The sequence below is a fragment of the Lissotriton helveticus genome, chromosome 2_2 (assembly GCF_964261635.1).
Source record: "Lissotriton helveticus chromosome 2_2, aLisHel1.1, whole genome shotgun sequence".
In the NCBI taxonomy this organism is placed as follows: domain Eukaryota; kingdom Metazoa; phylum Chordata; class Amphibia; order Caudata; family Salamandridae; genus Lissotriton; species Lissotriton helveticus.
Window position 1 is genome coordinate 29,941,819 of NC_136060.1, and position 576,716 is coordinate 30,518,534.

General features: G+C 45.5%; 1 protein-coding gene and 1 long non-coding RNA gene across 3 annotated transcripts; one reads left to right on the plus strand and one right to left on the minus strand.

Annotated features, from left to right (window-relative positions):
• Nucleotides 1–3,030: 3,030 nt before the first annotated feature.
• On the minus strand, nt 3,031–460,637 carry CENPU (centromere protein U). Of its 2 annotated transcripts, XM_078678017.1 has the most exons (15): nt 460,306–460,637; nt 437,884–437,977; nt 429,476–429,542; nt 387,336–387,492; nt 348,086–348,206; nt 329,350–329,446; nt 306,115–306,390; nt 272,686–272,961; nt 229,050–229,143; nt 199,487–199,607; nt 155,497–155,575; nt 86,200–86,247; nt 48,456–48,517; nt 42,720–42,876; nt 3,031–3,291 (listed from the first exon to the last, which is right to left on the minus strand). In XM_078678017.1, the coding sequence occupies exons 2-15, from the start codon at nt 437,922–437,924 to the stop codon at nt 3,160–3,162; spliced, it is 1,728 nt and encodes a 575-aa protein (XP_078534143.1). In that variant the 5' UTR covers nt 437,925–437,977; nt 460,306–460,637; the 3' UTR covers nt 3,031–3,159. The 2 variants fall into 2 exon arrangements, with proteins under 2 accessions (XP_078534143.1, XP_078534144.1); XM_078678018.1 differs by lacking the exon at nt 437,884–437,977 and having other exon boundaries at nt 460,306–460,432.
• On the plus strand, nt 63,115–74,901 carry LOC144821246 (uncharacterized). The gene is made up of 3 exons (XR_013608314.1): nt 63,115–64,602; nt 64,754–64,845; nt 66,284–74,901. It is a non-coding gene; the product is annotated as an uncharacterized LOC144821246 (long non-coding RNA).
• Nucleotides 460,638–576,716: the final 116,079 nt, after the last annotated feature.

Below are 576,716 nucleotides of genomic sequence, written 5' to 3' on the forward strand. Positions count from 1 at the left end.
CCTTGCAAGAGCAACTGGACATGCAATGGCGCCAGGCGCAAGGCTCTTTCGAAGACAACATCAAAGTCACTCCTCTTATGAGAAAGGCGGCAGCTTGGTGGGTTGTCCAGGAAAATATCTCCAGAGGCCTTTCGTTCAGGATGCTTCCATCCCCGCTGATTCTAACCACGGATGCCTCAATGGAAGGCTGGGGCGCAGTCCTACAAGATCTTCAGGTCAGCAATATCTGGAATGCGGAAGACCGTTGTCTCCATATAAATATATTGGAACTCAGAGCAATTCGCCTAGCCTTGCAGGCGTTCAAACCGAGAATTCAAAATACAACTGTGCTGGTCAGGACGGACAACACCACGACCATGCATTACGTAAACAAACAGGGAGGTACAAGGTCCCTTCTCCTCTCAAAAGAGGCCCAGGAAATATGGGAATGGGCGATTCTACACAGGGTAGTGCTCACAGCGGAGCACTTACCAGGCACTCTCAACACTACAGCAGACACCCTGAGTCGTCTAAAATCTGCCTGTCACGAGTGGGAGTTGGAACAACGCACGTTGGAGAAGGTGTTTCAATGTTGAGGTACTCCAACAATAGACTTGTTCGCCACTCCAGAAAACAGGAAATGCAAATTCTATGCAAGCAGGCATCACCATCGAGGATCGCTGGGGAATGCGCAATCTGTTATGCCTTTCCTCCAATTCCCCTGATTCCACGGCTTCTCAGGAAGATGAAAATGGAACCTTGCAGAATGATCTTAATAGCACCGGCGTGGCCTCGCCAGTTCTGGTTCACGGAACTCCTACTACTGTCCCAGGATTATGCATGTCACCTTCCTCTCATTCCATCTCTGTTGATGATGTCACAGGGACAGGTGATACATCCAGATCCAGGATCTCTTCATTTGAAAGCCTGGCTCCTGAGCACAGAGAATTCCACACTCTAGATATTCCTCAGGAGTGTAGAGAAATGTTGGCTCAAGCTCGCGCACCAAGTACTAATAAAACTTACCACGCTAAATGGAAGCGTTTCTGCCTATGATGTCATAAGGAGCACATCCATACCTCATCAGATACTGCCCTTCATTCTATCGTTGGCAAAATCAGGCCTGTATCATTCTTCCATCAAAGTGCATCAAGGTTCAGAAGGTCGACGGCAGGTCCGTCTCTTTGGTCCGCGAGAGTTATCAAACAATTCTTGAAAGGTCTTTTCAGAGTCTTCCCACCAGTACGGCCGCCACCTCCGTCCTGGAATCTAAATCTGGTTCTGGCTCACCTGATGAGGCCTCCGTTCAAACCAATTCACAGGGCGGATTTAAAATTCTTGTCATGGAAGTTAGCCCTCCTTCTGTCTCTAACCTCTGCTAGAAGAGTAGGAGAATTGCAAGCTCTCTCCATCCAAGAACCTTTTCTACAGTTCAGGAAGGATTCTATGTTTCTGAGAACCAATCCAAAATGTATCCCAAAGGTTCCGTCGGAATTCCATTTGAATGAACCAGTAGTTCTGAAATCATTTTTTCCTCGACCTACGACACTAGCGGAACGTTCTCTTCATTCTTTGGATGTCCAAAGATGTCTCAAACTTGAGAGGACAAAGGATTTTTAAAAATCTTCTCAGCTTTTTGTGGCTTTTAATGTTCCACGGAAAGGACTTCCTCTCTCAAAGCAGGGGATTTCACGATGGATTACAAGTGCTATTGGTTACTGTCACAGGATGGCAGGAAAGCCATTGGAGAGACAGGTTCGAGCTCATTCCACAAGATTTGTCTCATCTTCGGCGGCGCTCTTCTCTGGAGTCCCTATAAAGGAAATATGTAGAGCAGCAACATGGAGCAGCGCCCATACCTTCACAAAACATTACTGCTTGGACTCTTTCATGAAGAGAGATGCGGCAGTAGGACAAGCTGTACTGAGGAATCTGTTCCAATGAGAGGTGAGCTTTCCCTTCTATACCTCCTTGCTATAATTGCACATTTTGTATCGCATAAGCTTTCTGCGTCTATTGTTACAAGGTATATATGCTTACATAATGATTTCTATGTGGAAATGTATAATACGCTGATGGCAAAATGTGCATGGTTATTTTTTACTGCTAGCTACTCTGACACAAAGCATGAGAATCTATGAAAGTTCCAATACTGGGGTAAGAAAACAAGTTACTTACCTGTAACTTTGGTTCCCCAGTATTGGTAACTTTCATAGATTCCCATGCGCCCCACCCTCCTCCCCGGGGAAAGCTCAGCCTTCAGCAAAAGCGGTTACTGTTACACAACGGCTGCGAAAATCTGAGGCTCTGAGGCTCTCTCCTGAGGGTTCTATGGGGTGAGGCTGATCTGATTGGTTGTTGCAAACCTTTGGTCTCTTTTACACAAAGAGGTAGATAGGCTACAAAATGAGATGAGGCCTATGCCTTACTTTCTCTTTTGTACATACTGTTATGGTATTTATTGTTTACCAAGGCTGACGAAGGGGAATGATACAAAGCATGGGAATCTATGAAAGTTACCAATACTGGGGAACCAAAGTTACAGGTAAGTAACTTGTTTTCTTATATTTTATTACTGTGTGTATTCATTTGTAGGGTTTGTTACCTTACTCTGCCCATATTGATATTTACTATATCGGTTATGAGGGCCAGATGTTGACTTCTCTTATCAGATTCCTTTTCGGCCATTCTGCTAACTGCACTGTCCCTTCTCACAATGCAGTCTGTAGCCATCTGTTGAGGCACACTTGCTTAAAGAGGAACACCGCCTGTTCCTAAAACTCATGGTGACACCTTTATTCAGCATAGCATTTCCTGTCACCGAAACCTGGAACATCTATGAATCTATAGTCCTGTCACCCTCATAAAGATATCCCTGATGGGTAGTACTCAATTGTTAAGTAACAGAACAACTCCTTCTGAGTGCTCTTCAAACACTGAATTGTGTATTTAATGTTCAAGGTTTCATTGCTAATTTGCAACATATCCTAAATTCTCTTCATATGAATGAATAGCTACAAAGGGAAAAATGTGTAAAAATCAAGAGACATACACTATGGAAAATATTTTATTGCAAAAATTATCACAATGGACCCTAAACAAAGAAATCAAAGGAATGTTTTGTAAAGGTATAGGTTTTGCTTAAAACAGTCTGTACAATCCATTTTTATACGTTCCTTGTCACTGTGTTTCTTGCGGTCTTTCCTCGTCCAGAAACGTCTGTAGTTTGGAGCCGATACCCTGCAAATGTTTTTCAGCAGATAGAATACTCCGTGATTCCAGCAGAAGAGCCGGTAGGCTTGATACTCCATACTGTGGTAAGAAACAAAATTATATTTTAGACATTCACAAACACACCATGTAGTCACCATTTGCCTCTAAATAACTTTTGTTCAAGATATTTTAATTCTGATATCTTAGGTCTTGTTAATTAAGAAACGTACATCCACCGGTGATGGATTCCATATACCTTTTTGTCTATCCTAAAAAAAAGTTTCCAACCTTGCCTACCCATCACACACTTTACCAATGGTGATATAGCAAACACAATTCTGATACCATCTGACAAATTAACAAATCAGAAGCACATTTTTTCTCATCCTTCTCCCTTTCTCTGGCATGCACCACAGCCTTGATTTCTTCTACAAACATATAAGCCTTAAAATAATATCAGTGTGTACTATTATCATGGGTGCTGGTTCGCATGGACAGGTATTTAAAAAAAATATATATTGTGTTTCGTAGGCACACATTCAAGAAAATATTAAAGGGTGGCAAAATTGAAACAATCAGCTTAAATACATGTGTGTATATATATATATATATATATATATATATATATATATATATATATATATATATATATATATATATATATATATATATATATATATATTATTTTTAAGCGCAAAAGGAGCTGCACACCCAGGATATTTTCAAAGGCTTTTTATTAGAGCTTCACCCCACCAACGCGTTTCAGCCTCAACAGGCTTTGCTCACGGTCAGTTAGTCCTTCCACTCTTTCGCTATTTATACTAGCCCATGTTAGCCTGTTATGTGGCATTATGGGATACGTAGTTTTTTACACAGTTTCAAAAATAATTTAAAAGAAAGACTGGTGTAAATCACATTTTGTGTTTTGGTAAACAAGCGCTACATATTCAATTCATATGGGCGAGTCTTATTCTCAGAATTCATTGATGCGACTGCTTCATTGTTATTTTTCAAGGTATGTCGGGTGTAGTACCCCTTTGTACTTGAAAAAGTCTAGGTAGGTGCTGGTAACAGTCACTCTAGGTGTACGTGCAGGTCCTCACCAAAGTTCATTCCTCTCGGTGCCTTGGTCCGCAGACGGATAATTAGACGGGACTCCATTTGTCTCAGTTTACGAACTGTGTCACCGCCTCTTTCCGTTTTTGTGAGCATTTTAAGTCCATAGAACCTCATTGATTTCCAATCACCATTCTGGCATGCATTGACATGTTTTGATGTTGCATAGAGCATATTTTTGTTCTTGACTGCTCTGATGTGCTCCAAGATTCTCTTTTTCAACAAGCAAGTTGTACTGCCAATGTATTTGCTGCCACATTTACATTCGATGACATAGACTACATTTTTGGATGTGCATGTGATCTGTTGGTCAATGTACATCATTTTGCCATTGGGTTCCTCGATACTTTTCTTGGTTGTTCCAATTTTGCAGGCCTTGCAGTTGAAGCAAGGTTTGAATCCTTTTCGCTGATTAGTCAACCAATCTGTTCGTGTTTTGATTTGAAAGTGGCTGCTTACCAGCTGATCTTGAAGAGACTTGTTCTTTTTGTAGGTTATTTGCGGTTGCCTTCCCACTAGCTGACCTATGTCCGGATCCCCGGATATGAGATGCCAGTATTTCTTTATTTTGTTGGCAATCATCCAACTTTCTTTGTTATATGTGGTAATGAATCTTGGCAGGTCTTTTTCCAATATTTTTTTTTGGTTTCTCCATCAGCAATTCAGTTCTTGTTTTTCGGTCGACCTTCCTTTTGCAGTTCTTTAAATCTCTTTCTTCATATCCTCTAGATTTGAATCTCATCTTACTTTCATTTATTTTCCTTTCCGCATCATCAGTTTTAGAACAATTTCTTTTCAATCTGATATATTCTCCATATGGAATGCTTTTTAACAGTGCTTTTGGGTGAAAGCTGGATCCGTGTAGCACACTATTAGTGGCTGTCTTTTTGCGGTACAGTGTCGACTCGAGTTTGCCATCCGAGATATATATTTCAGTATCAAGAAAAGCGATTCTTTTGGTACTTGTGGCACAGGTGAATTGTAGGCCCACAGAGTTTTCATTCAGTTTTGAGAAGTAGCTACGAAACTCAGAGTCTGATCCATGCCAAATTATAAAAAGATCGTCTATGTACCGGACCCACAAAATGATCCGATTCAATTCCGTTTCATTGTTGATATCCCAGGCAATTGTTTTTTCCCACCATCCCATGGTGATATTGGCGTAATTGGGAGAAAACGAAATGCCCATGGCCGTGCCACACTCTTGTTTGTACAGCTCTTGATTAAATAAAAAGACATTGTTTGATAAGCAGATGTTAATCATTTCAAGGAGCATATTTGTATGTGCCAGGGTTGAGATGCTACGTTGTCTTAAGAAATACTTGCACGCATTTAGACCTACATCATGTCTAATTGAGGTATAAAGAGAGACAACGTCTATTGTCACTAGCAGGTATTGTTCGTTCCATATTATGTCTTGTACTGTTCGTAAGAACTGACCCGTGTCCTTGATGTAGGAAGGCATACTTTGTGCGATGGGGGCCAAGAAGGTATCCACATATTTGGATAAGTTTTCGTATATGGAGCTGCAAGAAGAAACAATTGGTCTCCCTGGAGGGTCTATTAGTGTCTTATGTATTTTCGGTAGAAAATATATACAGGGCATTGTAGGAAAGTCAGTATCTAGGAATCTCTTCTCTTCATTACTCCGTAGCCCTTTCTGGTGCCACTCAGTCAGGTTGTCTTTGAATTCTTTCAGCATTCTAGTGCTTGGATTCGTTGTGACCTTTGAGTAATTTTTCAGTTCATCCAATTGCCTCATGGCTTCCCTCATATAGTTAGATGTTTCCATTATTACAATATTTCCCCCTTTGTCTGCGGGTTTAATTGTAATTTTATCATTGTCCATGAGTGATTTAAGTGCTTTCCTTTCTCCAGTTGTGAGGTTTTCCCTGTTGCTGTTTCTTATTTTCTGCAGTTTATCCAGCTCCTCATTGACCGCATCCGCGAATAGGTCTATTTTGTTTCCAGGAGACAGGATAGGATAGAATCGTGACTTTCTTTTTAGTCCAGTATCTGGTCTTTCATTCGTTCTTATGTCCATTTGCTCCAATATTTGAGTATCTGAGAAGTCTTGGTTTTCCTGATCAAACATTCTTTCAAAGGTTTCTCTTATCTCAGGTAGTTGTTCTATTGTAGTAGTTGTTTCCGTTTCCTCACTAGTGATCTGCATATTCTCATCGTTTTGAATTGGGGGTTTGTTGACATGTATTTTAGCCAGTTTTAATTTCCGCACAAATTTATAGAAATCAATTTTGGTTTGTGTGTAGTCAAAGTGAGTTTCAGGACAAAATGATAGGCCTTTATTAAGTAATTTCCTTTCGTTCTCGGATAGCTGGTATTTAGACAGATTGACAATCAGATTCACATTTTCCTGTTGCGGAGGGGATATTGCCTTCTTGCGTTGCTTTGATCTGCGGGTTTTTCTGGTACTGGTGCTGATGTTTGTTGTGCCTGTGCCGGTCTTCCCCGACCTCTTCCTTGGAATGGTCTTCTTCACCTTCCTCCGCCGCGTGACATGCTTTTTTCCAGATTCACCAGCGTTACTTCCTCTAAAACAGACAAGTTTTTTGTCTGGGGTGTTTGGCGTGATGTTCCATCTTCACTCACATCTGACTCACTTGCACTTGATGGTACTTTATATGCTGGATAGTTCTTTTTTAAGTTATCATATCGTCTGGCAAACGTCAGGATTCTACCACACTGGTAGTCTTGTTCATCTCGTTTGAACTTACGTTCTTTTCTTTCCTCGACCTCCTTTTCATACATGTCAAGTCTTTTCTCCATTTCTTGTCTGAGCTTAGTGACATCCTCTTGATTTGTTTCACTTTGTAATTTGTCCTCTGCTTCTTTAATCTTGATAGTTACTTCATCAAGATCCATTTTAGCATGTTTGATTAGGATTCTCATCATATTGAGTGAACAAATGGTGTTATTTTCCATCCATTCCAATATTAGTTCTTTTTTCGTATCTGGGTGTGTCGGCATGGTGAAAATTCGTAACCCTCTTGGAATACGTTTGACTTCCACGTAGTTTTCGAGCGCTATTATTTCCCAGCTTTTGTTAATTTCTTTTTTGTACAATCGCTCTAACATATTAATCTGTTGTTTGAGCGTTGTGTTACTTATATCAGGTGTTGCATTACTTTCATTGCCTGCGTTTATTGATATCCCAGACTTGAACATTGTGGTCGCTTTAGAGGCGCGTTTTGCTGCGCGCGCTTCCATCGTTATCACAGTTTGTTTACACCATTAACCTTAAGGGTGAATAGATTTCTGCTCCGTGTTCGCGCTTTTGTATCCTGGTTCGGTTGGCAGCTGTCAGCCGTCTGTTCTGTTAACTCGCGGCGCCTTTAAACAAATGCCCAACTCGAACGCTTCGATTCTCGCTATATGTACTGACATGCATTCAGTTCACTGACCTCATGATGAGTTCTGTATATCCCGAACAGCTCCACAGCCGACCAGCCGTTCTGCTGCGCGGTTCCTTTACTCATCCAGTCGAGGGCGTGTCAATCAATCAGGAAGTAATCTCCACAGGTCGCAAGAAGAATCGGGCGCTGCTCTCTGCAAAATGTTTCAACACAAAGTGATCCAGGCAGATAAAGAGAGCGCTCGTCAGCGTGTGCATCACTCAGGGGTCGGATCCAGACCCATAATCATTTTTAAGCGCAAAAGGAGCTGCACACCCAGGATATTTTCAAAGGCTTTTTATTAGAGCTTCACCCCACCAACGCGTTTCAGCCTCAAGCCTCTCGTTTGAACGTAAGTTCAAACGAGATGAACAAGACTACCAGTGTGGTAGAATCCTGACGTTTGCCAGACGATATGATAACTTAAAAAAGAACTATCCAGCATATAAAGTACCATCAAGTGCAAGTGAGTCAGATGTGAGTGAAGATGGAACATCACGCCAAACACCCCAGACAAAAAACTTGTCTGTTTTAGAGGAAGTAACGCTGGTGAATCTGGAAAAAAGCATGTCACGCGGCGGAGGAAGGGGAAGGAGACCATTCCAAGGAAGAGGTCGGGGAAGACCGGCACAGGCACAACAAACATCAGCACCAGTACCAGAAAAACCCGCAGATCAAAGCAACGCAAGAAGGCAATATCCCCTCCGCAACAGGAAAATGTGAATCTGATTGTCAATCTGTCTAAATACCAGCTATCCGAGAACGAAAGGAAATTACTTAATAAAGGCCTATCATTTTGTCCTGAAACTCACTTTGACTACACACAAACCAAAATTGATTTCTATAAATTTGTGCGGAAATTAAAACTGGCTAAAATACATGTCAACAAACCCCCAATTCAAAACGATGAGAATATGCAGATCACTAGTGAGGAAACGGAAACAACTACTACAATAGAACAACTACCTGAGATAAGAGAAACCTTTGAAAGAATGTTTGATCAGGAAAACCAAGACTTCTCAGATACTCAAATATTGGAGCAAATGGACATAAGAACGAATGAAAGACCAGATACTGGACTAAAAAGAAAGTCACGATTCTATCCTATCCTGTCTCCTGGAAACAAAATAGACCTATTCGCGGATGCGGTCAATGAGGAGCTGGATAAACTGCAGAAAATAAGAAACAGCAACAGGGAAAACCTCACAACTGGAGAAAGGAAAGCACTTAAATCACTTATGGACAATGATAAAATTACAATTAAACCCGCAGACAAAGGGGGAAATATTGTAATAATGAAAACATCTAACTATATGAGGGAAGCCATGAGGCAATTGGATGAACTGAAAAATTACTCAAAGGTCACAACGAATCCAAGCACTAGAATGCTGAAAGAATTCAAAGACAACCTGACTGAGTGGCACCAGAAAGGGCTACTGAGTAATGAAGAGAAGAGATTCCTAGATACTGACTTTCCTACAATGCCCTGTATATATTTTCTACCGAAAATACATAAGACACTAATAGACCCTCCAGGGAGACCAATTGTTTCTTCTTGCAGCTCCATATACGAAAACTTATCCAAATATGTGGATACCTTCTTGGCCCCCATCGCACAAAGTATGCCTTCCTACATCAAGGACACGGGTCAGTTCTTACGAACAGTACAAGACATAATATGGAACGAACAATACCTGCTAGTGACAATAGACGTTGTCTCTCTTTATACCTCAATTAGACATGATGTAGGTCTAAATGCGTGCAAGTATTTCTTAAGACAACGTAGCATCTCAACCCTGGAACATACAAATATGCTCCTTGAAATGATTAACATCTGCTTATCAAACAATGTCTTTTTATTTAATCAAGAGCTGTACAAACAAGAGTGTGGCACGGCCATGGGCATTTCGTTTTCTCCCAATTACGCCAATATCACCATGGGATGGTGGGAAAAAACAATTGCCTGGGATATCAACAATGAAACGGAATTGAATCGGATCATTTTGTGGGTCCGGTACATAGACGATCTTTTTATAATTTGGCATGGATCAGACTCTGAGTTTCGTAGCTACTTCTCAAAACTGAATGAAAACTCTGTGGGCCTACAATTCACCTGTGCCTCAAGTACCAAAAGAATCGCTTTTCTTGATACTGAAATATATATCTCGGATGGCAAACTCGAGTCGACACTGTACCGCAAAAAGACAGCCACTAATAGTGTGCTACACGGATCCAGCTTTCACCCAAAAGCACTGTTAAAAAGCATTCCATATGGAGAATATATCAGATTGAAAAGAAATTGTTCCAAAACTGATGATGCGGAAAGGAAAATAAATGAAAGTAAGATGAGATTCAAATCTAGAGGATATGAAGAAAGAGATTTAAAGAACTGCAAAAGGAAGGTCGACCGAAAAACAAGAACTGAATTGCTGATGGAGAAACAAAAAAAAATATTGGAAAAAGACCTGCCAAGATTCATTACCACATATAACAAAGAAAGTTGGATGATTGCCAACAAAATAAAGAAATACTGGCATCTCATATCCGGGGATCCGGACATAGGTCAGCTAGTGGGAAGGCAACCGCAAATAACCTACAAAAAGAACAAGTCTCTTCAAGATCAGCTGGTAAGCAGCCACTTTCAAATCAAAACACGAACAGATTGGTTGACTAATCAGCGAAAAGGATTCAAACCTTGCTTCAACTGCAAGGCCTGCAAAATTGGAACAACCAAGAAAAGTATCGAGGAACCCAATGGCAAAATGATGTACATTGACCAACAGATCACATGCACATCCAAAAATGTAGTCTATGTCATCGAATGTAAATGTGGCAGCAAATACATTGGCAGTACAACTTGCTTGTTGAAAAAGAGAATCTTGGAGCACATCAGAGCAGTCAAGAACAAAAATATGCTCTATGCAACATCAAAACATGTCAATGCATGCCAGAATGGTGATTGGAAATCAATGAGGTTCTATGGACTTAAAATGCTCACAAAAACGGAAAGAGGCGGTGACACAGTTCGTAAACTGAGACAAATGGAGTCCCGTCTAATTATCCGTCTGCGGACCAAGGCACCGAGAGGAATGAACTTTGGTGAGGACCTGCACGTACACCTAGAGTGACTGTTACCAGCACCTACCTAGACTTTTTCAAGTACAAAGGGGTACTACACCCGACATACCTTGAAAAATAACAATGAAGCAGTCGCATCAATGAATTCTGAGAATAAGACTCGCCCATATGAATTGAATATGTAGCGCTTGTTTACCAAAACACAAGTGATTTACACCAGTCTTTCTTTTATAATTATTTTTGAAACTGTGTAAAAAACTACGTATCCCATAATGCCACATAACAGGCTAACATGGGCTAGTATAAATAGCGAAAGAGTGGAAGGACTAACGGACCGTGAGCAAAGCCTGTTGAGGCTGAAACGCGTTGGTGGGGTGAAGCTCTAATAAAAAGCCTTTGAAAATATCCTGGGTGTGCAGCTCCTTTTGCGCTTAAAAATGATTATGGGTCTGGATCCGACCCCTGAGTGATGCACACGCTGACGAGCGCTCTCTTTATCTGCCTGGATCACTTTGTGTTGAAATATATATATTCACTGAAAAAACCATAGGTTTCAGGGGCGTTATAGTTAGTTGGACATTTCACTCATACAAAACCATAGAAATTCCCCCGTTATAGTTAGTTCAGCTAACTAGAACGCGCGCCCCCGCAATGCACTGCTGATGACGTCAGAATAATGCAAGTTCAGGACTAATTCAATAGATTATTTAGGTCATAATATCACGTGTAATGGTGTAAAACCTAAGGCTGATCTAATTAATACCATTCAAGAGATGAGCTCTCCTTCAAATAAATCAGAGTTGAAGTTTTTGAGGGTAGTAGAATATAATGCAAAGTTTGTAAAGAAGTTTGCGGAAGGTGCAGTAAATATGAGGTATCTACTAAAAAAGGGTACAAAATTTGTATGGTCTGATGCTTGTGAGAGAGAATTTGCAGAGATCAAAGAAAAACTGAAGTCTGCTCCGTCCTTGAAGAGTTTTAATCCAAAGCTAAAACCCATTTTACTCACGGATGCAAGTGAAAAGGGGTTGGGAGCGGTGTTGCAACAACAAGGTCAAGAGGGTTTGCAAACTATAATGTTTCTGTCCCGGAGTCTCAAGGAACCCGAGAGCAGGTACTCTGTTTTAGAAAGAGAATCCTTAGCTGTGTTTTGGGCGGTGAAGAAGTTGAAGAAATTCCTTTGGGGAGTTGATTTTGAAATAAGAACTGATCATAAGCCTTTGGTTGAGATTTTCACAAAGAAAGGCTTAGATTCAATTTCCAGCAGAATTACTAAGTGGGTAATAGGGTTGCGGGAATATAATTTTTCAGTGAGGTATATTCCAGGCATTGAAAATACAGTGGCTGATGCATTGTCTAGACTCACTCCTAAATCTTCTATGATTGAAGATGATGAAGAGGAATGCCTTTGTGAGATTGATGAGGTGATGATATCTGAAAAACAGTGGAATGATGAAATGTGTAATGATTCTGTATTAATGGAGGTCATTGATTTGATCAAGAAAGGCTGGAATAGCAATAAAATGGGCTCTGATGATTCGAAGAAGTATTGGGCTATAAGAAATCAATTGTCAACTGTTAATGGATTGTTGTTCCATGGAACTAGATTAGTTCCTCACACCAAACTCAGGAAAGTGTTAATAGACTTGGTTCATTCCGGCCATTCTGGAATTTCCAAATGTAAGGAAAGACTACGATCTTCATATTGGTGGCGAGGAATGGACAAAGAGGATGAGAGATCTATACGTGACTGCATCCCTTGCAATTTGAGTGATAAATCAAAATGTGTGCGCACTCAACCCATGGTTCTGAGAAAACGTCCTTCAGGTCTTTGGCAAGAAATAGCATTAGATATCCTTGGTCCTGTGCATCATGGTGGATCACAAACTTTTGTATTGGTGGTGATTGATATGTTCTCAAGGTGGCCGGAGATATTTTTTCATAAGGGCATTGACTCAAAAAACATCATAGCTTGTTTGGAGGAGTTATTCTCTAGAGAAGGCATTCCGGAATCTATATTGACATATAATGGTGTGCAACTTGTTTCAGCAGAAATGCAAAAATGTCTTTCTTCAAAAGGGATTGTACACAAGACATGTGCTCTCTCTCATCCCGAGGCAAATGGAATGATAGAGAGGTTTAACAGGGTGATCAAGGAGACCATCTCTGTGGCTAAAGGTCAGTCCTTGAATTGGAAAGGTGACGTTTTAAAAAAATAGAGTAGTACAGGTTAACTCCGCATTGTACAACGGGGAAAACTCCTTTCTTATTATTCAGGGGTGAATACCTAATACGGTGGTTGAACCGACATGGGTCAATAAATATGAATTGGACAAAGGAAAGGGAAAAAAATGTGTGAGTTAACATATACTAGAGAGAGAGGATGAAATGGCTAAACGAAGAAAACAATATTTTGATGCAGGGAAAAAAGTAAGGAAAACAGTTGTAAAGGTGGGGGATTTAGTGATGATTAAACGCCCCAGTTTGATGGGAAGTTCTGTGTCTAAATTTATGAAACCTAATAAGGTAATCAAGGTGTTCAAAAACGCTGTGAAGACGCATGACCATCGTATCTGGAACATGAATAGAGTTGTAGTGGTAAAAGGAAAGATTACAGAGAAAACATTGGATGGCACTTCCCCTTTGCAAGATGTGAGTAAGAATGGTGAAAACAAGAAAAGGTTGTCATCAAGAGTGTGCAAACGTCCATCATATCTTGCTGATTATGTGAAATGAGGCGTCTGTACGCTCTTTATATTTTGCTTATGTTTAAGTTTATCTTTATTTTATTTTAGTTAAGGAAGGGAGGTGTGTAGTATATTCCTCTTACTTCTTTATTGGCTTAGGTAGCTGTAGAATGTATTATGTCATGGACAGAATACTGAACATGTAATGTGGGATTTCAAGAGATTCTAGTTGGGAGATTCATAGGAAAACAGAGGCAGTATGAAGATAAACTGTTGATGTATGCTGACTGATCTTGGATGGGATTTCTTATGGAAAAAACTTATGAAGATTCAATCTTACAGAGTCATCACTTCTTTAAAGGAATCTTACATGGCCTGTTTCAGTTTCTTCCGGTTCTGTTGAGTGTGTTTTACTGTGTACTAATAACACGCATCACGCATGAGTAATACCTCATTCCCGGATGGACGGAACACGAGGCCTTGTCTTGAAAGAAAAGGGCGTGTACCGCAGAGTAAGATAATCAATGTTTTTGTTGAAACGTATTAATTTTCTTGTTGAAACGTGTCAAGCACTGCATGAGATTTAACTGGTTTTAATATATCTTGCTTGTATTAAAGGATGTGCAAAAATAAATTTGGCTAGAGAGGATCATGTGACCAGATTACTGACTGCCTTTTACATGACAGGGCACGGGCTGTGCCCGAGGCATTGTAATATTTGCGACAATTGGACTGCTTAGTACCTGCCTTGATATTATTCATCATCATTATAATTGTGTGGCCACTATATAGTTATATTTTTATAAAATCTTTTTCTATATGTTAGTTCAGTGTATGTCCTACAAATGTTATAAACGTGTTGATTCCGTAACAAATTCTGTTATTAGCCATCAACAATAGTTTTAAGTTTGCTTTTTCGTTCTGATGTAGACCCCAAAAATATGGAAGGCCGTAAGGACTTTCTTCATTTCAGTTAATATCCCTGTTCAAATCAATAAACTCTGCTTAATCAACTTAATAAATAAACCACATTCTGCACAGCCTTTTCTCATGAACAATACCCGTCCTTGTTTGTGACATCTCTGATAACAGCAGCTTACCTAGTCAGAATGCTTGGTTCCAGGGGTCTGGATAATTATGTCTGGTGCTATGGCATGTACCATTATTTAATCATTTGACCAGGGTGGATTTTATAAATCTAGCCCAAGTGGGGCGTTAAATTGGTCATGTGCAAATTTCCTCTTTTATTATTCATCGAGGTTTTGTTTTGTTTGTCTGATAAATAGGTCACAGGGACTTGCAATTATATTCGGCCAATATCCCTTCAAGGACCCTCACAAAGGAATGAGATAAGATAGTACTGATCATCAAGAACTAAGCCAAATAGGCATGATCAGCTAGTCCACTAATCAAACTTCAAGTTAACAGTGCTTGAGATGTTGAGTTCAGAGACTTTCCAAAGGCAACAGCTGTATACAACCAGGTTTAGGCAGCAGCATGCTTTCTTTTTTCACTTTCTCGTTTTGTTTGTGATGTTTGCTTGCAATGAAAGTAAAAAAAGAACATTCGAGCAGCATTTAAAGGTATGACATATTGGCTTTGGTAATGCTTGTCTGAACTAAGTTTGCATTTGGTGTGGAATTCTTATCTACATTATATAAAGTGGTCTGGTTTCCTGAGGCACTGTATTTGCTAGATGGTGAAAATGTCTCTGAATATTGCAGAAAATTCATTTGACCCACATATATGTAAGAGATACTTTAGTCCTTGGAGAACAAGCCGTTTCCGGCATAAAAGATTAAATGAAGTTACTCCCAAAAAAAAAACCACACAGTTTTTGACTGATAAACACATAATGCAATGTGAAAAATAACAGCTGCTGTTTACATAAAATTGTATCTGCTGCTGTACATTTATTAAGCAGAGTTGTATAGCCGGTAGGCACATTAAGAAGAGAGGCACGTCAACACTGTAGTTCTTTAGCAGCCCTCTGTACACTTTACCAAGATGATGACCGGCAGTGTGCCCACCAGGCTGGGTGTTCGCGTACACTCTGCCGGGAGCGCGCGGGGGCGGCTGAAGCCGCAAATAGCCATCTTACTCTCCCCTCGCCCTCCATCCCATTGTGTATGATGTCTCCTGGCTGTCGGCTCTGAGTCGCTGTCACCTGCCCGTTGATTGGCCAATCATGCGCTCCCCTTCTCTGCCTGCCACTCAGATTGGCCGCCTCTCCGGAGGGCTCTTGTGGTCCTCAATCCTCACAATGGCGGTGCCCACCGACCTGCACCCCCCCCACGCGGCCCCTGGGAGGGGCAGAGGGTCGGAGAGGAGCGGGGTAGAGGTGAAGGGGACAGAAGGGAGGATGACAGGGGGACCTGGGGAGGGGGATCCCAGGGGGCAGATGATGCGGGGGGAGGACGGAGGCAGCGGTGCACTGAACTTCAGGGGGAGCCCTTCACTACAGGCTGGGGCTGGGGACAGGAAAGGACGAAAGCAAGCCCCAGTGTCGGTGAAACAAACAGGGGCAGCAGCCATGAGAACACTATGGCGCACTGCGGGCAGGTGATTCCCCTCTGTGATTGCGCCAGCTGCTGTCTCCTCCTCCTGGGTCACTTTCACTCATGGTCGTAGCAGTGGGAGAGGTGTGCTGAATTCCCAACACAACAGACAGAAGCAGGAGTCGGTTGTGGCTGTTGTATAAATATAATCCCATGTAGTGAATATTTCCTTTGTGTAAGAAGATACTGAACCAGTGGTGCGTGCGCACCACAGAGGAGCGGGGGGAGGGAGCACGGCAGCGAGGTGAACACTCCCTGCCTGCTGCGCGTGCTAGACACGGACGGGAATGGGCGTTGCAAAGGGGGGACATGCACCCGCCATTGCCCAATCCCGTGTCTTTTTTTTACAAAAAAAACACGCTAAAGCCAATGACGGGTGGCGAAAGCCTGCTCACACGCTCGAGCGTGTGAGGAGCTTTCAGAACCCCTTTACAAGAAGTCTCGATCTGCACGAGCAGTGCCGCGCACTGCAACGCTAGGCGTGGGACCTAAAAATCAAGACTGCTGACAAAAACAGGGACCCTCGTTCCGCAATTGACGTTTTAATTAACAAAACGTTTCCATGCTATGACATAGTGCAAGGTACGATAGCACCGGATAAAACAAGAAAAATTATTCCCTTTAGTCGAAGAGTTTACTTTTCCATGTCATTTATGTAAAAATACTGCTAATGAGGCCGTCATTGATCCCTCAGGGCGCAAGAGGGAGCCTCGACCCAGCTTGCTCCTCTCAACACTTTCCAAGCCTATCAAATACCATGTACTGTTGACAGGGCCACGAACCGTCCATCTTAGAGAAGACCACAGAGAAACATGTTATTTTGTAAGAGTACTAAAAGATGTGGCCGTAATTGGAAGTCATCTTTGATAATATTGAACCCTTTCAAACTGGAACCTGATCATTACCGCGCTAGCGCTTTGGGTGATAACACTGTAACTATTGCTGCAAGTGCTTTTAAAACCACGTCCTCTTTTTAAAATTGTTGTTTGCTACTGTCAATTCGTGCGCTGACTCCCCGTTCCACCGCAGCGATTAATGCTGTTTGTTGTGGGGGGAGAACAGAGCGCTTTCACTTCCTGGTGGTACCATTAGCGGGCGGCCATCTTAGCAGGGTGACGCTCCAGTCTTTCCTCGAGCCCTGACTACTTAAGACCATAGCGCCGACGCGCACGATCAAACTGGAACCTGATCATTAACGCGCTAGCGCTTTGGGTGATAACACTGTAACTATTGCTGCAAGTGCTTTTAAAACCACGTCCTCTTTTTAAAATTGTTGTTTGCTACTGTCAATTCGTGCGCTGACTCCCCGTTCCACCGCAGCGATTTATGCTGTTTGTTGTGGAGGGAGAACAGAGCGCTTTCACTTCCTGGTGGTGCCATTAGCGGGCGGCCATCTTAGCAGGGTGACGCTCCAGTCTTTCCTCGAGCCCTGACTACTTAAGACCATAGCGCCGAAGTGCATGATCAAACTGGAACCTGATCATTACCGCGCTAGCGCTTTAGGTGATAGTTGCTGCAAGTGCTTTTAAAACCACGTCCTCTTTTTAAAATTGCTGTTTGCTACTGTCAATTTGTGCGCTAAGTCCCCGTTCCACCGCAGCGATTTATGCTGTTTGTTGTGGAGGGAGAACAGAGCACTTTCACTTCCTGGTGGTGCCATTAGCGGGCGGCCATCTTAGCAGGGTGACGCTCCAGTCTTTTCCCGAGCCCTGACTACTTAAGACCATAGCGCCGACGCGCACGATCAAACTGGAACCTGATCATTACCGCGCTAGCGCTTTGGGTGATAACACTGTAACTATTGCTGCAAGTGCTTTTAAAACTACGTCCTCTTTTTAAAATTGTTGTTTGCTACTGTCAACGTACGCTGACTCCCCGTTCCACCGCAGCGATTTATGCTGTTTGTTGTGGAGGGAGAACAGAGCGCTTTCACTTCCTGGTGGTGCCATTAGCGGGCGGCCATCTTAGCAGGGTGACGCTCCAGTCTTTCCACGACCCCAATCTACTTAAACCTCCTGCCTTTACCGCGCAGCGGTTACGTGCAGCGGGAGCGCCGTAGACGCGCCGAAGAGGCGCCTAAGAGAAGCCAGTCTGCGCCAGTTCGCGTCCATCCGCTCCCAGATCCCTAGACCCCTGGCATTATGGTGGGTAATTTAATCACCAATGACTCCTCTTCTTTGCATAAATTAAGACCAACTATTAACCCTCAATGTTTGCATTCGGTGCGCCCTGTAGGCAGCAGGGCCCGCTGCAATGCTTGCAAATGGAAATTACCTCTTAAACCTATAGGGAGATATGCTACCGATCGCAGTTGGAAGATGCTTCTTCTCAATTGCAGATCGATGCCTAAACATTACACAGAGCTGGCCCTGCTAATAGAAGAGTATAAGCCTGATGTTCTCTTTTTAACAGAGACTTGGCTCCAGCTGGAAGTCGATCCCACTATAGTATGGGCTACCCCACAGGGCTATACCATAAAGAGATTGGATCGCAAGACGGGCAGAGGAGGAGGGCTAGCCATCATCTATAGAGAACAATATAAATGCTGCATCACCCCCTCCACTACGCCAGTCTGTGAGAGCCTACTCTTTACACTAGAGCTATCCCCTACCAACACTTTCACAGGCCTCTTGGTCTATTGACCGCCTGGAACACCTGGTCAATTTGTCGCAAACATGACTGACCTAGTCGCCAACCTAGTGCTCACCTCGGCAAATTTTACTGTGTTAGGTGACCTAAATTTGCATTTAGATGACCCGCTTGATCCAGCAGCCAACAGTCTTCGACTGAACTTTCAAGCAATTGACCTGACCCAAAAAGGTTTCCTCTCTACACATACTAAAGGTCATCTTCTAGACCATATCTATAGTAATCTTGATAGTCTAAACGTCGAGTCGCCTGTGCCACTGCCCTGGACCGACCACTACTTAATACCCTTCACACGGACTACTAGAAATTCCCCTATTACACAAGATCCTAAAAAACACTGGGGTAGGAAATGGGCCTCACTTCCCTCCTCCAAATGGGAAACGGTGCTTGCCGAACTTAAACCCTCGAAGGCTACAAATCCCAATATAGCCAGTACCAACTTTGATAACTGGATCATCAACTCCCTTAACCTAGTCCTCCCGAAGGAACCTCTGCATTCGATAAAAAGGCAAAAAGTAGCCCCTTGGTATTCTCCCACTTTAAGAAACCTGAAACAATCGTGTTGTAAATTGGAAAGAGCCTGGAGGCAGGACCGTTCACAGCCTAAGAAAGCAGATTATAGAGCCGCAATCAGGTTATTTAACCCCTTCGACGCTCATGACGAGCTGGGCTCGTCATGAGGTAGCCTCCTCGCACGCTCATGACGAGCCCAGCTCGTCATGAAACATGCGGTTTTAAAAATCTCAGCACCCGAGCAGAATTCCGCTAGCGCGCATGCGGATAAAAAGGAAATTAAGTCAGCCCAAGCCCAATTCTACGAATCAAAAATCAACCTGGCTGCAAACGCTCCTAAAGAAATCTTTAAAATAGCTAAATCATTGATCTCCCCTCCCCCCGAACGTATGGCACCAGATGGGGCATCAGCTCGCTGCAACAATCTAGCAACTTTCTTCTCTCAGAAGATCCAGACTATCTATTCTTCTTTTGCCACGGATAGAATTGATGCGGATGTTGCCACCATAGCAAGCCCTAATATTTCAGCCCCTTGTATGCTGGACAAATTCACTCTCTTAGATTCCTCCTCCTTAGATAAAATAATTCCTAAAGTCATCTCAGGATCCCCTAGTGACCCAGCACCCCCTCAGTTTCTTAACGTGGTCATTGATGCTATCCGCCCAGTTATCCCCGACGTTCTTAACTCCTCTATCATCTCGAGCAATGTCCCGACCTCATGGAAATGTGCAATGGTAAAGGCCCTTTTTAAAAAAAAAACACTCTAGACCAAAATAATCTAGCTAACTTCCGTCCCATCTCCTTATTACCCTGGATGAGTAAACTGCTAGAAAAGCACATTAATAATATCTTAGTAGATTATTTAGAATCTAATAATCTGCTGTGCACCTCACAGACGGGATTCCGCCCCCAACACGGAACTGAAACAGCCTTGCTAGCAGTGACCGAAGAAACAAGAACTATGCTAGACCCGGGAGGGAAAGCAGCCATCATATTATTAGACCTCAGCGCCGCGTTCAACACGGTTAACCATGCCACCCTATTACATCGATTGAAGGGCATGGGAGTGTCGGGCGCGGCCCTGGCTTGGCTAACTTCCTTCCTGGACGAGCGCTTCTTCCAGGTGTTTGAGGGGTAGGTAGTATCCACCAAGCAGCCACTCAGCTGTGGGGTCCCTCAGGGCTCTGCCCTGAGCCCCACACTTTTTAATGCTTACATGATGCCTTTAGCGGAGATAGTCCATCCCTTTGGCGTTCGTATTGTCACCTATGCAGACGACACTCAGCTGGTGGTCTCACTGGACCACACTGAGGGGTCGTCTAGCACACTGGGCCCCTGTTTAGAGGCAGTGGCTAAATGGGTGGAATCCTCCTGCCTCAGACTAAATGGGGAGAAGACAGAAATTATGCTACTGGGCAATCCCTCACCGACTACGTTGGCTTCCATTTGGCCCACGTGTCTAGGGTCCCCTCCCCCCCCCCCAAACCTCAGATAAAGAGCCTGGGAGTTTGGCTCGACAAATCACTGGACTTCACCTTCCAGGCCACTAAAATTGCATCTTCCTGTTTTGGGCTAATGAGAATGCTCCGGAAAGTGCTCCCTCTGCTCCCGTTCCAGGCGAGGAGAGTCATGGTTCAGGCCCTGATACTCTCCTGCCTGGATTACGGTAATGCTCTCTATCTAGGAGCCCCGGTGGCATCGATCAACAAACTCCAGGTCACCCAAAACTGCGCGGCCCGACTGCTCTTTAATATTCCACGCTGGCAGTCGGCCAAACATGCTCTATAGAAGCTACATTGGCTTCCTGTGGCTGCTAGGGTACAATTTAAAGCCATGTGCCTTGTTCAAAAAGCCAGTCATAGAACAGGCCCAGCCATAATGTACCCTCTAGCTACTCCCTACCTCCCCCTCAGAGCCCTTCGCTCCAGTTCGTTGCATCTAGCCACCACGACTAAAATAAACAAAACTCGCTGGGGCGGTCGCTCATTCTCACACAACGCTGCGAGAATATGGAATTCTCTCCCACTTGACCTTAGAGAGAACAACAACTGGTCTTTAAAAACTCACTTGTTCGGAAGAGCCTGTTAATTTCCCCAGCCTACCGCCTTGGAATTCAGTTAAAGCGCTGCGAGGCCTCCGGGTAGTCTATGCGCTATACAAATATAATTTTTCATTTCATTTCTTTCCAAGCCTATCAAATACCAAGTACTGTTGACAGAGCCACGTGGCGTCCATCTTAGAGAATACCACAGAGAAACATGTTATTTTGTAGGAGTACTAAAAGACGTGGCCGTAATTGGAAGTCATCTTTGATAATATTGAAACTGAGTGTAAGTGGACCCCTTCTTTAATTGATACCCATGCTTTTGTCAGATCAAGAATTGTCAATAGGTAGCAATGTTAAATAATGCTGAAAATAGGCACTTTAAATTTAGCTAGATCAGTAAAGTTTTTCTTTAAAAAAAAAAGTCCAAACTTTTACTAAAACAAACCGATTTCTGGACTCTAAATCCAGCCATTGTGTTTTCCGAAAAGGACTACGTAAATGCCCAAAAAACCTTTCTGCATCTATGGAAGCTTTACTACACTCAGCAGTCGGACTGGTCTAAGGCTTCAAAAAGCGTGAACATTTAACTCCAAAACTAGGAGGTTCGATATATTTGAATGCTGTTAAATAATCAACACTTTAGCAATCCGTATTTGGTTGTGGGCTTGCAACCTGTACAGAAATATGTTTTTGTAATAGTGAATACATTAGTAAAGCTATTTAAAAAAAAATCAAACATTAGGACACCGTTCTTTGGCTACTGCTGAAAATAAGATTTAAATTCTGCTCACTTGCCTCACCTTCAAAGCCCTCAGACATTAATAACTAATATATCTTCACTCTACCTTATACATACCAGTAGGCACTCAGAAGGGAGACAACCATCTCAACGCATGCGTTTACATCACATGCCGTCACAACGCAAGCGACGTTACAACACATGCGTTCACTTCGCACGCCATTACATCGCATGCGCTTTGACAATGCATGTTTTAGAGCGCATGGGATGTAATGGATGGATTGTGCGCCGGGACAGGCTCCGGGAAGGTTGTGCACCGGGACACAGACGACGGGGAGACAGCCCTGGAACCACAACGAGAGACAGGTAAGGATGCCGCTGGACTCGTAGTGTTTTAGGGTTTAGGGTAGTTGATGGGGAGAGTAGTGGAGGGTGGCGTTTTAGGCTTTAGGGATTAGGGCTTAGGGTTGAGGGAGTAGTATATGGTAGTGTTTTAGGCTTTAGGGCTTAGGGTTAATAGTAGTGCAGGGTACTGTTTTTGGGTTTAGGCGCTAGGGCTTAGGGTTAATATTAGTATAGGGTACTGTTTTTGGAGTTAGGGCTTAGGGTTAATAGTAGTGTAGGGTACTGTTTTTAGCTTTCGGGCTTAGGGTTGAGGTCGTAGTGAAGGGTTGTTTTATAGGCTTTAGTGTTTAGGGCTTAGGGTAGAGGGTAGTGTCAGGGGGTTTGGTAGGTTGCTATATTAGTGTTTTGGGGGCCATTAGGGAGAATTTTGCAATGTAATAGAATATGTGGTATTTGTGTGCGTTGGGAAGGTATTTTGCATGCATGTGACGGGGAAATGCGATGTAATGGTTTGTGTGGTGAATGCATGCGATGTAAACAATGCGATGTAATGGCATGCGTTGTTTTGGTTTGCGCTGTATGAACATACATCCCACTCTGAAGCAATGAAGTTCTGCGACTGGAATGAAAAAGATCGCTGTGACATAATTTTTTTCTGAGGTTGCCCTCAGTAGATAACTCACTCCTAGAGGATCTGTGATACCAGAAAAAGTGTCCGCCCAATCCGCATAAAACTTTAAAGGCTACTATTCCATTGATTACATTAGCACATATATAGACGGGACCTCTGTCCCTCTGGGCCGGTCACCCCCACGCACCGCGCACACTCCTCGTGAGTGAGCCCAGGATGCCCCCCGTTCCCGCCAAGTGCCGCCGCTGCCCGCAGCTGTGACCCTGGTCCACCGCTGTTACTGCTCTTGCCCCGCCTGCGCTGCGTTTGTATTTTCGATTCCGATTGTATTTCCCCAGTGTTATTGCTCCTTGTTTAATTTCTGTTTCTCTCCCTGTGCCCCGTGTTGTTTTATTTTGTGATTGTTTTCCTCTCGTCGCAACCAGCCCCTGCCGCGCTTCCGGCCACCTCCCCGCCGCTGCCCCCTGCGGACCCGCCCCTTCCCTCTGCAGCCCTTCCCATTCGCCGCCCCGCTCCCGCCTCCCAGCTGCTCCTCCCTCCCACTGGGACATATATGACAAAGTGCTCACGGTGGTGAGCAGTGACCTCTGTCCCTCTGGGCCGGTCACCCCCACGCACCGCGCACACTCCTCGTGAGTGAGCCCAGGCTGCCCCCCGTTCCCGCCAAGTGCCGCCGTGACCCTGGTCCACCGCTGTTACTGCTCTTGCCCCGCCTGCGCTGCGGTTGTATTTTCGATTCCGATTGTATTTCCCCTGTGTTATTGCTCCTTGTTTAATTTCTGTTTCTCTCCCTATGCCCCGTGTTGTTTTATTTTGTGATTGTTTTCCTCTCGTCGCACCCAGCCCCTGCCGCGCTTCCCGCCACCTCCCCGCCGCTGCCCCATGCGGCCCCGCCCCCTTCCCTCTGCAGCCCTTCCCATTCGCCGCCCCGCTCCCGCCTCCCAGCTGCTCCTCCCTCGCTCCGCCCCCCCCACTCTCCACATATGGCAGAGTGGCAAACGCGCAGCGGGCGCGCCAAAGGTAAGCCCGTCAGCGCCCGTCCGCGCCTGGACCGCGCCCAGCGCCAGAACCCCTGGCCCGCGCAGACACCAGCCCTCCCGCCGGACGTACGACGCCACCGAACTCAACGCACTCAACGCCGACCGGATCCCGGGATGCTACCGAGCCACCCCGAGACGCACCCACGGACCCTTCAGCTGCCACTCCTGCAAGTTCACCTGCATCTGGACCTGCACTGCACCCGCACCCACCGAGCACCAGCAGCAACCAACTGAAGTGCATCCTACTCAACACCCGCTCCGTCCACAAACACGCCGTTGAGCTCTGGAACCTGCTCGATACAACATCACCAGACGTCGCCTTCCTCACGGAAACCTGGATGAACGCCTGCTCAGCGCCAGACATCGCCATCGCCATCCCGGACGGATACAAGATCACCCGAAGGGACCGCGGCAACCAGACCGGAGGAGGCATCGCCATCATCCACAGGAACACCATCCGCATCACAACCAACACCGACGACACCCTCACAACCGCCGAACACCTGCACTTCCAGATACACACCGACCCCAGGACCACCCTCAGAGGCACCCTCATCTACAGACCCCCGGGACCACGCACACAATTCAGCGAAGACATCGCCGACTTCATCAGCCCGCTCGCCCTCCCCTCCGCTGACTACATCCTCCTCGGGGACTTCAACTTCCACCTGGAGAACAACAACGACCGCAACACCACCACCCTGCTGGACAACCTCGCCAACCTCGGTCTCAAGCAGCTGGTGACCACCCCCACCCACTATGCCGGACACACGCTCGACCCCGTCTTCTCATCCAGCAAGGACATCGCCTTTAGCCACGCCACCGGACTCCACTGGACGGACCACAGCTGCATCCACTTCAGCTTCAGAAAGAACACGACCCACCACCACCAGCAACAGGTTGCACGCAGAAGCTGGAACAAGATCACAGCCGACCAGCTCGCCGCATCCCTGAGCCAGGACCCCCCCGCCAGCTCAGCAAACCCCAGCCAGGCCGCAAACAACCTCACGAAGTGGATCAGCAACTGCGCAGACAACCTCGCCCCTCTGAGGACTCCGCCCAGCAGACCCGGCAGCAAGAAAGCCCCATGGTTCACCGACGAACTCAAGATCTCCAAGAAGAACTGCCGAGCCCTCGAGAAAGCCTGGTGCAGAAACCCAACACCAGACAACATGACCACCCCCAAGCTCGCCACCCGAAAACACCACCAACTGATCCACACCACCAAGAAAACAGCATTCAAGGAACGACTGGACAACAACGCACACAACAGCAAGGAACTCTTCAACATCGTCAAAGAGCTCTCCAACCCCAACGCCGGAATCAACGACATCACAAGACCTCTGCAACTCCCTCGCCGCCTACTTCCACAACAAGATTTCAGACATACACAACAGCTTCAAGACACAACCGACGCACCCCACGGACGCACCAACGCCCGCCACCACCACCCTCCGCGCCTGGACCCCGATCAACACCGAGGAGACCATACGCACGATGAACTCCATCCAATCCGGATCTCCTACCGACCCCTGCCCCCACCACGTCTTCAACAAGGCCGACGCTGTCATCGCACCCCATCTACGGGACATCATCAACACTTCCTTCGACACCGCTACCTTCCCGGAGAGCTGGAAGCACGCCGAACTCAGCGCTCTGCTGAAGAAACCATCAGCGGACCCCACCGAACTCAAAAACTACCGCCCCATCTCGCTCCTCCCGTTTCCGGCCAAAGTCATCGAGAAGACCGTCAACAAGCAGCTGGCCGCCTTCCTCGAGACGAACGGATCCCTCCACCTCTCGCAGTCTGGCTTCCGGGCCAACCACAGCACCGAGACCGCCCTCATCGCAGCCACCGATGACATCCGAGCCCTGCTCGACAACGGAGAAACAGCGGCCCTCATCCTCCTGGACCTCTCCGCAGCATTCGACACTGTCTGCCACCGCACCCTAGTGCAGCGCCTCAGCGACGTCGGAATCCAGGAGAAGGCACTAGAATGGATCATCTCCTTCCTCGCCGGAAGGACACAGAGTCGCCTCCCCCCGTTCAGATCAGAAGCCACCGAAGTCATCTGCGGCGTTCCTCAAGGCTCCTCGCTCAGCGCCACCCTCTTCAATGTCTACATGAGCCCCCTTGCGGTCATCGCACGCCAACACAACCTCAACATCATCTCCTACGCCGACGACACCCAGCTGATCCTCTCCCTCACCAACGACCCCGCCACCGCCAGAACCAACCTACACGAAGGGATGAAAGATGTAGCCGAGTGGATGATGACCAGCCGCCTGAAACTGAACTCAGATAAGACGGAAATCCTCATCCTGGGATCATCACCCTCCGCCTGGGACGACTCCTGGTGGCCCCCCGCCCTGGGCAGCGCACCCAAACCAACAGACCACGCACGCAACCTGGGCTTCGTCCTGGACTCCTCCCTCTCCATGACCAGACAAGTCAACGCCGTCTCCTCGTCGTGCTTCAACATCCTACGCATGCTACGTAAGATTTTCCGGTGGATCCCCACCGAGACCAGGAAAACGGTCACCCAGGCCCTCGTCACCAGACGACTGGACTACGGCAATGCCCTCTACGCCGGAACCACCGCCAAGCTCCAGAAGAGACTCCAGCGGATCCAGAACGCCTCAGCAAGACTCATCCTCGACATCCCCCGACACAGCCACATCTCCGGACACCTGAGAGACCTGCAATGGCTCCCGGTCAACAAGAGAATCACCTTCCGCCTCCTCACCCACGCACACAAAGCCTTACACAACCAAGGCCCAAGATACCTCAACAGCCGCCTCAACTTCTACACTCCCACAGGCCAGCTTCGATCGACCAGCCACGCCCTCGCCGCCGTCCCCCGCATCCGAAGAGCCACCACAGGAGGAAGGTCCTTCTCCTACCTGGCCGCCAAGACTTGGAACTCCCTCCCGACCCACCTCCGCCTGACCCAAGACCACCTCGCCTTAAGGAAGCAGCTCAAGACCTGGCTATTCGAGCAGTAGCGGACCCCCCCCCCCCCCCCAAGCGCCTTGAGACCCTCCGGGTGAGTAGTGCGCTATATAAATGCTATGATTGATTGATTGATTGACTGAATTCCTGCTCATTATATGTATTTTTATCTTTACTGATCTAATCCAATCTGGTAAATGTACAACAGAATAACATGTTTGTAGCATGTGTGGCTGTAAATACACATCCTCTGCATACTCCTGTCATCTAGTGTTGGGCTTGGATGATTGCATCTTGTTTTTCTTTGAAGATGTCTTTTGAATCACGAGGTCTTGGTGACTCCTCCTCTTGTCATGGATGCACATGGGTATCAACTCTATTCTTAGATTGCTTTTGGGTTTGGCTGTAAATCAGCGTTGCTCCCGGTCTCAATGAGTTTGTCAGTTCCTGCCATGGCCTCAGAGTCTGTTGCCTTCCATCCCATGACAAGAAGACTCTTCAAAGCAATTCTTCCTTCTTACATGGCTTGGTCTGCTCTTCGAGACCACTGTGGCGAGCAACCGGTCCTTCTGACTACCATGTGCTCCAGACTAACTTTGGAGAATGTAGACTCACTTGTGATGATGGAATGAATGCCCTTAAGAAGATGCCAACAGTGCTATTCCAAATACCCTGGGGAAAATCTCCATGCCATCTGCTATCTCTGTCTATTGCCAGAGCACAACAAGACCGGTGCGACTCCTGCTCAATGTTCCGCAGCAAAAATAACTGTTAGCGACAAGCTAGATGGTGGGCCCACAGCAGAATGTCTAAGTTCTCTTTGGATTAAGTTCTCCTTGGATACACGAGACATCATCGGCGAGGGTAAATCGCTGGGAGCGGAAGAGGAATTGGAAGAGTCACCAGATCTTCCAGCATACCAACAAAGTCTCGAGATCATTGACTCCAAAGTCTTGGAGCTGGAGGAGAAAGATCTAGAAGAAGAAGAGGCCCCACGAGGACACTTCATCCAACTCAGTGAGCTCTGGTCCTCATTTGAAAATCATGCCTCGAGTGAGTATTAATAATACCCAAGTCTCTCTCAGAGCCCAGAAACAGTTACATGTCAGAGCCGAGAACTTGTCTTCCGGGTGACGAGTGTCGAGCCCTGTGCCTAAGCCACCACCACCTTCATGTGCGCCACTGCCCTCGAGAACTGCTTGATACTAAAGTAAGGCTTTGGAGCGGAGGAAAGATCTTTCGAGAAGCCTCAGCAAGCCTAGAGCCTGAGGATGCCCATACGCACCAAAACCTTGAAGCCAATCCCACCATTGGCACCGAAGCAGCTTCGGTCGATATCAAAACCACTGTCCGCTACAAAGTCCTCTACTCACTAGATCGAGGAAAATCAGATCCTCGAGACTGTAGCTAGAAGCTGGATGAAAGACAAAGGAGGAACATCATCCACCTGGGCACAGGCAAGATCCCTGCCTCATAAAAGACACTGCCAAAGAAGCATAGGCTAGCTTTTGATGAAGTTCCGGTAGAGGACAATTCTGAACTTCTCTTGCCCTCAAACAGGCCTATGGAGAAAGCATCTGCACCTCATCCACCACCATCTCCGTCCTCACCTCCAGTGACTTTCCCTCAGGGGTTACCGAAGTCATACTCTGACATGGACAGTCCCAGACCCTATTCCTGGGCTGAAGACTTTGCCCCAGCCTACCGTGGCTCCTAGGACGATCCTTTGAAGGAATATGATGTGGACCTTCAGATAGACTCAGATCTAGATCATGTCCCAGTCATGGCCTACCCGCCGGATGACACCATTGCATACCATAGCATTATTCAAAACGTAGCCGTCTACCATAAGGTGAACCTGAACGTCACCTGTGAGTATGATGACTATTTAGCAGAGATGCCTTCAAAGGCGGAGTGTTCCATTACATACCACTCCATGCTCAAAGGATGATACAATTCGCATCTTTGTGGTTTTTAACGACCCGGTCAAATCCTGGCTAGTCAAACCTCGTATAGAGAAAAAATATATGCCGGCGCTTTCCAACCCGTTCTACGTCAGGGTTCATGTTCCACCAGACTCCCTGATTGTCACCACTGCTAGTAAAATGGCATCAGCCTTGGCCTTGGGCGACACTCCGCCTCCTGACAAGTACAGCAAGCAAATTGATGCTGCAAGGAAGAGAGTAGCGGTGGATGCGGCCACACATAGCCAGTTCCGTAGGCCTCCTCTCCCACTATGAAAGAGCCCACTGGAACAAGATCGACTTGCTTCCAAAGCATCTTCCTGACCAATATAGTAAAAGGAGGGAAGGAACCTGTTGAAGAAGGGAAAGCCATCACCAGTGCTTCTTTCAGGTGCGCCTTGGATTTAGTAGATACAACAGCTAGAGGAGGGAACACCTTAATCATCCTCCGGCACCACTCCTGCTTACGTGTGTCCCGGTTCAAGCTAGAGGTGCAACAGCACCTTATTACCTGCCGTTCGACAGGAAGCACATGTTGGGATCTGAGGTTGACATCCTGCTTCAAAAAATTAAGGTGGACATGGAGACCGCTACGGCGATGGGTGCTCTCCAGGTCCTTTCTGGCAGAGTCTCCTTTCAGAAGCTCCATCACTGACAGTGATGGCTGCCCGCATTGTTGTCTGCTTTATTGGAGTACTGAATCCCTGTGGCGGGCTGCCTTTTGGTAAAGCCTGTCCTGCCGAATACGATCCCTAACTCTGCACTCATTGTTGCCAGTTCCCTGTTCATTTGGAGGCCACGTTTCCCGAGAGAGTACATAACTTCCCTATTGCACTAGGGTGCATATGTGTGTTTTGTCATCGGCGCTCATAAGTATTTGCAGTTATTAATTTCCATCCCCTATTAATTAAGGTCTGTCAGATGTCCCCCTATTCCTTTAGTCCTGATGAGACCGTTGTATCCCAATTAAGGGTTGAAATGTCATTGTCACAGAAGAATAACCAATAATAAAGGAACTGCTAATTTTGCCACATGTACTAAATATTTCTAAAAGGTAGTTTGTTACAAACACATCAGCCTCTCTCTATAATTTTACTGTTGTATGTGGTTTTGCTGTGGTTGTTACATTAGGAACATATTGCACTGTGTTTCTGGTTTTTCTTTTATGGACTTTCTGTTTGAATGTTATATTTGAAGATATAAACTTCTCTGTTTGCTCACTTATGATTGTGGTGGTCTTACCTAACTTATCATTACAATGTCATTTATTGCATGAGGTTATTTAGCCTTCTAATTCAATATCCTTTATCAAAATACACCAATCAGAACCATTGTTGCATAAAGACTGTTCTCATTTTGGAAGCAACAGGAGAGGTGGGTCCAAGGCCACTTCCCCAGAACCAACCCAGACCTACCATCGGCAACTCCAAGGTTATCACCAACAGGTTGACAGAGCATTCTCACAGGGCTCTTTTAGAGGGAATAGCTCCAAAGGCAAAGGCACACTAAGTAAGACAGCCTCCACCTCCACAAACTGACTTGCCCCGTATTCCCTGTGATCACACAACACCTGATGGGGGAGACTACAGGAATTTCTTCCCCGCTGGGAGGAAATTACACAGACTGATGAGTTCTTTGAATTATTGAGCACAGTTACTTTACTGCTTCAAGCTCATCTTAACCCCACCAAACACCCCCCTTGCACCCATGCCCTCATCCCAGAACATTTCTTATTACTGCAATAACAGGTTTAGGCACGCTTACTCAAAGGAGCCATAGAGCCAGTGCACCATCAAGACCAGGGAAAAGGCGTATATTCCCTGAGATATCCATTCATTCTTCCAGAAGAATGGATATCTCTGACCAATTTTGTACATCCACCTTCACAACAAATAGACCCTGTCAGAACACTTCCACATTATCACCCTAAAGAATGTCATGCCCATTGCAGCTAGGCAACTTCATGGCCACCTTGGACCTGGAGGATGTCTATTTTCACATCCCAATCCATCCAGCGCCTCTGTGCTACATCTGCTTCAAGGTAAGTGGTCAACAATCCCAGCTCAAGGTACTGCCCTTGGCGTCACCACAGCACCAAGCCTGCTCACCTCAGGAGGTCTAGTCTTTTCCTACCTAGACCACTGGCTGATCAAGAGTGCAAGCAAACTAGAATGCCTAGCCCATACCCAGGCCGTAATCTCCCTCCTGCACACCCTAGGGTTCACAGTAAATGCCACAAAATCAAACTTGGAGCCACTCCAAGTCCAACCCTTTCTAGGCAAAGATTTCCCCAATGCCCAGAGATGCAGACTTTTCAATAGCATCTACATCTTTTTTAGCCACTCCCTCCACTTCCAGAGCGCACAATAATGCCCCTTCCAGGGTTGATGGCCTCATGCATTGCCATGGTGCTCACACCAGACTGCATATGCTCCCACTTCAGGAGTGCCTGTCAACCCAATAGTCACAAACACAGTGTAAGTTAGAGCATCTTGTGTTGGTAGAGGCCAGCACCTATCAATCTCTGCAGTGGTGAAACAGCAACCTATTGCAGGACAGACTCGGTTCTGCAAGTAACCATCACCACGGACGCATCTCTAGTCGGGTGGGGGGGCTCACCTCAATGACATTACAGTCCAGGGTCTGCGGTCTCCACATCAACCACCTGGACCAGTTAGCCCTTCACCTAGCCTTCAAAGCCTTTATTAAAAAGATTCAAGGCCAGATAGTCCTTGTGTGCACAGACAGCATGACGCTCCATCTTAAATCTAAAAAACGAGGAGGCACACACTCCCTTCAGCTGTCAGCCTTTGCGCAGCAAACCATCCATCACCAAGTTCATCTTCTTGCAAACTATTTCCGAGGGTGGACAACACCTTGCAGATGTGCTCAGCAGGACACATCGACAAGTTCACAAATGGTAACTTCACCAACAAATTATGCTCCCTTACTTCTAGAATTGGGGCAACCCAGACATAGACCTTTTTTGCCATGCAAAAAAATGCAAAATCCCCACACTTCATCACCAGGTTTCCAGACCTACAGTTCATGGGCAATGCTCTTTGGATGAACTGGTCAGGGATCTTTGTGTATGCTATTTTGCCGCAACTACTGATACCATACATGGTCAGGAAGCTGAGGGAAAGATAACCCTCATCCTTGTGGTTCTAATATGGGACAGACAGCCATGGTTCTCACCCCTTCTGGAGAAGTTTAATGCCCCTCATGAGAAGCTTCTCAACAGGTCAAACCTTCTCACTCAGAATCATGGCAAAGTTAGACACATAGACCACTCAACCTCGTGATTTGGCTACAGAGGTTATAGAGTTTGTTTACTTTGGTCTACTGCAAGAGTGTAGGGACATACTCAGAGAAGCCTCCTGGCCCACTACACGCACCTTCTGTGTGGAAGCGTTTTGTCTATTATTGTACATCTAAACACATAAACCCTCTAACACCTACGGAGCAAGACAAGACATTATCTTTTACCTCCTTTTACATACAGAACAGGAAACACTCTTCCCTTTTTAAAAGACAAGTAATTAAAGGTGTTATGAAGGACCTTAAACATATCATCCCATCAACAGTACTTCCAGCACCAGCTTGGAATCTCAATATTGTTCTTACCAGATTTATGGAGCTTCCTTTCGAGCCACTACATTCATGCCCTTTGCAGTTTCTCTCATGGAAGGTTATCTTCCTGGTAGCCATCACATCTTTTAGACAGATCAGTGAACTAAATGCCCTCACACTACAGGAACCATTTCTACAAGTTGACAACATCAGAGTTGTTCTTACACCCAACCCCAAATTCTTACCTAAGGTGGTCATCTCTTTCCACCTTAATTAAACTATTGAACTCCCAGTCTTTTTCCCACTGCCCGACTCGGTAGCTGAAAGAGCACCCCACACTCTGACTGTCAAGCGTGCTCTTATGTATTATATAGACAGGACCAAATTGTTCTGAAAAGCGCACCACCTCTTGTAGCCTTTTCGCAGCCTCACAAAGGTCATGCCGTTTCTAGGGCAGGAATCGCCAGGTGGCTTATTGAATGCATCCAAACCAGTTACACAAAAGCTAAAAGAACCCTACCTTCCCGCCCCAGACCACACACCACCCCAAACAGGGTGCCACTATGACTTTTCTAGGTAACATACTCGCAGCGGATATTTGAAAAACCGCTGCATGGTCCACTCTACACACCTTTACAAAGCATTAATGTATGTATATTCATGCAAGTCAGCAAGAATTGGTACAATTGTCCTCAGGGTCCTATTTCAGACCGCCGCACCATCCAGTGGCTAGCCACCACAAGCGCCCACCCTCCTTCCCGGAAGCCAATGTTTGTTACATATATCTTTCACTTTATACGACTCTCTCCCTTAATGTATGGTCACTATTTTTATACTCACTTCTCCATACCTACACTCACCCATTGGGCTAAAAAAAATAACAATGAAGTCGGTGCCCATGAGCATCCACAAACAGAAAACGAGCTACCGAGACTTCATGACTCAAGAGACTTCTTTGAAGAAAAACAAGTTGCAGTCGTCCGAGCCCAAAACCAGATGGCAGGAGTATGCAGAGCATGTGAATCTATTGAATTACTTGCACCGAAAAGATGCTTACAGGGTAACTAAATCAGTCCAGCTCACATACTTATTGTTCAGTATCCAGAGAGGGAAATGGAACCATGTTAGTAAGCGTTTGTAATGGCTAAGTGTGACACAGCACATGATAATATGAATAATGAACAAAGAACGTCTCATTGTTTATACTGTGTCTTTCTCACAGGGTTCTTCAGAAATAAGTAGGCAGCACTAATCCCTACTTTCTTACAGCGATATCTCAATAGGCATGTGTAATTCATAAGTATGTGGATACAAAATGTTTTTTCTCCCAAAGAAACTGCAAAGCTATTAAGCAGTGATGAAACACTCCAATTAGTTACTTACTTTTTCTAGTCAATACTATATCTTCTAGCAGACTCCTCACCATAGCAATATGCTCCAGGAAACTTAATCTCCATCGATTGTTCTGCAACATCAGCAGATTGTGCCGTGAACCATTGGTTGCAACTTCACTTACTCAGGTTGTGGAATTAGGATACATAAGGTGTTGAAGTGGCGCACCGACGTTGGTTCCAGATACTTTTTCAGTGCCTCATAGAAGCGTGCGGAAAGGAACTGAGAGAGCATTATTGACACAGACAATCATATTAGATGATAGTTTGCATACCGTGGGATATTATTATCACAAATGACACTAACTCTTCACTGGAGGAAGGAGGGTAGAGACAAACCTGTGAGAAGATAAAGTATCCACCTAAAGCAAAGTAACTTTTTCTTCTGATATTTCCTCTTGCAGATTCCTCTCCTAATGAATGAGCCCCAAAGCAATATCCCTAAGAGGTGAGATTGACGAGTGCTAATTAACCAAGGAAGTCACTCGACACAGCCCTGGCAAAGCATCCATCACTGGCAAGCTTAGCTATAAGGCAATATTTAATAAATGTATGCAAGTATAACTATGTGGTCAAAAGGTAAATAACAGCCATAGGACAACCCCTGGTGAGAGCAGAAGGAACTGTCATGGTCCTTGTGGAGCGGGTACAAATGCCAGCCAGATGATCTTACTTTCTTAATGCAAAGGGAATCCAATGTGAGAATGGGCGATCAGTTACCCTTCAAAGCCCAGAGAGCGCTCATCATCCAATCTGCCCTGTTGTGTGCGGTGGATATAACAAGAAACTGCATGCCCAGTGTCCGGTTTATGCAGTCCCTTCTACTTTTTCGGTGAGGAGGAAGAGTAATGGTTTGGCTCATGTGGAAGGCTGACACGATGTTTGGAAGAAATGCAAGGTAAGTGCGAAGCGTCAGTCTTTCCAAGTAGAACACCGTGAAATGTGGCTTGATCAAAAGTGCCTGCAGCTCGCCACCCCTAAGGGCTGGTTATTGCCACCAAGAATGTTTCAGGAACCATAGAACCCAAAGCCATATTGCTTCCCAACATATGGTGCAAGACTCCACACTGCCCTGTCCGTTGCTATATAGTACAGTACTTGGTTTATGCTACAGAATTTGACTGGGCCTCCCTGAGATGGAAGGGAGGCTATCTGAAGCATCAGCAGATCTGTGTGTAGGCACTGCCCCAATATAACATCGGCCCATCACCGTGATGTCGTCCAGATGAGCACCACCGGTCAAAGAAGAGGCATCTGTAACTATTGTTGCATGCGACCGCAGAGGACTGAAGAGACGACCCACAAACAGACTGGAGAGGCTTATCCATCAGTGCAGATCTGGAAGAACAGAGATGTAACTCTAAACCTGATGCGAGAGACTCCCTTCATGGTGCAGCCACTGTTTTCTCAAGTAATACCGAAGGGACCTCATTTGCCACCTGGAGTCCGTCACCAACAGAATGCATGAGGCTATTAGGCCTTGCATGCATAAGACTTGCAGTGGATTTAGTGTCTTAGAAGAAACATCAGAATCCTACCTGAATATCTGCAAACCTCTCAAAAGGAAAAGCCTTCATGCATTCAAGGTCAACCTCTGTGTAGGGATGAGGTTAGACTTCTGGGTGTTGATGGTAAAGCCCAAGTAATGAAGACGGGTCATGGTACACTTAAGAAGTTCTGTGACTAGTGCAGGGGACCCCACCTCACCAGCCATCATCCATGTACACAAATACGTGGACTTTCGACCTCCTTAGTAAAGGCACCACCACCGCCAGCTCCTGGGTGAATACTTGTGATGCAGTTGTAAGACTAAATGGTAGAACCGCAAACTAACAGTGTGGCGGCAGGTAGCACCTGTGAGCAGAGAAGAAAAGTGAAAGTAAGTGTCCAGGAGCTCTGGGAACAGCCTGCATCGAGGGCTAACAGAACCAGACCCATGAACAGCATTTTGAAATTGCCTGATGAATGAGCAGATTCAAGAGTCCAGTGTGGCCCTTGTTCACCATGGGGACCATGAAGTAACATCCCATGCTTCCCCTTCCCCCAGGTCACCACCTCTATGGCCCTTTTGTTCAGTAAGGCAAGCAACTCCACCTTCAAGATCGAGGCATGTAAAGGGGAGCACATACTGGTGGAAAGAGGAAAGTCTGGAGGATCAGACAGGAAAGGAAGGGGATAGCCATTGCAGATAATCTGGATCAAACAGTGATTTGCTGTGATTGTCTCCCAGCTGGTGGAAGAATGGCAAAATAACCAAATTGTTTGTTGTCTGGTTCTGTAGGTATGCCGACAAGTTTCTGTGAGCCTTATATTTTTTTCACTCCTCGCCACACTGTAAGAGCAGGCTGACAGATTTTGTCATGAGCACATCACTTCCTAATGAACTTGATCTACTATAGGGAATCATTTGATCGATTTATAAGAACTGTCTCTGAAATCGAATTGAAAGTAAGGTTTTTCCATAACTGGGAGTGTCAGCTCAAATTTAGGAGAGGTAGTGGAATTTCCTGATATCATCCGTTGTAGAGTTCTATGAGCTGGATCCAGTGCTGCACAGATATCCCACTCAACTTGCAAGGGGTAGGAAAGGTCAGTGAAGGGGAACATTTGGATGCAGATGAAGAAAACATGCATTCAATGTGATTCTTCATCACTAGAAATGTGTATATTACCTGCATCCCTCTTACAGCAATGGGATCCTCCAATATCTCTACAGATGGCAATAAAGGTCTCTTTAACGAAGACCCTGGGTGAGGAGAAGGCATGAAGCCCAGTGAAGCGTAATCTAAACACTAAAGGTTTTGAGTAATTGTGATTGACTAGAGTGCTTGTTGGCGAACAGTTAACAATGTTTACAGAGAAGTAGTTGATGTGGCAGTGGCAGCTGAAGTTATAGGTGTTGACAATGCAGGATTCTTGGAAGACTGTGTTGGTAGGGAGATAGTTAATAATAGCTTCACACTCGGTTTAAAAGTTTTTTTTCTGCAGATGTAGGCACTGATGAGGTGGCAGACGGTGATGCTGTCAGCTTTCAGAAGTGTGTAGGAAGGAAAGAAATTAGAGCCATTTTCGGAAGCAATTACAGTAACAAACCAGAAGTCTGCAATTTTTGGCGGGATTCTCATATCTGATTTTGTCTTCAATCAGGGAGGATTCTAACAGTTTTGCCAAAGTGTGTAGCAATTGTAGGCACGTCTGCTTTTTTGAAGAGGGAAATGCTTTTCTGTAGCAAGACTCCTTCTCCCAAGATGTAAGTTTCCAGGCAGAGCTTTTTGTCTTTTGAAGGTGTATCAGGTAGGGCATAAGTAATTTTACTTTGACCAAGCAGACACAAACAAGGAAAAGGGATACAATAAAGGGCCACAAGTACAAAACCCCCAATTTGCGATTTCCTTTTAACAAATCTTTGCGATTCGCTATTAGGAAATCCCAAACAGCTATGTACTACACAGTGTGTTTAACACAGTTTGAGATTCCCAGTGGGTCGCAATTGACCTACCTCATTAATTTTTATGAGGTAGGTCGCAATTGGAGATCCATTGGGAAGTTCTAAAAAATACAGGGATGGTGGCATGCTGTGGACAGCAGACCACAATGTCTCTGATTGCTTTTAAAGAAAGTAAAGTTTTATTTAAAGGCAACCTGTTTTCCTTAAAGAAAAACGGGATGCACTTATAAAAGAAAATGAAAAGCTTTCTTTTCATTTTTTAAGGGTAGGCAGTGGTCCATGGACCGCTGCCTACTCTTAAAAAGCGTTTTCACAACTGTTCACAAAAGGAAGGGGTCCCTTCCTATATAGGAAGGAGTTACCACCAGTATTCTAATGGTGGTGAAATGCTAATGTTTTGCGACCACATTTCGGTTGCAAAACATTTGTACATTCAACTGCGAGTCGCTATTAGGAAGAGACGCCCTTAACACGCCCCCTTCCAAATACCAAATCACCAACCCATTTTGCAATTCGGTGATAGGTTACCAAATCGCAAAATAGGGTTTGTACATAAGAAAATGCTTTTTTGGGTTGCAAATGACCAGATTCTGGGAATTGGGGTTTTTGCGACCCAAAAAATAGAAGCTACGTACATGTGACCCTAGGTCTCGTTGTGACCATGGGGATGGAGCTCTTGAACCAAGGACTGAAATAAGAAACAAAAATAGGAAAGTGTTACCCAAATCAAGTCTTTGGTAATCATCAGAGCAAGGATCCAGATGATCCCCTCCTTTAACTTATATGCAGTAGAAAACTGGAAGTTATGGACGCCTCTGAGTGGAAATCAAAACTTCTTAACCTCATTGGCCAGAAATTGGGTCCCATAATGTCCTCAATAGAGCATAAACAATATGATTAAATAAGTGTTTAATGTCACAGCTAGGCACCATTGCTACCTACTGAGGATTCTCAAACTAATGACCATTAATAATTCGTGCATCTGAGTCATTAACATTTCAAAGGTGGAGAAACTAGTAAATCTACTTCCAAGTGGTGAAAAGTGTAAATAAGTCACAGGTTTGCTGGGGTGATATTACTGTTGGCCAAACGACATGTCATCTTATTCTGGAAGAGCAACAAGGTCCTGTACTATGATGCTGGAATGCAGCCATGGTCAAAAAGGTGTACATCTGCCTACAGACTATCCTGTGGGTACAGGGGAGATCCAAAGGAACTTAAGCCATAGCTAGAAGAAACTGGAGAATGCTGGTGGAGAAACTACTAATAAAACTTGCCCACCACGAAGAAAGTGGATCTGTATACAAATGTCTCTCACAAGAGTTGTATGATTAGTAGTGGCCCATCACTGTGATTCATCAACCAACTTTTATATTGCCACAGTCTTATTATATTGGGCGAAAAATAATAAAATATGCATATGAAAGAATATTGTTGATTCAGTTCAACGAGTGTTCCTTAGGCAGATGCTTTCATCCAGTGTCCACAGCCACACTTCCAGTAGAAATCTGCTCAGCTTTTCAAGTGAAAGCCCAGTTAGTTTACAAAAAACATTACTGTGATGTTGATGGTATAAATCAACACCGCTTCAGTTGTATTGATGGATAGTAGGCTTTCAAAATCTTTAACTTTCAAGTTCTGTCCTCTGTGGACCACAGACTGTAGGCTTTCAGCATGTTGGTAGCGACAATCCAGCTATAATCAAAAGAATTCTATCCTAAAATAACATTCAAGGGAAGACATATTGTAAAGCTCTTCACAGAGGACTGCTGAATAAATGAATAAACAATCTATTTCTGAAAAACTTGTATCCAGTATAATTTGCCCAGTATCTCTTGAAGGCCCTTCTGCCATGGCATGTCAAATGAAATTACTTCTCGTACAGTCTTAGTTTTATTTAATAATGTAGGAGGCTGGCTTAGTATATGGTGCCCCCTTAATTAGGCGAAGCCCCTTGAACTAATCCAGGTAACCCTTATGGGAATTTTAGTGGTCTTGGATAACCATAGAAAGCTCTCAAAGTCGCAGCTGTGTAGGGCAGCCTTCGGGTTTATCCTTAAGGGGTGTTAAGCAGCTTGTTTTTACCAGTTTAATCATGTAGTGTAGGTTAAATGAAAAAAAAACACACAATGTATATATACAAATATGTCAATTTATTACATAACAATCACTAACACATTGGTATATCTCCTACCCGGAGATATCTACACAAATACACAACATCACTTCAATTGCATTCAGGTAAGTAGCGCAAAATACAGCGGTCTCCAGGGGGTGGCCAAACCATATACTAAAAAAACGCAATGCGAACTGAGACCGAAGTCAGGACCTGGACTCAGAGGAGCTGGAGACAAACGGAACCACCCAAGGTAAGTACCCAGGAACCCCTTTCGAGTGGAAACACAACTGCGTGTCCAATAGAAGTCAACGGGAAAGTTGCGGTTTTTAAGAAGAATGACCCTTCCCAGTGGACCCCAAAGAAAACCCTGTGAAGCCAGAAGGTTGGAGAGTCACCCCACCTGCGGCTACCTCAGGAACCAGGATACCTACACCAGGGAAGCCGGGTGCATAAGTGCGAAGGGACATCGGAAACCGCTGTAGACCCTAATGGAGGACTTTCAAGAAGATGCTGCTGGAAATAACTGTGCAAGAGTCCGGTGGAATCGAAGGGTGGATTCTTGCAGTGGAGAACCTGTACGCAGAGGAGATAGAGTCTATGCCACTCAGAGGTGAACTAGAGGCAGGAAAGACTAATGCCCACCATTGTCTGACGGTTTAGAAGTGTAGACGGTGACCTTGTCGCTGCAGCAGTGACGACCAGGCGATGCTGAGGAAGACACGAGCTGTCCCACATCGGAAGTCAAGAACCAGGGGGTTAGTGTCCAGCGGGAGCACAAACAAGCCTTGGCAACTACAACTGGTCTGGGGAGTGAAGAAGGAGCAACTTTGTGACCAGCAAGGTCCAAGGGACTCACCACAAGCAGAAGAGTCAAAGTAAGCCAGAGCAAACAGGAGAGCCCACTGAAGAAGGAGAAGATCCTCAGGAGGACCCATAAGCCAAAGGTAGAGGAGTCGCAAGAGGACCTCCAGCAGCTCACCAAGAAGGAAGGCAGAGGATGCAGGGAGGACGTTGTACTTGGCAGGAAGAGATGCTGAGGCTGAAGCTTCTTATAGCCCGAAGATCTCTGGAGTGCAGAGCCAACAAGCCTTGGCAACAGCAGGTCGGCGCAGTGCACAGGGGTTTGGTCACAGCGATTCAGACGAGGGATACTGGCCTCAAAATTGTAAAAATGACAGGTCAGGCCTCAAACCACCACCTGTGTTGTTGAGCCTTTCAAAGACGATAGGACGTCAGGAACAGCAGACCGGTCAGCTTTGTTGCAGTGCCTGCAGATACAGGGGAGTGACTCCTCCACTCCAAGGGAGATTGCTTCAGGTGTCCTTGATGCCCACAGGTCTGTTGAAGATTCTGGAAGAAGCACAGACACAGATGATGAAGAAGACTTGCAGAACAGCGTAACCAGGAGCAGGAGGAGTCTTCCTTGATGCATTGTTGGTTCCAGGCGAAGTCCAGTGAAGTGATTTCAGGCTTGAGTCTTGTTCCATGACGAATCTGAAGAGCCACCCACAAGTAAGCCCTAAAATACCCTAGGGAAAGGGTTGGAACAACTCTGGGGTCCCTTCCAGAGGAGGGGTTGGACAGAGGCGAGGATACTCTCATGTCCTTTGTCCAGTTTTGTGCCAGAGCGGGAGCCAAGGGCTCTCTGAACTGGCTCATACTGGAATATGCAAGGAGGGCACCAAATGGGCCCTTCAAAACAGTCTGGTGGCCCTGGCAAGCATCCCCAGCCCAATGCACTAAGTCCTGTCTGGTAGGTGGTCACACCTTCCTGTGACAGGAAACCTATTGTTCTACCTTCCCCTGCTTGAGCTTGGCTCAGCAGCAGGAGGGCAGAATTGTGTCTGTGGTCGGCAGAAGCATTAGATGTCTGTTAGACCCTGCTGTTAGTACAGCAGGGTACCCCAAGAAAGCCCTTCAGTACATGGGATCATACTTCCAACACTAGAGTCGGTGTTGGGGTATGATTCCAACATGTTTGTAACCAAACATGAAGGGATATGGTGCAGCAACTATATAGTTAGACATCTCGTAATGACTGATGTCCACTATATGTATTAAAATGGCTGCCCGTACTTACAAAGCCTAGAGAATCGACTCCGGGGTTTGTAGGGGTGTCCTGCTTATGCAGGGGCACCATCACACTGATAACGAAGCACCATGCCTTCAGGATTGAAATTCCTGCCAGAGGGGTGACTTATAGTGTATCAAGTGTAGTGACCCCAGATATAAGGAAAGTTACATCTGTCTGACATTTCAAAGAACTATAAATAATAGGTGTTACTATTACACAATTGTAATAATACTTACATTAAAAATCTTTCAAAGGTGGAAGGCTGGGTTTACATTGCCAATATCCGACTTGTGCCCATCAGATCTGTCTAGCACCTTTCAATTTACCAAGCTATGGTGGCCAAAGCCTTGAAGTGGTTGTCTTCTTTCCTGTAAGTAACCTAGTATTATGTACAGGGGACTGGTGGGAAAGAAAACTTTCTAAATACTGGTGTCAATGCCAGATGAACAAAATTCTCTTGACATGAATCAGAGATTATTTTGCTGAATTCACGGACACTCAGGCTGAGGCAAGATTGGCAGAGAGGCAACATTTTGAGCCATGCTTGGTGGGAAACAATTGTAGAGGTGTTTCTATGTTTGCCATTTAAAATAAGCCTAGGGGGCATGCAACTTAATGGTCCTTGGAGACAACTATAAGAAGGGTAAATGTACTAAATAATATTCACCATGAGGCCAATTTGTACAACTGAATGTTTGAACCATACATTGGCTGCAGTTGCAGCTCCTCGTGGGAGTGCTGTAGGGCGGTGGGCGGAGCGGGGCAGGGTGGGGGGTAGTAAGGCCGAACGGAATTCAGTTAATAAATAAATAAATGAAACAAATTTCACTGTGAGCGATGCAATGCAGCACGCGCAAAGACATTATTTTTATTTATTTATTAACTGAACTCCGTTCGGCCTTATGCTGGAGTTTACTATCCCCCACCCTGCCCCTCCCCTCCCCGCCCCGCCCCACAGCACTCTCACGAGGAGCCGCCACTGATTGGCAGTGGTACAACAGGGAACAATGCTGAAGGGATGTGGGGAGGATTTTGAGATTTAAGACTGATATTGTATAGTTCTCCAAAATTGGATCTTTTATATATTTCCATACTTGAATCATCCCCTGTTGTCAGATCTAGATAGAGCTATTATCAAGTAGAAGACTAACAAAGGAATTGATGGTTTGAGGCAAATAGGCTTACTCACCTCCTCTTTTTCTTTTGGGGCTTTCTTCCTGTATTGCATATATTCTTTTTGCAGTTCTTCTAAATCCGTTAAAAACTGTGTTGCAATCTTGAGTGAGGATTGTTTTTCCTCGAGTTGGGCATATTCTTTTTGCAGTTGCTTTAATTGATGCCGAGTCCTGCAAAAGGATCAATGGGATTATGAGTCACTCAACTTGCTGGTCAGCGACAAAACTGTACATATTTCATCCTATTCATATCAACAGGTGTCTCAGAGAAACAATATTAAATTATGTTCTTTTTATCTTTTTAACACTCCTTCCATAACCCTTCATTTGTGTTTTTTTCTTCGTATAAAAAATTTACTTTTTGCGTCACTACAGGATCCTCAAGGATTAAAAAAAAAAGAAAATCACAAAAAATTGTGGATTTTGGTATGAAGCTATCAGACTTTAGTGCATTGCTATGAAAATATATTACATTACTATTCATTTAAAGGTCCAATTAAGATTACCTAGACCTAAACTCAAAGATATTGTGAAACCTGCCTTTTCAAGCGAGCACTTCCATATTAAGTGTGAGGGGGCTTTCAATAAAGTGCGATCAACCAAGGAAGAGCCCTTACCCAACTCCCTATGACATCACATATCAATATATGGGTGAACCATTTATTAATTCACAAATCAGGTATATCACCATTGTGCTCATGCACAACCAGTCCTTATCACAGTTACAATTCAAGGTGGCCTACTGCCATCCCAATTTCTAGGAAAAGTCACCAACTGTTTATCCCAAGCTAAAGCCGTCAGCAGGCCCCTCGCACCTCTTTGTCCTCTCTAGCTCTTCCAATTTCAACACTCTGCTCATCCAGTGATTGACAGCCAGTGCCCCAGCCGAACTTCAAGACAATGCAAAACGCCTTAGGCTCAGGAGTCTGCTGCTTGCTTTCCCCCACCAGCTGCACAGCATTAAACCTAATAACCACGTTTCAGAGGCTAATATTCCAGTCCTTCTCTTTACTTCAACAGGAACACCACAGACCCTCTCCCAGAATCCCATGTGTTCCGACAGGGTCATACCATGTGGTAGAACCCAATCTCAGTGACCTCACAGCTAGGGCAGGGAGCAGACGCAGCAGGATGTACTTCGCGAAGCCTATTATAGGCTAAGGAAGCAACTAACATCTTGCATTCCTAGATACTTTAGAGGTATAACTTAGCATTAACTTTCTGTCACCCTTACTCAGTTGTCTGTAATAATCTGTAAACCATTTCTTTCCACAGTTCTTCCAGGATTCATTGGGTCAATAAGTGCCTGGATCGCTGTGTGACCCACTCGTTTCCCATCCCCCAGCGTCAATAAAAGATGTAGCACTTCATGTTTGGGCGATTCTAAACCTTTCTCCGCCCATACCTTCTGTACCTCCCTAATGATCTTTTCATATGTAAAGAACTGTACGACTGGTCATTGAGCCCCAGTGATCTGAGCAAATAGTCTTAGCACACCAGCCTAGTAGAGCTCCCATATTGCCCCACCACCCGCTCCCACCCAGAGCGCCAACTGCTGATACCAGCAACCCAGGTAAATAAACCTCTGTTCCAGCTCTAATGGGCCATTTTAAATAACACTGTTGAGTCTTGCGGCCTGAAAAACAAGGTGACCAGTTACCGTAAGGAGTTCACCAAGCTGGACTAGTGTCAAGCCAGGGAAAAGGCCAATTCAGGTAAAACCTAGAGATTCAACACGTACAGTGAGCTATTCAATGAAAAAGTCAATTTCTTTTGGGAAATTGGTTGCTTGTAAAAGCAAGGCCCCTGCTGCAGTAATTTAAGTAGAAGCCTGAAAAGATACATTTCCCTCCGTGTGTTACCTTTGTAGCTCAGACGTTATTATTGAACCAACTATTAAGGATGCAAGTACAGGTTAGGTCTTTGGCTTTATCTGAAGCAATAACTAGCCCTCACGTGCAACAAGGCAGATAAAGTACCCGGGTGTGATTGCGTTCCAGCTCAACAGAGGGCCGTGGTCCTATTATAGTTGACTTAGTACTTTCAGCCCCAATTCGTCTTCAAGCAGTCACTACTATCAAGCAGGCAAATACCTGACAGAGACAGCTCCATTATAGGACTGCCATCTTCATGGGTTAATGCTGCACTATACTGTATAAAAAAGGCATATTTCTTGACCCGGTGCGCTCCAAGCGGTTTTTAGGGCACTAACAGAGAGGAAGGCGTTTATCTAGGTCATATCAAGAAAAGGTGACGGTGACAGTTTCATCCAGAATAATACTGAAATTATTATTTTAATTCAAACTTCCTCCCAAGCAAAGACAATTTTCCATCCGCAGATTTAAGAGGTGTACATTTACCAGTGAGTAAATATTTCATAGTAAGAATAATAATTACTAATTCTTAAATGGAGCTTCATACCCCACTGTACGCATTTCTAAGCACTTACCCAATTTAATGGTTTTAACTGACGCACAGTCAAATGTTTTCAAGCATTACCTACATTCCAGAGCATCCTCGCCCAGCAACGCAGACTCCACATCCATCAGCGACTGTAAAGCTATGTTTTATGAATACTAAATGTGATTTTATACTCCTAACAAATTACAATTACGCAACTAAATTCAAATTAGTTGAGCAAAAGGATTTGTAAATTATGCCCGCTGGTTAATGATCCTTCACAACACAACAGAACGTCGACTTTTGAAATGTCATATATTCTCACAGGCTTTATTGCCGGCTGCGCAAATCTACCAACCCCGATAAGAGTCCAATTCTGATCCATCCAAGTATTGTACAATAGAATTACATTAAACTAACCAAGAAACGTTTTCGAGTCAGGACCTACCTTCTTCTGGGGTAAACTTCACCCATTTCAAATAACAATGGGCAGAATTAAACCTTTGACCCGCACCCTCTTTACTGCGTCTTACTGTTAATAGGCATTGGCATGAGACACAAGATAGCTTACTGCATGGACAACTTAGGTTATTCATGAATCTTCGCTCTACCTTTCATCGAGTGTTCCTCCCGCTTGGTCCATTTTTCATCTGTCTTGGAGTCCTAGCACCACCTCATACAATGAGTCCTGATTATTAGTTTGGCATTATTTATCGCTTTCAGTCGTTTTGGGTTCTGTGAGAGGATAGTTAGATCTGTGGAGTTCTGTGTAAATGGGAATTACAAAATGTTACTGCTCCACAGATTGTAATGCTTACCTCGACCACTACTCCCTTTCTGTCTAGGATACAAACCCTGAGATATGGATTAAATAAAGGTATACTCATTCCACATCCACAAAAGAGCGCAAAATCTGATATTATCCTAATACACATTTTAGTGACGTACTCCTCTAAATCTGACCAACTTTAAAGATGTTTAAGGAGACTTCTTTAAAAAACATTGGAAGCCTTCCAAGTTATTATTTCCGATCATATTTCTATGGGGAGAAATAGCTTTTTTGTGGGGTAAGGAGTTCCTCCCTACTGCCTGGCCTCTCCATGGTGATGGTTTATCTTTCCTTAGCATCACATATTCAAACAAGTATCTCATAAAGTGTGTTCTTGTTACTTACCACATGAGTAGGGCACACGCTGCCATTATTCCGCAGCACCTTTTAGAAGGTCGGGTGTGACTTTTGAAACCCTTTCTTTCGCAGTCCGACGTTTGATTCGGTTTTCTGCAGATGTGTGCTTGTCAGGGGAAGTTTGTCAGTTTGAATGCCTTTTTGGTGGGTCAAACTAGCGAGCCGAGCAAAATTGCTTAAGTATTTCTTAAGTTACTTGAAGTGCCCAGTGCAATGTGTATTAAGTGGCTGACAGTAGCAAATGCTGAGTGATGCAGTCGAATTATTAACTCACTGTGCTATCCCACACTGTTTGAAAGCAGTGCTCTGCAGACTACACACAGGGATATCCAATAGGTTTATTGATCTCCTAGGATATCACACTGAATATTCAATCTGCAACATTCAATGCATGGCTATATTTCAAGTAGGTTTCTTTAGATATATATATCTACATAAGTATACAATATTGTACTTACAAGACATAATCATTAAGCAAGTCAAAGAGGGTCGGTGCTGTGGAGTCCCATAGGGGCATAACATATATGGGCACTTCTCTACTCCTCCATTTTGTCTTTCCTCTATCCCCAGCTTCAGGACTCGCCACATCTACGGGTATGGCAACCAGCATCCCCATACCTTATAAAATTTACAGGGGCAGCCTCTAGCCTCATGTATCACTCTTTCTGCCCCCATATATAGGTCCATTCCACTCTGCCATTGGCATTTTATTGGGACCAGCAGGGACCCCCACATATTTACTAAATCTCGCTTAGCGACAATTAGCCCCAAAATGCGAAATATTAGTTTTTTTCTCAGTAAGCCTATATTATTTGGGATTCCTAGAACAACATACCGGGAAGACTTGGGGACTAATAGTTCAAGGTCCAGCCCAGCTCTTGTGTTATAGTTCTCCGGCATGCCTCTATCCTGCTACTGCCTTATATTGTATGTAGAAATGTGGCCCGCGCTCCATTATATTTTAAATTCATGGGTGCTGGGTCTTGAGCCATTCAAAGAAATCTATTCCTATTATAAGATAACCAATGGAGAACTGTCATCTGGATGAGGCGTAGTCTTGCCGTCAGCGACCTCACGCGGATACCTCCTTCCCAAGCTAGATCCTCCAACGCACCCAAATCTTCCTCCCACCTCGTCCTCAGGTGAACGAGGTCTCTTTACATTAATGTTCTTTCCTCACCCTGTATCTCCTTTCAATCTGTGTCTTCTTTCAGCTCGCTAATCCTCTTATTTTTGCTGAAATCTCCCCTCTCATCTATTATTTTGTGTTCCACTAGTCTAGTTCTCTCCCCTGTGCTATAAATTATCCTTCTCCTTTGATCTTTAAACATTGTGCGTCTTCTGCTGTTGCCTTTGTGTTGTTTTATCTTCTCTCGCATTTTCGGTCCTCATTTCTTAACTCTGTATTTTACTATGCTTTTCTATATTTTCATCTGTTGCTTGCTCCCACCATTTTCTATGTCTTTGTTACTTGTTTGCTCTGTGTTCTTTCATAATCATTTGTTGATAGTGAAGTGGAGAAGTATGATCTCCAACGAAGAAACTGATTTTGTGAGCCTAAAGCTCACGTGTCGCGATAGTCCAACAGAGGTCTGAGGCAGCCCAAAAATGCCTTGTCCAGTCTACAATCTGCTTGAGCCTCTTATCTGCTCATCCCAGAGTAACAGCTCCAGACATGGTCAAGGCTCTCTCCCTGATACTCCGAGGCGCTGTGAGCTGGTGGCACCAACCTCCTTGCATTTACAAGGAGGTCCTGAAGAGACAGGCTGCCCTAAGTTTGATCAGTGATTCTCTCACACAAGACATGCTATAAACATGAGCTTTAATGGCCTCGACAGGTTGTTGGATTTGGTGCACATCCATCGGATTCTTTGTTATTCAGAGTTAGAAAATTGGGATGACGAAGAGTCACTGCGGAAGTAAATGATCCTGTTAATATTTCCAAATATTACAGGGATTCCCGGTCGAATGCGGGGCATGGGTCAAGCATGCAAAACCATACAACATCCAGTGCTGGAAAAGAGTTCTCACGCGCTGGGCATTGGGATTCCTGTACACCGAGAGCACTGACCTATGAAATTCGTGTTAGTCTGTACATATAAACATCTGCATCGTTTTGCAAATTGTGTGTATATAACTGCTTAGTGAAGAGTTAAACACTTACACAATGAGTTCATCATTCACTGTCAGCAAACGTTTCCTTTTCTTATTAATCTCAGCGCCGATCTAGAAAATGCAAGAAAATTATGAGATAGGTAGAAAATGTAAGTATACTTAAGTATATTTTACATGCTTCTTTTGTGGCTTATAAGCATTCGGGTTAGGTCATTTCTATTTTTCATGACAAATTATATACCTTTTGTGCTTTAAATCCGCGGAATGAACATATCAGTGAAAATCAATCACCACCATACAAAGTACCAATGCTGTTTTTCTTAACTACATACAAACAAAGTGCGGAGTATAAAAAATGCTCCAAATGTTCACCCACACTAAGGCCTCGTGCCGCAACCCGGCGACCCACAGAAGGGGCAGCAGAGGCACGTGTATGATAGGGTGTGGGAAGAAGATGGAAAGTAGAGAGTTACAGGAATTCAACAGTAATCTGGAAGCATATATAGAAAATATAGTGTTTGTATACCTTGGACACTCACCCTACACTAGAAACACCCCTAGACACCAACATAACCCTACCCCTTGGTCTTAGTTTTCCACTTCAGGTTTCATTTAATAGCGCACTGAAGCCACAATTCGAAAGCAGTCAACTGCTTCAACTCCAGCAAACCTCTACTAAAAGTGTTGCAACTCCAGTCAGGGTAGATCACCAATCCTCACCATTTTCATCAGTGGCTACCATGACCCTTTTGCTTCATGTTGTATGTGTTAGCACCACCACTATTATTAACATGCTGCCCGAAGCAGTGTCCTTTCTTAAGTACCTTGGAGACAGTCAGCAGGATTTCTGTACCAACTGTTACCTAGAGATATTCTGCAGTTCCTTCAAATCTCCAAGCACCTTTTCCATCTCAGTGTGATTCCATGCGAACCACAGACCGGATTCTAAACACTATGTTAAGCTGTAAAGTGAAAGAGGTTTACCACATCATTATTCATTCAAAAGACTCGTGGTGCTGCGAAAGTAAAGACAAGTAGAAGTGAAAATGAGGTGAGCTAGTAGTCATTATGTGAGGAGGAAGCTATCTAGCTCTTGCTAGCTATCTAGCTAGCAAGAGGGGAAAAAGAGCTCTCTTGCTTAATCTGCCTACAAAAGATGCAGTAAACTTCCAGAAGGAAGCTAGTAGAAGGCAACTTCTTCAAGGGTGCATGTGGGCATATCCTTTTAGGCTTAAACTGACAAAAAGCACCACGGCGAACAAAAAAAAAAGTTTCTTGCAAGGAATGTGAAATGGAATGCAGGTCACCGCTAAGAACCAGATGCTGGACACCTCTGGGACTGGGAGCCCCAGTAGAACGGAAAAGGATCTGACAACAATCTAGAGCTGAAGATGTATTGACACCTTGGAGAAAAAACAATGAACCCAACTGGATGAAAACAATAGGGACAATAATATACATTGTTGGCCAACGAACAGGCTAAAAATGCTGCTCAACTGTGCTGCTACGCAATTAATAACTGCCCAAATCATTTCTATAGAGTAGAAATAGGACATTGTTCTACAGGAAGGGAAAACACATCATAGGAAGTAATTTAGCCATCTTGGATGGGACTTCCTTTGGTCTGAACACTGGAATGACATCCATCTTGGATTGGGTGGTCAGTGCCGTGCCAGGAGTACAGTGCTCCACCCTCTCTTTCTCTGGAGAGTGGCAGACACACAAAGATGGCTACTGATGAAGCTACTCTCCAATGCCCATACCACTCCCAGCACCGATCCCAATCATCGAAGGGCAGGACTCCCAACATGCATCTGGGACCAAAAGGGCATGCCCAGACGTGGGTTCCATGCTCACTGTGCCATTGGATTCAAGCCAGCCTGTCTGATGAGGGGTGATACACCGAAACCGGTCCCAGGATGCTTGTTTCCAGTCGAGGGAGGACCTGGCCTGGCAGTTGTGGCTGGACTGTTTCCATAAGGAGCAGGGTCAAGACTGATTTGCATATGGCTGGGTCCAAACTGCGATGGCAGGGTGAGCAGAAAACAAGAATTAAACCCAGATCTGTGACTGGGGGTGAATGTCTGCATTGTTCAGCATTCCATCCATCATCTGATTATTTGCTTTTGCACCAAGCAATATAAGGGACAAACTACATCTAACATCAAGAAACACTTAGGGTATGAAATGAAGAATAATATAAAATCACAGGAATCGGCACATATCCCTCGTCGTTCATGAATCACAAAACATCCACATTATTGAACACACTGAAAAGCAGGTTAGGGACAAGCAAATGAATTACAATATACTGTGCAAGTAATGTAAGATTATTTTTTAATAAAAGGTAGATGAATTACTAAATGTCACTATAGACGCAAAGTGTGCAATGTCCCTGAACTTCTATTAGGTATTCTGTGGTAGTTAGGCTTACATCGTAGATCACAGGATCACCTGTACACCTACTTCAATCATTGCAGTAATTATCCCCCAGTGGCCCGGTCTGGAGCGGGGAGCCTCCGTTGATGACCTACCCCACAAGGCCACTGCTGAATAAGGTCCAGTGCCCTCCCTGGCATGGTACCAGATAAGGGGGGAGTGGGCACACCCTTCTATAAGTTGGTGCAGGGAGACCCCGGCTGTCCGTGAGCCTAGGGAATCTCTCACTGGCTGGGAAGCGTGCCTGGCAGAGACACAGCTAGAGGCTCGGCGCGAATCTTGTGTGCAGCATGATGCCAGTGACACTGGTTGTTCAGGGATGGCTGGGCAAAGTGGTCCTGGCAGTGCACCCCGATGGCAAGAGGAGGCTCATGACTCTGCCCACACACTGGTGTGTGTCACTTTCATGACGTGCAGTGCCAGGAGTACAGTGCTGCACTCACCACTCACCAGTTTTGAAAGAGGTGGGTGGCACTGATAAGCACTTCCCACGTGCTTGGAGAAAGAGTAGCGCTCACAACATGCTTCGTGACGAGTAAGAAGTGGCACTATTAAGCGCTCCCGGTGTGCTAGTTTGGGGCAGAAAACAGCGCCAACCCTGCACTGGGGCCCCTTGGAGAACACTTGGGCACAAAGCAGGGCGGGCAGCAGGCCAGCACAAGAGTCCTTCTTTCAGGATGGCAGTCTCTTCAGCATCCTAACAGGCGGGCAGGCCAGCTCATGCAAGGCAAGAGGTTGAAATGGTTGTTGCTCCTGGTAGTACCTCTGCACCCGATGAAACCAAAGTCAAGGAGCAGCTAGCGGAAGGGCAACAAACAGAAAAGCAATCCAGTGAGTCTTTTAGGCTACCCAGCTTAGTAGCAGGCAGCAGGGTAACAGCAGAAGAGCAGTCCAGATGAGTCCTTTCGACAGCGCAGCAATCCCTCTGACAGAGGTTCAGTCACAGTTCCAAAAGTGCTTTAAAATCATGGGGTCAGAGCCTCTGTAGCTATACTCAAAATGTCTTTGATATAGAGGTGACTTCAAAAGAAACTTTAGAAGTGCACAACACCCCCTTTTAACTCAAGCTTGGCTCCAGACGTACAGTAGAAGGTAACTGGAGGCAAACATGGTTGCAGACTGTTGAGCAGTTCACTTTACCCACAGCCAAAAATACTGCCTATATTCCACTTACTGCCCATTGTTCTTTCCAGAGGGTTACTGGGAATACAGTAGGCATCTTATAGGTATGCCAATCGGGGTCGGGACTCAGATGCTTCACAAGCCAAGAGCACTAGTTTATCTCAATTCCACAGGCATAGTGGGAAAGCAATGAGTGACAGGGGAATTCTATGATATTGGCTACTTTCCCTGGGGTCTCAGGTGCCATAAACTGCACCTCTTGGCATTTTATCCACCCCGCCAGAGAGAACACCATTTCTGGAACAGACACCAGTGGCACTTGATCAACATATAAACTGTCTGAATGCTATAGGCTGCTTTCCTGATATGTATGCTGCCTTTCCTGGGGCCGCACACAGCAGCACTATTTTCTGACAGTTTGCTCTTACAAGTCAATACATGTACTCTTATCGTAATTATTACAACTAAATTCAACTCCACTATGTGGGCAGAGAACTCCATAGCAGAGGCAGAGCTTTCACCCAGCTGCAACAATCTTACATACAGGACCAGAAAGTAGGCCATTCTTGATTCATCCAAGGACCACCAGACAATATTTCTCAATCCAAACCCCCACAAATGGTTGAGGATACAGTTCCTTCCAAGAGGAACTGGAGGGTGTCTGGAAGAGGGTCTTCCAAAAATACCCTCATATGTATGGGGTCCCGAAATCTAGCTGAGAAATGCAGGATGGTTTAATAAATATTTAATAAAAATCTGGTAAGACATGTCTGTACATGTGTAGACATTGCTTTTCAAGTGATGTTCACACCCGAAAAGCCAGGGAAGGCCCCAAGCAACATGAGCATTGGGCAAGAATAAAGGTACAGATGCGCTTAGCATGTCCTCCCAGCCCAACCTCCGTACCCAAGGCTTTCTCAACTGCACTCTATGATCATCGAAACAGCTTGGCTGGACCTCCACTCTCATGTGGAGGCGCACGAGCAGCAGCAAGGTGGTAAGTAATATCATATACAAAGTATTATTTTATCTGTGAACAGAAAGTGTTGTAGTGTCAGTTCTCATGTTTAATGTGTCTTCTTACGTCCATTGTTACATGCCCCCCCAAAAAGTGTAGATGAATGAATGTCATTAAAGTAAACATTTAAAAAAAAAAAAATTTTATTAAACATTTTTTATGTTGTATCATATGAAAAGAACCATAAAATGACAGATCTTAAATGGGTGATAATAGAAAAAATGAAAGAACTGAAGAGAGGAGGTAATAGCACGCACAAAAGAAAACAGCAGGAACAAAGGTATATGGTCAAATTTAATACTGTAATAAATGGTCTTAATAGTAGGGAGAAGCCGCCGAACCTCCGTTTGTCGGCCATTGGGCTGTGTACGATTGATAAGTAGGATCACAGAAACGCAAATGTCACGGCCGGCCTGGATGGTTGTAGGCTTGTAATAATGTATGCTTTAATTTGTCAAATAAAGGTCTTAAAAAAAAAATAGTAGGGAGAAATGGGAGAAGATCATCTCCATGTAGTGTTAGGTTAGTACTCCCTTTCAAGTGTGTAGGACTAGGGGTTTACCGTTACTTCCTACTAGATTGTAGAAAAAATGCAGGACATATGTTTTTTAACAACGATCCAGAGTAGGGAAAATTGCTGTTTGAGATCAGGCATGATATAATTCTCATTAATAGGTAACCATAGCGGTAGGTTGATATTAAAAATAAAATCTTTATTTTGAATTCACCAGAGGCACAGTATGTAACAACAGCGTACGACCATCTGGGCGAGTTCTGCAGAGCGTGACCTCGACCATGGCACTAGACGAATCAATACTATTTTAGAGACCTAGTCAATTTAGTTCTCTATAGGTAAACTTTTTTTGACTTATAATTACTGTGCTCGAGCATGGACTGCGGTATAACATCCTGACAGTAGGGTAGAAGGTATTCCCTCAAGATGGCCGCCAGTCATGCGCACTAAGGTGGAAAGGAATGCTGGGAAAACGCCGTCACCGTCCTACACGCGTAATCTTTGGGCTTAAAAAAGGCACAAGGGTCCGTGTTAGTCCTATACACAACCCTGATCCGTGAAGACGTACGGCTGCGTTCAAATGTGAGAACTCTAACAAACCCGGGTAGTAATTTGAACGGGACAAGGGCATGTAAATGGGAGACCCCTGACGATGGCCGGCTAGTGGCTACGTAGATTAACCTTCTCCCGTCTGCAATACTATTTAAATGGATGTGGCCGGTTTGCCAAAAATACATAAAGAGAAACGTCCACCACCCGGGAGACCCATAATTTCGGGAATTAGTTCAATACTTGAACCTCTGTCAACATTCGTGGATTTTTTCGAAAGACCTATTGCGCCATCTAATAAAGATCCGTTTGATAGAAACCAATATTTCTTGGTCTCTTTCGACGTAGAGTCTCTATATACGTTCTTACCACATCAAGAGACTCTGGTAACCATACAACACATGCTGGAAAAACGGCTCACAGATAATATAACACCAGTACAATTCATTATGTCCTGTGCCAGCAAGGTTATGAAAGAAAACTCCTTCAAATTTGAAGACACCTTGTACTTACAAGTATTGGGTACGTCAATGGGCAGTGTTTGTGCCCCCAGTTTGGCAAACCTATACGTCCATCAGTTTGAGCAAACATTGGTAATGCAAGAAAGTAACCCCATCTATAGACACATTAGTGTCTGGAAAAGATATATAGATGATATCTTTGTCATGTGGAGAGGGGACCACGAAACAATAAAGGCTTTTCATGCTTGGCTGAATAAGAGGAATGAATATTTAAGATTTACTCTGGAGTACTCCAAAGAAAGCCTCTCTTTTTTGGACGTCAGGATCTTTCTAAAAGATGATGGACTGGGTACAGAGCTATATAAGAAGCCAATGGCCCATAACTCTTTGCTACCATATCAGAGTTACCACCCGAAATCTCTCCATGGGAACTTGCCATTTGGGCAATTTCTCAGGATAAGGCGGAATTGTTCAACAATTGAAAAGTACAACGAACATGCAGAAACTCTGGCCATTTACCTTAGGGTGAAGAACTATCCAGCACCCATAATACGCAGGTCACGCAAAAGAGCAACCAGCAATAACAGGGAAGCGCTGTTAGAGATCCTACCAGCAAAGGTAAAGAATTCAAGACTTACCTTTGTCAATACTTTCTCAGGCTACTCCAATCAAATAAAGAAAAGCATTATTCATCATTGGAGCATCCTCAATACAGGAAACAACAAACTTCCAGTCCCAATGTTTGCTTACAAAAGAAGCACTAACATTAGAGACAAATTGGTCCATAGCCGCCCGAAAGAAAGTAAGACTAAAGAAGGGCAAACATCGTTGTGGAATCTACCGCCTGTGACGGGCCACTTCCCTTGTGGAATGTGCACGGTGTGCCCACAAACAGAGAAGACAACACAAATTGACATAGGAACAGAGAGACTATGGAGACTCATGAAAGATACAAATTGTAACGGCAAGAAATCGATCTATCTGATTTGGTGCCCATGTAAGCTCCGATATGTCGGGATGACTTCAAGAGAAGTAAAAACAAGAATCTCAGAACATAAGAGCACTACAGCAGAAACTGACTTGCGCTAGGTTGTCTTGATCTGCTACCATAGAAACAGACAGAGGACATTACCTTGGTAGTTTTTTGTTGCATGGAAAGAGTAATAGGACTAATCCACAGATCCCACAGAGCATGCCCATTGTCTTCATGACCTAACACTCTAACCCTCATATCGAATGATATTATTTCTCTCTGCCTCGCCCCCGTTTTGGCCACACATGTTGGAACTGCAGACGCAGCCTGCTCTCGGGGCACTAGCCGATCCCCCGGGAAGCTGCTGACTGCCTCGCCCCTCTGCATGGCACTATCGGCGATCACACTGTATGCAGCAGTGGGGTTTTGGAGGCTCCGAAGCGAGAGGCATGAGAACCGGAGCCTGTTTTTGCAGTTGTTGAGCTGTAGCAGAACTGCTTTGTTGCCCCAGCCATTTTGTACAAAAATCTACCCTCACACTATCTTTCAGACCTTCTTCCTTCCCAAATGGCAGCTCCTGTTAGTGTCCACAGAAAGAGGACTGCTCATTAAAAACAAACAAGGACCGTTAACTGGACTCCAACCAGGCTTGTCCTCAGTCAGTTGTAACAGAAAGAGGACTGCACAAACACTACAAACTAGGGTGGCCATCTTGAAGTGGCACTGATCTAGCTGTTTCTTAGGAACTAACCCACAACCCGGCCATTCCGTTATTTCCTATAAAGTTCCACCATCTTAATGACTATGGTCATAATAACTGCTGATTACTGATCCAGGTCTCCCCGAGTGTGCCCAACCTTAGCCAACATGGTTGGTCCTGGTCTGACTGCCTCTGGGACAAACTCTTACACCCTAGTCTACCCCCCTAAACTCTCAAAAACTGCTACAAAAGCCTTCAAACACCTCACCCTGAAAAACCATCCCGAGTCACTGATCTCTGACCTAAGTTTCTGTGCGGACAAAGGCACTGCCATCAACGACCTCGTTTTCTATTCCAGAGAATCCCCTCCTGGCGCAATACCTTTTCGCTACTCCTCAATGTACGCTCTTCCAGGAACATTCTGTATGGCACTAAGCTCACAATAGTGCCCTCAGCAACCCTGCGAGCTGACCTCACCATCACCGTCTACAAAAGCGGCATTGTATTGATCCAAGCTTCAACAAAAAACCTTGATAAATTTGCAGATCTCTGTACCATTCTCCGAAACCATGTGCATGACACTGGGAAGACGAAAAACACCCGGCCTGACTTTAATCTGACCCCCCTGCCCAACATGACTAACTTCTCCTAGAGTCTCCAACACAGTTCCTCCTAACCTCCCCCAACTCATCTACTGGCCTGGTCGCTGGGAAGACGACCAACACCCATCCTGACGTTCCTCCGACCCTCTTGCCCAACATGACTAACTTCCCACAAGTCAACCCTCTAAGAGCCTCCAACGCAGTCCTACCCAACCCCACCTGCTCATCTACCGGCCTGGCTAACACTTCCACCACGAGACTGCGGGTCTCCTCCCCTCTATCTACCCCCACTGTCCCCACTGTTTCCAACACAGTACACCCTAATCCCCTCAGTCCACACAGTACACCCTAATCGCCTCAGTCCTCCTACCAGTCTCCACAACGCAATTGACCCGAGACCCTTGATCCCCTCCCTACATGCCCCTCACTCGGAATCCAACGTTTCCAACACAGCACACCCCAACCCCATCAGTCCTCCTACTATCCCCCCGAACAAAATCGCCCGGGGCCCTTGGTCTCTTCCCTTCATGCTCCCCACTCGGACTCTAAGACCAGTATGTCTTCAACGACTTTTGCTGACGCAGGTCAAGCTAGCCCCGCTAACACCCAATCCACCCCTTCTTTGACCCCTAATACAGTCCACCCTAATCCTCCCACACCCCCTCCACAGATATCCACACTCTGCACTTCAGAGCCACCTAAATAATTCATAGCATCCACTCCTCTGTCCTGTATCTAACGAACGTTCTTCACCCCGCCAAACTCTCCTTCGTTAGCCTCATGCCTCAACTGAATTCCTCTTCCCTCCCATCCCAGAGCTCATAAACGCCCACCACCGACAACCTTGGGGCATTTTCGCCCTCGTAAGCACCCTAGCTGCTTATCGGAGGAGGAAACCCTTGACCTCTCCCTCTCCTACAACCTTTCCCTCGTTACAACAAATCCGCTAGACCTCACTGAAAAGGAAATCCATTACATTCTCCAGGACCATAATGCAGTCCCTATCACTCCTTGTCTATCAGACGTGAGTGCTGCACACCCCATCTGCACGGTCGCTATCAACCCCTGCAGATCAACTCCTCTCTGTAACAGAAGGGTGATCAGAAGCAATCTAGCGCCTGTACACCTGTCTGCCCCAGCTCCCGACACCACCTCCCTCCCTTCTCTGACTGGTCTATTAATAAACTGCAGATCGGCAGTAAAACATGCCGCCAATGCCGCAGCTCTCATTCTGAACAATAACACCAACTTAGCTATTCTAACAAAATCATGGCTTAATGATTCCTCATCCCCATGCCTTGACCTCTTAATACCCCCAACTTCAACATTACTAGGCTAGACAGACCACATAACTAGAAAGGTGGCGGCATCGCCTGCATCCATCGCTCTAACCTCCTTGTCACAGAGCTTCTGGCGGATACTACCGATTCCTGCAAATATCTAGCCCTCTCAATCTGCAGTAACACCACACAACTATGTAACCTGCACATCTTTTACCACCCCCCAGGCATGAACGACCCCTTCACTGACTACCGTATGGAAATTATCACAGCTAACAGCTCCCCCAACACCAAAGACATTTTCCTCGGAGGTTTCAACCTGCACTGGAACGATCTTAGGGATCCTCATGTCAACGCCATTAAAGACCTTCTGGCCGATGAAGCCCTGACCCAAGTTTGCTCACTCCCAAACCATTCGAAAGAGGCCACTCTTGACTGGATCATCTCTAAGGAGGCAACCGTCAAGCTTATCTCAATAGACCCCTGTGACTGGTCTGACCACCACGCCATCGTCTTCCTTCTACCTGGCACCCGCAAGACAAGGACACCACAACCGGTGCTTCCTAAACGTTGGGTCAGAGACACCAAAAACCTAGACCACAATGAACTTGAGATCCGCTGCAAATCCGACCCCCCCCCCACATATCACATCGGTCAGTGACCTCAATGATCACTACTCTGCAACGATGTCGAACATTCTGGATGACCTAGCCCCTCTTAAACTAAAAAAGATAGAAACCCATGGTTCACTGGTTCCCTCAACGACGAGAGGCGATCCCTCCGACAAGCTGAAAGAATTTGGAGACAGCACCCCTCGGCCGATCACCTAAAACTTCTCAGTCAGGCCAGAAATACATACAACAAGAACATCCTCAACTCAAAAAAAGAGTTTTTCAGAGCGGAACTAGGAAATGTCCAGAACAGACCACGCAAACCATTAAGCTGGTCAAACACCCATCAAACAAATTGTCCAAAACAGCGAAAGAAAACCCCAAGTCTACTGAACCCTGACTTTCCGCCTCCTCCCCCCCTGCCTCCACAGTCCGCACCTAAAAAAGTAGCAAACTGAACCGATTTCTCACTCTACGATGAAGACTGTCGCCAAAATCCTTTCCACCTTAAACTCAAAACAACCATTTCAACGACCCGCTCCCTTCAAACTGTCTTGCGACCGCTGCCCAATCCATTATTCCCAGCTGGACTGCGATAATCAACGCCTCTCTCTGGCAGGGATCAATCCCGGACTCTCTGAAAGTGGGCCAAGTCCTCCCCATTCTGAAAAAGCCGTCGCTGGACCCAGCCTCCCCAGACAATTTTAGACCAATTTCCAATATTCCTCTCTTGGCTAAAGTGCTGGAGAAGTGTGTGCAACTACAGCTAAGTCACCACATCAACAACTTCCATCTACTCGATGACTGCCAATCTGGCTTCCGACCTGGACACAGCACTGAAACCACCATGTTCCACATCGTCGATGATGCTCTACAAGCCCTTGACCAAGACAAAACCTGTCTCCTAATCCTCCTAGATCTATCCTCGACCTTCGACGCGGTCAACCATGAGATGCTAATTGAACGCCTCACACTTAAGATGGGATTAGATGGCACAGTCCTCGACTGGTTTAGTGCCTACCTCCAAAACCGATCTCAGAGATTCCTAATCACCGGCAACCTGTCCGCTCCCTCCTTGGTCACGGTGGGAGTCCCTCAAGGATCAACGTTGTCCCCCACCCTCTTCAACCTCTACTTAGAACCCCTTGCCGAAGTCCTTCGCACTGCAAATATCTCCTACCATATGTACGCCAACGACACTCAGATCTACATAAAAATCTCAGCTCTTGAGGAGATCATCACCTTGAATGAGGCCCTGAAGCTGACCGTCAAATGGCTCTCCTCAAACCAACTCAAACTCAATGCTAGGAAAACTGAGTTCCTCCTAATCTCTCCCCCAAAAGCAACTCTGAGATCCAGACATGGATTAAAGCCATCACAGCCTTAAACTGTCCCCCGACCATTGTGGACTCGGCCAAATCTCTGGGAATTACCTTGGATTATAACCTAAACATGCGAGACCACATCAACCCAATGGCCAAATCTGCCAGATTCCACCTGAGCTACCTATGAAAACTGAAACCCTTTCTTGACGCTCCCGACCAAAAACTTGCAGTCCAATCATTAGTTATTTCTAGGCTGGAATATGGTTGCTTCACCCTCTCTGGTTTACCCCTTAAAAGCCTGCCTCAATGCAGCCGCCAGATTACTTACCGGCACAAGGAAATTTGATCACATAACTCCTCATCTGAAAGCGTTGAACTGGCTTCTTCTCGAGGCTAGGATTCCTCTCAAACTGGCATGCATCACGCACAAGGCCCTACACTCAAACTCCCCTGCGTATCGGGCACAGAAACTTGTGATATCCGGAGGAAGCAGAAATTCACATCCCCTCTCTAGCACGCTTCAAAAGGAGGCTAAATCCTTCCTCATGGGGAAATTCCTTGGCTAAACCCGTTCAACAACCACCTCAGAGACTACTGCCCTCATCCTGCGACCTCGCCCCACCAAGAAACCGGGGGTCTGTCTTCAGTAATTGTATTTGTAATGTTATCCTTGTATTCCTCCATCCCTCTAGTACCCAGCACCCCCTCCCCCCTAATGTTCAATACTCTTGTGATATCCTGCCTATTGTATGACTCTCTGACTCTGTAAAGCGCTCTGATACCCTAACGGGTCAAGTTCGCGCTCTATAAAACACTAAATAAATAAATAAATAACTGCACAGCTTCTGCCCCGTGTATGGTGATTGACAGTCTGTTTGTTTGCTTATAATACTAGTTTTCTTAAAATACTAATTAAAATACTAGTTCTTCTAGATGACCATTGGTCTTAGCTTAGTTTACCGCTTGCATAACCTTCAGACCTCAGCCTTGTACATCATGCTGAGTAGAGTTTTGAGGCACTAATACTAGATGTCTGTGCACAGCTAAGATGTGCAGACTATTGACATGGCACAATTAGAGGGCACCATTAGTGGGATAACTCCAAAGCCTATAGAGAGCGGAATCCCTACTGTATAATTCCTTCCTCTATTGGGGTGGTCACAGCGTTTTGTTTTCGAACACACTAAAGCATTTTCAAGTAATGTCAACCTAAATAAAGTGTTGGGTATGACTTACAGTTTTATTCCCGGCCGAGCGGGGCCTCCTTCCCTGAGCTGCCTGCCAGGTCGAGGTGAGGCATTATATCCTACTATTGCGGGTAAGTGAGACAATATAACTGTTGATATATATGGCTATTGACAATATAATGATAAGGACTATGTCAACAGCAGAGCACTTTAACTGATTTTGTGTGTTCTATGTTGTTCTTCTCTCTCTTGTATTTCCAGATATTCCAAGTATTACCTGACATCACGTCGCAGGAATACTGGTGTTGTATCTTTTTTCTTTTAACACTTCATATCATATTTGCAGCAGCAATAGTAACATCCTATTTCTGGTCCTGAAGAAAGCCACTGATACAGATTCCTGATCAACAGGCTGAAACATGTCGACCCATTTTTGAGAGTAGTTGTAAATCCATACTACTCTTTGCACTGCTTTTTAATCCTGCCAGTGCGAGCACGCCAATAAAACTAGTTTTGTGCATCTACCTAGGCAGTTTTAACATTCATTTATATCTCACATTTTTCCTAACACATCTCTCCTTCTGCGCTGCACTCTCACTACACTGTAAGCCTCACATATGGGATTTTAGCATCCTGACTCCATGACTCTATGACAACATCTCTGAGCTCTGGTATTAATATTGTCCAGGATGTCAATAAAATTGCTGAAACTAATTTCTTTGCAGTAGCGAAAGATTGTCGAAAACTCATGTGATCATGGTCTTCATTACCTTTGTCCATCTTGGGAAGGGTAAATCTTATAAAGATGTCCATTTTACAAAAAATCACTTTTTTGTTTAATACTATTCCTCTTTATTTCGAACCTTCACTTTTATCTAAGTTACAGAGTGATATTGATTCATTTATTTGGGCTCAGCATATACCCATGATTGCCTGGAAAAAACGAAGGCGCCGAAGAGAAAAGGGAGGACTAGCAGCCCCGGATCTTCAATTGTATGCATGGGCATTCCAACTCACCCACTACCGCATGCTATTGAAGATGCCCACTAACATCGGGATCGGCTGTATGTTCAGGGCCATGCTTAGTGGGGCAAGTTTAGCACAGGAGGGGTTTCTGTTTAAATTTGGGGACCCCAAATTCTTTAAAAAAATAAAACTAAAGGTCTTACAGGGCATGACTAGAATGTGGGCCAAAGTGTGTAGTTCTGTAAGCCTAGGGTATTTCTCTAGTAAGGCACCTCTGAGGGACTCACCTGGGGGTCCGGGTTGGCTTAAGGACAGTCTTGCTTTGCCCTTGAGAGAGGCAGGGTTGGAAGTTTGGGGGCGATTTGTTTGTAGGAGTTCTTGTATCATGGGAATCCCTTAGTGATCGAGTCGGTTCAAACCATTCTAGGTTTAAATACCTTCAGATTGCTAGCTGGGCTCAGTCACAGTCTATCATTAAGAGTAGATTCCCAGCCGGGGGAGGTAACCATCTTGAGTTCCAACTTCTTAATAAAATCCCGTCTAAAAAGGAAATCTCTTTCTGGTACCATGCAATTCTAGAGGAGATTAACGGTGAATTTCAACTGGCCGACAAGCTCTGGGGGAGCTCCTTTTTGGACCAAGATGTGGGGAGCCTCGGCTTAATTCATTAAGCTACTGTGGGATATAGTCAAACCAGCATGGCTCCGAAGGAATCACCTCTTCACCCTCCATAGGGCCTATTATTCAACACAGAGGCTCTCAAAATTCTCAAAAGACTCACCAGTATCTTGCATGAGGTGTGGGGCAATAGCTGCCTCGGATTTACATATGTTTTTCGATTGCCCATCTTTGTCTCCCTTTTGGGACTCTATTAGTAGGCTACTGTCGACCTCTCTCGGCCGCCAAATTATGATAAATCCCGTACTTGCAATATTTGGTGTGATGGATGGTGTTATGGGTCCTGCCAAACATCTTCTTTTCCATACCATCCTCCTGGCCAGGAGAGAAATCTGCAAAAAGTGGAAGGACTCTATACCATCCTCCTTTCTTTACTGGCGTACGTCAGTATTGCAGGTTTCGAGGCTAGACCTAATGAGATCGGGCAACCAAAATAAAAGAGCCTTTTGGTACCTTTTGAAGTGGTCCCCACAGTGAGATGTCGGATGGTCCCCCTCCCCCCCCCCCCTGTCCAATGATTATGCTGCCCTTGCTTTCTTTTTCTCTTCTGGCATATCCAGACATATCAGGTTGTGCCCTGATCGATGATACACATGCTCAGCAAAGTGGCTCCCCTATGGTCTCTGTACAAAGGTCTTGGAGGCTTCGACATCACTGATTGGCGGAGGCTACCTTTACAACAAGCCTTGCTATCCAGTTTTTTGAGGCAGTGTGTCACTCTCTTCAGACTTTAACGGAACGACCAGGGTAGAAAATGAGGTCAAAAAGAAAAAAGAAAAAAAACATCTCTGAGCTCCTTCCTCACAGTAAGGAAGTTGTAGCCCCCAGTAGGACTATCTACTGGTAAGGAGGAACCCATATGATGAAGCATGTCACCCTCGGGTGAGTGAGAGTTCTAGTCCTTAAGGGATAACTCCCCCCCTTTTCTTTAGATTTCACTACATTTTTGAGAGAGTTAGGACATTGATCACACATTTTTGCCAAGTTAAGGCTTTTGTGCTGATCCTAGACCCGAGGTGATAGTGTGTGGCTGATTATGTTTAGGGGAAGTTTCTCCTCGCAGGTCTATAAATCAGATTCCCTGGGACCCTAACTCCACCAATTTTGTTGTTACGGTTTTGGAAAGGCCTTACAGCCAAAGAGCTAAAAGTAACAGCTCAGTGTTATACAATATTGTCGCCGCTCGAGAGAGATGACGGGGATCTAAATGAGTAGTATCAGGAGATGTTAGATCCAGTTCTCCACGAGTGTATGGTTCTCCATGTCCCAGTACAGGGAGAAGCCCTGGAATGATAGTTGGGTCCTGCCTGTAATCGGGTTCCGCGCAACTAAAACCATGGCTGTTATAGCAAGGCAGACCCGTTTTTAAATAGGATGGCACATTTTCTAAATGTATGGGTCTGCATTTGTTTTGTAGCACACGCTTGTATCGGACCTCGACGAGGCGGACAAATTGTTTGACAGGAAGGTTTACTATGATAGGATCTCCTGGTGAATACGCTTCATGTGGCAGCGGGTCTTACAAAGACCATAAAAAGGTGAGGTTTGACCATTGCGGATTTGCCTATTGTGTGACTGATAGAGAAGTTTGTTTTAAGACATATACCAGCCATCCAAATGATAGGGTCAGTTCTAATACCCCCCCTTTTCTTTGCCTTTATATGAAATGTCCGTGAGCACATCTATCCGGCAGCCAATATACATTTAAAAGGCGACGGAACATAGGTGAAGGTGACACCGTCTGGCCTGGTGCCCTCTATATAAGCCACAGGTAATGAGACTTTGGATATAGATATCTGCTTGACTAAGATAAATACCAGATTAAAATAAGATGATAAAAATAGTGGTATTAGATCATAATAATGTGATGAGATTAGTTGTTAATAGTGGAGTGGACAATGTTCCCTGTTTCTCCTTTATAGAGTGGGAATAAAGGAGTCCTGATTTAAACCAGTATCAAGCTAACACAAGAATAATATCGGAGAAGACATTTGTGGATTGTAAAGAGAAAGTGGTGAGTGTTACACGTGATTTGGGGTAGAATTATCAGAATGAGAGTGTATAGGAGCATTGTCTTTTCTGTGCGGATTTCCATGGGGAAAGTTTTTAACGATAGATTAAGATGCAGCGCACTGAAAGTGTTGTACATACATGTATGAAAAACAGACTCTGTAACACATAGCAGAAAAAATGTGAAACTATGTGAAAAAAATATACCAAGTCACATTGGAAAGTACTCCCGTTTTGTTTTTTAACTGTGGTTGTCCAATCATGAATTTTTGAGGGGTAACTTTAATGGGGATGGATTTTCGATGATGTACTGTGAATGGTTATCAGAATGAGGAACTTGCAAATCATGAGATTGTTTAGTTTTTATCAATGTAATAATGTTAAGGTAAGCTAGTCACTAAAGTCCATTAGATTCCATGCAATTGTATCTTTTTTTAGATGGAGGAGTAAAATCCAATATTTGTTGAGTCCTGATGGTGGTCGGTTATCCTTTGTGTCACCACCGAAATGAGTTGACATTTTTTTTTTTTTAATTACAAGAAATCCAACAAGGGAGGAACCCCAAGGATAAGAGCAAGGCTCATACCAAGTTCCCCCATACATTAGAGTGTTGGATCCATTCAGACAACAGACCTTATATCTGTGTCTATAGGGTCTCCTCGTGCAGATTGGTTTTAATTTGTGTTTGTTTTTCATGCAATACCTTGTACATGTTAGTCTAGAAAATAGCAGGAAGAAGAGTACTGTACACTTGTAATGTATTTTGAACCATTGTGTGTTAAGGTCAAGATTGGTGCCATATTCTTGGACACTGAGATTGATCCTTTTTGTGCTTTTTAAAATTGACAATGATCCAGCTGTTTTAATGAAAGTCTATATTTGTAAGCGCTACATCTGAATCTTAGGTTCTTCTATTGGGGGGCTCTGGTTGTAAATTGTTTTTCTTACCTCTGTTTTCGAAATATAACTTGCTTCAATGCTCCTATGGTGTGATGAGTAAATGCCAGTGAGAAGTTTTTATATGTATGCATGAGAAGCAGCAGATGTGTGTTACGTTCTAGGGGAGTCCCTTGGTTTTCCACTGTATCATATGGTGGCACACAAAGGATTTTGGAAATGAAAATTCATGTGACTTTTTATGAATGTTCAGGTTAACAGCGTCATACATTGTTAAATACCTACATCTCATGCACTAATGTGACATTTCTGTAGGTAGCTCATAGACAAATTATATTTGAGGGGTAAGTGGTAAAAAGTGGCATGTGGGGAACCCAGTCATAAAAGAGGCAGATGAGATCCGTAACCTTAGATGGCAAAAAGGCGTGAAGTGTACGACAATGTAACTAACTCACATTTACCAATGTAATGATAGAAGATGTGCTTGTAAGTACATGAACTAGTGGACAAATGCACTTATGTTTTTTCCCACCTTTCCTTTTCAGCAGGCAGCCAAGGCTGAACTTGGGGAAGAAAGGGACCAGTAGTGATAGAGAGGAAGGATTCAGCCACTAGGCTGCCACGGGATGACACCAACACACACCACATAGGACTCTTTCTTTGGATATTAATTTTGGTTTGGAACTTTGATTTTGACTTCTCTTTGGACAATATGCATTTTTCTTTTATTAGCTTCATTGGACGATGTGAACACACTTGTCCCTTGAAGTTCACAGCATATCTTTTTCCATAGTACCCCTTCGCCCCACCCCTACAAGTTCAGGATTCTTCCTTCAGCTCAGGCACTATTTGTGTCCGTTTTTGCTGTTTGCACGTGGCGTGCACATCATCCTGGTCAAGCTGTTATCCTGAGGGAATCTGGGCAGCAGCAAATGCACTTGTGACTCCATCATCATCGGAGAGAGCCACTTCAGGTGATCTTGCCTCGGCTGGGGGCTCTAAGTCCCACAACCCCTCTGCTCTAGTCCACCTGAGCCTTATCAGCACCATTAAAGGTGCGTTGCATTCCTTCCAACACATTTCACACAATGAATTTATGGACCTGGTCAAAGCAAGCAGGCCTGCCGGCACCACTTCTGACCCATGCCCACTGCAAACCTTCAAGACAGTTCTTCTATCAACCTCTGCTTTCCCTCCAGTAAGAAGAATCATCAACAAGTCCTTAACTACCAGAATTATTTCCGGAAGAACGCAAAAAGTCGTACATATGGGCATTACTGAAGAAAACAAACTTGGACCCGCTGTACCCTGACAATTACAGACTGATTACAAATGGATCTTTCTTGGGCAAACTGATGTACGAGCAGTATTCGCTGAGATGTCACATTTCACAATAATGCCATGCTTTCAGACTTCCACACATGATTTGTTCCAGGAAGAGGCACAGAATCTGCCCTCCTTGCCATCTGGGAGGACCTGAAGAACACAGTTGACCGCAACGGATTGCAGCGTTACTTCTCTTGGACCTCCCTGCTGCCTTTAAAACGGATGACCACGACACTCTGATACAAAGATTCTACGATGCCGGCACAGAGGGGACTGCTCTAGACTGGATAACATCCTACCTTTGCAACAGAACTAATGTCATCCTTACACCCCCTTTCTCATTCAAGCCATCCTTAACAAAAGCAGGGGTCCCTCAAGGCTCTATCATCTCACCCATGCTTTTCAACATCACCTCACGTGCTATAACTATGCAGATCACACGCAAATCCTCTTCAACTGGAATGTCTTAAAGACATTGAAAGCCGCCAATTTTCAGCTGTCTCAGAGCCGTGGATCAATGGATGACGAGGAGCTATCTCAAATTGAAAACTTCCACAATGGAAATACTCACATGTGGCGATTGGAAACATTATGAACCGCTCGCTTCGTGGCCTAATGGTCTGGGAACACCACCTACAGTATCAAAGGCAGTAAGAAACCTTGGAATGGCAATGAACTCCAAACTATCAATGAATGTCCAAGCGGACAAACTAGCAAGATCAAGCTTTGTTACTATAAAAAGTCTGCAACAAATCTTCCCCATTTGGGATTTCCAAACAAGGTCCAGGCTACCATCTCCTTTGTTCTGTCCAAACTCGATAACGCCAATAGCCTCTACCACGAATCTCCTTTAAAAACCATGAAAAGACCACAATGGATTCAGAACTTGGCTGCTAGACTACTCTTACATATTAAACACAATACCGCATCTCCCCCTCCCTTGAAAGGCCTGCATTGGTTACTGGTTGCCAGAATATCCACATTCAAGCTGCTCTGTATCACCCACATAGCGAAACATGGAACAGAACCACTCTTCATCAGTAATGAAATTAAACAAATTAAACAAAGCAACCTCTGCTCTAGAGTGACATCTGGCCTCACAATCCCAACGTAGAAGAAAAAAACACGGGTGGCATATCCTTCTCTGTTCAAGCAGCCAAACTATGGAACTCTTTACTCCCCAACATAAGATTCACGAATAACCACCTTATCTTCAGAAAACTACTCAAGAATTGGCTCTTCCTCACATAACCACCATATGCAAATAAATACATATCTCTCTCTATATATAAGCATTTATTTGTACAATAGATATGTTCAAATATATGTGTATTGCTTTGTATAAACATGTAGAATTGTTTTAAAAAAATATGGATATCCATTAGCTCTACTTAACAAATGTACATTATACTGTTAGCTACATTATTCTATGTTTTTAACATGCATATAAGTGAGTGTATACAGAAGTATTTTCTTTATCATAACTATCTACAATTGCTTCACTATTGAATTACAAATATAAATATATACTAGCAGCCCGTCCCGACGTTGTTCGGGTATGAAATAGAATGTGTGTAATGTGTGTATTTGGCAAGGGCAATTTATTTTTAAATCTCGCGGTAGACAACATTTTTTGAATCGGGACGGAAAAGGTCCAGCTGCAGCCCTGGTTGATGTTAGCAGGCGCGTGTAATTGGTGTAGTGATCCGCCACTTGAGCCCGGCTACAGCCCTGGTTGATGTTAGCAGGCGCGTGTAATTTCGTTGAATGGGAGAGTTATCAGCCGCGGGTAAATCCGTTTAATGAGAGAGTTGAGTGACAGCGAGTAGGAGGCTGCAGTAATTGTCCCCGCAGACACGCTCATTTCCGTGTTCCCCCGCTTGAGGCCCAGATGCAGGCCTGTTTGATGTTAGCAGGCTCGTGTTCCCCGCTTGAGGCCCAGCTGCAGCCCTGGTTCATGTTATCAGGCACGTGTAATTAGTGAACTGATCCGCCGCCTGAGCCCGGCTAGAGCCCTGGTTGATGGTAGCAGGCGAGTTCAGTAACAGCGCGCAGGAGAAGCTGCAGTAACGTTACTTACCAGGCCTCCAGCTGAACGCGTTTGTCACGCCCCCAGCACACGGCCACAGCAGACGATCTTCTGAATAATGTACGACCCACATAGCATAAAGGGCGGAACGTAGCACACGCCCGCAGCGTTTCTCACGCCCCCAGCGTGCCCTTTGATGGGGAGCAATTGCGTTCACATGGCATGAAAGCCGGACACACGCCCCCAGCGTTTCTCACACCCCCAGCGTGCCCCTTGATGCTGCGCAGCAACGTAATTGGCGCTTGTATGTACAACTCACATGGCATGAAGGGCGGACACACGCCCCCAGCGTTTGTCACGCCCCCAGCACACGCCCACAGCCCACGATATGATGGCCGTACCACACGACCCCAGCATTAGTCATGCCCCCAGCCCAAGCCCACAGCACAACGCAGACACGCTCACAAGGGACTACTTTGCTGGCACGGTTCTTTTACCTTTTAAATGTATATGGTGGCCGTCTGCATAGCCTATGTCCTTCTGCTGCAACTGCCCTTTCCAACGCTGTATTGGGTGTTGTGATTGGTGCTGTGGTTACTGAGATTACCCGCCTCAAAGGTTTGGCTCTCTCTTTAGAATATTAGTATGGATATATATAAATAAATAAAATTAATTTAAAGTACAACAACAGGTGAAAGCTGGAGTTTAATTAATCTTTAATCTACAAATACTACCTTCCTTTATGCATCTATGTCCATGTACTTTATTACTTTTCTTCTAATTCAGCAGATCCAATGCACTACCCTATTTCTCACCCTATACCGCTCTCAATATATCCTCTTACTCAACTTTCTGACTCATCTCAAACTTCTTTCTACAACTCTTTCCAATGCACTACCCTATTTCTCACCCTATACCTCTATCAATATATACTCTACCTCAACTCTTTCATTTATCGCAAACCCCATACCACTATGATCCCCAAAATAACCTTTCTAGACTCTTCCCTACTCTTCCCCTTCTTGCATCATCTCATACCTCTTGTACTATTCCGATCCCCCAAAACAAGCCTTTCTAAACCCTTTCCTCTGACTCTTCCCCATCTACCTCCCTTATACTCATCCCAAGCCTCTTCCTACTGCTGAGATCCTAAAAAAAAAACGATTTCTAAATCCTTCCCTCTTCTATCCCTCCACTATCCTTTTCAATCCAAATAACAGACGAGCATGCTCACCACTCAAATTAATTAATATTTCACTATACTAATTCACCACTAACCCTGTATGGGTACCGGAGTAGCACGCTACTCGCCTAAAAAGCACTTCAACACCCCATCAGGGGTAGCAAGCGCTATATAAATGCAAATACAATACAACGCCCCTGGTTCTAAAAAAAGGCAAAGATTACGCAACTTTAATTGACGGAGGTACGTCTAGGGACAGTCCTTCTTATAACAACCCTGCTAGGCATGGGTCTGTCCCTTTGGAACTGGTTATAGTTTGCTCCAATAAGTCTGCAGTATTTAACGACCCCCAGCAGAATGTTACCACTGAAGGGTTGATTGAGAGGGAAGTCTGTGCAGAGGGGCAGGATTCTGGAGACAGGCTGGAAGCAAGTGTATTGGATGGTTTGCATGAGGGGATAGAAGCGGGCATGTAGCCCTTACCGAGGCACTGAGGGGGATTTGGACAAGGGTGGCAGGAGACTCCATATGGTCTACCTGATCAATGCCCCAAAGCTTGCAGAAAGGGCAAACGAGGATGAGGACTCCTTGATTAACAAGTGCATTCATTATATAAGACACACTAGCAGCTGTTAACCGCTTCGCTGCAGCCGGAATTCTCCCGCGGTGCGGAGGAATTCCACATGTGCGTGGTACGGACGGCCCCCGGCTGTCCTCCGCACACGCCCACCGTGACGTCAGACGGCCCCCGGCCTACCGACGCATGGAAGTGGTTATTCTGTTATCAGGTCACATATTACCCATTACAAAATATCTCAGGACCCAAACTTATTAGGGGTCCATCTAGACTGTATTGAGCTAAAATTAAAGAAAAGTGGATTTAGCTGAGGGGTTGGTAGGTTTGGAGCTGAGGAAAATCTCATGAAGAGTAGGCTCATACAGTTCAATTTCTGCATCCCACAAGCCTTAACCTTAGTGAACGATTTGGGCGTTACACTATCTGATAATATATCAGGGCTGTCACTGGTTGACTGACATAAGGACAGCAGACACACTCCCCCCCCCTCCTTCAAGCAAATAGTGCTAAGGACTCTCCACTGGATCTAGCCTGTGTCCACTATACAGCTGCTTTTGATTAGGACAAAGCCAATCTTGTAAATATTTCTTGAGGGGTTGATGGATCTCCAAACAAACCCCAGTCTAGATCTATACCTAATCTAAGTATCCTATCATGAAATACTGCAGGGCTGACTTCCAAGCTGGGTGATAAAGATTGGGAGGTGTTTATAGATCAATTTGATATCTATATGCTATAGGAGACCTGGAGTCTGAATCTTATTCATAGACATGCTACATTAACTTTTATTTATGTACCAGCAACCTCCAGTGGGAAGGAATGCCAATCTGGAGAGTGTTGGTGATATGAATTTTTATCTCCCTGAATGCAACATTGTGCTCTGTATATGTTCCATCTCTAGATGTACAGTGCATTAAAATAACGGGGTTGAATACCCCAGAGGTTTATCTGTATTACGTCTATAACCGGGGGGTGGCGGGTGGTGATCATAATAGGGGATTTTAACAGCACCTTTGAGCCCATGGAGGGTGATGGTTATTTGCATACTGAGGAAGAGGAATTGGGAAGGGGTATCCCACCTCCTAATTCTTTGCCGGTAAAGAGGTGGTCTGAAGTTGCATACAAATTGCTCTCCCTCACACTATCCTATGGGATAAGGGCATACAATAGACAAACTAGATTAGATTCCCAGCAGCCCACACAATCAAATAAACCGCCGTAGTAGGATTGATTACATTCTCTTTGCCCTACCTCTACGGAAATTTGTGGATGATCGCGTGATTTCCAGCAGGAATGACAGTGATCACAATGCCATTATATGTACAATGAAACATTTCATTGGGCACCAATAACAGGTCATTCTCAGTTCCCATCAATAGGATTCCGACTAATGGTAGGCGTAGACTTAGATGCAATACAATTGCATCTTGGCCAGAGGTTGGGGTAGCTATGGATAAAGCTCTCAACAAGGCTACTGTTAATTTAGAATCCCTATCAACAGGCAAGGGCAATTACAGGAGCTTGAGATGATTTACGAGAACCTGTTTTACTTCTTGGGGGGATGCTTTGTTCAGAGATGCCCTCAATCAAATTTACAAGCAATCCCTTCGGCTATCTGGTTCACGAAGGAATGCAGGGTAGCCAAGCTAAAGTTGACCTTGGCCTAAAACCATCACATATCAGGTAACGGAGAACAGTATACAAACAGATTCAGTTCAAAGCTCGGGTTAACAGGGAAAGCCAGAAATGAGAGGAGCTCTATGAGGCTGGGGTCTCGAAGCCTACAGATAGTAAGCGCTTTTTGATAGCAAATAGAGGTAAATGTAACAGATGCTCCCTGATAAATTCGATCCATTCTGAAACATGGTATAAGCACTTCTCAGGCGAATTTGATCTTCCCTTAGATTCAACTTCAGAGGGCTGTGCTCCCAAAGACCTGGGATTAAAGGAGCATTCTAAGTCACTAAGCAAAGACAGAGGAGAAACTTTTTCTGATATTTGCTCTGTCACTGTGAGGATGGTGGCAGGGCCGGATCGGGTCCTGGGTGATCTTTTTCGCCAGAATCCCTGAGATGTGGGCTACTTAAAATAACATTCTGTCCAATACGATCCGTCAGGGGGCTGAGATCCCTGATAGCTGGAAGGTCTGTTACTTTGATTGACGTATTACAGAAAATCTTTTGCAGGCAGATTCTGGATAAACTCAAGGGCTGGATGGGCAAGACTGAAGCCTTATCTAATCTGCAAGCGGGATTTCGAGCACAAATGAGTAGTATCGACCAGGTCTCATATTCATGACCATTTATTAGAAAATTATCATTCTGCAACAATCTCATCGTTAAGTGGTCTTTGTGGATCGAAAGTCGTGTTTGATTCGGTATGGCACCACAAACTTTGGAAAGTGTTAAAAAATAATATGGTACCAGAGGCTATACTAAGTATTTTGATGAGGCTGCACCACAATACCTATGCCCATGTTCATTAGGGTCCTCTAGGGGAATGAGCTAAAAGAATAACAACCTCAAGAGGTGTAAGGCTGGGCTGCGTCCTCGCCCCTACCTTGTTTTTTTCCTCTTTCTGAATGATGTGGTGAGGAACCTGGTGTATGGAGAAACTGATTTTCCGAATAATCACAGAGCAAAAAATCCCACTCCTCCTATTTGTAGATGACACTCTATTGGTGTGCAAAATCCCCATGGGTTTGCAGAAACTGATTAATAAGTATGAGGCTTTCTTCACAGAGAGGGGTTTGGTTATAAACAATTCGAAAACGAAGTTTGTGGCCCTAAATCCGCATAAGACCTTTAGAGGGACCGTTAAGCTTGAGGGGAAAGACCTAGATAGAGTAAACGGACTTGACTACTTGGACATTAGTCTCTCTAGTAGTATGCACTGGTCCTTGCAGAGCAAGAAGAGTAGTCTGAATTTGTGTCACCATGCATCGCGGATACAGAGAATGTATCAAGCATCTTGGAGACTATAACGTTAAGGCTGGAGGCCCTATGCTTTATGGTGCAGAACTGCGCGGTTTGGGAGACTTAAAATGCTTGGGGAAAACTGAACATAATTTTCTACGTTCTTGGGTAGGCCTTCCCAAGAGTACTGTTGTATTTCTATCTAGGACCCTAATTCAATATTCCTAATTTATGCCCTTGTATGGCTATAACAAACAATATCCTTATAAAGGCATAAGAATCATATCCATATTTAGTAATAGCCCATGCAGTTCCAATACGGCAAGGCTACTCCCCTAGACTCCTAGAAAGTACAAAGCGTTCTTTAAACAAGCCAAGCCTCCAGCAGCCCGGGAAATCCCCCTGCTTTTGTTTTGATTTGAACAAGAACTCCTGGAGTCCAGAAAGAACTGTTAGTTCTTAGTGACGTCTTATGTCCAACCTTACGTCAAACCCGGCACCTTTCAGGTATAAATATACCAACGTTGCCTTAAGCAACGGTGGTTTGGAGCAGAGCGGCTATCTACTTGCCCGAGAGCCCAGCTGATGCGACAGCCCACGGATGCCGCCCCTCCCTTTTGACGCACTGAGAGAGACGCTGTCTTTTTCTCCAGCCGAGAAAATCCAGCTCCGGTGTTTCGAGCCGCCCTTGCGGGTTGCTGGGATATCGAGTCCTGAGAAAGAGATACCAGACCTCCTGCTTTCTATTACCCAGGTACGGACCTGACTAAACCCTTAAAGAGAATTCTTGATTCAGATCCTTGGCAAAACCAACTTAACTTAAACTGCTACTTACTCACTCCTTCCCACGTATTAGGCTTAGGTCAGGTACACCGGGGTAGGCGTATTTAGAAGCACCAGTTGAGTACGTTAGTCAATGTATATATGTATGTATATATTTTATCCATTTTAAAGTATCATATGGCTAAGAAACCATATCAATGCTTTTACAGTACTATTTCATAATACTACTTTTACTGTACGCACTTTACTTCATGTTAAGTATTGCAATTGTGGCAATTCACTTCTCTTGCATGAGAAAGAAGACTGCTCAATAAATAACACCTTTTATTGAAAACGCCCGTCTCTCTATTCTCTGCACTCTGGTGAAACTAAGTATGCACGATTGACTAAGTAAAATAGCTGTCTATTGTTTTCACACGACTCTAGAGATACACTCTTATTCTGAGAGAGCAAAGTTGTCATGTTTTATGGTTGTCAGAAGCTAATCCCTTCTTGTCTATCCAGGGAAGTTAAACTCCTCCTTGTTTATTTGAGAAAGTTTCTAGTGACCTCTGAGCTAGCTGGCAAAACTAATTAAGTCTAATATAGTCAGTAAAGACCTAGTCGACCTCAGTCCTACGTCTACACTGCTGTTTATATTATTCCAATGCGCAGAGCCTATTGGGAATATAGGAACTACACTACAGTACACCCCTGATACTCTTGTGGTGGGACTTGGTAGTGACACCAATAGCTCAGAAAGCCCAACAAAGGACCACATAAATCAAGCTATTTTCCGTTTGCAAATGGGCCAATTTACAGAATCGGCCCGTTTGAGACCGGAAAAAGGCCTTTTCTGATGCATGAAAGGCTTTGAATTTGCAAAGTAGGTAATCACAATTTTATGAGATTCCCTAATTTGTGAATGCATTTAGGGAATCGCAATTTGCGATTCTCTAATTGCGATGCATCCAGTCTTTCCTAATTGAAAACTGTGCATTTAGGACATGGTAATTACCATCAGTATGCAGTTGATGTGCGCATGCTTTGAAAAAAAATCAAAGACATGTGCAGCGCACACATGCCCTTAGGGCATGTATGTGCTGCACATGTGCATACTTACCTTTTTTGGGGGGTGTATCAGGCGAGCCTTAGGCCCCCTGGCACCCTTGGAATTGCATTCCCAATTTGGTAATCGCAATTTAAGAATGCATTCCTATTTATTCCTATGGCCTATTGGTCCATAGGAATGTGTGGAGTGACATTACCTAATAGCGATTTGCAATTTGCGAATCGCTATTAGGTAATGTTTGGGAATCACAATTTATTTTGCGATTCCTACATGCATAAGGAATTGCGATTCCTAAATAGTGATTCATTAAAAATCGCTATTTAGGAATCACAATTCCTTCTGTTGATGCATGTGGCAAGTCGTCTACTGTTGTGGAGGAGGCGGATGAGCAGACTAGCCCTTGAATCATACAATGAAATAATAGAGCTAGATAAAAATGTTAAGATCGGCTGGATCAAGTCTCTTAGGGCCACTCAGTGGCATATTGGTTTGGATGATTATTGGATATTTCAAGATCTCCCCCTGAATCTTACAAGCAAGACAATCAAGGAGTCAAACTGGGAGCGCATGAGGGCCGATGAGGTGGGAAGAAGTAGAGCTGGCTCTCTGGCTATTGCCTTTTTTGATTTAGAATTGCATAGCAGGTTTGAGCTTTTTCATGATTACATAATTACCTCAGCATTTATGTTACTTTACCTTACATTTAGGCATTGCACACTACGCTTGAAATCTTTGTGGAAATTTGAAATCGATAAGATCTGCCCAGTGTGCCAAAAGGATTATGAGAATCTGCAGCATTTCTTTCTTCTTTGCCCAAGGTATAACAAACCTAGGTCAAGATGGATCCTTCCCATATGTAGAAAGTTTGGGGTTAGGCAGTGTATAATGGCCTTGAGGATGCTGAGAGCTGAGCCCAAAGAATCAATTGTTTGTGCAGTTGCTAAGTATTTCCATTCTATTTGGATCATTAGATATGTTGCACTGAGACTGCATAGTAGCAACCTAGAAACTACACGAGGAGACACTAACTCAGACATTTGGTATAATCCTGAGCATTAGATCAAATTGACTCCTTAGGCTTTGATGTTCCCCCTTTCATAGGGCCACATTTTTGATCCATGCTAGTGATGGGAAAATCTCAAAATATTCTATCTACTTGTACTAAGACTGTCTGTACTCTTTTTAATAGCATTTCAGCGTATAGCATGGTGGCATTCCTTCTCTAGGCAAATATATTGTTTTTATTTTTGGATTTTAACCCATTGTCATTTAATTGGTTTTATGCATTTTGGGTGCTGTGTTTTAACGGCTGCTGTATACGAATATTTTGATAGAAATTGTACTTCGTTATCCCATCCTGTTTTGCTTGTTTGCACTTTTTACTTTTCTGTACAGTTTTAAGTAGTTACCTATGTGTTTTGTGTATTTTATGGTCTAAAGTGACCAAATGAAACAATATTGGTGATGGTGATAAAAAAAAAATATTAAACAAATATGTTGAGTGTCTTGCTCTAAGAGAAAATGTAAAAGGATACAGATGATAGCACAATACATTACATAATTCTCATACACCTTAATGGACAGGCACACATGAAATGGCAGAGCTAATTGCATGATGGGTGGTTACAAAGATTGTGGTGGGCTGTGTGAGGATGCTGGCAGTGAGTTGTGAGTAAGTTCTTTATGGAGGTGGCTGTTGACAATGCTCATGCAGAGAGGGAGGTGGGTGGAAGGTTGGGGGGAGGCCATGTGCCAGAATACACAATACTGATCTCACACTGGACTGAGGAACTGGTTGTGGAGTGGAAATATGTGGATGTGGATGTGTGAGGATACAGCTGGGTTGTTCGATTCTGTGGGAGAGGTGCGGCTTGCAGGATACTTCTGATCCCCAGTTTACTGAGGCACATGACTAGGCTCTGTAGATTGAGAACAGCCCCTGTGTGACAGGGCAACAGGGTACTTGCTAAGCAAACATGTGTCAAATTCTCCACGTAATTTGCAGAAAAAGTTAAAAATAATGAACTTAACGCCCATCAAAAAAAAAAACTACTTTGTGGTCCTCATACAAAGAAATCACACCCATGGAAACTCAAAACACTATTGTGTGGAAATGATTCTCCTTTTACTTCCTTGACAAAGGATATAAGTGCCAGTTAATCCTTTCAGGGGGAACATTATCTACTCTTCTCTGGCACGGGGGCAAGCATCGGACTGTGTAGAGCAGTCCGCCACCTAAAAAATGAAGAAACCAGAGACATACCCTGATAATCTAAACAACTACTGTCCGGTGTTTAATGTCCCATTTATGTCAAAAGGACTCAAAAGCTGTGTTTAAACTCTACTAGAGCTGACGACCTAGGTTCGAATCTGGGCCCCAGAGCTTAACCCCACATTGTGTGGTTTTGGACAAACCACTTAACCTCCCTGTGCGTAAAAAGATGTGAAATGTAATGTATGATATGTATTTGTGTAATCTCCACTTGGTGTACATGATCTTGCAGATATCCCCTATCCCCCAAGTAATGTACAGTGCTCAGCTGTTTCCTCTCTAGGTTTTTGCTACATGAATACCAGCACATACATACAGAATGATAAACACTGAGTTACTTGTTTCATTTTTTTCTCAGTACATTCTGTTTTCCTAATGCAGTATCATCAAGTAATTAAGGCAGATAACTTAAGGTGTACACTGGGCTCCAAAACGTTTAGAAAGCCAACAGAGGGCATCAGAGAACCTCAGGTCAACTCCACCATCCAAAGCAATGGCGATGGTGGCACTAGAAGTGACATCGTCTATCAATAAAGAAGATGCCAACTTACACTTCTTTCAACTTAATTCTGTGTGCCACAGAGAACCTATGAATAGATGATTAAAAAAACTTGGAATGAGATATTCAGAGGGAAAATGTTAGTAACTGAGAAATCTAAACAAAAGGCAGGTAACCCATTTTAAAGGATGCTTTTCATTCACTGATTCATCATCTAATGAAGAACTCAAATACTGGTAACATTTACTAGATTTCTGAAGGGACATGAGAAACACCTTGCCAGAATCAATAATAAGGTGTAGTGGTATCAGCCCAAACCAGGGTTCGTTTAATCACAAAATAAAGAGACAGTAATGTTTGATGAATTTATTTTTAGAAATGCCTTCAACTAGGATGGGTCTGTGCAGAGCAAGGTTAGTGCTCGACCTCTGGTAAAGCAGGCTGTAATCTATTTTAGGCCTCTATTATTTTGCAGCAGATTTTGTTTTTTAATAACCAACATTATTGAGAGTTTTACAGCAAAGCACAGTGTCACACATTACAAAATGTTCTCATAATACGTGTATGACATAGCAACAGGCCCAAACTTCAGAAATGTGCCACATTACGATGCCAAATCGACAACTCATAGTAGCTGCACCATTTTCCCCATATATGCTTATTTTTCGTAGGGCAACCAAGAGCTTCAAAAATTGGCTCCTTTTGGTGGGTGCACCAATCCACTCCTGCACACCACCCCCTAACAGTAAGCGGCCTCCGTTGTTTCCATGCACGGGACACATCCCACTTAGCAACCAGGCAAGCCATCCCCAAAAACATATGCTCAGCTCTGGGCCCCCCCCCCACCTCATCCAGCAGCCCAAGCAGGGTGATATATGGCATTAACTCCAATGGGCGGACTAAAACAGCTGAGAGTATGCAACACACCACCCCCCAGAAGGGTCTCAGAGCCAGACAATCCCAGGCTACATAATAGAATTCAGCTGCAGGCAAAGCCCATTGCGCGCATGCCGCTTTCGCATTAGGAAGCGGATGGTGTAAGACCGTCTGAGTGAGATACGTTCATGTAAGTAATTGAACTGTATCATATGGAGCCTCGAGATCGTCAGCTCCCTCTGCGCCATACAAGCCTCCCTCAAATCATCCTCTTCCAGGTCCCCATCCAGGACGCCCAACGCTGTCAGGCCTGCTCAAGGCCATTCGAGGCATGGATCACCAGCATCATAGAAATCGCTGATGTGGCCCCTCTATCTAGCTTCCCCATGAAAATCTTTGCCTCCAGCAGACTGTACTCAGGCAAGGGGCTCTCCGGTAAGTCGTGGGCAAGCAAGGCGTGGCGCAATTGGAGATACCGAAAAAATTGCGAGTTAGTCAAGAAGTATTTGACCTTCAACTCCTGGAATGACATGATGTCCCCCCTTATAGTCGTCTAAAAGGTAGGAGATCCCCAGACGATCCCATTGCACGAACCCCTCCAGGGCCGATAGCTGACCGAGCCCTGTTCCTCGTCATAGGGGGTCATCTCTGTTAGGTGGCTGTTCCAACCACGGAAACAAAGGGCTGCCCTTCAACAGCTTAGAGGCACGCGTGTACAAGAAGGCAAAGTACGGAGTAAGCGTGTTCAATCTGTCCCCAGTGAGTGTATTTCCAGGCAGTATGCCAGGTCATCCCACCCCGTGTTTGCAGCAGGTTTTAATGCTCATGGGTATCCATCGGAAAAAGATGCATTTATAGAGTATATGTCCATTTCAGGATCTAGGCTATCCTTTTCCCTACGAACCAGAGAAGCTATGTGCTCTTTTACAGTCTCGCCTTTGGAACATCTCTTCAATTTTGAAAGTAGATGAGTGTGGAAAAACACTAGCAGATTTATTGTGCGAGCCAAGCAGAATTATCAGCGCGTTTTGGAAACAAAAGAAAGTTACCATCAAAGTGGCATGATTGTAGAGTAATAGTGGAAAAAACAAGTATCACTAATTCCGTGAGCAATTTTAATGGTCATTAAGAAGATTACCTGCTTGGTAAGAGAGTTGAGTGCATGAGGATGCATGGGATCAAAGAGTGCAGCCCCCAGGAAGTTCAGTCCCAAAATTAAGATCGACTGAGAAAACAAATGTATTTAGTAAAACCAATTTACCACTCACCTCAGAAATTGCATCGACATATGTATAAAAAAGAAGGATCCTGTTCAAGAGCCCTCTTAAAAACAACTGGTCATAAAGTAACCCTTGGGAGTGCCAAACTCTTAAGCTAATGGAGGCATACACTGTAGAAATATGGGCGGTGGGGCTGAATACCAGGTAGATGCCCCTAAAACAAGCACCAAAACACTCTTTGGTTGAGGGCCAAAGACCATCAGAGAGATCAGATTTCTGGAATTTAGGTACAGAGATTCAGTTGCTCTGAGTGGGGCGCACAATTCATTCACCGCCCTCTTTAAAAAAGGGCACCTTGCCTACGAGGTAGAGTACACAACCGGTAGAAGGGAGGGATCCAAATGGTTCAAATATGATATTCTTGTTTATTTTCTGTGGATCCTGTTTTCCTTATCATAATGAATGGAATATGGAAAACAATATTGAAAAGCTTGTCTTTATCATGCTCTTGACAAGAGACTAAACAAAAAACATCAAAAGCCCACAAGAAATGGAGACCTGACATAGCTTTTACTGAGAAAGTACGAACTACCCAGGGCTGTCTACAAGAACATGGATCTTTTTTAAAAGGTGGGATGCAGTGGGTTTCAAGACTTCTGTGCACGAGGGGAGCTTCTTTTCCAGATGTGTTGTAGTGATTATGTCTGATAAAAACTGAACAACCAAATGCAATAACATCCGAAATGAAGGCGCTGATCTCTAATAAAATTATTTGAGGCCTGTTCTACCGCTAGTTGAAATGTACTTTGCACTTCCCCACAGCTTGGTCACCTGGGAGGTCTGGGGACAATGTGGCCTGAATGACACACCTTGGAGCAGATTTTTCTCTTTCCTATACAGAGATTGTGGGTATCCTGCTTTTTCCTTTGCCAATCTAAGGGAGTATCTATTGGTGACATGTATCCAATCCTATAGAAATAGGAGTTGGGAAGACCAACAGTACACTCTTATACTGGGACGTGCAATGCCTCCAGTATTGCACACTGTTGCATATAGCACTGTGAGCACAATTTGCAGCGACACACTACCTGGCAAATGAAATGCAAAACTCCTAATCTTAAAAAAAAATCCAGTTTTTTTTTTTATAGGTGGTATTCTGTAGTACAAACAGCAACTTAAAGAAAGGTATTTTGAAAGCAGTTGCCATCCCATTAAAGAAAAGTGGCATTTTGCGTCAATGTTTTACATCTTTTACAAAGATAATTCAAACTACTTCTATACTACAGTCTATGAAGACTACTTTGTTTCTTGTTTTTTTTAATTCTTAAAATTTTTAATCCATCTACCATTGTTTTATACCTGGCATGTTCAGGTCTTTTACATTCCAATCATTTATTTATAGGATAAAGAAATTAGGGTCACATGTACGTAGGTTTCAGTTTGGAAGTTACTAACAGCGATTTATTGCAATTTGCTTGAAACACCTATGTACAAATGTGTCCATGACATTTAGCGTTTCCTAATGGGGGTCGCAATCGACCTACCTCATTAATATTCATGAGGTAGGTCACAATTTGCGACGCCTTGGGAATCACTAAAAAAAGGGATGGTGGCCTGCAGGGGACAGCAGACCACCATTGTCTGTGTTTGCTTTTAAATAAAGCAACCTTTTTAGGTCACGCAAGCGCTGCTTAGGAGACAACCTCTTGGAATAGGTCTGTACTTTTTGGAAGGAGCACTCGTGCATGTACGGCATCCCCATTGCCGGAGTGAGCAGCAGCGGCATCTGTTTCCAATTATCGCCCCCACACTTGTTTACATTTGCCTGTCTCACAGTCACGTTAATTGGAAACAGATGGCGGTCGCGTTCACTTTTGCGGCCGCGCGTTTCTTTTAGCTCCGCAGTCTCCACAAGCACTTTGAAGCATGTCTAGGGTGCATCTGCAATTTACAAAACGTATGCATAAATGAATACATTTATTCTACCGAATCAACAAAAACTAATTAAATAATGTATTGATTCTACTTCTCTCAATGTTGCCTAAGTTTCATTATTTGGCAAAGTACTCTTGTCAATTTAGTGATATGGTAAAAATCCTGTTCACGAGTTTACCTTGCTCCCTTACCCATCACTCATCAAAGGCGATGATACATGCTGTTCAGCGTGACATGCAGTGCTCGATTAAACACCTCCACTGCGCATACAGGCGAATTAAAGCTGAGAGACAAATGGCGCGATGGCGGGAACCAGCGTTAGTAGAAAGCAAAGTGAACACATTGACGTACTGTTAAAGCAGGTGTTGGCTGATGTGAGGTCTGCCTGCCATTCCCTGAACAAATGCATGATTACATACGATGAACAATAGCAGAATGGATGTACCTCGCCACCCGGCATGCTGAAGGCATTATTTCTACGACTGAAATATCCCCTTCATCCTTTCCTCCACAGGGCGATGCAGCCCCGCCACGCAGCATCAACCACGCACGCCTTTCGAGGCAGACGTGGAGCGGACAGCTTGCGCCCTTTCCTCCAGGTTGGGAACGAGGCAATTTGTGATGCACTATTAAGTGACAAATGGGTTTGCCTTGTCTCCATAAATCTCTGCCACCTGGGCAGATTTCGTGAATGGTACTCGTGCAAAAGTACAAATCTTCCTCACCTCTCAACTTTCACAGATTTATACTTCTGTATTGACATAGGAAACCCACTGGCTCATGAATTTTGAAACTCCAAGACACCTTTTGTTCGACTTATATTTTGGCTTCTGGTTTGCCTAATGCTGGAAAATTATGCATTTTGTGGAAGTCATTCCCTCCTCAGTAAATTGGGCTTGCAATGTGCATTGCTTTCTCTAAACCCATCCCTCTCTTTTTAGCATCAAACATGTAAAATAAATCAATTAACCTATGAAAGGGTGCTCTGTATTTGAGAAAACAATTAAGAATTAAAAATTATCATCATAACAACTGTGAGCCTGCCTCAAAGTGGTGTTAATTTTTTGAACCAACGCACAGTGTAAGAATTTTCGTAGGTAGGGCGCTACACAAAACAAGAATTGCCATAGCCAATAGGCATCGTTTTGGGACCTTATAAGTATTTAGTTATGCAGCACAATACCCTTTGTGCAACAACATCAACTGTTGCATGGCTAAACACTTATAAGGTCTCAAAGGCGAGACCTATTGGATATGCCAATGCTTGTTTTAAAATTCAGCCCGTTTACCTTAAAGGGAAACAGGATGTGTTTTAAAAACAAAAATTAAACGTTTCAGTTTAATTTTTTAAAGATAGGCAGAGGTCCCTGGACCACTACCTGCTCCTAAAAACAGTTTTCGCATTCACATCACAAACGGCCAGATTTTGCGAATCGGGTCATTTGCAACAACAAAAAAGTTACGTACATGTGGCCCTTAGTCCAACTAACAAAGTAATCAGTGTTCTGACCATTGTTTTGAAAAATTGCAGTAATTTTGTTGTTGTCTGAAGGGAGGCAACAACATACAGGATGATGTCATCCAGCTACAGTGAGATTTTCTCTTCTGTTTTGTGCTCTTGTTTTAATGCCCTGAACGTCTGTCACTCATCAAATCCAGTTTGCCAATAGTTGAATTGATCACGCAAATGGGAATGTGGAAAGGGTGCAATCCTGCCTCTCCCCAATTTAAAGATATAAAAGGGTCCCCCTCAATTTCACCCCCACTATGGATGCAGCATATACCATGCCAACCTAAGCCCAAAAGGCCAAACTTATACCACATCTATGTACAGCATTTGTAAACAACTGCAGAATTACTACCAACATAGTGCAATCATACCTCACCATGTAAATTCAGATGAAATTCTTCACTGTTAAAAAGTTATTTTTCAGTGACAGTGTTCCAAGAAAAAAGATATATTCCGAACCTCCCCTCAATTAATGGTAGTCTGTTAAGTAACAAATACCAAAAATATACCTGCCTTAAAATGGCTCATGGGGATGAACTCTTCAAAACAAACTCATCTCCACTCACGTGAAAATATTTTTTTCTCTAGAAGTTAAAGATTAAACTATTTTCTTCGATTTCTGACAAATTATTTTATAAAGTGGCAGATAGCACATTTTATATTATTGCAATGTATTAAAAAAAATGTATTTGTTCTAAAGCAAGGGTAGAATTTGTATGTGAGTTTATTCTAACCCGATTCAAGAGGCATGTTCAAAGAACAATACCTCTACTGAGAGTTACTATAGTGGGCATATAAAGATCGAACAAAATATGGTTATAGAGCAGTAATTACACTACCATAGTACTCAAGAAATGTTCAAATACAACCTTATAAAACATGCCTTCACTTAACCTCCTGATATTCTAACATAGCATTAAAGTCTAGTGCCAATAGCGATACTTGTCTTTAGCCCTTTTCTCTGAATTTGGCTGCTAACGAGGAGACGACCTGTGACAACTAGTTTAGCCCTAGGTAGAAGGACTGTTATTGGAATATTACACCCACTAAGGGTAAACTGTTCTAAATTAAACAGCTAAAATAGATAAAGCAACAACAAAGAAGGCAGTAACAGCTCTCTTAGACATGATGCCCATAGTATTATCTATATTTTTATATAAAATAATGTGAAATCTTTGTACAAAGGAAATGGGTTGGGCACATTTATGGAAGACATTTATTTTTAGTAAATATGAATTTGAAACCTATATTTTTCTAATGATTGAAATGAATGTACAATGAATAAACAAACAAAGTATGTGATAGTTCAGTCCATTGGAAAAGGTGTGTAACTTAGCCTTATGATTACATTTACTGGAACCATGTAAGATGTATTAATGTTTTATTGTATATAATAATTGTTTTAAATTTAAATAGACTGTATGTATGTCTTTTTAAAGCCCTGATGAAGTCCTTTTGTAAGGACAAAATGCATTGGCTGGCTGAACATTTATTTTGAAAGCTGTAAGAATAAAGTTGAATATAAAATATACCAGCTTCCTTGAATCAATAAACTGAATGTAGAAGAAACATATGTGTGGACTTCGAATATAATAATTTTGATATTACATTCATTAATTGAAGTGTGTCTTTGACTACCTTTTGAGTGCTCCCCATTGCTGTATTTACTTACAGATAAAAAAAAAGAAGAGAAACATTGGAATATTGTAGGTGTAAACCAGCCAATATTTTCCTAATTCCATTTTACTGCTATTAATATAGGCCGGAACTTTCTAAAGTTCTAATGAGGTTTGTGAGCCTACTTGTGTTGTCTGACCTATGCAAGTGCATTGCAATGCATTTACAGTAAAAAAAAAAAGAATTACATTTATGTGAATAAACCTGCTCTTACTTTAGTGTTCTTTTGAAATGTATAGAACAATGTTACAATGGTTTCTGAGTTTATCGCAGGTACCATTTCAGGGGGATGGTGAAGTTCTGCAACAATCTGACACGACTGAAAACTGTTAGGCAGCTCTTGATTCAGCAATAAGTAGTCAAGCAAGTAGGTTATCAGAAGAGTAATCTTCAGAGCCTTTTGATTTATGAGTCAAGAATCAAAGTTCATTTACACAACATTTAAGGAATGTACGTCTCATTTAAAGCATTCAATATAAAACTCCTCGTACAAAACAAACACATCAATTTTAAGATATAAGCTACATTTTTTAATGGATATCATTAATACATCAATAAAAATTGCATTCGCATAGGACATGTTCACATAAGTTATACGGGCAACGTACCTTTGTGTTTTTTCTTTGTATAACTTTCAGTTTCTGGACCTCTTCTATCTAAGTACAAAATAAAACAAATTGCTGGTTATCTGCAGGGTAAAGCATGCACAAACGTTGAGCACAAAGGCCCATGAATAAACACTGAACTCCTATGGACAAACACAAATAATAAAAATGCCCCAACACAGGGCCCAACTGAGCACTGAGGGACATTTTCAGTTCTTTATTTTATTCCTTAGTGGTCTATTATATTGAAAGAAACTGAACCATATATATTAACATTCATTGAGCCTTAACTGAAATCATTTACATAGTGAGTGGCTACCCTAAAAATCTTTAATGAATTCATTCCTTCAGGACCTATGCTGATCACCTCTAACTTAATCCAAGCTGTAAAGTACCCAAACCACCGCCACTTAACTGTAATGCATTCTGTTCCTTAACAATTGCCATATTCTGCATTTCAAGATAACCTTTAGCTTAACACTAACTTTTAGCCTAACCCTTACACTAGATTAAACTACAATTGCTCAAATATTATAATCTTCACCGGGTCATTACAAACTTTGCAGACAATGCTCTCCGATGGAAAGCCCCCCCTGACAATACTTGGCCAGGCTGCAATGTTTAAAATTATTACATTGTCCCGTTGCTTGTATGCCCTACAAAATGAATACTTTCCTCTTCCTAGGCAGACGTTTAGGGTGATAGACGCGGAAGGGTGCTCCTCCCTGTTGTGGGTAGGAAAGCAACCGAGGATAGCCCTGAGCACATTACAGAGAAACCAGTATAATGGAGGGAACTCTTTGCCAGACATTGAGGCATACTACTGGGCAGAGCATTTGGCGCCAGTGAATGATTGGCTACATGCACCAGATTATCACCCCACCTACAGGCTGGAGAGGGACACCATGGCACGCCGCACCTGTCTGTTTTATTTATACGGGGGCACGGGTAGGAGAAGACTACTCCCGGCCACGCAAATAACCATGAACGTATGGGATAGGGCGACAAAGATATTGGGATGGAAACATAAGCCGACAAGGCTGTCACGAATATGGAACTGTACCTGGTTAAGAGAGCTCCACAAACTCAGAGGCTTTTGAAGGTGGGAGGATATTGGAATCTCCAAGTTGGGGGTTCTGGTGGTGAAGGGGGACCTTAAACCCTTTAAGACCCTGGCGGCGGAATATGGGCTGCACCCCACCCAGTTTGTTAAGTACGCGTAACTGCGACATGCATGGAGGGCTGAGAGTTTGCTCTCTTCTCCCCTACCAGAATATGCCCCATTAGAGTGTCGCCTATTGCAGGAACAGGTATCCAACAAGATAGTATCCTTTACGTATAAGACCCTGAACAATAATTTGCCAGATATACTGGGGAAACGGAGAGAAATTTGGGAGCAGAACCTGGTTACGATGGATACAATAGATTGGGAGGCTGCCCTGATGCACCATAGGGAGGTCGCAATCAAATCCCGCCTCTGACTCATCCAATACAAGATACTACACAAAGTATATTTTGATAGGGTTCAATTACACCGTATGGGCCGGGCCGGTGACTCCAGTTGTCTCCGTTGTAGACATCCGCAAGGGGACTTCTATCATACTATCTGGGACTGCCCCATTATCCATTCTTACTGGACACAAGTATTGGGAGAGATGAGTAAGGTACTGGAAGCCCCACTTCCTATAGAACTTAAATTTGTACTACTGGGGATAACCAATGATATAGACCTGAGCCGCCCGCACCTGGTCTTTGCATTGTCGGCCCTGGTGGTGGCGAAGAGGGACGTGGCATGGGCATGAGGGACACAGTCTCCCCCTCAATTGGGAGAATGGAGGAGGGGAATGGATATGTATATGGCGGCAGAGAGGGTTACCTACAAAACAAGATGCCCCCGGAAATTTTGCAGAGTATGGGGAAATGGAGAAGGTACCATGGCCTAGATGGGGGGTTGGGTTCTGATTTACACGATGTGGGTCTTGTCGAGTATGGCTGTACTTTGTAAAGGGATGTGGCTGGATATGGGCCCTAGCCCAAGGGGGAGCCTTTGGAGGGGTAAGGGAGGACTGCCAACAGTATTATTTACGATTGAGCCGGAATTCGATAGATTGATTGACATGGAAATGGGGTGGTGGACCGTGGGTGGGGGGTTTCGGGCACGTGGATGACTATTTGTGACATGCCAGTTGTTTTTGTATTGGTTAAAAATGCAAATATTCATTTGTTGAGAAAAAAAATATCCTATACTCGGTCTGCGCTCTCCCTATACACACCTTCCTCTTCACTGGTGTTTAAATCTAATCCACATTCAAAAATATGTAGGAGGAACCATTTAATCAATAAAACAAACATTTTATACTTCTTAATTGGGTAGTCTCTAAGTAGTTCATGTGTTAGAGAAATGGAGTCTTGGATAAAGTCCTTCTCATGTACATGGTAATACAGCCACACTTAAAAATACCAGTGAGACAACATTTTATTGTGTCTTATTATATCCAGTCTATATGTAAAGGGAAATGATTATATGCAGTTTATTCATTAAAAAAAAAGGTAATGGAAACATATTATATTAGTATGAGTGTGTGCGGTGAGAATGCAATATTTTTGCACTGATTTAAAGCTGTATACTGTATCATGTTCACTGACAACTTAAGTTAGGCGATGGTAGGCCCAGGTGCCATTATGTCTTGTGAAGCACATTGCACATTTTAGCAATTGCAACCTTGTTTTCAAACATGGCAAGAGAAGCAAGGTTTTGTAAGAAGAAAAGTAAGTATTTGTGGATATAAAGGCTATCTTCCTTTCGAAGTCGTTTAAGTGCCTACGCAGAGGAAGGGCTGAAACAACTGCATGTTAGACACTTTTTCTGCTGAAACTATTGTCACATGATTTCCTCACATGTACTTGTATTTGGCAAATCTATATATTTACTAGTTCTGATCAAAATGTGCATGTTTTAACACTTTGCTCCAGCTGACCATTTTTCTAGCAAGAGCCCCTATGCTGATATGACAGTTGTCTTTGATATTTTGCTTTGCTGCCTGCTATTTTGCTTCATGGACTTGGGGTTCCCACGTGTTGTGTTTACTTTTGTCATAGAAGGTGCACTGTGGTGTTGGAAACTGTCCCACCAAGGGAGACAGAAGGGTGCGGGACCCGACTCCATACAAGGAACCTAGGCGGGGGAACTGAGGTGGAGAGCGGCCTGGCTCCTAACATGGTAATTGGCAGAAACACTGAGTGCGGATCGAACCAAATTTAGGCAAAAGTCTAACAGCGAGTATCGTTTGTTCACAGCTTCAGTGCATTGTTTGTTGCTAGTGTATTGTCAAAACTAAAATAGATTCCATCAGAATAGGAGGATATGATGGGGAAAAAATAAAACTGGTAGGGCAGGTAGGAATGGAAGGACCTAGAAGGAAAGAGAGCACAAGTGCCTAGATACCCTCATTGGTGACAAGCAAATGCTATACAAATCCATCTCACATTACAAGTGTGATGCCATGATATACAGCAAGATGGCTCTAGAAAAGTGCAGCAATGGGGAAGATAGGCAAGAGACAGGTCCGAAAGCACTTGAAGGATGAAAGTGCAAGAGAAAGAGACCCACTGTTCTAGCCACCTCTGCCCCTTCATCAGCCTTGCTGGACAAGACTAAACTCAAAGGAACTCTGGTTACGAGTGCATGATACAGTTACCCCCCTCCATGAAATCAGCTGGAAGAAATAACTGGGGAGAACCCTAAACCCCACAGTACAATTCCTTCCCTCCATTCCTTCACCGGATGGGGTGCGGGCACAAGGTCTGCATACCTTTTTCCTTTATTCAAGAGTGTGAAAGGCGGTAGGCAATCGCAATGGGGGCACAGCGATCTAAATGCAGCGAGCGCCCATCAAAGGGACCCCTGCCCACATTATGTACCAACAGTAAGATATGCCCACCTACAAGTTCTTAAAAAAGTGTGTGAGAGTCACTAATGAAGACTCAAAGAAGTCCTTTCCGGAACATAGTGCCTTCGACATAGAAAGATTAACTTATTCACAAAAAAGACTGACAGACCCCAAAAATAAAATAAATGCTGAAGTGAGGTCACTTTGTCTTGATCGGCATGAGGAGGCACACAGGTGAAAGCATGAATCCCATGTTCAGCGCATGAAAGATGCATAGAAAAAGTTAGAGTACCAAATCTACCACCTGTATTTATTTTATCTTGCAATCTCAATAAAACCAGATCTACAAGAAAACAAAAAAGGGTAAGAACTGACTTGCCTTCTCCCTACCTATTTCCCCAGAACACTGATCAGGAATAGAAGGAAGCAACAAGAATCAAGGGAAGAGGCTTTATGGACTATATTCCCCATGCTGGCTGATGGATGGGGGGGATGGTTGCAGGTAGAGTAGCATTCAGAAACAGAGCAGATCCTTAGGACCGCCGGAAAACAGAATGCGTGGAAGTAGTTCAGTGTGAAGTCAGAGAGGTTGATGGAAAAGGCGTCATGGCCAAGAACAGACCGAAGGAATGATGAGGAGTTGAGTGCTGCTAAGGATGTATTACTGAATGATATCCTTTGCCTTCTTAACTGTACAGTGTTCTGTACTCCAGATGTAGTGTTCCTAAATATACCACAAGAACAAGAAAATTAGGCGCTTGCTTTGTTGCGTAAGAGTTTATACTGTCGTGTAAATACGGACCCCGCTATTGTATCACCAGACTTACCTGCATTGCTTTTGCAGTTACCTGCCACTCTGTGGTCTACTGGAGCTAATGGTGTGGGGTTCATTTCTTCAATGGAAGTGAAGGAAGATCCACAAAAGAAGGTACTCAGAATACTGGAGTACCCTTTGAAGCCTGAGACGGAAGAAGGGATCTGCCGGGTGATAGCTGATTTAATCAAGTAAGAGGTTCCAGTTCCCATTAGCAGATGTAATACCCCGAGGACCAACATATGTAGGTTTGTACAGGGCATTAAGGTGATTAATATTGGGGCTATATCCAGCTTTGCAGTGGCACCTAAACCTGCCACTATCCTCTACTACATACCAGTCAGTGCTCAGTGGTTTACTGTGGTTGACCTCTGCTCCGCTTTCTTTCTGAACCCCATTCAAGAAGAGAATCAATGTCTCTTCTCGTTCACATGCTGATAATCTCAGCTTTCGTAGACTCATCTCCCACACTGAAATACAAAATCTCCCTCAATTTTATATCAGGTACTAAAAAAGGATTTAGACATGATGGTCATGCCCAACCTCCCAACCGGAACACCCTATTTCAATATGTCAGTTACCTGTTATAAGCCTCTGTTATGCTAGGCCAGTGCAAGGCACACTTGGTCTCTCTCTTTACTGAATTGGCTAAGAAATGGCATAACGTATGTAAGATAAATTGCAGTTTTGCCTTTCCCAAGTCAAATACCTTGCACCTGAAATATAGGCAGGGGAACGTCACTTACCTCCAGAAAGACTTGAAGCCATCCATAAACTGCCCCGTCCTGTGACTGTCTCTCAAGCGTGCACCTTTTTAAGAATGGTTAAGTATTGCTGAGAATGGGTTCTAGGTTATGCTAAGCTAGTCAAACCCTTACTAGATTTTGTAAGGAATGACATACCAGAGCCCTTGCAGTGAACTGAAGAGACTACCTTATCTTTGTTTTCACATAGGATGATCATAAAGCTGGTATCATCTTTTGTTCTCCACAATCTTGAGACTGCTGCAAGATGGATTCATACTGATAAGCATTTCAGCCCACTTTTGGCCAGTTCTAGCAAGTAGGGAAGCATTAGATGGGGCTGCATAACAATTAGGTTAAAACCCCTGTATTTGCACAATGTACAGAAATACTTCCATTATAGGGTATTTTCTGATGAGATTGATTGTGCCATAACATTTCTGCAGTCAACTGGAATGCCCACATGGCACAAATCTAGATGGTCAGGTACCAGGCAGTCAGACTCAGTCACTAGAGATCATGGGGAAGGATCTTTTCATTGTGTCTGGAGAGTAGCCTGGGATGTGTCTGGGTGCACAGATCTCTTCAAGTCGCTGTACCAATACTAGCAATGCCATGTCGGGACAATGAGTATCAAGGAACAGTGAACTGCATTCATCTTCCTCAGCAATCTGGTGATCAGGAGAAATGGAGAATAAGTGTATGCAGACATTGGACCATGTTATTGAACAGACATTGCTTGTGGACTCTGATTGCCTGCACCTTCTGACATTGTACTGGAATTTCTTGTTTTGGTAAGTGGCAAAAGGATCTAGCATGGGCAGCTCCACTCATGGAAAATTCAATCTAGTCAGTCATGGCACAGTCAGAGAGTGTGGTAATAGCATCTGCCCGAATATTTTGGCATCCTGGGAAGAGTTCAACTCTGATATCCACCATGTTGGAGATGGCCCAGTTCAATAGAAACTGCCTCATCTGACAGAGATTAGACCCTAGTTTCTACTAACTTTGCGATGTTAACAAATCAAGGTCATATAGTCAGTTGTGGTTAGAATGGTGTGTTAGGCTAGCCTCGAACATCTGTAGATCCAGCCTTTTTAATCGAAGCTCCAGGATACTGGTATGGAGTTTCATCTCCATATCCGTACAGAGGCCCCTGGTGGTTAGTTTTTGAATGTGAGCTCTCCAGCCTTCCGTGGATGCATACATGGTCATCTTTACTCTGCTTGCTGAGGATTGGAATGGTTGGCTTGTCGTGATATTTGATAGAAACCTTAAACAAGGTAGTACCTGTTTAAGTCTTCAGCAGTGGATTGCGGGCGCGCAAGTTATAGTTAGCAGAACTAACTATAACGGAGGAATTTCAATTGTTTTGTACGAGTGAAATGTCCAGCTAACTATAACACCCATAAATCCTATGTTTTTTTCAGTGAATTTCTACGTTTTTTTAAATGCTAATTCCTAACTATAACCTTTTCCGAAACCTATGTTTTTTTCAGTGAATTTCAAAGGTTTTTAAAATGCTAATTCCCAACTATAACATGTCTGAAATCTATGTTTTTTTTCAGTGAATTTCAAAGGTTTTGTAAATGACAATTTTTAAATGTATTGCTATATTTATTTTTTTGATACTGATTTACTACTTTTTTAAACTATTTATTTTCAGATATTTTATTTTTTAAATTACATTATAATTACATTATACATTACATTACAAAATATACTTTCTCAGAATGAATTACTTTAGTTTAAATACTTTGCAAATAGGCAATAGACTTTTAAGTACAGCAGTTACAGTTGTTGCAATGGGCAACACAATTTCAAACACAATGCAACATTGAGCTCAATGGGAATTTCTAGTTAAATGCAATTAGTTACTTTATGGATTACTTTTCTAACCACAGGACTCGTTCCTAGATTCAGTGCTGGGACATCTCCTGTAAACAGTTGAGTAAAAGCGTTTTGGTTACAATAGTGATTTTTAAGGACTATTATTGTATTTTAAAAGTTGACACAAAAACTTTTTCACATAGAATAACCAATGTTATCCTATGGGAGGAAAATCACTTAGCAGGTAAGTAGTGTTATTGTCACTTTTTCTTACTCAGTGTTGGATCCTGGATCCAGCACTGATGCATCTCCTGTAAACAGTTGAAAGAATGCGTTTAAGTCAATTTTTAAGGAATATTTGTAGTTTGTGAAAATCGACACTTAGAAACTTTTCTGGTGAAAACCAGACAATGGATTCCTATGGAAAGAAATACAAGTTACTGGTAAGTATGCTTAGAATTACTTTTTAGGGTCAGTGCTGGGCTAACAGATGCAGCACTGGATTCTCTCCTGATAACAGGTGAATAAATCGGAATTCGTTGTTCGGATGATTTTAGGTGAATATTTTAAAGTTCCAAAACTCCACACTTAAAAGAATTTTCAAGTGAAAGCAGTCAATGTTAGCCTATGGAAGGAAATTCAAGTTACTGGTAAGTACGGTTAGAATTACTTTTCAGGATCAGTACTGGGCTCAAAGATGCAGCACTGATGTCTCTTCTGATAATAGGCGAGTAAATTGGAATTCGTTGTTCGGATGATTTTACTTTGGTCCACTATATATAGAGCCACTTTCCTACACCATCCCCTCGCTTCACCACTGTGTAAACGCGCCGTGTCCATGTTAATTTGATTAAGTCCCCTTGAATCCTCAACATGCTGCTCCCCCTGTAGAAAAGCAATCTGCTTTGCTATTTGAAAGAGAGAGCAGGTTTTCTGGTCTCTCTTCCAAATAGCAAAGTAGTTTGCAATGACAGGGTGGGAGCTGCGAGGCTCCCGCCCTTTCATTACAAACGGCAGTGTCCCAGGGGTGGGCACCCCGGGACACTGCAGGAGCCGGCCCTGGGGGGTGGCGGTCCCCAGGGCCTCGACCAGGCTCCAGGAAGGGGGCCTGCCCGCCCCCTCCCACATTTTACGAAGCCCCGGGGGGTGGTGGTCCCTGGGGCTGGGGGGTCTGTCACGGACCCCCCAATTTGAATATATTTTTTTTTTTTTTTTTTTCAGAACAAGATTTTATTTTCAAGTACTGACATTACACAGAGCATAAGGACATCGTCCCGCATCACAACGCAGGACCAATGAGCATAAGCATATAGAAAAAAGGATATGCATTCAGTGCAAGCATGATTGCATTAAACACCCAACCCCCCAACTCCCTAACTCCCTTGACCCAACCCCGCCCCCCACCCAGTGTCTGCTAATCTCAAGGCCTAGAATATAATAATAGCCAGTGTGCGTACTCCCTGTCGCCCAGGGTACAGTAGTTAAAGGTCTTCCCCAGTGTCCTGGGCCATCGGTGGTTCCAGCCACAGTCCCCTGTAGTCCGCCCATCTCTTCCATATCTTAAAATGTTTCCGGGGGCAACCCCTGGCCTCAAAGATCGGGCGTTCAAGTCCCATGCAAAAGTCCAATCCTCGTCTCCAAACCTCCAACAAAGGGGCCCTGGGGTCCTTCCAGGCCCTGGCTATGTCCCGCTTAGCTACAGTAAGGCCCAGGACCAGTAAATGACGCTTGTAAATGTTGCCCCCCACCTGTTCCATAACATGAAGCAAGCCAAGTTGCGGTGATCGGGGAAGGTCCCAGCCCAGAACCTCAGCCAAACAGTCCCAGACCCCCACCCAGTACCTGGCCAAGTTTGCACACGACCACACAGTATGGACAAACGTTCCAACCGCCCGGCCACATCTCAAGCATTCGGGGGAGGCAATCAAACCTGCTTTCCACAACCGCTCTCTGGTAAAGTAGGCCCTATGTAAGTATTTAAACTGAATAAAGCGGAGGCGCATCGCAATGGCCGCCCCCTTGGGGGCCTCCAGGGCCTCTCTCCAGTCCTCTTCTTCGAACGCACCAAGATCTCTTTCCCATGCAGAACGTAATCCATCAAGAGAGGAGGAACAGTGCGTGACCAGAGTTTGGTATATATTGGAGATCTTTTTCTCCTCCAGTTCCCCCATGAACACCTTGGCCTCCAGGGGGCTAAACTCGGGCAGAGAGTCCAAGCCCACCAGGGAGGGAGACAGTGCATGACGTAGTTGCAAATATTTAAAGAATTGAGTTTTGGGCATGTCATATTCCTCCCTCAACATCTGGAAAGGCTTAAGGGTGGTGCCCCTCATGACGCTGCCGAGCGTGGAGATACCGATATCATCCCAGCTCCTGAATCCCTGTAGGGACGCCAGCTCCGGGAGACGGCCGTTCTGCCACAGCGGGGTCTCCCTCGTCAATCTGTTCCACCATCCCATACGGCGCAAGGCAGCGCGCCACATCCGGAAGACCACCTGAGTGACCATGGGGAGTCGTTTCCTGATAGCTGCCGAATAAAGAATGGTGTGGACCGTGTCTGGGTCCATCAGGTGCCGCTCCAGGGCATAAGTCGGGTCGCCCCGATCCCCATACCACCAGTCGTTAAGCACCAGCAGGTGCGCCGCCTGATAGTATGATAAGATGTCCGAGGTGGCCAGGCCCCCGCAGTACGTAGAAAGGAAGCAGGTGCGGAGAGCCACTCTCGCCACTCCCCCAGCCCAAAGGAACTGACTGAGAGCGGTGTTCACTTGGCGAAACCACTGCGGTGCAATGGGGTATGGGTGGTTCTGCAATTGGTATAGAAGGCGCGGCAGGGCCACCATTTTAAAGATCGCCGACCGGCCATATATGTTCAGTGGCATTCTGGACCAGATTTTTATGTCCGACCGCACCCTGTCCCACACAGGCACCACATTGCGCTCCCATGCCAAGTCCGGAACATCTGTAAGAAAGATACCCAGGTATTTGAGGCCCCCCACCGCGCTCTGCAGTGTCAAGGCCCAATCACCCGGCCTGTCTCCGCCGCCCAGAGCCCACAGCTTGGACTTCTGCACGTTCAGATGCAATCCTGAAATCTCCCCGAAAACTTTCATTATCTCCAGGACCCTGGGTCCGGACCGATTGAGGTCCGTGAGGAAGAACAGGACATCGTCGGCGTAGAGCGCAATACGGTCGGAGGGGCCCATGTCCCATTCCAGTCCCCGGAGTTGCGCATCCATCCTCACCCACGCCGCCAGAGGCTCCATGGCCAGGGCGAATAGGTAGGGGGAGAGAGGGCATCCCTGCCTGGTGCCCCGTCCGATGGGGAAGGACTCGGACGTCGCTCCCGCCACCCGCACCGACGCGGTCAGGTCCGTATAGAGCAAGCTCAAGTATGAGAGGAAAGCCGGCCCGAGATTAAGGCGGGACAGCAGTGCCCTAAGGTACACCCAGCTGAGAGAGTCAAAGGCTCGGTCGATATCTGCCAGGAGGAGCGCCGTTGGGATCCCGGCGGCCCGGGCCGTCTCCACCACCACCTGCGCCCGGCGAATGTTGTGCCGAGTTGCTCTATGGGGCATGAACCCCGCCTGGTCAGGGTGTACTAAGTCAGTGATGTACGGGAGAAGGCGGTTGGCCAAGGCCTTGGCTAATATTTTCGCCTCGAAATTTAAGAGGGAGATCGGTCTGTACGAAGAGTGCTGTTCCGGGGGCCTCCCTGGCTTACAGAAAACAACAATTTCTGCGTGTCGCCAATCCGCTGGTAGGTGTCCACTCTCCCTGGCCGCCTCCAGTGCCAACCGGTAGCGCCCCTCCAGCTGGATGTGAAAGGTCTTCATAAACTCGCACGGAAATCCGTTCGGTCCCGGGGCTTTGCCGGTGTTCAATTCCCCAAGTGCCGTGCCCAGTTCCTCCAAAGAAAGGGGAAGGTCTAGCCGATCCCTGGCCTCCTCTGGGAGGGCGCGCGGCGGGATATCTGCCAAAAATGTGTCTATATCTTCCGCTGAGAGGACCTCACGGGGGGCATAAAGATCGGCATAATACCTCGCGAAGCTGGCAGCTATGGCCTCAGGGGCCGTCAACTGGACACCTTGGTCATCCCAAATGCCCGGCAGAGCCTGGGGCCGGAAGGTGTGTTGGCAAAGTCTATATAGCATGGTACTGGATTTATCCCCCCATTGATAGATCCTGCTCTGAGTGGCCAGCCAAAGCTGGCGCGCCTCATTGTGTAGCAGGGAGGAGTACAACTGCTGTGCCTGCAGGAGCGGCCCCACCGCCTCGCCCGTGTCACTCGCGGTACAGTCCCTCTCCAGGTCCCGAACCCGCCCCGCCGCCTCTTCCACCTCGCGCAGATGGGTCCTTCGGGCCTCCACACACCAGGCAATGTCCACTCCCCTGAGCACCGACTTCATCGCCTCCCACTGGGTGACGGCGTCGACCTCCGGCCCGCCATTCTCTGTCCAAAAATCGGAGATAGACTCGCGCAAACGTGTGCGGTATCCATCCTGCTGTAGGTGCCACGCTGATTGGCGCCAGCGGAAGGGCTGTCGCCTCCTGTCCAGCAGCAGGTCAAGGGACACGGGGGAGTGGTCCGAGACGCCACGGGGGAGTACGGCCGTGGTAGCGACCCTCGACAGCCAAGGAGTCGGTACGAACATGTAGTCTAGCCTAGAGAAGGACTTGTGCACAGCCGACACATAGGAGTATTCTCGGCGCAAGGCATGCTGGTAGCGCCATGTATCGGTCCAACCCATACCCCGTGCCAGGCCATGAAGCCTCGTCGGCGCCGCTGTCTGGGGTTCCCTACCGGGCCTGTAGCGATCCATCCGCCCATCCATCACATCATTCCAGTCTCCTCCCACAATCGCCAAAACATCCGGGATACCGCTCCACACTTCGAACAACTTCTCAATAAGGGCATCCTGCAGCGGGGGCGGGGCATACACACTACCAAAGACCATCGGCTCATTCCCAATCATTCCTTTAACAAACACGTATCTGCCATGTGCATCTACCCAATGAGTTTCGTGTACATATGAGAGCCTTCGGTGTATCAGGACCGCCACCCCCCGGGACCCCCTTGCAAACCCGGCATGAAACACCTGGTGATAGCCATACCTCTGTAAACTAAGGGTCTTGGTGCCCTGAAGGTGCGTCTCCTGGAGGAGGAGGACATCCGCCCCTCCCTCTTCCCCAGCTGCAGCACCGCCCCTCGCTTAATTTTATCCAGCATCCCCCGGACATTCCAGCTCACCACTCGCAATTTTGCCCTTGGTAGGCCTGACCGTTGGTGATCAACCATAGTCAATGGGGAGGAGATGTAAGGACCCGGGCTCTCGGAGCCACACACACACACAAGAAAGTAGCCTAAGTAATGCAGACACTGTGCCACCCTCCCCCACCCCCCCAACTACCCCAACCCCAACCTGTCCCCCAACCCAGCTCCCCAACTTCCCCCCTCCCCCCCCCTATACCTCACCAAACATTGAAGTACCTGTCGCGATATGGGCGGCTTCGGGCCCAAAACAGAGCGCCCAAAGCCTACCATACCAATGGATCCCGAACACCCACTGACTCTAAAGCTTCCCCCCTCCCCCTAACCACTCCCAACTATGCAGGAGGCTAGCAGCCCCTGTATCAGAGCACCCCGAACCCGTCCCAGAGTCTGAACCTGTTGTGGGACAGTTAGTAAACGTAACAGTTAGCACATTGAAGGACTTAGAGCGCATGTTACAACACACATAATGCAGTCGTCAGGTATGCAAGTCACCAGTGGAACCACTGCCATCACTGGAGCGGCTGGTATCCGTAGGCGGTCAGGACCACCCATTGCACCTCATCCAGAGCCCCCCGAAGCGTCCGGATCAGCTGGCTCAGCGGTACTGCGCCCAGTGTTGGAGGCGTTGCGGCGCCTGGACCTGGACTTTCTACTCTTCCGGCTACGGGCCTGGTGGTCACTCTGGGTTTGCGAGGAATCACTCGTGTGGCCTGGATCAAGGCCCGGTTGAGGATGCGGCCTGACCCTCACCGTCTCATCTGTCCACCTGAAAACATCTTCCGGCGACTCAAAGAAGTGAGTTTTAGACTGGAAGACCACCCGCAAGCGGGCCGGATAGAGTAAGGAGTACTGTATCTTTAGGCCCCGGAGTTTAGCCTTGGCGTCCAGGAAGGAGCGTCTCTGTTGTTGCACCATCTTGGTGTAGTCGGGGAAGACCATGATCTTGTGGGATTCAAATGAAAGAGAGTCCTTGGCCCTCGCCTCTCGCAAGATAACGTCTCGATCGTGAAAGTTCAGAATCCTGGCGATCACCGGCCTGGGTCGTTCACCTGTCGGCGGTTTCTGCGTCAGGGCCCGGTGCGCGCGTTCGACTACGAAGCATCTGGACAGGGTATCCGGAGGGAGCCAGCTCTCCAGCCATCGAGAGAGGAAGCGTCCCATGTCCCCCTTCTCACAATCCTCCGGAAAACCTACAAAGCGAAGGTTGTTCCTGCGCGCCCGCCCTTCGGCGTCCTCCACCCTAAGTGCTAGACCCTTCTGGATATTCTCCATCGCCGCCATTTTCCTCTTCAGGGTCCCGACATCGTCTTCCACAACTGAGACCCTGGACTCCGCTTCAGTTATGCGCTCCACTGCATTGCGCAGGTCCTGCCTTAGAAGTGTCACATCGGCCCCAACAGCCCCAATCTTAGCATCCAGCATGTCTCTCGACTGGGTGATGGCTGCCATCAGTGCCGCGTTGTCCGGCCCCGGTCCCTGGCCGCCCTGTGCTCCGGGCCCGCCATGCGGTTCCGTGAATTTGTCGATGGGCCCCTGCTTAGCGGGCCCTCCACCCCCCCTGGTCATGGCGAAGGCTGAGTCCGGCCGAGTTGTCCCCAAACGCGCCGGCGGCTGCTGACGGCGAGGCAACCCTCACTCCAATAGCTATCAAGAGCAGGACACCCTCACCAGCGATGGCCTCCTCACGCCCCCGACTGTCGTACACTTCAGGTGCTAAGGGGGGGGGTGTTCCCCAGACGCGACTCCGCCGACCCCCGCAGGCCAGGTCCCAGCGCGTGCAAGCCTCTCCCGGGGCACCCTCCGCTCTATGCCAGCTGGCTACGGTGTACCCCGCGTGTCCCAGTGGCTGCCAGGGGATCCCCCAGGTCCGGCAGTCTGGGCCAGGCCCCCAGTGACCCCCCCGGGCACAGCGTCCCTCAACAGTCACAACAGCACCATGTGTGTGTGTGGGGGGGGGGGGGGGGAGGGCCAACACTCACTGTCCGTCGGATCACGCTGAGGGTCGGCACCAGGTCCACGCCGGGCACCCCCAATGCCGCACGGGCCGCTGCAGTCCAGGCCTCCGGGCCCCACAGCTCCGGCAATCCCCGGATGGGGAGAGACAGCAGACCAGACAGGGCTCGCCCCTGGCCCCTCGGTCCCCGGGGCTCCCAGGCGCCTGCACCTCCGGGCCCAGGATCTGTGTATGCGAATTCGGGCAGGGGTCGCCAAACTCGAGGCCCCGGCTCCTCCAAGGCCAGGTAGGCCGCAGCGTCGCCGAGGCGCCCCTCAGCGCTAGTTCTCCTGGCTTGCTCCGCGTGGAAGGGCAGGGGGGCCCGTGATAGTCCGCCCGCTGCAGGCTGCGCCGGATCGTGGCAGGGAAGCAACGCCGCGGACCTCAGGACAGGCTCTCCGATCCGGGTGCGCCAAAATCGAGGCCCCGGCTCGTCCGACTGGCTCTAGGCCGCCCGCCGCTCCAGCTCACTGCACCACCAGGGAGGGTCACGGCTCGCCAGTCCCGGCACCGGAATGCACCCTGAGTCGTCCGCTACCTGTGCCCCAACTCCGATATGCTTTGCGGGTCCGGGGGCCAGGAGAATTGGTAGGATAATCACCGGGCCGGCGGGAGCTCTAAGAAGCCACGTCCGCCATGATCGCCCGCTAAGCCACGCCCCCCCCAATTTAATATTTAGTGCCCCGGGAGGTGGCGGTCCACCACACAGGGTATTTAAAAAAAAAATAAAGCCCCAGAGTTGGCGGTCCCCGGGGCCCTGGGGGGCCATGAGCCCTCCTCCATTCATTTTTTTAAGCCCCGGGGGGTGGCGGTTCCCGGGGCTAGTGGGGCCTAAGAGCCCCCCCCCCAACAAATTAACAGACGCCCGGGGGTGGCGGTCCCCAGGAGCCCCCTACCGAATTTTAGGAAGCCCTGGGAGGTGGCGGTCCCCGGGGCTGGGGGGCCTGAGAGCCCCCCCCACCCGATTTAAAGAAGCCCCGGGGGTGGCCGTGAGCCCCCCGCCTATATTAAGTTAAAGCCCCGGGGGTGGCGGTCCCCGGGGCAGTGTGGGGGGGGGGGATTTTTTTTCATCATGCCCCCGGGATTTGCTCCCCCGGGAGCTAATTAGCATTGAAGCGCGGGAGCCCGCACTTTTGCTGATTTGTTTTAGAAAAAAGCCTTGAGGGTCCTTGTGGGGGGTCAGGGTGTTTCTACCCTGCTCCCTTTTCGCGTATTGCGCGTTTTTTTAATAGGTTTCTTGTGCCTCGGTTCTACCAAGGCACAAGATAACTGCCAACACTTCCTGATTTGGAGTGTTGACAGCCAATTAGAATACAGCTCGTGCATGGCAGGGTGCGGTTAGGATGCGTAGATCCTGCGGGGCCATAGATATATATGTACTTTTAAATGTGATTTTCTCAGGAACTACTGAACGGATTTACACCATTTAAGCAAAAGGCACAAGTCTGAACTATGGACTACCTCTTTTTTGGTGTAATTCCGTTCAGCAGTTCGGGCTGTAGCTGCGATGAACTGTTACTATGGAAAATTGAATGGGGAAAACACGTTTTGGGACCCCCTTTTTTTCTCGGCCCCCGCTTGACGAATCAACGCAAGACTTTCAAGATAGGAGCGGACTGGAGCTAGCCATTAGTTTTGAAAATTTCGCGAAGATTCATCAACCGGCGCCAACGTTATTCCAAATAGAATGTTGCGCATTTCCTATGGAAAATAGGTCCTAACTCTAACTATCTACTGTCTTCTGGCCCCGGGGACCCCATCCCCCGGGGCCTGGCCCTCCTCGTTGGGGGCCGTGGGGGGTCCCTAAGCCCCCCACGGTCCTTGCCGGCTCCCCGCATCCTGCGGGAGCCGGCATTGCTTTTCTGTATGGGGAGCAGCTAACATGGTGCACCCCATACAGAAAAGCAATCGGCTTTGATTTTTGAAAGAGAGCAGGTTTCCTGCTCTCTTTTCAAAAATGTCTCTTTTCAAAAATCAAAGCAGTTTGCTGTGGTAGGGCGGGAGCCGCGAGGCTCCAGCCCTACCACAGCAAACAGCAGTGTCCCGGGGGAGGACACTGCAGGAGCCGGCCCTGGGGGGGTGGCGGTCCCCAAGGCCATCAAGGGCTCCAGGAGGGGGGCTGCGTGGCGCCCCTCCAACCATCAACAAATCCCCGGGGGGTGGTGGTCCCCGGCGCTGGGGGGTCCGCCACAGACCCCCTATTTGCATATTAGTGCCCCGGGGAGGTGGCGGTCCCCGGGCGTGTTTTTTTGATGAAAAATAAAGCCCCGGGGGGGTGGCGGTCCCCGGGGCGCCTTAAAGGCCCCCCATCATTACTGTCTTTGCCCCGGGGGGTGGCGGTCCCCAGGGCTGCGGGGGGGCCATGTGCCCCCCCTCTACCATAATCAGGGTGTATCTACCCTGCCCCCTTTCTGTGTTTTCCGCATTTGTTTTCAGCTTTCTTGTGCCTCGGTTCTACCAAGGCACAAGATAGCTGCCAACACTTCCTGGTTTGCAGTGTTGACAGCCAATTAGCATAAAGCTTGTGCTCGGGAAGGTATGCGTACGGTACAACTACGCATATATAGTTATGATTTTACTTTTGATTTTCTCAGGAACTACTGAACGGATTTACACCATTTAACAAAAAGCACAATCTGTGAACCGAACTCTACCTTTTTGCCAAATTTGTTGTAATTCCATTCAGCCGTTCGGGCTGTAGCCCTGGCTAAAGGTCCTATGGAAAATTGCATGGGGAAAACATGTTTTGGAACCGCCCTTTTTTCCCGGCCCTCACTTGACAAATCACTCCCAAACTTTCAGGGAAGGAGCGGAGCAAAGCAGGCCATTTTCTTGGAGAAAATTGCGAAGATTCGTCCACCGGCGCCAAAATTATTCCAAATAGAATGTTGCGGATTTCCTATGGAAACTAGGTTTTAACTATAACTACCTACTGGCGACCGCCAGTAGGTAATATATATATATATATAGTAACATGGGGAGCAATACAACATATATTTCAGTGAGCGAGAACGCATCAAAATCTACTGACACTGATTGGTTTTCAAGAAATATGTTAATTCAAGGTTCTAAACTATTATAGTAAGCCTTATGAAATGACCTGTTATATTTAAGTTGTTATCTCCTGACATATAAATGTTGTTTGTTTTTTATTTTTAATGCACACAGCACTTTACTAAATGGCCTTTTAAGTAATTTTGTATTCTACAAAACATGTAAGATGGCTGCGACATTTAGCCTATGTTGAGGTCCTTCTTTGATATCAATGTAGTTCTCGTGAGGCTTCACGTGTAAAAATGGCCATTTGTTATGCACAGCCAAACGACACGGACGAAGTCGTGAGGCGAAATGCGTCTGTAATAAAGCACTTTTTGCAAGGATACCAGCGTGCTATCTACTTTCAGAGGAGACTGTGCTGATAGTGTTGGAATATATTTATATATATATATATTACCTACTGGCGGTCGCCAGTAGATAGTTATAGTTAGGACCTAGTTTCCATAGGAAATCCGCAACCTTCTATTGGGAATAACGTTGGCGCCGGTTGATGAATCTTTGCGAATTTCTCAAAGAAGATGGCCCGCTCTGCTCCGCTCCTTCCCTGAAAGTTTTGGGGGATTCGTCAAGTGGGGGCTGAGAAAAAAGGGGGGTCCCAAAATGTGTTTTCCCCATGTTATTTTCCATAGGACGATTAGACACGGCTACAGCCCGAACTGTTGAATGAGTACATGTATTCCCATAGTAATCATTTTACTGAATTGCAAGGGATACTGTCATTTGTCTAAGATCACACTGTGAGTCAGTATTCATTTCAGAAAATTGTGGCAGAATAATTTGCTTAGTTGATGTGTTTAAAAATATGGAAATACATGTACTCATGAAGTGAGTCAGGCTTTAGGACATGCAGTGCTTTATAGTCCTAGCCCTTGCATGATACCATACACTGCCCAAACACAACTGCATTGCTCTAAACTCAGATATATCAGTCCCACTTTGACCCCCTACACTGCCTGAACACCACTGCACTGTCCTAAACCCTGAAACACCATCCCTAGCAAAACATGCTAAACTCTTTCAACACTACTGCACTGCTCTAAACCCTGAAACAGCACTCCCAGCAAGACCCCCTTTCACTGTAGTAATCATTTTACTGAATTTCAAGGGATACTGTCATGTGTCTAAGATCACACTGTGAGTTAGTATTCATTTCAGAAAATTGTGTCAGAATAATATGCTTAGTTGATTTGTTTAAAAATATGGGAATACATGTACTCATGGAGTGAGTCAGGCTTTAGGACATGTGGTGCTAGAAAGTCCTATGCAGCATGTGTGTAAGGCCTCTTAATTCCCAAATAGTCTTCATGCTGTGTAATAAAGATCCTGGGTGTACTGTAGAAATGCCATAGCAACTCTCTCTGTAGCATGTAGTAATCATTTCAGTGAATATTCATGTCTACATTCTCAGTCCCACCTTGACCCCCTACACTGCCTGAACAGCACTGCACTGTCCTAAACCCTGAAACGCCATCCCTAGCAAAACATGCTAAACTCTTTCAACACTACTGCACTGCTTTAAATCCAGAATCACCATCCTCAGCGAATGCCCCTATAATGTTGAAACACCACTGCACTGCCCTAAACCCTGAAACAGCACTCAATGCATGATCTCCTACACTGCCCGCACACTGCTGCTGTGCCTTAAAGTCTGAAAGAACACCTCGTGCTGTTGTGAATGTATCTAGGACCCTAATTAAATATTCCCGATTCATGCCCTTATGTGGTTATAACAAAACATATCCTTATAAAGGCATAATAATCATGTCCCTATTTAGTCATAGCCATTGCAGTCCAAATACGGCAAGGCTACTCCCATAGACCCCTAGAAAGTACAACGCATTCTTTAAACAAACCAAGCCTCCAGCAGCCCGGGAAATTCCCCTACTTTTGTTTTGATTTGTGCAAGAACTCCTGGAGTCCAGAAAGAACTGTAAGTTCTTAGTGACGTCTTATGTCCAACCTTACGTCAAACCCGGCACCTTCCAGGTATAAATATACCAACGTTGCCTTAAGCAAACACACGGTGGTTTCGGAGCGGAGCGGCTATCTACTTGCCCGACGCCCAGCTGATGCGAGTGCCGAAGGAAGCCGACCCTCCCATTTGACGCACTGAGAGAGACACTGTCTTTTCTCTTGCCGAGAAATCCAGCTCTGGTGTTTCCAGTCACCCATGCGGGTTGCTGGGAGATCGAGTCCTGAGAGAGATACAAGACCTCCTTCATTCTAAAACCAAGGTACGGAGCTGATTAAAACCTTAAGAGAATTCTTGATTCAGATTCTTGGCAAAAACCTAACTTAACTTAAACTGCAACTTACTTACGCCTTCCCACGAATTAGGCTTAGGTCAGGTACACAGGGGTAGGCGTATCTTAGAAGCACCAGTTGAGTACGTTTAGTCAATGATTTTATGTATGTATATATTTTATCAGTTTTAAAGTATCGTATGGCTCAGAAACCAGATCAATGCTTTTACAGTATTATTTCATAATACTACTTTTACTGTACGCACTTTACTTCATGATAAGTATTGCAATTGTGGCAACTCACTTCTCTTGCATGAGAAAGAGGACTGCTCAATAAATAACAACTTTTATTGAAAACGCCTGTCTCTCTGTTTCTCTGCACTCTGGTGAAACCAAGTATGCACGATTGACTGAGTGAAATAGCTGTCTATTGTTTTCACACGACTCTAGAGATATACTCTTTATTCTGAGGGAGCAAAGTTGTCATGTTTATGCGGTTGTCAGAAACTAATCCCTTCTTGTCTAATTGGGAACGTTAACTCCTTCCTGAACATTCGAGAAAGTTTCTAGTGACCTCTGAGCTAGCTGGCAAACCTAATTAAGTCTAACATAGTCAGTAGAGACCTAGATGACCTCAGTCCTACGTCTAAACGGCTGTTTATGTTATTCCAATGCGCAGAGCCTATTGGGAATATAGGAAGTACACTACATGGCGCCCAACGTTTGGTAAGGCGATAATCTAACGCAAGATACTAGAGTAACTAAGTCGTCATTTTTCACACAGACCCCTTTTCCCGTAAAAATTCCAAAAGATGTCTGGAGTGGGTAAAAGGTTAATATCCGCCGGAACTAAGTAGGATGAGAATCCTATGTATTAGTTTTTGGTTTAGTCAACGTTGAAGGATACAGTGTTCCAAAATATTGTGCACCTAATCTTTGTTTCCTTGAAACTTGATCTGCAACAAAAAACTTTCTTTCAGTAAAATGGGAGAAAGTGAAGACGAAAGAGAGAGAGCTAGAATAGCAGCTCAACTTTTAGCGGATGACACAAGTCTCCGAGATGAAGACCCGAATGCTATAATCATTCAGGTAAACGTAAGTAGAACTATAACTCTTAAACTTATAGAAAATGGACTATCACCAAGAGGTGGTACAGTCATATTTGTGGTACAGTCATATTTGTGGTAGAGGCCCATGAATATCGGCAGATAGAGGTATTCTATTCATGGATACATTTTCCAGCAGCAAACGCTGTGACACAAAATTTACACTATTACAAAATAGAGGAACCTCTAGAGGAATACGCTCCTTTCGAGGACGTTGAAATTCCACTAACATACCAAGAGCACCTGCTCTAGTTTAATGGCGCCCTAAATCATCAAAATCACATCACCAGGCTCGATCCACTAGGTAGAGCAGGAGCCACATGGCCGGTTCAAGCCAGCTACACACCACATCCCGACATTAAGAAAATGTCAAGCGAAGAACTCTTAGTTAAACTAAAAGAATTAACAAAGGCATATAGAGAATTAGTTCAATTGGCAACTGACGATATAAAATACAGCCAGAAATTGAAAGAAACAGATATAGCAGAACAACCTTTTGAACTTGCCAGAATCACAGAAAAATCACATGAAGAACTAGGTAGAGATAGTTTGGGTGGGAAACCACTAAAACCACAACTAACTGAAAGACCGGAAAAAACATTTATTAAAAATAATCTGAACACTCCAAAAAAGAGTTGGGAGGGTAATAAACAATCCACTCCCAGAGAAAAACGGTTTAAGTCCAGAGGAAGGTCTCCTCAAAGGAGAGATAGATCTCCAGAAAGAGGAGGCAAGTCTCCCCAGAGGGAGCCCACTGAGAAAAGATACAACCTTAGAGATAGGGATAAATTGAGAAAACCTGACAGATATCAAGATATTGATACACGTCCCTCTCGATCTTTTCAGACTTCCTCACAGAAATCGGAAAGAAGAACACAAGGAAGAGCACGTCAAGTCCAAAGACAAGGAACCTGCTCATCAAAGTAAAAAATTACAATTTCCAAGAAAGAAGGTAGCTAGGATTAAAATAAAACATGCTGAGGATTCTGAGGACACAACTGAAAAACGGAGAGTGGGCCCAGACAATGCTAGACAGCGCAGCATAAGTGGCCATAGCTCGCAAGATCCTGATGAATCTTCTGGAGACAGTGGACACAAATGAATACATTCAAGTGTACATCAGAGTTAGCAAACCCCATAAATTATATGAAATAACATTACGTATAGAGGACAAGCCTAGGAAAGTAAGGGGTCTCTTTTGGGATAACCTTTCGAAAGGCTATGATATCCTTCTAGCATAAAAAGACTGACCACCAGAGTTTGTCAGGGTGTGCCCTCATGGCGAAGAAATGATTATGCCTGCCTTCTCAAATCACATTCCAGCGCTGGGACGCCCCAGGGTAGCTACGCGCTTTAGAAATCTAAAAAATAAAAAATAAAAATAAACAATTCATAAAAAAATACACATTAGCAAGAAAATGGGCAGTAGCCGAAGCTCCTGCATTATATAAAAATCATGTAGGATGGGATGAGGATTCTCCTCACCATAAAATCCAGTTAAAAAATCAACCCACTGCACAAAGGCAGTACCCAGTTAAACAAGAAGCTAAAAAGCAAGTCAGGGAGATCTTAGATCAACTTGAATATCAGGGGGTGATTGAAACATGCACCTCACAAATGAACAATCCTTTGTTTCCTGTCTCCAAGACAGACGATTCATATCGTCTAGTTTTGGACTACAGACACCTAAATTCCTGCTGCAAAACATTTGCCTTACAAAACTCACACAGTGCAGCACAAATGAATAACATCGTGCGCAAGAAATATAAAACAACATTAGATATCTCAAATGGTTTCTTTTGTCAAAACACTGTACCTGAAAGCAGGTATTTGACCGCTTTCTCAACAATGGGAGCGCAAAAACAATTCTGTCGACTCCCACAGGGATTCAAGAATAGCCCAGGATTATTCTCAGCAAGGGTAAGAGAGTTACTACAAATGTATGATGATGAGGCATTATCTTATGTCGATGACATCTATCTTACAGACGACGACCTGGAGACACACTTGAAAAGAGTGAACACCATAATACTTGGGTTTGCAGCTGAAGGGTACAAATTCAACTTTAAAAAGTCACGAATTGCTCACCTATCTGTCCTGTTTTTAGGATATGAATTATCAAGTGAAGGCAAAAGCCTAGCAGACAACTTCTTAGAGAAGTGTGCAGTACTCCAAGCACCAAAAACGCTGAAGAACTTACAATCAATACTAGGTTTCCTGAATTTCGGAAGAACATACATTCTAAATTATGCAGAGAGGGTTAAACCTCTATATGAATTAATAAAACCTGATTTAAAACAAATTAATTGGACTCAGAAACACACAGAAATTTTAAGATAATTACAAACAGACATGTTAACTTAAACAAAACTGCAAACACGCGCAAATGAACGCAACCTTGTAATCCGAGTCATCCTAGAAAGATGCGGATTCACGTACCTGACCTCTAATGAGGGAGAAACGGTACCAATAGCTTATGAATCACACTTGTACACACAAGCTGAAATGAAATTCAGTTCTACTGAAAAAATTCTAACTGCGGTTCAAACTGCTATAGCAAAAGAAAGAGCCCTAGCCCAAGGCAAGAGCATATCTGTTTTAACAGCAGTATCAGCCCTTGAGGCAGTGACAAGACCACACATTCCAAATGCTGTGGCATTAGATCCAAAATGGATACAATGGGAAAATTCTCTTGCTGCAGAAGACGTGAAACACGCTTTTGACCCAAAAATGAAAAGACTAGAAGATCTAGAATATGAGAATGAATATCCTCCGCCAATCGAAATTCTGCCTCTAGAACAATACACCTGTGTAATGTACACGGACAGATTTGCACAACACTACGTTGCGAAAAAACAACTTTACAATGCTGCGTGCGCAATTGTTAAAGGTCGCTGGCGCTTAGGTAAATTCAGACCGATGGTAACCAAAACTGAATCAATCAGAAACTGTACAGCTCACCGAGCTTAAATAAGATCTTTAAAGATGGCGCTTGAAAATGCCGATCGCGAATTCCCCACACTAATAGTGTGCGATTCGCATTATTGCGTCCAGTCTTACAATAATGACATGCAGACATGGACAAAAACGGTTACATAGATGAGACTGGTGCCACAAGAAAGCATAAAAAACTTTGGGAACAGGTAGTTCTTTTGCAGAAAAAGACTCACGTGATACCTACACTGAGTCATCAACGTGATGGCGTTCACGATGCAGGGAATTCATTGGCTAACAGAGCCACAGCGGCAGCGGTCAAACCGGCTTCCGTAGCTACAAAAAAGCGTACTAAAAACAAATAGACGGTGAAACGCTACTAGCAGTAAGAGCCTCAATGAAAGGCAACTATGCGGCGTTACCTCTAAATTATCCACTCGGAAATAAATGCATAATTGATGCGAACTCCGTTCCTTTTGCTCAAATTCCTGGAGTGGGGGATAGAGTAATTCCAAACACGAACCGGAGGGCTTACTTGATTCAAGAAGCACATATGGGACAGGGTCTGAGGCACCACGATATCTTGAAATCTGTAATAGAAATACAATCACAATACTGGTGGCCGGGGTTGAACGTGCAAATTTACAACTTTGCATCGAATTGTCAGAACTGCAATAGAGATTGCAGTAGTGAATCAGATGAGACACCAGCCCAGATTCCTTTATTAGAAAGCATTACGCGATCTATACGCAAAAATCCAGAAGGAAAAAGGCGATCCCATAATTATTAGGACAGGATTCATTTAGATGTAGGCCCCAGTGCTCGGCTGACGCCAGAACTGTTATAAAAGATTCTTTATCGGCACATACGCAATTGGCATGCTACATTCTGACCAGGGTCCTGCGTTTAGCTCTCGAGCTTACAAGGAGGCCATGGCCGGCATGGGCATTGCATTGTGGTACTCTAGTCCATTCCATCCTGAGGGTAATGCGGTAGTGGAAAGAAAAAACCGTGACATAAAGCAATCTATAACGGCGAGGGTATTAGGTTCGGGTGATGGGTGGGTCAAACATCTAACAAGTGTCCAACGTAGTCTTAACAATCTGCCAAGAAATTCTCTAAAGGTTATCACTCCTTACGAACTATTGTTCGGCACTAGAATGAAAATCCAGGACTTAGATTGTCAGACTTCAGTGGTGAAAGAAAAAGCCTTTGATATCAAAGATCGTTTGGCTGTTTTACAGGACTTAAATGAAACAAGAAGAAGTCTAAGTAACATAAAGTTAAAGCCAACAGCCACTGAAGAGAAACCACCTGTCCCAGCAAGAGCTGTCTGGATTCCAAAGATTGGGGATCTAGTCAGAGAAAAGATCGCGGTGAAGAAGGAATTTGGGCGTTCTTACAGAAAAGCAGTACCTGTCTTAGCTGTCAGCGGAACAAGATCAGTAGTACTACCGCCCCTTGCTGGTAAAAAGGAGAACAGAGTTGTATCCATCGACCTGGTAAAACCACTATCATGTGGCCAATAATAAGTAGTAGGCCCAGTGGACTCCCAAGAAATAGCAGAAGACCAAATCTTGCTACAATCCAAGAGGTTCAAACTGAGAGACTAATCACTTTTGATAAACCTGCAGTGAACAAAAAAGGACTATGCAACAAAGCCATGGAACTTGTGCCTCTTGAAACCCAAATTGCAACAGTTCGTCAAGAAACACCTGTCTACAATGATGTAGCATCGGACTATACTAATGTACCAAAGAAAGATCTAAAGACTAAAGAAAATCTGGAAGCAATTCCAACAATTGACAGAACTGCATCTGGCTACTTCATCAATTCCGATTACTTTTCTGATGATCCAAGTGAACATGAAGAAACGCCAGCAACAAAAACTTTCAAAGAAAAAGTGACTAAACTCTTTCATCAACTAAAAGAAACATATCTGATTTCACCATGGATTGAATTTGGGATTGTGTTAGGTGTACTTTTCCTCCTGCTTTGGCTCATCATGGTTTTATGTTTGGGTAGATTTATTGATGGAAAATATAGTACAATGGACACAGCAAGTCAGAACATCAACTTGGTCCTAAAGCCTCACAGATCCTCTCACATCGAGAAAAGAGAACTGTCATCAGTGAACATCACAGCCAATCCAATACCCGGTGGGGTAGCATGGGACAAAACGGATTATTAAATCTATGGCCCGATTGAGCTCTTGAAATATCCACATCAATTCAAGGTTTCCTTAAGTGACTTTGTGACACCAAGTACTTTCTCTGATGATTGGGACTTTGAAAATATTAATAATATGATGTCAGATTTAGTAATGTCAGCTAAATTCACAGAACATGATTATTTGCAGGGTTCATCAAATTATGAAGAAATGTACTGTTATAATCATTATGGTCATCACTATTTTCATAAATCTGCTCAACCTAGAAATGTTTTTACTTATAACCAATGGGAACATTGTCCAACACCGCCAAAAGGCAGCTCGAAAACATTTTATGAGAAATTCGCATACTTCTCAGGGTTCAACACAAGTGATCCAGAAACGTTTTATTTTAAAATGTTAAATAAGACAGGAATTAAAACAATGTTGACAAATACTAAATTGATTTATTCTGAAATTTTTTATGATAAAAGGACTACATTTGGTTTTGAATTTTGGAAAAACAACATTGAAACAAAAACCATCTGGGGTGCAAAAGACTGGCAGGTACAAGGTCTAGAAGCATTATTTAGAGCCTGCATAATCCCAGAACAGATAATATTCCTGAATGACACCATTCAACAAACAACCTGTCTTGGTTTAGCCAAAATAAAATACTTAAACAAACCATCTATTCCGAAGCCCATACCTGATAGTAATAGCACTACAGATGTGGAGATAGACGTATCCCATATTTTTCACCAAAACAGAACAAATCCCGATTGGAAAAAATGGTTGATCTGGCCCACAGACACAAATAACTGTCAAGATAGATTCCTGAACAAAACACAGGGGTTCAAACAGACCAGGCCAGACCCAAGATATTCCCAGAGACAACATCCAGGGATAGTTACAACATACAGTGTAGGGAAACTATGCCTTGAGTGGCTACAAAAATCCACACTGGCTGAAATTAAGCAATGCTTGACTTTACTTAAAGACGGTACTGACTTGCGAGATTTCATACTGGAACCTCGCAAACAGCGTCAAAAACGTTTCATATACGCCGGTATATACGCTGCTTACAACAAAGCTTGGAAAGTGACACAAATTGAAACTGCTGAAAAAATACGAGAAATTGATCGTATAAATTCGGAAAAATCACTTTCTGCAGTGGACAATGGGTTAACGACTCTGTCCTCCAGAATTTATTCACTGGACAGCATTGTATCATCTGCAATTGATATAATAGAGCAGGACTTGCTAATGTTACAACATGGTCAGTCCCAATTACGTTCTATTGTACAGCTAGGCTGGACCTTGCAAAATCTGCGTTCAGGCTATGTGCCATGACGTCTAATCAACATAACGTCATTATTTTCTATCTTTAACCTTACTGATAAACAAATAAGTTTGGCACAAAAAGGAGCAGACTATACGATTCTGAGCATTGAAAAACTTGAGAGATTACCATTGACAATGTCAGAGAGACCTGTCATTGAATGGATAATACATGGAATAATTACAATTCCGATAAAAACTTTTCAGTTTCAGTATTGCCAAAAGTATATACCAGCAGGCCTGTATGAAAGGTTGGGTAAAGGATACATCAAATCGACCTGGAATTTACCTTACACACATAAATGTTATAGTGAAGGGAAAAAAGAAGTATTTCTCAGTGGTAACAATTGTAAAAAATCACTAAGCGGTACACTTCTGTGTCAAGGTATTAAGGCTTGCATGGAGCCTGAGAAGCTTCATCAAACAACCTTTCATGTCACCTGCACGGCACTCCTGCAACACAGATAGAGCCTTTTTTCAGACAGCTTTCCAACGGCAGCTATGTTCTAAAAAGTGACCACAGCTGTTGTGGGATGGTGCCAGGAAAAGCCTATCTCGTAACCGTTACTTCCAGGGTCATTTGCTGTATGCAAGTATTGTATCCAAACAGCAATCAAGACATGGAGGCGGCAATATGGCCTTCTTTGAATATCTCTTCTATTCGAATTGATACTTTCAGCAGAATGAAGTCTATTCTTTTACAGACAACTGTGCCTTTAACCTCGTCCAAAGAGACGTATGATCTGCAAGTTGCAAGGACAGCGGCAGAGATACATACCCTATGATCAACAAATTGCCCCGTGCATTTCGTAGAAATGTTAGGTCAAATCTTAAACATGTCTGATACCAGTTGCATCGCACATGTATTTAAGACAATTTTTTGGGGACTGTTAGCACCCTTTGAAACAGTTCTGGGCATTTTCCCGAATTTTGTGCATTCGTTATTCGGCGGCCTGCCTCTTCTTTTGGGACTCGTAGCAAGAATTTTATTTTTGATCCTTCTGCTCTGATATGGCAAGCCAAGCCACAGACAAAACTCCAGCTACGATGGAAGAAACGATCCTAGCAATACGCGATGGAGACCGAATCACTAAAGTCCTCAGATTAGCCCGGCTAAGAGATCTGAATACAACTTAGTTTCTTTCATTCAGACCAATCTGGCAAGATTGCATCTTACCTGTGCTTCGATGTCTGCTATGCGGAGAAGAATGCGTGTTGGACGTCTGTCTTACACTACCATCAGCAGTACCAACGGATATCGATACTTTGCTTGGTTCGGTAACGGCTCATGCATCGTGTTGTCCCCAGCGGCTACCTATTCTGATGACGGCATTCGTTGAGACTTCACCATTACGATTAGGTGGCGGTGAAGTGCGAGATGAAAGCAGCACCACACAGGTACAACCTTCTGTTAGCATTGCTGATCCCGACATCGATGATGGCAATGATTCTCACATATGCACTATTGCAGCTTTTTCGAACTTGGTCGAACTCTCACCTACTGTTGTAGACCAATTTTTCGCAACCCTGTCTGATATGATGTTCTCTCCTAACAACGAGAATAACTTTTAAAACAACAAGCACACAGCGTTTCCTGAACTCTGAATTCGGCCTTCAGTTTTTGATAAAACGAAACTACTGAAAACAATTGGAACTATTTTTCCCCTGAAAGCGAAATTATTTTTTCCACTTCCAAAATATTTACTTTTTTTGGCACATGATACTCTGCTTAAAGTAGAACTATTCTTAGAGAACAGAACTTCTATTTTTAGAGACACTAGAGACACTATTTTACCTCAGCCTCTAGCACATGTACAGTATTTTGTAAATATGTGATGAAATGGTCTCGACCTTCTTTTCTGTATTAAAAGCCATTTCATAAATGTGATTTTCGCAAATCATTCAGCCAATATTCATATATGCATTTTCTGAATGATACCACTGCTTGAAAAACGTACAGTATAAATACTCATTTTCGTGTATATACCATACACCATTTCAAATGCAATTTATGTATTTTGGGGTGGGTTGGAAAACACACATGCATCGTTATATGTTTAGTATTGCTTAGCATTTAGTACTGATGGACATTATACATGGAGTGGGTGTTGTGAATGTATCTAGGACCCTAATTAAATATTCCTGATTCATGCCCTTATGTGGTTATAACAAAATATATCCTTATAAAGGCATTAGAATCATGTCCATATTTAGTCATAGCCATTGCAGTCCAAATACGGCAAGGCTACTCCCATAGACTCCTAGAAAGTACAACGCGTTCTTTAAACAAACCAAGCCTCCGGCAGCCCGGGAAATCCCCCTGCTTTTGTTTTGATTTGTGCAAGAACTCCTGGAGTCCAGAAAGAACTGTAAGTTCTTAGTGACGTCTTATGTCCAACCTTACGTCAAACCCGGCACCATCCAGGTATAAATATACCAACGTTGCCTAAAGCAAACACACGGTGGTTTGGAGCAGAGCGGCTATCTACTTGCCCGACACCCAGCTGATGCGAGTGCCGAAGGAAGCCGACCCTCCCATTTGACGCACTGAGAGAGACGCTGTCTTTTCTCTTGCCGAGAAATCCTGCTCCAGTGTTTCCAGTCACCCTTGCGGGTTGCTGGGAGATCGAGTCCTGAGAGAGAGATACAAGACCTCCTTCATTCTAAAACCAAGGTACGGAGCTGAATAAAACCTTAAGAGAATTCTTGATTCAGATTCTTGGCAAAAACCTAACTTAACTTAAACTGCAACTTACTTACTCCTTCCCACGTATTAGGCTTAGGTCAGGTACACCGGGGTAGGCGTATCTTAGAAGCACCAGTTGAGTACGTTTAGTCAGTGATTTTATGTATGTATATATTTTATCCGTTTTAAAGTCACATATGGCTCAGAAACCATATCAATGCTTTTACAGTATTATTTCATAATACTACTTTTACTGTACGCACTTTACTTCATGATAAGTATTGCAATTGTGGCAACTCACTTCTCTTGCATGAGAAAGAGGACTGCTCAATAAATAACAACTTTTATTGAAAACGCCCGTCTCTCTATTTCTCTGCACTCTGGTGAAACTAAGCATGCACGATTGACTGAGTGAAATAGCAGTCTATTGTTTTCACACGACTCTAGAGATATACTCTTTATTCTGAGGGAGCAAAGTTGTCATGTTTATGCGGTTGTCAGAAACTAATACTAATCCCTTCTTGTCTAATTGGGAAACTTAAGTCCTTCCTGAACATTCGAGAAAGTTTCTAGTGACCTCTGAGCTAGTTGGCAAACCTAATTAAGTCTAACATAGTCAGTAGAGACCTAGATGACCTCAGTCCTACGTCTAAACTGCTGTTTATGTTATTCCAATGCGCAGAGCCTATTGGAATATAGGAACTACACTACACTGCTTTACCCCCTACACTGGGTGAATACTAGTGTAGTTTTCTAAACCCTGAAACAGCACTCCCAGCAAGACCCCCTTTCACTGTAGTAATCATTTTACTGAATTGCAAGGGATACTGTCATTTGTCTAAGATCACACTGTGAGTCAGTATTCATTTCAGAAAATTGTGGCAGAATAATCTGCTTATTTGATATGTTTAGAAATATGGAAATATATGTTTTCATGGAGTGAGTCAGGCTTAATACTCTGTCTGTTTCAGGGTTTAGGGCAGTGCAGTAGTATTAAAAGAGTTTAGCAGGTTTTGCTAGGGATGGTGTTTCAGGCTTTAGGACAGTGCAGTGGTGTTCAGGCAGTGTAGGGGGTCAAGGTGGGACTGATATTTCTGAGTTTAGAGCAATGCAGTTGTGATTTCAGGGTTTAGGACAGTGCAGTGGTGTTCAGGCAGTGTAGGGGGTCAAAATGGGACTGATATTTCTGAGTTTATAGCAATGCAGTTCTGTTTGGGCAGTGTATAGTATCATGCAAGGGCTAGGACTATAAAGCACTGCATGTCCTAAAGCCTGACTCACTCCATGAGTACATGTATTCCCATTGTAATCATTTTACCGAATTGCAAGGGATACTGTCATTTGTCTAAGATCACACTGTGAGTCAGTATTCATTTCTTTTTTTTTTGTCCTCATCTTGCGATTTCTGTATGTGTACGGAGTATCAGGTGTCTGCCTCTTTGCTCTTTTCCGACACTGCCCCTTGATCTCTCTTGGCTGGGGAGTTTTGACCTCTTGTTGGTTTGAGGAGTTTCCTTTACTCGTAACATATCAATGCTTCTGGCTTGGATCGGGGGGAGCTAGCCAACTTGGCTACTCGGCAAGTACCATACTTGTCCACCAGAAGATGTATCGCTTTAATCATAGGACTTAAGTATGATATTTATTTGGGGTTTAAGAAGGTTTCAAAACTATCCCAAAACTTAAATCTTTTACTTACATTTCTGAGCTTATCAAGTTTGTTAATTTTTATTGCCGAGTTCAGCCATTCTGCATGAGTTGGGCAAGAGGATCCTATCCATTTGATACAAATTTCTCTCCTAGCCAGAACTATTAGTACAAAGAGGAGATTCTCCTGCTCCTTAGTAAGCCCCCCTTCATTACCTGAGTCTAATATTCCAAAAAGAATAAGAGTAATACTCACAGTTAGTTGTTTGGACAGGATAGTGCTCAGGGTCTTACCGACTTGATCCCAAAACTCTTTCAATTGAGGGCAGTTTTTAAACATGTGGATGTCATCTGATTTTTCCTCTCCACATTTGGGGCATTTCTTTATTCCAGCATTTTTAAATTTGGAGAGTTTTTTTGGTGTCCAGTACGCCCTATGGATTGTATACAGATGGTTTCTCTTCAAAGCCGCGGATTTCAAGTTGGACCAGCATTTATCTACTGATTTTTCCCAAATTTGGTCCAAGTCCATAGTTACAATGTCTTTCCCCCATATTTGGGTTTCCATATTGACGTTGGTATCATTGGCCATTATCAGAGCCCAGTACCACTTTGCTACTTCTTTTGGTAGTCGTGTTGTTTTGATCATGTCATCTTCCAATTTTTCATTACCGTTTATACTGGGCAAAGTTCTAGACCAGCTTAACATTTGATAATATTTTAATTTAGATAGAGAATTGTTTGTCATCTCTTGTAGTTCTAACCATGTTTTTAAGTTTGGGCCATTTAGTATTTGTCCCCAATATTTGATATCGGCTCTTTTTAATGCCAGTGCGAGAGTGTCTTTTAAGCATTCTGGGGTTCCAGAAGATTCCCAGATAGGAGCCCACTTGCTATAGTATGATATTTTTAGAATGCCTCTAATTTGTGTCCACATCTTTGCTGCCTCCCTTAATACCTTGAGCTTTATTTTTTTTGAAGTATTTGGGGTGTCCAAACTTAAACAACGCATGATCCTCTGATTTTGTGATTGCTTTAAAGTAGGCAGGATAGTATTCGTGGTTTTTTAGTAATACTCTAATATTTTTGAACTGGAAAGCTCTGCAATACTCCACCAAGTCTGGACTTGCCAATCCACCATCTTTCTTGCTCCTCCTGATCTTTTTCCATGCAATCCTTGATCCTTTTGCTGCCCATATAAAGCTTGTTATGTTTCTCTGTGCTCGAGCTATTTCCGTCTTTCCAAATTCCATTGGTATCGCGTTAAATAAAAAGGTAAACTTTGGCAGGACGGTCATCTTGTTTATATTCGATCTCCCAATCAAACTCAACGGTAAAGAGGCCCATGTCTCAAGTAGTTTTCTTACATCTCCGGCAACTTTATTTAGGTTTCTGTTTGCAATCTTCGCTATATCATGATTTATTAGAATTCCTAAGTACCTTATTTCGTTTTTTATAAAGTTGCTTTGAAAGGTCGTATTCCATGTCATGATCTCCGTCTTTGTTTGATTCACCAGATATCCTGAGATTTTTCCGAATGTCTTTAAAGTTTTCTCGATACTTGCTTTGGCTTTTGAGTAGTCTTCAGTAAAAATCATTAAGTCGTCCGCGTAAAGAGAGATTTTTTTCTCCCATGTACCATATTTGAATGGAGTGATTTTGCTGTTATTTCTTAGCTTGTTTGCCAGTGGTTCAATATATAAATTGAATAATAAAGGGGAGAGTGGACAACCCTGTCTCGCTTTATTTTTTCTGTTAGGCTACCATTTATTAGGACCTTTGATCTTGGATCTTTATAGATCTGGCTTACCATATTGATAAAGTGAGGTTCAAAATTGTTCCTGACCATAACCTTCTCAAGAAAGGCCCAATTAACTCTATCAAAAGCCTTTGCGGCATCAATAGCGAGTGTGGTAAGTGGAATTTTCTCACTTGTTGCGATATCTATTGCGATTAGGAGCTCTTGTGTTACTTCATGTAGATATCTTCCTTTAATGAAACCTTTTTGGTCCTGGTGTAGTAATTTTGATAGTACTTTCCCTAGTCGAGCTGCCATTATTTTAGTAAATATTTTATAGTCTGTGTTTAGTAAAGATATTGGACGATATGACTCACATTTAAGAGGGTTCTTACCGGGTTTCAGAATGATTGGGATTATGGCATCATTCCATGAGTCTGGTATGGTTTTCCGTTGTGTTAAGATTAGATTAATTAGTTTGGTTATGTGAGGAAGTATAGAATTTTTCAGTTTCATGTACAATTCATTTGGTAAGGCATCCGGCCCTGCGGCTTTTCCCTTTTTCAGACTTTTAATGGCGTCTGCCACTTCTTCTTCTTGAACTTCTTTATCCAGAGCTTCTTTTTCATTCTCTTCAAGTTTTAGAAGTGCTGCATCTTTCAAGTAAGAGTTAATCATTTGATCCGAGGGATTTACATCTTCCGTGTATAGATCTTTAAAAAATTTCCAGAATTCATGCTTGATTGTGTTTTCATCCGAGGTAGGAGTTGTTTGATCATCCGGGATAATACTTTCCACTTTGTTTTTAGCTAGATCTGATTTAAGCTTCCATGCCAACCATTTTCCGCAGCCTTCACCAAACTCATGTTTCGCCAGTTTACTAGAATCCCATTTTTTCTGTAACCTCTCTTCCAAAATTTGATCAATTTTATCTTTTTGTGTCTGTCTTTTTTTAAGTAGATCTTGTTTCTTTTCCTCCTCTTGTTCTGTGGATATAGCGATATCTAAGGAGCTGATCATTGATTCCAAGTCTGAGATCTCTTGTTTTACTTGTTTGTTTTTATGTGCCCCTAGATTCAGGAGTTTACCCCTTATGACAGCTTTATAAGTATCCCACGTTATCTGTTCTGTGGTACCTGACGCATTTAACTCAAAGAAGATATTTGTTTCATTTTCCAGCTCCTTTATAATTTCTTCGTCTTCCAACAAAGCTCTTTCAACTGTGAATCTCCTTTCAGTTATGTTTTCTATGATTTGTAATTCTAGTTGTACTGCTGAGTGATCTGAGAGGTGAGCTGGTAGGTGACATACTCTTTTCACTTTCTTTGATAGTTCATTACTAACCAAAAAGAAGTCGATCCTGGATTTGTGTCCCAGTTTTTTGTTGTATAGAGTGAACGGGTGTGATTTTTCTCCTTTGTTTTTCCAGATGTCTACCAGATTAAGATCCCTTTTATAAGTCACAATCCATTGTCTCATTTTCTTTAAGTTGGTGTGTCTACCCGGTGGTGATCTGTCTAGTTTTAAGTCCATTACTAAGTTAAAATCACCTCCCAATATTATGGGAGAGGTAGCTAGTAGAAGTTGTGAGTACAATTTTCTCAGCGGATCAGCATCATCCAAATTCGGACCATAGTACCCTGCGATAGTAATGGGAGAATTTCCTATTCTAACATTAGCTATGGCCCATCTTCCTTTACTATCTACTTCTGAGCTGGTTATAGTGGCTTTTAGGGACTTTTTAAAAATTATCGCTATTCCCTTAATATTACATTGTTGTGTTGTGCATATTAAGGAGTCTACCCACCATAGGTTCTTAATTATTTGATCCCATTCTTCTTTTAACAGATGAGTTTCTTGTAATATTATTATCTCGCTATTTCCAGTTCTGATATACTCAAGGATTTTATTCCTTCTACTTTTTGTTCTCAGCCCATTCACATTCCAGGATCGAATTTTTACATCCCTACATGCACTCCCCATTTATCCTGTTCAATTGTTGAAAATTATGCTTTACTCCAGTTGTTTTAGTTTCCTGAATGTACGCAGATGAGGAAATTTTTTGGTTTTTTCCCCCTATTTTGCTCCCCACCCTTTTTCGTGTAATTTTATACTTTCTAAGTCGTGCTTTAAAGTTACCCTCCCCGGGGAAGCCTCCATCTTCTTCTCCTTCGGTTATCTTTATAACCCTTTTGGCTTCCCGGTCTCACCCCCGTGATTTTTGTCTATTTACAGTTAAAAAAATGAAATTTGTAGGTTGGTTTATAGGTTCTACATGTTTATTCTATATTTTGGCCTTAAATGTAGTTTAAATCTGTTTCTCCTTATACTCTTGTTATATATATATATTTTTTTTTCTTTAAAATTTATACAAGATTATATGAGTTACCAGTTGTCAAGTTATCTATATGATTGTATGTGGACATTTAACTCAGAGGTTCTTCTGCTCGTATTTGATCTCTAATTTGCTCTATCAGATTTTCACCTCTTCAGGCTCTCTTAAGTTGCGCATTTTATTTCTCCACATAATCCGTAATGAGGGTGGAAATTTCATTTGCACCGTGGCACCTAGTTGTTGCAGTTCAGACATTAGATTTCCTAATTCCCATTGTCTGGTCTGAGAGGCTTTTGACATATCTGATTTAAAATTCCAGCTCTCTTTGTTGTACGTCCCTTTTTTCAATGCCTCTCCCAAGATCCTATCCTTCAGCATATATGTTTTGAAATTGACTAGGATCTTTCTAGGGTTTTTCCTTTCTTTACTCTTTCCATAAGGATCTCTGTGTACTCTCTGTATATCCTCATCTAGAGTTCCTTTGTCTGCCCATGGGAAATGTTCCATCAAAAGTGCCACTACAAATGCTTTTATATCCTTACCTTCTTGATTCTCCGGTACATTTAGGATCCTTATGTTATTTTTCCTCGCTTGATTTTCTAAGGATTCCAGTTTTTCATTCATGGTTTTATTTTCCAATCTCAGGGAGTTTATTTCCTTTCTATTTTTCTCCACCCTTTTGTCCAAACTGGAGACTTCATTTTCTATTGCTGTTACTCTGTCACCTAGTGCATTCAGCTTGCTATCCAATTTCTCGCAAACCTCCTGTATTTTATTTTGTTTCGATTCAGAGATGGAGAATTTTTCTTTCATTTCTACCCATATTTTTTCAAGAAGTTCATCTGTATGGGTTTTTGTCATATCCTTGTTAAATTCTACAGACCTTGAGTCATCATCTTCCTTATCTTCAGCCTCTTCAGTTATATTTGCAGTTGTATTTGCTGCTGCAGCAGCCGAAGAATCAGCGCCCCCCTCCGCCATATGAGTTCCCGCTCTCTCTTCTGAACTGCTTTCTTTAATTTTCCAGATTTCTTCCAAATTTATGGTTTCTACCAAGTTTTTTTTCTTAGTTCGAAGTTTTCTCCCTTTTTTTACGCTGCCTGTACTCGGTTTTCCAGCAAGTTTTTCAGCTAGACTAAGAGGTGCTCGCTGTCTCTCTTTTCTCAAGGAGTGAGTATCTGGTTGTTTGGTTGTAAGTTTGGTTGTTATATCCTCTTTTTCACTTCCCAAAACTTCCGATGTTCTTTGTGTTTCTAAGGAGCTGAAAGATTCCGAGTTCAGTTCTCGCTGCTGCTGGATTTTAAAATAAGACCTAAGAGAGGGAGTAACTTTTATTTTTACTTTGGATTTCTGGATAGACTCCAAGTTGTTTTCTCCTTTCTCTAAATTATTCTTTAGGTAGCCTCTGAGTGAGGTTTTTTGTTTTTTTCTGCTCACTCTTGGAGTAATGCCTTTCGGAAACTGCTCCTGACTCAAAAATGTTCTATTCCGCAGACTGTAGAAAGATTTCGCTGTGCTGGGCTGACTTTCTGACTGCAGGGGTTCTACTTCGAGTTTGGACTTAGCTTGATTTTTTGGAAGATTTTTTGAATCTTGAGGCGTTTTCCCCTCTATTTCCTCCTGTGTTGATTCTGTTATTTTACTCATATGCTGATTGTTTGTAGAGATCTTCTCTATTATGTTTATATTTGTAACTTGGCAAGGCTGAGAATTTTTATATGTCTGACAAAGCAGGAGATATTGATAAAGCTGGCTATTAACGTCGTTAAAGTTATAGCCTGTATTGAAACATAAGTTTGTTTGTTTATTTTTGCAGTGCAGGTTTTCTAATATCCAGACACTCTCTGCTCTGGAAAAACTGTTTGTTTCTTTTCCCTTGAATTTGCACTTTAAACTTTCCAATCCTGCCTTCTTGCACTCTTTTGAGAGTCTTAAGAGTTTTATCGTGTTACTACAATCACTCTCTTCCCCTGTCGTGTTTCCCGCTGTGTCTCTCAGTCTACTCACTATCGAGACTGTGACAGAGCTTCCTTTGTTGTTTTTTTCGAACTGCCGCCTTTGCTCGCTGACTCTGTCACTCATGCCCCGGAGCTGAAATCTCAGTCTTCCGGAGGCATGGCGGCAGCGCGACCTCGCTCTCCTCGCGGCGCTCCATTTCTCCGTACCTGTCTCCGCTGTCTCCGCTATGAAGCAAGCTCCAGGACCCTTCGCCACCGCCTCACCCGCTCCGCTGTTCACTCCGAGGCTCCCATCCGCTCCGACTCCAACTCTCTCAACTCTCACGGAAACAGGGTCCAGGTCCCGATCAAAAACTACACCGACCGCCTCCAAGGCACCGCGAGTGGAACACCAAGCCTCACCCTTCTCTCCGCCGCCGCTCAAAGGGAGAGGGGGAAGTCCAAAGAAAAGCACCATACCAGGCACAGCTCGCAGGTAGGAAACACGTAGGAAGCACCGACTTAGACACTGCAAAGTATTCCGTGCATTTAATTTTCACTGCTGCATGCTTTACGCTTTTTTTCCCCAACCGCTATTGTGGTAAATCACGGGTGTACCGGGAGCCCTCCGACCGAGCTTCCTACTCGGCCGCCATCTTCCCCCTCCTTAATGCACCGATAAACTGCACCGAGTCAGTATTCATTTCAGAAAATTGTGGCAGAATAATTTGCTTAGTTGATGTGTTTAAAAATATTGGAATACATGTACTCATGGAGTGAGTCAGGCTTTAGGACATGCAGTGCTTTATAGTCCTAGCCCTTGCATGATACCATACACTGCCCAAACACAACTGCATTGTTCTAAACTCAGAAATATCAGTCCCACTTTGACCCCCTACACTGCCTGAACACCACTGCACTGTCCTAAACCCTGAAACACCATCCCTAGTAAAACATGATAAACTCTTTCAACAGTACTGCACTGCTCTAAACCCTGAAACAGCACTCCCAGCAAGACCCTCTTTCACTGTAGTAATCATTTTACTGAATTGCAAGGGATACTGTCATGTGTCTAAGATCACACTGAGTTAGTATTCATTTCAGAAAATTGTGGCAGAATAATTTGCTTAGTTGATGTGTTCAAAAATATGAGAATACATGTACTCATGAAGTGAGTGAGGCTTTAGGACTTGTAGTGCTAGAAAGTCCTATACAGCATGTGTGTCAGGCCTCTTAATTCCCAAATAGTCTTCATGCTGTGTAATAAAGATCCTGGGTGTGCTGTAGAAATTCCATAGCAACTCTCTCTGTAGCATGTAGTAATCATTTCAGTGAATTTTCATTTCTACATTCTCAGTCCCACCTTGACCCCCTACACTGCCCGAACACAACTGCACTGCCCTAAACTCTGATAAACCATCCCAAGCAAAACATGCTAAACTCTTTCAACACTACTGCACTGCTCCAAACCCTGAAACAGCACTCCCAGAAAGATCCTCTTTCACTGTAGTAATCATTTTACTGAATTGCAAGGGATACTGTCATTTGTCTAAGATCACACTGGGAGTCAGTATTCATTTCAGAAAATTGTGGCAGAATAATTTGCTTAGTTGATGTGTTTAAAAATATGGGAATACATGTACTCATGGAGTGAGTCAGGCTTTAGGACATGCAGTGCTTTATAGTCCTAGCCCTTGCATGATACCATACACTGCCCAGACACAACTGCATTGCTCTAAATTCAGAAATATCAGTCCCACCTTGACCTCCTACACTGCCTGAACACCACTGCACTGTCCTAAAGCCTGAAACACCATCCCTAGCAAAACCTGCTAAACTCTTTTAATACTACTGCACTGCCCTAAACCCTGAAACAGACAGAGTATTAAGCCTGACTCACTCCATGAAAACATGTATTCCCATATTTTTAAACACATCAACTAAGCAAATTATTCTGCCACAATTTTCTGAAATGAATACTGACTCACACTGTGATCTTAGACACATGACAGTATTCCGTGCAATGCAGTAAAATGATTACTGCAGTGAAAGAGGCTCTTGCTGGGAGTGCTGTTTCAGGGTTTAGAGCAGTGCAGTAGTGTTGAAAGAGTTTAGCATGTTTTGCTAGGGTTGGTGTTTCAGGCTTTGGTGTTCCTACGAAGAGTAGAACATCTGGCAAGAATTTTTGGATGTTAGGAAAGTGAAAAAGGCAACGTTGTATTTGGTTAAAAATAATCAATACTATAAAAATGTATATGTAGGAGAAGAGGAACAGTGATTTGTCAACTGCACAAATTGAAAAAGTGGATGTGTCCAGAACTGAAGCAATGTATGAACATTATAGTGTGCATCCACTTCACTCTAAAGAAGTGATGGGGAATACTATTGAGTGATTCCAAATGAAAGTAGCGAAAGGAAGTCCCATTAGTGTATGGGAAGAAAGCTTGGAAGCTCGTTGTTTCCATCAGTTATTTCCAACAGGCAAAGGTGGACGATATGATGAACGACCTGTGCAGATTCCTGCATCTGAATACCGGACATCAAGATTATATGCAGAAGATCCAAGGTTTCGCCAATGTATTCCATATTTGTTTCATCTTCTGTTTGAGAGTGACTTGTCTGGACTTTCTTATGCAGTGAACCATATACTAAAAAGTGGAGTTCATCTGCAAAATGTTTCGGAAAAGGACTTTATGGATAAAGTCCAACAGAAAGATACTGTTTTGGAATCACAGCTAATTAATCTCATGGCATGTCAGCGTGGTACTAATGAGTATTGGTACCGTCGTCATGGGGAATTTAAATGTATGCTAAGGAACTCCTACATGGTTCCTTACTCTAAGCTGTGCAGAGTATGCTTGGGAAGATTTACTTCAATTTCTTCGAGAGGCAAATGCAAACATAGAAAATATAGAATACAAGACACCTGGAGAACTGTGCTCTTTGGATCCAGGTAATGTATGCAGGTATTTCAATCATAGATTTGAAGCTATGATGTCTTTTATCACAAACAAACAAAAATCCTCCTCTTGGAGAGGTTCTGGATTTCTTTTGGAGAAAGGAGTATCAAGCAAGAAGTGCTCCTCACATACATATGCTGCTATGGATCAAAGATGCCCCCAAATTTGGAACAGAATCAGATGTCACAGTAATGAGTTTTATTTAACAATATTCTACATGTGCTGTACCAAAAAGTACAGAACCAATGAATTTAAGACATCAAGTCTTACGGTTTCAAACCCATCGTTGAGGAAAATACTGTCGTCGAAAGTACATATCTAAGGATAAGTTTTACACAAAATGTCGTTTTGGATTTCCACGTCCAGTAATATCAAAAGGAAGAGCGAACAATTTTATGTCATCTTCGCGACATACTGTCACAAGAAAATCACCGAAAAATACCTACAACTTAAGAAGAAATGAAGAGTCAGAATACATAAATGACTATAACCCAGTCATTTTGTCCATGTGGAATGCTAACATGGATATTCAATATGTTGCAGACAACTCCATTGCTGTGGCTCGATATGCAACGTCTTATATTACTAAATCTGAAAAGACGGAACTAAAGGAAATGTGGGAAGAAATTTCTCATGAAAAGAGCCTAAGTAAGAAATTGTACAGCTATAGTTTGAAGATGTTGTCTCATCGAGAAATCGGAGCATATGAATGTTCAGATCGCTTATCATCTGCAAGTCTATACTCCAAATCTAGAACAATCATTTGGGTGAGTTTAGGTCTTGCAAGAACACGAAACCGAGTTTTGAAATCTGTACAAGAAATTGAGTATTTAGCATAGATAGATCCAGACAGTACAGATATTTTGAAGACAAATATGTTGGATACATACTATCCAAATAGAAGTAATCATCTTGAGAACATTTGTCTCTATGAAGTACTGCAAAGCTATACTTTTAAGAGAAATATTACAGAAGATATCAATAAAGGAGTAGATGCTGTGATTGGATCTGAAGGATGTTTAGTGAAACAAAGAAAAGGACATTTGATTAATCACCGAAAATTGAGTTGCGAAACTCCTGACAAAAGGGAATTTTACTATTTAGCTCTTTTGTACCTCTTTAAGCCATGGCGAACAGAACTGGAACTACTTGGAGATTTTGAGTTTTGAAGATTCATTCAACGCAACTAAAAATACTATAGAATGTCCTGTTTTGACTAATTATCTGAAAATGTTGAACGACGAAATACAGCAAGAAGCAACAATTGCAGCAGAGATTGCTAGAGACAGTTCTCAAGACAGTCAAAGTTCTGCTTCATCGAGTCAGGATCCACTAGGAGAGCCAATTATCCAAAATGAAGCAGCAACTGCCATGGATGAGGTGGAAACAGCGATGCAACAAGCTCAAGAAGATGTAATAAACGTAGAAGAATTGGAAAAACAACTAAATGTTGAGCAAAAACAAATATATGATCAAGTGACAGAACAGATTGAGCATGGTTTATATCATGAGAAAAAGAGTGCTCATGTACATCATTTAAACCTGTCCAACTGTACGTGAGTGGAGAAGCAGGAACTGGAAAAAGTTTTCTAATTAAAGGAATTGCAACTTATCTACAGAAAAGAACAGAGTCGTCACTCTCTTGTGTTGTTACTGCTCCAACTGGGTTGGCAGCACATAACATTAAAGGGATTACTTTACATCGTTTATTGATGCTGCCAGTAGAGCATGAAAATAAATTAGAATACCACAAGCTATCTGGAGAAGCTTGTTGTGAAGTTTATAGAGTCTTGAAAGAAATGAAACTTCTCATTATTGATGAGGTAAGCATGATATCAAATTTAATGCTTGCCTTTGTGCATTTAAGAATGCAACAAATCCTTAAAACAGAGTATGATGTGTTATTTGGAGGCAAACACGTCATAGTTTTTGGAGATCTACTACAACTAACTCCTGTGAAAGGACAACCATTTTTTAAAACAGTTACACATGAAGACACCAGAAAGTGCCTGGGAAGCATTGGAAATGTTAATATTTTGTCATATTTCAAATATTCAGAACTCATTACAAACATGCGACAGGCAAAGGACACTGATTACAAAAGTATTCTTGAAGATATAAGAATTGGAAAAGTGAGTGAACATGGCAAAGAAGCTTTACAGGCACGTTTACTTACAAATTTGTTTCCAAACGAAAATATTCTTCCAGAGAATATATATAGAAAAATTGCAGAAAAGAAATCAGTGATATGCTTGATGCCAACTCTGTAAGAATGTTCAATATTCAATGAAAAAATGTTAAAGTTAGACAATCAAGAAATTATAAAACTGGAAGCTATTGATAGAATAGAGCATGAAGGAACTACTATTATTTTGTCAGAAAAGTTGAAGTCAACATTGGATTCTTCAGAGAAATCAATATCTAAAACTGCTGGTTTAGAAAAGAATCTATATGCATGTATAAATTGTCGGATAATTTTACGACGTAATTTACATGTGGAAAGAGGTTTTAGTAAATGGAGCAATGCGTAATGTTGTTGATTTTGTGAATTACCCAAATAGAGATGACATTGAATTTTTTAAAATCAAATTTGATGAAATTGAAGAAGTACAACAATTGAGTCGTTGTGCAGCTCTATTTTTGCTTGTAAAAGATTTATATGTTCGCCGAAAACAGTTTCCTGTTTGTTTGGCATATGCGGTGACTATTCATAAATCTCAAGGTTTAAGTGTAGATAGTGCTTTGGTGAATATTGTAAGTACTGTGTTTAAAGAGGGTATGGCATATGTTGCTCTATCTCGAGTCAGAACTTTATCTGGATAACACTTGATTGATTTTGATGAGACAAAGATTAGTGCATATGTAAATTGTGTAAAAGAATATAATAGGTTAAAAAGAGAACATGCTCCCAATTTAGGTCAATATCCAGTATTTGAAAAGCGTGTGGTAAGTCGAAAAAGAAGATATGAGAAAAATTGTAGCGAGGTTGCAGAGAAAAGAAAAATCTAGATGAACCAGTGATAGTAAGCAAAAACAAAAAGGATTCTATTGAAGAGGTTGTTGGTTTTCAGTTTGAAAACAGTTCTGGTGTCAACTGCTATGCTAATGTAGTGGTTAATGTTGTTTTTTTTCTTGAAACTTTACAACAAATTGTTGAAAATCGGGACAAAAGATTTTGTTGTTTGTTGAATTCTGGGTTTGAGAAATGTAGTAGTGATAAAACTAAAATAGAAAGTGTTTCTGATATTCGAACTGTTTTAGACATATGTTCTGGTTTAAATCAATTTTCACAGAATATTCAGCAAGATTGTCAGGAATTTCTAATGTATATGCTTGTTATATTGCAAGATGAAGGTATAGATATTGAAAATCTTTTTGGCCTTTCTTATAAATGGCAACATGACTGTGACAATTGTTCGTTTTCAAGTAGTACTAAAATAGAAACTGAAAGATTTATATATTTGACTTTACCAGACTGCAAATCAGTGTCTTTTAATAATCTAGTTAGAGAAGCAAATCAAAACATGGTCTGTACCCAATGTAACTCACAAATGTTATCAACATTATTTATACAAAGATATGGACAGTATGTAATTTTAATGCTGCACCAATGCAGACCTGATGGAAGAAAACTGACAACTTTAATACAAATATTTGTGGCTTCTCAACTATCAATATCAGGTGAACTTTTGTAACTGTAGCAATTATTTTGCATGATGGTCCTTCTACAACATCAGGACATTACACAGCTTATTTAAAATGTACAAAAGGCTGAACTCATTGTAACAATACTCAATTGATTTTTAAACAACGTTTGCCTTATGACTTACCAAATTCTTACCTAGTGTTTTTACAACCAAAATTTTAGGGAAAATAATTGGCCTGGAAAAATTACTGCTGTTAAGAAAGGGTAGTCCGGTGTTGAAAAGTACTTTGTGAGTGAGGGTGATCAGGTTCAAAAAATTCTTGTAGTTGACGTAGAGGTAGTGTAAGTGTATCAGCTAGTGGGTGATGTAGCTATCACAGGACATGTTGATCATCAGTGAGGCAGAGGTGTTTTAGATGTGTTGTAGTTGTTGTACATGTTGGGGACATTCTTTATTCCCTTGTAGAGGTTTCTTTTAATGGTATACAGCTCCTACGTAAGATAAGGGATGAGTAGAGTGTCATCGGCATACCAGATGATGTTGAGATTCTGATAGCATGCTAGTTGTTTAAGGTTTATGTACATGATAAATAGCATCGGGTGGAGGTATAACCATTGTTAGATGGTACAAAAGATGTTGGTGCTTTTGATTCAGAATGTTGGGAAACGGACGCTTAAGAGTACTATTAAGTAACTTCCAAACTACGGATTTCACACATACTATTTGGCCATGAGGGATGATATGTGAAACAAAAAATTACTATTTCGGGTAAATGTTGTTTGCATATGTTTGTACATAACTTTATTTAGAGTGTATAAAAAAGAAGTAATAATGTTTTGTTACTTTGTGATTGCTGGAGATGTCCCATATTTACGTAAGAAATTGCTGTTCGAAAAAAACATTTAGGATATGTTTTTTTCTAATTTTTACATTATTAATCAAGTCAAGTCAAAGTCAAATGATCTTTATTCAGATTGTAAAACATCTATAAAAGTACACATAAAAACCAACAGAAATAAGGAACACATATTACATTTGGTTACAAGTTCATAGCAATGCATCATTTTCCATGTGCAAAAATGCAATCGTTAGTGCAAAAAGTGTAATGTGCACTAAGCAAGGTGCAAAATGTGCATAGTGCCAGTTTCTCAATCAGTTAGCATGGAGGCACGGGACAGAACAGCTGCTTTAAGAAAGCAGCTCATTCTAAAGATGACCTCGTCCGTTTTCAACAGTGACAGATCTTTAAAAGCTAATTTAAAATCCGTCAAAGCATATTTTCTGCAGTGCGGCATTATAAAGTGCAAAGTAAGCATTCTGTAAAAACCACAAAAAAAGATACAATTTAGCAGGCTTTGTTTGCCACCTGTATTGCAGGGGCAATTTAATTTTTCCACATTTTTGTTAAAACCTAGGGGAAAACTGAGTAAGTTTATAATACTTCCATCCCTAAACCGGAATAGCAAGCTCCTATTCCACCTGCCAAGCTTTAAGCGGAGATAGCCCTGGGGAAAAGCAGATGGTTTATCGATTTGCTCCATAAGGGAAGTGTATCTAACTGTGGTCGGCTTGGCCCGATCGCGCATTAACCTCTCCTTGCGGTAGCGATCGTAAAGGGCCTTTTTTAATACATTCTTATGTGTATGGTTAATCAATTGCGGTGATGTAAAAAGGAGACCCAACCCCACACTTGATAAGCTACTCTCCACAGCCTTAAACCAAGGTATAAGTTTAGCCCTTTCAAAATTTAAGCAGTCAGTGATGATGTCACGTGACAGTGAGGCAGCAGGGTTACACCAGATTTTTGTCCAAAATAGTGGGGGTCGAGATCTTATAAAGTCCTCAATGTAGTGGAGGTTAAGTTCTCTATGACAAATATGGGTTGGTGCACTAATTACCCCCCCAGGATCTTCCGACAAAATCTATTTTCTTCAGACTGTAGTTGGGTACAGTTAGAGTAACCCCATACCTCGGCGCCGTAGGTGCCAACCGGAAGACATTGTGTTCTGTAGATTTGTAGCAGTGACATAATCACGTCTGCCTGATGAGGTTGGCGAAGGGAAACTAAAGAATTTATAGCCTTACTCATTTTGTTCCTTCCTTGCGCTACATGTGGTTGCCAGGAGCCAGTATTTGAAAATAGCAACCCCAAGTAGGGGAAAGTGCATGTGCTTTTTAGAGTGTTGTCCCCTGGTTGAATGTGGCTTATTTTATAGCTTTTAGGCCCACAGGACATTATAAAAGATTTTCTAAAATTGGTACATAGGTCCGCATAAAGAAGTGCAGGGACAGGTTTACCTTGGACTTGCGGAACATCATTAGTTATTTTAGCCAAAGAAACACTCAAATCATTTATGTACAGAATAAAAAGCAGGGGGGCCAGGACACAACCCTGTCTGACCCCCCTGCCAATTAAAATATCATTAGAAACTTCACCATCATTGTTAATGCGGACTCGGGCTTTCAGGTTGCTATGAAGATGTGCCAAAAAATAAACTAAAGTATCATCTAGACGATAGTTCAGCAAGACAGACCATAAGCGGGAACGATTAACAAAATCAAATGCAGAACTTAAATCCATAAAACCAAAATATAGGGGGGATTTTTTGGCGATCGTGTATTTGGCCATGAGTAGGTTTAAGTTCAAACACTGCTCCACCGTGCCAACTTTACTTCTAAAGCCTAGCTGGCAGGGGTGTAGGATCGAGTTTTCTTCCGCCCAAATACTGATTCTGTTAAAAAGGACCCTACCTAAGACTTTTAATGTATTGTCGATTGGGGATATAGGGCGATAGCATCCAGGGTCGAGTCTATTGCCCTTTTTAAATATAGGGACAATGGTGCTGCAGGACCAAGTTTCAGGGACAGTAGTGAGGGATACATTATTAAAGACGTTGCATGGCAAGGGAGCCAAGAAATCCGGTGCGGATTTAATTTGGTCAATGGATAGGCCATCTGGGCCAGGGGCTTTATTCCCCGCGCTTTCTGCAATAGCATCCTCCACCTCCGGCAACAAGATATTTAAGGGCTTAATGGCTGGGGTGGGTTCAAACAGCTCACCCGCTGCTGGGGCATCATAAATCTTAGAGAAGTGCTCAGTCCACACATCCCCAGTTATGTTACAATTAATGGGGGAGATGTTAGAGCCCAATAATCTAAGATTCCTGACTTCCCTCCAAAACCCTACAACGTCTCGTAGGGTGGCTGTGCGAACAAGCGAGTCCCAATGTTCTTTTAATAACTCTTCGGATCTCAAAGTCCTTACTAAGGACGGATCACGGGGGGCAGCAGATAGGGCTGCCCTCAAATCCCGGTTAGCTTTAGAACATGAGGTATCAAACCACCTGGGGTTGATATTTTTTAGGACAGGGACGGGTTTGGAGATTTCAGTTTTTATGGCCTTACAGAGCTCACAGAATGAGTTTACATTGTCGAGCCCCGGGCTGGGGGTAGATAGACAAACCGAGACAAGAGTAGGATGTTTTTTGATGACTCTAGCCAGGACATCCTGGTTGTCTATCCCCTTCCGGGCTACCCTTAACCTGTCCGTTGATACTGTTAAATTTTTGGCCCCAATTTCGGTTTTCTTCCTCAGAGTTTTAATTGTTTTAAAGCAAATAAAAATGGGATAGTGGTCGCTGTATATTGACCTAATAACCTTAGATTTTAGTAAGAGATCCTCAAGGAGAGATGAGATAAATACATAATCGATAGTTGTAGAGCTCCCACGCCCTATGTAGGTAGGAACGGGTAAATTAAATGCAACAGTATCTAGTTTCTCCATTACATTAACTAGATCATGTGATGCCAACAGATCGTGTAATTCATCACCTCTCCTACATGGTGGGAATCTGGGATGGATATGAGCATTAAAATCACCTCCCAGACAAATGCCGTCAAATTTGCCGTATTTTTGACCCTCCTCAACTTCATCAATGAAGTTAAACAAATTCAAAAAGTTAATGTTGGGATGGGTTGTGAAGTCATTATTATAAAAGTTGATAAAACATAACTTTAACCGGCCCATGTATTTCAACGCTATGAAACTATTATTATTAGTTGGCAGTAGTTCCGTGTTGACTCCATCTGTGATTTTAACCCAAATTGATAAACCCCCACTGGGACGGCCAATGGGAGGGGAGGTGACGATCAGATTATGACAGCTCTAGCCCTCAAGGAGTAGGGGTCTTGTACACCAGGTTTCCTGCAGCAATAAAACGTCAAAACTGGTAACCCAATCAGTCCAGGATTTAATGTTCATTTTGGCATTAAGGCCAGCAATGTTCCAACTCAGGATTGAAAATTCATCGGAGACTGTAATGGGGCCTTGGCCCTGGGCACCACTAGAACAGTCCGATGACAACCTATGCCTGCCTAGAGAATTAGGCGATGTTACAATAGGGCAAATGGATGGGACACCGGCAGAAGTTACCTTACAAATGCGGTTACCAGCTGAAGTGTGAGATGAAATTTCTAATGGTCAGTCCAGACTACAAGTGTCTTCAAGTGCACTGTATCTGTTAAAAAGTGGGAAAGGGGGTGGTACTGGAAAAAGTGGAAAGGATGGTGGGGCGGAAAGGAGTTGCCTAGGTAGAGGCCTATAAAAATAGGCCAAGGGCAAAGGAGTAACAACAGTGGATGGGGCAGGGTAGATGCTATTGCGGTTAAGCATGTGTTTAGCAGTCCCAGGATACCTAAAATTTAGAACGATGCAGTCCCCGTTAAAATCTTTACGTAAGGGGCCAACCCAGCTTACACGGCGGGCAGCAAAAATTTCACGTGAAATATCGTGGCCGACCCCCTTGTGTTTAGTTAGCCAGTCGATACACTTGTTGTTTAACTGGACCCATGACTCCCCCTGTCCCTCCTTGAGAGGTGGGACGCCTGCCAGTACTAAAACGTATGGGCAGGCGTCAGGTGGTAAGTGGAGGGCAGATTCATGAGGTTGTCTGGGTCTGCTGGCTGCTGGTTGTTCCTTCCTAACGTTATTACTGCTTTGAGTCACAGATTTCACCGGAATTGTATTAAGGCCCTCCGTCGTGTGCCATTAGATGTGGTGGTGGTGTTGGAAGAAGCGGCAACAACGACAGGAGTAGGCTTGGGTTACGGGACAGATTTAATTTGCCCTGTATTGGTGTGACTGTGTATGTTGTCAGCCGTAGAGGTACTGCTGACAGGTTTAGGGGCTTCCATCGTGCTACTACTAGGACTAGGCGCGCCACACAAGAAAACCTTGCCCGCTGACTCCAGGTCTTTCAAAAGACGATCGCCCCTCAGCTGGTCAAGGCTGATCGCCCCTTTCCTTTTTACCTCTTCCTTTTTTACTAAGTTTTCTAATTTATCTAATCTTTTAAAAACAGCATTAAATTGTTTGATCATTTGACATTCTAGTTGTTTAAAAATAGAGTCCACAATTGTCTCGATAAAATTCCCATTGGGTTTGGGTTGAATAATACTCTCCGTCAAGAACTCTGTCTGAGTACCCAGGGAGTTAGAGTCATCAATAGAAAGAGTTATAGGGGTAGCCAAATCAATATTTAGGGGCAGTTCAATATTAGCGGTGTTGGCCTCGGATTGTTGTTGTTTCCCTCTAGTCCACATGCTCAGAGGAGTAGGTTGATTTTTATTGTGCGCCGGTTGCTTCCTTTTGTTTACAGTCAATTTCAGGGGGCCCCTATTCCTTTTGCCCTCTCCAATTTTATTTCCTGTTGGCAGGGGTGATTTTGCAGACTGTGGAGTGCAGTCAGGCTGAGAGGCGATGGTTATAGCCTGACTGCTATCCCCAAACGGCATTTCTAACGATGGTGCCAGGGTAGATGATTTCGTGATGGTAATTGTTGGTGATAACGGACAAATGTTTGAGGGACTACTTTGTGGTGACTGTATAACAATGGCGCTGCAACCCAGTGACCTCCTTCTTTCAGTGTTAGCAATTTCCTCCTAGACCATTGTTAAAGTGTTTTCTAATAAACATTCAAATGAGGGTGGTGGAAAAGGGGGGCTGGCAGGGGCAGATGTTAAGGACGTATTGATATTACGCTTTCCCATAATGTATTGAGCCCAGCTCACCTCTTGTTATGGATGTCACAGCTGTGGCCCAGCCCGGCCTCCTCTGGCCTCTGAGGGCCTAAGAGGGCCCGCCCTTTGCCCGGGCATAGCCCGGCGTCACCCGCGATGCGCGTATCCCTGCTGCTTAAGAGCGCCTCCGGGCGCGGGCAGGGCGTCGGCGGCTTCCTGCCGCAAGCGCTGCTGGGACCTGTAGTCCCCCTCACTCGGCGGCCGTGCCTGATGTCAGGAGGCTAACGGCGGCGGAGAGGGACCGGTCGCAATGCAGGGAGCCAGGTGTAAAATGGAGCAGCCCCCGTGGTCAGTGTGCAGGGCGAGGCAAAGTTCCAGTGAGCAGCGTTTCACCGCTGCTGATCTGCAGCGTTTGTAAGTATTATTAATGAAAATGTGGGTTTTTCAAAGACAATCTTATTGATTGTCTTTTTTTTGCCCGCTGTTATATGATGAGTACTATTGAACTCACTGTTTTCAGTGAAATTCAATATATTCTGAGAACAGCAAAATAAAATACATAACATATTGTACAAATTATTTTGTATTGTGAAATATATATTATAACTAATTTTTTTCTTCTCTTCCACAGATACTATATTTATAAATAATGTATTATTAACTTTTCATTACTTATATGGTAAGTATGACAAACAAAAAATACTTTCTCATCACTCTCTTACTTTTCTTTCCCTCTTTCCCTTTCTTCACTCTCTCCCTTACTCCCCTTCCTTTACTCATCTTACTCCCCCCCTTCCCTCACTCTCCTTACTCCCCTTCTCTCACTCCCTCACTCCCTTTTACTCACTCCCCTTCCTTTATTCCCTCCCTCACTCTCCTTTCCTCCATCCGTCTCTAAGTCTCTTCCTCTGTATCAGTCACTATAACTGCCTCACTCCTTCACAGTCCCTCCCTCTCCCTCTCTTTCTCTCTCACTCTCTCCCCTTCCCTAAATACCTCCATCCCCTCACTCTCCTCGTCTCCTTCACTCCCATTCTCTCACTTTCCCTTACCCCCCTTTTCTCATCCTCATACCTCTTCCCTCGCCGTCACTCCACTTCCCTTACCTTCATTCCCCTTACCCTGCTCTACTTCCCCCTCTCTGTCCCTTTCTCCCCTTCCCTGTCTCCATTCCCGCTCCTCTTCTCTCACACCCCCTCCCTCACTCTCCTTTGCTTACTGCCATTCCCTTACTCTTTCACTCTCCTTATCTCACTCCCCTACCCTTAGTCCCTTCTTTCAGTCACTCTTTCACTCCCCTTTCTTCACTCACCATACTCTCCTTTCCTCACTCATTCCCTCAGTCCCTTCCTCCCCTTCACTCAGTCATTTCAGTCATTCATTTATACACTACACATTCATTCCCTTACAGTCGCTCACTCTCCCTCTCTTTCTCTCTCTCTCTGTCTCCCTCTCTCTCCACCACTCTTCCTTTTCTTTCCTCTCTTTCCATAAATCCTTCTCTCTCACTCACTACTTTTTCCTCTCTCTTAATATGCTTCTTTTTCACTCACTCTCCTTCCCTTACCCTCATATCCCTTCCCTCACTGTCACTGCCCTTCACTCAATCTCACTCCTCTTCCCCTACTTCATGTTCTCCTCTCTGTGCATCACTCACATTCCCTTTCTCCAGCTCCTATTCCCTCACTCCCCCTCACTCTCTTTCCCTCACTCCATCCGTTAGTCCCCTTCCCTCACTCCCCTTTCCTCATTCCCTTTGGCTAACTCCCATTCCTTTACTCCCTCACTCCCCTTCACTCCATTTCTCTCTCCCTCTTTCCCTCTGTCTCACTCAGTCTAACCGCCTCACTCCCTCTTAGTCACTCGCTCTCCCTCTCTTTCTCTCTTACTCTCTCCCTCTCTCTCCCTCACCCTTCCTCTCTTTCCCTTTCTGTTTCCTTCACTCCTACTTTATCCCTCAGTCCCCTTTCCTCTTTCTTAATCTCCTTCCTTCTCTCTCATTCCCCTTTCGTCACCCTCATACCCCTTCTCTCACTGTTACTGCCTTTCACTCACCCTCACTACTTTTCCCTCACTCCCCTTCCCTCACTCTCCTTCCTTTACTCCTCTTTCCTCACTCCCTCACTCCAGCTCACGTACTCCCCTTCGTTCACTACCTCCCTCACTTTTTTCATCCATGTTTCTCTCCCTGTCTCCCTCTATCTCACTCACTCTAACTGCCTCACTCCTTCTCAGTTCCTTGCTCTCCCTCTCTCTCCCTTACCCTTAATCTCCTTTCCTCTCTCTTTCTATCACTCCTCCTCTCTCACTCACTCACTTTCCCTCTCTTCATTTTCTTCCTTCTCCCTCATTCACCTTCTCTCACCCTCATACCCCTTTCCTGTCACTGCCCTTCACTCACCATCACTCCCCTTCCCCCACTCCACTTCCTCCTATCTGTATCTCACACCCCTTCCCTTTCCCGCTGCCTTTCCCCTACTCCCCCTCGCTCCCCTTTCCTCACTCCATTCCTTACTCCCCTTCCCTCAATCCCCTTCCCTAACTCCCTCCATCCCCTCACTCCCCTTCTGTCTCCTTCACTCCCATTCTCTCACTTTCCCTTACCCCCCTTTTCTCATCCTCATATCTCTTCTCTCACCGTCACTCCACTCTCTTACCTTCACTCCCCTTACCCTGCTCTACTTCCCCCTCTCTGTCCCTTACTTCCCTTCCCTGTCTCCATTCCCCGCTCCCCTTCTCTCACATCCCCTCCCTCACTCTCCTTTCCTTACTGCCATTCCCTTACTCTTTCACTCTCCTTACCTCACTCCCCTACCCTTAGTCCCCTTCTTTCAGTCATTCTTTCACTCCTCTTTCCTCACTCATTCCCGCAGTCCCTTCCTCCCCTTCACCCAGTCATTTTAGTCATTCATTTATACACTACACATTCATTCAAAAAAAGTATGACACAGTATATAAGAAATATAGCTCTTCTTGGAGAAGTGAAGTTAATTCTTAGAAGAACTTTATTTTTTGTTTTAATTTTTTTTGTGATTTTTTAAACCATTTTATATTTTTTGGGATTTTCTGTAACAAAAAAGAAAACAGGTAACCAAAAACTGCTCAACAGGAACAGGAACAAAAATAATAAAAGGAAAAAAATTAATGGCAAGCATCTGTGCTACCTCATCTTTGCCACGATTAAGTCAATGCTCTGCTCTCCGTAGCACAAAATTTAGTTGCAATAGTTGCAACGTATGTGTACATCTGCAAAATCCGGCCGGATATCTAGAGCAGTTGCAGATGGAGATGCTCCCGAAGAAGAGGTGCTGGGGACAGCAGCTGGAGGATTGTCACTGAGGTCTTCAGTAGATGCCCGAGCAAAGTTGATGGGATGACAATTATTTCCATGTCGAATCATCGTAGCAATGCTAAATGAATAATGTTTGGTAGCATCACCTCTGGAAAGGATGGTGCCACACATTTTGCAAGTGACCTTTGCTGCATTTACCTTTTTTTGCCCCTCTGGATATGAGAAAAACTTCCAAATGAAAGACTCCTTGGTTTTCTTTTGAGGTGGCTGTTCAGAAACAAAGTCCACATCGGAATCAGAGGAAGAGTGCTGTGGCTGCTGCTGTTCTGCCATTTTTAGAAGGTGAAAAGCTCCAACAATTCCTTCTAGATGTTTCTCCTTGAAAAGTGAAACAGCTTGTGAGGAAAGTGGGTGGGGCTTTTGAAGATTTGGAAAAGAATCTACTATAAACCAATCAAAAGTGTTGTTTTCAAGTCACATGACTTTACGTGCGGGCAAGGTGCGCGCACGCATGCGCGCACGGTTTTCGAACATATCGCATATAAATGACGTTTTACCCAATTTTCGTAAATGCTTTTAAAGCTAATACACGGTTACAAAAAGTCAAAAATACTATTTTTACAGTTATGTCACAGAATGTCTTGGGTTATTATGTACATTACATTTACAGAAATTACTTGCGTGCATGCATGCGTGCTAACATCGTGCGTGCGTGCGAAAACCGTGTGTGCATGCGTGCGAACACCATGAGCACACCTTAAAACACACCCCCCCCAAAAAAATAAGGCCAGAATTATTAAAAAAATAAAAAATTTGTAAATAATAATACATTAATCAAAATTACAATTTTAGTATTGTAAAAAATATAGAACATTTGTATAATAACACAAAAAAGACAATAATTGATACATTTTAAAATTAGCATTCAAAAAACCTTTGAAATTCACTGAAAAAATCATAGGTTTCACACACATTATAGTTAGGAATTAGCATTTAAAAAACCTTTGAAATTCACTGAATAAACAATAGGTTTCACACACGTTATAGTTAGGAATTAGCATTTAAAAAAACCTTTGAAATTCACTGAAAAACCCATAGGTTTCACACACGTTATATTTAGGAATTAGCTTTTAAAAAACCTTAGAAATTCACTGAAAAAACCATTGGTTTCACACCAGATATAGTTAGCTGGACATTTTACTCATACAAAACCATTGAAATTCCCCCGTTATAGTTAGTTGTACTCACTATAACTCGCGCGCCCGCAATCCACTGCTGAAGATGTCACATATTACATCATTCATGACATAGTCAGTGACATCACTGATGACATTACTGATGACATCTCAAATGACATTATATATATATGGCGACTTACTGCACAAAAAGAAAAGCACTCTTGTGGATGGTTGGTAGCGCTACAACAATTTTCAACACAATAGTAAACCCAAGAGGAAAGATCTTAATAGAAAACAGTGCATAGAATACTTACAATATTAATAATCAACTTAGTAAAAAAAGACATAGAATGCAATCAAACCTTTATTAAAAGAGGCTTATCTTAAGAAAATAGGTTCCTTAACACCGCCTGTCCCACAGATGCATCAGCACGTTGTGATGACTCCAGGCAATAGTGCTGCGCGTTGTCTTCCACGTAGCAGCTCTACAGATTTTCTCGAGGCACTCCTGCAAATAGGGCAGTTGATGCTGACACTGCTCTAGTAGAGTGCGCTTTCATGGTACTTGATAAAGGCTTGCCAGCCTTGTCATGACAAAATTGAATCGCACATGCTATCCATCTGGAAATAGTAGCTTTGGTTACTGCATTACTGTACAAATAGTTGATTAGATTTTCTGATGTCCTTGGTTCTTTGCAAATACAATTTAAGGCATCTCTTGTGTTCCAGGGTGTGCTAAACTCTATCCGCAGGTGTTGAAGGGTTAGGAAAGAAAGTCCTCAGAAAGACTGGTTCATTTAAATGGAATTGCATAGGGACTTTAGGGATGAATTTGGGGTTCGTCCTCAGAATGATCGTTTGATCCATGAATCTCAGGTACGGATGAGAAATGGTGAAGAGCAGTATTTCCCTGACCCTTCTTGATGAAGTTAGTGCTAAGAGAAGCGCCACCTTCCATGTCAAAAACTATAATTCTGCCCTGTGTATGGGATCAAACGGTGGTTTTAACATATTAGCCAATACCAAATTAAGCTGCCATTCCTGCGGTGGAGCCTTGATAGGTGGAAAAGCACGAAATAGACCTTTCATAAACTGTTTAATGACTCTTGAAGATCATAGAGATGAAGTATGAGGCGCTCGCCTGTACCTTGATATGGCTGCCAGGTGAATGCGGACTGACGACTGTGTTAGACCAGATTTTTGCTAGTGAAAGAAAATAAGGTAGTATTTCCTCTGGAGCAGAAAGAAATGGGTCAATCTCTTTACGTTTGCACCATACGCAGAAACATTTCCATTTAAGATTGAAAGTCTGATTGGTGCTTTCAGCTCTAGATTTGCTAATGACGTCTTTGCAATCTTGTGAAATCTTCAAATCTCTAAATTACAGGAATTCAGGAGCCACGCATGCAGTTGCAGAGAAGCTGGTTCCAGGTGACGCACTTGGCCCCTGTTCTTTGTCAACAGCGTTGGTGTTGGCAATAGACGTATGGGATGCACTTTTGAGAGAAGGAGAAGCTCTGTGTACTAGTACTGTCTAGACAATCTGGGGCTATCAGGAGAATCCGGCAGCGCTCCCATTTCATCTTCGTGAGTACCCTGGGTATCGCCGGAATGGGGGGGAAAGCATATGCATAGATCCCTGGCCAACGCATCAAAAGAGAATTCCCTCGATAGTTCGGGAGAGGGAACCTGCTTGCGAAGAACCGGCATTTCGAGTTTAGCTGTGTCGCAAATAGGTCTAGCATTGGTTTCCCCCAGACTGCAAATATCTCGTCCAGCTGTGCTTGTTCCAGCTCCCATTTGTGACAGCTGTCGCTCATTCTGCTCAAGGTGTCCGCCAAGGTGTTTCCGAAGACCTGGGACATATTCCTCTGTGAGAAAAATGCGATGGAGGGTCAACCAGTTCCATAACTCCTGTGCATCTTGAGACAGGGTGAGTGATTTTGTACCTCCTTGCTTGTTTATATAAAACATGCTTGTGGTGTTGCCCGTGCGAATCAACACTGACGATCGCTGTGTTCGAGGAAGGCACGCTTGAAGAGATAAGAAAATGGCTTTGAGCTCCAGTCTGTTTATGTGCATCTGCCGATGGGTAAAGGACCATCTTCCTTGTACCTGCAGGTCCAGCAAGTGTCCTCCCTTTCCTTCCATAGAAGCATCTGTTGTGACTACGAAATCCGGAAGGACTGGGAGAAAAGACTGCCGCTGTCTGAGATGAGAAGTCTGAGTCCACCGCTTGAGGGCTTCTTTCATCCGAAAAGTGACCTTGATTACATCATCGAAGGAGCCTGAGGTTTGAACCCATTGACTCTGTAATTCCTCTTGAAGAGGTCTCACGTGTAATCGAGTTAGAGGTACAAGAATTGCAGAAGAGAGCATTCCCAGCAGAGATTTGTACATTCTCACTGAAACACACTTTTTTCTGTACAGTTTGAGTGCTAATGCTCTTAACCTCTGTTGCCTTTCCTCAGAGAGAAAAGCCTTGTTTTGGATGGTGTCTAGGTTTGCTCCCAGAAATGTCATTATTCGATTTGGGTAAACTGAAGATTTTTGAAAATTGACCGAAAGACCCAGCTTGCGGAAAAGAGTGAGGCAATCCTTTGTTGCTTTTTCCACTAAGCGAGAAGATGGAGCCTTTAGCAGCCAGTCGTCGAGGTAAGGGAATACCTGATGACCTTTGGTTCTCAAGGCTGCTGCCACTGGAGCCAGGAATTTTGTGAACGACCGTGGAGCCGATTTGAGGCCAAATGGAAGTACTCGGAATTGATAGTGGGTACCAGCCACTGTGAACCTCAGAAACATCCTGTTTTTTTGATGAATAGGGATGTGGAAAATGCATCTTCGAGATCTAATGACGTCATGTGATCACCCTTGTTTAGGCGAAGTAGGATGTCTGAAAGAGTAACCATCCTGAATGTTTGACTCTTTAGATATTTGATCAATTTCCTGAGGTCTAGGATAGGCCTCCACTCTCCTGATTTTTTGTGAATGAGAAAGAAACGGGAGTAGAAACCTTTCATCCATTGGGAAAAAGGAACCTTTTCTATTGCCCCTTTCTGAAGCATGACACGTGCTTCCTTTTTGAGTTAGTGAAGGTGAGGGGGATGCGATCCCCTGGGAGGAGTATTGGGCGGTTTTGGAGGAATTCCATTGTGTGGCCATAAGAGATGAGATCCAGGAACCACTTGTCTGTAGTGATGTTTCTCCACTGATCGATATGCTTGGAGATCGTTGCACCATTTTTGGGAAAAGAATGAGCAGCTGGTACCCCATTGAACTCACTGCCTTCATGCAGTATCACAGCCTTGTGATCCCGCTCTGCATTTGGAACCTTGTCTGGAGAAACCAGCTGTATTTGCCCGTCTGTACGACTGCTATTGATACCCTTTACAGTATTGCAGCTGATAAGTCTGATATGACTGGGATCGCTGATGATTTCCTCTAATTGGAGTAGCCCCTACCTCGGGTTCCTCAAAACGGCAGTTTGCGATACTGCAGGGTACCAAGAACCTTAGCCGTGTCCGTGTCTTTTATGATGGCGGTAAGTGCGTCATGAATATTGCTTCCAAACAAGCTTTCACCATCATAGGCCATATCCAATATCTTGGTTTGGACTTCTGAATGGAAATTAGTTGCTCTCAACCATCCTTGACGCCGTAAAACGGCAGCTCCAGCCAACTGTCTGACACTAGTTGTGGCAATGTCCATAGCTATATCAATGATCTCAGAAGCTGCTCTCTCTCCCTCAGTGAGCAACTTAATAAACTCTTCCTTAGAAGTATCCGGAATGACCTCCTTCAGTGCACCAATGTCAGACCATATTTGTATGTCAATACGGGCTAGGATGGCTAAAGCATTTGCCGCCATAGCAGAGACTGCCGCCATAAAAGAGAACCTTTTACCTATCGAATCCAGGCGTCGACTTCCTTGTCTGGTGGAGAAAGGATAGGCGTAGATGGATTTTTCGAACGCCTTTGCGCTGCCTGAGAGATCACTGAATCAGGCTTAGGGTGACTTGTAAGACACGCTGGGGAGCCCTCCGGTGCTCTATTTTTCTTATCTAACCTGGGAAGCACAGGAACTACAGAAGCCTGTGCCTTCATTACTTTAATCCCTTCTTGCCAGATATGGTCAATTATGTGTTTTGACCTGACAGTCTTCCTTTCCTGGTCCTTAAAATCATATAGGAAACAGTCCAACTGATGGTCTACCGTAGGTAAGTGAAATCGGTTTGCGGCTCTGTCCATAATATTATGGAATACCCCAATATCTTCAGGAGGCGAATCCTAAGGAAGATGAGTCTGGGGTGAAGGAGTTTGCGCTATGTAATCATCCAACTCATCCGCTGGTGGAGAGGGGTCTGGAATCTCACCTTCATGTTCCTCTTCCGATGTAGTAGGGTCGTCCCTGGGAGGAAGAGGAAGTATGGGAGCTGGTGCCATCACCGGAGTGGCCGGAGGTGGAGACATTGGTGTTTGCGGAGCTTCCTGCGGAGGTGGAGGAGGTATAACAACATCTTCCGGAGGAGGAAACCTTTGTATATAGTCCGTGGACATGCTCTGAAGATCCATAATTAACTCCGGAGGGAATCGAGCAGACTGCTGCCTGGGCTGTTCGAAATATTGCTGGTACAGCACTGGAGGGGCAGAATAGTGATGGTAGTACTGATCCTCCTCGTCATACTCCTCCTGATGTTTAACGTGTAACTCTGAAGGACAACGTGCAGCTCTAAACTGACCCTCATCATCATCAGAGTCCTCAACGTCTAACAGATGGCTGAGATGAAGCAGAGACATTTTTGGTGTCCTAAACTGCTGTTGTGCCGGTTGTTAAAATGGTGTTGATGGGCCAGTATAATATGTTGGATGTTTTATCGTCGACTGTGAAACTTTCGTCGTCTACAGTACTGTTACAGCCATTGTAAATGCTGTCTCCACATCTTCAGTCAACGACGGCAACGTCGTCGACGGTAGCATTGTCTTCGTCGACAGTGGTGTAACTGTCGACAGTGTCTTCGCCGCCTATGATGCTGTCAAGTTGGTGTCATCGGCGGCGGTGTCGTCAATGATGGTCGTTTCATCGTTGACGGTCTCGTTGTCGATGGTCTCGTTGTTGAAAGTGGTGTCATCGTTGATGTCTTCTTCGCCGACGGCTTCGTTGACGGGCTCGTCAACGATGTGGTCTTGATTATCGTCGATGGCACAATCATCGACGCCATGGGCAGAGCCGACGGTATAGAACCTGCAGAACTCATTGTTGAAGTGGTAAACGCCGTTGACGATCTCGACGACGAGGTACTCACTTGTGTTGTTGTCAGCAGTGAGGAAACGTTGCATCTGACGTAGGTATGGTAGTTGATAATGGTTTTGGAGTTGATTGAAGGTGCTGTGTCATCGACGAAGATCTCTTTGTTGCGGTTGATGAGGCCTATATCTTAGGCTTCAAAAGAGACGTCATGAAGGGAGTGGTTGTTGATGGTAGAGTTTTCTCTTTCATCATGGTCAACGGTAAGGATGGCAATATTGACAGGGCTTCAAAGAAACAGATTTTTATACTGGTTAATTTTCATTTTTACTCTTTGTTGAGTGCTTTTCTGAGGAGCCCAGTTTTTTGGTGAGGGAGAATGGCCCAGGAACTTTAGTTAATAATTCCAGCTCTGCAAACTCCACTTATTCCCTTTTGCACCAGCTTCGTGGACAGTCTGTGTGGAACATTACCCAGAGTAAGAGGAATCCCCTTTGGCAGGCAGAATTCTTTTCTTTTAAAGGAGATACAATGCAAACTCCCTCTCCCTATCTTTCAGAATCTTGGAAGGAAAGGTTTTGCAAATGTCACAATGTGAAACTTCGTGCGCTCCATAAAGACAACAAATGCACTATTAATGGGGGGGGGGGGTCATCTGTAGATTTTGTCTGTCCATAGCCTGAGAATGGTTTAGAAAGATATTTCTTCTTGTCAGTCATGATGGCAGTTGATAACAAGGGAGGGTCCCCCCTGCTCCAGAAAGATGGAATGTACCACAAAATTACCCCCTATCCCCAAACAACCTACAATATGTTTAAAGCTTACGGTAGGGCTGGTTGAGGTTCAAGAAAGACCAGGAATGTATGAGGATAAGGACACAGGGGTAGTAGCAGTGCTTCACTCTGGCATGCAGTAGAAATCTGAACTATGGTGAACTCTAGAGGGAGAAGGAGAGCTCAGCACTTCCACCTCAACGGGGGGGGGGGGGGGTGGGGGGGTTAGTTTAGGTTCTTCAAATGTGGTGGATGCATTACTAAACAAATACTGTTGTTGTGGGATATGTCAATTTTAACACGTTGTACTGCTATCTAACATTTCCAGGGAGTCCCAGACTGATTACAGAGAATGATTCAAGCTTATGAATATATAAAAGATACCAAGCCTCTAGAACTGGAGTTACTGGTGAGTAAGTAAGAAGGGTTGATTCAAGATCCAATGCTGGAGAAGTAGGATTACAGGTAAATAACGTATTTCTCCTCCAGGGGATCCTCATCAGTAGTCAAACACTGAATAGAATAGCAAGCCCACACCACAAGCTGGGCAGACAAGTAGGGAAAAAAGTATCAACTATTCACCAAAACATTAGACACGAAGCACGATCGCAATGAATGGGGCGCGGATCTACGTGGTGGTCTCTCTCTCGTGCAGTGGCAATATTGCTGCAACCAAACTAAGCGCCTCTCCCCAAATTATCGACTACGACTCATTAATTTCAAATATCTACACCGACTTTACTGCACCCCTGCCACACTACACTAAATGGGGCTGCTGGACAGTGACAGATGTGCACGCTGCTCGTCCCCTGGTGCCCGCTTTGTGCATCTGGCATGGTCGTGTCCCAAGGTTTCCATTTTTTGGTTAGAGGTGTGCACTGTATTTGGTGACATCAACCTGGAGCGCATAGCCCCCGATCTCCTCCAATGCCTTCTGGGGCATGTCAAATATATTTCAGATTCTAACCGCAAATTAACCGCCATGCTACTAATGCTCGCCAGGTGCTGGGTGGCAATTCATTGGGGCGGCAAGCCGGCGCCACAGGTCAAACATTTGATAGCCGACGCTGCCACTGCCAGACACTCTTGGGGGAATTCTGGGACCTGATGCCTGCGGCGAACATATCTCCAGATATATGGGGCCCTCTCATTTCCTACCTCCACCATTTGGCTAACCAAAATGAACTATCTGGCAGCTCCCCTGTCACTGATCCCCAGACTAAGGAGGACAGCCCTGACAAGACTGATCCCTAATGCCAGACTGATTCCTACCCACAGCACTGCCAAATCGTCTCTATCTCCCCCTATTGTTGTGTCAGACCGTGGTGCATATTGGTCAATACACTTCTAGCAGTGTCAACTATATCCGTGCCTGTAATGGATGCCATGCTTTTTGTTGAAATGTATAACATGTCTTCATGTTCAATAAAGGTTTTTGAAAACTTTTAGAAAAAACTACTCACCAAAACAAATTTCTCAACGGGGCCTACTTGGATGTCTGTATTGGAGTTCGAATCAAGACAACAGTGTTTTATAAATATATGCATGGACCTCCATGCAGTTGCCTTACATATCTCCGGAGGAGTGACATTTCTCAATAGAGCTGCAATGCCAGCTTCATCCCTGTCTGTATGTGCCCACGGTCTATCAAGGACAGATTTTTTTGATAACTGATAGCTAAGTAAAAGACAAGATATATTCAACTTGAGATGGATTGGTTCTCATAGCTAGAGACATTTTTGCAGGAGCATAGTTTATAAACAGTGGTACAAAAGGGGGTTGTGATGAACGGAGCATCTGAACCAATCAAACATTCACACCCAGTCAACAGATCTGGGTTTAATCCATCACCGTTCTTTAGCCCACTCTGCCACCCCAGTTCAGACATGGCTATATGCAAATCAGTCTGACCCTGTGCCTCATGGGAACAGTCCAGCCCGAACCGCCAAGCCATGTCTTCCCTGGACCGGAAACAAGCTTCCGAGGACCGGTTTCTGGTATTTCAGCCGTCTTCAGCCCGGCTTGCTTGAATCCTGTGGCAACTGGGATGGCAGAGTGGGCTAAAGAACGGTGATGGATTAAACCCAGATCTTTTGACTGGGTGTGAGTGTTTGATTGGTCCAGATGCTCCGTCCATCACCACCCCCTTTTGTACCACTTTGTTCGCCATAAGTTGGCAGGGTATGCTCAGACGTGAGTCCCTTGCTTACTTTGCCACTGGATTCAAGCAAGCCGGGCTGAAGACAGCTGAAATGCCAGAAACCGGTCCTCGGAAGCTTGTTTTCGGTCCAGGGAAGGCATGGCTTGGCAGTTCGGGCTGGACTGTTCCCATGAGGCACAGGGTCAGACTGATTTGCATATGGCCATGTCTGAACTGGGGTGGCAGAGTGGACTAAAGAACGGTGATGGATTAAAACCAGATCTTTTGACTGGGTGTGAGTGTTTGATTGGTTCAGATGCTCCGTCCATCACCACCCCGTTTTGTACCACTTTGTTTGCCATAAGTTGGCAGGGTATGCTCAGACGTGAGTCCCTTGCTCACTTTGCCACTGGATTCAAGCAAGCCGGGCTGAAGACGGCTGAAATGCCAGAAACCGGTCCTCAGAAGCTTGTTTCCAGTCCAGGGAAGGCATGGCTTGGCAGTTCGGGCTGGACTGTTCCCATGAGGCACAGGGTCAGACTGATTTGCATATGGCCATGTCTGAACTGGGGTGGCAGAGTGGGCTAAAGAACGGTGATGGATTAAACCCAGATCTTTTAACTGGGTGTGAGTGTTTGATTGGTTCAGATGCTCCGTCCATCACCACCCCCTTTTGTACCACTTAGTTTATAAACAGTCAATAAGAAAGCTAAATATCTTTTGTCCTGTATAAACATGAATTTTAAAACACTATTCACGCCCAATGTGTGAAGGACTCTTTCTGCTGGACTTTAAGGGTTCCGAAAAAATGTGGATACCACTATATTCTTATTGAACACAATGTAAGGTTCCTGGGAACGCAGTGCCAGAATCTCACTCATTCGCGAGCAGAGGTAAAAGCCACCAAAAAGGCAGATTTCCACATCAAATGGTTTAACAATGCCTTATGTACAGGCTCAAAATGTGGACTTGGAATGGGCACTGGTTAGTGCCTGAGGTGGAGCTGGGAAATTTAGTAGGAGGAAATACTTTCTTAATACCCTTAAGAAGGTCATGTGCAACAACATTCTAAAGAAAGAGGCTTGTAAAGGAGATGATCTGTAGGCAGGGATTGTAGGTATACCATAATTGATGAAAATTGCAGGCTAGTTTGTGCTATATGTAGAAGGTAAAAAAACAACACATCCTGGAAGAGAAGCAGCTTTGATACCTGTTTGTTGGGAGATCTTGATGATCAGAAACTCTGTTTAGCAGAGTGTTCGACTGGCACTGGATCACTAACTGGAACAGCATAAGTCTGTTTTCTCAACTGCCCATTGGCTCACTCCATTGGTCTTCAAGGCACTGCTACAGTGGCCTCATGTGAAGCCCGACACGAGGAACCAAAAAAAAATAAGAGTTCATTGATCCTAGGAGGTATGATATCTGGAATTACATTAGCCGAGGTGTTTGTAACAAATTCTGACACTTCAGATGGAGAGATGAGTCCCTCCTGTGAAGAAACACACTCAAGTTACCTGGGTGTAAACAAACGCATCGAAAAAGTGTATTTTCTTTAACCCCTTGAGTGCTGCCGTCGGCCAACGGTCGTCGCAAGCACTACCTTGGTAGTGCTGCGCACGTCCGTTGGCCGACGCGGCCGCACCCGTTTCTTCGAACGTTCAGCACTGGCGCAGAACATTCGAAGCAACAAACGGGTTAAACTGGAGTGGTGGTGCTATTATTTTTCAGGTTGACATGGAGGCCTAGATGGCAAAGGATGTTTAAAATCAAATGGAAGTGTTTTAGCGCATCCTCCAAAGTTATAACTCTTATTAACCAGGTTTCTACATGGGGGGATATACATTCAGGCTGAATGGAAGGAACATTTTCGGTTTATTACAGGAATGTGAAAGCAGGCCTCCTAAAAGTCTATGACATATTCAGCCCCCGATACAATTGAGGATACATCTGGTGTAAAGCAAACATCCTGAACTTCTCCCTAATACATCTGTTTGCAGTAGACTGGAGACTGAGTAAGCATCGGGATTGTTGTTTTGGACTTTTATTTCAAACCAGAAAGTAACAGTAATGAACTGTGGCCTCCATATTCGCGTTGAGGGACCTTCTGCACTGAATATTTCTCTAGTAGGATATTTACCTCTTTTTAGAGCAGCTTTCAATGATATTGAGAGTACTTTTTGATGGAATACAAGGAGGGGAATTTGAATCTAAGGAATATCCATTCTATACCAATATTCCTCTGCCACTTTTACAGATGATTTACAAATTCTTTCCACCGTAGCGGGAAGAGAGGAGTTACTGTTTTGTAGGTGGCGTCCCAGTGGCTGCAGATGGTTACTGGCTTCCTCGTCCCTCAAGGACTTTGTCACCTCTGTTGATAATGCTGTTTTAAGTGCGATCAATAAGGCGGTGCAAACCCACTGAGTGACGCACTGCCTGTTCTATTTACTTCTTAATCCACACAGCCTTTAGAGTGTCCATTTCTGTCTACATCCTGTTCATTTCATCATATTGATGAGAACCACATAGTGAAGTAGGGTTTAAAATCCGTTGCTAAGTTTAGGGTTTGAGACCAGTCAGACGTGGAACGAATTAAGTCATAGTCAATGAGCACCAAACCGGAGGAACCTGCACCAGCACTCATGACTTGGTTAGAAACCAGCCTTCCTTCATGTAGGACTTCCTAAAAATGTAGCCAGTATTTTCTTGGCAGGTTTCAGTGAAATGCTGTAGATAATCTCAAAGGGATCCATCATACTGGCAGAGTAATGAGGTGGCACAGGGAGACTTCAATGATGTAGCTGTTGTCCTGCACATCTTGCTAACTGAACCCATTCTCTTACTCTCCTTGTTTGGAGGAGCAATGGACAACGGAGCCACTGCATGTGATTTTGTGGCTGCCGATACATGATAGAATCTGGCTCAGGATCAGTCCTGAAGAACAACATATCTTGATCTGCAGGCTTACATTTTTTTTTAGCCTGGTGGAGCAGACTTTACAGAAGCTGCTGTTAGAATCAACTGCACTGCAGGTTTCAGATCACTGATGTGGTGAAGTCTAGAAGAAGATCTATGACGCAGGGTTTCAAAAATCAGACTGAGAATAATCCCAGATGAGCCAATGATGATAATGTAGAAGGAAGGCATCTACGTGATCGTTCATGAGTGGAAGACTTCCTCCTACAAGTCTTCCTTCCTTCTTTTTTCGAGCAGATGGAGTTAGAAAAGGATCTCTCCTATAAATACTTCTGGAGTGAGTCCTTTTCCTTTTGTGTTGACTTTTCTCCTTTGAGGGTTTGGAAGAAGCAGAGGGTGGGAAACATTGAAGTACTACCGGTGACTTTGGTAGATGAGGGGACATAAAGACACCACAGATGTCAGAGGTGCTGCAAAAAAAGGGAGAGACTGATCTCCGCTGTAATAGAGTAGAAGATAGGTTAACCACCAGAGTCACTTCTCCTAAAGTTGAGCACGTTCTCTAGTACATCCGAGCTGGAGGTATGATGCATCCTCCTCTTTTTTAAACTGCTAAGCCATTCTGAAGATAGACTCAAAGGTCTCCTCAGGTTAGACTTTCCTGAAGGTGAGATGCTGAAAGGCCTCACTGTTGAAGGTAATGTTAATGGTGCTTCATTGTTCCTATGCAATCATTGATTGTGCTAGGAACTGTAATGTAATGTAATGTAATGTAATACAGTCTTATAGAGTGCACTGTTGCCCCACAGGTGTTCTGACGCTGAGGTTACATTAGCTCCCCTAATTGCACATATTATCATGAGGATGACTGTTCAGCATTACGCCCTCGTGAAGAGTCAGGTTTTAAGCTTCTTCCTAAAGTGTAGAAAATCTTCTATTTGTCTAAGGTTAGGCAGGAGTTAAGCGAGCGGCTGCACAGCTAAATGCTCTTCCTCCAAACCGGGTGATTCTAATTCTGGGTGTGCTAACCAGATGGGCTGCAGAGGAACTATTGTTGTTTAGTGTGTTTACAGCCCCTTGTTCCAGGTGGTTAAGGAATGCCCCCGTTATAGATATTTCGTGTTGCCACAGATAGAACATTTCACAAAAAGTGGAGGCACTCTGACAGCAAAAGTTAAAAACTTTTCTGTCAGTAAACTACTGAACTACGCTACAAGCACTAAAGCACACAGAGTCTCACATTACGAGTGACCAGGTTGGTGAACTGATAATTATCACACCTTTTCAAATCTGATAGACTGAAGAGACAACAGTTTTTTCCATTAAAATACAATTACTTATTGAAAAGCTTTGTGCATGTATATATCTACGTATATATATATATATATATATATATATAATAAAGTGTTCCTATGACTATGATGAGGATTCCTCCGGATGAGAATTGAGAGAACTATTCACAAAGGTAAACCTACACATGAGTAAATCTAAAAGTGTACATTAATTCTTACACTTTAGAGTAGAGTAACTTTCCTACTTTTGGCTATTCACCATGTTGGAGTGGAAAGTTAATCATCAGTGTAGACTTACAGGTCCCCAATCCCTGAATTCAGGGGGAAAAGCATAACGTACAAATGTAAAGATACTACTTTTAAGGTTTAAAACATAGACAGAGATCTACGCAACTGGGGTGGTGATTGCCCTATGGTAAAGTAAAGGGAAAGTTAAAAAATGTATTAAACCAAAAATATTTTAATGGTAACTATTACTGTTAATTCATTTAAAATAATGATTTTAAATGTGGAATAAAAAGAATACTACGGCATTATTAACTTATTTCTTTAATAAAATTGGCAATTACTTTTAATATATTCAAATTAACATTGGGCCCAATTACGATGGTGGGGAGACCATTACCGACAGGCTGTCGGTGGCGGTCACCCCACCATCGTAACCAACTTTGTCGCCATACATATTATGATGGCAGGCAGATGTGTGGCGGTCATAAAAACCGAATGCCACGCATCTGACAGGCTCCTTGAGCCCACTGGTGCGGCGGAGGGGCTCATAGTCCTTACAATGGTAGCGGTGCCTACCAGGAACCACCATAGGGATTACGATGTCCCTTTTTTCCTGCCTGTTTATGGCGACTAACCCACCATGAACAGGCACTTTGGGGGCCCGTAGCGGGCCCCCCTCACCACTGGATCCCAGACACGGGACTTTGGGGCACCTATGGTGCCCCTCTACATATCCCATATTATTTTATCAAAAACAAGGGAACCCCAGTAATCTGACCAGGGGTAGAATAGAACACTGGTGCAATAGAGGCCACTAGGGCCCTGGGGTAGCCTGACTACTACTACTTAAGCAAGTATTAATCAGAAGAACCAGAAAATAAGTCCTCGAGGGACTTGCTGCGCAATATATGGCGGAACACAAGGTTGAAATTATATCACATGTATTCACAGCATAAATGGAGTATCACTTTTTTATTCAGGTGGTAGTTCTGGTGCTCACACAAATATAGTGAAGGTGTGTGAAGTGAGGGGTTGGTGACATTTAAAAATATATCACATTGACAACAATAGTCAAAACTTCAATTAAATCATTGTAATGGAGGAGTTTTGGTTGCAGAGGGGGTCGACGGCGTTTCGATCTCATTTGTTTGAGATCATCATTAGGACAAAAAAGGTGTGAGCAAGTAATATTTCCAAGTGCCTGGGAACCTGGTACTGTGGACGCAGGGAGTTAGGGGAAGATGCGGGCCTGGTGGTAGAGCGACAAATGTAGGCCGGTGACAACGTGGATAATTGACTTCCGGGGGCCCGGGGATAAAGTACTGGGTGCCGTAGTTACCGGGAAGAGGTTAAGGCTTCGATGTAAATCTGGAGACCACCATAGGCGATAATTAAGTGCCCGCATAAGTCGGGTGTGCAGTGAAGCCAGATGAGTCAGGTCACTTCCTCATATCGCCTGCCACGTAGTGCAGGGGTATGTAAAGTCCCTTTTTTGCATTGCGGCGGGTGCTGCATCCAGCAGCACTTGCCACAATGCAAAACATAGGCAATGCGACCGCCTTGGTGGCGATCGCATTGTAATTCATACTGTGGGACTGCTGCCTTGTAGGCCGGTGGTCCCAAATATGAAACAACGGCGGATAGACTGAAGCCCGTCCACCATTGTAATCAGCGCCATTGTTTCTTAAGATTTAAAGTAAATAAATCCTAAATGAAGAATAACATTTGTATTCCTAAGTTATGTAGCAAAATTCATTTAAAGTTATATTTAGAAATAATTTAAAATAAGCACATTCGAAATCAGCAAAGACCGGGTGATGATACCGTCAGCTGTATTACATGCATGTTGCAATTCTTTACAATTAAACATGTTGTGTTAAGGGCTACTTACAGTATCAGTGAGCTGTTTCTTTAAGCTAGTAAGAAAACGGTCAACAGTTCTCAAGCATACATCAGATTCCACTTTGTGTCTAAAGTTAAAAAGAAAAAGAAAACATGTTAGCGAAGTTAAAACTACAGCAATGGGAAATTGTGCTTTCTTTAATAAGTAGTCGCCACTCTAGGAGTATACCCATTTCAGTCTTCAATTTCTTCTCTGAAATTTAGAAGAAACCATTAACAAAAATGAGATTTTACATAATGTTTCAACATGTTATTTACTGTTGACAGGTGTGCTTTAATTGCAAAGAAACCATGCACAAGCTCTTCCATTTTAACAAACTTTTTTTGCTTAATGACATGAAGCAAGTCATTTGGTACACTCAGGATAGCTACTTAGGCAACTAAAGCCCAGAAACGTTCTGCCATTGAATGAAATAGTCCCAGAGCAAATCAAAGAGAAACCCATGTTCGATCCAGTTTCTTTTAGAAGTGCCCAGATGAATGATAAAATAAGGTGAGTAGGTAATGTGGCTTTCACCCAACACATATAAAGTACAGAATTCATTGAGTGTGGATCACAAGCTAACATGGCCAGGCTACAGGCAAGCATTCTCAAGATTCCTCCACAAACCAAATTAACCTATCTACTTACTTGTAGCTCTGGCTCTCCAGCATTGGTATTTTCCATATACTGATATGCTGACTCATTAAACACACAAAAGGTGATGGGAGGAGTACTTGCAGTAAGTCTAACCAGTGGGAATCTGTGGGCTATAGGAAAGGTGAAACCATGTTATGACTACACAAGTAGAGGTAACAAACTGTGACAGCAATTACTGTTGTTGGCAAGCTCATATTTTGTTTGATATATTATTTTACTATTGCATTACAATTGTCAATATGACTCATCCAGTATTTGTTTTCTGGCTCTTTTGTTTATTTCTCTTGCATGTCTGTTTATTTGTTATACTTTGCGATGGAATGACTTTAAAAACCCAGCAAAGAAATGTGCAAAAAAACCCCCACTACTGGCAATCGTTCGTTCGGGGTAGCTGTCCAACCAATCATTCTTTTTCTCACCATGCCACCTCAGTTTGAACAAGGCCCTGTGCAAATCAGTCTTGACCCTTGTTAGACTTGGCATCATTGGCATGAGTCTCCCTTCCATTCTTACTGATTGCCTCCTCTGTTTTTGATATGTTTTTGCTGGTTAGATGCTTTGGGCACCGTGCCACTGCTATTCAGTGCCACAGTGCAAGTGCTCCCTATGTTAAATTGTTGTACTAATTAGTGACTCCATGATTGGGTTTTTTGATTTACTTGTCAGACCCTAGTACAGTGCACCATGTGTGCCCAGGGCTTGTAAATCAAATGCTGCTGGTGGGCTTGCAGCACTGGTTGTGCCACCCACAGAAGCAGCTTGTAAAGTGTGTCTCAGGCCTGCCATTGCAAGGCCTGTGTGCAGTCTGTGACTGCCATGTCGACTTGACAAGTGCACCCACTTGCCAGTCCCTAAACCTTCCCTTTTCTTCATATCAGACAACCCTAGGATAGGCCCAAGGGCAGGGCGCATTGTAAGGTTAAGGTAGGACATGCCCTGGTGTGTGTGGCATATCCTAATAGTGAATTACAGCCATTTTCGTTTTTTTGACTATTGCAAGGCTACCTGTTCTCCATAGGCCAGAATGGGCAGTTAGATTATTACATTTTATAATCCAAACTAACTCGGGGAACATAGTAGTAATTCGAATTTAGTGTGCCTGAACTCAGAATGATAAAATACATCTTTTAGTAAAGTTGGTTTTAACATTCTGTGTTTGAAAATACCACTTTTAGAAAGCAGGTATTTTCTTGTCTAACTATCCAAGCCTACCTCTGCTAGGCTGTGTATTCCTTGTCTGGAGTTTTTAGTGACAGGGCTGGGGTATTCCAGGAGACAGGATGAGTCAGCCCAGTGGTGAATAGAGAGATCTGCATCTAGATGGGAGGGAGGAGTTGCACCTGGGACCTGAAGAGGGCTGGGCCTTCCCTCCACAATGCTGGCTCCACCTCCTATGGTGTGTCTGATGTCTCTGCCCTGCACTGTGAAAGGAGAGAAGGAGTCATGTCAACAGAGTGCTCCAGGGCTGTGCCTTCCCTCCACAATGCTGGCTCCACCTCCTGTGGGGCGTCTGATGTTTCTGCCCTGCACTGTGAAAGGAAAGAAGAAGTCATGTAAACAGAGTGCTCCAGAACTTGTTTGGACTTGGCAAAGGCCCCTCTGCCGACAGAGGACAGAGGATTTTGGGTTATAAATATTAGGACCCAGACCTAAGAACTTGAGATCACTTCTGGGAACAAGACAAACCTTTTGCCAAGGAGAAGAACCAAGGAAGCTGCAGGAGTTTGGACTGCCCCTCTGCCAGTGTGCTGATTGCTGGGTTGGCCTGCAGTGGTTTCTTTATTGCCAGGGAAAGGGGAAGGAACTTTGAAAGAACTTTCATCATCTTGCAGAATTTTACTCCAAGGGCTTGAACTTGTGCTTGCCTCCTGCTGAAGTCTAAGGGACAAAAGACTTCACCTCCAGCTCCCCTCAAAGTTTCCTTGCTGGGAATTCTGTCTACAAAAGCCTGCGTGTTGCTGGAAGCGCAACGCATCGAGAGAAGCATGTCACAGCTGTTGCCGGTGCATCGCCGGAGAAGCGTGCCTTCGTCAAAGCTGTTACTCGACGCATCACCGGAGAAGCATGTCGCTGCCGCAAGGTCGCCGTCGCATTGTCGGAGAAGCGGGTCGCAGAGCCTGTCGTGGCTCCAAAAGCTACAGAGTTTGTCGCACGGCCACCGAGCGTGCACGCATTGTCTTCACATCATCGCATCAAGGGCGCCATCTTATCGCATCGCACCCGGATTGTCGCATCGCATCAAGGCGCCATCTTGCGCATCGCATCCATGCTGCAGGACGAGAATCTAAGCATCACCTCCGCTCCGGTAAGGATCAAGACTCATCCCCTACTCTGCGCAAGCATTGAGACGCAACTCATCATCTCCCCTGAAGCACGGAACTGACGCATCTCCCACTCTGCGAGCCTTTTGTTTGTTTTGCATTACGCATCCAGGTACTATTGTGAGAACTGTGTCGCATTTATCACCAACTTGAACTAAGTAACTTTTACCATCTTTAAGTCAACTTTCAGTACAGTATTGTGGATTTTTTTCATTTGTGGTCTTGTGTTAAGTCTATATAAAGAATACTTATTCTTATAAAAACCTGTGTGGTGTCCATCTGTAGTGTTTTCACTGTATTACTGTGTATATTCACAAATGCTTAACACACTGCCTCTGAGATAAGCCTGTCTGCTCGTGCCAAGCTACCAAGGGGGTGAGCAGGGGTTAACTAGGAGTGTAATCCCCTTGTCCTGACTTAGATGCAAGGGTCCCTATTTGGTCAAAGGTGTATACCATTGCCAACTAGAGACCCCCAGTTCTAACAACCCGGCTGCAACAGAAACATGCCAGCCCCTCCCTGAAACAGCTCCAGATCACAGTAAGCATTGGACCATATCGGAGCATAGCCTTGCCACCTAGGGCAGTACATGAAACACACTGAAGGACTTCTGTGAGGGTCGTCAAACAAAAGGATTTTTTTCATAAACGTATTCAATTACCGTAGGTCCATAACAGGTTTCCATTTCCCTATTTTCTTCCTTATTAACAATTAATCTAGAATAGATTCCATGATGCCTTTGGGATATACAGACAGTCTACACTGCTCCTTTCAGGAGAAGTAGCTACCGCAAGTGTAGAAGTTTTTCCTTTTTGAATGAATGAACTGGAGGTTTCTGTACAACTTTGCCAGTGGTCCAATGTTATGGTCACTCATGCGAGGCAAAAAATGATATTCTCCGCTTGACCGGATGTCTCTTGGATGGTAGAGAGGGGTAGCTCAGAATTATCAAGCTCTTTTTGGTTGTGGGATTGGAAGTGCTCTTCTGCCTTCTAGAGGATCAGCCAAAGCCTTGTGTTTAGGTCCTGTTAGGTGCGTGTCTTGGGAGTAATAAGAAAATAGATGTTTTGCATACAGAGTGAAAAATCCTCTTAATCCCTGCGATCGTATGGCACCACAGAAAGTAGTTGAACCAGAATGTCTATACAGTAAAGCCCAGAGGGATCTTACAGTATCTAAAGTAGACATGGCAGGGTTCTTATATCATCTTTGTGCCACTGCCAAGCCACAATCAAAATCTAAGAGAAAGTTATCAATAGACACCTTACCATCGACCACTAACTCCTCGACAATACTTAGTCAGTTTCAGACCCAAACACACCACGGAAACATAAAATTAAAAAGCGAAAGGGAACACTCTGAGGATCGTCTGGAAAAGCACTGGAAAAGAAATGCAAGAACTGTTCCACGTTTTGCACATTTTATTGACAGAATTCTAAAGTTTATAGTCAGGAGGTGTGATGTTACAAAGTCAAAATACTCTATTAGGAATTTTTATGAGCACTAATGCCAAGCCAACATGTGTTTCACAACTTCTGAAGTCATATCTTGCTTCTTACTTGTATTTAAAAAGTATTTTGCCGAGCCGAGATCTGGAAGGCATCACCGTGGCCCTAGCACCCTGTAGCTGACCAGGCAAAGTGGCGGCAGGTGACGGCACCCGGACATGCACTCTAATTTGTCCTGGGTGTCCATATGTGACTCCCCAGAAACCGCAAGTGAGTGTGGCTTGCTGGTGTGGGGACCGAGAGGCTGGGCTATACCTACTGACGTCTGCACACAGATCTGGCATTGGAGGTGACTGAGCCCCTGCCCCGTTGATGCCCTCAAAAGCCGACACTGCTCAGGGGCGAGACCCTGGTTGGAGCCACCTTACAGAGGGTGACTGTTGTCAGGACACATTACTGCCTCCAGGATGCGGACAGGAGGGCAACCCCGGGGCAGGTACGTGATACTCCTCTTGGCCTTCCTCCGGCCGCGCTCCAGTACCAACTAAGTGTTTACTCCCTCGACGCAGCCCTGATGTCGGAACCCAGCAAAACCCCAGTAGTACAGGCTCGCGGGCCCCCGTGGTGAGGGGGCCGCTGCGTGGACTGCTGTGGAAAGCAAACCTGATCTTTGGGCCTGTGGTTATGCTCGGCCAAACGTGTTGCCGATATGGCACCACACCTCCCTACTGGATGACCCTCTGAGTCCCACCATAGAGGATAGAATTCCCGCCACTGCACTTGAGGTGGGGGGCGGCTGGAGAGTGCAGGACACAGCGTGCCTTCTCATAAACAGGTTGAGTAGCCCTGGATGCCCCCGTGGCCAGGCATACTGCCTCCAGCATGACTTGTTGGTCCATGTGTGCTTATACTTAAGAAGAGGAGCCGCCGAGAGCTTCCTGGATGTGACCCCCCTGGAATTGAGTGCGCTGCACGGGAACAAGCATGTTAGTGAACAGGGGCGGGGTACGCTGCGTGTTGGGAATGTTCTGTTACCCAATGGAGCTCCCTGAGAACCACCCAGTCCAGAGGAGATGGTGACAACCCTACCCTTGCTATTGACCACCTCCAGAAAAGTCGCCCGGACTGCTTGTGCCCGCTGCCCAAGGAAGGAGTGGACTGCACAGTGTGCGGCTGGTCCACACTGGTTTTGGCTACGGTAGAGGGGGACCGGTGTGCGGGGATCACCCGCCCACCTTGAAGGTCCAGTACAGTATAACTGTGGAGTCGTTGCCCTCCTGGAAAAGTGTTGACCAGTGGGTGTGTCCTCCAGGTGCACGGGTACGATCAACTGGACTTGTGCGGCTGGCCACTCCTTTTGGACTCTATAGGGAGGCCTAACGGACCGTAACCTTGTTGTACCTTAGTTGAAAAATCCAGTTCTGGTGGTGCCAGCGACTGGTGAGTAAGCTGGACAGGACACTACTGTCTGTGTTATCCCCAGCATATGAAAGACAGGTGACTCGGACTATGGCTTAAATGGCTACCGCCCTACAAAGGCGTTGAACAATCAAGACCTGGAAATAAGTACTAGAGAGACCCCATCAATGCCACAGACACGGAATTAGATTGAATCCTGGATGCCATAGCTGAAACCAGATGGGACCTCCGGAACATGGTCAACACGGTGATTGTAGAGAGGAAAACTTGCTAGCAGAGTGGGAGCCACGGAGACTGTTGTGACAGAACTACGGCCCAAATTATCCAAAATAATTGCGACGGTTAAATCGCTCACTACCAAGGGGCAGGAATAGGGACACAGATCAGAGGATTCGGAGCAGCAATTCTGACGAAACAACCTCTGCATCGTTGGGTTTCTCGAGGAGCAGAGGGGTCGGACCCAGTGCAGTTCTTTGAAGCTTGACTAAGCGGGGTGGCTCAGCTCGGGGTGCTATCCCCGCAGCTTGTACTTGAACGCGTTCACCATGTGCCAGGTAGGCGCCCTCCAGCAGGTGCCCCTCCTCACCCAGTGGTGGTGCAGGTACTGCACTTCAGCGACAAAGAAGGCATATTACAATCACTCCTCACTGTTAACCCGCTCTCGATATGAAAAGGCATGCATCTACATTTTACTGGTCTACACAATGGCCGCACAGCCCCGGAGGGCCTCCTTTCTGGGCATGAAACGCAAGCTCTGACAGGTGGGCTTTTGACATTCCTTACTGTTCCCAGCCCAGCTGAAAGTGATGGCAAATAACAACAGTCACTTCTTCACCAAACCGTCTGATGACTGGATGGAGCAGCGCAGATTTGAGACTGATGACCCACAGACATTGGTAGTAGATGCCCATGAACCGAGAATGCAACGCCGGGGGCGGCAGCGTGCAAGGGATCACAAGCTGCTGCGAGGGACTGCCACACTCACACCCACACCAGTACATGCAAGAGAGGAGAAGGCCCAGGTGCCGTCTACAGCCTCACAGCTTCTGGCGGAACATCAGGCCCCAGACAGTCCAGGGAGGATCCCTCGTCAGATGTGGACTCGGGATCCTCCCATCACAGTACTGCATCGTTGTCCCTTACGGACATCACCCATCAGACTGCGGATCAGATCTTTTGAACAGTCATGGTCTAGGGGGCGGGGGGCCTTCGACCGATGCTCCATCCTGGGTACCACAGTGGTTTGTATGTGGCTGCTTTCTTTTTGCCCCAGCTGCTGTATTGTTTCCCCCTTAGGTGCGGGCGCTGTCGGGGGTGGTGGCGGGGTGGAAGTGTTGATATAATAGACCCCAGTGACATACATGATGGGATGGCGCTGATTTGGTCAGCCTACCATAGGCACAGTACAATACCATAGTAGTTATGGGTCACTATCACTTGCTGTTTGCTCCCGGTTGTTTTGTTTCATATTAGAGTTTTACCATTAGGAAGACACAAGTGTAGATAACTCACAAGGGAGTCCCAAGGCACGTCCTCTCTCACACGCGCTTGCATCGCCGTAGGCTGGCGTAGCTTGTAGGCTCCCTTTAGTAGGAATTTGTTTGCTGTTTGGGCAGTTATCCCATTGGATACCAACCCGGGATGGGGGGTTTGATGGTTTATGTTTGGTTAGACGATACACATTCACTGATCAGAGGGCCACTGATAGGGGTGATAGGATCCTCAGAAAGGACTTTAGGATGGGTGGTACTGTGCTGCGCTGCTCTGGCGAGCTCCCTCCCAACCAACCCATACCCCCAGTACACTATACATAAAATAGTAGTATTAGTATATTGTCCTGGAATGTAAAAGGAATGGCAACGACAAGGAAGAGGCACATGCGGTCCAGCAATACATTAGGCGGTGTGGGGAGCAAATAGCATTGCTGCAAGAGACTCATGAGGCTCGGGACCGGAGACCCAGTTACAAAAGTGCTGGCTGGAACAGTGCTTTAGCACTGTCTATTCGTGGTTTGCAGGGGGTGACCTTGTGTGGGACCAACCGGGAGTCCCATTCAGACAAATAGCTACTGACATAGACCCTGAAGGCTGGTATGTTTTTGTGGAGGGGCTGCTTGATGGTAAGCCTGCATTATTGGGTAGTATATATGCACCAAATACAGCCCAGCCCGCCTTCTTGGTGCCTCTGTCACTCACCTTTTCTAGATGGGCCTATGGTCCCTGGGTGGAAGTTGGCGATTTCAACTGTGTCCAAGACCCGCGCCTTGATAGGTTACACCCCTTACTGCAGTACTCTCCGGTGGGGACGGCGGCAGCATGCCGCACACGATGGGCGATTCCTTGGTCGCTACAGGCCAACTTGCGGGCATTATACCTAGGGTCTCGTGAATACTCTTACTATTCTACAGTACACAACCTACATGTCAGGCTAGATTAAATTTGTTGCCACCAAACACAGCAAACGCAGGTGCTAGACGCTGAATATCTGGGAAAAACCTTCTCAGACACAATCCCCTGCTAGTACATATTTGGGGTTGGGGGGGGCACGACCCCCAGTTTCTACCTGGAGGTTGCAACCTACAGTACTAGACCACGTGTTCCATGAGGAAACAAGGGAATCCATCGACAAATATTTAGCAAATGACTGGGACACAGCCACCACTAGAACGGTGGAGTGGGGGGCTTTGAAAGCAGTACAAGAGCTACTCTACACAGGGATATGCTGCAGACTGAGGCTCAGTGTCAAAGAGGGAGAGGGAGGACCAGGAGCCGATTGCGGCCCAGTGCCCGTGCTCCACTATCAAGCCGTTAAACCTAAAAAGGTGGGTCACTGTTCCATTGGTGTGGGTGCTAAAGAGTCACCCTCACACATAAAGGAGAAGAGAAAAATGTGTTAGAACTGAAAGAGAATCGGGTTAAGTCTAGGTCTGGGATCCACTTTGTAAGGGGGAGAACACACTTTGTCTCTTTTTGCCTTCACACACCCAGGGCGGTGTCATGCTTCATCATTGGGCGTTTGCTCCTCGTTGGGCCGGCGTTGCAATGCGAACAGTCCCCGAAGGGTCGCTTTGGTGGAGATCTTTTAGGAAAGCAGCCATTTGATGAATGCGGGGTGTTGGGGGAGTGGGTCCTGCGTGCACAGTGAGTGTGTGTGTGATAAAAAATAAAAAATGGCTAAAGGATACAGAATAAAAAAAGATTTATTACTGTGTTGGTCCCATGCTAAAAAACCAGAAGGTTGTGCGTTACGTCTTTGGGCTGTGAGGTGCCCTGGGTAACTGAAATGGTCAGGTCAACATGTTTCGCACCCAGACGATCCTTGGTGCTTCCTCAGGACCAATAATAAATAGTTAGTGCAGTGCTAGGTGAAAGTGCAGAGGGGATATTAGCCCCCTGTGTATCAGAAGTGGGCTCACGCTCTGTACAACTCCAGCTAAGCTACAACTCAATCGTTGATTTGCCCCTTAGAAAACGACCTCACGACCCCCGGGCGGGGGCCAGGTCGGGTAGGTGCTAAGATGCACCAGTTGTGCTACAAAACCCAGTGACGACATGGGTTACCGGCACCCCAGCCCATTGAGTAATTCTCCATGAGACGTAAGGTTGTTTTCTAAGGGGCGAATCATTTACAGTCTTATTTGCCCTGCTAAACTTAAAATCCAACACGAGGGCCAAGTACATTTCTATTAGTCATCAAAGGAAGTTTCTGACTGGCTGGAATAACCTGGACTGGGCCGTGGTTAGAGGAGCTCTGACTAGAGGGTGGCTCAGAACTGCTTAGTGTGCCACTCGACCAGAAACAAGATAACTCCAGCGACACTGCTTCGGATCCGGTACATGGCGGGAGGGGGCCACATCTTGGTCCGCCCTGATGGAACCTTGCAAACTACACACCTGGACACTGCAGATCAGAATTCCTTTTCACAAATCCCTATGGTCCCGGACACCCTAGGTGACAGCACGGACGCTGGGTAGAAAGCCATTGGCCTCATAACAAAGATGGGTTTGTATAAAAGGCCAGGTAAAGACTGACAGGCTCTGCCCTGGCGTGGAGACAGTATAACCACCCCATTATGTTGGGGCCCACAGATATACTGATGCATGATAATGTCATGGCTAGGCGGAGATAGGCACACAGAGTAGGAACACACGACACAGTATGATTGATTAGGCATGAAACTACATCTCCCATAAACCTGAGAGAGAGCTGTTCAGGGCAACAGACGTGTTTACTTAAGCCCAGCCCTCACTGTGCTCGGGGCTTGTCACCAAAGAATTTACCTTGGAGAAGTGAATGCAAGAAAACTGCTGCGTCGGACACTCTAATGCCCGTTTGAGTTTCTTGGATTTCCCAGCCGCACCTGCATGAGAACAGCTGCCTCCATGTCGGAGTAGAACTGGGAAGAAAATCATCCGTTTCTGCCTGGCTTCTCATATGCTGTGGGCGGTAACTGTCATCGAAGCACGAGTCGGCTCCGACGTCCGGGTTTTATCGCTGAAGCTGCACGCGAGAACAGTGTACAACTGCTCAGGGAAACCTGCCTTTCTTTGGAGCGTTTTCACGCTCGCTTTTAGACTCCTGATTTTTCATCTTTCAGTAATGACTACGCGAACAGAAAAGGTGCATACGCGCTAAGGAAGTGCTTCTATTCTTGTTCTTTATTTCTTGTCCCGGCTTTTCGCTAACAAGAACGCGGAAGTAATGGTCAGCTTTCACTTTCTGTGAAACCTCCCGAGTGAAGGGGCCTACGAGCTAGGAAGCTCTCCATGCTTATTGTTTATTAGTAATGCTCAACACGCCCAGGAGAGCGATATATCTAGGCGAATTACCGGAGTATATCTCAGAGATTCCTGGAGACGCAGAGTTGCCAGAAGGATTATGTACTAAGCATAACTAGAGGATTATCTACAGTCAGATAAGTGCCTCATTATTGTGTGATTCAAGACTGTTTATTTGCTATTTTTCTTTATTTTTCTCTTTTGTGCTGTTTTACGTTGGGAGATGTACAGTTGCATAATATGTAAGTACAACACACATAGGGGTTTATGGTGGTGCTCTTACTGAAGGAAGGGTGATCGCATGTTTGTATTGTGTTTCATTTACATGGCATACGGGGTGGATGGTAGGAGAGTGAGGTCCACAACATCCGACGACATCCCTTATCTGAGCCTAGCAACTGCAACTTTATGGTTTCTTTTGTCCCTTTCTTTCCATTTCCCATGTGGTGGTGTTATCCGTGCAGTATTATATCTATATACTCATGGGTATCTCCACATAAGTAAAGGGATTAAGCAGCATCCCATCGTTCCCGCTGTATCCGGCTGTAAGGTTAGTGAGGACCTACCTCTGCACGACAGATAAACTCATCTCCACTTGATGCTTGGGAGTAGCTGAGAGCCCAAGAAGGGGTTGGGTTCACCTTTGGCCGATAGTTGAGTCAGAGGGTTTCCTGATGTTCTGCCTGTGGCAGGGGTTGAGCAAAGTACTTTTAGGGGAATGTTACAATTTGTTATATTAGGGAGCTTCCACGGTCTGCTGGCGATACAGAGTGTTGAGTTGGCTAACATCACACTGTGGTTGGGTCTGGATACCTACTCGAGACACCCATGATGAACACAGGTATAAAATACAAATTTATGACGTGGAATGTAATAGGACAGAACAGGCCAGAAATAGAGTTCATGCATACCTGAAAAGATATGGGGTCATAATAGCCTTCCTCCAGGAAACACACCTGTGGGGGCAATGCATTAACAGCCTGAGGAAAGGATGGAGGGGCCTGGTATATGGTATGTCCTACTCTGGATACGAATAGAGGGCTTTTGATATGGGTTGCCCCTGGTGTCCCCTTCAAGACACGTCCAAGTTGACCCCAAAGGGAGGTACAGCATCGTGAGGGTGCACTATATGTACATAATATATGCCCTATTAATGTCTCTGCCCCAAATGTTGATGACAGTGACCACTTCGGCACAGTGCTGACAGCAGCATAAATTTACATGGTGGCAGCGGTCGTAATTGCAGGGAACTTTAATTGTGTGTTAAATGGTACAATGGATAGGTCCCCACCCAAGCAGGGTACTAAACCAAGACGATGACTGCGCTTACACAGGCAAAGGCAAGCATGGAACTGATGGATCTAAGGCAATTGCAACATCAGCAGACACTAGCATGCACCCGTTATACCCCATCAGCTGGCACATACAGTAGACTAGACTACTTTCTCACACAGTCAAACGTGACACAGTGTGTGGTTGACTCAACCTACATGGCCCGCGATATATCGGATCACACGTCCCTACTCGCTAATCAGGCTACGGCCTAGGATAGTCTCAAATACCTAGGGATGCACATCACTAGGTCTGGGTCACATGATGCACATCATAGGTCCGGGTCTGTGGGCTCTAGCCTTCTCTTTGCTGCTTTTGGTCGCCATATTAGGTGAGGTTGCGCCACTCTAGAGGCGCAGGACCGAGCGCTCTAGTTGCGCCGACCCCATTCGCCCGCCCTTCTTAACCCTCTCCTCTGGCGCGCAGCGGTGACGCGCAGCGGTCGCGCCTTCCCTGCGCCTGAGTCGCGCCAGAGTCCTGCCCGTCTGCGCCCGTCAGCGTCCCGGAGGCGTACGGCGTGGCAGGCTCTCTTTTAGTTTTGATTTCTCCCTTACACATATCATCATGTTATCCTACTCATCCCAGGAGCTCCACTCCATGAACAAAGTTGCGGGGTCCTGTCACTTAGTTTTTCCCGGTCGCCATAGGGGTAAGCATAAATGTCCAGGGTGTAACTGGCAGCTCATTAGCGTACATCCGCCCACATCTTATACGAAGGAGCGTAAGACTAAACACCCTTGCCTACTCCTCAATACTAGGTCTATGCACAGACATGCTCAGGAGATCTTTGATCTCCTGACCACTGATAAACCTGCCTGTCTGATGCTCACTGAGACATGGCTCAATGAATCCTCCCACCCTGACATTGCTGCCGCCATTCCTCCGGAGTACAACATCCTTAGACAAGACAGAGATAGGGGTAGAGGGGGAGGAGTCGCCCTCGTAGTGAAAAAAACTATTACGTGCTCGATCATTCACACGGAAACCATCACGGGCACCGAATCCCTAGCCTTCTCCCTATCCCTGTCTCCTCATCACTCTGTCAAGGGGCTTCTAGTATATAGACCTCCGGGGCCTGCGGGGTCCTTTTTTGAGGAACTCCAGCAAGTCATGTCCACATTAGTATTAAGAACAGAGAGGTGTGTACTGGCCGGGGACTTCAACTTCCATATGGAAGATTGTTATGATCCGGATACTATTAAGATGCTAGATGTCACGTCCTCCCTGGGCCTGCTTCCCTATCTGTCTGGCCCGACCCATGACAAAGGTCACACCTTAGATCAGGTCTTTTCCACCTTTCCGGTTGAGGTGACTGCAGTGTTGCCGGTTCTATGGTCCGACCATCGACTAGCTCACTTCGAAATACCTGGCATTGAGAAACCAGCAGTCACCGCTCTGAGACAGCAAGGATATGCTTTTAGAGCATACCACCGGGTGACCCCATACCTGCTTGCCCAGGCCCTTGTGAACCATCCCGTGTCTTATACCGGTGACCTGGACAATGACCTCGAAACCCTGCAGACCTGGCTCTTAGCCAGACTGAACGAGCTTGCCCCTGCACAGCCCCCCCGTACTGCCATCAAACGGGTTTCGGCACCATGGTTTACTGCGGAACTGGCTCACTCCCGTAGACAATGTAAAGTCGCCGAACGGACATGGAGAGCTCAGTATGATACCAAGGCAAAACTGACCTATAGATCCATGACTAAAACCTATCATAGACTAATCCTTCAGGAAAAGAAATGCTACTTCGCTAAAAGAATCGAGGAAGCAGCAAATTCCTGTAAGGAGATCTTCGCGGTCGTTAGAGAATTTACCACCCAGCGATCTAACTTAGCACAGGATGCCCCCGCCGAGACCTGGGCTGATACCATAGCTAATTTTTTCACCACCAAAATTAGGCAGATACAGGATTCCTTTCCCCCGAGGCCGATAATTCTTCTCCCGTCCTCGCCGGTGGAGTCAGTCCATTTGCCTATCTCTGGCCCCGTGTTGGCGGCCTTTCCGCCTCTTACGGTATCATCATCACTAGCACTTATGATGAGTCTTAAATCTGGATCGCCACGTGACCCCTGCCCTGCCAAATTTTTAGCCAGAATGGCAGATGTTGTTAACCCTCTAGCTAACCCTATTTTAAACCTTTCATTGAGCCAGGGGGCCCTTCCACACCTGTGGAAACAGGCCATGGTCATTCCTCTTCTTAAAAAGCCTAGCCTTGCCCCAGAAGTCCCTGCCAATTATAGGCCCATTTCGCTCCTTCCGGCTCTCACTAAAATCTTGGAGAAACATGTTCATGGCGTGCTCTCCAATTTTTTGGAGTCCAACGAGCTTTTGCATGCGTCTCAATCAGGTTTTCGACCTAACCTGAGTACAGAAACCGCGCTCCTGGAGGTTTCAGAGATTGTTAAGGAGTCGATGGATGCCGGAGGCAGGGTGATGTTAGTCATGTTGGATCTGTCGGCGGCTTTCGACACCGTCCCCCATGAGGATCTCCTCATAAGACTGCATGACATCGGTATCAGGGGGACGGTGTTCAATTGGTTTCGTTCTTTTCTAGCCAACCGCCGACAAACGGTCTGGGCCTCCCCTGGATCTGCCGAAATGTCGCCTTAGGGAGTCGGAGTTCCTCAGGGCTCAGTATTGAGCCCAACTCTTTTTAACATCTTTATGACCCCTCTGGCGACATTGGTGGAGTCCTATGGGGCCCAGATCGTTTCCTATGCTGACGACACCCAGCTTCTCTTCACCTGCCAGAAGGGCGAAGAATTAGAGGGTGAAAGTATCCGTGAGTGCCTTGGGGCTGTTTTTAACTGGTTCCAACTGAACAGCCTCAAGTGCAACTCGGATAAATCCGAGATACTTTTCTTTGGATGCCCCTCGGAACCGGACTGGCAAGGATGGTGGCCTGCCGACATGTTCCCTCCAGCTAATTCCTCTGAGTCAGCCAAGAACCTGGGAATTAAAATAGATAATGGGCTTACGCTCAAATCCCAGGTGTTGACCCTCACTGGAACATGTTTCGGTATCCTCAGGACGTTGCGGAAGTTTTTTCCGCTGCTTTCTGAGGACCATAGGAGAATAATTGTTCAGGCCCTCATCGGGTCCAGACTCGATTATGCCAATATCCTGTATCTGGGTCTGCCGGAATACCTCTTGCAGCGTATGCAGGTGGCCCAGAATGCAGCCGCTCGAGCCATCTTCGGCTTACATCGACGAGTGAGGGCGTCAAACTTATTGCGAACCTTACATTGGCCCCCCATCCGGAAGCGGATAATATTCAAGGCTATGACACTGGCTCACAAAGCCTTGCATGCCATGGGTGCCCAATACTTACAAAAGAGGCTGGCCTTCTATTTGCCGGCACGATCTTTAAGATTGGAGTCACTGGCATTAGCAGTAGTCCCCCGCATAAAGAAAGCCCGCATCGGAGGACGGTCTTTTAGGCTGCTGGCCCCTCAGCTTTGGAACTCCCTACCTTTGTCCTTGCGCTCCATGCCCAACTTATTCACTTTCAGGAAGAGCTTAAAGACCTGGCTCTTTACTGGCTAGAGTCTCATGGTTCCATCTTTGGTCCTGCCGTTTTGTCCCTTTACTGTTATGTTGTATCTGTTTACTTTCTTTTTCTGGTCTGAAGCACAAAGCGCCGGGACACTCCTTTGGAGTAGCCGTGTGCTATAGAAGACCTATAATAACATAACATAACATAACATTTTGCAAAAATAGTTTTTATTGATAACATAACATAACATAACAGACGGCATAAAAACGTATCACGACATAAAGCTAGGAAGAGTTATCTGCAATCTACGGCCCATTATCACGTTTTGGAACACATTAAAATTGTCCCTGATGGGCAAAATAGTAATCAACAAAATGGCAGAACTGCCCAGATGCCTCTCCATCCTACAGGGGGCCATGCACGAGTTCCCTCGACACTTGTTCCGGGCATTCGATCGAGCTCTTATTGGCTAGAAAGCGATGCGTAATAGGCTTAGACACCCTTAAGCTAGAATGGGAGAAGGGTGGGATGGAGGTACCGGACCTGGAGCTCTATTATCTGGCGGCACAGCTACAGCATGCAATACATTGGCTGTATGAGGGACGGAACTAGGAAAAGACACTCCTCTATGGCACGTATGACGATCGGCCCTGTGGGGCCCTATTGACGAGGGAAGGAGAATTCTAGACACTCTGGCCCATGTTATCGGCTTGGGAAAGAGCAGTCCATGGAGTGCTATGGAGAGCTCTGTATGCGCCAGATTTAGACTTGTGGGTAGTGCGACCCTTTGCGCAAAAAGCCTGGGCCATGGCTGTGGACAAACTGGTAAAATGGAGAATGCACCACGTTAGCGGACCTTTACCCCGCAGCTTGAGTTATAACTTTGCAAGATGCATTTGAGGCATTCTTACTGGGCATGGGCCAGTTCTTCCAATATAAATACATAGCCGCCACAGCCAGGGAAGTGTTCCCTGAGGCCCCCAAACCCACGCAGATGATGGTTGACATGTTCTCTTTGGCTGGGTGCCGAATATTGATTACACTACTATATCAAGCTTTACACATGGACAAATGGACGATACCACTACGAGTTGAGGACACCTGGCAGCACGTTAGTGATAGCTCGATAACCCCCAAGGACTGGCACAAAATATACAACGGTGTCTGCAGGATGTCGATAAATGCACGATTCAAACTGGTGCAATATAATTTTATACACATAGCCTACCTCTCCTGTTAGATACTCCATACTATGCACCCAACCAGAGACTAGAGTTGTGCAAGATGCAGAAGAGTAGAGGTGGATTTCTCCCACATGGTCTGAAACTGTCCATTAATTTTGAAATACTGGGTGGAGATACTGGCCCAAATTAATGGGGTAACTGGGTGGGAGGTCCTACTCAAGATCAAGCAATGTCTCCTAGGGCGGCTCCCTGACAGAACTAAGAAGAAACTCAGTAGGAAATGTACAATTATCATCCTTCTATTAGGCAAAAGACTTCTTGCTAATAACTGGCTCAGGCCACAGCCCACCTCACAGGAGGAATGGAGTAAAGACCTGTTGGAGTGGGCGGGGCGGAAGACGCACACATGAGAAAGACACGCAGAGATGAGAGGGTGACAGACGACCTGCTCTCATGGGAAGCGATGATGCAAACGCTAACTGTACCTCCTGATACCAGACCCCTGTGAGGGATGTCACAAGGTCTTGGAGGGCAACCAACATAGATTGGATGACGAAAGGCCTCCTGGACGGGAAGCCTGAGAGTATAGATTGAATAGGGGGAAAGCCCAATTGTGTCAGATTACAGATGGGCTGAATGTGAACTTAGACAACGCCCTGAATGCGTTGACCAGACAGACTAATGGAAGCACAGGGTAGGGAGATGGAGGGTAAGTAGTTCAGTTAAGGTTTAGCTAACTGTTTATATACACAACATAATACTCAATGCAAGAAATCACAATATGTTTTTGTTATGTCATACTATGCTATAACCGTTACAGTATACTGTACATGCTACGGAGTTGAAACAAATACCAATAAAAACTATTTTAAAAAAGAGCCAACAGTTACATAATCATTTGAGAATTAACCAAAAATGATTATTTAAATGAGGGAATGGGAAAAAAAGTTTAAGAGAAGCACAGACAAACCTGAACATAAACAGACATTAGGCAATAATGTAATATTGCAGCCAATTCATTCAAAGTGCTAGGGATAGGTGCTATCCATCCTAGTCTCTATCGTAATATAAAAATATTTTAAGAACAATTAATGCGGCCTTCTCTTCCACCCCTAACGATTTTTCTCTACTGATGAGCGAAGTTATCCCGAAACCCGAGACATGTCTCGGGTGATATCCTAAAACCCGGGACATGTATCGGGTCTAGAGATTCATCAGTCCAACAAGTACCGACTTGCCCCCACCTGGGTGATCCACTAAAGAACTACAAGTACCAGAGTCCCGAGGGGCGATCCGGAGGAGGGGCTAGCGGTGTGCGCTCCATTGATGACTAAACACAATATGGCTCCCTTGAGCTTTGGGCCGACGGGCTCTTGGACGACGCACCTGCGTGCCGGTTGTGGCATCGAGGCCTTTGACTGTTGTGTGGCGGCCTTCTCTTCCACCCCCAACGATTTTTCTCTACTGATGAGGGAAGTTATCCCGAAACTCGAGACATGTCTTGGGCGATATCCTAAAACCCGGGACATGTATCGGGTCTAGAGATTCATCAGTCCAACAAGTACCGACTTGCAGCCACCTGGGTGATCCACTAAAGAACTACAAGTACCAGAGTCCCGAGGGGCGATCCGGAGGAGGGGCTAGCGGTGTGCGCTCCATTGATGACTAAACACAATATGGCTCCCTTGAGCTTTGGGCCGACGGGCTCTTGGACGACGCACCTGCGTGCCGGTTCTGGCATCGATGCCTTTGACTATTGTGTGGCGGCCTTCTCTTCCACCCCTAACGCTTTTTCTCTACTGATGAGCGAAGTTATCCCGAAACCCGAGACATGTCTCGGGTGATATCCTAAAACCCGGGACATGTATCGGGTCTAGAGATTCATCAGTCCAACAAGTACCGACTTGCACCCACCTGGGTGATCCACTAAAGAACTACAAGTACCAGAGTCCCGAGGGGCGATCCGGAGGAGGGGCTAGCGGTGTGCGCTCCATTGATGACTTATCAATTACATATGACAGCTATCCAAATTAATTCATGTAGTAAAAGACATGATCTAGGAATCCACGGTATAACATGAGTTGCTTATGGGTGGACCTCGAGTGCATTTTTAGTGAGGGGTAACAGCACACAACATCAATCAATTTAAACCTTACCTCTTAAACGTGGATAAAAAACAGTTCTTAAGAAAACAATATTTACTGTAGCGTTGAACTGAAATCCTAGACACAGGCAATAAACAGATAGAATCAAGAGAATTGGGAACAATATTTGCCCCATATTTTTATGAAAAGGCCACAATTTCAATTTCTCCCGAGAATCATCAAAGAAGATACGATCATTTTCTTACCAAACACTGACATTTTTCTAAAATTATGGTATTATTTTTCTATCTAATAATGTAATTAAAGAGGATACAGCTCTTATAAATAAGAATAAGGAAAACCGTAATTTCACATAAAGTGTTAAATCATTTTTGGCGAGTATCTATCCTTTTAAAGGGCATTAAATTCATTACCAACCCCAAATATAAGTGACGGGAGCCAAATTCTGAGAATAGAGAATAGTACAGAGAAATTCATTATAAGATTTGTGCCAGTCTGTAAAGTAAAATTAGAAAGTTCTAAGTGGAAGAAATGTCTATAATTACAGAGATGAGAGACAGAGAGAGAGCACTTACTAAGCACGCAGCACTTCTCCAAATTACTGTACCGTCTAAATGGCAGCCATTCAAATGCCTCAGGATAATATACCTGGTGCCATTTTGGCCGTAGCGTGAATGAGGAGATCGCATGCAACAGTCTTCCTATATAAGAGCTTGTGCTTTATGTTGTCTATAGAGCAATTCTAACACAGTGTTTTTTCTGATATTATATTATCGAAACGGTTCCCATTCAGCAAAAATGTATTGCGAACATGAGTCAACTCAAATGTAAACATACATTTGTTCAAGGTAGAGAGGACTTTTAAATAATCAGAATATACATCAGTAAAAGAAAAGAAAAGAAAAAAAGTGAAACAGTGGAAACCGGGTTTGGAACACATAGGGGCCCCTTATGATGGCGGGCGGATTGCCCCCGCCAGGCTGGCAGTAGCCACCGCCGGCCTGGCGGGGGCAAACCGCCCGCCATCCTCACCTAAATGACCCCCCGCCATATTAGCATGGCGGGGGTGACCGCGGCGGACGGAAAGACCGCCCGCCGCTTTTCGCCCCGATCGCAAGGCGACCGGGGCGGAAAAGGTCTAATACGGTGGCGGTGTCTAATAGACACCGCCAGCCATATTAGCATGGGCTTGTTTAGATGCCTTTCCGTGGCAGCGATGCCGCCACGGAAAGGCATGCGGTCTTCACTTTGGGGGCCCCATGCGAGCCCCCAGAGTGAAGGAGAGGTGGGGGGTGTACCTGTGGTACCCCCCTGCATTTGCATAAACAAAGCAGCAGGCACCGCGCGGTGCCTGCCGCTTTGTTTATGCAAATGCATATGTGCATTTTTGCCACAATGCTAAAAAGGCAGGATGCACCCGCCACAGTGGCGGGCGCATCCTAATACCCCCCACTAGACCCCCGCCGCGGGCGGTCCCAATAACCGATAGGATTGCGGGCGGACTAAGTCTGCCCGCCATCCTAATGACCCCCATAGTCCTCAGGATTAGAAATGGCAAAACAAAGCCTTGAGCTATAACGGCTCCTACAGAAAAGTCGATATCTGTTGAGGCGTGAACTAAAGAATAAAGTCACAGAAACAGGAAGTTTCCATTGTTCACAAAAGCACGATTAGCCTAAGAAAATATGAAGTTATATGGGTTCAATATTGACAAGGAACTTCGATACTGAACCCATATTGAACTGTTTTTTAACTTGAAAATCCCAAAACTTACAGTTTTTCTTAATGTCAGTCTATTTTGCTTAATGGTACAAATGGCCGCAAATCCAATTTTTTCAATCTACATTCTGAGTTACGTATATATACTGACATTGGATAATTGGGATCCACTTTCGTAAAGGGACGGAGATAGTCCTTCCCAAATTCCTTAAATGCTACTTTTGTGGAACCCGCAAACATTTTTTGGAATGCACATAGAATTAAATAGACACCAAATTTCCTGTTGCAGTTTAAGAAATCCTGTTTGGGATATTGGTGGCGTTTTAAAGCATCAAACACTGAATCAAATATGTCTAAAGTGTATGGAGAAGAGATGCAGTTAGAGCACTTGTAAAATCTTTTTACATCAATCGAGGTGTGTTTTTTAATTTAGTTTTTATATTGTGTAATGCAATACTTGTCACTAGAACAAAGAGAAAATGTTAAAGTCTGACATCTCCAAAATGTTATATATTTGGATATTTCCTTATCCAACTTTAACAAATGCCAATATTTCTTAAAGATCTTGAATATCTGTTGACTTTCTTGTAAATAGTTGGTTATACATCTCAACATGGACTCTTACGTTCCCTTTCTCAAGATCATGTCATGGTTTTGAAAGAACTCGCTTTTTTGCAATGGAAACTATATCTTCATCATAGCCTCTATCTACGAAACATTTCTCAATTTGTTCTGCCCCTATTGAGAAATTTGCATCAGAGCTGTGCAATCAAAGCTCAGGCGAACTCACCAAATGGAATGTTGCTAATTTAGTGCCTAAAATGAGAAGAGGTGGTCAATTGGACAGCTGTTATATGAAAAGCGATAAGCATTATGAATTCATTCTTTTTAGAATTTTTATATTAAGCTAGAGACTAGAATCAGCGGCACCTATCCATAGCACTATGAACGAACTCGCTGAGATATTCGTTATAGTCTAATGTCTATTTAGGTTCTTGTTTGCCTGTGCTTTTCTCCCAAAACATTTTCCATTCCCAAATTTATAAAATCGTATTTGGTTGTTTTTCATACGATTATGTAACTCGTGTATCCTGTGTAAATGTTAATCCTTAAAAACTTTTCAAAAACAAGGTCTCAGGAAGTGAAATATAAGTTTTGAATTCGCAAAACATGTGTTTGGCTTGCCTTTAGTGTTCATTTAAAGTCCTAATAAACTATTTTAAACTTTGAAACATCACGCCTCCTCACATTAACCCCTTGGCTGCGGCGGTAATTCCGCCGCAGCGATAGGGGGGACCGCGCGGCGCCACCATGCTAGTGACGGAACCACTCCGTCACGAGCCTCGGGCCGCTGTGCTTGTGACGGAGTGGTTCCGTCACGGCCCGCCCGCCCGCTCAATAGAACGCTCAGCGCAGGCGCGAAATCGCTGCCGCGCAGGCGTGGCGCCGGGGCCGTGACGGAACCACTCCGTCATTAGCACAGCCCGTCCGTGGCTGGTGACGGAGTGGTTCCGTCACCAGCACCCAAAGGGTTAAACTTAAAAATTGGGTCTATATCAGCACAGAAACTGCCATTATTGCTGACACAGATGACATCTGCAAGGCTCTGGACAGAGGAGAGACGGCAACCCTATTCCTCCTGGACCTCCCTGCCGAATATGACAGTCTCCAACCCCCATCCTTAACACCTACACAACATTGGAATCTGAAGACACCCACTCCTATGGATTTCTTCCTTCATGGCTGGAAAGGCCCGGTCAGTCAATCTTGAACTGTAAACTGCAGACGCCTGCGACCTCATCTGTTGAGATCCACAAGGATTCTCCCTGAGCCCGACCCTCTTCAACGCATACATGATTCCTCTAGGCAGCATCATCCGCTCTCACAACATCACCGTTGTCTCCTAGGCCAACAAAACCATCAAGTTCAATGTCTGCATGAATGGAATCGACCAGTGGATGAAGACCAACTGTCTAAAGCTGAACATTGACAAGACCAAAATCTTGATCTTCAGAAAGAGCACATAATCTTGGGACTACATGTGGTAGCCAACAGAGCTAGGACCGACACTCACCCCCACCACCTATGCCAAGAAACTTCCCCAAAGATGCTGTGGAAGATTTCCAAATGGCTCCCAATCAGCACCCAGCAGCCCGTCACACACACCCTGGACACAAGCAAACTGGCATATGGGAACACCCTTTACGGTCTCTGGTGTGGCCAAGGGCTACCCTGATGCCAGCAGGGTTATGGTGGGGGTGGTTGAGGGCATAAAGTGGGTGTAGGGGAAGCAAAGCATGTACATCTAGTAGCTGACCTGGACTGCACAATGTGGAAGCAGAAAACCTGGGATGAATCACGGCTTCCCCACTAGTACAAATTGTGTGATCCTGGGCAATTTTGTTATTTCAATTTTCATCCCTTTTCTTCATTATCACATATAAGAGGACCTCAAAATACAATACTTCAGGATGCGTGCTGTACAAAACCTTCTACTGTGTTTCAATGTAATCACCAATTCCATTGTTGTCAGGGTGGGCGTAAGCATGAATTTTTCTAAATTCATTTTTGAAACGATCACTTAAAATAATACTTCTTAATGCACTGCCATAATCTGATTTACTAATGTGAAATAGTTCTGCAGGTTAATGAAATACACTTTTTGAATTTTGAAGAGTATCATATTTTTACAAATTTGCTGTCTTTAAAAATGAAAGTGTTCCTAAACTTAAGAGGTACATTACAACCAAGTTTCTTCTTTCCTTAAATGCTTGCTGTTTATTTAACTTTGATTTTTGTTAGTGCTAAGTTGAGCAAACAGCAACTCAGTGCTGCCTTTGCCCAGGGGGCTATATGTAAAGGTAAGGAGGGCCGCATGCAGCCCTCGGGCCGTACTTTCAGTATCACTGCTCCATGGCGAGATCAACTAAAATCTAACCAGAAGGCTGCAGAAAATTCAGAACTCGGTGGCCCACACCATGCCCGAAGGAGCTATACTGGTTCCCTATTCACAAACAAGCAAAATTCAAACTCCTCACATACACTTTCAAGGCACTACGTAACACTTCCCAGCATACCTAAACACTCACATATGCTTTCATAAACCTTCCAGACTTGGGTAGCAATGAATTTTATAAACCCTAAAACAAGAAGTGTTCCCTTTCCTAATTTAAAATAAGATTTGTTGTTTACAAAAAAATAACCATGACTATATGCTTCTAATAATTGGGCACAAAGGAGGAATTGTAACTTCCCCAAAAAGTTTCCCCCTTGGACCTATTTATCCACGAGGACAGACAGACTCTTAGCAAACGAAATAAATACAACTGAAAAATTGCGATACATCAATAAGTGAACATAAACAAATTTTAAAAAAACAATAAAAAAGAAAACATATCAATCGTTCCACAAAAAACTGTGCATTATTGTTATTTTTTTTAATTTCTTTAAAAAGAATTCATAACGCACATCGATACCACACATTATATAAAACCACAATGCTAAAAACAATTATTACAAATATATGGTTAAAAGATCTGTACACAATTAAAACAATGTTATTACAATGCAATACTCCTAGACATATCCGATTACTAATTTCATTTTATACATGGATCATTTCGTAACAATTTCATACAGATTTCATACGAATGAATTTCTAAAAAAACAGAAAGTTCCTACAGGACTGGCTTAATCATAAAGAGTGTCTTATGTTTATAAAACCTAAACATAACATTGCATGACCTAAGGCTCCTTATAATTACGTCAAGGAACATAGGATGGTGGAAGACTTTCAGCTGTAAAGTTTTGTGGATGATATTCATATACTTTGTATTCCTCCTTTTGCCCAATGGCCTCTCCTCAGTACTCAGTCACATAAAGCACATTTATTTGCACAGGATTGTATGACACAAGACTTACATTCAGATTTCAATATCTGAGTTGGAGGATGTGTTGTTACTTTTAGATGAACAGTTTACTGGAATGGAAATTTCCCTTGTCAAAGAGTTGGTTGAGGTTATTGTTGGTCTCTCTGCCAACACTGAAGAGAGGCTTGTTGTCGACATGGCCGCATTGACAGGATCAACGGTAATGGTGGGATAGTAGACATCCTTGGTAAGCTCATTGATGATGGTCTTGGCGTTGAAGGTGCAGTCTTCGTTGACAAGGGTCTCATCATCAGAGTTGATGGGGCCTGAATTATAGGCATCTAGGGTGAGGTCATCGACAACGGAGCCTTCTTCATCATCATCATCGTAAAGGTTGACTTTGTGGACGGTGATAACAGTAATTCTATAAGGGCTTCAAGGGATCTGGATTTACACGCTATTTTAATGCAGGTTGATTTTTGCCCTTTCTGAAGTGTTCTCCAGTTTTTCCCTTTGAGGAGGTGCCTGCCTCTTTCGTGCAGTGCGAAGCCTTGTGCACTAGATAATTGCAATAAATACATAGCTCATGTGAAACATCTGTGTAGATTTTCTTCTGTCCACAGCCTGAACAGGATTTGAAGAGTGACTTCTTCATCTCATCAGTCATGATGGCATTTGATAACATGGGAAAATCCCTCTTCCAGAAAATAAAGATTTTCAACAAATTATCCCAATGAACAACTACTTCATGCAGAAAGCTGAAAATAGGGTCCAGTCCAGGCAAAAACAAACAAAGTTTCAGGATAAGGTCACAGAAAGGTTGGAGCAGATAATTTCTCTCTGGCTCTCACACAGATGATGTGAGGTAGAAATCTGAGCTATGCTGGCCTTTAGGGGGGAGAGAGAGAGAAGGGGAGAGAGAGGGAGAGGCAGCTCACCACTTCCACCTCGTTGGCAGAAGTTTGGATTGTTTGAAATGCGGAGGATGGGCTACTAAACAATCACTGCTGTTGAAGGCCTTTGCCAATTTAGCACTATTTATTGCTATTTTAAGTTAGTAGGAAATCCCGGGGTGATGACGGCTCCTGAGTCACGCATGTGAATACATGAAAGATCTAAAGCAAGACAACCTATTCTTTCTTTTTTTACTTTAAACAGATCTACATTGATTAATTGCTTCCCCACAAATATAAATGTTAACCATTCTACAGATACACTTTGTCTTTATCTGCAAGATGGCGTTCAATTACAAAATTACCCAATTTCAAAGGCTTGCTTGGAGATCCCATAAAGCGAAAAAGGTTTGGTACAATATTGTTGGAGATCGTTATATGAGAGATAGACAAGCATGGAAAACTGCATAATTAATAAGGCACAAGTTCAAAATCATATGACAGGGATGGTCAGATTACTTGATGCATTCTGTTTTTTTGCCTCTGGGGACTATATTTCGAAGCATCATAGCCTTCATGAACTTTCCTTTATGTTAAACACATGGAGATATTTTCTCTTCGCAGGTACTAGTATCTTTATTCAGACAGCATCACCAAATGGTTGCTACAGTACTATCTTCTCCCAAGTTTGTCAGGAGCATTACCATACCAGTCAGAATATGCAAAATGAAACCGTGATAGCTAGGTTAATCAGAATAACAAAAGCATGCGTGTTCGCCACTGTTCCATAACGCATGTTAGAATTTACAAAAAAAGATGGTAGAATTGAAACCCACAACATAGAATTGAAATAGGGTATTGGTTGAAGTAATGTTCCCAAAAAGTGAGTGATACAAATTGTATTAGTGCAAAACATGGAAGCTCCTTTTGCAAATACAGCATCTCAATTTACGAATGATAAACTGGTGCTTTTAGAATCTTCATTCTTCACTGATGTCCATGTTCTCCCACCTTACAAACGTACATAGAACATTGGTTTGCAATGACAGGCTTGGCACTAAAACATTTTTTTTAAATTATAAGTACATTGTTGCTTTTCAGTTTGAAAGGGCTTCTTCTCCATGTTTCTCCGCACATCACACCTCATCTCTCTATCCTCTCCCTACAATCAACAACTTCAAACCAACAGTTGTTTACCTCATGGAAATGTAAATGTAAATGTCATGGTACTTATAGAGCGCACTGTCACCAGACGGTCACCTTGCGGTGTTGCCTATGCGGTTTCCTGGCGCTGAGACTCATACCGCTGTGGAACCCCTCCTGGCTTTCCCTGTGAAGTGTCCACTCCTGGGCACCCCCAGGGTGAAGCCAGGCATCCTTAGCGCTGTTGCGGCCGGTGTGGAGGCTAAGCAAGCTATTTGCCCAGAGTTGCAGCGTGGGGCCCGTGATTAGAATAGGCACCAAGGCTAGAATTAACAGGTCCGAGGAAATTGAGCCCGAGACCCCGCCGAGGCGGGAATCGAATCCTGGTCCCTAGCCAGAACTCTGCATCACGGTCTGCCGCTCTAACCATTGAGCCACACTCCTCCACAAGGACAGCAAGGACAGACACACTGGCCCAGTGTGTAAAATCTCTTAGAACATTTGTGATGTTCTCAATGGAGTGTAGCTGCAATTCTAGTGCCTCAGCTGCCCTTAGGACCACTACTGCAAATGAGATGCTCTCATCACTTGGTGGCACAAGTAGCAAGTCAAGCTTTGTCTCAGGCCAGGAGTCAAGCCCACTGGCATTCTGTATATCAATGTATAAGGCATCATCAGTATGATGAAGGAGGATCAAGTCATCTCCCTCATAATCCTCATCATCACCATCTTAGAACGCCCCCTGCTCTTGCATGTCAGGAAATGCTCTGCCATCAATTTCCCACCTTTTAGGGAGGTCCATGCTACCGATTTCCTCCTTTTCTAAAAATAAAATTAGAGCATTTTCTTCATTATATTTAGGTGTCGCTTTCAGATCTGGATGCTATTTATCTCAGGTTTGCTACAATGCATTGACTATAGTAGTACAAGGCAAGTTACATTCACGGAGTTCATTTCACCATTACTGGAAATCAACATTCTGTGGCAAGCTGCCCATTTTGAGTAGGATTAGCATTTGAGTTACACTGCATCATGCTAATTTGTGTACTACTTAGAGAAAAATACCATCTTGTATCTCGGTCATTACTCCGTGCTGATAGCTACCCCTTTAAAAGACCCTCTGATTGGACAAACAAGTTAGTTACTTTTGGCAACGCTCTTTTCAGTGGATACTCCACCAACTTGCAGATTGCTCACTTTAGAAAACTCACCAGCCCCCAGACAGTCTGGATCTTGACAAAGTCAGCTAGCTGCATGCCAGATTGTTGCTATAGAAAATGTTTCCATAGGAGTGCTCCTACGCTAAGTGGCCTTGTGCAGCTCGTCTCCGACTCCCCACAGTTCCAGACCCACTATGCTTTGCCACTATGCGACTACTGAAAAAAGCATTTCATTGTCTTCCCCCAAACTCCAGAAAAACCTTGGTTCACACCTTAATTACTAGTTGCCTTGTTTATGGAAACATGCTTTACCCAGGGCTTTAAGTGGGATGAATAAAACTGGGGGGGGGTCTCTCAAAGGGGCTGTAAAAATGTAAAGCGACATACATGAACATTACCGGCGCCATCTTGCTTAGCGAGAGCCTCTGCGTGGGCGTAAGCAGCAACCATCTTAGACATCGCAGCCATTTCATACTCTGCTGGTCACCTATGTTTCACCCTGACATCGCTGTCATCCCCATCGCCCTGACTAAACACGGACAAATGTACTGGGGTTGTAAAACCTTGTCATCATGACAATGCCCCGGAGTCACTTTCCGCCCTACAGCCGCTCGTCCATTCATCCTCTGTACACGGGCAAGCCCTTCTGATAACCTCCCTCACCGCACCTGGCTGCTCAATCCGGTCCCAGTCACTAACCGACCCTTGCGGACATAGTTTATTGCCCACACAGCAGGACTTGTTGCACTGACAAAGAGGCCTGATTCAATCAATGGCACAAACCTTTAGATCTGACCGATCCCACATGTTTTCTGATCCTGTCGAAATGTCCAGCTGCGAGATAGCGATCATATGTTAGATCTGGGTGGGTGACGATTGCTGCTGGGTTTGAGTGGGAACCTGCTTGGGGCGGGAATTCCGAGGATGTTTAACCTACCAATAAACTGGTGCAAACGTGTATAAAAGACCGAGCTACGGAGATGCAGTTAGAGCACCTACCGAAGACATTCCGGTGTCCGAGTTGATGTGTTCTCCTCTGGAGTAATAAACCTGTTTCTTGCCTTCCAGTTACCAGCGCCTGCCTCGTTATTTTGATAGATATAACAAAGTGAATCAAAGGTGTTTCGCGCCGAGCAGCATTGGTGGCCTTAGGGGAGTTGTTGCTTTTCACAGGGCGTGGTCAATGTAATTAAGGGCTTGGCTTAAAAACACGTAAGCTAAAAATCTGTGTTTAGCACAGTGTGCCGCCCGACTTGTATTTTGCTGTTCCTGTCATTGCGTCCAGATGTATGATACAACAAGTCACATCATACCTACAAGTCAGGACTACTGGCTTTGTCAATGGTTGTTAGTTGCATAAGATGAATAAGCAGCATCTATGGCTTGAAAACAATTCCACTTAAAGCCCTGGTGGTAACACCACGACAATGTTGCTGCTCCTGAGATTCAAAAAGAGAAGGGAAATCCAGAGAGAAAATGACTCTTTAAAGGATTTCCCTTCCCCTACATCGCTCACCACGCGCACATGATGTGCCTGCTGTCACTGCAGTCCGGGAAAAAGAAATGGACAGCCTTTGCCAGGGCACAAAAGAGAGCCCGATAGAGACCCGTTTCGAGGCCCCCTTAAAAAACTGCCGGTGTTCAGACCCATTGAGACCTGGCCCACTTAAAGCCCTGACTTTACCTGTAGCTGCCAAGACTTGCAGCAGGTGTAGAATACTACAGCCAGACTAGTGTGCAATCTTCCATCAGATTCTTCTACTTGCAAAACAGGCCCAGATACTATCACCCGACCAGACAGTCGAGATCTAAAGATAAAGCCTTACTTCAGATTCTGCAGCTTTGTACTTCTAGATTAGACGGGAGGTCTTTCTCTTTTCTTTCCCCCCTCCACTGGAACAAACTTACTCTACAAATGTGTTTATGTATAGAGCTTGGAAAGTTGAAAAAACTTTTAAAAACATGGGTGTTTTAATTAATTGTGCTTGCCTCATATCAGCTAAAGCATTGAGATATTCTTCAGGGTATGAGTCACTGCTATATACCAATGGTAACATAATCTAAATGAGAGGAGTCGTATTTAAATGTCAGCCCAGTGTGCGGAGGCCCGTTTCTTATCTGTTACTCATACTGCGCCCTCAGAAGCAGAGCAGAAACAATTGTTGTTAACAGTGTGCTGAGTACTAACTTGGGATCTATTTAGATGTTAAGAGGCTAATTTACATAACGGGAAGGTGGTGAGCAATCTACGGTTAGGTAGAGTATACACCAGAAAGAGCATTACAAAAGGGAAGTAAAAACTTCTTCTGATGGATACTTTACACCGCAGAATTTCGTATGTATGTATATGACATTTTTAACGTGTAAATCTACCCGAAATGCAGCAGCTTGCTGTATATGGTTAAATAAAAGCATAAGGTCAGAAAATAAGAGAAGAGGAAGCTGGATTGTGGACAGTTAATACTTTGTAATGTAGTGTTTTTTAAGAGATGAGTCTTCAACTATTTACTAAACTGGAGTAGTGTTGGGCTGTCCTAATGGATATGGAGATTTTGTTCTAGATTTTGGGTTCATAGACGGAAAAACCATGCTGTCTTTTGTTCCCTTTTTTACGCTTCTTAGTCTGCAATCTGATAGTGCCTTGCTGCGGGTGTACAGAGATCCATAAGAAATAGTGAGCTTGTCTGCAAGATAAGCAGGAGTACTTGTCGTGATGACTTTGTAAATGATGTACCCAGTTTTAAAGATGGTGCGGACCAGCAAGTTGAGCCAATGGCGTTCCATCAGGATGGGGGTGATGTCATCATATTTGTTTGGACTGACCTTTAATAATGCCCAATGCAAGTCCTTCCTGGACCAAAGACAAAACAAACAAAATGACAAGAGACAGCTTTGCTTGTGTAGGGCTTGTATTTTGAATGCCACACAGGCCACACATTTGATCCCAAACCCCCAGCATAAATGGATTTAGTTGAAGGGCACATGATGGCAAAAATTACATTCAACACCTCAGGCAGCAAATCAAACACAGTCAATTGCCAGCACTCAAAATCCACATATGTAAGTGTAGATTCGGGTGGAGGATACTGCTCTGTCGCTGAGATAGCAGGTTCTCGTAAAGTGGTAGTCTGACTGGAGGGCAGATAACCATACTCAAAAGTTCCTAGTACCACATTCTTCAGGCCCAAACCAGAGTCAATAGGATGACTTGGCAGTTATTCATGATCTTTTTCAGAACGTGATGTCAGAGATGGGAAGGCATACATGAATCTTGTGTTTAATTTCAGCCTCAATATATCTGCTAATGAGCATTCTCACGGCAATTCCAATGTTTCAAACTTTCCAAACTGTACATTCATGATGGTGGAGAAAACATCTAGTCCGGTTGATCCCACTGTTGGAAGATGCCCTGCACCATCCTAGGGTGTAGAAGGCACTCGTGATCTGCCAGACGCCCCCTTCTTAGTTTGCCTGCTCTGGCATTTAGTGATGCTCCTACGTGGTTCGTGAGCAGGAAAATGTCCTGACACTCCAATAATCTCATGGGGCACAAAGCCTTCTGACACAGGACAGAGGACCCCACCCAGCCCTGCTTGTTGCAGTACTACATGGCAGAGGTGTGGTCCGTGAGAACCTGCACCAGCCTCCCCATGATAGATGGCAGGAAGAACTTCAGATCCACACAAATGGTCCATAATTCAAGGAGGGTGATGTGGAGCCAGCCTTCTACGGAAACCAGAGTCCTCTGATCTCCACCTCCCGAGATGACTTCCCCAACCTAGCAGGGACGTGCCCATCACCACCATCAGCTCTGGAGAGAGAAGGGAGAGGAGCTTGCAGCTGGACCAGCAGCTTCAAAACAACTATCACTGCAAATCTTGAGCTGTCTCCTTCGAGACCCGGATGGCATGGGTCTGATGAGGAGAATGTACATGTCTAAGATGCCAACAAGCGGCTCTCACCATGAGCCAGGATGAACCTGGAAAATAAGCGGCCACAGCCTGAATGTCTTGGACTCGTTTTGGTGGGGGAAAAGATCTGAACTACTCTGTCCAGGATTGATCCAATATATGGAATACTGTGAGAAGGAACTAGGCGGGACTTCGGCTCATTAATAGTGAACCTCAATAATGTCAAGAGATCTGCAGTCGCCTGAAGGTGGTTGGTCTATGACTGACTTTTTGATAGTCTGCCTTAAAAAGCCAATCATTGAGATATGTAACTAGAAGTATCCCCAACCTCTGTATATAGCGTTGGTGACACCAACGGGGAGCACAGCAAACCGAATATCCTTCTGGTGTACCTTTAAGCACACATAATGTTTGTGGGACCGCAGGACTGGTATATAAAAATACATGTTCAAGCACAGCATTCAGTTGCCCAGGTCCAGAGCAAACAGGAACCGGGTCAGCGTGAGCAGTTTGAATTTGACCTTCCACAGAAAGACTTTCAGGGGCTGAAAGTTCAGAAAAGTCTGAGGCTTCCATATGTACGCCACTCACCGCTTCACTTCTGCATTATACCGCATAAAAAACAGACATGAAGCACATTATGTCACAGCATAATCATGCTAATATCAGAAGCAAAAAAGTATATGTTAATGTTTTGTCTGCACGGTCTTACTTTTTCACTCTAAAGGCACTAAGCAACTCCAGGAGGACACAACCTCCCCCATCACCGCACCTTAGCAAGTGCGACTTCACCAGTGGTGACACTAAACACACCTGGCCATTCATGTTCTTGCACTTATAACACACATACACATAGGTCCTGAAGAAAGCTAGTAAACGTAGCTGCCTGGCTGAAACATGTAGACCTGACCTTACTTTTAGGATATGAGACACATAATTTATTCTCTACCCATATCCGGCTCTCTTTTTAATACTGCCAGGGAGCCCAACATTAAAACAGTTAACTTTAGTTGAAAGGGACCCAACAGACAGTTTTTTTAAACACCACCACTATGGCACCACTCTGGACTCATCACACACGTAACCAGTTCCGCTGTAAATCAGGCGCTTAAGCACACCCGAGGTGCACTTGGCACCTTGGTTGGGACCCGATGATGAAGCATGCCATCAACTAGGTTGGTGGGTGAGGGTTTTCATAACAAACAAATGGTTTTCCCACACATTAACATCTAGCTTCTTAAGTGTGAACTAGTTCCTATTGATCGGTAACTGGTAATAACCGGAACTAAAGGTTTAAGAGGGTCCAGGTGATTTGATGAGCACATTTTTCAACTTGGCAGCTTAATAGGCGAGCATAGAGGTGTGCATGCTTCTTTGAGAATGTCCATGCATTCATGAGGGTGATTGCCAAGCTCTAGGACCTCATGAGCCAAATTGCTACACTGACCTGCCAGGCGTCCAAGTGTCTAATTTTGCAAGTCTGAATGTCTGATGGGAAGGGCTGCAAAGTAGTTGTGTGTGCTAGAGCTTCATTGGTTGCCTATAGCTAACCGAATTAAGTTCAAAACGCTCATTCTCGCCTTTCGAGCGTTGAATGGATCTGGCCCAGACTACTTAAGAAAAAGACTGAGGTTGTCCTACTCAGTCAGGGATCTCCGCTCTAACAATCTGCGCCTCATGTGTGTGCCTAGATTCCGTCGCACAAGAATGGGTGGCAGAGCTTTTGCCGTCCTTGCAGCCAAATACTGGAACAGTCTTCCTATTGATCTTAGATTTGCCCCATCTGAAGTGATTTTCCGCAGACGCCTGAAGACTTGGCTTTTTGTATCTGTGTAGTCTACTTCCTCTCTTTTCTGCCAATCAGTTTTTAGCGCCGGGACACCCCCATTGGGGGTAGCCGTGCGCTCTACAAAATCCATAAATAAATAAATAAATAAATAAATATTCGATGGTGAATCACCCAATGCCAAATACTCTGCGCCAGCGCTTACGACTCCAGGGAGTGAGTGCTGCCCTACCTCTGTAGGTAAAACATTGCAGTGATTTTTTTTTTTTTTTTAAATTTGTTTTATTGTTGCATCAAAGTAAACAGGTACAGGAAAAGTTATCAGCCGACTTGGCCTCAACATTCGGCCATGCGTGCAACATTTTTGGTTTATACAACTGGTGCAAATATACAATTCCTCGATCAAGCCGTGCTGGTCGTATAGCCATGTCTATCGGTCGGGAGACGATGAACCCGCATAGTCAAAAAAAACCCAGTGGACGATAACATGTAAGTAAGGTCCGGTCTCTAAGGCGTTGGATCGGGGCCTGTACTGCCCATGAACGGTGCTACCAGAGAACAGGGGGGAACAAAACCGTGGGAGGGAAGCGTGCGGGCGCCAGCAAGGTCAAAGTAGGAGGGATACTAGCGACGGGCGTCAGGGGGGGGGGAACCCAGTGGGTCAATCAGCCTGCGTTCCAGAGGGGCGAGCAGGTAGTCAGGAGCGTGTTCTGGGGAGGGGGGGGGAAGACATCAGGCAAATGCTATCGGTCTTCACGGACTGGGAGGGGAGGGGAAGGGGTAGGTGGTTCACTCACAGTGAAGGACTGTCGGAAACTGTGGAGGAGCATGGCCCATTCCATGGATATGGGAAATTTACGCGCACCCCTGGCTTCTTCCTCTCTGAGAGCATCCTCTTCCGCCGCCGCCCATTTACTGACCGCCCCCGTCCAGGCTGCAATAGGGGGACCCTCCGGGGACCGCCAGCGCATGGTAATGCATCTGTTCGCTAACAGGAGCGCTAAGGACACGAAGCGTCTGTGTACTGGAGCCCGCTTAGGGACATGAAAGATGCCTAGTGCGCTAGACTCCCAGGTGGATAACGTGGTGAGGCCAGTCAGTTCCGACAAGGTGTCATGTACCGCCCGCCAAAAGGAATGGAGGTCGGGGCAGCTCCAAAACATATGACGAAAATCTGCAGTAGGGGCGCAGCATCTGGGGCATAGGAAGGACGTGGAGGGATAGAATTTCTGTAAGCGCGCTGGGGTGAGGTACGCCCTGTGTAGGATATAGTATTGGATATTCTTGAAGCGGGCATTCCTAGAGACGCGTTTGGGGGCCTCCAACGCCTTAGTCCACTCAGAGTCGTGCAGCGCGCGGCCTATGTCCTCCTCCCATGTAGTGCGCAAGGTCGTCAGGGGAGCATGTGAGAGTTCTCGGATGGATTTGTACAACCAGGTGACCAAATGACGTCCCACCCCCATACGTAGGATAGTGTGTATGACTGGATGCGTGTCTGGCTCGCCCGTGCGAAGGTCGAAATGGGGTCGGAATCCCTCAATCAGCTGTCGATATCTGAGAAATTGGCCCGGGGGGAGCCCATATTCAGCGGTCAGACGATCAAGTGTTTTTAGCTGGCCTTCCTCAAAGAGCGACTCCAGATCCGTGATGCCACAGAGCGACCATCCGGCGAAGAACGAAGTCGCGAAGTAAGAGTCTTGCCTGGGGCTGCCTATCAGCGGTAAGAGCGGAGAGTACGGAGGTCGAGCGGGGGACATTCGGTGGATCCGCATCATGCACCGGCGCGCTATCGCCACTTGGAGGGGGTATGTGCGCCGTGGCTTGGTGCCCGGGAGTAGTAGACGGGTGAGTTCCGGGGTCGCGATTCTACCGGTCGAGGTGACAGTTTCCTGAGGGTAACGGTCCGCCGTCCAGTACGACAGCCACTGGAGCTGCGCTGCAAGGAAGTATGACTCGAAGGATGGAGCTCCGAGCCCTCCCAGCGTCGTGGGAAGTTGGAGGGTTCGCAGGGCGACCCGGTGTCGGCCCTCGCCCCAGATAAGGGTCCCTAGGAGGGAGTCAACGTCGCGGAAAAAAGATCTGGGCGGCACCACTGGCAAGTTCGTGAAGTGGTATAGGAGCCGAGGGAGCATTATCATTTTAGCCAGTGCAATCCGACCTATTGGGGCTAGTGGGAGTTTATTCCAGAAGGCAACCGCCGGGCGCAGGCTGGCAAGTGCTTTGCAGTGGTTCCCCGCGAAAAGGTCCGCTGGGGAATGATACATGCGGACACCAAGGTAGCGGGGGGCTTCCGTGGACCACGAGAGTTTATGTGCTCCGAGCTCGACTTCCCGGGGGGGTAGGCTCGGGTGCAAGGGGTAGACCGTGGATTTGTCCCAGTTCACCTGTAATCCGGAGGCATTCGCGAATTCCTCCAGTGTCGCCCCAATAGCGGTCAGGTCCGTTTCAATGTCTCGGACGTATATGAGGAGATCGTCCGCGTACATGGAGACACTGTGGGTGCTGTCCGCTAGCGGGATGCCCCATTCCGCGCCCTCTAGGCGTAGTCTCACCGCCAGCGGCTCGACCGCCAGTGCAAATAAAAGAGGCGACAGGGGGCACCCCTGTCGCGTGCCTCGCCGAACCTCGAACGCTGGTGATATGCGTTTCCCGATGCGGACACGCGTAGTCAAATCAGTATACAAGAGGCGCGTGTATGCAACAAGCGTCGGGCCAACATTAAGGCGCTGCAAGACCGAGAAAAGATAGGGCCAAGTGAGGGTATCAAATGCCTTCTCCAGGTCCATAATGAGACAGGCGGCGCGAGGAAATCTGCCACGCACCTGATCTTGTACATGGAAAACTCGGCGAAGGTTCTGGGAGGTGTTCCTTCCCGGAACAAAGCCACATTGGTCGGGGTGGACCAGTGGGCGTATGACCTGTGCATAACGATCAGCTAGAATTTTCCCCAAAATTTTACAGTCGGCCGATAGGAGCGTGATGGGGCGGTACGAACCCATGTGGAGTGGGTCTCTGTGGGGCTTAGGGAAGGTGACGATCACGGATTCCCGCAGTGACTTGGGCAATCTCCCCAGTTGAAGGGACGCCCCGAACACCCGCGACAAACGGGGGACCACCAGGGGAGAGAATGTCGAGTAGTATTCCAGCGGGAAGCCGTCCAATCCTGGCGCTTTATTCCGGGACATGGCACGAATCGCCTGGGTGATGTCAGGGGGTTTTATCTTGGTGTCGAGGGTGTGCTTATCTGCTTCCGATATTGTAGGTAGCGTCAGTGGGTCCAAAAAACTGTCCACGGAAAAAGGGGAACAGTGGGTCGGAGTTCCGTACACTTGTGTATAGTGTCGCTGGAACGCCAGGAGGATATCGGCTTGGGAGCGCACCAGTACGCCGTCTGGATTGATAATATCCGTGATCGGCTTGATGACGGTATCTTGCCTCGCCATCCAGGCCAGGAGCGCGCCAGTTTTGTCTCTGTCCTTATGCACCCTAGAGGCATAAGCTCTAAAATTGTACTTTCTGAGGTCAGCGCAGGCCGCCTGATAATCCGTCTTAGCCTTGGCCGTGAGTATGGCGTGCTCCTCTGAGTCGTCAGGCTGTGTAGTGAGTGCGGCCAGAGACCGCTCTGAGGTCTGGAGCATCCGTTCCAGGGTGCGGCGAACCCCGACTACCTGTTGGATGCATTCGCCCCTGGCCACCACTTTAAAAGCGTCCCATTCCACCAGTACTGACGATGCCGTGTCTGTGTTGTGTGCGAAATAGTCTTGGATGCTGGCTTTGTGTGCGTCTCTGAACACTGGGTCCGTGAGGCAGTCTCTAGGGAGGCGCCAGGTGGGGACTGGCGGGCGCGGGGGACGCCAGTTCAGCCGAATGACGTGGGCATCATGATCCGATAGGATCCGACCCAAGTAATCCGCAGATGCGATCTTAGGGAGGATCGGCGCAGAGCAAAGGAAACGGTCCAAGCGGACCCTGAGGTTATGCGGGATCGAGTGGAAGGAGTAAACGCGGGCAAGTGGGTGTAGGTGTCGCCATGCGTCAGTGAGTGCCCAGTGCGTGGTCCATGCCCTGAAGAGGTCTGCCTGTCGAGGGGCCGGGGAGTGTGTGGGGGGAGGATGTGAGCGATCCAGGGCGGGGTCTAGTGTACAGTTAAAGTCGCCCCCCAGTACCCATGGAACTGTAGTGAACTGGGCTAGAACGCCTGTGAGGTGGTCCCAGAATTTGTCCTGATCTGTGTTGGGGGCATATATGCTTCCAAGGAGTATACCCTGGCCATCGAGCACCCCTTCCAAAAGCGCATACCGGCCCTCTCGATCTACCACCCGCCGAAGTTCCCGGAAGGGAGTGCCAGGCCTGACCCAAATTAAAGCGCCGCGCGCAAATGCTGAATAGTGTGTGGCACAGAGGACACCTCGCCATTTGACTTGTAAGCGGGTGAGTTCGGTGGTATTAATATGTGTCTCCTGCAGAAACGCTATATTGGCTGACATACGCCTAATATATGAGTAAACCGAGTACCGTTTGCTGGGTGTGTGTAGGCCTCGTACATTCAGTGTCAGGACGTTAACGTCTGTGCATGAGACTGCCATACTTAGGGTGTCGTGAGTGGGAGAGGGAACCCCCTGCAGCCCCCGACGGCCGTCGGTGTGCATGTGACATACGTGTTCCTACGCGCCGAGCTTCCACAGTCATAGGGGAGGGACTAAGGGGAGTAACAATAAACAGAACGGTAGGTGGGAAACAGTCCCAATACTGGGGATATCTCACCGGGGGTGACATATCCAAACTAGTGTCCCACTTGGGGAAAAATACAACGAATAACTGCGGGGGTGGCAGCATGTGTCGTCGCTGGGCTTGCGCGCGGGTCAGGCTCTTGCAGGAGAAGCGTCTATCGCACATTAGCGCTTACAAGCAAATGACAAACAGTCTAGGCTCCTAGACGTCGCGCAGCACAACAGAACACCATGAGAAGGATATAACAATAGGTAGTCCTTTCCTCAGGAGGAGGTGCCAGATCAGCTGGCCAGGGTAGCTTCCAGGGTGCGTACCGCTACAAGGGGGGAGGAGATCGGTCCGATCCCCGACATTGTTCCATCACTGTCCCGGTCCTTCTCAGGAGTGAACAGGTGCGGTTGGCCTTCCAGATCTGAGGTCGTGGGCGACGTATGTAGGCCTGACACCGCTTTCAAGGCGTCTCGTCGTTCATGCATGATTTGCGCGAGGTCGGGTGAGCCCTTGGGGGGTGACTCCTGGTCTCTGGGGCGACCCGATCGAGCACGGCTCGCACCTCGCCGTCTGGAACGCCGGAAGTCGTTATTGCGTGCTCTCTGGGGTCCAGGATTAGGAATAATTGGGCAGTGAAACTCAGTCCAATCCTGCGCTTCCTCCGCCGTATTGAAGAAGAGGGCCTTCCCTTTGTGCAGCACTTTCAGGCGGGCCGGGAACAGCAGGGAGTACTGAAGGTCGTTGGCGCGAAGGCGTTTCTTGACATCGAGGTAGGTGGAGCGCTGAAGCTGTACTTCTCGGGCATAGTCCGGGAACACCATAACATGCTGGTCCTCCACCTGTAGGGGACCGACTGTCCGGGCCGCACGGAGCACCGCGTCGCGGTCTCGGAAGTGCAGAAATTTAGCCAGCATGGGTCGTGGAGGGAGGCCTGGTTTTGGTGCTCGGGCCGGGACCCTGTGGGCTCTTTCAATGGAGAAGTACGCCGTCCTGTCTGCCTCAGGTGTGAAAGATTTGGTCCAGGATTCCATGTACGTCAGAGGGTCCGAGTTCTCAATCCCTTCCGGTAGACCCAGAACGCGAATGTTACATCTCCTTGAGCGTCCCTCCAAGTCCACCGTGCGTTCCTCGAGGGCCGACACACGGTGTAGGACCTCCTTCAGTTCCGCTGTCTGCGATTTCACCGCAGGCTGTAGCTCGGTCACGATCCGCTCTCCCTCCTTCACCCGATCCGCCAACTTGCGGTGGTCGTCGCGGATTAGACTAATGTCCGTCGTCAGAGCTCCCAGCCGCTCCTCCATCGATAGGCGGGACAATTCAATTGCCGCCAACACCTGATCCAGCTTTGCCGACAGTGTAGGGTCGGTCTGCGACGCATGGGCCTGCGTCCATGTCCTCGTTTGTGGCATCCTCTCGGGGGCCGTCTCGGGGACCGCCGAGCATTTTGCGGCATTCGTTTTCCCCATGAGTGCTGATGGAAATGGGGGGGGGGGGCCCGGCTCCTGTGTATATCACGTTCAACAGGCCGCCTTCCTTTGGTATGGTCAGATAGATAGGAGCTCAGCAGAGGGTGAGTACACAGTCTTTCGCGGTCCCGGGGCGGGCTCTGTCCTCCCACTGGGGGGCCCCACTGTTGGTCAGGACACCCCTAGGAGCTCGCAGCCGCAGGGGGCGACTTTTCGGGTGCTAGGAGGAGGGCAGTAGAGGGGCGCTGCCACCACAGTCCAGAGGCCAGAGGCCCGTTAGGGTCGGATCCAGTGCTCCCTCCTCTCCGGCGGGCAGCTCCGCCCTCCAGGTAACTCCGGGGGCCAAGGAACAGACGATCCGGGCCCAGGGAAGGTCTCAGATTGATGAGTGTCTACGGCGTGGCGTGCCACCGCCTCAGGGCCAGTAGAGCTCCGTGCCCCCAGGGTAGTCCTCACATCAGTCACGGTGCCACGACACCCATGGGCGCCATTATAGAGTCAGGCATCTGGGTCCACCAGGACACACGAGGATTTAGGCGTGAACCAGCTCCCCTCCCCCGAGCAGGGGCTAATGCGGATCGTGACTGGACCCCAGAGGGGACAGGGGGGCCGCCGGATCACCGGCACCGCGGCTCGCGAGGGAAGGGGGGAGGGGGGCGTACACCTACCGCCCTCAGGAGGGATCGTGGTCGGTCGGGGGTCCAGCGCCACACAGGGGGGGTCTCCGCTGGCGCTCCGCTGTCCGCGGCGGTGTGCTGGGAAGATCAGGCTCCCAGACGCGAAGAGGCGCCGGCGCTATGGATCTGCGTTAGTGCGGCCGCCATCTTGTGCGTCGAGATAATGTGGGCAATAGTGCCGGACCGAAAGTCCGAGGTCCAGCTGCCGCGCTCCCCACCGGGCACCGGAGCCGGCAATATTCCTGTCCCGCGATGGTCGCCGCTTCAGGGACCGAGTCTCAGAGGCGCTCCCGGTAGGCAGAGGGAGTCGCGCCCGCCATCTTGTGCGCTCGGCACTCCGCTCCGGGTGCGGAGAGGGACGGATCCGTGGCTGTCGTCCGTCCGCAGTTCCCCAGACGAGGGCAGAAGTCACCGCACTGCAGGTGAGTCGTCCAGGAGTAGGTATGGAGAGGCTGAGGCTCCCGGCGATCATGGGAAATGGGCAAGATGCTAGCCCGATCGCGGAGCCTCAGCAAGACACAGCCGCCATCGTGGCTTGCCAAGCCACGCCCCCCGGTAAAACATTGCAGTGATATTGTCTGTTTTTAAAAGTATCACTTTGGGTCTGATGACATGAATGAAGGTTTTGAGAGCTAGCTGGAAGGTCAGAAACTCTAGGTGGTTGATGTGTATGCCACTGATGCAGTGGCCACAAGCCCTGAATGGTCAGATCTTGGAGATGCACTCCCCAACTTGAAAGTGAGGCATGCAATGTGATGGTTACTTATGGAACAGGTCCATGAAGGGCCCAATCTGCATCATGTAATTGTTGCAGAGAGTGATAGGTGCTGGCCCATGTCAACACTGAATCTTCTCTGTGACCCTCCGCCTGTGACCACTGTGCTGATAGGCTCTGCTGAAGGGGATTCATATGCAGTCTGACATGAGGAACTGTGGCCATAATCCCTAGGAGGCACATTACTATTCTGACCGTCAGGCGACAATGTGGCTCTAAAAGATGCAGTAACTGTTGGAACGCATTTACCCTGGCCTGGCTGGGGTAGGCCTTGTCAGTGATGGGTTTGAGGGTAGCCTCTTGGAGGGAGTGGCTCTGAAGGGGCTGGAGATGGGATTTGTTCGCATTAATGGTAAATTTGAACGTGTGTAGGAGGGAGATGGTAGTCTGAGTGTGGATTAGGCACTTGTTTGCATGCACACTTGATCAACCACTCGAGAAGATAGGGAGCCCATGAAAGCCCTAGCCTTCTGAGATTGACGGCTACAACAGTTAGGTATTTGGTGAACACCCTTGGGGATGTGGTGACTGTGAATGACAATACTAGCCTGGCTGATGAAGGGTGATTCCCTGAAACTGGTCCCAGGATGCTTGTTTCCGGTCCAGGGAGGCCTGGCTTGGCAGTTCGGGGTGGACTGTTCCCACAGGGAACAATTTGACACCGAGAGATCCCCGTGGGGGTGATTCGTTTCAGACCTAATATATACTACTAATAATAAATAATAATAATAATACTTTGAACTGATAATGTTGACCACATTCCACAAAGCATAGGTAGCAACTGGGGTCGTGGGGGGGGCTGATGGTTATATGAAAGGTGTCCTTCAGATCCAAAGCAGTGAAGAAATTGCCTTGCTACAGCAGCAGGATGACAACAGGGTAGGCATATGGAAGTGTTCTGAGAGGATGTACCTGTTGAGGGGCCAGAGGTCCATTATTGCTGTTAGGGACCTGTCCTTTTTAGGGCTGAGAAAGTGGAGGGCGTACAACCCCTTGCCACGCTGCTTAAGTGGACCTGGCTCTATGGCACCCTTGTTTTAGCCATGTCTGTGCCCTTTATTAATTTTCTCTAGCATCTCATCAACTTTTGGCCAGAAAAGTTGTTCCCATCGAAGGGCAGGTTGATGAGATACTGCTGGACTTCTGTCTTGAAGCGTGAGATGCACAACCAGAAGTGGAGGTGTCAAATAATGGAAGTAATAACCCCTCTAGTCGAAGGCTGCATCGAGGGCCCACAGAATAGTGGCATTAGAGATGAGTTTCCCTTCCGCTACTATCTCTTCAATCCTTTTTTTTCTTTAAACTGGGTGAAGGTGCTGGAGCAAGTCCTATATCTCGTGCCACTGTGCTCTATCATAACAAGACAGGAGGCTTACGGAATTGGCAATGCACCAGTGGGTTGTGGCACCTACCACCACCCTCTTGCCCACAGTGTCAACCAGCTCACTCTCCTTATCCAGAGGGTGGAGTCACCTATAGCTTATGCTGTAGCTTGCTTGCAGGCAGTGACACAGGTGAGTCCGAAGGGACAGGCCTTCTAATGTATAGGGGGTCGGAGGGAGAAGATTTTTATTTTTTCTCTTATCTAGAAGCAACAACCCGGGATTCAATGGCTCTTGAACATCGCGTGGCAGCCTTGAGAATTTCCGTTAAAATGGGGAAGACTGGAGCAAATGCTCTGTCCTAGATAGTAACTCCCCTAAGAAGAACTCCTCAGGAGTTGTGTGTATTTCAACCTTGTGGTAGGATGCAGCACGCAGAATGACCCCATGGTAGGCAGTAGTATCATTCGGAGGAGGAGACCTGAATGGGACATGCTCGTGGTTGGGGACCCGTGGGTGCTTGTAGCCTTTCTCAAAGGTCATCAGTGTGATGTGGGTAGAGAAGGACATCAAAGTTCACTAAAGGATAATAGGTCTTAGATTGTCTGAGTCCGAAAATGACTGTAGTGACCCCTGAGAAGAGGATGAAACAGGAGTGGTTGGTGGTGGTGGTACTGGAGGTGAGGTTTGTATGGAGGTCGTAGGCTGGTGACTGTCTTGGGCGCTGAAGGTTCTGAAGAAGGATCTGGCCAGGAGTATCCATTAGCCCACATTTTTGGGCACTGCTGAGCTGGGGCGGGTAGAAATCTTTCCGGCTGGTGGATAGATAGATGACAATAGTCTTTTGTTGCTTGTTGACCTTGTTTTGTAGTTTGGAGTATGAGTCTGTCTGAGTCTTCGGATCTTGCTGTTGAGGTCATTTTCGGGGGGCCTCAAAGTGGGTTTGAACACTTCGGCACTGAGGTGTTTCCTCAGACACTGAAGGGGGTTGAGCGTCTTGGATGGATCACGTCTTGGCTCCGTTGCCTTGCTTCAATGTCAATCAGAGCCTAAAGGTGGTGGCGCACCCGGAGGTGGCAGTGGATGGTGCATAGGGAAAGATGCCAGCCTACATGGAAACAGTACTCTACCTGGGTGTGTGGCCATTTTGTAGTCTATGAGTATGTGTGTCAATATTATTCACAGCAGTTAGCATCGTCTTGGTGCACGAGCCGGTAGTGAAGGAGGTGGACGGAGCACATTGTTTTATGTTTCCCCTCCATTTCCAAATATACACAAGACCTATTAAATGTGATCCTAATACTAACGCCTTGTGTGGTCTCACTAGCCAATATTATACCCACTGGTGTTTTTCTTTTTTATATTAGATGGATGTTTCTCCTGTTCGAACTGCAGTATAATGTGGCAGCAGCCAGGTGACGTCCTACGAAATGTAACATGACATTTATAAAGGATGTAAGGCCCACTCTAGCTTCAATGCAAAAACATGCCGGATAATGATGGAACCTGCCGCTATGATACACCAGAGAAGTATCTCAAGCCTAACCCACCCCACCTGACAAGTAATACACATTGCTGTGATGTAGACATATGATGATAATCTCTGAGAGGGAATTATGTCTGTGTCTCTGCAGTGCTATTCAAGTAAATAGGCAGGCACCTGTAAATAAAGTAGTTAATTATAACTGTCCAAAAGCAAGCATTTAGAAGCCAACAAACCTACAACACTCTACCATCAATACAATCGAGAATACTGAGATTTCTCTTCTAGACATATTTTCAAAAATGATAGTGAAATAAATGTATTTACTTGTAGTTGGTTATAATGTTTGAGAAGTTATCCAGGACAATATCCAACTCAGTGATATCTTTTGTGGATCTCTTTGTGCCATCTGGACACCAAATCTTCAAAGAAACATTGTTACCTTGAACTGGAAGAAAATATTTTGTTAAATACTTTTAATGTACCATCACAAAAAAAACACTATTGCACTGCAAGTCTCTTTCAGTTTTGGGACCAGCGATACCTACATTGTTCAACTGCTTTATTTCAGAGGGGGAGAGAAGAGAAGAGAAGAGAAGAGAAGAGAAGAGAAGAGAAGAGAAGAGAAGAGAAGAGAAGAGAAGAGAAGAGAAGAGAAGAGAAGAGAGGAGAGAGAGAGAGAGATGTCTCTGGGACCCTAATAAAGGACTACTACTTCTGAAACAACTGGGGTTTGTTGGATTAAAATAAAATGGCAAATATTCTAAAGATTCTAAGGATGATGCTGCTTCCAAAATTGAGAGAACTAGAGAAGACAATGGACGCAGCAGCAAGTAGGTATCATCTTGTCCAGAGCAGGCATATAATGAGCTTCTGAAAGGCATAAGATGTATTGATCTACACTGAGGATTAGCAAAGAGAAACATGAAACGCCAACTACCTCCAAGAGAAATTTAGACTGCAAATATTTGTTATCCACCCACAGCAGCTACTCTCAATTTTAATGCGCTATTCTGAAAAAATGCAAGACCGCAGGAAGAAAGCATGAAACAAAATTCTCTCGTTCACCCTTAGTTGAAATAGAAAAATCTTTATTGGCCCCTTAATAAGCATCTGAGTTAAGGTGTGACCTAGCTAGCCATGAGGAAAGCTGGGATAAATATATCAGTTAATTTGTAAGTAGGTCTGGAGAACTGTAGCCCAGCCATATTCCTTCTTCGTTTTGTTTTCACAGTTTTGCGGTCCGTGTACATGACCACAAACTGCAGACAGGTTTTATAGAGGGCGACATGTAAAATACAAATACATTCATCGGGACACAGCCACGCACATCATAGAACATCAGAGATTGCTCTTTTCTGCTTAAAACACATGAAAAGACTCTTAAAAAAACTATGAGGATTCCAGGGTTTAAAAACAATATTACTTGTCAACAGGACGCAAGATAGTACAAAGATATAATCCACTCATAACAGGGACCTGCTATATGGCTGCCTCAGAAACAGCAATACTGTAATATGAATTACCTGGTTCTTGAGAACAAAAATAATAATCCGCATTGTACTAGTTTTGTTATACCACAAAAGAAATAACAGATTCACATTTCTTCGATGCTGAACATTTGGGACGATCAACGAAAGGTGTCACCTATAACAAATAAGCACTGGAAAGGCCAGCAAAGATGTTCTGTGACTGTGTCTATGGACATGTGGGATAATTCAAGTCGAACAGCACTATTACTTTAACGAGTAGACCCTCCATTTTGAACTTAATTATAACATCATAGCGTGGCTGGGGCCTATTTGAAGATATGCAGTTCCATACTCTACCCATGTTGTGAGCTTACGATGGACACTTAGTAAGGGATCTCTACAAACTAGTTTCACAGTTTCATTGACAAGCCAGAGACCTCTGAAGGTTAACATCATGCATGGACAAGAGAACCTTAACATCTAAGGGTAAAAAGAATGATCTGTGTAACTTATCTCCATAGTTTTGTTGCCCATAAACTGCTCACTGTTTAATAAATTAATCCAAGAGCAGAATTGTGGTACATATGGGCAAGATTCTGTGTGAAGAAATGCTCAAACAAGCATGTTTTACATCAAAAGGAAAAGGTTACTCAGCACAGCAAATTACGTACCTTTACTACCGCTTTTTACAAATAAACACTTTTTTTTCGTTTTAACTGACAGGAGAGGGTTACAGCCATTAAAGAATACAACACATTAATATAACATTTATAACATCACTCATAATTCATAAATAATATAGTGCTGCTGATTAAAGAGCAGTGGCATCCAATTTGATAGATGTTACCAATCATATTAAAATACTCCCAACCATGGGTCCCATATTTTCTGACGCTTTTAAAGACATCCACACACCTGACATATTGACTCCTCAATTTGAAAACATATGGCCATCCCTCTCAACCCCTCTTCGATTTTGTGAGCATGGGGGCATCTCCAGTATTTAGCAACATCCCGCTTAGCCAGTAGGACAGTAAACGGTCCAGGTCCATAGGTATCACCTATGTCTTTCACCATAAACAGAACCACCAACTTGAGACACAGATCTACTCGCCATCTCAGCATCACCACAAGAGCATGAGCATTGCTCTGCACGTATCTTTTTTACACAAACATATACCAGGACCACAAGTAAGAAGTCTCCCAATGCAGCATGACGTCAGAGACACATAGAGGAGAGCTCTCTGTCACTCCTCCAAAGTAGGTTTGGGTTGTAGTACAATCTATGGAATTAGCTGAAGTGGCTCAATGTAACTTTAGCTGGTAGGGCTTGGCGTGCCATTCTCACTTCCTGCAAATCATAGTCTGTGCTTAATTTGTGGCGGTCGGCACAATGATGCCAGAAATACCCTTATCTACCCGCCTCTCTTTCAGCAACTTAAATGGGAGTAAGAACTAAAAGTTGATTTGTTTTTACATTGGGGTCTGTAAGGCTGCTGGCAAAAGCTCATAAAACGTTCTAAAGACAGGTGTAGAGGTGAGACATTAAGTGAAACACCATAGGCTTATTCGTTGATGTTAACGCTTTAGTCCAACTCAGCTTTACAGGAAACAAGACAGTTCAGCTCCACTCCATCAGGCATCCGAACAAGGAATATTGTAGAGGGGAACTATGCCATGGAACCCCTTGGAGAATTCCAGGTCACTCGCCAACCTTATTAACATAAGAAAGCACAATCACAACAACAGGGCAGGACAAAGAGGTGGAGGTAAAGTGCTACTGTGTGAGCCAAGTTCAGTAAAGGAGAGCGAAAGAAAAGATGCATATAAATTAAACAAGCATTTGCAATGCAATCGGTCTCGCCTTTGGGACCTTATATTTATTTAGCTATGTAGGAAATTAGCCTGGGTGCTGAAACATCTACTGTTCTTTAACATGGAGGGAAAGTAAGCACCAAACTGTGTGACGCGCCAGGTATGGGAACACATGGAGAGAAATACTGCCTTTCAGCGGGAAATAGTATAGTCCAAAGCTCTGTTTTTGATATAAAATCAGGGACTTTGGTGGTGATATCACTGAAAATAGAAGATTTGAAAAATATCTTATTGTCTACGGCTGCTCGTGGAAATCAATTTCTATGGACTGGAATCTAGAGAATGCTAAAGTGTCTCTAGTATTTACTGACGTCTGCTGGTCGTTTTCTATCGAGAAAGTTAAATAGAGGCTGCTGCCAGAAAAATTGAAAAAAGAAAGTCCCTCACCAAAGCAATTCTGGTATTTTACTGATCTCTACTGGTCGTTTTCTATCAAGACAGTTAAATAGAGGCAGTTGAACACGCAGAAAGCAATTCTGGTACTTTACTGACCTCTACTGGACGTTTTCTATCAAGACAGTTAAATAGAGCCAGTTGAACAAACAAAAAAGTCCCTAAGTGGAAGCAGACAAGTCCAAAAGACGATCTCCAGAGCCCACAAAGAGCATACACATATAAGTATATACTAAAGTATATACAAGTGGACTTGAATGCTCAACCTAATAATGGGCAGAGACAGCAGAAAATAGGGTGCATGGGATAAAGGCAAGATAGAAAAATAAATAATCGTAGTACTTAAAATGTGAAAACAAGGAAATGCGGAAGGAAGGGTGAATGTAAGCATAGGTGCAATGATGGAAGAAAATCTGAAAGGGAGGAAAGAAAGGTGAAAGGCAAAGTGAAAGGAAGGAAGGATAGGCGAAAAGAAAAAAAGAAGGGCAAGTGCAAAGATGAATGAAAGAGTGGAGCAGCAGGTCAAAGGATCAGTTGGTAAAAGGATTAATGAAGGGGGTAGGCAAATGGAAGAATGGACAGAAGTGTGAAGGAAGAATAGACAGAAGTGTGAAAGATGAATGGCTAGAAGAGTAAAGGGATGCATAAACCTATGTGTGAAGAGCCTGGTCATTAGATGGATGGATGACAAAATAATAATGTGGGTAAAAGGGCTGATGAATGTGTGAATAGCTGGATAGATGGAACTTCAACAGTTGGGTAGAGTAATGAAAGGAAGGACGTAATGTTGGAAATTTGAAAGGATGATTGATAGATGGATGTTTGGGTGGGTGGATGGATGGTTAATTGAGTGAATTTAAGGATGAAGCAACTATTCTAAAAATGGTCATGCCTACTTGCTTCCCTCAATTGGTATCATTTGAAGTTTGGGTCAAAGCGGGGGTATCTTAATGTTATGGCTACCCCTTTGGGTTTGCACCATGGGCACCCTGGTTTTCCTGACGCAGGTCTCAGTGCGATTAAATAATGGCGTCACTGCTTAGGCCTGTCCTGTGACTGTACTTTTAGTATCGCCCAGGACCAGGTTTGTATGAGACTTTAGTCTCCTTTCCAGGTCTATGGTGTTTCATGTGTTTAAAGGTGGCAGGCGGCAGTGAAGTCTCAGCATGACTCTCATATTGCTGTTGGCCAGTTGTTGTCAGGCCCTTACAGCCTCAGCAGAAGGAGTATTTTGGCACATCATTTCAGCAGTGTAGAAAGCAACCCGAGAGCTCTGTTTCATGAGTTCTGGGTTTTACCTAGGGTCGCTCTACTGTTTGCAAGGTGCTTGGAAGCCACTCACACAGCAGCTTTGGGTAGGTGCTCTAGGGTGCCCCAGTTAAATGTGTAAGCAGCCTACACAAAGCTCCTCAGATTGACATTCCATCATTCGACAGGATTGGAACACACCAACCACTGGAAGGGGTAAAGAACAAGGGAATGAGAGACAAAACAGGAAGTAGATGATAAACTACAACACATCTTTCCCAAAAAATGAGCTTTTTCATTACACAGTCCTTGAGCCAGGTTACACTCAGCATTGTCTGTTAGGTTTTCACCTGTATGGGGATCACTTGTGGAATAGTGGGCAAATTGGCAAGTCTATCCATTTTTCATGTGCGTCCATTCTCCAAAACAACTGCATTTTACTTAACCGGAGTTACACTCATAGGTTTGTAGAAAACATTGTCCTTTTTTCTTCTGTGCATTCAGTCTCTTGGCAACCACACAATCCCCAAACGTCCACCTACAAATCTTTTTGCTCCATGTTCTACATAATATCTTCTTTTATACACATTTTGATGATGCATCACACACACACACTAACTTTCTCTCTTTGAACCCACATAGGTTCACCTCCACTCAACCAATTAGGTAAGTACTTTGTACCTGTATGACTTATTTTGAGGAACATGAAAGGAGAGATTCATGAACCCAGAGCATGGATAGTGTGGTAGGACCATAATTTGTTTTGAAGCAACCTCTTCACTTGATTTCCAGTCACACAAGCAAGTTGGATGAGTTCTTTAATCATTCTTTTCATCCTTTCAACCAACGTATTAGCTTTAGGGAAATCCAAGGCAGTTCTAAAATGCTGCATTTACATTTCTGTCAGGAATTTTTCCATCTCAAGCAGAGGGGACAGAGTCTATATCACTCAGGAGTAACCAGGAGACTTGGAAGACGAATGCAATTCGATGTCGGGTGTTGCAGGATTGGTGACAATGACCTTGACTCTCCAGCTGTGAGGACCAGGCGACGCTGAGGAGGACCAAGAGCCGTGCACGAGCTGTCCCCTGAAAGATGTTGAGTACTGAGGGGTCAGTATACTGTGGGAGCACCAACAAACCTTGGCAAATGCAAGCAACGCAGGAATTGAAGGAGTAACGTCGGGATCAGCAAGATCCAGGGGACTCGCCACTAGCAGGGAAGTCAGGGCAGACCCAAGCAATCAGGGGAGCCCAAAAGAAATAAGTGTGACCCTCAAATGGAACCACAGGCCAGAGGCACAGGAGCCGCGAGAGGATGTCGAGCAGCTCACCAAAAGATGCAGGCCACGGTGCACACGATGCGATGTGGATGAAGACTTTGGTCACTGGAGGTGCTTGAGGTGGGGGCTACATGGAGCCCGAAGATCTTCTTGGAAGGAAGCCAACAAGCCTTTGTAACTGCCAGTTGACGGTGTGCACAGGGGTTCAGTTATTGCAACCCTCACGAGGGATACTGGCCTCAAACTTGGCGAAAGAGCAAGCCTTGGAAGCTGTGGAAAACCACCCTACGGTGTCCAGAGAAGCTCAGGATCAGCAGACCGGTCCACTTAAGTGCGGTGCCTAAGAATGCAGGGGAGTGACTCCTTCACTCCAAAGGAGATTTCTTGAGGTGTCTTTAATGCCCACAGGTTTTGGAAGGTTCCTGTATGGTACATAGGCACAGGCGATGCAGCAGACTGAAAGGGAGAGAAAGTTGGGCCCAAACGAAGTCCAGAGGGCCCATATGGTAGAAGAAGAAGTGGTGTCTGAATTGAATCTTGTCCCACGACGAATCTATGGACCTACACCCAGGTAAGCCCTGGGAAAGGGAAAGGGTTGGGACCCCAGGGGAGGGTCTAGACAGAAGGGAGGTTACTCCCATATCCTTTGTCCCGTTTTGCGTCAGAGCGGGAGCCAACGGCTCCCAGGACTGGTTTGAACTGGACTATGCACGGGGACACCAAATGTGCCCCTCATGCAGACTTTGTGGCGCTGGCAAGCGCACCCACCCGGTCCCAATACACTAAATCCTGTCTGGGAGGAGGTTACACCTCTCTGTGACAGGATACCTATTGTTCTGCCTTTCTTTGTTCGAGCTTGGCTCAGCAGCAGTCGTGGCAGAAATGTCTCTCTGGTCTGCAAAAACCATTTTGTACTGTCCAGGTCAAGAAGGCTGGTACCGGAATACTGAGAGCCTAATGGAGGGCTCTTCCAGTGCTTGGAATCGTGTCTCCCACACAGTTTATGGTGTGGGGGTATGATTCCAACATGTTTGATACCAAACATGATGGGATTAGTTGCAGCCAGTTTCGAGATGGTCATCGCATAATTACGCAGTGCCCCTCTATATAGTATTTGGCTGCTTCACTGACAACCCTGGAGAATGGACTCCGCAGGCGTTAGGGGTGTCCTGCTCATGCAGGCGCACAATCTCACTTAGAACCAAGCACCCTGCCTTCAGGATTGTAAAGGCCTGCTAGAGGGGTGACTTATAGGTTTAAAGTGCAGTGACCCTAGAAATAGGAAACCTACATCTTTAGTAAGTGATGCAAGCACCAATTTACACAGGCTGCAATGGAAGGCTATAGTTGCATTTTGAATGGTCTCCCATGGGTTGCATAATACATGCTTCAGCCCATGGGGGACCTCTGGGTTACCTATGCCCTGGGTACCTTAGTACCATATACTAGGGCCTTATAAGTGTACCCCAGTATCCAATCTGGGACGTACCCAAGAACTTGTCACAACAATTTAAAGGAGAGACTTGGGTTCTGATGAGCAGGATCCTAGTCAGACTAGTCAAAAACAGCTTAGCACCAGGCAAAAAGTGGGGGTAACTATGCAGAAGGACCCTACCTTCCTACACCAGTGTACCTGTTATACCTTCACTAAGGTATACCAATTTTGTTTTCAATAATTAAATCAATTGCTGGAAACCAGAACTTTGCTCTTGCCTCACTCTTTGGCAAGAGTGCCCTTTGTGGGCTAAGTTGCTGATTCTTTACCATAACTCTTTCAAAGGTACTAATTTGTCACCTCTCAAAACCTTGTTGTCCATTACACTCAACTCACTCTTCAATTCCCTACATCTTCCCATAATTTGTTACACGTGCATAGCCAGTCATGCAATACTGTCTCTTGGATTCAAACTAAGGTTTTATCATTCCTCAAGAACTACTCCTGCTCTTCCCTCACATTTCCAGGAATGGCGATGTAAACATCATCCTTTCAATAGACACATCCTCTAGTGCTGTGTCTGCTAATAGCACAGGAGACAGGCAGCCTATAGCCATGTCCCCTGCTTCTGTTACGTACTTCTTACAGTTGTACCCCCCTCGACCTAACACGCATTAGCAATGTAGGAAGGAGGAGGCCGTACATTCAGTTCCCTGAAAAGTGAAGATAAATGCGAAGAGTTTGTGGTGTGTCATTAAAATCAAAAGTAACACCCAGAGGGAAACCTTAAAGTGTTTGACAATAACACACTTCAGCCTCCTTTTCTAAAGTGGAGTATTTGCGTTTAGAATTCTTTAGAGAGTGTGAAGTAAAGGTGACAATTTAAATTTTTTCCTTTCTCTTAACTATTTGAGAAAGGGATGGTCCTAGACCTCGTTGATAGGGTAGGTGGATAAAATGGTCTTATGATTAACATAACTTCCAAGAGAGTGGATTGTCACTAAACACTCTTGGGATTATCAAACTGTTCTTGGCGCTCTTACTCTCAATGAAACTGAACCCATTTCTCAAGTATTAGTCTTATGGAAGATATCTGGTCAGAAAGATATGTTATGTAGGTAGATGTGAATTGTACCAAATCTCAGAAGGATTTAAGTACCTTCTTATAGGACAGAAGTTGGCTTCCTTTACTACCCCTACAAATTCAATCTTCAGTTTAACTCAATTTTTGAAATTAGTGCATCCCGGGTAATCAACAGAGCCCACACCAATCTGAAACTTTTCCAACCTAATAGGCAAACCTATTTCACCACATTCATCAAAGTCATGGTCAGATTCGGATGCACCATTAGTCAGGATGTCATCCAGAAAGCACATGATGTTACTGAGATTTCCCAGAATGAGCTACTGAAATCTTTGGAAAACAGCTGCTGCAGTGGCCAAGCTGAATAGCATCCTGCGCGACCTGTAAGAGCCAAAGGATGTGATAAAAGACATTAAAGACTTGGGGTCTGGATGTCGCTCACCCTGGTGGTAGACTGACAAGTCAATAATGCTGAAGCAGTTAGCTTCCCAAATCCGTCTTAGAATTTTAGCAAATCTAGGGCGGGGCATCTATCTATCCAAATGTTTGCACTTTGATCTCTCAAGTCCACACAGAGAAGGCTACCTTTGTCATCAGCCTTAGTGGTTACCACTATTGGGGCAGCCAATCCCAGTTCTCAATATGCTCCATGACCCCTTGTGCTATGAGTTTATTGATTTCATCTCATGAATCTTCCTTCATCAGATATGTGATAGATCATGCCTTACGCACAACATGCATAGCGTTGACTTTTAGTCTGAATTTTTGCTGGAAGTTCCCCTTGCAGCAGCCTAGGACACACTCCGCAAGTGGCTAACTACCATGGCCAATAACATTCCACCCTGAGATTATCACATCAGCTTCCATCATAACTCAGCTACATCCCCTATCCATGAGTAGCCCTTTAAATTGAATATCCTAACCCCTGGCCTCGCAGCTTAATGCTCTGTCATTGTTAAAAGTTTCCCACACTGTGAAAAGTTACCCCAACTCAATAATTCCACTTGACTCCCCTCTAGCACAGACTATTCTTGCCCTCCTCTCCATCCTTACCCACAGTTCATACCCTATGTAGTTCATCAAAACTGTTGCCCCTTCAGTCCTAACTGTCCTGGTATCCCACGACAGGACACTAAAACCACTTGCATCTGCACCAACAGAAACATGGGCAGCTTGGAACATTACGCTGGGGACTTATCTTCATAGCATAAGATGCACATACATTATTGCTGTAAACGTTACGTTTGTTCTTGGTTATAAATATTTTTAAAGAGAATAGCAATGTATCAAAATGACAAAAGGAAAATAAAGTTTTGTTTTAACAAAACATAAAGATGAAGGTTGATAGAAGGAAAGGATAGAGAGAATCAAAATAGCTACAGGTGCCTGAAGTGGAACAAGAAAGGACATTGGAGTACTGTAAATGGGAGAAATTCTCCTAAACAGTGAGTGTTAGTCGTATTGCTGTGTTCATGAGAAGAAGATCGGCTTCCAGATTAAGCTGAGCAGATGGATGAAGCAGAATAGCAATTTAGAACAATGGGAACTTAAGCACAGAAGTTTTTCTGTGATACTGAATAATACTTGGGTCTCACTAAGGAGGCAGAGCAGGGAAACACCTTCATAGACCAAGCTGAGAGGAGGGAGAATGTGGGACTCCAATCAATAAGCGAGACACTAAGGCAGCAGGACTAGCCTCAGCAGTGCCACATTTTAATTGAGACATGTTTGGGGCATTGCTTTGTCTTAGCCCTGCATCAACAATTTTGAGGTCTTTGCCAGAGGTTCAGGCCGACAATTGCGTGTTGTGGTGATGCAGGACCAAGGGATCCAATTGGCACAATCGAGTTGTGATGAGGCTGGAGCACAGTCCAAGAAGCAGGTGTCCTGCCCAAACCAGAGACAAGCAGGCTCACTCACCTCACCTACAACTTTAAGAAGGGAGCTCCCCAATGTGAAAGGTATTTCTTAAAGTAATGGTAAGTGTTGTTTTACCACTGTAAGTGTTGAGGTTTCTAGCCAATCTAGGCACAATTTCCCAACACTATAGGATGTCACTACCCCTGGATGTTCTCACTGTACATATTGTGGGTCTAGCCTATGTAAACTAAGTCCCTCGGTGATGTGCAGGAACCGTTTATGACATGTGTTTGTGTCTAAGGGCCAAACCACCCACTCCTTCCAATTGGGGTCTGATCTATTGTACTTTACTAGTTGATAGCAGTACAATTTGTCATGGTCTGATGAACCCTCCAACATTTCAGTATTAGAAAATGCAGCAGTTTTTCCAGATCAGATAACATGTTATTTACTGTTTCAGTATCTCAATCATCAGAAAATGTACTGGAAGTAATGAAATCACTTAATGAGATTATAATTACATGACTAATTTTTAAAAGTTTGGTCAGTCCGAATATGTTAAAATCAACTTTGTCCCATACTATACCACAAGGTATAGGAACAGCTGTGATGTTCACTGATGACACGTCTCTTTGTTCATGAAGTGATGATGGATGTGGCTTCAGGAGGATGTTGACCTTTCGGGCTCTGGAATCTTGTTGAAGATAATGTCCATTAATAAGCATGCTAAAAGTCAATACTAAACCCAGCCATAAAAGAAAAACATTATCCCAGAAATTACACAGAGTTCAATCTAAGGTGATACCAGGTATGTCTTTTGAAGAAAGAGAAGAAGTTCTTTAATTCTTGCTTGAATGGTGTTTTGGCTGGCGTTGTTTCTGGCTCGCATGGATCCAGTGAAAACGTATCAAAGTTAATGAAATAGCCAAATGCTGTTTGATTAATTGTAGCAATTGCATCAGGATTGGTTGAAATGTTATTATCCTCTCAATGAGGCAAGTTGATGTAGACGTCTACATTTGGTCGAATTGCAACTTGTGAATTATTCTGATTTTCGTTTTGAATTTGAATGTTCGGTTCAAGTGGAACAAATCCCATAGCATCGGTGCTCAGTCCTTCATTCCTTACAGGTGGCTCTTCAAACGTGATGAGTCTTTCTGTTTGAACTTCTTGGAATGTAGCTAGAGGAGGAAGTCTGCTACATCGGAGTTCACTAGGCCTACTGTTTAGTAGTGGCCACATAGTGTGATTTGATTAAGTCGATTGAGACTAATCTTTCCTCCTTTTTTACGGCAAGAGGCGGGAGCAGCCCAGTTCTTGTTTCGTGTACTGCAAGGACTGGTACAGGTTTTCTGTAAGAAGGTCCAAATTCCTTTTTGTCTGCAATTTTCTCTCTGACCAGATCTCCAACTTTTGGGATCCAGACAGGACTTGCCTTGACTACCTTGACTTCTTCATAGGCGGTCTGTTTTAGATGGACATTGCTTCATTTCATCCTGGATTCTTTTAGATCCTGTAAAACAGCTAAACGATCATGGATATCAAATTGTCTTTAATCCGCCACTGCGCCTTCACAATCAAGATCAGGTACCCACATTTGTGTCCCAATGATGAACTCATATGGACTGACACCTCCTAGTGAGTTTCTTGGCTGGTTTTTTAATGCTTGCTGGACCCCATAAAGGTGTATGAACCAAGTACCGCCCTTGGCCAATACCCTAGCTGGTAAAGACTGCTTTAAGTCCCGTTTTTTTTCTCCCCACAACATAATTTCCCTGAGGATGATACGGAGAAGAGAACCTCAATGCTACGCCCATACCTTCCATGGCCTCTTTATAAGCCGGAGAGCTAAACGCAGGGCCGTGGTCAGAGTGTAACATGCAAATTGCGCATGTACCAATAAAGACTCGCAAATCTTTTATAACAGTTCGAGCGTCAGCAGAACGCTGAGGCCATAACCATAGGAATCTTGAGCAGGATTCCACTGCCACCATGATATATCTGTAAACCCTGTCCATTTGTAAGGGGCCGCAGTGGTCCAAGTACACACATGCGCAAGGTTTTTCTGACTTCAGTAATGGCATCTCTGCCGGGCGTGCAACGGTGGAGCCTTTCATCTGCTGGCAGATGTCGCATTCCAAGACATGGTCTTTAGTTTGCTTAGATAACCCTGGCCACCAATAGCGCTGTTTCAGTAAAGATATAGTCTCTCTAACACCTGTGTGCACAGAGCCCAAACCCTCATGTGCAGCTAATATTAAAGCTTGCCTACAATCCATATTTGGTATTACTCTATCCCCCACTCCAGGAATTCGAACATATGGAACGTTTTGTGCATCTAACTTGTAGGAGTATTTGAGTGGAATTTTTTTAGGTACTGCTGTGCTGCCTTTGCGTGATGCGATGACAGCTATCACTATATCTCCATTTATTCTCGTCTTTAAACGAGTCAGCGCAGACACGGAATCTTTGCGAACAGCCCCCTTTGCGGCTTCATCAGCCAATGAATTCCCTTCAACATCACGTTGATGACTCAGTGTATGGATCATGTGAGTCCTCGGTAGCTCGGATTTCAATTCTGCTACCTGTTCCCTTAGCATTTTGTGCTTTATTTGTGCCACCTTTTGCATCTTTAAACCAGTTTTGTTCCCAATGTTGTAAGTACTTATTGTACGACTGTACACGGTAAAAGGAATCACACATGATTAGTGTGGGGAATTCTCGATCCGTATTTACAAGTGAAAGTATCAGTGCTTTTAATTCTGCCAACTGAGCCATGCAGTCTCATAAAGATTGCGTCTTTATGCAACTAGGATGGTACTTGCCATCATGCATGTGACCTTTTACGATTGCATACGCTGAAAAAATATTGTTGCTTCCTCCCCATGGCCGGTTGCGCAGATCCGTCAGTGTATATTATATATTCATACTGTTCAAGAGGCAAGATTTCATTTGGTAGAGGATATTCTTGTTCATATTGCAGGAAAGCCTGTATTTTTAAACTGGGACCAAATATGTATTCAATGTCTTTTGCAGTAAGAGAATTAGCCCATTGTATCCACCTGGGATGTTACGCTTTCGCATTCAGGATGCTGGCTTTTGTAACAGCTTCTAAAGCTGGTACTGGAGTTACGACAATAATGCGTTTCCCCTGAGCCAGTGCCCCTTTTCTTGCTACCGCAGTCTGAATGGCAGTCAGAATTTTTTCTGGTGAAGTGAAACGCATTTCTGCATTTGTGTACAGGTGTGATTTGTATATATTTTTTTTCTTTTGCACAATGTTGTTCATTAATGCGGCACTATGTGCATTTTGGACAGTAAATGTCTTTGAGCATGAGTTTAAATGTCTATAATCTAAAACTAGACGATATGTATTGTCAGGTTTAGCGACAGGAAATAAAGGATTGTTCATTGAGGAGGTACATTTTTCAATGACCCCTTGGTATTCAAGTTGATCTAAGACCTCCCTGACCTGTTTTTTTAGCTTCAGAGCATTAGGTAAAACTTTTAACGGGATGACGTGGTAGGTTGAGTTCTCATCCCGCCCTGCGTGATTTTTGTACAATGCTGGAGCTTGGGCTACTGCCCACTCCTGCGCATAAGCATGTTTTAAGTGAACGGGAACATAGTTGGAAAATGCAGGAAAAATTATACTTTCGCCCCTGGGGCACTCCATAACGAATGCAGGCGGCCAATCTTGTTCTGCTAACAGGATGTCATAACCAGATGCTAAGTTTTTACAAAAAATAGCTTTCACTTTCCTGGGCTTGTCCCCCTCCAGCCGGAGGGTTACTTCATATAACCTATGTGGGACGCTCACTCTGGTGTCTGGTGTTTCCACTGTGATGTAATCATTCAACTCCGCTGTCACCAGAAATTCCTTCAGGTTCAGGCGAGCTATTGTTACTTCTGCCGCACTGTCTAGCATCGTCAAAGCCCATTCCTCGTTCAGAAGTTGTGTCCTCAGAATTCTGGGCATGTCTGATTTTCAGACCAGCAACTTTCTTTTTCTTAAATTGAGGTTTTGGATTTTGCTTATCTTCTTTTTTAAAAGTCTTGAGCGCGCTGCTTTTCTCTGGACTGTGTGCGCTCCTCTCTATTTTCTGACCGTCCTTCCCTTTTGGAGCTTTTCTTCGAGCCCTGAAAGGAACTAGAGGAACGTGTATCAGTATCCCGATACCTGTCAGGTTTCCTAATATTATCCCTATTCCTGAGGTTATACCTCTTTTCAGAGGGCTCCTGTGGAGGAGACCTACCTCAGGACTGAGATCTCTTGTCTTTAGAGGTTTTTATTTTTATTATCCCACTTCTTTTTAGAAGAAGTAGGTGCTTGTTTAAAATTAACCTTCTCAGGACTGCCCTGTAGTTGAGGTTTTAATGCTTTTACCCCCAAACTATCTCTGCCTAGTACTGCGTATGCAATTTCAATTATTTTGGGTAGTTCAGCCTCCTGATCTATTGGTGAGAACTCCCTTAGTTGTTCGCGGATTGCCACTGATGCAGCTAGTATTATGGCTGACACCTGGTTGTAGTTATTTAATAACTTCATCAATAAGTTTAGGGCAGGTTCTGCTCCATAGTCATTTTGTTTACGTCTTAATACATCTGTTACTACTGCTAATGAAGGAATACCATGTGTTCTGGTATATATGGCAGCAAAGACTGCACCCCAAGAGGTGCAATCCTCTAACTGTGGTGTAATCACCATGGGCAAACAGATTGTTAACATTCTGTGTCTTTCAAATGGTGTTGTATTTGGAAATACTGCTTCTAACTGGGTTATCTTCTGAGCTACCCAGGAAGGAATTTGTTCACGTTGTCTGGGCACTTTGCCCATTACCGCGTGTAATGTTTGTGGAGTCATTTTAGTACCTGAGCTCTGTGTAGGAGCTGCAGTAGTTGTAATTACTGTAGGATGGACCGCTAGTGTCCTTTAGACAAAACGTGTCATATTTCTGTAGAGTTTTATCAACTCTTTGAGTGGTATCCTGTGGCATTGTGTAAATGTCTGGATATGGTGCATAGGTTGCTAATATCGGCCATGTTGCTCCTGGTCTTCCTAAACAACCAAGTCTTGCTCTTGTTTTTATGTGGGGTAGGGTGCCATTAAACCAGAAATATGTTCCAGGAAAGTAAGCAGAATCTCAATCTCCTCAAACGGAGTGTAAGCCGCTGGAACTTCTTCATCTGTGTAATAATGAAAAAAGTTTTGTTACAGCATCTGCTTCTGGGAATGTAACCCATAAGTAGAATACCTCTGTTTTGAAATCTTTGTGTGCCACTATCATGAATATTACTACACCTCCTCTGGGTGGTAACCCATGTTTGAGTAGTTTAAATGTTAAAGTGGGTCTTACTTTGGGTGCAATATGTATTGCATTTGCATCTTCCTCACCAGACCGATTAAGTCCCTAGGCTAAATCGTCTAATGGGTGTAAATTTCTCTCCTCGCCCGCCATCGTGTTTAAGACATGGAATTACCGTACAAGGAAATTTTGAAAATGTTTTATGCACAATTTTGGGAATATTTCCTTTCAAGCTTCAATAACCAACAGCCAATACATAGGATGTCTCGCCTACTCAGCTGTGGCGAAGTTTTTTCTAACCTACTCCAGACTTCTCTGGGTTTTGTAAGTAGGGTCTCAGAGAATAAGTATGACTGAGCTGAACCCCCATACCTGAATGATGAGAGTGTGGGACTCTGTCCTGGTCTCGAGTTGGACACCCCGCAAGGGATGGTTAGACCACTGTCAGCTGGAGCAATGTCATGCCGGAGCCGCAGCGTCTCTGGCCAGTGTGTGGCCTGGAAGTCTCGGGTCCCTCCTGCTTACTGATAGCAAGAGGTGCTATATTTATATAGTCTATCTGCGGGTGTTACCCATTGTTCAGTATGAGGATGACGTTTGGGGATTAAACCTTGAGCGTCGATGGGAGAGGTGAAGTGTACCTCCTGGAGAGTGTACTCATTAATTATTCATATGTGCTAAGGATGACGTCTTAGCCGTATCGTTCGGGCAGAACCCACCCTCGTCATGAAGTAGGTGAAAGACCATAAAAGGCTGCAGACCTTATAAGGCGTTATGTCCATACAAGGCAGTTTTTACTTATTTGGAGTTATGTCCTTATAAGGCTCGTTCATATGAAATGATGGGAGCTGATGTCGGGAAAGTGTACGATGTTCCCTGGACCTCTATTAGGGTACCAATATCGAATATAACAAGATAGAGTTTCCACCAAAAAAGGATTACCAAAGGTAAGTAACTTGTTCATATGATTGATACTTCTAACCACAGATTGCGCAGCTTGTGAATAGATACCAAAGCCATACCTCCAGAGGAGGTAGGTTCATTGAATTGATCAGGTCAAAAGGCCCATCCCGACAGACTTGACTTTACAGGCAATAGGGCTTTAGGTGAACATATGCACTGATGTCACAGTTACAGCCTGAGAGATATCCAGAAAAGGCACTCCATGAGCCAGTGCAGTAGTAGCAGCCTGGCTTGAGTGGAAGGAGCCATTAATGCACCTAGAGGTCGATCCCCTAATAGGTGGCACTTTTCTGCACTGCCTTGCCATTTGTTACTTCAGAGAAGCCCACAAAGAGCTGAACATTGACCCGATGGTCTCTGGTATGACCTATATAAAAACAAAGGAGTCCCTCCTTTTCTTTTGAGGGTAAGGCAGATCAAAGAAAATCAGAAGGGTGATAGTTTGTCTGACTTGAAAAGGTGCCACTACTTCTGGCAGGAATGCAGCTCGAGCCCTTAAAACCAGTTTTCCTGGAAAAAAGGTTGTGTGAGGCGGGTGGAAGAAAAGTGCCGGAAACTTACTAATGCTACATGCTGACATTATTGCAACCAAAAAATAATGTTTTCAGTTTTAAACAGTGTAGAGGACAACTGTGCATTTGCTCAAAAGGAGTGCACATCAAAAAAGTGAGAACCAGATTCAAGTCTCATGGTGGCATCACAAAGGGTTTCGGGAACTACATATGGTGTAAACCTTCATGAAATATCATCACAGCTGGTGATTTGAACAAAGAAGAATGCTCCAGCAAATTCAAAGCATGGCCTAGGCAGAGAATGAGACAAATTTGGCAGACCACTATAGGTTGTGGAGCCTCTTCCAGCACCAACACCAGTGTGGAACACCTTCGCACCTTCTCTGGAGCTCAAGAATAAGCTTCTTGTGTTTCTACTTTCACTTACCCAAAAACTTCAACAGCGACGAAGATATGGAGCTAGACCTTACTCTCGACTTTAACCAGTAATGGCATTGTGGTCTTGCAGTGTTTTGAGATCTAGAACTTCGCTTTGCAATCCCGTAATGTTTTCAGTTTCATCTGGGTGCAGCTGTCACAGGCCCTGGAGTTGTGTTTCCACCCCAAGCACCAGATGCAAACCTGGCACAGACATCTGTTTGCAACAGTCTCTACATGGTTTAAATCCTGTCATTTTATTAGGGCCACAAGTCAAATTTTGAGAAAAATGGTAGAAAAATCTTCTAATAGACTAAATGAGTTGAGCTCATGATCAGCGTTTGAAGATGCGTAAAGAAAGGTACTGATATCAGCATGCAAGTGTGGTGCTTATATGCGTTTCCATTTGTCACTTCCGGAGCAGAACGGCATTGATGGGGAGCCACATGGCACCACCTACCATTGTACAAGAGTCTTGCTTTTGAGTTTTAGTTTTCAGGATCCAGTTTTATGGCTGGTGAACATCAACAAGGTAAAGGATCTCCGCTTAGAAGTATTCCGCAGAAATGTACTGTCTTGAAAAAACACGTCATCTAGGCAGAAGCCTTTGCAAAAAGATGTTAACTCAATTCAGTTTCTTGAAACCAAATGAGATCTGTGAGGGGATGCTCAGATCCAAAGATGATGTTCAGCACAAAATGCGATTCCCAGAGAGGTAGAAAAATGCTTACAGCCTGGATAGGGTGCCTGTGAGAAATTCAAAGGAAGAACCCAAGTAGTTCTTACAGAAATATGGTGTATGAAGTAGACAGCTCTTCCAACCATTCGGATGAAAAACCGGACTAAAGTGGAAGGACTCAAGGGTATGTGGAGCAAGACTATAGCAGCCCATTCATTTTGTAGCACGTCCTCTGATCCAGTCAATCATGGACACAATCTATCGTAGAGGACAGCTAATAATACAAGCAAATACACAAAAAGTAAGTTTTCCGAAGCTTTTCTATGGACCAATCCCAGATTTGAAAAAACGCAAGTAGTAGAACAGGAAACTTACTAATGCATCATGGAAGACGTGCTGCTGGCAGGAAAGTGGATTGCAGGAATATCTCCTTACCAGGGTAGGTGTGCCAGTGAGTTATGGCAAGACATGAGTGAAAAACAACAGTAAGAAGGATAAATGACGGGGGGGGGGGGGCGTGGCTAAGAGCCGATCATGGCGGACGTGTAGTTTTTGAGCTCCGTCCGTAGCCCGCGATACCTGCTATTTATCCTTCTTCCTGATCTCGCCACCCACCGGAGATCCACCCCAGGTGGCTCCGCTGACACTGGTGAGGCAGCGACGACCGGCAGCTGCCTTCCGACGCTGCCCGGAGCTGAGTGCCGCCGCGTTGGCTGGCTGGGCCTGCGCCGACAAGCGGAGCCATGACCTCGATTTACAGCGCGCCTGGCCCTGCAGCGGACGGCCGGCGCGACGCTCAATGACTGCTGGAGGAGCTTGATGGTGCGGGCTGCGGCTGCACGCCTGGCTCCCTGTCTTTCCTGCCACGATCTGAATCACCTGCAGGGACCACCTTCGACCCACCGGGTCCGACCCGCATTGCCGGCGAACTCGGACCGGCACACCGGCGCGCCCCACCGCGGCGAGGCCTGCGCACCCCGGGGGACCGACACTCTGCACGACGGCTCCCTGGTGCTGGGAAATTGCCGAGGTGCCCTGAGACCCGGTGGGTCGTCCTGAGGGCGGACGGCGACTACTTGACGGGGCACGGCTCTGCAACTTCATTGGGGGACGCCATTTTGCTTCGCCTCCCGGGCTACCAGACCATCACACCACATACGAGAGGGGTTGCCAGACGCGGCGCCCGGAGGTACGAACTTTGTGCAGCGGTAGGAGAGGCACACAGAGGCCCTTACAGAGTCCGTGGGCACGCATGGGCGATAGCGGACCCCGGCGACATCCTGGGTCGGGACACGGGGGCGAGGCCACCGCGCCCTGAAACACCACTAAGGGGGCTGCTGCGCACTATTACCGAGGGCCCTTCCTACTGCCCACCGGCGTGCCGCACCAGCCTGCACAGACTCACGCTGCCCCAACTAACGCTACTGTGGTGCGCTCGACACCTGGCATAGCGCAACGGCACCCACCCAGAGCGCTGCCATTGTCGTAGAGCCAGCAAACTCCTTCGCGCTTCGCAAGCGCCTGCGCCATTGGCACTTCATCTACACGCAGCCCGCCTGCAGCGAGGACAGCCCCCACCCCCCCCGACATAGTGGGCCTGCTGGGTCGACCAGAGGGCGGACGGCGACAACACGACAGGACCCGGCTTTGCGTCTCCATCGAGGGACGCCATCTTGCTTTGACTCCCGGGACGCCAGCTCACCGCGCCGTCGACGAGAGGGGATATCAGGAGCGGCGCCCAGAGGTACGACCTGTATGCAGTGGCAGATGATGCCCACCGAGGCACTCATTGATTCCGTATGCGCACACAGGAGTTAGCGGACCCCGGAGTCTCCCTGGGTTGAGACACTGGGGGTGTAGTCGCCGCGCCCAGAGACACCACTGCGGAGACTGCTGCGCGTTATTGCAGGGGCCCCTCACACTGCCTCCGGCGTGAGGAAGTATCGGCCTGCACCGACTTACGCTGCTCCACCTTGCACCGCTGTGGCGCAGTGGAGAAGTGTGGCTCAGTGGTTAGAGGAGGCAGACCTGGAAGCAGAGGTCAGCCCGGGACCAGGGTTCAATTCCCGGCTCGGCGGGGTCTTGAGTCCTAAAATGTCCATGGACTTGACAATTCTCGCTCCGGTGCCTACTCAATTCACGGGTTCACACTCTGCGACTCTGGGCAATAGCTTGCTTAATCTCCACAACGGCCCCTCGCGGCGGGATGCCTGGCTTTCACCTTGTGGATACCCTGCCGGGGTTATCTCACAGGGGAATACCAGGACGGGTTCCCTAAGCAAGCGCTTAGAAACCGCTTGGTGATTTGCGCTATATAAATTCCTGTACATTTACATTTCACATTTACACCCGGAATAGTGCGCCAACGCCCACCCGGAGCGCTACACTTGTCAGACACGGCAAGCTCCTTCACTCCTCACAAGTACCTGCGACGTTGGTGCCCCATCTTATCGCGGCCCCCCTGCTGAGAGACCAGCCTGCTCCCACGACAATCTACACCGCCACGTCGCGAGTGCTGTATCGGGGGTGAGTGCCGACCACAGCGGCGCCCTGCACACCAGATCCATGGGGAGACATAGGGGCAAAGCACCGGACCAGGGAACATCGACGGACATGCAGTCCACCGGTTCGGAAGACCCGCTGGCCTCCTCAAACGTAGACGTTATCTCGCCGACCGGGAAAGGATCGCAGGACGCCAAATTGGACCTTATCCTGAACGAAATTAGGGCCACGAGGGAAGCGCTGGAATCGCGCATAGACAACATGGCGACGGGCCTCTCCCTGCTCCGAGCAGATCACAACAAACTCGCTGAGAGGGTGTCGGAACAGAAGATAGCCGTTAATGACCTGATACCGCAGCAGACGGAACACTCAACTAAGCTCGAGGGCATGGAAAAACAACTCAAACAACTCTGGGAAAAGGTGGATGATGCGGAAGGGAGGGCCCGGCGCAACAACGTCCGCATCTTGGGCATTCCGGAGCGCAGCGAGGGGAGGAACCCTACCCAATTTGTGGAAGACTGGCTCAAACAGATGGTGGGCCCAGAAGATCTGACTGCCCTCTACAGTGTGGAATGGGCGCACAGGATGCCTTCCAAACCACCACAGCCAGGGGCGCCTCCGCGTCCATTGATTGCTCGTCTCCTCAATTACAAGGACCGGGACACAGTCCTGCGTGCAGCCCGGGAGAAAGCACCAATCCGTTATGAGGACAAGACTGTGTCGGTGTACCCAGACTTTACACCGACGGTGCAGAGAGCCCGGTCCACCTTCCTGGGGGTAAAACGCAAACTCCTTGATCGGGAGTTGAAGTATGCTCTCCTGTTTCCCGCCCGCCTCAAGATTCTACATGGCAACAAGTCACACTTTTTTGACACACCGGAGGAAGCGGAGGTATGGATGGAAGTGACGCTCACGCCGACAACCTCACAGGACCCATTTGCCGAGGGTGGGACCAGCGGTCGTCAACACCGGCCAGACCGGCGACGCCCTGCTACTGACACTGGCCAATCCCCCTCAACTCGGAACCCCCCAACTGGACAAGAAACGGCGACCGGCTTGGAGGGGCAACCGACGGTGGTGGAACTAACGGAAGAAGCCCTGGCTGCTCATGACGCGGGCACAGCGAGGGACGTCGCCAGCGTATCGGGCACACGCACTGAGGTCTCAGGGTCGGCGGACAGCCTGCAGCTCTTCCCCAAGATCACGGCGCAAATGGCTGCGGAATTCTGACACCAACGCTTTGAAAACTAACTGGGTGGTAACGTATGACCTGTATGCCTGTTGTGGTTGGCCACAAACGGAAGGGTGGCCTGAAGGGTTAAAACCTGCTTGGGGCTTGCTATGCCATCGAGGCCTAGCGCTGATCGGAATCGAATTGACTACACCCCCCATCATATGAACATGGTTATGTTTGATTGTCACCCATGTTGGGTACCGAGGTTTGGACCCCCGGTCTGTTTATCTGGGGACCTCATTGTTCAGGGGTTAACTGTTTATATGGCACTCTCCCTCTTTAATAGGGTACATTTGGTATGCTCACCTACGAGCGCAACATTGACACAGTCTACGATCAGTCATGGGACCACTTAATGTGTACACCTTGTGCACCTGGAATGTGAGGGGCATGGGCTCGGTCTATAAAAGACATAGAATACTGGCACAGCTCAACCGTAGAGGGGTCATGATAGCTTGCCTCCAAGAGACACATTTGAACACTGCTGAGACTTCGAAGCTATCCAAGAAATTGAAGGGCCAACTCTTTGCCACATCCTACTCTGCATTTTCAAGGGGGGCGGCTATCTGGCTTTGCAATTCTGTGCCCTTTCAACCCATGGAGCAGAGAATTGATAGAGAAGGGAGATATGTATTTGTGAAGGGTATGCTGGATGGGGCCGCAGTTGTACTCGGAGGTGTTTATGCGCCTAATTCAGGACAATCAGACTTTTTAACCAGTCTTAATGGTGTGTTAATAGATTGGGCGGGATGTCATTGGATTATTGGGCGGGATTTTAATGCTGTGCTGGATGTTACATTGGACAGATCGCACCCACCACTACACGCCACAGACAGCAGGAAACAAGCAGCTGCGCTGACACAATGGGCAGACGGGTGGGACCTGACTGATGCTTGGCGTAATAAACACCTATCTGACAAGGAGTACACTTTCTTTTCACCACCACACCAACTGCACACCAGAATAGACCGAGTGTTCTGCTCCCGCCCTCTATTGGAGACAGTCCTCTCAGCACAGCATATGGGGAAGACGCTTTCGGACCACAATCCTGTAGAGATGACGATACAATGGGGTAGGGTGCTGACACCAATCCCGACGTGGCGATTGCCTGTGGAACTCCTAGAGGACGCAGTCTTCAAATCGTCAGTGGCGTCCGCCATAGAGACCTACTTCACTGCAAATGCCGACACTGCTAGCACCAGACAAATAGAGTGGGACGCGTTTAAAACATACATAAGAGGGGAGGCGATGGCCACCCGGGTGGGTATGAAAAGGGAGGTGATTGCTGGCCTTAAAGACGTAGAGGGCAAACTGGCCATGCTGGAGCGGGAGGCAGCGGGCACAAACCTACCGTTTACACCACTCCAAGAAGCACACATTAGACACGCCGAACTGCTTGAGGACTTACGCTTACTGGATTACCGAGAACACACTGCCAGACAACACACGCAGGCTGATAGGTCGGGCGCTCTATTAGCTCGCATCGTACGGGTCTCCACGACACATCTCCCTATATTGGAAATTGTGGACCAGGGAGGTACGCTGACCTCGACTCAAATGGGCGTCAACACTGCGTTTAAGGACTACTACACTACACTGTACGGCCAGCATCGGCCCGTATCTCGGGTAGCCTTAGAGAACTTCATGGAGGGGTTAGATCTTCCTCAGCTGACAGTTAGACAGAGCGACGACCTGAAACGTCCTATCACCGCACCAGAGATTAAGCAGGCGATACGCGCCCTGCCGAGGAATAAAACCCCTGGGACGGACGGCTTGCCCGTAGAATTCTATAAGGCGTTTGCCGACATCCTAGCCCCATGGCTACTGATTATTTATCAAGAGGCGCTGCAAACTTCCACCCTGCCGCAGACGTCTCTACAGGCTCTGATAACTTCCCTCCTAAAGCCGGGTAGAGACGGGATGCAACTGGCTAACTACAGGCCCCTGTCCCTACTTAACACTGACTATAAAATTCTGAGCAAGATTTTGGCCACTAGGTTAGCGCAATACATCCCCCAGCTGATCCACCCCAACCAATGCGGGTTTGTGCCTGGTAGGAGTACAGCCATAAACCTTCGTAGACTGGCCCAATTGATGCCACGAGACCGAGATAACATGAGCACGGGGGGTTGTATCTGTCTGGACCTGAAACAGGCCTTCGACTCCCTCAGATGGGACTTCATGTTTGCAGCTTTTGCAAAATTCGGCCTACCCACGGAATATATTGCGTGGGTCCGGCTACTGTACACCCAGCCCACGGCACGGGTGCGCACGTCTAGATGTATCTCTGATTCCATGACCATTCACAAAGGCACCAGACAGGGGTGCCCGCTCTCCCCACTCTTATTTGTTCTGGCGCTCGAGCCGCTCCTCTGTCGGCTGCGGGGGGAAGCTTCTCACCGGGGCATTCAGAGAGGTGGGAAGACTCATGTGGTGTCCGCGTATGCGGATGATATAATCCTATACCTCCGTGATATGCGAGGTGACCTAGCCCCAATACCCACGCTTTTCGAGGCATACCGACAGCTGTCGGGCCTAACGATTAGCGGGCCCAAGTCATACGGATATTGTTTTACTGCCACCGGTCTATCTGATCCACTGTCTTTCCCGACATACACTTTTCAAATGGCAGACACCACTTTCCGCTATCTTGGAATTCAAATCTACAGAGGTGCAGAGGAGATGATAGACGGCAACCTGGGCAGAGCAATACGGGCGCTGAAGTAGCAGGTACAGTTTTGGACGTCGCTGCCTCTGTCGGTGATGGGTAGGGTAGCGATCTCTAAGATGGTGGTGCTCCCCAGACTCATTTATTTCTTCACTAAATTACCGTTCCTGATACCGGCGACAACTTTTAGGACACTGGACACGCTACTGACGGAGCTGATTTGGGGGTCGGGGCGGAGACGCCTAGGACATGCCAAATTGCAGCTGACTACTGAGACAGGAGGACTGGGGGTACTGGATTTCAGAGCCTATAATTTCGCCTGCCAACTGCAGTGGCTGGCATACTGGCTAGCAGGCCGGAACTTACATGAGATGGACATAACGGAAGAGGATCGCTCCAAAGGGAGGATCCATGGACTACTCTTGCCCCGGTCGGAATTCCCTAGGGACACCCCCCTCTCCTCCAGCTTGCAGTACGCTACTGGCGGAAGGCGGTCAAGTACACAACTCCAGAGTCTTCATACGCCCCCACAATCCCGTTGCTGGGTATTCCACTAGAGTCCGGAACGCTCTCGGCACAAAGACTAACATCGTGGCACGACGCAGGGGTCATGCATGTTGGGGACCTATTTGCAGAAGGGCACATGCTGTCATTCGAGGACTTCAGGACGGCACATCGTATACCAGGAGGTTCTTTCCTCTTACATGCTGGTTTACGTCATTTCGTGACAATGATGTGGACGCGCAATGGTGATGAGCCTCCCATTAACCCGCTGCTGTCAATGCAATACCTCATGGGGACGGGTAGCCACCTGACTAGATGGCTTACCACCGGCATTAGAGCGGGGAGGGCGACGTCTCTATTGCCCCTAAAGGCAAAATGGGAAGCTGACACTGGACGGCCACTCAACGATAAGGACTGGGAGCGTATCCTACAATATCCCAAGAAAGTGGCTAGGCACCCAAAGTTCAAATTTATTCAATTGATGATAATGCATAGGGCGTATCTCACCCCTCACCGTATACACGCTATGTTCCCTGACGCGTCAGACTCCTGCCCTCGGTGTGGTACGGATGATGCCTCACTGCTGCACATGCTCTGGAACTGTCCGAAGCTGGGCTATTTCTGGTCCACTGTGCAGGAGGAGCTCACTGCAGCGGGCGCGCCCATACTGCCACACACATCGGAACGTGCACTATTGGGGCTGGGACCAGCGGTGCGCAAAAGGAGTGTGTCGACACGCTTCACTGACTTAGCTATGCTGCTTGCGAAACGTGCTATAACCACACGATGGAAATCGCCCAAACCACCTGACCCTGACGTGGAGATCTGAGGTTGTACGCTGGAGCAGGGCGGAGGGGGAAGCGCTACAACGCGAGGAACGCAGAGGCCATAGGAAGACATTGATATCACTGGACTGGTTCACATTGCTTGGGGCTTTCGAGGCAGGGGGAGACGATGAATCTAATGTCCTATCCCCCGCAGTTTGAGTTGTGCCTGGTTTGCAATGCTTGGACAATTGTCACGGACGTCCATGGTGCACCACGACAGGGCTGCACAGGGGTAACCCACCATAATGTCGATTATGCCTCGAACTGATTGACATGACTACTGTCTCTATCAGGAACTGTTTTTTGGATGTAGCCAATACCAATGTACATACTCAACTGTTCATACGGAATACCAAGGGAAGAGATGCCGTGGGCAGGGGTAGGCGGTGAGTTGGGGGGTGGGGGGGTTGTTTCATTAACTACGGATACAACAAAGCAGAAAATGTATACTCCATATGCCTTCAATATGCTGTATAGAACTTGTTGCTGTCCTCTTACCTGTATGTTGGCGATGGCATGCTGCGCTTTCACTACTATGCAAATAAACACATTTTTTTAAAAAAAAGAAGGATAAATGACTGCAATTAATTTTGGGAAGGCATTCTAGCCATAGTTTTAGCCGTAGATGTGGTGAGTGTGCCTTAACTCAAACCTGTGATATAGACCTGTCAAGAACCGAAAAACACAGAGGGCTTGGAGGAATATTGGCAGAATACTGTACCATAAACACTCTTACGTGGCTAAAACCAAAACATTTATACTAAGCACAAACACTCTCCATTTACTAACTGTACGGAATAATGGTTAGGGATTCGCTTGCAAATGGTGTGTGGAGGAAATTGAGTTATTGGTTGGTGGGGGGGGAGGTGTAACCCCCTCTTAAGTAACAACCACAGTCCTTGCCAGGCTAAACCACAAAAGTCACAAAATTAACTTGTGCCTATCCCTCAGTTTGCTTGGCACAAAAGCAATCAGGCCTAACTTAGAGGTACTGTGTTAGGTATTTCAGCAGCACACATAATAAAGTGAAAATACAACACAAGGAAAATCCCACACCAATTGAGAAATATAGAGAATTTGTAATAAATTATTTGACACTATAACCCCATACATTCAATTATAGAACCAAAGGTATGATTTGTTTTTATGCTTTCAGTGAAAAATAGCGCCTAAAACATCAAAGTGCCAATCGGGGACACCAAGTTGCCAGGACAAAGTCAAAAGCTATAACTGACCGCAATGGAGTGTGGTTCAGACACACAAAGTGTATTGGGCCTGGTATCAACTGGCCTTAAGGCCAAAAGTAATGTTGAAGAAAAATATCTGAGAAGGTAAAGTTCAGCGGGACAAGGCAGTCAGAGGTGACTGAGGAGGAGGCATTGTCAATGAGGAGCAGCAGGACGAAGTCACAGTTAAGATTTGTTAGTTCGGTCTATGTCACTTTTTTGGAAGTTTGAAATCTCCAGCGGGATGAAGCTACAAGCTGTAGCGGACGAGGGCTCAACAAGGCAAGATACCCATTCTGTGAGGAGCCTCTGAACAAGATTTGCTGCTGTGGAGATGAGCTTAGCAGCAGCTACCACAAGTTCAGGCTAACCAGTGATGTACCTTGGCCGGATCGTCGAGGAGTAAGGACCCGGTCTCCTGTTAGTTCTCAGAGCAAGTTTTGGTTATGGTTGTTTGGGATCCTTTAGCACCACATCCAAGGGCCCAAGACTGGGTCTGCGCCACTTGGAGGGTAGGGCTCAATTCAGGCAGCGTTCAGGTACAGGGTTCAAGTTGTTGTGTAACTTTAGTGCCAATCAGGAGGCTATGCACCTAGCCCTTGGAGTCAATCTGATAGTCCCGGTGTCAAGCAGCAAGGCAGTCCTCAAGCAGCAGGGCAGACCTCGCAGCAGGGCAGACCTCACAGCAGGGCAAGCCTCTGCAGGTACAAAGCAGGCTTTAGGCAGCAGGGTAGCCCTCTGGTAGCAGCACGGCAGTCCTCTGAGGGACAAAGCAGGTTTCAAACTGCAGGGCAGACCTTGAAGAAAAAGGCAGGGCTTCTGAGAGTCCTCCGCAAGTCACGAGTAAACTGACGAGTGGGTCTGATGGATCCTATCTTTATACCTGGTGCCAGCTTTACAGTGAGAGAAGCTTCTAGAGCTCCCAGTCCCCCCGACAGTTGGTTCTGGAATTTCCTCCTCCTTGCCAGGCTCCAAGAAGTCCAGGGTAACAAAAGACTGGTGTGAAGTTCTTTGTGAGTGTACTCAGGCAGCTCAGTTGAAACTGAAGTGGGGGTGGAACAGTTCTGCCTTGCACATCATGCCAACACCTAGTCCTCCTTTGTCTCACTATCTGAAATTAATACACAAAGTTCAACTACCACTCTGTTCACAGTCATGTGAACCAGGACACAGGCTGAAGGCACCAAATGGTTAGGACACAAAATACCAACTTTCTAAAAGTGACGTTTTCTGATTAGTGACTTAAAATCCAACTTGACCATTAAAGAGGATTTTAAATTACAATTCTGTTGAGGCCGAACATGACATTTACCTGTTCCCAACCAAATGTTATCACTTAAATCTAATAAGGTGACCCAAAGTTATACTATGGGAGAGGTAAGGCTCATAGTAGAGAAAACGAAATTAGGAGTTTTTCACAATTAGGGCATGTCAAACTTAACAGTACATGCCCAACTTTTTTACATACACTGCACCCTGACCTATGGGCTGTTTAAAGCCTACATTGAGGCTGACCTATATTAAAATGCGAGGTTTAGGCCTGACAAAAGGTTTATTTTGCCAGGTTGAACTGGCAGTTTAAAACTGCACACATGCTGCAATGGCAAACCTGAGATGCTTTAAAAGGCTACTCAAGTGGGTGGCACAATAAATGCTACAGGGCCACTAATAGCATTTAATGTACATGCCCTGGGTGCATGTTGCACACATTTACTAGGGAATTCTAAGTAAATTAAATGTGCCATTCAGATGTATGCCAATTTTACCAAGTTTTAAGGAGTGAGCACAGGCACCTTAGAACTGATTAGAAGTGGTAAAGTGCAGAGAGTCCTAAGCCAGCAAAAACAAATTTCAGCACACGGAAGGGGAGTAAGCTAAATGTTTGGGGGAAGACCAACCTCTAAAGTTGACAGGATTAACAGCGTGATTTCAAAGCGATGGAGCGAACAAGGAGGGCCACTCTGAATGGCTCAGGTAACACTGGAACACGTTTCACTCAGAGAAATTCCACAATGCCGTGAATCAAGCCATCGACGTTGCCAATTCTTTCAAGAGAATTGTCTTAATCTTCAGGGGATCTACTGACCTCAACATGACGAAAAGTGCATCCACACAATGAAGCACACTCACTGAGACAAGGGAACCCCATATAGCAGTTGTTGCACAATGTGCGTCATTATCTAGGTTTGTGAAAAGATATTCTTCATGCACAACCAATACAGGAATTGGACCCAAAATCTTTGAAGACTCTTCAAAATTAAACTCACATGTAGATGTAGATACTGCCATTGCCGAATACCGGCAAAACAGGATATGTCAACTCACTGTCTCACTGTCAAAAAATGTAAACAGACCGAATATAGTTGAATCACTGAAGAATACAATAGATACGTAATAGTTTACCTGTGTTCAAATTAGGAGAGGTTGTATCATTGGTTTGATGCACAGTCTTCCTCTTTTTTCGGTTAGGTAGGTGTTCGCTCTGCTCCGAAGGTTCCTATAATTCATTATTTTTTCATTACTTAAAAGTTTATTGTGCAACACATTTTCCCAAAAAATATGCAACAATAATTCTACGTTGTAAACTTTTAGTCAATGAGTAGGATTGTTTCAAGTTCTAGAGACAAAGAGTTAAGATGCACACTAAGCCTGGTTTATGATCACCTAGTGCTACTTCTACTCGTCATAAACAGGTGAGACGAGTCAAAGTGGACCATACAATTGTACTACTGATGTAATATTGCCTGGCTTTTGAAGGAAATATAAAGCTTTTCAAAGATCATGACTTAGTAAATGTTTTCAGAAAAAATGAATTCATTCATTCAAAATACCCCCAACAGCATTTATTGACTTTACTTCCATACAGATGTAAAAACTACAAGACTTACTACATAAGCAGGAGGGTAGGGTGGAAGGTAAACAAGAAAACAACATTCATCTTCAGCTTATAATAAGCTTCAGCATCCATGTTTCCAGTTCCTTGTCATTTCTTTGCACATGGTTAGAATAGAATAGATGATTCAAAGCAAGTTAAGTTATTCTGGATACGCCCAGGTCCACCATCCACAAACTCACAATCGCCCAGACAATCCCTTTTGTAGGAGCAAGATGGGTCCTCCACTGGTTTGTCAACCTTCCTTTCCTTTCCAGCCAGGTACTCTCCATTGGGTTTGCTTGCAGCTCATTCTGGCCATGTAATTCAGTTAGTCATATGCTTTTTGAGGGCTTCCAACTAACCCCTGCTGCTATTTACAAAACTTGTATATACCGAGCTTTCAACACACGAGTCAAGCCATCAAAATGATCATGCTGTTAACAGGCATGGGTGGCACGGAGGAGACTGGGAGAGGGGCCGGGTAGGTGGTGAAATGCAGCTGACTGGCCATTTGTGGATATGTGTATTCTGTCAGAGGCTAGAGCCTTTGAAAGGCAGGAAGTACACCCTGTCACTTATTGCACCAATAATGCTGATAAAGACAAACCTGCTTTTTCACACAAGCCTGTCAAAGTCTCACCCCTCATCCACTGCCTGACTTTTGTCCTCTTGTTATTTTTTCCTTTTCCACTTCTCATCACTTCCCATGCCACATTTCCCCTTCTTTGTCGCTCAAATGATTTTCACCAAGCTGTCTCATGTAGTCCTCTCTCCCCTGCCTCATCCTAACCACTGTTCCTCTTCCAGTCATGACTTTCGTCCTAAACCCTGCATTGTTTCTTCCTCTCCAGTTTCTCTTACCTCCCACTTTGACACACACCATGTGCTATATTAATAGTGTAGGTTCTGCCCCATCCACGAGAGGAACAGGCAAAACCAATGTCTCAAGTCATTACTAAGAGAGGAAAGGGGCATTGGAAAATTTGCTCTACATGGATCTGAAACTACTAGGATAATTTTGATGCAGAGAAATCTACTATGACTAACTTGCTCATCAGAAGTTTAAAGAAGGTCTGAATGCCTCACTTTTGCATGGGAGACAGTGAATGAATGAATGAAAAAGCTTTATTCGATTTTAAAATACATAAAATCATAAAAGCAACAGATTCAATTTGATACATACACTAATTCATATAATACATTAAATAGAATTAAAAATACAATTAAATGTAAAGAATATTTAAGCTTTTCCGTTTTTTTAGAACACTTTTTAAAAGACACTGGGAGACAGTGAGTTTTAATGTCTCGCAATTACCAAGAATTATCTTAAAATCCACCATTCTTTTGATGGATTGTGGCTATCAGATCTGAATGGGATTCCTTTAATATGCGGGTTACCCAGTATATATCTGGCAAAAGGTCTCCTGCTAAGGGCAGAAAAAGTAGAGAGAGGGCATCCTTATCTAGTGCCTTTGGCAATTCGGACAGTGTTTAAAAGGCTTACATTTAAGCTTATTCTAGATGTGATCGAAGAGTATCTTCCCAGCACCATAGCAAGGAATCTCTGTCTTAAGCCTACTTCCTGAACAAACTTGAGGAGAAAGTGCCAGTCAACTTTGATGAACACTTTCTCAGCATCCAGTGGAACCAATAAAGCTGGATTGATGTACACTCGATATTCTCAACAAGATGGACCACTTGCCTCACTTTAGGATGGGTTTGACGAACTATGTTAAATCCAGACTGATTGGGCTGACCAATATCTGGAAGGAGCTTCTCCAGACGATTTGTGAGAATCTTCGCAAATTTCTTTTACAAATGCTCTGGGCCTGTAGGATTTCCACTGCTTATATTTTCTGTGTTTGGGAATGAGAGTAATAACTGCTTCTCTCATACTAAGTGTCACCTTTCTGTAGTATGCTAACAAGTTAAAAAGTCAACCTAACACGGGGTAAGAGTTTTCAGAACATTTTTATAGAATCCTCTTGTGAATCAATGAAGACTGGCGGTATTACCAAGTTTACATAATTTTATGGTGGCCTTGACTTTGTCAGTGGTCATAGGGGGTTGGAGCTCCTCAATCTATTGCAAAGAGAATTTAATATGGGGTGGGGAGGATCAGAGCTCACGTTATCCAATTGGTCATTGCCGGCAGGGAAATATGCTCCATATACGAACGTATAGTAGTCTTGGACAGCGTTAAACTTATTTACAATTTCAGCTTTCAGTTAAAACCGATTACAACTAATAAAACACCAAAGGGATTAACTGTATTTTAGTAGAACCAAAACATTGGAATTTGCTTCACTTTTACCACTTCGGCACACTCTGGAATCAAACAGTATAAATGCAGCGGTACCCTAAACTTTTTTCTATGATGGGTGCTCTTTCTAGGACTCATTCGGTCAAGGCTAAACAACTTAATATCGCGATACAAAAGGGGATGATGGACGGAGCGTTTGAACAAATCAAACACTCACCCCCAGTCAACTGATCTGGGTTTAATCCATCACCATTCTTTAGTTCACTCAGCCACCCCAGTTCAGACATGGCTATATGCAAATCAGTCTGACCCTGTGCCTCATGGGAACAGTCCAGCCCGAACTGCCAAGCCATGTCTTCCCTGGACCGGAAACAAGCATCCTGGGACCGGTTTCGGATTCATAATCCTCATCAGCCAGGCTATCTTGAATCCAGTGGCCAAGTGAACAAGGGACTCACGTCTGAGCATACCCTGCCACACCTAGGGAGAACGAAGCGATACAAAAGGGGATGATGGACGGAGCGTTTGAACAAATCAAACACTCACCCCCAGTCAACTGATCTGGGTTTAATCCATCACCATTCTTTAGTTCACTCAGCCACCCCAGTTCAGACACGGCTATATGCAAATCAGTCTCACCCTGTCCCTAATGGGAACAGTTCAGCCCGAACTGCCAAGCCATGTCTTCCCTGGACCGGAAACAAGCATCCTGGGACCGGTTTCGGATTCATAATCCTCATCAGCCAGGCTGTATCGCTTTGTTCGCCCTAAGTGTGGCAGGGTATGCTCAGACGTGAGTCCCTTGTTCACTTGGCCACTGGATTCAAGATAGCCTGGCTGATGAGGATTATGAATCCGAAACCGGTCCCAGGATGCTTGTTTCCGGTGCAGGGAAGACATGGCTTGGCAGTTCGGGCTGGACTGTTCCCATAAGGCACAGGGTCAGACTGATTTGCATATAGCCATGTCTGAACTGGGGTGACTGAGTGAACTAAAGAATGGTGATGGATTAAACCCAGATCAGTTGACTGGGGGTGAGTGTTTGATTTATACAAACGCTCCGTCCATCATCCCCTTTTGTATCGCTTTGTTCGCCCTAAGTGTGGCAGGGTATGCTCAGACGTGAGTCCCTTGTTCACTTGGCCACTGGATTCAAGATAGGCTGGCTGATGAGGATTATGAATCCGAAACCGGTCCCAGGATGCTTGTTTCCGGTCCAGGGAAGACATGGCTTGGCAGTTCGGGCTGGACTGTTCCCATAAGGCACAGGGTCAGACTGATTTGCATATAGCCATGTCTGAACTGGGGTGGCTGAGTGAACTAAAGAATGGTGATGGATTAAACCCAGATCAGTTGACTGGGGGTGAGTGTTTGATTTATACAAACGCTCCGTCCATCATCACCTTTTGTATCGCTTTGTTCGCCCTAAGTGTGGCAGGGTATGCTCAGACGTGAGTCCCTTGTTCACTTGGCCACTGGATTCAAGATAGCCTGGCTGATGAGGATTATGAATCCGAAACCGGTCCCAGGATGCTTGTTTCCGGTCCAGGGAAGACATGGCTTGGCAGTTCGGGCTGAACTGTTCCCATAAGGCACAGGGTCAGACTGATTTGCATATAGCCATGTCTGAACTGGGGTGGCTGAGTGAACTAAAGAATGGTGATGGATTAAACCCAGATCAGTTGACTGGGGGTGAGTGTTTGATTTATACAAACGCTCCGTCCATCATCCCCTTTTGTATCGCTTTGTTCGCCCTAAGTGTGGCAGGGTATGCTCAGACGTGAGTCCCTTGTTCACTTGGCCACTGGATTCAAGATAGCCTGGCTGATGAGGATTATGAATCCGAAACCGGTCCCAGGATGCTTGTTTCCGGTCCAGGGAAGACATGGCTTGGCAGTTCGGGCTGGACTGTTCCCATAAGGCACAGGGTCAGACTGATTTGCATATAGCCATGTCTGAACTGGGGTGGCTGAGTGAACTAAAGAATGGTGATGGATTAAACCCAGATCAGTTGACTGGGGGTGAGTGTTTGATTTATACAAACGCTCCGTCCATCATCCCCTTTTGTATCGCTTTGTTCGCCCTAAGTGTGGCAGGGTATGCTCAGACGTGAGTCCCTTGTTCACTTGGCCACTGGATTCAAGATAGCCTGGCTGATGAGGATTATGAATCCGAAACCGGTCCCAGGATGCTTGTTTCCGGTCCAGGGAAGACATGGCTTGGCAGTTCGGGCTGGACTGTTCCCATAAGGCACAGGGTCAGACTGATTTGCATATAGCCATGTCTGAACTGGGGTGGCTGAGTGAACTAAAGAATGGTGATGGATTAAACCCAGATCAGTTGACTGGGGGTGAGTGTTTGATTTATACAAACGCTCTGTCCATCATCCCCTTTTGTATCGCTTTAAACAACTTAATATGCCTCTGTGGACATCTGCAAAGTCATCGGACCCCTTGATCTTACTCCCACTCACGTTTTGGGAACATGGCTCACATGAAATGATTTTGGTGAAGCAGTGATGCTTTTAGGTCACATGTTAACCCAGACAATTTATGAGTTACTGTATATGCTGTAGAACTACATTTCAGAAACATGATGAGGCTCTGTGTTTCTTATTATCTCCACCTTTCCTGGTATGTGCAGCGAATGTATGTATGTATGTATGTATAACACACTTGTAAAGCGCTTGCTGTCACCCAACGGGCATCCTGGCGCTGAGATCTAACAGGTCCTGAAGCACAATCAAGAGAAGGATCAGAAAGGAATTATCCTAACCTGGGGAATAAATGAGTTTTTAAAAGTTTTTTAAAAGAAAGGAGGTCTCCCACACATCTAAGCGATAGTGGCAAGTCGTTCCACAATTTGGATGCCGTGAACCCAAAAGAGCGGCCACCCATTCGCTTTCTCTGGAATTTGGGAACAACCGCCAAGTAGGCGCAGTTTCAGCAAAGAACGGTGCATGTACCGGTTCTAAGTTTGCACACCGACAGAGATACAGATTCGTGAACACCAAGTTCTACTTTATTTCCTACTGCCATGTCAATATGAAGCTCTAAACTTAAAATGCTAAAAGAACACTTGACAGTTGACAACATCCCCTATACAAAACACAGTGACGGCATTTAATGGAGATCTACTGAGCTGTGCTTTTTCTTTCTTCCCAAATGAAAAATGTACTGCAACAGTGCGCACTTCGTAGAATACAAAGGCAAAGTTACTTGTGCAAATGTCACAAATGCCAGGTATGAACACTGTGCCCACTCTGCTTTAAAAAAACAGACCCACTTAATTACTTTGTAAAAAAACCTATTCTTAGGGTCCTTATGTTAACTTTCAAATAAACACAAAATCCCACAGATACAGCCCATCACACAGGCAGGGAATTGAGAGAAATAATGAAAGGTTGTTTAAAAGAGCAAATTCAATAAAAGGGTACAAAAAAGGGAGTTGGGATCAGGAAGGGATTTAATAATAATTGACAATATGAATTCAGGTCGGCAGGAAGGAAACAGAAGTAATTTTCATTATTAGCACTGGTAAAACATCATCCCTTTGATTAGTTATGGAGTAAAATAAAATAAGCTCAAAAAACGACAAATTTCTAAATTTTTTATAACATTGGAAAGCACTTAAAAACACCAGAATTCCCAACAAATAGAAACAAAAACAGGCAAGCATATTTATGAAGAAGACAATTACGTTATAATGGCATTAAAAGTCACTTCAGATTCAGCAACTTTATAAAGCAACTAAGCCTTCAGCTGTGTTCTACTATATGGTCAAAGGGCTCTTTGTTGACTTTCAATATCATTATAAAATTCAAAACATGGTACTTTATCTCACGTATGAAAAAGTTGAAATATAAAGAAAAATATGTTAATTTTAAGAATGGGAGATTTACATGATGCCCTACTTCAGTTGAAGCATAGGTATGAATTGATACACCAATGGCAGCTTGCCTTTCCGTGGATAAACAGCATGTACATTAAGTATAAATACATTTAAACCCTAGAAGAGTAGACATACATGAGATAAATTAGCAATAGATAGCAATCATGAAACATACCAGAGATTCATCTGACTGGTTTAGCATTGTTCTAAAAGATGATCATGATTGGCTGGACTGGTTTCCTCCAGCAGGTTTGGAAGACAATCCTGCTGGTGTCAGTGAGGAACGTTTCAATCCTAGAGTTGCCTTTTTCATTGATTATTGTACATTTGCTCTGGAGATTTGTATCGCCTTATCCTGTAAACTGGTACTCACACTTAGTATATTTTTACTTTTTTGAGTTTTTTGGGTTGATTTTATTGCAGACGTTTTCACATTTGTTGATGTCTTCCTTGCTTTCTAAAAGTGAGCACAATTTCTTTTAGACATAATTAACCAAAAGCAATACTAAAGAGTGCAAGACATTATTTACGAGTATTTTTGTAACATTATCTTTATATTGGGACAAGAGGCACACCCTGCCCTCTATATATAATTTTGTGGAGGCAACGTGAAGTCATGACTGAGCAAGGAAAAGAGTTGCTGGCAAACAAGGGAGTATCAATAAAAGTGATACGCCCTTCAATTTCAACAAAAGAAGCAGCACGAGTGTGCGAGGCTCACCTCAACCTCGATGGAATGTAGATTCTTTTTTGCTAACATGGGGCCAAATGCCGAATTCTAAAGCATTATTATTGAAATAATGTATTTAAAATGTCCCACATTTTCAGTACATTTTGGGGGACACTCCTAAAACAATCCCAAAAAGTCAAAAACTGCTTGTTAAGGCTGACCTTAGGAGTACAGCGTTCCACGGGGAGGTTTCCATTATTTTGAGAACACATGGCCAAATTTTACAGCATAATTTTCTAAAACACTGCCTAAAAAACACCAGCTGTACTCACAATTTTGAAGGGGCGCTCAAAAAGTATTTCTAAATTTCACAATGCCAGAAGCGTTGAGTACGGAAGGGAAGGTCATCCCTGTGGCCAGGTGTCCACATAAATATGAATTATATGCTATAAGAGTAAGAGCCCTCTAGACCCAAGGAAAAAGAAACAATTAAATTATATATGATAGATAGATAGATATCCCAGTGACAGTCACCACTGGGTAGTTATATATATATATTTTTTTAATGGGTTTATTGAGTCGCACATCAATTACACAGCGTTGTGCCTACAACCGCAGAGGCCGGCAGCGTGATTAATACCACTCCAAGTTAATGTACACAGCCCTTGTGCCAACATCCCTGAGGCCCGGCGGCAATATAACCACACAGATCAGTGACTCGTGCGACAGTAACGTAGTAAATTAAGTATTCTTAATGTGTTATATCACAAATAATACAAATCTATATATTGTAACCTGAACAACCTTCCCTCCCCTCCCCATTGCTTAGCCTATTGTATCAATATTTTGATGCATGACTGTTGATTTTTTTTTTCCTTTGGATTTTGATTCTTCTTCTTCCAGCATGTCCGTCCTAGTGTAACTTATATAGAGTCCATTAGAGAAGACAGCACCTCTATCCCATCCAGTACGCTCTGCACCAGGTCTAACCTCCTCGTTTCTCCCCAGGCATAGTTTAATCACTGACCTGTAAATCAGCGCCACCCATGCCCAGCCATCGTACCAAAGGTTCCCATATGTCTACAGGCCTAGCTCTTTCTGGTCTCGACACTATGTCACCACCTGCAACCAACCTGCAATTGTGGGGGGGCTGTGTTTTTTCCAATGTATGGCTACCTGTCGTTTTGCCATCAATAGTAACATAGCTGTTAGTTTGCGCGAACATTTCGGCACCTCTAGTACAAATCCCATTAGTGCCAACAATGGAGTGAGAGTTATCTGGGCCTCTGTGATATCCCCTATGTGTCTGCCCACTTCAATCCAAAACTGTGCCACCGTTCTGCAATGCCAGGCCAGAAGGAGAAATGTTGCGTCATGCGCTCCACATCGCCAGCATCTCGCATCAGGTTGGAGTCCCATACGGTGGAGTTGGAGAGGGATGCGAAATACCATATGTAAGTATTTGAAATGTATTAGCCTCAGCCCATAGTTTGGCGATAGGTGTTCTAGTTGCGCCCAGCAAAATTGCCATTGTTTGTCAGATATTGCTGAGCCCATATCGCATTCCCATTGTGTTTTAGATGCACTGGTCACAATGGGTGTTGTGTTTTGCGTTATGTTGTAAATGCGGGTGATTAGTTTACGTGGTGATGGGTTTGCTAATATGTATTTGAGACATCCTCCTCAAACGATCTCTCCCGAATGGATAGGTACAGCGTAATCGCAGGAGCCCTCCCGCAACAGCACACAGAGACTTTGACATTATGACCACTACTTCACTCTCCTCAGGACTACTTCCTCCAACCCCCCTACTGGAGCCAATCCAGTCATAAGTCAATGTGAATTTGGCGGCGACAACATGTGAACGAACTTGAGACAATGTACAGACTATTATGATTATTTATCTCACGAATGTCACTGTGATCTTTATGACGAGACTATGCAATGGGTCTGAGGCACTGTACGTAGTACTGTATCAATGTATTATACGAATGTTAAGGCTGTAAAGCGCTCCGATACCTCCGGGTCTGGCTAGCGCTATATAAAACTCCTAAATAAATAGATAGACAGGGCGAAGGTTGGACTGCATGGGTAGCACCTGGGTAATTGAAGGAGTGAATGAGCAGTGTCGAGGTGCTTAGAGGACTACATGGGTAGTGTACAGGTGAGTGTAGCAGTGCATGCTTAGTGCCTGGGTCATTGCATGAGTACATTGGTACTGACTGGATGATTAGAGTACTGCAAGGAGAGTGGATGGTGAATTTACAAGTGCTTGGGTATTGGCGCAGTGATTGGAAAAGTATATTGTACTGGCTGGGTGATTGGAACAGTGCATGGGGAGCGACAGGGCGATGGCTGGAGTGCATGGGTAGTACCTGGGTAATGGAAGGTCTGAATGTGAAGTGTCTAGGCGGTTAGAGGACTGTATGGGTACTGAAGACGTGATTGTAGCAGTGCATGTGTTAGTGCCTGGGTCATTGCATGAGTACATGGGTACTGACTGAATGATTAGAGTACTGCAAGTAGAGTGCATGGTGAATTTACAAGTGCTTAGGTATTGGTGATTGATTAGGTACATGGTACTGGCTGGGTGATTGGAGGAGTGCATGGGTAGTGACAGGGGTATTGCTGGCCTGCATGGGTACTACCTCGGTAATTGAAGGTGTGAATGAGCAGTGTCTAGGCGGTTAGAGGACTGCATGGGTACTGCAGAAGTGATTGTAGCAGTGCATGGTTCCTGCCTGCCTGAGTCATTACAGGAGTACATGGGTCCTGACTGGATGATTAGAGTACTGCAAGAAGAGTGGATGCTGAATTTAAAAGTGCTTGGGTATTGGCGCAGTGATTGGAAAAGTATATTGTACTGGCTGGGTGATTGGAAAAGTGCATGGGGAGCGACAGGGCGATGGCTGGACTGCATGGGTAGTACCTGGGTAATTGAAGGTCTGAATGTGCAGTGTCTAGGCGATTAGAGGACTGCATGGGTACTGCAGAAGTCATTGTAGCAGTGCATGGTTACTGCCTGGGTCATTACATGAGTACATGGGTACTGACTGGATGATTAGAGTACTGCAAGGAGAGGGCATGGTGAATTTATAATTGTTTGGGTATTGGCGCAGCGATTGGATAAGTACATGGGTGATCGGAGAGTGCATGGGGAGTGACAGGGGTATTGCTGGTCTGCATGGGTACTACCTGGGTAATTGAAGGTGTGAATGAGCAGTGTCTAGGCGGTTAGAGGATTGTATGGATACTGCACTGGTGATACTAGCAGTGCATGGGTAGTGCTTGGGTGAATTAATCTTACCTTTTTTTTACGTGGACATGAAACCGATTGAAACATTTTCTCAGTTGTTTTATTATAATTTAAATTTAAAATATTTTCAAACTTAGGAATTTGTTTCTGTAAAAGAAAAGAAAAAATATTGTTATTACAGATAATATTACACTTTTAGAAACACAACATAATTTTACAATTACAGAACATATTCAGTTTGCCTTTTTTGCTGTTTCCAGATTCTATTGAATTTCACCATACACAGTGATTTCAATCTTGATCGTAATCAAAATACACTTCTTAATTCATATCGATATTTTCCCACTAGGACGAATGTTATTTCTGAAATCTTTTGTATTGAAAATTTCCCAAATAAACTCATTAATTCATGTTCACACCATCCCAATAGGCCGAAAGATGGGTTCAGAACTTTCGCATAAAAAATATTAGATATGAATTTGGTAATTCATAAGGCAACCGACTTTTGAATTCCAAATGGGCATCAATACAATGGGTCCATCCTTTATTGCACGTTAAATACACAGTATAGTGTCCAGATGTTGTAGAAGGTCCATCGTGGAAAATAATTGCCACTGCTTTGAAACTTCTTCCTGATAATGAAAGTAGGCTTGTCACAAAATTTTTAATTTTAGTTTCCAATTTTCTTCCATCTGCTCTACAACGTTGTATCATTAAAATTATATATTGTCCAAATCTTTCTACATATAATGTTGAAAACATTTCAAATTTGCAGTGACTACATTCCATATTGTGATTAGCTGATTTGACTAATTTGTTAAAAGACACTGTTTTGCAATCTGGTATTGTCAAATATATGAATCTTTCAGTGTAAATTTCAGTGGTAGAAGAAAATGAACAGCTATCACATTTGTGGTCCCATCTGTAACGTACTCCAACGATTTTCAATTTGTATTCCTTCATCTTCCAATACTGCAAGCACAAACATAAGAAATTCCTGAGCATCGTGCTGTACATTCAGTGTAAATTGTGAAGAACCAGAACATATATCCAGAAGATGGTGAATGTCGGAAGCACTTTGGATTTTAGTTTTATCGCTTGTCAAGTTTTCATAAATTGAATGTAATAAAGAACAAAATATTTTCTTGATTCTCCAAAAATTTTTGTTGAAGATTTTCTAGAAAAAATATGACGGTTACAACTACATTAGCATAGCAGTTGATACCTGAACTATTTTCTAACTGATATTCTACAATATCTTCAACAGTGTCCTTTTTCTTTTTGATTGCAACCTCAACATTATTTTTGACATACTACACGCTTTTCATTTACAGGATATTCACTTAAGTTGGGAGCATACAGTCTTCTTAAATGATTATACTCTCATACACAATTTGCATCTGCACTAATCTTTCTCTCATCAAAATCAATCAAATACAATCCAGCTAAAGTTCTGACTCAGGACAATGCAACAAATGCCATAGCCTCTTTAAACACGGTACTTCCAATGTTTGCCAAAGCACTGTCTGCACTTAAACCTTGAGATTTATGAATAGTCACTGCATATGCCAAAGAATGAGGAAACTGTTTCTACGAACATGCAAGTCTTTTACAAGTAAAAAACGAACAGCACAACGTCCAATCAGTTTTACTTCTTCAATCTGATCAAATTTAATCTTCAAAAATTAAATTTCATCTCTATTTCGATAATTAACAAATTCAACAACTTTTCCCATTGTTCCATTTACTAAAAGTTTTTCCACATCCAAATTTCGCCGTAAAATTACCCGACAGTTTTCACATACATATAAATTATTTTCTAAATCAGCAGTTTTATATATAGATTTTTCCAAAGAATCCAATTTCGTTTTACATTTTTCTGTCAAAATGATAGTCATTCCTTTGTGTTCTATTTTATCAATGGCTTCCATTTTTATTATTTGTTCTTTTTCCAGATTTAGTAGTTCTTCATTGAATGTAGAACACTCTCGCAGTGTTGGCATTAAACAGGTCATAGATTTCTTTTCTGCAATTTTCTTGTACATTATTTCCGGAGCAACATTTTTATTTGGAAACAAGTATGAAAGTAGCCGACTTTGCACCAATTCTTATATCTTGAAGGAAGCTTCCATAATCTTCATCACTTGCCTGTCGGATATTTTTAATAAGTTCTTTGTATTCAAAATATGACCAAATGTTGACATTTCCAATACTTTCCAAAGATTTCCCGGTGTCTTCATGCAGAAGTGTTTTAAAAATTGGTTCCCCTTTTACAGGAGTACGGTGCAGTAGATCGCCGAAAACAATAACATGCTTTCCTCCAAATAACACATTATAATCTGTTTTTAAAATTTGCTGCATTCGTAAATGAACAAAGGCAAGCAATAAGCTTGAGACCATGCTCACCTCATCAATTATCAGAAGTTTAATTTTCAGTACTCTTGAAGCTTCATAACAAGCTTCTCCAGAAAGCTTGTGATATTCCAACTTGTTTTCATGTTCAAAAGGTAGCATTAGTAAACTATGTCATGTAATCCCTTTAATGTTGTGTGCTGCTAACCCAGTTGGAGCGGTTACAACACAAGATAAATGTGCTTGAACACAGATATACATTCGGATAGTTTTAAATGATGTGCAGTTGCATTCTTTATTTTCAGGAAGTAAACGATTTTGATCTGTTGTGTAACTTGCTGATCTATTTCTTTCTGTTCAATATTTAGTTCCTCTTCCAAGTTTTCCAACTCCATAATATCCTGTTGAGCTTGATGCATTGCAGTTTCTATTTCAGTCATAGCAATTGCTGCCTCATTTTGAAGACTTGGTTCTTCTAGTGGATCTTGACTCAATGGAGCAGAAATATGACTGTATTGAGAACTGTCTCTAGCAATCTCAGCTGCAATAGCAGCTTCTTGTTGAATCTCTTAATTCAACATTTGGAGATAATTTTGAAAAAATGTGCATTCAATGCTATCTTTACATGCATTAAAAGAATCTTCATACGACTGAAAATCTCCAAGTAATTCCATTTCAGTACACCAAGGCTTGAAGATTTGCAGAAGGGCTAAATAGTAAAATTCCCTTTCATCTGGAGTATCGCAACTCAGTTTCCTGTGATTAATAAGCTTCACTTTACTGTGTCCCCCCAAACATCCATTCAGAACCAATTACTGCGTATTTCTCTACATTTACGTTCCCTGTAATATTTCTTTTAAAGCTGTAGTATTGCAGGACTTCATAGAGACATTTGTTTTCAAGAGAGGGACTTCTTTTAGGATAGTACGTATCCAACATGTTTGTTTTAACAATATCTGTGCTTTCTGGTTCATTTAATGCTAAATATTCGATTTCTAGTACATATTTAGGTACTCTATTTCGTGTTGCAGCAAGACCTAGACTAACCCAAATAATTCCTCATGAGTTTGAATATAAACTTGCAGACGTCAACCGATCCGAACATCCGTAAGATCCAATCTTTCGATGGCACATCAAACTGAAGCTGTACAATTTCTTACTAAGAGTCTTCTCTTTGGAAATTTCTTCCCACATTTCTTTAAACTCCGTATTTTCAGATTTTGTTACGTATGACGTAACATACCGAGCAACAGCAATGGAATTATCAGAAACATACTGGATAACCATATTTGCATTCCATATTGACAAAATTACTTGATTATAATCATTAATATGCTTTGATTGTTCACTTCTTTTTAAATTGTAAGTATTTTCTAGTTATAGTATCCCTCACTGCTGATATAAAACACTTGACTCTTCCTTTAGATATTACTGGACGTGGAAATCCATAACAACATTTAGTAAAAAACTTTTCCTTTTACTTGTATTTCCATTGACAGTATTTGCCACATTGATGGGTTTGAAACCTTAAAACTTGTTGTCTTAATGTATTTTCTTCTCTTGTTTTTGGTATTGCACATTTGACATAGTCTTCAATAAAAGATAAAACAGTGTCATCCGAATCAGTTCCAAACTTACGTACATCTTTGATCCATAAAAGCATATGTATATGAAGAGCACCTCTAGCTTGGTACTCCTTTCTCCAAAAGAAATCAATAACTTTTGCAAGTCGTGGGTTGTTTTTATTGCAGATAAAAGACATCATAGCTTGAAACCTACGATTACAATATCTGCACACATTTACTGGATCCAAGGAACACAGCTCTCCAGGTGTTTTGAATTAAATGTTTTTAATATTTAAATTTGCCTCTCGAAGAAATTCAAGTAAATCATCCCGGGCATATTCAGCACAGCTTAGCGTGACAAACCATGTAGGGGTTCCTAAGTTCCTTAACATACATTTAAGTTCTCCATGAGGATGATACCAATACTCATTAGTACCACGTTGACACACCATCAAATTAATCAATTGAGATTCTAAATGATTGTCTCTCTGTTCTACTTTGTCCATGAATTGCTTTGCAGAAACATGTTGAAGATGAACTCATGTTTTTAATATGTGGTTCACTGAATATGAAAGTCCAGACAAGTCACTTTCAAACAAAAGATGAAATATATATGGAATACATTGTCGAATTCTTGGATCTTCGGAGTACAATCTTGTTGTACGATATTTTGATGCTGGAATCTTTACTGATCGTTCGTCATATCGTCCACCTTCTCCAGTGGGGAAGAGCTGTGGAAAACAACAAGCTACCAAACTTCTTTCCCAAACACTCATGGGAGTTCCCTTCGCTTTCTTCATTTGGAATAATTCAATAGTATTTCCAATAACTTCCTTTGAATGTAAAGTATGTACACTATAATGTTCATACATTTCTTCACTTTTGGAGATATCCACTTTTTCAATTTGGCCACTTGAAATTTCGCTATCATCAACTAAATCGATTTCTTCTTTTTCCACATACACATTTCTGTAGTAATCATTGTTTTTTGTGAGATATAACGTGGCCTTTTTTCACTTTGCTAACATCTACTAATTCTTGCCATATTTTCCGACTCTTCGTAGGAAACCATTAACTAGAATAACTGCAGGTTCAGTTTCTTCTTTCTCTACACCAATAGTTTCAAGATTTAAAAAAAAATCTAAAGGTAAATACACAACTCTTCCTTTTAAGCCTCTTTGTAAATCTGAAGGAGGCAGCTTACCTGTTTTAGGCTTAATATGAACAATACTTGAAAAGGGTGCACAGATTGAATCAGAATAGACTTGTATGTGTTTAAATCTACCAGTTCTGGAGGAATAGCTACCAACTCTAGGTTATTATGTACAGCTCTAGCAGGCATTTTGTTCTCCTCTAATTTGGTATTACAATATATACAAATACGTTGATCACCACCCAACTCAAAAGAATCTTCCACCAACGAATAAGCACCAAATTCCTTCCACTGATCATTGTTTTCTTTTTCACTTTTTAACTACAGATCAACATTTCTAGTTTGTTTTCTATAGTGAGTATGTCGACAACAAATACACACATAGGTCCCTCCTCCACCCTAGAGGAGGAGGGACCGTCCGCAGGGGCCGCGGCGGTCCCTCCAGTGTAATTAGGATGTGACCGCCAGGGTGGCGGTCACATCCTCTATCTTTAACATTGCGGCGGGTGCAGCTTCAAGCTGCACCCGCCGCAATGTTAAAAATGCATGCACGGCATTTGCGTACACACAGCGGCAGGCACCGCGCGGTGCCTGCTGCTTTGTGCACGCAAATGCAGGGGGGTACCATAGGTACCCCCCATGTGCACCCCCCACCCCCCTTCACCCAGGGTACCTGCAACGGGCCCCCGAAGTGAAGGTCCATATGCTTTTCCACGGCGGAAAAGCCGCCGCAGAAAAACATACATTTCACACCATCCTAATATGGCTGGCGGTGTCTGATAGACACCGCCAGCCATGTTAGAGCTTTTCCGCCGCGGAAAAGCAGCGGACTGAAACCAGGACCCACCTGCCATCCTAATGTGGCGGTGGGTCTCTGGTGGGTCCGCAGAGGATTTTCCGCATCCGCCGGGCCGGCGGTGGCTTCCGCCGGCCCAGAGGATGCGGAAAATCCTCCATCCTAATGAGCCCCATAGTTTGGTCTTTCACAACAAATTACCTTAAACTTCATAATTTCGTCTTCAAACTTCTAAGTACTACTATCTTCCACCTCTTCAACATCTACACTTATCAAACTCTCACTTTCTCTACACACCTGTTCAGGACCAAAGCAACAAAACTATTGCATCATAAACTTTTTTTACATCTGATACTGACCCATGCAAAATAGCATTGTTTAAGTCACTTAAAATTATTGTCTGACTTTTTACATAGTACAATCTTCTTATTAACCTCCGCATTGCTGAGTGATGTACTGCTAACATTCTCAAATGATCAAAAACACTTTGACACACTTTTCTAGAAAGACAAGCCAGAGAATGACCTTGCAAGCCAGTATTTCTTCTCACTTTGCAAGGATCTAGTCCTTGCAACATCTTAATCTTTTGTTTAATACTTTTTTAGTATAATTTCGTAAGACATTTCGTAAAATATCAATAGACTCCTGTCGTATACTACAAATACTACTACAATCCCATGTATGCACTGGTGCTTGTGTACATCTCCCTTGAACTTCTTCTGCTATCACTTCTTCCATATTTCTAGGAACCATATTTTCTTTGTCAATTGCACAACCATTCTTCACTTCATAAGCACGACCACTGGTATCAACTGCGTGAACTAATGTATTGTTTTGAAAATAGCTCTCTTCATTAATAAAAGGTTCTGAACTAGAAGTATGGTTCCATTCACCCAAAAATGTTTTACAAAAATTAGTTTTGTTGATTAGCCTTTTCCTTTTAGTTTTGTCCTTCAAAGAATGCATTGGTTTATCTAATGTTCGCATTCTCTTTAAAACTAAAATGAACAATCTTTTCAATTCAAAAGCCTTTTCAAATAGACTTTCAATCATTTTTCTTTTAAAAAAATGCAGATCTTCTTTTATATTTCTTGCCATGTTTAAACACATTTTTTAGTACTCTAAGTTTTTACAGGCATTTCCTAATTTCATTAAATTGTTTCTTTCTTCTTTCAACATTGTTTTTTTTTCTCATTTCCTGAATTTCTATTAATTTGTCTTTTTTTCATTTCCTTCTTTTTCATTGTACAGGTATGCTTTCTATTTTCATCATTTCCAAAATCCTTTCCTCCCCTTGAAATTCTTTTAATACATTCCTTTGTTCTCTTACCACAAGACTTTTTCTTTTTTGCCACATGTTGTAGTTCATCTAATTTGTGCGTTTCTTTCTCCTTTGAATAGTACTGTTTTCTTTGTTGTTTCTTCCTTTCTTCTTTTCTTGTCATGGTTATTCTTTGTTAACAATAATGCAGAATATCTGTAAAAAAGAATTTTACAAATAATTTAAGATTATTAAAATAATGATATACTTATATACTTGCCTATTACTAAATACACACTTTCTATTTTAAAAGCTACAAAGAAATGCATTTATGGTTTTCTGAATATGGTAACAATTACATCTGAGCTGCACAATAAGTGAAAAGGGCTACTGAAAAAAATGACAACAGTCATATATGTGAATGATTACAGCATTCCATGTGTAGTGCATGTATTATTGTAAAACTGCATGGTGAGTAATTTGGTGTCTCTATAACTATATGAGAGGGATGCAGACATTTGCAAGAGAAGTCATAGAAAGAAACAACAGCAGTGAATAAGAATCAACAGAGGTGCAAAAAGAGGCATATAAGGTACACAAAGAGTAAACAGGTGAGCACAGTAAGGCAAGAGAGGTGCAGAAAGAGGGAAGAGGGGTGCAATAAAAGGCAAGAGATAAAGAAACTTGAAACAGAGGTGCGGGAAGAAGACAGATCAGTGCAGAAAGAACCAACATAGGTGCAGAAAGAGGGAATATATTTGCAGAAGCAGGCAAATGCCATACAGAAAGGAGGAACAGGTGGGCACAGTTAGAGAAGAGAGGTGTAGGAAAATACTGTGCAAATGATTGCATCAGAGCTGAACTAATGCCTGAGTGATTACAGCACTGCATATGTAGCGCCTGCATCATTGTAAGACTGCATGGTGAGTATTTGGGTGTTTTTATAAGTGCATGACAGTTGGGCCTAGCCCAGTACAAAGCAGAACACTATTACATAAATCAACTGTAAGTCACTGGGTAAGTACAGGACAAGATGAAAAGTGACTGGCTAATTTCATGAGGGCAAACAGACAACCAGTGCATGGATAGCTGTATAAGTAGCAGTTGAAGTACTGCCTAGGTGAATACCTGAATGCAGCAGAAACATGTGTGATTTGAACACTGCAATGGTAGTGGGTAGGTAATGAGATGGCTACACAGCAACAGCCTGAATGATTGCACAACAGTAGGAAGTACTACGCAGGTAGACCCATGAGGGATTCCTAACCTGCAAGGGTAATACCTGGGTGATTACAGAAGTGGATAGCAAGTGAGTGGGTGATTTCTTAAGTGCACAGATAGTGCCTAAGTGATTGCATCAGTGCTGAAGTAATGCCTGAGTGATTACAGCACTGCATATGTCATAACTGCATCATTGTAAGACTGCATGGTGAGTATTTGGGTGTTTTTATATGTGCATGACAATTGGGCCTAGCCCAGTACAAGCAGCACACTATAACATAAGTCAACTGTAAATCACTGGGTAAGTACAGGAAAAGATGAAAAGTGTCTGGCTAATGTCATGAGTGGAAACATATACATCCAGTGCATGGAGAACTGTATAAGTAGCAATTGAAGGGATTCATCAGACTTTGAGTACTGCCTAGGTGAATACTTGAATGCAGCAGAAACCCATGTGTGATTTGAAGACTGCAAGGGTAGTGTGTATGTAATGAGATGGCTACACAGCAACAGCCTGCATCATTGCATAACTGTAGGGGGTACTACGCAAGTAGACCCTTGAGTGATTCCTAGCCTGCCAGGGTAATATCTGTGGGATTACTGAAGTAGATAGCAAGTGAGTGGGTCAGAGATACGTGCACAGATAGTGCCTAAGAGATTGCATCTTTGCTGAAGTAATGTCTGAGTGATTACTGCACTGCATATGTAGCGCCTGCATCACTGTAAGACTGCATGGTGAGTATTTGGGTGTTTTTATAAGTGCATGACAGTTGGGCCTGGCCCAGTACAAAGCAGCACACTATTACATCACTATTACCTAAGTCAACTGCAAGTCACTGGGTAAGTACAGGACAGGAGGAAAAGTGACTGGCTAATTTCATCAGTGTAAACATACACATTCAATGCATGGATAACAGTATAAATAACACTTTATATGAGTTTCTATGAAACCACACTTTTATACAGCATCTTCACCTTTTCTATCTAAAATTATGTGGCATCATTCAACTATACTTTTGTACAGAATAAAAAAAGAAGCCTAATTAATAACACCTTATATGAGCATCTTTCAAAGCACACATTTGTGCTCCATCTTCACAAATCTATCTAAAATTATGTGGTATCATTCAACTATACCTTTCTGCAGACTAGAATAAAGAAGCCTAATTAATAACACCTTATATATGCATCTTTTAAAGCACACAATTGTGCAGCATCTTCACCATTCTATATAAAACTATGCGGCATAATTCAACTATACCTTTGTACAAATTACAAAAAAGAAACCTAATTATTAATACCGTATGTGTACATCCTTCAAAGCACAGTGTTGTGCTACATCCACACCATTCTACTAGTACTCACACGCTGGACCCTACCACAAAAAAAGCAACAACAGCTATTTCTTATACATCATGCACCATATAATGTATGACATATGAAAATACATATAAAACTACAAATATACATGAGATAGAACCTCCATGCACTCCTTAATATTTGTCAGAATCCACCTCCAAACTTAAAGGACCAGCTAAAATTATGTGGTATAGTACAAATATACATATCCACACATTAAAACAAACTACCATAAACAGTAATCCATATTCAAATATACACATACTATACAAAATGTATTTCAAACAGTTAACTGCATTTGAACAAACTATAGGAAACATCTCTTCATTTAATAATATACATCATACATTAAAATTCATGAATATTTGTTTTCCTTTAAAAATAAAGGTAACATATAATACACCTTACACATGTATAACTTACCTTCCACATTGATTTGTAGAATATGAAATATCAGAAACTCAGAATGGATTTTCTTATGCACACAATCAATGTAGCGCACTGCTCTCAGCAAGGCAAAACCAGTAATGGCAAAGTTTCCCTCTCTTTTTCCACACAAAAACATGTAAGTAACAAATCACATTGCTTCCCAGATTATTTCAAATTCTAAAACACATTTCTATTCGTTAGACATATCAACCCTTACCAACTGACTTCTAAAACTAACCAAACTCTAAACAAACTGCCTCTGTATTTTTTTTTAGGAGTCGGGACTCCACCGTGCAGTAAAGCGATGGGACCGCAAATCTATACGGGAGTTCAAACATATACCACACATAAATTTACCACTATTTTTTAATAATACACCACTTTTAAAGTTAGCACTGACTTGGGAAATGCCACTGTATTAACATATTACTTTTATTTAAATTACAAAATCATACTTTAATGCCACCATTAACTTTTAACCCTTCCCTCATTCTGCTTGATTCCAGTCCATAGTAACAGATCATGGAACACTCAACTGAATTAACAGGTCACAAGTTCACAGTTTTTTCAAGTACACCACACAATGTTGCAAATGATAACAGCAGATGTGGTTGACATTTCCAAAATATCAGCATATCCTTTCAACTGTACCTTCCCAACATTTTTTACTAACCAATAAAAGTATGCTGTTATCAAAAAAGTTAAATGCACCCTACTTTGAATGTACAATGTTCTTAAACAGCCAATCATTTCTCTTCTTTTATAAAACTGCATCTTGTCAACCATTTTAGATACCACTCATTCTACCAAGTGACTACCTCCACTACATACATCTTTCCATTACTTCCAGACATCACTTCAAGATGCTTACAGTGTGGATTGTTGGGCACATCTATGTTTTTGGGCGCAAAAGGTATGCTGAATGCAGAGGAATTGACAAAGACCTAGCTTTGAAAAATGTGGACATTAAATGGATCGCACAGAGAGGATTAAAGTTGCACCAAATGATGCCTTTGGTTAAAACCTCTTTGCATCTCCATCCCCCTGACCTCATGATTGTGCACTGTGGTGGCAATGACCTAGGCACATTGACTGGGGTAGGTCTGGAAATGCTGATGAAGGACACCTTTGCACAATTGATGTTGCTTTTACCTCAAACTGTCTTTGTCTACTCTAATATATGCGAAAGACAAAAATGCAACAGGTCAAATCAATTTTGTCCACGGATTGAGAAAGCTGGAAAAATGTCAATGAAGCTGTTTCTGCTTATCTTCGAGACCATAGAATGGGATCCATATATAACAACAAACTACGTTTTTATATGGGGGGTATCCACAGGAGTGACGGAGTACACTTTACAGATGACGGAAACAGAGTCTTTCTCAACAACCTAAAGCTCTGCATCTGCGCTATACTTCAAAAGTTAATCTTACCTATTAAAAACATAAATGTTCTATTATCTTCAATCTTGCATTGAGTCGCGAACCTAACACGTTTACAATTGGGGACACCAACAGCTCTACGAGGAGGGTCACGCGCCCCCCCTCACTTTATTTATATAACCCCAGGGAGGTGGTAGTCCCCGGGGCTTATTTGGGCCTGCAAGGCCACCCTCATTATTTAATAAATCCCCAAGGAGGTGGAGATCCCCGGGGTTATGTGGGGGGGAGGCAGTAAGCCCACCCCCTTCAATTATAATTGCCCCGGGAGGTGGCAGGTTTCATGCTCTCGCTCCCAAAATGCAAAGCAGTGTTTGCAATGACAGGGCGAGAGCCACCCTGTCATTGTAAACATTAATGTCCCGGGAGTGGGCACCCTGGGACATTACAGGAGCCCTGGAGGGGTGGTGGTCCCTAGGAACACCAACAGCACTATGAGGGGGGGCATGCGGCCCGGCCCCCCTCACTTTATTTACATAGCCCCGGGGAGGTGGTGTTCCTAGGGGCTTGAAAGGACCTGCAAGGCTCCACCTCATTATTATTTTATAAAGTCCCGGGGAGGTGGCAGTCCCCGGGGCTACGGGTGCTCCCGAGGGCCCCCACAAATTAATTGACGTGGGAGGCTTTCAAAAACAAAGAGCAGGATGGCACGCTTCTTTTTCTTTTCTTTTTTTTCCTCAGCCAGCTTCGTGACCCCAGAGCAAATTCTTCAGTTTCTTTTTGTTAAATGCTTATTATAGCTCTGGGTGTCCTTGAGGGACCCCCTGAGCAGGCCTAGGGGGTCAGGGTGTTTCTACCCTGCCCCCTTGTCTTGTTTTTCTACCACTTTTTACTTTATTCTTGTGACTCGGTTCTACTGAGTCACAAGATGGCTGCCAACAGTTCCTGGTTTGGAGTGTTGACAGCCAATTAAAATTGAGCTTGTGCTCGGAAGTATTCGCGGACCCTCCACGGTGCTCAGATATATATATTTTTATTTTTGAATTTCTCAGGAACTACTGAACGGATTTACACCATTTAAAGAAATGGCTCTTTCTGAACAAAAGGCTACCTTTTGGCCAAATTTGGTGTAATTCCGTTCAGCAGTTTAGGCTATATCCTGTTCCAACTTTTCCTATGGGAATTAACATGGGGAAAACGTGTTTTGGGACTCCCCTTTTTTCTCGGCCCCCGCTTGACGAATCACCCCGAAACTTCCAAGATAGGGAAGAAAACTAGGGCTTTTGCAGCACACCACTTATTATTCAGTCTTGATTACGTATAGCACATCTGTGGGTATGAGTAACCCCCTTTACTACAATTAGAGACAATTCAACAATAATGATCAGAACGGGGAATCCGGAAAGATCAGTCTTCTTGCTGTTCAGTAGTCTTTATGTGTATTACAAAGATGTTTTAACAAAACTCCCAGCACACGATTTGCCGACACGTATTTTGTCTTTTTCAAAGACTTTTTCCAAGGCATGGATGTTGAAATCAAGAAACAGAACTGTATATGGACCAAGCCCGGTCCTGCGCAATAATGTAAAGGTCGAAATCGGCATTCTGTCACTGTGCTCTCCCGAGTAAGCTCCAATTCATATATGAAGAAAGAGCACAGTCTTGATGTCTGTCAGTTACACCCCGGTAATATAATTAATTCCAAAGCTCGAAACGGGAAGTTAGTTTGCCATTTAGCTTATTTGTCCCTTCTACGGGTGAGATATATACATTCCAATCCGGTGATGTATAGTAAAATCTATGATACAATATAACAACAAGAGAGCGAGGAACTGGCCTTAGTACTTGTCCCTTTCCCCAATAATGTATAGAAAACAACGCCTGTTTACAGCGGAGCGGGATTTGGTGAGAAGTGAAGTGCTATGTGAAGTGAGATTAAATGCTAAAAATGCTTATAGGAGATACCCGTGTAAAAGTTTTAATAGAAGGGTCCTATGGCATGAGTAAAAACATAGGCGGGATATATGTGAGGTGAGAATGTGCCTCCATATCCCTTAAAAAGTGTAGCTCCTAGTATCCCCTTAAGAAATAGATATAAATATAATATATATTTAATCTCACTTCACATAGCACTTCACTTCTCACCAAATCCCGCTCCGCTGTAAATAGGCATCGAAGCACAGCTGTGTTGCACTCGGCAATCCAGCTGGACCCCGATGATGAAGCATACCACCTACTAGGTAGGTGGGTGAGGGGTTTAATAAAACAACAACCTGTTGTCTGCGTTCCGCTACTAGGTGACAGGGGAACAACCCTGATCTATACCTGCAAAGGGATTTGTCCACGTTGTTTTCTATAGTAAAATCTATGCACACCAACTATACAGTGTTGGTAGATGCAAACAAACTCTTCTCCCTGGCGTCACTACTAGTTTCTCTCGTGGCTGTAGGGACGCACGGATTGGCTGCGGGCTACAGATATTGCAAGTGTGCTTTAGGTCTCAACTTATCATGGTTGGACCGGAACAAGTGGCGTTGTGCGCATAGGATATATCAGAACGAGCACCCCCACAAGCGACGTGTGGCCAACACCGGTAGAGTCCTCGTAGACTAGGAGAGGACGACAGCCTTGATATATATAAGTTTTTAATGGTGACAGCTCGTATTGGAGTAGTGACGCCAGGGAGAAGAGTTTGTTTACATCTACCAACATTGGATAGTTGGTGTGCATAGATTTTACTATACATCACAAGAGAGAGGCCAGTCTCCACCCTTCAAAATTGCAAGGATTTTGGAGCAGGGCTCTTCTGAAAGCAGTGGAGAAGAGGGAGAGCCATTGGCCTCGAGGGAGGACTGCTGAAAGGTGAACCAAAAGTAAAATGACTTGCTGCTATTTGAAAGAACTTTTTTTACCAAGCTGACTGTTTTGCACATACATCATTTACATTTTATACTCTTTGTACAGGCTGGGACATTTACTTCTTATTCAGGTTTATCATGACAGCCAGTTTGAGAAAAATAACAGGAGTATTTCCCTCATGATTGATGGAGGGATCAATTTGCATTTATTTTAACAGACAGTTTGTGACTCCAGATTGAAAAAGACAGTAATTGATGAAACGCGTCTCTGGATGTTTGCAGCTTTAAGTAAAGTTTTAATGGCCCACCCCCTCTGGAGTGCAAGGACTCTTTGTACCGGAAGGAGAAAGGTGTATATCTATGTATATCTATAAACATATACATACATATAGATATTTTAACTGTGACCAGGCATGAATGCAGAAGCCACAAAGTAAAACAAGGAGCATCAGATTCGAGCTACGGCATAGCCTGACAAGAACAGCTAATTCTGACCTAAGTGAAAGATGCTGCTTCAGCAACAGAAAATAATTATGAAATCAGGAAAAATCTGTTGGAAAGGAAAGACCATAAAAAAACTGCACCAAAGGTTTAGGACCACAGATTGGCATACTGAATTGCAAGGAAGGCAGTGCTTAATTCTTAAAAGAATAAGTGACAGTGCCAAAAGCGCTGCCCAGATGCCCGCAGCATCGAAAAACAATGTGACGGATAGAATGCTTGAATTAACTTCTGTGACTGTTTTTCACCCACCACGCCACGCCACTTCAGTTGGGACCCAGTCATGTGCAAATCAGCCTTGACCGTGCTCCTCATGGGAACAGTCCAGCCGGAACTGCCAAGCCAGGGCCTCATTGAACCAGATTACAGGCAACCCAGGACTGGTACGGGGTTGCTTGCGTTCCAGTTCAGGGAGGACCTGGCTTGGCAGTTTAGGCTAGCTTGTTCCAATTGGAGCTGGGTCCAGACTGATTTGCATGTAGCTGGGTCTAAACTGAGGTGATATTGTGTGTAAAATAACATGGATTTCGATGCAGGCTGAATGCTTAGCAGTGCTTGAAATTAATTCAAGCATCCATCCATCACAGTTTTGTATACTTCGAGGCCAGACGCAGGGACTATTAAATGTCAGAGCGCTGCATACCAATGCTGCATATTCTTCAACCCACTTCATGCCTCTTTAATCCACTGCCAGACACCCCTTCCCCATTATCTCACCCATGCAGGTACCCGCTTTCTTCCTTTGGACGGTTTTCTCGTGTCTATCTCTTTCCTTTTTTTCCACTTTGTGTGTTTTTCTCTTTCTTGCACTTGTGGAATGTCTGATTAGGAAAAGAGTGTGCTGGCCCCCAAAAATGAGTGCAGGTGGGTCCAACTGGCTTAAATTAAGCACTGCTGGCAGGAGATATTTTCATGAACCTTCGGAAAAAGGAACTAAACAGAATTGTCGAAAAAACAGATGCAGAGCCAGTTGGTCACCCAGGAGAACATGTCCACTGTTTGCTCAGGAGCTCACTACAGAGACCGAAACAAAGTTGTCTTGATGGCAGAAAAAGGGACAAAGACACCAAGTGTACATACCGCGATACACATCCTTTTACAGATGTAGGCAACGAATGGGGAAAACTCCTGGAAAAGTAAAAGGGTGCTGTGTCAAGATAAGATGTGATCCAGTGCCCAGGAGCTCTTGAGGTGCCGAATGTCTACACAAGTGGTGACAAAAGGTGCGGGAAGGGTCCATCAAGTGTTGAATAAAGCAATATGCAATGGAGGCTTTAACCTGGGTGTAAGAGGACTGCAGCTTGGAGGTCACCCCCTCCTACCTCACCCGGTGAAAACATGGGAGAGGAGTATTGATTCTATTTCATACGTTTTATTTTAAATCTTAACCTGAGGGGGCATGGCCAAGATGGCGGAGTGAAGAGACGTGTCGCTCTCCCGCTCCCGCCGACGGCCACCTTTCAGCACCAGTTTCGGCCGTCCACGGGTCCGTTGACCCCAGCTAAAGAGCGGCCCCGGTCGCAGGGACAGCGTGGCCAGCTAGCGAAGTCGAGGTAAGGCTCAGGCGAGAGTAATCTGGGCGAGCGTCCAGCCGAGAGCGCGCCCCTCCTCCACGAAGCTCTGAGTTGAGGCCTGCCGCTCTCCTTTCAGCGGGCGGAGGGCCTGGAGGCGCGGACCGGAGCGGCCTTGCCTGTCGGGGGTAGGGCGCGCAGGCACCCCGCACAACACGACTGCTGAGGAGCACACGAGGACCGGCGAAGGAGGACGTCGCCGTTTTGCGGGCTCCGCAGCGGGCTAAGGTGCCGCGAGAGCGATCGAGGGCCAGCAGAGGTGCCTGGGCCCTCCCGCGGGACATTACTGTGGGGGAGAGCTCTTTTACTGCTGAGACTGCTGGCGTACCACAGGGAGAGAGGCACTTGGTCGGCGGTGGCCGGGGAGCCTGAACACGGCCCACGGAAGCAGCTCCATAGTGGAAGCCAGGGGCGGAGAGCGGACGCGGCAGCGAGGCCGGAGGCAGGCAGCGCAAGCCGGCAGTGGGCCATAGGGGCTGGAGGTGGTGATCGGCCCCCAGGTGAAGAACGCAACAGCCCGGTGGGACACCGGGGGACTGAGAGGGCTTCAGCAACGGTGAGGCAGAGGGAGGACTCTGGGCCCGGAGAAGTTGCCCACAGCACGGTGCGAGCCGCAACCCGGCCTAGAGTTGGGGGCGCTGTCCCCGGAAAGCTGCCTGCCGCCGGTCCTTGCTAGCGGTGGCTGCGCGCGGAGCCTGGGAGACAAGGAGACAAGGTGCCGGTGGCCAGCGCCGATGGGAGACTCCTGGGTGGTTGGAGAAGATAGCGGGCTACGGGAGGCGAGAGCCTTAGAGCCCGGGACTGAACTCAGAGAGGTGGCACGGGGAGACTATTGCACGCAGCTGGCCTATGGTGTGAGGAGGCTAGGAGCCCGGCGCAGCGCAGGCAGAAGGCAGAGACCCAGGCCGACGCGGGACTGGACGGGAGGCCTGAATTTGATGAGGAGGCGGCCGGGCGCCGCGCCACTGGTGGAGGTAGACGCACGGAAGATCCGGCCCTGGGGTACCTTCAGACGCCAGAAGATTCGGAGGCTATTCCTGCAGCCAATGGCTCTGATATAGGCAGGTAGGCGACCTGCAGACATAGTGAGAGCCCTCGCCCGGGGGAGTGCCGGGACCTTTTGGAGATGGAGCTGCCGCGGGGGTGAAGCCGTTGGAGCTGGCACGGACTAGGGAACGCGCTGACGATATCTGAGAGATTGTCTCGTTGTAGGGCCTAGGGGACCCCTTGGGCACGGAGATGAACTAGGCCCGGAGGCGTGCGAAAGCGAAGCCTAGCATTAGCCCAGGGGCGCAGAACGGGAAGCTTCGGCGGTGTGACGCCCAAGACAAACTGGTCCCTGAGCCGGTTGAAAGCATCTGACAGAGTGATATCTAGCAAGTGCCTCCCAGATCACGGGAAACACGCTATGTCCACCTCACGGGTTCGCAAGGGCAAGAGAGTGAAGGACCTGTTCGCTAAAGCCCAGGCGAGCCAACAACACAAAGACATGGCTGCGACTGCTGCCCCCCTGGCCAACGATTGCGCAGACAGCTCAGAACCAATTAATAAAGCTTTCCTGGAGTCATTATTTACCGCCTTGAGGGACGATATCCACACCTTTAAACAGGAATTCTCAGAGGAGCTCAAGGAGGTCCGCAGGGATGTAGATGGTGTAGGGGAGCGGGTGGCGGAACTGGAAACCAAGAGCGATGGGAGAGACACTGAAATTGAGGCCCTGCAACAGGAGATACTGCGGATTCACGATCAACAAGTAGACCTGCAAACACACCTGGAGGACCTGGAGAATCGGGACACTCTTGTTTGAGTAGCTGAGCGCTCAATAAAACCTCTGATAACATAACATAACATAACAGAATCGCTTTCGTCGCCATAATGTGCGGAACCGGGGCGTGACGCTGACCGAGGACACCAAAGACCTGTTTGGATTCACGAGATAACTTTTTAATCACATCCTGGGTCGCCCGTTGGAGTCGGAGCTCAGGCTGGACAGAGTACATAGGGTGGGTCCCCCGCGCCCCATGTCGGCCCCGTCACCGGACATTCTAGTCTGCGTGCAAGATTACCGCACGAAAGAGGACATCCTTCGGAAGGCTAGACAGCTACACCCCCTGTCCTTCAAGAATCAGGCTCCGGTCTTATTTCAAGACTTGTCCGCACTTACGCTGCAGAAACGTCGGAACTTCAGGCCTGTGACAGTGTACCTTCAACAGAACAACATCTCTTACAGTTGGGGTCATCCGTTCCGCATTGTGTTCAAACTGGACAATAAGCTTTACCAGCTCCACTCACTGAAGGAGGCGTGTCGCCTGTTGGGTATCGACCCACCTGCGGAGGAGGAGGAGTCCACGGGCCACTCGGGGAGGGTTGAGGCCTCTGGCTCCCACTGGCGCCAACAAGGCAGGAGAAGACGTGTTCGGAAACCACCTGCGACCGAGATCAAGGATGGCTAACGCGCAGCAGTGGAAGCAGTGGCATCTGAGAGGACCTCGCCCCATCCCAGCTGACTTTCCAATTATCATCCCTTCCGGCTGTTTGATTGTTTGCTTTTTCTTGCCGGGTCGTCGGCGAGAGGGGGGATTGTTGTGACCTGTTTGCACTGCCCCATGATACCACATTCCATTGACCTTTGCAGATGATGGACATTGAGTTCTTGAATTTTGACTTTCTTGATAGAAGGCAGCGAGGGGGGGTTGTTTTCTGGGGATGGGGGAGGGGGATTTGTGGGGGGGAAGGGGAGGGTGTCCAGTGCTCCATGTTCGACTTCAGCCCACAGCTAGCATGGTTCCACTAGCGCGAATGACCTCCTTATGTTCCAGCTCCGACTGTGCCCCGCACCAATGACATTACACATAGGTCTTCCAGCCCTAGCCTAACCCAGTTGCTTGAAGGTCATGCCTCCTACCACCCTTAAAATTTTGACCCTCAATGTGAGGGGTCTTAATAACCCAGTGAAGCGGCGAGCGGTATTGTCGTGTCTAGAGCATGCACAAGTTGACATATGCTTACTCCAGGAGACCCACTTACTGGCGCGCGATTGCTATAGACTGCGATCCCGTAAGTATCCCACTCAGTTCTTTTTCTCATGTTCTACCAAGACGGCGGGGGTGGCAATTTTGGTGGAACAACGGTTTAAAGGGGAGGTACTACATAAAAATGCCGAACTCAAGGGGAGGCTTCTGACATACCGTTTCGCCTTGGGCGGCCTCACATTCACAATTGGCTCCCTATATGCCCCGATTGAAGGCCAGGAAAAGTTCTTACAGTCTGCCCTTACTGAGGCCACAGCCATGCCAGACCGTAACATTATCTTAGGGGGCGACCTAAACCTGGTGTTCAATAACCTACTGGATAGATCTAGTCAACGCTCTCACCAGGCAGGCGCACTTACTGCGGTAGGGCTCGGACGACTGCATGACTTAGACCTACACGACCTTTGGCGCAGGTTCCATCCCCAAGATAAGGAATATTCCTATTACTCTAATGCACACAAAACCTACGCCAGGCTTGACCATTTGCTAGCATCGGGCCCGGTATGCACGTTCACGACCGCAACTGAGATAGGGGTAGCTACACTTTCAGATCACGCCCTGGTCCTCGCAACTTACTCTCCCACCCGCATCGCGTCCCTCCAGGGTTTGGCGTCTTAGGGACACACTACTACACAGGGCTGAAGTTGTGAAACATATACAGGGCACCATTAACGATTATCTCTCTCATAACGCCAACACAGACACTACCTTTGCGACTCAGTGGGCTGCCCTGAAGGCGGTGGTTAGGGGGTAGTTTATTGCACGCGCTGCGGCTGATAATAGGGAACGCCAGCTCAAGTGGGATGAGCTTACACAACGCGTCCGGGAGTTAGAACACATGTACCAGAGGACGGGAGCCCCGAGAGTGTGGCGACAGCTCAAGGCCATGCGACACCAACTGACGGCGCTTGATCAGGACCGCGCAGAGTTTGCGGCCCTGAGACATGCTTACTATACAGGGGGCGATAGATGTGGCCGCCTGCTGGCCAACAGGTTACGTGAGGCGCGTCAGCAACAAAGGGTTAAGGGGATTGTCAGGCCTGATGGGTACAGTGTCTCGGAAGACGCTGAGATAGCGGAAACTTTCCGTGCCTTTTATGCCACTCTGTACACAGGCAGTCTGCTGAATCGCTCTGAGGGCGCCTCCTTTTTGGACTCGGTGTCTTTACCCTCTTTGACAGAACCTCTGGCGGAATACCGGGAAAGAAATATTCAAACAGAAGAGGTCATCGCTGCTATTTCCCGGCTTAAACTGGGGGAAGCGCCAGGGCCGGACGGATTTCCCGCCATTTTTTACAAGAAATTTTGTGCAGTACTCGCCCCGATCCTTTCCCGCTTCTTTAATACATTTGCTGAACGAGGAGCGATACCGACTGACCTCTTGGGGGCTTCTATTACAGTTATCCCGAAGCCCGGGAAGGATAAGGCTAAATGCGGGCTTATCGCTTATGAATGTTGACCTTAAATTGTACACTGGGATCCTAGCTGCCCGATTAGCCCCTCATCTGCCCGGGCTTATCGACCCAGATCAGGCAGGTTTTATTCCCGAACGCCAGACGACGGATAATACTAATCAGCCTCTATGCGGACGACGTGCTGATCTCACTAGGGGCCCCAAAGACAGCCTTGCCGGCGTGCATGGCAGACCTAAACGCCTTTGCCCGGGTTGCTGGCTTCAAAATGAACGCAGACAAATCGCTAGCCTTGGGGGCGGAGCTTGCCGCGAACGAAATGCCCGCCTGAGCCTCGAGCTCCGCTACATAGAGCTCCTTATCCTTCATTATCCTGCCCTCACTGTGGTGCCCGTGGGGTAACTACAGTGCCCCTGATTACCGTGAGGCTACCGGATTCCCGCTGCACCGCCGCAGACCTCCTACGGCGCCCAGAGCCGGAGTATCGGCGGCTTGCGAGCGAGGAGAGTGAGGGCCGCGAGGCGGCGGCCTGAAGTAGGAGGCGGATCTATGTTGCGTCGCTCAACGTGCGGCGAGCGCTGCGGTCCTGCCTCGGAGACAACCGGGCCGGCTCCTGCAGGCGGGCGCACAGGCAAGTGGAGGAGTGCGTCTCGCCCGACGATCGTCGGAGGGTCTGGGCGGCGTGTGCTGTCCCCCCTCCCCCCACGGTACCTGAAGAGGCGCTGAAGAGGAGCTGGGCCCCGCTCCTGCATCCACGTAGGCGCGGTTGCCCTGCGAGGTGGGGACGTGACTGTGGGGGCCCGCGCTTGCTGCCATCAACTCCCCGTTCGGTCCCCTGTGGCGGCTGGGACCTCGGTGGAGGCGGCGAGAGGCAGACTCACCTGGAGGCCCTGGTGCGGGGACGCTGGTTTCCTCGTGGGCTCGAGGACGTCCGGGAGAACGGGCCGGTGCCCCTCCTGGAGACTGGCAGGAGAACACAGCGGGCTACTGCGATGCCCTTTCTCAGGTGGGAGAGCGCTGGAGGAGGCGCCTGGAAAGTGGAGGGATCGGGCTGCCCCATCACAGAGTGAGGGTCGCCTACCAGACACGATAATTAGGAGCGCCTGGCCGCTTTTGAGGTTCCCCTGCCCCCTGGACAGTGCACACGCGGAGCTGCACGCCGGGCGACGCTGGAACCTTGGGACTGACTGGAGTGGCCGTCTTTGGGTGGCGAGTTCGGCTGGATTCGGGCTTGAGAGGCAGAGTGGGGAGCGACGCCGCCCCGCAGTGCGGTCTGGAGAGATACAGGACCTAAGCTGTCGCTGCTGGAGCGGGGGTCGGTCTGGAGGTGCGGTTGGGTGCTCACATTTGCACCCTTACTCTTGACCCGGCGAGACGCCTCGGGTGGCAGGCGTGGACCACCGACTGCCCTGAGTGTGGGGGCTGCGCTGTGCTCAGACGTATCTTGCGGAACCTGCGGTGAAACATAGGCAGAACCGACAAGTCGCAGCCCAAATTGACTTTTGAGCAAAGGCGCTCGAAATCCCAGGATGCGGCTGGAGCGGCGAAGGAACACATGCCCACGGCGCCCTCGGAGGATCCTAGCTCGGACATTAAGAGCCTGCTGATCGCAATGGAAAAAGGCTTGCAGACTAGCATGGCGTCGCTGGGCACTAAAATAGATGCGCTCACGTACAGGATGGACAGAATGGCAGAGCGCCTCAATAAGCACGCTGAGAGACTGGATATGTCCGAACGAAGGATCACGGAGGTGGAAGAAGCCCACACTGAACTGGACTCGGGGCAAAGACAACTTGGCAGACTGATGCATACCCTGCAGGACAAGACGGAGGACCTTGAAGCCCGCTCACGGAGATGTAACCTACGTATAACGGGCCTGCCGGAAACGACTGCCACGGGGAACATGAAGTTATTTGTGGAGAAGCTGTTGGTCACATTACTGGGGGAAGGCGTTTTCTCAGCGATGTTCGTCGCGGAGCGGGCGCACCGCTCGCTAGGACCTCGGCCGCGGCCGGGTGTCCCTCCGCGCCCTATTATTGCACAGTTACTAAACTACAGAGACAGAGACGTCGCTCTGCGCCTGGTGCAGGAAAAGAAGTCGCAGATCTCGCTGTACCCGGACTTCACTGCTAGGGTACAGGAGGCCAGTAAGCACTTTGTCCCATATATGAGGCATATTATTCACAATAACCTGGTCCTGATCTGAATAGGCAATGTATTCCTTAACATCCTCTGTTGACTCGTCTGTGTGGTTATACTTAACCTTACACCCACACTAGGAGTTACAACAAGGTGTGCCTACCTTTGAAATATCCTCATACATTCTCTGTGTGTCTCCTCATGTGTGTCTATATTCCCTTCTCTCAATCAAGCTCATGCAGGTCCATGCAAGGAAAAAGAGAGAAACAAATCAGGAAAAAATGTGTGGATGGCGGGAAGGAACCTCACGGGAGCAACCACCAGGGAACTGCTGACAGGTTCTCGTCAGTATGTTCCACTTCTCATCATTGGCTCCTTCCCACCGCAAATAAACAAAATTACAAAGTAGGAAAATTGTAAAAGTAAATCCTAACCAACTCAAAGGTGTGTATCCCTATCGCACTCGTGTGCATCTACCCCCCAGGGTGTCAGCACCGCTACTCAGTGTGATCCCCTATTATAAAATGGAGTTAGATATCCCTAGCTATTTGATTCACTTTATTCCATGCTGGGTATCTACTCCCATTAAAACCAAAACTCTGCCGTTGTGCTACGTTTTGAATTATATGAAGCCAACAAGTTTCGTTGCCTGTCTAAGTTGGTCGGCAACTTCTTCAGGGCTGGGGGTATTTTCTTTTCCACACAGAACTGGACACTGCCAGCATTCAAATCTTCACAAAGGTGCCTACCGGCATACCTGGGGTTCTTCGTACACCCGTATGCTTTGCTGGTCCCCCTTCACGTGGAGTGGTCGCTTCTCGTCGACCGCCCGTGACTACGGTCACTTTCTCTGCTCGGGCTCCCGTTCCCGCTCTTCTATATAAGAGGCAACTGCGGGAACTAGGCCTCAACTATGCCATGCTGTACCCCACCAGACTGAGAGTTAACCGGAAGGGGAAATCCCATCTGTTTACTGACCTGAAAGCGCTGCAGCAACCACTTAAGGAGTGGTCGCGTGCACGCCGCACAGAGTCTGCTACTGCTCCGGCAGAGGAAGAGCCGGATGGGCGACTGGATGACCAGGACTGAAGCAGGCTGTCTTGTGGTGCGGGGGTGCATGTGGGATAGGACATGCGACAACTTTGCGATCTGTTTGACATTATGTGTTACGCTTCTGTAATTAATCTACGCGAGCGGGGAGCCTGCTGAGATAGGACGTACTCAGCCCCGGCGGGACTATGTTGTGAGGGTGTGGAGTGGGGTTGTCCAGTCCCCTATTGGGACGCATCACTGGAGTGCAGATGGACCCTGAGCGACCCACACGACCTGCCGGGGCGGGCCCTGGACTCCAGGGGCTGGATGACATGGCTGAATAAGTGAGTAGTGACACTGTATTGACGGCTGGAGGGTCCATGGGTTCACAATGGGTCACATATTCTGGCTCTACTGAGGCGGGGTGGAGCGGTGTCTGGCCTTCTGGGACGGATCTAGTACCGACTGATCGGGCAGCAACCTCTGCCCTCGAGTGCTGTGCACCTATTTCGTCCCTTTCTGGGACGATCAGTTTTTGGTGGAAGATGTGGGGAAGGAGGGGGGATCCTAGACTCTGTTTGACCAGGTTGGGGGTGGTCAGCTGTGGGAGGGGGGGGTGGAAGGTTGGTGGCAGGGGACTTTTGTTGAGATGTCGGGGGGGGGGGGTCCTGAAAACGCATGCACGAGGCCTAGAACACACACACACAGAGGGCGAGCACCCCCGCTACCGAGTGGTTACAAGGGATGTCGCCACGACAGAAGAGGATGGCTTTGGACGGCTGCAGTCTCTTGGAGCTGACACAATGCCTAGTCCGGGGGTAGATGGCAGTAACGGGTGATACAGTATCCCCCAGAACGATTGACACATTCAGGGCACTCACGTGGAACGTCCGAGGCCTTAATGACCACCGGAAGCTCCGTAAGGTCCTGTGCTACTTGCAAAGACAGCACGTTTATGTTGCGCTCCTGCAGGAGACACATCTATCTCAGACGAGCACAATGTTGATTAGCAGGGGGCTCATGGGGAACACCACTTTGGCGGGATTTACATCACATGCGAGGGGGGTACTGACCTGGGTGAACCCCAAATCACAATACACATTGGAACTACTGAACGCTGACACGGCAGGCCGCTTTGTGATATCCCGATGTAAAGGACACGGGTTAGATCTGGTGCTAGTCAATGTGTACGGGCTGAATTTTGATTGCCCGGAATTTTTTGCAACGCTAGAGACAGTAGCCGCCGCTTACTGCCACACGCAGCTCATATGGGGGTGGGGGAGGGGACTTTAATTTGGTACGGGATCCAAGACTAGATAGATCGGCTGGCCCTGCCCGCAGACCCTCGGCAGCCGCGCGTCAGCTAGACTGCACCATCACTAGTTTAGACTTAGAAGACGCTTGGCGGGCAGGACACCCAGAGCAGAGTGGATACACTCACTACTCCGCCTACCACAATATTCATACCCGAATAGATTACTGGCTTATGTCTTCCTCGCTGATGGGCCTGCTGAGTGGCTGTACGGTCCTCCCGCGAACGCTTTCCGACCATTCGCCACTCTTGCTGGTACTGGCTACCCCTAAGAAAGTTATCCGCCCTTTCACATGGCGCTTCTCGCCTTACACCCTCCTTGACCCTTTCTTCCGGGGGGAAATTGCGGAGGCAATAGATACGTTCTTTGAGTCAACTATTGGCTTGGTGGACAGCTTTCAAACAGTTTGGGAGACATTTAAGGTCTACATCCGAGGTGTAGTGATATCCAAACACTCGGGGATCCTTCGATCCATTAGGCAACGTCTGTCCGACCTTGAGAAGCGGTACAAAAGGGGGTGGTGATGGACGGAGCATCTGAACCAATCAAACACTCACACCCAGTCAACAGATCTGGGTTTAATCCATCACCGTTCTTTAGCCCAGTCTACCACCCCAGTTCAGACATGGCCATATGCAAATCAGTCTGACCCTGTGCCTCATGGGAACAGTCCAGCCCGAACTGCCAAGCCATGCCTTCCCTGGACCGGAAACAAGCTTCCGAGGACCGGTTTCTGGCATTGCAGCCTTCTTCAGCCCGGCTTGCTTGAATCCAGTGGCAAAGTGAGCAAGGGACTCACGTCTGAGCATACCCTGCCACACTTATGGCAGCCAAAGCGGTACAAAAGGGGGTGGTGATGGACGGAGCATCTGAACCAATCAAACACTCACACCCAGTCAACAGATCTGGGTTTAATCCATCACCGTACTTTAGCCCACTCTGCCACCCCAGTTCAGACATGGCCATATGCAAATCAGTCTGACCCTGTGCCTCATGGGAACAGTCCAGCCCGAACTGCCAAGCCATGCCTTCCCTGGACCGGAAACAAGCTTCCGAGGACCGGTTTCTGGCATTGCAGCCTTCTTCAGCCCGGCTTGCTTGAATCCAGTGGCAAAGTGAGCAAGGGACTCACGTCTGAGCATACCCTGCCACACTTATGGCGGCCAAAGCGGTACAAAAGGGGGTGGTGATGGACGGAGCATCTGAACCAATCAAACACTCACACCCAGTCAACAGAGCTTGAGAAGCAGTTGGGCCACTTAGAGGAACGTCAGAGGAGGGAGGCAGATGTGGCAACGGAGGAGGAGATGAAAGCACTCCCTGCTCAGTTTCACGAGGAAGCGGATAGAGAGATTCAACATATGGGAAAGTACGCGAAGGCGCGCATATATGGCGAGGGCGACAAACCAAGTTCGGTGCTGGAGAAAACACTGAAGGGAAGAAGGGGCCGGACACAGGTTACGTCCATGAGGTTGGAGGAAGGAGATGTCCTCACGGAGGAGGCTGATGTTGCGCACAGGTTCAGGCACTACTACGCGGATTGACTGTAAGAATGGGAAGATACGCGACGAGATATTAGATTACCTCAAACACATTGAGCTCCCCACGAACACGCATAGGGAATTCCTGATGTGCCCCATAGAGAAAGATGAAATAGCGGAGGCATTGTCCAGTATGAGGGCCAATAGCGCAGCGGGGGCGGACGGGCTCCCGGTAGGGTTCTATAAGGCATTTCAGGACGTACTGCTCCCCCACCTGCAGACAATGTTTGACGATTTATGCGAATCGGGCTGCATGCCTCAATCGATGAGGGAAGCCATCCTAGTGGCGATCCCCAAGCCGGGCAAGGTGCGTGACGAGTGCAGCTCGTACAGACCCCTCTCCCTATTGAACATTGACACGAAGTTATATGCCAAGGTGCTGGCGACCCGTTTGGCGCTTCTGGCCCCAACACTAGTAGCACTGGAACAAGCTGGATTCATTCAGGAGAGGAACCTTACATACAATGTCAGAACGGTTTTCGGCGTGATGCAACATGTTAGGCAAGATGTTAAGGCGGTGGCGGTGTTTCTTGATATGGAGAAGGCCTTCGATTCGGTGGAATGGCCCTTCATGAGACACGTTTTAACTAGGATGGGCCTGGGGGTGCCGTTTCTGCAAATGATCGGCACCTTGTATGACAGACCCACGGCGAGGATCCGCCTAGGCGACCTGGTCACTGACCCCTTCCCCATAGGTAGAGGGACCCGCCAGGGGTGTCCGCTGTCTCCCCTATTGTACGCTTTAGTAGCGGAGCCTTTGGTCTGTGCCCTGAGGTATCAGGTTCCCTTCTTATAAGATCATAGTCTCCATGTACGCGGACGACACGCTGCTGTATGTTCGAGAGCCTGAACAAAACCTCGGGGCGGTCCTGTGCGAGGTTGTGCATTTTGGTGCGCTATTTGGTCTCGAGTGAACTGGACGAAGTCCCTAGTCTTTCCGCTGACCCCCATTACACAAGAGTTCGAAGTTGAGTACCCCGTGCAGTGGACAACGGAGCCCATTAGGTACTTGGGTATACGTTTGCACACAGATTCTGATCTGGTGTTTAGAGAGAATTACGGCGTTGCCGTTAGCAAACTGGAGGACGACGTGGAAGTTAGGTGCAGGCTGCCCCTGTCCCTACTAGGTCGTATCTCGGTTATGGAGATGGTGGTGTTGCCTAGGATGTTATTCCTTTTTACCAATCTCCCTATAGTGTTGCCCTGCACGTTCTTTCACAGACTGAACCAACTCATGGTAAAACTTGCTTGGGCGGGAAAACAACCGCGGGTGAAATGGAAGACACTTACGCTACCATATAACATGGGAGGTCTGGGAGCGCCGGACCTGGAATTATATTACAGAGTAGCACAGGGGGCACACCTGCACGCTTGGATACATGGTAGCCCGCAAATCCCCATATGAGACTGGAGAAATTGTTTTCAGACCCACTTCCCTTACCTGTGACGATATTCCAGGCGGTGGACCGTAGAACGGGAATACTAGACTCCATAGCATCTACCAACCATGCATGGCATTGTCTCTTGCAACATCAGGGTGGGATATTATTATACTCACCGTGTATGCCGGTGGAATGGGCACAATGGTTCACCCCCTGCAGAGACAGGGGAGTGATTGAGGCTCTTCACAAGCTTAATATCATCAAGACTGGGGACCTATTTCAGGAAGAGAGGGCCAAAACATGGGAGCAGGTGCGCGGTACTGGGGGTACAGAAACACTGCTGCAACGCTTTCAATTCCATAGAGTGCGTAGAGCCCTCCTAGAGCAGCTAGGAGAAGACCTTGCGGAGCCACTGGAGGTCCCTGAACTAACTTTCGTGTTAAAATCTGAGGCCCCGCGTAAACTAGTAACTAACCTATACAGAATAGCACTTTCCCACAGGGAGACACAGTACACAGCTGCGCGATTGGACTGGCAGAGTGATTTGTAGATGCCAATAGATGACGATATGTGGCGATACTGCTGCGAGAACACCAGGCGTATTTCCCTCAATGGCAAGCACAGGCTGATCCACTTTAAATATCTGAACAGGGTCTATTACACCCCAGAGCGCTTACACAGATACGGCCTCCGCGCGGCGGTGGAGTGCGATCGGTGCCACACCCCGGTGGCGGATTTTCTACACCTTGCCTGGCTGTGCCCGAGGGTGCAGTCCTTCTGGAGTGCAGTCTTTGCGGAACTCTGCAGAATTACGGAGGTAGAGAGGGCCCCGGCTCCTGCGCTTGCGCTTCTAGGCTACCCTAAACAGTTACCTAAGTCCTTGCGCAGACTGGTAGGCATGGGTTTGCTAATGGCGAAACGGAAAGTCGCCAGGCGCTGGATGAGGGGGCCGACTCCCACAATACAGAGCTGGAAGAAAGATATGATGTATTGTTGCAGACAGTCAGAGGTTTACAATGAGCTGCTACCCCCTAGGAGCCGGCCCAAAATTTTTTGGGGGTTGTTTCAGACCTATATGAATGCTGGAGGGCAAGAGGGGGAGGATGAGCCTTGTGCGGAGGGAGAAGATGCCGCGAACGAGGAAGATTCGGGGTAAATGAAGTGCACACACGTGTCTATGTGTTGATGGTTTTCTGTGGGGTGGTTTACTTAGCCTGTCCTATGGAGCCTGAATGCACTGTTCGCCGCCTGCCCGGTTTTCGGGTTGTTGGCTAAATTGGCTGTGTAGTCCTGGTGCTGGGTGCTGCTGATATGCAAATTTGAAATACTGTTCTGTGCGTGCGGGAAGGGGGGTGGGGATTTGATGATTGTTGGGGATTGCTTTCGATTTTATTGTTGTTTTTTTTCAATTTGTAAAATGCAATAAAATAAAAAGAATTAAAAAAAAAAAAGAATTAACAAATCGCTAGCCTTGGATCTCTCATTGTCTCCCCCCACATGGGCTTATCTGCAGGGCCTATTTCCCATTCAATGGGTAACGGACACAGTCCCATATCTGGGGATCCAATTGGCTTCCTCGCTCCCCAATATAATCACCACTAACTATGCCATCCTCCGCCGGAAAATCCGAGGGGAGATCAACCGGTGGAGACACTACCCCCTTTCCTGGTTGGGCAGGATCGCGGCGGTTAAAATGACTATTCTACCCCAGGTCCTTTACCTTTTCCGTGCCCTCCCACTGCGACCGCCCGCTGGATGGGTTCGGCAGACACAATCTGATCCAGTCCAATTTATATGGCAAGGCCGGAAGCCTCGAATGCGGAGAATGTTGGTCACGCTTGCCCCAGAGATGGGAGGTATGGGGTTCCGTATCTCCACCTGTATTACCAAGCGTCGCAGCTGCGATATTTAGTCGAGTGGAGTAAATGGGAGTCAGAGAACAACTGGCTGTTTCAAGATCAGGCAGTGGTGGCCCGACCGCTGCAGGAAATCCCCTTCCTCCGCAAGCCCCACAGACCTCCTAACCTGTACGCCTCATATATAACACAGGGTCCCCTCGAAGTGTGGGACGCTACCAACATCACACATGGCCTCACGACATTCCCCTCTCCACTCACTCCATTGGTCGTAGCCCCGATTTTACCCCGGGTGCAGGGGGGACGACTTTTGCCCATTGGAGACCTGCGGGTTGCCGCTTCCTATATCACATGTATGGGGCAGAGGGGGTCGTTCCCTTCTCCCAGTTGAAACAGGAATACGGCTTCCCAGAGACTGAGCGGTTACGCTATCTGCAAGTGAGGCATTGGGCACTGCAACCGCAGGTACGCGCAAGCGTGGGTAGACGCTTCCTCCCATACGAACGATGGCTCATTTCCCGCACATCAGATACTAAACTTATTTCTGATCTTAAAAGATGCTACAAGAAACGCAGACGCACATACACAACCCGGGTAGAGAGCGGTGGGAGAGAGAATTGGATAGGACTCTCAGCCACAAAGAATGGGAGGGGATTTATTACAGGGCTCGACACTCTGCATACCACATGGGACTTACGGAGACATTCACGAAAGTAGCGACCAATTGGTATTACACCCCAGAACGGCTACATGCGATGGACAGTGGTCGAGAGGCGACTTGTTGGCGTGGCTGCGGCCAGGTAGGCAACCTGGTCCACTTGTTGTGGGACTGTGTGCAGATTCAACCCTACTGGACGCAAGTGCAGGATGAAATAGACAAACACTTTGAGACGGAACTCCCGCGTTTCCCGGCCTATACCCTATTAGGTCTTCCTAACCCACTGACCTATCCCCTACGATCTCGCAGAGGTAGACAGATGGCTATTGCATTGGACTCTGCGGTACAAAACATACTCACACATTGGCGTACTCCCTATACACCCTCCTTTGTAGGATGGCTGCATCGTCTGTGGCATGTACTCGGAATGGAGAAATTATCACTAACTATGGCGGGGGAAGGAGACAAATATGATGATCTGTGGCAACCCTTTATGTCACTCTTGACCACAGAATTCCGGGAAATCACATGTCCCCGATATCTGGGATTATTGAGACTCACGGAACCAAAGAAAGCAGGCTGTTAGGCTTCTCATAGCTGAATCTGCATAATCGAGTGGAGGGGTCAGGGAGGGATTGGGGGGAGGAAGGGGGCACTGGACGGGAGGGGGGAAGGGGGGAGCTTTCAGGGTAGGGGGGTTTGTTATCCGTTGTTTCTTCTCATCCTTTCCATACCATGTACGAGCACTTAACTGATTGCACTTTGAACACTGAACCCATGTATATGAAGGATCTTATTTGATTGCACGTCTTGATGTTGAAAGTTCATGGCTAAAATATACATGGCGCTGCTTCTATGCTTTTCCTATCTGATCTCAATAAAAACAATTAAACCATAAATCTTAACCTGAAATTAAGTTTCCGTTTTTTTTGTTTGAACCACAAAAGATCTACGTAATAAGAGAATGCCCACACCACAAATATAACAATCCCTTTGCTCAACTGCCAGCACTTCCTGATGCCACTTTCTATGGTCTGAGGAGGTCCTAAAGAGAATCTCACTCTAAAAGATGCCAGTGTCTGCGTGCACATGTTATGGGGGCGCTCGTTCATTCCTACCAACAAATGCAAATCCCAGGAGGAAGTTTGGACAAAAATTACTGGCCCTAGGATGGCACGGAGAGATATAACAACTAAGGTAAAACATTATTATAATACCGGCTATGACCCATGCACATCGCTCAAGAATGAATGAGATCACCCATTAGTAGTGGGCAATACAGTTTGCCTGTATTGCCTGAAGGGAGTTTTGTTTCTCTGGGAACTCAAGCAGGCGAGGGAAGGGAGAGGCGAACCGAGGTCTTAGCAGTTCTCTTTAAAGACTATAAGCATTTCTTGCAAAAAGAACTGTGACAAGCAGGACATCAACATTGACCTCGACATGGGGCAGACTAACAATACATTGGATGAGCGAATGCCTATTTTTGGAATGCTCAGTTTAAACTACCAGCTTGTAGCAACAATGCTCACAAGCTGCGTAAACGGCGCATGCAATATTTAAATATCACGACATTTGCAGAGCATACAGTGAGATGGAAGGAACGTTTCTGGAGGGTACATTACATACTATCATCATTGTTTTTTTATTTCAATACATTTTTACAAATCTATCCAGTGACAGAATTTTTAATTTTGTAAGATAGAAAGTTGAAAAAAACATTTTTTGCTTTTCGAAATTTACATTCACGACCCTAAATCATAAACATTACTTTAAATTGCATATATTGATTATAAAGGAAGCTTCATTTGAGGATTGTCGATCATGTTCTAGAGAGAGAATCAGCCCCCTTTGGTACCAATAAAGCTCATTAAGGGTGCATAATACATTCATTACATTTAAATATTATTCAAGTAAAAAAGCTGAATAAATAGACACTGGGCCCAATTCACAAAGGTGAACTTACACTTTTGTCTGAGTTTACTGCTTTTAGGTATTCACAAAGGTAAACTTGAACCAAAAGTCGGTATTCACAAAGGTAAAATACTACTGGTAAAGTTAGACTTTTGGCCTAAGTTTACCTTTGAGAATACTGAAAAGTAGTGAAGTTAGACGTTTACCATTGTGAATCGGACCCATTGGTTGTAATTACAGGCCCTTTTATGGTTCTCAACAGCCTAATTAAAAGAAAAAAGTGAGTTAATTATTACTAAGCAAATACAGTCACTGCTGATTGAGGGAAGGTTGTCAACAATAAAGTAGTAAATTAGAACATACCATAGTCTCGTTTGACGACACTGAGGGACTTGGTTGATGTTCTATTTCATTCTCAAAAGGAAGTCCTGCTGCTGGTGTACTTGAAGAGGATTTAGAACTCAATGATGCCCTGTTTTTTGAGCCTTGGCTGCCAGACTCAGAAGTGTGCTCCAACACCTCATCCTCGGAACCAGGATCAATATTTGGTAACTGTTTGCTTTTTGGACTTTTCCTTACTGATTTCAATGCAGGCGAGGGGGAAAGAGTTTTCATGTTTGCCGGCTTCTTGCTTGATGTCTAAAAAGACACAAAATATTTGGAAGCAACATCGTTATAATGCCAACTTCAAATGAACATATATAGTGGGAGGGAGTCTCAAACATCACCAGCCTGGTAAGTGCCATTTAATGTCTAAAGTCTATAAAAAGCACACATATCAAACTTAAGAGCTGGTTAATAGCACCAAATACCAGTGAACTTACAACAAAGGCCTAAAGCGGCTCAGACCACAGGCTAGCCTGCACAACTAGTTGCGGGTATGTGGAAAGCCCACAAAAATGACTCCGAATAAAAACAGGGTCTAGAAAGCAAGAAATTGTCTATATTGGAAACCAATGAATTGCTGTTTAAACTCGCACCCGGAATAATATTTATTGAAAATAATCCATAAATCTCTAATAGAGCATCGGAATAAAATCTAATACAATCCTACCTTTCACTACGAAAGCGTTCATAATGAAGTCATAATAATTTGTCATGAATAAAGCACTATGGGCCCAAAATACAAAGTTATTTTGAATTTCCTAACAGTGCAAATTCCTATTTCAGGTCGTTAGGAAATGTAAAATGGGGGTTTGGTATGTCCAAAAGGCATTTTCGATGGTGCAATTTGAGATTTCCATCATGAAGAAATCGCATTGTTTGCATTTCACATTGGTATTGCCAAATAGCAAATCGCTAACACTATGTACAAAGGATTTCCTAGTGTGGTTAGTCACAAAATAGCCATTTAGGAAGTGCAAATACCATCAATGTACATCAGTTTATAACCAGGTACAAAGAATAAAAAGTCACTTAGGATGCATCTGGCTCTTTCAGAATGGTGGCTTTGTATGTCTTGGCGAGGAGGATAAAGATTTTGGCTGGTAGGCAGAGAAGGAGACAAGAGGATATTTAGGGTGAGGGTTACCATTCATGAACAGACTGAGGAAGCGATTTATGAGAAGTGTAGACTAAGTAGGAAGGTAATTTTGGATTTAATTGCTGAGTTACATCCTCACCAAAAAAAAAAACTGTTAGAAGCAAGCAATTCCACCACATGTGCAGATAGTGTGTTGTCTGCACCTTTTAACTTCTGGCCGTTACCAGAAAGTTATAGCAGTTGCAGAGGGGAGTGTCACAAAGGGCATTTTCTAGGTTTTTTCAGGTTTTTGGACATCATGGTTGGCAAAGTGAACCAATATGTTTTTTTTTCCAAACTCTTCAAGATATACAACACACAAAATGAATGTTTTGTCGGGTAGCACAGTTTCTAAAAGTTATTGGTTGTGTTGATGGCACACATCTTGCCATATGTCCCCCTTCCGTAAATGAATTCATTTATAAAAACAGGAAAAGCACCTATTCACTCTATGTTCAGGTAGTGCGTGATGGCTCATGCATCATAAGTGACCTTGTGTGAATTTGGCAATGATCTTTTACTGGCTGAAAGGATTACAAACTCAATTCATACAGTGTTCAATAGTACATTTGCAAAATAATCTAGTACTTTCTCCTTCTCATACTATTTAAGGAGACAGTGCATAAGCTTTGTGCCCTTGAATACTGACACCATACTTGACTCAAAAAACCAGAAGTAAAAGGCAGTACCACAGGGCACATAGAACAACACAAACAATAATGTAACTGACTTTTGGAATACTTAAAACATGTTTCAGATGCTTACGTAAGACTGGTGGTGCACTAGTCTATAGAACCAAGGCAGGTAGCAAAATCATAGCCACATGTGCTATTCTTAACAACATAGCCATGAGGAAGGGTCTTCACATTGTCAACAGAGAGCCAGAATCAGACTCAGAAGGCAAACTACCAACACTAGAGAACCAGCAAGACGGGTCACATGCAGCAGAGGGTCGAGCAAGACACATAGAGAACATAATAAACTATTTTAAAGGTAAGAATAGAATGATTACCACATCTAATAAATATACATAAAGGTAATATTTTTACATAAATGAAAGATAACCTTTTATTCAGGTTGCGATAATGCATTGTAATTGTATCTCTACAACTGTATCCTTATAGGATGTCATTGTTTAAACAGAGCAAAAAGTCTGCGAACACAAACAACAACAATGTAGCATCTTACATACAAAACTTACTTTTTACGACCTCTGATGTTCTTCGCCTTCTCATCAGTACTTGGATGTGGAGTTGGGGATATTTCTGTGCCAGATGGGAGTCAGCGTGTTTGCCTTGCACAGCATCCCTCTGGCACAGATATGCCACTGAGGCTAGAGCCATCTTTGCTTTCATGTGGAGTCAATATGTTGAAGACTGGCCGTTTATCTGTCGGAATACTCTCCAGAGCTGAGGTCACTTTCACCAGCCCGCGTGCTACATCTTGGTAGCGTTGCCCCATGTCAGTTTGGATGTTCACTGCTTTTGCTGGCAAGAGTGGTGGAGGCTAATGCCAATCGATTTATTGGTTTTGTAAATGCCTCACAGCATGACATGTGCTGCAGGTGGCTTTGTAAATGTAGCTCCTTCTCCAAGGCAGCAATCAAACACTCTTGAGCTTTCTGCAATTGCTGCATTGGACGCAACATTCTTGGCAGATGCCTATTCACTGTTTTTATCTGTTTTGGATTGCAGGCGCTGTACTATGACAATTGTTTTTTTTAAGGTCACCAAACAATTGTGAACTGTCTGACATGTCATCAGAGACACCATCATTGTGAACTGTTTGTTGTTGGACTCTACATAATCTATGTGTCCTGCGCACAGAAGATGTTGTGTTCTTGCTTTGTGTTTGCTCCCCACCACCTTCCTCAAAGTCTGGTAGTGGTGTCACGTTTGCTCTCCCGGGCGTTGGGAGTTTGAGTTACGGACGCAGGAGTAGCAATTGTGCTGTCCTCAATTTCCACTAGTGTGTCAGTTGCTTCATCAGCCACAATGGTGGTTTCAGACATGTCCTGGGTGTCATCTTTTGAAATGCATGTAGATAGTTATTGTAAATAAATTGTTACTAAGTTTGGTTCATATTGTTGATAATGTGATTTATGTGTTTTTCGACATGATGATTATGAATAGATGTGTAGTTTATACATCGACACAGTACACCATATAACGTAGTTGTACTACAACTTCCATAATGCATTGCCATATTACAGCAAGCATCTAAATTGAGTTTTTGTAGCTAAGATGTAGTACTTGAAGACTAACAAACAATATGTTATTGAAACATTTATACAAGAATATAATTTACTTTGGCTGGAGCCTGCAGGATTGGAGGTGTCAATGTCTGACACTCCCTTCACACTTTCTGTGATTCCATTGGAGTAGGAGGAGGATGTTTGGAGGGACCACCTGTGCCACGAGCCTCAGCCATCATGCTGGCCACCATCTCTTTAGACTGGGATCTTCGGTCATACCAACGTTTTCTTATTTCAGGTGTAGTCCTCTACAGCGGATATACATTTACTAAATCCATTTATGAGTTGGGTCACTACAGCTGAAATAAGTACATTTCGCAAATTTCTGCAAAAAGAATGGACAACAGCAGAGATTGTGTGGTATTTACTTTTTCCTATCTGGGCAGAATCTACAGCTTTCCATGTGGTTTGGATCTTTCCAGGATTGTCGCTGTTCTGATAAAATAAAAAGGGCAAATCTTAAATCTCAAGTAGTTTAATTTATAACTTAATGGTAACGAGTTCGAACAACGCTTCTGTAGCTTGTTCTGTGCACAGAGTCGCATATATCTTGTCAAAAAATGTTTTCGCCTCAGCCTCCAGTTATTTAATAACTGGTTTGCCAATACATGTTTTAAAAAGTAGCATCAGTCAAGCCAATTTACCTACCGCTTGCCTGAGCTAAACTTTCCTTGACTGGATTGGGTAAATATGTTTTTGCGAGTTTAGAGGTGTAGTAGAACGTGGACACTCATGCATACCAGTTCTTAAAGTAAGTTTTGGTCTGCATGTCTTTTTTTATTTTTTATAACTCTTTTTTATTGAAAACAAAGGAAGACAATACAAAAAGGAAACCAAATCTCAGGTGAACACATACAGTTTCAATGCATGGGTCATTGTGGCACGGTACAGAATCAATTATAACAACATTAAGTGCTAGGACCTAGGGGATTCCTGTGCTTCCAGCTCCGATCTCTGCAAAGGTGGTTCGCAGATCTCCCCCCGGTGGCTGTTCCATGCTCCCCATATCTTCCCCCACTTCTTCGGGCAACCCCTGGCCACGTATACTGCTCTCTCCCTAAACATACACCAGTCAAAATCTTCCGCCCATTTGCTAGCCACCATGTACGCGAGCATCACCCATTGTTTCTGGTACACGTTTAAATCTGTAGGCTCCCACACATTCAACAAACATCTCCGGGCTTCTGGTCGTATCACCACACCCAGTACACCCCCCAGATCTTTGTGAATCTTCATCCAATATACCTGAATCACTTCACAGTGCCAGAGAATATGCATTAGGGTGCCAAGTTCTCCACACCCTCTCCTACAATGTCCGCTCTTGGCTCGTCCCATTCGTACCAAACGAGGCCCAGTTATATATGATCTATGTAATATCTTTAACTGTACCTATCGGAGCCGCACCTGGATAGCGACTACCTTCGGAGAGGAAACCGCCTCTGTCCAGTCCTCATCATCTAGTTCTAACCCATCCTCACTCCACTGGGTTCTAATCCGCTTCAACGGGTTTTCCATGTTGTTGACCAATTTCCTGTATATCAGAGAGATAGTTTTCTCAGGAATATGCCCATTCAGTATCCGGTCCTGAAGAGGAGACGCCTCCGGGAGCACCGTGCCTTTAGGGACATGTGTGGTAAGGGCATGTCTCACCTGCCGATATCGGTAGTACTAGTTTTCATGCAGACTGTATTGTTGTTTGAGGAACTCAAATGTGTGCACCGAGTCTTTCCCCCACACATCTTTTATCTGGGTAATTCCGATTAGGTCCCATCTGTCGAACCCCTTAGTTTTCCACAGACTACCCAGCTTCTCAGAGTTTAGCAAGGGAGTTGCTAGTGTTAATTTGCCTTCCCAACCAAGACATTAATGGTCGCGTGCCACACCTGTATCGTATGCGCAGTTGGGCCAGTCAACAGAAACTTCCCAGGCCTGGAATACAGGGCTCTATCTATCATCCCACCCGGGGCTTGACCCCGGTCCATGGCATTCGCTGGATCCCCCTGTGATTCCGTAGACAATATGGTTCACGGCGGCCAGGTGTGAGGCCAATAGTACCTCCTTAAATCTGGAAGTCCGATCCCGCCATCATACCACGGGAGAGTTAATTTACTAAACGCAATACGGGCCCTACCATCCCACAGGAGCTGCCTCTGAAGAGTTTCTATCTCCCTAAAGTATGTGGTTGGCACTGGGTCCATCGAATCCTGCAAGGCATATAGAAACCGGGGCAAAGCCATCATCTTTAAGAGAGCGGCCCTTCCGAGCAAGGAGAGTGGAAGAGCTTTCCAGCGCTCCACATCTTTCTTACACTTGTTCAACGGGGAAGCCAAATTATTATCATATCGTAGTTGTGGATTAAGCGTGATAAATATGCCTAAATACTTAAATCCTACCGTCTCAACGCGAATAGGGCACGACGTCGGAATTGCCGGCGGGTCGCCCACCAGGCCAAAGAGCACCGATTTAGCCCAATTAATGGCCAATCCGAAGTATCTACCAAAGATAGGAAGCACATCTAGAAAGTTATGAAAGGGTTCCTTGGGGTTGGTGAGGTAAAGCAGGACGTCGTCTGCATACAGTGAGATCTTATCTTCCCAGTCAGTTGTCCACCGCAAGCCCCGTATCGATTTGTCCCACCTGACCCAAGCCGCCAAGGGCTCCATTGCGAGTGCAAAAAGTAATGGGGACAGCGGGCATACCTGTCTGGTGCCCCTCCCCAAAGAAAAGTCATTAGACTTACAGTTATTGACAACCACTCTGGCTAGGGGGTTTGCGTACAGCAGACGCACCCAACCGATACACTCACTCCCGAAGCCCAGCTTCGTCAATACCGCAAACAGATATTGCCACTCCACTCTATCAAAAGCCATTGTGGCGTCTAGGGATACCAACAACGTCGGCTCATGGATCTTCGGGGAGCCTCCAAGGACTCCATGAAGCCTACGCAGATTTAGAGCCGTGTTCCGACGCGGCATAAAACCGGATTGATCCGGGTGAATCAGGGTCATGATCACCTTGACCAGCCTAGTAGCCAGGAGTTTCGCTAGTATTTTGGGTTCTGCGTTAAGAAGCGATATGGGCCTATAGGAGGAGCATTGAGTCTTGGGACTGCCGGCTTTATGTATGACCACTATATTAGCCACTCGTTGATCATAGGGGAGCGCACCCTTTTCCCTGCTTTCAACGAACATGGCTCGGAGGTGAGGGGCGAGCCTACCAGCATTTAACTTGTATCAGTCAATCGGTATCCCGTTGGGGCCTGTCGCTTTACCGGACTTTAACTGCCTAATTGCCTGAGTAACCTCATCGTCTGACAAAGCGGAGTCAAGATAACTCCTGTCCTCCTCTGACAAACACGGCATAACAATGTCCCTAATCATTTCGCCATGCTCAACTTCCGTAAATTTGCTACCAGCCGTGTAAACCCTCTGGTAGTACTCCGAGAACTTGTTCGCCACAGCCTGCGGATCCGTGATCCCGTGTGACTCCAACCCTTCCAACTCAGGTACCAGCCTAGACGCTCGCTTCCCGTGTTCGAGCCATGCAATCAATATACCAGCCTTATCGCCGTGTTCATATATATGGCTCTGGACGGCATTGTGTTGGACTATCGCTCTATTTCTAACAAGATCTTTATATTCCTCCTGCCGGAGTCTCAACAAGTGGAGCTCCGTGGGCGTATGCGACTTGGCCACCTTCTCCTCCAGAAGTATAACTTCCGTCTCTTTCTGTGCTACTTCTGCATGACTTTTCTTCTTCTTTCCTGACACTAAGGATAATACCTCACCTCTCGCTACCGCTTTGTATGCTTTCCAGAGGGACTGCGCCGAATCTACCGACCCCTTGTTTTCCAAAAAGTAACGGTCCGACATCCGGTGTACCTCTTGTTTAATAGCTGGGTCCTTTAACTGCCAGGCGCTAATGGGAGCTATTCTATCCACTGCCGGTTGATCGAGGGCGAGGCGCAACCACAACAGAGAATGGTCAGAGATCCCCCTCCCAAGATACTTCACCTTGTGGACCATGTTCCCTATTGCCGCTAGTCTAGCCTAGATAAACTACCATGAGCTGCTGAAATATGAGTGTAGTGTGTCAATGTCGGGATACGTAGTCGCCAGCTGTCCACCAGCCCGTGTGTCCAGGAATTCTGAGAGCCATCTTTGAGTCTGCCTAAGCGCCCGCGGCAGGCTGCGGTCCACCGCTCCATCCAACACGGCGATAAAATCGCCTCCCAGGACCAGGCCACCAAGGGGTAACGTGAGGAAGATAGAACTCAAATCTCGAAAGGTCTCGGTCTGGAGGCCTGGTGGCACGTAAATAGACAGAAGGGTGACCGTCTTGCCCCCCACCTGTCCCGAGACTCCTGCGTATCTACCCCTTTGATACACCCAAGTAGCCTGCACAGACAGAGGAAAGGAATTCTTAACCAGGATCCCGACCCCCCCTAGAGCTGGTGGTGAACCCAGCATGCACCACTAATTTGTACCCCCCTTTGTGGAGGGCCATGCATCTATTACCAACTAAGTGCGTCTCCTGCAATAATATCACATCAGGGGAGTGTCTTCTGATAAGTTGGCTAACCATCCCTCTCTTGATCTTATCACCCAAGCCATTCACATTCCAACTCAGCACTCTCATCCATGATCCTCGACTATTCTGTGTCGCCGAACCCATGTAAAGAGCGTGTCGCTACATTTGTATCACCTGAGGTTAAAAAAATTAAAGAGGAAACCATAATCACACAGAAACATGAAAGGAACACCGCTAACATCAAAATGCTGTGCTGTCACCTGGTGCAAGAAAAAAAAGCATACACAAAAAGCAAACTGAAACACAAAATACCCCACAACACTGAAGCCCCCTCCCCCCACCCTGCACCCCTGCATATAGCCAACACTCATCCCAACTAGCAGTGTGCCTGTCGCCCCAATTTAACCTATTGTTAACTAAAAGTAGAAAACAGGAGGGCCGTAGAATGGATCAGTCACCCCCTCTCCACCCCTACCCGACAATCATTCTCACACCTGTGCTGATCAATCCCCGGATGAATCTGAAGGATACAATGAGGTATGGGATCCATGTACTCGCCCCCCCTCCCTGCCCCCAACAACTAACAAGTTAAGCCCATTGAGCCCCCTATTTACTAAATCATTGGTCCTCCGCCTCCGCTCGGTCTTGACTCTCGGAGTCTACGGCATGTGTATTCTGTCCAACCAATCCGCCACCACCTCAGGATTGTCAAAAAACCAGGCATTCCCGTTGAACTCCACCCGAAGGTGGGCGGAAACATCATAGCGTATTTTATACCCTTGTCTCTCAGTTTTTTCTTCACCGATAGGAAGCCCTGCCTTTGCTTTACACCGCCTGGGTAAAATCCGGGAAGAAGGATAGAGTCGCATTTTCAAAGCGCAATGGAGCACCAATACGGGCGGCCTGGAGGATCGCATCTCTGTCCCGGAAATTGAGTACTCTGCAATCATAGGACGGGGGGGGACCCCGGTCTAGGTCTACCCCCGGGAACTCTATGGGCGCGTTCACCCGTGAAGAAATTACTAAGACCCTTAGGTTCAAGGTGGTTGAGAATAAGGTTTTCAACGAAAAGATCAGGTGCTTGGTCTTCTGATTTCTCCGGCACCCCCAGTATTCAGACATTGTTGTGTCGAGCCCTTCCTTCTTAAACGTCCAGCTTACGATCAATAAGAGTCTTTGAGGCTTTAAGCTCACGCACCTCTTGCTGCAACTCGCTAACATCGTCTTTGAGGCTATTCGTCTTTATTTCTAGTGATTTGACTTTCTCACTCGCTTTTGTGAGATCCGCTCTTATCAGCCCCACCTCGATTGTTACGGTGTCCAATTTGTTGTCTAGGGCCTCCATCTTCAGGCCCAGGGACGCCTGCACTCCGGTAATGGCCGCCATGAGATCTGTTAGCGTCGGCTCAGTTCTGGCAGAAGCGTCATCTACCTCCCCGACAGGGGCTTTTTTCGAGTCTACAGGCGATACTCTGGGCTGTGTATAGCGATCCAAATTATTGGTTTGGACGGTTCTGGCCCCCTAGTGGATTTTGGCAGGGACTTATCCAGGTCAACCTTTGTCGCCATCTCAACGCCTGATATCAGCCTTCACCTCTCCCCACCGTCGCCAGAGTCGCAACGTCACCGCCTGCCTCAAAACCAGCACCGGGCAGTCTCTGATCCCACTCCACCAACTCCTGCGCGATCGTCTCTGGTCCACCGATCCGGTCCATCTCCCTCAAAATGTCTGATTCTCGCGGGGGCGCAGAGTGGCCCGGGGAATCCAACCCGTGCCAAATCTTCTACACCAACAGAGTTTTCGCAGCTTCAGATGCAACGGCTATCGCCTCATGGTAGGATCCACCATTGCACAAGGCCTATAATATGGCGAATGTCTCTGCCTGGAACTCCCCAAGTCGTCAGCCGGTGGCTCCAGAACCCCCCCGGACGGCCTCCTATCACTCCTGGCAATACTTCAGCGGCACCCCACCGTTCTCCCCGATTGTATCTAGTGAATCAGGTGTCTTTCATACCGGTTGCTACCAGGGGCAAGTTCCCGTGATGTGTTCCGGTGTCTGGCCACCTCCAGGACGCAGGCAAGGGCCACCCTTAAGGCCAGCGTTGCCGATTGTCCTTCCTGGACGGCCCCCCAAGTCACGGATGGCCTCACGCACCCCCACAGGAGGTGCCACAATCTCAGCCCCCAGGGGCCGGTTACAAGAGCCGACCGCCGCCTCCCTCCCGGGCGTCACAGCAAAATCTCCGTAAGCTCCGATCGAGCACTCCCAGTGCCACAAGGGGGGGGGGGGGGAGAGGAGGGGGGGCGAAACGCAGAGCACAAATCGGTCCGATCCAGGCACCAGGAGCACGGTGACTACCAGGCCGCCCTGAAGGGTAGAGCGGCGCGATAGGTGTTTTCACTCGGGAGCGCCCCGGCATGCCAATCAATATGCTCCGCTGTTAGCCCATTTGCCTCCGCGCCATCCAGCGCTTCCTTAATCCAGGGTTCGCCGCTGAACTCGGGCGGGTCGCCACCGCGGACCGTCCGCCTCCGTTCCGCGGCGGCCAATGTTGACACACTCGCGGGCGACCAGAGGCCCCGTCTTCTCAGAGGAACGGCCACGACTTCCCACAAGAGCTCGAAGGGGGCTCAAATCACACCCACGGTCATCGCTCCAACTCCCCTACGAGGGAGTGGGGCCGGGGGTCAGGATGTTAGCCAGGATAGCTTACCGGAAGAGGAAGGTCGGTGGAGCGGAGTCCCTAAGCGGCCATCTTGGTCGCTGGCGTGGCTCCTCTGTTGGTCTGCATGTCTAATGTGATGCCAGGTGTAGAGGAAACTGGTCTGCACAGCTATATAAAGTAGAGTTCCGGCCCTGGCTGTTCCTGTAAAGTTGAACTGAGTACACAGGGAAGAACTCTGAAAAGGCTACACTGTTGTTGATTAAGCCATTTTGATTGGAATGGGCTGTAAATTTGATTTAATCAAGTTCATTAATGGAATGACTGAAGAGTCAGACAGTTCCTTAAATAATCTGCACAAAGCAAATGTGAGACATTGCTTCAGCTCAATAGCAGCCAGCTGTGAATGGAGGCCACCCCTCATGCAATCTGACCCCAAATACTTATACAATTCGGCCCTTTCTATTGGTTGTCAAGTCAAGTGCAAGCCCTCTGGCACTTTCATTTTCCTTCCAAAAACTAAGGCATTTATTATGCAGGTTATGCAGGTGAAGCGCAGAGAACTGTTGTCGTAACCCTTCACTAGTCCCGTTCAGCAAGACCATATCACTTGCTTCCTGAAGAACCAGAATTAACTGTCCTCCTAGTTTGGTGGACAAATGCAGAACTTCTTATGTCTATCAACCACACTTGCCACACAGAGAGTAAGCCACAGGTGTGCCAGAATGAACCCCTTATGTGTGCCCTTATTTGTGTAGATCCTAGGAGAAAGCAATACAATGAAATGGCTCTTCGATCGATGACACCAAATCTGTTTCAGTTTCAAGAAATAGAGGATAGTTTTAACAAACTCATACATGTACAACTGTGAACAAATATCACTTCCGACTGAGCTTAGTTTGAGAGGCGATTTAATTCAGTTAAGGCAGAAGGCTTATGGATCATTGGTCCCATCATGCTTAGATCATAGGAAATTCATGTACATAATTTTGACCAACAAACAAAATGCAGCCAGAATGTGTCTCACCCTGAGCAGATGAAATTAAAAGATCGAAGAAAGTACAAAATACTCTCTATTTTGCATAGGAAGCTCTGGAGGAGAGGCCTAGGTAAACTGACCCCAGAGGGTCTAGGGGAGATGCTCTCGAATAGTCTTGAATTAGTACTCAGCGTGTAATAAGATCATTCACGTTTTAGGGAAAAATTAAAACCTACCTTTTAGGCAAATCATCAGTCAATAAGATCATCGCAGGACAGCCTCATCCTCCATGAAGGGATCAGACTGCACAGCCAGTGTGCCAGAAACAAGATTTAGTATGAAGCGTCAACATCCATGCACCCCTGCCCAACCATTCCTTACTATATGATGTATCAGTTCAGGATGCCATGTGTCATCACTGCCCTGAGCACGTCTCTTCCCCCAAAGCATAAACAGTAGTCCTCCCCACCCCCTCCTAAAGGTGGTTCCAAGTGGCTGTGAACACCAAGAGATGTCAAGTTCGAGCATTACAAAACATCCATTAAACGAATACAAAAAAATAAATTAATAAATAAGAAACAAATGGTCATTTCAATTACCACAACACTTAACCATTCAAGATGGAGATACCCAAGTAGGAGACGGAAGTCATTGGGCTTTAAGGGCCAGTTCTGGTGCATTTTCCAATTTCTTGACGATAACGCAGCTTATCACATGATGTTGTAAACCTATGCAGAAAATATAAGCCTTTTATATGCATTTTGTTTGGAATGGCTTCTATGGGAAGCTTCTATCTTTTCAGATTGTGAGGTGCATATCGCAAACAGTGTTATCATGTAAGTGTTTGTTTCGCTGAATACTCCATTATCGTTTTCACGCTTTGAAGCATGCTAACACTCGTTTTTTGTTTTTTTCACTTTTTTCACTCGCACACTTACGGCATGACTTTAGATTCTAATGCATTATGAGCATCATTAATGGTACATGTTGCTTTTACTATCAATGCATATGCTTTTACTATCAGTACATATGTTTTTCTTCTGAATTTGCAGTGCTACTCCCTGAGGAAGGGCGTCATAATGCCCGAAAGGCATAGGAGTGATGGATTAATGCAATGATAATCCAATGGATATGATGTTTCTAAAAAGTAAAGAAAAATCATGAAAATAACAAATGAAAATTTATGAGAATAAAATCATTGAATGATTAAGATACCCTGGAGTGGAATCCTTGTTTTTAAAGGAGCTTTACAGAGTGCCTTTTGGGATGCAACTAATGATTCATTGGGAGCACGACTAAAGCCTCTATCTTTCACACCATTTTCCAAATCTGGTAACTCACTGCAGCAGTGCTGCTAGTCTGCTTCTGCAAAAAGCAGAAGTAACAGCTGCAGTAGGGGGGCAAAAGGGCAGAGAGGGTGATGGGGGTGGTTAAGGATAGCAGGTAAAGTAAATCATTTTCACATTTGTGTCAATGGGGGAGAGGCCATGTTACGTACGCCTCCCCATTACTTGTCTATCCCTGCTCAGCAGTTAAAAGCATAGTCAGATTTTTGAGGGGCAGGTATACAGAATAGAAAATTATAGATTGGTTTAAAGTGAATTACAGGGATGTTTTTAACCTTGGGATTCTAAGTGACGTCATAGACAGCTCTTGCTATCTATTTGATGTCACTCAGAACCCCTCTGTGAAAACATCCCAGTATTTCAATGTTAACCATCTATAATTCTGTATCTAAAGCCGCCTGTTGTGGAGTGTTTTTTTTTTATATTTTGCGAAAGGCTTTCTGGTGGGTGAATAACCAATAGTAAGCCCTTATTCTTGGGAATTACAATATCCGAAAATGACAAAACTAAAGATACCGGGTGCATACTTTTAAGTTAAAAAAAATGTACAAGTTGAATCATTAAAATGAATCATAAATATACCAAAACATGTAGGAACAGCAGAGGAATAATCTATAAATTAGAATCTGTTTACCAATTGAAATACTCAATTTTGAAACTAAATATATGATCTGCTCTCTAGAGTAAAACCCATTTAATCAATCAGTCAAGAGAACTGAAATAGTTTTTCTGGTTCTATTCTTAAATTCCAACATACTTGGAGTGAGGGATGAAACAAAACACATATGTGTGGATACAAGGTTGCGATATACAAGGCTACCCTGCAGTTACTAGAGCAGGAAGCCAGAAAGAGAGACTTCAGTGGAAGAGTTATGTCAATAACCTTTATGATAATCACAGTCATATTAAATTGGTTTCTTCAATTGGCAGTGTATGGGAAAAAACAAACACTGGCATTTCACCACTTTTTAGGTCTTGCCTGTAGAAATGGTGCCTGCGAGGACTACTGTTCTTTTTTTTAACTCTAAAAAGGGGCTTTTAGCTCGTACTTTACTTGCCATTGGTTGGCTTCTTCCTCATTCTCAGTCCCTCACTGCTCAGTGAGTGCAGACATCACTTCCTCTTCACGTGTGTTCAAACTTTCGATGGAGCATCGAGCATGTACTAATTAATGGCTTTAATTGTGTCCTTCCACTTCTCCCACTCACATGGAAGTACTCTTTTAGGTCTCGGCTAGCGTGGCTGCGCACATGCGCAGCTCGCTCGGCGAGATTTTATGTTTTTGAGTAGCTTTCAGTACGGGCTTTAAGCCTCTTTTCCATTGGCCGGCGTCACCGTTTATGCTAAACCTTGGCCAGCCATTGGAAAAGAGGTTTGTACGATGTAGACTTTTCTCTTTTTCAGACGGCCCACTTGGACGGGCTCGTCTGATTTCCGTTCGTCGCAAAAGCTTTCTTATCTTCACGGGGCCATGTGTTTCAAACACATAAAGACAAGAAATAGGCTGCAGCGCGGTCCTCTTTCACTTTCGCACCGCCCAAGCGGTTTGCCAAGCACGCGCAATGCTCCACATCTTTCATTCCAAAGTACTTTAGGAGACAGAGAGGGGTACTTAAGCCTTCCTTGGACGCAAGCGGCTATCTTGGAATGACCATACTTGTAAACTTCACACAAGCCATGCGCTACCGAGCCCCGGCTGACATGGTCGTCCGGAACACTAATTTGCCACCGACAAACAAGCATTTTCAACATTACTGAGGTTTTATGTGTCAGCGAACCCCGATGTCTTACTGAGCCCTCGGTTAAACATCGAGGCATACCTGCTACTACTGTTACCCCTATAGCACCAAAAAATACAATGAAGCAGTAGCTTGCTTCTATTGCCAACAAGCGTAGTGTGTAAACCCCCTTCCCCCTCAGCTGCCTTCGAGTATTATACATTAGCTCGAGCCCCACCCCCTGGCCCTGATTGCCAGGTTCGTGTTTTTTATGTTGAGAAGGCATTTTCTGGTGTAACAGCCTTCACAACAGATTTGGTGATTCCGTGCCGATCACTGCCTATTAAATGCAATGCACGTGCTATATGTCAGCGCACACCTGGGTGAACCCACATCAGGCTCGTGCTGCTGTTGCAGGTATACAGAAGATATTCTGCTTGTAAGCTCTGTGTGGTTTGACCTATCCCCTTGATAAAACGGACTGACGTGCTTTGTATTGAAAAATAAAAATAAATGTTCATAGTAGGCTGGCATGTGTGGCAGAGGCTCCTTTGCAGTATACCGAGCTTTCCTGTGATGTGTCTGAGGGGTGGCTCTGTAAAGTAGCAGGTTGCTATGTGCAGATGTGAGAAGCCCCGTGCCATAGCAATTTGGCCTGTGCTGTGTGTCAGAGAAACCGTTTTAAGGATAGCAGGCTGCTCTGTATGTTTGTGAGAGAGTCCCTTTTGCAGTCAGGTTGGCCGTCCCGTGTGGCTGTTCGTGTAAAATCCCTTTTAAAGGAAGGTACTGTGGGAGTGCGTGAAATAACCAGCCGGCCGAACGTGTGCTTTGTAAGGGTCTCCTGACAGCAGCCGCCCGGGCCGTGTTGTGTAAGAAGAGGGGCTCAGGCCTGCAGTGGGCTCTCAGATGGCACAGACTCCTCCGTGGTTTACCACTTCCCATCAAGCCGCCTCCTCCTGTGTGCAGTGTCACGCACAGTCCTGCTTTGTGAAGGGCTGAATGGGGCGGGTTGAGCTCTCTTTACGCATCTCTGACGGATCCTTCGGAAGATTCGGTTTCCGTGCTTCGAGTGGAACTCGCCCACCCCTCCCCCAGGAGCGGCTTGTGACAGGCAAGGGACCACCTCCGAAATAGCTGTCCCCAAGGGACAGTACTATTTCCACTTATAGTGCAGCTGACGTAGGGGATTTCCCTTCTTCTGTTGGCCATTTTTCACGGATCGAAATTCCCTTTGCCCTTATACCTGCTCTGTTGCTATTGGGGAAAGCGCATACCGGCTTCTATTAGTAACTTTCCATCTGTACTTGTGTTATAATGTCCTGTAATACAGTACAGTACTCGCTGCCTTCTTGTAACATGACAGAGGCGTACTAACCCTTACCTAGGTGGAGAAGTGTGGCTCAGTGGTTAGAGGCGGCAGACCCGGAAGCTGAGATCGACCGTGGACCAGGGTTCGATTTCCCGCCTCGGCGGGTCTCGGGCTCTAAAAATTCCACGGACTCGATAATTCTCTCGCTCCGGTGCCTACTCGACTCACGGGGTCACACTCTGCGACTCTGGGCAATAGCTTGCTTAATCTCCACTACAGCCCCTCGCGGCGGGATGCCTGGCTTTCACCTTGTGGATACCCTGCCGGGGTATCTCACAGGGGAATACCAGGACGGGTTCCCTAAGCAAGCGCTTAGATACCGTGTCGGTCATTTGCGCTATATAAATACATGTACATTTACATTTACATTTACATTTACGTGTAACGTGACACAGGCGCCTGCATCGTCTTACCCTGTACTGACAAACCAGAGGCTGCCCCAGGCACACCTCACATTCTTTAATGCGACACGTGGTTACTGCATCAGGTGGTACCATCTCTTCCCGGGCACAGGTTTACTGACTGCCAGAAACAGAACTGAGGGTAAGGTTCATCTCCAAGCCGCCAGTAATGTGGCTCAGTGGCATAGCCTTTTTCATATTTACCTGGTTGAAGGGCAAATACAATGGTGTGGTGCGTGAAAGTGGGAGTAAGTGCACTGGGTGTGCGTGCTGGCAGTGTTTCTGGTTAATGAGGGGGTTCTTGTAGCCCATCGTACATTAACATAAACCTAATATGGTGGAAAACAACAGGTGCTGCTGCCTCCACCCCTGCCAGGCAGCCACCACACCTGATCACTTGCCTTACCCTTTGCTTTCCAGTAGGTTAATCGCATGTGTTTCTGACATTTTATTCCCAATATCTGTGCTGCTGGCTTTTCTGTATGTCTCGGCTTTGCATTTATCCACTGTTAAAGGGGGCATAGTATTGGAGGGGACTTTACCTACCACTAAAGAAGCCACAGATAACAGATTTGTATACAACCACTGGGTGTGCATAGAACGGTGTCCCGAAGCCCCAGGTGACAGTGTTTTTTGGGGATCACGAATAGAACATGTATCTGGTCTCTTCAGGAATAATGTTGTGTTGTCAGTGTGCGGTTCCGTTAATTGTTAATGGAAATTGAATTTATCAATTGGGCAAACAAGTTGTGAGATGGTGGCAGCAAGACGACCGGCCTATCTGTTTACAGTTCGGCATAAAAAGTATGTGGCAAGCCTTGTATCTTATTTAAACATGATTTGGATTTTCAATTCGTATAAAATGGGCGAAGCAGATAGCTCGGGTTTGGTAAACGTATTCCGAAATCAGGGTACGTTCCCAGGATGGAGTTGCCAATACAGGGTAGATTAGTAATAATTGGAGGTATATCGAGACCCATCTATGCCCTCATTCTGTGCTCAAAGCCGTACATATAAGCACACACTTAAACATTCTTCCTTGGGGCTGTTGCAGCTCCCCCATTTAGGTAAGATTATATTTCTTCTGGTTGCAGAATACCCTCCAACCCTTTTGAACATTATTGAAAATGCAATAGGTCTCGCCTTTTATTAAGTTAAAGCCATTTGCTTTGCTATACAATACAATTAGCAAAACAAATGGCTTTAACTTAATCAAAGGCGAGACCTATTGCATTTTCAATGCTTGTTTGTTGCATGTCCTGCGTGGTCTTTGTTTCTCCTATGTTGCCTCGTCGCTTCTGTTCCCTCTGTCCTGCATTGTTGCCGGTGTCCTTTCATCTCCATTGCTCGTTTTATTTATTGACTTTACTCTGTTCCGATATACAGCAGGTCTGTCAGGAGCTCGGCTTTTAAATGAATCCCCAGCCAGTCACCACTTAGAAGTTTGGAATTCTTTCTGGCAATGTAGGGTTTGTCTTCCTGCAAGGGGGTCAATCAATCAATGCGACCTTTGACCCTGCTTGCAGGCAGGTCGCCCCCACGCCGCTGCTCGTCACCTGACAGCCTTGGTTCCTGCCTCCTCGCTGTCTCCTTGTTCCTGGGTTCTCCTCCCCTTCAGCCTTTGAAGGTTGGATTTTCGCCTTCCCCTCTGCCATGTGAGCCGGTTCCCCCCGCCGCTTCCGATCCGGCCCTTTCCCGCCGCTGCTTCCCTGTGGCCCCGCCTCCCTGCACACCCATTCGCCTCCCTGCTCCTGCCTCCCAGCCACCTCATATTCAGGCCGCGAAGCGGGCGCGCCGCAGTCGCGCCAAAGACGAGCCTCGGCGCCCGACATCGCCATAGCCATCCCGGACGGCTACAAGATCACCCACAGGCATCGCGCCAACGAGGAGGAATAGCCATCGTCCACAAGTCCACCCTCAAGGTCGCCACCCACGCAGATGACACCCTGAACACCGCCGAACACCTGCACTTCCAGATCCACACTGACCCCAACACCACCCTCAGAGGAACACTCATCTACAGACCACCCCAGACGCTGGGCTCAGTTCAGCGACTCCATCGCCGACCTCGCCAGCACCCACGCACTCGCCTCCATGGACTACATCCTCCTCATGGACCTGAACTTCCACCTCGAGAACAACAACAACGCCAACTCCGCCACCCTGATCGCCAACCTCGGTCTCAGACAACTCGTCACCGCACCCACCCACACCGCCGGCCACACGCTGGTCCCCGTCTTCTCCACAGGCTCTCATGTCGCATTCGACCACACCACCGAACTCCACTGGACCGACCACCGCTGCATCCATTTCACCTTCAAGAAACCAACCACGCACCACCGCACCCAACAGCTGCCTCGCCGCTGCTGGAGCAAAGTCACCGAAGGCCAGCTGATCACCACCCTCGCCAAGAACCCACCCACCGACCCCACCAACCCAGACGCCGCAGCCCGCAACCTCAGACAGTGGATCGTCGACTGCGCCAACACCCTCGCCCCGCTCAAGAAACCCTCCAACAGCCACGCCAACAAGAGAGCCACCTGGTTCACTGACGAGCTCCAGACCTCCGAACGCACACCGGACAACCACGCAGCCCACAAGTACGCCACCCGCAGACATCACCACCTCATCAGATTAGCCAAGAGATCCTCCTTCAAAGACCGCTTGGATAACAACGCACACAATAGCATAGAGCTCTTCAGCATCGTAAAGGAACTCTCGAACCCCAGCGCCAACGACATCCTGGCCTCACAAGAACATGTGCGACTCACTAGCCATCTTCTTTCACCACAAGATCACTGACATCCACGACAGCTTCAATAGCACGACCGCCCCGACTACGCCAGACTCCACCTCCCCTGTGAACACCACCAGCACCAACCGCCTGACCTCCTGGTCCAACGTCAACGACGACGAGACACGCAAGGTCATGAACTCCATCCACTCAGGGTCTCCGTCAGACCCGTGCCCACACCACGTATTCAACAAAGCAGATGCAGCCATCGCACCCCAACTACGGAAGGTCATCAACATCTCCTTCGAAACAGCAACATTCCCGGAAAGCTGGAAGCACGCTGAAATCAACGCCCTCCTCAAAAAGCCCAAAGCGGACCCCAAGGACCTCAAGAACTTCCGGCCCATCTCCCTTCTCCTGTTCCCGGCAAAGGTCATCGAGAAAATCATCAACATACAACTGGCCCGCCACCTGGAAGACAACAACATCTTGGACCGTCCCAGTCAGGAATTAGACGAAACCACAGCACCCAGACAGCCCTCATCGCCGGCACAGACGTCATCAGGCGCCAACTAGACAACGGCAAAACAACAGCCCTCATCCTCCTGGACCTGTCAGCCACCTTCGACACGGTCTGCCATCGCACTCTAAAGACACATCTCCTAGAAGCCGGAATCCAAGAGATGGCCCTTGACTGGACCACGTCCTTCCTCTCCGGCAGAACCCAGAGCGTCCGCCTCCCACCCTTCCGATCCGAAGCCACCAACATCATCTGCGGCGGCCCCCAGGGCTCATCCCTCAGCCCGACGCTGTTCAACGTCTACATGGCCCCCCTCGCACATGTGGCCAGCCATCACGACCTCAACATCATATCCTACGCCGACGACACCCAGCTCATCCTCTCCCTCACCAAGGACCCACACACTGCCAAAACCAACCTCCACGAGGGAATGAAGGCCGTCGCCGACTGGATGAGAAGCAGCCGTCTGAAGCTGAACTCGGACAAGACGGAGGTCCTCATCCTCGGACCCTCCCCCTTAGCCTGGTGGCCGACCACACTGGGAACAGCACCAACACCCATCGACCATTCACGCAACCTAGGTTTCATCCTCGACTCCTCCCTCTCCATGTCTAAACAGGTCAACGCCGTCTCCTCCTCCTGCTACAACACCCTCCACATGCTCCGCAGGATCTACAAGTGGATCCCGACCGAAATAGGAAGAACGTGACACAGGCCCTCGTCAGCAGCAGACTGGTCTATGGCAACGCACTCTACGCAGGAATCCCAGTCAAACCCCTATGACGACTACAACGCATCCAAAACGCCTCCGCCCGACTGATCGTCAACGTCCCCCGCCGGAGCCATATCACCCCCCACCTAAGAGACCTACACTGGCTCCCCGTCGACAAGAGGATCACCTTCAAGCTTCTCACCCACGCACACAAAGCACTCCACAATGCCGGACCAGCCCACCTGAACAGCAGACTCCGCTTCCACACCCCCACCCGACAGCTCCGCTCCGCCAGCTTCGCCCTCACCGCTGTCCCCCGCATCCAACGAATGACCTCCGGCAGCAGATCCTTCTACTTCGCCGCCAAGACCTGGAACACCCTCCCTACCCACATACGGCAGACCCCAGACCTACTCGCCTTCAGAAGACTCCTCAAAGACTTGGCTCTTCGATCAGTAGCAGCCCCCCCCCACCCTCCCCTCAGCGCCTTGGAACCCTCACGGGTAAGTAGCGCGCTTTACAAGTACTCTGATTGATTGATTGACCACTTAGAAGTTTGGAATTCTTTCTGGCAATATAGGGTTTGGCTTCCTGCAAGGGGGTGCCGATTAGCGGCTTGGAAGCGTTTTTGTGTTTCATGCTGGGTACTGTGTCTCTGTTCACTGCTTTTCTTTCATTTGAGCTGGTGGCTGTTTCATTCTTTCTCCTTTGCAGTACCTGTATATGTAGCAGTTTGACTTGCATGATACAACCTTCCTGCTGTGCTCAAAATCCAAAGCAGGCCAGGCAGCCAGTGAGCCAGCAATACGAGGGTAAGGGTTTGGAGTGGACATGTTTTGACCTTTGGTCGCCTTTACACTGGAGCACCTAGCTGGCCTTTAGGACTCAGCTTATGAGAGGCAACAAGAAAACAGAGTATTAGTGTCACCAAGCACGTGACGAAGACAACTACCTTTGGATACTTCCTCCCTCTAGTCAGAGGTATGGCACTGGCGGACCAAAGGAAGGGTCCCTTGCTCTTCAATCAGAGGGGTTGTACTCCTCCATGCTGACAGCTGTGGTTACAATGAGCCTACAAGTACGGTATCACAAGTGGTCAACAGTCGGGAGAGCACCGCCAGCGTGGCAGAGACAGAGCAACACAAGGAGATGATGGACGGAGCGTTGAAACTTTTTAGACACTCACCCCAGTCACAGATCTGGGTTGAATACATTATTGTTCTTTAGCTCACTGGCAAAGTAAGCAAGGGACCTACGTCTGGGCGTACCCTGCCAACTTAGGGCGAACAAAGCAAACACAAGGAGAGTGTGGCGGAGACAGCACTTTTAACGGCTTTATTAAAGCATGAAAGCAGCTGGTAGGCTGCGACAATGGAATATATTGCCAAAACTGGGATTCTTCGGTTTACAGGTGAGAGCAGGATGGGTTAGTCGTGGGCTGCACTGAAAAGAGGAAGAAGGAGCAAACCTCAAAAGATGAAAGGGGGAGCCACCTGGGAACATGAGCCCCACAGGCGGCGTGGCAGTAAAAGGGGAGCGTGGATTGGTAAAGGAGGTACAGAGGATGGCGGAAGGCCACTTAACTTGGGATGCCTTGCCGCGGGGTAAGTAGGCCGTTGGGGAGAAAGCGGAGCATGACACTCGCCAGTTGGCAGGGCACAAAATAGACAGACAGGGTAGCGATTTGAGCCTACCCCCCTCATGATCAGTGAAACAACCAACAAAAGACCCAAAAACTTTATGACCCTACAAAGCAGCATGGAGGATGGCCTCAACAACAAAAGGTGCCAGAATTATGACAAGCAAATGACAAAGATTTGATTGATATATGGCAGAGATGATTTAGGACATGTCAACCGTTGATGATTTATGACCTGTCACACAGCGAGGTTTTATGGTCCTGTCGAAATGATTTATGTATGGCAGAGATGATGTATGACCTGTCAACCGTGATTAATGATCTGCCTCATAATTATGGTTTATGATCTTGCCAGAATGATTTGCGACACTCAGAATGAGTTAGGACACTGTAATAATGTTTTATCGTCTTGTCAACTTGAAATATGACTGACCACTGTGATTTACGAGGTCAATGATATAACGTAGAGACCATGCATGCAATAAAATTGCGGCCAAATATTCGCACAGAAAAATGCAAACACGGCTGGAGTAAGCTTACTAAGAATTGTATATGTGGGATGCGTACCATCTCAAGTGGGTCAAGTGCGAGAGTTAAGGCGGAGGCTGCCCCTGAAGGGGGAATCAGGAACAGGCGCAATAACAGCTGCCGGGGGCTGGGAAATTACCAGTTTAAACTGCCTTAACGGCAAACCAACGCCACCTCCCCTCCCCTTTCAGGGGAAGAAAAGCACACCAAGGTTGGCACGAAGACACCAGGCCAATGAGTGCCCGGTAATGCCAAGTACGTTTTTGAACACCCCCCCTCCCCCACACCCCCCCCCTTCAATGGAGGGGACACACCACTCGGAATGAGCTTTTTATTTATTTATTTATTTTTAAATTTTATTGTAACAATTGGTAATCACACAGCACGTCATTGAGGCTCAGTCCATCTCGACAGAGTATCGTTAGCTCACTCACTGATTGGATATACACAGCCATTTTGCCAACATCCCGAGTCGGGCAGGCGGCGGGAGACAACGATTCCAAGAACATTTTACATCTGTAATGACAATTACCAGTACCCCGGTTTATTAGGGATAATATAAAATCCTAAGTCGTAGTGCAAAGACCTACCTGTAGCAACCCACCCAAGTCTATATTTGTCCCCGGATACCTTATCGCTATGGTCCCTTTAATAGAGGTCTTAGCCTATTCCAGCAGGCTTGTCCACACTCCGATCCCTCCCGCCACCCACATCTTCTACGCCTTCCTCTGCTGTCCCCTCTTCACGCAGCAGATATGATTTATATAAACCACAAAAGTTTTTCGGTCTACTTCTGGGAGGCAACAGCTCACTATAAATTTCCGACTGCGTAGAACAGTACGTCATATCTCGCGTCCATTGCCTCATCGGCGGAACTGGTCCCCTCATCCAGCACAGTGCCACACGCCTCTTGGCTATAAGCAGCCCCATATCAGCCAATTTGTGCACTGCCTTAGGTAGCGCCTTAGTGTATCCCAGAAGGGCAACCAATGGATCCAGCGCAAGGCTGGTCCCAACCACTCTACTCGACTCCTCAAACACGCTTTCCCAAAAGGCATAAACTCCCGGACACAGCCATGTCAGATGTAAAAAATCTGCAACTGGCGCGCGACATCTCTCACACCTAGCGTCATCACGCATACCTGCATAGCCGTTCAGGGGAGTAATATATTCGATTAAGATATTTGAAATGGGCCAACCTATGCCTGCCGTGTAATGAGATTTTCCTGGTGTTCGTGCAACAATAGACCCATTTATCATCCTCCAGTTGCACATTCAGATCTCGCTGCCATGCAAGCCTGGCCTTAGTGTACTTATGTGCCCTGTGCGACATTGCTATCCTGTAAATAGCTGCTACCATCCTGCGCGGTGAAGCGCTGTTAATGACATGCATGAGTTCCAGGACCTCCGAAGGCTCCTCCATGCTGTCACCCAACTGTGCCCCGAGTGCCCTCCTTACTCTATGAAATTGAAATCTAGTCAGGAGTGAAACTTCCTCTATTGCACCCGTCAGTTACTCCAGTGTGCAGACCACCCCATCACGGAATAGGTCCCCTGCAACCTCAACGTTTAAGGCACGCAGTGCCAAGATAACGGCTCGTTCAGTACAAGGTCCCAGCCATCTCAGCCACTCTATGGGCATAGCTGGAGAGTACAAGAAGGCACCCGCCTGATTCTGTAATAGCCAATTCCACGCATGCCTAGTAGTGTTCAGGGAATCTACTATACCGGTCTTGCGATCTACAGGTTCCAGAATTGTGGCCGGCAGAGGAAGAGGCTCGGCAAAAAGTCTCTCCATCCGCAAGTACGGGACATCTGCCCCACCATGTATCCACGCATGCAAGTGTGCACCTTGGGCTGCTCTATAATAAAGTTCGAAGTCCGGCGCTCCCAGACCCCCTAAATGACATGGAAGTGTAAGCACTCCCCACTGGATTCTAGCTTGTCTACCTCCCCAAGCCAGTTTTAATATTAATTGCCTCAATCTGTGAAAGAAGACGCTCGGAAGCACTAAAGGAATATTCGTGAACAGGAAGAGGAGTCGGGGCAGAACTATCATTTTCATAATAGAAATACGTCCCATCAAGGACAGCGGCAGGCGACACCACAGGGCAACATCATCATCTAGCCGAGAGATGGCCGTGCCATAGGTTTCTCTGAAAACAATGTCCGAATCTGTGTGCAGTCTAATGCCTAAGTATCGCACTGAGTCGTTCGTCCATTGTAATGGATACTCCATGTCAAATTCGGAAGTAGCTGGCGTGAGCGGGAACACAAGAGACTTGTCCCAATTGACCCGGAGACCAGACAATGCTCAAAAGTGAACCACCTCTCTAATAACAGAGGCCAAGTTATTTTCAGGGTCCCACACATACAGGAGCGTGTCGTCCGCGTATGTAGATACTACTATTCTATACACCTTCATGCCCATGATACTCCCTCAAAGCGCAAGTCAGAGGCTCCGCAACCAGTGCATATAACAACGGAGACATCGGGCAGCCCTGTCTGGTGCCCCTACCGATGTCAAATGGGGCTGTGACCAGATCGCCAATCCTCACACGCGCCTTGGGTTTATAATAAAGCGTCCCCAGTAGCTGCAGAAACACCTCCCCAAGCCCCATTCGCCTTAGCACTTGCTATAAGAACGGCCATTCCACAGAGTCGAAGGCTTTTTCCATATCAAGGAAAACCGCCACCGCCCGGTTTTCCGGGCGAACATGTTGCATTGCACCAAATACCGTCCGAATATTATAAGTCAAGTTCCTGCAGGGGATGAATCCCGCCTGCTCCGGAGCCACCAAGATATGTGACATCAAGGCAAGCCTAGTGGCCAGGATTTTTGCAAAAATGTTTATGTCCACATTTAGAAGAGACAAAGGACGGAACGAGCTGCATTCGTCCAGCGGTTTACCCGGCTTTGAGATAACTACCAGCATAGCCTCCCTCATGGACGGCGGTGCAATACCCGTTGAACACATGTCGTCGAACAGGGCTGTGAGGTGCAGGAGCAATTGTTCCAAAAAAGTCTTATAAAAAGGAACTATCAATCCGTCCGTCCCTGAAGCGCTACTACTTCTCATGCTGCCTACAGCATCAATTATCTCGTCTCTCTCGATCGGGTGCATTAGAAGTTCCCTATGCAAGTTTGGTAGAAAGGGGCGTTGAATATGCTCCAAATATTCAGCAATCTGATCGTCCGTCCCTGCCGATCTAGAGCTGTATAGCTCTGCGTAATACTGTCGAAAGCACTCTGCCACCTCCGCCTCGTCAGTTAAAAGCTCCCCGCTCTCTGTCTTTATTTCAGTGACTTGAGTTTTGCCCCGCCGCGCTTTCATTAACCGAGCCAAAACGGACCCCGGCCTTTCCCCCTCCCCATATACTCTCGCCGTAGCATATTTGCCCAGGTGTTTCACTTCTCTATCAGCTGCAGCATGATATTCCTCCAGCACCGATTTTATTTCCTCGTTTAATGCCTCATTTCCCCCGGCAAGCCATCTCTGCTCCAAGTTTTTTGATTTCCATTCCAGGTCAACCAGCGTCTTGCGAAGAGCTCGCAGCACTCCCGAATGTTTAGTCATCACAACCCCCCTGATGTACACCTTGAACGTCTCCCACATAGTCTGGAAACTGTCCACTGAGCCCGCATTGGTGTCAAAGAAGGAATCAATGGCTTCAGCCATCTCCTCCCTAAACACCTGATCTGGTAAGGAATAAGGGGGAAATCGCCACGTAAATGGCGGCAAGCGTGTGCCCGGAGTGTCCAACAGCGGGGAGTGATCCAAGAGTGTGCGCGGGAGTGTCAAACAGCGGCGTACCCTACTGATCAGTGCAGTAGAAACCATCCAATAATCAATGCGTGTATGTATGTTATGATATGCGGAGTAGTGTGTATAACCTCCTTTCTCACAATTCCTCGTCCGCCACATATCACATACATCTAAACATACAAGGATTTCCTCTAGCTTTCTTGCAACCGCTGTCGTGTTCCTGGCCGGCCCAGCCGATCTATCCTTATCCGGGTCTCTAACTAAGTGAAAGTCCCCCCCCCCACAAGATCCTGGCGTCCCCCATTGAGCAACTATCCTAGCTATGTCACCGAAAAACATAGGGCAGTCAAAATTGGGACCGTAAATGTTAACTACCAGAAGGTCCAGTCCCCGTCCCGTGCACCTAGACACCACATATCGGCCGTCTGGATCCGCTCTAAGCTGCGTAAGTTTGAGAGAAGACCGGGGATTAACCCAAGTCAGTACCCCTCTAGCATGCGTGGTAAAACCAGACGAGTTAATGTTGCCTCCCAGACCTCTATACTTCAATATATTGCTCATTTGCGGCAGGTGCGTCTCCTGCAGGAGGGCAAGATCCACATTCTGCCTGTTTAGGTAGGATAAAACCTTCCTGAGTTTACGGGAATTGTTGAGTCCTCTAACATTCCATGTCATGGTTCGAATATCCCCCCCTTGTTCCTGCGACTCTCGCCGTTCATGTGACATTAATTACATAATCATGGCAGACATTGTAGCAAGCATATATGTATATTGACGTGCCGTGGAAACTCCTCCTAAGGAAAACCCGACACCTGAACCCGCCTCCGATGGCAACCCTCCCCTCCCTGCCCACTACCCCCCTCCCACAGCAGACCTCCCCCAACATGGCCGCATGTAATACAAATCCCTGTCCCCGCCCTCCCTCCCCCCCTCTGTCCTGAGTCCCTCCCAATGTGAAACAACAACAGTGCTAGGCACGCGTGAGCGGAGGTAGCCCCTCGTGTCCAACTTTAGCTAAAAGCAACAACTATTGTAACTGGCCCTTGCCCCTGCTCGTCATCCTAGTCATAATTTCAGCATAGGCCTATAAACATCTAACCCCCACTTTTTGGTATACTGACCCCTACTGCATACTGCAAAAACCCAATCACATCCTGCTCTCCTAGCAGCTTCCCCCCGTCCCCTTAACACTTGCCAGTACATGAAAGCCGCAGGTATGAGGTAATCCAAACATATATTCAACCTCCAATACTCCTGTATGTGGCCACCCCAACCCACCAGCTTACAACTCAACTGTATGCCCCCCACTGGCATAGATCTCAAATGTGTACACCCCCATTCCTCACATCAGAATGTGCTGACCATTCCCTATGCAGTCTCTTATACCCCGCCATACTACAACCGAGTCCACTGCAGTCTTCAGTCTTGTTTATCCAACTCAGCCTCCTCCAACACTTCTCGCTGCGGGCGTTCCGGGTTTATCTTGCGCTCTTTCGCCCAGTTCTTGATAGCTTGCTGCAAAACCTTTGGGTCCGTGAATATATGTGACTTCTCCTGACTGTTCACCCGCAGTTTAGCAGGGTATAGCATGGCGTAATCCATACCCATCTCCCGCAGCTGTCTCTTAAGAGGCACAAAGTGTCTGCGGGCCTCCTGTACTCTAGCTGTAAAATCAGGGTACAATGAGAGTTCGGACCCCTCATACTTCAAAATCTTCTTTTCCCTAGTGACGCGAAGGGCTGCATCCCTGTTGCGATAGTTGAGCAGCTTCGCTATTATTGGGCGAGGTGCTGCACCCGGCGTTGGGCGAGGTCCTAGAGCTCTATGCGCTCTCTCCACCACAAACATTGCTGAGAATACATCGTCACCCAGCAGTTGGACAAGCAATTTCTCAATGACCTGTTCCATATTGCCTGTTGCTGTCGGTTCCGGAGGACCTACCAGTCGCAGATTGCGGCGCCGAGAGTGCGCTTCTAAGTCCTCCGTCTTTTCCTGCAAGATGCGCATGACTTTACCCAGTTGCTTATGATCTGCGTCCAGGGTAGTGTGCGCCACCTCAACCTCGGTAAGGCACCGCTCTGACATGGCCAACCGCTCTGCGTGCTTATCTAAGCGTTCCACCATCCTGTTCTCCTGTACGTTAAAGCGTCCATTTTAGTGCCCAATGTGGTAATGCCACTCTGCAGTGAGTGCTCCATGGACTTTAGGATAGAGAGTATATCCTCTACAGCATCGTCTTGCGACGTCGCCATCATCCCTGCACCTCTACCCTGGATGGGATCCTGCGACTTGGACCTTTTTTGGTCGAAAGCTAACTTCAACTGCGTTTTATCTCCCTTGCCCATAGTTGCGGCGGTCACCCTTTTTGGCAGGTTATGTTCGTACTTGCACTGTTCCCCAGTCTAATATTGAGGCAAGGTTCTCTCCAGAACAGTTATAGCAATCACACTGTTGCGGTCGCCACCATCCGCATCCACCGTCAGCTTGAAGTGCTCCTCACCGCTCCCATCGTTTCCCGCTCCTTCTCCTAGGCCCAGAAGCAGTGCATCCCACCGCCCTCGAGCCACAACCCGGGTGACTGTCCAGGTCAGCAGGTCCAAGGCGCCGCCAAAGCAGAGTTAGTCCGTGGCCCACCACACTCGGCCACTTTCACTACCCCGCAGTCCTGTGGGGCTCAAACAATTATCAGTGCTTACAGGGTACCAGGGGCGCAGATCTTCCACACAGCAGGCCCCACAGCGTTGCCCTAACCTTCTCCACGCATTGACTGGCCCCCGAAATGCTATGGCGCCAGTGTGCTCCAACGTAGCTTCCCCCCGCCACGTTGTACAGCAGCTATACCTGTGCCCAAAAGTGCCGACCTCGTGGTAATCAAATGTATGGGCACAGCAAATAAGTCCCCACTGTCCAGCTCTCGCACAGTTAGGTACACTCAGGGGGGCATCAGCAATCCCCTTCAGTAGTCTGCCGCTCTCGCTGCCAGTCCTCACTCTGCTACCCACGTCGGGTGCCCAGTGCCTCTTTACTGCGCCTGTGCCTCGCTGCCGCCGCAGATGTCTCCTCCGCTGTCCACCAGTGGACCCCAGCTGTGTCCGCGGTCGTCTCCCGTACCAGCCGCCTCCGCATGCACACTCGTGGCTCTCCTGTGTGGCGTTCCGACGAAGCCCCACCCCCTCTGATACCATAGACGTGCTCCTGCCGCACGTCTCGATGTCGTCCGGACTCCAGGATCACTGTGGGCCGAGGCTGCGTGGCCTAGTTAACCGGAGACGCCTCGCCTTTCCGCACCACCTTGCCGATCACCAGCCAGGTAACCGGACCTCTCCTCTTCCTCCAGACCTCCACAGACGCTTCTGGGGCAGTTAAGATTATGTGTACGTCGCCTATGCTGCAGGGTAATTGGCGAATCTTTAGATGACTTTACGGAGCTCCGGGCTCAGGCAGCCATCACGCTTCCGAGCTAGCTCCGCCCCCAACCATTCAGTTCTGACACTGTAATAATGTTCTATGGCCTTGTCATCTTGAATTATGACTGAATTACAAGCTCAATGATGTAACACAGAGACCATGTATGGGATAAAACTGCGGCCCAAATTTCCACAGAAAAATGCAAACACGGCTGGTGTAAGTTTCTTCATAAATGTATATGTGGGCTGTGCACTAATTGAAGTGAATAAACAGAAACTGGGGCGGATAATCTTTAGGTGAACATGTGACGCTCAAAATAAACGTAATGGTCAGCTTTTTTAATCAATTCAAGTGCAGTGCTCAAGGGAAGGGTAATCACCCTAAACCCTCCTAAATCCAGACCCCAGGGTCTTTCAAATATTGCACCAGTTCTAAGCACACGCAATATTATACAATATATTCAGTACGCAATAACAACACGAAAAAATTCTTGGTCTTTGTCTTTAATTGTCAATACTTCATATGCCCAGCCAACACGTGTTTCCTCGCCAGGAGAGCGCCCCACGAATTCTTCAGGGCTGTGAAAAGAATAGACTTTCTTTTCTTATCAAACCTCTACGCCAGTTTTACTTCCGTCCCAGCTGTGTGAATGAAGTATCCTCTGCCAAGCACAATGTCCTAAAATCAATTGAATTCATCCGTTTTGAAAGTTTGTATTACAATAGTCCCTGTAATCTGTGTTGAGCCTTTAAAATGTATGTTACGTATTCTATTTTGTATGCACTAACAGTTGCTGAGAAACGTGTCTTATGAGGAATAAAAAAATGATCTATGTTAAAAGTGTGTCTTGTTGATTTGTTGGCTTCTCTTGTTATAAAAAAACAAAACTTGTCTCGCTGTGCAGCCACAATTTGTTATTTAGATTTTCCATGTAGCAAAATGGCTGGCACAAGAATGTGCACGAGGCACATGGCAGAAAGAAAATAATTATAAATAAAAGTACTATGACACGGCCAGTGCTGGGCGCATCATACCGTTTTATTTCTTCCAAACTTCCGCTGTAAGGGTTGAACTCCGGCCTACATCGCAGCCTGGCACCAATACAAATAAAGCGCTATTGTGCAGCCAGTGCTGGGCGCATCATAGCGCTTTTTAAAAAAAAATATTTTTTTTTCTTTTAGTTTTAGCCATGGTGCACAGTTGCTGTACAACATGGCTAAAAACAATGACAGAGCCAATAGTTTTCTTGAAGGCGAGACCTATTGGCTTGACAATGCTTGTTAATTTTGTCCCTAACGTTTCGCTGTATTTTACGTTTTGGCAACAGTTTGTGTGCATCTTAATTTCTAGGGAGCCTTAAAACTGCAAACTTCAAACTGCAGGCTGATGGACCTCAGGGTCACCTCTTCATGAATACTGAGGGGTGGGACCAATATTGGTCTCTCCACTTTTAACTCAAGGGGGTAGTCCCGCTTGATCAATGACTGGTGGTCAGCATAATCAAAACTTTCTGGGGGTGCCTAGAAAAATATGTGGATGGGAAGTAATAATGCTACTGAGATCTCAACCATGTTGACAACATAATTATGATACAAATACTAACAGCCCAGACAATGATCAAACAGCACATGGGGGAGATCAGAGGAAGGGTGGTTCTCACTAGGCTACAGTTAGACGATGATGTTGTTCCAAATAACATACAGAAACCTCCACAGAGTTACAGTTTCTGTGTTCTGAGACGGTTTTAGTAGCCTAAGCCATGCTGAAATCTTAAATGTTTTGTGAGTGAAGATCTTTGCCACCCCCTGCTCTCCTAGTAAGCGGACCTGAAAACACAGGATGCAGAGTCAGTTGGTCACCCAGGAGAACATGGCCACTGTTTGCTCAGGAACTCGCTACAGAGACCGAAACAAAGTTGTCTCAATTGCAGAAAAAGGGACAGAGACACCAACTGTATATATCGTGATACACATACTTTTACAGATGTAGGCAACAAATGGGGGAAACTCCTGGAAAAGTAAAAGGGTGCTGTGTCAAGATAAGATGTGATTCTCACCCACGCCTACAAATCCCTCAACAACATTAGACCCAAATACCTCAACGAGAGAGTATCCTTCCACGTACCCAAGAGGAACCTCCGCTCCGCCGACCTCGCCCTAGCAGAGGTCGCCCGCATCCGCAGAAACAGAACCGACGGGAGAGTTTTCTCCTACATCTCAGCCAAAACCTGGAACAAGCTTCCGGTGAACATCAGAAGCTCCCCGACCATGCACACTTTCATGAAGGACCTCAAGAGCTGGCTCTCCTACTGATCCGGAGCCGCCCCCCCTACTACCCCCCAAGCGCCTTGAGACCCTCACGGGTGAGTAGTGCGATTTATAAACCCCATACGTTTTATTTTAAATCTTAACCTGAAATTAAGTTTCTAGTTTTTTTGTTTGAAGCACAAAAGATCTGCATAATAAGAGAATGTCCATGCCATAAATATAACAATCTCTTTGCTCAACTGCCAGCATTTGCCAAGGCCACTTTCTATGGTCTGAGGAGGTCCTAAAGAGAAACTCACTCTAAAAGATGCCAGTGTCTACGTGCACTTTTCATGGGGGCTCGTTTATTCCTACCGACAAAGGCAAATCACAGGATGAAGTTTGGATAATAATAACTGGCACTTATAGATATAACAACTAAGGTAAAACATTATTATAATACCGGCTATGTCCCATGCACATCCCTCAAGAATGAATGAATCACCCATTAGTAGTGGGCAATACGGTTTGCCTGTATTACCTGAAGGGAGTTTTGTTTCTCTGGGAACTCAAGCAGGCGAGGGAAGGGAGTGGAGAACCGAGGTCTTAGAAGTTCTCTTTAAAGAACATAAGCATTAATTGCTAAAAGAACTGTGACAAGCAGAACAGCAGTTTCAACATCGACATAGGGAAGACTAACAACACATGGGATGAGCCAATGCCTATTTTTGTAACACTCAGTTTACACTGCCAGCTTATAGCAACAGCGAGATGGAAGGAATGTTTCTGGAGGGTACATTACATACTATCATTATTGATTTTTTATTTCGATACATTTTTACAAATCGATCCACTGACAGAATTTCAAATTTTGTAAGATAGAAAGTTTTGCTTTTCCCAATTTCCAATCACAACCCGAAATAATAAACATTACTTTAAATTGCAAACATTGATTATAAAGGAAGCTTCATTTGTTGATTGTCGATCATGTTCTAGAGAGAGAATCAGCCCCCTTTGGTACCAATAAAGTTCATTAAGGGTGCATAATACATTCATTAAAATTCAAATATTATTCAACTCAAGAAGCTGAATAAATAGACAATGGGCCCAATTCACAAAGGTAAACTTACACGTTTGTGTGACTTTACTGCTTTTTGGTATTCACAAAGGTAAACTTAAACCAAAAGTCGGTATTCACAAAGGTAAGTTACTACTGGTAAAGTTAGACTTTTGGCCTAAGTTTACCTTTGAGAATACTGAAAAGTAATAAAGTTAGAGGTTTGGTTTAAGTTTACCATTGTGAATCTGGCCCATTGGTTGTAATTACAGGCCCTTTATGGGTCTCAACAACAGCCTAATTAAAAGGAAAAAGTGACTTAATTATTACTAAGCAAATACAGAGTCACTGCTGATTGAGTGAAGGCTGTCACAATACAGTAGTAGATTAGAACATACCATAGTCTCGTTTGACGACACTGAGGGACTTGGTTGGTGTTCTATTTCATTCTCAAAAGGAAGTCCTGCTGCTGGTGTACTTGAAGAGGATTTAGAACTCAATGATGCCCTGGTTTTTGAGCCTTGGCTGCCAGACTCAGAAGTGTGCTCCAACACCTCATCCTCGGAACCAGGATCAATATTTGGTAACTGTTTGCTTTTTGGACTTTTCCTTACTGATTTCAATGCAGGCGAGGGGGCAAGAGTTTTCATGTTTGCCGGCTTCTTGCTTGATGTCTAAAAAGACACAAAATATTTGGAAGCAACATCGTTATAATGCCAACTTCAAATGAACATATATAGTGGGAGGGAGTCTCAAACATCACCAGCCCGGTAAGTGCCATTTAATGTCTAAAGTCTATAAAAAGCACAAATGTCAAACTTAAGAGCTGGTTAATATCACCCAATTCCAGTGAACTTACATCAAAGGCCTAAAGCGGCTAAGACCACAGGCTAGCCTGCACAACTAGTTGCGGGTATGTGGAAAGCCCACAAGAATGACTCAGAATAACAAGCATTGAAAATGCAATAGGTCTCGCAATAGAAGAGTTTAACATTTTCCGTTTTGCAAATGGATGAGTGGCGTTGCATGGATGAGTGGCGTTGCGTGGATGAGTGGCGTTGCGTGGGCGAGTGGCGTTGCGCTGGCGAGTGGCGTTGCGTGGGCGAGTGGCGTTGCGTGGGCGAGTGGCGTTGCGTGGGCGAGTGGCGTTGCGTGGGCGAGTGGCGTTGCGTGTGCGAGTGGCGTTGCGTGTGCGAGTGGCGTTGCGTGTGCGAGTGGCGTTGCGTGTGCGAGTGGCGTTGCGTGTGCGAGTGGCGTTGCGTGTGCGAGTGGCGTTGAGTGTGCGAGTGGCGTTGCGTGTGCGAGTAAATGAAGGGAAGCGAAAGAGAGAGAGAGAGTTAAGGGAGGGAGGGAGAGAGAGAGAGAGAGAGAGAAAGAGAGAGAAGGGAGAGAGAGAGAGAGAGAGTTATGGGAGGGAGAGAGAGAGAGAAAGAAAGAGAAGGGGGAGAGAGAGAGAGAGAGAAAGAGAAAGAGAGAGAAGGGAGAGAGAGAGAGAGAGTTATGGGAGAGAGAGAGAGAGAGTTATGGGAGGGAGAGAGAGAGAGAGAGAACAAGTGATACCAAAAAAAGTAAGCCATGCACGAGTGATTAACGAATGCTGATATTTTTAAGCCCACAGCAAATGTTACTTTGCCCAGTGGGAGAATATAAAAAATTGTTTGTAAAAAATTGACAGAGTGCGCAAACCACAGAGTTAATGGCCAATAAAAATAAATCCAAGAGCGACCATGTGAGTTTTAGGCAAAGGAGACGCTGAAGAGCCCCCGCTGCCTTGGTTTAAAACAAGCATTGAGAGCCTGGTGGGTGTTATTTATTATATTGCACACATTCTAAACGTAGTGTCCACAAGAGGTCTCGGATTCGACTCTCGAGTAAACCGATGCACGGTGAAGCAAAGTCATTTGACAACGATCACACATTTTGTCAAGCTGGGAACCTACGATGATTTGAGTGCAGTTTTCTTGATTAAATGTTGTTTTGTTGAGTCACTGGATAAATGTTGAGTCGGACACGCTGAAGAGCCCCCGCTGCCTTTGTTTAAAACAAGCATTGAGAGCCTGGTGGGGGGGGGGGGGGGGAGGGGGAGCCAGCGAGTGGGAGGGAAGGAGCATATGGGGATGGGGTGTGAGACGGTGGTCGTCCCTGGAAGGAGGGGGGGAGGAGGGGAGGAAGGGCTGGTGGCGCCAAGCAGAAAGCGGGAGAGTGTCAGCGTCTCAGCAGCAGCTGGCCTGCAGAAGTTACAGGGTGCAGTACACGGAAGCGGCCCAAAGTAATGGTTTTTAAACATTAACTTGACCCCACCTGCAATGTCCTGACAACATCGGCATGAGTGCGCCAAGGAAAGTCAGTGTGTCATGTTCACTGTATGTACAAGCAATATTGTGTATCTGGAGCAACTGTCTAGTCAGTCACTCACAATTGTTATTTATTATATTGCACACATTCTAAACGTAGTGTCCACAAGAGGTCGCGAAAAGCACAGGCTGGGTATTTATTTATTGATTGTTATGAAATGCTGTATTGATGGGGTGACCAGACGTCCCAGATTTCCCCAGACAGTTCCGGTCTCTGGAAAAGACGGGAAATTGAGTGTGAATGAGTGAAGAAGGGGTGAAATGGCGGGAGTGTCGTGGAGATGGGAGGTGAAAGATGAAAAGATAAGCAGAAGCGTGTAAAAGAGAGATAAGAAGAAAAGAAGGGGTGAAGAAAGAAGGTGAGGCTGCCAGCGACGAGGAGAGACTCTGGGGGCAGCGTGTAAGACATGGGCAGGAAAACCGAGTGCGTGTGAAGAAAAGTTTGTAGGGCTAACGTGAGCGAGAAGGAAGGGTAAAGAAAGAAGGTGAGGCTGCCAGCGACGAGAAGAGACTCTGGGGGAGCGTGTAAGACATGGGCAGGAAAACCGAGTGCGAAGGAAGAAAAGTTTGTAGGGGCAACGTGAGCAAGAAGATGGAGAAGAGTAGGGCTGGAGATGGGTAAATATAGATAGGACGAAGTGTGAGGAAAAAAAGAAATGAGAGGAAAGGGGAAAAGACGGGAAATTGAGTGTGAATGAGTAAAGAAGGGGTGAAATGGCGGGAGTGTCGTAGTGAAGGGTAGAATTGTTTGAGGTGAGAGCACATAGAGGCTATAATAAGACGGAAAAGAAGGCGGGAGATCGGGTGTGAGTCAGAGGGGCAAAAAAAATGGAAAAAGCTGAAGTAAAATGGAAAGAGTGGGCGAGGAAAGAAGGAAAAAATATAAAAAGCAGATTGCGAGTGGAAGAAGCAGAAGAGAAAGAGCGAAGCGTGTGTTTAATAAATAAAGAACAAGCGGGATCCTTGCGCTGAAAGTTAAAATAAAAAAAACAAGACGGAGGGCATTGCTGTGGGGAGGGGGTGGAGGAGAAATGCACACGGCGGGCAGGGGAGGGGGCGGAGCAGGGAGAGCGGCATGTGGGTGTGAAGAAGCCGGGGCCTTTGAAGTGAAGCTAAGCTTCACTTCAAAAGGTGTCGGAGGAATGCGGCTGAGGGAACAGACGGCGATTGCGGCTGAGGGAACTGATGTGCACGCGCTTTTAAGCTCAATGCACATGCGCATTGAGCTTAAAAGTCACGGGCACTGCAAGGAATCGCCACGATTCCTTGCTTGTTAGTTAAAGCGTGGTTAAGCCGCAATAGGCTCGCAAGCTCGATGCGCATGCGCATCGACAGGCGAGACCTAAAAACAGGGACTAGAAAGCAAGAAATTGTCTATATTGGAAACCAATGAATTGCTGTTTAAACTCGCACCCAGAATAATATTTATTGAAAATAATCCATAAATCTCTAATAGAACATCGGAATAAAATCTAATACAATCCTTCCTTTCACTACAAAAGCGTTCACAATGAAGTCATAATAAGTTGTCATGAATAAAGCACTATGTGCCCTAAATACAAAGCCATTTTGCATTTCCTAACAGTGCAATTTCCTATTTCAGGTTGTTAGGAAATGTAAAATGGTATTTGGTCAGTACGAAAGGCATTTTTGCATTTTACAGTGGTATTGCCAATAGCGAATCACTAACACTATGTACAAAGGATTTCCTAGTTGTGATTAGTCACAAAACAGTCATTTAGGAAATGCAAATACCATCAATGTACATCAGGAGATAACCAGGTACAAAGAATAAAAAGTCACTCAAGATGCATCTGGCTCTTTCAGAATGGCGGCTCTGTATGTCTTGGTGAGTGAGGTTGAGGATTTTGGCTGGCAGGCAGAGAAGGAGAAGGAGACAAGAGAGGATATTTAGGGTGAGGGGCACATGCATGAACAGACTGAGGAGGCGATTTATGAGAAGTGTAGACTAAGTAGGAAGGTAATTTTGGATTTAATTGCTGAGGTACATCCTCACCAAAAAACCAACAGTTAGAAGCAATGCAATTCCACCATATGTGCAGATAGTGTGTTGTCTGCATCTTTTAACTTGTGGCAGTTACCAGGAAGTTATAGCACTTGCAGAGGGGAGTATCACAAAGGGCATGTTCTAGGTTTTTTCATAGGTTTTTGGACATCATGGTTGGCAAATCTGAACCAATATTTTTTTTTTCTCTTCAAGATATACAACATACAAAATGAATGTTTTATCGGGTAGCACATTTTCTTAACGTTATTGGTTGTGTTGATGGCACACTTTGACATACATAATCCTCTCGTAAATGAATTAATTTATAGAAACAGTAAAAGCACCCATTCACTCCATGTTCAGGTTATGTGTGTGATGGCTCATGCATAATAACTGACCTTGAGTGTATTTGGCGATGGTCTTTTACTGAGTGAAAGGAATACAAACTCAATTCTTACAGTGTTCAATAGTACGTTTGCAAAATAATCTAGTAGTTTCTCCTTGTCATACTATTTAAGGAGACAGTGCAGTGCATAAGCTTTTCACCCTTGGATACTGACACCATACGTGACTCCAAAAACAAAAAGTGAAAGGCAGTACAACAAGGCACATAGAAAAACACAAACAATAATTGAACTGACTTTTGGAATACTTAAAACACGTTTCAGATGCCTACATAAGACTGGTGGAGCACTAGTCTATATAACCGAGGCCTGTAGCAAAATAATAGCCACATGTGCTATTCTTCACAACATAGCCATGAGGAAGGGTCTTCACATTGTCAACAGAGAGGCAGAATCAGACTCAGATGCCAAACTATCAGCACTAGAGAACCAGCAAGAGGGGACACATGCAGCAGAGGGTCGAGTAAGACGCACAGAGAACACAAAAATAATTGTAAATGTAATAATAGAATGATTACCACATCTAAGAAATAGTCAAAACACATGAAGGTAATATTTTTACATTACTGAAAGATAACCTTTTATTCAGGTTGCAATAATGCATTGTAACTGTATCTCAACAACAGTATCCTTATAGGATGTCATTGTTTAAACAAAGCAACAAAGTCTGCGAACACAAACACAACAATTTTGCATCGTACATACAAAAGTTACTTTTTACAACCCCTGATGTTCGCCTTCTCATCAGTACTTGGCTGTGAAGTTGGGGATATTTCTGTGCCAGATAGGAGTCAGCGTGTTTGCCTTGCACAGCATCCATCTGGCACAGATATGCCACTGAGGCTAGAGCCTACTTTGCTTTCATGTGGAGTCAATATGTTGGAGACTGACCGGTTATCTGTCGGAATACTCTCCAGAGCTGAGGTCACTTGGACCATCCTGCGTGCTACATCTTGGCAGCAGTGCCCCATGTCCTTTTGGATGTTCATAGCTTTTGCTGGCAAGAGTGGTGGAGGCTAATGACAATCGATGTATTAATTTTGTAAATGCCTCATAGCATGCCATGTACTGCAGTTGGCTTTGTAAATGCAGCTCCTGCTCCAAGGCAGCAATCCAACACTCTTGACCTTTCTGCAATTGCAGCATTGAACGCGACATGCTTGGCAGAAACCTATTCACTGTTTTTATCTGTTTTGGCTTGCAGGTGCTGTACTATGACGATTGATTTGTTAAGGCCACCAAACAATTGTGAACTGTCTGACATGTCATCACAGACACCATCATTGTGAACAGTTTGTTGTTGGTCTCTACATTATCGATGTGTCCTGCGCACAGAAGAAGTTGTGTTCTTGCTTTGTGTTTGCTCCTCATCACCTTCCTCAGAGTCTGGTAGTGGTGCCACGTTAGCTCTCCTAGTAGTTGGAGTTTGAGTTATGGGCGTAGGAGTAGCAATTGTGCTGTCCTCAATTTCCACTAGTGTGTCAGTTGCTTCATCAGCCACAATGGTTTCAGACATGTCCTGGGTATGATCTTTGGGAATGCATGTATATAGTTATTGTAAATAAATTGTTACTTAGTTTGGGTCATATTGTTGATAATGTGATTTATGTGTTTTTGACCTAACAATTATAGATATGTGTAGTTTATACATCGACACACAGTACATCATATAACTTAGTTGTACTACAACTTCCATAATGCATTGCCATATTACAGCAAGCATCTAAATTGAGTTTTTGTAGCTAATATGCAGTACTTGAAGACTAGCAAACAATATGTTATAGAATTATTTATACAAGAACATAATTTACTTTGGCTGGAGCCTGTAGGATTGGATGTGTCAATGTCTGACACTCCCATCACATTTTCAGTGATTCCATTGAATTAGGAGGAGGATATTTGGAGGGACCACCTGTACCACGAGCATCAGCCATCCTGCTGGCCACCTTCTCTTGAGACTGTGATCTTAGGTCATACCAGCGTTTTCTTATTTCAAGTATAGTCCTCTGGGGGACTCCAAGACAGTTCACTTTCTCCAGGATGCTGCTGCAAATTTTGGTTTTCTGGGCCTCAGTTACAGACAAGGAGCATTTGCCAAACAGCCACACATTCCTCAGTCAACAGCTCCAGCTTCTTATCAGAAAATATCACTTTCAGGTTCCTGATGCCAAGGTCCTTAATCCGTAGACATGGTGTTGTAGGGAGATGCAAATGTTGCTGGTAGTAGTTACACAAGAACACACCTTCATTCCAGCATCCTCCTAGGCTTCTGAGATTTGGGCACAACCTGTATTTCTAAACTTCCTGGATCTTACTTCATCTAGCTGCACCCATAATGCAACTTTTTTAATTACAATTTCCTATTTGGAAATAAAATTCGTTCGATTCCAAAAAGGAAATTTCCTAATTGTGATTGCGAATTTGATGTACATCGTACATCTCATGCAATTTCCAAATTGCAATATCTATCAATTCGCTATTTGGAAATCGCAAACAGTAACTTTTGTTCAGATGACCCCATACAGCGGATCCAGCACTCAATACAGAAAATACAAATGTTAATCACAAGCTGACTGTTTCAGCAGCAAGACTACATTATTCTTGGCAAAACCATCATGCACAAGATAAAGTGGCTAGGATTCGACACATATTGTTAGCCCATTAGCTTCTCTATAGCGGATATAAATTTACCAATTCCATTCATGAGTTGTGTCACTACAGCTGAAATAAGTACATTTAGCAAAGATACAGTTGGGAATGCCCAGCCTGACTGATGATGGTATTAACTACTTTTTGTTTTATGCCAAAAGAATGGGCAACAGCAGAGATTGTGTGTTATTTACATTTTCCTATCTGGGCAGAATCTACAGCTTTCCATGTGGTTTCGATCTTTCCAGGAGTGTAGCTGTTCTGATAAAAGAAAAAGACCAAATCTTAAATCTCAAGTAGTTTAATTTATAAGTTAATGGTAACGAGTTCGAACAACGCTTTTGTAGCTTGTTCTGCATGCAGAATCTCATATATCTTGTCAGAAAATGTTTTCGGCTCAGCCTCCAATTATTTAATACCTGGTTTGTCAATACATCTTTTAAAAAGCAGCATCAGTCAAGCCAATTTGCCTTGCGCTCCCCTGAGCTAAACTTTCCTTTACAGGGTTGAGTAAATATGTTTTTGCGGGTTTAGAGGTATAGCAGAACGTGGAAACTCATGCCACACCAGTTCTTAAAGTGAGTTTTGGTCTGCATGTCTAATGTGCTACCAGGTGCAGAGGAAACTGGTCTGCACAGCTAGGGACTGCTGTATAAGGTAGAGTTCCGGCCCTGGATGTTCCTGTAAAGTTGAACTGACTATGCAGGGAAGAACTCTGAAAAAGCTACACTGTTCTAGATTAAGCAATTTTGATAGATTGACTGGAATGGGATGTACATTTGATTTAATCAAGTTCATTAATGGAAAGACTAAAGAGTCAGACAGTTCCTTAAATAGTTTGCCCAACGCAAATTTGAAGCGAACAAAGCGATACCAAAGGGGATGATGGACAGAGCATTTCAGCAAATCAAACACTCACCCCCAGTCAACTGAACTGGGTTTAATCCATCATCATACTTCAGCTCACTCCACCACCCCAGTTCAGACATGGCCATATCCAAATCAGTCTGACCCTGTGCCTCATGGGAACAGTCCAGCCCGAACTGCCAAGCCATGTCTTCCCTGGACCGGAAACAAGCATCCTGGGACTGGTTTCTGGCTAATCAGCCGTCATCAGCCAGGCTAGCTTGAATCCAGTGGCAAAGTGAGCAAGGGACCCACGTCTGGGCATACCCTGCCAATTTAGGGCGAACAAAGCGATACCAAAGGGGATGATGGACAGAGCATTGAGCAAATCAAACACTCACCCCTATTCAACTGATCTGGGTTTAATCCATCATCATTCTTTAGCTCACTCCACCACCCCAGTTCAGACATGAATACGAAATTTGAGACACTGCTTCAGCTCAAGAGCAGCCAGCTGTGAATGATGGCCACCCCTCATGTAATCTGACCACAAATACTTATACAATTCGGCTCTTGCTATTGGTTGTCAAGTCCAAGACCTCTGACATTTTGATTTTCTTTCCAAAAACGAAGGCATTTATTATGCAGGTGAAGCGCACAGAACTGTTGTCGTAACCCTTCACTGGTCCTGTCCAGCAAGACCATGTGACTTGCTTCCTGTAGAACCAGAATTAACTGTCCTCCTAGTTTGGTGGACAAATGCAGAAATTCATATGTCTATCAGCCACACTTGCCACACAGAGTAAACCACAGCTGTGCCAGAATGAACCCCTTAAGTGTGCTCTTATTTGTGTAGATCCTAGGAGAAAGCAATATAATGAAATGGCTCTTTGAACGATGAAACAAAATATGTTTCAGTTTCAAGAAATAGAGGATAGTTTTAACCAGCTCATACATGTACAACAGTGAACAAATATCACTTCTGACTGAGCTTGGTTTGAGAGGCGATTTAATTCAGTCAAGGCAGAAGGCTTATGGATCATTGGTCCCATCATGCTTAGATCATAGGAAATTCATTACATAATTTTGGCCAACAAACAAAATGCAGTCAGAATGTGTCTCACCCTGAGCAGATGAAATAAAAAAAAAAAATTTTTTAAATCGAAGAAAGTTCAAAATAGTCTATTTTGCATAGGAAGCTCTGCAGGAGAGGCCTAGGTAAAATGACCCCAGAGGGTCTTGGGGAGATGCTCTGGATAAGACTTGAATTAGTACTCAGCGGTGGGAGGCAAGATGGCGGACACGCCAGTTTCCGAGTGAGTCAAGCTGCGCTGACCTTCCCCCTTTAACTCCCCCCTACAACCCCCCTGGCGGCTTCCGAAGTAAAGTAAATTGGAGCAATGTGTACCTGCTGAAAGCTGCCACTGCTATCGTGCAATGCTCTGGCTCCTGCTGCATTTTTTTCGGAGGCGGCTCTGGCGAGTGCCGCGTTCTGCATTCTAAAGGAGGTCCTTAACAAGCTGTGGAATGTCTAACTCTCGGGGCCAGGAGCGAATTGCGGCCGGAACCGCGGCTGTGGTCCAGGGAGAGAAATCCTAAAAAGAACCCGGGCTGGAGCGCGTTGCCGGTAATGGCACCAAAGAACGCCACCGCTATTGCCAATGTCAAAGGCCCCAAGACACGGGCGGCGGTTACCGCTATACCGACGGTCCCTGTGCTAGCTACGGCTCTAGCAGGTAGCGAGACTGCCGTGAATCTTCATTAGATGGTTGCTCCTTCTCCGGGGTCCACTCGACTGGCTGAAAACATAGCTGAAAGCGCTGGTGTGCAATTGAAAGTCCCTGGGATCTTCAAAAAATAGCAGCAAACAAAAGGTAGGATTAATGATTCTGCTTTGGCAGACGAGGGGACAAGCTCTCCGTCAGCCAATAAAGTTGCAGATATGCCTGCACCATTAATGGATACGTCTGCGTCCGCCATACATCATAAGTCACCCCGATTGTTAACACAGCAAGTGGTGGTTGTGGGGGCAACGGTGAATACTGAGGCTGAGAATTCAAATGCTGATTTGGTCTTGGATACGGATAATGTATTAGAAATGGGGGCTACGGCGGCTGGTACAGATTTTCAGAGGGCTCCGCTCCAAGCAACGGCTGGCGGGAGTCTTGGTGAAATACAACTGAAGGCTGGGGACAGCAGTGGATTACCGGGTCGTGATTTGACAAAAGATCTTGACTCGGGGGACTTCGGCGGAACATTTTATTCAATGTCAGATCTATCAAATGCCTCGGAGAACGAAAGTGTCGATGGGGAATGGGCAGACGATAGAAGCTTAAATAGCTCAGTCACGCTAGATGATGATGAAAGCAGTATGATAGCATGTGGGGAAAAAGGAACAGTGCGGAAGGTAAAGGAAATCCCAAAACCCTTTTCTATGAGCGGTGCTGAAAATATAGGATCTCCATCGCTTAACTATTCATCCTCACTGCAATCTGGTGGGCCGAATGATGGTCAAGGAGGTGGCACCAGTGCATTTTAAGAAATTAATGACTCTGGTAATGCGATGGAGAAGGAGATTACCTTAGTCTCTATATATCAAGCTATAACGACACATCGGGAGGAGACAAAAGCAGAGGGTTTACGAACACAAGGTGCAGTCCGCAAACTTCAGAATACGGTGTGCCGGGTCATTAAGTCCTGTACAGAGATGTCTTCTAGGATCGGGGAAGCGGAGGCAAGAATTTCCATAATTGAGGATGAGATTGTGTAGCAGAAAGTGGATGTGACTTCCCTTCATTCATTGCGTGATTATATAAATTGGAAGCTCATCGATGTAGAGAATCGTTCTAGGAAGAACAATTTGCGGGTACTTGGTATCCCGGAAGGGATGGAAGGCAAAGACATTCGACAATTTAATATTGATTTATTTGTAGAAGCCTTCGCGGAACTGACTCAATGGAAGTGGGAATTCGAGCTGCAGAGAGTCCACAGATTTCTGTTCCATGTGCGGGGTGGGAACAGAGGGGTAAATAATAATCCTAGGGCTATACTGATATGTTTGAATAATTTTTTGCTCCGGGAGTCTTTGAATGACCTAGCTAGGCCGGATCGTAAGAGAAGGGGGAAGGGCTGTGAATTTTTTGTGCGACCAGACTTCTGCCAGGCCACAGTTCAGCAGAGATGGCATCTGTGTCAACTGATTCCTTTATTCCAAGCAAAGGGTGCACAGGCCTATCTATTAAATCTGTCTAAGCTTAAAATAGTTTATAAAGATAAAACGTAATTTTTTATCTCTGAGATAGCTGCAAGGGATTTTTTGGGTACTATATAGTAGGAAGGCTGTTGCACAGTTAATCTTTATGCTTTATTTATCTTTTTCTTTAAGCTAGGGGGATAGGGGGGCTAGTGGAAGGCACGCACCCTTTCTCTCCATCACCAACAGGGACTATTCAGTCCCTATGCCTCATTTGGGTGGGGGTGAGGGGGGGGGGGTTTACTGGGTGGGTAAGGGGGGGGATGGGTGGTGGGGGTGGTGACACAAGAAGAAGTACCAATGTGTCCTGGCATAGCGGTAGCAACAAATGTCTAGTGAATAAACCTTGCATATTCAATCTTTTGAACATACTATTATTGGGATCTAATTTAGATTGTGGTCATAGCAAGCGAGGCATGTTTGTAGAATATTTTTATGATGATGGGTAAAATGTCCATATGTTCTTGGAACATTTGTGGTTTGAACGATAGAAAAAAAGGGGGATTATGGCCCAGATTCTTAATCTAATGAGGGTGGACCTGCTCTGTGTACAAGAGACCCATATTGCATGGAATAACAGAAAGTGGTTAAAGGATCTGGGCATGGAGCTTCTGGGCTGTACTCTGCAAGGTTCAACGACAAGAGGAGGTGCAATTTTGAAAAGATTTTGGGGGGGATTGCAAACGCATTAAAGAAGATCTGTGTGGGCGATGGGTGATTATGGATCGAGGGAGAGCGCATGACGATTTGTTCAATTGATGGTCCCAATTTGGATGATTCAGATATGATTAATGGCTTGAGTATCGAGTTAGCCACTTGGCCATCTCCATTAATTCTTTGTGGGGACTTTAATCTTCATTTGGCGGGTGGCTTTGATATAACAAGTGAATACCCTTATGAAGGAATGAAAAGTAAGGTTTTTAAAGCAACAAGAGGGATCTTTAAAGAATTTGGGTTGGTGTATGAATGGTGTATGCAAGGAAAGGGAGCCTCGGGGATCACCTTTTACTCTTCGCCTCATAAAAAGGGTCTGCTTTTGGATTATTTCTTTGTAACAGCAGAGCAAGCCAGTAAGGCCAGAGTTGGTATCCGGCCAAAGATAATATCAGATCATAACCCTATTGTGCTAGAATTAGATATTAGTCATAAGGTGGCATAAAGGGCTTGGACCTTTGAATGAAAGCTATTGGTTGACCCGTTATATTGTGAACAAATGTGTAAATGGATAGTAGAATTTCTTAACAACAATCGGGGGTCTGCGCCAGGTCCTATGGTATGGGACGCATTTAAGGCAGGAGTCCGCGGAGAAACTCGAAGCCATTCTATCAACAAACAGCGAAGATTACGGGGTGAAGTGTTGGATGAGATGAATAAATTACGGCTTCAAGAAAATGAGCTTATGGTGGCAATTATGACAGGTCAAGATACTGAGTTAATTTTAAAGGACATAGTTGTCAAAAAAATGAAATTATATCAGCATTTGCTATGCAACCCGCAGCGAAAATTGAAGTATAACGGTCTGAAGTGTAAGAGGTCGGGGAAAATTCTGGGCGAATATTGGCTAAAAGGCTACATCAGAAGAAAGTTGCCAATTAGATAAGCAAGATACAGGATGATCAGGGGCATATTTGTGATAAATCCTCCGAATGTGCTGGCGGTATTTCGCAAATGTTATAATCAGTTATATACAGATGACAATATTACTGGGGTGGAAGGGAAACTGGCTGAGTTCAGTGCTGATCTTGAAATCACAAGGTTGTCATATGAACAAATGGAAGAATTGGATTGCGAAATTACGTGGGAGGAAGTCGAAGCAGCAATAACATCATTGGCTGCCGGTAAGGCTGTGGGACCAGATGGCATCCCGCTTGAATTTTATAGGACCTTTCGGCATGCATTGAAAGCCAAACTTAGGTCCTTATTTCAGGCCGCACAAATGGGGATTGCACCATTGTCCTGGCATAAGACTATTATTATTATTTTTTTTTAAAAAGGAGAACTCCGAGGTATTACCGTCATCATACAGACCTATCTCATTAATAAACTCCGAAAGCAAAATCTACTCTAAGATCATAGCAACGCATCTAGCTGGAGTTTTTTCCGATTTGGTTTCAAAATTTCAACATGGGTTTATCCCTGGTCAGGATACAGCAGATCATGTAAGGCGTGTGATATAATTTGTGGATTGGGCACAAACAACCAATACCACAATGGGGGTAACCCTGTTGGATGCCGAGAAGGCATTCAACAGGGTTTCCTGGCCCTATATGTGGGAGGTTTTAAGATTGAAGAGATTTGGCCCTATGATTCGTCAATCTCTGAAGACATTATATATGACTCCGAAAGCTTACATTCGAATTTCTGGCCAAGCTCTGACCTGTTTACAATTGGTCTATGAACACGGCAGGGATGTCCGTGCTCACCTTTATTATTTGCATTATACATAGATTTTTTTTAAATAAGTTAAACCAGGCGGAAGGTATAGTACCTGTCCAACTATGGCATATAGATTATAGAGCATTGGCATATGCCGATGATGTTACTAGGGATATTGCTACCGCAATCCCAACTATAGAAAAACTAGCATCTCAGTTTGGGCGTTTTTCCGGGTACAAATTAAATATCTCTAAAACATCGGTGGGGAACCGCCTGAAAATATAATTACTGTCCCAGAAGTTACTTATCAGGGAATTGAAATCTCACTGCCCGTTAGTAAAATTCCAGAGTCAAACATGAATCCTGTGCTTACTGAGGTGAATTCAACATTGGAGAGATTGAATCACCTACACTTATCATTGTAGGGCAGGTCAAACGGATTAAAAATGATGGTATTACCTAAGTTTTTATACATGTTTAGAACCATCCCACTAGAATTCCCTGTTTTATGCTTCAGGAGATTAGAGAGGATAAGTTCTAGATTTTTGTGGGGATATAGTCGGCAAAGAATGGCTTATAAGAAGATGGTGCTGCCAAAAGATCGTGGTGGCTGGGGTATACCACATTTTATGCTATATTACTGGGCAGCGGTCCTGCAATTCATGTTACCATGTCATTGCCCATCAATTTACGAATTAGGGTTAAGGGATGAGGCCAAGGAGTGTCTGGTTAAAATAATTGAACCCAGTCATTTTAAGAAAACAACATTTTAAATTCTTAAAGCTGCATATGCAGTTTGGAAACAGGTTAAACGGCAATTAGGGATTTTTAAATTGAATGCATATACTCCATTCTCCACCCCGGGGTTACTCCCAATAATTTTCCAGGATCAAGTATCAAATAGATGGCGCTTAAAAGGAATTCACTATTTAGGGGATCTATGTGATGATGGATAGTTGGCAGCATTTGTAGATCTGCAAGCAAAATTTGGTTTGGCCAAACATGAATTTTTCAAATATCTTCAAATTCTGAGCTTTTTTAATAAATTAGGGATTGGTTCTGCATATCAACTGGGTAAGATCCCGCTTATTTAATGCATGATGAAAAAAACGCGCATTGGTCAATCTTATGCTCAATTGATAGAGACATTCCCAGATGATGTAAAAGTTTGTCAAGGAAAATGGGTAACAAAGCTGGGGCAAGATGACGATGTCATGGAATCACTAAGGCTCTCGAATCTAGTTTTGATGACTGGGAGGATGAGATCTCAGCATTATATGGTTATACATGATCTGTATTATACCCCAAGTAAGATCTGAAAATGGGGGTCATCTGCTGGGACCAAATGTAATAGATGTGGTCTATATGCTGCGGATGCTGTCCATATGTTTTTTTTAAATGTCCCAAATTAGGGGAGTTAATCGGCTCAATTGAGCAATTTTTAGGAACATTTTTTGGATCTCCTGTTTGTATTACAGGGGAATTGGTACTGATTGGGGTGAGCAGGGATACTCATGCACAGACAAGATCAAGTACAATGGTATCTTTTGTGTTTATCTGTATGCCAGTGTTACAGGCTTGTATTACGAAGGATTGGATCAGCCCTGACCCGCCGACAATTTTGTGCTGGCGATCGAGATTATTAGCCATGTATAATTTAGAATTAGCAATATACAAGATCAAGGGGAGGAGAAAGAGTGCAATGGGTGCTAAGATTTGGTCCGATATTACTGAATGGATTTAGGGGTAACCGGGGTTGGTTTTGTGTAGAAAAAGTTTCTTTTCAAATGTAATGTATTATTCTTTCTCATGTGCTTGCTTTGATTTGACTCATCATTGTCTGTTTTATTTCGTTTGTCTCTGGCTCTTCTATTTTCTTTAGCTGTTCAGTATGCCTGTTGGTTTATTTTTGTAAAACTGGGGGCAAAATCAACAAAAAAAATATAAAAACAAAAAAAAATGAATACTCAGAGTGTAACAAGATCATTAACTTTTTAGGGAAAAAATTAAAACCTACCTTTTAGGCAAATTATCAGTCAATAAGATCATCGAAGGACAGCCTTATCCTCCATGAAGGGATCAGACTGCACAGCCCAGTGTGCCAGCCACAAGATTGAGTATGAATCATCAACATCCATGCACCCCTGCCCAACCATTCCTTACTATATGGCAATTGGTGTATCAGTTCAGGATGCCGGGTGTCATCACTGCCCTGACCACGTCTCTTCCCTTAAAGCATAAACAGTAGTCACACACCCCCTCTACGCTCTCCTAAAGGTGCTCCCAAGTGGCTGTGAACACCAAGAGATGTCAAGTTCGAGCATTACAAAACATCCATTAAACTAATACATAAAATAAATTAATAAATAAGAAACAAATGGTCATTTCAATTACCACAGCACTTAACCATTCAAAATGGAGATACCCAAGTATCAGACGGAAGTCATTGGGCTTTAAGGGCCAGTTCTGGTGCATTTTCCAATTTCTTGACGATAACGCAGCTTATCACAGGATGTTGTAAACCTATGCAGATATTATAAGCCTTTTATATGCATTTTGCTTGGCATGGCTTCTATGGGAAGCCTCTATGTTTCACACCATTTTCCAAATCTGGTAACTCACTGCAGCAGCGCTGCTAGTCTGTTTCTGCAAAAAGCAAAAGGAACAGCTGCAGCAGAGAGGAAAAGGGCAGAGAGGGTGATGGGGTTGGTTAAGGATAGCAGGTAAAATAAATCATTTTCATATTTGAGTCAGGGGCGAGAGGATATGTTACGTACGACTCCCCCATTACTGGTCTATCCCTGCTTAGCAGTTAAAAGCATAGGCTGATTTTTGAGGGGCAGGGCAAACAGAATAGAAAATTATAGATTGGTAAAATGTGAATTACAGGGATGTTTTTCTCCTTGGGATTCTGAGTGACGTCATAGACAGCTCCTGCTATCTATTTGATGTCACTCAGAACCCCTCAGTGAAAAACATCCCAGTATTTCAATGTTACCCATCTATAATTCTGTATCTAAAGTAGCCTGTTGTGGAGTGTTAATTTGGGATATTTTGCTAATGGCTTTCTGGTAGGTGAATAGCCAATAGTAAAACCTTATTTTTGGGGAATTACAATATCCAAAAATGACAAAACTAAAGGTACTGGTTGCATTGCTTTTAAGTTTAAAAAAACTTACAAGTTGAATCATTGAAATTAATTATTATTATACCAAAATAATTAGGAACAGTAGAGAATTCAGCTATAAATTACAATCGCGTTACCAATTTAAATACTACATTTTCAAACAAAATATATGATCTGCCCTCTAGAGTAAAACACATTTAATCAATCAGTCAAGAGAACTGAAATAGTTTTTCTGCTTCTATTCTTAAAGTTCAACATACTGGGAGTGAGGGATGAAACAAAACACAAATGTGTGGATACAAGGTTGAGATTTACAAGGCTACCCTGCAGTTACTAGAGCAGGAAGCCAGCAAGAGAGACTTCAGTGGAAGAAATGTGGCAATAATATTTATGATAATCACACTCACATTAAAATGGTTTCTTCAATTGGCAGTGTATGGACAAAAAAGCTAACACTGCCATTTTACCACTTTTTAGGTCTTACTGTAGAAATGGAGCCTGCGAGGACTACTGTTCTTTTTAACTCTAAAAAGGGGCTTTTAGCTCGTACTTTACTTGCCATTGGTTGGCTTCTTTCTCATTCTAAGTCCCCTACTCCTCACTGCTCAGTGAGCGCAGACATCACTTCCTCCCTTGTGTGTTCGAACTTTCGATGGAGCTTCGAGCATGTACTAAGTAATGACTTTAATTGTGTCCTTCCACTTCTCAAGCTCACATGGAAGTACTTTTTTTGTTGCAGGTTGTGCGTGGTCTTTGTTCTTGCTTTGTTGCCTCGTCGCTTCCGTTCCCTCTGTCCTGCATTGTTGCCGGCGTCCTTTCAGCGCCATTGCTTGATTTATTTATTGACTTTACTCTGTTCCAATATACAGCAGGTCTGCCAAGAGCTCGGCGTTTAAATGAACCCCCAACCAGTCACCACTTAGAAGTTTGTAATTCTTTCTGGCAATGTGGGTCTGCCTTCCTGCAAGGGGGTGCCGATTAGCGGCTTGGATGCGTTTTTTTGTGTTTCATGCTGGGTACTGTGTCTCTGTTCACCGCTTTCTTTCATTTGAGCTGGCGGCTATTCCATTCTTTCTCCTTTGCAGTACCTGTAAATGTAGCAGTTTGACTTGCATGATACAACCTTCCCGCTGTGCTTAAAATCCAAAGCAGGCCAGGCAGCCAGTGAGCCAGCAATACGAGGGCGTAAGGGTTTGGAGTAGACATGTTTTGGCCTTTGGTCACCATTACAATGGAGCAGCTAGCTGGCCTGTAGGACTCAGCTTGTGAGAGGCAACAAGAAGACTGAGTATCAGGGTCTCCACACACCTGACAAAGACAACTACCATTGGATACCTCCTCCCTCTAGTCAGAGGTATGGCACTGGGGGGGGACCAAAGGAAGGGTTGCTTGCTCTTCAATCAGAGGGGATGTACTCCTCCATGCTGACAGCTGTGGTTACAATGAGCCTCGGGCCCTTGGTTAGGCAGCTTAGCCAGGCACGCAAGGGCCTGTTGCTGAGCAAGTACCAGTCACCAGACATGATACAACAGTCTTTATTGAGGTTGGGACAAGGTACCCTAGCCCCAAGGATCCTGGAGGGGTAAGAGCAACCAGAACCATGGTTTGGCGGACGATTAGAGCATCTGAGGCGGATGCCCAAAAGCACAAGTTAATCTGGGCTGAATATACAAGTACGGTATCACAAGAGAAGGTCAACAGTCGGGCGAACACCGCCAGCGCGACGGAGACAGAGCAACACAAGGAGATGATGGACGGAGCACTGACACTTTTCAGACACTCACTCCCAGTCACAGATCTGGGTTGAACCCATTATTGTTCTTTAGTTCACTGGCAAAGAGAGCAAGGGACCAAGGTCTGGGCGTACCCTGTCAACTTAGGGTGAATATAAAGCAAACACAAGGAGAGCGTGGCAGAGACAGCACCTTTAACGGCCTAATGAAAGCATGAAAGCAGCTGGTAGGCCGTGAGAAGGGAATATATTGATAAAACAGTGATCCATGGGAGGCCTAATAGCCGGGACACTGAGATGTACAGGTGAGAGCGGGATGGGTTAGTCGCAGGCTGCACTGAAAAGAGGAAGAAGGAGCAAACCCCAAAAGATGAAAGGGGGAGCCACTTAGTAACTTAAGCCCCACAGGCAGTTTGGCAGTAAAAGGGGAGCGTAGGTTGGTAAAGGAGGTACAGAAGACGGTGGAATGCCGCAGAAAGGCCACTTAACTTGGGATGCCTGGCTGCAGGGTAAATAGGCCGACAGGGAGTAAGAGGAGCATGGTGCTCGCAGCCCAGGCCCGCCAGGTGGCAGGGCACAAAATAGACAGAAAAGGTAACGATTTGAGCTCACCCCCCTCAAGATCAGTGAAACAACCAACAGAAGACCAACATAAATTTATGACCCCAAAAAGCAGCATGGAGGATGGCCTCAACAACAAAAGGCGCCAGAATTATGACAAGCAAATGACAATGATTTGATTGATATGGCAGAGATGATTTAGGACCTGTCAACCGGTAATGATTTATGACCTGGCACGCAGCGAGGTTTTATGATCCTGTCGAAATGATTTATGTATGGCAGAGATGATGTATAACCTGTCAACTGGGATTCATGATCTGCCTCGTAATTATGATTTATGATTCGGTCAGAGTGATCTGTGACACTCAGAATGAGTTATGACAATGTAATAATGTTTTGTTGTCTTGTCAACTTGAAATATGAGTGACCACTATGATTTACGGGGTCAATGATGTAACGTACAGACCATGCATGCAATAAAATTGCGGTCAAGTATTCCCACAGAAACATGCAAACACGGCTGGAGTAAGCTTATTCATAATTGTATATGTGGGATGTGTACCAACTCAAGTGGGCCAAGAGCGAGAGTTAAGGTGGAGGCTGCCGCTGAAGGGGTAATCAGAAACCGGAGCAATAAAAGCTGCCCGGGGCTGGCAAATTAGCAGTTTAAGCTGCCTTAGCGGCAAAGCAACGCCACCTCCCCTACCTTTCAGGGGAAGACAAGCACACCAAGGTTGGCACGAAGACACCGGGCCAATGAGGACTTGGTAATGTCCAAGTAACTTTTTGACCCCCCCATGGAGGGGGACACATCCCTCAGAATGAGTATGACACTGTAATAATGATTTATGGCCTTGTCATCTTAAATTATGACTAACCACAGTGAATTACAAGCTCCATGATGTAACACAGAGACCATGTATGTAATAAAACTGCGGCCAAATATTTCCACAGAAAAATGCAAACACGGCTGGGGTAAGTTTATTCATAAATGTATATGTGGGCTGTGTACTAATTTAAATGAATAAACAGAAATTGGGGTGAATAATCTCTAGGTGAACATGTGACGCTCAAAATAAACTTAAAAGTAATTTTTTTTAAATCAATTCAAGTGAGGTGCTCAAGGGAAGGGGAATCACCCTAAACCCTTCTAAATCCAGACCCCAGGGGCTTGCAAATATTGCACCAGACCTAAGCACACGCAATATTATACAATATATTCAGAAAGCAAATACAACAGGAAGAAAAAAATCTTGGTCTTTGTCTTTAATTTTCAATACTTCATATGCCCAGCGAACACGTGTTTTGTCGCCAGGGGAGTTCCCCATGAGTTCTTCAGGGCTGTGAAAATTATAGACTTTCTTTTCTTATCAAACCTCTACACTGGTTTTACTTCTGTCCTGGCTGCGTGAATGAAGTATCCTCTGCCAAGCACAATGTCCTAAAATCAATGGAGTTCATCCGTTTTGAAAGTTTGTATTACACTAGCCCCTGTAATCTGTGTTGAGCCTTTAAAATGTATGTTACGTATTCTATTTTGTATGCACTAACAGTTACTGAGAAACGTGTTTTATGAGGAATAAAAAACTGATGTTAAAAGTGTGTCTTGTTGATTTGTTGAATTCTCTTGTTATAAAAAAAACTTGTCTCGCTGTGCAGCCACAAAATGTGATTTAGATTTTCCATGTAGCAAAATGAAAGAAAACAAATATAAATAAAAGCCCTATGACATCATAGCGTTTTATTTCTCCCAAACTTCGCTGTCAAGGTTGAACCCCATCAACCATCGCGCTCGGACAGCAATACAAATAAAGCACTATTGTGCAGCCAGTGCTGGGCGCATCATAGCGATTTTCTTTTTTTTTTTTTTAGCCATGGTGCACAGTAGCTGTAAAGCATGGCTGAAAACAATGACAGGGCCAATAGTTTTCTTGCAGGCGAGATCTATTGGCTTGCCAATGCCTGTTCATTTTGTCCCCAACGTTTTGTTGTATCTTACGTTTTGCCAACAGTTTCTGTGCATCTTAATTTATAGGGAGCCTTAAAACTGCAAACTTCAAACTGCAGGCTGATGGACCTCAGGGTCACCTCCTCATGAATACTGAGGGGTGGGACCAATATTGGTCTCTCCACTTTTGGGGTAGTGAAAAACGACTTTGGATAAACAAATATTCACATATATCGATATGCGGCAGCAAAACTGACCTGCTCTTAACAAGAAATAATAGCCTGTGATTGCACCTTTAAGAACATCACTGTTGGTTGGCTGACGAACGTGCTTTCCGACTGCCACATGTGAGATTTCCCCACGTACGATTTAGGAACTTGAGGATGGTGTAACATACCGTGACATCAAATATATTATTTCTACAATTGATCATTTTAGAGCGGAGACTTGTCCCCTCATTTTTCAGAATAGCATTTTGAAATTTGAAAAACAGCGTCAGGAGAAGATAATTTCCCTGTGGAGAAAGCCTATCTGTCCCAACTATGACATAAGTGCTGGGAGAGAACAGTAGTAAAGCCTGAAGAAGGAGGTTGGACCTGTAGATACCTCCAAAACACGTTGCTTCTTGCTCTACTTGCAATAAAATGTTGAATTGCTGTTCATGATTGTTTTTTAATTTTTGTTTTTTATTGCTTTGTATATTTTTCTATATACATGTTTTTAGATTGTGAATCCAGTTGGGTAGATTTTTAATGTAAATATACTCTCACAAAGAAAATAAACAACAAAGAAGACAGTTTTTATTAAAATAAATGAAGATTTGTGTTCTGAGAGGGTTTTAGTAGCCTAAGCCATGCTGAAATATTAAATGCTTTGTGTGTAAAGATTGCTGCCAACCCCTGCTCACCTAGTAAGCAGACCTGAAAACACAACAGCCCTCTGCATGATAGCAGCTTTCAGTGAAAGTACAGATGGTTGATAGACACTTTGCTAAGAAGTGCATGCAGTGTGAATACGTGTGAAGATTGCAGTGCAAGTTAAAAGTAAAACAATGAAAATATTCAAAGCGTTTTACGCTGCCGATGCAGCTTATGAAATAAATGAAGTGAAGTGAATATGCATCATCCTTCAGGATTCTTACAGACAAAAAAAGATCTGTAAAGGACCTTCATGAGTAAAAATGTTCTGCTGTCAATTAATGATGGCACAGCAGTCCCACTCTGTAAAATAAAACAAAACATAAAAACTAGACTGGTCAACACCCAATAGTAAGGATGAATATTTAGAAACTGAACTTCAGTGAACTAGGAATGACTGTCTATGTTTCTTAAGGCCTGTGTTCATGTATACAAACTCTAATGTTCCCAAAACTAGACTATGGTAGCTCCACGCTATGTGCTCTCCCCAAACAGAGCCCAGCCCCACTAAGGGCTTCCCTTAATGCCGCAGCTAGACTGGTTACTGGGACAAAAAAAAAAAAGAACACATATTCCCAGCCCTAAAATCCCTAAACTGGTTACCCTACGAGGCCAGACTTCAGTTACAAAGTGCCTGCATGGAGCACAACGCCCTTCATTTCAAGACCCCATCTATCTGGCTCCAAAACTAGAACTATCATGGGGCTGCAGAGCATCACGAATTGCAAGTACAATTACCACAAAAAGAGATTGAGTTACATGGCCCCAAAGATTTGGAACTCCCTTCCTCCGGATATCCGAACAATAACCTCCACACTTCCAGCAAAAAAGAAGTGATGCTCAAGTTCCTGCCGAATAGGCCTTGGCTACTAGACTGCATTACTGCCCTCTATCCGATCATCTTGATTGACTTGTGACATGGTTATATACCTGGGAATATTATTGTTAGCGTGCATTGTACATATATATGCTCGAATATTCCTCACGCATTACTGTATCCACCCTACCCTTGTGTGAAGAGTTCCGATATCTACAGGAGTCTTGCACTCATCTTGCATAATTATGTAACAAATATTTTGCTTCCCAATACTGTATCCCTCTTACCCAAAATTGTGAAGCGCTCTGATATCCGTAAGGGTCCCGTTCTCGCTATACAAAACTTTATAAATAAAAAAATAACATACAAAGTTCAAACTGCAAAACGGCTTTAAATTGTTAAAATGTAACATTTCAAAATACACCATGATGCCATATCTGAAACAGGTTATAAAATAAGGTGTTACAAGTTCTTAAACAAAGACATGCTAAACGTTGTAAGCTCAATTTGTACGTACCTTTCTTTTTTTTTTTTCAAACATCTTTTTGTTGTTTTTTTGTGCATCATTTACAAACATTTCCATTTTGTACATTAGCATACAATTAACTTATCTAGTATTATTGCAGTAGAAATGTGCATACCTTTCTTACAGTAGTTTCCTTTAAATTTGCTTTTTCTGAAATCTTTTTTGATTTCTTTGCCTTATAATTATTCGCTTTATTGTTTTCGAGATTTTTCCTACAATGGAAAACCGTGTCAATTAACAAATCAAAGGAAAACATGAATTGCTTACACTCTGTAATACTTCTTCCAAATTACTTCCTCAAAGTCAACCACAATATGATCAAGGCAAAAGTAAGTGACAACCATTGCTTCCAGTTTATCTCGCTCTCATCCTGACTGAGGAAATCAAAATCTTTGAGTCGCAGTTATGTCAAACACTAACTGATAACAAAACACGCCTTTTTTCAAATTTGAGGTCATGTTAAGCAAAGTACCTGCTGTCAATTTGCCAAGTACATGCTTTGAGTATCAGTAAACAGCACCAAACCTATGGTTATCCTTTTGGGAAAGTGGGAGGGAAGGGGAAGCCGAATTCAAAAGCATAAGCGTGCTTCACCGACTCCCAGAAGTGGAACCAATTATGGGAGATTACAATGCACTGGTGGCACATTTTGGGAAACCATGGGGCTTAAAGAAGGACAGCAATACCGGTTAAGACTAGACCCATGGTTAATTAAACCCCCTTGCTATTGCTGAATCTTGTAAATAACTTGCTATCGCTGTAATGAGCTCTGATAACCTAACGGGTCATGTTTGCGCTATATAAAACACTAATGGAAAATAACCCGCACGGCAAAGTCAGTGACCTCAATGACTATCTAACCTATAACACATTGTGAAGCCTGTGAAATAACTGTCCCACAATTTCTGAATTTGAAGAAGGTAACACAGGGATAAACATAGAACTCAGTTGACACAAAGATCTCTGCTACCCAAATGGGCGTCAGTTTGGGGGGGAAATAAGAGGCCAGGAGGCAATTGCTTGGAGGACTCTCGAACCAAGTAGATGGACACATTCTTAACCCAATTTATGGCAATAAAAGTCTGACCAGTTGTTCAATGAAGAAAATTCTGAAGAAACCTCCGCGAGGTAGGGTATTCCAGAGAACAATGTCAGTACAAATTATCAACCACAGATTCATGGTTGCACACATCTTTAACACAAATGTGATGACCTCAAAGACGGAAAGTGCCCATGTTATGTTATGTTAAATTAATTTGTTGAGCGCGCTAACACCATTAGGTTTCTTGGCGCTGTTCGGAGAGAGCAGAGAGAGACAGAACTAACATAACAGAAAAGCAGAAGTTAATAATAGGCCTCAGTGAAAAGATGAGTTTTAAGGGAAGATCTGAAGCTAGAATAGGGAGAGGCTAACCTAAGCGGGAGAGGTAAGGAATTCCAAAAGGACGGGGCTAGGAAGGAGAACCTAAGACCACCGTGTTTCTTCCGCTTGAATCTGGGGATAGATAGAAGAGCCATGTGGGAGGACCGGAGGGTGCGGGAGGGAACGTAATGATGTAGCAGGGAAGAAATGAAAGCGGGGCCCTGACCAGAGAGAGATTTAAAGATGATACAGCCCAGCTTAAATTTGCAACGGGCTGAGACCGGAAGCCAGTGAAGGTCCTTAAGAAGCGGTTGGACATGTTGGTCTCTCGGCTGGTGATAAATCAGACGGGCAGCCTGATTTTGGATCAGCTGTAGTCTCCTAAGTTGATAAGCAGGAATGCCTACATATAATGCGTTCGCGTAGTCAAGCCTAGACATGACTAACGCGAGTAAAGCCAAAATAAGGGCATCGGCGGTAAGTAGGCGCGAGATCTTACGTATCTTCCTGAGCTGAAAATGACTAGAGGAGACTACAGCACTAATCTGGGGTGTCATCGATAGATCGTTACTGATGACAACGCCCAGACTTTTTGCTGAGTTGACCGGACAAGGCGGAGAGCCCAGGCTGGCCGGCCAGAAGGAAGAATGCCAAGGATTGGAGGGTCCCCCGACAAGCACCAACTCGGTCTTGTCGGGGTTAAGTTTCAGATGGTTTGCACCCATCCAATCACTGATGAAACAAAGGGCATTTTGAAAGGTAGAGATAGATTCGGGCCCAGAGTCAATGGTAAAAACCAATTGAATGTCGTCCGCATAATTAAATGCAGAGACATTAAAACAGTGGAGGGAACGGATTAATGGGGCCAAATACAAATTAAAAAGAAGAGGGGATAGGGAGGAGCCCTGAGGGACACCGCAGGTCAGCTCGACCTGAGAGGCAGAAAACTGAGACAATCTGACGGCCTGGTGGCGGTGGGTCAGAAAGGAGCGCACCCAGTCCAGGGCAATGCCCTGGATGCCGGCCTCTCCGACACGGTCGACCAAGATGTCATGGTCGACCGTGTCAAAGGCGGCCGACAGATCCAAAAGGACCAGGGCCTGACAGGTGTTGGTGTCAGCGCCCCTGCGGAGTTCGTCCATCACAGAGAGGATGACTGCTTCTGTGGAATGTGCTGGTCTAAATCCAGCCTGCTGGGGGTCCAAAACACAGGAGTCCTCCACAAAAGAAGTAAGGGTCTGGGTAACGTGAGACTCCAGGACCTTACTAAGGAAGGGGAGGAGGGAAATTGGGCGGTAGTTGCTCATGTTGGACTGGTCGGCCGTGGGTTTTTTCAAGATAGCAACCACTTCTGCCCGTTTAAAAGAACCTGGGACCACCCCCGTAGTCAAAGAGCTGTTTAAAAGAGCTAGAGGGGGGTCCGGGCACAAAGTGAAGGCTTCTCGTAAGGCCGACGGGGGGCAACAGTCGCTGGGGGATCCAGAGGAAACTTTAAACAGAAGGGAACGAAATTTATCTCTGGAAATGAGTGGGAACTGGGTGAGGGTGTCGGTGCAATGGGAAGGGGGGAGAGTGGGAAGGATGGAAACAGGAGATGCGTGGACAATGCTGGTTTTAATTTTAATGATTTTGTCCACGAAAAATTGATTCAAAGAATCACACAATAACTGGGAAGGAAGAGGGGCAATGGTGACTCTCGCCGGGTTCGATAATTCCTCAACAATCGAAAAGATGTCTTTGGACTTATTAATAGAGTTCAAGATCTTATTGGAGAAATAACAAGATTTAGCCCTGGCTATTGCAGACTTGTATTCTCTCAGCTGGGAGGAAAAGGCCGCCTTAGACTGTGAGGAATAATCTCGACGCCAGCGCCTTTCGGCCTGGCGGAGGCTCAGTTTCAGTGCCTTAAGTTCCTCGGTGAACCACCTATGGGCGTCATGATTTCGCCGCGTTTTAACAGGTTTTAAGGGTGCCACCGAGTCAGCGGCGGAAACCAACCAGTGAACAAGATTGTCGGACTGAGAATCAATAGAGGAAAGGGATTCCAGGATGGGGGGGACAGATGAGCTCAGGAGGGAGGTGAATTTGTTAATGTCAGCCTTGTTCCAGTTGCGTGCCAGAAAGTTGGATTCTCGGGCAGCGCTAACTGGAGCAGGCTTAGTCAGGGAGAAGGTGATGAGTAGGTGATCCGACCAAAGACAGGGGAGAACAAGGGGGGTGGAGATGTCCAGGGAGGAAGTCCATACCTGGTCCAGAATATGACCTTTGATGTGCGTGGGTGTGTGTATATGCTGGGTACAATTAAAACCCAGCATAAGCTCAGAAAAGGCGAGGGAATCAGAGGTTTCGTGAGGATCAGATGGCCAATAGTTAAAATCGCCCAGGACCAAAATATTGGTGTTGTTAATGGTCAACTGCGAGATAAGCTCGCCGAACTGGACAGAAAAATTTGGCATGGATTGGGGGGGGCGGTAAACTAGGACACACACTAGGGAGGAGCCAGGTTGCTCCAATCTAAAAGCCAAACAGTCGACCATGGAAATACTGATAATAGGCACCGTGGAACACCGAATTGGGTGCCTAATGATGGCTGCGACCCCACCGCCCGCTTTACCAGAGGGGCGGTTGGCTTGTAGAATGTAATATCCAGGGGGAATAGCCGCTAGGATATCAGGAGTGGAGTCATCTGTGAGCCAGGTCTCGGTCAGGAATAGGATATCAGGCTGTTCCGATCCTAAGAGATAAAAGATATCAGATTGGTGGCCGACCAGAGACCGGGTGTTAAGGTACATCACAGAGAAAGAAGGGTTGGGTCCTAGTCCAGGGATGGGAAGCGAGGACTTGCCGGAGGAGTCCGGAAGTGGATGGAGGGAAGATGAAGGAATGATCTCAGGGAATGTGGTCCTAGGGGCAGGCAAGCCGCAGATAGCGTGTTTGATTGAGGGGTCAGGAAGAGGGAGAGCACAATCATGAAGGGAAATGATAAATGAGCGGGGAAGAATAGGGCTGGGAACAGAGTGAGGTGCCCCATGCCCCGGCCTGCCGCGGACGGGCGCAGACGGGCTTAACTCAGGCGCAACTCCGGCGCGCCTACGTCGCGCCCGCTGCGCTCGTCCGCTGCGCTGACACATAATGGCCGTTTAAATAGGGGCGGGACGAGGGAGGAGTACCAGGGAAGTTAGGTGCAGAGGGAAGCCCAAACTAAGATGGCGCCCGCTGCGCTGGGGACCCGCGATGTCAAACAGCCCCCAGCCAGCCGCTCCACTCTGCAAAATGAATCAGGAGTTAGTAACCTGGATAACTTTGAGGTATAGTTATTTAAGCAGTGTTTAAAATCAATGTACTAAAAAAAACGCGACCGCTCGCAATCAGCGGTGCGAGATACCATAAATGCCACGAGAGGCTCTCTCTCACTCTCAGCTCTCAAATGTCGGCAGAACGAGCCCACTGCCACCGGGCTGTCCGCCAAACACCAGCAGAGCGATGAAACACGCTCCTAAATAGGGGCGGGACGAGGGAGGAGTACCAGGGAAGTTAGGTGCAGAGGGAAGCCCAAACTAAGATGGCGCCCGCTGCGCTGGGGACCCGCGATGTCAAACAGCCCCCAGCCAGCCGCTCCACTCTGCAAAATGAATCAGGAGTTAGTAACCTGGATAACTTTGAGGTATAGTTATTTAAGCAGTGTTTAAAATCAATGTACTAAAAAAAACGCGACCGCTCGCAATCAGCGGTGCGAGATACCATAAATGCCACGAGAGGCTCTCTCTCACTCTCAGCTCTCAAATGTCGGCAGAACGAGCCCACTGCCACCGGGCTGTCCGCCAAACACCAGCAGAGCGATGAAACACGCTCCTAAATAGGGGCGGGACGAGGGAGGAGTACCAGGGAAGTTAGGTGCAGAGGGAAGCCCAAACTAAGATGGCGCCCGCTGCGCTGGGGACCCGCGATGTCAAACAGCCCCCAGCCAGCCGCTCCACTCTGCAAAATGAATCAGGAGTTAGTAACCTGGATAACTTTGAGGTATAGTTATTTAAGCAGTGTTTAAAATCAATGTACTAAAAAAAACGCGACCAAGGCTGAAGAATGTTAGAGAACACATTTAAAGAAGATTTGACTAGTTTGGGGTGATCATGCACATCATAATCAATTCCCAAAAACTGCTGGATGTGCAATTGGGGCCAGGAGATTGCATTTCACTAATGACAGCATAACAAAAGACATCAAAGGAATGAATTCTGAAAGGAGCAAGAGAGCTCTGCAGAAAAAAGGGATGCAGCCAGTCACAGGATAGTTGATGAAGAGGACAATTAAATACATGTGGCTGTTCACTTTCTATGCTCCACTTTCAACTGAAATCTAGTCGATACGCTACCAAAACTATTCGAAAGTAAATGGTACTACTGGTTCTTGCGAAAGAGGCATCAACCAGCTCGCGGGAGGATGGAACAAGCATCCTACGACAGGCTTTAAGCAGGTGAGATATAGAATGAGGAGACATTCACAGGAATAAAAAAACAATTGGCTATGAGTGATTGGTCCCTTTTTGGGGAACTAAAAGGTTGTTGGTCCAGAGTGTTCCACATATCACAAAAGTGACTTACGCTATCTGCAAATAATTGAAGCGAGTTATAGATAGTCAATAAATAAGGAGTAAGCGAGGATGAATCTTAAGGTGCGTGTCAACAAAGAGAGTTGCCTTTCAATTTATGTTTTTTACCCGGTCAAAAAAACAAAATACATTAAACAGTACATGTGACTTTTAAAATATTAATATGGAAAGAAATAGAAGTGAAGGGATAGGCCTGAAGTGACTTATAAAGATGCATCAAACAAATGTCTGAACTGGCCAATAAGAAGGATCATCTATAGATCTTGATAAGGAAGGAAGATTGTAGAGTTAGAAAAGGAAGTGTATTATTTACAGGAAACACATCTCGTCTTGATGGATCAAAAAGATTTTGCCATGCTTACAAAAGAGACATTTAGGGCTCGGATAGCTTTTGGGAAAAACATTATATTTGAATGGATACAGAGGATACAAAGTATATTGCTATGAGGACAAAGCATGAAGGAAGAAAGAAATCAGACTAGGACCGTGATATTAGGACTCAGAAGATGGAAACTGAAGTAAGAACTTAAAGTGGTGATAGCAAAGGCATAACATCGACAGCCTAAGCGAGTCACTTTTTGGGGACTAAATAAACTTTGAGCACAACTAAATATGGATATGTCTAACAAGGCATAGTGCTATCTTCTCCAATTAACACAAGCTTTTTATTGAGATTAAGCCTTGGAGAGTGTGAAGTAGCACACCCGCTCTCGCTAGCGAGACTTATTGCTTACAATAAAAGGCTTTGAGCCCGCCTACGGCTTACCATTTGTTGGCTTCTGTGCCGCTCTTCTTTGCAGTCTCTCTATTCCCCCGTGTAGGCCGAATGTCATTTTCGTTTATTTCTGTAGGGCAGGAACTAAGCACAGACTAATTCAACTTAATCAGTGCCAGTCCACTGCTCCCAAAATGACTGAGGTACTATTTCCTCTTCCCCACTAACACTTCTCCTGCACATCCTCCCTCATTTTTTTTATACCCCCCTGGTTCCGTTGCCTGTTACTGCTACTTAGCATGTTGCTTGCCACCGGCCCCTGCTTTTTTTATAGCTTAAAAAATAGGGCTATGATGTGGTCAAACCTGGCCACGGCATAACGCATTCTTTTCTCGTTTTTAAAATTTTCGTTATGCTACAATTCCTACCATGCAATACACAATGTGAGATCATTAACAAAACAACCTTCAAGACCATAACTGGAGCAGCAAGTTTTCAGCACCGCAGGAAAGCAGCAAAAGTTAAATGTCATCAATGCTGTTACATAAGCTGAAGTTACATTTTAATTGCAACTTCAAGCATGAGCGTTATGCAAAGTTTTATCAACAAAACATCCCCATTGGTTAGGGTAACCAGACGTCCCCAATTTCCCTGCCCCAGAGCCCGATACTTTTCGTAATTTTAGGTAAATGTCCTGATTTTTGGAACAAAGGTCAGGTCATTCTGCCAAGCAGAATTGAAAGTTGTGGCAGGGATATAATATATCATGTTGAGCTGTAGATACTCCTGCCATCTAGTATAGCGTCTGAATGCTTGCAATTTGTTTGTTTTTTCGAAGAAGTCTTTCCAGTCACGAGGTAGGTGACTTCTCCTTTCAGTGATAGTCACCTACGGGCATCCACTCCATTGTTAGATTGTTTTCCAGCAGAGGGTGAGAATGGAGTTAGTAAAGGTAGAATAGAGATGTCCATGCATATGTATGTAAAGTGGGGAAAAACTGCAACAGGTATAGGTTCCCGGGGGAGGCGGGGAGGCGCATGTGAATCTCCAGCTCTACATGCCAAGAACAGATGCTTACTGGGTAAGTAACATTATCTGTTCGAGGCATGTGAGATGTAGATCACATGCTTTGCATAGACTATACAGCAGTAACTCCCAAAGCGGTGACTAACCTGTAGCTAGTACTGATTTTTATAACTGCAGAGAAAGCAGCATCTAAAGCACACCTAACTGATGAATTAGACATGAGCTTTCCTTCTTGGACTAGGTCTTGTGCTTTAGCCTAATGCTTATCTGGTATAAATTGGAGCACTTGCACCATCTCATCCCAGTGTGCCCTGTCATACCTGGCTAGAAGTTAATTGCTACTTGGGCGGCTACCCTTTTGCCGGAGGCGTATATCGGTTTGGACTCTCTGTCTGGAGGGGTGGCGTTCCCTGAAGTTTGTAAATTGGCCCGTTTATGGGCATTATAGACTACAAAATAATCCAGTGGTAACTGCCCTTTAATAAAAACTGGATCTGATGGGGCAGACGTGTACTTTTTCTCTATCTTAGGGGTGAGAATGTGAGCATGAACCGGGTCTTTGAATATATCGTCTGCATGTCTCATCATGCCTTTGAGCATAGGGAGTGTGTGAGTGGACCTGTGTGAATTACTAAGGGTTTCAAATAGGGATTTTTTTAAATGTAATTGTACCCCATGATACTCTGCAGCTCTAGATAGTAATTCTATGTACCTCACATTGTCGTCAGGTGGGGAAGGCTTTGTAGGGTAAAGGTCTGGGTCATTATCTGTTATAGTCTTTCCAGGGATCTGCTGGTAAAGGATCCTCCCCACCATTCCCATCATCCTCATTATCAGGTTGTTGAGGAGAGTTAATTAGTGTAATTAGTAAGTGATGTAACTGTGGGAAAGGAGGTGATGGAGGAGCAGAGGTGTTAGTATCAACATGCTTCCACTTGAAAGGAATATGATAAGTGTCCTCTAACTCTGGTTTACGTTTCTGAGGCATTTTGATAGAAAGATGTCTTACCTGAGGATTAATATAGAGTTCTTTCTGTTTGGGGTCCGATTTCTGGGGTTGGACGTCGAAACCGGGGTCCTGCTGCAGCAGAGGAACATCTTTCTGTTTCGGATCCGAAATTTTCAGTGCCGGGATCGGATGAATTTTCGGTGCCAAAGGCTTAAGTTCAGAAGCCGGCTTTGGTGTGAATGTTTCGGCCCCAAAGCGGTTTTGGGTTTCGAGCCCAAAGGTTTCGACTCGGTGCCCGACTTTAGTTGAGGTGATCCCGAGCCAAAAGGCTCTGGTGCATGTTTCTGTGCCGAGCCGGAAGGCGGGCGATAGAAACATCTTCTCGGTGCCGACCGTGGCCTTTTGCTTGGGCTGAATAGGTATTTGGGGCGAGGGGTATTCGGTACTCACGATACGTTGACCTTGCGGCACGTGTGTTCTTCCAGGTCAGAGTCTGATTCTGAAATGGATACAGGTTCTTTCTGTTCTTCTTCGGCCCCTTGCACGTCGTACTCGTCTTGCTCTGAACCTTCTCCGAAGACGTCCGACGTGGATTCAATGTTTTGGCTCTGCATTTCACCTCGTTGACCCAGATGATCGCAGAGCGTTTTCTTCTAACACAGAGATTTGCATGCATCGCAGCTCTGTTCGCTGTGCTCGAGAGATAAGCACAACTTGCACAGTTCTTGTGAGTCGGTGATCGGGTACTTCGCGTGGCACCAAGGACAGAATTTGAATGCAGTCCGTTCCATCTACTGCGAGGTGGCCGACACGGTGAGGCCCAATAGCCTTCCACGAGTTTTCCAATCGAAATAGAAGTTATATCGATTAATACGATATGTGGAGGAGGATACGCGTATGAAAACAATACCGTCTAGGGTAGTGTGGACTGCGCACCGAGGGGAACCCGAAGAACAGTTTTGAACCAGAGCGCAGCAATACACTTCCAAACCCGATGGCGGGAAAAAACAATTTAACTATGGAGTCGATGCCCATGCGCACTATCACCGAAAAGAGGGGCACCTACCTTGTGACTGGAAAGACTTCTTCAAAGAAAAACAAACTGCAAACATCAGAACCCAACACTAGATGGCAGAAGTATGCAAAGCATGTGATCTACAGCTCACATGCCTCGAACACATATATATATTTATATATACAAATGTAAAAGTCTAGCGTTTGTGAGCGTGTATATATACTGGTGGGGACCTGACAAGCTGCAGGACGCCCCCTTTCATTTACCTGGAGATGGCACCAAGTGCATTGACCTGCGGTGAGGACAATACATTTGTGTATTAAGCAGCAACAAATTATAAATGGAATAACATGGCACGGGAGAAGTATTACTCACAGTAAGAAATGGAAGTAATAAAAGTGATTGAAAGCTGAAACGTTTATAAAAATAATGAGTGACCTATCTTTGCGCTGCATTATTTAAGTACTGTAGTTTAATGTACAAAGTAACTCTAAAAGAAGGAACAATCGTTTTAACTGCTGCATTTAAAGAATTTTGTTCATTTTTACTAATTAGGAGAATACTTACAGGCCTAGAAAACGGCGACTAGTCAAATTGAGAAAGGCTGCTGAACCAGTCGAAACGCGTCTTCGAAAGCCAGAAATGTTGAAAAGAATGGTGCCATTTGATGGATTCTTTTGCTGGGTAGAATGAATAATTACCTGTCCAGAGTGCCGGCTGTCTCTCAGAGGAGAGAGAAATGGCAGTTTATATATATATGATAGCTAGATACACACACTCACATTTACATTTACAAGGCTGATGGGGGTGCGTGTATATGTATATATGTGCTGTAAACATATATACAAGGCTATGCAAAAAAATGGAACCAGCCAAACATAAGTAAGACTGAAGGCTTTAGTTCTATTTTTATGCCTAACCTGTCCCAGCCACAACTCTAGGGTGGGCTACCAAGCTCCTGGCATCCAAATAAGGGAAACAAGCATTGCAAATGCAATAGGTCTCGCATTAGAAAAGTTGGAGTTATTGGTCTTGTAAATGACATATTTTATTTATTTGTTGGTTTTTAAAATTGCTAAATTGATGGCTTTGTCATTTACAATGCCAATAGTTATAACTTTCGCGAATGTGACACCTATAGCATTTGGAATGCAACATGTTTTGTATTTACGTGACTTAGATGGCAGCTTTGGTCGTTAGGCCACATCTCTAGAGAGCAGGAGAGTGCAGCAGGGGAGAGAAGCACAGCAATGCAATAGGTCTCGCATTAGGAAAGTTTGAGCTATTGGTATTGTAAAGGACACATTTTTTATTTATGTGCTTGTTTTGAAAATAGCGAAATTAATAGCTTTGTTATTTACAATGCCAATAGTTTTATCTTTCGCAAATGTGACACCTATTGTAACACAATGTGTTGTGAGGGTGAGTGAGGGTGAGGGTGAGGGGTTGAGGGTGAGGGGTTGAGGGTGAGTGAGGGTGAGGGGTTGAGGGTGAGTGAGGGTGAGGGGTTGAGGGTGAGTGAGGGTGACGGGTTGAGGGTGAGTGAGGGTGAGGGGTTGAGGGTGAGTGAGGGTGGGTGAGGGTGAGTGAGGGTGAGTGAGGGTGAGTGAGGGTGAGGGTGAGTGAGGGTGAGGGGTTGTGAGTGAGGGTGAGGGTGAGGGGTTGAGGGTGAGTGAGGGTGAGTGAGGGTGAGGGTGAGGGTGAGGGTGGGTGAGGGGTTGAGGGTGAGTGAGGGTGAGGGTGAGTGAGGGTGTGGGTGAGGGGTTGAGGGTGAGTGAGGGTGAGTGAGGGTGAGTGAGGGGTTGAGGGTGAGGGGTTGAGGGTGGGTGAGGGTGAGGGGTTGAGGGTGAGGGGTTGAGGGTGAGTGAGGGTGAGGGTGGGTGAGGGTGAGTGAGGGTGAGGGGTTGAGGGTGAGTGAGGGTGAGTGAGGGTGAGGGTGAGTGAGGGTGAGTGAGGGTGAGTGAGGGTGAGGGTGAGTGAGGGTGAGGGTGAGGGTGAGTGAGGGTGAGGGTGAGTGAGGGTGAGGGTGAGTGAGGGTGAGGGGTTGAGGGTGAGTGAGGGTGAGGGTGAGTGAGGGTGAGGGTGAGGGGTTGAGGGTGAGTGAGGGTGAGGGGTTGAGGGTGAGTGAGGGTGAGGGTGAGGGGGTGAGGGGTTGAGGGTGGGTGAGGGGTTGAGGGTGAGTGAGGGGTTGAGGGTGAGTGAGGGTGAGGGTGAGGGTGAGTGAGGGTGAGGGGTTGAGGGTGAGTGAGGGTGAGGGTGAGTGAGGGTGAGGGGTTGAGGGTGAGTGAGGGTGAGGGTGAGTGAGGGTGAGGGTGAGGGGTTGAGGGTGAGTGAGAGTGAGGGTGATTGAGGGGTTGAGAGTGAGTGAGGGGTTGAGGGTGAGGGGTTGAGGGTGAGTGAGGGTGAGGGGTTGAGGGTGAGTGAGGGTGAGGGGTTGAGGGTGAGTGAGGGTGAGGGTGAGGGTGGGTGAGGGTGAGTGAGGGTGAGGGGTTGAGGGTGAGTGAGGGTGAGTGAGGGTGAGGGGTTGAGGGTGAGTGAGGGTGAGGGTGAGTGAGGGTGAGGGTGAGTGAGGGTGAGGGTGAGTGAGGGTGAGGGTGAGTGAGGGTGAGTGAGGGTGAGTGAGGGTGAGTGAGGGTGAGGGTGAGTGAGGGTGAGTGAGGGTGAGTGAGGGTGAGTGAGGGTGAGTGAGGGTGAGTGAGGGTGGGTGAGGGTGAGTGAGGGTGAGTGAGGGTGAGTGAGGGTGAGTGAGGGTGAGGGTGGGTGAGGGGTTGAGGGTGAGTGAGGGTGAGGGTTTGAGGGTGAGTGAGGGTGAGTGAGGGTGAGGGGTTGAGGGTGGGTGAGGGTGAGGGTGAGTGAGGGTGAGGGGTTGAGGGTGAGTGAGGGTGAGGGTGAGTGAGGGTGAGGGTGAGGGTGAGGGTGAGGGTGAGTGAGGGTGAGGGGTTGAGGGTGAGTGAGGGTGAGTGAGAGTGAGGGTGGGTGAGGGGTTGAGGGTGAGTGAGGGTGGATGTGGTGGTGGATGTGGTGGTGGATGCGGTGGTGGTGGATGTGGAGGTGGTGGTGGATGTGGTGGATGTGGGGTGATTGCGGCTTGCAAGCTTATTCCGCTCACGTTATGCAGTTTCAAACATGATTGCCACTATTACTCTCAAATTCACTTGGCAGCAAACTGGTGAACTAATTAAAAGAAAGTCGTATTCAGCGTTATGGCCGGTACTTTATTCCAGCAAAGTGGCAAGCCAGTACACACCAATGAGCTAGTAAAGCTAAAAACACACCACATGGCACAATTGCTGGCTGAGCGAGCAGAAGTAAGCCAAACAGCTTTCCCGTAGCTAAGGAGAGCTGAGCTCTTTTTGTAGCAGCACGCATAAGAAAAGTCCCGTATTTTCACCAAAACACTCTCTGATAATGATCAGCCGAATTCAGAAGGCTTCCTGCCCTCATATATTCCCAAGAGAGCAGTAATCTTATAAGGAAATGCTGTCATCACACCTAAAGCTACGGATGAGGAGAGCTTGCTGGAAGACATTCAATTAATGAAAAAAAAAAAAGAGAAAAGGAGACACGGCCGGCCGGCCGTGAACTGAAAGCACGGCCGGCCGGCCGTGAAAAAGCCTTTGATGCCGCAGGGGGTAATTAGGGGAGGAGAATGGCTGGGCTGAGGCACAGCGCCAAGCCTTTGATGCAGCAGGGGGCGGAGCGGGAAGAGCTGCTGGCGGCACTAAGCTGACGATTTGATGCTGTGCACGCGCATTTTAACTAATTGCGCTTGCGCATTGAGTTAAAAGTGCACATGCACTTCATCAAATCGCCAGTGAATCGCCAGTGTAGGTAAGCTTTGTTTAAGCCCCCATAGTCTCGCTCTGCTCAATGCGCATGCGCATTGACAGGCGAGACCTAAAAACATCTTTATAGTGGGCAGAATAGCGCATTCTGGGATTACTAGATGCCACACAGAGCGGGAAGCAATCACAGGACAGGGAGGGATTCTTGGCTAGTGACATCATCATCCCTCCATGGCACTTTCTGGGGCACCCCTGGCACCCTGAACCGCAGACCACTACAAAACTGAAGAAAGGATTGAAAAGAACTCATCTGCTGAACCCTGGACCTGGCAAAGAGAGGCTGCACTGTCGCCTTTGGCTCCTGGCTTGATGAAAAGTTGCTCCTAAGCCCCAGACAGAAGAAGTGGCTCAAAGAGTCAGTTGGCTGACCCCCTGGAACCAGCACCTGGGCCATCAAAGCTGAGCTAGCCTGAGTCGGCAAGTCAGTAGCCACTACTAGAGAATCCTGCGTAGTGCCCCAAGAGACCGATCCTCGACAGCCAAAAGTTGCACCAGAGTGTGACTGACCAAGGAATGTCGTCTGAGACAATACTGGTCGCCCAAGAGGGACACCAGCCTCCACCAAAGAACACCAGTGGACCTGCTGTGAACGGAGACTGATAAGCCAGCAGTAGCTAGCTTTATAATGGCTAAAAGAGGACTTCGAGGGATCGAGACCTCTATGGCCAAAGTCGCCCTACGTGACCTGTAGACTGAGGAGGTACCGCAAGGACACCCCTGTCGACCGCACAGTACCCCATAACATCCTCCATCTCTTGCATCTCCAGCATCAGGGCAACTATGTTAAAGTCTAAGGTGGTTGTGATGTAAAGTTCAGAACTGGAAAATGCGTTGGTGACCAGGTAACTGTCCAAATATTCATTAGTACCCCCATGACCTTCTCCCTGTTGGATTTGGTCACCCTAGTTGGGAGGGAGTAGCTGAACGCAACTCTTTCAAACTTTACAGAAGTTTTTAAACTTTACAGTTACAATGCTTGCTTGCGGTTGTGACTAAAAGAACTGAGATTACGTTTATTTTAAAAATCTGTATCTCCAGAATCCTGCAGTGGATTTTGCTCACCTTGGTATCGAAAAATCCACAAAAAATATATTCAATTTTTTTGTAAATTGATGTTGGATTTCTTACTTTCTTCTAAGCCTAGCTGCTCGAAGCCACAGCTATCCAGGGTTGAGCTAGAGGGTTTTACAAACAAGCCTGACTGGCTCAAAGACAGTTTTGCAAGAGTTTTACACAGTAAGGTTACACAACCATACCATACAATACAACACAATCCTCATGAGGACTATGAGGCACATGAGAGAACACATAAGAAAATGCTAAAAGCACAGGCAGTCAACCATTGAATGGATGTGAGATTGTGTTTAGGGAAGAAAGCATAGAGGTAGGAAGGGTTAGAAACTATAGATGCTTTCCTAGCAATTGCTGAACAATGAGAGAAAAAGAATGCAAAAGATGATAAAAATGAAGACAAGAAAGAGATGAAAAGGAATGAGAGGGACTCAGAGGGAGAAGATAAGATTGTGCATAGATTGCTTACTGTTGATTGTAGAGGGTACCGTTTAATGAGGTTCATATGAAACACAGGTGCAGGAGATTGGGCAGGACAGCATATAAAAGTATAATACCGATCCAAGATCCAGGTGAACTGATGAATGCATATTATGAGAGATTAATGCAGATGTACAGTATATAGCGGTGTTGAAGACTCCATGAATTAGAGATTTTTCGGGTTTGTTTCTATGGGATTGCACCCGGAGATTAGTTCATGTATTTAGCAAAGTGTGATGTGTTGGCCAGCCAAATCATTGGATGTGGTTCTGGCCAATGCAAAGTATTGTAGTGATTGTGCGATTCTACGAAGAAAATGATGAAGGAGAAATTAATGTAGGCTCAGTAAAGGCTTCTCCAGAAGGGTGATGAATGTGGTTTTCAGGTGCTTGAAGCAGGTTTTGGTCCTGGTGCTGTAGTTTATGCAAAAGGGTTGGTGCACAGTTTGTTCCAAGTGCAAAGGTAAAGCAGAGGTAAGCCTCTACCCTACCTTTATTAATATGTCTCATCAGAATGTTAATAATGCATAGATGAGAAATGGCCCATGCCACATCTGTGGGAAGACTAGCCAATAGAAACTAAATTGTGGGTTTGCTCAAAATAGATTTCAAAGTGACTCGCAATTGGTTCCCTAAATGTGGCAAAATATGAATCAGATGTCACAGAATAGGATGGTGCAGTAAGCTGCCCCAGCCCCACCGGCTTGAATGCAGAACATTCAGAATAGAAGACAATTCAATGTGAATATGCCTTCAGCCCTATTTCTGAAACATCCCATGCAGCACAATATGCAGGGCTTTTAAAACTTACCAACTTCAGCAAAATAACCTTCAGTGATTAATGATGATTTTTTCACAATTTGCAAGTACACTAGGACTTCCTACAGGATCGAGTTCAGCACAATGATGCTGACTGAGGAGGAGGAGAGTTGCATGGCTTTTTGCAGTCTTAAAGGTAAATCAGAATTGCCCTTTTGTGGAAGGAGAGGTAAATGGCCATTCAGTATCTTTCTTAAGCAATACAGGTGCTACTTGCTCAACAGTTAGACCGCTGAAGGTTTCCAACCTACCTCTCTTAGGAAAAGTCCAAATAGTAGCATTGATTTTGTTCAACACACACAACTCCCATGAGAAACAATGCACCTGCGACATTTATCTGAGACTGTAAAACATTTAGTGAGCCAAAGCAATCTTCGTTCCACAGTCCTTTCCTCCACCCACACAGAACAACCCCAATCGTCAGTGACATGTAGCCACCCCTATTTAATCCCAGAATCCCCAGGATGTAATCTAGTCAACTGGTTGTGTTCCACACCATAGCCCTGTGTAGCACCAGCATAGGAGGACACTTATTTTCCCCTTTAGAAGACCAATTGCCATCGCCAGCCCCCACCCAAAATTCCCTACTACCCTTAGGGATAAACCAGAGTTTAGCCCAGTAAACAGACAAGGGAGCAAGTTCAAGGCCTCGGAAGTCAAGGCGTATCCAATACAATCCCTCATAATAATGGTACCCAATTGCCCGGTAACAGTTTATCTAAATAATACAACCAGCCAAGGTTATTAACAGATGCAAAACACATCAACATAGTTCACATCACAATCAGCACAAAAAAGGTCCTGCTGGGAGCAGCAATAGACATCACATAGGAATTCATGAAGCACCGAAAAATCCATATCTAGCATACATATCTGCAAGTATATTATAGTAGCCCCAAACAACAGTCCAGGAAAATACCATGCAGTCTACAGTGGATGAATAGAGTCTGTCAGTTGGTGGGGAGGCAAGTAAACGTTCAGGGCCACCAGGGATGAGCTCCACTCTCTTTGCGAAGCGCAGTAGTTACACATTTCGCAGTGAAAGAGTCAAAGGGCTATGCAACCACCCCATATGCACATTGTGTTAAGGTGCTGCTTATCATAGGCCACTCTACCCCACTGGATGTCGAGTCCTTCAATCTCAGCCTACTCCAGTTTGCAGGGCTGAAAGGCAGTTTCTCCTCCTGTCATCACTGGCCCTATGTTGCATCACAGACACGTGAAAATTCCTGCACATCAACCGGTACTTCTGTATTGAACAATTAACTTAATCTAATGCTTGTAATGTTTTTAGCAGGTTGCATCTCCTTAACAGGTCCAAAGGATCGGCAAGCACATATAACTGTAATTGTAAAGTCAGAGCAGACCCTCACCTTATGACTTTCGGTTTGGCATCCAATGGTCTGTGTACTCCTTGAATTAAGAAAACATCTGACTACAAAGCACCATGGAGTAGATCTCATATCAGCCTCTCCGCAAATGGCTCAATGGGGCCTGATTAAGCCTAAACGAACATTAGTCTTGCAAGCTCTTCCCTTTGGACCTTCACGTCTCTAAGCAGTTTTAATGTCTTGAGTGAGTGTCTGCACCCTTCCCTCCAATAAATGAAGGCCACTTTCTATAATATTTGTTGATTTGTTCTGCATTCTGGCCATCATTTGGGTCTCTTTGGCTTTCTCGCCCTAAGTGCACCGGGTATGCCCAGATGAGGGTCCGGGGCTCACTGTGCCACTGGAATCAAGCTAGCCTGGCACATAAGGGGAGAAACCCCGAAACCGGCCCTAGGATGCTTGTTTCTGGTTCAGGGAGGACCTGGCTTGGCAGTTTGGGCTGGACTTTTATCATGAGAAACAGGGTCAAGACTGATTTGCATATGACTGGGTCTAAACTGGGGTGGCGTAGTGAGCGAAATAACAATGGATTTAACCTAGATCTGTTGACTGGGGGTGAGTGCTTTAGTTTGTTCTGCATCCCGTCCATCATTTTTGTCTTTCACTTACTGTAATACTCGCTCTGTTCTCTGTTTGAGAGTTGTGCCTCTACCCAAGCCCACATGCTTCTGTCCAGTTTGATGTAAACAGAGTCCACCTTGTGGGCCATGGGCACTTCCATTCCCGCTCATTATTGTCAGGGGAATAGAATTCTTGGTTGTGTGCTCAAGAGGTCTGCAGCTTGTTGTCTGAGGGCAGAGTCTTGCCAAGCTGTAGAAACATCTATGTTCTTCAGTTTTCTGTGAATCTTACCCATAATGCAAGGACTGCTTTCAGCATCAGCTCCTCTATGCCTGCAAATATTTTAATAAAGGAGCGTGAGCTCAGCACAACACAGCCTCCTAGCTAGGTAGCATCACATGAGCCCTGCATAGTCCTGAAAATATCCCAGCCCCAATGAGCAAGTATGTCAACCCCTGGAAATGAGGGATTTGTCAGAGTCTCAGAGAAGGAATCTCTTCCATCAGAGGGCAACAAAATCCTTCTTCAAATGAAAAACATGATTTTAAATTAGAAGAAAATACAGAATACAATTTATAGGTTCAGGTACTGGGTAATGGACCTGCCAATCAACTTGACAGTAAGGAATTGGATGAATTTTGAGAACGGATTACCACTCACAACATGGCTAAACACCTTCATTTAAATATAGAACCCTGTCTGAGGGAGAATAATTGTAGAAATTGTCTAAATTGTACTGGAATATGTAGTTCGAGGTATGAGAGATTCGACGCTAAATGGAGTTCCTAAAGAATAGAAATGTCTGCTCACACACATACACCGATAGCTGAAAAACAAGAGAAAGGAGGCCAACGACGAGCAAGTAAAAGAAAAACAAAATTACATATAGACAAATTATTAACCTCAACAAATGTTTTGGCAATAAAGTGGCACTGTGTCACTGACTGCTACACTTTGACTCTAATGGTCAGCTTGAACTGGCCTGCGATATTCTGAGTTGTAAGGTACCTTTTATCTCTTTTTTTCTTTGGAGAAGATACTGGCTGCGGCGGAGTTGATTTTGCATGATGTGGCGCAACATCTTTATCAAACAGTTCAACTTCTACAGCTGTACTATGCAAAGGATAATCTGTAAACAAGAGGCAACCGATGGAAACATGTTAGTTACCTCAACTCTAGTGTCTTTCTATTCATTGGTTAAAACATTCCACTCTTAAGACAACAGAAAATAAATTTAGACATTGCTTTTTGAAAACCGATCAGAATTAGGACCACTGCTTTAAAAAAAATCTCTGCTAGTCCTTTTTCAAACCCTATTTTTTACACTTTATTAACATACATAAAAAGCATTACAGACCCTGATGGGCCCCAAGATACCTCAAATTAACATCCCCCAACACAAAAGTTCAAACAGATTCCCTGACTTTATCAAGATAACCTCCAATTTTGCAGTTTTGTAAACTCAAGAGGAAAGAAATGAGTCCAAGAAGGACAAGGACAAAGAGGGAAGGAGTAGCACAGGGATGGAATATTCAACACCTATCAAGAAACAACCCCTAAAGAAAACATTAGGCACCTGCAAATTCGTGTACTGTTCAGCAAAAAAGAAGCTGTCAAAGGTTGTTCAAGCTGGCCGCAAGCACGGTGAAGACATACTGCCGGTCGCCACTGTTCACCTTTAAATGGGCTTACATCTACTCCCAAAACGATATGAACAGGGCCAAAAAATCCCTCTCTAGTTCTGGCAGTCGTTCTCTCTTAGCTTAGATATCAGATGTAAAGTCGCAGAAAATTAAGACATGTTTACACCAATTCCCAGATAGTGATTCACAGAAGAAGTATTTTGCAGTAAGGGATCCAACAGATATGTGCACTGCCTCCAATACCTCTTTTCAACAGGAACTACGCATTCTTCACCACTATGGAATAAGAGCAATCCGGTAATGACAGATGTTCTGATAATACACCTTTTTACACTACATCAATAGAGGACAGTGGGAAACCCCAGTAACCATAAATTGGCTGCCATCCTCATGTTATCGAACAGCTTAATTCTGCTCTTGCCCCAGACAATTCCTGACTTACACCCAGCAATGTCTCAAGAGTCATAAGCATCTTCTTTTTACAATCTGAATATCATCACAGCCAGTTTCCCAGAGCGTTTATTACTTCCTTCCAACCATAAAGGAGGTCTCCAGATGTACAATCCTTTGGTTCCTCTCAGTAGTGGCCACTACTAAGCATGGGTGGTGGGGCGGGGGGGATGAGAGGGGTGAATAATAAAAATAAAAATACACTTAGGTACCTGAACGCCGCCTGGTGCTGCCGCCTTTTCTGTTTCGGCGCTCAGTCAGGGGCTTGGATGCCCCTGCCCCCTATACTGGACAGCCCGGCCCACATGCCTGCCCCAGGAAGAAAAACGAAAACGATAATACCATTAGTTATTATCGTTTTCGTTTTCCTTTTTTAACTGCTCTCAAAGCCGTGGGGCAACACTCCTCTGCTTCAGCGGAGGAGTAGCCACTGGTACCTCTTTAGCAGATCCACATTCTTGCATAGGTGAGTTAAAAAAATCTTGCTATCACTCTCAGATTGTTTTCCAGCCACATATCCACTACAGTCCTGCCCTCACTCTTCAGGGCTCCTGAAAGGTAACAAGAGGTGTCCCCCCACTTCCTGAGGGTGAGCAGGTCCCCACGGATCCCTCAATTTCTCACATGGGCTGCCATAGGTTGAGAAGGCCCTGGTATGGCTGACCTCCCTCTTTGTGTGCTGAAATACAAGGCTAGCTCCTTGAGTGTAGCTAGGGACCCGCCTTCCACGAAGGCAAACACAGTCATACTGCAGCCAGCACTGTGGTCCAAAAGAATCCCGGCTTGATGGTCTCCAGTTGTTCCCGGCTCTAATTCATGAGGTAAAGATCTCAGTCCCTAAAGGAACAGTGCTAGTCAGACCAAACTGACATTGATGGTACCAGCTGTCTTTCCTCCAAAAGATCTCCTCCAGTGCCTCTTGGCTCTGCCCCGTTTAACGTAGAAAAAGGGCAAAGAAATTAAGGAAGCTGTCCCAGATTAGGCAGCAGACTCTTTAGGGAGGTAAGTGAATATGTAATTTTGAGGAATCCAGGAGCTTCTTTGCCCCCTAACAAAGAACAGTGACAGCTGAAAATCAGTTAATTTTGAAAGCTTACTAGAATCTTGCTGCCTGGAGATAGAACCGTTTGAGTAGAAAGTGGACTAGGATGTTCATGACTTCATTGTTGTGAACTAGGATTACAAGTAGATTGTCCTTCTATAACATATGATTTTCAATGATAGCCAGTGTGACTGGTCCATTAGGACAGTACAGTTCTGCTACTTTGCCCACTGTCATCGCTACTCAGGTATCATCATCCATGGACATGTTTCTTAGCCCTCAATTTAAAACATCGGCTGTGTATGGTGAGGCTAGTTGGCAAATATGCACAATGGGTATTGAATTCTTGGGCTGGACCACAGCAATACTCCTTCTGTATTTTAATTCTGCTAATCACTCTTGGTACTTATTTATTTATAAGTTTTATATAGCGCTAGCTAAACCCGAAGGTATCAGAGCGCTTTACATAAAAAGAAATAGCATAACATAGCTTTACATAGCATGCATAAAAAGAGAAATAGAATAATGTAGCTCTTGTATGATGCTAGACACTTTGTGGCCGATTACGATGGTGGTCAGACAAACGTCTGACCGCCATCATTGCAGGAATGGGACCGACCAACAGGTAGTCGGTGGTCTGGACAGCCAAATTAGGATCCTACCGCCATGGAGGCAGTCGGAAACATGGCTCTTTGTATTGAGGCTAGTGCTGCAGTCCAGAAAAGGGCCGCAGCACAAGCCCCAATGCAAAGAGGCCTGGGGCCACAGGGTTCAGGTATGTTTAAAGGGAACCACAGGTGCCTCCCAGGGCTCATAGCACAGGGCCACAGGGGACAGGGGCCCTGCAAGGAGCCCCAAAATTTTGTTTCCATCAGCCTTTTCATATCGAAAAAAACAGTTTGATCCCCAATCCCCAATGGAGGCGGGACCTGAGAAATACAATCCGACCGATGGGCTCGACAGCATGTCGGTGTCGGTCCCACCGACATCGTAATGGGCCCCTAAGATTCAAAAGCAAGAAAGAGAATCAGTAGGCAAAAAAAGGTGTGTTTACAGAGTGCGGACAGAGTGAGAACAGCATAAATTAAAGGAGTTAATGACACATTAGACAGCTGAAACAATCAAATAACCAACTATCACAAACGGTCGAGTCATGGAGAGAGTGAGCTAGTTCAGTTGGCGTGTGTGCTAAGTTATTTGTTGAGGAGAAGGAGTTTCAGATTCCTTTAGAGGCAGGAGAAGGAGGGGTTGCATCAGAGGTGCCATATCCTGGGTGCATTTCTAGAAAACGAGCAAGTCTGGGTGGTTTTCCTTTTCAGTTTTGGAGGAATGAGAAGAAGTGACTTAGAGCTTCTCAGAGTTCTGGTTCTTCCTGCTTTCATAAGTTTATTGTATAGGTAGTTGGGGGTAGGGCTTTGTGTGTGATGCAGAAAGTCTTGTAAATACATCTTCCTTCAGTGGGGAGCCAGTTGAGGAATTTGAGGGCTGGTGTGATGTGTTCAAACCATTTAACACCAGGTATGAGCCAAGCCGCCAGGTTTACAACTGACCTTAAGGGGGGGGGGGGGGGGGGCTAGGTGAATTTTTGGCGTCCCAGCGAAGATGGTATTCCCATAGTCCAGTTTAGAAAGGACTAGAGATTGCACAACTGTCTTAAAATCATCGGGGAAATACAATGTTTAATATTCTTGAGGTGTTTTAGTGAGTATAGCACTCCTTTGGCTAAGTTTTGATGTGATCCTTCATTGAAAGGTTCTTGTCCATGGTGATCCCTAAGGACTTTACGGAGTTGGACTGGGTGAGGGAGCAATTTAGGGCATCTAGGTTCCTGAGCCAGTCTTGTATTGGTAGGTGGTTACTTTTAGTGGAGAACAGTATTAATTCAGTTTTGTTCGGATTCAACTTTAAGTGGTTCGAATTAAACCAAGTTTGAATCTTGGTTAGTGGGGCACTGAGGTGTCGGATGTCACTGTGTGATTTGATTTCGTAGTAGAGTTGTGTGTCATCAGCATATAGATGATATTTGACCACCTGCTTGCTTCAGGATGATTGTAAGGGGTTCCAGGAAGAAAGTGAAGAGGGAAGGGGAGAGAATTGAGCCTTGGGGACACCAAGAGTAATTTGTGTAGGTTTGGAGAGACAGGAGTTGATTTTAATTTGTTGCGATCAGTGTTGAACGAAAGATATGAACCATTTAAGTATTGTGACATTAATACCAGAGCGGATCTTAAGTGTCTCAAGTAAAGCTGAGTGATTAACAGCGTTGAAAGCCGCTGATAGGTCAAGAAGGATGGGTAAGCATGCTTCACCTTCAGCTAAGGCTCTGTGGATGTCATCTGAGATATTGAGCATGGCAGTTTCTGTGCTACAGCCTTGTCAGAATCCTGACTGGAAGGTATCATGGAAGTTGTTATCACCTATATGTTGGTTAAGTTGTTGAAAAAACACACTTCTCCATAGTTATGGCTAGGAGGTTGGAGATAGGTGTGAGGTTGTTGAGAATAAGGTTTGCCTCGTTTTTTTTGAGGATGGGTGTGATTTGTCCTAGTTAGAGGGAGTCAGGTACACAGCCAGAGGCGAGAGATGAGTTGATGATTTTTTCCAGAATGGGGCAATGATGTCGTTTGGATTTTGTACTATTGTGGAAGGGAGGAGATGCATAGTAGGCTTTAAGTCTGCAATTATATGGAAGACTGGGTATTGTGAAAGTAAAGAGCAGAACACATTACTCAGGGCCATTGGTTTGTCATTACTTGGGATGCCTAACGCAAAGATGTCTAAAGCAAGGAATATGCGATGTTACATGGCAGGCGGTACAACGCATACCATTACATCACAAGTCGTTTCTACGACTTGCTGTAAGGGGCGCGCTGGACTTAGGAATAGTATAAATTACTATTCCAACTCCAGTCTTTGCAACAGTAGGGAAGGTATTGGAATAGTAAATTATACTATTCCTTAGTGTGGAGCGCCCCAACAGCAAGTCGTAGAAACGACTTGCGCTGTAATGGTTAGCCTTGTAACAACGCAGTCGTTGTAACGACCACGTTGTAATCGCATGCGTTGTACAGCCTGCGATGTAAATGCTGCTTCGCCTAAGCAAGGGACAGCAGTTTAGAAGAAAAAGAGAGAGCCTACTGGAGAGAGTACTCAATTTCTGATGTAGGACCCAACTCAAAGCCATGTCAACCATTCAGTTATTCAACACACCCAGGACCAGCCTTCGTGCATAAATGCAAGCACTGCAGAGCAGCATGAAAGAATGATAGAGACAGTATCCAACTATGTATGTAAAAGAGCACGCACATTAGTGCATATGAAAAAGAGGGTATGTGTGTAATAAAGCGTGTCTGGGATGGAAGGCAGAAGCATTGTAGTACTGGGGACAACATGGATGCCATTGGCTAGTTATTTTTTCCTGAAGGCGACTAAAATAAATTACCAACTACAGTTTCACAGATATTTTTAACAGTAATATTTTGCCGGATGGTTTGAGTTTTGAAAATATCACTGTATTGAAAGTTTACACTATGGTATCAATAAACACTGATGCTTCTACTATGAAACTATGCACCCTATGAGGCTCTAGGACGCCATTAGCCAGTACGTCATGACGTAACAACGTACCACCTCATTAGAGCCATGCCCCCTTGGCCGCGGCAACGAACAACTAACACTTTTAAAGCATGCTCCTTTGTCTTGGCTTCTATGACAAGCCGGGAGAGAGCGGGTGCAGCAGCAGCATGCAACCCGTGAGGACGTGAGTGGGGGATTAGCCCCACCCCTGGGCTATCTTTCATGAGGCATGGTTGCCTTAGGGTGCTTCACATGTCATCTTTCGGGGGTGCACGCATATACGCTGGGCAGTGTGTCACTACAGAGACTTGCGTTGACTGTTATCCCAATAGGGGTGTCAAGTGTGATTTTAAGGCGCGCTCACTTGCTGTATGCTATCTGTTAAAACAAGACAGGTGCGTTATTTATTGCATCTTCCTCAGGAATACAACCTCCACTGAGTCTGCTAGAATCCAAATGACTCAGGGTTGCCAGATCACCCTCAATGTTCCTATGATGCACCCAACACTCAATTAAGTGCATCACTAGTAAAGGGCATGATACAACAGATCTTCCCTCTAACATATTACATGTGAAAAAAAAACAGCAAGACAATTACCTACACTATTCTAAAGGAAAGAATGCCGGAAACAAAGAAATATAAACATACCATGCATAAATAACGAAAAAGAAACAAAATGGTGACAACATGTAACTTAATTAGTAGTACTTCCAAACACCTTGCAACATTGCGCAAAGGGCTCAATGAATATGAAAATAGAAAAGTAGAGTCTCACTCCAATACGTAATCCTGAAGATATGGAGGTGGTCTCCTCAATGTCACATTATCTTGGACACCACGTCCAGCATCCTCACCCCTTCTACCATCAGACTCCATAATCTGCACCTACACCTGCTTCTCCCTATTGCTTACATTAGTACTGCTTGCTCCTAGAGTGCCATTACTTTTTTGATAGTCTAGACATACTCCACACCTCACCCCCACTTAACAAAACCACATCTTCTTGACATCTATTATGCGTTTGGGACCCAGAAACTTTGTTTTACCCTTCAGAGACCAGACAGGTCTCTTCACATATACCATTTCGCCTATTTCCCACCTGCTGCTCCTCACTACATGCTTTGCATCAAGCCTCCTCTTATATTTGTCTTGGTACTCTCATAGCGCTTTAAAAATGAAATAAATAAATAAATACCTGATTTTCTCAATGCACGGAATCATCAGCGCCGGGAAACCCTTTGTTGGGTAGCTGTAGCGCTTTAAAAATGAAATAAATAAATAGTTTGTGAGGGTGCTCATTTCCTTTCCCCTTGCTGCAGCTCAACCACACTGGATTAAGTTTAGTCCCAGCCACTCTACCTTGGAGCCTCCTAAAAGGCAAGAACTCTGTGAAGCTGAAGCCGTTGGGTGTGTTCCGATGTGGCTATAGTTTTTCAGGCAAAATTCCTTTCAAATGCATCTTGATCTCTACTGCTGTTTGTGTCCAAGCTATCACGAAACAATTCACACCCTCAACCAAACCATTGGCTTGAGGTACATAAAGAGTCGTACAGTGGTGAGTAATAGACAAATCTTCAAGAAACTCTACCATTTCTTGAGAGGTGAACTGCACCCCATTATCCGTCACTATAGTTTTGGAAATACTTTCACAAGTAAACACATCTTTTAAAAAATCAAGAACACTTCTTGTGGCTACGGAGTTCACACAACACGCTGAGGAGTAATCAACCAGCACTAACATAAACCATTCACTGGGTGACAAGATCTCAAATAGTCCAAAAAGGTCCTTAGCTACTTTTGACCACGGTTCTTCTGGTATCTCTACAGGTGATAATGGAGCTGTACGGACAGTTCTGGATTAGTCATTTCCAGCACAAAGTAAGCAATCCCCAACAACCTTCTCTACTTGCTGGTCTACCACTGGCCACCAATAACATTCTCTCACTTTGGCCTTTGTCAAACTTCGTCCTAGATGGCCCTCTTGCACCCAGTTGATTTTCCACGCAATTCCTCTCTAGGAACCAATTTCTCTCCTCAGTGCAAATCTTCCCCAACTATGATTATTTCATGACACACGTACCAAAATGCCCTCGCACCTTCAGGAACTTTACTAATGATGGGCCAACCTTCAACCACCAAACCCATCACATGTTTCCAAGTAGCAAGGTTAGAAAACCAGCTTCCCACTCTGACTTGCCAAGTGCTGGTTCCTTGACCCATGATATGGGTAACTCCACACCCAAAACTACAGCCTTGCCCAAAGCCATTCTGGACAAAAAAATTAGCTAGTACATTTCTCACACCTGGTAAGTATTCTACCTTTAAATTATACTCCCAAAGTCTTTAAACCAATCTTTTTATCCTGGGGAGGCATTCTCTACATTCCTACATGTAAATATTTGAACTAAAGGTCTATTGTCAGTTCTAACCAAATATGGTAGGCCCCACTGGATAAACCTGAAACGAGTCATGGCCCACACGCATGCCAACGCCTCCTGCTCTATTACGGAGTAACATTCCGCGTCCATTTGAGAGAACGAAAGGCAACAGCTATTACATGTTATTTTCCCTAGACAACTTGTGAGAGCACAGCTTCCAACACTTTCATACTTGCATCTGTAGTTAAGACAGTTTGGCATTTGAGTAATGTAATCTTTCACTTTTTTTAAATGCTCCCTCACATTCAGCCGACCATGAAAACTCTGCATCTTTTTTTAATAAGCCTTAACAGCTGAATCACTGTAGCAAAATGGTAAATAAACGTAGAGTAGTACTCTAAAAGACCAAGAAATTACCTGACTTGGTCTTTGTCAGTGGGCGCTAGTGCACGTAAGATTTCCTCAGCCAGATCAATCTTGGGACTAATGCTGTTACCCAAGATAGTATGGCCCAGGTAAGACACCGCTCCAACTTCGAATTTGCACTTGTCTCTTTTCAGTGTGAGGCCACGCTCTCATAGCCTACTTTTCCAAGGACTTTCTTTGTCTTGATCAAATACCAATAGGTCATCTAGAAAATACACAACTGAGCTTATTCCTGCCAAAACATCCTTTATCAACCTCTGGAAGCATGCAGCTGCAGAGGCCGTACCAAATTGTATTCTGAGGAGTCTGAACGCTCTCAGAGGTGTAACAAAGGAGGTTAATACCCTTGAATCTTCATGCAGCAAGACTTGATGGTACGCTAATTACAAATCCTAAACACTGAACACACACGCTCCACCTAACATCCCTAATATTTAATTTAGGTTCGGCTTGGGCCGACTGTCAACCCAGATACAATTGTTGAGGATTCTCAAGTCCATGCACATTCTTATCTTACTGCCCTTGTCTTTTGGAGTCAAAACAATTGGGGGCAACAATTCGGAGGATTCTATTTCCTCTTTCACTCCCCTTCTTAACAATCTGTCAAGTTCTTCTTGCCAAGGTTTCAACATAAGGTTTAGTACCTTCCTCACCTTTGCCTTCAGAATGATTTTGTGTTTAAATCCTTTGAGTAAACACAATTCGTCACTAAATATTTCCAGAAATGTATCCACTATGTCTATATCATCACCCTGTTGAGAGACTAGCATTACTCGGTCAAGTGATTCTTATTCAATTTGATCCCCAGAACTCTTGGGTGAAGCAAACCTAGAAGATTGTCACCCCTCCTAGGCACACACACATTACCAACAGTATCTCTCCCTTTGAACGTGATTGCTAAAAAAGTGTAACCCACTTAATCAATGCTTTGCTCCCATACCCTATAGGATTAATGTCTGGTGGTGGTAGTGTGAGGTTCTTCTTCCCAAAAATTTTGTCCCCGTTTCTGTCCTCTAATAGAGTGAAAGGAGAGCCTGAATTTGCCAATACCAGGAGTGTCTTTCCAACAATAAAAATATCACACTTCTGCATTACAATGCAATGGGATCACTGTCAACATCATGCTCATGTTTGTCTACGCATCCATCCACCTTGGTTATAAGTGAAATAGCCTGTTGAGGGGATTCTACATCACCCTTTAAGTAGTTTACTTTAGAATTCCTGCAAACATACGCATAGTGTCCTTTTTCGCCCCACAGTCCCACAGTCCCTACAATTTACATTCCTTGCAAAGCAGTTTGGCTATTTGGAGCAGTGGGTCTGACTTCCACATTTAAAACATCTGTTTAAAATCTTTTAACCAACCTGCATTAAATTTTAGTTTTTCATTCTTATCCACATATCTCTCATGTTTCCCAGATCCCTTCAGGAGCACCATGGAATGTGCGACATGGCTGTATTTCTTGGCTGAATTTGCCTTAACTCTCCATCGCAGGGAGATACCCTTAACATAGTCAGGCCTGGTAGGGGTCAGTGACTCAGAATCGGACTTGCACGCCTGACCCTGAACACGGCGGCCCACAGCTTCATTATGCAGTCCTCAGTTTGTGGATGTCTTCACTGCTCCGGATTTGTATCTGTTTCCCACTCTGCCAACGCCTCACAACAGCGTTTAGTAGTGGTCGCCCAGCAACTGGAGTCGAGGAGGCAGGGAGCATCTTTATGCCCCCTGAATGGCCAGGACCAGCAGCGGCAAAGTGATAAAGCAGCCCCTCTCAACCTGCCCAAATGGGGCAGCAGGGCATCCACTTCCTGGATATCAGAACTTCTGCGTAGTGGAGGATCAATGGCAGTTTGTCAACAGTAGAACTGGGGGAAAAGACTGCCGTTTTTTTCAAACATATGTTTATCTAGACTACTTCAATAGCCTTTGATTTGTCTTCTTTCAGGTACGTGCACAGTTCAGTTGAGTTTAGTTTTCATGATCTGGTGATTTATAAATGGTGGTTGGATGGCTGGGGCTATACCCTGGATTTACACTGATAGTGAGCCTCCTCCTTCAGACATCTTGGGTTGATCATGATCAAACATGTGACAACGATTCAAGCATATCAATAAAGAATCATAATTAATTCAGCAGATCTAGTTGTTACAATACAATATATCTTTAGGCCTATTGACACTGGTCGACTTCAACCATCAGTAACCCAAATATTGATCTACATCAGCATAATATTTGCCCGGCGTACTCCAGCATTTCTACAACTCACCCCTCCTTTCTCTGTGGCACTTATACCCTTGGTTAGTCATTCAACACATCATCCTGTAGTTGAGTAAGGTAGCCTGTAGATGCTGCTGGTCAACAGAGTCTGATGCCATAGATTTACTGACTGCAGCATCTTTTAACCACTCCACAATCTTAGGGCCAACCCTTCATCACTGTCCACAATAGTCTGCGTTTTGCCAGCAAAATCAGTATTGTCACTAGTCTCCTAGTTGGCAGAAGAATAGCAACCAATAGCAAATTGGTTGAGACCATGGTGAAGAATCCTAGAATTAGGATCTCATTAATGGGTAGTCCAAACACAAACTTGGGAGGATGGAAGGGTCCGTGAGAAATCTGCAGCTACAACAAAGAGCATTACCCAAGGTGAGTAACTTGCTCTTCTTATAGAGACTTCTAGCCGCAGATTCCTCCCATTCTGAATAGATACAAAAGCATAAAAGCAGTACCTATGTGGAAGCGGATTTGCGGATGGACTCAAACCAGAAACCAGGACCAAGCAGGTGAAATGCCCTTCTGGACAAACATGGTTGTCCAGACAGACAATAGTGCTTTGTGATCGTATGGAGGGACACCCATGTAGCTGCCCGGCAGATGTCCAGGACCGAACCCCACATGCCAATGCAGTGGTAGTAGCCTTGTTTGTGATCAAATGAGCACTCAGCCCAAACTGCCAGACGTGGGTCCCGTGCTCACTACGCCACTGGAGTCAAGATATCCTGGCTGATAGCCAGAAACCGGTCCTAAGATGCTCGATTCCGGTCCAGGGAAGACATGGCTTGGCAGTTCGGGCTGGACTGTTCCCATGAGGCACAGGGTCAAGACTGATTTGCATATGGACATGTCTGAACTGGGGTGGCTTGGTGAGCAAAATAACGATGGATTAAACTCAGATCTGTGACTGGGGGTGAATGTTTGGCCAATGTGCAACATTCCGTCCATCACCTTGTGTGTTTTGCTGTTCGCCCTATGTGGGAAGGGTATGCCCAGACGTGGGTCCCGTGCTCACTAAGCCACTGGAGTCAAGCTATCCTGGCTGAAGACGGCTGATAGCCAGAAACCGGTCCTAGGATGCTTGATTCCGGTCCAGGGAAGACATGGCTTGGCAGTTCGGGCTGGACTGTTTCCATGAGGCACAGGGTCAAGGCTGATTTGCATATGGCCATGTCTGAACTGGGGTGGCGTAGTAAGCAAAATAACAATGGATTAAACCCTGATCTGTGACTGGGGGTGAATGTTTTGCCAATGTGCAACATTCCGTCCATCACCTTGTGTGTTTTGTTGATCTCCACTTTCCACACCACAGCCACACCTTCAGGAGCAGGGAGGGCGAAAGGTGGACTGGTAATTCTAAAGTCTATACTTTGTCCAGGGAGAGTCATCTGGTCTTGGAGAATGTTTTTAACAATAAGAAAATGTATATATCCAACATGTTGGAAAGTGTGGTGAACAAGTACACTTCAAGCAAAAGGTATAATCTCTCAATTATTTGGGCCGCCAGTCAGTGTAAACATGTTGATGATAAATTATGTGACTTCAGCAACACTTTGTACACAATCCTTAAGGAGAAAAGCTTAATAGTGAATTATAAAAATGTTTTTGCACAAGACACTTGTCCTTGAACACCCTTGCTAGCTCCAACTTTTATTGAAAGAGGGGCTGAAAACAGGCTTTTTCAGAGATACAAAAAAAATATATAATGACAAACCTTTCAGATTATATAAATTGTACAAATGACCACAATTCTTTGCTGGTAACCCCCCACCCCCACCCCCTGCCCCCCAGCAATGCCGAGAACTTGTTTCTGGACGAAAGTGAAAGCCTACCGTGCTTGTTTACAGTAGCCTTGCTCCTCAAATACTGTTGCTGTGTTGCCATCTCTCTAGGGGCACTCAGCTTGAAAATACTCGACTTGCTAGCTGCAATGCTACATTCGCTATGCTTTGCCTCTAGACACGTTGATCCCTCGCAGACTGTGCTGACTCTGCCCCTCCTGATTCTGAAACTGATCAACGCAGTCACCACGCAGTCTCTTCTCTCTGTCTTATGATGTCTGCCCTGCCACCATTTACTTCGGACCCTCACACCTCCTCACCCTCCACACCCTCGCACCCTCTCACCCTCCACACCCTCACAGCCTCTCACCCTCACACACCCTCACCCCCCTCACTCACCCTCACCCCTCCTCACCCTCACACCCCCTCACTCTCACACCCCCTCACTCTCACACCCCCTCACCCTCACACAACCTCACTCACCCTCTTACCCCCCTCACCCTCACACACCCTCAACCTCACCCGCACACCCCCTCACCCTCATACCCTCTCACCCTCACACCCCCTCACCCCCTCACACCCCTCACCCTCACACCCCCTCACCCTCACACCCCTTACACTCACACCCCTCACACTCACACCCCTCACACACCCTCACCCTCACACACCCTCACCCTCTCAATCTCACACACCCTATCACCCTCACACACCCTATCACCCTCACACACCCTCACTCACCCTCACACCCCCTCACCCTCACACCCCCTCACCCTCACACCCCCTCACCCTCACACCCCCTCACCCTCACACCCCCTCACCCTCACACTCCCTCACCCTCACACTCCCTCACCCCCTCACACCCCTCACCCCCTCATACCCCTCACCCTCACTCCCCCTTACCCACCTTCACCTTCACCCACCCTCACACCCCCTCACCCTCACAGCCCCTCACCCTGACACACCCTCACCCTCACACCCCCTCACACACCCTCACCCTCACATACCCTCACTCACCCTCACAACCCCTCACCCGCACCCTCACACACCCTCACACCCCCTCACTCACCCTCACACCCTCACCCTCCCTCACCCTCACACCCCCTCACCCTCACACACCCTCACCCTCCCTCAGACCCCCTCACACTCACTCACACCCACTCACCCTCACACACACACTCACACACCCTCACCAGCTTAGCATAACAAAACATAGCATAGCATAACAAAACACAGCATAGCATAGCACAGCAGAACAAAAAAAAGCATAGGATAGCAAAACAAAACATAGCATAACAAAACAAAACATAGCATAGCATAGCAAAACACGGCAAAGCATAGCATAGCATAACAAAACACAACAAAACATAGCAGAACAAAACAGCATAACATAACACAACAAAACATAGCAGAACAAAACATAGCAAAACACAACAAAACACAGCATAGCATAACAAAACACAACAAAGCATAGCATACATAACAACACATACCATTGCAAAGCATAGCACAACATAGCATAGCATAACAAAACACAACAAAACATAGCATAACAAAACACAACATAGCATAACATAACAGAACAGAGCATAACACAGTATAGCATAACAAAACATAGCATAACAAAACATAGCATAGCAAAACAAAGCATAGCATAATAGAACACAACAAAACATAGCATAGCATAACAAAGCATAGCAAAATACAACAAAACATAGCATAGCATAACAAAACAAAGCATAGGATAGCAAAACAAAGCATAGGATAGCAAAACTAAACATAGCATAGCATAACATAACAAAACAAAGCATAGGCTAGCAAAACAAAACATAGCATAGCAGAACAAAACAAAACATAGCAGAACAAAACATAGCATAACATAACATAACATAACATAATACAAAGCATAGCATAACAAAACATAGCAAAACACAACAAAACAGCATAGCATAACAAAACACAACAAAATATAGCATACATAACAAAACAGCATTGCAAAGCATAGCAAAACATAGCATAGCAGAACAAAACACAACATAGCATAACAAAACACAACATAGCATAGCATAACAAAACACAACATAGCATAGCATAACATAGCATAGCAAAACAAAACAAAGCTAAGCATAGCATAACAAAGCATAGCATAACAAAACATAGCATAACAAAACATAGCATAACAAAACATAGCATAGCAAAACAAAGCATAGCATAATAAAACACAACAAAACATAGCATAACAAAACATAGCATAACAAAGCATAGCATAGCAAAATAACAAAACATAGCATAGCATAACAAAACACAACAAAACATAGCATAACAAAACATAGCATAGCATAACAAAACATAGCATAGCATAACAAAACAAAGCATAGGATAGCAAAACTAAACATAGCATAGCATAACAAAACAAAACATAGCATAGCAAAACAAAACATATAATAGCATAGCAAAACATAGCAGATCAAACACAACAAAACATAGCATAACAAAACATAGCATAGCATAACAAATCAAAGCATAGGATAGCAAAACATAGCATAGCATAACAAAACAAAACATAGGATAGCAAAACAAATCATAGCATAGCATACAGCATCACTCCGCACCACCACAGCATGACTCAGGGGCACCACAACATCACTATGCGCTACCACAGCATCACTGCACGCCACAGCATCACTCGTTCGCCATTACAACATCACTCAGCGCCACCACAGCATCAATCTGTGCAACGATTCAACAACACCTGGTTCAAATATGTTCTCTCAATGTTTCAAGCTTTATTACAAATGTAACAAAAAGATGTTAATATTTCACTTCTGTTCTTGGATTATCGTCACAATAAAATACACTGAACATAATTTTCACAAAAGTTATTTACAAAACTTTAAGATATTGCCATTATAAATTACAATAACTTTTATTTAAGTATTAATTATAGAAAGAAAATTCAAAGCCATTGTTATTTGTAATATCAATACATGTAAGTCACATAAATACAACACATATTGCATTACAAATGCTATAGGTGTCACATTTGCGAAAGTTTTAACTAGTGGCATTGTAAATGACAAAGCTATTAATTTCGCTATTTTCAAAAACAAAACATAAATAAAAAATGTGTCATTTACCATACCAATAGCTCAAACTTGCTTAATGCGAGACCTATTGCATTGCAAATGCTTGTTTGATTTGCCAATAGCTTTGGCGCCTTTTGACGAATCTTCCCAAAATCTTCAAAACTAATGGGGCGGTCACGTCAGCTGATGTCTTGAAAATGTCGGAGTGATCCATAAAGCGGGGGCCAAGAAAAAGGGGGGTCCCAAAACGCTTTTTCTCCATGTTAATTTCCATAGGAAACTTTGAACACGGCTACAGCCCAAACTGCTGAACGAAATTACACCATGTTGGACTAGGGCCTTTTTGCAGGGTTATCCCTGAACTTTTTACCTTCCTCCTGTATTTTTTCTGACCTGTTGTTGGCTATTTTATGACTCTGGGCACTTTACCACTGCTGATCAGTGCTAAAGTGCATATGCTCTCCCTATTGTAAATTGATATATGGATTAGTGACTCCATGATTGGCTGGTTTGGTTTACTTGTCAGACCCTAGTACAGTGCTTTGCGTGTGTCCAGGGCTTGTAAATCAAATGCTGCTGGTGGGCTTGCAGCACTGGTTGTGCCACCCACAGATGCAGCCTGTAAAACTGTGTCTCAGGTCTACCATTGCAGAGCCTGTGTGCAGTCTGGTACTGCGATGTTGACTGGGTAAGTGTACCCACTTGCCTGTCCCTAAACCTTCCCTTTTCTGCATATTAGTCACCCCCTATAGTAGGCCCAAGGGCAGGGTGCATTGTAGGTAAAAGGTAGGACAAGCCCTGATGTGTGCGGCATGTCCTACTAGTGAATTACAGCCATTTTCGTTTTTCACTATTGCAAGGCTACCTGTTTCCCATAGCCCAGAATGGGCAGTTTGATTATTACATCTTATAATCCTAACTGACTTAGGGAACTAGGTAGAAATTTGAGTTTAGTATGCCTGAACTCAGAATGATAAAATGCATATTTTAGTGAAGTTGGTTTTAACATTCTGTGTTTGGAAATACCACTTTTAGAAAGTAGGTATTTTCTTGCCTAACTATCCATGCCTGCCTCTGCTAGGTTGTGTATTCCTTGTCTGGAGTTTGAGTGACAGAGGCTGGGGGATTGCAGGACACAGGGTGAATCAGTACAGGGCTGAATAGAGCTATCTGCATGTAGATGGGTGGGAGGAGTTGCCCCTTGGACCTGAATAGGGATGGGCCTGCCTTCCACAATGCTGGCACCACCTCCTATGATGTGTCTGATGTCCTGGCCCACACTGTCAAAGGAACGAAGGAGTCTTGTCAACAAAGTTCTCCAGGACTGCACATAACTGGTTTGGACTGGGTACAGGACCTTCTGCCTTCAAAGGACAAATGATTTTGGTGTATAAAAGAGGGTACCCAGACCCCACAACTTTAAGAATGAATCATTTTTATTGTGCAGGATTCAGGATAAATGTACACAGCTTTCTGCCTACATCTCAAAGCCGGCAGAGCGATACATGAGCGATAATAAACAGCTTTCAGGCACACAACCCGTAGGTCGTGTGCGCAGGAAGCAATCTTGCAGGGTATCTGTGCTGTCTCCCATTTAAAGGACATCCAAAATATAACATTAATAGAACAAATAAAAACATCCTAAACAAACAGTCCCTCCCACCTCTTCGCCCACCCTTCTCCGCATTAGTTCCACCATGCAGTCTAAAACTTCAGACCAGGGCAGCCCTCAGTACAGTGCATATGCTCATCTTGCCGGGTTTTGGAGGTTGCCAAGGGGCTCTAACGGCAAGAGCTTGAGAATCTGCAGATACTTAGGGCCTGTCAACTCTCTCAGGTCTTTCGTGAATATTCGCAGATAAGGGGCCCACAATTTCGCAAAGTCTTTGCCCTTCCCCTCCACACTATGCGACATGCGCTCCATAGCTAAGAGCTGCCACAGACGGTGAACCCAATCTAGTAGCTCTGGCGCCGCTGTTGTCCCCCACCTCGCCAGTATGACCTGCCGCGCCACCAGCAACACCAATGCGATCTGTCTGCCTCTAAGAGATTTCAGCGGAAGGCTTTAGGGTGGGAAAGACCTTTTAGAGTGTATTCTGGGGAGCGGGGCAGTGTGATCTGAAACGCAGCATCCATATCGTCTTGGATCGCTGTCCAATAGCGTACTAATTTTGGGCAATGCCACAGTAGGGGAGCTAAAGTTCCTGTTAAACCACATCCCCGCCAGCAGAGATCAGTTTTGTTCTTGTCCCAGCTGTGCACACGAGCAGGAGTGTAAAACCAATATATAACTACTGTAAAAGCGGATTCCGCACCCCCTGTGTTGTGTGCAGTATGATGTGCTCTATATAGAACATGTTCCCACTCCAACCACCTGTGCCTTTGCACGCTGACCTGAGGGGCGTGCCCCAGACCTTTAGATCACTTTTGGGAAACAAGAAGAAACCTTTTCTGAGGAGAGGAACCAGCGACACTGAGGAGAGTCTATCCCTAAGCGTGAGGGATTGGCCTCCAGTGTTTGCCTGACTGCCAAAGAGAGGAGAAAGGACATTGTGCTACTTTCATTCAACTTGTGAAGTATCTCAAGGGCTTGAAATAGAGCTTGCCTCCTGCTGAAGTCTCAGGGACAACAGACTTCACCCACCAGCTCCCCAAGAGTTATTTGGAAGTACCTGCAGATTGTGTTGGGCTTTCTGAGGGGCTGCGCGTCGCAAGGAGCTGGAAGCGCGACTCACGAAGAAGAAACGTGTTGCCGAATTGTCGCTATCGCTTCACAACGCGAAAGCGCCTCGCATCGCCGCAGCCGCTGATGTCGCATCGCTGGGAAAGCGTGTCGCCGCTGCAGTGTTGCATCGTTGCCGATGCGCCTCGCATCGCCAGAGAAGAGGATCGACGTCGCATCAGACGCCACCGCATCATTGGGATGCGTGTCGCAGGGCCTATCGCGGCTCAGAAGAATCGTTGATCGTCGCACGGCCGTCGGGCATGCACGCATGGTGTTGCATCAAGGAGAAGATGCCATTTTTGTTCATTGCACCGGATCTTCATCGAATCACTGAGCTGCAGGTTGCATCGCCACAGAAGCGCGGTAAGAAACCGACGCATCACCTCCACCCACACCGAGACGAACCGACGCATCCCCTAAGCATCAGTAGGGACCCGATTGCATTACCGTTCTTGCGTGTAAGGAACCGACGCATCACCTTCCCTTCAACACTTTCGTTGTATAGCGTTACGCATCCTAAGGTACATTGAACTCAAAGTTTTGCATTTTACATCTTAAGAGAACTGAGCTAATTCTACCAAGTACAGTATTGTGGATTTTTGTCATTTGTGGTCTTGTGTTAAGTAAAAATACTTATTTTTATTACTACAACTTGTGTGGTGTCCATCTGTAGTGTTGTCACTGGGTTACTGTAGGTGTTCGCAAATGCTTTACACACTTCCTCTGAGATAAGCCTGTCTGCTTGTGCCAAGCCAGCAAGGGGGTGAGCAGGGGTTATTTTAGGAGTGTGCCCCTTTACCCTGACTAGACGCAAGGGTCCCTATTTGTCAAAGGTACCTACCTCTGTCAACTAGAGACCCTCAAATCTAACACACCAAATGTGGCAAAAATGTAGCTCTTGGTCCAGAAAGCACTCTTTTTGTTAACTGATGTAAATCCGTTTAGTAGTTCCTAAGAAATTGAAAGATTTTCCAGATATAAAACTGTGGCCGCGGTGGATCCGTGAACCCTCCCCATCTCGTGCCTGACATCTGATTAGCTCCCCAGTCGGAGGACCACCACTGCTATATTTAAAAATAAAATGTGGGGAGGCTCCAGTCCCCCACACAGCCCCGGGGACCACCACCTCCCCGGGGCTTAAATAAAATTCCCCCCTCGTGGATCCATAAATTGCCCTGCCCCCCCAGGGCCAGCTCCAGCTTCCACCCCAGCGACATTGTAGTTTGCTATGGGATGGCGGGAGCACGGCTCCCGCTATCCCATAGCAAACAAGGGCTCCACTTTGAACAAATGAGAGCATTTTGCTCTCACTTGTTCAAAGTGGAGCACAATGCTATTTACGCCCAGGAAGCTGCATCTTAGCAGCTCCCTGGGGGTAAAAAGAAAAGCAACGCTGGCTCCCACAGGAGGCGGGAGATGGCAGGCTTCCCCGCGGGGGATTGGGTTCCCGGGGCCAAAATCGGTCAAGGGAAGGGTGCCGTGCGGCCGACCCTCCCTTGAAACATTTTTTTTTTAAGTAAAATAAATGGCCTGGGTCCAGGTTTCCTAGAGCAGAAAATGGCCTGGGAGTGTGGCAGCTTGGCACCCCTCCCTTTAAAACAAAAAACCCTAAAAAGTGGTCAGGCCCCGGGGAATTGGTCTTTGGGGCAGAAATCTTCCTAGGCAGGGAGGGGGGGCTGTGCGGCTCCCCTCCCGTTTTATTTTAATCAAAAAAATAAAACATCGGTGAGGCCCCCGGAGATGGGGGTCTCCTGGGCCCAAAAGGTGCCCAAAAGGGTCATGGGAAGGGGTTCCACACAGCCCCCCTTCCTAAAATAACAACAAAAAAACGAAGCCACAGCTCGGCGGAGGACCCGCCCCCTTTATCCACTACTCTGCAAATGCGCCTGCTGGCGCACTCTTGGCGCCTTCGCTCCTGAGGGTCATTAGGGGCCAATTAGTCCACCTGTTACCTCCAGTAAGCCCCACACAGTGGGATTGCTGGACGGTGGTCGGAGACCACGTCCCTTTTCCCACCACTCTGCAAACGCGCCTTTCGGCGCACTGCTGGTCGGCCAATGAGGTCCCCTTGTGTCCTGAGGGCCTCAGGACTAAAGTGAACTTCATACCCCAAGCAGCAGTGGCCAGGAGGCGCGTTTGCAGAGTGGTGGAGAAAGAGGACGTGACCTTTGACTACCTCTCAGCAATCCAGCTGTGTTGGGCTTACTGGAGCCAACAGGAAGGCTAGTTGGCCCCCAGGGACCCTCAAGAGGCAAGGCGACTTCATCCTCCAAATGGTAGTGCACCATGAGGCATGTTTGCAGTGTGGTGGAGAAAGGGGCCTGGCCTCTGAATACCTCTCAGCAATCCCACTATGTGGGGCTTACTGGAGGTAACAGGTGGGCTAGTTGGCCCCTAATGACCCTCAACAGGAAAGGGGAGTTGTGGTTAAATGGGGCATGGCCTGCTATCTGAACTCAGTAATCCTGTATGGAACCTACTGGAGGTAATAGGTAATAGAAGGAGTAGTTGGGCCCTAAGGATGTTATGTTATGTTATACTATATTTGTAAAGCGCATGGCTACTCAAAGTATCCCGGCGCTGATTCCCAAGAAAGCCCCCCACATAACTATTCAAGGAAAAACACAGACACATAACTATTAGAGGAGAGACAAGAAGAAAGAGCACTCAAAAAAGCAAAGTTTTTAAATTCTTCTTAAAAACAACCGGGTCCGAGACCCTCCTAAGGGCCAAAGGGAGCTCATTCCAGGCAAGACCTGCTTTACGGGTGAAAGAGCAGCCACCCAGCCTGTGGCGACAGAACCGAGGGTTCTGTATCAGGAGTTGGTCAGAGGACTGCAATTGCCTAGAAGGTCTATAAAAGGCAAAGCGCTTCTGAAAATAGAGCGGGCCCAGTCCATACACAGCCCGTTGGACAATGGACAACATTTTGAATTTGAGACGGGACTCAACTGGGAGCCAGTGCAGATGACGAAGATGGAACCGCACGCTCTGCCTGGTAGAAAGTCCCAAGAGGAGTCTTGCTGCCGCATTCTGGACTACCTGCAGCTTCCTGGTCAGATAGCCAGGGCATCCTACGAGGAGAGCATTGGCATAGTCCAGGCGAGAGAGGATCAGCACACGGACTACCGTCTCTTTAGCACGGGCTGGCAAGAGGGGAAGGAATTTCCTCCGAATTTTTAGCGTGCCAAAACATGTTCCTGTTAACATCTTCACATGTGCAGCCAAGTTTAAATTTTCCTCAAACCAGACCCCCAAATTTTTTGCGAAGCCCTTATTGGATAAAGGGGGCAGTCACAGCCTAACTCTTAAGTCAACCGGGAACGTGCCAAACAAGAGAACCTCCGATTTCTCTTCGTTGCACTTTAGCTGTGCATTAGCCAGCCAGCGAAACACCGCTGCCAAACAGTGCTGCGCCGAGCTGACCGAATCCTCACCACGCTTCCAGGAGAACAACAGCTGTGTGTCGTCCGCATAGGCCATCACCTTAGCCCCCAATGACTCCGCCAGATAAACCAGGGGAGTCACGTAGATGTTGAACAGTAGGGGGCTAAGTGAGGAGCCTTGCGGGACGCCAGTGGAAAGGGACGTAGGCGCCGAAGAGCAAGGGGGCAGCCAGACTTGCTGTGACCTGTCCTCCAAAAAGGATCTAAGCCAGCTCCAGGCTGAGCCAACAATGCCAATAGCAGTGAGACGGTCAAGCAGGAGAGAGTGGGGCACCGTATCGAATGCCGCCGAGAGATCCAGCATCACCAAGGCTGCTCTCCCGCCGGCATCCAAACAGTCCCGTATAGCTTCCGCCACCTCCAGCAAGGCTGACTCCGTGCTATAAGTAGCATGGAACCCCGATTGTTCCGGGTGCAACAAACCCTCCTTCTCAACAAAGTTGGTAAGCTAAGAGGTAACTGCTTTTTCGCAGACCTTCGCCAGGCTGGGCAGGAGCGAAATAGGCCGGTAGTTGGCGGGAACAGACGATCCAAGGTAGGCTTCTTGAGGTCGGGCAGTATGAGAGCCTGCTTCCAGGAAAGCGGAACATAGGCATCGCGGAGCGACTGATTAACCAGAAGGTTAACTTCTGGATTAATCACATCGGACAGCTCGGCCAGCAACCTAGCCGGACAAGGATCCCTAGGGGACCCTGATTTCAGTGCTCCTAGGATTCGGCGGGAGGCCAGTGGGTCAATAGGGGTAAAAGCCGAAAAAGAATGGACCAAAACCCTCTCCGAGCCGCCTGATGGAGCAGTCGGGTCGGCATAGGGTTTTCCGGGAAAGATTCCTGAATGTCCATAATTTTATCTCTAAAGTGTTTTGCCAAGGTGTTGCACCAGGTGTCCGAGGGGGGGACCACCACCTCCTGGGCGCGAGGCGTTACAAAACTCTGCACAATGGCGAACATTTCCTTGGAATGGTTATTCGCCTGGTCAATGCGAGTAGCAAAGTGTTGGCCCTTAGCCAAGACGATGGCTGAATAATAGGTTTTTTGTTTGACTCTGAGAGCCTGCTTGGCAGTGGGGCAATAGCCGCTGGCCCGCCACGCTCTCTCCAACACCTTGCAGGCATGCTTGAGAGCCTTAAGCTCCGGGGTGAACCAAGGCTTAGAGGGGGTTTCTCTCCCCAGTTTGCGGGGAGCCGCTGTCGAAAGGGCACTCACTGAACCATTAATCCAGCTAGAGAATGTAGTGAGATTGTCCTACAGATCACCTAGGAGGGTTGGGCGAGAGGCCGCTAGATGGGCGCCGAGAAGACCGGCGTCCAACTTCCTGGCCGTGGGAGGGCGGTGGCAGTTGACTGATTGCCGTTGGCTCAGGGAGGACCAATTAAAGAATATAGGAAAGTGGTTCGACCAGGTGATCGGGAGAGGCTTTTGAACCAGCACCGGGAAGTTGGAGCAAATAGGATCCAAAATGTGACCCCCCCTTGTGAGTCGGATCCGTCACCCATTGGGAGAGCATGGCCAACTGGAGGTTTTCCATGAAGGCCACGGAATCAGCAGACTCCAAGGAGTTGAGATGTAAATTAAAATCCCCCAAGAGAAGGTAGTTGGAAAACCTTAATACTCTATCAGCTAGAGCATCTCCGAAGGCATCCAAGAAGGTGCCCGCTGGGCCCGGTGGGCGGTAAAGTAATGAGCCCCCCAATGTGAAGTGAGGTGACAATTGGAGATTGAAATCCATAGCCTCACAGCCTCCCCATATAGTGGAGGACTCACACTGAAGAGCCCAGCGTTCTCTATGAATAATGGCAACGCCCCCCCCTCTCCCCAGTGGGCGGTCAGTCCGATGGATTTTATAACCCGAGGGGGTGGCAAGAGCAACGATGGGATTAGAGAACTCATCAAGCCAAGTCTCCGTGATGAACAATAGATCAAGATCATTGTCCAACACCAGGTCGGCAATGTCAGCATGATGCCGCTTCAGGGATCTGGAATTAATGAGGCAGGCTTTGAAAGAGCCCTGGGGGTAGGGGGCTGCCCTCAGCGGAGCCAAGGGGAGTTGTGTGGATGGCAAAAAGCCACAGAGCAACAAGCTAATAGTGTGGGAGCTAACAGGAGGATGTCCTTGGGGGCCAACTACCCCTCCTGTTGCCTCCAGTAGGTCCCGCACAGCAGGACTGCAGAGACCCTGTCAGAGGCCAACCCCCTTTTTCCACTACTCTGTAAACGTGCCTCCTGGCACACTACTAGTTGGGGGGAAAAGTTTCCTTGGCTCCATAGGGACCTAGGGGACCAAGAAGACCTCCTGGTACATCCTGTAAGTCCTACTTCCCGGAATTCCTGAGAGCTGGTCGGAGGCCCAGGCCGCTTTCTCCACCACTCTGCAAATGCGACTGCTAGTTAAAAAACCTTAAAAATTCACAAAAAACACAAAGCTACAGGGACGTTATAGTTGGGAATTAGCATTTTAAAAAAGCTGAGAAATTCACCAAAAAAAACAGAGGTTCCTGGGACATTATAGTTAGGAATTTGCATTTTAAAAAGGCTTAGGAATTCACTAAAAAACAAAGATTTCAGGAACGTTCTAGGTAGGCTGACATTTCACTCCTGCAAAATCAGAGACATTTAGCCGTTCTAGTTACCCGAGTTAACTATAACTCGTGTCCTCGCAATGCACTGCTTATGACCTCACAAATTACATCACTCATGACATGGTCAGTGACATCACTGAGGACATCTCAAAAGACATCACTGATGACATCATCCACAGAATCTCTGATGCACCCACACACACCCCCATAAAGTCTTTCATACAGTCACTCCAACTTTCACACTACCACTCTCGAAACCATTAACACACTCATACCAGTACTTACATACACAGACACTGATTCACATGTCTACACAAATATACACTCACTCACCCATACAGCCACTCAAACACCCACTCCCTAATACAGCCACTGATCTATCCATTCATACAGCCACTCACACACAGTAACTCAGAGCCACTCCCACACCTACTAAGTCACCTATAGAGTCAATCACACAGCCATTTACTCACCTATACATTTATACACACACACATTGATTCATACAGATTCTAACACATACTAACTTACCTACACAGTCACTGACCTAGGCACACACTCACCCATCCAGTCACTCTCGCAATCACTCAGTCACCCATACAGTCACTTATACTCCAACACTCACCTATACTGCCTTTCACATATGCACTTACTCACCCATATACCACTGACACATCCATTCACTCACCGACACAGCCATATACACACCCATACAGTCCCACACACAATCACTACCCCATACAGCCACTGACTCACCCACTCGCTCATCACACAACCACAGACACTCATAGAGGTACTCAGACAACCAATCCCTCACCCATTTATTAACTCACATACCCACTCGCACATCCATGCAGCCACTTAGACACCAACTGACAGATACAGCCATACACACAACAAGTCACTCCCCATACATTCACTGAGACACCTAATTATTCACTTATACGGTTACGCACCCACTAAATCATCTAATCAGGTACTCATACACCAACTGATTCACCAATATAACTTGGTATGGATATTTAACACTCAAACTTTTTAGAAACACTTAGTCACCCAATGATGTAATCAGTGATGTAGTTTGAGATGTCAGCAGTGATGTCCCTGACCATATCATGAGTGATGTAATATGTACGGTCATAAGCAGTGCATTGCTGGGGCGCGAGTTATGGTTAACTCAGCTAACTAGAACGGCTGAATTTCTCTGGTTTTGTATGAGTGAAATGTCAGCCTAACAATACCGTTCCAGAAACCTTTGTTTTTGTTCTGTGGCTTTAAGCTTTTTTTTTTTTTAAATGTTAATTCCTAACTATAACATCCGTGAAACCTTTGGCTTTTCAGTGAATATATATATATTACCTACTGGCAGTTGCCAGTAGGTATTATAGTTATGACCTAGTTACCATAGGAAAATCACAACATTCTATTCCCAATAACTTTGGCGCCGATTGACGAATCTTCGCGAAATTTGCAAAACTCGTGGGGCGCTCCGGTCCGCTCCTATCTTGAAAGTTTCGAGGTGATTCGTCAAGCAGGCCGAGAAAAAAAGGGGGTCCCAAAACGTGTTTTCTCCATGTTATTTTCCATAGGAAACTTTAGACACAGCTAGAGGCCGAACTGCTGAACGGAATTACACAACATTTGGCAAAAAGGTAGCCCTTGGTTCAGAAAGAACTCTTTTTGTTAAATGGTGTAAATCCGTGCAGTAGTTGCTGAGAAATGTGAAAAAGAAAAAATATAGATATCTTGGCGGAGCCTAACCACACATGTCATCGGGAGATCTGATTCGCTGTCAGCACTTCATCCTGGAATTGCTGACAGCCATCTTGGGACCAATATACATGATAGTACCCCATTGAAATTCAATGTAGTGAATCGAAGATTTTGAGGGTTACCAAAAGGAGAACTATAAAGGGTGATAACAGACTTTAGTTACATTAGGATTCATTTTTTGATGGTACCATACTAATTTCAGGAATTATGGTGTGTCCTAAGGTGATTTTACCCTGTGAAAAACCTTCTGCTGGGATATCATGAATCCTGTTTGAGAGAAAACTATTTTCACATGCTTGTCCCATAGAATTTTGGAAGGTGCTCCAGAAGCTAAAATGAGAGCATATTTTCTGTAAATTCACATTATCTTTCTCAGTCATGTGAGAATGAAGACTGACATTCTCAGTAAAATATGTACATCCAACAAGGGCAGAGACTGTCAGTTGATTCCTTTGTGTTCTACTGCAGCTTCCCAGAGTGTTCTAAAGAATAACTAGAGCGCTAATAGCCTTATTTATGACAAAATTATGGCACACCTGAAGCCATGTTGATTGGAATAAACTGGTAACTCTTAAAACATTTAATTTAAAAAGGAACAAAATGAGTGGGTTAATTTTGTCATAGAAATTATGGTTAGTGCTGTGGAAAGAAAAATTAGGACATGTTTTAAGTGAGATCTCAAATATCTTCCTGTTATATTTCAACAGGAGCAGCCTGTCAGTTGATGCCATGGTGTTCTACTGCAGCTTCCCAGAGGGTACTAAAGAACAACTAGAGAGCTAAAAGTCTTACATATGACAAAATTATGGCAAGCCTGAAGCCATCTTGATTGGAATAAAACATTTAATTTAAAAAGGAACAACATGAGGGGTTTCATTTTGCCAAAGAAATTATGGTTAGTGCTGCAGAAAGAAAATTTAGGGCATGTTTTAAGTGAGATCTCAAATCTTCTTCTATTTCATTAGAAAATTCTGACATGCAGACTGAAACAATCACTTTCAATACCAGCAGTAGACTTCCAGTTAACTCCCTGGTGAGCAGTAGCTTTACTACAGTGATCTAATGAACAACAAGAGTGCTAAAATTCTGAATTTTTGGCAAATGTGTGACACATCTGAATGCCTTCTTGATGGAATCAAAGTAAAAAACTGAAAGCATTTCCTACCGAGGAGACTGCAGTAAATGAGGAAATTAGGAAACTTCATAACAAATAAGTCTCCCAAGATGGCCACCAGAGAAAAAAGAGCCCAATTGTAGCACAAGTATCACCCAGATGTAGCCCACATATAGCCCAATGACAAAATGTGCAAAACACTTTTTATTTTTAGTTTTTCTGCAGTTTTATATAGTTCAGACTGGTCAGGTATTGGAGCGTTACAACTTACTTGGACCCCTTATTGCTTATTTTGTAAGAAGTACATAAGATTGAGCTTGCCAAACATTGAACTTTACGATTCAGTTAACCTGAAGTTGCTCTGAACCGGGCTTTGTAACACCCGTTTTTACCTACTGGTTTTAATTAATTCTCACTGCATTGTATTAGGCAAGAGGATTTACTGTTTTTATGTACACTTTTATGATCTATGTTTCTAAATCAGATCGAATAAAGTTTAATGAATTCTATGGCAGGACGGAGGCGAGAATTTCTATTTGCATAGCAGTTCAAAGAAAACCTAACACAACAATCATTAAACAAAAGACTACACAACCCATGAACCATTAGAGGGGTAGTTTCCAAGGCAACTATAGTCCATTCATATCACAGTCCATCGTATATAACATCGTGACGTCCCTTCCGCTTCCTGTTTCTTCACTGCTCGTCAGTTAAGTGCATTCCTTACATTCTTGGCTTAATCTGACGTTGTTGCTGTTTGTATAGCGGTTTCTAGTGCACGTTATTAGCATTATTGCCTTGGTATTGTTTCATATTCCCTGAGCAGCAGACTCTTGCCCGAGCGCGTTCCCCTCCCTGCAGTTTCTCCCGCTGTGCGCTCTGCGAGATCCTGTCAGGCGCGTCTGGTCCGAGCGAGGCAGCTCCGTCGAGCGCTCCCGCTGGTCATTACGCACGGTTGGGAATCCAGTCATTCCTTTAGTGTCCGCTTGATTCCCGACCAACCCTTGCCTAATTTTGACACCGCTACGCGATGATTTCCCCACACGGCCACCTTAGTGACCACCGTCACCTGGTGGTGGTAATTGGTATTGCGCCTCCGTCTATTCTTATAACAGCTTCTGGGAAAGCCCAGCTGTTGGAGCACCGGCGAGGGGGCTGTCTTAAGGATTTTAAGGGCATTTGTTCTGTGCTCACACCCTCTGCTATCATGTCTTCTCCAGAAGACCATTTTTACTCCTCCTACCAGGAAGTGGAGGAGGAATGGCTCCCCAACTTCTCCCTCCAGCAGTGGACCAAGCCCTTTCTCTGGTGGCGGGTCCCAGTAGCTCCCAGATGGGTAATAAAAGGGCTGTTAAGCAGAACGCGGGTCACTTGGAAGGATTTGATAAACTTACGGAGACCTTCCTCAAGAGTGCGCGAACGCTAAAACATGCACCCTGCCGGGAGGAGGAGGAGCCCAGAGAAAATTGCACGCTGTCACCGCTATTGTAGACCCCGGCGGCGGGTTTCCCTTAGAGGGCGAGGGTGTATCGGAGGACGAATTCTCCTCCAATCCGGATAAGGACTCGGTTTGTCCCTAGCATCCAGAGTCCCACTCCTCTCAGTCCCCGGTTGGGAACGGGGTCCACTCAGACATGTTCGAGCCTACCCAAATTTACCATCCTAGGTCGGTGGAGTGGACTCATGACGCCAAAGTGGCAGAGTATGTGGTGGGGAAAATCCATCAAACCCTTGAAAGGGAGGTCAGGAGGGGAGAATGCCCCAGATCTTCACTGAAGGGGAAGGTGGCACACACGCCTGAAATGATGAGAAACTATGAACCTTCTTCTCCAAGTATATAAAGGGATCCCAAGAAAGGAATTGATAGGTCTTGGACGTGGTAGGGCCCTTGACCCAAATTATTCAATTTGCGGAGCTTTCTAAAGTGTCAGGATCTCCTTTGTCCACAGATATTGTGGCTGGTTGGGTGCACTACCCTAAACCCTAAAACACTACCCCCTCCACTACCCAAACACCACTGCACTATCCTAAAACACTAACTCCAGCACGACACCCTACACTACCCAAACATAACTGCACTACCCTAAACCCTAAAACACTACCACCAGCACAACTCCCTACACTACCCAAATACCACTGCACTACCCTAAACCCTAAATCTACCCCCAGCACAACCCCCTACACTACACAAACACCACTACACTACCCTAAACCTTAAAACACTACCCACAGCACGACCCCCTTCACTACCTAAACACAACTGCACTCCCCTAAACCCTAAAACACTACCACCAGCACGACTACCTACACTACCCAAACACCACTGCACTACCCTAAACCTTAAATCTACCCCCAGCACAACCCCCTACACTACACAAACACTACTACACTACCCTAAACCTTAAAACACTACCACCATCACGACTCCCTACACTACCCAAACACCACTGCACGACCCTAAACCCTAAAACACCATTCCCCTACACAACACAAACACCACTACACTCCCCTAAACCCTAAAACACTAGAACCAAGCAGGACCCCTACAGTACACAAACACCACTGCACTACCCTAAACCCTAAAACACTACCCCCTACACTACACAAACACCACTGCACTACCCTAAAACACTACCCCAGCACGACCCCCTAAACTACACAAACACCACTGCACTACTGTAAACCCAAAACACTACCCCTTACACTACACAAACACCACTGCACTACTCTAAACCCTAAAACATTACCCCAGCATGACCCCCTACACTACAAAAACACCACTGCACTACCCTAAACCCCCTACACTGTACAAACACTACTCTAAACCCTAAAACACTACCCCCAGCACGGCCGCCTCACAACACAAACACCACTGCACTACCCTAAACCCTAAATCTACCCCCAACACGACCCCCTATACTACCCAAACTCCACTGCACTACCCTAAACCCTAGAAAAGAAACTCCACCCCATGCTCAATCTCCCTTACTGCTCAATCCTCGTGGTTCCTCTCTCCTCGTGGTTCCTGCTTCACGTCGTCTCTGAGGGGCGGTGCACGTTGTTGTGAGAAAACGGAACAGCCTCTGTTTCCTTACAACGACGTGGATCGTCTACATGTTTTTTAAAATGCATGGTCCTTTACCATACATACCTTTACAACAAAATTTGTTGTAAAGGCATGCCTGGTAAATGACCATACGTTCTAAAAAATATGCGTAGTAATGACTTCGCATTGTACAACGCATGCGTGGTAATGTATGCGTTGTAATGGTATCACAAAGTAAAACAGCCATTGTAACGGCTGTTTACCGATCGAAGCTGGCCCCTGTTCTTCAGTGAGACGTTTATTTGATTAATTAGGAGGAAGGAATGTGGGTTTTTTTTTGCGAAAAGTGCATTCCCGGCTGTTGTATTGTGAAAGTGTCCGCGTGGCATGGTTTCACTTCCGGTGAGAGAGTGGAAGAGTCTGTTTGGATCTAAAGGAGTTCTGTTGGTGGACAGGCCGGTGCAACACATCATCAGAAAACATAGCTAATGGAAAGGGTCCTCCCTGAAGTGTGGAGCAGTGCCATGAGAGGTCAACGAGTGTGCGTCCCACCGTAGTATGACCGTACCGCGTGACCCATGTGCCGCCTATAGGGTACGGGAGGCAGAAGCGTCATCGCAGATCCTCTTGAAGACCATTGTAGCACTAATTCTACATTTTGGTAGTAGGGCATTTTAACTTCGTTGTTCCTGCCAGATACAAAGAGAAGATCCTGGGTTATTCATTGCCCTCATTACCTTTTTGTGGGTTGTGATGCTTGTCACTTCGCTGCCCCGCCAGTGCACACGACTGGGCACCCCATCTCGTGTGCCATCTGCAGGGCCTCTGCCCTCGGATCACTGGTTTCGGTTTCTGGAGTGGCAACATAAAGAGTTGCTCCGAAAGGACTAGCCTGAACACTTAGGTGAATATTCCCTGCACCAGCATTCCACGGAAATTCTTTCCTAGCTCTCCCACGACGACAAGGACGTCCTAATAGCACGGCTCCGCTCGCGACACTGTATGACGTCATCGGATCCATAAGAGGACCTCGTCTGCATGCTTACGTCATTTCCACCCATTTATTTTGTGCCACCGAGGCAAACAGGTGGACCAAGACATTTTCACATGTATACATAGTATACTAAATTACAAGCACAGTCCTGATACCAATACGCCTTTCCTCCTCCCTCGGAGACGCGAGACCAGGAACGGACCACCACACAGCAAGTACTGCAAATTTAGTGCTTTATCTGATAATAGCAGACATGACGCGTTTCGACAGGGAACCCCGGTCTTGATCACGTCATGTCGTGACCACCCATGTGAATAAATACTGATACATTCATTATGAGCTACTCCCATCATAGTAATGGAGGTGGAAAACAGACTGTGAGAACTTTTTTTGATGTTATATAATGCACATTGTTTTCAGACCACACATTATTTGAAAATATATTACAATACATAAATATTGTTAATTCATTTCGTGTTAGTCTCAAAATGGATTTCTTAATGGTCCTTATGAGCGAGTTAATGTATGAATATACATGAGGAATAATGGGCAAGTGCCCATAAGTCTCTTTGTTTAAATACTAAATTCACAAATTAAGACGAGAAAGATACCATAACCTCATATTTAAGCTGTTTTTCAGACAGAAAGTGCTGAATGCTTAAAACAGTATTATAATAAATTGTTTAAAAAAAAAAAACAGTGCCTGGTGAAAAAATTAAATAATAAATGCAACTCTTTCACTAAATACATGAATAGCTTGCCGTTTCTTTAAAAAAAATATTGTATTAATAAGGCAGATGCTTAGGACCACAATATTTCCGATACTCATTTGAATCAAGTGCTAACTGCAAATTGATGCAAACCAAAGAGCATACATTAAATATTAATCTATCTGTTTGAGTTTCCAATACTCATTTAAATAAAGTGCAAAGTGAAAAGTAGTGCAAACCAGAGAACCTATTTTTTTATTTTGGTGCAAATTCAAGATTTATCATACGCAAAATTGTATTCAAATCTGAGGTCCTTGGGGTCCAAGGCGGACCCCAAGGACCTCAAGAACTTCCGGCCCATCTCCCTGCTCCCGTTCCCGCCGAAGGTCATCGAGAAAATCGTCAACACGCAACTGGCCCGCCACCTGGAAGACAACAACATCTTGGGCCCGTCCCAGTCCGGGTTCAGACGAAACCACAGTACCGAGACAGCCCTCATCGCCGCCACAGACGACATCAGGCGCCAACTAGACAACGGCGAAACATCAGCCCTCATCCTCCTGGACCCGTCCGCCGCCTTCGACACGGTCTGCCATCGCACTCTAAAGACACGCCTCCTAGAAGCCGGAATCCAAGAGAAGGCCCTTGACTGGACCACGTCCTTCCTCTCTGGCAGAACCCAGAGCGTCCGCCTCCCGCCCTTCCGATCCGAGGCCACCGACATCATCTGCGGCGTCCCCCAGGGCTCATCCCTCAGCCCGACACTGTTCAACGTCTACATGGCCCCCCTCCCACAAGTGGCCCGCTAACACGACCTCAACATCATCTCCTACGCCGAAGACACCCAGCTCATCCTCTCCCTCACCAAGGACCCGCACACCACCAAAACCAACCTCCACGAGGGAATGAAGGCTGTCGCCGACTGAATGCAGAACAGCCGTCTGAAGCTGAACTCGGACAAGACGGAGGTACTCATCCTCGGACCCACCCCCTCAGCCTGGGACGACTCCTGGTGGCCGACCACACTGGGAACAGCACCGACACCCACCGACCATGCACGCAACCTAGGATTCGTCCTTGACTCCTCCCTCTCCATGTCTAAACAGGTCAACGCCGTCTTCTCCTCCTGCTAAAATAGCCTCCGCATGCTCCGCAGGATCTACAAGTGGATCCCGACCGAAACTAGAAGAACGGTGACATAGGCCCTAGTCAGCAGCAGACTGGACTACGGCAACGCACTCTATGCAGGAATCCCAGCCAAACACCTACGACGACTACAACGCATCCAAAACGCCTCCGCTCGACTGATCGTCAGCGTCCCCAGCCGTAGCCACATCACCCCCCACCTGAGAGACCTACACTGGCTCCCCGTCGACAAAAGGATCACCTTCAAGTTCCTCACCCACGCACACAAAGCGCTCCACAACGCCGGACCAGCCTACCTGAACAGCAGACTCAACTTCTACACCCCGACCCGCCAGCTCCGCTCTGCCAGCTTCGCCCTCGCCGATGTCCCCCGCATCCAACGAACAACCTCCGGGGGCAGATCCTTCTCCTACCTCGCCACCAAGACCTGGAACACCCGCCCTACTCACCTACGGCAGACCCAAGACCTACTCGCCTTCAGAAGACTCCTCAAGACCTGGCTTTTCGAGCAGTAGCGGCATCCCCCCCCCCCAGCGCCTTGGGACCCTCACGGGTAAGTAGCGCGCTCTACAAGTGTTCTGATTGATTGATCTATATAAAGCATGATAATCATTTATAAACCAAAAGTTAAAAATCATGCAAACAGCAATCAGTGCAATCTCCCACTCCACAGACACCAGATAAAAACTAGTAAAACCAGATAGCTAGTAAGACCAGTTAAAATCCAGTAAAAATGTAGCTAAAAGCCCACATAAAAAACATCTACACAGACTTAAAACAATGGTTCATAAAATCATCATCATAAAGATCATCATCATAAACATTTCAAGAGTAAAGCAGCATATAAACAGATTCACTATTCATAAGAAATTATACAAATCTTCCCCTGTATTTAACCCGTTTGGCATTTTGGTATCAAATTGTACGATATATTGGCTTTCCAGTTGTCGCAATTTCTTTTCTCTATTGTCACCTCTAATAGACTTTGGAACGGCATCAATCACAAAATAACTAAGATCATTAAGGTTATTTTGGTGTACTAATTTAAAATGCCGCGCCTCCGGGTAATTGGAATCAGAATTGACAATCACGCGTAAATGCTGTAAGATACGATTAAAAACTTGTAGTTTTGTGCTGCCTATGTATCTTAACTGACGTGCATTCTAAGACATAGACAGCATAATCAGTCTTACACGTAAACGGTCCTTTGATTTTACATGGATCCGGGGAAAATGCATCCAATAACTCTGTTTTATTTACACCAAATTTACATGCCCTACAGGAGCTACATTTAAAAAATCCGGTCCTATTGGATAACCAGTTTACTTTTTCTTGCACTTCCGGACTTGGTTTTACCAGGGCATCTCTCATAGAGGGAGCCCAGCCCGTCTGAATGTAATAGCCGGAGAGTCCTCTATTTCTGGTGCTATTGTCAAGTCAGACTTTAAAATAGGCCAGTTTTTAGTGATGATCCGCCTGATCATTTTATGGTGACAACTATAAGTAGTTATTAGCCGCACCGGTGGTTTCTCAGTTTTGAACTCACAACATGCAGTTAATAGAGTAACTCCTTGATCACAGTTAGTTGTTTCTGTATTTTGAGGGATGTGTATTTTGGATAGAGCTGTCCTTAAGTCAGCCATGTTATATCCCCTTGCTAGGAATCTCTGTACTGACTTGTTTAAACATGCAGTTAAATCACTTTCATTGCTGCAAATTCTTTTAATTCTCAAGAACTCCCCATAGGGTGATACTCTTGATAAGATGCCTGGGGTGAGTGCTGCTGGCATGGAGGATCGAATTCCCAGCAGTTACCTTCCTGTGAAGTCTAGTGTGTAGGGTATTATTGCAGATATATACCGCTACATCTAGGAACTCGACCCTCTCCTTGCTGTTGGCTGTAAACTATAGGTTTAAATTGTTGTCATTAATGACATCAACAAATCTCTGTGCTGATTCGACATATCCCTGCCAGACTACACAGATATCGTCAATGAAACGCCACCACTTAACGATGTTATCCGTGAACATTTCTTCCAGGACGTGGCCAAGAACATGCTCCTCCCACCAGCCTACATGAAGACATGCAAAGCTAGGGGAAAAGCCTGCCCCCATCGCCACGCCCCAGAGTTGTTGGTATATCTCTTTATTGAATAGAAAATAATTGTTGTTCAAACATATATGTATCATTCTCAACAGCATCTTATTGTGTTCATTGAACCGCACATCTTTATTAGAGAGAAATTGTTTTGTAGCTTTAAGGCCATGCTCATGCTTAATGCTGGTATATAGGGAGCATATATCCATAACAATTAAACAGTATTCATTGTCCTATGTAATCTCCCTTAGTTTTTCTAAAAAATGGCCAGTATCTTTTACGTATGAAGGAAGGCTCTCTACATATCCCCTGATGAAAAAGTCCACATATTTGGACATGGATTCTAATAATCCACGTTGTGCAGATATTATTGGACGCCCAGGCACTGTATAATAAATATATATATATATTCACTGAAAAAACCATAGGTTTTAGGCATGTTATAGTTAGAAAATAGCATTTAAAAAACCTTAGTAATTCACTGAAAACACCATAGGTTTCATGGGGGTTATAGTTAGTTGGACATTTCACTCGGACAAATCCATAGAAATTCCCCCGTTATAGTTAGTTCAGCTAACTATAACTCGCGCGTCCGCAATGCACTGCTGATGACGTCAAAGTGGAATGTCCAACTAACTATAACGCCCCTGAAACCTATGTTTTTTCAGTGAATATATGTGTATATATATTCATATATATATATATATATATATATATATATATATATATATATATATATACAACATCGCAGAACCAAATTTAGAAAGAGCCACACGGAAACCCATCTTCACTTCAATTACTTTAATGGTAGCATGCTGGCAAAAAACCTTCAGAGAGGCAAACAGTCAGTGTAGCCATCATTCAGCCAGACGCGTTTCAGGGTGTTAATCCTTTCATCAGTGGCTTTTAATAGGCAAGGGAGAAGCGTTCTTCAGCACAGCTTGTTCTTAAACCCATTCCCGCCCCAATGGGCGTGGTTTCACGGCTTCCTGGGACTTGCAGTCCGCGCCAGTCTAACCACAGTGGGTGCACTCTCCCGAGCCACAGTGTCATTAAAATAAAGGCATGACCCCTCTAAACGTCTCTGCCCTGCTTTGTTGCTACCAAGCTTGTGAGCGCAGACATCCCTCTGCAAAGTGTCCGCACAGTTCCGTTCTGTTCGTTGCTGCACTCGTTGTTGCTGCCACGGACCCGCTTACCGCAGCAGTGGGCTCTTTCAGCGACCTGGGAAGGCCGTTAAACATCCAACATCGCAGATCCCAATTTAGAAAGAGCCACACGGAAACCCATCTTCACTTCAATTACTTTAATGGTAGCATGCTGGCAAAAAACCTTCAGGGAGGCAAACAGTCAGTGTAGCCATCATTCAGCCAGACGCGTTTCAGGGTGTTAATCCTTTCATCAGTGGCTTTTAATAGGCAAGGGAGAAGCGTTCTTCAGCACAGCTTGTTCTTAAACCCATTCCCGCCCCAATGGGCGTGGCCTCACAGCTTCCTGGGACTTGCAGTCCGCGCCAGTCTAACCACAGTGGGTGCACTCTCCCGAGCCACAGTGTCATTAAAATAAAGGCATGACCCCTCTAAACGTCTCTGCCCTGCTTTGTTGCTACCAAGCTTGTGAGCGCAGACATCCCTCTGCAAAGTGTCCGCACAGTTCCGTTCCGTTCGTTGCTGCACTCGTTGTTGCTGCCACGGACCCGCTTACCGCAGCAGTGGGCTCTTTCAGCGACCTGGGAAGGCCGTTAAACATCCAAAATCCCAGATCCCAATTTAGAAAGAGCCACATGGAAACCCATCTTCACTTCAATTACTTTAATGGTAGCATCCGTGTGGCTCTTTCTAAATTGGGATCTGCGATGTTGGATATATATATATATATATATATATATATATATATATAAATAGTCATAAAAAAAAGGTTACACAGATGTTATAGTTAGGTTCAGATTTTACACACGCATAAGCATAGGAATCCAGCAATCATAGTTATACTTATCTCAAGAAACTCGTGCCCTAAGGTAACTATAACTCACGCCCCAATCATGCACAGTTTTCTCATCAATAATTTTACAGCAGAAGTTACAATGATATTATCAAGGATGTGATAGAAGATGTCATTAGCAGTGCATGGCCAGGGCGCGACTTATAGTTACTTTAGGGCCTGAGGAATAGTTTCTTGAGATGAGCAGAATTATAACTGCTAAATTTTAATGGTTTGGTGTGTGTATAAAATGAATCTAACTATACCGTGCCTGTAACCTTTGTTCTTTTTTGCGATTTGCTACGTTTTTTTTAAATTCTATTTCCTAACTATAACATCCCTGTAACCTTTGATTTTTGTATGAATTTCTGTGTTATTTAATGGTATTTTCTAACTATAATGTCCCTTCAACCTTTGTTTTTTTCAGTGAATTTCTAAGGTTTTGTTAATCTAAAGTAATTTTTTATTACTATACATTAATCCAACTGCCTCCAGGCATGGCCTTTGGCCGTGCGAGGCAGGGGTTTGGCAGCAGGGTCTGGCCTGTGGCTCGGCCCTGTGGCCAAAGTCTATAGGCAGCCAACTCGGGAGGGGGGCCGCCCCATACCCAGGCCGATTTCAGCCCCAAAGAACCCATCCACCAGGGATATGTGGCCTCACCTCTCCGGGCTGTTTTTGGCCCTGGGGACCCCATCCCCAGGGGCCCACTGCTGGATTTATAGGAGGGAGGAACGCAACTCTATTTCGGCCCCAGGAACCCCTTGTCCTAAGGCCTGGCCATATTGTAACTGGGGAGAGGAGCACACAGCCCCCCTCCCCAGGCCAATATTGGCCATGAGATCCCCATCTCTTGGGGCCTGACCAATTAATATTTTGGGAGAGGCAAAGCAGCCCCCATGGAGGGAGCTAATTACTGAAGGAGGAGGGGGGATGCGCGGCTGGGCCCCATCCTCCGGGGCCGGCCAATAAAGGGTGGGTACCCTGGAGCCCACCCAGGTAACACATTTCACCACCCACCCAGGTAACACATTTCACCAATGCTGGGGGCCTAGGTGGGAGCCCCAATGCCCCGCGCTCCTAGCCAGCTCCCCTCCTCCTGGGGGAGCTGGTATTGCTTCCGCCTGCTGGCAGCAGCTAAAAATGCTTCTACCTGTGGACCGGAGCGATCTTTTCATCTGTTTCCCCGTCAGCTTCACTGTGGGTAGGGACACACATGAAAAGTCCACTCCCAGCAGGAAGAAGCATATTTCATGCTCCAGCCCGCTGGGAGTGGACTTAGTGTTTGCTCTCGCTTGGCAGAAGTTTTGAAATTGCTCACACCCAGTGTCAACACAAGTGCGAGCAGGGGAACCACTAGTGAATTTTGAGATGTCTTCATTGATATCATAAATTATGTCATAAAACATGTCATAAGTGATAAAATATGTGAGGTCTTAAGCAGTGCATGGAGGGGCGCAAGATATAGTTAGCGCTGCTACATATAACTGATGAATTTCTGTGGGGTTTTTTAAGTTAAAAAATGTTAGCTGTCACTGACAAATTTACCTTACTTTAGCGTTGCTTTAATCTTTGTTTTTTTCAGTGAATTTTATATATACCATATGCATACATCCATACACCTAACACAATAAAAAAGTTTAACATAGAAGGACATACTTTTACATTTTACACAGTGTACACACAGTGTACACTAAATGGAAAATGTGAGCCTTATAGGGCTTGGAATCTGCGAATCAAACGCAGGAAAAGGCATGCCAGTTGTGAAACTTGCTTGTAATTCCCTATTTCATCACTCACAATGATCATTAAGTAAAGTGGTAATACCTGCTGGAATCAGTAACACAAAACAGTATTACCAACACAGGTTACTGGCCCATTCACAATCACCGCCATGGTGGTAAATTCAGAGACAACAAAGACAGGAAAAGCAAATCTTACATTTCTATAATTTTAAACCTTTTTTGCAACTTACCTTTGACAATCTACTCACCAAAAAACTCATCCAGCTCCTCATCATGAAGATTATCTATGCCTTCTTTCATAATGCTGGAGATATCCGAAGTAACTATATGCCTCTTCGTACGTGTGCCTTTAGAGTTGTATTTCTGTGTTGGTGGTAAACTGTGGTCTGAATCATCAGCTTCATTCTAAATAAACATAATAATAAAACACTAAAACAGAAGCCTGTCAATTTTTTTTAAAATTGCCTTTGTAAGACAAAATGAAAAATGAAAAACATAACCATGTACTTTTTAGGCGTGGCTTTGTGAAGGTGCCATTCATGTTAAATGCTTTGTAATATATTTATAGAGTGCACATTCATCCCCGAAGGGATATCCGAGCACTGGACAGCAATCCAGCCTAACTACATAATTTCCGGAAAACACAATCGGTGAAGGAAAAGCCAAGTCTTCAGCATACTACAAAAAGTGAAGAGAGAAAAAGTTGAGCATATATAGAAGGGAATTGGGTTCCAGTGTAAAGCTGCATTAAATTAAAGATCAGCTCCCCATCCTAGATCTCGATTTGCCTCCAGTGTATCAAAGCCTTTCTAGCAGATCGGAAGGCACGCACTGGCTTGCGAAAGACAACTCTACCATGTAAGGCAGCTGGTCCGGTCTCATAAAGTGCTTGGTGCGCATGACAAAGTAGCCTAAAGGTGGCTCTCTTGCGGACTGGTAACAATAGAGGGAATTTAAATAGTCCAAAACCAAACTTCTGGTGGGAAGATTACAAATCAATCTTGGCACCAAACTTTGAATAAATCCAAGGCGGGTAAACAAATACCCAGTCATTCCGACATACAAGGAATTACTAATCTACTCACAATAAAGGCTTGCACAATAGTCGTATGCCATGCATTAGGAATCCATTGAAATATTCTGTGGAGGGTCCGTAAGAGACCAAAGCCACTTCAACACACAGCATTCACCTGGTCCTACATAGAAAGAAAATCGTTCATCAGAAAGCCCAGAATCTTAAATATTCCTTTGGGGCTCGGGGTAGGGCCTAGCAGCGTGGGCCACCAAGAATCATTTCATATGTTAAGTGCCTTTACAAAGAGTAGGATCTCAGTTTTCTCCGAGTTGAGTTTCAAACAATGAGACTGCATTCACATTCCACCTCTGAAAGAGAATTCATTGAGTTCCCCCTCATTTCTGCATTCCATTAATTAATAGAAATGATAGGGTGACCAGGTTTTCAGAATGAAAAACCGGTACGGGCACAGAAATAGGACTAAATATTTGATTAAGTCTCAGTCTTCTTATATACAAATATATATATATATATATCAAGTACCAGCGTTTTATTTCTATGTGCCAGGAATCCTCCACGCCACAGAATTTCGCAGACACGGACCAATTAAAGTGCTAATTTATTTATTCAGTGCAAATTAGCCGCATGACGTTTCGGCTCCGTAGAGCCTTGTTCACATGACAGTGTTCACAATTGTGAAACGTTCTTTTAAAGTGCCAGTGATTGGTGTAAATCAAGTCACATGTGGGGCTAAGTATAAACATGGTAAAAATACTAAGGTTTCCACACAGTTCATGTCATCGTTTTAGTTACAATATAAGTTTTGTATTTTTCCAATTTGTAACATTTCTTTAAATATCCACTTCGGATCTTGTATTACATACTGAATTAAAACATTTTTGAATCATGGTTAAATACCTGTTGTATGTACATATCAAAAGATGTATTGATCAATAAATCCGCATCGATCATACAAATGTCAGGTTTGGGATGTGATGCAATTAATAAATATAATCATTAAATATATATCTAAAAAACATTTCATAATATTTACATCAAAAGTGCAAGTGTCAAAGTGCTTCATATCTAATACAACGTGCAAACAACGCTTTTGTGCAAATTACAAATTTCAAGGATGTATTAATCCTATGTTGATTGTGCAAAAACAGCGCATATATGTAAACATGTCATTATGAAATATCACATCTCAAATTATAGGACATTTGATTCTCTTAATTGTTAATACTTAGATCCAATCATAGTTATTTTCCTATGTATATGTTTAATTCAGTCAAATTCTATCATAGTCTAATGATGAATTAGATTTCATTGTAATTTATTTGGATAACCTTAGATTTTATAAATGTGAAATAATCCAGTGAATAAGATTAATAATGAATATTATAATTCATGTTCCAAAATTCAACCTTTTGGGTATTAGGACCCATTAGGTTTGATCAGGAACCATATGCCCTTGTAATATATAAATATTGTTGTCTAATCAGATAGCAGCAGTCATAACCCAACAATAAGCTATATACATATTTTTCATTTCTTCTTACTTTTTGCCATGATATATCCCAGCCGGGTATAATATCAGGTATGGCGGCCGATTTATAGTGAGGTGATAAATGAAACTTAACTGGATTAAGGCAGACATGTATACATATCTTCCGTGACATTCAATCCTGTAGGAGCCTTAGTATCCAGTAAAAGGATATATTTAGTTTCTAATCTCCTTAGTCTGGCCTCTCTGTCACCTCCACGTCTATTCGCATTGATTGTGTCAATCACATAATATGTGAGCGAGTTATTATTACTTTGGTGGTGATCAAGAAAATGCCTGGCTACAGGGTAAGTATTGGCTCCGTTGGTGATGGCTCTCAAATGTTGTAGTATACGTTGGTGCACCGGGAGTTTCGTGCTCCCAAAGTATTTCAAGGGACATGGACACTGCAAAACATATATGGCCTATTCAGTTTTGCAGGTTAAGACCTGTGAGATTTGATGGTGTGTCCCACTGAATCCGTCCATGTATGTTTAAGTGTTAACCCCATGACTGCAAGCTTTGCAGGTCTTGCATTTGAAGAACCCTTTGTTGGTTTGCCACCAGGTACTTTTGATGATAGGCTCAGGATTGGTATCTACAATTTGATCCCTTAAGGATGGTGCCCTGCTGTAAGTTAAAGATACTCTCTTTGGTAACCCTACACCAATAATGGGGTCACTTCTGACTAGGGGCCAGTGTTTGTTGATAATTCTATAGATATCCCGATGCTGTCTGCTAAAGCCAGTAATGATTCTAAAATTGGCTGATTCCTCGATATCATATTTTCCCGTTTTGTCCCGTTGGGGTCCCCCTCCAGGAGTTCATCCCTAGTCATATATATGTTTGTGTTCTTTAAAAATATATACTTTCATAATACCTCCCGTTCTGCGAAGATCTCCAGGGTCCGGCTGCTGGTGGGCCTGGCCTGGCCTGGCCTGGCTCTGCCCTTTGGCCTCTGCAGCCCTGATTCACACCTCATTAAATCCTGCTGTGCTGCTTAAGTGAGGTGAAGCAGCACAGCAGGAGAGGTTAAAGAAGTGAACTTCTGTCGCCGGCTCTAGGAGGGCTAGTCGAAATGTGAGCCTGCATAACACTGTGATTAACTTGAAGGTTCACCCAACCCTCCCTTAAAAACAGGGATCTTCCTTTAAATAACCCAGGCGCTACCCAAAAACCGGGACATTTCTCCAATTTGGAGAAAAGTGTTGAGACACTTCTCCAAAAACCGGGACTGTCCATGGAAATCCGGGACATCTGGTCACCGTAGGAAATGATGATCTGAGTATAACTGGCATAGGTAGTGATCTTCAATCCCCAGGCTCTAACAATACCTGCCATAGGAGGCACAAACATTGAACAAGATGGAACTCAGGGACGAACCCTGATAACACTGCAATTTGCCAACCTTGGATTGAATTTAAAAGGAGACTGATGTACCAACTAAGACCTATTGCTAAAAAAACGAGGAAAACCATTGCAAGGTTCTAGAATACAGGCCGATTTCATGCAGGCTTTTAAGCAATAGATGATGGGAAATTGTGATAAACGCGGCAGACAGTTCCAGGAGGATGAGTATCATGTTTCGACCTTTTGTAGTATTGTTTTCTTCAAGTGTTCGATCTTCCACGAGCTCTGCTTTGCAAGTTCTACATACTATGCAAGAGCTCAGGAAAGGCAGTTGCTGAAGAACACGATCAACGCTGGTTGCCTCCTCCTATGCTCTGCTATTTCAACATTAAATGGATTTAATACTCAATCTTTTGAAGTAATATTTTACAATTTTGGCAACGAGAATGGGATTGGTGGTGATAATTATATCCATGCACATGTTTCTATTCTTAACAGGGAAGAATACGAACCGTAAGTCCTGATATGTGCGAACCAGTCATACCTGATGGTCCCCGACATACTGTGGCAATAGATACCATGGGCCCTATTGGTTCCACACCTAAGTATATCATTTCAATGATTGATGTTTTCTCCAGCACATGAGTTGAGCCTTAAGCTGAAAAGTCGGGATTACAAACAAGCCACTATCTCGAAATGTCAGAAGAGAGCAAAAAATCAACCGAGAATATGCTTACTTGAAACTATCACAAAGGAACCTGTTCGAGATCTGGTCACATGTGTCACGACATACTGTCCAGAAACCTACACGGTACAAAAGATAGTGAACAAGAATTGGCAGATACTGACATCAGGAAATCTGAAATGGCCCAAACCCAGATTCGCTAATCGACGGACACGAAACCTAAAAGACATTCTTGTCCACACACGTTCGAAGAAACAAATCACAAATGGACAAATAAGGAATACTGAGATGGCTATCGTGACAGGACACCACCCCTGTGGAACGTGTCTTGTTTGTAATTTAACAACTACAACAAAAACTCTACAACTGACAGAGACATTGCTCTGGACTCAAAGGCAGCATACGAACTGCAACTCGACACATGTTATTTATATGATAACATGTCCCTGTGGTAAACGATACATAGGAATGACTTGCAGAAAAGTAAAGCTAAGAATTGGGGAACATAGGAGCAATATAAAGATGAAGAAAAACACGAAACTCTGTACCCATTTTGTGGAAACTGGCCATCGAGCAGAAGATTTGAAATGGACAGTAATTGAAATGTTAAGATACAAGACAGGTAATGCTGAACAAGTTCTATACGAGAAGGAACAAAGATGGGTAGACAGACTCAAAACCTACCAATATGGTCTTAACGATAATGTTCCATGGCACCATTTTGCACAATAAACCCTGAACACCATGTCCTTGACATATAGAGACCCAGGTAAATGCAACTGTTAATAACAAGAACTACGTTCAATAATTCTGTGTAGGAGTCATGGTTTCGATGAACAATCTATATAGAGTTGTAAATAATAGTTTGCAATCAATCGGTGATATTTCATCACAGCACTTGCAGGAATGCTGAATAATATTGTTGAGATATTGTCACTTAAGTTACTATGTACTCCCCCTTTTAATTCATATTTAGATTATGTGTAAGCATATCATATCACAACAAAATAATTGACTACACAAATGTTAACTATAATTAGTGGTTATTAATGTGGCAGGTAGAATTTGGAGATAACTATTTGCTTATTAATAATACACAATCACCATTTGTCCCATTTAAAACTTTAATGCAGCATCCCATCGACACCCTAATGCTGTCCGCTTTCTACCACCATGATCGTAATACTAGAAATGCAGCATTTCGATGACGTTTCCGCGTCCGGGGGCAGAGCCAGCACCAGACGCGGAATTCGCCTCATACTGCGGGTGAGAAACTAAACGCGGTAAAATTCTACATTACGCTTTAAGGAACGAAGGCCTGATTAACGGTAACGTTTTGTAACCCCTGTTTGCAGCCTGGGACTATTCTGTCCAAATTCCCCCGAGGACGTACACATCGCCTACTGATAAGGTAAACGCTGTGAACCCTTTTGCATGTGGTGGCTTATATTACATGTTGCTTTCGGTAAATCTGCAGGGTTCCCAGCACAACATGAAGAATATTTGTACAAACAGTAAGCCTATATTGTGCTTTTTCTGAACGTGAGAAATGTTTGTTTACAATAGAGGGAACACCTTGTGACATAATATCGGTCCCTTTACTCGTGGTACTGTTTCAAGGTATATCGTGATTATTAGTGATGTATCTTTTACTACCAAACGAAAACAGGGTCCTAGACACATGGACAATAACTCCAGTCCCACACCATTATTGAATAACACGCCCTTTTGACCTTACCAAAACAGGGTCCTTGACACATGGACAATAACTCCAGTCCCATACCATTATTGATTAACGCGCCCCTTTGACCTCACTGAGAGATTCTTCATTGTGATTCGCCAGAAAAGTCTACCCAGAATGCTATACTTGTGAATAATAAGTGTCACAGATAAATAATATCTGTAAGAATAATTGTGAACAATGGCCCACCAAATGGCGCCATGATAGAAAAGTGTGTACATGTAGAGGTACATTTAGAATTGTTATAATATTTGATTTTTATTACAGGTAAACTGAACCTTGCAATAAAACTACGGTGGGTAAATTTAAGACCCCTGAATACTACACAAAAGGTGTGAGTATATAATTTTAACCTGTTTGTCCTGACGAATGCTCCATAGACCCGGCTGGGCAACAAGGAGCTGAAACATGTTGACTGTTTGTTTAAAGTGATATGCGAGGATCCAGTGACTTGATCCAAGACTATACCCGTCTGTTTCTTTTAATAACGAATCACATCCGTTTATAATTAAAATAGTTGCTTGGATGGTGATTTGCTTTTTAAGAATAACCTTCTTTTTGTGGTGGTACCTACACACATCTCTGGACACTACTACGCTACTCCAGAGGTTGCCTCAGGCTTGAGGCTGGCATGTAGCACACTAGATCACCCAATGATAAATGCCTTAAACGTCTATGTGGGGCGGAGAATCAACATAAACCGCACAACACTAAACATAGCGTTTATGAGGGTTATCTAGAGAACCTATAGTAACGTAGTTACAAGTGTCCTAGTCTAATTTTGATATACGCGTTTTCTCCAGATGGCCAACTATCAAAGTAGTTGACAAAATTGATTCTGCTATTTTAAAATGTATTAACAACGTTTGTATTGAAGAAGGTTGCCAGTTCAAATCATTAGTGACAAAGGTGTACAATTCATGTCTAGAATGACAAATAATTATTTTGAGAGAGTTGGTGTGAGGCATAGAACCACCTTGTCAGGTAGGTCGCTCACCCCCCCCCCCCCCCCGCTGCAGCTGCACCAGCCCTTGTGCCTGACCCTTGCTCCTGCTGCCCATTCCTGGGAGCCGTTTATTTCTTTCCCTCGCCCCCCCCGCCCACAGCCCGCTTTCCCGCCGCAGTTGCCCTTGCGGCTCCACCACCCCGCGCCCATTGGCTAAACCCCTGCCTCCCGCCTCCCAGCTCCCTTTAAATGGAGGCAGTTGAGGGACCGCGCAGCGGACGCGCCGCTGGCGCGCCGAAGGCGCACCTAAGGCAAGCCCGTTGATAAAAGGATGAAAGCAATGCCGGTAAGAAAGAACCTTTATTCTCACTGCTCCTCTCTCCACCAGTACAGAAAACCCCTCACACAACATTCTAAGGTAGACTCCAGGGCACCTGGAATGTACCAATAGGAACTCAGGAGGAGGGAGAAAGGAACATACCATTAAATATAAAAGTAGAGCAAAGTGTTGTAATACATACCATTGGAGAATTTCAGATGTAAACCAATAAGCTAAAAATATAATACTTTATATTATAACATGAATGTAACACTCGTCTGCGCCCGTCCACGCCTGGACCGTGCCCAGCGCTAGAAACCCTGGACCCCGCGAACGCCACGACACCAGACTGCACTACGATGCCAGCACCCTCCATGCACTCAACGCCGGCCAAAACCACACCTGCTTCCAGGCCGCCCCAAAACGGACCCTTCTCCTGCCGCACCTGCAGCTCCACCTGCGACAGAACCACCAAACCTCCAAGCACTCGACCCAACCACCTCCGCTGCATACTTCTCAACAACTGCTCTGCGCGCAAACACGCCGTCGAGCTCTGGGATCTGCTCGACACCTCCGCCCCAGACGTGGCCTTCCTGACCGAGACCTGGTGGAACGACTCCTCGGCGCCCGACATCGCCATAGCCATCCCGGACGGCTACAAGATCACCCGCAGGGATCGCGCCAACAGAACTGGAGGAGGAATAGCCATCGTCCACAAGTCCACCCTCAAGGTCACCACCCACGCAGACGACACCCTCAACGCCGAATACCTGCACTTCCGGATCCACACCGACCCTAACACCACCCTCAGAGGAACACTCATCTACAGACCCCCCGGACCCTGGGCTCAGTTCAGTGACTCCATCGCCAACCTCGCCAGCACCCACGCACTCGCCTCCACAGATAGTTTTCCTGTTGTGTTCGAAGTTGCATAGATAGGGTGTAGAAATTATGCTTTCCTTTACTTTCAAAAATGTGCATTGGTGTTCCTCTAACCATTGGAATGGAACATTTTTTTTTCTGAGATCTCTTAGTTTGGCAGTGAGTTCAGCAAAGTGATTTATGTATTTCGCCATGTATTCGGCCAATCCCAGGAAGGATTTCAGCCCTCATCCTCCTGGACCTGTCGGCCGCCTTCGACACGGTCTACCATCGCACTCTAAAGACACGCCTCTTAGGAGCCGGAATCCAAGAGAAGGCCCTTGAGTGGACCACCTCTTTCCTCTACGGCAGAACCCAGAGCGTCCGCCTCCCACCCTTCTGAACCGAAGCCACCGAAATCATCTGCGGCGTCCCCCAGGGCTCATCCCTCAGCCCGACACTGTTCAAAATCTGCATGGACCCCCTCACACAAGTGGCCCGCCATCACGACCTCAACATCATCTCTTACGCCGACGACACCCAGCTCATCCTCTCCCTCACCAATGACCCACACACCGCCAAAAACAACCTCCAGGAGGGAATGAAGGCCGTCGCCGACTGGATGAGGAGCAGCCGTCTGAAGCTGAACTTGGACAAGACGGAGGTACTCATCCTCAGACCCACCCCCTCAGCCTGGAACGACTCCTGGTGGCCAACCACACTGGGAGCAGCACCAACAGCCACCGACCATGCACGCAACCTAGGATTCATCCTCGACTCCTCCCTCTGCATGTCTAAACAGGTCAACGCCGTCCCCTCCTCCTGCTACAACACCCTCTGCATGCTCCGCAGGATCTACAAGTGGATACCGACCGAAACAAGAAGAACGGTGACACAGGCCCTCGTCAGCAGCAGACTGGACTACAGCAACATACTCTACGCAGGAATCCCAGCCAAACACCTACATCGACTACAACTCATCCAAAATGCCTCCGCCCGACTGATCGTCAACGTCCCCCACCACAGCCACATCAACCCCTACCTGAGAGACCTACATTGGCTCCCCGTCGACAAGAGGATCACCTTCAAGCTCCTCACCCACAAACACAAAGCACTCCACAACACCGGACCAGCCTACCTGAACAGCAGACTCAGCTTCCACACCCCCACCCACCAGCTCCGCTCTGCCAGCCTCGCCCTCGCCGCTGTCCCACGCATCCAACGAATGACCTCTGGTGGCAGATCCTTTTCCTACCTCGCTGCCAAGACCTGGAACACCCTCCCAACCCACATACGGCAGACCCAAGACCTACTCACCTTCAGAAGACTCCTCAAGACCTGGCTCTTCGAGCAGTAGCAGCACCCCCGTCCCCTCAGCGCCTTGAGACCCTCACGGGTATGTAGCGCGCGCTACAAGTACTATGATTGATTGATTGATTTATATAATGCCAGTAGCAATGGTATGTGTGAAAGGTTTAATAGGGTGTTTAAAACGCCATTCAAATTGGGGTCATGAAGGGAGAAGAATGGGAACTACAAGTATACAAAGCAGTTTGAACGTATGTCCATGATGCTTTGAAAATGTCTCCTTTTGAAATCATGAGAGGTCGTACAGCCAGAACAAAATGCAATCCAGGATGGTTGCTTAAAAGTTCAGGTCTAGATATATGCATGGATTATGTTAAAAGAATATTCTTGAAAGACATTTACAATACAAATGTACATTTGATGACAAGTATGGATCTGGAAGTGTGGATATCAAAGTTGGTATGTGGGTCAAGGATAAATAACCTTGGAAAGTTAGCAAAGGGGAATCTCAGTATTCAGAACCTTTACGAATTTAAAAAGTTTTTCGTAATGCTGTACTGTTAAGCGATGGGAAAGCTTGGAATGTCAGGAGAATTGCTATTTTCAGAGGAAAAAATGATCCTGATAGGTCTATTCCAGGACCTACTAATTCTTCTAGGAAGTATGATGATTTAGACTGAGATTGTCTCTACCAACAATTCTAGTAAATTTGTTATTGTTAATGAATCTGTTTTAAATGCTAACCTTGAACAGAATGTGGATGACAATTTTGTTGGGGAGGAACACGGTGGTGATAATTATATCCATAACCATGTTTCTATTCCTAACAAGGAAGACTATGTTTCTATTTCTAACAAGGAAGAGCTGGAAAAAACTAATGGAAGTGTAGAACCGGTTTTAGAATGTGGTTTAGTTAAGAAAAGTGTTTGTTCTAAACCCAAATGAATGTCAGATGTTGTATGCCACACAATTGAGCGTTTGTAATGATATTGCTTTAATTTTTTCTGTATTTTTTGTTTGTTTTCTTTTTAACGGGGGAAGATGTGTCATATTTCCACATTTTGTAGAATTGTTTTCTTTAAGTGTTCTGTCTTCCACGAGCTCTGCTTTGCAAGTTCTACATTCTATGCAAGAGCTCAGGAAAGGCAGTGGCTGAAGAACAGGATCAACGCTGGTTGCCTCCTCCTATGCTCTGGTGTTTCAACATTAAATGGATTTAATACTCAATCTTTTGAAGCAATACTTTACAATAAGGGCAGCAGATTTGCCCTCATCCACCAGGTGCCTGACGCTTGCCAACATCGTAAGCAGGTGCATTGGGTACTATTTTTAGCCATAAGGCCAGTTTGAGAGCCGTCCAGCAAGTTGTTATTTTCCAAATAATGGGAAAGCTGGCCGTTGCCTACTTTTTCCAAAACCTTTGCCAAATATGACAAGTCAGAAATGGGGCTATAATTAAACAAAGTATCTGCACTAACTTTCTTCAGCAGTTAAGCACCACAGCATGCTTCCAGGCGGGGGGATAAAGCACTTCCATCACTGACTGATTTAGAAGTACTGTTAGAAGAGGACTAAGAATTGGCGCAAGGCGGGAGTAAATAACAGAAAACAGATGATAACGAGCTGCCCGCTTAATTGCGATGTGTATGGTAACTGTAGTTACTTATAGCACTTATGAGTTTTTTTAAATGTCGATATTTACCGGGAACATGCAGATTTTGACGCACAGGCATTTTTGTGATTAGTATGAAGAGAGCCAGAACTTGAGCAGCAATTTTGTAACCTAGTTCCCATATCTGAAAATGGCAACATATCAATACTTCAAATTCCTTAAAATCAGCGAAACAAAGACGAAAACAAATCAAATATTCAGCATCAGACAGGTACAATGGCTGTATATCATCCACTCATGACTTCGAATTGTTGGTAATGTTAATAGCATTTAATATATGCGGTATAAAGCTTTATAAATCTCACCCCAAGACACAAGAACAAAGGAATGGGCAGTTCTCGTATGTGGCCAGACTCCTGCCTTGATAGAATTTTCTTGAAAGCATTTAGGTAGTTATAATAAGTTACGTTAAAGTAACTTCTGTATCCTTTATCGTAAAGCTCTTGTTCCTTAATCCACTTGGGACCAGACCATGTCCTATAGCACAAAAAGAGGCTCGTCTACCTAGGGGCGATAAGATACCCTAAAAATAGTAATAAGGATCAACATCACATATATCGGACATAGGGAGAGGTACTGATGTGGTATTACAGACAAACTATAGCAGAATATGTATTATGCTCGTATACGCTTCAAGAGACCGTGAGGTTTTTGGAAAAGGCTGTTTATGACAATGTGCGACAATAGTTGTGTTTCATATTTTTTCTTTCACTTATAAAATTGAAAACCAATAAAAATATTTTTTTTTAAAAGAGGCTTGCGGATTTTAACGAATGTACAGGATTTACCTGCTGAATCTGTCCACCACAATTCCTTTCGCCCCACCCAGAACGCCGCCTCTATGTAGACAAGATTACATTGGTATGTGAGACATAAGATAACAAACAGCATAGTTCCTGACAGCAAAGCCTCAGTATGCTCTGTTCTACCAAACCCTTTGTGGTAATGCTAGCTCCATAAAGCCAATACCAAGTGAGAGCACCGCAACACAAATAACATGTCTGTTGAGGGACAGCCTATAGGAACTCCATTTATACGCCCGCTCCTTCATTCAGACATCATCTGGAGGAGACAAACAGGTTGCTATGTGAACAGTCAGGGTATAACCTTTAACAAAGTAAGTGCTCAATAGATACTTCGGTATCCTTATTTAACATTGGGCTCTTCCGCCATTTGTATTAACTGAACCGCTAATACACTATTATTGTGGGCTCATTTAGTGTGTGACTACAAGACCACTCTCGCTGCATTACTCCACAAGGTCGGCCCGATCTAAGCTTAAGGTATGTATTGCAATATATGATGTGTAACTTAGTCATGCATGGCTGTTATCTCCTCCCACCTTTCTCACCAGTTTGCAGTGGAGTACAGTGCAGTGCATACCTACCCTGAGTGTTGCATGATCTTTTACATACGTCTTTTACTAAAGGACCAAACAATGGTTGCTGAAGAAGAGTTTCGGTGACCAGCAGGGAGGATATTAATTAGGTATAGTGTGTATGACTGCTGTGGGACTGGTATGCTTGCACTCATAGCATAGGGAAAAAGAGATCTCTGGCCCTGACGAAAGCTACGGACCATGGATAGTGCCTTCAGCTTAAACATGTTGACCTGTCAGATGCAGGAGTGATAATTGCTCCAGGGCATCTTTGTGGTTTTCAATCATGCTGTGGTCTTCTCAAAAGATTAAAGGTAGGACACTACCATGATTTTTATGTTTAATTTGCATTACCTGGATCCCATACCCTACCCTGAATCCAAGTGCTTCCTGTGAACATATGAAGCCTGCCCATCATTAGAGGATTATTTGGCGAGAAAGGATAGCCAGTGATGAAGCATGACAACCAAGCAGAGGGGGCGGGGGTGAGGCCATGCCTTACAATTTGTTTTTTAATGGCTTGTAAATCTTGATAGATGCTCTTGAGTATTTTGGTCCTAATCATACTATAGGACATATAGGGACTAATGGGCCCGCGGTACTAGGATATTCCCCAGGAGCGGACTCTTCTTACATAGAAATAGCTTGCTTTTTGTGGCATGTATCAGGGGTGTGGAATTTAATAAAATGTCTACTTGTCCATGGGGCAGGCTGCTTAATAAATCTACTTGTCCTGTAACAAGATCCACTTGACCCCTTTGTGCCATGTAACGTGGCAACAAATTATGCAACAATCTCATTATACAAGAGTTCTGATATAGCCTCTCGGATTATGCCAGGGTTCATACCATAGTAGTGTTTGAATACTAGCAATTCCCTTATGCTGCTATGTTTCTGCAGGTCTACATACTGGGGCTGAAGGTAGTGGTAAGCAATAGTTCCAGGGTTGGAATGCCCTTTTTAGTCTATGCAAACCTACTAACGTGCATGTTTTAAGGGTTTTCACCAATTCTTCTTAATCATTTCCCATACTGAGAACGGTTGGAAATTTACTACTGACAGTGCCAGACTTAAAATTTCTTCCAGGGTTGGGAAAAAAAGTGGTTGGAGGAAAAGTGAACTTAAAAACATTCAGATGTTCACACAAGCAAATCTACACCTGCATATTTGCTCATGCTAAAATGCAGTTCGCAAATATTTTCTGGGAGTACTATTTCTTGGCCTACTTCTGTACATTTTTGCGAATTCATGGAATCTGTACATATGCACTTCATGCAAGGATATATACCATGGATGCACTTTTGAGACTTTGTTTAATAATTGGACCTCTAATTAGGCCTGGCGTTAACCATGACCTTTTGTTTTGCTGTGGCAATGTGTGCTGAGATCAACAATTTTTTTGTTTTGCTTTTGCCAATGCTTGTTAGAATGGTGAGGACCCAGCAGCTCCCATACTGTTAAGGTTTTACAAAAACCATGCCTAAACAAGTCACGCCATGACAAAACCAAAAGGCTGACCACCAATTTCAGACCCACTAGCTTTGCCAATGCTTGTTAATTTTTGTTTTCCATATTCGTATTTAAACTGGTTACACTGATATTCCATTCTGAATATTTTTGGGACATACTAACATACATCAACATGTTACTAAATGATGCTGCAAAGATACGGTACCTAAAATCTTACAGTAGTTTAGCTAAATGTTTTCTTTTCTTACATGCATTTTTTTGTGAACGTTTTATTTTGAAAGAAAGAATCATCACTCTTGCTTTCAAGCTTCTGCAAATATTTGCATATAATCATAAAGCATTATGTGGGCATTATACAGAGCCTCATATTACTAAACTTTGAAAATGTGTGTACTCTTTTTATACTGGGACCACTGTCAGTAGTGCAGGCTGAGCTTAAAACATTTACTTTTAGTGCTCACCCTAATAATAAAGGCTTTGCGTTTATGAACCATATATACAAGTTTGAAAAGTATTAACACAAATATTACATATAACACACACTTTACCTTAATTGTAGAGAATTCCCTTCCCTGATCCACAATGTGGTTCTGTAAACTGGCAGCCAAAGGGTTTGTGCTGCAGGGGGTTGGGCGAATTTGTCCCACGGACAAAATGCACATTAAAACTTGTTGCCCTTGACCCCAAACAATATGTCCTGGGCCTCGGGCTATTGGAATTCCACATCCCTGATGTATAATCTAAACCTAGCCAGGATCTAAACCATGACTTAACATAAGCCTTGGCATAATCTGAGAAAGTAATATCATAACTCTGATTTAATGAGAAAGCTACCATAATTGTTCACATCACTAAATGTGGCAAGTGGATTTTATTTTACTAGACAAGTAAATTTCCGAACCATATCATCCCTTGGGCATGTAGGTATTTTATAAAGTTCCACAGCCCTCATCCATTTCCACTATTCATAAAATGCAGCCCAATATTGAATGCAACATGCTGTAATGCCAACAATGATCAGTGTTAGACTCAACTTTTTACTGTTGGAAATTAAAAAAAAAACAATTTAAAAAAAAAAGAAATTACATTGAGTTTAAGGAGCCCTATAATCTTGTTCATAATAACAATCTTATTAACTATATCTCAGGTTTGTGCTGTTCATAACAGTTTTCCTAGTGTTTTTGCCATGCAATCCTTTTTACATTCTTTCTGAAGAAATACTTTACACCGTCTTTTTTCACCACACAAAATTTACTGCAACTTTGAAAGTTTAGATAGCCAGTAAAGATGGACAAACAAATGTCAAAAAATCTAGGGAGAGGATGTTGTGCTGTAGTCTAAAGTTCGAACCATCATCCATTCCTTTTCCAGTTACCTGCTTTCACCATCAAGCTGTGCTGACACTGGCAAGGAACAAAAGAGGGAGAAGACTGGCAGAAGCCCCCAACAGTTCTTAAAAACATGGAGGAAGCAGACAGTTCAGGAATTAAAATAAATACTGAGGTAAGAAGGCTGGAGGGGCTTTCAAAAGGGCAGGTTAATAGATACGCCCTGAGAAATAAACAAATCTTGGTAATCCCTGCTATATTCGATCTATCCTCAAACAGACAGATACCACTGGACACCATTACCTCTCTCACGACTCAAGATAGTCTGGCAAAACCGGTAGAGGGTCGGAAAACGGTGAAAGAAGGAGGAAGAAAAGAACCAAAATCACTTGGCCAAGTTAAAATAACCCCTTCCTTGCGGTCCTATTTCAAAGTTCAAGCCCAGGGAAAGGGGCAGCTAAATCAGCCTCCACCAATGGACAAATCTAGTAAAGACCAGTATCGATCTGGTATGGCAGAGATTACAAAAAGTATAATTACCAGTTCTGCCTTAGATATTCTGGGAGATTTAGAGACTACTAACAGATACCAAGCTCTGGCAGATAAAGGAATAGAAGAGCAGTCACAGGAAATGAGTCCAATTTCAAGCTCTGAGCATGTTGTACACTCTAAACACCACACACAAGTAGGAAAGGAAACAAATCCAGAGGTGGAAAAGATGACAGCATCCCTTTTAAGTGAGATAAAAGAGTGAATTGATACATCAGAAAAGAATCAGGGGGACATACATGAAGTATGTGAGAGCTTAGAATGTAAGTTGAACTCTTTAGTGGAAAGATTGGAAAACATGGAAGTAACAGTAGAGAAGCTAAACACAAACAAGAATTTTTATATCTTTTTTGCACAGGGTGTGGGAGCAAGAGGGAGAAGAAAAAAGGTACTCATTCACAAAAAAAGATAGATTTCATAGAGATAGGGACTTTTACCTCCTTTTTGAATAATCTAAGATAGGAAATGATTGGGGTATGTAAAGATAAGATTGCGGGCATTTTCAGTTAGAATGTCAATGGTCTTAGGATTGCTAGTAGACGGAGAAAAATTCTGCGAGACTGGAAATTGTCAAATAGTGAAATATTAATAATACAAGAACACATTTGTTGAAAGAATGGAGTAAGATACCAAAAAAAAAATCAAAGATGAGTTGATTGATTGATAACAAAGTTTATTTAGACAATAGTCTGTAAACCATACATAGAACAATGGGTCACACATAGTGATAACATATTTAAAACCATACTTCATTTTACACATCTACAAAGATGAGTTGAACATTATGTATGTACAGAACAGGAGTGCTGTATAAAAGGGGTGCCAATCCTCTTTAAAAAAATCTATTAAGGCATGTCTGGGGGAATGCATGGTAGACAGAAAGAGGAGATGGGTCATAACCAAAGTTAAAATGTACGATAATTGGTTTGTAATTGTAGGGTATTACGGCCCCAACACTGATGATTCAGAAACACTACAGGACCTATATAACTACCCCCTGGATATAAATGTCCCCATTATAACGGGGGATGTCTTTAATCTTTTGATTGATCCTATTCTTGATATATCATCCGCCAGGACTATTTTTAAAAAATATATATTTTATTCGTTTTTCAGCATTTATATTCAGTACACAATTATGCAGTGAGCAAAAAGAAACGACACACTTATTCCATATGGCTACGTAACGACAGTATAGTACAGTGATAATACACAGCAGGGTATTGAACACGTATCACATTTCTTGCAGTAAATTTGATGGAACAGTATGTGTAGTAATGGAGGCTTTAGAGAATGTGATGTCGCTCGGTACCGATAGTAGTGCGGTCTGGGGTATGGGGATGAGATGTGATGCGAGGCGGCATGTCCTGCCAATTGCTTGCCTTCCCCGGATCTCTACCGACAGTCAGTGTGAGGTGTGTCATTTAGTATATTGTTGTATCAGGAATGCTGAGGGCTAGATGGTTATCGACAACCAATACAATATACACAATTTTGTAGCAGTCGTGCCGATGATAAAACTACCAGGACATCATAACTTAACCATTAGGAAAGAGATGAAATGGTATGGGACAAAAGGGGAGGAGAAAAAACCTCTCCAACATTATGAGGTGGTGGGGGGAAGACTGAAATACAAAAAAATAATAGTATGAGGAGAGTAGGATGAGGTTACATGGCTAGTGGGTTGTGAAGTGTGTCAATGTGTGTCTGTGGAGGTAAACCTCTTAGTCCGTGACTAGGGTATTGGACGATAATTGTCCTGTGGGGCATGGGTTCCTCTCAGGGGAGGGGGAGAGTGGCTTAGGAGCGTACCGGTGTCAGGAGCATGGATCATCCCCCAGGACTATAGTTAATATCCCAAAACAAGAGTTTTTTTTAAACTTATGATGGAAGACCTGGGGTTAACAGATATTTGGAGGGAAAAAGGATGCAAGGATAATAGATACACATTTAAAAACAAGAAGTATGGGCACTCTTCAGGATTTATTTTAGCTTAGTAACCAATAGGATTGGCAAAAAAGTCTTCAGTGTAAAACACATAGTAGAACATTTATCGGATCATTCAGCGGTCCACTTGGTACTTACATTAAATCAACCAGGCACAAAAGAGATGGACGCTAAACCGTGTACTATTAATGAACAGCAATCTAGCTGAAATCTTAAAAAAGAGACAAATTATTTTTTTAGATTAATAGGCATACAGCCCCGATGCATATAGTGTGGGACACATATAAGGCTTTTATAAGGGGACGACCAATCAGCATCTCTATAAATCAGAACAGGGAGCGGAAGGCTAATATCAAGAAATTGGAATATAACATAACTAAGCTATGTAAGGAATTAGAGCACTCCCTGAACATACAAGTTCAGAAACGAACTCAGGGTAACTTGCATGAAGCAAAATATAGACTATCTAGTTTCTTGGAAAAAGAAATTAAAAAGAAATGGGAGGCTAGTAAGATCTCTCACTACGAGTATGGGGAGGGCTGCAGAAAGCTGTGGGCGTTGAAAGCTAAATCAGAAGCAAATAGGAATAATATCACTGAAATTCCAGAAGCTAAAACAGGTAGATCATGTAAACAAGATAAGGAAATAGAGGAGGCTTTTGCACTGTTCTTTAAAGATGTATATAATGAAGATACAGTAGTATCTGGAGAGCAGATACAAAGTTATTTAGAGGGAATATACATCCCCCAGTTGACTTCTACATCTCAAGAATTTCTTAGTGCAGAGAGAAGTCTAGAGGAAGTAATACTAGGAATGGGAAAAATGAAAAAAGGGTAAGCCGCAGGCCCAGACAGCCTCCCCAATGAGCTTTATAAGGTCCTCAAAGAAGATCTGGCTGCTTGGTTCAGGGAATTGAAAAACGGTGCCTTTTTGGAGGGAAAGGAACTGCTGCGCTCTTGGGACGAAGAAATGATTAGCATTATTTTAAAAGCAAATAAAACCCCCAAACAATGCAGGTCATACAGACCGATTTCGCCCTTAACTCATATTATAAAACATATACCCAGATCTTGACAAAACATTTAGAGGGTGTGATTGGTCAACTAATACACCCTGATCAATAGGGTTTTATGAAGGGGAGACAACTGCACAACCTAACCCAAGAGTTAATTGGAACAATAGATTTAGCTACAACAAATACTATTCCTTTGACGATCCTTACTTTTGACGCTGATAAAGCATTCGATAGGGTCAGCTGGCCCTTTTTACAGTTGTTAATAAGGCAACATGATCTAGTGGAGGACTTTTCAAGAGCAGTGTCAACGATATATAAAAATCCGACCGCTAGGATTTTAGTAATTGGGAATCTCACTGATCAGAAAGAAATCAAACGAAGAACTAGTCAGGAATGCCAGTTGTCCCCATTACTTCTTTTTAATATATATATATATTGAACCCTTGGCAGCGAAGATTAGAGAAAACTCCAATATCACCCCCTTTAAGTATAAATGTCGGGAAAAAAAGGTGGGTCTTTATGCAGACGATTTGATGATTTATACCAAGGAAATGGAAACATCCTATCCTGAGATTTTCAAAACGTTAGAGGAATTTAGCAAAGTGTCAGGATATCTAGTTAATCAGCAAAAAACTGAAATAATGGAGTGGAACACCAAATGTCGCAGCCCCCTGGTGAAAAAAGAGATCAGATACTTTGGGATACAGGTGGTACAGAATCTCAGTGATTTGGCACATATAAACTTTGCAAAGGTTAAAAAAGAAACTATAAATCTATTGAGGACTTGGAATCGTCTCCCGTTATCTTTTCTAGGTAGATCAAACTTATTGAAAATGTCCATTCTACCCAAGTTTATGCTTATCTTTGATACAATCCCTCTGGAGTTTAGGTTGAATGCTGTTAAAAACTGCAAGAAATATAGAGTGGTTTTATTTAGACAAATAAAGGGGTCAGGATAGCGTGGAAAAAACTAAGTCGGAGAAAGATCTATGGAGGAATCGCTAGTCCTGCTCTGTTAATTTATTGCAGTGCCTTTCAATTGAAGACCTTCAGATCTCTTCTCTTGGAGAATGCTCTTTTATTTTTTTAAGTGTTTTATATAGCACAAACTAGACTCAAGATATCGGGTATTAAAGCGCTTTACATGAGCACCAGTTTCGTTACCTGAGGACGCATTCATTCATTGTTAGGCACTGGGAGATTAAGTGATTTGCCCAGAATCACAGGATGTTGAGCATCGTTACCCAAACTCGAACCCGGTTCCCCAGATTCGAGGTTGACCGCTCTAACCATAAAACTACATCCTCTCCCCTTACACCCCACTTTTTAAAGCATTAACAATAGAGGAAAAAGAAATGGCAAACTCCTTTTTATACACATTTGGCCACCCTAAATATTACAAAAAAGTGAGACTAAAGGTTTTGAAGGCCGCAAGTACCTTATGGTATCCGATCAGACGCTCTTTGGGGATACCTTATTATTGTGCTTCTGCTCCAATCTGTGACTCCCTGGGGACTCCTATGTGTCTTGCAGATAAAATAGCAGCCCCGCTAAGGCAAGCGGGGATAAACAAATGGGGTCAACTTTTGCAGGAAAATAGAATAATCCATGAATCCCTTGGGAGTCATTAGGAGCAGCCACAGATGGGCATCTCTCTAAATTTAAATACTACCAACTCCTGAGTTGGAAAAACAGCTTGAGGAAAACAGGAGAAATCAATTGGGACTTTGAAAAGGAATACCAAGTAAGACTTTCTCAGAAAAAGGGGGTTGCAAAATGGTACTGGGTAATGATTGAAGCAGGGGAAGAACCGTATTCCAAGCTGGATGAGATCTGGAAGAGGGACCTTTCAAGCTGGAAGTTGGAAGACATATGGCAAGTATTGATGCTACATTTTGGTCTACTGTAAAATCTGCACCCCTCAAGAAAAATCATCTCTTCACAGTGCACAGGGCATACTGGACGTCAAGTAAGCTGTCTAAGCTGGGAGACAAGAGCGGAAGAAGTGCCCCAAATGAGGTGAGGAAATGGCCTGTGATATCCATTTGTTCTGGCGGTGCCCTCTGATAGAGTCCCTGTGGCTGGAAGTGGGTAAGACGGTTAAAGAGATTATGAATCAAGATATCGAGGTAAGCCTATCAACAGTAATATTTGGGGTAGAAGACGGAGGGAGTAAGTTATCCAAGAACCAAAAATATTTGCTGTTTATGTTAATGTTGCAGGCTAGGAGGGAGATTTGCATAAAATGGGTAGTGCCTACGGCTCCAACTAAACTGGAGTGGGTATCATCAATTTGGAGAATAAATTCTTTGGACCGTAAGAGTTCTCTAGAAAAAAAGTCATGTTCTGGGAGATCTGGGAGGAATGGGAAGAACAGTAAGGGAAAAAAGAGAGTCAAAGCGTTAAAGTAGTTAAATAAGAAATCGGTCCTATGATAATAATATCAATAACTAATTCGTAAGAGTGAGTAACTCACTCTAACGGCTTACGTTGTGGGGCTGGTTTAGAGTGCAATTTTAACTTCTCCCCATTGAGGGGGAAAAGTCTGTTGAATCGCCTGCTTAATCTGCCTAACTCAAGCCCTGATACACTTATTGATGTTATATGAGGACTAAACAATCTAAAAAAAATTTAATTAAATTAAAAAGCTGTGCTGACGCCTAAGAAGCCACCAAGCCCCAAAAGAGTCCAGCAGCAAAGCTCAAGCAATGTCCCTCTTGAACGGAGAAACTAATGGTTATCCAGAAGCAAGCATAAGATCAGACACAAGCCAAATGACTGAAGAACAAGGCCATGAAACAGAGTGGGTACAGTTGAACCCACACAAATCATGGTATCTTACATGTAGGACTTTACAGGGCTAAACAGCATCACAAATAAGGTCAACTAATCGCCAGGGTTGGTAGCCACTCAGACATGCTCGATGTCATCCTGCAAGGAGCTTGAGCGAAGCAGAGATGTGTGGTTGCACACAGGTGGTCCTGGTTGGGGTCTAGCTTGGAATCTTGAGAGTACACCACTCCACAAAATCTTGGAGTTGGATAGATATCCTTGGTGAAGACGTAACATCTGTGGCACACGGCTAGTACCTAGGAACCCTCCATGGGACCATTCCTTTAGGAGTCTCAGAGCCGGTTCACTTCAATAACAGAGTTTACTGTAAGAGCAATAGCCACATCATGTCCAAGCAGTGCAACCCAAGGCAGGACAGCCACCACATTCTAGAAGCCCCATCCTAGAGATTACCTATCACAGAATGTCCTAGACCAGAGTGCACAATACATCAATAACCATTAAAGCTTACCAAATGTATTAATTTGCTTTTCACCCTTTTTGTGTCTAAAATAGCCTTTATGTCAAATTCTTCATAGCCAGGTACCTCAATAGTTACAGGCGGGAACTAAAATCTGAGATTGTCTTTGCACAGGTTTTTATTAAGGACAATGGAAATACTGGATAGAGCGAGCGAATCAACTTTAGTTTTACTGCAACTGGGTTAATCCATTCTTTTAACTGGGAAAGGTCTAATGTACTTAGGGCGAAATATTTCAACCCTCCGATCTCAGACTTTTGGTGGTAAGCCATACTTGATCCCCTAGTTGTAGCTCTGGGGCGGTAAGCTGTTGTTCATCAGTATAAGCCTAATACTGAGCTTCAGCCTGAAGATTGTGATTGGCTTGTTTCGGGACACTGTCAATGCTCTAAATGCTCCTGAACCACAGGGAGTAGTTGAGATGACTAATTTCCAAAGCTATCATATGTTATTTACAACCAAAAGTTCAAAACAATTAAGAATATCTGGCGTAAGTGTGCTGGCCATCATTTATGTGAATTTCACCAACCAAAGGCTTGACACCTACTTCGTAGCGTTTTGCAATAGTGTATGTTTACTCAGGTTTTAATGTCTTTATTTCGATGATAAAATCATAAAAGACAAATTTGATAAAACATTCAGAAACAGTTCAAGAAAATCTCCACAATTTTACAAAATCTTTAAAAACAGACAATATCTGTATATTATGAAAATGTAAACAATAGGGCAAAATATCCCCAATTAAAAACATTATTAAACTATGTATTCGAAAAACCAGACATTAAATAATACTCATCATGAGAGTAGGATTAGCTTGTGCAGGAAGAAGAAATTTACACATAATGCATTATGGTCAGGGGACAGTTGGTATCCTTCTAGCTCTTATTGCCCACGCCCACCCTAAATACTTGGCCAAACATATCACAGTTAGATCGGAGGTATTTGTTTTTAAGGCCCGTATAGCTTCCGAAGCTTTTCTGCAGGACAGGCGTTTAAAAATGGGTTTTAGCCATTTGGAACGGGGTTCGCTGTATTGAGGACAAGCAAACAGAAAGTGACCCTCAGTTTCCTTACAGCCAGGGCAATATATACAAGCATTTGAAAAGGATTTATCCCAGGATGAGGTAAAGGAATTCAAGGGTAATGAGCCCACCCGAAATTGATGGTACAGTTTTTTGTCCATTGGCCTAGTAATGAGGTCCCAGTATGTTTCACGGGCGGAATCAAGTTTAAAGCTTAAAAAACGACCCGTCAGACCCACAGAACTAGAAGCTTGTGCCAAGGACAGGCGTATTGAGGCCCAAAATAAACACTTAAATTCCTTTTTTGAGGGAAAATTGTTATTACCTGGAGAAACCCATAGATGACTAAGACCCATATCGCACAGGCTCGTTTTCACCGAGCGAAGCCATGGAATTCGTTCCGAACCCCCCATGGCCTTTACCTCGGCTAACTCCTTTGCGAAGAGTACCAAATCCTCGGATGTCCATAGGCGCCTCCACAGAGACACTACTCTGTATCTAGCCATATCCGTTATTGGTGGACAACCCATGTCGTGACAAAGTGGGATCAATGGGGTTGATTGGGGCGGTCCCACCAAATTACGAAGGAATCTGCTCTGTATTCTATATAAACTTGTAAGGTCCATAAAACCCCATAGCTCTGCCCCGTAAAGTGTGGCTGTGTTGATTTTAACATCATAAATTTGTAGGGCAGGGGCGACCCTTTTCGTGATTGTTTTCTTTTGCTCGCGCAAGAGACATCCAGTCAATTGGGCGAGTTTTAATTGTTGGGTCTCTATTTGTGGTTTCCAGGATAATCGAGAATCCAGGGTAACCCCCAAGTACGTCATTTTGTCGACTTGTTCCAGGTTGACCCCGTTTAGTTGAACACTACTACGTAATGGTTTCTTCCTGGAAAAAACCATAAACTTAGTTTTCCCTACGTTTATTTGGAGGCCATTTTTATTGCATAATTCCTCAAAGTGATTTAAAGCCTGCTGTAACCCTCCCCTGGTCTTGGACAGGAGGAGGGTATCATCGGCAAAAATCAACATTGGGAATTTCGTCCCCGCCAAGGATGGTGCATCGGTGTTAATCAACCTAAAGAATTTGACTACCTGATCAATATAGAGTAAGAAGAGGGTAGGGGCGAGGACACACCCCTGTCGGACTCCTCGTGAGACCGGGAATGAGTCCGTAGTTTGCCCTTTGGCCCCCCATCTTACCCTGGCAAAATTGTCTTCATGGAGTCTAATGATCATTTCAACCAATTCCCCCGGCATTCCTAGGTCCCTTAATACTTGCCATAGTTTTCCCCTCGGCACCAAATCAAAAGCTGATTTCAAGTCTATGAAAGCAGCAAAGATGGTGCCCCCTCCAAGTAAGACGACCTTCCAAAAAATCATGCAGAGCCGTAGAACCTGGTCAATGGTGCTTGTACCAAATCTGAAACCCGCCTGTAATGGGGACAGTATTCCTTCTAATTCCATCCACCCATGTACCCTCGCCAGGAGCATGCGAGCAAATACTTTTTGAAAGCAGTCAATTAAGCTAATCGGGCGGTAGTTCCCTGGATTTGATCTGTCTCCCTTTTTATATATTGGGAGGATTTCCGCCCCCTTCCATGTCTTCGGGATGCGGGCACCTCTCGCTATGGTGTTTGCTATGCGTGTTAAATAGGGTACCCAGAGGCCTGTATTTGCTTTGAATAGGTCTGCTGGGATTTCATCCAATCCAGGAGCCTTCCCCCGCTTCGTTAAACCTAATGCGATCTCCGTTTCCATTTCTGTAAAGGTCATGATCACATTGCCAGTAAAATTTGTGTATTGCAGGTTCAATGTGATCATTGGGTCAGCAACCTCTTGGCAGAATTGGGTGGAATAATGATTTATCCAATCTTCCGGGGATACATGGTTAGATGGAGTGCGGAAGTCACCATCCTTTCCACATCTGACAATGTCCCAGAATTTGGTCTGGTTATTAGATTTACTGGCGTCCAAGAGGACCGCCCAGAAATCATCCTCCCATTCCCTCTTTGCATCCCATTGCACTCTTTTGTACCTTTGCCTGGCCACCTTTACTGCACTCAGGTCTCTAGATTTGACTTTCTCTATTAGATGGCTATGGGCCTCTCTACACTCTCTATTATACCATTTAGCTCTTGAGGCAATTGGATTCCCGGTGTTTGACTTACACGGTTTAGAGAGAAGGTTGTTAAGCTCAGAGAAACATTTATCGTGTATGCCCATTGTCTTATCTAAATCGGTGTTTCCCCTTTCAGCATCAACAGACCTCAAATTGTCTAAAGCATTCATCACCACATTTTCTATGTTAGACTGTAACACTACATCATTTGATATGGTTGACCATTTCAGTCTCCTCCGGTCATTTGATATGGTGACGGCCCCCTGGCCCCTAGGAACAGATTCTGCTGGACTTGTCTGAACTTGCATTTTAATTTTCAGGCACAGTGAGTTGTGGTCGCTTTCCGGGCGCATAACAATTTCCATGTCAACAATTAGGCACCAGTATTCCATTTTTAAGAAAATATAGTCAATACGACTCTTTCTGACACCATTGTCGAAGGTGAAGTTGGCTCCGATGTCTGATTTGGTACGGCCGTTTACGGCCCTTAGTCCCCAAGTAAGGCAAAAGGCAGACCAATTCAAAGCAGCCTCCGTTACTTTAACTAGGCTTTTGTTTGAAAGATCGGGGATTTTCCAAGTCACATCTTCTGCAAACCCCCAGTTATCCTCCGGAAGGTACAATGGCTCAATTGTACAATTAATGTCACCTGCTAACATTATGAATGTCCCTTTGTTCCAACCTGATAGTAAGGTGTCTAAGGCGCCTATCAGCTTGGGGCATCGTCCACCCGGGAGGCCTCTAGAGTATATGTTGATAATAAGCATGTCCTGCCCCCCTGCTTTTCTCAACCTTATGGCCAGTATATCAGGGTTGTCCACAAAAATTTCAGAAACAGAGTAACACCAGGCCTGTTTAACCCATATGGACAGTCCCCCTGACGCCCGCCCTTTAGTACCTTTTATTGCTGGTTTAAAAAAGTTTACATAACCAACCATAAAAAACGGGGCAGTGGCCCAAGTTTCTTGCAGAAGCACGACCTGATAATTACCTATGAACTCCAACCAGTCCTCAGAAACCAGACGTGTCTTAACTCCAGCAACATTCCAAGACACCATATAAGAAGATAACATGTCCAATTCTACAGAAATGTTACTAACTGTCGGGGGGGAAAGGGGACTCGATAGACATGCACTTGTTAGCCTAAATTCATCTACATTAGAGATGTAAACCTCTTCCCCAAATAGTTCCCCCTGTATTCTAATTTTGTTATGGGGCGATATCTGTTGCACCCTTGTGAGGTCCGAGGTGGGGATAGATGGAGTAGACGCTCCTTCCCCGATCCTTGTTACTGGAATTGGTAACTGGGTCGGTGCACATAGTCAATCAACCCATTCCAAATCTGACAGTGCCTCGAAATGATTAAAAAGTGGGGGGTAGTATGGGGGATGGGGGAATAAGTGCTCTCGAGGCCTCCCCCCTCGAAATTTCCAATGGTTGGAGCCCATTGAATAGTTGTGGTGCATGTGGGGGTAAAAATAACCAAGGTGCAGGGTCTGGACATCACCTAAATGGGCAAATCTAGCTTTCCTCTGAATTCTTTCCACCACCCAAGGGTCTTTAAAAGAAATCAAAATACAATCCCCTTCGAGATCTTTTTCACCCTTTCCTACCCAGTCTACTCTCCTTACATAAAGGATTTCGGTGGGGGAAGATTGGGGGAGAGGACGGTGTTTATTTAGCCAAAAAGTGACCTTGTTCCGTAGGTCCCCCTGTGACTCTTTGGTGCCCTCTCTTAGGGGGGCCACCCCAGTTAAAACGATAGTGTATTGTGCCGCTTCTGGAGGTAAATTAGCTCTGGGAGGGTGTCGTATGTTGCTATTAGCAGTCCTATGATGCCTTTCTGGGTGGAGGGTTTTCTTCTCTTTACCCAATAATGGTGTAGGCACTGTGGTATTATTAGTTTGTTGTGACGGGCCATTCACTATGTGTTGTTTTACTGGCACGTTATTAGGAACCAATGGGAGATTGGCTTTCGATGTATCATGGTTATAAGCTCTACTGGCATTGATCGATGTAGGTGCTGCCAATTTTGCCCCCGGATTTTGCTTCTTAATATTGTGGCTGGTTGATGTCCCTACGGGTAATGTTGTGGCTGTCCCCCCTTTTTGGTTGACACCCCCTGCAGAATTAGGACCCCCTGTCCTGGGACTGGAAGATGTAAGTTTGTGCAGAAGGTCCATGTTGATATTAGCTGCCGCTTCCAAGACATCTATTTTAGCGGACATTATCCTTGTTATTTCGAGGACCGGGAGCATTAGGGTTTGAAACATTGTTTCCATCTTGGCCAACAAGACATCGTCACTGCTAAAACACGTTGGACACGGGTTAGAGGACCCAGAGTGAGCTAGAGAGGGGCAATACACTATTGGGAGATCGGGGTTGATCTGTGGGTGAGAGGGGCTAGTCCTATTAACATAGTCTATTTTGGGTTGTTTTTGTTCCTTGTCTCCCTGTGGACTTGAGGCATGTTTTCTTTTCCGGGAGATATAATTGGTGGTGGCTTGTTGCGAAGCTGGCAAACTGGGTAGGATGGGGACATTTGGTAGAGGGGTGCCACCCGTGCTACTCTCGTCATCCTCAAAATTTTGACTATCAACTTCTAAGCTGGACAGGTTGATATCAGAGTTCAATTCCATATTTACATTGGCGGTGACTGTTGTAGCACCATCCCCATCAACGTGGACTATTACTTCTGATTCCGAGGTTGAGATGCAGTTAAACGCTGCATTCGTTATGGGGCTTTTAGCACGGGCCAGGGCACCTATAGAAGAACGCTTCCCAGTAACTAAATCCAGGGACAGTCTATGTTCTACCTGTTCTATTTCTTTTTCTAGAATTCCTGTAGCTCTAGAGATAAATGCATCGAGGGGGCCTGAGACAACACCCTTTGAGGTTTGTATATGCACTAGGCGCTGTTTACCAGATCTTAATGGCATGTTTAAAAAGATGAGGTTAAAACTTATGAATAGACTACTAAATATGGCTAGGTGGGGTATTACAAGATATAAAACGAACCAGGACTCCGGGCCCAACCCAACCTCGTCCGACCACGGACGGCCACAGACGGTCCCGCCCTTGTCCCGGGCTTCTCCCGGCGCGCTCCCGCGCCGCGGGGAGGTTTCCTTCTTTATAATAATAGGCTGGGAACACCAAGGGGGCGAGGCCGGCAGGGAGAGGAGCCCAGCTGGAGACGGGCGCGCGGGGACTCCTGGTCCGTGGAGTCCTCCGCTCTACCCTCGCAGCCCTGCCGGTCAGATGGAGCCCCTTAGAAACAAACCTGCTACTGCTGTGAAACCGCGAAGCGGGACCCGCGAAGCGGGTCCGGCGAGGAGGGGTGGCACACAGCAGGCAGGAACAGAGGAGTGGCACAGAGTTCGCCGCGTCGAGGACAAGGAGCACAGGGAATCCAACGACGGTAGGTTCAGCTGTGGTTTTAATCACCCAGTGATGGGGGCGGGGCCGGCAGGGAGAGGAGCCCAGCTGGAGACGGGCGCGCGGGGACTCCTGGTCCGTGGAGTCCTCCGCTCTACCCTCGCAGCCCTGCCGGTCAGATGGAGCCCCTTAGAAACAAACCTGCTACTGCTGTGAAACCGCGAAGCGGGACCCGCGAAGCGGGTCCGGCGAGGAGGGGTGGCACACAGCAGGCAGGAACAGAGGAGTGGCACAGAGTTCGCCGCGTCGAGGACAAGGAGCACAGGGAATCCAACGACGGTAGGTTCAGCTGTGGTTTTAATCACCCAGTGATGGGGGCGGGGCCGGCAGGGAGAGGAGCCCAGCTGGAGACGGGCGCGCGGGGACTCCTGGTCCGTGGAGTCCTCCGCTCTACCCTCGCAGCCCTGCCGGTCAGATGGAGCCCCTTAGAAACAAACCTGCTACTGCTGTGAAACCGCGAAGCGGGACCCGCGAAGCGGGTCCGGCGAGGAGGGGTGGCACACAGCAGGCAGGAACAGAGGAGTGGCACAGAGTTCGCCGCGTCGAGGACAAGGAGCACAGGGAATCCAACGACGGTAGGTTCAGCTGTGGTTTTAATCACCCAGTGATGGGGGCGGGGCCGGCAGGGAGAGGAGCCCAGCTGGAGACGGGCGCGCGGGGACTCCTGGTCCGTGGAGTCCTCCGCTCTACCCTCGCAGCCCTGCCGGTCAGATGGAGCCCCTTAGAAACAAACCTGCTACTGCTGTGAAACCGCGAAGCGGGACCCGCGAAGCGGGTCCGGCGAGGAGGGGTGGCACACAGCAGGCAGGAACAGAGGAGTGGCACAGAGTTCGCCGCGTCGAGGACAAGGAGCACAGGGAATCCAACGACGGTAGGTTCAGCTGTGGTTTTAATCACCCAGTGATGGGGGCGGGGCCGGCAGGGAGAGGAGCCCAGCTGGAGACGGGCGCGCGGGGACTCCTGGTCCGTGGAGTCCTCCGCTCTACCCTCGCAGCCCTGCCGGTCAGATGGAGCCCCTTAGAAACAAACCTGCTACTGCTGTGAAACCGTGAAGCGGGACCCGCGAAGCGGGTCCGGCGAGGAGGGGCGGCACACAGCAGGCAGGAACAGAGGAGTGGCACAGAGTTCGCCGCGTCGAGGACAAGGAGCACAGGGAATCCAACGACGGTAGGTTCAGCTGTGGTTTTAATCACCCAGTGATGGGGGCGGGGCCGGCAGGGAGAGGAGCCCAGCTGGAGACGGGCGCGCGGGGACTCCTGGTCCGTGGAGTCCTCCGCTCTACCCTCGCAGCCCTGCCGGTCAGATGGAGCCCCTTAGAAACAAACCTGCTACTGCTGTGAAACCGCGAAGCGGGACCCGCGAAGCGTGTCCGGCGAGGAGGGGCGGCACACAGCAGGCAGGAACAGAGGAGTGGCACAGAGTTCGCCGCGTCGAGGACAAGGAGCACAGGGAATCCAACGACGGTAGGTTCAGCTGTGGTTTTAATCACCCAGTGATGGGGGCGGGGCCGGCAGGGAGAGGAGCCCAGCTGGAGACGGGCGCGCGGGGACTCCTGGTCCGTGGAGTCCTCCGCTCTACCCTCGCAGCCCTGCCGGTCAGATGGAGCCCCTTAGAAACAAACCTGCTACTGCTGTGAAACCGCGAAGCGGGACCCGCGAAGCGGGTCCGGCGAGGAGGGGCGGCACACAGCAGGCAGGAACAGAGGAGTGGCACAGAGTTCGCCGCGTCGAGGACAAGGAGCACAGGGTACTCTTTTAATACTTGGTTAACTCACTGACCCATTCCCACTATTTGCAAAATGTAGCCCAGTACTGAACACAACATGTGGTACTGCTCTGTACCTAGCTTTCTGAGGACTCCCCACTATTTGAAATCTATTATGTATCCTCAAAGTAGCTCACCTTTGTTAATAACTTTACGATTAGATTCAGATAAATGTGCCTTGTTAAGCTTACGAAAGTGGCATGTATATATTACCAAGTAATACAGCAGTGTCTGAAAAGGACTCGGCACACCATTTTAGCCCCTACATATCAAATGCCTCCTTTCCATCCTTTTTGTACAGAGTCATTTTAGCCCCTGCCACCACACCCCTGGCCTTTCTGAACAAGATATACTTAGATATCACTATGGCATATTCATGTTTCTTATACGGAGTGTCTGTATTTACAATAATGGGGGAAAGCAACGAAAATATTCAGAAATTGAAGTTTTATATTATAATGTTTTCGTTTACTTCTCTCTGCTTTGTCTCATCGGCTTTGAATTTCATTTTTCAATGTAATGTTAATAATATTTTTGTATGTTGTTATCAATGAGTATTGCTTTATTGGGTTGTTCACTTGTGGAATGTAGGCGCACAATTCACATCTCTTCTTATTTAATCAGCAAGCATCCTCTCAGCACTCTAAACGTCTGCCACACCAATAAAGCAGTTGCTAGGTGTTAGAGAGGTGATCTATCTGCCCTTTCAGTATCCACATAGCAACATTTATCTATTCATTTTCCAGCCGCAAGGAACCATTTGTTGATGAAAATGAACATTTATGTTACAAATATTCATGACAATCAATCAACAAAAGTGCCTTTTTTGCTTTAAACCCATTACAATTTTACAGAAATCCAGCTGTGGCATATCTTACAACTACAGAAACTGACCCAGAGCAATGGACCACAGGCAATGCATGAAAGAAGAATATACCAACTCTTTTCCTACGAATCATTCTCTAAACCTCAGATCTGTTTTTCCCTCTACAATGCTTTCTCTCTTTTGAGTCTTCTCAGATTTTTATTTATATAGTTGGATGACTTCCTTCTAAATTTTCACATTTTTACCTCTCCATTCTCTCATCTTTCATTCATAAATGAATGTTTCCATGAGTATGTAAGTGTTTCGAATCGCATTCATAACATTTTATAGCTTCCTTGAAACATTTCTTACACTTCTCGTCTGTTTCTACTTTGCTATTTATCTCAAGATCTCAGAGACGTTTCTCCACTATTCCTTTGTATCTCCAAACATATACTTACCCTGTCCTCCTTGCCACCAACTTCCTTTTAAACTGTTGGAGCATAATTGCTGTATAGCTTAACTGTGGTGAGGGGTGCAAAGTGGAAAGTGCAGGGGTATTTTCCACTCTTAACGTGCAAGGCACTCTAAGGCTGGCATAAAGTGTAGTGCAGGGTAGTGTAGTGCTCTCTGCATTCTTGCCATCTGAGAAACGTTGGGTGTAGAGGCAGAGGCTACAAGTCTCCCTATCCCCAACATGAAATGTGCACTCATTCTAGGAAGAGCAGTTGCCCATAATCTATTTTTTCACCCCCATAAGTCTATCCAAGAGTTGAAGCCCTAAAAGGAAGGCATTTACCACTGAACGGCAATTTACACAATCCCATCAAAAAATAGTTTTACAAAACCTGATCACTTTTTACTCTCAGACCTCATTCAGTAATCTTCTTTATTCACCTTTCGTATCATTCAACCCGCCTCCCATCTCGGCCTATAACTTTGCCTCTTACTACCCCTCTCTTTTTTTTTTTAGCATATTTTATTGGGTTTTCCAAAATACATAATTCGATGTTGCAACATACATATATGATTGTAGTGAACACAATTGGCCACATTTTGTAACAAGTTATGAAATTAGTGAAATTAGCTTCTAATACACCAGTGAGAGCATATTAAAGGTGCCATACCTGTACAGTTGTGATTGCCGATAGTGTGTCAACCCGGTTTAGTAGGAGAACTAACTAAGACTAATACGAAGTGAAAAAGCCCCTCCTCCCTCTTATTGATGGGTGCATTCGGTAAACTCTGAGTCAAGGAAAGACCTGCTTAGGCAATAGTAGGGAGTGGCATAGGTTCACATCTGTTCAATTTCAAGGGATGGCAGACATCTGGAAGGCATAGTAGGGACCCTTCGGGTTTGTGACTTTGATCTAGTGTTGAAGAGGGTGTGGAGGGCAAGATGGGCTGGCTAGAATAATTGGTCAGGTCATGTATTACGGATTTCCACCTCCTGGTGATGGTGAGCTTAGCTAAAATAAGCGCCAGGTCCACAAATTTGGCCTTGAATTCATGACCCTTCCTCCGTGGGTAGAGACCTAGAAGGCAACTTTTAGCCATGTGCCATGATGTGTCCCCCACTACTTCCCTTATGGTCACTGTGACCTGGCTCCAATAGTTGAGTAGGACAGGGTAGGCCCAGAGCATATCAAGCAAGTCGGCATCCTGCTCGGGGCATCTGGGACACGCCACTGTGGTATTGGGGAAGATGGAGTGTAATCTATGCGGTGTGAGGTATGCTTGTTGCGTTATCATATATTGTATACATTTATGTTGTGTTTTGCGGGATACTTGCTTGTGGTATTCTAATATAGTATTCCACTCTTTATCTAAAAGGGTCTATTTATTATCTCTTTCCCAATTGCAGCGTACTGGTAAAAGAGGTGACGGTTGGTGAGAGCGGACACCTCTTACTTCCCCTCTAAAATCATAAGTATTCATTGCATCCTCAATAAGCTCACCTGCCCCAGCACCCCCTCGTAATTCTCACTAATGGCCAACTCTAAAACCATCAAAATGTGCACTCTCACATCCACGTCTACACCTAATCAGTACACTGAAGAAGCTCCTCCACACCATTAGACACTTCTGTTGTTTAGATCAAACTACTTGACTTCGAATCATAAGTTCTATCCTGTCTGACTACACTTTTTTCACACCCTTATTTAGTTCAGGTCTTGAACAATCATAAAAATGTTACCCGAATAATCTACATGACCTAACTGTAATGTGCTTGACCTTTAGACTGGTGTCAAATTGTGACTCCTAGGAAGATCAGGGTGTCTGCTGTACAAAAACTCTTTTGTTCGGTTTAATAGACAATATGTATAATAAAATTATAGCCCACGCATAAGGTACACATTGCCCCAGACTTGCCAGTTCACTAATAGCATTGTCATCAGTGCGGGGCAGGAATGTTTCTCAGTTCATCTTTAAAAAGTTACTTTCATTATATATATTAGTGAAGCATGTTGCGGTAGTACACAAACTTTCTCTCTGACACGCAGTTTTATTGATAAAACAAAATAGCGTACAAACAATGTGTGGAAATTGGTTTCAGAAAATATTTATTATTATTTGCACATAACCAAGTAAAGTGTTTTAATTTTTTTGATCCCATTACAATATTTGTTTTCATCACAAAACAATATTACAAAAGCGTGCTTTCCTAACTACTGAAATACGTTTCGAAATATTTGTACAGTTCATTTACAAACTATTTAAATTTGTGTTAGAAAACAACACGGACAGCCTACAGCCCTTACAACACACAGCAAATGTAACAAGATAACAAGATTTAAAGGCATCTTTATTGCTCATTCACTTTCTGGCAAGGCCAGTAGGCCCTATAAATAGCTCACCCTGATCAAAGCTGACTAGCCATGGTAAGTGGGTGAGTAGATTTGTCAAGGCCTGCACTCTCCCCAGCATCTTCACCCAGAAATCTAGGTGTGTCTAGTTAATGAGGCACATTTAAACCTTCATTACTGTCACAGCCACTGCTGCCAAAGACCTCACATTTCACACTTTACATCCACTTTCACACTGCCAAAACACTGCCCATTACTTTTCCTTAGCAAATTTGACTATTGCAACATCCTGCTAGTGGGTTTTCCCCTCATATTAGTGTTAACCATTGGATAAGGCACTCAACTTTGCAACACCATCACTAAATTGGCTCGCCGTCAGATAAAAATAAAATAGGAGTTGTATGCAAATTAGTAATCATTGTATAGAAAGCTATGAAAAAGGAATCCTCTAGGTAGGTATCTCTTATGGTCACCAAATACATGTGACTCACAAACTTTGGACCACAAATCGAATCCTCATTGTCACTCGCAAACTTCCCTATACAGTCCATCTACCTAGACATCACACCTGGAACAGCTCCCTTTCAATATTTGATCCATCTCTTGCCTCTCAACATTAAAAACTGCTACAAAGACTCATTTAAACTGGAGAGAAACCATACCTAATTCCATGTACTCTCTCTCACACCCTCACAATTCCCTGAATTCCTCCCTATGTAAGTCAATGTAATGTCCCTGAATCATGACTTATTAGCATGAATCTCATCGTTTGTTTTCGGCATGTAACACTATTGGAAAGTGGGTTATTGGTAGGGGCAAATGTAGGTCTGCCACTGGCAATAAGGCCACTAACACATGATAGGACCCTGCATAGGTCTTAGAAAATTATTCCTATGCTCAACCCTTGGTAACGTGGCTGCGAGCAGACAGGCGTAACTTCAAAGACAGGTATGTAAAGCATTTCACAACACCATTTCAGTAAATAATTAAGGTACAACAAGAAATAAAAATCCAACACCAATTGATAAAAATTAGGTAATATTTGTATCTTTTAAATGACACCAAAATGAAAACAATCCACTGTAGGGAACCAGAGATATGAATTGTTAAAGATTAGTCACTTTCTAGTGTTTAGAAACCAACAGTGCCCCTTTTAGTCATTTTGTTTTCTCTGACAGGGACACACCTTTAGAAATTGTTCTAGAGAATTTCTCACCACTCTTGTGCAGCCTTCTCCAGCAGGCTGAGTCCAGTTAGAACTCCTTCCTGAAGTTCTGCTTGCAGGTCCCAAAGTATCCAACACACAGTCCAAGGTTCTGGAATCTCCAAGAGGGTCCTTGAAAGTGTGAAACTTCAATTCCGCAATCCACTTGAACAAAACCCTGACAAATTCACTGATGGGTCTCCAAGGTGTAGATTTAGTTGGTGATGTTCCAGTTTAGCTTCTTTTAACCTGTAGCTTTTAGGGAGTCCACTCCTTAGTTCTTTTCCAGCAAGATAATCCACATGGTTGTAGTTTCAGATGGCGCAGTCTTCATAGGTCAGGCCTTGGAGTTCCTTGCACAGCAAAAATCTTTTCAGCAGGGCACTTCTTTCTTCATTCAGTTTCAAGCAGCATATCTGGAGGGCTCTGCCCCTCTCGGATACTTATTCAAAATTCTTTGGGTCAAGCACCAGGGCACTTCTGACCAATGAGAGCAAGGCAACTCCTCATAGTTATAACCACATCCTGTAGAGTGTGGCATTATTTTGTCCCAAAATGCACCATTCTTCCAAATCCATAATGGCTGATTTTCCAGCAAGGAGGTAAGAGCTGGCTAAACACACCCCCTGGGATGGCTTATTTCCATGGCCTCTCCCCCACCATCTACACATACCTTCTTTAAGCCTAGCCCTGACTCTGGGTCAAGAGTGTAAGAGTGAAAATGAAACCCAGGCCTCCTCTCTGCTTATGAAGAGCATGGTTTACAACTCCACCCCCTGGCCTGGCATTCCTATAGACCAGCACACTGCCTTCCCAGCAAAGTTGTTAACCCTAGGGGTTCCTGATCACCTCTTCAAAGCAGCTTGGCTAATCTACTTAACTATGACCAATCAGTGGGGGCTTCTAGCCTGACCGGGCCTGAGGAGGTTCTGGTCCCCGACACTTTGCAGGACACGATACAGGACAAGCTCTTCACCGCTCATGTGATCCCGGAAACAGGGGGGACTAAGTCGCTGGAGGTGCCGGTTTCATCCTGAGGTGATATGACTCCTGGGCGTTCTGTATGTTTGGCCTACTGGCCCGTACCTGGTTTGCGTTTCTGATTGATAACTGCTGTCAGCAGCGCTCAACACTTTGTGACTGCATGAATCAGAGTACCTTCATTATTTTTGCTATATGAGAGATGTGTTGGGGGTTGGGGGGGAGCTGTGTGGTGGGGGGGGGGGCCGAATAGCACTGTCTCGCACCGGGGAGAGTACAGCTAACCTTTGCTGGGTTTGGTAGGGGGCTTGGAGGGGGGGGGATTTGTTAGTCGTTGAGTGTGTGTGTGGTGTGGGGTGAATGGGGTGGCTGTGTACGTCCTGGCACTGGCAGAGGGAGGGCGGGGTAGCATGTTTTGTTGTTGCTGTCATCCTGCTCGTGGGTGGGGGAGGGGGGTTTCTTCAGCGTTTGAGTGGTTGGGGGGGTTGGGAGATTGGAGGGAGTTGTGGGGAGAAACTGTTTTTGGCATCGAGTGTACTGTTGTTCGAGCCCCTGGGAGGCTGCTTGCGGATGCTAGAGTTGGCTGCCCGGATGGGCGTGGCCGGTGCTTATAGGATACAAATTTTTAACTTGGAATGTGCGTGGGCTGGGCACCTGTATTAAGAGACACAGGGTACTGTCCTTTCTCCGGCGCCATGGAGTCTCTATTGCGTGTCTGCAGGAAACTCATCTGAACGAGGAGGGAGCTCTTAAGCTGGCGAAGAAATGGAGGGGTCAGGTGTTTCACTCCTCCTTCTCTACCTATGCTAGGGGGGTCCTGATCTGGGTGGCAACCGGGGTTCCCCTTGCGGTTCAGTTCGCTGAGGCGGATATTGAGGGAAGGTATTTACTTCTGCGGGTGAAGTTGGATGGGAGGGATTTCCTGCTGCTAAATTCCTATGCACCCAATGTGGATGACCCAAGCTTCTTCTCCAATCTTCAAGAGCTTATTGTTTCAGATTTAGATGCCCCCCTCCTCTGGTTTGGGGACTTTAACTGTGTGATGGACCCGATGTTGGACAGGCACCCTCCCCGTGCGGGCACGAAACCGTGGATGACGGCGCGTCTCCGGGAGGTGATGGATAACCTGGGTGCTGTTGATGTGTGGCGCCTCGGTAATCCGGGGCTGAAACTATACACATGTTACACTCCGACACACACCACACATAGTAGGCTCGATAGAGTCCTTGCTGCTAATCTCGACACATCCCTTGTTTTATCGGTCACCCATCAGGCTCGGTTTTTGTCTGATCATTCGCCCGTGACGTGCGTAGTGCAATGGGTGGATCAGTCCTCCCGCCCGCGGACTTAGAGGATACCAGGGGACCTCCTGCAGGATCAGGTGGGTAGGGAGCATGTAGGGACGGCCCTACAGACCTACTTAGACTTAAACTGGGGAGACAGCGACTTGCATTATGCGACCAAATGGGACGCTCTCAAGGCACTTGTGCGGGGCGCATGTATGGGCCTGACTTATGGGGTCCGGAGACAGTTGCCCCGAGATCTGCGGTGCGCTGAGGATCGCCTCTGCCACTGTCAATCCCGGTCGGATCCGGATGGATCGGAACTGGAATCTGAGCGGACGGCCCGTGAGGGCGTTCATGATATCCTTACCCGGCTGGATAAGTTTACCCTCGGCCAATACCGTCAGCGTCTCCACCGGGAGGGGGACAAGTCAGGCCGCCTGCTGGCCTGGATTCTTCGGAGGGAGTCCGCTCCAGCACGGATAGTGGCGTTGAAGAATCCCGCAGGGGACATGGTGCACTCAGAGTCGGACCTCCTTGCGGTCCTCCGCACTCATTTGCAAGCAGTATATACCGCGGACCCATTGGTGACGGAAGCATCCTATCAGCCATACCTTCGGGGTCTGACCCTCCAGACCCTCTCAGGGGAGGATGCGGAGGAACTGGACGCCATCTTGTCGCTTCAGGAGGTCAGAGTAGCACTGGCCGCCCTGCCGATGGCCAAGGCTTCGGGTGGAGACGGTTTTCCACAGGAATTTTATCAGGCGTTTGCGGATACTCTTGCCCCCTTCTCCTGCAGGTTTACCATGAGGCGCTGGAACGTGGCACACTCCCACCTACCATGCATCAGGGGGAGGTTTGCATGCTTCTGAAACCAGGAGGGGATAGCTGTGATCCTGCGGCATACCGGCCTATCACCCTAATCAACACTGATGTGAAAATCCTTACTAGGATTTTAGCCACCCGGCTGGCGCTGCATATGGCGCACTTAGTCCATCAGGACCAGTGTGGGTTCATCCCTGGTCGCAACACCGCCATGAACCTTCGGCGCCTAAACCATGTCCTTCATGAGGTGCGTGCTAGGGAGGATCCCCAGGTCCTGGTGTCGATAGACCTGGCTGAAGCTTTCGACACTGTCAGCTGGGGGTACCTCTTGGAGGTGCTTCAGCTGGCTGGGGTGGAGCCCCTCTTCTGCACATGGATCCGGATCCTCTACAGCGCCCCTACGGCCAGGGTCAGACTCGGGGCGGCCCGCTCGGAAGAGTGGCAATTGGGCAGGGGCACCCGTCAGGGGTGTCCCCTGTCGCCGCTCCTATTCGCCCTGGCGATTGAGCCCCTGGCGGTGTCAATCCGAGCGGAGATGGTCCCCTGGGGGATACAGGTGGGGGATACTGTACACCTGATCTCCCTGTACGCCGATGACGCATTGTTCTACCTGACGTCCTCCCGGGAATCGCTGCCGCTCCTGTTGCAGCACTTAGATCATTTTGGTGCAGCTTCTGGACTGCGCCTCAATCCGGGGAAATCCTTGATCTTTCCCCTGGCGGGCTGTGGCGAGGACCCCAGACTGGGTTTCCCGCACCTGGGGCTGAGATGGGAGTTGGAGGCCTTCCGATACTTGGGTATCCAAGTGGCCGCGTCTGATGAGCAGTTACTGGCCCGTAACGCCGAATGAGTGCTCAGTTCCCTGCAGCAGTCCGTGTCCTTTTGGAATACGCTCCCACTCTCCCTAATGGAGAGACTAGCCGTTTCCAAGATGGTGATGTTGCCGAGGGTGTTATACGTCCTACAGAATACCTTGTGTTCGCTCCCCCCTCGAATATTTAGCAAGCTTAATACGCTGCTCACTTCCTTGCTCTGGGCGGGCAGGTGCAGCAGGGTTGCACTGTATACAGTGGTCCGACGCTGGGAGGAGGGGGGTCTGGAGGCCCCAAGGTTCGATTTATATTATTATGCGGCCCAGCTTCTCCCAGCCACACGGTGGTTCACGGGTACAGATAATTGGGAGTTGCAACTCCTAGCAGGCCGGGCGGATGAGAGGACGTTACAGGTGGCTCTGATGCGGGGCAGGGGAGCGGATGATTCCCTGCCGTATGTAGTTTGACACACTGCGCAGCGACTTGTGGAGAGGGTGTTGAGGTGGGCCCCCTTTGATAGGGAGCGACTGGCGTGGATTTTGGCGCCGGTGACGTTGATGGAGGAACACATGTCGTTCCGGGAATGGCGTGAGGGCGGTTGTGAGATTCTGGCGGACCTATATCCAGACGATTCTTTCGTGACCCTAGAGAGGGCTATGGAGGCCTTTGGACTCACTGGGGGACAGTATCTCCATTATAGAGGCCTTCAGGAAATAGCGAGGGCGACCTGGCCACAGTATCCGGAGGCGCCCCAGGTGTCCCACACTCTGAATATCCTTCTGTCCTGTGGCGGGGGCGACGGCTGATTACGCTGTTATATACGGCTATGAGGTGTGACTCGGCCCCTCCGATCTCCCCATCTTGGGCTGCATGGGAAGCGGACCTGGGGGTCGCCCTGGACCCGGGACAACGCAAACGAATAGGAACCCTTACTCGAAAGGTGTTGTGTAATGCACGATTCAAACTGATTCATTTTAATTTTGTGCACTGCACTTACATGACTCCAGTTGCTTTGCACCGCATCGCCGCAGATAAAAGAGATGCCTGTCCTAGATGCGGTACGGTCAGAGCCGGATTTCTCCATCTGGCCTGGGAGTGCCCGCTGGTCGGGGACTTCTGGAAGGCAGTGGTGGACCAGATCCGAATGGTCACGAGCCTTCATATTGCCCTGACCCCGCTTCATTGTTTACTGGCCCTGGTCCCCAAACCAAAAAAGAGGAATTTATCTTACAAAATGTTGCAGCTACTCCTGGTGTTGGCAAGGCGACGAGTGGTTATCACTTGGATGGGACAGAGGGCCCCTGTCATGTCACTGTGGCTTCAGGATGTTGGGGAATGGACATTGGCTGAGGAGACACACATGCAGCGTACACGCAGGGATGAGAGGCTGCACGAGGACTTGCTTGCCTGGCGTATGATGTGCTCTGTGGGGTCAGTCGGCAGCGATTCGGATGCAACTAGTGCTGAATTGTTCTCCCCTAGGGAGTCGGGATCTGAGGGAGAGGATGCTGGGGACGGGGAGGGAGGGATGGTGTTGGGGTAATGCCCTGCTGGCTACGCACAATGTTCCATATTGTAAGTTTTAAGATTTACTCTGCTTCCCGAAGATTTGATTGTTATGATTGCTATGATGTCTGCACCTGCTGGGGCCGTACTGGGGCAATGAACTATGTACACATGTATTTTCTTTCTACCAATGCCAATTTTGGGGGGGAATGTGTTGTTATTCTTTGCTGAAAAATAAAGGTTTTAAAAAAAATTCAAAAAAACTATGACCAATCAGGACAGACCACTGGAAGGCTGAATTTGGACTTACAAACAAGAAAGACTTATAACTTCCTGTATGTACACTTTAGGAGAAATTCAACAATATAATATTGTTGGATTTGCTACTACCATTCTGGGAAGTCTTTGAATGGTCCAGCTAGTCCTCTCCTAACAATATTTATTAATCAATAACTTCCCACCATATTAACCTATGGGCCATGGGGTTTGCAATTGGGAAAATGACTTGGGCCAGCTTTCTAGCACCAGGGCTTATAAAAACATATTTTATAAGTATTTCTCTAATTTGTACAGGACACCCACCCCCTGTGCAACTGAGGGCGACTTGAGGGGTTCTGAATCTGCAGAAATATTGCAGATCCTCCTTACCCAGTGCTCCTAGCATCAAAGTCGAATTTGAGCAGCACTTTAACACAATGTGGTGAGTGAAATGTAAAATGTCACTTTACCCAGGCATATAAAAACTCATGTTATAAGGGTGTACCTTATAGATAACTGACCCCCCACCCCTGGGATACCTAGGGGAGACCCTGGGGGTCCCTAATATGCAAAAACATTGTAGGTTTTCCATTTTTAAGTGCCCCTACCACCAAAGTCGAGTTTGGGCACAATTTACTTTTTAAACACAGTCCTGGCTGCCAGGGCTGTTTTTAAACTGACCCCAGACTTCAGCATTGCACACATGCAAGTGCAGAAAATCTGCTGTCCTCTAAACTGCCATAGCCAAAGGATACTGGGGACTTCTAGATAGTTTCAATCCACTGCCCTATTATATACTAGGGCTTATGGGGTAGGTCATGACTATTACAGGGGTGCCCCACCATACCTTAGTGTACCCTAGTGTATGTTGGGTGTCTTAACTGTATTCTAATGTGTTCCTTTCAGCTTAGCACTGGCCCTGAGCCTGGTTAAACGGAGCCCAAGGTCAGTCAGAGTCAGTTACCACCAGTTCCAGTCAGCAAAATGTTGGGGGTGCCCAGGGCACAGGATGACTTTGCAACAAACACCCAAACTTAAATGTCCTTTATGCTTTGTTTATGTAGCTATGTCCTGCATTTATAGGATAAATTAGCCTGCTTTTTGCAATAAATCACTTACGCTCAACTCTTCTGGTGAATTCTCCTTGATTTTTTCTAGTCCTTTACGGAAGCCTGGTCTTTTTGTCCTAGAAAGCATAAATAAAAAATGTAAAACATATGCATAACATTTAGGAGAAAAGACAATATTATACTGGTAGTCCACTTACGGGAAAGGGTAAAAAAATAAACTCAACTAGCAATCCTGGCAACTCTTGATTTTGAAAACTCATTCAAGGTAAGCTGGACATTTCTTGTAGGAACAAACCTTTTGGGCTCAGTGATTGTGAGCTATATAAACTTTAAGGTGAGAGGGACTGTGAAATAAGGAAGTGAGAAAGAAATCAACCTTAAAAGAGGTAACTTGACATGGCTGCCCACTACCACCACCATTATTCACCCTATTTATAGAAATCTCTGGAATCAGGATGAAAGACTCCACAGATATTGAGGGAATACAATTCAGTTGCATAGTACACAAAATTACGCTATTTGCAGATGACGTCTTATTATTCTTTGGAGGCCTAGAAATATATATATTTTTTTTTTATTGAAAATTGACAACAACAATAACGTGTTACACAAGGCAAAAATGGATCAGAAATACAGTCATGGGTCCGTGTACTAGGCGCTTCAGCAATGTAGCATACATAACATAGCACAGTATTTCGCGTGGAGGGGGCAGCGAGGAAACCAACAGCAATACAATGTGGGTAGTATTCGGAATGTCAATCAGGGGGACAAGGTGGCATCGGGAAACAAATCTTGAGGAGGGGTGCATATATTGCCACGGTATGCGTTCCATTGCGACCAGATTCTGCCCCACTTCTTGGGCCGTCCACGCGACAGATAAACAGTCTTCTCACGAAACATGCACCAGTCCATATTCTCCGCCCACAATGCTACGGTCGGAGACCTATGGGAACCCCAGAGCTGTGCAATGTCTCTTTTGGCGATCATATTACCAAGGGTCGCCCAGGTGATCTGTGCCACATTGTAGTCATTGGGCTCCCAGACATTCAGGAGGCAGCGCCTGGCCTCTAGCAGCAGTGCCACCCCAGTGACCATCTCCATTACGTCATGCACACGGGACCAAAACTCGACCATTTCCGGGCATTCCCACAGAATATGAAGAAATGTGCCAGTCATACCGCAGCCACGCTTACATAAGTCATCAGAAGAGCATCCCATGCGTACAAGACTCGGACCAGTGACATACACACGGTGGAGGATCTTAAATTGGACAAATCTAAGGCGCGCAGGTATGGCAACTTCTTTTGGCGAGGACAGGGCGGACTGCCAGTCCTCATCATCTAATTCTAGACCGTCGGCAATCCACGAGGCCCTCAGGCGCACAAGCAGGTCAGCCCTGTTATAGATCAGCTTCTTGTAAATTAATGAAATAGTGCTGTCGGCACATGTCCATCAAGAATACGATCCTCAAGGGGGGAGGATTCAGGGATAGCTGTACCCACAGCAAAGATCGACAGTAGGCCGTGCCGGACCTGAGCGTACCTGAAGAATTCCCTGTCCCCGAGTTCATACTCCGCCTTAAGCGCCTCAAAGGTCTTAACATCGCCTTTGGACCAAAGATCCCCCACCTTAGTGATTCCAATCATATCCCATTTATCAAATCCTTTCGTTCGCCTTAAGTTACCCAGACATTCAGAGTCATACAAGGGGGTCGCGCGAGTGAATCTATCCTTCCATCCCAAGGCCGCATTCGCATCATGCCACACACGTACCGCGACTTTAGTTGGGCCAGTCAGTGATCTACAGAGCCTCCTGGAATACAGCGCCCTATTGAAGTTCCCCCCTGGCAGGAGAGGTTTGTCCATTGCGAAGGCAGGGGCGGGACCGGGAACATATGTTGCGTGGTTGACCTCACTCAATTGGGAGGCCCAATAATAGCGCCTAATGTCGGGAAGGGCGATGCCTCCGTCGTACCACGGAAGCGTGAGTTTAGACAGGGCAACGCGTGCGCGGCCATCCCAGATCAGTCGCCGTTGTAGACTCTCCACCTCCCGAAAATAACGAGAGGGAACGGAGTCATACGAGTTCTGGAGCGCATACAAAAATCTAGGCAGCGACATCATCTTAAAGAGAGCCGCACGACCTAGCGGTGACAGTGGCAAATGACGCCAGCGTGTAACATCGAGCTTCAGCCATTGAAGAGGGGGCAGCAAGTTGCGCTCATACCGAACGGTGGGGTCCAGAGAAATATATATCCCCAGGTACTTAAAACCGGACTCAGTGACTTGAATCGGAAATCTACGAGGCAATGGGGGGGAGACCACCAGCCAAAACGTAGACACAGGACTTAGTCCAATTAATAACGAGTCCCGAGTTCTTCCCGAAGGAGGTAAGAACATCGAAGAGCATGTTCAAGGATTTTTGAGGGGAAGTTAGATATAGGAGAATGTCATCTGCGTAGAGCGAGACACGATCCTCGAAATCAGGAGACCACCGAATGCCTTTTATGGAAGGCTCCCAACGGAGCCACTCCGCCAACGGTTCTAATGCGAGGGCGAAGAGCAAAGGAGACAGCGGGCAGCCCTGCCGAGTGCCGCGTCCGAGTGTGAAAACACCGGACGCCTTCCCGTTAACCACCACCTGGGCAAGGGGCCTCTCATAAAGAAGTTTCACCCAAGCGATGAACACGGGGCCGAATCCAAATTTTGAGAGGGCCGCCCAAAGATAAGGCCATTCGATAGTGTCGAAAGCCATGGTAGCATCAAGGGAAGCCAAAATGGCCGACTCAGTGAGAGTCCCAGCCCTCGCGAGAACTCCATGGAGTCTCCGAAGATTAAGGGCGGTGTTCCGATGAGGAATGAAACCGGACTGATCAGGTCCCCGATCACCTTAATCAAACGATTAGCTAACAATTTAGCTAAAATTTTGGGTTCGGCATTAAGCAAAGAAATAGGCCTATACGAGGCACAACGATCCCGTGGCTTACCCTCCTTGTGAATTACCACAATTGTGGCAAGCCGCTGATCCGCGGGAAGGAAACCCGAGTCCAGAGCCTCAAGGAACATATCCTTCAAGTGGGGCGCCATTTTGTCGGGCCGCAGTTTGTAAAGTTCAAAGGGTAGTCCAGTGGGGCCCCCTGCTTTGCCCGAGCGGAGGGAACGTATAGCCTCCGCTACTTCATCCACAGTGAGGGGCGCATCCATGAGGTCTCCGTCATCGTCGGAAAGGCATGGCAACGCAATGTCACGAAGCAGCAACCAGGAGTCTTCCTCGTCCCTGTCGCAGACAGAGGCATACACCGTTTGAAAGTGATCAACAAAACACTCAACAATCCCAACAGGGTCAGTGACACACTCACCATCCAGCCTCTCAATCACGGGGACAACACGATTCGCTCTTTCTTTTTTGTCAAGCCAAGCAATCAATTTACCGACCTTGTCACCCACATCATACACCCTGCCCTGTTGCTCCCTGCTCATCACCTTAGCCGCGTCAGTGACGACGGACCTATAATCGGCCTGCTTCAGACTGAGGGAATGCATTTTTAAACGTGTTACTCCTGTGTCAAGGTCACTCTCTAGTGCAGTTATCTCAGTTTCCAAGCGCACAAGCACCTCATTTTTAGCCTTCTTGGCAGCGGCAATCAGTGAAAGAGAATGCCCACGAATGACAGTCTTAAAAGCTTCCCACAGAGATACAGAAGAAGAAACGGACCCCACATTGTCATTAAAGTAGTGATCCGCGGCTTTAACAAGTTCAGAACGGGTTTTTGGGTCACGAAAATACCAGGAGTTAATAGGAGCCACCCTGCCCGCACCCATCGCGAGCCGAAGCCACAAGGGGGAGTGATCAGAAATACCCCTGGGAAAATGGCGAACCTCATTGATGGAGGAGGATTGAGCCGATGGCATTAGAAAATAGTCTAACCTAGAAAGACTACCATGTGCCCCAGACTGGAAGGTGTACTGAAGCTGTGTAGAGTGCAACAACCGCCAGCTATCGACGAGCCCAAAGGTATCAAGGAAGTCACTCAACCACATATGGGATCTAGCCAAATCCCTGGGGGGGAAACAATCGGATGTACCAGAGACAACGGAGTTAAAATCTCCACCGAGGATGAGAAGGCCCTCAGGCAACCCCAGTAGGACCCTACCCAAGTCGACATACGTGGAGGTCTGAAGGCCCGGGGGATATATATCGAAAGCATGGACAGTGTCTTCCCTTCCCATCTACCCGTGAGCGCCCTCTATCATCAAGTATAACTTCATCAATTTCGAGGGGGAGAGAAGACCGGATAAGAATGCCAACCCCCCTGGAACCAGAGGTGAAACCGGAGTGAGCAACTAGGCGGTATCCACGTCTATTCATGGCTCGACACGTATTCCCTATAAGATGCGTCTCCTGTAGAAGAACTACATCGGGTGAATGGCGCCTAAGGAACTGCAACACTACCCCTCGCTTTATCCTGTCTCCCAACCCATTAACATTCCATGATAGTAGTCTCAACTCACCCCCCCCACCCCCAAGAAGAAGCAGAGCGCCCCAGACACAGAACCTGATGACCGAGACAAGTGAAGAAAACAGTTGAATGCCTTGTGAACTAAAACAACCACACACACACCCCCCCAACTGAAACCCGGTACAAAACCCCCCACCCTGCACCCCTGCGTTAGACTCAAAATCCACCCCAACTTGCAGTGTGCCTGTCGCCCCATCAAGAAACTAATCTACACAAAGAACCCCAGAGGAGGAAGAGACCCCTTCACCCCCGCCACCCTCAGGCCAATATGAAGGAAGAACTAAAGAATCATTGTCCAAACTCGGCTGGAGAAGTGGAAAAGTTCAGACGTCGGGATCCACCCTTCACTCCTGCTCCGGCAAGCCACCATCGGCTCCGCCGGGGTGCTCAGCACGATCATCCTTTTTTGGCAGAGAATCAAGCCAGTCACTGACACTGTCCGGGTGATCGAAGAAAAACGTTCGCTCCCCATACTCAATACGAAGTCTGGTCGGGAACAGCATGGCGTACTTGAGGCCCAAGTCCCGTAGCCGCCGCTTGACTCCCTGGAATCCCATTCTCTGCCTCTGAACGAACGGGGTAAAGTCCGGATAAAAGTTCACGGTGGCATTCTCAAACTTCACAGGGCCCTTATCCCGAGAGGATTGGAGGATGGCATCTCTATCCCTGAAGTGGAATAGTTTAGCAACGATAGGTCTCGGGGGGGCACCCGGCTGGACCTTTCCGCCAGGAATTCGATGTGCGCGCTCGACCGCAAAGAACTTAGTGAGTCCGGCGGGAGCAAAATAATTGGTGATCAGATCTTCCACCATGAGGTCGGTTGCAGGAGCCTCGGGATTTTCAGGGACCCCAATAATGCGCATTTTGTTGCGACGGGCCCTGTTTTCATAGTCCTCAAGACGACGGGCAAGCACATCCCGGGAAGAACGCAGATTCCCGATCTCAGTCTGAATCTCCGTTACATCAGCGGTCAGGCTGGAGGTCTTCAGATCTAACGCCTTGACCCTCTCATTAGTCTTTGCCAGGTCCGCTCTAATCAGCGCGACATCCACGGCCACCGTGTCGATCTTGGAGGCAAGAGCCTCATACTGTTGCCCCATGGAGGCCTCCATGTTGGTGATAGCACTCATCACGTCCTGCAGCGACACTGGTGTTGTACCGGAGGCAGCCTTAGGGCCATCAGGCGTACGGTCAACACTACTGGGGAACCCTTCAATTGGGAGTAATGATCCATGATGTTCGTCTGGGTCTGTCCCCCTCGTTGAGGCGTTTTGATCTTGCGTCTCTCCGACTCTGGTCTGGCGGCCATATTGGAGAAAGGACCCCTTAGGGGTCCGTGTGACCTGGTGAAAATGGCCGGCCGGGATATGGGCAAAAACAGTGAAATCGGCCAAAATCGAAGTAAATGCCACTGGTGCAGAGCAGATGGCAAAACGCCAGGAAGACACACCACGGTGTGAGAGCATCAGGCAGGGCCAAGGGTAGATCCAAGCGGCGTTTCAGCCGATCATTGCCGGGCATAGGAAAACGAAACTGAAAGTCAGGCAGGAGACCGCTGGAGGGGAGACCCCTCCGGCCGATGTTATTCAACTACTCCCCGGCTGGCAAAGTGGCCGAGCCCCCGGTCTGGCCACGGGGCAGGCCGCGAAGTTTAAGACGGCGTAAAAGTGGATCTCAACGTCCGATTTCAATCCGTCAAAGAATGTCGGGATCAGCAAGAGTTCGTCTTCAAAAGCCCATCTTCAAGATCAGGATGTAGTAAGGATATGTGCGAAGGGCGGCGCGGGTCTCGGGAGCCCTCTGCTCACACGACCATCTTGGATGTCCGCGAAGCTCCTCCCCTAGAAAGATTTTTACCAGAATTATTGAGAGTGCAGCAGCGTTGTGAAAGGCATCTGGATTGAACAGAAACCAGGATTAAGCAGAAGCCCTCAACCTTTCTTTACACTCGTAAATAGTGCAAAGATTGAAGGGTGCTTCTCCTTTTAACTAGGTTATAAAATCAATTGGGTACCTACAAAGTCCATCTAACTAGCTACATTGCTGAATGCCAAGTACTAAAGATGGGGGCAGAAATATTTTTCAAATTGAGTCATCTATCTCCTGACTGGTAAAATGTTAGTGCTGAAGATGAACATCTTACTAAGCCTATTATATATTTTTTATGCTTTGAACTGTCAAAATCCAAAGAAGGCAATATTATCCCAACATAGGAAAATAATGGTTATTTTGGGACGGAACATAGCAGCTACCTCCAGCAAAGCATAATTATCTTTCAAGATAAAAAGAAATGCCAATCGAGGCGCCATATTTACAATATTATCAGGTGTCTCATCTCTAGTCTTGAGCCACTGGGCAAGAAGGAATACAGAAGTAGAATGAGTACATACAGTGTTGGTTGGTATGGATTTCATTTGCAACACAGAACTTGGGGATCAACTGACCTATATGAGAGTATGGTATACAGTGTTGGTGGTATGCTACTATGGGTTTTTATTAGGCAACACAGGACTGGAGATCAGGTGATCTATATGAGAGAATGGTCAATAAAAATGTCTTGGTAAGCTAGACTCGGATTGTTTCCAACAAGTGTCTGAGTACCTTTCCTTCATTGCTCATGGCTATACTCCTGGGGCAACAGCGTTGGGGATTTAAGCAACTGGTGAAACTGGGACTGTTAAGTTGGAGCAGATACGTTCTGGGGGGAAATGGAGATAGAACTAATTGATCATTGCTAAAACCACTTTCTTTTACTGGAATTGGATTTGCTAAGATATGTTTTAATCAGATATTGGGTACCCAATAAATAACTTGAAAGCAATAATGGACTTAAATCTCTTTACAAAATATGTGATCTTCTGTAAATAATTTAAGCAACTAATTTTGACACTCAACAAGATTATTCTGAAGAGACAGGGGAAGATGAAATGTTGCTACCAGGTAGAGTGGGTTGAAGGGTTAGGAAACATACCCAATTTGGAGTAGATGGAAAATATAATGGATTGACACAGAACCGGTCTACAAATATGTACACCAAAGAGAACCACAATATATTGTAATGTTTAACTGATATTATCAATATACAAATGTTTCCTGGAACTTCAGGGTTTGTGTGGGTGAAGAGAATCCTACATATACTTGCTGTCTGTGTTACAAACTTCATAAAATCATGGTATGCCACAGAGCAGCAGATCCAAGGACAATTGCGTTGGGGTAAAGTAAAAAAGAAAATGGGCATTATGACTTAATTACAGAAAAAATGCTACATAGGTTCAGGACAATATTGGCAATGGATAGGTTTGCATACAGAAAATTAACAAAGAGATTGGTTTAAAAGAACATGGACAGTGCTTTCGACTACCTTACTAAAACTAATGTAGCTATGGTTTAGTAACCAGAAATCACAACATTTTATTTTCTCAACTTAAGTACGAGCTAATGGGAATCTAAAGTAACTTGTTTTATACAAGTGGTTTTCAGAAAGGTAAGGTAAAAAAGATCAGAATGAGAGGTATATTAAGGTTATACTGGTTGAAAATCAATTTTCTATAACCTTCAAAACCAATAAAAAGTAAAAGCGCCCTAGTACATCGTCTGAGAGCTTTGATAGCGGATAGGCTATTTCACATGTCACTAATTGAAAACTGTCCCTTTTGCATCCTAATGCACTATCTTTTACAACAATCATCTGTTCGGCGTGTGCACTACAGTTCCACTCTGATCGTTATATTGCTCATCCTGTGCTAGTGTTTGAGTAGGCCTATCAATATAGTTTTTTCTGTCCTCAGCCCCTTATGTTTGCCCACTTTTAAGAGGCCAGAAAACATGCAGCCACTAAACCACTTTAAATCATAACGGTGCTTAAGAAAGATTTTCAATCTGTCCTTTTCAATTTTTCTTTATGAAAAAATACGTTATTATTAAACACTTATACTTACTGTGTGTTTTTCTTTGCAAATGATCCCTTTTTATTTGCCATGTCTAGTTTATTCTCCAACACGTTTTTGAAAAATTAAGGAAGTATGCTCATACCTGTGAAGAGGACGACAAAGGGCTACATTAATGCAATGTGCCAACTGATGACACACCTTTGAAATAGTCCTCAAACTGACAAATTGGATTTTTGTCAAGATGTACTCAAACAGTTGGCAGAAACAGTACACTTCATTGTAATAAGATCTTACCCACTTTATCTATATGCATTGTGTGTGCAATGCTGTCTGTTTTAAATAAGGACCTCGGAAGATGTTACCCAGACTATGTATGTCCCCCTTGACCTGTGTGACCTTTAATATTTCTGGTCCTTTCGTGCAAATACAGAAGGAAAAAAACATTCTCTGTTCCAAACTACCTTGGCAATTCTTTGAATACCCAACAATACATCAACAGGCTAGTGATGTAAATTCCTTAAAGAAAGCACATGACCATCTTCTTCCACTTTCAAATGCTAGTTACTTGTGGCCCTCTCGTGCCCCATTCACAAATCATCAACTCCTCTTTCATAAGTTTTTAGTGCTACTAACCAGCTAGGCATCAGAGAGCTGCAAGGAGAAATAGGTTCAGTGGCTAACCGGTTCATTATTGAAGAGGATTGTGTCAAGACCTTTATGACGTGATTTGTGCAATTCAACCAATCACATTTCCTGCTGCAGGTTATTCCATGTAGAACCCAAGTAAAGCACCCCCTGCTGTTTTTACTTTTGGAACCACTTATTACAACTCGTGTGGAATTCCACTCTTTACACTTATCAGTGGCCCAGTGTTCCTGCGTCCATATTTCCGGGAAGGTGAACTGACCGATTTTACCAACCAAAAAAGCTAGCTGGTAAAATTACATTGGGAACTGTTTGCATTGCAGTAATGTCTTGTTTCCGGACTCCTTTTGATTTTCTTCTTGGTGCAGGGAAACATGTAATACACCCCTCTCCCCAACTAGGCAACACCCAGCCAACCTTCTCCCACCTGCCCAGAAGTTCTTGCAAGCATTTACCACTTGCCGAGAGCAGGTTGTGAATGTGTGTGTTAAACTCCCCTCCATTAGGAATTCTGTATTGATTCCACCCAGTAAATTCGAGATTAGCACAGTTATTCTCCATTCCGAGAGGTTTAACTTGTAATAGCAAGAATACTGTGCAGAGATTCCAACTGTTAACGGAAATTCCAGGTCACCGCAAATTCCACATTACTCAATCATGGTGTGAGGGTTTTTCCACAAGGACCTACATTATTTATCTGCTTGGTACCAATCGACTTACTTCCTTAAGTCTGACTAGTTAAAAAATACATTTACAAGAAATTGGTAGTTCCTTAAACATTACTGTTGTCTGTATTGAAAGCAAATCTGGTATCCTAAGATTTGGAGAAATGTTCCAGGTTGGGAATTCTTGTCATTGTGAAATCTGGTAATGTTCAAATGTTGCCTTTGTTTGACCCTAGCATTAGTGAATTTAGCATTTAGAATATATTAAGGTGCTTTCGGCTCACAGTGTAAAAACATGGCTACCTTTCACACATACATTTAAAATAGATAGAAATAAAAGATTTAAAAAACAATTGCACTAAAATCAAAAATTGTCACATAAGTTACATTAAAAAAATACATTAAAAGAGACATTCATGTTAAAAGCCCTGAGATTTTATAAAAGTTCTACTCAAAACAGATACACAAACACCTAAATCCTACAGCGCTTACTGAGCATCCTGGAGTTTTTGCACGGTTGTTCCAGATTTTCCTCAAATAAAAGGCAGTTGCTTTTGCTGTACGGCCTGCAAGGTCACTTAAATAGTAAAATATTTGCTCCGCTAGGTTTTCAAACTGCTCTTTATGTAGGATGTTAGCGTCTGATTTTGACCTGAACTTGTTGTAAAACTTGCATCACAACATAAAATGCTCTATATCCCCTCTTTCGCCACATGGATATTTGTCTGAAAACGCAAGATTTCTTCTATTCTTGGGGGAAATCAATAGCAGGCAGCCACCCTACGCCAATTCAAAAAGTCTTCATTCTCTCTGATTTATTAGCAGGGCATGATATTGTTGAGCATTCTGCGATGGATCGAACGAGCCAGCGTGGGAACTAGGGTGTAAAGAGCCTATTTTTAGGTCGAGCCTGGCCAGCACATGCGCTGCTCTGCGAGACATGCTGTATTAGGTATATGGGCCCACCGCTTCTGGTTGGTTAGTTGAGCTGCTTTTTAAAATCCCTTTTCTCTGGTTGGGTAATTGTTATAATTGACTTATGCATTTAATTGCTCTAGCTGAATCTTCCCTGTTGCTCAGCAAGTATGAGTGTTAGAATGCCTGATGACCTCATGGAATGTTTGGGCGACTGGCTTCAGTGTAGAGTGTCAGTTGATGGCAGGCAGGCTGAGCGACATTGAGGTCGCTCCTGGTGGGGTCTAATTTCCATCTACCTATCTTCTTCTAATGAACTGAACCTGTAACTAAGCTTTAATAAATCCAACCTATTTGATATACCTGGCTTCAAGGACTTTCAATTTACCACATTTGGCGACGATTTAAAGAACCTACGCGTGGAGGAAAGAGACTGGGTTAGAAGGAACTAAGGAATTACTGCAACTAAGGACTCTACTAAGGAGATTGGGAAAAAAAGGGAAAAGGAAACGTAATAGAAACGCCCTGGTCAGCCCCACCAGTGTCCCTTATCATCTGGACAGCCTGCAGCCCAGTGTGTTTGCCCTTCTATCACTGATTTTAGTGCAGCTGCTGTGAAGATTGCTGCAATCCTACTGCCTTTGAGGAGTTGCTCTTGTCCAGCTGTTCTTTCTACAATTGTGGGACAAGATGCTAATTTGGTTTGGCAGTAGCATCTGGTTCTTGGGTGTTGGCAGAGAAAAATGGCAGCACGATTGTCAATAATACTGGCAACAGGAGAAAAGTGCCATTTTGACAATGACTGGCACCATTTAACCTGCGCAGTATGTGTTAGGTATTGGACATTATGTGGCTCGAGTGGCTTGGAACCTGCCTGCTTCCAGACTGTTTAATTTGAATGTTTTTGAAATTTGATCCTATCTGGCCATTGCTAATTGAAGATCTACTTGTTCACGCTATGCTGGCCGTGTCCTTGTGAATGATGAACTGCTGTGAAGAGTGGAAAACGGAAGTGCGAAGGGGCGGCACATGAAGGGGGTTTGCCTACACAGGATCAAAAGCGCAACTGAGAGACTGTCAAGAGCATTTTATTTTCATCCCGAAGATGTGCGGTAAGGAGAGGAGTAAGGCGGAGTTGTGAGACCGTGCCTTGTAGCCATCGGGGGCAGGCTTCGAGCTATGGTGTGACGTGATTGAGCACAGAGTGCTGCCAGGATTCACATCTTAGATGACTAAGCACGAGCCACAGGCAGCAAGTTTTGAATGTGCGCCGCAAGCCCATTGAAAGCACCAGCACGCCCTACTCAGTTAAATTTAAATGTGCTCCACGAGCCCAATGTAGGCATCATGACACACGCTCTTACCTCCGTCATAGATTCCTAGGGCTCTTTCGTTGCATCTCCTTTACGTTGTGGCATCTTCGAATGCTTTTAGCTGCTTATGGACGCTCTGCTGCCTTGACGTGCTGGTAGCCACCCGGCACGACGTGAGTTACGTGCCGCCATCTTTTAGATGGACCCTGCATGATGTTACCTGCATTTCTTAAGAGGATTTTCTGCCAACAATGGTTGCTGTGACTTTACAATAAAGTTAATTGAAGCTTTTCTCCTTTGTTAATGGCAACGCTGGCGATTGTAAAACATAATTCGATATTTTGGCATTCCGATGAGGTAAATGATGTGAGGCTACGATTGATTCAACTTTCCATAGAAGCTGCATGCAATAAACCAGTAGGTCTTGAAGGCCTTGCGGGACGCTATCCAGGATGATATTTTGGTGAGGACCTCAGGTGAGAGATCGCTCACCGGTGTAAGAGACTTCATTTTTTTTTCCTGTTGCCATTTCATTGCTGTGATATTGTTTTGTGGGGGTGGCTGCAGGGTGTTGAGTTTTGTTACTATGGAGGTGTTGTGTCCCTATTATGCTTAGCTTGTGGGGTGGTGAGTGCTATAGTTTTGGCTTCACCTGGGTGGTGTGTTCCCTGTTGTGTAGAGGTTGTGGATGGTGTAGCTGAGTGCCCCGGTTTAGTTTTTTTGTTTGGGGGGGGGGGAGGGGTGAAGTTATGGAAGCTATGTGCCCCATTTCAGTTTTTTTTTTAAAAAGGGTGATGGGAGCTAAGTGCCCTAGTTTGTTTCTAGGGTGGTGAGTACCCTTTTGCTGTGAGGTTGTGGGAACTAAGTACCCCAATTCGGTTCCTAGGGTGGTGAGTACCCTCTTGCTGTGAGGTTGTGGGAGCTAAGTGCCCCAATTCTGTTCCTAGGGTGGTGCGTACCCTTTTGCGGTGAGGTTGTGGGAGCTAAGTGAAGCTAATTGAAGTTTTTCTCCTTTGTTAATGGCAGCGCTGGCGATTGTAAAACATAATTCGATATTTTGGCATTCCGATGAGGTAAATGATGTGAGGCTACGATTGATTCAACTTTCCATAGAAGCTGCATGCAATAAACCAGTAGGTCTTGAAGGCCTTGCGGGACGCTATCCAGGATGATATTTTGGTGAGGACCTCAGGTGAGAGATCGCTCACCGGTGTAAGAGACTTCATTTTTTTTTACTGTTGCCATTTCATTGCTGTGATATTGTTTTGTGGGGGTGGCTGCAGGGTGTTGAGTTTTGTTACTATGGAGGTGTTGTGTCCCTATTATGCTTAGCTTGTGGGGTGGTGAGTGCTATAGTTTTGGCTTCACCTGGGTGGTGTGTTCCCTGTTGTGTAGAGGTTGTGGATGGTGTAGCTGAGTGCCCCGGTTTAGTTTTTTTGTTTGGGGGGGGGGGGGGGGGTGAAGTTATGGAAGCTATGTGCCCCATTTCAGTTTTTTTTTTAAAAAGGGTGATGGGAGCTAAGTGCCCTAGTTTGTTTCTAGGGTGGTGAGTACCCTTTTGCTGTGAGGTTGTGGGAACTAAGTACCCCAATTCGGTTCCTAGGGTGGTGAGTACCCTCTTGCTGTGAGGTTGTGGGAGCTAAGTGCCCCAATTCTGTTCCTAGGGTGGTGCGTACCCTTTTGCGGTGAGGTTGTGGGAGCTAAGTGCCCCAGTTATGTTCCACATGGTGGACTGTACCCTGTTGTGTGTTGGTGGTGGGGCGATGAATGCCCTAATTTTGTTCAACAGGGTAGTGTGTACCCTGTTACCTGCTGGTTGTGGGGCGATAAGTGGTCAAGTTTTTCTCCACAGGGTTCCACAATCTGGTGTGCACCCCATGTAGGTTGTGGGGCTGTGAGTGTCCCAGTGCTGGTCTACAGAGTGGTACATGCCCTGTTACATGTTGCTTATGGAGTGGTGCGTGCCCCACTTCTGTTTCACTGCTCTATGCGGTTGTGTTGTGGATTTTCCCCAAGGGAGGGGGATGGGGCTAATCTCATTGTCGTTATATTTGAGAATGCAATGTAAATACTTTCCTTTGCAATGTAAAGTTTAACTTTCAGAATGCATTATGTAAATTGATGTTCATGTTGCTTTCCTTAAGGTCTGTATTGTTGTTTCCCTAAAGAAGGGGGATGTTATAATGGACTTATGTATTTTCTTGCGCTAGCTGTGTCTTCCCTGTTGCTCAGCTAGTATGAGTGTTAGAATGCCTGATGACCTCATGGAATGTTTGGGTGCCTGGCTTGAGTGTAGAGTGTCAGTTGATGGCAGGCAGCCTGAGCCACAAGGAGGTCGCTCCTGGTGGGGTCTAATTTCCATCTACCTATCTTCTTCTAATGAACTTAACCTGTAACTAAGCTTTAATAAATACAACCTAGTTTATATACCTGTCTACAAGGACTTTCAATTTACCACATTAATTAGTGCATCTTTCCCACCTTACAGTGCTTGGTTTCCACACAGCAGACATCACCAATTGATTCTTTTGGTTGGCCACCTCTGGCCATCTCTTGACTCCTTGCTAGCACAACCTCCGATCCCGCACAAAAGCAAAATCCATCCATGTCGCTATCTGGGGGGTAACATATTGCCCCTTTTCTACAGGACACTGGCCTGCCGAAGAATTTCATGGGATCTCATCGGTAAGATCAATATGAAACAAGCTTTTGCAATGCAATAGGTTTCGCATTACTGAAAGTTTGACCTATTGGCGTTGCAAATAATGAAACGCCAATAGCTCAAACATTCAGTAACGCGAGACCTATTCCATTGTAAAAGCTTGTTTGGTTGAGCTTTACGGTAAGAAATTGTGTGTTAACAATGGCATTTGTCTTCTTGTGTGTCAGCAGATTCATATTCGAAGACATAGACAAGCCCAATCTCTTGATTTCCTGATCTCATTGAATTGTTTACATTGTTTTGCATGCATAGAAAACGGTTTTATCTAGGCTTGGTCTACTAAATTTGCAGCATGCAATCTCAGTGTTTTCAGTACATACTTAATAGAGGCCATCAGACAACTGGTTTCAATGAAGGAATAGGAAGTGTCCAATTCCAGAGCCACTGTAGGGATCCTATGTGGAAACTTGAGCAGAGATTACCAAAATTTCCTCTGGTAGCATCCCCTACTGCCGAGCTTGCCTCACACCACAGCAGTTGCATAGGATTTTCCAAGATACATGTCCTAGATGTAATGGATCCCTGGCCCATTTTCTCCATATAACATGGAGCTGCCAACGGTTGGAGGCTTACTGGTTTTCAGTGGTGGGGACACACAGAGAGATCACAGGCAACAAGTTGGAAAGGAGAGTGTGCCCTTGCCTGATCAGGCTTTTGCCGCTCCCAAAGCCAGGAAGGACAACGAGATAAGAGATTTGCGCTGCTGGGACTGGTATAGACTCGGAGACACACATTGAAACGCTGGAATTAGATTATTATGAAACCTACATAAAGTAGTACAAGTTGAAGGCTGCTGGCAACAGACCCTGCAGTAAAAAGCTCAATGGTCATATCTGCCTCATGTCCCTATTCATGCTTATTGGGTTGTATGCCTTTACCATGCAATGTAAATATATGTATATATATATGATGAAAAAAGAAGGGTTAAAGAAGGGTTAAGAATACTTTATTCGTCATATATAAACCCAACTTAAGAGCTATACAAAGTTTAGAAATTCTAAAGTTATAGTTATAACTTAAATTTATCATTTAAGCATCACCAGGTATAACTTACATTTAGAATGTACACAACATCTTCAATTTACTATACATCACATGCCTCCGAACACAGTCTTGTCGCATCTCTTACCACACTACATTAACTATAACTCGCCACTTTAGCATTCACTGTGTTCTAAGAAGTTATGTAATTTGAGATGTAATACGTGTTATTATGACTGCTACAATTCCACATCTTATAAGTTATATAATGTGCAAGGGTTTAACTAGTGCATGGAGAAGGGGCGACTTATAGTTAAATGTAGCATGGCAAGTGATGCAACAAAACTGTGTATAGTGGTGCGCAACAAATTAAATTGAAGGTGGTGCGTAAATTATAAATGTGTGTTATAACTAGGGATGCATACATTAGAACTTAAAGTTATAACTATAACTTTAGAATTTATAAAGTCTGTATAGTTAAGGTCACTGTAGCTTGCGCTCCCGACATTGCACGGGCAGTCCTGGGTGATGTCGGCTGCCTTAGATGATATTTACATAAGAAGTAAGGAATTGCAGTATTGAAGTATACCTATTCTCTGTTTTACATGTGAAAAACATGTCCTGAGCCATTGTTTAATAAAAAGATTTGATTAAAAAAAATTCATTGCAAATGTTGCAGTGATGTTATTAATGTCATGAGTCAATATATGGGGTAATTAGCAGTGCATGGTGATGGTGCCAGAGCTAACTATAGCTGTTGAATTCCAGTGGTTATTGCACTTTTAAATGTTACATTTCACTGAAATGTTTGCTTAACTAGAACGATATTTCAACTGTTGCTTTTTTTCAGTGAATTTCCAGGATTTCTTTTAACATAAAGTATTTTTTACCATATTTAAAGCCAACCTTTCGCCAGTGCAGGATGTGGGTTGGGGAGGCTGCCCACAGGCCCTGGTCTACGGCCAACCCTGCTGCTGACCCCCTCCCCCTTTCAGGCAGCCAACTGCACAATGCTCATGGCTTTTGAGTTGCCCACAGCTGACTATAACGTACACCCCCGCAATGCACTGCTTATGACCTCACATATTATATCACTCATGACATGGTCAGGGACATCACTCATGACATCACTGATGACATCATCCATTGAACCTCAAACACCCACTCACACCCTTATACCTCTCATATACCCACACACACCCACTCACACGCACATTCAACTACTCACACACCCACTAACTCGTCCATAAAGCAACCCACTCACTCTCCCATACAGTTTAATAACACACCCACTCACTCACCTATGTAGTTGCTCACACACAGATACACACATTCACAGAGCCACTCACATAATATGTTAGAAATAGTATCACTCATTAGTAGTACACATGTTTATTCATTTAACTTTTGTAGTACTTTAGTATATATGTTTAACACTCAAACTTTTAGAACACACTATCATTGGATGATTTCAAAAGTGATGTCATGAGTGATGTCCCGGACCATATCATGGTTGATGTAATGTGTGAAGTCATAAGCAGAGCATTGCGGGTCATACGTTATAGTTAGCTCAGGTAACTATTATTGAACTGAATTTCACTGGTTTTGTATGAGTGAAATGTGAGCCTAACTAGAACACCCTTGTAACCTTTGATTTTTTTAAGTGAATGTTTCGTTTTTTCTTAATTCCTAATTATAATGCTCCTGTAACCTTTGTTTTTTTCAGTGAATTTCTAGTTTGTTTTTTTATTTCCTAATTAGAACGTCCCTCTAACCTCTGTTTACAGTGAATGTCTCGTTTTTTTTTTATAGTCTAGTAAAATGCCAAACTTAATGCACTGGGGGAGTTAGACTGGCATTGTGCCGACTCTACCCAAGCTTGCTGCTCCTGCCTCCCTACTCCTTGCCATCCGCCACTGCCCTTCCCGCCTGCCCTGAACAGTTAGCTTGTTGCCCCATCCATCTCCTCCCTACCCTTTATTGTCCTTGTCCATGCACCAGCCCCTTCCATTCTGCCCTGCATGGTACGATGTGCTGCCCCTGCTCTCCCGTTAGCTTTATGTTCATGTCCATTGCTCCTGCCCTCTGTTGCCCAATTCTATGCCCCATCATTGCCTTCCTACGTAGCCTTTGCTTGCTGCCCCTACTCTCCTTCCCCTCCGACGTTTGTGTGCATGCCCCTCCTTTCTCCTTTTTGCTCACCATGTTCCATGGATCTGCTACTGCCCCGCCTATCTACTTGAATGTTCTGCTGAGCTGCCACTTCCCCTCCCACCTGCCTAGCATGGTCAGATGGCTGCTGCCTGTCCCTGCCACCTCTTCTCTGCCTGTACAAGTACCATGCCCCTATCCCGTCCCTCCAGTCATCCATGGTTCATTTTGCTGCAACTCCCTTCTGCCCTCCAGGCTTTGTTGTACTGCAACTGCTCCTACTGCCTGCACTGTATGGCCCGCTTTCGTCTGTGTCGAACCCCTACCCCTCTCTTCTGTGGTCCTTTGTTCATGCTTCTGCCTCCTCCCTACCATGGCTGTTGTGCTGTGTCTATCGCTTGCAATGCATGGTCTTCTTTGCTGCCACAGCCCTTCCCACCTGCCCTGTTAAGCTTCCTGCCCCCGATCCCCTACCACCTTTCCTCCGCTGTCTGTATGCCATTATAGTCTTACTGCTGCCCTCCATGGTGTGTTGTACTTCCAGGGCCCACCCCGCCTGCGGACCATGCTCAGCTTGCTGCTCCTGCCCTGCCCTTTGCCCTCTACCCTCCGTTTTCCAAATGCAGACCCCTTTAGTAGTCGTGTCTAAAATCTCTACGGGAATTTAAATGGGAAATGCACTTTTTCGCCCTCCCCCTTTATATCGGCGCCGGCATGACAGTTCATCCTTAAACCTTTCAAGCACAGGTAGAATCAATGGGGTACTTTTTTTTTAAAGTTTTGTGAAATTTGTCAAACAATGCCAAAGATATAGGCAACTCATAAATCGCTTTTCCTATGGAAAAATGGTCCCAATTATACCTACTGGCAAACGCAGATATAAATATATATATATACGTACTATATGTCATATAAAATGCAAAGGTACAACCAGTGCATGTTAGAGTAGTGAGTTATATTATATAAAGTGTGGCAAGTGTGGTGACAAAACTGTATAGAGGCGCACGACTAATAGTACATGGAAGGTGGTACATATATTTTAAATTTAAGTTATAACGGGGGGTGTACGAATTATAAATTTAAGTTGTAACTATAACTTTATCATTTCTGATGTTAGTATAGTTTAAGTTGGGTTTGTATAGAAAGAATAATGTTTTCCTATCTATAATTTAGCATATACATATACACATATAACTTTGAACTGATCTGTGCAGATGTGGCACAAAAACGGACCAGATCGGTTCCCAGGAGGTGCAATGGTTTAATGCGGAGTGTTCCAGAGCATACAGTAATCTTAAAATGGCCCTTCACGCCACCCCACGTGATAGAACACAAATTAAAAATGTAAGGCAGATCTATAAGTGTACTATCAAATAAAGACAAGATGAATTGAGGAGTTTGGCTTGGATGGACCTGGAGAGAGTGAGTGCCCTGAAAGATTCTAAGAGTTTCGGGGACATAAGTAATCGCCCCCATTTAAGGATGAACCAAAACCATTGGGTTTCTTGATCTTGGGGGCCACCTGGGAATCCCACTTCTCAGCTATATTTAATCCAAAAAAACGCCTCAATAGTTAAAGGAAGCAGGGAACCGGTATTTGATTTAAGCTTGGCCTCACAATTAAGTTTATCAATCACAGAGACGGAGGAAGAGGAGGCTCTAGCGAAGGGAATTAGTATGAAAGCCCCTGGCCCTGATGGGGTTCCTCTATATTTGTAATTAAAAAAAAATGATGGGGACCCATACTTACTAATGTTTTTAAAGCTGTAGTGATTTGCCCCATTCCATCAACCTGGAAGGAGGCAATTGTTGTTACAGTATATAACAAGCATTTGCAATGCAATAGGTCTCGCATTAGGAATGTTTGAGCTATTGGTATTGTAAATGACATTTTTTATTTATGTGTTGGTTTTGAAAATAGCAAACTTAATAGCTTTGTCATTTACAATGCCAATAGTTTTAACTGTTGCAAATGTGACACCTATAGCATTTGTAATGCAATATGTGTTGTATTTACGTGACTTAGATGTATTGATATTTCAAATAACAATGGCTTTTACAGTTTTTAATAATTAATACTGAAATAAAAGTTATTGTAATTTATAATAGCAGTAGCTTAAACTTTTGTAAAAAAGAATTGTGAAGATTATGTTAATTGTATTTTATTGTGACGAAAATCCAAGAACAGAAGTGAATATTAACATCTTTTTGTGACATTTGTAATAAAGCTTGAAACATTGTGAGAACATATTTGAACCAGTTGTTGAATGGTTGCACAGATTGATGCTGTGGTGGCGCGGAGTGATGTTGTGGTGGCGACGAGTGATGCTGTGGCATTCATTGATGCTGTGGTAGCGCCTAGTGAGTTGTATTTCCCATGTGTGATGCTGTGGTGGTGCTGAGTGATGCTGTGGCGAAGCGTTAGATAGATAGAGTGAGGGCGATAGATAGATAGAGTGATGGCGATAGAGTGAGTGTGATAGATAGAGTGTATTTATGTTGCATTGAGTAGTGTAAGTATGAGGTGTGTAATTATACGGCACTGAGTGGTATTATGTGGAGTGTATTTACGTTGCATTGAGAAGAGTAATTATATGGGGTGTAATTATGTGGCACTGAGTGGTAATATGGGGGAGTGTATGTTGTATTCAGTAGAGTAATTATGTGGCACTGAGTGGTATTTGGAGTGTATGCTGCATTGAGTGCAGTGTAATTATGTAGCATATTATGTGGCACTGAGTGGTATTGTGTGGAGTGTGTGTTGCATTCAGTAGAGTGTACTTATGTGGCACTGAGTGGGATTTGGAGTGAATGTTGCATTGAGTGCAGTGTAATTATGTAGCATATAATTATGTGGCACTGAGTGGTATTTGGAGTGTATGTTGCATTGAGAGCTGTGTAATTATGCGGCAGTGCAGTGTGTGTGAGGCAGCGCAGTGTGTGTGTGTACGTGAGGCAGCGCAGTGTGTGTGAGGCAGCGCAGTGTGTGTGAGGGAGGGCAGTGTGTATGTGAGGGAGGGCAGTGTGTATGTGAGGGAGGGCAGTGTGTATGTGAGGCAGCGCAGTGTGTATGTGAGGCAGCGCAGTGTGTATGTGAGGCAGCGCAGTGTGTGTGAAGCAGTGCAGTGTGTGTGAGGCAGCGCAGTGTGTGTGAGGCAGCGCAGTGTGTGTGAGGCAGCGCAGTGTCCAATGTGTGGAAGGCCCTGGTTACTTCAGCATGAATGACGCACCTGCACTTCATAGCAGCTAGATTTAGACCGGCACTGCAGGATTATAAACCCCTTGGAAGCCCTTGAATCGTCTGTACATCCAGTTCTAGGGTCACAAGACGCATTCTGTTGTTTTATCTATTTCCAATACACGTGGCCGTGTTTATATGTGACAGGGTACTGCTTGGCCCAAAACATGGGCTTCAAACGTCTGGTCGCAGAGAGGTGCAGCCGCCTGCAGGCTGGAAGCGCACGGCTTGATATGGAATGATTTACACTTAAATTAAACATGCTGCAAGCAAATACTTTAAAGAGCCAGCCCTGCTAGCATTAGTGTTAATGTATGGACAGTGTTTTGCATCATATAAACGAGCAGAGTAATAAGTGCAGGGATGATTTGGAACAGCTGGGCTAATGCACGCGCTCGCAAAAAGCAGCAGGTTCGTTTTTGTAGTGCCAAAGAGGTGTGTGCAGATGTATGTAAGCGCTTTGGTGCCGGGCGTTCCACAAGCTGCGAGCAAATACTTTAAAGAGCCAGCCCTGCCAGCATTAGTGTTAATGTATTGTCAGTATTTTGTATCATATAAACGAGCACAGTAAGTGCAGAGATGATTTGGAACTGCTGATCTAATGTGCACACTCGCAAAAAGCGCCAGGGCAGTTTTTGTAGCGCCAAAGAGGAGTGCGCAGATGTAAGCGCTTTGGTGCCGGGCATTCCACAAGCTGCGAGCAAATACTTTAGAGAGCCAGCCCTGCCAGCAATAGTGTTAATGTATTGGCAGTGTGTGTCCTGTGTTCGCACTGCTGACCGCAGACCAATTGTGAGTCCTGTCAACGGCTGGAAAAACATGGTTGGGGTGTTGGGGGGGTAAGGGTGGGAGTAAGTGAAGGAGCAGACATGGGGCGAGCAAAATGAAGCTGCAAGAGGAGCTAGAAAAAAAGTACGGGGATTTTAAAAGCAGCTACAGGAAAGCTGCTAACGAGCTAGCTGGCAAAAGCATACGTTTTCAAAGCATGAGCTAAGTGAGACGGACCTGCAGCATGTAGGGGGCCACCAGAAATGCATTAACACCTTGCTTGTAAAACAGGATCAAGTGTAGCCGCCACCAAGTCTGGAGTGGTGTGAAACGTTGCAATAGTTACTAAATGTGTTTGAATGCGAGTCTGCCATCGCACAATAAAGAGAATATTGTCTCCTTGTAAATAAAGATCGTTATCATAGGTAGGAGATGCAAATGTGGCTTTGATGCAGTTGCACATATGGGTGATATTTACACAACAATCTGGCAAATTTGTACCAGAGATAAAAATGTTGTACGAAAGTTTTTTCTTTTTGCGCTTTCACAGTTTGTTTTGTAAGAAAGTGTAAGAAAATACTCTACCCAACACTGCTTCCTTAAGTAAAATAGACGCGACATCATCATGGACCAGAAACTATTGAAAGTAAAGTAGTTACGGAGAGATTACGTTATTTTTGCGCAGGATGACAAGATGTTGATCTGATGCCGCGATTTTTGTATTTTTCAGTAAAGAGAGGAAACAGGGTGTTGCTTCTAGCAGTCCTACAAAGGCCAAGGTTATTGGCAGTGTTAATTTGTAAATCAGTGTTCAACAGCTAAAGCTCCGTTTTACAGAAGAGTTAAGTTCCATAATAAGAACATCTCAAAGTCAGTCTAAAACCGCAATTTACAGGAAGGGCATCCTGCTGGACTTAAAAAAAACACAAAAACAACTATGACAATGACAACAAGCAGTGGCTGCTTAATCAAATGATAACATGGTAGCAAAATGAAACCGACGAGCACTCCAAAGAAGTTTTTATAAAGTGTGAATTAAAACAAGCTCTTGGCATTGCTGTGATTAGGGGGGGGAGGAGAAATGCGGCTCGGGAGCAAATGGTAACGAGCGCGTGAATGGGAAGAGCGGCGGTGGGAGGGGAAGTCGGAGAGTGCGAAGTGCAGGCGGGGGGGCGGGGAGCGGAGCCTTTGAAGTGTGTGGGGTTTTCATGTGGTGACGCGAGGCAGGCGGATAGAAAGGGTGTTCACGAGACCACATGCACTTCTGGAAATCCGCATTTTTCAGAGCTTAGTTTAGCTCTTAGTTTAGCCCCAATAGTCTCGTCCTATTCATTCCTTTCGAAATGGAATAGGACGAAACCTAAAAAAGGTAAAAGGAGTGACCCTGCCCGTTATAGGCCAATCTCACTAATCGATGCCACTGCTAAGATACCGGGGAGGGTTATCCTTGCGCGTCTTGAGACCTGGACGAATAGTACAGAGGTTGTGTCCAGATTGCAATATAGTTTTAGAAGGGGGATGGGTACAACAGAACAGTGCCTAAACCTGTCCCTTATTATGGGCAAGTACATGAAGGCCAGATGGGGTTCCATCCATCTGGCCTTCATGGACTTGTCCAGTGCTTTTGACACGGTTAACCAGAAGAAATTTAGGGGATGAATCGAGCAAATGGGTTTTGAAGAAGCTCTTCTATCTATCCAACGTAGGCTTCATACCTCCACAACGGTTGCCGTACGATACGGTTCTAGGGAGAGAAGACGGGCCCCATTGTCTCCACAGAAGGTGTCCGGCAGGGTTGCTTTTTAGCTCCATTTCTCTTTTTATTGTAGACAAATGGTTTAGAGGCTTTTTTTAATAGAGAAGGAATTTGTTTCCCCTCAAATTGGAGGCAACGCGATCCAATTGTTATCTTATGCGGACAATACTGTTTTAATGGCTTTGACAGCCAACAGCCTCCAAAAGTCACTTAATGCTATAAGTGATTTTATGGCAGCATTGGATTTAAAAGTAAATTGTATTAAATCTTATGTCATGGTGTGTGGCCCTAAAGGAACGAAAACAAGAACATTTGAGGTTAGGGGCAAGACCATTGACAAGTTGAAAAATTGTACATATTTAGGCAATATTTTTAATGATACTATGAATTGGGACCACCTTATCACAGCTAGGGTACAACACACCAGTAGAGTTGTGGAGGGGTTATTTTGCTGTGCCCGCAAGCTAGGCCATAAACCATGACAGAACTGGTTACCCTCTACAAAGCTAAATGTTTGCATGTGGCATCCTATGGGGCGGGAGTTTGGGGCTACTATAATACCCGACAACTGCAGGTCTTGGAAAATAAGTTTATAAAGAGATTATTGTTCCGCGCCACCAAGAAAAATACATACAAGGATCGACTGGACAACAACGCACACAACTGCAAGGAACTCTTCAACATCGTGAAAGAGCTGTCCAACCCCAACGCCGGAAACAATGACATCACCCCGTCGCAAGAACTCTGCAACTCCCTCGCATCCTACTTCCACAACAAGATCACGGACATACACAACAGCTTCAACAACCAACCAACGCAAGCCACAACCGCAACGACGCCACCCACCACCACCCTCCGCACCTGGACCCCGATCAGCACCGAAGACACCTCCCGCACCATGAACTCCATCCATTCCGGATCTCCGACTGACCCCTGCCCTCACCACGTCTTCAACAAAGCCGACGCTGTCCTCGCACCCCACCTGCGGGACATCATCAACACCTCCTTCGACACCGCCACCTTCCCTGAGAGCTGGAAGCACGCCGAACTCAGCGCTCTCCTCAAGAAACCCACAGCAGACCCCACCGACCTCAAGAACTACCGTCCCATCTCGCTCCTCCCGTTCCCGGCCAAAGTCATCGAGAAGACCGTCAACAAACAGCTGGCCGCCTTCCTCGAGACGAATGGATCCCTCGACCCCTCACAGTCGGGCTTCCGAGCGAACCACAGCACCGAGACCGCCCTCATCGCCGCCACCGATGACCTTCGAACTCTGATGGACAACGGAGAAACAGCGGCCCTCATCCTCCTGGACCTCTCCGCGGCTTTCGACACTGTCTGCCACCGCACCCTAGTACAGCGCCTCAGCAACATCGGAATCCAGGAGAAGGCACTGGAATGGATCACCTCCTTCCTCGACGGAAGAACACAGAGAGTCCGCCTACCACCGTACAAGTCAGAGGCCACCAAAGTCATCTGCGGCGTCCCTCAAGGATCCTCACTGAGCCCCACCCTCTTCAACGTCTACATGAGCCCCCTCGCGACCATCGCACGCCAACACAACCTCAACATAATCTCCTACGCCGACGACACCCAGCTGATCCTCTCCCTGACCAACGACCCCGCCACCGCCAGAGCCAACCTGCACGAAGGGATGAGAGATGTAGCCGAATGGATGACGACCAGCCGCCTGAAACTGAACTCGGACAAGACGGAGGTCCTCATCCTAGGCTCCTCGCCCTCCGCCTGGGACGACTCCTGGTGGCCCCCCGCCCTGGGCACCGCACCCAAACCGACGGACCACGCACGCAACCTGGGCTTCATCCTGGACTCCTCCCTCTCCATGACCAGACAAGTCAACGCCGTCTCCTCGTCATGCTTCAACATCCTGCGCATGCTACGTAAGATCTTCCGGTGGATCCCCACCGAGACGAGGAAGACGGTCACCCAGGCCCTCGTCACCAGCCGACTGGACTACGGCAACGCCCTCTACGCCGGAACCACTGCCAAACTCCAGAAGAGACTCCAGCGGATCCAGAACGCCTCGGCCAGACTCATCCTCGACATCCCCCGACGCAGCCACATCTCCGGACACCTGAGAGATCTGCACTGGCTCCCGGTCAACAAGAGAATCACCTTCCGTCTCCTCACCCACGCGCACAAAGCCCTACACGACCAAGGCCCGAGCTACCTCAACAACCGGATCAACTTCTACACTCCCAAGCGCCTCCTCAGATCAACCAACCACGCCCTCGCCGCCGTCCCCCGCATCCGAAGAGCGACAACAGGAGGAAGATCCTTCTCCTACCTGGCCGCCAAGACCTGGAACTCACTCCCGACCGACCTGCGCCTGACCCAAGACCACCTCTCCTTCAGGAAGAAGCTCAAGACCTGGCTGTTCGAGCAGTAATGGCACCCCCCCCCACCCAGCGCCTTGAGACCCTACGGGTGAGTAGTGCGCTCTACAAATGACCTGATTGATTGATTGATTGATTGTTGGCTCCAAATAGTGCTCCCACTCATTTTTGCCATCAGGAGCTTGGGTTGGCCTAGCTTGAAGATCAAATTGGTATCGCTCCATTGCTCTTATAGGCCAAGATTTGGTTATCTGAGGACCTTATGTTCTCAAGAGACGTTATCAAAGATTATACCAACTTAGATAGTACATTGTTTATCCCCTGGCTCCAATTTGTGAAGGACAAATTATATGAGTTAGGTTTGGGACATTATTACGACAATCCTGCAAGTATTGTTACAAAGGTGAAAGATGTTATAAAAGAGTTATTTTATGCCAGGGCCCACCTTCACTGTGCACAATTGGTTGTATCAGGTTCCCCATGTTTATTCCCTGGGGAACAGAAATGTATCTAACTTTTACTACTAACGTTCAAGCACTTCTCAGCATGGCAACGTCTTGTGTTCTTAGGTTTCAAGCAGCAGATCTGAGAGACTCTGCCCCTCTCAGATACTTATTCCAAGTTATCTGGGTCAAGCAGGAGGTCACTCCTGACCAATGGGAGCAGGGAAACTCCCCAAGGATATGACCACATCCTATAGAGTGTGGCATTATTTTGTCTCAGAGTGCACCAAATCTTCCAAATTCACAATGGCTGATTTTCCAGCAGGGAGGTAAGAGCTCGCTAAACACACCCCTAGGATGGATACTTTCCATAGACTCTCCCCCTTGCATCTGCTCATTCTTTGCTTAATCCTAGCTCTGGCTTTGGGTCAAAAGAGTAGAGTTGTAAATGACACAGAGGCCTTCCCCTTCCCTTTGCAGGCCATGGTTTACGACTTCTCCCCCTGCTTTTGCATTCCTGTGTAGCAGCACACTGCCCTCTCAGCAGAGCTGGTTAACCCCAGGGGCTCTTTATCACCTCTTCAAGGCAGCCTGGCTAATCCACTTAACTTTGACCAATCAGGACAGACCACTAGAAGGCTGAATCTGGACTTACAAACAAGAACATTGTATAACTTCTTGTCTGTACATTTTTGGAAAAATGTAACTATATGATATTGTTGGATTCATTACTACCATTTTGGGAAGTCTTTGAATGGAAGTTCTATAATTATCCTATCAGGAGTTGTTAGTTAATAACTTTTTGCCATGTTAACCTTTGTGGCATGAGATTTGCAAGGGGAAAAAGGGCTTGGGCCATTTTTCCAGCACCAGGGCTTATAAAAACATATTTTATAAGTACTTTGCTTATATCTACAGGGCCCCCACCCCATGGGACAACTAGGGGAGACTTTAGGGGCTCTGAATCTTTAGAAATATTGCAGATCCTCCCTCCACAGTGCTCCTACCATCAAAGTCAAATTTGGGCAGCACTTTAGCACAATGTGGGGAGTGAAATGTGACATTTCACTTAACCCAGGGCATATAAAACTCATTTTATAAGGGTCCACCTTAGAAATACCTGACCCCCCCTCCCACCCCTGTGACACCCAGGGGAGACCCTCGGGGTTCCGAATATGCCAAAACATTGCAGGTTATACATTTTTGAGTGCCCCAAACACCAAAGTCGATTTTGAGCACAATTTACTTTTTAAAAGCAGTCCTGACACCCAGGACTGCTTTTAAACTTACCTCAGACTTCAGAAGTGCAAGTGCAAAAAAAGCAACTGGCCTCTAAACTGCCATGCCCTATTCATACTAGGGACAGATAGGTAGTTTCAATCCCCCTGCCCTGATATGTACCAGGGCCCTAGGGGGTAGGTCATGGCACTCATAGGGGTACCCCAACCCTTAGAGTACCCTAGTGTATCTAGGTGTTTTCACAGTATTCTAAGTGTTTTCAGCATAGCACTAGCCCTGGTTAGGCAGAGCGCAGGGTCATTCAGAGTCGGTTACCACCAGTACCATTCAGCAAAAGGTTGGGGAGTGCCCAGGGCACAGGATAACTTTGCAACACCAACATTTAGTTTACATACAATATTACAAGTAACAATGAGGGTGAATGTCTTATAGTTAATGTATTACAAATGTTAAAGAAATTGGAATATGTTATTTAAATACCAACTCTATTCATTTCTCAGCATGTGTTCTGGCTCTTAGGAACAAACTGGACTCTTACGGTCAATACTCTGCTCTGGTGTGATTTCCCTATGGATTTGTTGGATTTTCTACCTTCATTTGTGAGATCAGATCGCTAGCTCTGCTTTGGTGAGGTTCTCCCTATGAATTTGGTGGATTGCCAAACGGTAATTGTCAATTAAGATTTCTTACTTTTCCCATTCTTTGTTGTCATTCTGTAAAGGTGGGAGTTATTATATTGTGTATTATAATACCCCTACAAAACATGTCATATAATTCCGAACACCGCACAAATCAATATCACACAATTCTGCACCACACAACATAATTACACTCCAGATATTACCACTAAGCACCACATAATTACACTACACAAATACACTCTACTTAATAGAACATAAATACACCCCACATAAATGCACTCTTTGCCAAATACCAGCAACGCACTACACTACATAACACACAATTTAAATAAGCATAATTTCACTAAACACCTCACAGTTTCACACCACACAGTTCAACTCCACACATTTCAAATACTCATCGCATAATTCCACACGAAACCACATATTTCAAATGCACAACACAGTTCCACACTACACCACTTGCCTCCAATGCACACAATATATTTCCACATCATGCCACAAAATGTAACACACCACATAAATCAACTCCACAACATACCACAACACACAATACCATTCCATAGAATTACATAAAATTAATTCTATCACACACATTCTCACTGTACATAATTCCAAAACACTTAATATGATTTAATTACTATCCACACCAAACAATTCCAATACAACACATCTCTTCCTTGCAAGTATACCAACACTGGCATCTCTCTCCCACACACCCTCTGCCCCTCTCCTCTCTCTCCCTCTCTCCCACACACCCACACACCCACTTCTCACTCATCGCGCAATATCACTGCCCTGTCTCATCCTTCCCTCACACTACTTGTCTTCTCTCTATGCCTCCTGCTCACACATGCAACTTTTCTGTACATCCTCAAACTCTGCATTAGTCCACCTCTCACCTCCTTCTGCGCCCCCTTCCACTTGTCCCTCTCTCTCTTTCTCTCTCTTGTATTCTCGCTCGCACATCTCTCTCATGCACTATTCCTGCCTCTCTCTTATGGTTAACTTCAGTTTTTCAAGCACAGTTTGTATCCTGTCACTTTGCAAAATTTCCGTACCTCAAACCCACGCTCTCCTTCTCTTAAGGTGTCTTCGGAGTACACTAGCGCTCCCTCTTTTTGCTTCTATGGCCTGCTCTCCCCTTCATTCTATCTTTCTCACACACTATTTCTGTCCTTCTGTCTCAATTTTTTTTTCTCTACAGCTCTCACCACTATCTCTCATCCTATACATCTATCAATGCATCATCTACATCCACTCTCTCATGTATCCCAAACCCCATACCACTACTATGATCACCAAAATAATCATTTCTAGACTCTCTCCTACTCTACCCCTCCTTGCATCATCTGACACCTTTTTACTATACAGATCCCCTAAAACAAACCTTTCTAAACTCTTCTCTTTGACTCCACCCCTCCAAAACTTTTTACTCATCCAAAAGCCTCCTCCTACTGCTAAGACCTTGAAAAAGAAAAAAAATCCTTCACTCTTTTATGCCTCCACTATCCTTTTCAATCAAAATTAACAGACTAACATGTTCACTTCTCAAATTCCATATTCAACTATACTAATATACTACCCAAATAACTGAATAACATATCCACTACTCAAATTACTTCATATTAATACTATACTAATGTTCAACACTAAACCTTTATGGGTTCCGGAGTGGCGTGCTACTCGCCAGAAAAGCGCTTCAACACTCATCAGGGGTAACAAGTGCTATATGAATGCAAATCTTTCTTACCCTTTTTATCCCTCTGCTATCCTTCTCACTCCAAGTAACTGAGTAATATCCACCACTGAAATGACTTCACATTTCACCATATTAATTCACCACTAATCCTTTATAGGCTTCCTGAATAGCACGCGTCAACAAGCGCTATATAAATACAAACCTTTGTCCTCCTCTATCCTTCTGCTATCATTCCAAATCCAAATAACTGACTAACCTATCCACCACTCAAAATGTACTTCCATGTTTCACTTTACTAATTCAACACTAATCCTCTATGGGGGCCAGAGTAGCGTGCTACTCGCCGAAAAAGCGCTTTGGCGCCTCATCAGGGGTAGTAAGCGCTATATAATTACAATACAATACAATACAATTCCACAACTAACAATTCAAATACGGCCCACATAATTCCACTCCACACCACATACATCCACTATAGTACACTCCAAAACGCAAAGGTAAAAAAAAAAACGATCATTTACAACGCGAATAGCTCTAGCTCTCACAAAAAAAAGATACCTTATGCATTGCAAATGCTTGTTTTCACAGGCTAAAACCTAATAGTTCTTTAAGTACACAAGTCAGTAATCCACACTGTACCAACCACAGGCTTCAATGGTGTATCTGAGGTGTTACGAAAAATAGTATTTTTCCATAAAATAGTTTAATTTCCATTTAAGGTTGCGCGTGTCCCATATTAGTTACATGAAAGTGAGAAACTAACAAAATAGTTGCAGAATATGTTCTTTTCATCCACGATCTTGACCCCGCCCCCACATTCAGTGACCCCGCCCCATATCCACTCAGGCTCGTAGTTGCAGAGTTATTATGCATTTCAGCACCTAACAGAACAGATACAGGTTAACTTGAAAGGCTGTAAGTACCCCCATCCTACCTTCCAAATTCCACAGAGTAGCCCAGGACGCTTGGATCAGCTTGTAAAAAGTATCCTCATCCTACCGTATCAATCCTAGAGTGCGAACAAGAAGAGTCTCGCGACCAGGAGTATGTGCCGCGGGAAATGTAACATAGACGAGAAGGTCAGAAATGCTGCACAAACACCCGCAAGGATCCGAGGCGGGAGTATGCCAGTGTTTGAACAAGCGAATCCCGCTGTCAGGGAGTCCCGGAGTAGCGCGTCGAAGAAGTGTCAGTGTGCTGATAGCTACGTAGCTTCAACGAATTGAGTGCAACTGTGGCGGCCATCTTGAAAAGCTAAGGTTCTTTATCTTCGGTCTAGGAGACCACTCGTCGAGGCTGCACCTCCGCAGAACAACTGCTTGTAATCATTAGCTAAATATGTAGTTTTAAAACACAAGATGAGAACGGAATCTTAAGGGATGATTTACTTCACCTAAGCTTACTTTCAAATATTTTTCTATTGGAATTTTACTAAAACAAAAACATCCCATCAAGGTAATTTCGTAGTGGCAAGTGCTGTATATTTGGTGTCCCAGGGATGACGTATACGCCGGTGGTATTCCAAGTTCGAATAATCTTAGGCTGGCACTCTAAAATCAAATGCCTATAGTTGATTTCTGTGTCTGATATTTCACAATTTTCATTATATTCTTCCAACCTTTTGTTAAGTTGTTTAGTCTTTACCCACGAAGCCAAAATGTGTTTTGTCGCATAAGGGGATATACCAGCGAATTCCTCGGACTGTATGATTTTAAGTAGTCCTCCTTAATGCCAGTTATAATTCCGTCCCAGTATGGAGATATGTTCTGTAGGTAAATTCCCCGTTCTCAAGTCAAATCTGGATGGAAATATGTTACAGCGCCAAGTGTGAGGTGAATTCTGTTTGTGTACCCTTATACAGTACTAAGACAAGTAGTTCCATATGCGACAAGCGAGGACACCCATTCCACATGCTGAGGATTGAGCGTATTTGCGTGTCATATGGAACTACTACATGTAAGACACTCCTAAGGCAGGCCCAAGGTACCCCCATGAGCAGGGTGTAGTGTATGTGAAAGGTAGGACATGTACTGGTGTGTTTTACAAGTCCTGATAGTGAAATACTGTGTATTTCGTTTTTCACTGTAGGCTAGCATGGGAGCTGTACTGTAATATCTTACCACTGTAACTTTCCATTGTGACAGGATGCAGAAATGGAGTTTAGGCTCCCTGAACTCCGAATTCAATAACGCATCTTTTAGTAAAGATGTTTTTTAAATCCTGTGTTTAAAAATGCCACTTTTAGAAAGTAATACCAAAGGGGATGATGGACGGAGCTTTCGAGCAAATCAAACACTCACCCACAGTCAACTGATCTTGGTTTATTTATTTTATTTTTTATTTTATTTATTTATAAAGCGCATCATTTATCCCAAAGGATGTCACGGCGCTAAGGACTCTAGATGAAACTGATGAAAGCTGGATTAGCTAATTGTCGAGGGTCAGTCTTTAGGAAAAAGATGTGTTTTAAGTTTTTTCCTGAAGAGATTATAATTGGTAGTTAATCTAAGTTCCACTGGAAGTTCATTCCAATGACGTGCAGCCAGGTAAGAGAAGGTGCGTCCTCCTGCTGTATTCTCTTTTTAATTTTCTTTGTTATGGCAAGAGCAAGATGTTGTGATCTTAAAGGTCTGGCAGGAAGGTAAAAGTGTAACCTATTCTGAAGGATAGTGTGTCCTTTGTTATTGAGTATCTTATGGGCATGGCCCAAAAGCTTGAACCAGGCTCTTTGGCGCATGGGCAGCCGGTGGAGTTGTTTTAAGCATTCTTTGGCAGAGCTGTATTTGCCCTTCCTACATACTAATTTAGCTGCAGCATTCTGCACTACCTGCAATCGTTGAAATAGGTAGTCAGGCATGCCTACAAAAAGTGAGTTCCCATAGTCCAGTCTGCTAACTAATAGGGCCTGTGTGACTGATTTCTTACTTTCCAAGGGAATCCATGCAAAGAGTCTTCTTAAAAGTTTTAGTGTGGCAAAACGTTTCCCACACTGGGCTCGAATATGGGCCTGCATGGATAATGTGTCCTCAATAGTGATGCCTACATTTTTGGCTGAATGCCTAGGTGACGGAGAGTCTCCCAGCGAAGCAGGCCACCAAGAGTTGTCCCATATGTGTTTTGCCTCACACCGAACAATAAGATCTCGGTTTTGTCCGCATTTAATTTGAGGCAATGCTCTGCCATCCATATGGCCATTTCTGTTAGGCAATTGTTGAGCCTTTGGTATCGCTTTGTTCACCCTAAGTTGGCAGGGTATACCCAGATGTGGGTCCCTTGCTCACTTTGCCACTGGATTCAAGCTAGCCTGGCTGATGACGGCTGATTAGCCAGAAACCGGTCCCAGGATGCTTGTTTCCGGTCCAGGGAAGACATGACTTGGCAGTTCGGGCTGGACTGTTCCCATGAGGCACAGGATCAGACTGATTTGCATATGGCCATGTCTGAACTGGGATGGTGGAGTGAGCTAAAGAATGATGATGGATTAAACCGAGATCAGTTGACTGGGGGTGAGTGTTTGATTTGCTCAAATGCTCTGTCATTATCCCCTTTGGTATTGCTTTATTCGCCCTAAGTCGGCATGGTATGCCCAGACGTGGGTCCCTTGCTCACTTTGCCACTGGATTCAAGCTAGCCTGGCTGAGGACGGCTGATTAGCCAGAAACTGGTCCCAGGATGCATGTTTCCGGTCCAGGGAAGACATGGCTTGGCAGTTCGGGCTGGACCATTCCCATGAGGCACAGGGTCAGACTGATTTGCTTATGGCCATGTCTGAACTGGGGTGGTGGAGTGAGCTGAAGAATGATGATGGATTAAACCCACATCAGTTGACTGGGGGTGAGTGTTTGATTTGCTCAAACACTCCGTCCATTATCCCTTTTGGTATCGCTTTGTTTGCCCTAAGTTGGCAGGGTATGCCCAGACGTTGGTCCCTCTAGCTCACTTTGCCACTGGATTCAAGCTAGCCTGGCTGATGACGGCTGATTTGCCAGAAACCGGTCCCAGGATGCTTGTTTCCGGTCCAGGGAAGACATGGCTTGGCAGTTCGGGCTGGACTGTTCCCATGAGGCACAGGGTCAAACTGATTTGCATATGGCCATGTCTGAACTGGGGTGGTGGAGTGAGCTAAAGAATGATGATGGATTAAACCCAGATCAGTTGACTGCGGGGTGAGTGTTTGATTTGCTCAAACGCTCCGTCCATTATCCCCTTTGGTATCGCTTTGTTCTCCCTAAGTTGGCAGGGAATGCCCAGACATGGGTCCCTTGCTCACTTTGCCACTGGATTCAAGCTAGCCTGGCTGATGACTGCTTGAACCACATTTTGCCACTGAACTTACCTACCTGCTGCTGCTTACTTTCCTGGCGCCATAGACCCCTGGAACCAACGCAGCAACTCGCTGGACCCGCTTCGCGCGTCCCGCAGCGCGGTCATAACCGCGGGAGCTGCTGCTGCCAGAGTGGGGTATCTTGTTGCTAGCTAGGGGCGTTTAGCGGATCTCGGCAGGGCTTCGAGCTGAAGGCAGGGACTCCGTGGACCAGGAGTCCCTGCGTGCCTGATCTATTCCACCTGGGCTGCTCTCCCTGCCGGCCCCGCCCCCCCGCCCACGGAGTATAACGCGAGCACTTGGACTTTGCTGGTGGGACCGCTTGAACCACATTTTGCCACTGAACTTACCTACCTGCTGCTGCTTACTTTCCTGGCGCCATAGACCCCTGGGACCAACGCAGCAACTCGCCGGACCCGCTTCGCGGGTCCCGCAGTGCGGTCATAACCGCGGGAGCTGCTGCTGCCAGAGTGGGGTATCTTGTTGCTAGCTAGGGGCGTTTGGCGGATCTCGGCAGGGCTGGGAGCTGAAGGCAGGGACTCCGTGGACCAGGAGTCCCTGCGTGCCTAATCTATTCCACCTGGGCTGCTCTCCCTGCCGGCCCCGCCCACGGACATTACCGCTCGCGGAACCCGTTTCGCGGGTCCCGCATCGCCTTGGGACTGTGACCTTCATCTGGGAGCTGCCGTGAGTGTGGACTTGGGCAGGAGGGCTGCGAGCAACGGGGTCAGGACTCGCTTTCCCAGGAGTCCTTGGAAAATCCACGCCCGACACACCTGGGCTGCTCTCCCTCACCGCCCCGCCCACTCTCCCAATTAGAGGTTGTACTACATAAGAAATCTGTGTATCCCGCTGCGCGGGAGCGCCCGGGGCTAAGCCCGGCAAAGGGCGGGCCGTCTAAGGACGTACAAGGACGGGCCGGGCCCTTTCTCTTTTGTTGTGGACTTGAGGACCCAAAGTATATATTTTTTAATCATCTTTGTAATTGGGTTTTTATTTAGCTGTTTTTCGGTTAGGTTTATACCTATCCCTTTGCCTTATTTATACTTGGATTGTACATATTAGCCTCATATGATGTCTTTACGATCAGGGAAGGGTAGGCAGGTAACAGTAAAGACAAGTAGTGCCAAGGCAACTGGAACCCTAGATGATTTTATTATTCGGGCAACGGGGATATTGGAAAAAGAAATTGCCCTCACAGAAAAGCGTCTGTCATTAGATTTAGTTACAGGGAAACGCTCCTCTTTGGGCCGGATTGGCTCTGTGACTACCCCAGAGAAGAGCATAGCCAATGATTTGGAAGTTAGTCCAAATCTTGTAGTAATCACTGATTCTCAACCAATACCTATGGATGATATAGTGGATTGCTCAATTGAAGATCGTTTATGTACAGCGGGGGATAGTACGCAACATTGTAATTTGAGCTCCATAGGGCTTATTCCCTTGCAACCCCAAACTTTGGTTCCTGATACAGTAGCCGCAAAAACTAGCATATAAATGCCTACACATTTACATAGCAAACGTAAAAGAGGGGGGGCCATATCAAGGGAAGCAGAGCTAAGTCAGCAAAAACATCTGCACTTAGAGTTCTTGCTAACTCAGCCAGACAAAGGGGAATCCCCTCTGGGGATGTAGGTCATCCGACTCCTCGCTGCAATAATAATAACAATGAAGACCTATTGGTAAATATTGAGAAGTTGGTAAAAAGCCTCTTGATGCCCCTTCTAGAGAGAACACAAATTGGTAATTTAAAACTAGATCAATTAGAGCACTTAACATCAGTTAACACACACTCTCTGGAAATATTGGCTAAGAATAGCAATCCACCTGAGACCTTGGGTAATCGTACTATAACAAAGAAGGGGGCCCAGAAAAATCAAAGTAAAACACCTCAACCTCCTGCAATTGCGGATCCCCAGGGAATCCCTGTGCAAACCACTTTGACCAAACCCACTATGGCGGCTATTATGGCCTCTCGGCCAAAGACTGTCACAGCCATAGCATCGACATCAAATCCAACTGTATCTACGCCAGTGACAGCTGCTGGGTCCAAATCAATCTTACCGAGCGGAGTGCCACTTTCTAGTAAAACAGCCTCCCAAAATAAACAAATCTGTATAAATATACCCCCTGACTCGGCCCCTTTTATGGCAATTCTGACAGGTGTTCCAGTAGTTGCACCAAACAAACACGAATCAAGTCAGGACCTTGTAAATAAAGTAAAATTTTGGCTTAACAATAATAGGCCACTCCCACCTTCTTCTGCAACTCAAATACTAAGTGCACGCAGGGTCCTTTGGGTTGGGCCAAGTAAGAAGGATCTAGAGGGGGATTGCATCCTTATTAATTTGAGGGACAGTTGGGTCAAAGACTTGATTTGTCATAAAGCAAGGTTTGCCAGAATGGGGGATATTCAATGTATAGGTTTGGAATATTTTTATCCCAACCTGTATCATGCTCCTCCTAATCTATGTTACCCTGGGGCAAGATCTCAGGGAAATGGCTATCCTGGGTGGACACAGATTAATGTTGGAGCACGAGCTGCCCAAAATCATCATGGTATGAGGTACCAGGATGATGGATGTTTCATGGGGCTGCCAAATAACAATAATTTTACGCAATTACCCTACAATCGTCCAACAATAAGATTTCAGGGAGAGGAATATCTGGGGTGGATTCCAAATAACAACATACCCCTAAGAAATCGTTTTGATCCTCTTGCAGGTATGGAGGGGTTAGATTGACAAGCAGCAGGAGAGAAGGGAAATGTTTCGCTTATACAAGACCTGGTGTTGAGGGAGGATGAGGGGGAAAGACAGAAGGATAACCCTCTGGTGGCTGTCCCAGACTATGACGTACAGATTATCAACTCTTTAGACCAAGAGATTTCTATTAACTCAGAATGTGAGCCGAGTTTACTTATATCCGGTCAAGATTTGGAGTCCCGAACAGCACTGAAGGATGGTAATTCAGGGGAGCCTGGGCTATGCCTAATCTCATGGAATATCGCAGGTCTTGCTGGCAGAATGGAGGATGAGGCCTGGTTGGATTATGTGGGGGGCCAGGATATCCTGTGTTTTCAGGAGACATGGAGTAGAACGGAACGGGGGATTGATGGCTTTCAATCATTAAATGTTTTGGCAGTGCCATCACCATCCGGAAGGGCAAAGGGGGGATTAATGACAGCCCTCTCTATTAAATTGAAGAATGTGATAATCTCCAAGATAGTGGACACTCCCTGGTACCAGTTGCTCCTGTTGGAAGCCTTGTTTTCTGAGCCACTGCTATTGATCAATTGGTACCACAATGTCTTTGATGAGAATGACATATCCGTAATTACGAGCTTGGAGGAAGCAATATGTAAAGCACGTAGTGAACGGCCTCTATTATTTGTTATTTGGGTTGGTGATTTTAATTGCTCGCTGTGTAAATTTGGTGATTCTAAAGTGTGTGGTTTGGAGGACCTGAATGAACAACCTTTGATGCACTTTAAACACAGGCCCAAGGGGGAAGCCTTAAACAATATCATTGTGTTAAACGATTTATGTATGGTGGAGCCTTGGGTTACCCCAAATTCATCACCAATACCAACCTTCCAGGGAACTAGAGGTTCGATGAGCACTATTGATTTTGTATTAGTGTCTAGTAGCTTTCTCCATTATGTCCATAGGCTTGAGGTAGTAGCAAACGCTGCAAGTGATCATAACCCCTTAACCACTTCAGCGCTAATGACAAGGGTAACTCGTCATGGACTTTCCATTGATTTCAATGGAAAGTCAATGGAAGATCATCAGGTGCCTTAGCAGCCAAGTGGTTAATGTTAACCTTGTGCTGTCCCGTTGGAATAAAACACCCAGTTTGGGAGCAACCTATAAAATATAATAGGAACCATGGCGTCACTTTGAAGTGGGGGAAAATAGATGCCGTGGGCTTAGAGGCAGAGATCTTTAATACTCACGGTTCTGAAATTGAATTATGTTTATTGCCAACATCCGATCCTGAAAAGGTCATTGGGAACTTTGAAAAACTATGCGGGCATGTGGCTGAGCATCTTAAAAAACCGGCTGGAAAAAATAACTCAAAGGGTTTTAGATGGTTCGATTCCGTGTGTTCCGCATCATATAAATCCCTAAAAACGGCCCTACAACAAAAACCTAGGAATAGAGAAATGGTAAGAAAGACTAGAAGGGCCTATAAAGAGGCTATTAAAAAAAGGAAACAGGACTCAAAAAATTGTGCCTGGGAAGACCTAGAGAAGGCCTCTGAGTTAAAGGATAGCAGGCTCTTCTGGGAAGTAATAAATCGTCCCCTTTTTACAAGTGTTGATAAGGATAAGATAGTGATGCAGGTCACTAGTGAATCATGGGAAGCCCATTTTGGTAAGATTTTTAACCCAAAGGCGTTATTACCTATTCATTTTGTGGACAACTCAGGGGACCTGGTGGTCCCATCCACAGCTTTGTCTCTTAGCTCTTCATTTACATTGGAAGAGGTGGAGGAGGCCTTGAGGAAAGGCATATTATTAAAAGCCCCGGGCCCGGATGCCGTCCCCCTGGACTTTAATAGGCATAACATTGAAGTATGGGCACCGTTGTTGCTGAACGTGTTTAGGGCAGTTGTTAATGGACGTATTCCTGTGTCATGGAAGGAGGCAGTGGTGGTGCCGATTTTTAAGAAGGGCGATAGGTGTGATCCCCGATGCTATCGCCCTATCTCATTAATTGATGCGTCATGTAAGCTATTGGGCAGGGTCATTTTGGCCAGATTAGAAACATGGGCAGACTCTGTGGGCCTAATTGTGAATTCCCAGTATGGATTCAGAAGGGGAAAGGGGACAGTCGAACAGTGTTTGAATTTGGCGCTAATTATAGGCAAGTACATGAAGGCAAGGAATTCTGCAATTTACCTTGCCTTCATGGATTTGTCAAGCGCATTTGACACTGTTTGCAGAAGTAAGCTGTGGCAGATGATGGACGATATGGGTTTTGAGGAACCCTTGGTCACATTACTCCGCAGATTACATGCAGCTACAACTGTGGCTATAAGGTACGGACCTGGGGGTGAAATGACAAAATCTATCCCCTCAACCGAGGGTGTGCGACAAGGTTGCATCTTAGCGCCTTTTTTGTTCCTAGTATATACAAATGGCCTGGAGAAGTATTTGTTGGATCACTGTTGTGATCTTCCAAAGGTAAATGGTAGGAGTATTCCAATACTTTCTTATGCCGACGACACGGTACTAATGACCCTTACAGGAAATAGCATGCAGACTTGTTTAAACGCTTTTAATACCTTCATGCAGGACCTAGACCTGAAAGTAAACTTTGCAAAATCGTTTGCAATGGTCTGTGGTCCAAAAGGGTCAAAATCTAGGAAGTTTATGGTTAATGACTTTACCATTGAAAAGGTAGACAACTTTATTTACCTGGGAAATCTCTTTAACCATAAACTGAGCTGGGCTCCATTAATGAAAGCTCGAGTTCAGAGTACCAGTCGATCCATAGAGGGCCTGTTTCGTTTTTGTGGTAAACTAGGCCAAAAACCGGTAGCACACCTAAAAACTCTTTATAGATCCAAATGTCTATCTGTGGCTACTTATGGGTCAGGGGTATGGGGGATTGAAAGCCCTGCTATAATACAGGTGATGGAAAATAAATTCCTAAAGCGGGTATTATCGATCCCACCGGGTTCATCAAATAGTTTCTGCCACAGTGAGATGGGAATGAGCAGGGTCACGGATATTGTTCGTCTGTCGCCTCTCTTACTATGGGGTAAAATATGGTTGTCTGATGACCTGCAGCTCTCTAAAGAAATCCTTCAAGATTGTAAGAGCCTTGAAAATGCAAAGCGGATCCCCTGGCTGTCATATGTCAGTGATATGCTGCATAGGATAGGATTGGGAAATGTCTATGATAATCCCGAAAATATCCAGGGAAACATTAAAGCCCACATTAAAGCAAGTTATTGGAAATCCCTACACATACCAAGTCTGGGTGGGCCAGCCAATTATGCACGTACATTACAGCACCAGTTCTATTTAACTTTTACAAATCATGTGCAATGGCGGTTTTACCTAACAAGGTTCAGATTAAATATCCTTCATTTTCTCTTTGCCTTTCCTAAACAAGGGGGCTGGTGTGAGAGGCTGCCCCCTTGTCCTTGCAATAACAAAGTAAGCCAGAGTACCATACATATTGTCCTCTTTTGTTCTTTATATAAGGAGCCAAGGATTAGATTCATTAAGCCTATCCTTAAGGGGCGGCAACCATCTAACTATAAAGAAGGTTATGCTTACCTGTTATCGCTATCTTCTACAGGAGTATGTTGCGCTATGTTAAACTTTATACGAGTGTCACTCCAGATTAGGAAACGCTATGGATAATCTGGCCGCAGACTTGTACTTGGCCGTGGGAATTTGCATTTTTACTGTATGATGGCCTCTCAATCTTTAACTATTGTGTGTAATATTATATGCTGACTTAGGGTGATTAATGTGGGTCCTATTACTTGTATGCTTGTATTCCGTCAATTGATTTGTAGATTGTACCAAATATGTTTTTATCTTTTTAAAAATGTGTAATAATAGATGGTTCTTTTTATATGGACAATTGCGTTCTGTAAATTCTAAATGTACTTTTATGATTCGTTGTATGAATCGAATAAAGTTTTTGAACCGAACCGACTGCTGATTAACCAGAAACCGGTCCCAGGATGCTTGCTTCTGGTTCAGGGAAGACATGGCTTGGCAGTTCGGGCTGGACTGTTCCCATGAGGCACAAGGTCAGACTGATTTGCATATGGCCATGTCTGAACTGGGGTGGTGGAGTGAGTTAAAGAATGATGATGGATTAAAGCCAGGTCAGTTGACTGGGGGTGAGTGTTTGATTTGCTCAAACGCTCCGTCCATTATCCCCTTTGGTATCACTTTTAGAAAGTAGACATCTTCTTGTTTAACCATTTTGTGTGCCTTTGTCTGTTTGTGTATTCAGTGTCTGGTTTTGGAGTGAAAGGGATGGGGATGTACAGTCACTGTAGACAGTCCCAAGGGGTGGTTGAGGTGTGTCCTAGCTTTACTGGGTGGCTTATATCTAGGCTAAATAGGCCTAGTCTGCACTTAGAGTGATGGGAGGAGTTTCACTAGCATCTGAATTGGCTGTGTCTTCCTTGCACAATGCTGTCTCCTCCTGTAGTTCCTGTAGTGAAGCTAGGCCAGATAGGACAGAACTGGTTTGGACTAGGCTCAGAGACCCTTGCCTCAAAGAGAAAATAATATAAGGTATAAGTATGAGACCTTCAACCCAAGAACTTTAGATTACTTCTGGAATCAATAGAACATCTGCCAAGGAGAAGACCTGGAGAGCTGTGAGGAGAAGTACTACCCCTTTACTGTGTGTGCTTTGCTCGGTTGGCCTGCAGTTACTTCCTCTGCCAAGGAGAGGACAGAGGACTGGAGTTTGCTGTTTATCCTGCTTGTGAGAAGCTGGCATGGCATATGATGTCCACTTATGAAAGTGGGCACCCTGCACCAGTTCAAACAACCCTAATGGTGATTTGAGAGGTCTTAGAAAACCGTAGAAAGAGCTCTAAGTGGTAGCTGTGAAGAGCAGCTATCAGGCTAAGCCCAGAAGGAGTGTACAGCAGTTTGTTATACCAGAATGCAATCTTATATGTATAGATTAAGTGAAAAAGAACTATACAAGGTATTTATAAAAATATGTATTTATTATATAATACTCTCTAAGACATACAAATATCTCCTACCCAGAGATATGCATATGGCACACAATACTTTGCAAAGAAATGAAGTAAATAGCACAGAATAGGCATTGGACCCCAGGGGGGGATCAAACCATATACTAAGAAAGTGGTATAAGAACCACGACACGGGTCAAGACAATGCCGAGAGGACGTAGAAGGGCTGGGGACCCAAGGAACCACCCAAGGTGAGTGACTAGGAACCTCACGGAGAGCGTGTGCAGTGTGGGAACACAACCGCGTGCTCCGTACAAGTCAATGTGTGAGTCGAGGTTGGATTTTTAAAGATAAAGGACCCTTCCCAGTGGACCCTGCAGAAACCCTGTGGAAAACAGCAGGTTGGAGAAGCACCCCACCCGTGGATACCCTAGTGCTGCTGCTGAAGAAGGAGAAAGTGTCCAGTGGAATCCAAAGGTGGATTCTAGTTGAGAGGTACTTGCAAGCGGAGGTGACAGAGTCTATGTCACTCAAGAGTGACCAGAAGACTTGGCAGACGAATGCCCTTCGATGTTAGGTGTTGCAGGAGAGATGGCTATGACCTTGACTCTGCTGCTGTGAGGAGCATGCAACGCTGAGGAAGACCAGGAGCCTTAGTCTTTACTATCCTCCTGAAGCGTGAGCCGGGAGAAGCTGTGTTGCAAGGCTAGGTACCGATAAAACTCTTTTCTGTTGCGTTTTTAATGTGGCTGATTTTAAATTACAAAACATATGGTCAATTAGATTACATAGTTACAAGAAAAACTTACAGAAGGGCTTCTTAACACCAGGGGACGCTCGGAGACGCGGCACTGCCATCTTGGGTGGAGTCGGGTGAGCGCTGTAGTGTCTCAGGCGGGGGGGATAAAAATGGCAATAGCGCGAACGCGCAGCGGGCGCGCCTAAGGCAAGCCCGTCCACGCCGGATTCGCGCCTAGCGCCCAAACCCCTGGCCTTTTTAAAAGTAATGCACCTACTTCGAAAGTATTTACGCGGGAGGAATTGATATTGCTAGAAAAAAAGTCCAGACTTTGTGGATATACATTCCCCGACCTAAGAACAGAACCTAAAACATGTGAGCATTGTAACATACGGCTTAACCATGATCTACCTAGCAGTTGCAAGATATATACTAATAAGACCAAGCTGGATAGGAAGAGGGCTACTGGGATCAAAGCAGTATTAATCAATGCTCGCTCATTAGTGAAACATGGGGTAGAGATGGCAGAACTGATACAGACTCTCCAAGTGGATATCGCTTTTATAACGGAAACCTGGGCGGACGCAACCTCTGACCCTGACCTGCATTTGGCAATCCCCTCCCACTACAGAATGATCAGAGTAGATAGAAGGAATAAAAGAGGTGGGGGACTGGCAGTTATTGCAAGAGAAGGCCTGAAGATAACGGGAGGGATGGACACTGGCTCGCAGGATTGTGAAACCCTACCTTTTCAAATAAAAATTAATAATAATTACACTTTTAAAGGGCTTCTTGTCTACTGTCCGCCTAAAGCCCAAGTTTCGCTGTTGGAAAATATTAGCCCTTTTCTAGAAGATAGTGTAAATTCTGCCGATTACACCGTCTTGGGGGATTTTAATTATCATCTGGAGAAGATAGAAGATAATAACACAAGCACATTTATTGATGGAATGGCCAGTTTCTCCCTAAGACAGTTGGTCAAACAAGGGACTCACAAAGCAGGACACACATTAGATGGAATATTTACCTCCAACAATAAGATAGAAATACTGGAAGTCATCCCAGTGACCTGGTCAGACCATACAGGAATTGTATTTGTAGTACAGGACACCCACCAATTATTAACACCATTAACTGGTCCGGGTACAGTTGTATACCAGGACTGGAGCAAAATCAATCCCATAAACTTTCATACTCAGCTGGAAACAACTAAACCGACCCACGCTGTGGGAGTTTATGGTCAACTAAGCAAAATTCCTGGATAAAAGCGGCAGTGGACCTATCAGTCCCGAATAAAAGGCTACGATCAAAAAGGAAAAAACCATCGGAACCTTGGTTCACGGACAAACTAAGAGAGTTGAAAAAAGTTTGCAGAAAACTGGAAAGACTTTGGAGAATAGATTACGCAGAGGCAGGGAAACGAGAGTATGCGAGGAGTCTATCTGAGTATAAAAAGACGATAGTTATTGAGAAAAGTAATAACTGTACTCATAACATTTTGAAGTCTAAAAACTCCAGCAAGGAGCTGTTTAGTACAGTCAGAAAACTAGCGAAACTTCCGGAAAATGCACAAAAATCAGATAATCCTGAGTTCTGCAACGTACTAGGAGAATTCTTTGTTAACAAAGTGGAGGATGTATACAATACCCTCAATGAAAGCACAAATAAATTGGCAGAGATAAATATATCCGTGGTCATTCAGCTCTCACCGAATGCCTCAACTTTCTCCTTTCTTCCTCCAACAGAAGAACAGATATTACAAGTAGTAAAAACAACAAAGGCGGGTGCGTGGCTAGCGGCCGGCGAAGATGGCTGCTTGCTGAAGGAGCTCCGGAGCTGAGGTGCCCTTCCCGTTATATCCGATCACTTATCCTGCTCCTTAACGGGAGGCTGGGGCACCCGTGCGTGTCCATGACCGAGCGGCGTTGAATGACCTAGTCCCGGTGCTAATCCGCCGCATATGAGCAGGGAAAGATCGTGCTGAAGATTAACGGCCTACCTCCACAACAGAAGCCGGGACCTCGAGTACTTCAGCTGCCCGGAGGGACCCGAGGGAAAGTGGTGGCCTTGGCGGCCGGCAGGGGGTCCATATCCAAAGACCTACGGGACTGTTCCCAACACCCCTCTGAAGCGGTGACTACACCGAGGTAGGAGCGCAACCATAGGGCCGAGGACGTGGGACTGAGCAGCCGGCGCAACAAAAGAGCGGCGACCTGCACGACACTCGGGGGGCTGGGCTCCGAGGCCCGTCAACGACCTGCCGCGGGTGAGTGCGGCGTCACACAGGACATCCAGCGGCCTTGGACCGACGTCCCGATCGAAAAGCGGAGGCTTGGTCAGCTCAGGCAGCCCCCGCGTCCGACAGGGCAATAGAGGCCCTTCCCTGAGCTGAAGCGGGCGGGCGCACGGCACCCCTGAAACTCCGCGATACACCGCGGTGCGGGCGTGGCGGAGGGGCCGGATACGAGGGACAGAGGGGCCCAGCGCCATAAAAGGCCGAGACCGAACCAGGAGTGCCGGAGTATGCCGTGAAACGTACCCAAAGAAACGCACAAGCGAGCAGGAAGATAGCTGCGGTGTCTCGGCCCTTCAGCGGCACTCGAACTACACCAACTAAGCCCATGCACATGAAACTACCGGTGGGGCTTGGATAGACTTGTGGAAACGTACTGCAGTGATTTACAACGCGATCCCCCACACATGATACAGGTGGCCCGCTGCACCCTACAAACAGCCCTGCAGGTGACAACAAGACACTTTGCCTCCGTAGCGAAACACTAATCTACTGGGGATAAAGCCTCCATATTCACTGGGAGTCATACTAGTGACGCAGAGAAGCACGGATACTCCCCTGCGTCCCCTCAACCCCCCCCCTGGATGGTGATTGTACTGTGATACCTGAAGCAAGACGGTGGGAAGCAGTGGGAACAATACACTGAAGCGATCTCTGAATCCGCTAGTCCACCATAAACTCAGCATCACAGTCCCTGCAACCGACTAAGAATACTATCATGTCGGGCAGAGGCCCCAGAAATCTTACGACGCAAGCCAAACTGGATAAATATGCATATAATAAGGACTTTCCCCCGTTGCAAAAGGGGAGAACCTCATCGAGTGGAGCGCAAGGAGAGGGCGCTCCCAAAGTGACTTTGGAGGACATAATGGCGGCATTGGCTAACGTACAGACTACAGTAGGCTCCATCTCAACAGACGTGTCGTTACTCCGTGCAGACTTCCAGAAAATCACCACCAGAGTAACAGAGGTGGAGCACACCACAAAGTCACTGGTGAGCGACACAGCAGCGTTGAAGGAATCGGTTTCGCGGCTCGAGTCAGAAAACAAAATTCTGGCAGAGAAGCTGGATGATCAGGAAGGACGCTCTCGCAGGAATAATGTTCGAATTTTAGGTATTCCGCAAACTGAGGGCACCCAGGCTATGGACTTATCTGTGGAGGATTTGATAAAAAACTAGGCTGTAGCCCAAGGGACTCTCCACGTTCTTTTCGGTGGAACGAGCACATCGGGTTCCGGGCGGAAAAGCCAAGCCAGGGGCACCCCCAAGACCGGTCCGCGCGCGCTTATTCAACTTTAGGGACAGAGATGTTATTCTCCAAACTGCACGAGTCTCCCCACAAATTCGGCTGCAGAATTCCTCCATCTCTTTCTTCACGGCAGCGGTATCAAAATGACGTCGCAGTTTTCTGGAGGTCAAAAAAGCTCTACGAGCGCGCGAAGTGCCCTATTCCATGTTGTTCCCGGCAAGACTAAGAGTGGTGGCAGAAGGGAACACTTGGTTTTTTGAGACTCCCTGAGGAGGCTTATGACTGGCTTGAAGGTTGGAGGACAAAAGACGGACCCAGACGTGGAGGTAGAGACCAGCTTCGACGAACCGACGGAGCAGAGATGGGCAGCCCAGAACTCTTTACGCCTGCCGAAAACGACTCACAAAGAACGGAAACAGAACAGCCTGGTTAGAAATGATTTGGACCGATTTGGAAAGAACTGTAATCAGTTCACCTCAGATGCACATTCACATCTCTATAAGCCGGCTCTGGACATGGGGCATGCACGGGTCCAGCCCGGAAAGAGGGGTCACACTCGCACCGGACTCCGTAACCCCTACACGCAAGTACTCTGTTGTGGGATGGGAGTGAGCACTCTGCTAAGTTGGGGTAGCGGTCAGTTCAAGGTCCGTCGGGCAGGGAGCCAGGGAGGGGGGTGGTATTGTGGGGTGGGGGTATTCGAAGTTTTGGTTTTCTAGTTGTGATTCATAATGGAAAAGACTTCAAGGCATGGCATCTACTGCATATTGTTTACTTACAGGGCATGACAAGGTTACACTATACATTTCCCACTCCACTTGGACATGGGGACGGACACAACCAGCGCTAGTGTACGGGCAGAGAACCAGATAGCTCCCGTGGCCCCACTTACAGTGATTACATGGAATGTCCACGGCTTAGGAGATAAAATTAAACGAGGATTAGTGCTCCGAGCCCTGAAACGGCAGGCCCCAAACACTGGTACTCCTACAAAAGATTCACCACACGCGAGCGGCATGCAGGGCAATGGATAGGTGGGGATTCAAAATGGTAGTACACGCAGATTTTTCAGCGGGGTCGAGGGGAACTGGAATATTAATGAGAAAGAACTCACCCTTTATAGTCAAACAAACAAAGCATGACGATCAGGGTAGATTTGCAGCGATACACGGCCAGGGAGGGCAAACTTGTTAACGTAGTATCAGTGTATATCCCCCCGGCTTTACAGGCGGGGGCTCTTCCGGCCCTTAGTGATTTCCTACTGTCTCTGCCCAGCGGGGACCTCCTTATCGGTGGGGACTTTAACGCCACAATGGACGCTACCATGGACAGACACCGGGAACGTGCGACAGCGCCTGGAGTTTCCCGCTTACGGAGCTTCACAGAGGCACTCGGACTAACGGATATATGGAGACATAAACATCTGTTAGACAAACAATACACCTTCCACTCAACCGTGCACAACAGTCTATCCAGACTAGATTATTTCCTGGCCCTTGACTCCACCCTTCCATGTGTCGACAATATCACTATTGGGCCGAGAGGTATCTCAGACCATTCCCCGGTGACTTTGACGCTCTCCTCCTCCCATACCTCTTACAAGAGAATTTATCCCATACATCCAGGCTATCTACATATATCACACATTCGAAGGGAACTCCGTAACGCCACAAAACATTTCTTTAACGAAAACGAAACCTCGGTAAGCTCTCCAACCATATTATGGGAGGCCTATAAGACTGTCCTCAGAGGTCAAGCTATCTCCTCCATAACAGAACACAAACGCACAAAACACCGTGAACTCATGACACTTGAACAGGAGCTGCAGTCAGCTGAAGTTACCCACTCGGCCGACCTAACACCAGACTCAGCTCACACTCTTTTGCTGAGGCAACAACAACACAAGGAATACTTGCGACAAGAAACGGTGGCTGCCATCACAGCGACCAAGCACAGACTTTTCGATGTGGGCGATAAGGCTGGGAGATTGTTGGCATGGCTGGACAGGAGGGAACGGGGGAACCGTACTATAGCACAGATACGCACGGCGGAGGGCCATCTCACTTCAGAACCTGGAGAAATTGTAAAGACATTAGCTGATCATTTCAGTCTGGTGTATGCCTCTTCCTCAATAACCACGGAGGGGGAGGCTGCATCCTTTTTTGCACGAGGTGGAGCTTCCGGGCCTTGACCCGGAGGCTTCAGAGGAGCTCGAGGCTGACCTCACTGTTGAGGAAGTCGGAGTAGCCATTAACTCCCTGCAATCAGGCAAAGCGTTGGGACCCAATGGATTCCCACTGGAACTTTATAAACTACTGACACACACCCACAGCCCGCACTTACTCGCAATGTACAACAACAGTCTGGAACAGGGAACACTGCTTCTGGACCAGAGAATGGCCACCATTGTGACTATCCTAAAACCTGGAAAGCCCCCGACGGGATGTCTCTCATATCGTCCAATATCACTACTCAATGCAGAGTCCAAAATTCTGGCCAAATCAATTGCGAATAGATTGCAGGCACACCTCCCTAACCTAATACACCTGGATCAATCAGGCTTTATGCCAAACAGGAACACAGCACTTAATCTTAGGATTTTGCACAGTGTGCTGGCGCGGGAACAGACTCTGACAGAGGCGGCGGCGGTCCTTTCACTAGACGCAAAAATGGCCTTTGATATGGTGGAATGGCCATACCTATTTACAGTTCTTCCACGCTTGGGCTTCAGCCCTAAATTCTGCGCATGGATCCGACTCTTATATGCAGATCCAGTGGCACGTGTGACAGTGAACGGGCAACTGTCAGAAATAATAACATTGACTAGGGGAACCAGGCAAGGATGCCCACTGTCGCCACTCCTTTTTGCAATGGTTTTGGAACCCCTAGCGGCGCAAGTTCGTAACACACCTCTTCTACGTGGTATTACTTGGGCAGAAGGGTGGGAAGACTGTATTTCCCTCTACGCAGACGACATTCTGGTATACCTGACAGACCCGGAAAACACTCTGCCGGTTTTATTCAAGTTGTGCGACACATTTGGGAGAGTTTCGGGATACACCATCAATTGGGATAAGTCAGTCTTATACCCACTGAAGGGCCTGACACCACGACTCCCGCCTCACTGCCCACTGACAGTTTCCCACGACACATTTAAATATCTAGGTATACACATAACACGAGACCCAGTAACCTTCTTCGCTAAGAATTTGGCACCCCCGCTGGAAAGACTACGCAGAGACCTGACACACTGGGAGTCGCTGCCTCTAACAATATTGGGTAAGGCTGCACTATTTAAGATGATGGCCCTACCCCGATTTCTATATGCGCTGGAGAATACACCACATCAGGTACCCATAAAATATTAAAAAAAATAGCATCACAAGTGTCCACACTCCTATGGGGCAACAAACCGGCACGCATTGCTCAAGTTAAACTACATCGCAGTTGGTATGATGGTGGCATAGCACTCCCTAACATCCGCCTTTACTACTGGGCAGCACACCTCAAAGTAATCAATCAATGGCTACATGCCCCTCGGACGGACCCAGCCTACATGGCTGATTGGGCACAGCTGGGAACAGACAATATGCTAGCTACCCTATATAATAGAAGGCGAGCACAGAAGCTAGTGGGGCCAACGAAACACACTGTTATGCTATGGTATACAGCTCAGACACAATTGGGATGGAAGGAGGTCATAACTAAACTCACGCCCCTGTAGGACACGAAGCAACTAGGGACCCTCAGAAACAGCAAGGGTTTTGAACACTGGGATAGCATCGGTATCTCCACAGTAGGTGACCTATGGGATAAGGGGGCGGTTATCTAGTTTGACCAGCTTCGACAACAATACGAGCTTGCACCAACTGAATTATTTTGTTACATGCAAATCAGACACGCACTTCAAACAGCTCTGCCCCAGACCGAGAATGTACCGGAGGCCTCCCCGCTGGAAGATAGGCTCCTCACAGACTTTATGCCTAAAAGCGCCACCTCCTTCACATACCGCAAACTCATAAACAATATGTCAGACCCCACGGCAACACTGAAAGAGAGATGGACAGCAGATATTGATGTCATAGAGGAAGCAGATTGGCAGATGGCGCTCGCTTCCCCTAAGGAGGTGGGAATTTCGGCCAGACTCAGACTGGTGCAATTTAAAATCTTACATAGAGTCTATCTCACAAGAACTACACTTCACAGAATCGGTAGGACTCAACACCCATATTTCTTGAGAGGCTGTGGGAACGAGGGCTTTTTTTTCCACACAATCTGGGACTGTCCTCTACTAAAGGATTATTGGCGCCAGATATTACGTACATTATCGCAAACATTACATGTTTCCCTATTGCCTGAGCCAAGAAGATGCCTCCTCAATATCTGGGAGCCAAATGACTTATCTCGGTATGGGCAAATCTGGGCGACGTTAGGCCTCATGGTGGCCAAGGGAAATGTGTCACAAAAGTGGGGAGCAGCTGAGGTGCCTTCTTTGGGGGATTGGTGCAGAGACATGGACACTACAATGGTTACGGAGAGAACTGTGTATATGTCTAGAAAATGCCCTCGCAAATGGTCTAAAATATGGACCAACTGGAATACCTATAGAGGGAACATCTGTGACCCCATTCCTGAATTGGATGATGAAAGCTCAGAAGATGAGTCTGAGGAGGGTTGTTGAGTTGGGGGAGGGAGAATTGTATGTGGTCGATATAAATATGATAACGGGAGGAGAGGTGAAAGAAACGAATCATATTTGCAAATATTTTTTTAAGATTGTAACCTTGCAATTAACTCATGCCTACGGTCTTTCTGTTTTCTGTGTTAAAAAAAACAACAAAGGCAGGGGTCCATCAGATCCCTGCCCCCTAAAATGTTTCAACTCTGTCCAGAGTTAATTGCTGAACAACTTTGACTAATTTTCTTAGAGATGACCCAGTCAGACACCTTCCCAGAAGCCTGGAAGGTGGCCTCGGTTAGACCATTACTAAAAAAAGAGAACCTGAACCCAACAGAACCGAAAAACTATAAACCAATATCTAGGATCCCTTTTGGGGCCAAGGTACTGGAAAAGCTGATGAATGGGCAAATTATGTCCTTTATCGCACAGGGTGAACGATTAGATCACTCACAGTATGGTTTCAGGGAAGGGCATGGAACCGAAACTGCCTTGGTGATGGCAGCGGAAGAACTAAGAAAAACCCTAGATGAGGGTAAGAAGGCCGCCTTGATCCTATTAGATCTATCGGCGGCCTTCGACACCGTCAATCACCAAATTCTGATCAAAAGATTAGTTGAACTGGGGTTCCAAGCGAGTGCCACTAAGCTACTGAAATCATTCTTAAATATTAGAACATTTGCGGTAGAAATGGACGGCAAAACCTCCAAATCCTTCAAGTTGCCGTGCGGGGTGCCTCAGGGCTCATCTATGAGCCCTACACTTTTTAACATTTATGTGGCCCCGTTGGCAGATATCATCAGGCAATTTGGCTTTGCTGCAATATCATATGCTGATGACACACAGGTGGTGATCTCGTTATCCGACAATGTTGATGAGACCGCCGACCGTTTTAACAAATGCATGCTGCAGATTAAGTCCTTGATGCAGAAGAACTGTCTTAAATTAAATTGCGAGAAGACTGAGGTTCTGTTACTGGGCAACCATACTCCCTTCTGGTCCCCAAAGTGGTGGCCGGATGATTTGGGTGATTGTCCAGTACCAGTAGCAAAGGTAAGAAATCTGGGGGTCATATTTGACCAAAGATTAACCTTTGAAGGGCATATCAACAAACTTACCTCCACCTTCTGGGGGATCCTCAAAATCATCAGGAATATTTGCCCATATATTCCCAGGGATGCGTTAAAAACGGTGGTCACCGCATTAGCCTTATCGAGGCTGCATTAGGGAAATGCTTTGTTTACAGGGCTTCAGACACAGCTCTTGCTCAGACTCCAGCGAATGCAAAACGCAGCAGCAAGGCTGATACTAGACATTCCCAAATACGAACCAATATCGTACCGACTGAAGGATCTTCACTGGTTGCCAGTGGGCAAGAGAATTATATTCAAGTCGCACTGTCTTGCATTCAAGGCATTACAGGGGAAAGGACCCCTGTACCTCAGAACACATCTTAGGAAATACCTACCCTCCAGAAATCTACGATCAGCACAGGCTCAGCTATTGGTAGTTCCCAGGTATAGACAGCTACGCTGGGGAGGGAGGAGCTTTGTCGTCGGCACGGCTAAGGTATGGAACTCCCTTCCCTTAGAGATTAAAAACAGCAATTCTTTGATGATGTTCAGAAAACAGCTGAAAACCTGGCTGTTCAAAAATTAATTAGGCATTCAGATTTAGATCTAGTTGGTACTCTAGTCCGCAGACTATTCCAGCGCCAAGACGCCTTTGGGCATTCACTGCGCTTTATAAAATGTAAAATCAAATCTGTGCACGGGCCGTCACATGTCAGATGTCGAGTGCTGAGGGGTCGGTGTCCAGCGGGAGCACCAACAAGCCTTGGCAAATGCAACCAACGTAGAAGTCGAAGAAGGTGCAATGTCGGGACCAGCAAGGTCCAGGGGAGTCACAACAAGTAGGGGAGTCACGGCAGGCCTGAGCAATCAGGGGAGCCCAAAAGAAACAAAGGTCACCCTTAAAAGGACCCACGGGCTGGAGGTACTGGAGTCACAAGAGGACGTCGAGCAGCCCACGAAAAGATGCAGGCCTGGCGTAAACGATGCAATGTGGACAAAGACTTTGGTCACTGGAGGTGCTTGACATTTGGCCTGAAGATTTTGGTGGAAGGAAGCCAACAAGCCTTTGCAACTGAAAGTCGACGCTGTGCGTAGTAGTTCGGTTCCTGTGTCTCTCATGATGGATACTGGCCTCAAACTTGGTGAGAGGACAGGGCAGGCCTGGAGAGCTGTGGAGAACCACCACCTGTGTTGCAGAACCTTTCGTAGTCCATAGGATCTCAGGATCAGCCGACCAGTCAGCTTAGTTGCAGTGCCTGGGAATGCATGGAAGTGACTCCTTCACTTCAAGGGAGATTCCTTCAGGTGTCTTTGATGCCCACAGGTCTTGGAAGGTTCCTGTATGGTGCACAGGCACAGACAATGCAGCAGACTGGAATGGAGACGAAGTCGAGCCCAAACGAAGTCCAGCGTGCCCAGACAGTAGAAGAAGTGTATGAATTGAATCTTATCCCACGACGAATCTAGGGACCCACCCACAGGCAAGCCCATAAGTATCCTAAGGAAAGGGTTGGGACGATTATGGGGACCCTCCCAGGGGGTAGGTTACTCCCATGTCCTTTGTCCAGTTTCGCGCCAGAGTGGGAGCCAATGGCTCTCGGAGCTGGTTTGAACTGGACTATGAAAGGAGGCACCAAATGTGCCCCTCCTGCAGACTCAGTGTTGCTGGCAAGCGCACCCACCCTGTCCCAATACACTTAATCCTGTCTGTGAGGTGGTCACACCTCCCTGTGATAGGATGTCTATTGTTCTGCCTTCCCCTGCTTGAGCTTGGCTAAGCAGCAGGAAGGCAGAATCGTGTCTCTGAACGGCAGCAACCATTTGTGCTATCCGGGTCTAGAAGGCTGGCACCGGGAACTCTGAGAGCCTAATGGAGGGCTCTTCCAGTGCTTGAAATCTTACCTACCTCACCGTTTACGGTGTGGGGGTATGATTCCAACATGTTTGATTCCAAACATGATAGGATTCATTGTAGCCAGTTTCGAGATGGCCATCGCGTAATTACACAGTGCCCCTCTATTGGTATATGGCTGCTTCACTTACACCTCGGGATAATGGACTCCGTAGGCTGTAGGGGTGTCTGCTCATGTAGGGGCACCCTCACACTTAGAACCAAGCACCCTGCCTTCAGGATTGCAAAGGCCTGCTATAGGGGTGACTTATAGGTTTTAAATGCAGTGACCTTAGATATAGGAAACCTATATTTTTAGTAAGTGGTGCTAGCACCAGCTTCCACAGGCTGCAACGGCAGGCCTGTAGTTCCATTCTGAATGTTTTCCCATGGGAGACATAAAGCATGCTTCAGCCCTTGGGGGACCTCTTGGGTACCTATGCCCTAGGTACCTTAGTACCACGTACTAGGGGCTTAAAAGGGTACCCCAGTATCTAATCTGGGATGTACCTAATTACTTGTCATAACAATTTAAGGGAGAAAGCAGATAGATGGGGGTCCTGATTAGCAGGATCCCAGTCAGATAACAGATTAGCACCAGGCAAAAAGTGAGGGTAACCTTAAAAGCAGATCCTACTTTCCTACACTGCTTATGAAGTTTCTCCAATGACTTGTGTGTGCTTGCCTCCTGTTAAGAAGTCTCAGGGACACAAAAACATCCTGCAGCTCTGCTGTACTCTGCCATCTGTGAGTCCTACCCTTGCCTGAGGTGCCTCCCTCCAGGTAAAGGGCCTCTTATATCTGCAAGAACCGGTGCAAAGCATCACAAAACCTTGCAAAGCCTCTCGGAACTGACGCCAGACAACGCAAAGCCTTGACGAGTCCCCCCCCGCATGGCTGCAAGCTTTTTGGAACAGACGCCGGATGACGCAGAAACTTGCCGAGTCCCGAACAGCTGACAGCCTCTTGGGGCCGACAATGGACGACGCAAAGCCTCCCCGCGCTGCCCCCATCACTGACGCCGATGTCGCAAAGCTATGTATCATCTCCGGTGTGTCACTGATTGTACCTCTGCTCCAAGTTTTTTCATGGAGCACCCGCAGACCAGAACTGTCTTGGATTTCAATGCCTCACTTCCCCCTACAGTCCAAATTCGACGCATCACTTCTCCTGTGTGCAGCAGAACTGTTGCCTTTCTTCCCCTAGGACTCGGGAACTGACGCATCGATGTGTTTTCCAACCCTTCTCCAACTGCTGATCATTCGAATCGAGGCACTTCAGTATAGCGGAACTGCGGATGCCCCTCATGTAAAAACGTTTTTTGGCAATAAAAGCCGATTTGGTTTTAAAACGACATATGCAGCTTAGATGGACAAAGTCCTGCTTTGCTGCACCACATAGACTGCAAGACATTGGACCATTATATAGTAGATCCACTTGGAAAAATAATCAACCAAACCAATTAGGAATTTCTGGTTGACAGGTAACAAATTGAAAGGACCTGAAAAATCCAGGGCCACCTTAACCCAGGGGCTCAAAGGAAGGGGAACAAAATAAAGCGGTTTAGTAGATGTAACTCAGTGCTTATCTGAAACAATGCATTGAAGACATCTAAATAAGAGTGGAAACCATCCTGTCTATACCCAGAAAAATTGTCTCAATTTTTTGCAAGTTGCAGATATACCCAAATGGCCACCATGAGCCATGGTAATGATACGCTCACGTAGAGTAGAATGGGGTACAAATCATTTACATGCATACAAATTAGATCTTCACGTGATAATTATGCAGCAATATGTGCAAAACTGCATAATTCTTCAGAGTGCAATTGGTATGAAGGGCACCCAAACTTTGTAGAGTTAAATACCTTTTGAATCATGTCATCCTCAGCCGTGGCTGATTCCTATTCACTCTCCAAAATGATGCCTCACATGCATTCACAATATCTAACACAGCAACTACGCATTCCTCATCTCCCATGTCTGCCTCTAAAGTGAGAGGTAGATGTGACAAACAGTCTGCTGTGAAATTCTTCCCACCCTGAATGTATTTCACAGACATGTGGAATTGCAGTTTGGAAAGCAACCTAACCAAATGTACAGATGCTTTTCTCAAATTATTTTCATTCAACATGTATACAAGTGGCTTGTGGTCAGTGAACAAATCAAAATATGTTCCCCAAATGTATGTTTTATATTTGTCCACTGCCCAGCTACAAGATAGAACTTCACCCTCAATAGTGCGTTAGTTTACCTCTGCTGTGGATAAGGTACGTGAAGCAAAGCGTGCATAATATTCACAAAGTCCTAAAAAGGACCTTAAGGCATCTTTGTCTTTTGGGAAAGGTGCACATTTGATAGCTTTGACATTGCAAGCTTTGAGTTGTACGCCTGTTGCCGAAATTGTGTGGTAAGTGTTCAACCTGTTGAATAAATTACTTGCATTTTTCCAACTTTACAGTCATGCTCCTCTAATACTTTAGGCTCTTTATCAAGAACAATAAAGTGCTCTTTCTCAGTTTTAGTATACACCAAAATATAATCTTCGAACGCCGGAACTTGAGATCATTACCAAAAAGGGAGTCCATCATCTTAAGAAAGACACATCGAGGCCAAACGCAAGGCGTGACTAATGTAGTCAATGATTGGGAGTCAGGGCTGAGTGGAATTTGGCGGTAGGCAGAATGGAGGTCATTGGTTTGAAAAACATTTTACATCACTAATGTTGGCCATCATTTCTTGTATACATGGAAGCAGGTAACAATCAACCAGTGTGTTCTGACTAAGTGACCAAGTCCACACATAATCTTAATTCTCCTGAATGTTTTCTGGTCAAAACGACCGGAGAAACCCACTCAGAGTAGTCAGTTTGAGCAATGACACCCTAAGTGGTATGTTTTTCTAGCAACACTTTCAAATCCTCTCTTATGCCTAATGGATCAGGACATACCTTATGAATAATTGGTGTGACATTTCTTTTAATTTTAATAGTGTGTTTGAAACCTTTGACGGTGCCTATAGCATTACTGAACATACTAGAAAACTTGTTTATCATTGAGTGAATCACTCTAGCCTGTGTATCAATAGCCAAAAAAGGGACTTCACCTAACACAATAGGAACATCATGCCCTGGGCGTATATAAATTCCTAACTTCGCTAGATCCAACCAACCCAAAATGTCCCGTCCTTTGACTGGTACATGGACTTTGGTGATGGTCTGTCTACCTAAACACTCAAGGAATGTTACAAAGTACCCTTTGAGTTCCACATCTTGCTCACCAAAATCTTTGGGACAAATGTCAGGGGAAGTCAAATTCACAAACTCAGGCCAATATCTTATAAATGTGGAATCAGTTAAAATGGTGACCAGAGAGCCAGAGTCCGCCATCATGGTAATGTTTTTACCATCCACAATGGCTTGACAAAATGGTCCTTTAACATTCCTTATCGAAAAAACGCAAGTTAGGGAGAACCACATTGGAGAACCTGTCAACACAGCCTTTAATATCCTCAGAATTGCCTGGCACATCCACATGACTTATGCTGACCTTTTCTGAGTTAGTGGGAGCACTTCTGCACACGTCTTGGACATGCCTCATGTTACTACAGCAATTGCATCTCTTTCCTAATGTATGACAAGTAGGGTGATTACCCATGTGATTCCTTGAGCCACACCTATAACATGCTCCTTTTTTTAACCTACCGCCCTTACTAACAGCATCAATCACGGGATCATCTGAAATGTAGTTGACAGGAGACATACCAGATTGATCATTAGTTTGACCTGAGGTCTGACTATAACTTGAAAAGATCTTTCATTACTTATAGCAATATCAATTGTTTCATTCAGACTGGGATTTTTACAAGGGAGAAGCCTCTTCTGCACTTTTCTGAAATAACAATGAAAAACAAACTGATCCCTTATGTAGATGTCCACATTGTTCTAAAACTCGCACCTGGATGCTAGCACACGCAATGTCGCTATATACTCCTCCACAGTTTCATCCATAGATTTTCACATTTAGAAAAGTTATGTCTTTCAAGAAGTACACTAGATTCATCTGTATACTGTTCACACATTCTTTCTATAGCATCCAAACACACATTCCAAGGAACATCTTCTCCAGATGGGTCTGGAACCACAAGCAAATTACCCACATTTCTTTGTCCTGCAATTCCAAGATAATTTAATACAAGTTCAACTTTCCTGACTGGAGAATACCCAACAGCATCAATGTGTGTAATGTAATTCTCCATTAAGGGCAACCATTTTTGCCACTTAGCATCAGGTCTCCCTGGCCTTTGTAAATAAGGTGGAGGTTGCATTGCTTTTTGGACCCAGATAAGAAACTCTCACCTGTGAAGTAATGAGAAGAACATGGAGACACCAAAGCTTCCAAAACACAAGCAGGAAAGCAAACAAAATTCTATTCAAATTCCACCAAAAGCTCCCGTAATGAAGCAGAGCACCTGTAGCGTAACTAATGTAGAAAAGGAACACACAGGCGAGACTAGAACACAATTGGCATGTCCCATTTAAAGATGGCCACTGCTGCAACTCTGCATGTCAGGGAAAGCAAAACTGGATATAGCCCAATTTAAAATGGCTACAGCTGCCTGAATATAATGCGGGTCCAGCTCTGCAGTGAAAATAAAATGGCTGCTGGTGTTATGCGTGTGTAATAGTCAGGACAAAGCTGGTGTGATGAAGCCAATGTAGGTTTATTCCAGTAGCAGATAAACATGTACAAATCCTCACCAACAGGTATATCAGCAGTCCTATGTATCCATCAACAGTCCCACCGGGAGCAGCATGCTAGCTGCTCAGCCCCAGCAATCCAAGCATTCCACACTCAGCCCTCACACCAACATTCCACTCAGAACATTCACACAGGCTGAGCAGCTAGGGACAAGTTAACATAAGAGATAGATAGCAATGGGAGATTATTACATATCTCTTTCCTTATAAATGAAAGACGAAACTAAACATCTTGAAACTATAGACTTAAAAATACAAGATAAGATAAATAATAAGAACGTCTTAAAACTACAAGCATAAATGTATAATACAAAGAAAATAGCGAACATCTTAAGACTGTAGTAAAAACAGCAAAATATAAGTAACCTAGTCAATAACCCAGGGATGATATAAATAACATCACAAGAGGGATAGCAACTACGCAATATAAAAAGAGAAGGAGAAAAGGTAGAAATATAAAATACGAAACACCCATCTCCTCCTCTTAATAAAGGTAATAAATAGATGACAAAAAATGTGTATAAGCCCATGAAGGGAAGACACCATGTAGTCTGGAGAGAGGGACTGGGACCCAAATTCCTGCCCCCACTCTAAACAAGGGACAATGTGTAGTGAGTGGTTGTTGTTAGTAATGACGCGCGTGTGCTCATGCGCGTCATTCATAACAACAAATATCGAGTAATGGTTTGAATGTGAATATCGCGTGCATGTGTGCGTGTGGTGTATATGTAAGTTGGTGCCGCGAGCTGGTATGTTGTTTCTTGAATGTTGATGTATGCATGCAAGTCTGTGTCGCGTGTGAGAGTCGCGTGTATGTGTGTTGATGTTCAAATGGGGATGCGCTGCAGAAGTAGAGTTGCCGAACAGTTAACCGGCATTCAAGATCTTACGCTCGACCTGCAAGCTTCACAATTAAAGGCTCTACTTACTTATTCAATTCAAATTGCCTCCTGGAAGTCATTTCTTCTTTTATTACACTGGCGACGATCGGGAACACGTATTTATGCGTGCAACGAATACATTTTTCAAGGATTTTCACTTTTTTTACATTAAATCGTTTTCATTGGCTGCAACCTGTGGGAGAATTCGCACCAGCATCTCCTATTGGATGGTTTTCAGCGCTTCTGATTGGATCACAATATATGGATTACTAAGAGCTCATTTCATTGGTTATTCCCTGGGCATTTTCAAAAAAAAAACCGAATACTTTATTATTCAGCTCATCGTGGATCAGTAACAACTGGAATTTACAAGGAGAGAGGCATTTACAAGGAAATATTGACAGTAAGTGACATCTGTGATTCGCACACACTATTGTGAGTCACAAGTAATTATAAATAATTGTACCTTTTACTTTTAAATCCTTTGTTTAAATAACCATGACTGGAATTCAACCTCCTCCCTTATTTTTAGCTAGCAAAGGTGATCCTCCTATCGAATGGGACATTTGGGAACCTATGTTTTTAGCGTATGTTGAAGTTCTAGAGGAAGGTGAGTGTGAAGCAGAAAGAAAACTAGCCTTATTGAAACATTGTCTTGGTGGAATAGCTCTCAAAGAATTCAAAAGCCTTCCTCCATTAAGTGACACCTCTAATTTAAATGTATACCAAATTGCTACCAGACAATTAGCCATTAGGTATGGAAAAAAAATTAATATGGTTATGGAAAGATTTAAATTTTACTCAAGAAAACAACAAGCAGATGAATCTATAGACAACTATGTATCTGCATTGAGAGCATTGGCGGTAACTTGTGATTTTGAACACATTAACTATGACCAGGTTTTAAGAGACCAGATCCTCATGTGTACAAACAACAAGAAAATACAACAAAGGCTATGGACAACTTCAGATATGACTTTAAATGCAGCAATCGAAATTGCGAAATCAATAGAACATTCAGAAAAATTTGTAGATGAAATACGTTCACAGAATAGTAGTAAATCTGATGTTTCAGTCATAAACAAGGAAAGTGAGAGATTTAAAGATTCAGGGAAATATGGGAAATATACCAATACAAGGAATGATAACCAGTATAAAAACGAATACAGAAATAGATGGCAGAAACCTGATCAGAGAATGAATACATGGCAAAGATCTGATCAGAGAGTGAATATGTGGCAGAAACCAGACACAAGAACTTATAATATATACTGTTTCAGATGTGGAAGTAATCTTCATTTGGGGAATTCGAGATTGTGCCCAGCTTTAGACAAAGTATGTTCAAGATGTGAAAAAAAAGGGCATTTTTCAAAAGTTTGCAGATCAGCACCAAGGAAAGTCAGTTTAGTGCAAGAACAAGAACAAGAGAATTCAAGTGATTGTGAATTTGATGTGAATACCATAATGTGAATAACTAAAGAACAAAAAGTAAAGAAATTTCCTTCGTGTTTAATCACCATTAATGGAGTCTCTACCAAAGTATTTGTTGACTCTTGCTCATGGTACACAGTCCTACCTAATATCTTGTTCAAATCTAACTGGCCTGATATCAAACTATTACCACCAGATGCCACACCAAGTGGATATACAGGACATAAATTGCAACTCATTGGATATTTTGTTGCTGAACTGAAATTTAAAAACTACTCTGCACATGGGAAAGTATATATAACAGAATCTGGTGATTCATTATTAAGTTGGCCACATGCTGATCAACTAGGTATGAAACTTGATCCCAGCGCTGATCCACCAGTTTATGCAATTGACTCTGGATCAAATGAACCTGTACATGGTGAAACTGAAGGAGATTTAATCTCAAAAATTAAAGAAGCATTTCCCAACTTATTTTGTGATGTTCTAGGTAAATATAAAGGGTTTGAACATCGAATAAAAGTACATACAAATGCTTTACCTGTCCGCCATAAAGTAAGGAATGTACCTCTTTCTTACAGAGGAAAGTTGAAAGAAATCCTTGATGACATGTGCAAAAAGAACATCATAGAACCCATTGAATCGTCTCCATGGGTTTCTCCCATCGTGATTTCGATCAAATCTGGGGGAGATCTTCGTGTGTGCATAGATTTGCGCAGTTTAAACAATGTAATTTGTGTAGACTCACATCCTTTGCCCAATCTACACGAAATGGTATCTACTCTCAACAACGCAAACATTTTTTCATGCTTAGATCTAGCGAGTGCGTATCATCAAGTGGTCTTACATGAAGACTCAAAGGACTTAACAGCTTTTATAACTCCTGAAGGATTATATAGATTTTGCAGGATGCCTTTTGGATTAGCAAGTGCAGCTGCAGTTTTTCAAAGGCTAATGAAAGAGACACTAGAAGGTTTAACAGGGGCAATTGCATTCCAGGATGACATTTTAGTTTTTGGGAAAGACATAATTGAACATGACAACCATCTATTTAAAGTATTAAACGCTTTGGCCAAGAAGGGGCTAACATTACGTGCATCCAAATGTAAATTTAGGAGAGATGAAGTAGAATATCTTGGACATTGTATTAGTGCTAATGGCATTAGACCTAAAAATTCACATTTGGAAAACATCAGCAAAGCCCCTATTCCTCAGAACAAGGAACAGTTAGTTGCATTTTTAGGTCTTGTTGAATTCTATTCAAAATTTATCCAGAACTATGCGAGTGTAATTGAACCTTTCAGGATACTTTTAAAGAAAAATGCAAAATTTGAGTGGACAGAAACTATGACAGGAACTTTCAATACTGTGAAGTCAATGATTACCAAAGCACCTTGTCTTAAACCATTTGTAATTGGCAAGAAATGTATAGTGACAGTAGATGCAAGTAATTGTGGGTTGGGTGCTGTGCTGATTCAAGAAGAGTGGGGTAAAGAATGGATTGTTTCATATGCTTCAAGAACGTTGAGAGAGACTGAACGTCATTATTCGGTGATTGAAAGGGAACTCCTGGCGTGTGTTTGGGGTGCTGAACATTTCAGACCTTTCTTATGGGGAACGAAATTCACAATAAAAACTGATCACAAACCTTTAGTACATATATTGTCACCGGGTGGAGGACGCACTCTTTCTTCGAGGTTAGCCAGATTATCATCAAGGTTGCAGAATTTCCAATATTCTTTAGAATATATTCCTGGGAAATCGAATGTTCATGCAGATTGTATGTCAAGGCTTCCATTACCATGCAGAGATACAGATGTGATTGATAAAGATGAATGTGAAGTAGCATGTGTTTATAATGACGTTAATTTAGTGTTTGGTGAAAGTTCAATAGTTAAGGAGGAAACATGGAATGAAGAAATGAACAAAGATTTAGAACTCACAAAAGTGAAAGAATATGTGTTAAATGGTTGGCCTGAAAAAAAAGACCTTACAGGTAGTTTAATGAGTTATCATATGATTAAGGATGAATTAACCATAGAAAATGGGATATTGTTGAGGAATGATAAATTTATTCCACCTTTCGGTCTCAGAAAAAAGTTTTTAGATTTAGCTCATGTTGGGCATTTTGGGATATCGGTCACTAGAAGACGGTTGAAGAATAATTTCTGGTGGCCGGGTATAGATTATTTTGTTGAACAGCAGGTGAAATTGTGTGATTTGTGTACTAACAGTGACAAAACGGCCAAAGCTTTGCCCAGTATACCACAACCTGTCAGTTTACCGGCATCACCATGGAATAAGATTGGGATTGACATAATTGGTCCATTCAGTGTTTTACCACAACAACATTCGTTTGGCATAGTACTTATAGATTACTTTTCAAAATGGCCAGAGATAAAAACAGTCAAAGAAGTGACTAGTGATGCTATAATACAGTTTATGGATGAAATTTTCTGCAGGGAGGGTATTCCCCAGGAAGTAGTGACGGATAATGGTCCACAGTTTGTTAGTAGACAAATGGAAAAGTATTTTAGTAGATGTGGCATCTTTCACAGAAGGATAGCAGTATTCCATCCTGAGGCCAATGGTCAAATAGAAAGATTCAATAGAGTTATCAAAGAAGCTATCCAACTAGCTGTCAAAGGTGGATTGTGCTGGAACAAGGCTTTACAGTCCATGTTACTATCTTATAGAACTACTCCCAGTGCCATTACCTTACTGTCTCCTTTTGAAATGTTAAGAGGGCGTAAACCTAGCACTAATTTAGTTCCTTGGTGGTTAAAGAATAAAGATAGTAACCGTATTGATTTTGCTGAGGTGGATTTTGAGGAGATTCGCAAGAAAGTTAACACTTATAAGGAGAAGATGAAAAATGAATTATCAAAGGGAAGAACAAGGAGTTGTGTACCTGTACACGTTGGTGATTTGGTGAGGTTGAAGAAAGGCAGCTATGTACATAAAGGATTGGCAAAGTGGTCTGATCCTGTTAAAGTTGTTGAAGTGTTCAGGAATGCTGTGAGAGTAACTGATGGTAGTGTATGGCATTTCAGCAGAGTCTCAAGATATAATAGTAGAAAGGAATTTCACGGAAATGTTTCAACAAATAAGGCCTTGGATGAAGATGATTCAATCAATGAATATCTAGATGTTGATGTTAATGACTCAAGGTCATCTGAGTTTTCTACCACTACTACTGACAGTGAATTATCTACTGCTACCACTGAAGGTGATTCACAAGAATTATTGAGGAGTTCAAGATGTCGGAGAATTCCTTCAAAGTTCAATGATTTTGTTCTATCTTAAAAAAAAAAAAAAAAAAAAAAAAAGGGAGGGAGGTGTGTAGTGAGTGGTTGTTGTTAGTAATGACGCGCGTGTGCTCATGCGCGTCATTCATAACAACAAATATCGAGTAATGGTTTGAATGTGAATATCGCGTGCATGTGTGCGTGTGGTGTATATGTAAGTTGGTGCCGCGAGCTGGTATGTTGTTTCTTGAATGTTGATGTATGCATGCAAGTCTGTGTCGCGTGTGAGAGTCGCGTGTATGTGTGTTGATGTTCAAATGGGGATGCGCTGAAGAAGTAGAGTTGCCGAACAGTTAACCGGCATTCAAGATCTTACGCTCGACCTGCAAGCTTCACAATTAAAGGCTCTACTTACTTATTCAATTCAAATTGCCTCCTGGAAGTCATTTCTTCTTTTATTACACAATGTATAAGTAAATGTGAACAAGAGGAACTTAAACCCAATGTCCTGCCCCCGTCAACCAAAAGGGACAACCTGAAATAAAAACGTCATGAGAACATAGGGACTTTTACCCTATGTCCTGCCACACCAGTAATTAAGGGACAACCTGTGAAATCTCTCCAATGAGAGGAGGCAAACAATGTGAAGACATAGCAAATCGTGCGGCGCAAGGCGTCTTAGGCACGCAGGGACCCACCCCTGCAACCAGTCAAAAAGACCACCCTCACGTAAGGGTAAAAATGTAAAATTGGACATAAAAATCCCAAAACTTACCCTGATGTAGGGCCAGTCCTCTTGTAAGGGATCACTCACCCCGTTTAAGGGTTCACCCCTGTGTAGAGGCCATGTGAAATGTAGCTAAATCCTGCAAAGAAAACTACATGCCCCTAATGTAAAGGACAAATTAATATGTAAAACTGTAATACTGTAAAACTGTACTTGAAAAAAGGAATCTGTATTATAATAACACTGTACTTTAAATAATACATTAAATATTGCTACATACATACTGCAAAGTGAAATTTTGACTTAAACACAGCAACATCCAAAGAAAAGGTGAAAAATAGCTACTAGATGGCAGCATTACACAGTACAGTGAATGCTGAATAAATGCATGAAAACTAGAAGGCACTATTCAACAATCCTACATTACACTCGAGGAGAAAAATACTCCGATGAGTCTTCCAATAATGTTTTTGCCATTGTGATAAAGAAATGTCTTGATGTTGGGGTTTCCATATTAAACTTGTGTGAGTTGGCACCCAACAATGAAGAAGTACTCCATAATGAAGTTTAATGTCACCTTCAATGATGTACATACTCTCCAATGTACATAGAATTTCAACAACGTTAAGTACCTAAAATAATTTGTGTTCTCTAGCACGCACCGGAGGTTACCAAAACTTGATGATGTGAAGAACAACTTCCAACAATGGTGTTCGTGTCGACATCTAAAGACTCGTAGTCAATTGCACAACAAACTGTGTCAAAACGAATTTCTGCCGAGCTGTGACAGGTTTTAAACCGTCCTTCTTTACTGGAACAAGCAAGAAGTGACGTGGTTGGCAACGTGGGAGTCCGGTACTTGAAATTCAAGAGAAGAATTGCCAGCCTTTAAGATGGCGCACGTTTTTTGGCGCAGCGCCGGATGGCTCAAAGCAACAGCGTGCGCCAAATTACCAGAGGGCAATGCTCCAGCTGATGCGTCACAATGAAGATCGTCGAGATGAAGGAGAAGTCACCAGAGGCTGCACCAAGGTGAGCGCGAGCAAAGTCTCTTTTGAATTTTAAATTAGCAGTTGGATAGGGTGGCAATACCGAAGTCCCAACAAGCATTGAAAAAAAACAAAGTCAAAACATGCTCCACCTAACTCGTGCTAATGACTCTGTTCCAGATGCTGCTGTATCTTCACACTTGCTAAATATGTTTGTGTGGTTAGAGAACATCCGTGTAAAATACAAATCATGTCCCACCATGCCTTAAACAAAAGTATAAGGCTCAGCTTGACTACTCCTAGACTAGGTTTGATTTGTACACCTCTTGTGTGAGTATCCCACTGCCGAAGAACAATCCAGGTTTATTTGCGCAAAGTCCATCTGAACATACACTGCCCATAGGCCACAGCTGTGTGCCACCAAATCCACCTTGTCACCTGTCCTAGCACTGCCAGGCACAACCACAAGTGAGATGAGTAAAACTTCACACTATGCAAGATCTGGTGTGAGCTCAAATGTGTAGGGACAGGTGATCCAGTGCCTTCATGCCTCAGGCACACACAAACAGAATCAGAAAGACTTTCCCTTGTCAGAATACATATGCGAGTCACACTGCGCAGCACCCTCGATTTTAAAGGAAAGGCTTACTGTGTGTGAAAGCTCTCTGCGCAGCATCCATAGAGCTTCTTGTTGAAGTTAACTCTAGAGGTAGAGTACAACACGCTTGTCTGGGGGCTGTCCAGTGTGATGGACACCGGTGGGACTGCACAGCGCGCTGTCTTTGTGTTTGGTCCTTTAGTTTCATTTGAAGCTTAATATCTTTAGAGAAAGGTACCTGAAAGGCCTCAAGAATATCTTTTCCATCACATCCTGTTCATTTGGTTTGTTCATTCGCCCGTTACTTGTAGTATCTTCTACTCCAGCGTATTGTAGAAATCATGATGATGTTTCTCAGGCCACTTGTACCCTATGTTTTTGCGTAGGAACATCTTTACCTTGTCGCCAAAAATAGATGTAATAATCAAGATAAAGCTGGTGTGATGAAGACAATGTAGGTTTATTCCAGTAGTAGATAAACATGTACAAACCCTCACCAACAGTTATATCAGCAGTCCTATGTATCCATCAACAGTCTCACCGGGAGCAGCCTGCTAGCTGCTCAGCCCCATCCATCCAACTGTCACTCTCCTCCAGTCATCCAAGCATTCCACACTCATCCCTCACACCAACATTCCACTCAGAACATTCACACAGGCTGAGCAGCTAGGGACAAGTTAACATAAGAGATAGATAGCAATAGGAGATTACTACAGTGTGTTACGTTGGGGGTCCAGAATATCGTTGCTGACATCAGGCGTGAATATCTTAAGGAGCTTCTGCCCTCTCCTAGCAATGGCCAGTGTCACACTTTCAGCGTCTGATCTGCCTTCTCCTAGCAACGTCAAAGCAGCAGTGACTGACACAAAGGGGAAACTTTAGTCTGCTCCGAGCCATGGCAAACTTCATAATCAGGAAAAGCCAGTCCAGGGTAGAACCCTGGAGCATCACAGCCCAGTAAGCTTCACAAGAAGAACTTTAGCTGAAAGCAAAAAAAATGCTGCTGAAGCCATTACAGTAAGAGGCAATGTAAAGGGCTAATATCGCAGCGCTAGACTGCCCAAATAATATTTTTTTCACATCCAACTCTTGTCCTGCGCAAATTCCAACAAGGCTGGGCTACATTTGTAGGAACCAGTCAGTGGGTCCTGTTAATGTAGACGGTAAAAATATTCCACAAACTTCCCAACGCCCCACTCCTGGTACAAAAATGTAGGATGGGTATATTGGTAAATTCCAAAATGAGTCACAAAGTGTTGTCTGGCAGTAAAGTACCTTAATCCTAGAAATAGGTCCCACACCACTGGAGACTTCCAGATGGCTCTGAGGACAGACACCTTGAAGTTCTTAGTACCATACTGTGAGCTCCAAACAGAATAAAGAGATAAGATTTAAGGAATACAAGCATAATAAAAGGCATAGCACTGAAATGTTTTTAAGAGGTCTATAACAATGAAGGTGTTCCTAAAGCTAAGCAGTGCAGGACACCCTAAACAGTGCAAGACACTTTAAACATTCTTAAAATACTACTGAGGGAGAGCACGAATTGCATCAGCACAAATTTCCTTTATTTTCACAGGGGCACAAGGGCCAAGTGGCCCCAAGTCATGTGATAGCTTTTCTTAGCCCTCCTTTTTAGCTTACAAGTTTCACTGTGTGTTGTGGTGCTACTTTCGAACACAATCATGATAACACCAACTCCAAGGTGGAAGGGAATAGCTTTATTCCAAGTATTCACACACACACAGGAAACAGGTGTGTCTGGTTCCACTGCAGCAACTGCCGCCTCCTGGAAGATTTAGAACACAAAAACTTCAGAGCTCTCAATGGCAGATTCCCCGATGACTCACCTCCTGTTCAATTCTACTATTCCCCTACAACAAGCTCCATATTAGATTAGACGTTTGCAAGTGATGGAGCAAGGTTTCATACGTCAAGAAACTTTCTTGAATTCAGTCCTCTCGAAATAACATGTAACGAATTAACAAACATGTTTTGTAAGTACTAATAATTGCACCACACAACATTTCTGTATCTAGGGGAAGCTTGTAAATGTGCTTTACTAACAAGTAACCCGAGTGTCTTAATATGGCTGCCGAGAACATGGGAACTCTCCTGCGCATGCGTCTACTGCATCTACGTAGTGGGACGTCTTTCTTTTTTGGTGGGAATTCTTTGCAGCTGCGCAGAAGTGCTTAAAATGTCTGCTTTGAAACTCACATGCTAATGCATATGCTTTTGCTTGAACTAAAACTCATGTGTTTTGCTAATCTGCTAAATAAAATAATGGGATTAGAGTAGAAATAAGTGGTGTGCAGTGAATTAATTTATTTTCGTATTCTAACGTGTCTTTCTTTGACTTTATTAATAGCTCGTATTTGGGCCTGACAGGTGTCTGTATTCTCCATCTTGGATTTGTGGTGTATGCACACTTGAACTTGGAGATCCTTGAATTCATGGCATTGAACGCCTGCCAAGTCCCATCTTACCAGCGATGAGCCTGAGAACCTCACCTCTTGACCCAGAGAGAGGATGAAAAGCGAATCAAATTTATACATTGTATATGAAATGAAATTAAATAATGCTGGGTGGAATAAAAGCTTGGGAAAGTAAATTATGGGCAGGAACATAGATCAATTAAACTAAAGGAAAATTACTTCATACTGGTATGGTGTGATGACCTCTCCCTGTCCTACTGACCAATCAAATGAAGGGAATTCACGAATTTGCAAAATTGGGGGGTGGTACATGTCCTGGAAAATGGTATAACTAAGGTAGGCTTAGTCAGTTAGATTGTCCGACTTGTTACCAACCTGTCACTGACCCAACGTATGCTGAAGAAGATTGTGGATGCCGCAGACATCAGGGACGCTGGTCGAGCACTCTGAAGAAGATTCGGGAAATTGCTGAAGGAGAAGACTCTGTCCACTAGAAGGGGAACGAGAGTGGCTGCAGAGAGGGGTGTGACGCTGGCGTTGCACTTGGCGGAGGTTACCTGTCCTGACCTGTTGGCTTCTGATTAGGCGGGAGCCCTTTCTTTCCAGCCCTTGGCCAGGGGTTGGTCCTCGCACCATTCTAGGTAAATATAAATCTGTGTGGTATGTCTTTGTACCGTTTCCCTTTCTCACCCTTCCCAGGTACCAATGTCTCGAAATGTTGCTAAGTCTCTAAAGATATTTTCTTTGATCACTATTTTTCTACTTGAAAATGTATTAACCGACCTGTGCTGGTACTTGACTCACAAAATATTGTATAGATAAAGTGTTTAAAACTTTCCCGAGTCTGTGGTCATTCCATGATAAAAGTAAATTGTTGTTCTATATCTATAAATTTTAACTACTTTTGATCCGTTGACCTAAGAGATTAGAATTAAAGTGTCAAGGAATTGGTAAGATATGGTGTACAGGTATAAAATATAATCTCCTGATTGGCAGGAAATAGATTACCGGTTTAAAGTGTGTATGTTTATGGGCCCAGGTGAGTATGGTGGTTTAGAAATAACCTAAAGTGGTAATCTCGTGCCATCACAAGCCTCACTGTTTCCACATATCCTGGGTTTCAGAAAGGGGTACAAGGGGTAGAGCGACCATTGTCCGCAATAATGGCTGCTCATAACCACTGCACCTAGCTTTATCCAGCAAGATCTAACCCTGGGGCCCATTTACACCTCAAACTTAAGGAGGATCAAATGTGCAGCAACTAACGCAGAACCCCTGGCAGAAGCTGCAATCGAACTCTTTAGATCACAAGCGACAAGCTTAAAAGATCCAATATCCCAATGGGAACAGTTTACAGCTACATTACTAGAATGCCAGACTGTGCCCTCATCAAAAAAGATCACTTCCAGGCCTCAAGCAACAAGATACCAAAAGCACAAAGAGACTGCCCCAAGCTCCTGAAAAAATGAATAAACAGCACCTTAAGCATGCTGAGAAGACACCCAGGGCCTCAAGCAAGCGCCTACTTCTGAGGAGTCAAAGGACTGCACTCAAAAACTGAAATGGCAAATTAACAAAGAGGAAGAAAATGCAACTTGGGCAAAACTTCTTCATGATGTCAATCATAATGATAGCGCCCGCTTCCGGAAAATGGTGAACGACATAATCTACCCTCATCTTGGGGGAATTTCATCACACATTTCAGAAGAAATATGTGTTGAATTCCTAACTAAGCACTTTAACAACCAAATGGGAGGCATCGGCATACAAGACATTAACAGATGGCTAATAGAAGAGCTTTTGGGAGCATGCCACAATGAGACGCCAGTGCCAAACACGCCAGACACAGACATCATACCAACTTGTGAGGCCAGCAACTCATCGCCACTCCTAATAAAAAAGCAGATCGCAAAAGGAAGAAAAGAAGGGGCTTCGGGCTGAATGCCATTCCACCTGCACTGTTCAAAGCCAAGGCGGGTGACTAGGCAGTAATCCTGCAACCTCTTTTCCTGGAGGTTAGCCTACTAAGCAGACTACCAGAATCTTGGAAGGGCTCGACAATCGTCCCGATACACAAAAAAGGCAACAAGGCTGTGCCGAGCAACTACCGGCTGGTAGCACTGATGACAATGAAGCAAAATACTTTGTGGGTACTCTCTTAGAGGAGTGGTGTGGCTCACTGGTTAGAGACGGCAGACCCGTAAGCAGAGAACGGCCCGGGACCAGGGTTCAATTCCCGACGCGGCAGGGTCGTGGACCAGGGTCAAAACGGACTCGATAATTCTCGCCTCGGTGCCTACTCTAACCAGGGAACACACTCGGCAACTCTGGGCATTAAGCTTGCCTCATCTCTACAACGGCCCCCCACAGACGCCGGGGATGCCTGGTTTCACCTTGGAGATACCCAGAAAGGGACCATCTCACAGGGAAAATCAGGACGGGTTCCCCAGCGGTCTTCAGTGCCAGGATACTCCATGGAGTCGCAGTGCGCTTTACAAGTACACCCACATTTACATTTACATTTACATCTCACAACCTGAGCTGAGGAAAATTAGATGATACCTCTAAATCAGACAGGCTTTCACAAAACAGCCGGCACAACAACAAACATCCTCACAATCTCCCTACTCATCAATGCAGCTAAAACAGCCAACCTCCCATTACATTTATGCTTTATCGACTTAGCGCTGCGTTGAGAGGGGCAGACTGTGGAGGAAGCTGGCAAGATGGGGAATCCCACAGGCCATCTTAAACATCTTATCACTTTTTTATACAGATACCGGGGTTCAGGTGAAACTGGGTGGCGGAACTCACCTCTCGTCAAAAGTCCCTACAAACAAAGGATTGAAGCAGGTTTGTGTGCTTGCACCCACCCTGTTTAACCTATTTATGGCTGATCTTCCACAGGCCCTCACCACCTGTAACTCACACACTCCTAGGTTAGGAGGCAAAACATTGACCAATCTTATGTATGCAGATTATGTAGTGCTGCTGAGCCATACCTACGTCGGTCTCCAACACCGACTAACGGAAATGCTGAACTATGCCACAGTGAATAACTTAAAGATTATTCACAGTAAGACACGGACAATGATGACAAACAATCGGCAGTGGAGGTGGCATTTGTGAGGCTCACAGCTTGAACCATTGCCGAATACAAGTACCTAGGAGATATAAAGACCCCCCAGGATATAGCGGCATGGATTAGCAAGTTTAGCGGCACAAAAATGGAAATTTAGCAGCACAAATATGGAAATTTAGCGGCAATTTTGTGGCATTTTATTTGGCCATTTGTCCTACAACAAACACAGATAACTTCGTTTTTTTAGTTATTTAACAATATGAAGCTATGTATATTTGGTTTATTTACAATATAGACACTTTGTTTAGCTTCTAGGCTACATATAGGACATAAACATGTTAATGAATAAATGCCCCAAAAGCAATGCTCCCCAGGGACCGCCATACACTGGGCACGCAGAAACACACTGTGAGGTAGTAGTATTTAGTAGTATTCAGGGGGCAGATGTTTAAAGCATGTCTTTGATTGGCAGCATGCAGGATTAACATTTGTTGTCAGGGCTGGCTTTAGGGTAGTGCAGCCAGTGCCAATTCAGTGGTGGTGCACCCTGGGACCACGAGTCCCACCAGGGCGATGCGGCGAGCGCAGCAGGTTCCCTCGAAAAGCAAAAGACTGCCCGTCAGCAGGCCAAGGCAGCAAAACAGCTTTACAAGCGTATTTCTTATGCCATTGTAAATCTACGCATCTACGCATATTTAATTACCTTGTCAATATATTGATAGTATTCTTTAGTCAATATTGATGCAGCTCGATACTAAAAAACAAACTATAATGAGGTACGACACTCAGTCATATATACTCACCTTGATATAGTGTAGTAGATATTCTTCAGTCAATACTGCTGCAGTTCGATACTAAGAAACCCTGACATTGTTCTACAACACTAAGACAGACATGCACTCTGACTAGGCTAGTCAGTGAGTATATGTCTGTCTTGGTGCTAGTCTAGGGTACGTCACTGAGAAGACTCAAATGTTCGGCCCCAACCCCCACCTCCCACCTGCTCGTCGGGCAGCTAGCAGTCCGAGCTCTGAAGTGTCAAGGATGGCTTATAAAGCTAAAAAAACACACACACACAAACTGGTAAATAAACTTTATGATAAAATAACCCGTGATGTCCACATTTATGCAGTGTACAACTCTGCAGATTAAAAAAATAAATAGAAAAATGCACAACGACATATTTAACTTTAAAGCTTGCATGTCTTGTTTTTTTGTTACCGCTCTTGACCGCATTTTCTTCCTATCTGGAGTAGCGTTTCTCGTGGCGCCTGAGGTCCCTATCATAAAATGTCAAAAGAAGAGCTGGCTAGATTTCTTCAACATTCCTTCCGTCCCCGGCACTTTCTTGCTCAGCGTTTAGCAGCATACCAACATCTCCAGAGACTATGCTCAGAAAAAACAGCATTTCTGAGAAACATCTTTTTTTATTTTATTTTTTTATCTATAAACTTTTATATAGCGCAAACTTGATCCCGAAGGATATCAGAGCGGTTTACAATTTGAAGGAAAGGCAGGTAACAAATCAGTACATGAGTCAATGTGAAGTGCGCTTGTGGATAATGCGGAGCCCCAACCTGCTATAAGTGAGCTCGAGGAGAAAACGCAAGCAAACTGTACTTTGACCTGCTTCTATTTTTTGGTTTTGTGAATAAAGAAGCATCACTTTCCTTTATCAACTTTTTTTCTTGTTTCAATAAAAAATACATTCACCACAATATACCATATTATTTCAAATAAGAATATTAATGGACGCAGAAAGAGACATATGCAGGCAAAATTCAAAGTTCTCCCCATAGTATAGCTTAACTAACTTGAATAGTCACTGCAGAATGCCGCACGGATTCCATGTTCCACATCAAAGAATAAAACAACTGGTGCCAGTTCCACTCCTTGTGCTTTGGTTAAATAACTTTTTTCATAACTATCATGCGCGCAAAACACAGCATGGTGCCTACTATACTTGCAGATCGAAAAGAGTAGTATGCTTTTCAGTACCGCTATTAAGGGGGCTGAGGGGCATCGTGGCCTACTGCAGGTTTGACAACTTGCGAGTCATTGCTACTTTCACACCAAAAAATGTAATAAATAACTTAATGTTATCTGCACATCTGTATACAGACTATATACATGTATAGATAATGACCTCAACACTAATGCAGCTTCCAAGTGCTTCTGCATCTAACAGCTTTCAAAAAGCAGGATACAACACAAAGACTAGTTAAAGAAGAGCTAGATGGCAACGATTAATGGGAAAACCACACTACAAATCAGCACAGTTCATACATTAAAAGATATCAGGACGGGTTCCCCAGCGGTCTTCAGTGCCAGGATACTCCATGGAGTCGCAGTGCGCTTTACAAGTACACCCACATTTACATTTACATTTACATCTCACAACCTGAGCTGAGGAAAATTAGATGATACCTCTAAATCAGACAGGCTTTCACAAAACAGCCGGCACAACAACAAACATCCTCACAATCTCCCTACTCATCAATGCAGCTAAAACAGCCAACCTCCCATTACATTTATGCTTTATCGACTTAGCGCTGCGTTGAGAGGGGCAGACTGTGGAGGAAGCTGGCAAGATGGGGAATCCCACAGGCCATCTTAAACATCTTATCACTTTTTTATACAGATACCGGGGTTCAGGTGAAACTGGGTGGCGGAACTCACCTCTCGTCAAAAGTCCCTACAAACAAAGGATTGAAGCAGGTTTGTGTGCTTGCACCCACCCTGTTTAACCTATTTATGGCTGATCTTCCACAGGCCCTCACCACCTGTAACTCACACACTCCTAGGTTAGGAGGCAAAACATTGACCAATCTTATGTATGCAGATTATGTAGTGCTGCTGAGCCATACCTACGTCGGTCTCCAACACCGACTAACGGAAATGCTGAACTATGCCACAGTGAATAACTTAAAGATTATTCACAGTAAGACACGGACAATGATGACAAACAATCGGCAGTGGAGGTGGCATTTGTGAGGCTCACAGCTTGAACCATTGCCGAATACAAGTACCTAGGAGATATAAAGACCCCCCAGGATATAGCGGCATGGATTAGCAAGTTTAGCGGCACAAAAATGGAAATTTAGCAGCACAAATATGGAAATTTAGCGGCAATTTTGTGGCATTTTATTTGGCCATTTGTCCTACAACAAACACAGATAACTTCGTTTTTTTAGTTATTTAACAACATGAAGCTATGTATATTTGGTTTATTTACAATATAGACACTTGGTTAGCTTCTAGGCTACATATAGGACATAAACATGTTAATGAATAAATGCCCCAAAAGCAATGCTCCCCAGGGACCGCCATACACTGGGCACGCAGAAACACACTGTGAGGTAGTAGTATTTAGTAGTATTCAGGGGGCAGATGTTTAAAGCATGTCTTTGATTGGCAGCATGCAGGATTAACATTTGTTGTCAGGGCTGGCTTTAGGGTAGTGCAGCCAGTGCCAATTCAGTGGTGGTGCACCCTGGGACCACGAGTCCCACCAGGGCGATGCGGCGAGCGCAGCAGGTTCCCTCGAAAAGCAAAAGACTGCCCGTCAGCAGGCCAAGGCAGCAAAACAGCTTTACAAGCCTATTTCTTATGCCATTGTAAATCTACGCATCTACGCATATTTAATTACCTTGTCAATATAGTGATAGTATTCTTTAGTCAATATTGATGCAGCTCGATACTAAAAAACAAACTATAATGAGGTACGACACTCAGTCATATATACTCACCTTGATATAGTGTAGTAGATATTCTTCAGTCAATACTGCTGTAGTTCGATACTAAGAAACCCTGACATTGTTCTACAACACTAAGACAGACATGCACTCTGACTAGGCTAGTCAGTGAGTATATGTCTGTCTTGGTGCTAGTCTAGGGTACGTCACTGAGAAGACTCAAATGTTCGGCCCCAACCCCCACCTCCCACCTGCTCGTCGGGCAGCTAGCAGTCCGAGCTCTGAAGTGTCAAGGATGGCTTATAAAGCTAAAAAAACACACACACACAAACTGGTAAATAAACTTTATGATAAAATAACCCGTGATGTCCACATTTATGCAGTGTACAACTCTGCAGATTTAAAAAATAAATAGAAAAATGCACAACGACATATTTAACTTTAAAGCTTGCATGTCTTGTTTTTTTGTTACCGCTCTTGACCGCATTTTCTTCCTATCTGGAGTAGCGTTTCTCGTGGCGCCTGAGGTCCCTATCATAAAATGTCAAAAGAAGAGCTGGCTAGATTTCTTCAACATTCCTTCCGTCCCCGGCACTTTCTTGCTCAGCGTTTAGCAGCATACCAACATCTCCAGAGACTATGCTCAGAAAAAACAGCATTTCTGAGAAACATCTTTTTTTATTTTATTTTTTTATCTATAAACTTTTATATAGCGCAAACTTGATCCCGAAGGATATCAGAGCGGTTTACAATTTGAAGGAAAGGCAGGTAACAAATCAGTACATGAGTCAATGTGAAGTGCGCTTGTGGATAATGCGGAGCCCCAACCTGCTATAAGTGAGCTCGAGGAGAAAACACAAGCAAACTGTACTTTGACCTGCTTCTATTTTTTGGTTTTGTGAATAAAGAAGCATCACTTTCCTTTATCAACTTTTTTTCTTGTTTCAATAAAAAATACATTCACCACAATATACCATATTATTTCAAATAAGAATATTAATGGACGCAGAAAGAGACATATGCAGGCAAAATTCAAAGTTCTCCCCATAGTATAGCTTAACTAACTTGAATAGTCACTGCAGAATGCCGCACGGATTCCATGTTCCACATCAAAGAATAAAACAACTGGTGCCAGTTCCACTCCTTGTGCTTTGGTTAAATAACTTTTTTCATAACTATCATGCGCGCAAAACACAGCATGGTGCCTACTATACTTGCAGATCGAAAAGAGTAGTATGCTTTTCAGTACCGCTATTAAGGGGGCTGAGGGGCATCGTGGCCTACTGCAGGTTTGACAACTTGCGAGTCATTGCTACTTTCACACCAAAAAATGTAATAAATAACTTAATGTTATCTGCACATCTGTATACAGACTATATACATGTATAGATAATGACCTCAACACTAATGCAGCTTCCAAGTGCTTCTGCATCTAACAGCTTTCAAAAAGCAGGATATAACACAAAGACTAGTTAAAGAAGAGCTAGATGGCAACGATTAATGGGAAAACCACACTACAAATCAGCACAGTTCATACGTTAAAAGATAGAAAACAGCTAAAGAGCTGGGAACACCGTGGACACTGTGTTGCCAGTAGAAAGGCCACCGAAGGGCAAAGCATAAACTTAACACCTGCTACTAGCAATCCCCAAAGCCCTCAGGTTTTGTGAGAAAGTGCACGGCGAGGTCAATCTAACAAATTATTGCCATAATCAGACCCCCCAGGATATAGCGGCATGGATTAGCTTTTGTAAAAATGCAGCGATTTCTACAAAAGTGCCGATTTCGCGGGCACTTTTGTAAAAATCGCGGCATTTTTACAAAAGTGCCGATTTCGCGGCAAACCGCGGAATCGCGAAATCCTGGAGGGTCTGGATATTATTGATAAAGAAGGGACTTTCGCTTGTCAAAAAGAAGAAATAAGAAGGAGAGGGTTAGTAATAGCAATATCAATGAAAAATCTCTCAAACAAACTGACGGGCCGACATTGAGCCCACTCCTGATGGTTGCTCAAGCCAAATTATTCCCTATGATAACCTAAGGCAGTGAAGCAATGGGGGGAGAGATGCCAACTTACTGGATAGCATGCTGGTCAAAGCATACAGACCTATGTTTTGCTTTCCATACTACACCTCACCATCTCAAATAAGGCTGAAGTTCGGCTTACTACAAAAATCCCTGGCCAGGCAGGGATCTTACCTCATTTGCTGGCACAAGATCAGGACTGCCACCGCAAACACCTTAAATCATCTGCTATGGCAAGAACTCCAGCATAGGGAAACATCCCACGCAAGAAGTTACCAACAGATATCTCAGGAAACCACCAGGCTCACCGAACTTTGGAACACACAACTTCATCATCTAACTCTCAAAAAATTGGTTTGGAAATGTGTAAAACAACTCTCACTGGTGGAGGGCAAGGCAACATACTCAGCCAGATCTCACACCTGGATGACCCTAAATTCCTATAAAACTCTTGCACCGCAATAATACTTCAATCAGGGCTATCCCAAACCACTCAAAATAAAATTTCTAAGGTATAGATTGGTCACACTTCCATGCACTCGGCACCTTCCACCTTGGCTGAATGCAACAACCCAAAGCACTTGCCAGCTGTGCGATATGGAACAAGGAGACATTCTGCGCTTAATCTGCACATGCAAGGACCTGCAGCAAGAACGGTCACAGCTGCTAAAGGCCCCCTTCAAGCAGAAAGGTATTCGCACCAAGAGGCAAGCGGTGCTGACATGCTTTGACCCGGTGGCCATGCAACTGAAATGCAGAACGGTAAAATTCTTATGATAGCACAACAAAAAATGCCTAAAATAACAATCCACCCTCAGGACAGAGCACCGTTTTAATGTATACATTTTTAGCATTAGTTCTCACTACCAAATAGTATGCACTACTGCACCTTATAACACGTATTACTGGCTTCAGTAATACATTAAGGGCTAGATGTAGGTAAATGTTATTTACCGATTCATAAATACCGAATTTTACTGATTCGATATTTATGAATCGGTAAATATGAAGGGGGGAGATGTAGGTATTTCCAGATGTTGAAATACCGAATCGTTAATATTCGGTATTTACCGATTCGGTAAATACCGAATCGGTATTTCCTATTGATTCCTATGGGCTGTGAAGCCCATAGGAATCAATGGGAAATACCGATTCGATAATTACCGAATCGGTAAATACCGATTCCAGCAAGGGTGCAGCGGGTGTCACTTTGACACCCTCTGGCACCCCAAAAATAGGCATGTGCGCCATGTGGCACACAGACATGCCCTGAGGGCATGTCTGTCTGTCACATGGCTAGGTGTGCATGCACATATGTGCATGCACACCTGAATTCGGTATTTTAACACCCAATTGGATTGGGTGGTAAAATACCGAATTTGTAGGGCCTTTGGGACTCAGAAGAGTCCCACCTACATCTGGGATTTACCGAATCGGTAAAAATACCGATTCTGTATTTTACAGAATCGGTAAATTTACCGAATCTGTAAATTTACCGATTCTGTAAAATTATGCCCCTACATGCCAATTCTTAAATACCGGTCGGTAACGGCTGAAATCGGCCGTTACCGACCGGTATTTAGGCTCCTACATCTGGCCCTAAGTGACCGCACTGCACTTTACTCTCTGAATCATGGATTCTTGTTAGCGGACGCACTGACAATTTTAACCACTATACAGCATTTTTAGCATGTGTTTTATTGATTTTATTGGTGTACAATATCAGTTCTATTGCTTATTTCAAAATGGTTTTTAGTAACCAAGTAAATAAAAATAAACTTGCAACTTGAACACTGCAGCAACTGTACTGAGCTAGAACACTCAGTAGAACCAGACTATGTCATAAGTAACATTTCAATTAGATACAAACCAGACTATAACATAAGTAACATTCCAATTAGATACAAACCATATCACTGTGGGACATGGACGTTTCTATTTTAACACTGAAAGTATGACATTAAAACATTTAAGGAAGTCATCCACAAATGGCGGCATAGGACCAACTCTACTAGGAAAGAAAGCATTGGGGGCTGGCTGTGGACGGTGAGTGGAGCCCCTTCTGCAGCAGGCTTGATATTGCAGCTCTTATAAGCAAATAATCAATCAGTTAGTTTGCTTTCATGGTTAGCTGTAATATAGAACAGGCAGTTTAAGGAGCGAGGAGACAACCAAGGGTTAAATGGAGCCTAACGCGACACAATTATTTTTCTTTTGACCTTATTCAGAGTATTCTAGGCCAATTTACTTTTGTTCTAACAATAATGTGATATCACAGATTGTGTTCTTACTGAAATCAAGTTGAATTAGTAGAGAGCAACATGTACTGACCATATCTTCTGTAGACATTATAAGTGATCTGGCTATGCTGAGAAACTTTTTGATTGCCCAGTGGAGTTGGAATCCAAAGTTTAATCATAACATGGACTAACCAGGATATTGGGTAATCAATGGTATAGAAACCCTTGGCTAAAGCATAGACCTGAATTAACTTGCCTAAGATTAAAATGTTACTGCCCAGATACTGATGGTCTTGGAAAAACGCCTTGAAATGAGTGAGCAATCTATTATTCTACCTCACCAAACCTACTTTCTTTAAAAACGGCAGACACAGAGTAAGGCAATTACTGTGGATTCTGCGCCAAGACCTTCCAGTATTGTGCTTTACAGGAATGCTATGAGTGATTCAATGAATGGGGAGGGCAGTATATAAACCGATGCTAAGCTTAAAAATGTAAATACTGTTAAGATGTTAAAAAAAAATATGAAATTGAGGAGAAATGTTTCTGAACATTTACAGAAGCCCCGCATTTTCTCCTGTGATAAAAGAGTTCCTTGAGTATCAGCAGTGGCATGTCATTCAGTAAGTCAGAACTCCTTTCAGAGGGCCACAGGGCAAGCAGGAGCTACTGGGCCCATCCGTGGGCCTAGAGGTCTTATACTCCTGATGTACCGGGGCCCGACTTATTAAGGGTTCTAAGCAACTGGGCCAAGTACCCTTTTAGCACTTGACTCTCAGTAGTACCGTGGGTCAGAGTCCTTTCTGCCCAGCAATCAGTCTTAACCACTTCTCTAAGGATTGAACAACCACAGTCTATGCGGGGAGTGGCCGTGGCTGCTGTTGGTAGGTAGCACTCACAGCTCTGCAGGATCAGTGGCTGAGCATCCACTCAACTTCCTCCGGTGAGTCGGTAAGTTTCTAGGATCCTTTCCAAGGGTGGTGGGTAGGTTGCTCTGGTCCCAATCCTCAGTCGGCCCTAAGGCCCACACACCACCACAGTGGCCTCTCCTCTTGACAGAGGCTTGAACCAGGCACAATTCTTGTCCTTTTGAGTGGCCACACCTGGCACACCGGGTTATCGACCTTACTCCGCATATGGGCAACAACCCGCACGGTGAGACAATAATCAACAAGAACTGGAGGATTCTCACCTCAAACACCCTGTAGAGGCCCAAACCTCGATTCGCGAACAAAAGAACACGGAACATCAAGAACAGCACCCATTACAAAAAGAGAAACCTTAACAACAGCAGGGAACCTAAGCCCAATAGTAGGAAATTATCCTTGTGGCTCCTGCTCAGTCTGTAAACTCACCAAGACTCTACAACTCTTACCTAATTTCACATGGATGTTGCATCAGCACACAAACTGCAACACGACACACGTGATTTACATGATCGTGTGTCCCTGCGAATGAAAATACATAGGGATGACGTGCAGCAAAATCAAACAAAGTATTTGCGAGCATAGAAGCAACGTGACTTGCAAAAGAGCAACTACCAGAATGAGCAAGCATTACATTGAGAGCAATCACGACATTGATGATCTAAACTGGGTGGTCCTAGAGACACTACAGATGAAGACCCATAATGCCGAAAGAATCCTCTTTGAAAAAGAGCAGCGTTGGATACATCGCCTTAAGACAGATATAGAGGGACTGAACGATAATATCCTGTGGCACGCATTAACGTGAACACATACGGTACTATCGCTGGTGAAATCCCCCGCACAGAGCAAAACTGAATGACACAATGGCCCCTAACATTTCAAACTTGAATACTGAAGCAGGGAGATCCCAAATGCATGAGCACCTTATCCACCCATGTCCCTTAGAATATTGGACTTTTTCACTCTTCATGTATGTTTCCCCCAATAACCAGAAAAGTACGTTTTGGATAAATTAATTTTGAAATCCATTTAATAATTATTGAACTAAACCTAACTAACTAACGGTGTTCTTCAATGGTAGTCTTTCTACTATTGCCTCAATAGAGAGTGCCAACCAACTATGACAACCGCCGACCCTGTAAAGAGTCCTACTTCGATTTTTACTTTCACCGTAGGTAAAAACGAGCTCTAGACGGGCCCGCGTCACCCGGGGCACCGTGTACAGAGCCAGTACAAGCAAATGACTTGCAGAAACCGGTGAGAAACCACGAGGAGACTCAGCCGGCACTGCAGCATTAACAGTAAGACGTAAATAACCATCCTTATTCATACTTACAGAATTGGTTTCCTTAGCTCACGGCACCCCGAGGAGGCCCGGCACTACGCTAACAAGGTAATGGGAGTGCTTATGATTTTGAGATAAGTAGCCACTGTAACAGTCACGAGCGCGCCAATTCCCTCATTTAATATACAATGACAGTACGTTGACCGACCAGATGTACCAATAAAAATTAGGCCTAGACAGGACTTCCACATGTCTACGAGCACTAATGTTTGATTAATATGGCAACAACTATGCACTGATTCCTCTCTGATAAACCCCCACCCCTCCCCCCTTGGCACACCTGCTATTTACGCTTGATTAAGCCCAGTCTAGTTGTATTCTTCTAACGCGCAACTTAGACGCAAATAATCTCATACAGAGTATGGTGATTTGAGTTTTTTGACACCACTGTTTCCAGCGCTTCACACGTAGATTCTAGCATGATAGTACCAATGTGTAAGATATCAAACTGCAACTGCACGTTTCTTTTTCCCTTTAGGTACAGATACTACAGATCTGACCACATACTGCAAGGATGGTGAGTACACCTCTGTGTTAGGAGCCATAATGGGCTTCTATTGATACACCTCGGTCCTGACGAAAGCCTCTAGAGTTTCCACCAGGCTGAAACATGTTGACCCTAACAGTGCGATAGATTAGTAACTAGATCTACAAATGCATCACTATCGTTTTTAATTTCCCACATCACTACTTCTCGAATAAATACCTATGATAAAAGTGGTGTAGGGAATTTTAATTCAGTACACAAGAGAACGAGCACACCCTCTTTTTACATTCCTGACCACTACTGACAAAACAGTAGGTCTTCCTCCAGGTGGAGGTCAGCGTATTTAGATAGAAAAAGACCCTATGATTATGCTGAAACAGTACACTTAGGCGGAGAATCAAGATATACCGCCGACGGCCTGTGTACTTGTACGAGGGTTTTTATGATGGTTCCCACACGAAGAAAGACCCTGGTTATACAGGACAAGTGGTCCATTCTCCCCCCTCTTTGATGTTGTACTAACCATTGGAAGACGAATGGATCACAGCTTCTCTTTCCCTCCTCATTGATTACTATGCCACAGTCAGCCATCCAACCCTCATATGTACCCTGGTGTCTCAAATGGGATTCACCAGCAATGTCCATTGGTTTCCTCATACCTATCCAACAGACACCAGTTCGTTCACATGGTCACAACCTCCTGCAGAGTCCTTCAGGGTTGCATTCTGTCCCTTATCTCCGATTGTGGCTGCCTGGTGCTCTACTCACTGATAACAGCATCAAGCCTCATCAATATGCAAATGATACACAACTCTATATGAAAGTCTTCACTGCCTCAGACATTCAGCACCTCAAATGTTGCCTGGGCATCATCCAGACCTGGATGTCCAGTGCCTGGCTGCAGCTCAACCAAGACGAAATTCCTGTTATATGCCAAGAACAAGAAACAGTTCAAATCTGTCTCAACGACTTGAACCCAAACTTTCTGTGAATGCCAAGTCACTTTGACTCATCCGAGACACCAACCTCCCCCTTGAGGAACACATTGCCAAAAACACGAAGACTTCCTGGTACCAGCTCTTTTCTAACTAAAGTGAAACATTTTCTTCCAGATAGAAAGTTCAGAGCTGCTGTTCAAACTCTTGACTCTGGATGGTGGTAAGGCCCTAATCCATGGTCTCCAAGATTCTACACTGACACCTGTTAAAGGCATCTTACACACCACAGCACAGCTCACCCAGGGGTTGACGAAATATCACATCACACCAATCCTGATGGAATGTTATTGGCTCCCCTTGCTGGCTTGCACCATCTTAAAAATCAGCAACATCATTTAGAAAAGACATCACAGCAAGCACTTGTGCGTATCTTGCAGACAGGCTCACCAAATCTGATGGTTGTTGGTACACCCACAGCCAGCGCATCATCTGACCGCAGACTTAGAAGATTAACACAGGCAACAGGCCTTTCCAAATAATGCACCCAGGATCTTTAACAACATTCCTATATCTATTACGACCACCCAAACCCTGTTCCAATTTCAATAAAAGTTGAACATACACCCCTTTAAAGAACACTACATCACAATTAATTAATAGTCTATAAACCAGCTACCTTTCCTATCACTCATGGACTTTATGCTTGTCTTTGACTCTGTACAGTGCTCCTCTGTTCTTTTGTAGAGATTGGCTCTACAGAAATACCACATGCGTGCATGCACACACCTACACATTATGAGGCGAATACCGGTTTAGTAGCAGGAAGAAAAAGAATTTGCTGAACATACAGACGTTATACAACTCCAAGAGCCTAATAAACCTTGCTGCGTGCTATCACGGCAGTGCTCATGTTTCATATAAATTTTTGCATTCTGCACTGTATAACCACCTAGCAAGAGGAGAGTTTGGAGACAGGTGTTGTAAAAATCCTTTACCCATAAAGAAAAGGTTACTTTCCTCCTGAAACACTCTTTATGGTGGATGCTCTAATTACAGATAGTCACATCTCCCCATGGACCAGACTGGATCTGGAACACATTTCTGCTATAGCTATTCTTCACCGATAGGTGGTGCCATTGACCTCCATCATTACTCAATCAACCTCTGGATTGGACAACACAAAGCAGCACATAGGTGTCACCCCTGTGCATTAACGGTTGATTATTCATCTGCTTTTTCACCCCACATCTTCAGATTGTCAAGCGTCTCCCAAAAGGCCCATGCTCTGTTGAGTGTAATCAACTAAAGATAGGGGAAGACCAGTGCGCAATTTGAGTGGGTGGGGCCTAACCGTACTTATTTTGGGGGAACCAGACCTATTTTTCTTCCTCAAACTTTGGTCCAGGGCAGAGAGAAAAACACAAAAGGAGGAAGATAATGATGGAAAAACAATGAAAAAGGGTTGAATCAGTGATGGAAAAGAGCCTGCAAGAATGAGATAAAGAGGCAAGGAGTGTCTGGTGATGGATTAACAAGGCATGAAGTGGAATCAAGACTAGGCATCTTTGGCACCCGGATCTCCAATAGTGCCAGCTGAATGCTTCAAACTTCGGGCTCGGCACTTATCCTTTTACAAATTAAACACTGGCAGAAGACTTAGACTCAGTTACTATAGATTGAATGTAGTGTGGAGACCTGATAAGTAGCGCTGGGACGCATTAGCAGGGAGGGACTAGAGACTCACAAAGGTCAGAAGGGTCCTTCCAGCTCTTATAAGCAGTCAGAAGGAAATCACATTCCTTTGCAACATTGTTTTGTTTTTCCTTCCCAGTTCCCTTCAGTTTAGAGTTCTGGCCTGCTCCTTCTGTTGGGGTTCCTCCTTTAACTTGTTTTTGGTCCTGCCCGACAGCAATTCCTGCTCTAATCCCGAGCGGGCAGGAAGCTGCTTCTGAGCAGCAGGGGAGAGACCTTTGGGCAACTGTGTTATACTCCCTGCAAACCTACTTTGTGGAGGATGGCCTGCCGGTACCATCCTCTGCAAATCCATTCCTCTCCTTAGGGGTGCTGGTTGGGAGAATGCCGTCAGCATCTCCATATTTTTCCTAGTTCTTCTTCTTCTCAGAATCCGAGGAATTCTGGGTTATTAAATGGTCCAATCCAAGATAGCAGTTCCCCTTACCTTTAATGTACCTTCCCATTCCATCATGGCGGCTGTACCTTCCTGTGATGCACTTCCTGTTCTACCAGAATAAAAGACCATTTTTCCTTTTGCTCCTTGCTTCGCAATACTTCTTCGTTCCTGTGTGTGCATATTCTTTGCTGCTGCTCCAGTGTTTCCTGTACAGCATTCCTGAAGTTTTTTGTTCAGTTTCTCCTGTTTTACCTCTGCAATTGGGTCCATCTACTGGTGGCATCCAGCTGCCATTAGGTTTTTTGCCTGTGGGCTTTTTCCTCCTCCGGGACTCCTTCTGGAAGACACCATCTGATTAGGAATCAGTCACCCTTATCTCAGCAGACCAAGATGGTTAAAGACTGCGCATGTCGGAGGTTGCTCACAGAGCGTTCGCCTTCGAGAAGGTGCGATGCCAGTAGGACATGTGCACTTATCTCATGTGTTGGGGCATTCCCTGGTTATTCCGGTGCTCGTCAATGTCACTTTACAGGAGAAATTAGTGAGACTTCAGAGATGTATTACCCTGTATGTATCTCACCTTTGGGATGCATATAGGTTAACCTATATATCTGTTTTATCACAGTGACTTCTTTCACTGCTTGCTCCACTTATCTTGACTTCCCACCTACAAGGACATACCTCCCTCCTTTTAAAGAGACCTCCCTGTGCGGCCTTACATGTTTCCAAAGATTAAACAGCTGTCCTAGTCTCTTCTCCACGGGTATAGTTCTAGGAACGCTTGTGAGTGCTTTTGGTTCATAGTTTTGAAAAGTTTGGGATGCATATCTGAGACGGCCTGCTACTTGCCTGACTCATGACAGATTGCTAGGCCGAAACCGTATTGACATGGATACAGCTGTGAATCCCCTGCAAGTTACGGTATAAGCCATTAGTAAGATACTAAACAATGTGAATTTAGTAAGAGAGGAGAGGACAATTTGTTACCTAAATTTAAAATAATAGCGCCAGCCACTTCTCCTGTTGCGTCTTAGGCTATTTCGTCAGTGGCTTTAACAGATCTTAATAGAGATTTTATTATGATGGAGGGCGGAGTCCCTCACAGTCTTTGGCACCTCCTATCAAATTTGCATGAAGGACTGCCGGTTTCAAGACATTTATTCCACAGTGCAAATTGCATCTTTTGTCTCCACCTAGATTATCCCCAGCGGATCAACCTAAAGTGGCATTTATTTTTTCATACTTTAACATTGACTATGTCAATAAGAAATAACAATAATCCTATACTTAATCAGTATGATCATTCTATGATTAGATTTTTGACAATTTTTGGACTCCATCATGTTTTGATGACTGCACACATTGGATTACTGACCATGAGGCAAGAGACATTATGACCCATAAAAGTCAGTTTCAGCAACTAAGAAATGAAGCAGCCTGGACTGACAGGCCAGCTGCAGGCGTTTTCTATCATTCTCTAGGGGATAAAATTAAAAGTGCCATTTCCTTATTAAATGATCAATCTATAGGTAACATATCCTTTAATAGATCTTGCTCTGTGAATAAAAGCCCATCCAAACTCCAATATGGAAGGGTGTCTCTTCTCAGAGAGCCGATTGAGGTAATGCCCGAATCTACAAGTGAGGAAAAGTCAAGCTCCTGAAAGAATACAGTATGGTAACCTTAAACATTTGTTATTTGAGGAAGTAAAAGAGCAGAGATTTAAAGGAGTTTGTACTGTGCTAAATCAGGACATTTTATTTCAATTACCCTTTTTTGGCAAGCAGGGGGAGGGGGGAAGATTGCTTGACCATGATCAGAAATATCTAGTTGAACAGAAACCCTTTTTTGGCAAGCAGGGGGAGGGGGGCAGATTGCTTGACCATGATCAGAAATATCTAGTTGAACAGAAGTCGCCTCTTTCATAATGACAAGACACATTTCCATCTTACTGGTGAAATGGCCACACCGGCAGGTACTTTACAAGTGTAGATTTTTTTTAAAACATAAATTATTTACGATTTTCAAACAATGCATACATCATCACAGCAGTGATAGCATAAGGATTTCAGTATAGCAATAGTTCAATGTTTCCATATATGCAGAAGGAAAAAGAGGAAAAATAAATCACAGAATGAGCAGTGAGTCCGTAATCATGCGGTTGCATCGTACTCGCTCGGTTGGACTCGCCCAGGCGTCTCGCTTAGAAAGCTCTCCAGATCCGATTCGTACGGAGGGCTTATGAAGAGAGATCGGAATCGCCCCTTATTATAGCTTGTCCATGCAGGAGTCTATAAAACAGTGTAACTTGGCGGATACAGCTAGTTACAAACAATACAAGCCATGAGGGATAGGCACATAGATGCTGCCTTAGAGGGCCCAGTTGTACTAGGCAAAGAATAGACTCAGTCTGTTCCGTCATGTGCCAATTGCTGTAAATACATGCATAGTGGTTGCCAAATGTCCAGGGGGCGCGATGTGGGCATTTGCTTTGAGGCATATAGCTCGCTGGTGGTGTCACCGAAAATTAGACTTTTGAGCCACTTTGCAGGAGTGGGACAGCGACCGCGCCCCCAGCATATTGTCACCTCTCGCTAATCCAACAATAACGCTATCGCCATAAAGCGACAAACACTCTTGGGGACATTTCAGACAACCCCAGCAGTGCCATCAATGGACCTGGGGTCAAGGTTGTTTCTACCATCTGCGATACTTGCTTAAAATTTGCTGCTCGAAAGTAACTAATGGTTATGCAGGCCCATGCGAGATGGAGGAAGTCAGCATCCTCCAAGTGACATTTGGGGCAAGTAGAAGGATGGACAGGGTCTATACTGGCCATAAAGCTAGGTGTGAACTTATAATGTATCAATTCATGTCTGTGATTAGGGGATATTAATTTACTTTGTTGGCAACAGAAATACCAAACATCGTCTGGGAGAGGGCGACCTATGTCTGCGGCCCAGGCCTCCTGCAGGCATCCATACAACGTGGGCAATAGGGCAAGACACGTTTTATACAGCTTGGAGACAAGGTGACCTCTCTTCGCGTCCGCTATGAGGCTTGTGTGGGAGGAGAAATCCACCGGGCAGTGGGGTAGGATGGAACCCAGGTACTCATTGCACTTTGTATGATGTGTAAAATGAACCTATCAATTAGGGTAGCAGTGGTAAAGTGTGTGTCATCTGACCAAGAAATAAACTTGCCATCCAGAAGTAAGTCCCCTGTCGTAGGCAATTTGTTTTGCCTGAAGGTGTTCCTGATGGTGGCTTCCGTAAGGGGGGGGATAGCTAACGGTTGTGGCAGGGCGGGGGAATAAAGTTGCCCAAACTCCAGCAACCGCAGAAGCCTGTCCCAGGCACAGCAGGTGATGGATAGTGGCTGGAAGTTGGTAGGATCCAAAGGTTTGCCAACTGGGAGTATGGCATTGAGCAGTGTCTTAACAGCATGGTCTCTCTCCACGCTTTGATAAGGAAGTCGGGCATCTTTGTGGTACTAATAATAGGTATACTGGCATTGCGCAACTTGATTGTAAAGGTGCAGGTGTGGCACCCCAAAACCTCCCTCTCATGCAGGAGGACCAGTGCGTACCAACCCACCCTGGCTCTGCGACCTGCCCAGACAAGATGTAGAAGGAGGCCCTTCAGCATGCTGAAGAAGGAGGATAGGTATATTTAGGAATAAGTAAAGAAATCGGGGTAATATCACAGTTTTAATTATGGTGAAGCGGGCAGCCACTGAAAGCTGCAATTTTATCCATCTCTCTATCTGCGATGTCAACCTATTGACCTCTGGGCCATAATTCAGTTAGAGGACTTGGTTATTATCACAATGGATATGAATTCCCAGATATTTTACTGTGTCCTCACGCCACTGCAGGAGGTACGCAAACCAAAATTGCACCGTTGCCAAGGTCAATGGAAACAGGAAAGACTACCCCCAGTTAATTTGTAATCCGGACTATTGGCCAAATCTCTGGATCGACTGAATAATAGGGTCAAGGATTGCGGCAGGGTGTCTATGAAAAATGAAAATGTCTTCCGTATAGAATGACAGAACCAGTGGACCGGGCTGAACCGCAACCCGTGCTGTAAGTGCAGTACCAGAGGGTCCATGGCTATTACGAATAAAAGCAGGGATTATGGGCACCTCTGTCTGGTTCTTCTGGCCAATGTGAACGAGGAGATCAGAGACCCGCTAGCCCGTATACACGTGTCTGCTGTGTATGAGGAGGGATGCAAACCCTCGTAGGAGGCAAAGCTTACAAAGAGTTGCCAGTAAAAATCAGCCACTTCAAAGAGTCAAATGCCTTGTTGACATCCAACAAGGCAATTGCAGCCGGAACATCATGGGAAATCCTATTTAGTACGGAGAACAATACACATAGGTTGATAGATTTGGACCTATGTGGATTAAACCTCAATTGGAGGGGAGGGGAGAGACAATGGTCTCAAGGAGAAGAGAAAGTCTAGCGGTGAGCAGTCTAGCTAGGATTTTGCCAAAATTTAGCAGCAACAGCAGATGGTAGGATTGAAAAGACTGAGGATCTTTCCTGGCTTTGCCAACAGAACTATGATCACCTCACGTAAGGTAGGGGGAAGGGTCCCCCCCCCCCCCATCAAGCACCTCCGCATACAGCTCCAGAAGATGGGTGCAAGCAAATGTTTATACGTTTTATAAAATGCTTCTGACAATACATCGGAGACTTAGACCCATCCATGGAGTCAATGGTGGAACAAGTGTAGACTTTATTGGATTGTGGAGCTACTGTTTTTCTAGCATTGTATTACCTATAACGTGACTCACTTAGAAAGCAGTTTCTTTTGTCTGGGGTTCGGAACAAGAAGAAGCATTCAAGATTTTGAATAAGGCATTTATGACAGCCTCAGTCCTTAACTTTCCGCAATTAATCTAGTTTGTTCTGGAAAAAGATGCAGCAGCAGCTTTCGCCACTGGAATCATCCTCTCACAAACAGATCCAGTGACAGACACCTTGCTTCTATGGGCTTTTTACTCCTGAACTATTTAATCTACCTAAAGATATTACACAGTTTATGATAGGGGCTTGTTTACCTTTTGTAGACAACTTAGGGGGAGCCATTCAGAGAATATTAGTAAGGACAGATCACAACAACCTAGGTTTTCTTAACATTTTTAATGCTTCAATGTGAAACACACAAGATGGACTTTTTTCTATTCAAATATTGGATTACATATTAACCTGGGAAGAGACATGGAAAAGACTGATGCGATTTCTAAACCAGAGCACAAAGGAACAACCGCCCTTTATTTTAGCAGCAATGCACCAGCACCAAACCAGGTTACACAGATATTAGAAGAGATACATTAGGTTCAACAACATATGGACTCTAAATTGAAAACAAGACATTCCTACTACACCTAACATTCGGAAAGGGTCGCTATTACACAGTCAGAATTTATTTGTACCAGACCAAAGGATATAAGAGAAGCTGATTGTGACGCGTCATTACATACCTATATCAGATAATTCATGAATAAAGAGGACAGAAGAAATACTGACATGTTCTGGCATCTAAATACGGAAAGGATATTTGAGAAGCACATAAAGCAGTGTTTCACATTTATCAAAAACAAGGCAGACCATTTTAAGACTACAGTTGATCTTCAACTTCTTCTAGCACCCACACAAACCTAGACTCAAACGACTTTACTGTGCAACTGCCCTCTTCCATTGGTCAGGGCACTGTTAGTGGTGGTTGACTATTTTCCTAAGCTCACTGATTTCATACCCTTCAAGGAGCCATTTAATTAGCCATGGTGTTCCTACAAGAGATAATTCAGCGTCACAGACTCCCTAAAATCATTATTCCAGATAGAGGGAAACAGTTTATATCCAGGTTTGTACGTTAGCTGTTAAACATTTAGGAACAGAAAATTATATATCCTTGACTTGCCATCCACAGACTGACCGACAGATTGAAAAGGTGAATTCACCCACTGAACAATATCTTCAATATTTTTCATGGACTGACCTTGTGACTTGGCCAAATGGATTGGCATCACATAATTTGCACATAATAACTTTTGGCATAGAGCATTAAGGTTTCCACCTTTTTTTGTTCAAATGGTATTCATTCAAGATTACGGGCCTTCACTTTTGACAGATGAAAACTACTTTCACCTTTACAAAATTTGAAGAAGATCCAAACATCTGTGGTTAGTCATTTGTGAAAGGCTAAGCTGGAGTATAAGAAATAAGTGGACAGACACTGGCAGCCACCCCCTTTGAACAAGAAGGGATATTCAGTTTGGTCCTCTTCTAAATTTTTGACTCTCTCTAGTATCCATTCCAAGTTTGTTCCCTAGTTTTTAGGACCTCTTTATTTTAAAAAAAAGCATTTTATTGATTTTACAGCTCAAGAAGGAAGTGGCGCGTCAAGTGAAGTATACGTATACAGTACAATAACACACAGTTTACAATACTGTCAAAAGGCAGTGAAACTTCCACATTAGCCAAATCACCAAAACCACAGACAACACTATAGCAGGGTGTGGCCCTATCTCCTTGTTTGTGCATTGAGAGTATCAATATTGCAGAGTCCAGTTTCCCCATCATTAGTCCATGGCCTCTATGTGCAGGGCTCACACTGTATCCCTCTGTAGTCTGCCCAAGCCTTCCATGTCTTAAAGTGTTTCTGGGGGCAGCCCTGTGACAAATATATTGGATGTTCCAAACCCATGCCCTTGGCTCAGGTTTCCACAGAGGGGGCCTCTGTCTCTTTTCAAGCCTTAGCAATGTCCCGCTTAGCGATTATTAGGCCCAACTACAGAAGTGCCCTCTGATAGCATGTTCCCCCCCGATTATCTGTGATATGGAGAAGGATGAGTTTGGGGTTTTGGGGAACATCCCATTCCAGCACTCTACCGAGTCGCCCCAGCACACCACCCCAGAAGTGGGCCAGCACTGGACAGTGCCAAAACATGTAAGGTAAGTCTCCCTGTGAATCTCCGCTCCTCAAGCAATTCCCTGTGGGGATGAGGTCCATGTGATGGAGCCTGGCTCTGGTATAATATGCTCTGTGAAGCACTTTCAGCTGGATTAGTCTAAATTGGGATGCTATAACCGCCACTCTGGGGGCCTCTACAGACTATCTAAACTCATCGTTGTCCAATTGGCCCAGTTCCACCTCCCACATCCTCCGCACCCCCACCATTGGATCTGGTACATTACGCAATAGCATTTTATAAATTACTGCCAATTTATATTCCTTGACGTTTCTGAGGACGATTTTGGTCTCCAGTGGGAAAATTCGGGGATGTCTTCCACTTATTGTATAATAGGGAGTAGGGCATGGCAGAGCTGCAGGTATCATATACTCCCTCTGCAAGTCCTGAAGTCCCAATGTGCACATCACCCAACATTGAGATGCCTATGACATCCCAGGCTGAAAATCCCTGTAGGGCCGTCACCTTTGGGAGTCTATTACCCTGCCACAAAGGGGACTCCAATGTGAGATGGTCAGCCCACCCCACCAGTCCTCAGGGCCGCATTCTATATCCCAAACATCACTGGTGTGGCAGGTGGGAGAGCTGTAGGAACAACACCACATTACAGCAGGTGTGGGAGGTCTCAGCTGCCCGGTACCATACCTCCGCGGCATATACCAAGTCTGCAAAGCCCCCGTACCACCATTCATGGACGATAAGCAGATGCACTGCCCATTAGCATTAGAGCATGTCAGGAGTAGCTATCCCACCCTCAACAACTAGTTTTCAGAGTTTCCCCAGAGCGATACAGGGCATACCACCACCCCACAGCAAGTCCGATTTGTGCGTTGACCTTACTGAAGAAAGTTTTATCTATAGGGAATGGATGATTTTGCAAATGATAGAGTATGCGCAGCAGGGAGATCATTTTAAAAGTAGCAGAGTGTTCGAAGAGGGACAGAAGAAGAGTGGACCAGAACTTAACGTCACAGCCAAGGCCAGCTAACTGGGGTGCCAGGTTCCATTCAAAGGATCACATTGTATCATTGGTGACAAAGACCCCCAGGTACTTAATCCTAAAGGGGAGGAACGGTATCCCCGGTCGCCCACAGCATATGCACTCATCAGAAGGCCAGAGTCATATCCGAAGATACTCAAGATCTGGAGCGCCCAAGGGCCCAACACATATAGAGCATCCAAAAACAAGACAACGTCATTGTCGTAGAACAAAATCATGTTGCTCATCTCCTCAGTCCACTGGAAGACCCTAAAAAGTGAGTCACCCCTCACCCATGCCACCAGCAGCTCTATCACCAGTGCAAACAGCAGAGGTGACAAGGGACATCCATGACGGGTCCCCAGCGCTACAAGGAACCATTCTGATACCACCCCTTCTGAACAGCACCCTGGCCACCAAATTGGTGTAGAGAAGGTACACATATTTCACAATCTTCAAACTGAATGCAACCTGGGTCAGAAGGGCAAACAAAAACGCCCAGGCCACCGAATCGAAAGCCTTCTGAAACTCAATGGGTAGACGTCTCTATGACCTTGGAAGGTCCTACTCAAAGCAATTGCATTATTAATTCTTCATAGATTATGCCAGGTATTTTGGTGGGGCACAAACCCGGACTGGTCGGGGTGGACTAGGTGAGTAATGACTCCCGCTAGATGGGTGGCTAGCATTTTGGGCCAGATTTTTGCTTCTGAATTAAAGAGAAAGATTGTCCTGAAATTCTCGCAGGGAGTACCCTTCATACCCGGCTTCGATATTACCACAATCTCAGCGGTTCTAAGATCTGGGGCAGTTATCCTTTCACAAAGGCCTCCTGGAAGGTGGCTAGCAGTAGCGGGCCAGTATGTAGCCACACCAGATGACACAATTCGTCTGGGAAGCCATTGGGACCCGGCACTTTGCCAGCACGCAGCTGAGGCAAGGATGCGAACGCTCATCGCAGGTAACGTCTGCCTCCTGAGTTTCATGCTTTTAGGAAGTCAGGCAAGGCATCAGCAAACATATCTGATACTGCTTGGAGTAAGGGGACTCAATGGGTCTGCACTGTACAACTAACTGTATTAGGCTGGAAAGGTATTCGCTCTCAGTCACGTGTGAAATGGTAATAACTGTTAACTTAGTGGATGGTAGCTGTTCCTAAGAAAAGGGCGAACTCTGAGATGTAGTGTGTCCAGAAAGATAATAAATCGGTCGGATAAAAATAAAGGTGGGGGAATTCTTCTTTTTAGAATTGGTGTCCTCATACACCCTTGTGGGTGTTGTGCTTCATCATTGGGCTTAGCTCCTCGTGGGGGTGGTGCTGCAGTCCCCCATGGGCCCCACGAGAGGGCTCTTTGTCGGAGATCTTTTATAGGAGGTGCCGCAGTTGTGCATGCGGGTGTGTGGGCCTCATGAAAAAGTGTGTGTGCGAAGATAAAATCACCTAACCAGAACCCCAATACAATTTTATTCAAGGGTCCGGAAAATAAATTAAAACACTGGGGACTGGAGGTAATCCTAAACAGCAAATATGTAGGGGGGTTAGGTATGCTCCCGCTGCTCTTAGTCCGTGAAAGTAGTGTGAAGGTGAAGTGGGGTCGACATGTTTCACGTATATAGCGGGTCCCTAATGGATCCACAGTACGCTTCGTCAGTACCTTGAGAAAGGTGATATTAAAACCGTGGGAGTCAGGGAAAGACACCCTGTACTTCCACCATAGCTATAATAAGGTCAACATGCGTCTTAGCGCTAAGAGATACGTGTGATCACCTGCGATCCTGATGTTAAGGGCAGGTAAACAGGCAGTCACGAGAGGGGGACACACTCTAGTCTCCTATCTCCCGAAGCACTCGCCGGCGTGGCCCACCTTTACTTACAGAGGGGTTGGGATCACGAGAATACGGATAACACGTATCTCTTAGCGCTAACACCCAAACACAAACCATCCCCCCAACACAAATCATCCCCAACCAAAATAGAGTTATGGGGGTTCTGACCAACAGAACAGCGGAGCCCCCAAGCAGCATGAAACAAGTGTATATTACCCACTGTTGAAACCCCTATTGTAATATACGGTGCAGCTGGTGATGCCAGAAATGGGTCGTCAGTGCCGGAGAGCACCTCGCACCCATCTGTCCGTGTGAGTTACGCTTACCCGGAGGCAGCGCGGTCACGACTTAGAGACCCCGGCAGTCTGCTCTCTTTGCCACGACAATTTTCTCAAGGCTGTGTGACATTCACTTGGGGTCCACCATTGCCCCGCCGACCCCTCCCCCAGGAAATTGAAGTTTCCGTTGTGTATTCTGGATGTCTCTCCTCGGTCCAGTCCCAGACCGCCTCTGAATAGTCAAAAAAGAAGTTGTTGCCCTGAAAGATTGCTTTCAGGCAGGCTGGAAATAAAAGCATGTATCTCCATGGCTCTCAGTTTTTGCTTAGCTTCCTGGAAGGAACGGGGTTGTTGTTGTACTTTCAAGGTATAGTCTGAAATGTAATCCCTGGGGAGTAGTGATATGTCAGTTAGCCAGGTATCCGCGCCGTCCTGAGGATAGCGTCTCTATTGGCATAGTTGAGGACTCGCATAATAAATGGTTGAGGAGGGATGTCGATAGGGGCCTAGCAATCAGCACTCTCTGTGCTTGCTCCAAAATGAAGTAGCTCGACACATCCTCTCTGGGAATCCGGCTGGTCAGCCAGTCCCACACAAATATCCTTGGCAAGGAATGCCCACGACGCAGAAATAATTCCTTGTAGACATCCCTTCTGCGTCTTCGGCACAGGCCTCCAGCTGCAAAATCTTCTTAATTTTAAAGTGAAAAAGCAGCAGATGAGACCGGGTTTTCCCGAGTTGTACAAGATAGATCTGTGTTAATTTTAACTCCAAGATTTCTTACTGATTTAACGGTTAGTAGGACCCGATTCAGATGCCCACCATTTATGGACCAGAAAGAGGACTGAGTTCTGAAGAGGTGCACCACTGTATTTGTGGAATTTAAGACAGTTGGATGCAGGGCCGGACTGACTACTGGGCTGTTTAGAAAACTGCCGAGCTGGGGGCTGATTTCACTGCAGTGGGGGCTGATTTAGTTCATGGAGACCTGCGTGTGCTTCGAAATAATGAAAGCAAAACGAATTTCGTTTAGTACATGCAGGTCTCCATCAGCGAAATCAGCCCCCACCTCGGCAGCATTCCAAACTGCCCGGTAGCCAGTCCGGCCCTGGTTGGATGACATCCAGATAATGACTGCTCTCATGCAGGCGCAAACATTGGAAGCAACAACTTGCTTTTCCTGTGAAAGTGAGACGATGATTTGTGTGTCGTCTGTGTAAGAGGTCAGGGTGCAACCAAAAGAATGGATCAGATCTGCCGGCGGAATAACAGAGGTTAAATAAAGTGGGTCTGAGCGAGGATTCCTGTGGAACCTTGCATGGAAAAGAAAGAAATGGCGATGTGAAGTCTCGACACACAGACTGCTTTTGATCAGTCAGGAAAGATTTAAGCTGCTTCCAGACAGTTCCGGGCACCACACACTTATTCAAGTGGTTAACTAATGGTCCGTGGTGAACTGTATCAAAGGTCGCCGAGAGATCCAGTAAAATCAAGGCAGCACTATTTCCTTGGTCAAGAGTTGCCCTGATCTCCTCGGTGGCCTTGATAAGAGCTGTTTCGGTACTATGTGCCGACCGAAATCCGAACTGGGTGGGGTGTTTAGAATGTGTTCCATCAATTGTGCATTCAAGATGTTGTCAATAACCTTCGCTGGCAGTGGGAGGCCAGCTATGGGTCAATAGGTATTAGGTTCTGCTGGATTTACTGATAGATGTCTGTCAGACATGGCTCTAACTATGGGGCAGCAAGGCTGATCATACTAGGAAGACAAGGGTCCAATGGTGAGCTTGATTTGGTGAGCTGCAATATTCTTATGACCTCATCATTGGAATGAAGGGATGAAGCTGTTGAGAACAGCAATTAACTTGGAAGATGGACTAGAAGAATGTAGTAATGATGCCGAAGAAGTAGTGGAGGCAAAATTGTTATAAACTCTTTCCACCTTTGCACAAAGGGTATCTGCAAGTGAATTGCAGAAAGACTGAGATGGAGCTATGGAAGTAGAAGGGTTGGAAGAGGTTAGCTGCGTGATAGTAGCAAACAAGTCTTTTGATGAATTGGTTGCAGATTCTATTTTAGATGTGTAGAAAGCAATTTTAGCTTTCTAAAGCGAGTATTTAAAGTTTGCCAAACATCTCTTGTATTCTGTTTTTATTGGTTCATCATAATTAGGGCTCCCGGTTTTATGGTATTTTTTTAAACATTTCTGTCTGTTTTTATTCATATTTACTGTTTGCTAATTTTATCTGTATTTATACATTTATTTTGGGTTTTGTGAAAAAATGTATCTGAAATTAGTATATTTCTACATTTATATGACTAATAAATATGCACTCATGCCTGAACGACAGACAGGCATCAGGGATATAAACACACTCAGATGATAAAATATGTTCTTATAAGAAAACATAAACATTTTAATATCAAGGCTGTGCATTCCTATTGCTGTTTAAGGTTCTATATTGAAATTCCTTTACTTTTTAATCCCTCAAACTTTTGATCAATAGAGCTATTGGCCTGGTAGTCATGATTGAAAGTATTTAGAATCACTCAAAAAACAACCCAATTTCCGTTTTTATCCACATTTAAAAATAAATACAGACTTGGAAAATAAATGGTTTTCGGCTGTATTTATCTGTAAAAATCAGTAAAAACAGAAAACAGGGAGTCCTAATCATAATCACTTCTCCATCGCTTTTCCTGCCTTCTACAGGTCTGCTTTAAAGACCTAAGGTCTTCTGAGAAACAGGGGGCGGAGATGTGATGTTTTTTAATCTAGATTTTTTTTTTTTTTTAGAAGGGCGAGAGAGTAGACCACCTGGTTAAGTTAAGATTGTAATTAGAGACATCTTTGTTGATGTTTGGAGAGGACTTAGGAAATGTAGAATCCAGGAGTTGGGTGAACACTAATGGTTCTACTTTGTGCCATGCCCGCGATAATGTTTAGGAAAGTTTGGCTCGGGGAGTGGGAAGTGAGCCAGAGGGAGAGTTGTAACATTTCCTAGGAAGGGGTTGTTGAAAAAGATGCCTAGCAGAGTGCGTAGGAGTCAACCAATTATTTGAGACTAAATGATGCCATATTAGCAAGAAGGTGTTTTGTATTTTTGTCATTGGGATTATTATAATGAAAATTTAAGTCTCCAATGACCGTAAAATTACTTTGTAGTATGTCAGCGTCAAGGAGGATAATAAAGTCTTGAGCAAAGATGGTTTGAGCTTTGTGAGGATGGTAAATGGCTAATCCTTTAAAAGTTTGAGAAGGGGAAAAGGTCATATTAAAGGTTAAGGCCTCACAGAGTGGGGTCACATTGGGGATGCATTGGATAGTGAAGACAGAACGATAAATGATAGCGATCCCGCCTCGGGTTTACCCGGTCGGTCGTGCCCATAGACAAAATAGCCAGGGGGAAGTGCGGATGATATGTCCAGAGTAGAAGATTCATCTGTCCAAGTTTCTGTTACAAATATAAACCAAGGTCGGTAGCTTCGTACAAATAATGAGGAGGATCAGCTGAGGAAAATTGTGTGGGTTCAAAACGTACACATCTAGAGGGCTTACCTGATTTTCTAAGGCCAGGAGGCCCTCTTTAGAGTAGGAGATCATGGCACAGTTTTTTAAATTTTTTTAATTAATTGTTTTATTGTGTTTTACAAATCAAGAAAAAGCAATCCTCAACAATCAGCGAACCCCCCCGCCCCATCACCCGCACACACAGAGCAGTACGTCAATTCTACATGTCTCCAGCACCCATTACTGGAATTACGCAGCCATGTAGCCAATAACCCGACAACCGGGCAGGCGGCGAACATTACATTCCTTTTTACTAAAACTGATTAGGTAAACCTCCCCCCAGACAATCAACATGCAGATTCACAGATGGACATCTTTCACCCCACAGCATCTTCGTTTGTAACTTCCTCCTCCCCTGCACTGGGCTCATCTTCCTTCTCCCCCCCCGTACTATTCATATATGTCTGAAACAACCCCCAACATTTTTTCGGGCGGCTCCTAGGAGGTAGCAGCTCATTGTAATTCTCAGACTGTGTGCAGCAGTACAACATGTCCTGCATCCAGCGTTGAACCGTGGGAGTCAGCCCCCTCAACCAGCACAAAGCTACTTCTCGTTTCGCCATTAGCAAACCCATGCCAACCAATCTGCGCGAAGACCTAGGCAACTGTCTAGTGTAGCCTAGAAGTGCAAGCGCAGGGGCCGGGTCCAACTCAACCTCTGTAATTCTACTTAGCTCCGCGAAGACGTCTCTCCAGAAGGTCTGCACTCTCTGGCATGACCAAGCAAGGTGTAGAAAATCCGCCACCGGCGTGCGACATCGTTCGCACTCCGCCAACTCATGGAGGCCATATCTGTGCAAACGTTCAGGGGTGTAATATACCCTATTCAGAAATTTAAAGTGGATCAGCCTATGTTTACCATTAAGGGATATACACCTGGTATTCTCGCAGCAGTACCGCCACATATCATCGTCAATGGACATCTGCAAGTCTCTCTGCCAAGCCAGTCTCGCAGCTGTGTACTGATTCTCCCTATGGGACATGGCTATACTGTATAGTTTGGTTACTAGCTTACGAGGAGTCTCAGACTTTATCACGAAGGTTAGCTCGGGGACCTCCGGAGGCTCCGTGAGGTCATCTCCCAGCTGCTCTAGAAGGGCCCTGCGTACCCTATAGAATTGGAAGCGTTGCAATAGTGTATCTGTACCCCCATTTTCACGGACCTGCTCCCAGGTTTTGTCCCTCCCCTCCTGAAACAGATCTCCTGCCTTAATGATATTAAGCTTGTGAAGAGCTTCAATCACTCCCTTATCTCTGCAGGGGGTCAACCAGCGTGCCCATTCCACTGGCACACACGGTGAATATAACAATGCCCCTCCTTGGTGCTGCAAGAGGCTATGCCAAGCATGGTTAGTAGATGCTATGGAGTATTCCCGTTCTGCGGTCTACAGCTTGAAATATCGTCACAGGTAAAGGGAGTGGGTCTGCAAACAGTTTCTCCATTCTCAGATGTGGGATGTGCGGGTTACCATGCACCCAAGCGTGTAGGTGCGCCCCCTGTGCCACCCTGTAGTAGAGTTCTAAATCTGGGGCTCCCAGGCCTCCCATACTGTACGGTAGAGTGAGTGTCTTCCATTTCACCCGTGGCTGTTTGCCCACCCAAGCGAGTTTTATCATAATTTGATGTGGAAGAATGTGCGGGGCAACACTATGGGAAGATTGGTAAACAGGAACAACATTCTCAGCAGCACCACCATCTTCATGACCGATACACGACCTAGCAGGGAAAGGGGCAGCTTACACCAAACGTCCACTTCATCCTCCAATTTACTAACGGCCACGCCGTAGTTCTCTCTACACACTATGTCGGAGTCTGTGTGTAAACGTATACCAAAGTACCTAATTGACTCCGTTGTCCACTGCAGGGGGTATTCCACTTCGAACTCCTGCATAACGGGGGTCAGCGGAAAGACCAGGGACTTCATCCAATTCACTCTAAGGCCAGAAAGCGCGCCAAAATGAACAACCTCACGCAGCACCGCCCCTAGATTTTTTTCCAGCTCACGGACTTATAGTAACGTGTCGTCCGCGTACATGGAGGCTACAATCTTGTAGGAAGGGAAGCAATACCTTCCTGTCCATGGTATTCCTGCAGAGCGCAGGCCAATGGCTCCGCCACTAGAGCGTACAGTAGAGGAGACAGAGGACACCCCTGGCGGGTCCTCTGCCTATGGGAAAGGGGTCTGTAACCAAGTTGCCCAGATGAACCCTCGCCGTGGGTCTATTGTACAAGGTTAGAATCATTTGCAAAAACGGTGCCCCCAGCCCCATCCTAGATAAAACTTGCCTCATGAAGGGCCATTCCACCAATTCGAAGGCCTTTTCCATATCTAGAAACACCGCCACTGCTCTAACATCCTGCCTGACATGTTGCAACGCGCCGAAAATCGTGCGTATGTTGTATGTAATGTTCCTCTCCGGGATGAATCCCGCCTGTTCCGGTGCTACCAGCGTCGGAGCGAGAAGTGCCAGACCAGTCGCTAGCACCTTGGCATATATCTTCGTGTTGACGTTCAATAGGGAGAGGGGTCGGTACAAGCTGCATTTGTCCGGTGCCTTGCCAGGCTTGGGGATCGCCACCAGGATCGCCTCCCTCATCGACTGCGGCATACAGCCTGACTCGCATAAATCATCGAACAGCGTCAGTAAGTGGGGGAGCAATACATCTTGAAATGCTTTATAGAACCCCACCGTGAGCCAATCCACCCCCGGAGCGCTACTAGCCTTCATGCTTGTTAGTGCCTCCACTATTTCATCTTTCTCTATGGGACACATTAAGAGTTCCCTATGTGTGTTCGTGAGGGTAGGGAGATCGATGTGCTCAAGGTAGTCCAATATCTCATCCCCTAAATCTCCACCCTTGGATGAGAACAAATCTGTATACTATTGCCTGAACCTGTGTACGACATCCACCTCCTCCGTGAGGACGTCTCCTGCTGCCGACCTGACTGATGTGACCTGTGGCCGGCCCCTCCTCCCCTTTATTATTCTTGCCAGAACCGAGATTGGTCTGTCGCCCTCACCATAGATGCGTGCCTTCGCGTACTACCCCATATGTTTAACCTCTCGGTCCGCTTCCTCATGAAACTTATCAAGCAGGGACTTAATCTCCTGCTCCGTTGCCGCGTCAGCATCCCTTCTCTGTCATTTCTCTAAAGTGTCCCATCTGCTTCTCTAGGTCAGATAAGCGTTGTCTGATGGACCGAAGAACCCCCGAATGCTTGGACATGACCACACCTCGAACGTAGACCTTAAATGTCTCCCATATAGTTTGGAAGCTGTCCACTGAGCCTATGTTTGTCTCAAAGAACGTGTCTATTGACTCCGCTATTTCCCCCGAAAAAGGGGGTCAAGTAGGGAGTAGGGTGGGAAGCACCAGGTGAAAGGTAGAATCACTTTCCTGGGGGTAGCCAGGACCAGCAAAAGCGGTGAATGGTTGGAAAGTGTTCGCGGGAGAACCCTACAGTCCCTCAGTTGGCCCATCAGCGAGGAAGACATAAGCCAGTAGTCTATTCGGGTATGGATATTGTGGTAGGCCGAGTAGTGGGTGTATCCTCCCTGTTCTGGGTGGCCCGCTCTCCAAACGTCTTCTAAGTCTAAACTGGTTATGGTGCAGTCTAACTGACATGCTTCAGAAAAGGCAGCAGATGGTCTGCGGACGGGGCCCGCCGATCTATCTAGCCTCGGATCTAGTACCAAATTAAAGACCCTTCCCCATATGAGCTGCGTGCGGCGGTAAGCGCCGGCTACTGCCTCTAGGAATTCATAAAATTCCGGACAATCAAAGTTTGGCCCATACACATTGACCAGCACCAAATCCAGCCCGTGCCCTTTACATCTTGATATAACAAAGTGACCTGCCGGGTCAGCATTCAGCAGTTCCAATGTGTATTGCGATTTGGGGTTCACCGACATGAGTACCCCCCTGGTGTGTTTCGCAAAACCCGCCGAAGCGGTGTTCCCAGTGAGCCCCCTGCAACCTAACATTGGGCTAGTCTGTGGGAGATGAGTCTCCTGCAGGACTCCTACATCAATCTGCTGCTGTTGTATATAACTCAGGACTTTACGGAGCTTACGGTGATCATTGAGACCCCGGACATTCCATGTGAGTGCCCTGAATATGTCAATCGTCCTGGGGCTACTGTGTCATCCGTTACTGCCAGCCCCCTCCAAACTAGTCATTGTGTCAGCTCTAAGATCGTACACCCGTCCGGGGCCATCCTCTACAGTCGTGTCTGCCTTCTTTGTGATCCCTAGGTAGCATGGGTGCTCGCTCTCTGCGTGTGTGCTCTAAGCATTGTGTGCGTGCCTTCAGACCCCCCCAAACACCCCAACAAAACCCCCTCGCCTCCAAACATTCCCCCCACCCACATCTGACCACCCCCAACCTGATCAAACAGATTCTAGGATCCCCCTCCCCACCCCCACCAACTACCAAAACAGACCCCCGGAGCAGTGGCTGTCTCTTTGCGTTGTGCTCTCGACCTTCCCTTAAGTGCTTGCTGCAGTACTTTCGGTCCAGAAAACAGATGGGATTTCCCCTGATGGTTAACTCGCAGTCTGGCGGGGTACAACATGGCGTAGTTGCCTCTTGTATGGGACAAAAGTGCTTCCGGGCCTCCTGGACCCTGGCTGTGAAGCCCGGGTACAGCGAGATCTCCGATCCCTCATATCGCAGCGACTCCTTTTCCCGTGCCAGGCGCAGAGCTGCATCTCTGTCTCTGTAGTTTTGCAATTATTGGGCGAGCCGGGGCTCCCGGCCGCGGCCGGGGTCCCAGCGAGCGATGCGCACGTTCCACAACAGACATCGCTGAAAAAACAACTTCCCCCAGCAAGGTGACCAAAGGCTTCTCCACGAACAACTCCATGTTCCCTGTGGCAGTCGTCTCCGGCAGGCCCGTTATGCGTAGGTTACACCTTTGCGAGCGGGCTTCGAGATCCTCTGTCTTATCTTGCAGGGTTTGCATCAGTTTGCCAAGTTGTTTATGCTCCGAGTCTAGTTCCGTGTGGGCTTCTTCCACCTCAGTGATCCTTCTTTCTGACATATCCAGTCTTTCGGCATGCTTATCAAGGTGCTCCGCCATTCTGTCCATCCTGTATGTGAATGCGTCAATTTTAGTGTCCAGTGACGCCATGCTAGTCTGCAAGCCCTTCTCCATGGCAATTAGCAAACCTTTATTGTCCGTGCCAGGTTCCTCTGAGGCAACCGTTTGCGTGTGTTCCTTTGCAGCTTTATCCGCGTCCTGGGATTTCGAGTGCCTTTGCTCAAAGGACAGTTTAGTCTGCGACTTGTCTTTTCTGCCCATGCTTCACTGTGGGCTCCGCAAAATGCGTCCAGTTACAGAGCAACACCAACATGTGGGGCAGTTAGCAGGCTACACCCGCCATTCAAGACACTCCATGGGGTCAATAGTCAGGAATCGAATATGGGCACCAGACCGCACCTCCAGCCTGACCCCCACTCCAGCTGCGTCAGCTCAGCCTTGGCACCCCCGCGAACTCCTCCGTGGGGTGGTGTCGCCTCCAGTCCGGCCGCTCCCATCCAAATCCCGCCGAAGCGGCCGCCTCAGGGCACTCCCGCCGGCCAGGCCTAGGGCCTCGACGTCTCACGGGGTAAGGCCCCGGGTGCAAACAGTCCGAGGGGCGCGGGGTTCCAAAATGGTAAGGCGCCCAGAGCTGATATGGCGCCCGGGGTAGGCGACTCCCACCCCGTGTTCAGACAGCCCGATCCTTCAGCACTTTGGAGTTCAGGCGTCCCCTCCTGCACTCTCCCACCAATGAATGGGCGTTGTAGCAGCCCACTGTACTCTCCTACCAGCCACAAGGATATGCGCCAGCCTATTCACCCAGGTGTCTGTGGGCCCACCAAGACCATCGGTGTGGCCCTGGGGCCACTGGGTATGTCCGCCCAGAGCCTCCGACACCCAAGTCACTGCCGCCACAGGGTTCAGATCGGCATGCTCACAGTAGTAGGTGCGGGCCTCATCAATCGCGACTCCGCCGCACCAGGCGACCGCGCCCTCGTCCACTCAGGAGCGGTGCTCGATTCCAAAATAGCTCCTCGTCGAGCGCAGGGGGGGTATGGGGGGCCAGCGCTGCCCGTTCCCTCCGTTGTTTGCCGGGCGAGAGGCACTCCGAAGCACTCCAGTGCATCCGCCTCCAAGTCGCGGCCCGGCAGCCCCAGAGTCAAGTCTAGAGCCCACGCCGCACGCAAAGCGACGCAGTTCGGATCAGCCGCCAACCACAGACCGCCGCCTCGCGGCCCTCCGCCGCTTCACTCCCGGCTCGCTGATGTTCTGGCTTCGGGCGCTGTGGAGGGCCCACGCTGCTTCACCAGCAGTCGCGCTGCTTCACTCCTTTCAGGGGCACTGTATTTACCCCACTGTGATTGCCAATGAGGCAGGATAATGAAGGATAGTTTGCCCTACGCGGCGGATCTCAAGGCTCAGGCGGCCATTATGATCACTGGCAACGATCATGGCACAGTTGTCTGGGATGAAACGGGCAGGGGGGCTGGTGATGTGCGCGGTCCGTGCACAGACTAGCTTGCCTTCGGCATGCCCACTGCACGGACGTGCTGTGAGCTGCCATAAATAGCCCTGCATCCACGGTGGGCATGCCATGAGGCGTAGCTTGCTCGTGTGTAACGCGGCAAGCAAGTGAATTAACAAGCATTTGCAATACAATAGATCTCGCATTTACGTGAGTGTAAGCTATTGGCATTGTAAATGACAATGCCTTTTATTGAGGTTTTAAAAACAAAAACAAAAATAAAAGGCATTGTTATTTGCAATGTCAATAGCTGAAACTTGCCTGAATGCAAGACCTATAGCATTGCAAATGCTTGTTAGTATCCCAGATGGATCGGATTTGATTCTACAGTTCAGAACTGCCATTAACCGGTGGTGTGTGAAAGTTTGTGTGTGACTGTGCAGGGCTAGTCAAGATTTGTTAAATGTCTGGTTTAGTAATCGATATAGCATCTACTTCATCGGGTGAACACCTGGCGCTCCCCTGCAGCGCCCAGAATTCTAGCGCTAAATGCGCAGTGGTGACCTAGCTCAGTAAATGGTGCTTGCTGGCACAGGTTGACACAATGTGACATAGGAGAAGGCAAACTTAACGGTGCTTAGTTAGAAGGGTGTCAAATTGATTTTTAAAATTCGGATAACAAGAACCACGTTTTGCCTGTTGTGCAGTGAAGAATGAGGTGTTTGCCATTTTCTTCTCTGTTGCCTAATACTTATTTTCTGTTCCTATATTTAAATTCAGTTAATACGTTCTTGAACAGCTTGAACTGTACCGAAAGGTTCAGGTGTCACCAGCACCATAGTCGTAAATCGTCGCCTCTCGTCTTTGCCACCCGACCCTCCGCAAACACTTGAGCACTTCAATGGTTTAACAAGTCCCAGCTGAAGACCCGACGCACACCAAACCACTTCTAGCGCCGAGGATGTGAAGCTCCATGCATCCGCCTCAAGGTGCTAGAATCTGTCTGCACATACTAGCGTCCAGTCGTGAGGCCTGTGACTCGGAGGTGTTGGGTCCCTAGTGCCCCGAACAGCCTCTCCATAGCTGCCTGTGGGCATCAATCTGCGTCTGAAGGTAAGAGGGTGCCTTTATCAACAGCGTTCTTATCGTTTCTAAACAGACCTCCCAGTCCGTGTCTTGTTGACACAGCAACTCGGAGGCAATAGCAAACAAGCAAAGAAAACATGTCTACAGAAAAAAGATCTTGATATGCTTAAGCTCTGAAATGTATGTTTTTGCCTTGTATAGTTGCAGCGCGCAGTTAAACTGAAAGCTAAATCAAGCGTGTGGTGGGAGCGTGTGAAAGCTAACATCGCTAGAGAGGAGACGCCATGCGCATGCACATCACCTATCCGGGCGGCAACCTGTCCTGTCCCCCTTCGCCCACCAAACCGACAATAAAAGTCTCGCCCAGGCGAAGCAGCGCATGCGCTGCATCGCTAGGCGAGACCTAAAAAACAGATGGCCAAAGGAACGTGTAGGCACAAACTGGGGTCCAGTAACACCTGACTCCAATTTGGTATATTTATCAATCTCCTGGTGGTAGGCTGCTGCCGTTGGTTTGTCGTCTGCCATGACGACGTCACCGTGAGATAGGAACACTGGAGAACAAGTCTTGTTTATAAGCAAAACCACTCCTTGCAATCGAGCATTGGCACTCACTCCCAGCCGGGGATCAAGGCGACATTCATAAAGTTGAGCAGCTGAGGCCCCCACAGATCCAGCGGCCCTCCATTAAGCTTCAAAGACCCTTACTGGATCGCCAGGAATAGAAAGAAGCAGACAGCTGGCCAGCCCCACGTCTGCACAGCCTCAGGCCTACCCCCAGGCTATGTCTGTCTCTATTAGCTCCAGTCGCTCTCCACCATAGGGATGCAGATCCACACACCAGGTCTTGCTCGAGATCTTTGAGTGTAACGGAGGAGGAAATTAACAAGCACGGGCCCCACCAATTCGCACCTGTCAAGGTGCTACACGGTGGCTCACATCCCTCGTGGATCTGGTCTCCAATGTCTGCCCGTAAGGCCAGAGGTAGGATAAGCAACACCTCCCAAGGCAGTAGACACCAGCGAGCACACTCTAGTCTAGGCCCCCTATACCTGTTTCAAAGGCTAATCCTCACCGGGCCGAGATAGAAGTAATGGGGGGGCAGCAGTTTATATAGGATGCAGTCAAATCCCTCGAGGGACACTGCCCAGGTCTCATACCTCAAGCAGCTTCATGCAGATTTCCCCCTTCAGCCGGGGCAATTGGAAAGGTCCGTCGGGTCCAGGGACCTGCATCCAGCTCAGGGGGCCTGCCGGATGCCCTCTTAGTCCCATGGGGAACCCTGCAGTAGGATAGCCCCCCTCGTGCAGCACCCCTCACCAACTCTTCAATTGAGGGCCCCTGTCACTCACCAGAGTACAGCAGCAGGATGGGCCTTTAGCAGCTCACCAGGCCCCCTCCTGCCTGCCCCTCGCTGTTAGGACCTCTGCCTTACAGGCCCAGCTGACAGTGCCTCTTGCAGCTGGGGCCTGGCAGCCCCCTGGCACCCTCCTCTGAAGCGGGTTCAGCGCTGGAGATTCACACCTGGGCCACGTCATTGCTCTGTGGCCACCCTAGAACCCCTACCGGTACCATGTCCACGCTGAGGTAGTCAGAGGCAGGCAGCAAGAACAACACTCCCCGGAGGTGCCCTCTCCTGCCACTCCAGACAGTTCACCGTCGGGCCTCTTCTTCTGGGGTGATCACCACCGAAGCCTGCAACGTCCCCACACCAGTATGGCCACCTTGGGTCTCCACTTAATGGGTAATGTGTCTGGCATGAGTGAGATCGCCACAGATAACAGCTGCTGAGGAGCTTGAGCCAGGTTGGATGATCCTAGGGAGCGATGGTATTAGGGTGTATTGTCTGCTGTGTGATCGGAGCTCTTTCACAGAGTGACCGCCATATTTGTGGAGCAGCCACACCCTCACAACCTGTGTGACAAATCTATCTTGGAACCTCAAACTCCTAAAAGTCCACTCTACAGAACAGGGAGGAGGACATGGGCGTCCGCAGAATTTTTTCCAGGGGGGGGGGCAAAATGTTAACGTCAATACCATCGCCCGACATGTGTGCCAGGTGGGGCACAAGAAAAACTGGGGCACAGGAGGAGCAGCATACTGCATACTCTTCCACTAAAAGAAACTCGCACTGCCTTTAGATGCAATCCAATTGTATCCTGCTATAAACGCCTGGAAGCAACTCAATTCAAATTATGCACTAGACAATAGTAATATTCTGTCTGAAAAAAACAGTAAGAACCTCCTACAAAAAGCAAACACTCACAGGGAAAAATAATTTTCTTGGCTGGAAGTGAATAATTTGGAAATGCATAATGAAATAAACATCTAATTACAAAGTACATGTAAAAAAACGTTGCACATGGCTATGTAGCACACAATGGATCGAGGGGCCCAGGATTATATAATGTACACACTACCACATACATGTCCACATGCATGCAATTTAACTGTACAACACAGTGGTTTACAACACAGGACAGAGCTGTACAGAATAGGAAGACAAGAAATGCACAGACCCTGCAGTGCACACAGCTGCACAACAGGCAAAGGTGATGAACACAATGAGCATTGCAATGGGCAAAATGCAAAAGGCCGTGCAATTCAAAGGGCCATTCAATGGACACAAGTCCACATTGCACAATGTTGTGCAATGTACAGTTGCAAAAAAGGTACAGAGTTTCCAAGTGCATAATGTCGTACAATGCACGGGCAAACACATTGTTCTGTGAAAAACACAAGTAGAAACGATGCTTCACAGTGCACATTATGCAATGCACTGAAAGATATAGAGCACAAGCCTGCACAACCTGCAAAGCGAGGCAAAGCAAAAGACCATGCAGTGCCAGTGCACACATCTGCATTTATGAAAAGTACGTGATTGCAAATGCCCATGGCTATAAAACCCTGAAACTAATAAACCATCTAGTTACACAGATCATAAAAAAGATGGACGCCTAACAACCTCGGCTGCTTAATCGTGTGTGACTGTCAGTGCTGCTGGGGTCTAGCAGTGCTGATGCCTTGAGTGGTGGTTCGTTATATGCAAGAGAATGGATGCATAATTGAGGTGATATTCATGTATTTTTTTTAAACTTTTGTTTATTGGCATTTGGAAAATACACCCAGTGTACAAACAGTGACAATAAGTACAGCAACCTTGGGTAGATCAGTACACTGTCCTCCACTGGCAATAAAGATAGACCCCATCAACAAACCATCAGCGAGGCGTATCCAGATTTAACATTAAATCCAATCGCTTGTTGCTTGCAGGAGTTATCCCCTTGCTTTTACGAAGGGGATGTTGATGGATTGGGTAGTGAAGTGAAAGGAGAAAAGTTACAGTCTTAAAGAAGACCAACATTATAACATTAAGTGGAGAGAGGAAGAAACAACTATTGGGGTAATATTCATTAGGCTGTATAGAGTGGAATGTATGGGACACAGACTGGCTGTTGACTGATAAACCTAACTGCGCAGTGCGAAGGGAGAGGCAGGTGAGCAGTCCAAGGGGTTCAAAAACGTCACGTCGGTCGGACTCGTCACCTCGCTGCAAAATCAGCTATTATAGCCCGCAACTTGCAAGGACATGCTATGACTCACTTACTTTCAACTTCAAGCTGTGGGAGCAGGCAAGCCCGGACCTTCAATTGCTGTAATCTTGCCGGTCAGCTCAGCAGCCGTTTTCCCGAATTCCTGCGTCACGGCCCTGGAAACAAACACCACTGCACTGTGGGGTTGGGGCTGTGTGAGACCTTACGCGGTACTTTGCAGCGTAAGATAGGTGGCGCAGCACTCTCCGTCTGCCGCCATGATGTCATAGGAATTTGGTGCTGCAGCCTACTGGCTTAAAATAATACAAAAAAGAGGCCTGCCTGTGCCTGCTCACAAAATTAAAAGTTCCGATTGACGATCATCATCCATTCTAATATATAACAATGCATGGAAATAAAAATGGAAAATAAAAATGCCACTGACTCAGCACCAGACATTGCAGGCCGGGTGATCCAGGGGGGGGGGGCAAGTGCCCCCTCCCCCTTAGCCCCCCCTGCGGACGCCCATGGAGGAGGAATCAGCTATGAGAAAGTATCCACCAGAAAGAGCATTACTGAAGGTAAGTAACATTCTTCAGATGAATATTTCTAACCACAGACTCCTCACCAATACCCCCTCCAAGGAAGTGGGTCTGAGGAGTATACTTTACAGCATGACATCCTGCAGAACATCCTGAGAGATCCTGCCAGATAATTGACCACCAGGGAAATCTCTTGAGGAACCAGCCATGACCAAAGCCTCCAAAGAGCACAATGCCAAACTATCCTGTTTGTTGCAGTACTACATGGCAGTTGTAGTGTCCATCAGGCCGTGGACCATATTGCTCCTAATGGAGGGCAGGAAGGAATTGAGGTCCAATCGAATAGCCCGCAGCTCAGAAGAATAGGTATAATAGTACTGCTGTACCATGGTCCTGACCCCCTCTGATATCTACATCGTCCAGGTGATTACCCCAGTCCAGGGATGATGCATTCTGCGGCACTGCAAGCTCTGGAAAGGGAAATGAGATCAGCTTGCCGCAAGCTAGATTGGCATCCAGCTTTCAACATGAAGGTCCTGAGCTACTTCATCTGCAACATGGGTGCTTTCCAAAAGGCACCTTGAAAGTTGACCTTATTGGAGGTCCAGTTTCCGCTGGAGAGCCTGCATATGCCAATAGTCATGAAGCACCAATAGGACGCAAAAAGCCAGGGGTCCCAGTAGTCTTAGAACAGCCAACACCAGAAAAGAACATCTCGCTCAAAACATCAAGATTGTAACATGAGAGAGGACCTGGCTAGTGGCTTCAAAAGATGGCCACGTCCTAGGAGAGCTCTCTGTCAACCGCCCAATATATCCTGTTCAGCTACCCACAGGAGAGGCAGACGGAGGATCAAGGGGCATAGGCGTGGCTCCTGGACCTCCCTTCTGAGATCGGAGCCCCCCTGCAGGTGTGGGGGACCCTCAGCGGTGGTGCTGGAGGCTTTGTCTGCCTCAACCTTGCAGACAAAATGGTGGCTGTACTGCTGCACAGATCTGTCTCCATTGGGGGCCCTGACAGGAGACAGTGAGCTGCTTCCACAGTGGACCTGAGGAGGATCAGGAGGGGCACGCAGAGAGGCGACCCTGGTGCTGCTGATGACCATACCTACAGCGGGCTGACCTGAGATGGCAAAAGTGGCCTAGCGGCTCCCCTGTGTGTGAAGGGCAGTAGCGGCTCCCTGAGATGCAGAGCAGGCTGCAGTGGAATTGCTTGGCCCCAGTAGGAGGGATTTTGGGGAATGGCTGACAATACCAAAGAATACCCTGGGGGGCTTGGGCTGCAGGGGACGTGCAGGTGAATTTTTGGAAGGAACATTGGGCCCGGGGGTGTGCTAGTCAACTTCCTTTGCTCAGAGGAGTTATCCTAGCCACTGGAGGCCTGCATTGTGCCCCAGCTGAAGCCCCTCATTAATGGACTGTTGCCCCCTCGACTGCGGTGAACTGCTAGGTAGCAACGTCATCGGTGGCTGCTGGGGCCCGAACAGCGTGTCACAGCCTGTAGGACGCCTTCTGCGTCGGGCCTGGTGAGTAAACATGGACATTGCGGGTGTTCCCCCGGCTGCAAATGGACTAGTAGTGTGCTGCTACCTGGACTGGGTTGATGAGGTGGAGGCTGCTGTTTTCCGCACCCTGATGCCAGGCCCTCACCTAGCCTGGGGGTCTGGTCCACCGGTGCCCTCTTCACCCATGGATCTCCCGGCATACCTGTGACACAGGTATACATCTGCCATGGTCGTCCTTGTGCTGCTTGGCCAGGGAGTCCTTTGGGGCCCTCCCCCCTATCTTGCCTGTGTGGCTGGTGCTCAGCTGGATGACTGGTGGAGTGTGCCATCCGCCCGCCCCCTTTTTTTAAAATGTGGGGTCACGTGTGGGAAGAGTCACCCTTGGCCCGGCCAAAGTTACTGATGAGTGGTTACCCAAAGTTCGCGAGCTAGTTTAGGAAACTATTCCTGACAAACAATTCTTTGGCCCATCATACAGACCACCTATTCCAGTTCTTGGGGCAGAAGGCACTCACACAGTGATCTCGCTGACATTTCCTGGTGCAGAGAACAGGAACGTGTTAATCAATCACAACCAAAAGTGCTATTTGGCCAATTCTACTCAGTTATCTCCATCAACACCAAAGTGCGTCCGGATTAAACCAGTGTGTCCTCTCCCTACTCCAGAGGAACTACTCCAAGAAGATTACAGCAAAATGTATATTGACCCATTCTGGAGAGTGAGGAGACTGCTGTGTTTTCAGCTTTACACCACGTGCCAACTTCATCAAATGATACAAAACAAGGGCCAGTATCAGCAAGTGAACCTAATGCTGCAACATCAACAACTGCAACCATTGTTTATTGCGAACCAACAGAACATTCAATAATTAGTTACGTCAATGTAAGAAATAGTTCTATAGAAAATGACTGATTCCGTTTTTTAAAACAAGAGAAATAATCATCCCTTCAGTTCATCGGTTCTACAAAAGGCTGGTTTTAACATATATTCCTACCATTGTCTTACATCTAGCTTGCTACCAGAATGTTGTCCATTCTAATCTGTATTATAACTTTGCTATAGGTATATGGGAACAATATCCCAAATAAAAAGTGCAGTCGCCTGTGGTTCAGGAATTGCAACTGCATTCTTCTCACAGAAAAACAAGGATCATCATTTTTTTTTTAATTAAATGAAAAAAGAAGGCAAATACAAAGCCAGTATCCGTCTACATCATTTTCGCATTGAATCTGCTTATAACATCGGGCACGCATCATAAGATACATAGATCATCTAATACAGAATTCTTCTTTCTTATCAGAACACAGGTTGCTTTCAATATAGGTACAGTCCCTCCCCCAAAAAACAAGGAAGGCCCCCCAAACAGAAAGAAACAAAACTAAACATTTCACATCATTGACTACGTATGGCTCCGGGTCGTATTATCTCGCATCAGCTTCTAACTAAATCGCGCATAACGATAAGTGCACCCCTCTGTTCTCTTCACTGGACGTCCTCAGATCCTCCTTGACTAAGTAGATACATCCTCAGCGGCTCCCAGATGTCTCTGGACCTCGACCTCTCGGGCAACTCTTCGGCATATGCCTCCAATTTGTCTCTAAAATAGACCAGGTCTTTGATCCATAACTCAACCTTCGGCCGGCATCTGCCCCCCTATGTAATCGCCACTCTCCGAGCCGCCATCAGCAGGGCCAGACACACAAACTTTCCAGTTACTCCTCTAATATGCGGCACACAGCATAATAAGCAAGCAAGCGGCTTGCACTGTAAATCTACACTCACCATTACCTTCAGACAGCTCACCACTTGGTCCCAAAATTCCCATACTTTCTGACACTCCCAAGCTAAATGCAGAAAGTCTGCATTCTCCCGGCCACAACGCATACAATCCGCAGACGCACGCAACCCATAAGAAAGAAGGATCATCATGTTGTGAATAGCCATGGGCGTCCCCAGGGAGGGTAAGGGGGGCACTTGCCCCCCCCTGGATCACCCGGCCTGCAATGTCTGGTGCTGAGTCAGTGGCATTTTTATTTTCCATTTTTATTTCCATGCATTGTTATATATTAGAATGGATGATGATCGTCAATCGGAACTTTTAATTTTGTGAGCAGGCACAGGCAGGCCTCTTTTTTGTATTATTTTAAGCCAGTAGGCTGCAGCACCAAATCCCTATGACATCATGGCGGCAGACGGAGAGTGCTGCGCCACCTATCCATGGGCGTCCGCAGGGTGGGGGTAAGAGGGGGCACTTGCCCCCCCCCCTGGATCACCCGGCCTGCAATGTCTGGTGCTGAGTCAGTGGCATTTTTATTTTCCATTTTTATTTCCATGCATTGTTATATATTAGAATGGATGATGATCGTCAATCAGAACTTTTAATTTTGTGAGCAGGCACAGGCAGGCCTCTTTTTTGTATTATTTTAAGCCAGTAGGCTGCAGCACCAAATCCCTATGACATCATGGCGGCAGACGGAGAGTGCTGCGCCACCTATCTTACGCTGCAAAGTACCGCGTAAGGTCTCACACAGCCCCAACCCCACAGTGCAGTGGTGTTTGTTTCCTGGGCCGTGACGCAGGAATTCGGGAAAACGACTGCTGAGCTGACCGGCAAGATTACAGCAATTGAAGGTCCGGGCTTGCCTGCTCCCACAGCTTGAAGTTGAAAGTAAGTGAGTCATAGCATGTCCTTGCAAGTTGCGGGCTATAATAGCTGATTTTGCAGCGAGGTGACTAGTCCGACCGACGTGACGTTTTTGAACCCCTTGGACTGCTCACCTGCCTCTCCCTTCGCACTGCGCAGTTAGGTTTATCAGTCAACAGCCAGTCTGTGTCCCATACATTCCACTCTATACAGCCTAATGAATATTACCCCAATAGTTGTTTCTTCCTCTCTCCACTTAATGTTATAATGTTGGTCTTCTTTAAGACTGTAACTTTTCTCCTTTCACTTCACTACCCAATCCATCAACATCCCCTTCGTAAAAGCAAGGGGATAACTCCTGCAAGCAACAAGCGATTGGATTTAATGTTAAATCTGGATACGCCTCGCTGATGGTTTAGCAAGGGGATAACTCCTGCAAGCAACAAGCGATTGGATTTAATGTTAAATCTGGATACGCCTCGCTGATGGTTTGTTGATGGGGTCTATCTTTATTGCCAGTGGAGGACAGTGTACTGATCTACCCAAGGTTGCTGTACTTATTGTCACGGTTTGTACACTGGGTGTATTTTCCAAATGCCAATAAACGAAAGTTTAAAAAAAATACATGAATATCACCTCAATTTTGCATCCATTCTCTTGCATATAACCAACCACCACTCAAGGCATCAGCACTGCTAGACCCTAGCAGCACTGACAGTCACACACGATTAAGCAGCCGAGGTTGTTAGGCGTCCATCTTTTTTATGATCTGTGTAACTAGATGGTTTATTAGTTTCAGGGTTTTATAGCCATGGGCATTTGCAATCACGCACTTTTCATAAATGCAGATGTGTGCACTGGCACTGCATGGTCTTTTGCTTTGCCTCGCTTTGCAGGTTGTGCAGGCTTGTGCTCTATATCTTTCAGTGCATTGCATAATGTGCACTGGGAAGCATCGTTTCTACTTGTGTTTTTCACAGAACAATGTGTTTGCCCGTGCATTGTACGACATTATGCACTTGGAAACTCTGTACCTTTTTTGCAACTGTACATTGCACAACATTGTGCAATGTGGACTTGTGTCCATTGAATGGCCCTTTGAATTGCATGGCCTTTTGCATTTTGCTCATTGCAATGCTCATTGTGTTCATCACCTTTGCCTGTTGTGCAGCTGTGGGCACTGCAGGGTCTGTGCATTTCTTGTCTTCCTATGCTGTACAGCTCTGTCCTGTGTTGTAAACCACTGTGTTGTACAGTTAAATTGCATGCATGTGGACATGTATGTGGTAGTGTGTACATTATATAATCCTGGGCCCCTCGATCCATTGTGTGCTACATAGCCATGTGCAACGTTTTTTTACATGTACTTTGTAATTAGATGTTTATTTCATTATGCATTTCCAAATTATTCACTTCCAGCCAAGAAAATTATTTTTCCCTGTGAGTGTTTGCTTTTTGTAGGAGGTTCTTACTGTTTTTTTCAGACAGAATATTACTATTGTCTAGTGCATAATTTGAATTGAGTTGCTTCCAGGCGTTTATAGCAGGATACAATTGGATTGCATCTAAAGGCAGTGCGAGTTTCTTTTAGTGGAAGAGTATGCAGTATGCTGCTCCTCCTGTGCCCCAGTTTTTCTTGTGCCCCACCTGGCACACATGTCGGGCGATGGTATTGACGTTAACATTTTGCCCCCCCCCCTGGAAAAAATTCTGCGGACGTCCATGTGAATAGCACCGAGTATACTGTGCTGGGCTCGTTTGAGAAAGGATTTTTTAAATCAAATTATAGATCTGACAGAAATGCTTCAAATTCCCAACATGTTACAAATCTCTCTCTCATGCAAGTTCATCGAGCATAAAAGCTGTAAAACATCTAATGTCCAACAAGTTCATATGAGTAATTGGACAATGAAGATCCATATCTCAATGCAGAAAATCATTTTGAGAGGTTTTGTTTTCCACAATATGGACACTATTACATGCATCAATCTACCCGCCTAAGAGAAATATATAATACACAGAAGGAGCATTGCCAGACCCCACCCAAGAATAGTACTAGAACTTTACAGAAAAAGTTTCCTTATATTAGCAGTGATGACTGCTCCGATTCACCTGCATTTTAATTTTCCCCGGATCCAGAAAACTGAAACAATTCTGATTACAAATAACAGATTTATTTATTCTATAAAGTTGGATTCATTTGCGTATTGGAAAGAAAATGTTAATGAAGTGTGAGTTGGGCTACATTTCGACAGATTGAAGACACCGATAACCTGTTTGGGGCATGTATGACTTAAAGAGAACAGATATTTTTAAATGAGACAGTGCAACGAAAACCATGCATGAGCTTTTTTTGAAACCATTCTGTTTATTGAAAACGATCCATTGCGTCTTTACACAGCTGAGTGCATACAAACCTTGGCCGGCAGCCTATATCATAGAATATAGTCATACACAGCTTTGCGCCTACAACCCAGAAGCTGGCAGCGATAGATGGATCGTATAGTATGAGATCAAACCAACTCAACATAAACAATTAAAGTAACTTCCCCACCCAATCCTTCCCTCTGCCAACCCATCCCCCGCACCAGTTGCAATTCGCCTAAGCCATGAGTAAAAAGGAGGCCTATTTAAGACATGGGTCATTCCATGGTTCCGCCTCTGGGGTGAAGGTGTTCCATCCTGCGTGTTGGGAGTATTTGCAATATTTGTAAATATTTGGGGCTTGTGATCCCCCATAGTTCTATCAAGAGGATCTGAAAGAAAGGGGCCCATAGCTCTGCGTATGCCTCCTCCTTCTGTTCTGCTACTAAAGACATGCGTTCCATCGCTGGTGTTAGCCAAAGTTTATGCAACCATGCGGTGTGGTCAGGAATATTCGAGGAGCCCCACCGGACCAAGATTACTTAACACGCTGCTAGCGGCGCTAGAGCGATCTGTCTACCCCTCAAGGAGTGCAGGGGAAACATCAGAAGGTTCGGCGATCCTGATCCAGGATAGTGGCAACCCTGTCTAAGTCGTCTAAAACACATTCCCAGAAGCGCGTCCGGTTTGGGCAGTGCCATAGCAAGTGGACTAGTGAGCCTGTTTGTCCACATTCCCTCCAGCATCTCTCAGAGCATCCCTTGTCCCATCCATGTATGCATGCAGGTGTAAGATACCAGTATGCCATCACCTTGTAAGCGTATTCTGTCCCAGCGGTGCTATGCACTGTGTGGTGTGCTCTGTAGTGTATGTCCGCCCATCTTTATCTGAGAGTGCGTGTCCCAGTTCCTCCTCCCACCGCTGTTACCCCTTGGTTCGTCCCCCCTCATATCCCTTGGATAGCATCATATAGAGCTCAGAGATTAGATGTTTGTCATTGTTTCTGTGTGCAAGCCATTTTTCTAAAACTTTGAGTGGGCGGGAGGCCGCTGCTTGATATTCGGAAGAGGACACCCAGTGACAAATTGAAGGTAGTGGAAAGCATCAGCCTGAGGGAGAGAGTATTACTGTTTTAATTGCTCAAAGGGGATTATCCCATTGGGGTCATACAAAGAACCTACTCGTTTACATCCCTGTTCTCTCCATCTATTGAACACTTCTGAGCTGTGTCCCCGGGAGAAAGTGGAGTCGTTTATTATTGGGGACATAGGCGAGGGGAACGTTGTCAGTCCTTTCTCTGAGCCACTCTATCCCAGACTTTTAAAGTTGATGAGATTACTGGGGAAAAATATATCCCTCATGCTCTGTGCTTGCATTGTAGCCAGGCTTCCCGCCAGATATTCACTCCTGTGACCGCCTGATCCATAAAGGACCAGAATTTTTCAGATAGTGGTCGGTTACATTCAACTATGTAGCGGAGTTGTGCTGCTTGGAGGTATCTATTGACTAATGGAAGCCCTACACTGCCTTCCTGTTTGGGCTGCGCCAGTTGTGCGATCGATTAGCGCAGCTTCTTACCCACCACACAAATTTATTAATTGTGAGTTGCAAGGTAAGGAGTGCCTTCGGGGCGGGATCTGTGGCAGAGTTCGAAAAATATAAAGAATACGTGGCAGAAGCGTAATTTTGACTGCTGCTATTCGCCCAAACCAAGCCAATTTCAGGCGGCTCCAGCAATCTAGTGCCTTAACCGTTTGATCAATAAGTGCCGTAGTTTAGTGCTACGGTCTTATGGATGGTTGGGGCAAGCAGGATGCCCAAATAAGGCATGGGCTGCGCTGCCCATGACAGCAGAACCCTCCTCTTAAGTTTTTCTTCATGAGCAGAGGCCACAGATAAGTTAAGGATTTAGTATTTTTTTTAATTAACCTTAAATCCGGAAATCTCCCCAAAGCTCCTTAGTTCTTTTAATAACGCAGGCAAAGATGTTATTTGGGTTGTCAATGAGAGGATAACATCTGCGTAGAGGTTGATAGTGTGAATGTCCACCCCAAATTGAATGCTCTCAATCTGTGGGTCATCGCAAATTCTTTGTGCTAGCCGCTCCATGTACAGAGCGAAGAGGAGGGGGGATAATGGGCAGCCCTGTCGGGTGCCAACGGGCAATCGGTAATGAGCCAGGGAACATTTAATTGACTCACACGAACGCTCTTGGGGCATGGTATATGCAGCTGACTCATTTTATGAACGCCTCCACAAACTCAAAGTGGTGCAGCGTATCGAAGAGATAAGTCCATTGCGTGAGATCAAACGCTTTTTCAGCGTTGATTTATAGGAACAGGGCGTCGCTGCCTGACCTATGGATGACGTTCATAAAGTGAAGAAATCTTTAGGTGTTTTTTCCTCCTTGTCATGTGGGGATGAAGCCCGCTTGATTTGAGTTTACTAGTCCCTCCATTAGCGGATTTAGCTGGGCTGCCATGATCCCGGCAAAGAGTTTCACATCAATATTGAGTAATGATATGGTACGGTAGAACCTGCATTCTCTGGGGTCCTTTGAAGGCTTGAGATCACTGATAGAGACTTCTGTCATGGAATCTGTGAGTGAGCCTGTTTCTAGAAATGAGTTAAACAACCGTGTCAAGAGCGACGCTAGTTCCGAACAGTAAGTTTTGTAAAATTGAGTCGAGAAGCCGTCAGGACCCGGTGCATTATGAAATTTAAGGTGAGCGATCGCTGTGGTTACTTCCTCGATTTGTATTGGTTGGTCGAGTTAGGCTGCTATTGCTTCTGGTATCAATCAATCAATCAATCAGGGAATTGTAAGCGTGCTACTCACCCGTGAGGGTCGCAAGGCGCTGAGGAGGGGTCCGCAGATGTAATGACTTGGTTTTCTCCTATTTTTGGTGCCTCTGTCAGTTACCAGGCCATTACTTACCACAGCCCCTCTCAGGACTCATGAAAACACCACACTTTTAGAATTCCTCCCTGAGAAAGGAATAATACTGAAGACTAGAAATACTGCAAGTCTATTGCCATAGTTAGGAGGATAAATGTGTAGCAACACAATGCACCACTGTGCGAAAACACCTTCCGGTGAAACAACGTGCCACTGCGCGAAACAAACAACGCACCACTGTGCGACAACACCTTCCGGTGAAACAACGCACCACTGCACGAAACAATGCACCACTGTTTCGACAACACCTTCCGGTGAAACAACGCGCCGCTGCACGACAACGCACCTCAGTACGAACAACGCCTTCCAGCGAATGGACACATACCTCCACTATGCTGGGGTGAAATACTTAAAATTTGGACTTCCCTGCTGGGAGCCAATTTCCCTCCCGTATTAACAATTACCCGTTGGAGGGGAACTTACCCATCCCTCCCTGAGCACTTGGTAAAAAAGGAGCCCACCCTTCCCTCACAAGGAATACAGACAAATTATATGCTCTGGGGTTTCTTCATTACACAATGATGAAATGGCAAAATAAAGAAATAACTAAACATCACAATACTGACATATACATTTATGTGGAATCTGAAAATGAAAGAACTAGTTAGACATAAGTAATCATATAACAAGCGTCATTGGAACACCTCACCATGATCTTAGTCATCTCGCATTCGGAGAAAGGCCTGTCTCTCTCGCTCTCTGGCTCGGTGAGGACTCTGTTCCACAGTCACGACTGCACGTCTGCACCGTGATGTATCACCAGACCGCCAAAACCACCAGACCAGCACCTCTCATCTCACTGGCTCTCTGCAACTAACAGCTAACCCTCCCTCTCGGGCCTCTTTCTCTAATATAGAATGCAACCCTCCATCGAAGCTTCTAGAAAGCTCCACCCACCTTTCCCACCAGATTCCTGTACCACTTCGTACCAAGAAAACAACAAAAGCTGGCCGGGCGATTGCTATGACTCTGGCGCAAAGTGAGCACATTCCTCCGATAAGAACCAGTCCTCTCTAGCTTAGAAGAGGTGAACAACAAGTAGGAATTAAAACATAACCTCTCACCCAAAGAGGTTTGAAGAATAGCGACAGCTTAAAACATGGAGTCGCTCGAGCATAGGCCTCTATGCCCGAAAAAGAGCAAAAGCGGCATGCAGGGAGGCACAAGATCATGCCAAAGCAAGTAGGCAAGCCCTGCCATTAAGTGAGATAAAGTCGGAAACAGAAAGAGCATTGACAAGCCCTGCTCTATAATCACACATACCCAAATAACAGTAAAATATACTGAGATGGTGATGGGCAACGGTCATAATCAGTTCAATCGTTGAAAATACCTCGGTCACTACAACAGTTCAGTTTAGCCGAAGAGCCAGGTTGAGGGTCTTCTTGAAGGTGGTCAGGGAGGGGGCATCTGATGTCTGCCGGTAGCTCGTTCTAGGTCTTGGCTGCAATGTGAGAGAAGGATCTTCCGCCTGCTCTGGTTCTGTGGATGCGCGGGGTTCCAGCCAGTGCGAGGTTGGAAGAACAGAGGTTTCTTTTGGGTACATGGAAGTTGATTCTGTTGTTGAGGTATTTGGGTCTGTTGTTGTGTAGGCATTTGTAGGCGTGAGTGAGGATTTTGAAACTGACTCTTCTACACGAGGAGCCAATGGAGTCTTCGTAGGTGTTGGCTGATGTGTCCACGTCGGGGGATGCCGAGGACGAGTCTGGCGGCGGTGTTCTGTATTGTCTGGAGTTTGCAAAGTAGGGACTTGATGCTGGCGTAGAGTGCGTTTCCATTGTCCAGTCGGCTGGTGATGAGTGTGTGGGTGACTGTCTTCCTTAACTCAGGAGGGATCCACTTGAAGGTCTTGTGGAGGATAAGGAGGGTGTTGAAGCAGCTGGAGGTGACAGCATTGACCTGTCGGTTCATGGTGAGTGATGAGTTGAGTACGATGCCGAGGTTCTTGGCGTGTTCTGAGGGGGTAGGTGGGCTTCTGAGGGTGGTCGGCCACCAGGTGCTGTCCCATGCAGAAGGGGTGGTACCGAGGACGAGGACTACTGCCTTCTCAGCGTTGAGCATCAGGAAGCTGCTGGTCTTCCAGACTGTGACGTCTTGCATTCCTTTCTGGGAGTTGAGTTTGGCAGTGGTGGGGTCTTTGGTGAGGGAGAGGGTGAGCTGGGTGTGGTCCGCATAGGATACGATGTTGAGGCCGTGTTGTCGGACGATGGCTGCGAGGGGGGCCATGTAGATGTTGAAGAGGGTGGGGCTCAGTGATGAACCCTGTGGGACTTCGCAGGTGATTTTCGTGGGGTTGGAAAAGAAGGGTGGGAGTCTGATCCTTTGGCTTCTTCCGGTGAGGAATGATCGGATCCAGTCCATGGCTGTACCTTGTATGCCTGCGTTATGTAGTCTGGCGACTAGTGTGCAGGCCGCTGATAGCTCGAGTAGGACGAGGTCTTCGGAGTGGTTCAGGAGGGTGTGGATGTCGTCTGGGGCAGCGAGTAGGGCGGTCTCTCTGATGTGGTTGCTACAAGATCCGGATTGGGACGGGTCGAGGACGGCGTTCTCTTCAATGAATCGTGTCAGTTTCTTGTTGACTGTTTTCTTTTCAACTTTGGCTGCAAAGGGCGAGATGGGCCAATAGTTCTTGAAGTCGGTGGGATCAGCTGTGGGCTTCTTGAGCAGGGGAATGACTTCTGCGTGCTTCTAGTCCCCTTGGACGGTGACTGTTTTGAAGGTGTTGTTTATGGTGCGTTGTAGTTCAGGTATGATGGAGGCTGCGGCTCTGTGGTAGATGTGAGGGGGCAGGGGTCGGTGGGGGCCCCCATGTGGATGCTTTTCATGGTCGAGGCGGTGTCTTCGGCCGTGATCGGTGTCCAGTTGGAGATGGTGGGCTGGGGGGCTGGGGCCGGCTGTGGCACCTGGTGGATGGTCGATGAAGTTGTCGTAGAGGTTTTTGATCTTGAGGTGGAAATAGATTCCAAGCTTGTCGCAGAGGTCTTGGGTTGGTGAATTCTTGAATGACACTGAAAAGTTCCTTGGAGTTGTTGGAGTTGGCCAGGATTTTGTTGTGGATGAAGTTCCTCTTGGTGGCTCTGATGTGGTTGTGGTAGTCAGTCATGGCGTCCTTGTAGATGGTGTGGTTTTCGGTTGTCTTTGTGTTTCCCCGGGCGTCTGCAGGTGTATCTGGCTTCTTGGAGAGCGGTGGTGAACCAGGCAGCTCTCCGGAGCGAGAGGATCGATCCTGGTAACATACACCCTGAGAGTCAGTGGCATGCCCCATGCTTTCTCTTCACTGTAATACACTTATGAATGGATATATTTCCCCATTGTGCCTTTCTTCCCCCGATGCTACCACCTGTGCTAAGTACCATTAATAATATCAACGGTATGCCTCTATATGCTGTATTGATGTCAATTTATTTTTGTATTTGTAAAATGAAAAATAAAGTAAAAAACAAAAAAACAGGCAGCTTTCCTGGGGCGTTGTCTGTCGGGGTTGAGTAGCGGGGCGAGCTTGTCTGCGCAGTTGGAGATCAAGGTGTGGAGTTCTCTGGCTGCGTCGTTTGTGTCAGGTCCCCAGGGGTGGTTGTCTCGGGTGAGGGTGGAGTTAAGTTGCTCGTCTGTAACCTTGCCCAGTTCCTTCGTGGTGGGTGTCGGGCTGGTTTGGGTGCCTTGGGTATGTTGATGGTGAAGTGTATGCAGTGGTGGTCGGTCCATGGCGGCTGCGTTGTGTGGCTGAATTGGGCGCTGTTTCCTGCCGCAAAGATGGGGTGGAGGGTGCGTCCTGCTCTGTGGGTTGGTGTGTTGACGAGGTGTTTAAGTCTGATGCTGGCGAGGTGGTCACAAAAGATAGTGCGTTGGGGTAGCTGGGGTTGTCTTAGTGGAAGTTCAAGTCTCCAATGAGTATGTAGTTTGTTGAGGCAATGACGTGGGCTGCGATGAAGTTGGTGGTGGCGAAGGGTGTTTGGGGGCAGGGGGGTCTGTAGATGAGGGTTCCTCAGAGTGTGGCTTTAGGGGTGGTCTGGATCTGGAAGTGCAGGTGTTAGGTGCAGGGAAAGGTTTCGCTGGAGGTCGTGAGGCAGTCGGTGCTCTTGTGGGCGATGGCAAGGCCCCCTTCTGGGTGTTTGGGACAATCTTTCCTCTGGATCGTGTATCCGTCTGGGAAGGCGGTGCTGATGTCGGGGGCAGAGGATGTGTTGGTCCAGAGCTTTGTGAAGAAGGCGATGTCGGGCAGGAGAGAGTCTAGTAGGTTCCACATTTCCATGGCATGTTTGTGTACGGAGCATCCGTTGAGGATGCATTTTAGGGTGTCGCTGGTGCTGGCATCGGCGGTGTTGGAGGCCGGGGTGGTGGTGACGGTCTGGTGGCAGAAGAACTGGCCGTGGGTCGCGTTCAGCGAGGCCTGTTGGCATTTTCTAAGTCTTCTAGGGTTGAGTGCGAGGAGGGTGGTGGTGTTGTAGTGATGGGTAGTGGGAGGTCCAGGGTTCCTGGCCCTGGCCGCAGTTGGGTCGCGGGCGGGCGCAGACGAGCTTGTCTTTGGCACGTCCGCTGCACGACCGCCAATTAAGTAGGGGAGGTGGGAGGGAGGAGAGGCTGGGAGGTGGGAGAATTCGGGGGAGAGGGGCCGCAGGGGCAACGGCAACAAAAGGCAAAAGGAACAGGCAGGCACGCGAAAATAAGAACAGTGGTGGAATTTGAGCACAATACGGATGGGCACAATAATAGTGGCACAATAGGGAAAAAATAAGGAAAAAAATGGCTGAGAAAGGTTACGGTGGTTGTAGGCAGTCTGGTCCCAGTTGGAGCGGGCAGCAAGAGCAGGCAGCAGCCTCGAACCTCCCAAGGAGGAGGTCGGTGTCTGAAGTCAAGAGATGGCACAGCGGAGCTGCGGGGAGAGAGTGGACCTAGACCGAGGGGTAAGCGGGTAACTGGACTTTCTTGCGGGTACGTGTGTACATCATTATGTGGGGAGTCCAGTTCAGAATACAGGGTCTGATAGAAAGTTTTGAGCACCGCTACTATTTGCTACTCTAAATTAACTTCCTCTCCAGAGGGCTGTTTAATCGAGAGGACCGATGCTCCCTTCGCCTTAGCTCAGAGCCTTTTTGCAAGCATCCGGCTGCGTTGATCACTACTCAGATAAAATTTATGCCGAAGCTCGAGGAGGGCATATTCTGCCCCTTCCAGGTCCAGGCCTTTCATAAGAAGCCTTTTCTTCTCCAACTCTCCCCAAATTCTAGGCGCCCCTGAGCACTTGTTTATGGCTTCCATCTGTGCTACTTCCTGTTCTATGTTCTGGTGTTTCTCTCAGCGCACCAGATTCTCCGCCGCACAGATTACGATGAACTCTCCCCGTATTACACATTTTAGAATTTCCCAGACTGCTGCCAGGGAGGTGTTGCCCCACATAATTAGTACGTAGATACTCTATGGGGCGTGATCAAATGGCCTCTATAACAGCCAGGGATTGTAGGAGGCTCTCATGTAGTTGCTATCTACTAGGGGCTCAGCTGAGAGGTATCTGACCTTTCGGCTGCGTTCGACACGGTCTGCCACCGCACCCTGACAACCCCCCTCTGCCACGCCGGGATCCAAGGAGAGGCCCTGCAATGGATCACCTCCTTCCTCTCCGACAGAACGCAAAGAGTGCGTCTCCCGCCCTTCCTCGCAGAAGCCTCCAAGATCATCTGCGGAGTACCTCAAGGCTCCTCGCTCAGCCCCACCCTCTTCAATGTCTACATGAGCCCCCTCGCAGCCATCACACGCAAGCACAACCTCAACATCATCTCCTACGCCGACGATACCCAAATGATCCTCTCCCTCAACAACGACTCCGCCTCCGCCAAAGCCAGCTTCCAGGACGGAATGAAAGACATTGCGGACTGGATGAAGCTCAGCCGCCTGAAACTGAACTCAGACAAGACGGAAGTCCTCATCCTCGTCAGCAAGAGGATCACGTTCAGACTCCTCACCCACGCACACAAGGCTCTCCACGACTTGGGCCCCGAATACCTCAACAACCGCCTCACATTCTACACACCAACCCGCCAGCTCCACTCCGCCAGCCTTGCCCTCGCCACCGTCCCACGGATCCGCAGAACCACCACCGGAGGAAGGTCCTTCACCTACCTGTTGGCCAAGACCTGGAACACCCTCCCCACCCACCTACGACTCACCCAGGACCATCTCGCCTTCAGGAAGCAACTCAAGACCTGGCTTTTCGAGCAGTAGCAGCCCCCCGCGCCTTGAGACCCTAGCGGGTGAGTAGCGCGCTTTACAAATGTTATTGATTGATTGATTGTTTGCCTGCATCGTGACCATGTTCATAGCGTGGTCCGAAAGGGATCGTGGTTCGATGGATGCATCTCTTACCCTAGGCACCAGTGCCGCTGATGCTAAAAAATGATCTATGCGTGTGTATGATTTGTGTGCCGCTGAATAAAAAGTATAGTCTCGCGCTCCCATGTGTTGACAGCGCCAGGTGTCCTGAAGACCATTCTCCGCTAGCCTATGCAAGTCTTTGGCAGAGAAAGTCCCTGTTTGCGCGGAACGCTGGCCTAAGCGGTCAAGTGAGGAGTCCATAACTAAGTTGAGGTTCCCCCCCACCAAGATAGCTGCATATTGAGACACCAGCACGCCCAATAAAGCATTAATAATGAAGGGTTCCTGCTGTGCATTCAGTGTGTATATATTAGCCAGGGTGAAGTGTGTAGAACCCCACTGAACCCCGACCACTAATAGGTGCCCCTTGACATCTGATATAGTTGAGACTATCTTGTCACTGAGTTTCGCGCCCAAGATGATAGCGACTCCATTCTTTTTGGTTGAGCTTGAGGACCAGAGCTGCTGAGGGAACTGTCGGGAGCCCATAAGTATCCCTTGGTAGGAGCTGTTTTTCTTGCAGCAGGCATAAGTGTCCCCCCCGAGTTCAAGCAGGGGCAGGATTGCCAAGTGTTTCACTGGGTGGTTGAGGCCATAGACATTGAGACTCACGATTTAAGTCCTTACCTATGGTTTACTTGTAGGAGGGAGGACATAGCGCTGTGCTTAATGGGAATGAGACTATGTAAGAGCTACATGGTTCGTAATACCTCTGCCTTTCTCTACTTCGGGGAACTACCCGGGACTGGTGCGGAGGAATAAAGAAAAATATATCTAAAAACCAACAAAGGAAAACCAAAACAACCCCAATCTGAACTGAATATATAAACCATTCAGCTAACAGAAGTTGACGACATTCCATCAGGGTAGGAGAGCCCAAGGGGGGCATCGCTCGGTGGTCGTCTGGATGTCTTTGACATTTCTGCTCTTTGGGGAGTCTTCATGGTGTCTCTTGTGTAGGAACTGGCATAGGGCTAGTGCGTCCCTCCGACCCTGCCCGAAATGAAGTCTCCCACCGTCTAAGCAACTTAGTTCAGGGGGAGACTGTCTGGTCTGATGAGTGAATCGATTACTGCCTTTCTTTACTTCACTATTGTTTCCCTGTCAGTTTCTGGCTGGTGGAGGGCCTTTCCAGCTCTGAGCCAATGGGGTTCTTTCTTTCTAGGGCCCCTGAAAGTTTGCTACCTTCTTCCTGTGCAGGTGCTCCTGAAATACCCAGGACCTCCTGCGCTTCCTTCAGGGATCTGAGCTGCCTTATCTGCCCCTCGTAGCAGAAGATTATGTGGAAGGGGTGCCCCCAGGAGGAAGATATCCACTTCTCCCTGAGGTGTGTTGGGACGGAACGGAATTCTCTCCTTTTGTAGAGTGGTCAGTGAGAGGTCTTGGAAAAACGTTGGCGTATGCCCCCGGAATTGCACTGGATGGGCGTCTCTTGCATGGCAGATGATAGTTTCTTTTATTTGGAAGTCATGTACACATGCTAAGATGTCCACTGGGAGGGCATTATTTCTTGACAAGATGTATACGATCATTCTGGATATCCGAGCTGCATTCACTACCCAGCACATGATGGAATAGAGCAAGGACGTAGGCTCGGATATCACCTCCTTCTGCTTGAGCTGGCACTCTTCTGATGTGATAAATAAAGTTTTTGGAAGAGGGTCAAAGGGGAACAAATATTTTAAGACCATGGAACATTATACCCCCAATTCAATCTCAGTAAACAACAACAACAAATGTCACTGGTCTATAAATGGGCATGGGCGTAAAGACAGTAAGCTCAGTGATCACCCAGAATGTGTTTGCAAGGAGAAAGAAAATGAATGCCATCAGCCCACCCAATGGCAGAGCATCATCATCTGGGATTACTGAAAAGATGGTCCAGATTTTGGGCCACACACCTGATGGTATTGTGTGTTGCTCCAAATCAAGGGAACCACCAGTGATGGATCATACCATAGAATATATGTGTTTCTGTAGTGTGGGATATGACTTGCAGTGCTGAAAAATTGTGTAAGAGTGATCAAAAAAGTGCAATAAAATTGACTACCATGACCTAAGGAAAAGTTTATTAGAGAAAATCAGGGTGTCAAAATTTAAAAACAGAGTGTTAGACAGTTTGAAATAATAACTGTCATCTAGAAGTTGTAAACGGTCAAAATGTTTCTGCCCTCGTAGGAAATAATGGCCTACCTGGCTTTCATCAGGACCAAGATCACACTACTGCAACTAGAAGTATATGTAAAACATTGTTTATGCATATAATTCAAACCATGATACTATACGTCCTACCATGCGTAGAATTTTCAAGGTGCAGGATGTGTGTTCAAAGAAAAAAGGATTCTTTCCTGAAAAAATACAGATGCAAAACAAAAGGGTAAATCACAGACAAACATATAAATTGCACCACATGTATCATAATTATTGGTTCAATCATTATTACATTATAATATTGTTTAAATAGTTATGTTTAGTCGCCCAAATTGACTTGGGAGTATGCCTCACCTCACCTGGCCACTGCACAGGGATGGAGGCCCCGCTCTAATGTTGGGTAAAAATAGCGGATGACTGATTAGTTCAAAACACACTTAATTCCCAATTAAAAATAACCTTGGCTTAGGTTCTGAGCATTGAAATAGCATTGCCTCACAGGCCCACCAAAGGACCATCATATGTATTATCTTCATTCTTTAATTTAAATAAGGATTGTATTATCATAGGTGTTAAGGACCTACTTCAACAGAGATGGTAGTAGTAATAGAGATTGCATATATAGAGTCCCAATTTACCAACTCTTATAATCATAGTAGCCTCAAATAGTCTAAAGTTGTAAAAAGACCTACAGCCGCCGTGAGAGCTGCCTTACCTGTCCGTCGGTACCCCATGACTAGTCCTGAGCCGAGGGGGAGCTACCCGACGGGAACAGGAAGGCTGCTCTTAACGGGGGTATGACCAATCCGACACGAAGTTCGTACGTGTCGGACGCAATAGGAAAACATCTTGCGTGTCACGAGGACTCCCTTCAGCCTGCGGACCTGAGGGGAAACCTGACCTTTCCTATAGAAGTCAATCTGCGCATGTGTCAAAAAGCCTGATAATGCTACCAGAAACAGAGGCAGAACAAGGCCGTTGCGGGCCAGGGAGGAAACTTGCAACTTAGAATCCCTGCGCATGCGTGGTTCACACTGCAACAATTCAAGCTAACGCTACCGGAAACAAAGGCTATAACGCCCGTTGGCGGACCAGAGAGGTGACTTGCAACCTGGAGGCCTACGCATGCGTGGTTTAAACTGCACCAATAGGGGCTAGGAAATCATCATATATGGACCATAAAGGTGCCCGTGAGAGGAACTTTCGCACATGCGCAGCTCATTATGTATGGTAATACGATAAAATGAGCATGCGCATGCGACTAAGAGAACTGGGTTGTGTCGTAATATAAACGGCAACTAATTAAAAACTTAATGGGTGTGCACAGGGCCCTGCAAATGCTGCGGACCGGAAAGCACATATGTTACCGTAAGCAGATTGTTCTATCCACATACCCCAAAACAAAGAGTTTTGCTCAAATGATACCTTAGTGTATATGTGCCTAGTGATGGAATTAGAGGGGAAAACTATTATGTAGGCATAGTGGAGCCAAGAATGTGATTCTGCTACTTATCAAGAAAGCGAGAAGATACCATCTCCAATCTTGTTGTAAACACGATCAGTATGCGCATGACAACAGAGGTTAGTGATTAAAATAAAATCATTATTAGAAACCTCATCTGCGCATACATAAAGTCTACTCAAAGTGCCCCTACAGGCCTACCATTTAGAGAGGGTCATCAATCATGGTTACCGTGCTCCTAATATATGATGTAACTAGCCTGATGGTAATTTACAGGCAAAACTACCAGTAGGTACAACCATATAGATAGATGTTTATCTTGTATGAGAGCAGTATAATTAGAAGCCGTCTGTGTGGCTGGCATTGTAGGGTATCAGCCAATCCAGATGTATTTAAACAAGTCGTAAAAAGATGTACATAAGTAGATCATATAGTGACCCAAGGGATTTCGTCATTTAGGCCATCTATATCACACTTTAATTTGAATATCCATTTCAGCTCTCTCAGATAGAGGTATCTTGTGACGTCACTCACATGTTGGAGCACAAAAGGTTGTTCTAAGACCGTCCAGCACATCTCTTCTGGTTTATGCTTCATCTGCAAGAAATGATTAGTCAGCCGGGTGGCTTGTTTATTACACCGGATAGTGCTTTTGTGCTCATTTATTCTTGTCTTTACTTTCCTCGTTGTCATACCTACGTAATGTAGGGAGCATGGACATGTGATTAATTAAATGACCTTCTTGCTGTTACAATTGGTGTGATTCTTGAGGATCCATGGTCTGTTCGTTCCTATATCCACTGTAAGTGTTTTTCTTGTCTGGGGGCAAGCTGTGCATGACCCACAGGGATAGTGTCCCTGAACTGCTGGCAAATTCCACAGAGTATTCGTGGGTTCCTTTCTTTGCTTTCTTGGTCTAGTGTGGACCAACGTATCCCTCAAACTAGTACCTCTTTTGAATGAAAAAAGAGAGGGCGGGATATTTGATCCTGCTGTGCTCAGGATCCTCCAGTTTTTCCATACACATTTTTGTATTTTGTTCGATAGGGTACTAAATGTTGTCACAAAAGTTAACCTATCCATGGGGGGTTTCTCGAAAGGAAGAGCCAAAAGGGCCTCCCGATTGTTATTAGAGGCGCGTTTATGAGCTCTCTTAATCATGCGTTTGGAATATTCGCGCTGTTTCAATTTTGTGGTGAGATCACTAGAAAAAAGATCAAAATCCATTTTGTCTGAACAGTTTCTGCGTATCCGCAAAAACTGTCCGACTGTCAAATTTTCGCGAAGAGATTTAGGGTGATGGCTACTGAAAGTCAGTAGCGAATTCCTGCCCATCGGTTTTCGATATAATCTACTCCCTAGTCTGCCATCCACAGGAAATATGGAAATGTCCAAGAAGGGGAGTTCTTCTTTGCTAAAATCAACCGTGAATTTTGGAAAGGGGTTCTTGCTGTTCAGCCAGACTTGAAATTCTAGTATAGACTGTTGCTCCCTGCGCCAGATAACCAATATATCATCAATATAGCGCTTCCGTAATAGCACTTGATGAAAAAACGGATTGCTATGATTAAGACACAGCTCTCTTCAAAAAGATGGACATAATACATATGATGGTCCTTTGGTGGGCCTGTGAGGCAATGCTATTTCAATGCTCAGAACCTATGCCAAGGTTATTTTTAATTGGGAATTAAGTGGGTTTTGAACTAATCAGTCATCCGCTATTTTTACCCAACATTAGAGCGGGGCCTCCATCCCTGAGCAGTGGCCAGGTGAGGTGAGGCATACTCCCAAGTCAATTTGGGTGAGTAAACATAACTATTTGAACAATATTATAATGTAATAAAGATTGAACCAAGAATGATGATACATGTGGTGCAATTTATATGTTTGTCTGTGATTTACCCTTTTGTTTTGCATCTGTATTTTTTCAGAAAAGAATCCTTTTTTCTTTGAACACACATCCTACACATTGAAAATTCTACGCATGGTAGGACATATAGTATCATGGTTTGAATTATATGCATAAACAATGTTTTACATATACTTCTAGTTGCAGTAGTGTGATCTTGATCCTGATGAAAGCCAGGTAGGCCATTATTTCCTACGAGGGCAGAAACATTTTGACCGTTTACAACTTCTAGATGACAGTTATTATTTCAAACTGTCTAACACTCTGTTTTTAAATTTTGACACCCTGATTTTCTCTAATAAACTTTTCCTTAGGTCATGGTAGTCAATTTTATTGCACTTTTTTGATCACTCTTACACAATTTTTCAGCACTGCAAGTCATATCCCACACCACAGAAACACACATATTCTATGGTATGATCCATCACTGGTGGTTCCCTTGATTTGGAGCAACACACAATACCATCAGGTGTGTGGCCCAAAATCTGGACCATCTTTTCAGTAATCCCAGATGATGATGATGATCTGCCATTGGGTGGGCTGATGGGATTCGTTTTCTTTCTCCTTGCAAACACATTCTGGGTGATCACTGAGCTTACTGTCTTTGCGCCCATGCCCATTTATAGACCAGTGACATTTGTTGTGGCTGTTTACTCTTCTGATGTGGACATTGTTTCGTCTTGATCAATTTTCTAAGACTTTTGCTTGCAGCTCTATATGTTGCTCCCTCAGGCAAATGATTTCTTGCTACATCACTTCAATCTTCTCGTCTCTGCTGGCTTCTTGTTCCTCTAAGTTTGCGACTCTGTCTCCCACCTGCTCCAGGTCCCTCCGTACTTCTTTCAGATCGGCAGAGAGCTGACCTTGCATTGCATGAAGATCTTCCCAGAGGGAGGTGAAGGGTGCGGACATGAATGCCTTTGTAGTGGGGCCGTCCATCCCTTCCGCTCCATCTTGTTGCCCTTCTTTGCCCAGGGATGATCCAGAGTGGGTTGCTTCACCATCATATCTTTCACCAAGCATTCCTTTTTGGCCCGAGCCGCTGCCATAGTTTCTGTTTCTTATTTAGTCACGGGGAAGAGGTGGGAGGTGATGCTCTCTCTGCAGTCTTTCTTACTCTCTGGTGCCCTTTTGGTACCTCATGTATGCTGTCGTAGGCTTTCAGAGCCTGTGACGCCTTGGGGCTTCAGATAACAAAGGGAGTTTGTCGCCTGGCCTATGCGCGCTTGTAGGGGCATCTTCTGCGTTCTGCCTGTCTGTTGGCTGCCTCTTGCGGGTGGATGTGGGATGTATTGCATCTAATTGGGTCCTAATGCCGGCCTTCGGAGTTCTTGGCCCTACCTTCCTGGCATGTTTGCTGTTGGGCCTGTGCTGCTGTTTTAGCCTCCCACAAGTGCTCTCTTGTTTCTTCCACCTCCTATGTCAGGCCCCTCCTGTGAGGAGAATCTGCCCGATACTGGCTGCTCGCGTGAGTGTATCTTCAGGCCCACCTGACCCAGCCTCTTCATTATGTTGCACTGGGCTTCAGCAGGCCTGTCGCTTTGGGCGGATCTTGAGTCCCTGGGCCCCAGGTCCCAAAGTCAGCAGCGTTGGTGGGGGTGAGTGTCTTTGCCTATCCTCAGACTACTTCTTTTACCCCTTTTATCTCTGCTGGATCTTTCAGATTGTACATCGGAGGGTTTTGCCCGCCGAGCGTGCCAGTTGTCTACTGCCTCCAAGGGAGCTGCAGTCTGCGGTGGTGGTGGGGGGCAGTAAGGCAGTAGTGCCTTTGTCTTGTCCGGTAGGGCAGGCTCTTCTCGCTCCGGGCCCCTCCAGTGCCTCGCCAGGTTTCAGATTTCAGATCCACTTTTTCTTTCAGACTACTCTTGAGTGGCAGACTGGCACACCCCAACCCGGCCGCCACCAGCGTTGTTGCTGAGAGAGATGGGGGTCGGTCTGCATTCTGCTGCTTCTGGGGGAGGCCGCTTTGCTCGGTTGGGCGGAATTCAGAGGCTGGGATCCCCGCCAATGGGGGGGCTGTTTATTCAGCAGACCACTGTAGGGTATGGGAGTTGAGCTCACCCCGATCTGACCGCTCACCACTGGCACCCTTACTGAGGGTGACAATGTTCCCCCTCGGGGTATTTTCATTCCTCTGTGTCCCGGGAATGCCGCCTCACCTGGAGGCCCCCACCGCCGGTCTCCCTTGATCAGTTCTCTCACACAGGCCAGGGAGCCCCCTGCTGCTCACTGATTTTCTCCTCCTGGGGCCCCTTCCGCTCTGTGCTGACTGCACCTCGCACCCCACCTACTGCACTGTCATAGGAGGCTCCGAAGGTGCAGCTCCACACTCCCAGGGGCCTTTGCACACCTTGCAGGATCTTCGGACCCAGCACGGAAGGCCACGTCACGTCCCCCCCCTCTGTCAAAAGACCCTGCAGTTCTCCGCACTTAGCTTCCCGAGGAGGCCGCCTCAGCGGGAGGACCCCCTCCTCGCAGGCTGCCCTTGGAGAGCTCCACGACGCTGGCCATTCCTCTTCCCCCGGGGCCCTCCTCAACTCGGTCTTAGCTGCACCCCTTGCTGTACCCACCACCCAGTCACAGGAGGCTCTGTCGTTGCTATACCACTCTCCCGGGGGCCCTCGCTAACTCGGCTTTTTCTTCCGATCAAGCATGGGCGGCCAGGTCCCAACCCAGTCTATCGAGAGACTTGAGGCCGCCGCCGCAGCCCTCGCTCCTGGCTCCCAGGCCCACGTTGCTAGGCCGCACCTCTGCGATCCGCTGCCATTCGGAGCCCCGGGTGATGTTTCACAGAGTTTCGGTGGGTATCGCCGCCGCAGCGGTGGTTCTTGGCAGGGACCAGTGTTCTCCCCTGCAGGGGTGTACGGTGGGAGAAGGTTATAATGAAGCTTAATGTCGGCGGTGGCGGCGAGGCTCTGAAACGCATCTCATCCGACCGCCATCCTAGCCACCTCCCCTTTGCTTCTTTTAAAGATGCAAAGACACTTAATTGCAAATATTACATTTCACACACTTTGCAGGTTGGAAATGGAAAGAAAACATAACTTAAAAAAATAAAATATACGTTTATTGCATTTTTCACAGCAAGAATTAAACGGTCTCCTTTTACCCCCTCTAACATTCATTCGCTTTAGAGCAACTTTAAATCCAGCATACAATTTACCACTAATATCTAGTATTCTCTCGCTAGATGTAGATACAAAGTAATTATACATGAGCCATCTCCCTGTGAAAACAGTATAATACAATCTCAGTGTTTTAGACAGATGGTATCATATAACGGCTTAGCATGGTCTATATGCTGCTGAATTTGTATCTGTCAATTTCCATAACATTCTACCATCTTGCCCTTGTCTAGTATGTATCAATTTGCGCCTGACTCCACATACAGCTCGTAAACAACAGATATTCTCGCAACCAATATTTAATTGCAGGCACATTAGGTGTAATACAACATTTCACTATACATTTTTCTGCAACTACCAATCCTAATTCAACAATCTTTTCAGCATGTTTAGTAGTTTTAGTGCGAGATACCAACCCCAACAAACACACCTGATTAGAACACTGCAAGTGAAGTCCAGTCTTATTTTTCAGGATAATGAAGATCTCTTCTCAGAATTCCTGTTTCCCAGGGCATTCCCACCATATAAGTATACAAGTTCCTATACCATGATTACACTTAGGGCAACTTTCTGCCTTAGTAAGATCCACTTTGTGTAACCAACTTGGTGCAACATAGTCTCTATGTACACATTTGTAATGTATCAGTTTCTAGCACTACATGAGATTTTCTGGAATTTTCTAAAATAGCTTTTCGTTCTTTGTCTCGCAATGGTTCACACAAATCTGCCTCCCATTGTAATCTCAAATTATCCATACGAGGTGTGATCTTTGGTAAGAGTAGGAAATATTTCCCAGTAATACATTTATTTTCTTCCACCATTTCTGGTAATGTGTGAATTAAAACATGTGTATCTGGTTCCTGTGGGAACTCTCCCCAAGCCTTAAACATTGCCGCTGCTAGTCCAGCATAAGCCAGGAAACTGCCTCTCGAAAGATCCCACGTAGCACAAAAGGTGGCATAACCCAGTCTGCTATCCTCGTATAACTCCCCTAATGTTCGTGGTGCAATGCCCTCATTCAAGTGACGCAAAAAAACTGGGAAAGTAGGACTGATATCAGTCAACCACAGTATTAACTGCTGCAAATGTAAATAATTGTCATTATCGCCCCTCGTGGCCTGTTACCATATATCTAATAGCGTAAATATCTGTAGTGGTGTCTGCCATTGATACACAAAAGGAAGATGCGCAATGCAAAACGTTGATGTGGTTTAATCAATCTAGCCAATATGTCTGTGATTGGATCCGTACATTGGTCTAAAAACCATGCTATTACATATTGTAGATGGGATGCTTGGTATTAGCTATTGAAGTGTGGGCATGCAGTCCTCGACTATCCCAGGGTAACTGCAACACTTACAATCTTTTGAAAAAGGCATCTGGAATCTTCATTGGCATGGTCTGTAACATATAGAATACCCTCAAAAGAAGTACCATTTTACTACAAGGCTTCATCTAATATTGCGTCCATGCCCACCTTATCCATAGTTACCTCGTTGTGCATATACATTAGCATAAAATCTGGCAAATCGTAATATACCATCATGTGTGGTGAGGGTATACCCTTGCTCATCTTTTTTGCTACTACTGGATCACCTTCTCGTTCTCTATTAACGTATCATGCCAGTAACTGGCCCGGTGTATCGCCTTGTCCATATTGTATCTCCCTATAGGTCTTATAATCATGATGACTCTGGGTCTCTCTTGCCTTAAGTTCCCCTTTCAATTTATTTCACTCTTGCCATACCAAATCTGTATATTTTTTATTTTATTTTATGAGTTTTTATATAGCGCTGGCTAGAACCGGAGGTATCAGAGCACTTTACATGAGGTCCCACAAAATTACATCAGTTACAATTTACATCAGCTGCTCGAAAAAAACATTACAAGAGCTTAGAAGACGAGATAAGTGAAGTGTAGAGGGGAAGGGGGGAAGGGGGTAAGGGTAAAGGGGTAGGAGGGAGATACGGCAGAGAGACGAAGGAAAGTCTGCCCAAAGCCGTCTGGGTAGGTGACGGTCGAGGGGGAAGTCCAAAACCCATCTCCTCTATAGCTATAAGGTAGCTCCACCGGGCATTGGCCAAATAGCTAGGTCTCAATGGGAAATCATTTAAACAACAGAGGACTAAATACATGTAGTGTAGAGGGGTAATGGGGTAGGGTAAAGTAGTAGGAGGGAGAATACGACAAAGAGACGCAGGAAAATCTGCCCAACGTCCAGTTGGGTAGGTGACTGCCAAGGGGAAAGTCCACAGCCCATCGCCTCTTTAGCTACCAGGTAACTCCACCGGGCATCGGCCAGAAAACTAGGTCTCCGCGGTTGGGGGGTAAGTTCACAGATTCAATGTCATGATGAAAAAGGTCTATACCAAGTTTAATATCCCATAGTAGGAGCACTGTGGCAGCCATCTTGGGGTCAGGCAAGGGGTTTTGACCTTGATGTTAACATTCAGCCGGTCCCCCTTTTTATCTTTAGCTCAACAGGGGGGGGGTGGGGGAGAGTTGTTGTGCAGAGGAGCAGCTTGAGGGCAGATCCAGTGTCCGCTTGTCTTCCGAGGTGAGTATTTCCGAGTTGTAGTTGCTAGGGGAAAGACAGCCGCCATTTTAGGATCAGGCGGGGGGCGCCTCAGGTGGTTTACTCGGTTGATCTTAAAGCTGATCGCGTCTTCCCTAGAGGTCGGAGCCGTTGCTGCCATTACCATCCACCCTGTGGCCACTATGCTGTATGTGCCAAAGGGGGCCTCCCTTGGGGTGTCGTCCCCCTGGCAACGATCTTCTGTAGGTGCCATTTTGGAGACAGACGCGTTAAATAGAGGCTTTCGAAAACAACGTAATGCCCTAAAAGACCAAGGAGGACAGTCTCGGGAGCCCCAGCCTCGCGGGCTCACAACCAGGACTTGTGGCGCTCCCAGCGATGTCAACAATGTCCCCGCTCACCGTCTCTCATCTCGCGGTGTCTGCAATGGTGGGCGGGATCCCCATAGGATCGGTACTATCTCGCCGTGCTGTGTGCGCCCTCTCCGCACCGGCGGGCCTCACTGAGCCTCCGCCGTGTTACTCCTAGAGGGTCACTGTTGTCTGTGCGGGAAGGTGTTGCGCCTCAACTGATCTGCTTTCCCGGGACAGACTAGCCCGGGGAGTGCCGACCCCATTGTCTGCTCGCAGCGCACCATTATATATGGTGTCAGTCTGTCAATATCCCCAATTTGACGCTCCAATTTACTTACTGTGTGTATCAGTAAGAGCGTCGCACCCCATAAGTAGTGGCCATACAGTTACCCCTAATGGTCAGCTTGAAAGCCAGCCACAATATTTCAACTGAAGGGACCATGCCAGTGTTCATATCAAAATATTCCCTCACCGCTTCCCGGATTGTCTTTATATGCCTGATTGTGTAATGCACACGTTGGTAATCTCCATTTCAATATTAGGGTCAGTGTTGTCCTTCCCCGCATTCTAGTGAGTAAAGAGGCATGATCCGGTAATAATGTTGTGTGTCAATTTAGATTCCGTATGGATTTCCTGATTTATGCCCATATATAGGTACAATTCACATTGCCCTTATTTAGGCATACAAATCCAGCCCTTATTTAGGCATTGCTCATGCTAACCAAATACAGGCATGGCGGGGGGCGTGGCTAGCCGAGCAGCGAGATGGCCGCTCTGTGAGTGAGCTCCGCCGGCTACGTTCTATAATCCTTCATTTATCCTTCTCCTGATTCCTGGGACCCCCGCTGTCTTTGGGGATCGGCGGCAAACACCCGGTGGATCCTGCGGCCGGAGTTTGGTGTGCGCGGCTCGCCGGATTGCAGGGCTGTCACTGACTGCAGATTTGCCGACCCGCACGCCTGCGGGGTTCCGCAGCTGTGGAGATTGAGCCTGGGAGCTGTACACTACTGTGGACAGGGGCTTTTTGAGGCCTCTGGAGATACTGCGTGCGGGGGCGCAAGACCCCGATATTGGCGGAGCCACTGCTTGGGCACATACCGGTGTATCCCCGACTACAGACGGGAGGAGACCCGGAGCGCAGCCGACCCGGAGAGTGTAAGAGACAGACGATCCTCCTCCTTGCCGGACACTTATCCTGATACTCTGGTGGCGGGTCGGCCATCTTGCTGGGGCTGCAGCGTGTTGATCGGCGCTGCCGGGACCTGGCTGAGGAGCTGCGCCCAGCCTTGAGCAGAGACATTATCTATACAGTGAGGTGAGGAGCAAACCTGCGTGGGGGGTAGAAAACACCCGACGCCCCTCACGACCACAATCCTCTGTCAGAGACGTGCTTCTGACCGCCTGTCCCGGGGTTGGCGCGCTGCTTGCACTCTCGCGGCCCGGAGAGGCCGAGAGCCGAGAACTAAGAGCCCCTAACCCTGACTTCATTACCTTCTTAAGCGGGACTCGGAGCTGTGAGGCGGCGCTACCGAGATTGGGACTCCCGCCATTTTGAGGTGTGCGAAGATTTTGAGCTGCTCACTGCTGAAAACGTGGGCCTTATGAGACTGCGCACCTAGGGTCTGGGAGACCAACATTACATCCGTGACCCCCTGGCTTTGCTCCTACAGCGCAGACACCGCGCCAGTCAGTGCTTTTAAGGCTGGTTTGCAGAGCTGCTGATACAAGACACCTTTTACCGCATCATAGCCACTGCCATGGGGAAAAACGAGGCCAGGCAGCCCAAGATCAGCTTTGACAATAAGCGGCCTCCGAAGCACCCAGTGACCGAGACGGACGGAGGGGTGGCGTCATCGCAGGGGGCGCCGGCGGACATAGACTTTGGGGCACTCATAATGGAGGTACGGTCCAGCTTAAAAAGTAATGATACCAAATTGGATGCCATGTCCTCGCAGCTGGAGTCAGTGAAAACTAAAGTGGATGCTCACGAAACTAGGCATGATTGCTTAGAAAACAGACAAACTGAGTGCTGTGAATTCCAGCAGCAGGCCAAGAAGCACATCACGGCGCTGGAAAGGGAACTGGACAACCTGCGTGCCAAGTCGGACGATTTGGAGGCGCGCTCCCGCAGATCCAATATCCGTATTACAGGTATTCCGGAGACGGCCAACACTGGCAAGATGGAGGTGTTTGTTACAGACATATTACACGAATTGTTCGACCCGGCCCTCTCGCCAGTCTTTACGGTCGAAAGGGCACATAGAGCCCTTGGGAAAAAACCGCCGGTGGGTGCGCCACCTCGTCCCATCCTCGCTAAACTGCTAAACTACCAGGACAGAGATGTCATCCTGAGATTGGCTAGAGAGAAGGGTAAAATTACGCATAAAGGGAATAGCATCTCCTTCTACCCGGACTTCACTCCTCTGGTGCAGGCGGCCCGTAAGGAATTCCTGCCGGCTAAGAAACTGTTGATGCAAGCCGGTGTGCAATATTCTCTGTTATATCCGGCGAAACTGAAAGTGCTCCACGACAACGACACACACTTCTTCACGGATGCGAAGTCTGCATTAAAGTTTGCTAAACACATTGGCGGCCCTGGAGCCAGGAGGAAATCGCAAGGTTAGAAGACACTGCGGAGCAACTCAGTGATAATGACTAGATGAGCTACCGCTTCCGAGTCTGAGACACTATGTGCCTGCCTCGTTTGTGCCTTGTCCTGGTGCTGGGGAGCCCCTCGTACAGACTGCAGTTCTGCCTGGCCTGGAGGCGGGAGTGGTAAGATGCTGCTGTATCTCCGGACGCCCTTATGTAAATGCCTGCGCCCTGAACTTTATGTGCATGACGCCGAGGTGGGGTTTGTCGGCCCTGGAGAGGGGGTACCGTTGGGACCAAGGAGCCTTATTACTGAACGTAGCCACCCCGCTAACACGGGGGTGTAGGCCGGGTGCACCACGCCCCCACGGGGTGTCTCCCATTGTTTCTATTGTTGGTTTTATATCACGCTATGCGTGTCTTTCCACGGGGTACGTCACAACCTAATTGGGGGGTTGCTGAGGGTGGTGGGCGGTGGGGGGTGTTTGGGGAGATGTTGTTTCTAGTTTCTAAATGGTGCATTATGATCTATCATCTATGTTACTTTTGGCGCAAGGGGTCAATGTGTGCTCTGAGTGCGGGGTCTGGCAAAACTGGTCGGCGGGACCTGTCGGGGGCTTCGCTACTACTACAGTTTTTCCGATATGGGGGGGGTTAAGCTGTGGACCTGGAACATTAGGGGCCTTGGGGACTACAAGAAAGCCCGCTTGATGCATGGTATGCTGGTCAGGCACAATGTGGACATTTGTTTTTTGCAAGAAACTCACCTTAATACGACCCCTTCGCCCAGATTGAAGAATTCTAGATGGTCTAATGTGTATTCTGCCATTTATTCCAACTATGCGAGAGGGGTGGCTGTCCTTATACGCAGGGGGCTGGATTGGCGGGAACACAACTGCGTGCAGGATAGGGACGGGAGATATGTTATGTTACATGGTTCCTTGCAGGGGCGACCAATCGTGCTGACTGCCATTTACGGTCCTAATGTTGAGGATCATGACTTCTTCAGGAATCTCTGGGCGCAAATTGCATTGCTAGATTGCCATTCAGTTGTTATTGGGGGCGATTTTAATGTTGTGCTGAATGATGACATGGATCGAAGAGGTGTGAGTAGGCCAACACATGCTAGAGCGCGTCAAGCTGTCCTTGATGTGATGGGAGAAGGGTTGCTTTCTGATGTGTGGAGAGTCCGGCACCCTGGGGAGAAAGTGGGGACTTGCTTCACATGCCATCTATCTGCCTGGTCCAGATTGGACTTCTGGCTAGTGTCGCCTGAGGTGGCAACATGGGTGACGAGAGTCGACATCCAGGCTAGATCGTTGTCGGACCATGCCCCATGTATGTTGGAGTTGTGCGTGCCTGATGCTGTTCACAGAGCGTTCACATGGCGTCTGCCCCCTCACGCTCTCACGGACCCAGTCTTTGTCGAGGAGATCAGGGAGGACATCCTAAATTATTTCGCGGAGAATGTAGGCTCAGTCTCAACAGAGGCCATTACATGGGACGCCTTTAAGGCGGTGATCAGGGGCCAGTGCATAGCGCGACAGGCGGGAGTGTTGAAGGCCATCCGTAGAACACTAGCCCAGCTAGAACAGGACCTGAGGGATTTGGATATAGCCTTTAGCCGTGATCAGACCTTGGAGATTGCTGGCGATTTTAAGACCAAACTGCTTGCCTTTAATGAGGAGGCGGAGCGAGAGGTGCGGTTTCTGGGGAGACAGGCCGAGGCCCGCAGATATGGGGAGGGGGACAGACCCAGTAGGACTTTAGCTAGGTTGATAGCTCCACGTACGCAATCGCATTACATACACACCATTCGGAACAGAGAGGGATCCCTGGTTATTGGCCAAGAGGCAGTTTTGCACGCTTTCACTGACTTTTACTCGTCCCTCTACACCTCCAGGCAGCCCGTAGTCCCAGCCTCGCTGGAGAGCTTTCTGGACTCCGTCGCCCTGGTTTGGTTTAATGATGACCACAGGCAGTACATGGACCTCCCTGTAACTGTTCAAGATATCGTTCAGGTGATCAAGAGCATGCCGGCCAACAAAGCCCCTGGCCCTGACGGACTAACAACGGCCTTTTACAAAACATATGCGGAGGAACTGGCGCCGAAACTGCACTCTGTGTTCGTTGAGGCCCTTGAATTGAAATCTCTTCCGGATTCCATGCGTGAAGCTTTAATTATTACATTGCTTAAACCCGACAAAGACGAACTGTTCCTGGACTCATATAGGCCCCTATCCCTGATTAATGTGGACGCTAAGATTTATGCTAAGGTCATTGCGGACAAATTACAACCGATGTTGCCGATCATCGCACTCCCGGATCAGTCCGGGTTCATCCCTGGCCGTGCCACATCGCACAACCTCAGGACCATTTTTTCCGTCCTGCATTACTTACACCCCTCTGTTCAGGCGGCGGTGGTGTTCCTTGACGCCACCAAAGCGTTTGACTCCCTTGAGTGGCCCTATCTGTTTCGAATTTTGGAAAGGATGGGATTCAGTTGTAACTTCTTGAATCTGATCAAACTACTGTATACCGCGCCCAGAGCTAGGGTAAATGTGAATGGCCTTGTTTCTAAACCCTTTACTGTCTCTAGAGGAACCAGACAAGGATGCCCGCTGTCTCCTCTCCTTTTTGCTGTTGCAATGGAGCCGCTTGCGGCCAGAATACGACAGCACCACGCTGCGAGAGGAATCGGGTTCAGCTCTCGAAGTTTACTAATTTCATTATATGCAGACGATGTCACCTTGTATATTGTCGATCCCAAGGACAACATGAACCCGTTGCTCCGCGAATTCGTACGATTTGAGGGCCTGGCAGGAGTGTCCATAAACTGGTCTAAATCTGTTGCGTTCCCCCTTACTGATGGGACCTGTCAGCCATCGCCGGACTACCCCCTGCGTTGGGAAGCTGACGCTGTTAAGTATCTGGGTGTCTGGGTCAGTCGTGATGTGCAAGAGTTGTGGTCTCTTAACTTTGGTAGAGCAGTGGACTGGCTGGAAAGGAAAATTGAGGTCTGGAACAAGCTGCCCCTGTCCGTGGTTGCGAGAATTGCACTGGCGAAAATGGTGGTTCTCCCCAAATTCTTGTATTTGTTCGTCAATGTCCCGCTGCCCATGACGGCGCACTTTCACGTGCGTGTCCGCTCACTGCTCTTACACCTGGTGTGGGCCGGGGGTCAGGCGAGGGTCTCTTGGGACCTGCTTACGCTCCCGCTCAGTCAGGGAGGCCTTGGAGCTCCTGACTTGAAGTTATACTCCCTATGCGCACAGGCGCAATTCCTACATTTTTGGGCCTTCCCCACCCCTTATCAACCACATGTGGCGGTGGAACTGGCTGTTGTAGCCCGATGCCGCTGCGCGTGGTGCTCTATGGCAAAGTCACACGCCCTTCGAAGGAGGTTGACACTGTGGAAATGATTCGCTGGTCTTGCCGCGAATTGCAACACAGAGCGGGACTCCCCTTGCTTTATGCGCCAGCTATTCCCCTGCGTGGAAACCCGATGTTGCCTTGCTTGAGTGCCAGAGGTGACGTCCTCACAATCCGCGGAAAGCGACTGCACACCTTTGCGGATATATATCCGGATTGCACTTTTGGGGAACTGCAAGCGGGTGAGGTAGGCCAGCCTGCATCATTTGCGGATGCACTGCTGTACCATTCCCTTAGGGAATCCTGCAGGAAGTTGGGGCCCCGTTTCCCGGAGGAACCACCGACACTGAATGCCCTTCAAAATCTGCTCTCGAGACCCTCCCCAAAAAGCTAGTGTCTAGACTGTACAACTGCATGCAGGAGCAGGCCCCACTCACTGTATCTAAGGCCAAACTAGCTTGGGCTGCTGACCTGGTCGATCCTTTCACTGACGAAATGTGGGAATACTGCTGTGGGCAGCTCACGGCACTGTCACCGAATTATCGATTGAAGCTCATCCACTTCAAATTTTTACACCGGTACTATCGCACACCGGTGCTGCTGCATCGCATGGGCATCCGCGCGGATGACTCTTGCTGGAAATGTGGAGGGGTGGATGCGTCCTTTCTTCACGTGGCGTGGAGCTGCTCTAAATTAGGAGTGTACTGGTCGGAAGTCTTCACAGCCGTTAACCAAATCCTGCACAGAACTGACGCACCAACACCACTTCTGGGCTTATTGGGATATGTTAAGGATACAGACCCTTGCGATAGGAAACTACATGCCCTACTCCTGCTCTATGCAAAGCGACAAATATCACTACACTGGGGTCGGCGAGCACTTCCCTCGTTCGCAGACTGGATTAAGGATGTGACATATGGGCATGCACAGCTGACTCACTATTGGGAGACGATACCCACCGCTTCCAGACCTACTGATATATGGGAACCCTTCCTGCAATGGACTAGGGAGCGTGCGGGATCGGACGCTTCTGGCAGTTCACCTGAAGTGGGTGTTTCGGATGATATGGGGTGAGAGATTTGAGACTGGGGACGTGCTGTGATTGTTCTGGTGATCCGTGCAGATGCAAGGTTACCTGGGGGTTGTAATGCGCTCCGCTCCTGAAGTCCTGACAGCTTCCTCAATACTGCACACCCTGATCACCTTCATCTCTCCTGTGGCCACGCAACCCTGCTGAGCGTCCTGCTTGGACTTCCCCCTCCTCACCCTCCTCCCCCCGCCCTCCCCCTCTGCCTCCGCGGTGAAGACGAGGCGCCAGCCACGCCGACACCCTAGCCACTGATTGCCTCTTTTTGATAGTAGCCCTGCGCAGGAGCGCACAGACCTATGTATGAGTGGGATACTGTATGATTGGTAGGATGTAACTGCACCGTTGTTGTTTGTTCTTGTTTTTTTTTTTTTTTTTCTTTTCTTCCTTTTGTTTGCTGGGGCGGGTTGGGTGAAAACAGCGCTGGTAGACGAATCCTTTCAATCTGCCATTTCAACAGGATAGGTCCTGTTGCTCGCTTCGTGGCAGTCCTGTAACCTCTATATACATCCGATAGTCTGCGGCGCTGGGAAAAAAACATTGTAAGACCATCTGATCTGCTAATGGTGCACTGCTCAACTACATGACTTTACTGTATTATATGCTTTTGCTGGGGATTACGCGGCCCGCTGGGTTGTGTTCCCTCTGTCTACTTTATCATTTGTCATGAGATGTGATACCCATAGCGGCCTGCCTCCGGGTTGTTGGCGTGACGCAGTGTGACTATTGTCTCGTCTATTTGACTAATAAATGTCTTACACAAAAAAAAAAATACAGGCATGGCCACATACATCTGTTCATCTACGTCACGAGTTCTTGGAAAACCGACTCTTAAGCCTTTAGGACTTCCCCTTGCTTGGATATTGATTTTTCCAAGAACTCATTTATTATGCATGAACATCTATTCCTTAGGGGTTTATTCATGATGTTCTTATGTCCGACTTACGTCAATACTGGCATTCCTAAACACCTAGGTTAAATATGCCTTCACTTGCCATGGCAAACCAGGGTTCAGTCCACGGTTCGACTGCCTACTTGCATGACGCGGCTCGCCACGGCAAGTTCGGAAGGAAGTCCAGTCCCCAACTGACGCACTGACCAGACGCTGCCATCCTCCTCGCCGAGAATCCAGCTCCAGTGTTTCTAACTCCCCTTGCGGGGTGTTAGAGATCGAGATCCGGAAAAGAGATTCCAACCTCTCTCAATCTAAGGTATGGAGTAGACTAGAACCTAGAGGGACTCTTGGCAACTATAGCTAAACTAAACTATAGCTAAACAGCACCTACTTCTTCCCTCATACTACACTTAGGTTAAGTACACTGAAGTAGGATTATTTTAGAAGCACCAGATGAGTATTTTAGCCTGTGTTATTTATATATGTATTTTTATGAATATATGTCATAGCTACAGACCGTGCTATTGCAGTATTATTTAATCCTACAGCTAACGCTGTACATATTATACTTCGCATTCTGTCTTACGATTGTAGCAGTTCATATCTCTTGCATGAGAAATAAGACTGTTCAATAAACCCTTTTTTTTTTTAAAACACCAGTCTATTTCTGTGCAACTCTGTAGAAACGAAGCATGCACGATTGGCTGAGGGAAACGGTTATCTATTGTTTCCACGATTCTGAGATTGTTCTGACTCTAAGGGAAACAAAGTTGTCATGTTTATGCGGTTGTCAGAAACTAATCCCTTCTTATTTATTCAAGACGTTTCTAGTGACCTCCGAGTTAGCTGGC

Bases quoted from the DNA above. Each gene is read 5' to 3' on its own strand.
- CENPU (XM_078678017.1), bottom strand. From the start codon at position 437,924: ATGGCAAATAAAAAGGGATCATTTGCAAAGAAAAACACACA. The intron at 387,493-429,475 runs GTAAGTGATTTA...ATGTTTATTTAG, and splicing joins ATTCACCAGAAGAGTTGAGC to AATGAAGCTGATGATTCAGA. The intron at 3,292-42,719 runs GTGAGTAAGCCT...TTCTTACCACAG, and splicing joins CCCCAAAAGAAAAAGAGGAG to TATGGAGTATCAAGCCTACC.